Below are 520,983 nucleotides of genomic sequence, written 5' to 3' on the forward strand. Positions count from 1 at the left end.
GCACCTGTTGATGGATTGGAGTATGTGGATCTATTTCAGTCCAGCTGTTTTTCTTTCTTACCTTTCTGATCTTAGTACAGAATTCAAGCATGTTACTAAGGTGCTTCTGTATTGGTACCAGCAGTTGAGCACCCATTTCTCTGATGCCGAATAATTCTCTTGTAGGAGCTTCTGAGTCATTTTGCATGAGCCTCTAGTACTGTCTTTAAAAAACCATCTAGCCCATTTGTTTCTTTTATCCCCAAGACTGATTAATGCATCCAGCTCTCCTCCAGCCAGGGAGGAAGAAAATACTGTTGTCCCTCCATTACTCAGATATTGTATTGCAGCATCTCTTTTGGTAATGTCAGATCACAAGCAGTGATATTATTAAAAATGAGAATTTCACTCTACACACAATGAAATCCAATCTGTATTTATTGCCTTTAACCGCCAGCCTCTAGAGTCATCCAGAATAAATGTTTTGAGTTCCCTGCAGGAAAACTCTGGCTTTTGCACTCCAGACATTGTTAATTAGACTCTAACAGCCCCCTTCCCTAGTGTATGTATATCAGGGATGTTTGAGTGACAGTAATGTGACATCATGTGAAGATAAGGTATGCCCATGTCTTGCACCTCATTATATGTCAGGCCATGATGGAATACCCAGCATCCCCTGAATTGGCAAAAATACGCTTTTTGTGTGTGGGAGCAAGGCCTTTCTGATGCTTAATCATTCTGCCTTTGAGTTCTTGGCAAACACCTGAACAACTTCAGCACTGTCTGCATTGCTGGTGAATAGGATAGCAAACGCCTTCCAGAAGCCAAAAAAATCCAAGGATCTCATCTACTCCATGCCTTGACATGAGGCTGAAATGGTCAGAAGCAGAGTTTTGCTGGTGAATTTGTGATCCCGGTTCCAGAAGCCCCTGTTTTTACTCTTGAGCACTATAAACCCCTAACCTGCTCTGTCAAATTGGGGCCCTTTTCTTCCAATTCTTCATGATATATTTATTTTTCTCTCCTCTCTGTATGTAACAAGCATGGGTCATGTCCAGTAGGGTTTCTGAAGGCTACATCCCTATCAAAGGCAGCAGCTGGCCAGCAGCTTTCCACAAAGATAAGCAGCAGCTTTATATGGCTGTTAGGACAGTGCTAGGTTTTGAAAGGCAACTTTGTGAGCTGTCAAGTTCTAATGAAGAGGAACCTCAAAAGCCACTGCCGTTTCCCATTTACTAGCTAGAACAGTGGTTCTCAAATTGGCCAACACAGCTGAGGCTTCTGGGAGCTGAAGTCCAAAACTTATTAGAGGTCACAGTTTGGGCACCACTGAGCTAGAACTAGATACTCCTGTTCCCCACTGTTCTCTCTGAGCAGCTGTAATTGACTTTTGGGGGGAGAATTACCACTTTCTAAAGCATAATTTAGGTAACAAGGTTTCAGATATCCCATTTCATGAATTCCACATTTCATTTGTGTTGCCAGTTTATTTTACTTGCCCTGCTGTGGCTTTTTGCAGAAATGAAACAGACCGAGCTTTTCCAATCCTTTTATTTCTATGCCATACAAAAGTTCACCTGGTAAATATTTGTGTATCAGGCTGTCATTGAAACCACAGTAATGCAACAGCATCCTTAGTTGCACTGTTTCTCTGTCTTTTCAGAAATGGGCATGGGAATCTGAAGATCTGCTTCTTTCTATTTATTGCAGTGGCTCCTATCCTATCCTATCATTTGTTCTCAGAAGCATCCTTAGCAGAATATGTCGAGGGGTTGATAAAAACAAAAACCAGAAAATGCCATTTTCCTTCATTGCATATTTTATTGAACTGTGAATTGGATTAACAGCATGTCTTCACATTGGCACAGAGAACTCATTCATCACGCTGTGCTCACCTTTTTCAGTTTTTACAACCTCACTTGTGTTTCTGGTACAATGTTACAGGGTCAGACTGAAAGTGGGGGAAGTTCCTGCAAAGACATGTCCTAAGCACTTGGCTTCATAATCATGCAGTTCATTTCAAGCATGCAGAGTACTTTGTATATGTTATCTCAGCAATCTTTACAATAGAGGCTGTAAGGAAGGCCACTATCTCAACCACTCTATTGCAGATTGAAGACTGAGATATAGTGGGTTACCTAAGCAACTAAGGAATTCATGGCTGAGAGGAGATATGAACCTGGATCACAGCTCACATACATTCACCACTGGCTAAAATTATGACAGAACTAAGCACTAACAGAAATCCACTTATCAATGTCTGTATTCAGGTGATCACTCACATAATTGTTAGGAATATGGGTGGGAATTGTGCAGCCCTCCAGATGTTGAACTGCAGTGACTAGCAGCCCCTAGCCAGCATAGCTAAAAATGAGGATGTAGAAAGCTGCAATTCAGCAACATCCGGAGAGCCACATAATTCACACTACTGTCTGAATGCTACCAATATGACTTAAGAAAATTAGAATGTTGCAGTCAGCTTATTAGTATTTGTGTATTGTCTGCATAGGTTAAATTAGGGAACACAAAGCTAAATGAGTGGGATTTGCTTTTGAACTGTTCTTTCATATAGTATTTTCATTAAAATATTTCTGTTATATAGGGGCAGAAATATACAATTATGGTTATCATTTTCATAATGCAGAGCCAATATGAGAAATTACTTAAGAAACTAGATTCATATGAATACAAGCATTATATTACAGGAATGGACAAAACCAGTAGGGAGAAAACTGAGGGCATAACCATTTGAAAGAAGACCAATTAAAGGTATAAAAATCAGAATGCTGCCATCTATAAAAGGCATGCTTGATGGTGATTCTTAGATTTCAGTCTACATTTTGCATAGACTTTTATTTTATACTTAGTGACAGCAGACAGCTTCCCCCACTTGCAAATTGACATATTTTTATTGCAGTGTGGCAGTTCTGATACTGCTGCCTCCTCGTTCTCTTATTTCTTACAGCCTCTCCCAATTGGTCTAAATTGTGAACAAGAACAAATAACATAACATGATACAGGGCATCAGTTAAAAGAGCATATAAAACAAATACGTATTAAAATAAGTCAGGTAGGTTGGTTTGGTGGGAGCAAGGGAGATGGCCTTCTTGGTGGCTGCCTCCAGACTTTGGAATTCCCTCCTTAGAGAGGCCAGGGTGGCCCCATCCCTGCATTCCTGTTTTCAACAGCAGGTAAAAACATTTTTTGTGCCATCACGTTTTTTCATACTAATGACGCTTGGGCTTTTAAATGCTGTGTGATTTGGAATGTAAGGTTTGGATAGATTTTTTAAAAATATACATTTTACTAGTCTAATGTTTAATGTTTTTAACTTTATAAATTGTTGAATGGTTTTTAAAGAATGTTTTATTTATACTTTTTAATGTTTTGTGTTGTTTTTAATTTATATGATTTTAAATTTGTTGTCAGCCGCTTCAAGTTCCTATATCGGGAGAAAGGCAGAATATAAATAAATTGTTGGTTTTGTTGTTGCTGCTGTTATTTAGTATAGGTAATGTGTCACCAGTAGTCCTGAGATGTTTTTTTGTATGCATGCTACCAACGCAGCTGCATTTTAAAGTAACAGCCACTTAACCAGTGATCCACTATAATCCTGTAGTGTAGACAAGACCTGGTTTTGAAATCTGAAGTTAGGATGGCAGTTAGAACAGCAGCAGGAATGGCCAAAGGGTTGAACTCCTGCTGTCACACAGGGTCAGTGGTACATTGGATTTCTCTTGAGGCCTAGATATAGGAAAACTAGACATATGCAAAGTATTTTATAACATGATTTATGGCGAGTGGTTTCAAAATTGCTCAGGGGGTCTACCTGTCCTTTCTTGGAGCAACTGAGGGCTTTGGCTTGTGCAGTTGCATCATTCCACTGCTGCAAGCAGGCTTGAGACGAAACAGCTATGGAAAAAGCCCATAACATTCCTGTCTTGGCCCAACCAGGCACTATCAAAGCATTGCCCCCACTGTCTTCATCTTTGAATCTTAATCCAATAGCTTTACAGGAATTCTCTTGGATAGACTGGGGAAGTGTAGTGTGCGGGAGTTATATGTGTCTGTGTGCCAGAGCTTTGGTCAGCAAAGTCTTGTCTGTGGGATCTGTGGTTAAAGGAGTTATCTCTGATGGGGGAGTCTGTTTGGTACAGTCTGCCTCAATCTCTGGGGGGCTCCAGTACTTAGGATTTGCAGTTCCAAGCATGTGTTATCAGGGTCAGTGCAGACATTCCTATTACCTGCGGCCATCCATGTTCCTTTAGGATAGTGCTTCAGCTTATCTCCAGCTCTCCCTATTACTGTGCTGTACCAGCCGTCTACTGAGCAATTCCTCTTTCAGTCACGTAGAAAGTAGAGAAGAAGAAGAGAGAGAGAGGGGGGAAAAATAACACCTTGTAGCCTTGCCACAGTACATTCCATGGTTAAACTGAAAAAGGTGTGTTATAAGTTTTGCCCCTTGGATGGGAAGTGAGAGCTGGAATAGGCCATTCCTGTTCGAATGGTAAAAACATTTTTAACAGGAGTGCATCAGTTGATTTGTTTTGCATATAGCTCAGGATCTGGCCAGTAGTACTTGATGGTGGAAAACAGTTTTACTCCAAATATTTCTCTATGTCCCTTCTAGGATGTTACATGATTAGGCCATGACCAGTATTTATTTAAGTAATTTATTTCATATGTCTATCCTACAGGTATCTCTGTAAGGGTTATTTTTCCTGCCATCTTCCTGCTTGTGGAATACATCATTATACATCATTATCCTCAAAAAGTTAAGAAAGTGTCAGGGAATCTTGACCATACAGATGGATATAGCTAAGTGACAGCTATAGCTTCCCTTCCTGGCATGTAACATCCTACAATCAGGAGTTTTGGCATAAGTTTTAAGATGTATGGAGAATAAAACACACGAGGAAGGGTTGGAGGAGCTCGGTATATTCAACTTGTTGAATAGAAGACTGAGGGGTGAGATGATTGCATTTTTTAAATACCTCAAGGGGTGTCACGGGGATGGCTGGGCAGGTCTGTTCTCTGCTGCCTCAGTGTGTAGGACCAGGACTATTGATTTGGCATTACAGGACAGTATATTTTGACTGAACATTGAAGGAACTTCTTGACAGTAAGAGCAGTTTGCAGTGGAACCAAGTACTTAGAGAGGTGGCGGGGTTTACTTCTCCTTGAGAACATCTAAGTAAAAATTAAGGAAAGAAGCAATAATGATGCCATTTTGGGGGTCTACTACAGACTGCCAAATCAGACTGAAGACACTGATTATAGCTTCCTGGAACAAATGGCCAAACATTCAGAAAGGAAAGATATAGTAGTAATGGGAGCTTTCAACTATCCTGATATTTGTTAGAAGTCATACTCTGCCAAGAATTCATGGTCCAACAAATCCTCACTTGTCTTGCATACAATTTCATTGTCCAGAAGAGGCAACAAGGGGACTAGTTATTTTAGTTCTGATCTTAGCAAACAGTAATAATCTGGTTAATGGGGCAGGGTGACACAAGCTATATCCACACTGCAAAAATAATCCAGGCTGACATCACTTTAACTACCATGGCTCAATGCTATGGAATTCTGAGAATAGTAGTTTGTTGTGGCACCAGATAAAATGATGTCAACCAGGATTATTTCTGCAGTGTGGATACAGCCAATGTTCTTCTGGAATTTGTTACAGAATGAAAAGGGGACCCCAAGCATAGTCAGACATGCATTCTAGACTTTAAGAAAGTTGAGAAATACTGGGTGTAATTTGTGATCAGGAATACAGAATAAGAATACAGAATAAGAAATGACTTCATGATAGGTAGGAATTTCTTAAAAGTGAAATATTGAAGGCACAATTTCAAACAGTTACAACAAGGAAGAAAAGAGGGAGGTGTCCAAAGAAACCAGGAGGGATGTCTAAAGAACTTTCAACTGAACTAAGATTTAAAAGGGACATCTACAAGAAATGGAAAAGGGGAAAATCTCCAAAGCAGAATTCAAACAAATTTCCAGTACATGTAGGAAGAAAGTCAGAAAAGCTAAAGTGATCTCAAGCTTGCTAGAGAGGTTAAAAACAATAAAAAGCGTTTGTTTGTTTTTTGTTATGTCCACAGCAAAAGAAGAACAAGGAAATGGTAGGGCCTCTGAGTGGAGAAGATGGCAAAATTCCAAAAGAGGACAGAGTAGAGGTAGATCTACTCAACCCCTGCTTGTTTTGGTCTTCTCCCTAAGGGAAAACAGTGCTGAACCTGGAGAAAATGGAGCAGATGATGCAATGGGGGAAATACTGTAGATGATGCAACACAGAATAGGTAAAAATGATAGTATTGGAATACCTAGCTATTCTAAATGAATTCAAATCTTCAGGGCCAAGTGTACTACATCCAAGGGTATTAAAATAACTGGCAGAAGTAATCCCAATAATCTTTGAGAATTCCTGGAGAACAGAAGTCCTAGCAGAGGAGGGTAAACTTCATTCCCTTCTTCAAAAGGGGGGAAAAGCGGACCCAAATGATTACTGCCCAGTAATTACTGAAGGCTATCTTCAGAAAAAAATATCCTGCAATCACTTTTGCACATATAACTCCAAGCTCTAACTTTAGAATATCTCCTATTATCTGTGACAGAGAGAAATTCACTGTAGGTTCCACTTCTTGTCTGCAGCCTCTGTCCTGCATCATCAGTCTCTCAATGGTGAAAAGTAACAACACTGCATTTATAGGACACTATAGCAAGTCTGAAATTTAGAAGACATAATTTCAAAACAAAATTCAAAATCACTGGAGAGAATTTGCAACACTTGTTAATCTGAGCTTTTGTTTAGCAGCATATTGTTATGGTCTGAAAAATGGCAGAGCATCACACATCTTTAACAAAAAAGAAGCAGCATGTCCTTCCCTTCCCTTTCCCAGCTAGCCCAATGAAGCTGTTATTTTGGCCCTGAACAGGTGGGAGTGAAGGAAGAAGGTGGGAAGGGAGTGAGGCAAGAGAAGCAATGGCTGTGTCCTTCTTCACTACTGAGAGACCAGGAAGAACTCCAGGTTACAAGATGGCAGTCCTCCTGACTGGACCTATGTTGCTGTTGCTACCATCTCGCTGTTAGCTGCCCAGATGCTGAGAAAGTACAGATCACTGTTTATGACTGCATCGTGAGTCTGACATTTAGACATTGCCAGGGCTCAGAGGCGCTTGTTTTCTGGCTTAATTTATAGAATAGATTCATTTGATGAGTCATTCTGCAACTTGATGCATTCTGTCTAGATAAAAGATACTTTTTATCCCTGCGATAAAAAAGGGATGCATGTGATGTCAAAATAAAAGAATGTTTTCTCAGCCGAATAAAAGTTGAAGTTGACTAAAAACCTCATAAGAAAGCTAAACTTTGGTGTCTTTACCATTTATAGTGAAAATGATCAAATGGCTGATATTTTTCTCTCCCTGCCATCCCAAACATTATGTCAGCATTGTGTCCCCTTGGCTGGGAATGGTCATTTCCGAGACACCTTCTTAGTATCACGGGCATTTGTACACAACAGCATTGCCTAGTTGCAGGAACTTAATAGTCCTCTGAAAGATGATTTTTTATTTGTAAAACATCTTCTCAGGGTGCTGTTGTTGTCACAAGGCACATGTCAGCACTAAAAACTACAACGAGCAAAACAGCAAGTTTGTTAGTGAAATGGCTATAATGGCACCTTATAAAGAGGGTTCTTTGCATCTTGGCATCTGTGAGTAGTCCAGGTTACTTGGTCTTTTAAATGATATGATACAGCTAAGAGACATATAGAAGAGAGAGATCATATTAATAAAAATAGTCAGAAAACCGAAGGCGCCCCAGTGTTGACAGATTTGAAAGAGCTGGTGCTCTGTTCCTTATCTATATCTGAGAGGTGCTTCTAGACAGATTCTTAATATGCACTGTGCACAGTTCATCCCAATAAATCCACGGGACATCCTGATGACATAACCATCCATCTGCCATCAACTATGCTTTGTGTCCCTTTCATTTTTTTTTAAATTGCTAATCCTTTTATTCTTCTTGCTTGGAGTAGAAGGAGCATTTTTCTGTACAGGGAAAGTGATGTGTAGTCTACCTGCAAATCCAGAAAGCTGTGGTGAATCCCAGTTATAAAGAAGGTTGATCTTCATGGAAGGAGATCAATGGAAACCCACAAAGAGGCTACTAGTGTTCTGCTCTCCTTGCATGTTTATTCTACTCAGGTTCAATAATACAGTGCTAAACCATGTTTGAAGGAATTGGCACACCATCCTTAGTAGACATAACGGTCCATGATATACTAGCAGTATACTGTACATTAGGCCAAGAGCAGAAGAAATTGGCAACATGGAAAACATAGTATTTTGAAATGTTAAAATTCTTATATGTGTGGAGGGGTACAAGGGTAGGAGGCACCTCTGTACGTATTCACAATCTAGGGTGAGACCATGGATGGAATGAGAGTGAAGAGAAACTAAGCTCCAAACACCATAGTATTTAATGACAGTGCCCCTTTTGCCCTATTCATATTTCTGTGCTGGAGGGCTGATACGTCAGAAACAGAAATTTGTGCAACACTAACCAACAGGTCTAAAGCCACAATTTAATTAGAATATATACCCAATTTCCTGTCATTTCCCTTCAGATCATGTCGGTACTACATAAAGTGTTCTGCAAAATGGAGAAGGTCACAGTTACCTTGAAGCTTGCTCAACTGAGGCTTAAACTATGGTGCTTTCATTAACATTGCAAGTAGATAGTTGTACAAAAGCAATGGGAGAAGAAATCTACAGGAAGTGGAAGTGAAGCCAGGTCCCTGGGAAGGAGCAAGGCCATCTCACCTGGTGAGAGGATTAAATGAAATCTGGGTGGGTAGGGGGAATGAGCACAGAAATTGCTAAATTTTTAAAAGGGTATAAATTTTGGAGGTGTAGACCTGCCTCACACTGCGGAGAAGAAACAGAATGTTGGCAATTGTACAGTTAAACTCGCAGAGTTGGAGCCATAAACCCCAGGAATAAAAGGAATGAATTAAACAGAACAAGAGCTCAGGGATTGTAAATGCTGTCTTAGAGGTTACGCTAGATGCCTCATAAATCTAAACAATTAGGAGCTGCAGTAAAGAGGCCCAACCCAAATGTGTTTGGATGTGAAGCTTAAGCAACACAACCTCACTCTCTGAGGCCTCCAGCAAAGCTGCCACATTTTAGAACAGTGGTGTGTCTCTGACGGATAGTTTGGCTTGACATTTTATTTAGGGAAAAAGAAAAGGGCAGATGGGGCAGAATTCACCAGTTGCCCAAAGCATAAGAAACATGTAACAAATAGATTTAGACAATGTTTTTAGCAGTGACAATGAAGCAGGTGTTTGAATTCAAAAAGGATCAATGTTTATAAGGGAACTTTGCCATTCTAAAAGCATATTGTTGATAGTTCATAAGAAGAATTCATTGTGATGGATTAAGTTAAGAATACCTGTTAGAATATGGTTGGCATTTAGCCCCCTGTGTACACGATAAGCTTGTATCGGTTTTGTACAACCATGGGTTATGCTTCCCAGAGAGGAAGAAATTTTGACAAAGTGCTTGCGACTGCAATACAGTTCCAGGACGTAAGGCTAATTGACCACAGTGGTACTTGCTTTGGAATAAATGTGCATAGGACTGCATGTTTGCACTCCTCTGTGTCCCATTAGTAGGGGGAATATATTGTGGGAGGACATGGGAAAGGGTCTTCTCTGTGGTGGCACCCTGGTTGTGGAATTTTATCCCTCTGGAGGCCTGATTAGTGCCAACATTGGAAATGTTTTGGTACCAGGTTAATGCCTGGCTTTTTATTAAAGCCTACAGGCCAAATTTATTTTATCCAGGCTGCACATATTTTATGATTCAAGATTGTTTTAACCAGTTTTAAATTATCTGTTTTTAAACTGAGAAACCATTTAATATATTTGAATCTATTTACACCTATTATTTATTATTTGTTGTTTTAAGTTGATTTTATTGTAAACTTCAAAATGAGGGTAGGATATTTTAATAAACAAAACAAAATAAAATAAATTGCACTGTCCTGGGAAAACTTTCAGTTCTTGTTACTGACAATTTCCAGGTTATCACAGTTAGATTGCAACATGGTTGCTTTTTTAACATGGTTGTTAAACTGGTATGGCTATATGCTCAGTGAAGAAATCACAATTCTTTAGTTAGAAAAAAGAAATACCATGTTATGTTACAGGGCCGGTATGAAGGTTGCCGTCAATACTGAAGCATTCACCAATTCAGCATTCACAGCACAGTTGGAATATTTTATCTCACTTTTTAGTTTATTTTTTCCTTCTTTTAGTTGCATGTCTGCATATGAGGATAATATCATTCAGCAATCTCCTTATCAACAATTCCTTAATCTGAGGGTGGGCAAAGTATAGTATAGCCCTATTTTTGCAGCCCTCAATATTTCCAGACTCCCTGGCCCAGCCTTTTCCTGCCCCTTTAAAGCATTTCAATTGCTTTAAATGGAAGTCTCTAGGAGTGGCAGTTCATCTTTGATTTACATAGCAATGCTCTCCCGAGCTACCTAACATTTTTAAAAAATTGTTTTTCAATAAATTTTTGTCCACTTCTGGGTTTCCCCCCACTTTGGGGACATTTATGTTTGTCTTTGGCTCTGGAGTATTGCAGTAGCAGAAAACAGGCCCTCAGCATTGCTGGAGTTGCTCAGAGTTCTTCAAGAGAAAAAGTTCATACTGCCAAAAGCTTGAAAAGCACTGTGCAGCCTTTTCTATCTATTATTTCTTAACAAATAATTCTTCTAGTTATATTTTTTAAAAATGGAAGAAGTAATGGAACAACTCAGAAGGACTGAAAATTGAAGACACGGACCTCTGAACCTTCTGTAGAAATCCCCAAATGAGGCAGAGTACAAGCTTTGTCTGGAAGCATGCTGACATATCTGACATAATAGCAAAAATATCATGGCTACAGAGTGTTGAAACCAAGAAGCCCCAAGTGAAAAATTTCAATAGTCTTCCTCTCCTGTGATTAACAGACTGCTACAACCAGAAGATGCACCAGGCACATTCCTTTTGTCTACTTGAGAGGATTGAAACCAGGTTTATTACAGATTGTTACAGATTTCACAGATATACAGATAAGGAAGTGTCTGAGGACAAGAGGCAGAAAATAAATTCAGGGTTGACTTGTAGACCAGGTATCAAATCAAGCAACAATTAATTACACTGAAGTAGAGGCAGGACAGAGACATAGTTAAAAGCCAAATGGAGATAATCAAGTTTGCTGGCTAGTGGAGACCCCTATCTGCCCCTAAAGTACACTAAAAAGGAAAGATAAAATCAAGAGACAAAATGAAGAGAACACATTTAGAACAAAATCACAAAACTGAGGGATGTATCACAAAATCTTCATTGTTTACATTGGAATAGCCTATATGATATTTCAGTTCAGTTCAGTTAACCTGGGTGCAGAAATGGATTCTGATAGACTAGATCATATAGTATCCAAATTTCATAGCTGATATTCTAGTCCTCTGATTTATATGAGTTCTATTCAGATATTAGTCTCGATGTGATTCAGATCGCCAAACAGAGGTTCCAGCTGGTGGAGGCAATCTACACTCATAACCCTCCCTATAATAAATATAAGCAGGGATGGAGATCTAGCAGGGTGTACTGGTTTGAGCAGTGGACTACGGACTCTGGAGACCAGGATTTGAATCACCACTCAGCCGTAGAAACCTACCGAATGACCTTGGGCAAGTCAGACTCTCTCAGCTTCAGAAGAAGGCAAAGGCAACCCTGCTCTTAACAAATGCTGAAAAGCACAGGATACGTTCATCGTAGGGCTGCTGTAAGTTGGAAATGAGTTAGATGCACACAGCAGAAGCAGCAACAAGAACAAGCATAGGGATGAGGTGGGTAGGGGTCAGTGTACATAACCCCCCTGTCTCTGCACAATTGCCATACAAGTGTATGAAGACTAAAACTAACGAGGAACCATGTTCAGTCAGTTGGTTGTGTGGAATTCCATGGAAGTTGGAGAATGTCTTCCATAGAAATTCTCTAGAACTCACAAAAGTGTTATAGGCTGAAATCCAAAATATGCTTGCTAGGAAGTAAGCTTTATCAAAATCATTGGGCTTTTCTTCTGATTAACTATATGCAAATATGTTCTATTACAAAGAAATAGTGATAACAGAGGTCTTGCCCATCTCCTTTTGTTTCTCACGCCCAGCACTGGTTTGGTAATGTGTTATGCCAAATACATGCTGTAAAGAATCTTTGCAGGAAAACTTTCTCCTTGACGACAAGGACGTAGCCAAGGGGGGGCTCTTGGGGTCCGGACCCCCCCTTCCATTAGAAAAATGAATGGTGTGTGCTGCTGCGCCGCTGCACCCAAGCCCCATTATAATGGTGGCACTTAGTCTGGACCCCCCCTTCCTAAAATCCTAGCTACGTCCCTGTTGATGAAGCAGATTTTTCTTGAAGATCACACTGCAGAGAGGCATCTGCTGGCTGCTATACATTTATTTAAGGAAGCCTAAAACCAAATTTGGCCTTTTTCATTGAATCTTTACTTCTGTAAATTCAAACACCTTGAACAGAGCATGCCTGCTCAGTCTTACATGTGACATTTCACCCAAACCACTTACAAACAACTTGCATTACTTACAAGTTTATTCATTCCCTTCAGAATGTTGGCTCAGCTGTGCATCTCCCAGAGCCATCTGTTGCGGGTGAGCAACTTATCTCAGCTATCAGAGCCCTCTTCTAAATATTATGACCAAACAGGATTCCAAGAACAACAGCCATCCTGTTACACTGAGAATGCGCAAAAGCTGATAAACTGTTTATATATTATCAGCTAAATAAGTTGGGTTTATCTGGAAAGGCCTGCATAAAATCCCTGGTCTTGGTGGAGAGGAATTCTGCTTGTAGTTGGTTGTTTGGCCGGGGTAGCTCTAGCAATAGAGCCTATACTCTGTGCCCTGCCCATTTCTTGGAGATTTCCATAAATCCAGATTGTCTGTATATTGATAAAGAGATTTGAATTGTGAACAGACAGCCAGAAAATGAATGAAGAAGAATCATGGGGCTGGCTTTATCTGAATGAATCTGGGTGAGCTGGATAAGGAGATGTGATGTGATTTGGGAACATTCAACTTGACAGAATAACAAAAGCAGGGGTAAGGTAAGGTCGCAACAATGGGACAGAACATGGTCGTGATAAGTGATGAGCTAGGATTACTGCCTTATCATGAACAAACAGTGTGCTGGTGCAATCCACTGGTTCACATCAATGCCTAAAACAATCCAGAAAAGAGAGCTTATCTTGACACTTGAACCTGGGATCCTCCACAAACTGGAATCCCAGGTTTGGCTGTCATGATAAGCTAATGCTTCCTGGTCAAATGTATGTTTTCCCAGAAATAGGGAGGTGGGAGTGAATAGGCTGTATACACCAGCATGTTGTTCATTCACAGTATGCCAAGAATAAGCCAACAAAAAAGTAAAACAGTTTTCAGCATCAGTGTGAGTCCCCCCCCCCCCACACACACACAGTTGTATGCAGTTGGCCCTCTGTATACACTGATTATCAGCAAAGTCAACAATCCACATCTTGAAAATATTCAAAAATAATATAAATTCCAAAAAGCAAACCTATAGGAAGATTAAAGTTCCCTCCTTCCACCTTATCTGCTACCCCCCCTGGCCTGGGAAGGAGAGAAGGAGAGGCAGGCACAGCTCCACCATGCTTAGCTCCTGAGGCAGATGAAAGGACCTCCTTCAATCTTAATTGCTACCACCCTGGCCTTGGAGGGACAAGAACTGGCAGTATCTGCTGGACATGAGCCCCTTCCCCACTGATGTCATGTCTTTTTAGATTGTAAACCTGAGGCCAGGGAACTGTCAAATTAATAATCTGTAAACTGCTCTAAGAGTCTTTGTGGCTGAAGAACAAGGTATAAATACTCATAAATAAATAAATTTTATATAAGAGACACAATTTTACTATGCCATGGTATTTAGTGAGATTTAAGCATCCATGGATTTTGGTATCCATGGGGGGACGGGGGCGGTGCTGGAACCAAATCCCAGTGGATACCAAGGGCCCACTGTATTTCTTTAAAGCATTCTGAGATAGACTGTAGTAAAGCAGAAGCCATTAAGTAACCTGATGGGCATTACCAAAATTATTGTAAAGAAAACACTGCTATTTCTCCATAGCAGCAGTGGAGGGAAATGTTTGGAAAACTCATAAAAGACAAGAAAATTAGTTACAAGTTTTCCACAGTATCACCTGGCTCAAATGTTCATTATTCTGTTCAGAAAACACCAGATCAAATGGTCTTCATTTGAAAGGATTAACATTTCCTAGCTTCCCCTAATGTGCAAAAAGTAGACTCTATGCTTCTAGGATTCATGGCTCCAAAATATGATACTTGACAATGAATATCTCCAACTGATGGTTTCAACAGTACATAGTATTCTTCTCTATGTCAAAGACAGATGAGCTCTACAAGGCCAAGAGTTGTAAAAACTTGTAAAGAGAGCTAGTGTAATTCAAATAACAAGACAAATAAACCCTTTATTGCGAAGGAGCCATCCCATTTATACATATATTTTTGAGCAAAAATAGTTCAATAATACACTGAGAACAGTTGAGTCTAGTATGTTTTTTTAAATACTTCCCAGCAATCCATTGACTGGTTGTAATATTCCTAGAGCTGGTTTATTTATGCACAGTTGTGATTTCATAACTGCATCTTGGTGATTTACATGTGTGAAAGGACCATCACAGATCAGACATGTGTGAAGGGACCATCGCAGATCAGACATTACTATCAATACTTTTGTAACAGTGCACATTTAATGCTTTTCAACTGAGAGTTCACATTTCATTTGTGAATCATCAAATTTTGTGTAATCAGCAGATGAATATGTAGGTTGGAGAACCAGTTCACTATCTTCCTGTTGCCTGCTTTAGTGAAGCAGGTAGAGTGGATTAGCTGGGGAGGAGGGAGAAATCCACAGTTTACTAAACCAATACATTGTTGTTGTTGTCAGCATTGACCTGACCTATGGCAACCTGTGGATGAGACATCTCCAAGCTGCCCTATCTTCCATTGCTCTCCTTAAATTTTGTAGATTCAAGCCCATTGTGGCCTCCCTAACTGAGTGTAGCCATCAATTGTGTAGTCTCGCTCTCTTTCTGCTGCCTTCCACTTTTCCAAGAATTATTGTCTTTTCAAGTGAGTTACGCCTTCTCATGATGTGGCCAAAGTATGACAGCCTCAGTTTCGTCATCTTGGCTTCCAGGGAGAGTTCTGGCCTGATCTGTCCTAGAATCCATTTATTTGTTTTCTTTGCTGTCTATGGTATCTTCAGTACCCTTCTCCAGCACTACATCTCAAGTGAATTGATCTTTTTTCTGTCCACCGTCTTCACCATTTAGCTCAGTGATGGGGAATACTGTGGCTTGAACAATTCTGACTTTAGTGCTCAGTTGTTTACCTTTACTTTTAGGATCATTTCTAGATCTTTCATAGCTGTCCTTCCCATTCATAGTCTTCTTATTTCTTGGCTGCAGCCACCATTCCAATCAATGTTTGATCTAGTCATGGGAACTCTATAGACCTGGTGTTTTTTTTTTTTTTTGGCAGGAAGCATCTTAAGAAGGCAGCAGCTATGTATGCTTTTTCCACAGGGCAATTTAGCAATATCTGGGATTCTCCTTGAAAAAGGCACATCCCTTTTCTCCTAAGACACTTTGGAGACATAAAGCTGGATGAAGACACTGCATGGCATGCACTGGCTACCTAAATGGAAAGATGAAAGTAATCCTCGCTGTGTGTGCAGACCACAGAAATGGGATATACAAAATCCATGCATCCAATTCACTGAATAAACTCTATGCTGAAATACCCCAGGTTTGTATTTTAGGTTTTTTTGTTTAGCAGACCAAAAAACTAAAGAATAGGAACCTGTAAAGCTCTGTTGTATAAAGAAATGTGCACTACTGCAGCAGGTAAGCTTTGAAGCACTTGAAACTGTCTCTCTCTCTCTCTCTCTCTCTCTCTCTCTGTGTTTTAAAGAAAGAAACCATGAGTTTTTCTGAGATCCAACTGAAAACAGCAGGGAAATGTGAACAGTATAGATACTCTATATTTATTATTAATGTACAATACAGATACTTTCTACCCACTCCTAACAACTGCTTCCCTACATTTCCTAAGTCATGACATATCCAATATTGACCCAATACAAAGGGGCGCCTTGTGGCGCTCTCGGGACAAAAGTGGGGCTCGGGAGTGCACAGCAACTGCATGCTCCTGAACCCTAGTTTGTGTGGACAGTGCCATTGTTATTCAGCACCATCCACACAGTGTTATTATTATTATTATTATTATTATTATTATTATTATTATTAACCTTTATTTATGAAGCGCTGTAAATTTACACAGCGCTGTACATACAACCTTTTTAATTAGACGGTTCCCTGCCCTCGGGCTTACAATCTCAAAAGACATGACACAGAAGAAGGGAGTGGTGGAGGGAAAGGGTAAGAGGTCCAGCAGTTCCTCTCTACCTCCGAGGCCTGGACCAAGGCAGATGGACTGGAGGGAGGGCTTGGCTTCATAATGGATGATGGTTAATCTTCTTCCAGGGAAAATACATACTCTCAAGTAGGATAATACATATACAGTACATAGCAATATGTATATGTATTATACATAGCATATACAGTGCACATATTGATGACGTCATGCATGCACCACATCCAAACAGCATGGCGCATGCATGATGTCACCACAATGCCTCAGCGCGGAAATGGCACCTTGGCAGTATCGTGGCAAGGAGCTCCATTTCGGAGCTCCTTTTTCCTGCAGATTGCTGCTGTGGCCATGCAGTTGCCGTGGCAACGATCCAGAGAAGAAAGGGACGGCCAGAGCCATTGCTTTGTTTTATTAGAATAATAAGTATATTAATTGATTAACTGTGCTGGTGTTTCACCTTTTTTTCTGTGGTGTTCAAAAGCTTGCAAGGTTTCTGCCACTACTATTCAGTCGTCACAGCATCTCTGTGATATGGGTTTGGCCAAGAGGCAGTGGATGTCCCAAAGTCACCCAATGAACTTGGTGGCTTGGTGGGGTTTTTGTTCTATCCACTTTGAGACCAGCACTGCTCCATCTACACTACACTAGCTTTGGGAAACACAAAATCTTGGTTGAGGTTATAACTCATTCTCAGGCTTAGTACTGCACAACACAACTACACTGAAATTGTTACCACTCACATATCCACTAAGCCTTTTCAACTGCATGTAAGTGTTCAGTCTGTATGGAGTGGGAAGTGCTTGATATTCGGAAAAATTGACAAGAGCTTCAGCATTTCTGATAAAACTGCCAAAGTATTTTCTAATCTTTGCTAGTGGAAAGAGCTTTAAAGTTTCTATCTTACAAAAGTTTGGAAGTTTCATTTCAAAATGATATTTCTCATATTTATTAGGCTTTCATGATTTTTCAAAATCTTACAATACTAAGTGTCAGGATTGATGGCTTTGGTTTGGAAGATGGGTGTGGTTATGCTTTCATTTATGTTACATAGCAATGAGCTTTATGCATTGCTGTTAGAAAATAACACGAGTGCTATGAGCAAAGCAAAGAGGGACAATTTCTTCCCACATCAGAGTGCAGTTTCATTCATATATCATAGAACTACACTGAGTATCTCTTTGGAATGCCAAAATGTGGCCTCATTGCATTATTGTTGTTGTGTGTCCAAGTCATTTCTGACTTATGGTGACCCTAAGGCAGTGGGGATGCCACACCGGGTGTCACCTGGTGCGGGGTGGGGACTACTGGGGGCGGGATTTCTGGGCAGGACTTCTGGGGCCAGGGAAAGGGCTGTGCTGGCTGTGGAAATGGCCACCTGCCCAGGCCAGAGACCCTTTCGAGGCCCAGAGACCTCTCCTGAGGCCCAGAGCAGCACCTGCACAGGCCCAAGGAATGCCTGCAGGGGGCAGGGGCAAACTGGGTGTCATCCCCCCTCTTCTGGGGAATGAACCCCCTTCTGGGGTGTCATCCAGTGCACTCCACACCCTCCACACACATCCCAGTGATGCCACTGCCCTAAGTTGAACCTATTGTGGGGTTTTCTGGGGCTGAGAATGTATGACTTGCCCAAGTTCACCCAGTGGGTTTCCATGGCTAAGTGGAAATCTAACTCTGGTCTTCAGGGTTATGGGCCATCGCTCAAACCACTACACCACTCTGGCTCTCTTCATTGCATTATATCAGTCAATAAATATCTGTCATAAATTATCCTGTTACATGGATTTGTAACTGGTTGACCGGCCGAACCCAAAGGGTGCTCAACAATGGCTCCTTTTCATCCTGGAGAGAAGTGACCAGTGGGGTCCCACAGGGCTCTGTCCTGGGCCCAGTACTGTTCAACATCTTTATCAATGACTTGGAGGACAGAATTGGGGGCATACTCATTAAATTTGCAGATGACACCAAATTAGGAGGAATAGCTAATACTCCAGAGGATAGGGTCAAAATGTAAGGTACAGCACTTAGGGCGGAAAAATGAAATGACGAGATATAGGATGGGGGACACCTGGCTGAATGAGACTACGTGTGAAAGGGATCTAGGAGTCCAAGTTAGACAACAAGTTGAACATAGGTCAACAGTGTGATGCAGCAGCTAAAAAGCCCAATGAAATTTTAGGTTGCATCAATAAAAGTATAGTGTCTAGATCAAGAGAAGTAATAGTGCCACTGTATTCTGCTCTGGTCAGGCCCCACCTGGAATATTTTGTCCAGTTCTGGGCACCACAATTCACAAAGGACATTGAGAAACTGGAGCGTGTCCAAAGCAGCGCAACTAAAATGGTGAAGGGTCTGGAAACTATGCCCTATGAGGAACGACTTAGGGAGCTGGGCATGTTTAGCCTGGAGAAAAGAAGGTTAATAGGTGATATGATACCCCTGTTTAAATATTTGAAGGGATGTCATATTGAGGAGGGAGCAAGCTTGTTTTCTGCTGCACCAGAGAACAGGACCCGGAACAATGGATGCAAGCTGAAGGAAAAGAGATCCAGCTCAACATTAGGAGGAACTTCCTGGCAATAAGGGCTGTTTGACAGTGGAACAAACTCCCTCGGAGTGTAGTGGAGTCTCCTTCTTTGGAGGTCTTTAAGCAGAGGCTGGATGGCCATCTGTCAGGTATGCTTTGACTAAAATTTCCTGCATGGCAGGGGGTTGGACTGGATGGCCCTAGTGGTCTCTTCCAGCTCTACAATTTTATGATTCTATCCATTTTTCATGGTTTATCTTCGGGTGAGTCTGTTGTCCAATCACAAGGGGATGCTCTGTTACAGAAGAGTGATTTGTTCTATTCTGGTTTATTTCCTTTGCTTCCTTTATTGCAACATACAGTGCCTGTGTTAGCATTCTTTAATTTTTCTGCATCAAGGTTTATCATGTTTTATCCACACAATCTGATTCCTGCAATATTAAACATAACTACTTAATGTACAGGAAGTGAAGTGTCTCTAGTATAAACTCTTCCTGTTTTATATGCTAGAAATCAGAACTCCCAAACTGCAAAATAAATTATCTCCCAAGAACTTAAGAAATCAGGAGCTTCTGAAAAGAATGACATACTATCAGGCTATATACTGTATGTGTATTGCTTGTTTGTTTTAAATGGCTTTTATGATAGAATCATAGGTCATAGGATTATACTCCACAGTAAGGATTCCATAATTGTCAGTTTAACCAACTTTTAGTATCTCCCCATCCAGGTAGTGAATATTGTAGTGGATGTCAACCTTCACTGACATTTTGAGGAATTTTGAAAGCTGGCTGTGTTTTATGTGTTAACTGCTATTCATCCCGCTAGGCAAGAGCTACTGTCAAGTTCTAATTCATACTCAGAAAAGTTCTTATATAGTTCTCATTGGTGATAGATAGTCTTGACATTTGATATCCTTTTCGTGTGTTGAATCAGGGTTTTTCCTCATGTCTAAAGTGCAATTTATTGGCTGAGATCCCATAAGGTGGGATTGTGATGGCGTAATTGTGGTGGAGTATAAATATCTGTAGGGTATTTATGCCTTCAGTGGAGATGGCAAGAGGCTGTGCCCTTGCCACAGAACAACAGCTGGGGGACACGTGAGTGCTGCTTCTTCTCCCTGGCCATCAGTTGGGAATAGGAAGGTGCCTGAACATATTCTGACTGCTCTTGAGCACCCAGGGAAAGAAGGAGTATCCTTCATCCCCGTTGTAATTCTGAGTGAATACATTCACTTGGGGAGACACCCCCTGACTGTTGTTTATAATCAGCTCAGGGATGGAGGTGGCACTGAATGGCCCCTTCTCCAGTGTCCAAAAATGACCAGAGATCAACAGAAGTAGGGATTGCACAGCCAAATACTACCAACAAGATGCTGCTCTTTAAATAATAATAATAAAATAATTTTTTTTTATATACCGCTTTTCTTCAAATCAAAGCGGTTAACAACATCTACACATACAATACAAAACCATCAAATACAAAACATCATAACCACCAAAATTACACAATAAAACCACAATTAAAACCACATCTCATGCCAGCTCAACAATGCTGACCGGGGGGGGGGGGGACACATCGGGTGTCAGGAGTCAGGGGTATGCCTGCTTGAAAAGGTGTGTTTTTAACCCCTTCTTAAATTGGTTCAGTGAGGTGGCCGAGCGGAGCTCGTCAGGAAGCGAGTTCCAGAGGATGGGGGCCGAAGTAGAAAAGGCCCTCCTGGTGGTGGTAGCTAACCTCTGGAACCCTTAACAGTTGCTTCCCGGTTGATCTGAGTGTGCGGGGCGGATTGTACGGAGAGAGGCAGTCCTCCAAGTACCCTGGGCCCAAGCCATTTAGGGCTTTATAGGTAATAACCAACACCTTGTATTGCGCCCGGAAGCGAATAGGCAGCCAATGAAGGTCTTTAAGGACTGGTGTTATGTGACTGGTCCTAGGTGTATTAGTGACCAGTCTTGCCGCCATATTCTGCACCAGTTGCAGCTTCCGGGTATGGTACAAGGGTTGCCCCATGTAGAGCGCATTGCAGAAATCCAAACGAGAGGTTACCAGAGCATGTACTACCGTTTCAAGGTCCCCCCGGCCCAGGTAGGGACACAGCTGGCGTATCAGCCTAAGCTGATAACAGGTGCTCCTGACTGTCGCATCCACCTGAGATGTAAGGTGAAGCGACGAATCAAGGAGCACCCCAGACTGCGTACTGAGTCCTTCACGGGAAGCGTGATCCCATTCAGAACAGGTGGAATCACCGCCATCCCTGGGCCAGGGGAGCCTATCACGAGTACTTCCGTTTTCTCTGGATTCAGGCTGAGTCTGTTTTCCCTCATCCAGCCCATTACCGACTCCAGTCAGGCAATGAGAGGAGAGACGCCATCCTTGGTCACTGAATCAGTCGGAGACATAGAGAAGGCTATTTGGGTGTCATCAGCGTACTGATAACCCCGCGCCCCATGCCTCCGGATGATCTCTCCCAGCGGTTTCATGTAAATGTTAAAGAGCATGGGGGACAGGATGGCTCCTTGAGGGACCCCAGATGTAAGGGCCCTCTTGTCGGAGCACACGTCCCCCAGCTGCACCATCTGGAACCTCCCAGAGAGATAGGATCGGAACCACTGGAGCGCAGTGCCTCCGATTCCCAGCTCTGCTAGGCGCTCCAGAAGGATACCATGGTCTATGGTATCGAAAGCCGCTGAGATGTCCAAGAGCACTAACAGGGACATGCTACCCCTGTCCATGCCCAGACAGAGATCATCGACCAGGGAGACCATGGCAGTCTCAACCCCGTAACCTGCCCAAAAGCCGGTTTGAAATGGATCTAGATAATCCGTTTCATCCAAGATCGATTGAAGCTGGATTGCAACCGCCCTCTCGATCACCTTCCTCAAAAATGGCAATAGCGATACTGGCCAATAATTATTATGTATCAGGGGGTCAAGGGAGGGCTTTTTTAGTAAAGGTTTTACAATGGCCAATTTTAAACTAGTTGGAAATTGCCCATCCCTCAATGATGTATTAATTATACAGTGTAACATGGAAGTTACTACCGTTCCCCCCTGAGCCGCTAGCCATGAGGGACAGGGATCGAGGGAGCAAGTTGTCTTCCTAACACTTCTAAGGATCTTGTCCACATCATCGGTATCTACAGACTCAAAGTGATCCAGTATAATCGAGTCCACGGAGGCTCTGGATACCTCTACTCTGGTTTCTGCACTAATACTGGCGTCGGGACCTTCCCTTATCCGAGAGGTTTTATCCGCGAAGAAGTTGTTAAATTGGTCACAGCAGGCCTTAGATGGTTCTAAAATAGGGTTCAAGGCAGGGGGGAGCTGAGTAAGCTCCCTCACTACCCTGAACAGCTTTGCTGGACGCGACTCCGCGGACGCGATATGTGCACCAAAGAACGAGTTCTTTGCTGCATCTATCGCCTCTCCATAGTCCTCCAAAAGACGGTCTAGGAGAGCCTTGTTGGGTAAGTGCTGGTGTGCCTGCCAGTCACGCTCTAGCCGTCGCAGCACCCGCTTCCTTGCCCGGAGATCTTCCGTGTACCAGGGCTTCTTTTTGGAAGCAGGCCTAAGAGGGCGCTTGGGAGCAATGCTGTGTATAGCCCTGGAGAGATCACTGTCCCAGATGTTAGTCAGGGCATCAACAGAGTCGCCGTCATTCCCAACCATATACCCCTCTAGGGCTTCTTGGAACCTTTTGGGTTCCATCAGCCTTCGAGGGTGGACCACTTTAATAGGTCCGCCACCCCCGGGAGGAATCTGGGTAGATGCCTTGATTTTTGCCTCCACCAGGAAATGATCCGTCCATGACAGGGCGGAGATGTTGGTTATTTCCACCCACGGAATTTCCATGTCCGTACAAAAAACCATATCAAGTGTATTACCCGCCGAATGCGTAGGCCCCGAGACCAATTGTGACAGGCCCATGGCTGTCATGGTATCCATGAATTCCCGAGCCGCACCGGATGGAATCTGGTTGGCCGCGAAGGGGATGTTGAGATCCCCCAGGACCAAGAGCCTGGGGGATTCCAGCACCAGCTCCGAGACCAACTGTGTCAGCTCGTTAAGGGAGTCTGTTAGCGCATGGGGTGGCCGATAGACCAACAGAATCCCTAGACTGTCACTGGCCTTCAGGGTCAGGTAGATACACTCGATATAGGAAGTTTGACGGATGTGGTTCCTGGATAGGGACAAGGTGTTTTTATGAATCAAAGCAACACCCCCCCCCCCCCCGCCCACCTAACCTGGTCTGGTCCTTCACTGAGTACCCGGCAGGTAGGGCCTGAGCCCACACAGCTTCCCCTTCAGGCCCAAGCCAGGTCTCAGTAATGCAAGCCAGGTCACAGTTGTTATCTTCAAGCAGATCATAAATGATGTGGGTCTTGTTCTTAATAGACCTGGCATTGCACAGGAGCAGAGACAGGGTTTGTGGAATGGTTGGGATGACCCTCAGATCTCTTTGGTTAGAAGAGGGATAGGAAGGGGAGATAGGTATTAAACATCGATCTCGCCTTCCCCTGTAACGCTGATCCACTCTCCTACCGCCATACCTCCCCCTGCCCCACACTACTCCAATAGGAGCCCCGCTCATGCCGAGGGAATTACCCTCTGCCTTTGTCTTCTCAGTTATAGCTACAAGGAAAGGACAGCCTGATCATCAGTCTCTGATGTGATGGCTGCTTAAACAGAATGTGAATTAATACAATAAACATAGCACGACTGAATAATAACTGTAGCTGTATGAAAATGTATATCGTAATGGACTCAATATGACTCAGCTTCTGAGTATGTAGTAATGATGTCAAATGTCTAGTGGGTGAACATTAAAAACACAAACCCTGCCTAAAACCTACAAAACAGTGATACCTTTATGAGAACAACAAAATGCATAAAATACATGATACAAACTTTCAAAGCTCCACTGCCTTCTTCATCAGGCAAAGGTGCTAAAAATGATAAATGGGGAAAAGGGGGGGAGGGAGAAATGACTGTGTTAGAGACATAGTCCTACATTGTGTGAAGATGTTGTTGTTGTTCTCAGTTAAGTTGGTGCAGAGGAATATCCCCGTAGAGACAAGGTACTCTTTTTTGGTCATGTGGGTTCTGGGAAACGAGTCACGAAACCCAGGAAATAAAATTTAAACTCCATTAGCAACAGAAAAAGAAACACTTTGAGAGACAGGCTATAATAATACTGTTACTAAATTATCTACCAAAAAAAAGAAAAAGAAAAAAATCTTCCCTATCCCTTGTTGACATATACTGACAAAAAGTTTAAGTACATCTACCTGCATAGGAAATGACTTTCTCTGTCTCTGTCCTGGTAGGCTGGTGAGTGGTGACACAACCTTTGACTCCAAATAGGCACATTACATGTCCTGCTCAGATTTCTGCATCAGGACGGCTCCTCAGAGAGGTATGATGAGGCCTGTGGCAATCCAGCAGGGGTATTGCTCTCCAGATTTGCAGCCTGTGCAGAGATCAAGGTAATGCTACATTTTTGGCTGCAGAGCTGTTGGATTGTTCCAGTCCCTTGTGGCTACAAGATTAGGTGAGCAGCCAAAGAGCAGAAGCTGATGTAGGTCTGCGTTTACTAACTGCCTCCTTCTCTCCTGCAATTGTTTGCTGTCCTTGAGCTGTTTGCATTGGACTATGAGCACTATAAACAACTTTTAAATCACAACCACCACTACCACCACCACAACGACAAAGCTGAGGCTGGGGGGAGGGGTGGTGGTGAGTGAAAGCATTTGTCAAGCACAGGATGGGAAGTATCCTTTCTGACACATCCTATTGACACAGAACAGTTACTCCCAAAGAGAAGCCCTTGGCTTTGTCTTGCAGCTTCCAGGGCTTCATCTGCACTGGGCATTCCTGGAATCATCCCCAGAAACTATTTCCAATACCAGCAGCGGAACATGTGATGCAATAGAAAATAGACTGCTTTTCCTCAGAAAAAAAGAGGTGAGGAGGAAGAGAGAAAAAGGAAAGTGGCAGCACCTTTAAGACTTTTTAAAATTTTTAGCATAAGCTTTCATGGATATAAACCCACACCTTCATATGCAGTAAAGAGTGATATTAAAGCCTCCAAGGATAAAGCATATTTACACAGTTCTGGGAGTTAGAGAGAATGCAATACAATTCAGAAAGATGCATATCATGTCTCTTGCCCTAAATTTTCCTAAGTCTGGGTGACATGATACAGGTCTTTCAGATCTTTAGTTAATGTTGATGTATGAAAGAAATAAAGCTGTTTACTGAATGTCAGTTACCCTGGGTTGAAAACCATCTCTGAGAAGATTCCTTTTGTAATATCATCAATAGTGAGAACTCTTGTATTAATATATGTAGTGCACCCTGGGGAGCCATCGTGGTGTATTGGTTTGAGCACTGGACTGGAGACCAATCCTTTCTTGGCTCGGAAACCTACTGGGTGACATTGTCACACTCTCTCAACCACAGAAGATGGCACAGGCAAATCACCTCTGAACAAATCTTGCCAATAAAACTCCACAATAGGTTCATCTTATGGTCACTATAAGTTGGAAATGACTTAAAGATATACAGCAACATGTGCCATGAAGCCATTGCTTGTACTGCATCTGAAGTAGTGAGTTTATATCCACGAAAGCTCATACTAAATAAAAGCAAGTTAGTCTTAAACTTGTTTAAGAGCTGCCACATTCTTTTTTTCTCTCCCTCTCTCCCTCTTTTTTATGCTGAAAGAGATTAACATGGCTACTTCTTTGCAAATTTCCTCATCAGGTGGCAGATCATAACCACATCTTGTTCCTATGCAGAAGGAATACTGTATCTAGAGTAGAGCATGGGACTTCTAGGCATATTTCATGCTTCTTTTAGGTTTAAAGCAAGGTAGCAGATGGACAGCCAAATTCATTTTCAAAGGTATTTGGAGAGGGCAAAAGGAAAAGACTGGACTATTTTATCTTAAACATCTTATTGCCAATAAGTAGGCCTTAGGAGAGGCAAATCTACTGTTTGGAATAGGAAAACAATGAACATAAAAGGTAGGAAACCACCAAAGGAAGGTGTCTGGGGAACCAAGGAGGATCGGATGTAGTCTCTGAGCCCAGCATTCCCTAAAGTATTTAACTTGTAATTTAATATTAATTTAAGCTACATTCCTAAATACACTTACTAGGGAATTGTGTGTGTTTTTAAAAAAATATTAACTGTGTGCAACAATCTCAGTTTTTCACCAGGAAGAATTCTCTGTTTTCTCCTCAAATATATATTTGTATGCTTGTTTATAAACATCCTTATAAAAATAGCGAGAGAAAGGGCAGTATATAAATTACTTTTTTTCCTGTAATTAAAATATGTTTTAGCATAGAAAAAATGTCCATTTTAGGTGCAGAGGACCCAGATTTTATAAATAAACATTTAAGATAAACAAGATACCTTGTTGTTCATATGTGCTTGCATGCACCCCCCTCCCCCCGATTGAAAGAGGCTCCCACACTATAATTTTAAATAGCACAAAAGAAATGAATTCTCCAAATGCTATTTATACTGGCAGTACAGCCAATGATGTCATTGCCGGAGCAATCACCAATTTTGTTTTCTCGCAATAAATGTGATGGCTTTTCCCATTAATCGTTTGGTAGCGATTTCCTTCTTTACAAGACTTAACAACAGGCTCGTGTTCTGCTTTGGCTAGAGATTCTCAGGGTCTCATTCTCATCACCTTGCTTCACCCTCGCTTGCGGATTCTGCCAAGGAAGGAACCTCTGAACAGTCTGCCATGTGCTAGCCAACTGAACAGGGATACTTGCCATGGCAGAGAAAGGCAGGCCAGGTATAGAAGTCAAGCGGGCAAGACCTGGATCTGTCCAGACTCCATTCTCAAATAGTCTAGACTGGACAGGAAATGGAAAAATAAATGCTGCAGCATCCCACCTTTTGTAAAGCTCCATGTTATCATTCATCCTTCTGCATGGCTGATCAAAATCTGCTGCTGGTGTAGTAGTTTTCTTGTTGTTGTGTGCCTTCAGGTCTTTTCCAACCTATGGCGACCCCAAGGCAAACCTATCATGGGGTTTTCTTGGCAAGATTAATTCAGAAGGGGTTTGCCTTTGCTATCCTCTGAGGCTGAGAGAGTGTGACTTGCCCAATGTCCCCCAGTGGGTTTCATGACCAAACTGGAATTTAAACCCTGGTCTCCAGTCATAGTCCAATGCTCAAACCACTATGCCACACTGTCTGTTGTAGTAGTACACAGGCCATATTAATTCACAGCCACCACAATAAGAATATCTGAGCGATTTAGGAAAATTTGTCAAAAATTCATCAAAGTCTGTTAAACTTTGAAATCTTTACAAGGACCTTAATTCCAAAGACGCACTGCTTGGCCTTATGCACTAGAGGTTTCACAGTCTAGTGACATGCAGGCAGCAGGGGTCTTGCTGGGACCAATGCTAGTATCTTCATAACTGTCCACAAAATATTTAGTGTCAGCAATCTGTTTCTGTTTAAATAGAAATGCTCACTGTAGCAATCTAAAATCCTAGCTTTGTGGTGTATTGTTTTGCTGTGCAATGTTTAGTAATTCTTGGCTTGGCATGTTCCCGGAATTGTGAAATGATGTTGTATTGGCTCGTTGTATTTAAATTTTATACATATTTGTAAGGATTTTGAGGGGAAAAGAAAGATGCTGTCATTATTAAAACAAGTCAAATGCCTTCTAGTAAAGATACAATCCATCTTTTTTGTACTTCCCCTAAGGAATAAAAAGATTGCAAATGGCACATGAAGAGGCATTCTTGTACATTACCTGCTGAGTCCAATATAAAATGATTCCACTAAGAAAGAAAAATAAATTTATAATAACTTATCTCCCTTCTGTAAGGTGTGCCTACTGTCTTGATTCATCGCTTATAAAAGGACTGCAAATACTACAATAACAATAGAAGAGCAAGTATTAGGTATTCTTTAAAAACTGTCTTTTAAATCTGTATTTATGGTTGTTGTTTTTAAAAATTATATTCTATGTTTATGTTATATTACTTTTGAATCGATGTGCCACCTTTAAACTCAAACTACATAGAATGGTTGACATTAAAATCACAACCCTAAAAAAACTGGGAAGACAAAATACCATAAAAACAAATATAATCACAACATTCCTTCACTCACATGATAGTGCAGCTATTATAAAAATCAACTTCAATATATAATTCCTTTACTAAATGCTAGAAGTTATTGCATTATATATTAAGGTGCCTTGTAAGAAAGTTTTCTGAAGGTGATATATACATCCATAAAATATATTAACCAGCTGCCTAAAAAGTCAATCATGTCAAATTTCTAGCAGAAAAAATACTATAGTTTTCATGCCACAACCAAGAAGGCCCAGTTTCAGGTTCTTACAAAGCCAGACCTTCATTAGTGAAGAAGTCTCCATAGTCTTCTCCAGGCTGAACTAGATGTGGCATTCATCATTTTAGTCATGTAGGCAGATGGCCATCCAGTTCAGACCAGGACCTTGGCAACACGGCAGAGGCAAAGGATTAAAGTATGTCTGCCCCTGCACCTAAGTCCTGATTTGTTTTGAGCATTTGTTGTTAATTGCCATCAAGTCAACTTTGACTTACGGCGACCCTATAAATGGGAGACCTGCTGCAAATTGCCCTACCATCAACAGCCCTGCTCAGGTCTTGCAGATGCAGGGCCATGGCTTCCATGATTGAGCCTATCAATCTGTAATGCAGGGACTAAATACCCTAAAGGCACCTGAACCCATCTGATCTTGGAAGTTAAGCAGGGCCAGCCCTGCTTAGTACTTGGATGGGAGATCACCAATGAAGGTGCTGTAGGCTATGTTTCAGAGGCAAAACTGGCAAAACCAGCTTTCAGTATTCCTTGCCTAAGAAATCCCTATGCAATTCATGGCATTGCCATTAGTCAACAGGTGACTTGAAGACACACACACACACACACACTTTTAATGCAGTCCTCTTTTCCTACTGCCTTGTAACTTACCAAGCAATATTATCTTTTCTAGTGAGTCATGTCTTCTCGTGCTGTGTCCAAAGTACAGTAGTCTCAGTTTAGTTGTCTTGGCTTCTAGGGAGAGTTCAGGTTTGATTTGTTCTAGGACCCATTTATTTGTCTTTTTAGCAGTCCACATTATCCATAGAATCCTTTTCCAGCACCGCATTTCAAATGAGTTGATTTTCTTCCTATCAGCTTTCTTCACTGTCCAACTTTCACAAACATACATAGAAAATGGAAATAAAATGGCATGGGCCATCCTAACTTCAGTACCCAATGATATCTGGTTGACCCTCCATATCCACAGATTTTTTTTATTCATGGAGTCAACCATCCATGGCTTGAAAATATTCCCAAAAAATATAAATCCCAAAAAGCAAACCTTGATATTTCCACTTTATATAAGAGATACCATTTTATTATGCCATTGTATTCATTGGGACTTCAGCATCCATGGGTTCTGGTATCCATAAAGGGTCCTAGAACTAAACCCTAGTGGATGCCAAGGGCCCACTGTATCTTTACACTTGAAGATTTTGCCTAGTTTCTTCATAGGTGCCCTTCCTAGTTCTGTTTTGATTTCTTGAGGGCAGTCTCCATTCTGATTAATAACAGAATCAAGATATAGAAAATCCTAGAACTATTTCAATGTCTTCATTGTCTGCCTTAAAGTAAGCCATCGTTATTTTTGTTTTCTTAAGTTCAACAGTAAACCTGCCTTTGCACTTTCTTCCTTATCTTTCTTCAGTAATCATTTCAAGTCTTTGCTATTTTCTGCTTGTAGTATGGTGTCATGATATGTGTAATATATATATATATATATATATATATATATATATATATAATAAATAAATAATAAATAAAACTTTTATTTATATACCGCCCTTCCATTGATCAGGGCGGTGAACAACATAATAAAAACAATACATACATTGTACAAATTAAAAACAACTTAAAAACCCCGGTCAGCCATCCATCTTGCCGTCAGCATAGAGAGGGAGGCCGTCTAGGACTTCACTCGGGGAATGCAGTTCGAAATAGAAGGGTTTTTAAGTCCCTTCTAAACTGAGCCAGGGAGGTGGCCGAGCGGAGCTCTGTGGGCAGCGTGTTCCAAAGGGTCGGGGCAACGATGGAATACGTCCTCCTCGTTGTAGAGGAGAGTTTGGCCCCTGGAACCCTAAGTAATTGCTGCCCAGAAGTTCTGAGGGTGCGGGGCGGAATGTATGGGGAGAGGCGGTCCTTCAGGTATCCTGGGCCCAAGCCATGTAGGGCTTTATAGGTAATCACCAACACCTTGTACTGTGCCCGGAAGCGAATAGGCAGCCAGTGCAGATCTTTAAGCACAGGTGTAATATGGCTGGTCCTGGAAGTACCAGTGACCAGCCTGGCCGCCATATTCTGTACCAGCTGTAGCTTCCAGGTATGATACAAGGGTTGCCCCATGTAGAGCGCATTGCAGAAGTCCAATCTAGAGGTTACCAGAGCATGTACCACCGTTTCAAGGTCCCTCTGGGCCAGGTATGGGCGCAGCTGTTGAATAAGCCGAAGCTGATAACAGGTGTTCTTGACCGTCGCATTCACCTGAGATGTAAGGTGGAGCGACGAATCAAGAAGCACCCCCAGACTGCGCACGGAGTCCTTCACAGGAAGCGTGATCCCGTTCAGGACAGGTGGAACCACCGCCATTCCTGGACCAGGGGAACCTATCACGAGTACCTCCGTTTTCTCTGGATTCAGACTGAGTCGGTTTTTCCTCATCCAGCCCATTACTGACTCCAGGCATGCCACGAGAGGAGAGACGCCATCCTCGGTCACTGCATCAGTCGGAGACATAGAGAAGACTATTTGGGTGTCATCAGCGTACTGATAACCCCGCGCCCCATGTCTCCGGATGATCTCTCCCAGCGGTTTCATGTAAATGTTAAATAGCATGGGAGACAGAATGGCTCCTTGAGGGACCCCAGTTGTGAGGGCCCTCTTATTGGAGCACACGTCTCCCAGCTGCACCATCTGGAACCTCCCAGAGAGGTAGGACCGGAACCACTGGAGCGCAGTGCCCCCGATTCCCACCTCAGCCAGGCGTTCCAGAAGGATACCATGGTCTATGGTATCGAAAGCCACTGAGATGTCCAAGAGCACCAACAGGGACATGCTTCCCCTGTCGATGCCCAGACGGAGATCATCGACCAAGGCGACCATGGCCGTCTCAACCCCATAACCCGCCCGAAAGCCAGTTTGAAATGGGTCCAGATAATCCGTTTCATCCAAGACCGACTGAAGCTGGGTTGCTCTCTCTCTCTCTCTCTATATATATATATATATAGAGAGAGAGAGAGAGAGAGAGAGTGTATTTCTTTAAAGGAAACTGCCATGCAAAATGGGAATATTGTCACATCTAATTTGGCCTTTAGTTACCCTCAGCACACAGAAAAGTTCCTTACAGAAAGTTTGACCATTGGTCTATCCATCCCAGTACTGTCTAATCTTACTGAGAGTGGCTGTCCAGGGTCTCATACAGAGACCTATCCCTTTATCTGCTACCTTATCTTTCTGTCTGATCTTTTGGTGCTGAACCTAGGTGCTTCTGTATGCGAAGTAACTGCTTCACCACTGTGCTACAGTCTTTTTCCTGTTGGTGACATCATTTGGGGACGGAATCTCCCTAAAGTGTAGAAGGGATAATATTTAATATGTCTTTTACAGTAACTTGGAAATTAGCATAGAAACAAACTGGCAAGGCATATCAAACAAGCAAAAAAAAAAAAAAAAAAAAAAAAAAGAGTTATATGCTCATTCCCTACTCAACAAACAGACAGCTGTTTTGTATAGTTGCTTACAATTCCAAATTGTCTTCAAGGGCACCTCACACAGAGCTTGTTATAGTAATCTGAGCAGTTCAGCAAATCATGGTTTAGCTAATTATTGAATTATTCATGATGAACTATATATTAACTCCACTGCAAGATTACTGCAAAAGTTGCCTCACATCAGTTAAAAGGCTGTAAATCCAGACTGGGCCCCTGGTTCTTAAGGTTAAGAGATGTAAATAGACAAAGATGTGTAAGATTCTGTGAATCTTAACCTCATATTTTGAAGAATTGAAAAGAGATGCCAGCAGGGAGATGAACAGCAGAAAGACTTGAAAGTGATAGGGGAGAATCATCATCAATACGTGTATTGTGCTAGCCAAAGGCCATGATAAAAAACACAAAACGTTTAAGATCAAAAGTACAAAAGGCACCCCATAATTTAACATGTAGTAAAGAATATCAGCTGTCTAAGATACGCAGACACCATACTACTAGCAGAGAACATTATAGAAATGAAACAATGACAAAGAAAGTCAGAGAGGAAAATGCTAAGACAGGCTTGTTGTTGAACATTAGAAAACAAAAATAATCACCATGGATGAGCTATAGGAATTCAAAATAGAGGACAAGGAAATTGAAATAGTTAACGATTTCCCATACCTTGGATCAAATATTGATCAGAATGGGGATTGCAGTCATGAAATCAGAAGAAGACTAGGGTCCAAAACACACTGCAGAAATAATACAGTTTGAGACCACTTTACCTGCCTTGGCTCATTGCTAGGAAATTCTGGAAACTGTAGTTTTGTGAGTCATTTAGCCTTCTCTGTCAGAGAGCTCTGATGCCACAATAAATTAGAATTAGAATTAGAATTAGGGAAGTTAAAGCAGTCTCAAACTGGATTATTTCTACTATATGTTTTGAACCTAGGATTAGAAAGGACAGCTATAAAAGAACTAGACAAGATCTTAAAGTGCAAAGATATCAATCTGATCAGGAATATTAGGAAACCATTGTATTCCCCATCACCATGGACAAATGTGAGAGCTGGACAGTGAAGAAAGCTGATAGAAAGAAAATCAACTCATTTGAGATGTGGTACTGGAGAAGAGTGCTGAAGATATCATGGATGGCCAAGAAGTCAAACAAATAGTTCTTAGAACAGATCAGTCCTAAGCTCTCCCTGAAAGACAAGATGTCTAAATTAAGGTTGTCATATTTCATCCGCATCATGAGAAGAGATGACTCATTGGAAAATACAATAATGCTGGGAAAGGTGGAGGGCAGTAGAAAGAGAGGAAGACCACATACTAAATGGATAGACTCAATCAAGGAGGCCACAGGCATGAGCCTGCAGGACCTGAGCAAGGAAGTTGGGGACAGGAGAACTTGGAGGTGTCTCATTTACAGGGTCGCCATGAGTTTAGGCCTATTTGAGGGCAGTTAACAATGATGACCAAAGTTATTGCCAAGCTTCTATAAAAGGTAAAAGCCATTAAAGTTATAGATAAATTTCTAGTTGCCAACATGAAATCAATTGAATGCAGTAGGCTCTTGTTATCCGCTGGGGTTTGGTTCCAGGACCTCCAGTGGATAACAAAATCTGTAGACGCTCAAGTCCCATTAAGTCCAATGGCATAGTAAAATGGTGTCCCTTTTATAAAATGGAAAATCAAGGTTTGCAATTTGGAATTTAAACTTTTTTGGAATACTTTCAAGCCATGGATGTTTAAATCTGTGGATAAGAAAGCCATGGATAAGGAGGGCCAGGTGTATTTTGAGTCTCCATGGCATTGTGGGAATTTTATCTGAACTCTAATCTTTTTTGCAGTCAAGGCAAAAGGGAGCACTTTATGTGTTACATAGGCCTGGGACAGACCGCCCGAAAAGGGCGGCCTGCCAGCAGCCTACTTTCCTCCGGAGGGAAGCCGCAGCCACCAAACCATGTGGCTTCCTTCTGGAGGAAAAAGAACCCGGGAAAAGCATGTTCTTTTTCCACCGCAGGGCGGACGTAACGAATGTGCCAGTGGCGCACTCATTACATAAGTGATGTGCGGCAACGTGCAGACGCCACACAGCGCTTACATAGCAATGGTGCCACCTGTGTACACAGGGCACCACCATTGTTATGCCACCCACACGTTCTAGGGTTAGGGACTGTGTGGTTGCTGCGCAGTCCCTAACCCTCGAATCGGTGCTTGTTGGAGGTATGTACCGCACCATAGTCATTGGTACCATTCAAAGGAAAGTTCCCACTTCCATTTTTCAGCCAGGGTGTTAGCAAGCTCTCACTGTACAGAGGACAAATTAGCATGTAATTCACAATATCCTTCACCTGACATTGGCTACAACCCCCCCCCCCCAAAAAAAAACATAGCCTGTTTCCAAATAACACCTTACTATAGTGTCTATTTAAAACTGCAGTCAGCATTACTTGAAATTGCAGTTCAGTAAAGGTAATTCTTAAGGTAGATGGCTTGGGTTTGGTGAAATTTCTTTCTCTAAAATGTTGTTTTCAAAAAGGAAAACCATGGAGAGAATTTTGAGATCCTAATTGACTGTAAATCCTTTCTTGAATCTATGCAAAATAGCCAGTCTCTTAATTGCTTCATATTAATGCCCAAGGTAGTGCTCACCTTAGGGAAGTAGTAACTATATAGAAGATTTTGTAAGTTTGGTTTCCAGTACTGATTGTTACTCATTTCCAAATAACACAATGGTGGAAGATGGTTAGTTGATAAAGTAACAATATTTGAAGTTCCTTCACTAGGCACAATTTAGTTTTGTTTTAACTGATGGCTAACTAGATTCAGTATGCAAAAAGCTACAGGAGATCCAATTGGAACTGAATAAAGTTTTTGGAGGCATTTGTTTTGATATCTAACCCCCAGATTTAAGCACTCTAAAAATCTTTGCAATCACTTTACTACTAAATTTTTTTAAGGCAGGTTCAAACAGCTGACTACCCTTATTATAACATTTCAGTGCTGATAGGGGAGAATAAGATCTGCAGGATATTATTTTGTTTTCACCGGATATTGTAAGGGTGCACAGTGCTTCACATACATTAGCTCTCTGCCAGGCCATTTCCTCATAGTAAAAATCAAATTCATATTTGAAGAAGGGTAGGTTCACTCAGGCCCCATTCAGACTGGCATCAAAGAGCTGGAAGGAACTGGGCTGATTCAGATGCCCCTCCCCCAAATCTCTCTGTTAGCAAGTGCCCACTACAAAAGAGGGGCATTTTAAATTGAATGCATTATGTGCCTGCTGCCAAAGGTGCCTGCTGTCAATCAAGCGATCGTCATGGTGACGTTTTTCAGGGGCATCGGAAGTGTCCTCCCCCCACCTTTTTTTTAAAGAGCCATGCACAAAATGCCCCAAAGTGTCAATTTTTTTAAAACCTCTTTTTTGTGTGTTGTGTGTATGTGTAGGCATTTGGGTCAGATCTGCCCCGTCCCCATTTTCAATCCCATGCAAGCTAATGCATCCCCCACTCCTTGCCCCTCAGAATGCCTCTTACACATGAAATAATAATAATGATAATAATAATAATAATAATAATAATAATAATAATAATAAATTGCTCACCTCAGAAATGCCAGTAAAGGATACAATTGCCATGCATTCCTTTTTTTTTTTTTTTTGCTTTTAAAAGCAATTCAGGGCTGCTTCTGAATTCAGTAGCAAAAGCATGTATCATTTGTCTAATTGACAAGAGCAAAAAATGTAACATTCGCATTGTAGGATTGTAACATTTGCATTCGCAACATTTCCCCTTTGCGTGAAGCGAGCAGAGAAAAGGGAAAGTGTACAAGCTGCTAGCCATGCTCTATCTGCCTCAAGAAAAAAAAACCATGCGCATATTTGGTCAAAAATAATTTAAAAAAAATATGCAAAGGGGGGGTGCCTGATGTGAGCTCCGTTCGTGCCCTGCCTTTGACCTGACCTGACCCTTTTCCTCCTGCTAGAGGAGCTTTGCCTTCCACTGAGGCTGAGAGAGTGTGACCTGTCAGCTCCAACTAAAGTAGACCCATGGAATGAATTGGGAATAAAATGGAAATGCAGCGCAGGCATTCCTGTAGCATCCTCATATAACACAAATAATAATAATAATAATCCAGGAGCAAGAGGAAGTGAAAGTAGAACAAGCAGCCTGATTTCCCTACATGCCCCAGCATAGCCCCGCAACCCAATTCCCCCTGGAAATCCTCCTCCTCCTCCTCCTTCCTTCAGACCCCCTCCTTCCTCGGGGATGCCCATTGACCCTTTCCCCCAGCTCCTTCATCCTCCTCCTCCTCCTGCTCCGTTTTAGTATCCCCTCCATGGCTCCCTTCCTCCCATGGCCCCTTTCTCCTCCTCCTCCTCCTCCTCTTCCTTCATCACTTTCTCCACCCCCACCTCTCTCTGACAGCTCTCTGCAGCCCAAAAGTCACCTCTGATTTCCCCCTTTCCTCCTGTCCAGAATCTTTGCATCCAGATTCCCCTTTTTTCGGCTCTTTCCTCCTCCTCCTCCTCCTCCTCCTCCTCCTCCTCCTCCTCCTCCCCCCTCCCTTCTGATGATGGGAGGGAATGCTCTGACCTCTGCCCGCCCCCTGACCCTAATCCCTCCCTAATTTGTCCTGATCATGATTGAGGGCAAATTCAAATTTCATGCAACCCGAGTCTTTTGGAAAAAGACAGATTTTAGCCCGAATCTGGATACCTCGGTGCATGGGGCATTTCCTTGTGCAAGCCCCGACATGGATTGTGATGGATTCAGATCCAATATGAACTTCACGTGGAAGAATCGCTTTCAAACCCGTTTTTTTCTGTAGTCTGAATGGCCCCTCAGATTACCTAGGACCATTCCAGTAGATAGGAGATTTGAATGGAGAACTTGCCACTCATGCTTTGAGCATCAAATTGGCAGAATGAACATACAATGGTAGCTTTCAAACATAGCTACACTTTTGGTTATGAAGTATTCAATAATGATTCACTAGTTCATTAGTTACATGGAGTGGCAGTCCACATACTTTGGGGAAAGGTTTAATGGCTCAGCTCTAGGAAAAAAGAAAATCACTTTACAATTGAATAGATTTAATCAATGAAGCCACAGCCCTGAGTTTTGCAAGATCTTAGCAGGACTATTAATAATAGGGTGTCTATGAGGTCTCTCATTCATAGGGTTGCTCATTCATAGGGTAAACCAAAGCCCACTTGACAACAATTAACAACAACAACAACAACAACAACAACAACATAGCTCAGTTGTAGAGTATATGCTCTCTACTGTAGGTGGTCTAAAGTTCAAACCACAAGCTGATTAAACACAGGGGAGCCACTACCAGTCCATGTAGACCATGGTTGGCAACCCACTTTCTGTCAAGGCCAGCATACTCAGATGGGTTTTGAGGGCTAGATGCTGAAGGTGGTCAGGAACAGAGCAAAATATAAGCAAGCTATTTTCTCCCCCTTTCTCTTTCTGTTTCTGTCTCCTCTTTTTTCTTCCTTTCATATCCCCATCTCACTCTCCCTTTCTTCCACCTCTTCTTCTCTTCTAGTGAGCCATGACTTGAATTGATCACTTGCAAAGGATGTTTGAATTTAGGCTGCATCAGGGTGGGTTTTCCCACCCTTGATGTAGACAGAACTGAGCTAGATGGAGTACATGTCTGGTTTGATATAAGGCTGCTTCAGTTATATGAATGAGGTGCAGTGGTTATGGTAGTACTTCTGTTCCACAAGCCAGGTATGCGATGATGGTGGTGGTGATGGTGTTACAACTAGTTTGAGCAGCTTCTAGAAGCTGCAGAAGGGAAAAAAAGAGAGAGAGAGAGAAGAAGAAAAATGACTGTGATTGTGCTGTGATGTCTGCACACGAATATTTTTACCCTGAAGGAATGCAGATGCATTTTTGCTCTGTTACAGCACAGTTTTCAGCAGACCAGCAATGATGCACAGTACACAGACCGTATTAAAACACAGTGTTCTCCCGAGAGTTTTCCACAGCATTTTCTTCTAAGTACTTGTTTTGTAATGGCCATTTTATTTGTTTTTGCAGGGACCCTAAATAGTACATGTCTCAGTTCAGAAAAACCAATGTGCTGTTTCTTTATGGCTTGGAATGCTTTTTATTAACAGGCTCTTATTTAGAGTGGGGAAAAGGAGTAGTTGGTGTGTTTAGCCCAGTTCACCCCCTTAAGGCATGAAATAGGCAGAATCTGTCTGATGCAAGCAGAATGAGGTGTAGTCCAGGTAGTGGTGAGCATGCTGTGGTGTCATTCTTGGTTCTTGAAATGGCCACCCACCATGTGGTGTGGAGTGCAGTGGAAACAGCATCTTCGCTTTTGGTGCTCTATCTGTAGAGTGAATGTCCACATTCATCACCAGATATTCCAGTAGAGGCATGGCAGTGGCAAGAAAATTTCCCATGTGATTGCCATGATCCAGGTGCAAATTCTGCTACGTGGTATAAGTAACACATGGAGTAGGCACCACACATAGGATGTTTCAAATGACCCTCATAACATACAGACAACCCTCTTAAGTTGTTGTTTTTTAAATGGAGTGTCTTACTAGTCTAACTGTTGCATCACAAGAGAGTAAAGCAGCATCCATTAGCAGATTTGATCTGCTGACATCCACTAGGAGATTTGATAAGGAGAAAATTACATGTACTTTACTATATTAAAACAGTTTTGACTCTGAAAGAAGGGCTCATTTTCATCTAAGAACAGATTTAGCATCTCTCCAACCCAGTGACTATCTTGTTTTCAGGTTGTACTTCTTAGGAAAGATATACATGTCTCAAACAAAATATTAATAGTTATGCTAGGCTTTAAAGCTCAGGGGAATCACTGTCTAATCTAGATAGACGGTTCAAAGATTGTTGTTCTTTTTTCTGCTGCTGCTGCTGCTGCTGCTGCTGCTGCTGCTGTTGTTGTTATGTGCTTTCATGTAATTTCTGACTTATGGTGACCTTATCATGGGGCTTTTTGGGCAATTTTTTCACAGAGGCTTTTGCCTCAGAGAAAGGCTGAGAGAGTGTGACTTGTCAAAGGTCACCCTGTAGTTTTCCATGGCTGAGCGGGGATTTGCATACAAGTATCCAGAATCATAGTCCAGTGCTCAAACCATTGCACCCCCTGGCTTAAGAAAATCATAAAATGCTTATTTGGATCTTATACTGAATGACGCAGAAATAGAATTTTTCTTGACTGTTTTCGTAGATGAAATAGACTTTTATAAAGAGTTTCTATTACAAATCATTTGTCCCAGGCTCATAAATTAAAGCCCAGTATACTGCAAAAGGCAAGAGAGCAGTTCAACATTTGCGCATTATGCTACATAAGCCTTTAAGGAAAACAAGAACAAGCATATCACAGCTGCCAATTCAAGGCTGGGATTGTGTAAATAGCTGAAACTGTTCACAGAGGTTGTAAATTGCAAGCCATGGAACACTTTCCAGGAATAACAATGTGCTTTTCCAAATTATGGCTGTTCACTTTGAAGGCGTCCTTTCTCTCTTCTTTTCTAATGCTGGGATGCTCTGGACTCAAATAATGAAAAAAAAATGCAGAATTACTTCTTTCTTAACCTTCTGTGATTTTTTTCTAAAAGTTTCTGTAAAGAGATAGATAGAAGCTTTGTAGTTAATACCTGGTGGGTCCCATGGTGCCAGTTCACAAGTCCAAATTTTCTGTATGGAAACCTTGGATGATAACCCTGTTATAATAGATATATTGATGATTTCCCACTATACTTGTGTTCTCATTGTTTTCAATGTTTTTGCAAAATTCAGTTTGAAAAAGCTGTTCATCGTGGCTCAAAACAGTGCCTAAATCAGGCTGCAGGTGGAAGATAATTCCAAATTTGAATGCTCCTACAGGAAATACAGTCAGCCCTCAACTGTCTTGAACCATCCATGGCTAGAAAATATTAAAAAAATATATAAATTCAAAAAAGCAAACCTTGCTTTTGCCATTTAATATGAGGAACACTATTTTGTTATGCCGTTCTATTTAGGGGAACTTGAGTATCCACTGATTTTGGTATCCATGGGGGCAGGGGCGGTCCTGGAACCAAACCCCAGCAGATACCAAGGGTAAACTAAAACTAGGTTGAAAGCTAACAAGTCAAGACAAAAGGCTAGGCTAAAACTTTTTTTTAAAATTTGGAATCTGTTTTCTGTGTGCAAGGAGGTTTTTTAAAGGGGGAGTTTAGTCAGTCTGTACACCTATATTCTAAAAGGCTACTGCTATTAGTGTTGCTAAAGTAGTATTCCTATTTAAGCCTGCATCAAGGCCTGAGTAAGATAAGATAAGATAAAAGGCTGAGCTGCTTATTCAAATTGCAGTTTTTAACATGACCAAGTTAAATATGGTGAACAAGATTGGCAAAGGATTTCCTGATTTAACAGGCCAGCTAAAGTTTGTTTCAATTACTTTAAGCATGCTATAACCATGTCTAAAATCTATAGCCTACTGTTAATATTCAAAATAAAATAAAAGAAGATCCAAAACACACTGCAGAAATAATCCAGTTTGAGACTGCTTTAACTGCCCTGATTCAATGCTAGGGAATCCTGGAATTGTAGTTTATTGTGGCACCAGAGCTCTCTGACAGAGAATCTCACAAAACTAGAGTTCCCAGGATCCCCTAGCATTGAGCAGTAGTGTCACTGGGGGTGCAGTCCACACTGGGTGACACCCCAGTAGGGGAGTGACACCCCAGAAGGGGGAGTGACACTTAGTCAATCCCCTGTTCTGTCTGGCGCATGCGCCACTTCATTCCCCCTCACTTCTCCATCTCTCTGCTTGAGCACTGCTCCATTCACCCTTGCACATGTTGCTTCATGCTCTGCAGGAGTGCAGCATTTCATCCCCCTGTGCCACTCCAACCACCAGCCCTCACATGTTGCTTCATCCTCCATGAGCGCGTACCAATTGAGTCCTCATGTGCATGCACGCTCTGCCCCCCACATGCTGTCCCATCCTCCAGCCAGCTTGGGGAGAGGGATCATGCGCCTTGCCCGGAAGCCCTGCCCCCAGAAACCCTACCGGAGGTCCCACCCCAAAAGTCCCACCCCTGGGATTCTGCCTCCCCCCACACCAGCATTGAGCCAGGGCGGTGAAAGAGGTCTCAAACTGGATTATTTCTGCAGTGTGTTTTGACCCATGACTCAGACTTACCTAGAACTCATATCATTTGAGCGAAATTCACATATCCCCACATATGTAGAGCTTGATTATGACAACTCAGTGGTGATGTTTTCTCCTGAAATAGGTATTTTCTACTAATTTCTGTTGGATAATATTATTGCAAATTTTTTTAAATGCAAATTTCAAAGGAGAAGGGAATTCCTTACTGTATATTGTTTTTAAAGTGTGAAGTTAGATACTTTTGCACTGAAGTGTCATCCATTGTTTCCCTCCATTGTTACTAAGCTCTCTTCTAGTTAAACTGAACCTGCTTCCATTCTGGTTTTTTTTTTGTGGATTTTTCGGGCTATGTGGCCATGTTCTAGAAAATTTTCTTCCTGACGTTTCACTAGCATCTGTGGCTGGCATCTTCAGAGAATGCTTTGCCTGGAAAAAGTGGGTCTATATATACTGTGTGAGCCTGGAAATGCAGGAGTGAATTGTATGTGTATTGTTCTGTGCTGATGGCTGGCCTCAGGCTGGGAGGCTGAGAACATGGCCACATAGCCTGAAAAGCCCACAAAAACCATGGATGCCGGCCATGAAAGCCTTCAACTTCACATTGTTTCCATTCTGTTTTACTACAACCAAGAGATACAGAAACATGGTTTAATAAATAAATAAAAACAATGTTTTTTGCAAGAAACCAGAGGTCTGAAAGGCACTGCTCTGCTATGATGAGAAAATGGAAATGTGAGCTACAGCTAAGATGTAAAGGGGACACATGGGAGTAAGCAGGCATAACACTTTGTGATTGCTGTCACAAAAGACAGGTGCAAATGCTACCTGTGGAATACAAGTAGGCAATCTTCATGTTTCTGTTCCAAAAGATGACATGATATGGCAAAGAGGATGGCAAGTATATCTCGGTAAGGATGAATGCCATTGGTTGAAAGTTCTCTTTTGTTGCACACTAGGCCAACATTGAACAGACTGGTTTGGAACAGAAACATGAAGATTGCCTTCAAGTCCAAGACTGTAGAAAGCTAGACAGGGGTTTCCAACATGGTACAGTGGTTTGAGGGTTGGACTAGGAATTTGAGAGATCAGGGTTCAAATTCCAGCTCAGTTATAGAAACCCACTGACCTTGGGCAAGTCACACTTGCTCAGCATCAGCAGAAGGCAAAGTCAGTCCTCCCCCAGAACAAATCCTACCAAGAAAACCCTGTGACAGGTTTGCCTTAGGGTTGGAAATGACTTGACGACACACAACACAAATAACAGACAGAGGTAGATAGGGGGAAAGAGGCAGGTATCTATATTTGTTTGTTTTAAATCAAAGCACTTTTATGCTGACTTTCAGAGTAAATCGCTTCCAAGGTAAAACAGTGTATGTAAAGTAACTGGCTTCATATTCATTGCAGGAACATTACACTTCCAAATAAATTACAGTCCCCTTGGAATGCTTGCTGCGTGGGTCTCACATGATCTTCTCTTTTGCTCCACCTCTGATCTATTCTGTCATGCCTATCCAGCAGAGCAGCTTCCAACCATTACCCTGCTTTCAGTTTACCTCCATTTTTGGATGCTCAGTCACTCTTTCAAACTTGGTTATGATAAAGGGAATATTTTCGAATTTGAACATTCCATTTTAGATATTGTTTGGACAGCCTTTAATTTCAGTTCTTCAAAGCCCCTCACATCACATTCATTAGGTCATGCAGCTGACTCTGACCACAGTGGCAAGACTGATATTTCCCTCTTCTCTCTTGGCCTCAGCAGAGGCTACTGGCAGCAAGAAGTAAGAGGGTCTCTGTTTAAGCTCTATCCGGACACAATGGAAGGATTCCTGCATCTCAGCAATGGAAACTGGATCAAACAGAAGGAAATACAAACATGGAGGTGGGCAAGGTTACTTTTCTTCTGACATATGTGGCCAAGCTACTTTCTTGAGTCATCTGAAGCTGTTTTCCTTAATGCTAAATTTGCTCAGTGACCAGAAGAGGTCTCTAGAATGGTGTGTTGTTCCATTCCTGGCCATTCCTTGTTTGTGGCAGATTATAATGTAGATGTACTTTTCTTTAATGGCATGTAAAACTGATAGCAATGAATAGTTGGGGGTGGCGAGAATCACACCTGAATGTACAAGTAGACCAGGATGGCCTTCAGGTCCTTTCCAATGTGATTAGAACAAGATAAGATTATAGGCAATCTTTAGCAGCTGACTTGATTGCTTCCTGTGGGACAGCCACAAGTGTGTTCTATTTCTCTGAATAAATTCTGTACTGGGTTGCTTGAGGATAAAACAATCATCCAGAAAATGCATTCTCGTGCACATTTCCATGCTTGTGCCCAGTGGTATAACATCAGGTCACGGGAACGCTTCCCCTATGCAATGCATGTTTTCAGGGGGTAAAGATGTTTCTACTTATTGTGGGTTGCTTTGCCCCTCCAGAAGAATTTCACAAATAGTTGGTTTATTGTGTCAATTGCTGCCCTTTGTGAAGAGGAACAGCAGCATCTGGAGAACATAACGGGTTCTTGGCAGAGCTGTGTCTGGGAGGCCTCTACGTCACCCCAGCCTACCATGGCAATGCGCTTTGGCTCCCCACAGCCTTGCTATGGAGATTGGGAATCTGTGCCTTGGGGACAATATTCTCCAGCCAAAGCCAACTCTTGTAGGAGGCATGCATTGCTGGCACCTAGCTGGGTAATAGAGTACAGGCTGTTTTGTGATGACCTATGTCCAAACAGATAAAATTGTGTGATGTTTGGTTAAAAAAAATGCAGCTGGAAACTATTGGTGTGCCTCTTGAGAAAAGGGATTTGTGTGGACCTTTACATGGGCCCAAGATATGATGACCTGCTGTTGTTAGTATCAGTGTAATAGGGTCAGAGCTTGGAAATGTTACTTTTGGGGGCTACAAATCCCCCAGCAAGCATAGGCACTATAATCCAGAAGAAACTTCTTTATTCTCTGTAGTAGCATGGTGATGCCGACAATTGTTTGAACTCCTATAATAAATTGGAATGGGGCACAATTTTCAGTATTTCCAAGAAAGGACTGTGTCATGCCACGAGGGAGATGCTGGGACTGCTTTATGAGGCAGCAGAATATGGCTGAAAGGCAGATGATGGAGCCACCTTGGTGAAACTAAAATGCTTTAGCTTCAGTAATGACAGTGGATTTTATCACACCAGCCAGCTGTCTTACTGCAATTATGTTAGTTTAAGGAAATGGAAATATACCAGTTCGGGAATATTCATTATCACAGCTTTCTGCAATAGCGGTAACATGCTGCTTTGGCAATCTTTGATCTTGCTCTTTCTCTTCACATGGCCTCCATAACTGCTCCTTTCTGCCCTATGTCCTACCCAGCATGCCTTTCAGTTTTTTTATTTTTATTTTCCTTTTAAATTCAGTGGCACATTTATTTATTTATTTATTTAATTTATTTAGGTATTTATACCCCGCCCTTCAGCCCTAATGGCTCTCAGGGCGGCTTACAATTATTATTTTTAATCAGACAGTTCCCTGCCCTCAGGCTTACAATCTAAAAGACACGAAACAAAAGGAGAAGGGAATGATGGAGGGAAAGGGGATGAGGTTCAGTGGTTCTTCTCTCCCTCTAAGACCTGGACCAAGGCAGATGGATTGGAGGGAGGGCTCTTCCTCCATCCAGGCTAGTTCTGATGGAGCTGGACCTGCCTGGTGAACTCCCTCTCAGGCCGGCGGATGGCAGTTATGGAGGGCAGGGGTCTCCTTCCTCTCAGGCCGGCGGATGGCAGTTATGGAGGGCAGAGTCTTTTATGGCAATACAATGAATTTTTTTCTTCAAAAAAGAAAGAAAGAGAGAAAGAAAGAAAAGAAATAGTAAAGGAAAACTCCTGCTTTGGGAATAGTGAGTTGGGAGAGGAGCAGAATCATGCCCACCCACACCACATGACTGCCTGAAAAGTGGACCTGCAGCAGGAGGCTATTATCACATAAAAATCCATAATGGAAAAGCAGTGTGATTGGGTGGCATTGACGAGTTTTATCCATCAGTGAAAAGGAGTGCTCCAGGAAAGGATGGACTGCAAAGCAGAAGTAGGACAGACACAATGTCAAGTGATAAGTACTGGCCAAAGACTCTTTCATCCTGTTTAATTCCACTTTCCTAGTCCCCTGTGGTACAGCCCAAGATGTGAGCCTATCTGCAAGCTGCAACTTGAAGCAACTCACTGATTGTGAGGAAGCAATCTTCTCATGCTGGGTGGAGGATAGTGTGGCACCTGGACTGTTGCGAATGGTCACATACTCGACAGGGATGAGGTTACTCTACAGTGATGTGAAAGAAGGGATTTTGGCAAGTGCAGCTTGTTATACAGAACTGAGAAAATCAATGCCCTCAACTGCATAGCTCTAAAAGATGGAGAAGTCCCATATTCATAAACATTCCCACTTTCCCCCCTCTTTCCTAGGCTTATATATTGTGTAGTGCATTATACGAATCATAGTCCCACTGTGTTTGATGGAGTTTACACTCCAGTAAGCATGCAGCCTTAAGACAGTTGCTCAATAGCAGACGATACTAAAGCAAATCTGGGATTTCTCATAAGATAATGGAAGGAAGTCACAAGGAAGAGCCCCACCCATTCTCTATCAGCAAGCATAATTATCCTTGAGCATAAAGAAAGAAATTAGTTGGGTTCCCATTGGCCATGACTCTTAGAGCAAACTTCCTTCAACAAATTCTTCTGTTGGCCCTAGACATTCAGTTGATGATGGCTAGGTATGGGTAAAACATCTACCTGTGGTAGTGATTGCAGGAGATTAGTCATGAACAGTATGGGTATGAAATGAATCAGGAAAACTGAAAACATTGTAAATTGGAAAGTATGACTTAGGAAATGTGGAGAAATTAGTGTTTGGTGTTCCGCTGGTTCATATTATGTATGCAATGTATTTCTTAAAAGTTCTTAAAGGTCTCATGTAGACCACACTGAATTTAGATCTAATGAAGTTGGTTACACATGAAAAGGAGAAAAGAGGCATGTGCTTAAACTGAAATGAGCTAAGTTATTTTGTGTCATGCCCAAGAATCCTGTAAAATTCCCCCTCCCCTAGACTTTCATTTTCATTATGAATTGTTTTTATTTGCCTTCTCAAACTTTTGTTTGTTAATGCCCATGTTCCCTCTCTTGGAGCATAACAATGATAGTTTCTATTCTCTTACTGTAGTAGATTGCACTTTCTAGGTAGGACGTCACATGGCACACTTCTGTCCTTTATACTCTGCCACTTTCTTAGTGATTTGTTCAATACTAACAGCTGATCCTGGATGATTTACAAAGTGTTAGGGGACCATGCCTACAGTTGTTGTTGTTGTTGTTGTGTGTCTTCTAGTCATTTCTGCCTTATGGCACCCCTATTGTGGATTTTCTGGGCAAGATTTGTTCAGTGGGGGTTTGCCATTGCCTTCCCTCTGAGGCTGAGAGGGTATGAGCAAGGTCACCCAATGAGCTTCCACGGCTGAGCAGGGATTTGAACCCCATCTCCAAAGTCATAGTCCAACTCTCAAACCACTATAATGCACTGGATTTCAGTGTCTATGTACAGATAGGTAACAAGCCTATCTTCCAGAGCCTCTCTGTGGAAAACACATCTAATGAGAGAAGCAAAGGCTGGCATTTGTGGGAAGGGGTTGCCTCGATATTAATTTCTGTATTACAAGGGCAACAAGTAATGCTGACAGCATTACCATTTTAAGTTCCCCATCAAGCTTATTTCTCTGATGAGAACTAAGGTTAGGTCTGCCATGATCCAGAATGAATTGTGGGAAGGAATGTATGGTAGTATCCTTCCCGCCCTCACCCCCAAGCAGTAAACTCAGCCCTGTCTTGCATCATCATATACTATCAACAGTTACATGGTCTAAAAATAGACAGCAGTGAGATGATAGAAACCGAGGCAGTGTGGTAGACCCATATGCCTTCAGACTACAGGTGGGGTAGGAGCAGCTTTTGCAAAATCTGCCTCAGGCAGCACATTTAGGGTGTCATAAAAGGTTATCAATTACCACTGTTATGTAATAACTGGTTGTTACTGTCTGCTCAGTGGCAAGTTGTGGAGCAGGTGTTTATGGGGCTTTAAGGTTCATGTGCCAAAATATCCATCCTTTGACTTTGAAGTGGAAGTTAATAATAATAATACCCCGCTCTTCAGCCAAAAGGCAATCAGAGCGGCTTACAAATTGTTCATTAGAAATTTTCCTGTCCTCAGGCTTACAATCTAAAGAGACAAGACACAAAAGGAGAAGGGAAGGGGAAAAGTCCAGCAGATCTTCTCTCCTTCTGATGCCTGGACCACAGCAGATGGACTGGAGGGAGGGCCCTTCTTAATCTGATTAGGCCCGATGGAGCTGGTTTGCCTTTCTTTCCCTCTGGATGGTGGATGGAGGGAGGCCACTTAGTATTTAGTACTTGACACTTAGTACTTTCTCATAGGCAACATAATGTTTTGGTAGCTGGCCTTGAGGTGACAGAGAGCATGTATAATTTTTAAAACATAATTTTTATTTTGAGAAATAAACCTCTGTACCTGATGTGGATGTGTTTAAGTGGCTGGGGAATTTTTAGTATAAGAGAGCATTAGAAAAATGACACATTCTCCATCATCAGTCTGGAATGGATTTTAAAAGAACAGTGGAATTCCTCTCCTTCAATAGAGGGCCTATCTGAGGTCAATATTAATTAAAATATTTCTTGCTTAGCTAGGCTGTGGGATGGATAAGTCTTCATAAATGGCACATAGATTTCAATGAGATTTCAACATGGCATTATATCTTAATGGCATAACTGACCCTGGGGAAAATATTATATTTGGGAACCTCTGGTTTAGATAGCAATGTGCACCGTGAGATCTTGAAAGGAATGCTGAATATTTATATTGCCAGTAGCTTGATGGGAATTCATAAGAGGCACTGAAATGCTGGAGAATGTGAAAAGATTCTACTTTCTTCTCATGAGGAAGATTTATGTCTGTTAGGGCAAATGACAACCAAAGTCATGAGGATTCACTTCAGGAAGAGGGAGTGATACTGGAGTACTTGCTGGTGAAATAACTGGCAAATGGAGGGCAGATATGAGGAAATCCTGCCTTCCTGGCAATAAGATCTATGAGTCTGTGTAATAATCTCCCAAGGGACAGGAGGAATCCCCATTACTGGCATAGTTTAAAATTGGAGAGAGGGGCTTGGGAATCTGCTGAAGGAGGGAAACTACTGATACTGTGTCTGTGTGAAAATCTCACTGGTTTAGAAAATAACTGTTTACTAGACAGACAAGTATTTTTGTATCATGGGGGTAATTTTGTTTGAGGATGAGAACGTTGGGTCAGGGAACGTAGTTCTAATGGACAAAGTTCAGCATGCATGAAACCTTAATGACTTCTGTGAAATTATGTCACAAAGGAACATAAGCACAGCCTTGACACAGGGAAGGATTATGTATTAGTTGAATTTAGGATACTGATATGGTTGCTCTATGCAGTGGAGATGAAGAATGTGCAGCCCTTCATATTTTCTTGGACTGCATGTCCATCAACCCTAACCAGCACAGAAAGTGTTCAGGGATGTTGAGAAAAAGCAGTACAATTCTTGAGTTGCTTCCCTCAAATCTACTGATACTTCCTTCTTAGCATGAACAACCGTGCTCACTCATTTTGACTCAACAAGAATCCACACTCCAATAATGACTTTACTACTGCTATGTAAAAACAAAACAAAAGTACAGATGAGCAATACCATTTATTTGGAGCACCAAAATATTACACAAGTGGTATAAGCTTCTTCAGATCTGATGCTACAAAAATGAGGGGAAAATGAAGGACTGAGGGAAAAACAGAAGTTCCTGGTGAATTGGCTATTATGTATATTTCATGTTGCAAGACAGTTACTCTAGGATCAGTGAACAGCAGAAGTGTTAAATTATCATGTTTCAGCTTGCTGAGTCTCTCACTTAATTATTTCTTTCCATCTACACTAACCAGAGAGTTGGCTGATGCTCTGAGGAATGTTCATTGGCTTATGCAAAAATTGCAGGCTCTTGAGATGGCCTAGAGGAGAGGCCTTTTGTTTTCCATTATTCCTTAATTTTATACTATATCTTGCATGATGCAGAATTTTAGGGAACATTAAAACTTGCCCCACTAAGGTTCCACTTTTGTAGCCCAGAGTGATCCTAATAAAAGGTATTATTCATTTCTCATTTTAAAAAAGAAATTCAGGACCACCAGCTGATTTGTTTTTTTGTTTTTTATTTACTAGTAATACATAGGGTCTGTAAGGTGGGGGAGCAAAAGAAAGGATGGAGAGGGAGAAGTAAACAAGATGCAAAAGTAACACATCTGAGTAAAATAGGATCTTTTAAAAAACTGGTACAGAGTGAATGCAAAATAAAACAGCATAACCATAGTAGTTCCATTCTTTAACTAATTCCTCTGACTGTGAACTTATCCTCCTGCCCTACCTCCATACCATTCCATTCTGACCACTGCAGCAGGGCTGACAAGAGAACATACCATTCCGTTGGTCTTCCTCCACACATGCAATAAACTGAATACAAATATACTCTGTATATTCAGTAAATTAAAAATTTGATATCCAAAACAATATTATGCAAATAAGCATAAAATATGATATCCAAAACAATATTATGCAAATAGGCAAACTGCAATAATAGAAGGAAGGTTCCACACTTAAAAAATGATTTCCACACTGCTTTGTAGTGGACTGGTCTGTCAATCCAGCTCTGAAAAACAGCAAAACCAACAAATATGGATTACAGAGCCAACAGCAGTTCAGCGAAACATCTCTTGAAAGCTGTGGAGAATGAATGGGCCTTAAAGGGCCTCTCAGAAGCTTGCTGGTCATATGTTCCACAGCCATGATTTATTACTGAAAAAGTGGAGTGATGGAGTTGAAAATTGATTACCTGTCTTTTATTGCCCTTTTACCCTGATTCCCACATGGCCAAGAACAGGAATGGCCTTTGCCTGCATTGGGATCCCTCCAGAACAACTGAACTACAAGAGAAACAACATCTCATAAGAAATGTAGACTTGTGACTCCAACACCATCACCTTTCTTCTCCTGCATTATTTTTTAATATCTTTTGCCTGAAGAAAAAAGCCAGTGGAACTTCAAAAGCTTGCATGGTGTAATATATATATTGGATGTTGTATTTTGTTCAATGGACAACAGCGACCCTGAATATCTTTACTGAAAAAGTCCTGTTCACTGAACCCAGCAATCTAAATGTTTCACTGGCGAGCACATAAGAAGGGCCTACACTGCTCATGGGTAGGATGATCTGGATGGAGACACTTCTTGAAGTCATTGGGTCCCACATTGTTTAAGGATCAAAATCAGCACTGTAAAGGTACCAAGTGAAATGTCAAGAATGTATTCAAAAGTTGCCCTACATAGAGTGCATTATAGTAGTCTAGTCTGTGTTTTATGAGTGTGAGATACTGGGCAAAGTTAATTCCAATTGAATATATGAGAATGTAGAGCATGGACAACTGAGTTAACATCAGATCTCTGCAGTTTCAGGTCCAGTACAGACCGGTGCTTTGTGCCAGCCTGGGGCTGAAATTAAGGTTAGGTAGAATTGGGCGTCCACACGTGCCCAGTCCTACTATTGGTGTGTAGGCACCATCTTGCTGCGCCCCTGTCCACATGGGGCATGTACTGATGACATCCATATGGCGCAATGCCCAAACAGCACTGCACCGTGCAGACATCATCATCTCACACAAGTGCGCCAATGGCACCCCGTGCGTGACCTAAAAAGAACCCACTGGGAGGGTTCATTTTCGACTTCCTGGAGGCCGCACCATTTGTCTGCTGTGGCCTCCATCCAGGGCAGAAAGGGGCAGTGTCTTGCTGCCCCTTTCTGCCAGTCTGTATCCCCCCATAGTTGGCAAAAAAGCATTGTTGGGCTTCCACAATGAACTAGCTGGGGAAGCTCTCCTGGAGGACTCCCAAACTGCACGCTTTAGGGGGAGTACAAATACATCTAAGACTAGTTGTAATTTTCCTACCAGAGCATGCTATTTCCAGTCCATACTACCTCCATTTTGTCAGAATTAAGCTTCAGCATCTTCACCCCTTCCCACTTTAAATTGTTCTTTAAGACAATTGAAGAGTTCCACAGCCTCTTAATGTTGCATAACATTTGTGTGTGTGTGTCCATTTCGTAGCCCAAATGGGCCTAAGGCCAGCTTTGTTGATCACCAGCAATGAGTAATTTAAAAATATAGTCTTCCTTACTTCATACTGCTCATTTCATTTGTATGTTATTTTCTTTAATCAGAACACAGTTTTCCCATGTTAAGCTTGTAACATTTTATGTATAAATTATACCCATTTTATGTTTGTAACGAGAAACTCTGTTAATTCAAAATCAGTTCTGCCCTGATCATTTTATACATGATGGGAGTTTATTTTAATGTACACCTGAGAAGGATTAAAATATGTTCATTGGAAATTATAGCATGACTGGCATTTGTTCTCTTTCTTTTTGACTCATGTAATGTTTGAATCTTCACAATCATGCTTGAGCAATGAGGACAAGGCCCCAAAAGATATTCTAAGGAGTTTTCAACAGCTCCCTATATAATACTGCCAGACCTGTTAGTAATGGTGGCTTACCAACCGTCTTCAGAGCAAGTGTTTAGATAACCCATTCCGCAGCAATAAGGAGGTGTCACCAAATTACAAGATCTAACTTTACAGTTCCTAGTAGATTTTTCTCAAATATTGTAGTCATCCCTTTAGTAAACATTGTGCAGTGGTCTGGGAAAAGTGTTTGGTGATTGCAGATGAAACAGGGGCCTGTTACAGACAGCCAAAATAAAGCTGCTTCGAGTCACAGTGGAGGTATGGTGTTTCAATGATGCATGCGTCCTAAGAGTCCAAAAGTCACACCAAAGCCACGCTCCAGTCCTTAGGGATGGAGTGTGGCTTTGATGCGACTTCTGGACTCTTAGGACGCATGCATCATTGAAACACCATACCTCCACTGTGACTCGAAGCAGCTTTATTTTGGCTGTCTGTAACAGGCCAAAGTTTGCAACCTACTGCCATTTGTCCCCTTCCTTCCATTTGTGCACAGCAGAACATACAAAGCACATATATTTACATTCTCGAATAATAGAATCATAGAATTGTAGAGTTGGAAGAGAGCGCAAGGGCCATCCAGTCCAATCCCCTGCCATGCAGGAACTCTCAATGAAAGCATCCCCAACAGATGGCCATCCAGCCTCTGCTTAAAGACCTCCAAGGAGGGAGATTCCACTACACTCCAAGGGAGTGTGTTCCACTGTGGAACAGCCCTTACTGTCAGGAAGTTCTTCCTAATGTTGAGGTGGAATCTCTTTTCCTGTAGTTTGCATCCATTGTTCCTCATTCTAGTCTCTGGAGCAGCAGAAAACAAGCTTGCTCCTTCCTCAACATGACATCCCTTCAAATATTTAAACAGGGCTATCATATCACCTCTTAACCTTCTCTTCTCCAGGCTAAACATCCCCAGCTCCTTAAGTCATTCCTCATAGGGCATGGTTTCCAGACCCTTCACCATTTTAGTTTCCCTGCTTTGGACACACTCCAGTTTCTCAATGTCCTTTTTTAATTGTGGTGCCCAGAACTGGACACAGTATTCCAGGTGGGGCCTGACCAGAGCAGAATAGAGTGGCACTATTACTTCCCTTGATCTAGACACTATACTTCTATTAATGCAGCCTAAAATTGCATTGGCCTTGTTAGCTGCTGCATCGCACTGTTGACTCACGTTCAACTTCTGGTCTACTTGGACTCCTAGATACCTTTCACACGTAGTCTCATTCAGCCAGGTGTCCCCCATCCTATATCTGTGCATTTCATTTTTTCGCCCTAAGTGCAGTACCTTACATTTCTCTGTGTTGAATTTCATTTTGTTAGCTTTGGCCCAGTTTTCTAGTCTGTTCAGGTCATTTTGAATCTTGATCCTGTGGGGTATTAGCTACTCCTCCTAATTTGGTGTCATCTGCAAATTTGATAAGTATGCCCCCAATTTTGTCCTCCAAGTCATTGATAAAGATGTTGAATAGCACTGGGCCCAGGACAGAGCCCTGTGGGACCCCACTGGTCACTTCTCTTCAGGATGAAAAGGTGCCATTGTTGAGCACCCTTTGCGTTTGGTCGGTCAATCAATTACAAATCCATGTAATAGTTGCCTTGTCTAGCCCACATAATAATGTTGATATAAATAATAAATAACAAATAAAACTTTTATTTATATCCCACTTTTCTGTTACAAGACAATCAAAGTGGCTCACAACATATTAAAATCCACATTTACAAAATTATGTCCCAAATCCCCCCCCCCCTTAAAACAGGATTAAACATTTGACTAATAAAAGTTACCAGCAAAACCATTAGAGAAAAATGGTGAGTAGGATGGGGATACATTTAATGGGAGTTGACAGCTTTCAAGAAGCTGGACTGGCAATTCCAAGTTCCTCCTTCCAGTGGAACTAGCAGATTCCTTTATACGGAATCCTTTATACTGTATTTTAAAGGTGGGCTCCAAAAGAGCTAAATTTGCTTTGTATGTGTAATTCACTTGTATATCCTTTTCCAGTGTAGTTTTAGCTTTGCATACCCTTTTCTGTTTTCTTTCTCCCACACTTCTTAACCAACCTGTTAGCATACCTGCAGTTTTTCCAACCACAGTAGTTGAGAGAGGAAGATGATGACAGGACTGACAAAAAGAAAAGGTGGAGGGAACCAAGATGACTACCTCATCTTAGTTTTCAGTGGGATTTTTGAAGGCATGTGGATTGTCGCCAATGCCTACATGTGTGTGCCTGTACTCAAGAACGTGCCTGCTGCCTTGTGTTTGTTTATTTCAGAGCTTGGAAACATGTTTTTTGGACTGCAACTCCAACAGTCCATAAAGCCAGCATGACCATCTCCATACCAACTGGGGAATTTTGAGAATTATAGTGCAAAAATGGAACATTTCTAATCTCTGGTTCATTTGGACAAAGGCATGACCCTCTGGGTTTTTGCCTCCTGCTGCCTTCATTCTTTTAGTAGGGTGTGATTGTTGGTCACTCACAGTTATTTTCTAGTGAAGGCCAGGGAGGAGATGGTGTCCTGTACAATTGGGGAAAGCTAGGATAAGCTAGCTTTCTAAAGTGGGGAAACAACAGAGTAATGTACTACTAAACAGAGCAGCAGCATTGGCCTTAGGGCACAAGGTGGATGGTGTCTGCCTGGCTGCTACAGGGACTCCTATTGCTTGTTCCCTCCTCTGGAAACCAAGACTCCGCTAGGCCTTCCAGATTTAAAAATAGACCCTTTGCTTATGGAAAATTAAGGATGGATAAGCGGCTCTGCAGGATGCCTCTTTGCTTCTAATTATATTGTAAATCAATTGCTGTGTTAAAGAAAGAATCCTGGCAGGCAGCTCAATCCTCAGTGCAAGAGGAGCCTTTGTAACTTAAACAAGATGCTTTGGCAAATCCTTCAAGCCTGATTTTCATCAATGGAGAGCAGGGGAACAACTGGACAATATACCAGACAGGCTTCTGGGACTCGAGTGGCCCTTAGTTCTGTTCTGCTGGACTGTACAGATTCCTTTTGTCTGCTTCTCACTGCTGGCCCAGGGAAAGGATAGGTGCAAGGCTGTGGAACAGCCCATTATCTTTGTCAGCTGTTGTTATGATTAAGTGGATAGACTGAAAAAACAACTGGAAGCAGAGATATGTCATGTCGAGAAGCAAGAGACAGTGAGATGTTTGACTGTTTTATTTTTGATTGGTCTATGCCTATGTTGGCTTTTGAATTTCATAGAATTCCTCATATTCGATTATTCCCAAAAAGGGTTTTACCAAATGCAAAAAGTTATTTATGCTTACGCCAACAGAGGATGTTCAAGTACAAGATGTTTCTGTGATTACCCCACCTCTCTGTGGTTCAGTCCTTTGGCCCTGATTGGTTCTCTTTGTAAGGAGATCAGTGGAGGTTTATTTATATTTTGCAACGTGTCATTTCTATACAAATATGCAGCATGGGTACCAAGAAACACTGAAAGCACACTGTGCCTACATCAGCTCTCCATGCAAGATAGCTAGATAGTGTCCAAATCCATTTTTCTATTATCTGATTTAGATCTAACCATCCTCACAGGCAGGACTGACCATATGGGTTGTTCCCACTCAGTGGACACTGTCTGTCTGATACAGCACCAGTTGTGTTCCCATACAGTTCCCCAATCCACATGATTGTCCTATTGTCCCGCTCCCCAACAGTGTTAGATTGCACCATGTGCAATCATAGTACAAGGGCTGTTTTCAAAGAGGCCTCTGCCTCAATTCAAGGAACTGTTGTGCTACTTGTAAATGAAGTGTAGATTGCAGTATATGTAGGTTTGCAGGAGCAAAAGCTGGAAGAACAAAAAGCTGGAAATCCACTTCCAATTTTTTTTTTGGGGGGGGAGGTGCAGGGTATGAATTTGTTTTAAAGGACAGTTGCTATTTTTGGAGTGGTAGTTCTCTTTTGTGCAGATAGGGAGGCTGTTGGCACAGGGCCTTGGAGGTTCTGGGAGAGAACCAGGACCTTAAAAATGACTGAGGAGGGCATGATTTCCATTCCTAGTCTAAGGTGTTGCTTTTTCCATTACACAGGAATATGTAACAAAATGTTGCAGCAGGAAACATTCCTCTTTATTGTTACAATCGTTTAGCAATGCCCTCCTCCACAATCTCCATTTCCAACCGCCTGAGGATCTCAGTCCTCCCCTTCAGCATGCCATGGCCACTAAGCACACAGTAGAGCCCTCAGTGAATTGTTTTCTATTTTCCCTCCCTCGCGGTTGCTGATGGGGGATTCAGGGAGCTATAGTCCAAAAAAAATAACTCTTCCAAGTTCTGGGAATACCAGGTTGGCTGAAGGAGGCCATGATCTTACAAATTTAAGTCGTGGTGCATGGATACTCATCTGTTTAAAGCTGGCCTCATCACTGGGACACTGAAAAGAATGGAGACAAAATCTCCCCTTCTCTTTTAATAAATCTCCCCTTCCCTCTTTTTTTCCGTTTAGAAGGCAAGTCTGCACAGAAGCAGCAAGTGGATAGATAACGCAAAAGCAGCCCGGGAATGAATGGAAAAAGTGAAGTGTTTTCCTCCCCAGAGCAGGAGACTCATGCAAATGAAAGTACAGAGAGCTCTCAAGCCATTAATAAATTCCTCACTCATCTCAATCTAAACAGCTGCATAAAGCTCACATTTGTCAGGAACAGGCTAAACCAGGAAAAAGGCAAATGCCAGTTCTTGTTCAGTGGTCCATTCAGCCAGGCCTAGTGTTTACCCTTGATGTGGTTGGGCATTCCTGCACACACCACAACATACTTCTAAGGTAGATGTTCGTGCCACTGGCATCACTCCAGCCTATTGTCTCCGCTTGCTGCTGGTCATGCATCTAATTTATGCTGGGCTAACCAGAAGAAGAAGAGAAGGAAGAGGAGGGATGGTGATTAAAATGTTAGACTGGGACTTAGGAGGTCCATTTAAGCCTCCAGTGAGTCATGAATGTTGCAGGATATCAGCTTCATAGGATTGTTGTGAGTGTAAAGTAGGGAAGAATACAGCCATGTATATCCCTTTCATCTCATTAGAGGAAAAGTGGAATAGAAGTGTTAACAAACAAGCAACCACATCTAGTTGGCAGTCCTCCAGAACACAACGCAGGAAGAGCCAGCTTGGTAGCAGTTCTCATGAGGGGAAGAACTGATAGGGAGACAGGAGTCACCTGTGGAGCATGTGAAGACTTCAGTTAAACCCTTCAATTCCCTCTGTCGTCGTCGTCGTCTTCTTCTTCTTCTTCTTCTTCTTCTTCTTCTTCTTCTTCTTCTTCACTCCTCTTTGTCTGACCTGTGAAAGGAACAGCAGACAAAGTTGCTGATTTGTATCCAGGACCTGCTGCATGTTTGTTGTGTGGGTTCAGAACATATTCCCTTGTGAGCCCAGTGGGGAGGAAGACGAGGCCTACTGGACTGGAAAAGAAGGGAGGCCCATTAAAGTTCTCTTGACTTTACTATAGGCATTTCTGCACATAACCTCTGTCACCATCTTGTAATCAGTTAACAAAAACCTGCACTGTTGTTCTCTTTGTTTAAAAGCACTATGCCTAGCATAACTGCATGCAGCAAGCCAGTTCGCTTCTTTAGGCATTTCACCGTCCTGGACCTGATATCTCACAGAGCCATGCAGCTATTTTAAGGGATCAAGGCAGAGTAATATCAGGTGCTTTTCTGCTCTAAAAATCTTTTGTTAATGAGTTCAGAATGGTGCAGGTTTTTTTAGCCAATATAGGACTTCACACTGTAGCAATAAGGATGCTGAATCTTTCATTGTAGTTTGTGGCATTGTTTTAGACAAGTGGAGATGTACAGTTTTTGGTCCTGACAGTTGCATGGGATGTAGGGCTGAGGACTATATATCTGTGCTTCTAGGTTCAGTGTGGAAAGTATAATCTGTATGAAATTGGCCTGCGGTGATGGAGGGAAGGATGTGTTGGTAGAATCAAAGGAGATTATCACACGGAGGCTTACCGTCCTTAAAATGTGGCTGATCATCCCTAAAGCACGAGGGTATGATCGCCGGTCATGCTTGTCTCCTGTGATGAAATCGTCATGGAGGCGTCTCATCATTAAAGCATTTGTGGAGCCGCATTTCCACAGGACTTCCTGTGAATGCTTTAATGATGGGACACCTCCATGACAATTGCATCACAGGTGACAAGCACAACCAGTGATAACACTCTCGTGCTTTAAAGATGATCTAACCACATTTTAAGGATGGTAAGCCTCTGTGTGATAATCTCCATAGAATCATAGAGTCAAAAGAGACCACAAGAGCATCTAGTCCAATCCCCTGCCAAGCAGGAATACTCAGTCAAAACACTCCCAATAGATGACCATCCAGCCTCTGCTTAAAAACTTCCAGAAAAACCTCCACCACACTGCAAGGCAATGTATTCCATTATTGAACATTTCTCACAATCAGAAAGTTCTTCTTAATGTATAAAAGAACATTTATTGTAGCTTAAATCCATTGCACCATGTCCTAGTCTCTGGGACTGATGGTTATGTAAGAGCTTAGGTTAATTTTAGGAGGGCACACTTAAGGTCAGGGGGTAGGCTACAGGGTGTGTACTCCTGCTATACTGTGTGTAGAATGACTCTAAAGTTGTTTGTGCTCTAAAGGGCAAAATGTAGCAGCAATGAAAAAGACTGAGTGCTCATCTACACTGGCCAAAATACTCCAGGCTGCTCCCAGAGTATTCTGGTTTCAGATCTGCCCCGGATTCCTCCTGTTACCTCTGTACCCAGTAGCAATGCCAGGTAGCTGTCCTGACATGCATCCCTGCTGTGTTGCCCAGCACCTTGCTGCTAGCATGAGTTGGTTCCTCTGAGGTCACATGCCTCGTTGTGACCTCAGAGGAAGTGACGTGTGCCAGCAGTGGTAGCACTGGGTGACACAATCAGATATGTAGGCAACTGCCCAGTGTCACTATGGAGTGCTCTGACTTTTCTTGCAAAATCCAGAGCAAAAGGTGAGTTATTTTAAACTAGTTTAAAGGAGAGATAGACCTGATTCAATGCAAACCTGGCCTCATGTCATGAAGACAGTACATACTCAAATCTTTGGTCTTGCATTGTGAAGACAGGTCTCTATAGGCCTCTCCTCCTAAGGGAAATATCTGTTATTCATATCTCATCCAGTAGTGACTGATGCTTTCTATGCCAGGGATTTTTAAAGGTGCTATCCCCAAAGAGAGGTAGCACTTGCATAGTTCCTTTGAAATTCAGATTAAAACTTGTAGTAATCATCCCACTGAGTATAGATCCAGCAGCCACTACTATTCATATCTTTTGCATGACTAACATGGAAGGTGCTGTCAGAAGCCTAAGACTGCTTAAAATTTTTTTTTCTGGCTCCCTCTTTTTATTTTGTCATTAGTGTGTCTAAAGTGAAGTCAAAGGCTTTCATGGCCAGCATCCATAGTTTTTGTGAATTTTTCAGGCTATGTGGCTATGTTTTAGAAGAGTTTGTTTCTGATGTTTCGCCAGCATCTGTGGCTGGCATCTTCAGAGAAAGATCCCTGAAGATGTCAGCCACAGATGCTGGCGAAACGTCAGAAACAAACTCTTCTAGAACATGGCCACATAGCTTCCCCAAAACCACAAAAAAACCTAGTGAGTCTAATGTTGGGACTCATTCATAAACCCTAATTTTCTCAGAAAAAAAGAAAAACAATCATATGCTTTTCTTCATTGAAATTTAAAATTGCACAACTCCTTAGAGTAATTTGTCACATGTAATTGATGCATACGTAACAGTATAGTGCAACTGGAAGTAACTTCTTGATGTATATAGATATATCAAAAGAGCTGTGTACATTTATCATAACTTAAGTTTGTTTTATAGCATTGTCAAATGGCAGGCACTTCTGGATAGAACATCATGTCTTGCATAGTATAGTTCTTTGGAGGAGAGAGAACCCACACATTGCCGTATGCATTTTTATTATATTGTTGAAATTGATGACTGGTGTGTGTATATATTCTTCATTTCAGCTTTGTTGGAGATGTTACCCCTCCACATCTGTGGGGGTTATCTCTTGCTAACAAGTGCCGTGTCAGACATCTGTTTACCAGATTCGAACATCTGTTCACTTCATCTACAACATGTGCTTCTGCATGCCAACTGCAGTCCTGAGAGTGCTTCTGAGCAGAGGGAGAAGTCATTAGCAGGCTGTAAACACCACATGAAACAGAAGCAGCCCTGATGTTAATGTGACCAAGTAGTATTTGGGGAAAGCAGTCCAGAGCAGCAGAGAGAAGTACAACTGAGAGAGGACCAATCATTCTTGTGATGTTTGCTCTTGACTGGTCAGAATGTGCATCAAAACGTTATTGCTTTCCTGTACACTCTGAAGGAGAGCAATTGTGATAGTGGTTTGAATGTTGTTCTAGGACTGTGGAGTATGAGTCCTTGCTCAGCGGTAGAAACCCGCTGGGTCACCTTGGGGAAATTACACTCTCTCAGCCTTGGAAGAAGGCAATGACAAACTCCCTCTGAACAAATCTTGCCAAGAAAACCCACGAGAGAATCTTGGGATTGTCATGAGTCAGAAATGACTTGAAGGCACACGTTAACAAAAATGCTGAAGACCACCGATCCTCTTGATGCTATGCATCTAAATCTCAGAGGATAAATTATGTTTGATGTAATACAGGAATTAACCACTGGTGCTAACTGCAGATTTGCAGTGTGTGTGTATTTTAGGGTGATTTGCAGTCGCTGTCAATTCATATATTGCTTGAATTTCCAAAATGTATATGACATCATGTTTTTGTTTTTTGATATGGGGATATAAGCTTTCCCCCCTCCCTCCAAGGCACAAAAGACTGGCCACACAGCAAGACTTATTTCCAGGGTAGAGTTTTATGCCCTCACTACCAGCTATTCATAAGTTTAAAAGGTTCATAGGTTCAGTGGAAGCTGCAACAATCTTTGAATTTCCTCTGCTACTTCTATGCTCCTTTACATTAAGCAATTAATTTTAATGTATGAATAGGGACTGATCATCTGTTTTCTGAATGCATGACCAAGAAAGATTCCAGTTTTTGTTTTTTACCAGAAGGAGAATCTTTGTTGTCTTGATCACTTGGATAAGGGTCAGCACACAGTACAGGGGTGCAAATGGTTTCTTATATGCCTGTTCACAAGGACAAGACCCCACCCCCAGGCTGTACTACAGTGGTAAAGTGAAAGCATTCTAAGCAAAATTTTAACCTCCCCCTTCCATGTCTCTTAATTGTCAGGGTAACTTAATAAGCAATTTTGTCAGGGTCTGCATTACAAGAACATGGGATTTGGGGGATGTATGGTTGCATCTTGTATATTATATCCTGCCTCGACAGCCTTACTCAACAGCCAAGTATCACAGAATCAGAGTTGGAACAGACCACAAGGGATATCCAGTCCAACAACCTGCCATGCAGGAAATCATAATCAAAGCATACCTGACAGATGGCCATCCAGCCTCTGTTTAAAGTACTATTAGTGCAGGCTGCAAATGGTCTCATGCCCTTTCAGCTTCTCTAGGGTGGGGGCAGTGGAGTGGGCAGGGGAGAGAAAGAAATCCTGGAGCTGCTCTTGAGTCTCATATATTTTTTCTCTATTTATTTCAATGTTGCAAGCCACAGGATTGGGTGTAACTTCAGGGGCCATCCATTCCAAATCTCCTCCACTCAAGCAGGATTAATTGTACCTAAACCTTACTTGACAAATATTTCAGCATTTTTCTTGTTCAGAACAGTGCTCTTCTTGTCTTTGTATGACAGTTTTCCATTGTCTTGCTTGGAGAATTTCCCTGGCTTCTTTCAGACTAAACTTTCATTAAACCAGATATGGGGGGCAAAAAATTGGCACAAGAGACTGGAGGGTGTTTTCATACGTGATACGTAAGAAACATGTTTGAGCTTTTTTCATGGATGCTACAATTCACTCTGCAGTCTTGGCAGAGCAGAATGGATTAATTCCACTCTCCATCCAAACTTTTCCTAGTGGGAAAGCAGTTGTTCTGCTTTTTCCTATCAGTTGTAACATTTTAGTAAGACAAACTTGTTGGTTTTCATTAGTATACAGCAGTATTAGGGAACTAGTGGTCCCCCATTTGTTGTTGCACTCCAGTTCCCATCAGTTTCAACTGGCCTAGGCTGTTGTGAGGGACGATGGGAGTAGCAGCTTCTCAACATCTGGAGAGTTACAAGCTCCCCATTCACAGTATAGACTTTCTTGAGACAAAGCATGTATATGGCTCATTCTATGCAGACAAAAAAGAGCAAAAGTCATTGCAGATCAACTAGTGCCTGGGAGCAGAATGACCTTGGTGACACATTGAACCCCTTTTGTGTCTTTCCCACACTGTCCGGAATGATGCAGTCAGAAATGATGCTGTCTATAATGCCTATAGGTTCAGTGTACCATTGCTGTGTGGAGAGCAAATCTCAGTCTGCTTTTGCTCTGGCTGGCATTAAGGGATTGAAAGGTTATGTAGAGGAAGATATTTATGCTCATGAGTCATCGTTCCAGGGAAGCCAAATGCTTATTTGCAATATATTGATGTCATTTGTGTATGGGCAGATCTTATTCATTCTCTGTGAAATGAAAACAACCAGCATTCCCTGCCTGATTGCTCAGTTAACTCAGTTAACAGTATGGATCTGCAACCCAAAATAAAATGGTCATACTATATATTTGCCTATCCCGGTAAATGAACTTTAGTAGTAAAGTAGACTCTGCTTGCCTTAATATGGCAAATGCAGGAAAGCATATGCGGACTAGAAATAAAAGCAAAAACTGGAAATCACTGTAAAATGCTGTGTGAGCCCAATCATTGGTGAGAGTGAGGGTGAAATGCTGGAGCAGAGGCAGAAACAGCAATGCAGACATTTTCTTCAGAACCCATGGCCACTTCCAGTCTTGTGAATGGGGCTGCCCCTTCAATAATGGCCATGCTTAGTTACTGTTAGCCTGGGGTATCCTTCTTGCTTTGCCTAGTTGCCTTCTTCTAGGCAGCTGGGAAAGTCCTCTGACTGTGGAAACGGATAACAGAAGCAGCCAGCCCAGACATCCTGTGGAGGGCTGTTACTCAACACATCTGTTCTGCAGTGCAGAAAGTCCCAGGTTCATCCACTGTGGTATCTCCAGGTAATGTTAAGAAACACCAGTGTTTTAAACCTAGAGAGCTGTTGCTAGCTGATGCAAATAATATTGGACTAGACAAATGCATTGACTTGCAGCTTCCTATGCTCTGGACTAGAGCACTGCTCACATATCCTATGTTGGTGCCACAGCTACTGTTGCCTGAGCAGGGATCAAATAGATGCCAGGTGGGATAGTGACTGGCAATGAGGACAGAGCTTTCATAGCCTCCACTTTCCCGTACCCTGCCACTAGCCTTCAGGCTTGAGGTGCACTGGAGCACTGCTACTCCAAGTGGTGGTTCATAGACTTGTGCCAGTTCTGGGGGCATCGGCTACTGGTCCCTGATAAGTTTCTGGGAGAGGAAGAAGCAATTGTACTGAATGGACACAAATATTATACTGGTCCTTGGCAGATGGGGGGGGGGGGAATTACTGGTCTCCCATATTAGATAGCTTGGGATATATTGTGATGAGGAAGCACTTCTGACGGTCCTGAGTATTGAAAAAAAGATTGAACAGCTAGTCCATTTGTGTTCTATGCTAGGAACACGAAGAGAGGAATGTCGTCTTGTCCTTCACCTCAGGTTAGAAAAATATTTTGAGCCAGTCCTGATTAAAATTCAGCACAGCTGCTGATTTAAAGCCAAAGCATTTCTCATTGCATAAAAATATAGTGGAACTGTTACCTTTTGGGGACTTTCTTTTAAGTGATGCTATTTTTTTTAGACGAAGAGTGGTGTAGTGGCTTGAGCATTGGGCTATGACTCTACAGACTAGGATTCAAATTCCTGCTTGGTCATGGAAACCTACTGGGTGACCTTGGGCAAGATACATACTCTCAGCCTTAGAGTAAGACAAAGGCACCTTCCCCCCAAACAAATCTTGCCAAGAAGAACCCATGGTAGGGTTACCATAAGTCAAAAATTGCTTGAAGGCACACAGCAGCAACAATAGGCTTTTAGATGGGGGGAGGATTGTGCAGCATTCTAGATGTTATAGAATGGCAACTCCAAACATTCCTCACCATTTGCTGTGCTGGTTAGGGCTGCTGGGAATTGCAGTCCACCAACATTTAGAGAGCTGCGTAGTTCCTAAACAAAATATGATGCGCGCATATATATATATATATATATATATATATATATATATATATTGCCATCACCATCCATCAAACTGTAATTTGTTTTCATGGCCAAGATACAAAAGTAGCATAGGTCTTCCCAGGGGTGAAGAAACAGTTAAGGGGTGAAAGTGCATGCAAGGAGGCACATTGCTCACTTCTTTTTTCCTTCTCTGCCTCTACTTCCAAGAACATATCGCAGATGATTCACTCAAACTTAAATAGCCTGTTTTAGGAACCAAGCTGCAGGAAGCTTGTTCTCTAAATGGGATAAGTGAAGTAGCAGTGATGGATGGGTAAGTCAGTTTTTAATTCACTAATACACTAGACATATACATATTAAAAAGTAAGTACACACGTGATACAGGATACAATTAATGCTGGGAAAGGTAGAGAGATGCAGAAAGAGAGGAAGGCTAGATGAATGCAAGATGAATGAACTCTAAAAGGGAGATCATGGGTAAGTATTTACAGGACTTAAGCAGAGCAGTAGAGGACAGGAAGTCGTGGAGATGTCTCATCCACAGGGTTGCCATGAGTCGGGATTGACTCGAAAGTGGTTAACAACAATAGATACATCAAGCTTGCATGATGTATTTTATGCATTTTGGTTGTCCAATAAAAATATTTCTGTTTTGTGGATTTTGGATTTTGTTCTAATCATTTTAAGCCAGTTTATGGCTTATTGTATCTAATTTTGTCCAAATCTTCAGACCTGTGTAGAATCATAGAGTTGGAAGAGACCTCAAGGGCCATCCAGTCCAAACCCCGCCATGCAGGAACTCACAATCAAAACACCCCCAACAGATAACCATCCAGCCTCTGTTTAAAGACCTCCAAAGAAGGAGACTGCACCACTCTCCGAGGGAGTGTGTTCCACTGTCAAACAGCTCTTACTGTCATGAAGATCCTCCTAATGTTTAGGTGAAATCTTTTTTTCTGTAGCTTGTATCCATTGTTCTGGGTACTATTCTTTGGAGCAGCACAAGACAAGCTTCCTCCATCCTCAATATGATACCCCTTCAAATACTTATAGAGGGCTATCATATCACCTCTTAACCATCTCTTCTCCAGGCTAAACATATTCAACTCTCTAAGCTGCTCCTCATACAAAATGGTTTCCAGACCATTCACCATTTTAGTTGCCATCCTCTGGACACACTCCAACTTGTCAACATCCTTCTTGAATTGTGGTGTCCAGAACTGGACATCTAGCATCTACTGATATGCTTCTGATTTATATGAATCTCAGATCCCATACGAACAGGCCAAAATAAAGCTGCTTCGGTTCACTTTGGAGGTATGCTGTTTAAATGATGCGTGTGTACTAAGAGTCCAGAAGCTGCACCAAAGCCACAATCCAGTCCTAAGGACTGGAGCGCAGCTTTGGTGCAAATTCCAGACTTTTATTACGCATGCATCATTCAAACAGCATACCTCCAAAGTGACCCGAAGCAGCTTTATTTTGGCCTGTCTGTATGGGGCCTTACTTTGCCACAACAGACAAGCCCCACATCAGTCTGCACACTGCAGCTAATGTGAATAGCATGATTATTATTATTATTATTATTATTATTATTATTATTATTAACCTATATTTATGAAGCGCTGTAAATTTACACAGCGCTGTACATACAATCTTTTTAATTAGACGGTTCCCTGCCCTCGGGTTTACAATCTAAAAAGACATGACACAGAAGTAGTCAGGATAGGTGCTGGTAAAGAGTTGTCCTATGCCTTGGTATTCCTGTTTAAACAGGAGCCATCTGTTACACTTCCCTTTTCAGCATTTGTGAAATTGTGACATATGTATATTGCCTGTTCGTTGTGTTTATACACTACATTCCAGGATCTGATTTGCTATGTTTTCTCATCCATAAAATCAACAGGTATTGGTTTCATTGCTGTCCACTACTTGCATCTGTAGGCTTCACAGTGGTTGTTTAACTAAAGCATAATGTCCAGCCGGTGCTTGGTTAATGGTATTGCTCAGCATGATAATCTGTTTTTAAAACCTGGACCATGGTTTTGGGATATGGGACATAACAGTGAAGGAGAAAGTTTATTAAGTATGTTTTTTCCCTCTTAGCACTGAGTTCCACTGTTGTTTCTTTACACCTGGAGGGCAAGCAGCAGCAATTCCTTCCAGCAACCTTGGGCCTCCATACCCTTCTTTTGTGAGAGAATTTTCTGCCCTCAGCCATATTTATTTTCTGTAAAAACAATTTGTACTTTGGCCCTCACAATGCACGTTACTGATGTTACTGAAGTTAATCCATTTATTCACAGTGGGCAAATATATTTGAAGACAATATGCACTTAGTTGTTGGAAAGGTTACATTTTGGACTATAAGTTTTACAATCCTCCAGCTAGCATGGCTGTTGGTGAATTTTAGTCCAGAAAGTAACTTTTTCAAGTTTTGGCTTGGCTAGCAGTACACCAGGTTTCTTGGTACTAGATCATTCATCTTTCCCAGTGTTTACAGAATTTTAATGTCTGAACATTACAATATATTTGGGGGCTGAACATATGAAACACATTTTCATAATACATATAGATGCAAAATTATCTTTCATAGTAACAAAGAAATTAGTGTATTATGTAGAGAAGCATGCTGCCTTCTGGACACTACAGAAGTGATGCATGATCATTACATGTTTTTCACTTCATTGCAAAATGAGCTGCTTTCATACTTGATGTAGAACAAGTTTATTTCATTGTCACATCAAAAATGCTTAACCATTTTTTAGCCATTCCAGCTGCTGAAAGTTATGAATATCGTTGGAAGTTATGCCTCACCTGCTTGTGTGTGGCACTGAAAATACCTACCGAGGATAACTCCTCTGTATGATATTACACTGAAGGTTTTTTTTTATAATTGCTTACAGGAGAAGTCTGTACATGACTCTGGAAGCCTCAGATTCATGTGTTTGTTACGCCATGAAATTAATTCGCTTTCAGCCCCATTTAAAGGTTGAAATGGGCAAGCCTGATGCATGAAATAAAACATAGCATATGTGGATCTCTTTGGATGAAGCAACAACAAATAGGTAGAAAGGGCATGTTAGCCCTGAGGGAGCCCTTTCAGAATAGGGATTTCTTGACTCCAAAATAACACAGCAAGATGGCCTCCGCAGAGCAGGTATTTCCACAGCAACAGGATGTCCTATAGAACACTTTACAACATCAGTGTTTCATCTTAATCACTCATCTATTAACCAGACATTCTGTAGAATTATGAATTCCAAAACACTGCTCTGGACTCAGTAATCCAGATCTGGTTTGCTGTAGGGGGCTGCAGAAGCTCTTACTCTCATTTGTAAAGGTATCAGTGAGACTCAAGCTATATTGGAGTTTTGAAATTGTACCTTTGTTTGGACTAACCCCCTCCTCCAGAATCTCATGTCTAGCATGGATTTCTGGGAGTTATAGTGCAATAATAAATTTTCCAAGCTGTAAGAATTTTTATTTTCCTTCAAGGATCTTAATCCCAACCCCATCCATTCTGTAGTTTCAACAGAGAGCCCAATTGGCACTGTAAAGCTTATCTCCAAGACACTTCCCTTGAGACACAGGGTTGTGAAACGATAGTTTGTGGAGAGCAATGATGTTCCATATTTTTTGTCTCGCTGTGCTTCTCTGCAGTATCTATTCTAAGGGTCTCCCATGCCAGACTCCCTGGGAAGGAGAGGATGCCCTGCCTCCCTCAACTGTTGGAATCCCCTAGAGACATTATGGCTATACACAGAGTGTTCCAGGCGTTCCGGTGAATGCAGATGTTAACATGATAAGATGCATTAACTCTGCCCCTTGTTTCTTGCTGTCAGATTTCCACAGAGGCTGGGAGTGAGTGGAGGTTTAGCCTCTGAAATAATAATAATAATAATAATAATAATAATAATAATAATAATAATAATAATAATGGGGAGGAGGACACAACATAATCTGTACTATACAATGCTAGCACCTAATTTTTAAAAATAGAAAGAAATCTTGGGAATCTATTTTTTCTTTTTTTAAAATCAGTTTAAATGTCCACAGTGCTGTATGTCAGGCAAGGAAAAAAATGTACAGAGAAAGCAAGACAACATTTTCACTAGCCTAGTAATTCAAAATACTAGAACCTTGAATTCTCAAGTCCACCATCCAGTTTCAAGCTGATTGCAGTTTTCTTGATCCTGAATATAAAAATATGGTCATGGTTTTTGGATATATTTTCCTGAAAAAAGTATTTTTTTTCCTGATGTATTTAGAGTAGGGATGGGAAACTTGTGGCCCACTATATGTTGTTGAACTGCAACTTCCATCTGTCCTATCTAGCCTAGTCAGATGGCAAGAGATCATGATCCTTTTAGTCCAGCAGTAATTTGAGGGCTTCTTTCTCCAATAGTTTAAAGCAACCAAACATTTACAGTTTATTTCAGTAACAAAAGGAGAAATTGTTTGTTTATTTATGATGCCTAGAATCAAGATGGAGGCAAGGCTGGAGCTAAACTGAGCAGAGGAGTTGACATCAGCCCTGTAGAACAGAAATGGCTCACACATCCCTACAGGGTAAGGCAAGGCTCTCTGGAAGGCATCTGATATTTCCCCATGCCTGATGATGAGAGAGATTTGTTAGTGAAAACTGTTCATCTGAATTCAGTCTCAAAACTATTTGGTGTCTCCTTTTCTAGCTGTGGACCATGGCACATTTGGAGTGGACCTGCATCAGTAACAAACAATACAGATGGCACAAAGTATTGGCTGGATAAATCACTGTGGGGGTGGAATCTAGACAACCTCTTCTTCTCTTACTCTTCTGGTCTGTTCAGCAGAAAGAAGATATATATGTACAGCCAGAATTTGCAGGTGTTCCTAGCTTGGGCTACAATTCCCAGAATTCCATAGCCAGCATGGCCATCAGACATGCTATCTGGAGAATTGTGGGAATTGTGTGTATGTGTGTGTGCCTTCAAGTCAACTGTCAACTTATGGTAACCCCATGAATTTCATAGGATTTTCTTAGGCAAGGAATATTCAGAGATGGCCTTGCCAGTTTCTTCCTCTGAAATACAGTCTTACAACACTTGGTATTCATTGGTGGTCTCCCATCCAAGTGATAACCAGAGCTGGCCCTGCTTAGCTTTCAATGGGATCTGGTGCCTTTAGGGTAGGTAGCCTCTTCCAAGGAACATTTCCAAATTCTGGTCCAGCATGGGTCAGAGCTATAAAAGAATGAGCATATTGTTATTCATGTTGAGGATGCTGGAGGAACAGAACTCCAAACTTGTATCAGGCAGCCTTCGGCTGTGGGGCAGAATAAAGGAGTACTCTCGTCCCTGGTGGCTCAGCACGGTTATTGCTTTTTATAAGAGCCACACTGAGATCAGAAGGTCTCATGGCCTTGTTTGTGATATATTAGGGGATATTTTTTATGGTCCTGCGTGTGCCTCTTTTCAGCATCAGATGTAATGTTTAATCCCATTTAATAACAATAAAAGTCTCCTTCATAGGCACACACTGGAAGAAATAGGGTGGATTTTACTCAAAACAATGTATGTGAGTAGTTCATGGTCTTCTCGCATTACACAGGGATTTATCCGATCTCTTGCATAATTTAATCTTTGCATCTGTGGGACCACAAATGTTTTACATTTCTAACATTTATGGGCAGACATAGAAAACATCTGTGCAGGCCCAACACAATAAGACATCTGGAAGATGTCTTTGGCTTTTTATGACACATGTAGTATGATCTTTTGTCTAGAACAAGTGTGCTGCTCTCAGAAGTAGCTTTATGTGTTCCTTAATGGACTTCTTGAGTTGAATGGGCACTGAAAGGAACTCACAAGTTGAAAAGCCCTTCAAGAAAGGCAGCCGTGAAGAAACAGGCAAATAGGGGGTGTTTCCTTCTCCCCAGTTCATGCAAAATGGGATCTGTTTGTGCAGGCCAATGATTCACAAGCAATGTATCATTATTTACTACTGCTGTTTAACATTTAGTTCTTGCTCATGTGGCTTGCTTGGGCATTATACATTACACTGAATTCATGTCTGGTCCTTGCTCATAATTATAATAAGTTGGAATGGTGGATTAACAGAAGTACCATCGGCAGAGAATTCAGTTTTAGGGGAGAGGAATATATCTGTATGAGCTATTCGCATGAGTTTTGTTTGTTGCAAGCCTTAGGATCCCCAAATTAACAACCCTGTCACACATGTTACTTGAAGGTATCTATTCCAGCCCAAGCGTTACTAAGCTTGAACTGGCTGGTTCATAAAATTAATAATTCTTTAGTTGGGAGCACACTCCACTATTATTATTATTATTATTATTATTATTATTAAACTTTATTTCTATAGCGCTGTAATTATACACAGCGCTGTACAAAGTCGGTAAAATTAGGAGTAAATGAAAGCCTGCCCAAGGCGTACATTCTAAGATAATAACAATTAAAAGAGGAATAGATAAAATTACCATATAGAAAGGAAAAAACAGATTAAAAACATCAAATATCAAACAAATCACATCACATCAAATATTGTCAGACAGCCAGATAACAATCACAAATTCCCTGAGAACGCTTCCCTAAACAATATGGTTTTCAGCTCAGCTTTAAAGCTGGTTAGGGTTGAGCTGAAAACCATATTGTTTAGGGAAGCGTTCTCAGGGAATTTGTGATTGTTATCTGGCTGTCTGACAATATTTGATGTGATGTGATTTGTTTGTTATTTGATGTTTTTAATCTGTTTTTTCCTTTCTATATGGTAATTTTATCTATTCCTCTTTTAATTGTTATTATCTTAGAATGTACTGGCATAATGTAATGTGTGAAATAGGTCTTACACATACATTACATGCCTGATTAATTGTATTCACAGTTGTATCTTTCCACCCCCGACCTTTCTCCAAGGCTTGAACAGCAAGTTTCATCTTGTCTCACAGCTGTCTCGCAGTGGATGCGCCATCGGCGTTTGAAGCTCAACATGTCCAAGACGGAGCTTCTTGTCTTTCCTCCTAAGCCCACCCTTCAACACTCCTTTTCTGTCTCTGTGGACAACATTTCTATTCAACCAGTCCAGCAAGCCCGCAGTCTTGGTTTTATCTTTGATTCTTCTCTGTCGTGTTTCCCTCAGATCCAGACCACAGCCAAGGCTTGTCAATTCTTTTTGTACAATATTGCTAAAATCCGACCATATCTCTCCGCCTCTACTGCCAAGATCCTGGTCCATGCCCTAGTGGTCTCATGACTTGATTACTGTAACGTTCTCCTGGCTGGGCTTCCTCTTTCTCACCTCTGTCCTTTAATCTCTGTCCAGCATTCAGCTGCACGCATTATCACATCCGCCCACCACTCTGACCACATCTCTCCTGTGTTGGCATCCCTTCACTGGCTCCCCCTCCCTTTCCGCATTCAGTACAAACTCCTGCTGTCGACGTTTAAAGCCCTCCATGGGCTGGCCCCTCCCTACTTATCAGACCTTCTTTCTCCTCACCTTCCCACCAGGGCCCTCCGTTCTGGTAGTCAAGGTCTGCTGTTCCAGCCCAGGATTTCCTCTGCCCCATCTCGGATTCGCCCCTTTTCACTTGCTGCCCCTCACTCCTGGAACCTTCTTCCCCCACAAGCAAGAGCCATCACTTCTTTAACCAGCTTCAAAACAAGTTGAAGACCATCCTGTTCAGAGAAGCGTTCCCAGGCATTGCATAATTGTCGCTTGCTATTTGATGTTCTTTTGATGCCTGTTTTATCGAACCATTTCCTGTATTGCTATGTACTTTATATGTATTAGCCTACTAGCCCCACCACCTTTCCCTTCTTCTTTTATGTCATGTCTTTTTAGATTGTAAACCTGAGGGCAGGGAACCATCTAATTAAAAGATTGTAAATTTACAGCGCTTTATAAATAAAGGATAATAATAATAATAATAATAATAATAATAATAATAATAATTCACTTCCTCTTTGTGTGGAAAGGATTTCATGAATCTGGTACATGTGCATGTTTTTATATGCATGCGCCTCACTTCAGAATGATGAGAAATTTCAGTGGCTCCTCAGTTACCTAGGATTCAGATTTTTTAAGAAGGTGTGACAAAGTCACTGGGTATACTTGGTTTTTTGTCATGGTTTGGACTGGCTGTAAGGAAGAGGCTGCAGGGAAAGGAGTAGATATAAAAGGCAGGACTGAGTGGAGTTGAGCGGGAGTTGAGCGAGAGTTTAAGAGAGTTGAAAGGAGTTGAAGGGAATTGAGTTGAGAGAAGGATAGTGGGTGGGAGAGAAAGTGTATTGGAGATTGTAAATAGGAAACTGTGAAATGCCTGCAACTGTTATATTAATGTAACCATACCCCAGTTTATTGTGGGTTTTTCGGGCTAACCATACCACATTTGAACTATTCTACCTAAGCTACATTCTTGCTAAAGGTTATTCAATAAAGTCAGTGGTTATTTGGTATAACAGAAGCCTCTGCCTGAGTGAATTCTAAACCATATAGGCACAGCCAAACACGCTATCTAGGATATCAACTTATAAAAGAAAGACACTTGCAACCCTAGCCCTTACACATTTAGGGAAAGTGTACAAAGGGTGGATGCTGGCCAGGTGACAGTGATGAGGTACCTTCTATAACATAAGAGGTAAAAGGTAACCTCAAGGTACAGAAAGGAGGTCACACCACAGGAGGTTACTGGAAATTTATGGCATTTCTGTAGGATAAGGCTGCATCTACAGGCTGAACATAAGACGAAAGCCCACAGCATTACAACTCCATAGTGCCAAAGGATTACCTGCAGAAAACAAAGCTGACTGTTGTGTTCTGTCAGCCATGAGTTTGAAGTCTGAGAAGTTCATCCTAATAAGACCTAGTGCAGGGAAAATTAAAGAATGGGGGAACATAAAGATAGTTGTGAGGGGATCAGGAGACTCAGTAAACTATGTTCTGAGAAATACTTGAATTTCTTTCATAGGGTGGAAAGGGCAGGCACAAACCTACAGATTTGGCTGGCTTCTGTTGTCTTACCCAAAATCCAGTTAAGACATTTCCAGGAAAGGAAAGGCACACTTAGTGTCTGAGAGTAGACATCACTCACCTAATTTCTGTATCACTGGGGAATTTACCAGGTGACACTAGCCCAATTAAAGACAGTCAAAGAAGAAAGTGCTAAGGCTTAATATTGAATATTAAGGAAACAAAAATAATGACTATGGAAAATGTACATAAATTCAAGATAGATGATGAAGAAATAGAAACAGTAAAAGAGTTCCCCTACTATGGAACTATCATTGATGAGAACAGAGATTGCAATCAAGAACTCAGAAGACAGGGACTGGAAAGGACAACTGTGAAGGATCTAGACAAGGTTATGGATGGATGTGTGTGCTTGACAGTGAAGAAGGCTGACAGAAGGAGAATCAACTCATTTGAGATGTGGTGCTAGAGAAGAGTGCTGAGTGCTGAGAAGAGTGCTTTTTGGCTGAGGGCAGCCAAAAAGACTCTCCCTAAAAGCCAAGATGACCAAACTGAGACTGTCATACTTTGGACACATCATGGGAAGGAATGACTCATTAGAAAAATCAATAATGTGTGGAAAGGTGGAGGGTAGTAGAAAGAGGAAGAGCACATACTAGACTCAGTCAAAGAAGCCAGAGCCCTGGGTCTGCAGGACTTCAGCAGAGGTTGAGAACAGGGAGTCTTGGAGGTGTCACCATGAGTTGAAGTCAAATTGAGGGCAGTTAACAACAACAACAACAACAACAACAACAACAACAACAACAACAACAAACCTGGGCTAGAGAACTACTAAATATCTGGTATAGCTATGCATGAACCTTAATGTAGTAAATGATGAATGCTACTTCTTTTTCTTTTTTCTCTCCTCCAGTGTTCTCTTCTTGGGTGCATTTAAAATTAAATTATGAAAACTCAGTACAGTATATGGATAACAGTATTTGAGGTGCTTACTTTTATACTCTTAATAATCAGAGTACTTGAGTAGTAATCAAATAGGGTCTGAAATCCAGGGTAAGGCCATTTTACCTCCCTAAATGGTGAACCTGGTGGATGGCAACAGCCTGCAGATTTCTTTGGACATTTTCCCATGTGGACTGCTCTTGGCACTCCCTCTTGCTAAGGCAAAGGAAGAAAGCCAAATCTGTCTGGCTCGCTCCCTCCCTTTCTTTTTACAACAGCACACAGAGATCCAAATGGTTGTGGCTGGAAGTCAAGAACTCATTTCTTCTTTTCTGTCTTTATTCCTACTAACATAGTCTTTCAAGTAGCAGATTCTTGATCTGCATTAGGAAATAACTCCATTCCTTGTTTTGCTCTCTCCAGGAGCTGAACCTAATGCCTTCATGTTTTCATCTGGCTTGGTACACATATATGAACTGCTTTCTTGACAGACTTACACAGATATATTATTGTGGGATCTCCAGGTTGTTGTTTGGAGTGCTAAACTTTTTTTGTCAAAGACCTGACTTGGTAACTTGGACATCATTCTGCTTTGATTTGACTGTGCTTGGCGGGCACCAGGCTGTTGAGTCACAGCACCAAAATAACAACTTGAGTTTTCAGCCCAAACACAGTGATGTTCCAAGGCAAACCTTCCTTACCAATATTTGTCAATTTCACAGAGATCCTTTCAAGGAAAAAGACCTAGAACAGTATTTGAGATTTCAGTTCAATGTTAGAGAAGCTTACACAAAGGAAAAAGATAGGAAACCTATCCCTTTGAAGAACACAAGGGGGAAAAGAAGTACTTTAGGTACCTGTTCCCATGCTAGCTTGGGTGCCAGCAAAGAAATCAAGGCACTGGCATGATATCTTTATTGCACCCAAATCATGCAGACAAATTCTGAATTAATTGGCTGACTGTAAAGGCAGGTCCAGATACAGTACATCTGCCATTACCTTGGCAATTTGAGGAATCAAGTATATCTAAATTAAATCTTGGAATGATTTCCCCCAACTGCTGAAATGATAAATTGTATCGGAGTGGATGCCAACTGATTATAGAATCATAAGATTATAGAGTTGGAAGAGACTACAAGGGCTATCCAGTCCAACCCCCTGCCATGTAGGAAAACACAATCAAAGTACTCATAACAGATGGCTATCCAACCCTTTAAAAACCTCAAAAGGAGACTCCCCCACACTCTGAGGCAGGGTGTTCCACTGTCAAACAGCTCTTACCATAAGGGAGTTCTTTCTAATGTTTAAATGAATCTCTTCTCCTGTAGTCTGAATCCATTGCTCCTAGTGTCCTAATCTCTGGAGCAGAAGCAAGCAAGCTTGTTCCATCTTCAGTATGACAGCCTTAAGCATGTCTATAATCTCACATATTAACCTTCTCTTCTCCAGGCTAAACATAAACAGCTTAGCCTGGGCACAAAATGCTGTTTCAAAACACTGAAATTCTGGACCATGCCAACAACTATCAGGTCAGAATGCACAGGGAAGCCATTGAAATCCATAAACACTTGGACAACTTCAACAGGAAAGAAGAAACCCTTAAAGTAAACAAAGTTTGGCTACCAGTCCTGAAAAACACCAAAATTAGTACTCAGCAAATGCAAATGAGAAATCACCCAGGGTCAGGAGCCTTCCCAGCAGACAATGATCACCAATTAGCAGACACTAATCCTCTTTGCATATCCTCCCATCCTGAGGCCCTGCCAGCAACAAGAGAACAATACCCAGATGAACATGGGAATCACTCCTCCTTATACAGCGTCACACAGTGTGTGTGTGTGTATACCCACTCTTTTCCAGGTCAGCATTCTCTGAAGATGCCAGCCAGAGATGCTGGCGAAACATCAGGAATAAACTCTTCTAGAACTTGGCAACATAGCCTGAAAAATCCACAAAAAACGATACACAGCTCCCTTAGCCAATCCTGGCTTTTTTACCTTTGAACATGTTCCAACCTGTCAATCTCCTTCTTGAATTGGACACAGTATTCCAGATGACTCTGACCAAAGCTCAATAGTGTGGGACTATTACTTCCCTCAGTCTATAGATACAGGCTAGACTTGCATTGGCTTTTTTAGCGCTGCATCATACTCTTGACTCATGTTCATCTTGTGGTCTACTAAGACTCCTAGATCCTTTCACATGTACTGTTGTCAACCCAGATGCCAGCCCTTCTATATCTGTGCATTCCATTTTTTCTACCTAAGTGTAGTATGTTACTTTTCTTCCTGATGAAATTCATTTTGTTGGTTGTGGCCTAGCTCTCCATTCTTTTAAGGTCATTTTAAATTCTGATACTGTCCCCTGGGGTATTAGCGACCTCTCCTAATTGTGGTGTCAATCTGCAAAGTAGGTAAGCATGCCCTTATTCCATCATTCAAGTCATTGATAAAGATGTTGAATAGCATTGGGCCCAGAACAGAACCCTTTAGCACCACACTAGTCACTTCTCTCGAAGACAAAGAAGAGCCATTGGTGAGTTCCCTTTGGATCTGGTTGGTCAACAAGTTACAAATCCACCTAAGAATATTATTGTTGAAGGTCTTATTGAAATCAAGATATGCTACATCCACAGCATTCCCTTAATTTACCAAGTTTGTAACTTTATCACAAAAAGAAATAAGATTAATCTGGCATGACTTGTTTTTGAGAAACCCATATTGACGTGTACTGATCATGACATTCCTTTCCAGACCCATCGTAGTTGCCATCCGCTGATATAGTCATTATTATTATTATTATTAAACTTTATTTCTAAAGCGCTGTAATTATACACAGCGCTGTACAAAGTCAGTAAAATTAAAAAGTATATAAAAGCCTGCCCAAGGCGTACATTCTAAGATAACAATAAAAGAGGAATAGATAAAATTACCATATAGAAAAGAAAAAACAAATTAAAAACATCAAATATAAAACAAATCACATCACGTCAAATATTGTCAGACAGCCAGATGACAATCACAAATTCCCTGAGAACGCTTCCCTAAACAATATGGTTTTCAGCTCAGCCTTAAAGCTGGTTAGGGAAGTGATGATGAGCCGTGCATGCAGAGGAAGAAGGTTCCAGGAATGAGGGGCAGCAAGGAGAAGGGACGGGTCCGGGAGGGGGCAGAGGAGATCCTGGGTTGAGAGAGGAGATTTTGGCTACCAGAGCGGAGAGTGCGAGTAGGGATGTAGGGAGAGAGAAGATCGATTAAATAAAGAGGGGCCAGCCCATGCAGGGCTTTAAAGGTGAGTAGCAAAAGTTTGTACCTGATGCGGAAAGGAAAAGGGAGCCAGTGAAGGGAGGACAACAGAGAGGAGACATGATCATAACAGCGAGCGAGTGAAATAATGCATGCAGATGAATGCTGAACAGAAATTAATGGGTGGAGATGAGAGAGGGGAAGCCCTGCCAGGAGGAGGTTACAGTAGTCTAGTCGTGAGACCACTAGGGCATAGACCAGTGTCTTTGCGGTAGAAGCTGAGAGATATGGACGGATTTTGGCGATATTATAGAGAAAAAAATCTGCAGACTTTGGCTGTAGTTTGGATCTGAGGGATAAATGACAAAGAAGAGTCAAAGATGAAACCGAGACTGTGGGCTTCCTGGACCGGCTGGATAGAGATGTTATTGACAGAAATAGAAAAGGAGTAGTGAAGGGTGGGCTTAGGAGGGAAAACAAGAAGCTCTGTCTTGGACATATTGAGCTTCAGACACCGATGGTGCATCCAGTGGGAGACAGCTGTTAAACAGGATGACACTTATAGTCCTGTTATTGTGTGCCATCAAGTTGTTTCCAACTCATGGTGACCTTAAGATGACTCTATTATGGAATTTCCTTGGCAAGACCTGTTCAGAGAGGGTTGCCTTTGCCTTCTTCTGAGGCCGAGGGAGTGTGGTTTGCTCAAGCTCACACAGTGGATATCCATAGTTGAGGGAGGATTTGAACCTTGATCTCCCAGATGTGTAGTTCAATGCTCAAATCATTATACCATGTTCAGTGGAGGCCCTTTTAAGCATAATTTGAAGCATGTTGACTCAAAAATGCAGGAAGCCATGCTTACTCTCGTCATGTGGATAGTGATGAATCTGAAAAGGATAACCCTCACTATGTATGTTCCCAGTTATGTGGTGAGCCTGAATGCTGTAATTATGAGGAGAGCAAGTCAATGGATGACTCATGTTGGTAGGGTGAGCATGCTCCCCTTGTGGGTTGAGTCAAGACACTTTAAATAATGCTTGAATAGCATCACTTTCTGTCTGAATTTGGTAGGTAAGCTGAATTTGGAAGGTAAGCAGGCCTGGTTAGTGCTTGGATGGGGAAACAGCAAGGAATACCAGGTGTAGTCTGTATTTCAAACCACCTCTGTATTTGGCATAAGTCAACAGGCACACTGATGTGTGTGCATGGACATGCATGTACACACATGCACACACACAATTCACGTGCCAGTTTTAGAAAAAAGCTGTCTGACTCACAAGAGTGATTATGAGACTGGCAGCTGACTGAGTGTTTTGACCTCCAGCAGTATATGTGGGTTCTGCTAGGTGTGATGCCAGTGATGCTGTGGGCTCTCAACACAGTCACCCCTTTTATATGGTACATCTGTCTTCACCATTAAACATGACCTATCACTTCTTAATTTTATCTACCACCTCCTCCTTTTGTTTTATTCAGGTCACTTTCAACTCACATGCTCACAGAATGTTTATTTCTTCTCTGAAGTTTCCTAAGCAATGAGTAATTAAAATAAACTAGTTAAATTTTTCAAGAGAAAAACTTGAGATTAAATCAGAGGGTCTTTGGAGACAAAGATGAATGGGAGATGAGGGAGACTTAAATATGGTTATATTAAGTGTCTTAGAATGTGTTTCTTTTAATATGGATATAAACTTGTGATCTAGATTTATTGGCTTGAATTCCAGTTAAGGGGAAACAAGTTGTGAGATCAGAGAATGGTTTAATATAACTAGTGTGGCAAGTGAAGCCAAGATCTATAAAATTCATAATTTCCTATGCAGAAAAAGATGATACATAGAGGCATTTCAGCTGTATCTTCCCTTTACTATCTCTATCCAAAGTCTTCAGAAATAGTTCACAGCTCACTACCCTGAGATGAATTCTGATTCTATTTGCAGGATTCAAATCTGCCCGAAAACTCACATTCCCAAGCATGGAAATACTTTCTCTTAAATAGGGAGTTGTGTTTTCTATGGTTCCATACGCATGGAAACTTTGTCACTGGGTTTCACAGTTCTGAAAATCCTGGTTTTTAATTTAGCCCTTATGGCTATAAAATTGAACTTGGAAACATAATCCATGATCTTTGAAACAGCAGAAGCTAGCTATCACCAGGATCTCTAACAGTTAATACAAATGTGCAAACCAAATAAATACAGTATATGCAAATGTCAGAAGTTTTTACAAGTGGAAGGATTTAGCTTTATTTCAGTTTAAGATAATTTTACATCAGCATGTATCATTTCATAAAAGGTGTATGCTTCTCAGTAAACTTTCAGAGAGGGTAATTTTTTAAAAGATATACAAAATGCCTAGTCATTTTAGGTTCACAACAAAACTCTGCTGCCTGAAGTGAGGTTCAAATAGTGCCCTCCCTAGACAGTACTTTTAAGATCTTGCTGCACCATGCAGCAGACACCTCTTCTCCCTCTTTCAGCTGGGCAGGCCTTGATAATGAATACTACTAAGCAAGATCCTAAAGTGTAAAGATATACAACTGAACACTAAAGTTAGAATCATCCAAACCATTGCATTTCCCATCATTGTGTATGGATGTGAGAGCCGGACAGTGAAGAAAGTGGATAAAAAGAAAATCAGCTCAATTGAGATGTGGTGCTGGAGAAGAGTTCTGAAGATACCACTGATGTGGTCCTAAAACACATCAACCCTGAACTCTCCCTGGAAGTAGGATTGCCATATTCAACTTCTTAAAATCCAAGCACCTAATTCGCATATTATGAAAATATTCTAATTATGTAAACCACTCTAATTTATATTCTAGTTATGCAAATTAATCACATTAATGGTTGCATTTCCCCCTCTTCTATGTTTAATTCCTGTACCATTTTAAAAAGTTAGAACTGATCTGAGAGAAATAGTACAGACCACTGTTTAAAATGCTGGACTTGGACCAGAGAAATCCAAATCCCTAAGGAAAACCTGTCATAGGGTTTTCTTGGCAAATTTCTTCGGGGGGGGGGGGGGGGGACATTGACATCCTCTAGCAAACCCAAGGAATTTAGCTTCTGAGTAGACCAATTTAAGATTGTGGTGTTATTTATTCATTTGCTCATTCTGGAGGTAAGGAGGCAGTGTGAAAAGCCAGATGACAGACCAGATCCTGTAGCATCTTCCACCCCTTCTTGTCTCTACCTCCCTCTCTTAAGGCTTGAGTATTTTCAGAATTGTGCCCCTTCCCATCTTTAGTCCCTGTATGCCTCCCACAAACCCCACTCCCCTGGCTGCTTATTCCTCCTCCAAAATCCCAACCACCATCCCATAAATTAAGCCATCTGAACTGGAGACAACACAGTACATTTGCTTATACTGTGTAGAGAAGTGGATGTTTTATACTTCCACATCTTTTTTCTTTTTCTTTTTTCCCTTCATTCCCCTCCTCTCTCACCTGCCTTTATTTATTTTTAACCCCTTCTCTCTCTCTTTGAAGCAGACAGGAGAGGGGGAGAGAACCCCATTGCCTATCCAAAATATAAAGCCATGACTGCTGGAGGCCATCCCCGTCTCTTCCCTGGTTCTCTTTTCCTATCCTAATATTAAGAGGGTGATCATCACCTGCCTTTGATTTTCACTGTGTTGCTTTCTTCAGAGAAGAATAAGGGGGGGGGGGGATCTCAATCTCTGACAAAATGCAACCTGAAACAAAGCAGGAATCTGGGAACTGTGGCTTCAAACATGCCCAGCCAGGCAGGAAATTTTTTAGACCCTCTGATCCATGATTGTCCCAGTCTCCCAGCACTTACAGCAAGCCTACCTGGAAGCCAAGATGACAAAACTGAGGCTGTCATACTTTGGGCACATCATGAGAAGGCATGAATCAGTAGAAAAGACGACAATGCTAGGGAAGGTAGAGGGCAGCAGAAAGAGAGGAAGACTGCACACCTGATGGATAGACTCAATTAAGGAGGTCATGGGCCTAAATTTACAGGATCTGAACAGTTGAGGCACAGGGTGGCCATGAGACAAGGTAAACTCAAGGGCAGTTAACAACAAACTGTGTTTATTTTTTAAAATGTGGAATAGAACTTTTCTTGATGGGCCAGAACTCAGTGTTTGAACAGGAGAAGTAAAGAGCCACAAAAACAAGGTCAAAAGTAGGCTGAGGTTGTGAGGTCAGATAAACAGTACAACTATTTGGGAACAAGAGTAGTCCCAAGAACAAAGGCTTTTGTGAAGCCAGATAAAGTTTTTCAAGATCTATCACATCTTAGCTGAAGGCCTTTACAAGCTGTCTCTCAGATCATGCCCAGATTCAGCTGCGGGTGCGAATTTCTACTTTGTATGAGCCTCTTAATCCCAAGCAGCCCCTTATTTATTAATTATCTTACTTTTAAATCCATTGCATTATCTATCCCCCTCTTCCATCTCCCAGGACACTATTAGTAGATGTGTGGAACGAAAATCACGTGGGATTCAAATAGACACATGGTGATAATTATTTCTTCTATCCACACTTTCCATTTTCACAACTAAATATTCAGTTGACAGGAGTATAAGATGAATGCTTTTCATTTAGTATGAATTCACTTCAGTTAGGCCTTTGATCCCCCTACTTCTATTCACATATCTGGAATTAAGCTCTGTTGAAATTGCATATAGGCTATATTATCAGGGTCTGAAATGAATATATGTTTTGTCAAATATTAAAGCATTAAATTTGCCAGCGTGTGAAGTAGGGTCATAATAAAGATATTTAAGATAAAGCCCAATAATGGTTTCTAATCATAATGGCTAACTGGATGAGGGACAATGTACCTCTGAATATCAGAGGCTGAGTAGTAACAGCAAGAGGGGGTTATTGCCTTCATGTCTCACTCTGTAGCTTCCCATAGACATCTGGACACTGTGAAAAGCAGAATGAGCAGGACTACATTTCCTCATAAGGAAAATGCAATTTAATTAAGTAGATAGAACTGTCATGCACACATGCATACACAGAATAGAAGAGAGTGTTTGTCAAATTATTTGAACTAGCAGTAGGAGAAGAATTGCAGGTTTCAGGTTTGGAGCAATAAACTTGAAGACCAGAGCTAACTGTATGAGGATTTGCATGTTGTACTCTCTTTTCCGATTTGTACTTTTCTTATGGGTTCCATATTCCCTTGAGTTTTAATAGTGGGAAGGAAAATAGAAGGAGGGATATTTACTGAATGGGGATTCCAGTTTGGACAGTGGTGATTTTTTTCTACAAGTCTGTGAACTCTTTGCCAAGTAATACATGTACCACCTATTGCACCACCTATGTCAGAGTTATATAAATTCTATCCTGATTAAGTGTTATGATGGTAGGCATTACAGCAGGAAAGGGTACTACATAGGCTCTGGCATGCAGTGAACCATTTCCTGGTATCTCTAGTTAGACTGGAAAAGATTGCTGTCTGAACCCCTGGAATTAGCACTGAGCAAGATGGATCAGTGATCTGACTGAACATTTGTTTGCTTGTAATTTAGTCCACATTTCTCTTGTCTTTCCTCAGCAGAGCCAAAAGTAGTTGGAATACACGGCTCTTCCCCTTTCCTAATTTATCTTCCCAATTAGATCCTACCTCTAGCTTGGGTGGGAGAGAAAGAAGCAGAGTAATAATGAGCTTCATGGCTAGGTGAAGATTTTAATTTAATTTTTTAGTCCTAGTCCAACACTACAACAGTTACAGTATTTTGTGTTACAATGGCGGGATACAAACCACCATATAGTATGTCTTCTATACGTACTAGGGTTAGGAAGGGGCAGTGCTTCCGCACCTCCTAACCCTAGTACGTATAGAATACGTACAACATGGCGGCGCCCCTTCCACATGGGGGCCGCCATGTTTACGTACTGGACGCATAGTGTCCAGACGTGTCGCGGCGCCTATGACGTCGCGAATGTGCCAGCGGCGCCTTGCGACGTCATAAAGGCGCCGCAAAAAGAAGCTCCGAAATGGAGCTTCTTTTTTGCTCCGTGCGGTTTGGCTGCTGCGGCTCCCTCGCAGAGCAAATGGCGCCTGCCAATGAAAACCTTCACTGGGAGGGAGGAGTGGAACACAATTTAACAGCTCCTCTTTCCAATACTTCTTAAGGGATGGGTTATAGGAGAAGAAGGAGGATTTCTTTCTTGATTCTATTATTCCTCTTCTCCCTTTCATGCCCTTCCCTGCCATGGGAAGTCTATGGATTTGGAAAGGGGGCAATCACAAGAAAGCATCAGAAAAAGTTGAGGGCATTAGAGTAAGTGGGAAGAAGAAGTCTCCTCTCCCCTTCTTTTCTCTTCCTTTTCCTAAGGGTTTCTTGGGCCAGAGCAGATGGGCAGGAAAAAGCAGCTCCATCCTACATTATTTGAAAGCAAGGTGAAACCCTGCTGTCCCCGCACCAAAGGTGGCCCAGACATTCATGTGCTCTCCACACCACATAGTGTCAAGCCATACCATGCAATTATTATTATTTTTGTTGCCTGCCCACTATGCATGCACACCATCGTGCACACACACAACCAGCAACCTCCAATTACTTCCTTCTTCCCGCCCAGATGCCATTCCATTGGCCACCCACCCATATGATTGGCCACACAGTCACATGTGCAATGTACCACCTGTACAGTGTATTGTGAATCAGTGTGCCCAGTGGCAACGCACAAATGTGGAGGCCCCCCCATACTTGTCCCCTTCACCCTGCTTCATCTCATGCCCCCTTGTTGCACTGTCTGCTTTGTATATGTTGTAATTATATCCATTACATTATTGGCAATCGCTTTGCTTTATTGTAGCCCCACACTCATGCTGGGCCATTTATATGCCAGTGTGAAGATGCACATTTTCCACCTTGAGTTGGAGTATCCCAGTTTCTTTTTGCTCCAGTTTTTAGCCCTGGAATGCAGCTTCATTTCACTTCCTAACCACTTTCGCCTTGTACATTGTCTAAACACCCTGCTTTCAAAGTAACTAGATGCCACTTTATTTGGCCAGTGCAGACTACTCCCCAGTGATTAAATCAGTACCACTGCTGCTCAGTAATGAATTTGCTTGACAGCTGAACTGTTGACATATCCAAAAACTTTAGTGGATTTCTCTGCAGAAGCAGTAACATGTGTATCTGGGTATTTAATAAGGAATTATAATGATTGTTAATTGTTATTCTGTTTAATAAAATGTGACTGAGTATTAACAATTATGAATTATAATGGGTCCCTTGACATTTGCAATGGACCTGTTTTGGTTTTCAGGGTTTAGCAAAGATAGGCAACTCCATCACTAGTTTTGTTAGGTGTCTAGCCTAGATGATCCCTTCCCACCTTCTTTTGTGTGAGGCTATCTATATGCCAGAGTAAGGTGCTTTATGGCAAATAGGGGTCAAGGAGTGTTTCAGGCATGGGATGCAGTATAGCAGAACGCATGGAGATGGCAGCAGGAGAAGGACATCAGAGGCAGTTACAGGAGCAGAGCATTTGCCTTAGTGCAATGGCCTTTGCCAGTATAGTGGAAAATTTATACTTGAGGTGTGTGGACAGTACACTCTCTTGATTAATTTTAGGATGTATTCTTACACAAGATACCTTTTAAATTGTTTTCTGAAACATTCAACAATTTGTATGACTCTAAGAATACTCTGTTATTGACCAGTGATCTGTCTGGAAATACTGTCATTACCAAAGGGATTTCCACCTTAATGGAGAGTGGGGAAAAACTTGGAGAGGTATTATGTGATGTTTATTTTTTTTTTCCTGTCTTGGATTAATATTTAGTAACTATTCCCAAGTGGCAAAGGACAGCGAGATGGATTTTGGAAAATATTTTTGTACTTTTTCATGGCATCTTAAATTGATTGCCATGGTTTTTAGGATACCTAGGTCAGTGGGAACACAAATGTACAAACACAAAACTAAAAAATAATCCTGTTGGTACGGTTTAAAGCCATAAGCAATCACTATCAGCAAAACATCAGTTGGAAAAAATTACACTCAGCATTTATAACGCTTGCTAGAGCTGTTAAGACGTTGGTTGGTGATGGCTTCTTATCTGAAAATCTTTATTTGGACATGCCTTAAGACTGTGGCAAATTTCATGCTTTTATCCTAAAACCCACAAGCCTTTCACAAATCTACTCACTCTATGAACTGTTAAGTCTTCCTTCCAGCAGCAGAAAGGCCTTTCTTTATTTCATTTCTCTCCTTCATCCCCGATCAGCTGGACATATAGGTTAACATACTTCTCCATGAGGTTGCTTTAATTAGTCATATTGCTGTACTGATGTCATATATCTCATTACTGAAGGAACCACATCAAATACAGTATTTTTTTGGTGGGAGTGGATGAAAGTGTGTGCACAAAAGATGATTTCATCAGGCAACTTTAAAAAATTCAGCCAGACACTTTAGATATTAGAATTCACAATACAGTGCTCTTTTATAGAATTCCCTAACAATAATTTGTTATATTTTCTATCCAGCCCTGTCTGTCCCCTTCCCAAGTATCTGACATGGATTTGCTAGGAACAACCTAATAGCTTTCTTTGATCAACAAACCTTTTTAGTAGATAAGAGGATTGGCTTTTTGTGGTTTTTTCGGGCTTTGTGGCCATGTTCTAATTTTCTTTCTGACGTTTTGCCAGCATCTGTGGCTGGCATCTTCAGAGAATGCTTGCCTACATAGGGACCACCAAACACAGTGTGCAAACAAGAATCAAGGAACACGAGAGACACTGCAAACTGGGCCAACCAGAAAAATCAGCAGTAGCAGAACATGCCACAAATCATCCTGGGCATAAAATACTGTTCGAAAACACTGAAATTCTGGACCATGCCAACCACTACCATGTCAGGATGCACAGGGAAGCCATTGAAATCCAAAAACATCTGGATAATTTCAACCAGAAAGAAGAAACCCTTAAAATGAACAAAATTTGGCGACCAGTCCTCAGGAATAGCAAAAGAAGGACTCAGCAAATGCAAATGGGAAACCATTCAGAGTCAGGGGCTTTCCCAGCAGATAATGATCACCAATTATCAGACATTAATCCTCTTTTGCATTAGCCTCCCAGCCTGAGGCCAGCCATCAGCACAGAACAATACACATGGAAATCACTCCGGCATTCCCAGGCTCATACAGTATATATACAGCCAATTTTCCAGGCAAAGCATTCTCTGAAGATGCCAGCCACAGATGCTGGTGAAACGTCAGGAAGAAAATCTTCTAGAACATGGCCACATAGCCTGAAAAACCCACAAAAGACCATAGATGCCGGCCATGAAAGCCTTCGACTTCACAGATAAGAGGATTGCAGTTGTCATATTTCTAGGTGTCAGCACTCCTATTGTGTGCATGTTTACTCATTTGTCATTGTGTTCAGTAGTGCATCCTCACATGGTTTGGATCAGTCAATAATCATCCAAAGAGAAGTTTTAAAGAGGAGGAGGATGATCAGGAGGATTTATTCACTTATATCAGGGGTCGGTAACCCCCGGCCCACGGGCCTGATGCGACCCGTGGAGGCAGCAGGACCAGCCCCAGCCCGGTCCTGCCACCGCCACCGCCTCCTCCTCTGCCCCAGGCTGCGCTGCCCTCCTCCACCGCGCGGAGGAGGAAGAGAAGGGCTGCGTGGCCTCGGGCAGAGGAGACAAAGGGGGAAGCCCCATGCTGCCCTCCCCGCCTCCAGCGCCACCCACCTCCTTCTCCTCTGCCTCCTCCGCTCCGCCCCCAGGCCGCGCGGGGCCTTGCCTCAGCGAGGGCTCTTTCCCTGCCTGGCCCCACCTCCAGGGTTGGAGACCAGGCAGAGAAGGAAGCCTTGCCTGGGCGAGGGCTCCTGCCTGGCCCCCAATGCAAGCATCGGAGACCAGGCAGGAGAAAAAGCGCCTTGCCTGGGCGAAGGCTCCTGCCTGGCCCCCGATGCAAGCATCGGAGACCAGGCAGGAGAAAAAGCGCCTTGCCTGGGCGAGGGCTTCTGCCTGGCCCCCGATGCAAGCATCGTAGACCAGGCAGGAGAAAAAAAGCCTTGCCTCTTCTTTCTCCTCCTTTTCTTCTTCCTCCTCTTCTTCCTCCCCTTCTTCCTCCTCCTCCTGTTTTTCTCCCCTTCCTTCTCTTCTTCTTCCTCTCTACTTCCTCTTCTTCCTCTTCCTTTCCCCCCTTCCTCCTCCTCCTCTTCTTCTGCTCCTCTACCTCCTCTTCCTCCTCCTCTTCTTCTTCCTCCTCTTCTTCCTCTCCTTCTTGACAATGATAGTGTGATGATGAAGATATGACTCAGCTTCAGAGGCATGCAGGCACTGTTTCCGAAGCCGAGAGAGTGTCACCTTCCAAAGTGTGTTTTGGGTGCTTTTAATGCTAACAATCTCCCTTGCTTTGACAATGATAGTGTGATGATGATGATATGAGTCAGCTTGAGAGGCATGCACGCACTGTTTCTGAAGCCAAGAGAGTGTGACTTTCCAAAGTGCCTTTTCTGTGTGTTTTTGGTTCTTTAATGGTGATATTGATATCAGAAAGCCTCTGAGGCAAGGCCAATGTAAATTGCTGTGATTTTTACAAACTCATGCGCAGTGAAGAAAAACCAAAGTCCCTTGACCAAGTACTCACTTCTGAGAAGTACACTTGGTGCAAGAACAGTGGAACCACCTTGACATGTTCAATATGCATAGCCATGTTAAACCATGCTATGTGTTAAACCCAAGGGGTTTGGTTATGGAATAAGCCTCTGAAATATGCAAGAGGCCACGTTAAGTAAAGCCATGTGAAATGCACAAATGTGCTGTTGTGTGTGTTTTGGAATACAGGTTGGGGGTGTTTGGCCAGAAAGGGACCGAGGAGGAGAGAGTAGGCACACGTCTCCTCCTCCCCGCGGGGCTTTGGTGGAAGCTCTGCCCCCAGTGTGTGGCTCCGCCCCCAGAGGGTGGAAGCTCCGTCCCCAGCATGCAGCTCCACCCCCGGAGGGTGGAAGCTCCACCCCCCGGCTTCGGCCCCCCGACTTGTCTGAGGGACAGCAACCCGGCCCCTGGCTCAAAAAGGTTGCCTACCCCTGACTTATATCTTGACTTACATATCCCCAAAATTGGGAGTTAGAGGGGCTTACAGAGATTAGAACAAATATAAAGAGATAGCATATAAAATTATTAAAATGCAATTAAGGCTGCATCTGCACTGCAGAAATAATCCAGTTTGACATGACATTTTCTGCCATGGCTCAATGCCATGACATTCTGAGAATTGTTGATTGTTGTGGCACCAGAGCACTCTGACAGAGGAGGCTAAATGTCTTCACAAAACTACAATTTCCAGAATTCCATAGCCTTGAACCATGACAGTTAAAGTGATGTCAAACTGGATAATTTATGCAGTGTTGTTGTAGTCTAAATAGAAGTAGCAGCTTTCATAAAAATAGGGTTGTGATTGGTTGTATGGATGGGAAAATATTTGAAAATATTAAAAAAAAAAAAGTCAGAATGTTTTTCATGTGTCATGAAACCCAGATTAGAAGAATCCTGGATTTACAAGAATCTTCACAGTTTGAGACTTATTTTGTGCAAAATTCTCATGTAGGTAATTTGAACAGAAAGTAGTATTTTCTGCATGGAAAACAGTATTTCAATGCGGAGCTATTTCTCAACAGAAAATGTGCAGAAAATAGTTGCACTTGTGCATTTATTCTGCATAAATTTTGAACATGGTCAATTTGCATAGAAAACAGCATATTCTATTCAGAAGATTACCTTTTCTGTACAGGAATTAATATTTCAGCATTAAAATGTTATTTTCCACATGTAAAATACTGTTTCCAATGTAGAAAATGCAGTTTTCTATCCAAAACGACTGTGTGCAAATTATGCACAGAATAAGTCCCAAAATGTGAAATGCCCTCACAAACTACATGGTTTTCAAAGACTTTCTTGCAGTGGGAAGAAAATTGCTGAATTTACTTATTTTTACCTTTGAGAAGAAACTTAGTGAAAAATTACCGATTGGCAGAAAAAGACACTTGATCATTTGACAACTTGCTAGGTAGTACTACAACTGAGAATGGTTTAGAGGCTATAGTAAAAGTGAATAACTGAAAGTATTTTCAGCCATGTGTTCTGATATCATTTAAAAAATCAAAGTCATTTCCAGATATGGGGAAATAAACACGAACACGTTCTTGAGCATTGGCAGAAGACATCCTTTTGAATGTTGTGTTCAATTCAAGAATTATATTAACAAGCCAGGAAACTCACGAGAGGGTTATGAGAATATAATTGCCCATGAAGTCTTGAAAATCTTGAAAAGCCGTAGCAATCACTCCAGTAATTTTTGGTTTATTCTTCTGAAGAACCAACTCAAGCTTGTGGGGAGATGCAGTACAAATGCAGAAACGGGAAAGGTTACCTTTATAAAAAGTACAACTCCTTTTGAGAGTTGTACTCCACAGAAATAGCTTTTTCCAGGCTCATTAAATGCTATACTGTAGTATGTAAACATGACGTTAGGTCAATAGTTTTGCAGATTGTTTAATGTAACCCATTACTCACATGCTTTCTTCTTTCTTGCCTCATGTTCACCATTGGCCCAGTCCTTCCTTATGTGTATACTAAAGAGCACATAAATCATAGGAGAATTTTAAGAGAAGTTACATCCCGTCCCTGCCCTATCATGCTCCCATCTTTCTTGTGTGATCATGGGAAGGGCTTTCAGAGGGGATTTGTGCTTATTCCTCCCAGGAAGCGCAAATGACGGCAATCGTGTGAAGGGCTTTTAGATGAAGTCAGGCAGATCCCATCATTATCCCACCATTAACCTGTCATTAAAGCAACATTGGCTGACATTTTGTATTAACAAAAGTTCACTTTAATGCAATGCCATTTTAATGACAGGTTAATGGCAGGATCAGTGCTACAGTTTGAAAGCCTTTCACACTATTGCAGTCATGGATGGCTTAAGGATGGAATAAGGATGGGGGAGTGATCTCATCCCTATCCCATCCCCATGTGAAAATCTCCATAGTGTTGTGCTTGACCACAGTTTTGTATGCACATGTAACACAGTGTTATAGGAACCACAAGGACCATCCAGTCCAACTCCCTGCCATTCAGGAACACAAATCAAAGCACTCCCGACAGTAGGCCATCTAGCCTTTGTTTAAAAACCTCCAAAGAAAGACACTCCAATGCTCTCTGAGGCTGTGTCTTCCAGTGTCGAACAGCTCTTGCCATTGGGAAGTTCTTCCTATGGTTTAGACAGAATCTCTTTTCCTGTTGCTTGAATCCCTTGCTCTGCGTCCTAGTCTCTGCAGCAGAAAACAAATTTACTCTATCCTAAATATGTCATCCCTTCAAATGTTTAAACATGGCTATCATATCATCTCTTAACCTTCACTTCCCCAAGCTAAACTTATCCAGCTCCCTAAACTGCTCTTCATACAGTATGGTTTCCAGAAATTGCACCATTTTGTTCACTTCCGATGGACACGCTCCAGCTTGTCGACATCCTTCTTGCGTTGTGGTACCCAGAACTGGACACAATATTCCAGGTGAGGTCTGACCAAAGACTAGAGTAACACTATTACTTCCCTTGATCTAGGGTTGTGATTTAGATTACAGATTTTAATTTCCCCCCACATTTGTTGCTCTCTCTCTCTCACACACACACACACACATACATTCTGATTTCCATTAAGAGGATAAGAAAAGTTATACTGGATCAGAGCAAAGCCAGTTTAGCATTCAGTTCCCACGGGGCAACCAGATGACTATGGTAAGCTCCCAAGCAGAGTATGAGGGCAACAGCAAATAATTGTTGTTCCACAGCATCTGGTATTTAGAGTCAGTCTGATACAGTCGCTTGATTGTGACTGTGGAACTGCAGCAGGGATTGTTAGTCTTAATAAATTAATCCCAAAGAAGACAGTATGGATTTAGGTGTTCAAATGCCAATATACAGGTCTTGGAAGGGCATGTGTGGAATGGGACAATAAATGAACTTTTATCAGAAAAGAATAGAATTTTCTCTACCAGCAGAGGGTACTAGAGCAGAGGAGTGTATCTCGGAGTATCTCTTCTCTCTGTAATGTTTCTGGCATCTGGCTTTGCAACCTGCCTCAATGATTTGCATTCAGGAGTAGATCTAAAAGGAAAATAGTATTATTTTAATCAAATTAGTGTTCAGAGCAATGCTGTTCAAAGTGACTTGGAAAGTAATGCATTGTGACGAGGCACCTTTCTGCCGTCGGTGCTGTGAAGTATTAAATCGTGTCAGAAGGCCCGCTCTGAACAGCTTCAAACACTTTGAGCAAGTCGAAGAGTTTCTTGATTTCCAAAACAAGAATCAAGCCATTCACCCTGGCATCTTTGCAAAATGCAAAGAATATTATTTGAATATGCAGCACAAATTACTGAGAAGGAATAGCTTGGTAGGACTCACTGTAGTTTGGCTTCCCCCCCACCCCACTGAGCATAGCTTAGGTATGGTATTGATGTTTCCTTGCTGCAAAGACAGTTCTGTTGATAATAGAAAATTGTGGATCAATTTGTGCATTGATAACTGAAATGCAACAATTCAGATGACATCTAGTCAGCAATATAAGCTGAAATATATATGCAAGAAGCACAAAGAAGCCAGTTTGATAGAAAAGAATGTCCCTGGCACTACTTTATGATCATTTGATTTTTGGTCTTCATTTCTATAGTCTAGAATAAGGATAATTATTTCTGTTGTTAACCATGCAAAACTCTTATCCAAATACATAGTGCATCCTTCTATAATTATAACACAATATTAATAGTATTGCAGAATACAGAAATAGAGAAAACCATATTTTCTATACTTCTAACACTCATCTCTCAAGTTGCTAAATAATACTAAGTTTTATTATACAGTTGGCCTTTCTTATTTATGGATTTTTTATACATGGATTCAAGCATTCACGGTTAAAAATGTTCAAAAAGGTATAAATTTCGAATATCAAACCTTGATTTTCCAATTTTTATAAGGGACACTATTTTGCTATGTCATTATATTTAATGGGACTTGAGCATCCATAGATTTTGCTATCCATGGGGGATCTTGAACCAAACCCCAGCGTATAACAAGGGTCCACTGAATGTGTACAATTGCCCTGTTAACATTCATCCTTTATGTTTTTCTGTATTCTGTGTTAAATGACTGCATAACTTAATGCAAGTTCTCAAACTTTTTGACTCATGGAGCCCTTATTTCTATGGCAGAGCCCCTAGGAGGCCTACCCTATGTCTTACAAGTTAATGGTGTCCAGGGCGGGATACAAACTGCCGCTTTGCGGCGGTCTGCCGCCGCCGCCGGTTAGTCTGCGGGGGAGCCGGAGCCTCCACACGGCGTGGCTCCCGTGCAGACTGAAAAAGAAGCTCCAAAATGGAGCTTCTTCTTGAGTCGCGTTTGCGACGTAGCGAGGCGCCAGGGGTGCACTCGCTACGTCACAACGCCCGCGACGCGTACGGACGCTCAGCGTCCGATACGTCATGATGGCGGCGCCCATGTAGAAGGGGCGCCGCCATCTTGTACGTATTGAATACGTACTAGGGTTAGGGGGGTGCGGAAGCACCGCCCCTTCCTAACCCTAGTACGTATCCTATACGTACTAAATGGCGGTATGTATCCCACCTAGGAGTATATATAAGAATATATTCTTATTCTTTATTTTCATTCAATTTTTATTTCTTTTATTTTCCTGGAGCGGCCACAGAGCACTTGGGAAGTGCATGCGGAGCCCTGAGGGCTCTGAGGAGCACAGGTTGGGAACCCTTGAAAGAATGTGTAGTTTCTGTATTTTCAGAGGGATGTATATGTTAGCCCATTGTAGAACAACAATGAAGAGCCTTGTGGCATCTTAAAAGCCTTGTGCCCAAAAGGAATTATGTGGCACAAGCTTCTGTAGACTGTAGTCATTATTTAAGGTGTCACAAGACCTTTCATTGCTTTGTTTTGTTTTTATAACTTAATGATTGTGCATTTGCTACAGGTCTGTTATTTCTAAGAACTTTCTCGATCCATGCTTTTAAGTGATGAAAAAGTGACAGAGCAGACAGTTAATATTACATGGAATGGATTCTTGTAGATATTTTCCACAGAGGTTGCTCTGGTGAATTTGTGAAGAAGGTTTATGTGGGTTGCATGCTTGAAAATTCTCTCAGCATGTGCTCAGACAAACCTGGCAAACTTCAACATACATTGAAAGAAATTTCACTGCCCCATCTTCTAAGCATATGCTAATAAGCTGTTCACATGATTCAGATTTCCACCATGTGGCAACTACAAAATGTTTCCTTGTGGTGAGAAAACTGGTCTTGTGAATATATTCTAAGTACTAAATTGGGTTACAACTTGCCTTAAAGACTGACTAAGAATTAATTCCACAAGCAACAGATGGAACAAAATCTTGTCATAACTACAGTGGCTTTACTTTGTCCTCAAAATAAAGATTAAGGGAAGCAGTTATGGTTCAAGTGTCTAAGTGGGTGCCCGTATAATTTGATTTCATGCTCATTATTTCCCTCTGAAGTGGTGTACACAGGCAGTCATTTGAGAAACGGGAACGAGCTGCTGAGGCTGTTTTGTGAAGTTGTCCAGGTTGTAATTGGCAGGCCTACTTTGAGACCATGAGCAATAATAGAAAAAATCCTCAGAAAAAGAAGAGTAAGTGAAGATCTCTTGTGGTATAATTCATATGCATTTTGGAAATATTGCACCTATATGTGACCCTGATTTCTGTCCCTGGTGAAGGTTTTAAGTATTTCTTTTTAGCTTAGGCAAAGAAACTTTGGCTTGTTACAGACTGCCAAAATAAAGCTGCTTGGGGTCTCTTTGGAGGTATGCTGTTTAAATGATGCATGCATCCTAAGAATCCGGAAGCTGCACCAAAGCTGCACTCCAGTGCTTAGGAATGGAGTGTGGCTTTGGCGCGACCTCCGGACCCATGCATCATTTAAATAGCATACCTCCAAAGAGACCCGAAGCAGCTTTATTTTGGCAGTCTGTAACAGGCCTTTGAGAGCTTCATTTGAAAAGCGTTCTATCGGTGTAAGGATTAATTGTTATTAGTGATCAAAGCACAGTGGTGCCTTTGTAACTAGAGAAGGCCTAAGGCTGAGTCAGGACCTCTTCAAAATGTCTTCCCTCAACCTTCAAGCATATATTCCAGGGACAGTAGAAGTGCTAAGAGAACGCATACACCTGCCAAGAGGCCTCAAGATATGAAGACCTTACTTTTACTTAATTACTTTCTGTTCTGCTTATTTTGCTACCCATGTCCAGACATAAGACTGAAGGTGAAGATTATCATAATGCTCTCTTTGACATGGAGAAATGTCTCCTTGCCATCATGGGGAAATATTCTAGTGGGAGATTAAATTACTGGATGGGGAGCCAAATGCATGTATTCCCTTTCTGGCTCAGAATGTTAGACAAAGATGAAATCTTAATGGCTTTGATTCCTCTTAAATTGTGGGGAGGAGTGCAATCTGTTGTCTGCATGTGGGCCCCAATTCCCTCTGTTGTGGGCCTCATCACCCCCCCCCCTTGTTTTAATTGCTGGGATGCTGATTTTTTGGCAAATTTTGACCTGAACTGACCAAACAGCTTAAAAATGCAGTGGCCCAACTTGCCGACACCTTCAGAACCCCTTCCAAATGTTAAAAAAAAAATCCCAACAACAATCCAAATCAGCCCAAAGTGGCAACTTCAGCCAAGTCCACATGTGTCAAAAATACTCATAAAACAGCCCAGAGCATTCTGACTCTGGAGCTGGTCCAGCATCCCATCATTACCTGGGGCCCTTGGTTCCAATGCCCAGTGGCTGTTTGTATAACGTACTGCCTGGTGCCACTACTACCATGGGAAGATCCAGAGGAAAAGGTGAGTCTTTAAAAAACGTTATAAGGGTGGTATAGAACAGGTTTGGTGTTGAACTGATTGGATGTCACCTGGAAAATTTGCACCAGAACCAAAGTTTGGGCCATGCACCATCTGGACTCTTTGCTATGGGTACACGAGGAGCATGTTTTATTTGGTCTGTGCAGAAAGGGCCCTGGAAGTAATGTTGCATCACTCCTCACAGATCTTCTAGCACTTAATTACTAAGACATTTATTGTGGCATAAGCATTTGTGGCCTACAGCCCACTTTATCTGCCATCCTAGTCCACAAAGCCAATGCCACAATAAATGTGTTTGTCCTTAAGGTATGTTTGCGGTAACAGACTAACATGGCTCCCCATCTGGAATTTGGTCGCTGTGAATGAGAAACACTAACTGAAATAAGCCATTAGATTTGAATCAGTTCATAGCTCCCTGCAAGAATTCAGCTCCTTTTAAAATTAGGATATGTTTTATGAGAGATCAGTGCCAGATGAGCTAGTGGCACAATTCATGGTGCATATTTGTTAAGGACTAACTCTCACTAATTCAGTGGAGCTTAATCCTAAGCAAATGTATTCATGATTTCAACCTAACTAGATTTTATGTACAAAGATATGCAAAAATATTTGTTTTTTCTTATTGCCCTTAAACTATACAATTAATAGTTTTTGCTCAGGTTTTTCTTTTTTAAGAAATGGAGAAATATCTGCATCAATAATTAAAAAAATGTTTTGTTTTAAGTTCAGCATGGACTGATCAATGGGGTCTTCTTTTGTAGGTACTAGAGAGTGTGACAGGAGATGAGTAGCCAAAGGTCAAGAAGAATATTAAGTTATCTTCTAAAAAATATTGGCACTAGTAAAGGTGCTCACGATTCCCAAACTGTTGTTTGATTGATTTGTTCTGACAGCTAAATAAAATATTGATTATGTAAGAACAGGATCTTTCTGATACCACAATATTTGGGGGAAAAGAACAGGAGAAGCCCTCTAAACATCCAAAAGGATCTGATGGTTGCTGTTTGGAAGCTAATGCAGGAATATATGGATATGGTTGTTGCCCAATAAAATAGTTTTTATTCAATTGCAGTAATAGTCTCATCCCAAAGCCATGCAATAGGGAAGAAAGGTCAAAGGAAGGAAGTATTCCATAAAAAATGTTCCTGGTTCATATATTATTTTCTTGATGTTCTCTTTTTTGTTCCTTTGACATGGTAACCATTGGATTTGAATAGCCAAGTTGTTGCCTAATTCTTTTTAGGAATACAGAACCATAATCTGTTTCACACACTAGAGTTGAATTATGATTAGAGATACAGATTTTTTGCTTATTTCATTCTCACATGCATAAACAAAAAATCATTTGTTTTCTCCCTGCAGGGTGAGATCCTGAGAGATTTTGCATAATCTTTCTACATCAAAGCTTAATGGGAGCTGAGAGAATTACGCATCACAGCAACAGCAGCAGTCAACAATGCGATAGTCACTTGTTTGATTTAAACACCATATGGGAACATGTTCCGTGACGTCCTTAAAATGGATGCAAACCTAATTGACTACTGCATGCTGTTCATTTGTTGTTATTACAAGCCTTCAAGTCAGCTCTAACATACAGTGGCTCTATCGTAGGGTTTTCTTGGCAAGATTTATTCAGAGGAGCTTTGCCTTTGCCTTTCTCTGAGACAGAGAGTGTGACTTGCCCAAGGTCATCTAATGGGTTTCCACAGCTAAGCAGGGATTTGAACCCTGGTCTCCTGGAGTCCTAGTCAAACACCTAAACCACTACACCAATGCTGACTGTGCTCTTCATTTAGATAGGGATAGTTGTGTGCAATTTCATAGTGAACTGATTAGTTGTTTAGTTTAGTAGATGAGTGGTTTACCCTGGGAACTATCTGCAATGCAGCTAATGCATGTTGTATAGGAGTTTGTTTTAAATTAATATGAAGTATGTAAAGAAGCTGTTGTGTTGTTTAGTCAGTAGTACACTGTTTAGCCCATTTCCAAAATGTAACAAATATCGGAGGGAGAAAACAATGTGGCTTTTCTGGTTATTGTGCACAGTGATAGAATAAGGGTAATAGGTGCCTGTTAAAAGATATAAATAAATAAATCAAATTAATCAAACTCTGTACAAATTAGTAAGGATTATAGCCAAAATGAAGGCTCTGGAAAAGAAGCAGAAGACACCTCCACATTCAGGGGAGCTTCAAAGCTTGTGAAGGAAAAAAAATCCCTAACGGGTAAAACAAAGGCAGGGGTCCCACATGCTCAGATTAAATTCATATGGCTTTCTGGATGGTTATGCTGATCTTTATTTGCATATGCCTACAAACAAGTCTTTTCATCCAGTTCTAAACTTAGCCTACTCCAGTTAATCAAGTGCATCATCACAAACTTTTAGGATAGGTATGTATGCCCTGTTTTGGAACAGGCAGAACGCTCCAAACACATGTTTAGAAATCTATGCATAACATAGACCACTGTTATCATTGCCCATGGCAGTGGGTAGACTTAGATAATGGCTTGCTTAGTAACTGTTTGTATGTTCATAGTAGAAGCAAGATTTGAATTAGGAACTTCTATTTTACAGCTCAGCATCTTGCATTAAAGGGAGTTCTGTTGTGAGAATGAAGTGCCATAATTATTATTTAGCATGTCACATTATCAGATTATGCATTATTAATACAGAATTCAGATAGCATGGGATACCTAGTTTTGTTAGGATACTTTGGAGTATAATGAATTAAGAGGTTGGGTTTGACTCAGAGAGTTGGAAAGGATTTTACGTGTTCTGCAAAATAAAGACGTATTGTCAAACACAAGAATTACTGTTGAACAAAATGTTGAACGTGTTAGTTGAACTGCATAAAGTCAGTGACATATTTTCAGTGTTCTGTGTTCTGGCTTTAACTACACTCAATGATGAAGTATCACCTTCTCCTTACATTGCACAGCTTACAAGATATCAATCTTTGAAACTTGGACACTTTACTATCAACTCTTTTTATTTCTACCCTCCCTCCCTTTCTCTTTGTCCTTACATTCTACCTAATCACTCCCAGCTCTTCCCCCAGATGTGTCACTAACTAATTTGTCTCTCTCACTGAGCTTACAGCCTTCAAATATTTGCCAACAGTTATCATGTCCCTTCTTAGCTGTCACTTTGGGAAGCTGTAAATATTTAGCTTTAAGGGTTTTCCCTCATCAACTAGCCCCTCTTATCTCTAAGTTTCCTCTGAATTTGCCCATGTCCTGCTGGCATGGTTGTACCCCGTTCTGCACACAATAACTGGCTTTGTTGGAACACAGTTTTCTAGACTCAGGATCTCTATCGGTTGATGCCTGCTTCTGTTGCCACCTTCCCTTTTCCCTTCTAGATAGGTGATGGTAGAGGCTAGCCCACTGTCCTGGACCATTGTCACTAATCCCAGATATATGAGATCCAGTTATGGCTACTTAGCTTGCATCTGCACTGCAGAATTAATGTGGTTTGACATCACTTTCAGTGCCATGGCTCAACACTATGGAATCCTGGAATTTGTAGTTTTGTGAGATATTCAGCCTTCTCTGTCAGAGAGGTCTATTGTCATACCAAACTACAAATTCCATGATTTCATAAGATGGAGCCATGACAGTTTAAACACTGGAGATTATCAGATGGGCAATGGGAGCGAAGCCCATCCTTATGATAGAGATTGTGCGAAAGACATTTGCACATTTGCGCTAATCCTGTCATTAAACTGTCAGTGCAGTGGAATTGCATTAATGGGTTCTTCCATTAATGCAAAATGAAGAGCGAGGAAGGGACAGTTCCACCTCACTGATGGGACAATGACAGGATCGATGTGACATCATTTGAAAGTCTTCAGCGCAATTGCAGTCATTTCCACATCCCAGATGAGACAATGTCTGGATCAGCGCAACGCCATCTGAGAGACCTTCCAGTGATCATGCAGGAAGGACAGGACAAGAACAGGACAAGGACATCCTGTCCCCCATCCGATAATCTCCATTGTCAAACTGCATTAATTCTGCAATGTGACAGGCAGCAGCCTTAGTGAAGAAGGGAATGACCTTTAGTAATAAATATATTCACTAAGGCCTTACAAACTGTGCTTTACAAACAGATTCTAGGAATCTTTGGTTGAGGACTGTCTCAAATGACTCCCTGATTGAAGCCCATGGTCAAACTGAGTTTGTAATGCTAAAAAAAAAAGGATGAATATTCCCAGATGCGGAAAGACAAAGCCAAGGCTTAGGGCTGCACTGTATTGCTGCCAGTAGATGTTTGACCAGCACTCTTGCACATGACAGTTGTTTGTTCAAATATTGCACAATGCATGGCTTCCGTAGCAGAGTGTTGAAGCCATGACATTGAGCAGTAGATGATGAACTCCTGGGCCTGGTCTCTGGCAGACTCTGCATTGTGCTTCGATATGGCCTGCTGCCAACCCCTTGCAGAACAAAGTGCAATGTTCGAACTATGGTATGCTAGCAATACAGGTGATACAAGCCCTCTGTACTACTGGCCCATTCCAGCTGTGGGATTTTACATAATACATGTTTTAAAACACAACAGTGTTTAGCTTAATCTCTGCCCAGTTTCCTTCCATTTTGTTGTAGTACTAAGGAGTTTACATCTGTTTCTATAGGCACACTTGGTGTGGTGGGTTTTTTTTTAAGTTTAATGGGCATGATAAACTTTTAATGAACTCAAGCCCATTCCAATGAAATGTAAGCAGTGAGTGATTTAAACATTAGTTCAGAATTTCCTTCAGCCTGGATCAAACCAGTAAACCACTGCAGATAAACAACACCTAAGCTAGAAGTAAGTACATTAGGAACCATGATACAGGGTGCAAGGGGTGGGAAGAGAGGGAAATGGCTTTTCCTCTTTCGGGTTTAGTCTAAAGCAGCTTGTCAATAGGAGCAGCTTTGTGTCCCACCAAAATAGCTAGGAACTGAGGCATAAACATAGCTAAGTACTGCATTTTACATTGTGCACAAACAGGAAAGCAGAGGAGAGGCCGGTTGGGTGTTTTACTGCAGTCGTGTCTGTTAATCTGCAATATGTTTGGTCTGCCAGGGGAATTATTATAGGGGTTTATTGAAGACATGCCAAAAAATCATGTTAAATAAACTGTTTACATGCTGTAGCTCCAGGCAGGGAAGCAGAATTGAAAGCTTTGAGCTCAGACCCTTTCACAGGTCTCAACAAAAATAAACCTCTTGACACTTTCTGCTGGACAGTACTTCCCCAAGTGTGCACTGTTTGTTGAATTTAAAAGTGTAAAACAATTAGTGCCCTCTTTTCCTTCTGAAGAGTTAGAGATATGGTTGTAGTAGTTTAAACTGTATGCAGAAATTTATAGGGTTGACTTGTTAACCCTATAAAAGCACTGGATTATTTATGAACCCTAGCCTGGTGGCAAGGAAGAATCTATCTTTTATTAAAGTCAATTTGTTCATTTTTATTGAAGGTGTTGTTAAAGATAAAGAAAAAACAGCAACACTGGAATTTTTTAAAAAAATGTCCATGGTATTTTCTGCCTGTGCAGGCTTACATAGAAATCTTGCTTTCTTATAAAAGTCTATTATATAGTCTACCAGCATGTTATAGTTGTTTGAGCTAGGACACTGAAAGACCACAGTTTGAATTCCCACTCTTTCATGGAAACCTACTGGATGATCTTGGGCAAATCACACTCTCTTAGCCTCAGAAGAAGGCAAGGGCAAACTTCTGAATAAATTCTGCAGGACCTGAACAGAGCAGATGAGGACAGGGATCTTGAAGATGTCTCATTCACAGGGCTGTCATGAGACCAAGTTGACTCAAAGGCAGTTAACAACAACAATACTCAAAACTAATTTACTCAGGCATTTATATTATTTATTAAAATATTTATATCCCACCCAGTATCATAAGGTCTGACAGCTGACCAAAAAAAAAAAAAAAAAATACTAGTTAAAAAGCTAAGAGGCATATTAGCAAAATGGAAATGTGTGCTCCGCTCCTTAAAAGGACCATAGTGAGTAGGAGGTCATGTGCTTTGTGTGCAACATGCCCCAGACTCAATCCCTGCCATCTCCAGGTAGGGCTAAAAAAGACTCCTGACTGAAAACTTGAACAGCCACTGACAATCAGTATAGGCAGTACTGAGCTGGGTGGATTAAGGACCTGGCTTCATATAATGCAGCTTTTTCTGTTCTGAAAAGTACAGCTACCTTGAAAATGAATGCAGCATGAACAATTTAAAAACCCCACAGGTAATGTGGGTGCTAGAAAAAGCAAGCTTGTTCTCTAAGAAACCTAGTTGGTTATAACATCGTCCCCCTCTTTGCTGCATATACCCCTTAGTCTTGTGATAATTTTAAAAAGGAGAACCATTGTCTCATCTCAGTGAACTTCCAGGCCAGGATGACTCCAGGTCCCTTTGTAGAAGGTGAATTCCACCAGCATTTGGAATGCACAAGTGTTTTGCTTCTTTTCCAGACATTATCCCAAATAGCCAAGCATGAGGCAGCCAGCAAGGATCAAAACGTTCACTGGGAACAAGAACTTCAAAGGAATCTTACAATTATGTTATCTGAGCCAGATCAGTGTCTAACTACAGGGTAATTTAGACTGGAGCGAGGAAACGAGCATTTGGAAACATTCTCAGAGGATTTCGGCTCCTCAGATGCAGACTCTGCTTCAGTGCCAAGCGTAAGCAAGGTAGTGCTGAGAGGTGATGTTCAGTGTCTGCAACAAGAAACTGTGCAACAAGAGCACAGATGGCCATCATGTCTGTCAGGTTCCTTCTAGTGAAAATTTACACAATAGCATCAGCCTCCATACATGGTGACAAACAGTGACCTGAGAAGGTGAGAGGAGGTGTGAGGCTGTTTCCAACAGTGGGGGTTCTGTTGTCCTTACACTGAACTAAATTTTCTACTGCTAAACTGAACTAAAATACAACTAAAATTATGCTAAGGGATAAGACTGCACCTCTACCTGCATGGAGGCCTCCTGGAGGCTTACATCTCTGTTCTCCCCATCTTTTCAGAACTATCATAAGGCATTTGCTGAGGGCTGCACTCAACCAAAGTCGTTCTCTCATTCCCTAGCCAGTGTCATTCCTATGCAACTGGTCTTGAAACCTTCCTGGCCCTGCTGTTCCTGCTTCCAGTTGCACTGGGTCAGTTGCTTTCCTGTTTGAGCAAGCAAGCTGAGATGGGAGCAAAACAAGAGCTTCCTCTCTTTCCCCCCACCCATAAGGCAATGCTCAGTCAGCTAAGATGGAGAAGCAAATTAATGTCCACTACCATCAGCAAGGGAGGTGGTGCATTGTTAGCATCTTATCCAAGGATGCCCCAACCTAGAATCAGCAGCCTAAGTGAACAGGCAAGGACCAGATTTCCCTGGTGATACTTCTCCTTCTGTCATCACTGTCTCTGAATAGTGTTGCTATTTGTGTAATGAAGCCTTCTTCCAGAGCCTAACACTTGCAAGTGGAGGAAGCAGGCTCCAAATTCTGTATACTAGGTTGTGTTTGTTTTGGATCAAGAGCCCTAATCAGTAACACATCAGGAAAGCGAATGTGACATGTACACGCGTCACAGCTTGCTTGCATTTCCTGAGACAGCTCTCACCATCCTCTCAGGCACAGCTGACCTTCCATGTGCTTGTAATTAAGAGACAGATCTTAACTATCTACAGCATTTGCATTCAGTTCCAGGGGGAAAATAGAAAAGCAGATGTTGGGGCAATTGTTGAATGAATCAGGCTGTTGACTATTCAAGCAGCTATTGTGGTTTAATAACTCAGAATAGTACAGCTGAAAAGGATGAAAATACCAGCTAAGGAAGAAAACCATCCACCAGTCCCCCTCTATCCCAGTCCCTCAGTGGTAGTGCATGAAGGATATTAAATGGAAAACAGCACAGGATCTCATGCATGCAAGAAAATCTATAATGTAGGTGAATAGAGAGATACGAGATCATAAGACCTGTGCTGGATCAGACTCAAGGCCTTTCTAGTCCAGCATTCTGTTCACACAGTACTGAGGACAGCAGTACTCTTTTGTTCACATTCCTTACCGATTGGTGTTGAGATGTATACAGTCGGCCCTTCTTATACATGGATATTTTATACACGGATTCAAGCATCCACATTTTGAAAATGTTCCAAAAAAGTATAAATTTCAAATATCAAACCTTGATTTTCCATTGCAAAGGATAGCTCAAGTAGTTTTCATGCCTGCAAAACACAGCTCATTTCCCTGCAACATAATTTAAGCCTAGCTTCTCCCTTTCCATTGTTATCCTTAAAAGAACACTGTGACATAATGTAGATTGAGAAGCAATGACACATTCCACCCATTCACTTTCATTTAGAATGACAATTTTGATAATGGAGGTTTTCTGCATGAGTTGCTTAGTGTGTCGCCTTAGCCATTTTTCCTTTCTCCTCTCTGGCTTATTTCTCTTGCAGCAAACTAGAAAAACAAAACAAACAAACCCTAGATTATTTCTGTGATTTGTTGTGAGAAGAATTGGCGTTTGCTAACAATGCCAATTGTTGTCTCCAGTGTTGTACCTCACGAAGAGGGTATTTTAATGGAGGACTTATCTTTTCACCGTGTATAAAAAGCTGCATCTATGGCTGCATCTGCACTCCAGAAATAAAGCAGTTTGACACTGCTCTGCCATGGCTCATTGCTATGGAATCCTGGGATTTGTAGTTTGGTGGGGGCATCAGAGCTGTCTGACAGAGAAGGCTAGATATCTCATAAAACTACAAATCCTAGAATTTCATAGCATTGAGCCATGGCAAGTAATGCCATGTCAAACTGCATTAATTCTGCAGTGCAGATGCAGCCTATGTTCTAGAACCTTGTAGTGAAGTACACCTGCAAGAGGAAGTTCTCTGCAGCACACCTTTTCAAAAAGAAGCTTGATTTTAAAAACTGAGAGATGCCCAAATTTATGCCTGCCTGGAGCTTGAACTGATATTTTTATCCAAAAATCATCTCGTTGAAGAAAGGGTGGACTGTAGATATGGAAAGGAATTGCACAACAGTTCTAATAAACTTTCTCATTTATTACTTCATGTCATCAGCTGTGGCTGCTGAGCCTTGGCAGTGACCTCAGAACAAAGCCTAGTGATCCCAGCTCAAATTAAGACTCAGCTGTTAGTGATTTTTCTTAGCATATGTGAAAGCCCACCACCATTGCTCTGAACAGTTCATGAACATGCACAGTAAAATCTTAAAAAAAAACAACCTCTTAAAAAGTATTTAATGGGGTGGATGGGGAAAACCCATATAGGTTGTAAAAGTACTAATAAAGCAAAACAAGACAATAATTACTATATTAAGTTCCTTTAACATGACAGGAATATCATCACTGGCAACAGGCTTAGAGATTTATAGTGCCAAATACTATCATTTGCAGAAGAACTATGGCTGCATTGACCATTTTATTTGAAATAATACTGAGCAAGTCCCAAAATGATAAAAAGTAAATGGGGGGAGAGATAATTTACTCACTATAAACAACATCAGTGATACACTGGTTTGTTAAATAACAAATGGTTTTTTTTTAAAAAAAGTATGAGAACACTTAGAAGACAGATTGAAGATCTAAAGTGATAAATACCTTGTGCAAGGTAACATATAGTCCTGAGTCCTAACACCATTTTACTGTAGTTTGGGGACCATGGTAAAAAATACCCTGTGTAGTTCAAGGAAAAATTCTACATTAATGATAAAAATTAAGTATTGATGTACTCCAAATCACTAAAATCCTGCCATCTATCCCAATTCTTAATATAAGCTGCCACTCTGGGATTCTGTCCAGGAGGCATGCATGACACTTGCAGATCATGTTCCAGTAGTGTACTGATCTAAGATGATTCTTGGAAACTCCTCCAAACATCCTAGGTTTATACAAAAAAATACAGATTTCCATATTGTTCTCAATCTGATATATTGCCATAACTTTTCTACATTAACTAAATCCTGTTCAGTGGTATGGTGTTGTCCAGGTACTATGGTGATGCAATGCATTATTGATGAGGATATAGCTCATGTCTCATTGTAATTCTGTTCAGGACAGGTCAATTTTATTTTCTGCTGCCCCAAAAGAAACAGATTTCTGGTGCCCTGGAAACAGAGAAATAGGGTAGCACATAATTCTTGTTCTCGTTCCCCATGTAGCTACACCATTAATTGTCTATAGCCCAAATTCCTTAGGCCATAGCTGCCTTACTGTGTTTTGCTCCTGCCTTAGTAAATCAACCCTGCTAGACTCAGGTGTGTTCAGCCGCCTTTCTCTTCTTCCTTCTTTAGCTTCATGCTTCTCTCCTTCTCCAAAGTAGAACATTCATCTTTCTTTTAGCCAGGATTCCAAATCTATGTCAATAGCTGGAACTCTCCTGATTTCTCTTTTCTTTCATCTCATCTCACACAGATAAAGTTTCTTGCATCTGCTATGTATATATATATATATATAGCAGCGTTATGTGGAGAAAGTTGCTTAGAAGTCCAATTCATAGAAGAGAAACTGTGTTAAAGGGAAAGGATTATGTTCCCCTTCCCTCCTCTGCCACTCAATCCTCCACTCTAAATTCATTTTCTTAAATGGTGTTAGGGCTCAACTATGCATTTATTCCTTCATCTCTTCAATTTGTCTCCAAGATATGATAATAAGAGCAATATGAAATTAAATGTTGGGTGTAGATAGGTCAGTTGTAGTGCCTCAAGTAATTTATAGCATTTCACCTCCTGTTAGTAGCCGCTCATTGGGTTTTCAAGGGCTTTACAGACATTTAATTTGTTAAACTTTAGACTGTTTTTCATTGTTTGGTTTGAAATAGAACTGAATAGAAATAGACCTAAATCCAAGTCTGAGTGAAGTCAAAATAAATACCAGCTTGACTCCTCAAAGATCGCTTGCTATATGTTTTCTAAATTAGAGCTATGTCAACCATCCTCATTCTTCCACATATCAAAATAATTCTGAAAGTGTTTCCCTGCTTCTTCCCCCATTCATCATATATGAAAACACACACACAGAAATTGTAACCTTGGCCTCAGAGTCCTCTTGGTTCTCCATCTCGCTCAATGCTTTCCCAGGCTATCTGCTGTGGGGGAGAAGCATGTTTGTTTTGCAGTGTGCCAGGGACTGGTACCATATTTGTCCTCTTTGGCTACAAGTTTCTTTTCTTCTTTCCTTGAAACTACCTGCGGATTGGCAGCTGATGGCTTCCAGACTGGCACTAGTCCAGGCCCCTCTTTGTGTTGCTCTGCCCTGACTTTCAGAGTATGTTGTAACGCTAATTCTACCCCATCTAACACAACTCAGTGCTCTCTCTCTCTCTCTCTCTCTCTCTCTCTCTCACACACACACACACACATTAACGTCTCTTCCAGATTTCTTCATATTCATCAGCTTGTTGCCTACTATTCCCTTCATCTTGGAGCCTGTGAGCCTTCTTCACATTCAACTGCTCAGTAAATGTTTCAGAATCTTCCAAATCAATTTTAAACTGGCCTCAGTGTAAATCATTTTAAACCTATGGCCTATCATGTCCTTGATGATATCAATTGTACAGTGGGTCTCGCCCAAGAGGATTCTCCACCTGTCAGTCCCTACAACCAGCTTTCTTGAATGCAGAGGACAGTAGGGAGAACTCCCAGGTATTACTGTGCCTCATGTTGAGGTCTGAATGTTGCTGTGGCTAGGTGCAGTAGCTTTCATGGACAACCACATTTTCTATGATTCCTGGCATACCTAGATGCTACTGCACATGCTTGTGAAAGTGTCTAGGCAGGCCCCAAACTAAGGTCCAGAGGTTTCTGCAAACCCTAAGCCTATTCTATGCCAACATTCTCTGAAGATGCCAGCCACAGATGCTGGCAAAATGTCAGGAACAAACTGTTCTAGAACATGGCCACATAGCCTAAAAAACTCACAAAAACCTTAAGCTGATTTCCCTTCAAGGTCTTCTCTTCTTCCCACTCCATTTTGAACTCTCATTGTCACTGATTTGGGCCAATTCATATATTCTGCTGTGATTTTCTTTTCTTTTCATGAGGTAGTGGGGAAGAGTGGGGAGACTGCAGGTGGAGGTCGCTCCAAAAGGTAAACCACACAGGAAAATAAATTTTCCTTTCTGCTCATCACTGCTGCCTTTTTCATCTTCCAAACTGGACACAGGGGCGGGGGGGGGGGGGTGCTGGGAAGAGTTTAAAACTGATGGTCAGTAAAAGAAAAATCACTGTATCTGACCTGCCAGATATTAGGGAAGAACTTAATTTAAGCACCTCCCATTTTGAGAGCCACAAATCTTATAAAACTCACCAAGGGACTTAGATCTTTTTCTAAGAATAAACATTCTGGAGACTTGGATTTTTAAACAGTCCCCAGGAGCCCTTGTCATCCTGCCCTGCTCTTCTCTGACTAATCTCCTTTGTAAGTGTTGGGTCAGGATCAACAATGGTTTTCCACTAAGGTCATTTACTTTCTCTGTTTACATTGCTAATTTTATCACTGCTTGGAGTGGCTAATGGCATTATTTATGTGCTCAGTCGGGGTGATGAATGTTAGTGCTAAATAAAGGCCTCCTGGCAGGGCAGGTGTGGGGGCTGATAATGGCAGATCCAGAGCTGTATAGTGCAGAGGAATTAGGGCTCGCTTTGGAAGGGGATTTTGTTTACTACTGAACAAGTTACTCCACAATTGGGAAGCTGTTCTGCCAACAGCAACTTGTGTATATAAGGAAGAAATCAATTACAGCATTATTGCCCCTTAAAGTGGTGGTCAGTTAATCATCATGACCAGTGTCAGGTCAGAAACACTTGAACACTGTGGTTTGAGGGCAATTCAGTTATACATATGCATGTTATACAATTCAGTTTTACGTATGCATGCCATATGTGTGTTATATGTCTTGCTACACTTTTGGAAAATCCTTGCTCCTTTTTGTTCTTCCTAGAGGTTTGTTGGAGGAGATTTGCTAGTCTATACACTGGAGAGTTGTGTGGAGGTAGAAGTAGGATATAGGCCTGTTACAGACTGCCAAAATAAAGCTGCTTCGGGTCTCTTTGGAGGTATGCTATTTAAATGATGCATGGGTCCTAAGAGTCCGGAGGTCGCGCCAAAGCCACACTCCATTCCTAAGCACTGGAGTGCAGCTTTGGTGCAGCTTCCGGATTCTTAGGATGCATGCATCATTTAAACAGCATACCTCCAAAGAGACCCGAAGCAGCTTTATTTTGGCAGTCTGTAACAGGCCATAGTCAGTGTCCAGTAATTATTTGAAGCTTCGTTGAAACACTTTTTATTTTGTTGGTATTTAAAATAACATGTTTTCAGATTTTTACCTCTTGTTTTGAGGGCTAGTAACTTGTTCTTATTTCAATATATAAAGCATTTGTGCAGGTTACCAGATTATGTATAACAGGTCACACATAACAGGTCATTCACTGGAGTTTGTTTGGTTCCTAGAAGCCCTGTGGTTACCAAAATCTGTGAATGGTGAAGTTCCATTAAATACAATGGCCAGTAAAATGCTGGCAAAATCAAGGCTTTCTTTTGTGTGTGTGTATATACTCTGTGTGTGTGTGTGTGTAATATTTTCAAGTGTGGATGCTTGAATCTGTGGATAAAAAAATCTGTGGATATGGAGTGCCAATTATATTCCGTGGTCAGTTGCAGATATGTCTCTGTTTCTTGATAATACTTGTAAAGATTAAACAAAATCATGGAGTGTCCAGGATCCAGGATAATAGTATATTATAAGATTTTTCAGGTTGTCTCAGTATTGCTAATATTGCTAAAGCCATATCTTCTTCACATATAACACTGTTAGAGCCACAAGAGTTCTAATGCTGAAAGGCTGGGTGTTCCTAATTTGTGGCAAAACAAGATTCGTATTACCTCTGCCATGCCTTCCAAATTCTTCATTTTTTAAAAAAATAAAGAAGATTCCAGAATTTATCTTGTCAATCACTATAAGAATTCCTTCAGGATACATTCTGATTTCTGAATGCCCTAGCACAGCAGTGGGAAACCTGTGCCCCTCCAGGTGTTGTTTGGCTGCAACTCCCATCATCTATAACAGGGGTTCCCAACTTGGGGGTTGCGACCCCTTTGGGGGTCGTGAGACCCTTTCTGGGGGGTCGCCAGGTTGGGAATTTCCCCCGCCTCCCCCTCCCCTTCTCCCCGCTGGTGCCGGCGTTGGGACAGGCATTGTGCGGGGAAAGGGGGAAGGGGGCAGGGCTCCCTCCTTTCCTTTCTCCCTGTGAGTGCCCACGCTGGCACAGGCATGCTCAAGGAGGAAGGGAATGGAGGCGGGGCCGCCTCCTCTCCAGTCCTTCCCGCAGGTGCAGGCACCCACGGGGAGAAAGGGATGGGAGATCCGCCTCCTCCTCTTCTCCCCGGGGCTGCCAGGCAACCGCGGGGAGAAGGGGATGGGACTGTAAGCCCCAGCAGGCTTTGCAACCAGAAGTCCCGTCCCTTTTCCCTTGGCGGCCTCCCTAATTGGTTGGGAGACCGGGAAGGGGCAGGACTTCTGGCCGCAAAGCGCACTGGGGCTTGTAGGTGGCCAAAAGTCCCGCCCCTTCCCGGCCTCCCAACCGATCAGGGAGGCCGCAGGCGGGACTTTCGTCCCCAAAGAGGGTCACGGCCCAACAAAGTTTGGGAACCGCTGATCTATCATAATTTGCCAACTGACTTAAGGCTGTGGAAGTTAGTCCAAGAACAAGTGCCACATGGACCCCACTCCTGCCTAGTCACATCACATTATTCCCCAGCTCTGTTTAACATAGTGCGGGCAAAATGTTCTCACACTGATGAAAGGAAACAGGGAAGAAAACAAGTTCTTATGAAGAAATCTGTGTATGTCAATGCTGTGGTAATATAGCACTACTTCTTACTATTTCAGTGAACAATTGTTCTCAGTTTCCCTAAAAGTAGAGCTTCTACACTCGACAACAGCTATCAGTCCCATTGTTTCTGATATGTATAATTCAGATATGTATAATCTCTTCTACTTTGTTTTTACTTTTCATTTCTTTGCACTTTTCTTTAAATGAGTTCTCTGGAAGTTGACAGACAATTCTAGCTAAAGTTTAAATGCATTTTCAATAATTATTCATGTTCATTACTTTATCACATATGCCTTTTCATTTCACACAGTCAATCAAAGGCCAGACACCCTGCCATTCTGGGCCATTGCACATGAGATAAGGTAGACAGACTCCTTTGTACTTTAATAAAATCTACAGTTGGCTTCAAATGTTCTGCCTCTTTACCAATACTCCTCCTTCTAGGTTCTTTTTTTTTTTTTTACAATTTAAAAATACTTTGTAAATCTGTCTTTGGCAATTCCTTTTTAATGGATACTGCTGTTCTGTTAAACTTTGATTCTAACTATTGAGAGCCAGTGTGACATAATGGCCAATGTTAGGCTTGAATGTAAGAATCTCAGTTGTGATTCCTTGATCTGCTATGAAGCTCATGGGTAGCACAGGAGAACTTATATCCCAAGACTGTTGTGCATCTGGAATGCTGTTCTGAGCGACACTGGAATACTGGTAGGATTCAAATGTAATAAATTATAAAGCTCAAATGATTAAGACTCATATAAATCAATGTAGTTAGATAAATTCTCTTTTATTGCAGCAATTTCTTTTCAGTTTCATTTGCTGAATAATTCTTACATTTTGAAATGGGACAGGTTAGCGACCTAGAGAATCCTTGCCTACTCTCCCTACGACTGGAACTGTGATTCTAGGTATACCTGTACATTGCTGTAAATCCCTCTGATGCCAATAATAGCCTACAGGAAGGAAGATCCCAGTGATGAATTGGAAAACCCCAAATTTCGTGGGTCTAATTGGGCTGTCTGTGGAAAGTACCATCAGGGGTACTGTTTTTGGTAAGTAAGTAGTTGATTGATTTAATGACATATTGTAGAATGGATATTTGTAAGGTTGCTATGTTTAGTATGTATGTTATATATTAAGAGCCTACTTTAGATTATGTTCATTGATAAACTTGTTTTAGATTTTGATATTGATATGCTTGTTTTGCTGTGTATGTATGTAACAGGACTATTGTCGCATGCTCCATGCACATGTCTAAAACACACTACTCTCCACTATATGGTATTTTCCCTAGCACAAAGTATCCAAGTGGTATATCTAATATGGAGTTGTATACCATTTGGATACTTATCTGATGATGCAGAATTGTAGATGGTCCATAAGGTCACCTAGACATTTGACTGGTGCCTATTTAAAAAGAACCTGGTTTGGAGTCCAAGAGAAAGAAGAAAGAGGGAGAAGACAAAGCAGGAGTATCACATTCTGTCATTTGGCATTAACTAACCTCTAGCCTGTATTTGGAGTCTTGACTATCTTTGGAACAACAAAAGCTGAAGACGGGTGAGATCTGTTTGGGTTTATGGGTCTGATTTATATGAGTTTATGGGTCTGGACATATTGATAAGCTTGTTTTTAGCTTTTTCCTTTTGCTTTGTGTATATATAAAATAGGCTTAAAGTGAACTAGCAACATGCCAAGCTTGTGTTGAACAAAAGTGTTTGATTGCTTTGCCTCAAGCTTGTTCATGTTGCTGATCCTTTGAAGATCAATTCTTATGAGATGAACTAAGAGCTACATGTGAGGACAATGTTACAGCAAGTACAGCCTTGGCCACATGTGGGCCCTAACCCTCAATTGGTGCAGTTCCCAAAGCCTGCAGACCCCCCAGTTGTCTGTATTTTTCCATATGATTCTCCCCCCTATAAACCTCAAACATGTCCATATTTCTCATAAATGTGGTGCTTGTCATTCTTCCTTGGCTCTGCACAACTCCCTGTCAACCTATTAAAACTGTAACAAACCAGCTCAGTTACAGAATGGAAGTTCCATCATGGTGTTGACACACTGATGCTGCCTACAGAGAGTTGTGGGGGAAATTGATCCCTTCATCCCACTGAGTTGCCCAGCCCCATGTTAGGAGAATACCAAAGGAAATCTTTAAAATAATTCCTGAAATCCTTCTAATTGTTACAGTTGCCTAGCCTTACATATGCTAATGTCTGAGTCTGAATTCAGATTGCCATATTTTTTCTCTGCATGTTAGTTCAACTCTATGGGGTATTTGTGAGATAGAATTGGACTGCTGTTCTGTTTCTTTTGGGCCCATATAAAATGTCCATATTCAGGAAAACCTCTTCTATGGTGCTTGCAGAGCTCCCAATTTGGTGGGGAAATTCTGTGGTTGAATTTTTTTTGTGTTTGGCAGGCTCTAAAACAACAGGCTATGTCTGAGCCTATAGCTTATTGAACATATGAACGTACCTGTCACTGAGTTAAGCCGCTGAACTCAAATAGTCTTCCTGCCACTTGAGATCTCTTACCTAGATACACTGGGAACATCAGCTACAACCTTGTACATACAGTGTGAACTCTTCCACTTTTATGAAATCTATACTGTACTTTTCAGCAGTCATGACTGTTCTACTGCCTACAATTAGTTCACGACATCAAGGAACACATCCTGTTTTAATAAATGAGAAAGGAAATTCACTTCAGTCCATGCTAGCCATTTATTCTGTAATTATCATTAGTTGGTTCATGAAGTAGGTGCAGACCACTGAGGCCAGACTAATGCATACTGTTTATGGGATGTTGCTATTTAAAAGCTGTTAGCATTTACTACCACTGACACTCCAGCTGAGTGCCTTCAGGGCTGTCTGCAAAAAGGTGGAGGATTAGAGCTGCAGCAGGTGTTGAGAAGCCCCCCCACACACACTTTTTAAAATAAATCTGGGATCCCCAAAGTGTGCTACAGGCTCCTTGTCTCACTGTGCACTCCATGTGTATCATGTCAGATGGAACTGCTTCAGTGACTGGCTCATCAGGAAGATGGAGGTGTGTTTAGCAAAGAACTTCATAGCCTGGGGCACACTAACCCGTGACGGAACATGCCAAGCTGAAGAGATTCAGAACACTATTTTTAAATGTCCAGAACATTGCTCTTTCAAAACAAATACCTCTCACTTCTGGCAAAACCACCAGGTCTTTCTCAGGAATCTTTGGAGTCTCTGTTGGCAGATTTCAGACCAGTTTGTTTGGGACAATAGCTGTTCCCCAGAAAGAACAAGAAGGGAGGGGCACAGTCTCTAGATAGAGGAATGGCTAGCTCTTGTTCATAATAAAATCTTAGGTAAGTGTCCAGAATACTACAGATTAAGACCATCATCATCATCAAGCTCCCAAAGCTATTTTCTTATCCTTAATTATTTGGAGAGCAGGAAGTTATAAGCATTGTAACTCCATGGATGAGATGTTGGATTCAAATCTCATACAAAAGTGGCTGCTCCATTTTAATATATGGTCAAAGGAGGCTACCTCATACTGTCAGATAGTTGATCCATCTAACTTTGAATTGTCACCTCTGTCACACAGCCAATTTCCAGGTTTTCAGGCAGGAATCCATCTTAACTCAATGTGAAAATGGCAGAAATTTAAGAGTGGACAGTCTGCGAACAAAGCTTCCATCCCTTGGATGATTCTGTGTCTGTCTCCTCTTGTACATCTGCTAAGGGCTGATCTCGATGCCAGTATTTTTTCAGAACCTATAAGAGAGGCATCCAGAGACTCCGTGGACTCTATTAAACTGGATCACTTTGAGTTTGTTAGTACCAAGGAAGTGGACAAGATTCTTCGAAGTGTTAGGAAGACGACATGCTCTCTCGATCCCTGCCCTTCATGGCTGGCAGCCCAAGGGGGGACGGCGGTTGCTTCTATGCTACTCTGTATAATCAATTCATCTTTCAGGGAGAGGCATTTTCCATCAAGTTTAAAGACAGCAATAGTAAAACCGTTGCTAAAAAACCCCTCCCTAGACCCCCTGATTCGGAAGAATTATCAGCCTGTTTGCTGCTGCCTTTTCTGGGGAAGGTGATCGAGAGAGCGGTTGCTTTTCAGCTTCAAGGGATCTTGGAAGAAACAGATTTTCTAGACCCATTTCAAACCGGCTTCTGGGCAGGCTATGGAGTTGAGACTGCCATGGTCGCCTTAGTCGATGATCTCCGTCTGGGCATGGACGGGGTAGCGTGTCCCTGTTAGTGCTTTTGGACATCTCAGTGGCTTTCGATACCTTTGACCATGGTATCCTTCTGGAACGCCTGAGGGAGTTAGGTATCGGGGGCACTGCGCTCGAGTGGTTCCGTTCCTACCTCTCAGGTAGATTCCAGATGGTGCAGCTGGGGGACGTTTGCTCCTATAAGAGGGCGCTCACATCTGGTGTCCCTCAAAGAGCTATTTTGTCCCCCATGCTATTCAACATTTACATGAAACCGCTGGGAGAGATCATCCAAAGACACGGGGCGCGGTGTTATCAGTACGCTGATGACACCCAAATATGTTTCTCTGTGTCTCCGACTGATGCAGTGACTAGGGATGGCATCTCTCCTCTAAATGCTTGTTTGGAGTCGGTAATGGGCTGGATGAGGGAAAACAAACTCAATCTGAATCCAGAGAAAACGGAAGTACTAGTGATAGGCTCCCCCGATCCGGGTGGTGTAATTTCTCCACCTGTCCTGAATGGGGTCATGCTTCCCCCGAAGGACTCAGTTCGCAGCTTGGGGGTGCTTTTGGACTTGTCGCTCCACTTGACTTCTCAGGTGGATGCGACGGTCAGAAGCACCTGCTATCAGTTTCGGCTGATACGGCAGCTGCAACCCTACCTAGACCGGGGGGACCTTGAAACTGTGATACATGCTCTGGTAACCTTTCGGTTGGATTTCTGTAATGCGCTCTACATGGGGCAACCCTTGTACCAAACTCGGAAGCTTCAAATAGTACAGAATATGGCAGCCAGGTTGGTCACTGGATGTTCCAGGGCTGACCACATAACACCAGTTCTGTATGATCTCCATTGGCTGCCTGTTCGCTTCCAGGCACAATACAAGGTGTTGGTTATAACCTATAAAGCCCTAAATGGCTTGGGCCCAGGGTACTTGGAGGACTGCCTCTCCCCATATAATCCGCCCCACACACTCAGGTCATCTGGGAAGAATCTGTTGAGGATCCCTTCTTCTAGATATATGTCAACTTCACAGGAGGAACTCCGTGCCGCCACCTCCCTAGATTTCTTTAAAAAGAGATTGAAGACTTTTCTATTTCATCAAGCCTTCCCTGTGGTTCCTTGTTAAGGTGATCCTTCCCCAAAAATGTGTAATAACCTCAAGTACATCAGCTGGCTTGGTCTTGTTTTTAGAGGTTTTAATATGTATTTTATTGATAATTGTAATGCTTTATCAGTTTAATATATTTATTGCATTTGTTTTTATATATTGTACTGTTTTATAATTTTCTTGTACAACACTATGATCTATTTGGAATAGCGGTTTATAAATAAAACGTATTATTATTATTATTATGTGACAATGAGAGAAACATTTAGGGCAGAATCATTTAGGCCATTTTGTGTGAGACGGGGAACTGCTTCTTATTTTCTGTATGCACCGACTCATCTGCCTTTGAGCCTAGAGCTGGCCAGCAGATAACCAAAGATTCTGGAGACTGAACCTGATTTCTGCGCAATCAGTTTGTATATTCTATTACAGAGGTAGGGTTCTTCTGTTTCCAATGCGTTCACACTCCAGCCACTCCTCCTAATTCTCTTCTCTAGTAAGAAAAAGGTGCCTTAGTGTCCCGAAATCATTCTGCTCACAACATGTTTGTACTGAGGGGGATATGGGCCCAACATTATAAAGTTGTTGTTTTTTAAAATCCCTTCTTTGGAAATGGTCAAACCATTAACAGGAGAAAAGTGAAATGCAGAAAACAAATAACAAAGATTAAAATGAAATATCCCTAAGGCATGGAAAAATTCATCCTGAATATTTGAGGCTTGGCTTAACATAGTTAGGCAAGCTTATGTGTAGACCACCCTCAGTGTATATGATGCCCATTAGGGCATCATATTACAAATTAACATCTTCTTGATAGAATTAGTCAGCCAGGGATGCAGGCAAGTAACATGACTGCCATGTGGCTATTGGACATTCCCTCCTTCATTTGCCTTGACCATGCCCCATGGTTCTGTCAGTAGTGTCAATCAAACTCAAAACAATCAAAACTCAGTTTTACAACTCTTTTGTACCTCACTATCACTTGTCCCCTCCTTTGTTGTCTGTTAACCATCCATATTTAACTTCTGTTTTGACACTGCAGGTTAAGATGCCCACACAGCTGCCATTGTCTTTATTCTTTTTCTCTATAACTGAGGCTAAATTTGCCAGAGCATCGCTATCTTCAGGACATCTTTGTTGTTGCTTTATTGTAATTGCATTTATTCTAGACAACCCACTGTCCCTTGTTGTCATAGAGACTGGTAAATATAAGTATGTATTTCACATATTATCAGTAAGTGCTCTATGCTTTTATCATGATTGCTGATAAAAGTGCTGGCTCCAAAAAATATCTAGAAGACATAGCTGTACCCAGGCAGTTTTTGTTAAGTGATGTCCACTTACAGATGACTCCATATTTTTTTCACATCCCCCAGCATGCACTAGAAACATGACTGTGTGCTTCTTTCCTGGAACTCCAGGAGGTCTCATGCTTCCTCAGTGATATAATTGCCATTTTAGTGTGGATGCCATTGCATCTCTGTTAGCTATTAGTGATGTGTAATTCAAGTGAGTCATCACCCTTTGGCATTGTGGAAAGAAAACACAAGATCCAAATGACAACACAAACTCCACACCAGAACAAGAAGTCATTTGGATTTAATTAACTCTAAGGAAACGTAACAGGAACACAAGTCATGATGAAGTGGTGAGATAGGGACTGGCACTTGGATGGCTTAAGGAAGAATAGAAATAATTCTCCAGCATTTCATTCAATAAGATGCAGATTTCCACTTTGATTCTAACTTCAGTATGTGGAGTAGTGCCCAGTTGAACAGGGCAAATACTTAAATGGACTCTTGTTTTGCCCATTGGCACTACATGTTTTAATTGAGGAGTGGTAATGAGCAGTTTGCATATACTGTATCCATTGCTGCCCTTGTTGTATGCCCAGCAGACAAAGAATGATCTGTGCTTGTTGATCAGTGCTACAAAAACAAAAAAGGTTCAGTGTTCCTCAAAAGATTTAGGAAGTAGATCAGTTTTTCAAGCCTGCAAGTGAAGTGTGTTCTTGTGATTCCAGCTCATTCTGTGTAGGACCTGACTCTAAATATCATTGAGTTAAAAGTCTTCTCTGATCCCTTCCCTTCGTGGCATCTAGGCCAGTGGTTCTTATTTTTTTTTCTTTGCCTCAGATCCCTTTAAATATCCTTTGTTGCCATGGACCACCAATACTTAAGAGTTAAAACCCTAAAATGCATCAAATATTTATTTAATGTTGCTCATCAAGAGTCTTCAGATTTGAAGAGAAGGGAGAAATAAGTACTGTGAATGCTCACATTCCAATTACAATATTTTTATTAGAATGATTTCATACAATTTTAAAATTAATAATAATAATATCTGAACACAAAACCATGGCCTAATTACTTGTTAATTTTAATTAATTAATGAGAAGGCTGGTGCTGTATTTATAAGCCTTGTTATATTGGTCTTAATAGCTGAAACCTGTATTCTGAGTTCTGACAGTACATTTTTCAAACTGTTTCTATACTGATTTTTTAAATACACATGAGCAGAGAATGACGAGTACGTCATTGCGAAAGGCATCATAGTTTAACTACCTTCATAGCCCTCTTTGATAGTTCTGGAAAATCTGCTTTTAAGTGAGCCCACAAATTTGTTCTTTGAACTGCAGTTTTGGAGCACCATCTGTGGGTGGGTATTTCTTTGAGCTTGTCTTCTTCTGCTGCTGGGAGCCAATCTGGTTTATACACATGAACTGAAAATGGATCTCTCGTCCAGTTTTACTTGCATTAGGAACAATTGTGTTGTCAGTGAAAATGTATGCCATAATGACTGCATTCTAACAGTATCATCCTAGATACATCTCCTCAGAAGTCAGTTCACATGAGTGTTAGTGAGATTTACTTCCAAGTAAGCAAGTAAAGGATTTGCAGCTAAGTTTTTTGTTTCAACTATAGGACTGTGGACTCAACTTCTACAGAACACCATCACAGCAGAGTGCTTAGGTTGGTTTTAGCAAGCACTGTGGAAACCCTGTTCTATTCAGATTAACTGCTAATGGTGCAGTCCAGTACAAGCTCACTGGAGAATCTCCTTGCTGTTATTCCTGTGGAATTAAGTATACATAGAATTCAGCCTAAATATGCTAGTTGTAGCTTCCAGTGCTGCTTGCTTGTTCATGAATACATTTTGCTGTTTTGTCAGTTTATTCCAGTGGTATTGTTGTTGTACTGTACTATGTCACTAGTGACTGCTTTGGAAATTGTCTCTTGAACAGTGGCTTAAAAATACCACCACCACCACCACCCACACACACCATAATCAAATTATTATTTAGCCAAGGACTGGGAAACCTGGGGAGGGCTCCTGATGTTGTTGAACTATTACTCCCATCAGTACTATGTGATGGGTACCATTGTGCCTTGGCCAGTGGTGAGGCACAATGGGAGCAGGAGTTCCTCAACCTATGTGAAGGAGTCAAGATTGCCTACCTTGGTTGAGCTGGCCAAGGCAGATTTCAACATGTTGGAGGTCAAGGAGGCAGGGAATAACAACAACAAAAGAAACTGATGCACAAGCTTGACCTAAGAAAGGAAATGAAGCCTTCCCTCTCTAAAGGCAGCATAAGAGAAGAGACCATAAGAGAAGTAAAACTTGGGCTGCTCAACCAAGGAGTCATCAGAGAAAAAAATGGAGCTCATGTGGAAAGAATGGGAAGTGGGGAAAGAATGACTCTGTGCCAGAGGATAAGATTACTGGGAACTGGGAATAGGACCATTGGGTGGAGCTGCCTCCGTCCATGAAGCAGGCTAAGTGTCAGACCTGAGTAGCTGCTTTTTTTCCTGCTGCAACCACTGTGACAAGCTGTGTGTGTGTGTGTGTGTGTGTGTGTGTGTGTGTGTGTGTTTTCTGGGGGAACCTCAATTTGGACTGCCTATCAGGTGTTCAAAGTAATGGCCCAGTTTGTTGCAGGTTTCTTTACTGACTCTTTCTCTCTCATACATTCCTCCATCATTTGGGTGGGGACTCATCGACACTACCAAAGCTGACCAGATCCCATGCTGTGTGGACAGAAGTGTTGCTCTGCTCTGCCTTGTGGAGCCCCTGTGAGGACATCACAGTCGCCCAGGGGTTTGTGTACCACAGGCTATTGTGATGGCTATTTTCAATTTGTATGGCATTCTTCATGTATGTGGCATCTTAGTACAAAGCAGAAGCAAAAGGATAAGTCTCTGCCTTGAGGAACCTATAGTTCAAATTTAAACAATGAAGGTAAGAGGGAAGCTATAGTGGAGTGTGGAAAAGAATGAAAGAACAACTGAAGCACAGTTGTGGGAAATGTGTGGCCACCCATGTTATTGGACTGCAACATCCATAAGACATAATTAGCATAACCATTGGTGAGATATGATGAGGGCTGCAGTCCAAAGCAGCTGGCCAAGCCTAGCACTTAAGAGTGATCCTGTTCTTGGGAATTTGAACCCCAACTCATATTTTGATAGTCAGCATGGCGTAGTGGTTTCAGTGTCGGACTACAACTCTGAAGATCAGGGTTTGAATCCCCCTTGGCCATGACACCTACTGGGTGACCTTGGGCATGTCACATGCTCTCAGCATCAGGGGAAGGCAATGGCAAACCTCCTCTGAACAAATCTTGCCAAGAAAAAAACATGATAGGTTCACCTTAGGGTGTCCATAAGTCAGAAACAACATGAAGGCACACAACAACAATAACAACCAGTCCAATGGTATCCCTCTCCTTGTTCCTTGTCTCTGGGGTAAGGCAACCTGTGATTAACATGGACTATGTCTGAGAAAATTCAGGTAGTACCAGATTACCAAACTTCAGATGTGTGGCATTCAGATGGATTATTCTCTTGACCAGGATCAGGGAATATGGTATTATGGTGATCTCTATAGGATTGGGCTTTGTGATGTCTACACAGTTCTGTAGGATGTAGACTCCTGCACAACATTAGAGTGCTCACTGAATTGTTCCTGCAACAACCTAAGAAGTATCACATAAGGACAGTTATTTCCCCTCCCCAAGTTATATGACAATTCCCACCCACTCCCAGTAGCTATCCATTCATATGCTCTTTTTTTAGACAATGCAGCAGAAGGGAGCAGCTGTATTAGTACATTATTGCCACAATGAAAGCTCTTTCTAATGCACATTTCCCTTTCAATTGTCTCTGTTGGCTTCTGCTTCCTTGTGGGGTGAGCACAGGGCAGTGGAGCCAAGGGTTTCTGCTGGAAAGGTTACAGAGTCACCTTCAATTGGGATCTGCACTTTGTTAAATGATTTGAAAGGAGAGCATTTCTGCTGTTTCCTCCTGCAAAGGGCAGAAGAAAAATGACTCTATTATGGCTGTGTCTAGCATAGGCTTTGGCTGGGTGCCAATGGGATTTACAACAGCAGGGTGAAAAGTCTAAAGGGAAAACAGTTCATCCTGCTTGCGGACAGTTAGGATGGAATCTTTGAGGAGCAGAGTGGAGGCTTGTCTGGGCCCCAACAGTCAGAGATGCTTCCTCTTCATGCCTTGAAACATGATGTCAGCTGGGCTCACCTCATCTCATCAGTGGAAATGAAAGAGGGAGCGAAAGTTGGGCGAAAAGGGGGAGATAAAGAAAAGAGCCAGCGTATTTTGAATAAAAGAGTGGCTGACTTGGGGAACTTGCTTTGCAAAGGTGTATTCTCTGCTTTGGGATAAATAGTTTATAAAAATGCATTTTGAAGTTGTTATGAATTTTTTTTAGCACTCTGACACTATGAGTTCTGCTTCATGTATATAGCACAGACATTATTACTTCTTGTTTTTTTAATGTGTTCTGGAATATTTTGAAGGGTGATCAACTGGCTCTGGCCTACTGCAGAATGGGTATGTATGGTGCTGCCCGATACCTGACTTTTCGCACCCAAAGAGGTTGGACTGGGTGCTTTTGTGTAATCAGTGCCTTTGCACACTTTCTCACAGGTGACAGTGCCTGTCAAGACAAAAGCAGATCATCAAGTCCTATGTCACCTGATGATGCAAAGAGAAAACCTCTCAATGGGAGATCTGCAAAAAGACAGTGGGGCTAGAATAAACAAATTCTTTCTGAGTTGTTAGAATGTAAGAGAAAGGGATACAGCATGTTATGGTAGGGCATCTTTCTACCACACCGCCTATAAAAGTACCAGAAGCTACTCCAGGTAAGAATATAGTCCACAATTCACCACCTTTCCATTCAAAGGCCTGAGGGGATGTGTCCTGCCCATAATTCTAAATGGCACTCTTTGTCTGGCTGTGGAAGTGGCATTAAGCATGCATGTCTGGCACTAAACACCATGCATGTATCTCAGTATGGAGCTTCACATCCCAGACTTTGGAGGAATGCTACTATTATCAATAGTGCTGTATTTGATCTTAGAGATTTAAGTTTAAGCCAACCTTTGTCACAGCTTTCTTGTTCTTTGTTGTTGTGTGCCTTCAAGTTGTTTCTGACCTATGGTGATTCTAAAGCGAACCTATCATGGGGGTTTCTTGGCAGGTTTTTTGAGAAGGGATTTGCCATTGCCATTCTCTGAGGCTGTGAGAATGTGATTTGCCCAAAGTTACCCAGTGGTTTATGGCTGAGCTGGGATTTGAAACCTGGTCTTCAGAGGTGTAGTCCAACACTCAAACCACTACACTGGGTCCATCATAGCCTTCTTATGTGACCTCAGATCAGCCTCTAGTTTATAAAATGTTATCTCCCCTCCTATGTATTGTTGCAAGATAGCCATTAATTTAGAATTAGACTTATTTCTGGAATATAAGGCTGAAATCTAATTGTGGTGAATATCTGCTTGTGGGTAAAATGAGAAGGGGGCCATTGTGCTGCTGTGGGTGCTCTGAGGCATTTGACTAACCATCATGGGAGATCAGGTGCTGGACAAGATGAAACCTTTGAGTTATCTAGTAGGGCTTTTCTCACAAGGTACTTTGTATCATCCTCCTTGAAGCTCAGGGAGAAAGAATAGGTTTCTACAAGTTTATATAAAGATTCATGGTTTGAGTATGTATAGAAATACCACAAAACTGTGCATGTTGTGTCTTTGAGTAAATCTTCACACAAAACAGTCTTGCTCTACTTGGGCTTGCTGAATCCATAGCAACATAGTTTACCATTACCAACTATTTTATGACAAGTGTTTCTTTTTTTAAAGATGATTACACTTTATGGAATAATACTGTTGTGCAAGGCACCTAAAATCTGTTGTGCAGTCCAGCTTTGAATGAGACTTCTGCTGTGCTTTGCTAGTTATACATATTGGTACTGTTAAGATGTTCTAAGAATTCTCTAGTTTGCTGCAGCCATGCCAAACACTTTATTTAGATGATGTGAGTGAATGCTTGAATTCTTCTCTTGACCAAAGGTGATTCACCATTATATTGGTTTAGTATATATATATATATATATATATATACACAATATATGGCTTTGTTCCATACTATTTGAAAGACTATGTCATAAATCCTGAACAGCATAGAGCTACTGGATCAGTGGATTTACCTATGTGTTAACTTACCAATTAGGTGTACTCTGCTAGGTACCAACAAGATGCCAACTATGATCTCCAGATATGAAGCCATGTTGCATTACTCTCACAAACAAATTTGGTGAAGACACATGAACGGCTGTGGAATTCCCTCCCACAGGATTCTAGGCCCCCTCCTGATCCCCTTCTGCCAGTCGTATTTAGACAGCCTATGACTGTTGGCTGATCTGGAAGGGTCCTTTAGGGTTGTGTGTATGCTGTGCTTTTGTTCTGTTTTAAATGTTTTTTTAACTGTTTTAAATTAGTGGTGTTTTTAATAGGCTAATTTAAATGTTTTAAAGCATTTTTTTAACTTTTCAATTGGGTATTAGTTTATTTTGTTTCAATCTGCATTGTGAGCTGTTTTTGGTCCCATATTGGGAAAAAGGCATGAAAATAAATGTGTGTGTATTTGCCTTCAAGTTGCTTGTTGATTTATAGTGATCCCATGAATTTCATAGGATATTCTCAGGCAAGGATTACTCAAAAGTAATTTTGCCAGTGCCTTCCTCTGAAACAGCCTACAACACTGGTACTTGTTAGTGATATCCTATCCAGGTAGTAACCAGGGCTGACCCTGCTTAGCTTCCAATAGCAGATGGAAGCTGGTGTCTTTAGGGTATACAGGCCCCCAAATAAATAAATAAATAAATGGAGGGTCTGTATCAAAAAAGCCTGAATTTAATTATAATTTCTAGGTGCTATTAAGCATACAAGTTTCCACTTTTCCTTCTTGCCCCCTTGACTAAAGAATAGTAAAGAAAGGGCTTCTTGCTCTTCTTTGTAGGTCTTATGGAGGTGAAATTTTGAATTATTTGCAAAGCTACAGATGTTTTATTGCTGACATACAACAGTATAGGTAATCAGAGGTCACTCTAGTTTTCTACATAAGTCCTGTAGCATTAAAACATCCTTAAATCAAAACATGAGCTCTAAATAAATGAGCTGAACTAAGTGGAGATATTTATAGTATTAAAATGTGTGCGCATATTTTGTAGAATTTGCCTCGAGGGGCTGCGAAAACAGAGAAGTTGATTTTCATCTCTCTCTGTGAAAGAGGAATAGTGATTGTGACTGAGCAGGTTGTTTAAGTCTACAAGTAACCTCCACAGGTGTGCTCCTTCAAGAGTGGAAGTTTGTACCGGAGCCAAACATGAATATGGCGGCAGACAGTTGGTTTCCTGTGATAAGAATAGCTTGGCTGAATACGATGAGCCTGAACAGGGCCCAGATTTTATGTAGATCCTGTGGAAGCTTTATAGAAATGGAAGGGAAGTGGAGGACCTTATTTTTTTTAAAAAAAACAAAAACAAAACATAGTTTTATTGGTTAAGATTTTTATTGTAAGATAGAAACACTTCTGCTGTACATCAGTTCTGGAACATGAATAATAAACCACTGGAATTCTATATCTCAGAATGCTGGATGAAGCCTTGTTCTATTTAGCTTAGGAAAGTATAGACTTCAGTTTAAATTGTTGTATGTCTCATGACAGTGAACTTACATATCTACACAAAACTCTAGATGTGTGGGGTGGAGCAGCCTATGGTTCTTCAAACAATGATGGACTAAAACTCTTACCAGACCTACTCAGTATAGCCAACATTAAGGAATGGTAGAAATTGCAGTTCAGCAACATCAGGAGTGTCATAGACACAGATCAGGGAATTAGTGGTTATTCATAGGGAATTTGGTCTCTCTAGAAATCTAAATTTCTCATTGTCTGTTGTTGTTATTGTTGATAATGATGATGATGTGTGATTAACTTGCATTATCTGAGAAATGTTAAAGGACCACTGATTTTATTCATTCATGATATGAGGGAGAAAGGTGTCAGACAGAGAGAGAATATGTGGTCCCAGCTAATTTGTTAATGTCCCTCACTATTGCTGACATGCGTCCCTGCAAAGATTTTCCCAATCTTCATCCCTACCCTAGTGTGGTGATCCCTAGGAGCAATGCCCTGTGCGAGGCTCTTACTCCTAGGGAGTCCCTTAAAGAACTTCCCTTCCCGGATCTCCTAGGTCTCCATTCTCACTCCCTGCTGAGCGGAATGAGACCCCTGGAAGTCCTATAGTCTCGCTGCCACCACTCAGTGAATTCAATGCACTATGTCTCCCAGCACACACTGAGACTTGCTGGGGACCTCTAGTTTAAGCAATCAGTAAAGAACACCCCTTAAACCGAGCTTAAGACGTGTGTACAGAGAGTAGAGAGAGACAGCAGGTATTTTAAAAAGGGATAGAATAGGATAGAAAGAATTTATATCACTCTTGCAAAGCCCCCTTGCCTTGCAGGTCAAAGAACATAGTTATAGAGTTCATTCCACACAAGCCATTGTTGAAAATAACAAAAGGCCTAAAACGCACTGAGCTAACACGTTTTCCTAACTACTCACGCAGTGATGGGATTTGTAGTCTGTGTTGAGTTTTCAGATACAAGGAGCTGGCCCTAATGGCCTAGCTCCACTGGCATCGCTTTTGCCTGCCTCCGTGCAAGCACACAGCTGGTTTCCCCAAACAAACACAAAGATGGAGAACAAAGGGAAGCATGGTTTCCCCCCAAGAGGAGAGAGGGAGAGACAAAGAACCGCATGGCCGCAAAGGGCCTTTTAAAGATTTCCCATAGAAAGTTCTTGAATCTCGCGGTCCTATTCTCTGATTGGTCAGTTAGACCTTGCATCAGCTATGATGTCACAGCTCATTAGCATGTGATGTCATCTCCCATTAGCATGTACCTCCTCCCAGATTAACCCTTTGTAGTTCAGGAGAAGTCCTCAGGTGACTGGAGGACCAGTCATCACACCTAGATATTTGAGAGGACTGAAAAACAAAATTTTTCCCCAATATAAAAATTTTGAACTTTTACAGTTTGTTATCCTAGTTTACTGTGGCTGCATCCACACTACAGAAATAATCCATGGGGTCATTCAGACTACCTTTTGAACCGAATTGTAACCGGATTAAAAGTCGGAAGTTCCCATTGGCACCGGTTTAAACACACCAGAATTAGGGTTTTTCACACTCGATCCAGGGCAAATCCCCCTTGGAGCAGTTTTTCCGGAAGTGGATTATTTCCCGTGTCTTTTAGGAAAACGCGTTTCTTCCCTGCTGCCATCTCTCTCTCTCTCTCTCTCTCTCTCTCTCTCTCTCTCTTGTAATTTTATTTTTGACAGATTATACAAATGCTTGTTCTACAGGTTGATACATATTAGAATGTGTCTGCTTGTGCTACATTTCCCTTTCGTTTGCTTGCTGCCGGCACGGCACGGCACTTTGCAAGTGGCATTTTTTAAAAATATTTTTTTTGTCTGTGTGACAGAATATGTGAATGTTTATGTTTCCTTTTAAATTTGGCAAATTGCTACAATGTGTAAATGCTTTTGCTACATATTTGTATGTGTATGTAAGGCATTCTGGGGTTGCAAAGCAAGAGGATGCAGAGATAGCATTCTGAGGTGAGATATTATTATTATGATGATGGATTATGTGCATGCTTTGGGATAGAAGGGAAGGGAAGAGGATGGCAGAGGGGGGGCAAGGGCTTCAGAGGTGGCATTGGGCTGGAAGGGAAGGGAAAAGGTTCCAAAGAGGAGGAAATGCTGGTCTGGAAGTGAAGGGGAGCTAGAGGCTGGCATTCAGAGGAAAGGCTGTGGAAACCCATGACTTTTGGGGAGTAACACTCTCTCAGCCTCAGGGGAAAGGCAAGGCAAATCTTCTCAGAACTAATCTTGCCAAGAGAACCCCAGAATGGGGTCGTTTTAGAGTTGTCATAATCTGTAATGACCCAAGTACACACAACACACACACACACCTGGAGGTTTTTAAATTTGACAAATTGACAGAATATGCACACACTGCTGCCAGTTTTTTTTTTAAAAAGGAGGAGGGAAAGCACCCATTCGGTTGGCCAATGGTTGTAGGATATGTCACCTTTGATGAAAGTAGAAGTGAATTGGATTGACAACAGAGGAGGCTCCATTTTAAAATGGTACTGCAAATGTGAACCTCAGAGGGGCAAATTGCATTGATCGAGGTAAAGGGTAGTACGAACTTATTTCCGAGCAGATTTGGTATGGGGACAACCGGATCTACCCAGTTCTATCCAGGGCAAATGAGCAAGTGGGAATGTGGCCCATGTTGATGTCAGCGCAACTGCTGGGGTCCAACAACCACTGTCAGCAACTCAAATGAGTCCTGGGGTTAAATCAGACCCTTGTAGCAGAGCTGGCAATTTCCAGAAGCTGAAGCGTGGCTCCAAAGTCCAATTGGGATGACAGCAACTGGATGTTTTCCAGGAACTGCAGCAATGCAGGAACCTCCGGGGACACACAGCAAACCGATGCTGTAGCTTCTTCTGATAAACCACCAGAGAAACAAAGTCCCCCAAGTGCTCTTTATTAACAGTGCTATAATACAAAACCAGATCTCTAAAACTCCAAAACATACCAATCCAACTCCTACTTCAAACCCACAAACTATCCCTTGCAACCCCTGGGTTTATATAGCCTCCAGACCATGTGGTCTCCCAAACCCAGTGAGCAGATGGTGTGTAACCATGTCATGTGTCTCCTGTGCAATCCAGACACATGGTTTCATCATCCATGGCTACGTGCACTTGGACACTGGAGTGTCCTTGAGCCAATGAGCTTCAGCTGTGCTGATCAGCCTTGCCACTCTGCTGAATGCTCATGGCCAAACACACACACATCAAGCATTTCCCTGTGTGCTGTGTTTTAACCCTTCAAATCCCTGACAGCTGACACCACTTTAACTGCCATGGCTCAATGCTGCGGAATCCTGGGAATTGTAGTTTCTTGTGGGACCAGAGCTCTCTGACAAGAAAAGGCTAAATGTCTCACAAATCTACAATTCCCAGAAATCTGTACCACTGACACCTGTCAAAGTAGTGTCAACCTGGATTATTTCTGCAGTGCAGATGTATCCTAAGAAGTAACAGAATCAGAGCTTGAAAAACTACTTCTTAAAAACACCTTTAAAAAAACAACCTAGTGTATAACTTGTCCACATGTTTTAGTTTTAGTTTTTGCTATTATTGTTTATTATGTTATTTGTTACAACACATGTTACATTGCTCAGCTCATTACTTTTCAATTTATTTTTTAGATTCTTTGTTTTGCGAAAGACTTCCTATAGGACAATGAGCCAAAAAAATTGGGGGGGGGGGGGGGGAAGCCTTAAAATATCTTAAAATATTTTATTAAACCAATTTTTCATCAGAAATAACAAGAAAAAAGTCATGAGAAAATCTGATGACGTTTCCAGTTGCTGCATTATTTAGAAAAGTAACGCCTTAATGCTCTCCTTATTCTCTAAAGTAGCATGTTACACAAGTAACTTCTTTATTTGTTAGGTGGTATTTCAGAGCTGCAGTCAGGATAAGTAAAGTCTACTTTAGACACATTAGTTACCATCTGAAAGACGGTCCATATTCTGACCATGGTGTCAAACCTTGGATTGCCTCAGAGAAACCTGAAATACCTGAGAGCAACAATTACATGCAAGTAGGCTGGAAGAAGGGGACTGCAGTCAGACGGAAAGAGGAAGGAAGAGCATGTTCACCTTTTTGGCAAGAGTCCTAAGTATGCATGCCGGATGTCTAAATTGCAGTGCTTATTCACAGTGCAGGAGTCTCTGCACCAGGAAAATACTTCATTAGCTGAAAGCATGAGTAATAACCAAGTTGGTATTTTAACTGTTCAAATGGAAGATAAGCAGCTGAGGCTGGGTTCTTAGAGAGCTCCTCTTTATCTCTTTTATAGATGTCACAACTGAAGAACAGAGAATATAAAAATAATTTATTAGGGTTTTGTTCCTGCAGTTCTTTAAACACGTACTAAAGTCAGTGACCCCAGGATACTGTAGCACTGTATCCAGTGCAGATTAAGTGTTGGGGGGGGGGGGGGTGCATGGAAGAATGGATTGTAGGCAACTGATAGAAGCTCTTATTATTTATTATTTATTTATTTGTGATATTTATACCCCGCCCTTCAGCCCTAAAGGCTATCAGAGTGGCTTACACAATTATTATTTTTAATTAGACGGTTCCCTGCCCTCAGGCTTATTAGCATGGAAGTGCTGTCTCCATATCACCCAATGTCTATACCCTTACATTGATTTTTAAGAATCCCAGGTTGCAGGGTCAGTAGCATAGTGTCCTTGTAGGCTTGCCACTGGCTACTTTTCTTCCTGGAAATTAAGCATAAGGAACATGGGGATTCTGGAACCATTTTCTGGGACTTTACACATTGGTTCCATTTGCCACATCTGCAGTAACATATAAGCTGGCACAGAACGGTATTCTTCCATTCTCCTGTTATGCCAACATCTTACTTCTACACCTGCAGTCTCAAAGAGATGATTCAGTTGGACCAAAAGCAAAGGAAATCAGTGAAGCTAAGGGTAAAATGTTATAATGTTGAGATTATCATAAAGTACTTAAAGCTTTTCAGTGGTGTAGGCTGCAATTTTATATGCACTTATCTGGGAACTGGTGCCTCTGAACTTGTGAATATTACTTCTGAGTAGGCGTGGCTAGGATTGCAACACCATGGTACTATGGGTCTGCACTGTGTACCAGGGCTCTGATTACCAGTTGCTCACCTCTGCAAGGATTATGAAATAAATGGCAACAAAGAAGAAGGTGCATCAAGGTAGTGTTGTGAAATTTCACTCTCATGAAGCCCAATATTAAGCCAAGGAGGTCTGCCAAAGACCTTTCTGTGTTGGTTAAAATCTACCAGTTCTCTGTTTTTTCGTTTCTTTTTGTAAAATAGATGGAAAACTCTGTTGAAAGCATTTGAAAGCTTATGGATGATCTACATGCACTTCTCAATAGAGGCCACCTCTGTTCAGAGCTGACTATCACATCAGTGCTGAATTTTGAGGGAAATCCTTGGAAATAAGCGAATTATGTGCCTTTTTCACAGGCAGTTTCTGAAAGCATTCCTCACATAGTCCTATGAGTCTGAGGAGATTCCCTCTTACATGATATGAGGTTTCTTTTGAATTGTGGGTCAGTGGCTGCTTTTTTCTCTGCCTGCTATCAATTATTCTCACCACTGCTGCTTGCACAGGGAAGCCTTTGAGTCCCCTTTGTGTGAGCAATGAAAATGTGCATCTGCTGGCAGAATCAAGTTACACCAGTGGAAACAACTTGAAGGCACACAACAAGAACAACAATGTCCTTACAGAAGGAATGGCCAAACACTGGCAGTATGCAGCCCTTCCACTTCTTTTCGTGACCCTTCAAGCCTTCAAGAAAAATGTAGAAAAACACTTCTGATCTGATGCCAAAAACACAGCATTGCAGTTTGTTCCCTGAAATGCAGTGACAAACTATTGGGCAATATGAGAGATTGTAATGGATCTCTCAAGCCATGAATCTGTTTTGCTAGGCAGAAGTTTGAACAGCTCATCTGCTCACTCCACTCTACCCTACCCACAATATTTACTTACCAATACTTATGTGTAATCAATACAGGTTCATCTTCTTGAGGGAGGTAATAGAAGGAAGAGTAGTACATGGTATCAGGAGAGTTGGAGCATTTCACCCAGAGAGGCGAACATGCTTCATGGAGGACACACAGAGAGAGAATGGTGTGAGAACAAATGAGACCACAGAAGAACAGAGGAAGGCTACAAGATGCAGGAAGAGACTAGATGTGAACAAACATACATACTGGAAATTATCCTCTTAAGGAAATTATCCTGTTGAAGCTGTTTATTCTGGTAACTCCTAGAGAGCAACATGCAATCTAATTACCAGTGATTATAGGCATGCAAATGTTGCTGACTTCAACATGAACTGCAGTGATCCTAAAGGGGAACCTAAAGGAGGAAGCATTTCTTTGGCCACATTCTCACCATGGTTTAAAGCAAATTTCTGATTGGGTTATATGACCGTCATACCCATTTGAAACCGGTTCCAATCCTACTGTGATCAGTTTCAATTGCGATGAAGCGAGGCAAATGCAACCCCCCCCCCCCCCGCTCTTTCCGGACACTAGTTCTTTGGCAGTTCCTTTGAAAAGAATAGATTCCGAAGCATGTTCAACAAGTGGGAATGATGGATCTAAATTGCATCATTCTAGAGGGCAGGGACTTGGCAGAGGGGTGTTTACCATCCCTCCTCAGTTTTTGGTAGATCCACCATCCCCCCGCCCCCACCAGGCTGCCTTTGTGCTTGTAGTGTGACCTATGGGCGCATATTTTTTTTAAAAAAAGATTGACACCAGTCAAAGATTCGATTAATTGATTTTGCAACTACTTGCAATTACCTGGGCAATACGACCTCAGCTCATAGTGAGGCAAGTCGTTGCAAAACTAGTGAATCGAATCTTCTATCAATTTTCCAAGCCTGGTTGCCCAGGTTGCTGCTTATGTCACTGATGACCCACAGTTGATTGACATGCATTTTAAAGCAGTGCAACCTAATGGGGATGACAACTGTGCCAAAAAAGAAGCAATTACAAGGGGATAATGAAAAGATCCACTTTCATGGTGGGAACGACGGACCTTTTGAAATTTATTTACCAACATGGAACGAAGGTGAATTGCAAACCAATATAAATTTAAGTGGGATGAGCCGTTTGTCATCCTTTCACAAGTTATCTTCAGTTTTGCCATTGTAGTCGCCTTCTCCTTCATGTCTAGCAGTTTGCATCACTGACAAATGGTCAAAGAGGTGTTTCTTTCACTGTACCCACTACCCTCTCCATCTGTCAGACTTTCGTCTACTTTCTTCTCCTTCCATTCTGTATCATGTTAACTGAGTAAAAAAGTGAAGAGCTAGCCTCTGAATCAATCAATGCTGCAGCAAGTGGTGGTGAAATAGTGGGTGGTGGGTGGGAGGAAGACATGAGGAGCTTCTGGAATGGCAATAGCAGAAGCTATTCACAGTGCCAAGGGGAAGTGGATGGAAAAGATGGATGTGAAGACCCAGTGGACTGGCCATGGGAGAAGTCACTTGAACTGTTTGATAAGCTTCACAACAGGGTAGTCCCTTCTCCGCATTTTCACTAGTAGGGTTGATCGTAGGGGATGAGAAAAAGAGGGGTGGCTATTTTGGGGTGGGTGGGACTGGATTGAGCTACAAAGCAACAAAGGAAGGAGATTGGCATCAAATGAACCAGTAATTTTATAACCAATTTTTTTTTAAAAAAAATAAAATTTGTGTCATTTATTTTATTTTGTGATCAGTTAGTGAAACTGATAATATTTACTGAAGAATTAATTTCAGTAGCCACAATGGATTCCAAACGAGGTGAAAGGTGGGCTAGAAATTCAATAAATAAATAAATTTTAATTAATATAATTAATTTATATATTTTTAATTCAGCTAATTAAAAACAAGCAAAATGTGCCTTTTATGTGTCAACCTGGAAGTGTTCCATGGGTCTGCTGCCATTGTTCAGTTCTGCCTAATAGAATCTAGGGCTAATATTGTTAAATATTTATTTTTAAATAACATAACTAACAAAGAACTTACACAGAACACAGAATAAAATTTTTAAAATGGGTGGTCTACTGAAGTGTGACATAAATTTTAATGACTCCTTGTCTGCCTCCTGCAAGTTCCTTCAGTAGTTAGCTACCAAGTTATGTTTCTTAATTCTAGTTTCAAAAACAAATTTGTTTCTTTTTCATGCCGTGGTGAGCAATAAAATAAATTTTGCTGCCAATGTTGAGCCCAAATCCTGATTTCATAAGGCTAAAATGGCAGATGTAAGAGCAGGCTTTCATTAAAAGCTTTGGCCTTAAGTTTCTGAATCTAGCAAAACAGGAACATCAACAGTATGCAAGTTAAGATCAGCTTAAGAGCTGGTTCTTCTGATAGCCGTATTCATACCAGCATCATCAAGGGGTGTATGTTTGTACAAACAAGCTGGGTTATTAAGAGCTCATTAACATGAGACATCTGACTCAGAGAGTTTCTGCCTCTCAGCCATTACCTCACTCCTACTAGCACACTCAGGCGTGCTGCCAAGTCAGATTTGTCTAAATACAAATGGGTAGCAAATCATCTCTACTTGCTCCATTAGGCCTCTGGATGCCTTACAAACACTCTCTGTAGCAGCTTTGATAATGAATGTATAAGAAGAACAAATGATCTCCTGGGATGTACCTGAATATTCCTTTGGACTTCACTTTTAAGGATTTTGGACAGGCAGCCTGATTTAATTTCAAGACAATATGGAGCTTGCCTGGTACATTCTCTTGCAAAAGTTACTCTTGGTAATATTATTATGTTTGTGTGCCTAGTCTCTTCTGTCATCTTCTTTCATTTAATTTCAAAGGTGCTACAAGATCTCTCTACTTACTGATTCTACAGACTAAGAACTTTATTGCACACCTTTTTTTGCCCATTATGGGAACTGGGACTCTTGTGTGCACAAGCAACCAGCCAAAAATGGATTTTATTGCACGCCAAAGCGTCCTCCCTGTTCCATCCCCCAGCACCAAGCCGTCCCCGTTCAGTGCTGATGGGTGCCATTTTCCTTGGTCAGAAAACTTCTGACCAGAACATTTAGCGCTCCTCAGCATTGAACAGGGATGGCTTGGTGCTGGGGGACGGAACGGGGCCTTTTGGAGGACATTTTGGTGTGCAATAAAATCCGTTTTTAGTGGTTGCGCATGCACACAAGAGTCCCTTTCCAGTTCCCGTAATGGGCAAAAAAGGGTGTGCGATAAAGTTCTAACACAGCTATATATTTTCTGTGTTGATCTGAGTGTAGAATTTATAATATAATTATAGTTATAATGTATAAAATAAATCAGAAAATTATTATATACAAAATGGAGAACTCTGAAGCTTAAAAACCTTTGAGGCATTCTAGTTGGTCCTTCTGATGAAGGTATTGCCCAACTGTGAACATCAGTTTGTTGATCTGAGTGTAGAATTTATAATATAATTATAGTTATATGCTGTGGGTGACAAAAGGCACATCTCTGATGTGTTACAACTTCCAGAGGTTGAAACGAAGTATCTTTGTGTTCTCAAGAATTGCATAAATTAACAGTCCCAGGGGTTCATAAATGTACAGTCCGGGGGGGGTGTGTGTGAAAAGGAGGGGGGAAAGGTAAGCCTACCATCATATTTGTGTCCTGACCTTGATTGTGCTCATCCTATTCAACAGAGCGTCCCTCTAGACTAAACTATACTACTCATAAAGATAGAGCAATGCACGGCTGAAATGTGTGGCCAGCATTTTTCAGTCAGGTTTGCAATACTAAGTTGTCTGACAGGATATGGGAGTTGGATTGTATTTATACAGTGAGGGTTTGTTATATAATTAAAGTCCTGAGGAGTAAAGTGAAAGGAATAGTAAAGGGGGATGGAGCGGGGGATTTGCATCAGATGAAGCAGTTTTTGTAAACTTTGGCACTTGTTGACTCTTTTTCACTTAAAGATCAAGTCATCATTCAGAAGCAGAGAAGTGCAGTAGACTCCTATGCTAGTTTACTCAAAAGTGAATGCTACTGTGTTCAGTGGCGCTTACTCCCTGCTTAGTGTCTGTAGGATTGAAGGTTCCACACATGCATACTTTATTCTGTGCTGAGGAAATAAGCTTGATCATTTGAAGTTTTCTTTGTAAACACATTTGGCCAGTAAGGAGAGAAAGTACTTCCACTGTGAGGCTTAACTGACAGAGGTTATTTTCACTTCTGTTATGTTTGGATTAGTTTAGGGAGAAAAAAAATAGCCATCTCTAGCAACAGAAGTTTACTGATTAAACAACTAAACTGACTAAATAAAATTTCCTTTTTTATTATTAACAGTGTGTTTGAACCAAATATTACACAATACTTTGAAGTCCCATACATTTTAGTGGAACAGTTAAGCACAAGATTACCATCCCTTAAATCAGGGGTAGGCAACCTTTTTGAGCCGGGGGCTGGGTTGCTGTCCCTCAGACAACTGGGGGGCCGAAGCCAAAAAATAAATAATTAAATATTCTTTTTTTAAAAAAAAAATTAAATAAATAAATAAACCGGGACAAATGTAGGACAACATTTTCAAATGGTGGACACTTTTTTTAAAAAAAGTGGAGGACACGTGAAAAATTTTGCTGACTTTTTTTAAAAATGTCAATATAAATGCATGTTTCTGAGGCTTCTATAGACAATTGCCCCTGCGCGTGAGAGGCCAAAGGCCCCGGTGGCAATCGGCAACAGGACCAGGCTGGGGCCGGTCCCAAGGCCTCACCGGGCCGCATCCGGCCCGCGGGCCGCAGGTTGCCTACCCCTGCCTTAAATCATTTTTATATAGCATAACCTTTGTTTACTCAAGAAGTAAATCTCTTGAGTTATTCAGAAGGGCATATCTATAGAGGCCAAATGAAGTCCCCCCCCCCCCCCCCCCACTCATGGCAACCTGTCTTTACACTGCAGGACCAAATCCCTGATTCAAGTACGGACTGTCTTCATGAGGTAAGGCCAGTTCCACACCAGATCCACTCTTTCCCTCTCTTAAACCAGATTAAAATAACTTACTTTTTGCTCTGGATTTTGTAGGAAATTCCAGAGCACTCCATGGTGACAGTGGGCAGGAGTAGTGGTGATCATTTCCTTCCTCTGAGACTGACAAAATGTCACTTGGTCACCCATGTCACCATAAGGATTCAAACCCTGGCCTTCAGAGTCCTAGTCCAACACCCAAACCACTATGCCACATCGGCTCTCATAGAAACTGAGGGCTCATCTACATTGGCCAAATGCTCCTGGAGTATTCTGGCCCCAGAGCTGCCCCAGATTCCCATCATTACCTCTGCATTCCATAGTGATGCTGAATGGCTGTTCACTCGTGCCCCATTGTGTTGCCCATGTTAGAGAATAAAGCCTGATGTAAAATGTCCAGATGTGAAGAAGTGACAAAGGTAACTATGGGGCTTTCTACATTGCCATTTGGGACGTCCTCCGGACGTCCCATTTTAAAAAAGGGGCGTCTCTTTTAGACGCCCCATGGCCTAGTACGGACTCCGTCCGTACAAGATGGCGGCGCCCCTTCTACATGGGCGCCGCCATCTTTACGTATCGGACGCACAGCGTCCAGACGCGTCGCGCCGCTGCTGACGTAGCGAGCGCGCCCCTGGCGCCTCGCTACGTCGCAAACGCGACGCAAAAAGAAGCTCCATTTTGGAGCTTCTTTTTTCGGTCCGCGCGGGAGTCGGGCCGTCTGAAGGCTCCGGCTCCCCCGCGGACCTTCTGGCGGCGGCGGTCTGTACCCCGCCTATGGGTCACTTGCAATCCTTGCAGTCTGATAACCAGGGAATTGGTTACAGCTGGGTCAGGACATGAGATGTATCTGCAAGGTCATCATGTGCCGGAAAGCACTGGGAAGTGTTGAAAAACTGCTTTAAATATACATGGTCATCCTACTTGGGAGACAAAAATTAAGGTGACACAGCAGGAAGAGGCTGGACTTGGTGGCCACATGGCAAAAGTCTTTATAAACCCCAAGCAGCATTGTACAGTGTGGGTTTTGGTCGGTCGGTCGGTGGTGGTTGTGTAGCTTTGGAGATTTCTATTCTGTACATATTGTAACTGAAATATTAAAGTGCCGCTTGAGAGAGAAGCTTGCTTCAGAGTCTGTTTTATCAGCATCGGAGGGAAGGAGGATATTCCTGAACAGCCAGACAGCTCCGACAAGGTTGCCTGGTGATTACCTCCTGAGTTCTTCCAACGGAACGCTGCACACTCACATTCCAATAGCCCAGCCCCAGCCCCACTGGTGTAAGTCACTCCCTTTGAGGTCACAATGAAGTATCCAGCCATGGGATCAACACTGGGCTCCTTGTTTCTGACTACATCTTAATTCACTCTCTCTTGATTCTTAGATAAGAATCAATTTATATAGCTGGAACAATAGATGTCAAACTATACATAGGTAAGATTGTTTGGTATATGAAGGATTATGCAATAAAAAGTTATTTTACAATTATTTTAAATAATATTAATCATTTTGTCAGCACTTCATTGACATATTTAAAAATATAAGAAATTTAATACCAGCTTCAGGGCGGGATACGGAGTGGAGACGGTCATGGTTGCCTTAGTCGATGATCTCCGTCTGGGCATCAACAGGGGGAAGTGTGACCCTGCTGGTGCTCTTGGACATCTCAGCGGCCTTCGATATCATTGACCATGGAATCTTTCTGGAACACCTGAGGGAACTAGGTATTGGGGGCAATGCACTCCAGTGGCTCCATTCCTACCTCTCGGGTAGATTCCAGATGGTGATGCTGGGGGAGAGTTGCTCCTCTAAGAGAGAGCTGACATCTGGTGTCCCTCATGGCACCATTCTGTCCTCCATGCTATTCAACATTTACATGAAGCCACTGGGAGAGATCATCCAGAGACATGGGGTGTGGTGTTATCAGTACGCTGATGACACCCAAATATGTTTCTCTATGCCTCCGACTGTTACAGTGACTAAGGATGGTATCTCTCCTCTGAATGCCTGCCTTGAGTCGGTAATGGGCTGGATGAGGGAAAACAAACTCAGGTTGAATCCAGCAAAAACAATAGGAATAGGAACCTTAGGTCTGGGGAAGGAAAATTGTTAACCTGTCCTAGATGGGGTCACACTTCCCCAGAAGGACGAAGTTCGCAGTTTGGGAGTACTCCTGGAGCCATCTCTACAGTTGTCATCTCAAGTAGATGCGACGGCCAGAAGTGCTTGGTACCAATTTCGGTTGATACGCCAACTGCATCCCTACCTGGACCGAAAGGACCTAGAAGCAGTGGTACATGCTCTGGTAATCTCTCGTCTTGATTTCTGTAATGTGCTCTACATGGGGCTACCCTTGTATCAAGTTCAGAAGCTTCAACTAGTACAAAATATGGCAGCCAGATTGGTCACCTGCTCTTATAGGTTTGACCATATAACACCAATCTTAAAAGATGTGCATTGGCTGCCAATTTGCTTCTGGGTGCAATACAAGGTGTTGGTTATTATCTTTAAAGCCCTATGTGGCTTGGGCCCAAGTTACTTACAGGAACGCATCTCCCTATATGATCCACACTCTCAGAACAACAGGGAAGAATTTGTTGGAATTAAAAACAACTAGACTAGTTTCAGCTTCCCAAAGAGCTTTTACTATAGCCGCTCCTAGACTGTGGAATAGTCTCCTGGAAGAGACCCGTCTCAGTACCACCTTGGAGACCTTCAGGAGGAAAGTTAAAACGGAGCTCTTCCGGTGACCATACCCACCCAATTTTGTATAAGACATATAGATCCACCTCCTTGAATAGGCTTGCAATATCTTTATTCCACAGTCGCTTTTGATATCCTTTTTTTAATTGTTAATTTTTATTTATTTTTATTGATATAGTTGTATTTGTATTTTATACTAGGTTGTAATCCTGCATCAATCCACCTGGGAGAAGTGGGAAAATATAAATAAAAAATTTATTTTTATTATTATTTATTAATAATAGCTAGCATTCAAAGGGCTAAATCCAACATCATGGTACTTGAAGTCTGCTAGGAGAACTGGACTTCTTTCTTCTTTCCCCCCACTCTCTCTCCCCAGTATTTGTTCAAGCCACCTAGAAGTGTGCTTTGCTGGGTTTCCCCACTTGCTGGAACAGACCCAGAGGGCCTAAATTACACCACTGGATGCAATCCAAATCAGTATACCTTCAAATATGACCCCGTGTCTATAACTGCAATACAATTTAGTATAGGTAACCAAATTGTCAAGAATTTGTTGATACAGTTTCATTATCTCTGTGTTAATTCTTGATGGTGATGAGAAGCCCTTCCCTTCTGCTAATCGTATTGTGATGTTTTCAAACAGTGTAACCTATATGAAGTGGTGTAAGGAAGTTTGGATTTTTTGAAATGGTGCATTGAATACAAGAGTGGCCATGAATCCACAGTATGATTTGACACTGGGTTCCAGGGTATCCTGTATTTTTTTTAAAAAGTATGTGCAAAACTGACTAAGCTGTACTCTTAAAATATGGTCTAATACGGTATGATTCTCTTAAGTTACAGTATTGACCAGTCAGAATTTAAGGTGCGAAACAGACAGCCAAAAGCGCCACCTTGATCCAGGGATGTGGCATTCAGATGACGAACCCACCCACCCCCAGATTGGATTAACGTTCTGCCATGGCCGCTTGAGGCAGCCCAGACCTAATGGCAAAAGGAGCATAAAAAAGTGCTCCTTGTCGGTGGTTGGTTGTCAACCACGGTGGCAGCTGGCCTCGGGACCATGGCGTCTGATTGTGCTCAGGGCACACTCATGGTTGGAGTGGTTGCTCCAAGCTGCCTGTCTGCTTGAGGCCTAAATCAGATTTGTTTCCAAAATTTAATTCATGAATAGAGTGTACACAAGTAATGGCGTACGCATACAATTAGTCTATAAATAACTTTTTATGTTTTAATATGTCAGTATGGCGCAGTGGCTAGAACGATGTTTTTACATGGGGAAAGTCATTAATAGTTTCTTTTTGTCAAGTTGCTGGATTTCACACCAGCTTCCCTGAAAAACTTGCTTTGAGCACTTCTGGAAAGGTGGGTTACAAATATAACAAATGCTTTTTAGGGGGCAGAGGAAGAATGGCTATGCAATGTAGTTTAGTTTTGAGCTTTCAGCAAACAAGACATGGGGTCCATCTTCTAGATCAACCATGTAAGTCACTGTGTGGCCTAATTCCAGTCCTGCTCTTTCAACCCAAATCTTATCTACCTTTAAGGGTTATCTTAACAGTAAAGCTGAGGAAAAACGAGTGAAAATATAATTAATGATAAAAGTATAATCAGCCCTTGGTACCCATATCTACAACTGTCTATGGTTATATATATATATATATATATATATATATATGCCTGAATGAAAACATTGTCCGTGTGTTTGTGCTCATTTTTTTCTCTTGCCAGCTGCTGCTTCTCTTGATGTTGTGTGGAAACAGAGGAGGGAATAGGAAAATGGAAAAATATCACAGTGCCTACAGGATTAGAGGCAGTAACCATGTCAGGAACCATGAGTAGGAAGGCGGTGTTGCATTCATGACATGCTTTCCACTGGTTTATGGTTGGCCACTTTAGAAAGAGAATGCTGAATGAGATAATCCTTTGGTCTGATCCAGCAGGTCTCTCCTTTGTATCCCTCTGTTCATAGTGAGAGGACACCAAGATGTCACAGAAGAACTTGGAAGTAATTCTACTTCCAGCAGTGTTTTCCACAACCATTATTTTGGGGGCATTCTTTGTGGAATCTCCAGAAAGTCTGGTTTGACAGAGAGTTTTGGTGCGATGTGGGAGTGTCCAATGCAACCATTCCATGAAAGGATGCAATTCCCCGGGAGCTGTTATTGTGAAAATATTTCTGCCACAGGTCTTGCTCCTTATTGAGAAAAGCCAATACCCTTCAGTCTGTCAAATGGCACTTAACTGCTGCCGTTATTCTGGATGAACGAACATTTGTGTTATATTTTCCAATAGCAAAAACTGGGGTCACCAGGGTGTCTGCTGTTTCTAGCCAAATCCAGATGGGGTTTTCCTATAAACAAGTGCACACAGAATATTTATACAGGCAGTGGCACCTGACGCCTTAGCACTCAGGACATTCTATTGAGTAGCCACTCATACTATAAGTCACGGCCGTGCATTAAGTAAATATTTTAATATAGCCATGTCACTGTTTATTATGGAATGGCGTGGGCCCAAATGCTTGCCTAATGCTTGGTTAAAAAGTCAGTTTACACCATCCTTTACAGTGAATCAAAGAATGCATAAACGGGACTCTTTTGTTACTCAGAGCTATGTTTACTTTACTTTTCTGTAAACCTTTCGAAACACTTGCTTATAAGAGCTGATAGAACCCAGATTTTCCCCTGTTCCAAAGGTGTCCTTGATGTCAGAAAGGTACCACACAGAGTAATCAATGGAGTTTCCACTGAATAAGCACCAGCCTTTTCCTTTGCCCCTCCACAGCTTTGTTTAGAAAACAGAGCAAAGGGAAAGAATGAAAAAGAACTGAAGCCCAAGAGTTTAGAAAGAATGGGAGCTGTGAATGGGTCATGATAGTTGAAGTCGCCTGGGCAAAAGATGTGTGTGTGTTTGATGGTGGTGGTGGTATCTCATGTCTCCAAATAGAGCTTCCTCCTGGAAGAGACTGCAGCTTATGCTTAATGGCTGTGTGTCACAGATATAGAGAGGATATGGTATGATTTGCAACATCCTTAATAGAATTGATTTTAAGTATTTTCCCCATTTCCTGCAAGACATTTGGTATTATTTTTTGAGCTTTGTAAATGGCTTAACTACCATGATTTCCCACCTCCTCCCCCTTGGTGATTGCTGGGTGCTTAGCAGACAGCACAAACACAACTATCCTTTTAGCCTTTAATGCTCTGTTGTGATTTTGTTTAACCATTCCGCAGTCATGTAGTAACATGCTTTAGGAAACCTATGTGACTACTATGCATGCTTGTCTATTGGACTACAAAGGGAAAGTAGAATATGAAGCAGCTTACAGATAGCACATTAAGGACTGTTTACAGCTGACATTATAGGTACATATATGTCTGTGAAACTTGTAGAAATTGGAAATCTGAGGAAAATCTTTTTAAATTTATTTTTAAAATTGAAAATTATGTTAATTTGGCTTTTTGCAATAAAACTTTTAATTTTCTGAGGTTCAGTGTTCAAAACTCTATACATGTGTGCTCATCCCACCATTTTAGGTTAGAAATGCATATACTGTATATATTCATGTATAAGTCTAGAAATTTTAGTCAAAAAATTGACCCCAAAAATCTGGCTCAACTTATCCATGAGTCAAAGTAAGTACTGTACTTTAACACACACACACACACACACGGAGCCATCCCCTTTCCCTGAATAGAGTGGTAAAAGGTGAGAGCTTAGTCCATCCAGTCTTTAGGGTAAGCACAAACTGTCATGCCTGTCAGAATTTTCTAAGTTCTTTGGCATCATTTTCCTTTTCACCATCCTTTACATCCTTTGTTCCATGCCCCTAGTTTTTACCCTTGACTTATCTATTGGTCATATCAAAATCCACAATTTTGTCCCCAAAATCTGCCTTCAACTTATACATGAGGTTGACTTATAGTCGAGTATATACGATATTTAACTGTACCATTAGCCTTAGCTGTCATAGAGCATGAACTTGTGAAGAATATATTTGCTGCAAATTGGAAAAACATTCCTTTCACAGAACTTTACTGATTCAACAGCCTTCTGCTGCTTTGAGGAACAATAGGTGATGGATTTATGATGGGCTTAATGCACAATATTATCCTCTACAAGTTGGAATACAAGTCTCGGCAACCCAGCACAACAACTGATGAAGAATGCTGGACATTACAATCCCAATAACTTCATTCTCACCCCTTAACAGTAGAGGAAATAGGTAGCTAGCACGCAATTTTGGCTGGAAGGACTTCAGATATGTGAAAGGTCAAAGTAGGTGTAGCCATACAATGCTTTTTCTTCTCTGGCCTTTACCTGTGTTTTTTTAAAGTTCTGAAACATAGGTGTGGTACAGACCGCCCAAAAGCGGTGTACTAGCACCGGTATTAGGGTTAGGGAGCACGCACCATGTACATGCTCCCTAACCCTAGTACATGCCACTGGTGGCATAATGGCAGTACCCTGTATACATGGACGCTGCCATTATGATGTCACAGCCGTGCCGCGTCCAAATGGTGCGGCACAGGCGTGATGTGTTCATGCCGTCCCAGGCCACTTGTGGCGGTCTAACAGCAGTGTGAGAAGGAGCTCCAAAACGGAGCTCCTTCTGGTGTGCACCTCATTCTCACAGCCACAAAACGGCTGCAGGAACGGCACCAGGGAGAAAGGGGCCATGTTGCCCCTTTCTCCTCTGATTGCGGCTGTCAGGGTGTCCTGGGGCATGAAGCCCCAAAGACACCCCTTTTCCAGGCCATGGGGAAGCGACATTTTGCCCCGTTGGAGCTGCAGGTTGGAGCTGCAGGGGCTGCTGGTGAGGCTGCCCTGCCTCCAACCCGGCAAGAAAAAGGGCAGCTGTGGACCGCCCCTTTTCTGCCATCTGTACCCCACCACAATAGTTAAGAATTATCTTTGAACTACAGCTTGTTTTGAACTATTTAAATATCTTCTGTCTTGTGAAATATGTTTAAGTTTTGTGTGTGCCCTTTATAGGGACACCTTTAACTAAAACTATTAACTTCATTTGCAGACTAAAAAGTCTGGCATTAGTTGTTTGACAGCTCTAGACAGAAGGGGTGAGGTGGCAGGGGGAATTCTTGGGGATAAAGAATGGTGAAGTTTGGCTCCTGCCCATAATAATGCGAGATTCTGTATCCATTATGAACAGATTAATGTCCATAAAACTGGAGCAGTTTTTGTTTTTAACAGAAACTGTAGTCATATACTTGAAGCTATAGTTCCCTTTATGTTGTGGGATTATTATGTATACATCCTTCTTTCGAGGGCAAGTCCAAAGAAACGATGTATATGTACTGTATGTATTTGATTATAAGTCGAAAAATTTATACCCCAAAATTACCTCTAATATCCTGGGTCAACTTATATATCGGTCAATACAGTAATACTGCTTAGAAAGGTCCTAAAAGGAGCCCTGCCCCATGTGCCTTGGCAGTGATTTCTGAAAGAGCTGCTGAGGCAGAGGGTGTGTGTGTGTGTGTGTGTGAAAGAGATGATTCCCTTCCCAATCCAATGTTAAAGCCCTCTCTCCCTGTCAAACAAATATCCCATTTAACCCCACTTCCTTTATTCCCCAATCCAGTGTTAGAACCTTCTCCTCTAGCACCAGGGCCGTGATGTTAAGTAGCTGGGAGAGGTCCAGAGAAGGAGGGAAGGAAGTGGTGTTTCCCCTTTACATTCTTTGTTATAGCCCCCTAGGTCTTAACCTCGACTTACCCATGGGTCATATCAAAATCCATGATTTTGAGCCTAAAACCTCCCTTCATCTTATACAAGTCAACTTGTACACTAGTATATATGGTATTTTTGGCCGATTCCAAAGAAAGGTAGATATGTTTCATTTGCCTCTTTGAAACATCAGCATTATCAAAGGCCCAGTCCAGACAGGCCGAAAAGGACACCATCATCACGTGTGAGGGGTGCCTCAGGGCGGCGCTTCTAGATGCCCCTCACCCCTCACACAGGATGAAGGCGTCAAAATGGTGGCACCTTGTATAGATGGGTGCTGCCATTATGACGTGCCGGATGCATAGCATCCACACAGCACGGCGCCATTACGACATCGCAAGTGTGCCATTGGCGCACTGTGACATCGTAATGGCGTCGCAAGAAGAATCCACTTTTCGTGGGTTCTTTTTGGTCTGTGGGGAAGCCCCGCAGTCTGGAGGCTGCGACTTCCCCACAGACCAAAACTAGGCACCAGGAGACCGTCCTTTTTGGAGGGTCTGTCCCACGCCTATATTAATAACCTTTTGAAGATTATGAAGACATATTAACCATCATCTTCCTGAACCAGTTCTCTCAAAGCCATTACAAAATACAAAATACATATCTTCCCAGATAGCAGGAGAACAAGTAGATAACTAAGGATGGAGCAACAGCAACCACAGAATACTTTAAAGCCAGTTACTTTTATTGCTGCTTTTTGCCATACTTCGTTCACTTTTTTTAAAGCAAGCTTCTTTCTGCCATCTGCTTAATTACTTATGTATATTCATCCAGAAATGTATACACGTATGTAGCTGGAAATGGCAGCTAATCAGAACAAATGGTACCTATACCAAAACACTTTCTCAGGTGACATCTCCAGGCCCCATGATTCCTGACAGTTTGTCTAGCTATCTTAATCTCATCCACCATATCTAGCAGGATAATTTAGAAGGATAATTGGCATTATTACGGGTTATTTTCTCAGGCCATTTGTTTTATCTGTCTTCATGATAAGCAGGCTGCAGAATTCCTTGTCACATTACTAGTGGTAATAGGAATATGTTACAGAGAGCATGAGACTGTTGAAACATCTTCACTTACTATTGGTCTGTTTCTGGGAAGAATTCAAATGCTGGTTACAACCTTGGATTCAGGATATTTAAAAGACTCCTTATATGGGGCAACCCAAATTTTAAGATCTTTGGGGGAGGACTATTGCTTGGTCTCACCTACATAATAGGTGTGTTTGGTGAGCTTTCTCAGTGGTTATTCCCAGGCTTTTGTAATCCCTTCCATGAGAGGTTCAGCCAGTCCTCCTCTCTCTTCTCATTTTGCCTTTTTGGCTGGAAGTAATGGACTGGATAAGGAAAAACAATCTGAAGCTGAATCCAGACAAGACAGAGGTGCTTAATGTCAACGGTCTTAACCTGGGTTTGCAGGTGTGTCAACCCATTCTAGATTGGAGTACACTCCCCTTGAAAGATTGTGTTCACAGTTTGGGAGTGCTTCTGGATCTGTCACTCCAAATGACAGCTCAGGTAGATGTGACAGTCAGGAGTGCCTGCTTTGAACTTTGACTGATATGTCAGCTATGCTCCTATCTGGAGCTGGAGCACTTGAAGATGGTAGTGCATGTGCTTGTGACCTCAAGGCTGGACTTTTACAATGTGCTGTACATTGGGATACCTCAGAAACTTCAGTTAGTTCAAAACATGGCAGTCAGATTGATTACTGGGACATCCAAAAGTGATCCTCTTACATTAATATTACAATCATTCCACTGGCTGCCAATTAGTTTCTGGACAAGGTAAAAAGTGTTGGTTATTATCTTTAAAGCCCTACATGGTCTGGGTCCAGGTTATTTACAGGCCAACCTCCTCCCATATAATCTGCCCTGTACACTTAGGTCCTCTGATCTACATTTACTCCAGTCAGACAGGTTGGTAACTGTCAGCCTTTTCCTCAGCTGCCATAGAGTGTGGAGTGACCTGCTGGAAGAGATTTGACAGCTGAATATGCTATCTATCCTAATTTAAAAGAGCATTAAAGACCGGTCTGGCAGGGTTATCCAGATAATTTTTTAAATTGTGAATTTTAAATTAATGTTAAATATGGATTTTTAAAATATATGTACATTTTATTTGTCCTTCTAAATTAGTGTGTGTTTTAACTGATGTCTTTTTAACTGATGTTGTTTGTCTGTTAATTGTTATTGTTACCCACCTCAATCCATGGGGAGAGGCAGGAAAGAAATTATTATTATTATTATTAGTAGTAGTATTAAGGTAGGACTTTGGTGCTTAAATTTTGTGGCGGAGGTTTAGTGCATTTGGTACACAACATGGGGCTCAAACCCACAACCCTGGAATATTGTTGTTTATCTTGTAACTATGTTTTAAATGTGTTTTGAATCCCTTTAGCAATGTACTTTTTAAAGAGTTTTAAAAACTTTTATAAAATTAAAGATTTTAGCTAGACTTTATTTTAAATTTTTGTCAGCCAGTTTGAGCTCCTTGCTGGAAGAAACGCCGGGTATACAGTAGATAAACAAAAAAATAATGAAGGTTTGGAGATAGTATGGTAGTAGCAAAGTAAATAGGACCCATTAGGGAATAATCTGAGATGCCTTGCTGGTAGAGGATAGTCCAAGCCACTGTATTGCCCATCACAATGCACAATGCACAGGTGCAAGATGTGGATAGCAAAGAAAGCCAGTAGAAGGAAAATCATGGACAACAAATGGGTCCTAGATCAGATCATGCCAGAATTCACCTTGGAAGGCTGGGTGACCTAAATTGAGATTGGCGTACTTGGGCCACATCATGAGAAAGCATAAATAATTAGAAAAGACAAAGATGCTAGGAAAGGTAGAGGGCAGTGGAAAGATAAAAAGACTACATGCCAGTTGGCTAGACTTGATTAGGGAGACCATGGGCCTGAGCCTGCAGGGCCTGAGCAGGGCAGTTGAAGACAGGAAAACCCATCCATCATGAGTTGATGGAAGATGATGATGAAGAAGAATTGTACCACACATCAGCTGATGCACTTTTTGTGATGTAGGCCTTTGCTCTGGCATTTCTCATATCAGAAACTTTGTCCAGAATCTCACATTTCACAGCATCTATGGTTTTCCAGAATAGGCAACCCTGTGGGGAAAGTGTGGGCCCAGCTCGAATTATCCATGAATAGCTGTTGAAACAAGGGGAGGAGATGTGGAAACATGTTGACTGGAAAGCAAAACCAAGCAACAGGTTTGACAGCTTGAAAAAGAAAGCAGCACAGCTGTTTGTGTGGTTAATGAGAGTCTGGTGCATGTAGCAGTGGCAGTAAGATACACATTGTGAGCTTGGATTGTAGTTTAGGTAGCAAGGAAATATTCCCATTAAGTTAGCTGTTCTTTTATGTTGAAATGTGTGTACCCACAGGGTAGACTTCACCCTGGCTTCTCCCTTCTGACATCTGCTTCTGCTTATGCAGCTGAAGCTGCAGGTCTGTTCTGCAGCTGATATGAATCATACAAAATTACTCCTCTGAGAGTTTCTAAGGTAACTGGCATTTCTCTCCTTACTATACTCTGATATTAACAACAACAGTAATAATACTTAGCATGCATCTAGCGATCTTATATTAGAAACATTTTATGGAGTTACAGAGGGGACCTGGGATATTATGTTATCCAGACTCCATCAGGAAAGCAAGGTGAATTATACTTAAGTTATCTCTGCAGATGCCTTGGACTGTTTGTAAAACTTTAAAATGGACCCTTACCTCACAGCAAACTCTGGGAAATTTTAAAGTGTCAAAAAACAACAACATACAAATTACTAATTGACTCAACATTTTCTTCTTTCACATTTAACTTTGTTTTTTTCTTTACATTTTTTTCTTTACATTTGCCTGAATGTGCAAAATGGTTATTTTTATTCTGACAGATTCAAATAAAGGTGATCTCTTACCCTCCTTTCTTTGAGATTATGCTGTTAGTCTTCCCAGAGCCCTCTCCACCTTACCTTACAATGCAATCAAGAACCCCAAAATTGGAAGCTTCTTATCTCCTTCCTTGTAAGGCAAGGTTCAAGTGTTTATTTGATTGCTCATGCCCTCTGATTAATATTGAATCATTGATTGTATGTTCTTTGGTCTGGTTTTTTTTTCCCCCTATTCTGCTCTATTTTTTCCTACAAAAATAGTTAGGATTTGACTGAAAGTCTATCTCTCATTTCAATAAAATTCCTAGCATGTGTAGGGTTGCACCATAAATGTTTTCCTTCCAGTTTTTAAGTGATCCCAAAGTGTGCAGATTTTGCTCTTAGCGCAAAAAAAAAAATCTACTCGTTTAATAGGGTTTTTTTGGTGGCGCAAAATGTACATACCCCTTTAATCTTGATATGAGGTACCAAAACATGGCCCAAAGTCACAACGGGCAGGTTTGCTTACATAGAAGAATTTATGGCAACCCTTTGTATATATCCTTGAATTGCGCAGAAGAATGTGTAGGATAGAAATGTGATTAATACAAAGAAAATTTACAATTCTGTCACATGTAGATTTGCTGAACTGTGTGCCTGTGTGAAGTCGAAGTGTGTACCTATGTGAAGTGTGTGCCTATGATTGCTGTTTTCAGATTTCAACTATCCTATTTTGAATAGTAGAAGTCCTAAAGGATTTATTTGTCATCTCACAGATGGCTTAATTGTTCTTTCCTCTTATGTATGGACAATAGCTGTGGTTAGGCCTTCTGTAAGGGCTGGTTTTGTAAGCACTACTGAAGACCATGCTGACTTAAGCACCAGAAAACAAGGATATGTGTGGCTTGGGGCATCTAGAGAACTTTGTATGTCATTTTGTGTTGTTTTGTGGGGAGGGGGCTACTTAGAAAGCATATGCTTTTAATGCCAATTGATGGTCACTGATATCATTAGTTTGAAGGATCAGGAAAAACTTCTGCTTAGACATATTTGGGATTTGTAGATTTGTGAGATCATTAGCCTTCTCTTTCAGAGAGCTTTGGTACCACAACAAACTACAAATCCCAGGATTTTGCATGGAGCCATGACAATTAAAGCAGTGTCAAACTGCATTAATTCTTCAGTGTGACAGCAGCCCCAACTTCCCAGGTCTTGCCTGCTATTACACAGAAAACCCTGGTGGACAAAACTGAGAGAGATTGACACCAGTTTATCCAGCCATCTGATAACAGCCAGGCTGATGTACTTATCCAGGGAAAAGTCCTGAATGGCAGTGGTTTTACTATTTACCAACCTGGCATTTCACCAGCAAAGGTTTCAACCCAGTGAGATTATTGCCAAGCCAATCTAAAATGTTTTACTTAGGGAACAGTTTGCGGGGTTGGGGTTGGGGACACCAAGTAGTAGCAGTAGTGGAGATTAGAAATGAAAAGAACGATCTTCATGCCAGCCACTGATGCTGGTGAAACGTCAGGAATAAACTCTTCTAGAGTTGCATAGCCTGAAATGAAAAACTAAAGACAGCCACATTTAGACACTTCCCCATACAATTCCTTGTTTGAGGCAGGTTGATTGAATAACATGGCTTAGATCCAGACTATCTGAAATACCATATCTTCCTATTCATACCTGTGAGAGTTTTCAGATCACAGGAGTGAGCTTTCTCTCTGTCCTGATACCATCCCAGGCTTGGTTGATGAGGATATCGGAGAGGGCCTTCTCAGTGGCTGCTCCCACCTTCTGGAAGTCCTTTCCACGGGGGACCAGGCTGGACCCCTACCTGCTCTCCTTTCCGTGGCAGGAAAATATCTTTTTGCTTAAGGAGACTTTTAAGGTATAACTACTTGCAGGGAGGCTTTTTATGCTTGATGTGCTTTAGTTTTAACTTTTGATTGCCTTTTATTCATTTTATACTGTTTTAATGTGATTATTTTAACTGTCTTTAAAACTAGATTGTTAGGTTTTGGGTTATTCTTTTTGTGAGCTGCCTTGGTCCAGCTCCAGGAGAAAAGCGGCATAAATGAAATAAGTAAATAGTAAATAATAAAGAGGTACCTTAGAAGATAGTGGAGAGTGTCAGTAGAGACCATATGAATATTCCTCTGGTGCAAGGCTCTCCTGTTGTTGATAATGGTGTAGCGTTTGCTAGTCCTTTGCAGGTACAAAGTTCTCAGTTGTGGATAGGATTGTCCCAAAGACATTTTGTCATCCAAGGCAGAACTGCAAGTACCCTCTGTCCAGTTAGTTTTCATTGTTTTTAATAGCCAAGAACAATTATTTTGGGACCTGAGGCAGAAAGTCAACAAGCATCTCACCCTTTCTCTGGCAGGAATTTCCTGTACCTCATACTGCCTAATTTAGGGATGGGACTTGTGCAGCCCTCCAGAGTTTATTGAAATCAAGGCTGATGGAACTTGCAATTCAACAACTTCTAGATGGCTATCAGATTTCCCACCCGTGGCCGAATTATTGGACTGGTTCTGATAGTACTGGATGGTTAAATACATTAAGAGTCAGATTAAACTTTATGACTGGATCACAAAAGATCTCTACACTTCTGTTGATTTGTGCTGTTGTGCAGAAAAGAACTGCAAATTTTTTATCTCTTTCCTTCTTTCTCTCTCTCGCTCTCTTTCTGTGTTAAGGGGAGGGGGCATTATTTTTGAGCAGCTTCTTTCCCAGGAAGCCTCATGTCCTTATTATTCATTCTGCATCTATTTATCTGAACATCTTTTAGCCACCCAGCTCAGTCTCCTGAGGGACAAGCCATCTGCATGTTTAGGATGTAATTTGCCTTTGCGGTGTTCTTCATTCCATGTTTGCTGTACGTGGATTAGTGTAAGATTAGTGGAGTGTAAATCCTTAATCCCCTGGGTATCTGGCCTCTGAAATATATTGTTCTCCATTTCCCCCAGGGCAGCAGTGTTCCATTTTGTAATTGTAAAGTATTTATCTGGGTCACATTAAAAAGCATTTGATATAATTTTAAATTTGGCATCTCTGGGCTGCCTTTGTTTTAGACCAGTGCATAATCTGGTTAATTTTAATGGTCTCTTTAAAAACTTTGTCACTAAAAGGCAGATTTTTTTAATTTCAATACTTGTAAAGTAGTCTTTTGGAATCTCGGTAGGCAGCAAGAGGGAAGGGTAATTAACCAGGGGTGCTTTGAAGTTCTTTGCACATTCGCTTTGCGGTGAATGTGTTTTGTGCAATGATTTCTATCTTTCTTCTCTTCTTCATGGACATGGACCTGCAACCTTCCCAAGTTTTTCAGTGCAGTTAACTTTTTTTGGAATACATTAATTTCAATTTGACTCCTCCCTGCCTCCCATAACTAAATTAAGTTGCAATTTGCTTGCTGACCATCAGAAGGTGCCACACAGTGTCTGGGTACATAGAAGCATTTTGCCCATCCTTGAGTTCAAGAGACTATGGCCTGTTACAGACAGCCCAAATAAAGCTGCTTCGAGTCACAGTGGAGGTATGGTGTTTCAATGATGCATGCGTCCTAAGAGTCCAGAAGTCGCACCAAAGCCACGCTCCAGCCCTAAGGTCTGGAGCGTGGCTTTGATGTGGCTTCTGGACTCATAGGATGCATGCATCATTGAAACACCATACCTCCACTGTGACTCGAAGCAGCTTTATTTGGGCTGTCTGTAACAGGCCTATAACTTATGTGTGTGGTCCCCAACTATCTTCTTGCACTCCCCCAACCCTTCATACCTGCATTTTCTTTTCAGGTTAAAAAATGAGCCATAACTACTTGTGGTTAAACCCCAAAGTAATGGATATGCTTATTATCTCCCAACCCCTCCAATGACAAAAAGAAACTCAGAAGTTGGAACCAGAAGTAACTTCTCATTGCAATTTTCAGGCAGTTTTCAGCCAAAAATGATGTAGTGTAGCCTACCACAGTATACAGGTGTGAAAAGTGAAAACAAAAACATTATAGTTTTCTGCCCTTGTTGTAGTTAATACCAATGAGTATATACATTTTATATCAAGAGCGATTTATGTTATCAGGAAATGGTCTTTGGAAAGGCTTCGTTTTCATGAAAACTTTGCTTTGGAAACTATGCAATTAGTTTAAAAACTTTTATAAACTTAAAAAAATACATTAAAAACTATGGTTACAAGATGAGGAAGTTTGTGAATGATCTTAATAATATAAGTGACCAAACTGCCAATTCATATCCTCATTTCTGCTCTTATTGTGGAGTGAGAAAATGTGGTTTTTTCTGTGGAAACCAATACTGTATTAGGAAGACACTTTCCTGTCTTGTTGTCCCTGAAATAATTCAGGTTGAAACACTTAGTGAAAAAATGGCTTGGGGAATTTGGTGATGGTGGGTATTTGAATCACTCCAAGTGGGGCTCTCACAATTTAGTACAGTTTCTGAGCCTGGACCTTGCTGATTTAAGCATCATTTGCAGCAGCCAGAGATCATGGGTAATTTCAGTGTGGATACCCCTTGGAGATCCAGGATATCATTCATTTATAATCCACAAGCTCAAGGGCCTTGGCAGCCCCATGATCCCTAGGCACTCAAATTGGGGCTGCTTTATTTGCTAGGTAGGAGCAAACATTTAAAATATATTTCTTGATTTGTTGTATATGAAATCAATAAATGAGAAAATACTGTCCCATCTCTCATTTTGAAGAATGGATGCTGAAAGGTTTTCAAAACATCTGTATCTTCCACTATGTTTGAATTCTTTTCATACCTGCTCTCAGTCTTTATTACTCCATTACTATTGTGTGCGTGTGCGCGCGCGCACACACACACACATTTAAAATAAATCTGGCCATCAGGGATGTCAAGAATACCCATGAATTTTCTCACCCAACATATTGAGACACCAGATTGAAAAATGGTCAAACCCCCCCCCCCCCCGCGCGTGAGATTTTTTGCATTTCAGGACTTTTAGAATTAATTAATTTGTACAAAAAACTATATTATTCCACAAACCCTCCAAATGCAGCTTTTTTTGCATAAAAAAATAGGGTTTGAATTAAAACAATATTATTTGAGCACACAAAAATTTCACAACAAAAATTCCAAAATGCCAAAAATCACTGAAAAAGTAACTAAACCTTTTAATAATTTAAAATTTGATTGCAGAAATGAAATAAGTGAGGATTCAGCTGTTTGAATACCCATTTCCATATTTTTGTGAGCTGAGATTTGAATGCGTTAAATGATTTTTTTGCTTAGATCTTTTTTTAATATAAAATTTTCAGAGAAAATGCCACGTCACTGAAGTGCCCCATTGCCAAAAATTGAGGTGTTGTTCAAGGGAGGAAAAATTGTTTCTGAAACTGGCTGAAATATTGTACACCAAAAGGTAATTTTCTCAAGTTCTGTTTAACCTGTGCTCCAGACTGGCTAAAATGACTGTCTAAAGTCTTTATAATCTTATCTCAAATCTGGCAGGTTTGGGGTGGAAGGGAAAAAATGGATCTTGGCTACCAAAGGGAAATGCTCACATGAACATCATTTGTTAGGTCTGTTTTGGGATTGAGAATATTTGGGCCACCAAGATGCTTTGGACTAAAGCTCCTACAAAACCTCACCATTGGCTCTGTTGGGAAGTTGATGGGAATTGATGGGTGGAGAGGAAGAGTCAAAGTTTCCCCACTCTGGTCTATTAGCTCAGGATTTCTCTTTTAAAAGGAAATAATGGCATTTACACAAAAACTGAGAATGAACTCAAAGAGAAGAAAATGGGTAAATTAATAAACTTCTTGTCTGAGTAGATAATCCCAGAGAGCCCATACCAGAGTGTTTTTTTCCAAGAGTAGCTCAAGATTAGCCACCCAATTTGGCTTCCTTGAGGGTACATCTACACTGTAATGCAGTTTGGCACTACTTTTACTGCCATGGTTCCATCCTACAGAATCCTGAGATTTGTAGTTTTGTGAGGCACCAGCACTCTTTCAGAGAGAAGGCTAAAGACCTTGCAAAACTACATATCCCATGATTCTAAAGGATGGAGCTACAGCCCTTAAAGTAGTGTCAAACAGCATATACAGTGTAGATCCCCCCCCCCAGAGACAAAGAACAATATAGTGCCTTCTCCCATTTATGTATCTTTTTTTAACCACTAGTGATATAACACTATCCTTCTCCAGTATCTTGCTGCTGCCTCCCTAGCTTTGTTCGTGCTTTTGTCATGGTAAGTGTGACAAGTCAAGTAAATGTCCTCTCTTTTGCTCATCTGTGTAGGTTTTCTTTACCGTTCTGTCAGGTGGAAAGAGTATCAGATGCAGCTAGAAATGGGACAAAATGTTCAACTCCTTTCATCCTTAGTGTAAAAATATAATTAAATTATAAAGAGCAAGTAAGGTGACAGTAATGAAATAAACCTCTTTGTGTACGTATAAAGACCAAAGAAGTTTCTTTGGCACTGATCTGTTGAATATCCTAGTTTATCCACAGCACAGTAACACACTGTTTCCATTGAAACCTTCGAAACATTGAAATGATTTACAAAGTCACTGATGCAAAGAAGCAAACATGTCCATGCGCTTATGTACCTTGAGGGCTGAATCATTATCAGCTGTCATTATGGGTCTGCTTTTATTTATAAGCTTAGCACTGATGGTGTGCTGAGCACTGTGTAAGAGTTTAAAGATGTTTATTGCCCTGACTATGAAACAAAGAAGACAGGCAGGAAATTACTGGAGTCTTGAGTTCCTAGTTGTTTGATTGTTCCTAGTACAGTATATAGATTCATTCCTAATCCATACTTTGCTGGCATTAGGTACTTTATTAGATTGCTGTAAGTGGCAATACAGCCTGCTTCACAGGTATTTCTCAATGTTGGCTGGGGGATTCTGGGAGTTGTAATTTGCAGCAGGGTAGGTCAAGTTTTGCTCTCCCAGTATTCAAAGGGATCTGATGGCACCTTTGAGATTAACTGAGATAAATTGGTAGCATGAGTTTTCATAGATGTGAGTCTACATCCACAGATATATGCGCTATAGACATGGGGCATCTGAGGAATAATGAAAGAGGGGATGATAATACTGTATCAGAAAGTATGTTCCTATCATTGACTTATCTCAGAAAAGAAAACCAAGACAGGCAAGTCCAGATTTTTATTTAATTGTTTCTTTATTATGTCTGTCTAGTTCTTTGTAGTTCGGTAGATTTCAGTGCAACGGGGGTGGAGGGAATTATTTGTTAGATTTATGTTTTGCTTTTGCTTCTTCTTTCTATGTTTGTCTTAAGTATGTTTAACTGTATGTTGTTTTTATTCTGAATTAATACAATTAAAAAAAAACCCTGTCATTTCCACAAGTGCATACACACACATGCTCCAGAGAGAGAAGGTAAATGAGGATGAAAGTCCTCTTTGTCCCAGAAGCGGTTTCAGAGGAAGGAAGTCTGAGGTTTCCCTTTGCAAACTCCTGTAAAACCACAAATACACACACACACGAGAGAGAGAGAGAGAGAGAGAGAGAGAGAGAGAGAGAGAGAGAGAGTGGAGGTGGCTAGTCCATAAATGTGCCTGATTTCAGTGAGGGCTGAAACTCCCAGATGTCCTCCTTTTCCAGGACATATCCTCCATTTCTCCCTCCTGTACAGGAGGAATTCCAAAACATCCTCTCTCTTTGCCTTCTCCTTAGACTTAGGCTTCCCTAGGCTTAGAAACTGCAGGAGGAGAAGACCTGCCCCACCAGGGAAAGAGGTGTGTGTGTGTCCCTTTAAGAACAAAGTTGCCTCCTTAGCACAGCAAGGGAATCATGGGAAATCTGGGAACAGGGGGAATCTGGAACATGGTTTTCAGACTGCTGCAGTTAGATGAAGAAAGCAAAATGCTTATTCCCTGTTTCACCTCACTTTTTGTTTGGATTCTGACTGGTTTGTGCGCAGCAGCATCTGAAAAGCAATTGCAAAATTGTCCTTAATGTCCTGGACGACCCTGCATTGTGACCAGTTTAACCTTCCAATTTTCCCCATGTGAAAAATAAATAAATAATAATAAAACTTTTATTTGTATCCCGCTTTTCTGTGACAAGACAATGAAAGCGGCTCACAACACATTAAAATGCACATTTACAAAATTATGTCCCAAATTCCCCCCTTAAAACAGGATTAAACATGTTACAATTAAAATATCTATTAAAAACACAATAAAAAATTATCCCCAGTGTTGATGAACTAATACACTCTTTATGTCTCTCGTCTGGGTTGGCTGCTGATTTGTTTCTGAGGCCAATTTAAAGTTCTGGCTTTGGCTATTGAAACCCTCAATTAGCTTTTCCCAACCTGGAGCCTTCTAGATGATATGGATCCAAAATCTCATCATCCCCAACCAGCACAACCAGTGGCAAAGGATGATGGAAATTTAAATCCAGAACATGTAGTTGATCTCAGGTTGGAGGAAGTTGTCCTATACAATGTGAAGTCAAAGGGTTTCACAGCCAGCATCCATAGTCTTCTGTGGGTTTTCCGGGCTATGTGGCTGTGTTCTAGAAGAATTCCACAGATGCCAGCCATAGATGCAGGTGAAATGTCAGGAATAAATTCTAGAATGTGGCCACATGCTCCAGAATACCCAGAGAAAACAATTTTGCCCTATACAGTTGGGACCAGCCCATCTGAAGTTAAGCCATCTGTAAGTCCTTACCTGCATTCAGATTAGTGTCCAATGCCATACTCCCCGGCCTCTCACTAAAAAATAAAAAATAAAAAGCTAGAATGATGGATACCAGGACCAGGTTTTTTTTTTTAATCAGGTGGTTGATGCTCTCAACCCACCCATACAACTAAATGCCTGGAAATCAGTGTGGCTTCATCATTAATCACTTTTCAAATCTCTTCTGTCATTTTTATTTCAGTCTACATTTTATTAATCGCTGTGGTCTGAATTGATATTTACAGATCTTTTTAAAGCAGATTAAAATAGTTTAGAAATCTTTTAATAAGTATTTTTAGTTAATAAATAAATGCTTCACATCATGGGTCTTTCTCATTGAAGGAAATCCTGGATGGTAAAACAGTGAGATCGAATACATCTGGGCAAGTTTTTCTGTCTTTTGCTATGGTTCATAGTTAGTTTTTGCTTTACTTTAATTGATATATCCTTGCTGAACTTAGAATTGTCAAGGAGACATTTTGTCCCATGTGCTATACACATATGTAAAAGACACATACAGTGTTCTTCGGAAAGGACTGAGCAAGTCCCACAGACTAAGCTGTGTGCTTAACCAAATGATTGGTCATTCTTTATTTCCAGACTTTCTGGTGCTTTCTGAATCTTTTCCACTATTTTATTAATCAGGTTTGTCATTGTGGCTTTTGTTTCTTCCTTTCCTCCTGGCCCAGGGTAGGCTTGATTTGCATTAATTTTCCGTTTCAAGTCCCTGCCATGTTTTTCTTCTTTTCTTTTCCTTTCTTTTTAAAAAAATACTTTTGTTGTAGTAAAAAAATCTATTAAATCAAATGAGCAACTAAGCAGACAGACAACCACAAAAGAGCTGTTAGGCACTGAAGACGCCTTCTTGGATCCCAAAGCTCTGGGCTGAAGAAATCCAGTTTTCTTTCTTCAATGATGGAGGTGTGAATGGGGTCTAGTATCAGAACACGACTTAGGGAGGGTGTGAACTCATATTTATATATGCTTTGAGTATAGCACATTTGTCTGGGTTAAATATGTAGTATCCATGTGTGTCTAGGCTAAGGCGGCCAACTTGTGGTCCTCTAACCAGTTGGTTTTGGATAGCAATTCTCATGAGCTCTAGCCATCATAACTGGTGGTGAGGGAAGTTGTGAGCTACAGCTGAACAAAACACGGAGAGCTTATTAGAAAAAGAATGATATTTTGGTAAAGTGGAAAGCAGTAGGAAAAGAGGAAGACCACATTACTGGGATTTATTTAATCAAGGAAGCCATGGCCCTGAGTTTGCAAGAGCAGGGCAGTTGATAAGAGGGTATCTTGGAGGTCTCTCATTTATATGAGACTTGATGGCAACTAAAAACAACAAGCTGTTCCTCCACACTTCAGCTGTAGTAGTGCAAAACTTGTAACACACCCCTTCTTTAAAAAAATTGTGAAAGATTGGTTGTGTCACTTAGGGGCTCTTCAGACCAGCCGTTAAGTCCAGCCTGGGGTTGGGGTCAGGGCATTGTGTCCCCATGACGCATGCCCCGACTCCACTCCCCCGGTTCCCATGATGCCATGCACTGCTCCACACAGCATGCAGCATGGCGCTCCTCTGGCTCTGTGTCCACATGACGCAGCACCGAAGGAGTGCCGTGTAGCCATGGCACCATGGCTATTGTGCCCTTTGCAGAACACAAAAAGGAGCCGCTTTTTGTGGCTCCTTTTTGCACCCTGGAAAGGCTGGATCAGGGCTGTAGTATGTGGTTTATGCGGCCCCGATCCAGCTAGTAAAGGACCAGCGTTGCGCTGTCCCTTAGGGGCTGTGTGTACAGCTCTTCAATCTCTTAGTTCCTTTTGCCTTTAATTCTGGATATTCTGATATATTTTAAAATATATATTTTAAGGCTATTATACCTTGTTTCTGGTCCAGAACATGTTGTACATTGTCCATACTGCTCACATTAGCATTGGGGATTGGGATGTGCATCGTCCAAATGACGATGTCAGAACAGGGATGGGAGTAACAGGCCTTTTATCCTGTGCAGACAAGGCCTAGGTTAACACTTTAATAAGTAACTTTTGAGATGCTGCCTTGAATCCCATGATGGGAGAAAAGTGGGATATTAAATACATAAATAAATAATATCAGATCTTTATGTAGTTCTGTGTGCATTTAGACAGCACAGCATCATGTGGCTGCTTTGTGAGTGACTGGCTTGGGATATAGTCAACCTTACTGCACCATTTATATCTCACTGTGGGGTCAAGAGTTGGTAAAAAATCAGTGTTATGATACTGTGGATCACAGACATCAATATTCAGATGTGAATGCTGCTGCTGTCTGTGTTTACAACAGAGCAACATGTAACAGTATGAAGAACTGGTTTCTCTCTGTGAGTAATTCAAGACTAGTATATTTCTAGAGTCTAGAAATAAACTAGTCATGACTTCTAAACATAGGGCAATTTAAAGATGCTGAATCAGTGAACGATAACATTGTCTAGTTTTTTAAAAAATTGTTCTCTGGAATGAAAATAGCTGCAACTATTTTTACAGGATTTGGTCTTTTGGAATCTGTAGCTCACAGGAATTGTATTTACTAGTTGTAACAGTTGTAAAGACTGTCTATCATGGCACTTCACAGGAAATATTTGATGGCCCTTTTAGTTATGGAGCATACTGGGCATCTTTGAGTGGAAGGTGAATTAGTACTGAATACCAAGGCAAAGCTGGGTAGGTGGCAGAAAAAAACACAATTGGTCCAGTTCTCATCTGTCAGTCACATTTTTCAGCTGCCCCCCCCCCCCCGCCCCACTGGTGGAGAAGTCATCACAAGCTGTTTGTTCTTTGGCAGCAGTTGGAGAGGTGGGTAGGCCACCTCTCTAGGGCACAGAAAGAATCTGCAAGTCTATGGGAAAATGGGCTGTAACCTTCACATGAAACAATCTTGTGGAACTGAGGCAGCCTGCTTCAAGGAAGAGGCACTAGGGAGCTTAATGAACAGAAACTTCCAAACTGGAATACGATGTACAGAGGAAAAACAGATAACCCCAGTTCCATACCCATTCTGCAACAACTTTAGAAATAGTTTTCACAGGGGCTACCTTCATTATTTTAAGTTAAGAAACTGAACTCTGAATGTTGACTTGTTTGCTCCCTGATCATGTCCATCTATGCCAGCTGCACTGGCACTGGTCATCTTTTTGAGAGTTATTGTCTGTGGGGAAATTACATCTGGGCTTGTCTGTGTTTCAAGTCCTTAGAGAATCTGGAACTATCCTTATTGACTACTACACTGTAAACAGCAGTGCACACACACCAAAAATGTATGAATACCCAAGTGTGTTATCAGCAACATTCTTGCAAGCAAAATCTCAGGAATACAAACATACCGCAATAAACATGCAAGGAATGTGGTAAGTCACATCTATGTGCTGTGCTCTTTCTTACTCTTTCCCTCCTGGTTTTTCTCTTTGAGTTTTTTCAAGTTTTATGGCAGCAGACCATGATTGCTCAACAGCGACTCACTATGCAATAGTGGGAGACTTATTTACTTCCACATCTTGAAAGTGTGCTAAGACAAACAGGAAAAACTGGGAGACAAGTGGATGAAACAGCCATCTCGACTTACCCTATGTTTGTTTCCACCAAGCGAAAGGAGTTGAAAAGATAAGAGAAAGATATGAGAAAGCATATGCATGATCCAGCCAAAGTAAATCACCTACGTCCCACTAATTTTAGAGAGAAGTGTTTAAGACCATGCATTACACTTCCTGTAAATTAGCTGTTGGACTTAACTTTGGCTGTGCTTCATGAATGTAAATGGTTTTGCTAAAAAGCCAAACATTGATCTGACTCCTCTGAAGCTATTCTGACAGCAGCATAATAGCCTCATGCTGGGTGTTTTGTGTTTGTAACCAGTAATAGAAACTTTTAGATGACCAAACTTTGAAGCACAATCCTGTGCATGCCTGCTTACAAGCAAGCCATACTAAGTTCAAAAGGGCTTACTTCCAGGTAAATGCACTGTGTACAGAAATATAGCCTCATAAACAAAGACAGGCATTGTCTCTAGTGCAGGGGTGAACCATGTGTGTTCCAATCCAACACCCCAGATTCTGCAGGGGCCCCTGCTCCATGATACTGAATTTTGACAGTGCAAAGGGAGAAAAAAATGATTCCACTCCCATGCATGCACTTTGTGGTCTTGGAACCCGCCCAGAAGCAGAACCCACCTTAACAACAAGGTGTGCAACCCCCTCCCCACATTCTTCTTTATTTGGGAGGATTTTTTTTGCAGTGATTTTTGTAAAATAGTCAGTGCTGGCAAAATCACAGGTTTTTTTCTTCACATAAATAGGCCATGTGGAAAGCTCACCCCTTGTTCTAAAAATCAAATACATTTCCTGAAGGCTTTTAGGAAAGGGTTCCTTCTTAAAAACAAAGTGCATAGTCCACTACATCTTGGAAAATGCTGTAACCTGCCAAAATTGACAATGGTAGCTAATGTTACTAATTTGAAGGGGATCTAGGATGAGGAGCAGAATAGATGTAGGCTTCTTAACATATCTTAAGGATGAAGTGCATTAACCAGAAGAAGAGGACAGATTTACATAAACTAATGTATCTATGTATGGACAAGGCTAAGACTATCTGTTCACTCAACTTTCTAAGTGCTAACTGTTGGTAGATAACTTCAGGCCTCTCTTCTTCTGACACTTTCTCTTTTAAAAAATGCAGGAGTTGAGATGTTGACTATAAAACAAAATTGAAGCCATGCATAGTAGTGCTATCCTTATAGGCCAATGAAATTCATTGTGCTAACTTTTGAAGCACTGGTTGCTTCATCCATCAAAGATAGTAGAAAATCCAGGGGTTGGAGTGGTAGGTCTGGACCTTGCTTGAAGTGGTATAGAGGGAGGGTTTGTGGCCTGGTCTTTTTGTTCTCACAGAGCCACCTCTGTACCACCTCAAGCAAGATCCAGATCTACAGTTCTGACTGCATCACTTTTCTTTCCATGCAGGTTTTTTTAAAAAAACTATAATTGCCCAGTGGAGGGAATCAGTGCGTTTCAGAAGCTATCATGATGAATTTTGTGCCTTTGGTTGGCTTAATGAAACTGTCACAATAATGTATCATCTTTATTTTCACTTAAAGCGGACTCAAACAGAAGATGTCTTTAAATAGAGAACTGTCCTCTTTTAAAAGAGGATACAGGATGACCCTATAAAAAGAACCTGGTTGTGGGGTATGGGGGAAAATAATCTTCTGTCCCTGTTTCTCTCCATTTGACCTGTGTGCCCTCCAACCCAGTGCAGGTGACACTGAAAGAGAAAGAAGGGAAAGGCAAGCATGTATCTTCTTTCTGTCTCTCTTCCTCTCTCCCTCTGTCTTTCTCTGTCTCTCTCACACACATGGGCTAATGCACACAGCATTAACACTACTCTACAAGTGTCAGTAGTCTTTTGTTAAAAGACCAAATAAAAAATTAAAAAGCCACATTTAAAAAGGAGCCATAATTGAGACATCTTTACTTCAGATTCCATGCTCCAAGCCTCCCAGAAGAGGTTGTCTAGACTGGGAGTGGACATGTATACTACAGTTCCAGCAACTCTTGAAATGGCCAAGGAATAGGGATTCTGCTCATGTACAGCTTTTTTTATATAAAATTTGAAATATTTCTGGTTATTTTACAAGCATCTGGACAATTTTGAAAGAAGTACCAATTATAAATATTCCTGCTTTTTTTCTGGAGGAAGTGAATATTTAGACTTTAAATCTACAAAAGGAAGTGTACTGTCTTCCTCTACCATCAAGTATTTTCAACAGAATGCACTGACTGGACCATACTTTCCAAAGACTGAATGTGTCTGCAATGCATATCTTGTGACTGCACCTGAAGAGGGATTTTAAATGCATGTATTTATCAGTGTTGTTGCCTCACTATTTCCAAATTGCTTAGGAAGTTTCCACTGCAATAACTGACAAATAGAGAAAGTTTCAGTGCAGAGAAGCAAAAGCAGGAATTCCAAGAATCAGCATTAATAAAGTCTGCTTCAATCTGATCCATCCCAGAGACTGGTCAGTTATTACCTCCCTCCTTCTACATGCCTGGATCAGCCAAAAAAGTAAGAAGGGAGGAAAAGAAAGAAAGAAAGAAAGAAAGACAAATTATGTCACTAAAGAATGTAGGTTTGCTTATAAGCAAGGAATCACTGGACCAGGAGATGTGCATTTGGAAATGTGAATTTTGGAGGAAAACAGGGAGTCCAGAATAGGTGTAAATTATTTATTCTCATTTTCAAAATGCTGAAGCTGGATTCAGATTGTGTACAGGCACATTACATATCATACCTGTTTTATGACCCAATCAGATCTTGCTTTTTTATAACTTAAAAAATATCTGACTTGCACAAGGCACCTGCCTCTTATATAAAACATACTGACTTTGTATCCACTTCTTTGTTGCTTCAGCACTCAAAACAGAAAATGAAACATCAGCCAAGTCACAAGACAATGCAGCTTTTGACCCATATGATATTCCTTCTTTATAATCTGGTGAGGCTATGCCCACAAAATTATAACGAAATTTCAAGGTATGTAGTTACAGTGCAAAAGGCATTGAGTTGTACTGCCTTAAGTGCCAATCATAATGTTACTTAGTTATGCTCTAGTTGTTGTAAAAAAAGAATTATTTATAAAAATCTTTTTAACTAATAAATTCCAAGCTCTGGCCAAACTAAGTTAGACCAAACATATTTTTATATTCCGAATGTAAAAAAGGGATTTGCTTTTTAAAAATGTATACTTCCCCATTCTTCACTCTCCTCTTCTCATGGCTTGAAAATTTTGGGGAAATTTGCATATCTAGATAAACCTGACCAGCAGAATATAGTGAAGAAAATCCCCAAAATTATTTATTTATTTATAAACTCAAGTCAAAATTTTAAAAAACCCAAGTATAAAACAAGTCAAACTCTGCCAGAAATGTGAAGTCCAACAAATTCCTCACTTGCCTTTCAGACAATTTAACTGTCCAGAAAACAGAAGAGGCAACTAGGGGTTCAGCTATTTTATATCTGATCTTAAACAACTGTGATGATCTGGTTAATGGGGTGGAAGTGGCAGGATCCTTAGATGGGAGTTATCATGTTCTCCTGGAGTTTCAGATATGCATTCTAGACTTTAAGAAAGCTGATTTCCATAAACTTAAGGAAATACTGGCAGTGATGCAGTGGTCAGGAATACTAAGAGCAAAGGAGATTCATGAGGGATGAGAATTTCTTAAAAGAGAGATATTGAAGACATAATTTCAAACAGCTCCAGTGAGGAGGAAAAATGGATGGTGGCTAAAGAAATCAAAATGGATGTCTAAAGAACTTCAACTGAGCTAAGACTCAAAAAGAACATGTACAGTAAATGGGAGGGGAAAAAAAAAGGGGGGGGGAATCACCAAAGAAGAATTCAAATAAATAGCCAGCTACATAAGGAGAAAGTCAGAGAAGCTAAAGCACAGAATGAGTTCAGGCTTGCTAGAGAAGGTAAACACAACAAAAGGGGCTTTTTTTGGTTATGTCTGTAGAAAAAAGGAAAAACAAGGAAATGATAGGGCAGTTGTATGGAGAAAGTGGCAAAATGCTAGCAGGTGACAGGGAAAAGGCAGAATTACTGAACACCATCTTTACCTCAGTCTTTGCTTAAAAGATAACAGTGTTCAACCTGGGGGAAATGGAGCAGAATAGGTAAAGAGGTAGTACAGGAATACCTGGCTGCTCTAAATAAATTCAAGTCTCCAGGGCCAGATAAACTATGGCCTGTTACAGACAGCCAAAATAAAGCTGCTTCGAGTCACAGTGGAGGTATGGTGTTTCAATGATGCATGCGTCCTAAGAGTCCAGAAGTTGCACCAAAGCCACGCTCCAGCCCTAAAGACTGGAGCGTGGCTTTGGTGAGGCTTCTGGACTCTTAGGACACATGCATAATTGAAACACCATACCTCCACTGTGACTCGAAGCAGCTTTATTTTGGCTGTCTGTAACAGGCCTATAGTGGGCTCTTGGTATCCACTGAGGTTTGGTTTCAGTACTCCCATGGATACCAAAATTCATGGATGCTCAAGTCCCATTAAATACAGTGGCATTGTAAAATGGTGTCCCTTCTGTAAAATGGCAAAATTGAGCTTTGCTTTTTGGAATTTATATATTTTTGAATATTTTCAGGCTTTGGATGGTTGAATCCACGGATAAAGAATCCGTGCATTCGGAAGGCCAACTGTACATCCAAGGATATTAAAAGAACTGGCAAAAGTAATCTCAGAACTGCTGTGAATAATTTTTGAGTATTCCCGGAGAACAGGAGAGGTCCCAGCAGGCTGGAGGAGGGCAAATGTTGTTCCTATCTCCAAAAAAATGGGGGGGGGGGGAAAGGGAAGAGAAGACTGAAATAATTACCATCAATACCAGGAAAGATTCTAGAGCCGATCGTTAAACAGTTTTTAAGCACTTAGAAAGGAATGACATGATCATTACAAATCAGCATGGGTTTCTCAAGAACAAGTCATGCCAAATAAATCATATCTCTTTTTTTGATAGTGTCACAAAAATAGATGACCGGAGTTCTGTGGATGTAGTGTATCTTCATTTTAATAAGGCATTTGACAAGGTCTCCCCCATAATACTCTTGCAAAAAAGCTAGTAAAAGGTGGGCTAGTCAATGCTATTGTTCGGTGGATTTGTAATTGTTGACTGAACAAAATTAAAGGGTGCTCAGCGATGGCTCCTCTTCAACCTGGAAAGAAATGGTCAGTGGGTGCCACATGGTTCTATCCTAGGCCCAGTGCTATACAACATCTTTATCAATTACTTTGATGATGGGATAGAGGGCATGCTTATCAAATTTGCAGATGACACTAAATTAGGCAGGGTAGCTAATAGCCCAGAGGACAGGATCAGAATTCAAAATGACCTTAATAGATTATAAAGCTGGGCCAAAACTAACAAAGTGAATTTCAGCAAGGAGAAATGTAGGATACTACACTTGGGCAATAAAAATGAAATGCACAAACACAGGATGAGTGACATCTGGCTTGAAGGCTGTACATATGAAAATGATCTAGGAATCTTAGTGGACCACAGGCTGAACAGGAGTCAGCAATATGATGCACCAGCTAAGAAAGCCAATGCAATTCTAGACTGGTGGCACAGTGGTTAAATGCCTGTACTGCAGCTGCTCACTCAAAACCACCAGGTTGCAAGTTCAATACCAGCAAAAGGGCTCAAGCTTGACTCAGGCTTGCATCCTTCCGAGGTTGCTAAAATGAATGCCCAGATTGTTGGAGGCAATTAGCTTACAGTTGTAAACCGCTTAGATACTGTTAGTTCAGTATGAAGCGGTATATTGTGTCCAGTTCTGAGCACCACAATTCAAGAAGGGTGTGAACAAGATGGAGTGTGTCCAGAGGAGGGTGACCAAAATAGTGAGAGGTCTGGAAACCTTGCCCTATGAAGAGCAGTTTAGGGAGTGGGGTATGTTTAGCCTGGAGAAGAAACAGTTAAGAACTGACACGATATGTTTAATTATTTGAAAGGATGTCATATTAAGGCTAGAGCAAGCTTGTTTTCTTCTGTTCCAGAGAACAGATCAAGGATTCAAGCTGCAGGAAAAGAGATTCCTCCTCAACATTAGGAGGAACTTCCTCACAGTAAGAGCTGTTTGACAGTGGAACACACACCCTCGGAGTGTGGTGGAGTCTCTTGCTTTGGAGCTCTTTAAACAGAGGCTGAATGGCCACCCTTTGATGATGTCTTCCTACATGGCAGAATAGGGTTGGACTGGATGACCTTTGTGGTCTTTTTCAACTCTATGGTTCTATGATTCCATGTAGTTGCATATCTCATGTATTTATGGCTTTTCATTGTATTTGCTCTTGAATGTACATCTTATTTGCTTGATACACACACACACACACACACACTCTCACACACACACACCTCTGAGACCTCAAGTGCAAGGCAGCCTGAGAGCTTGGAAAGTTCCTTTTTAAAAATAATTTGTTACAGTTATACTTCCAAGGCACAAAAAGTATTTTGTTGCTGTGATCATTAAAGTAACTTAAAATCATTTTGTTTTAGTTACTAAGAATATCCCAGCTGAATTCTCCAGCCTTTGGTGTAAGACACACTATCTTCCCATCCACTTTGTCTTCACCTCTGCATCCCCAACAGAATATGAAGCATAGGGCTTGAACCTTGTGATATTCCTCCTCCATCATTTAATGAGACCATACAGCCCATTACTATAAAAGTAACTAAATGTGTGTCATAAAAAGAATTCAGTTGTTAATGATTAACTTACAGTTACATTGTAATGTAGTTACATGTTCAATATTGGGAGAAAAGAATTAATTACAAGTTGCTTCCACATTTCTGGAGAGCCTTGCTTTTTGTTTGAAATTTCTGTACTGTGGGTAAGATTGTGTGCATCATTTTATACTTCCTTCCTTTACAGTGTGTGTAACCTATAATTAGAACAGTGTGCCCATTTTATGATGGGGTTGCCCTTGCTACCTTTGCACTGCTAATTGGGGCTGTAGTAGGGAACACTTTTTTCTTTTCTCTTTTCAGTGTTTCAAATATTTATGGCCCCTCTGTACATCTTGGTATTAAGCAGAATCAGAAACACTGGTGCAGAGCTGTCTGAAACTTTTTCTCAACAGATTTCATCTTGCTTGGAAGAACCCATGTAAAGCTACCATTGTAATGAGGCTTTATGGGTTTTGATATTTATAGGCAGAGAAGAGACAGGACACGTCCTGTTCTGTGTATAGTCTTGCAATTTATATGTTGGCAGCAGTGTATGATGGGAGATGTGTTCTGAGGCTCACAAGTATGCTTAAGCTTTGTAAATATGTTAAGTTCAAGCTGAAGTGAGGGAACAGTGTGGAATGTTTTGAGGCCAAATCTGACATGGGGGCAGGGAGGAAGGGGAAGACGACCCAATATGCCAGCACTACTTGAGTGTGTTGTGAAAGCAGGCGTCTCTAAGGGCATGCTGTGACCTACTGGGCTTTCAATGAAGGATCCTGCTGCAGTTAGTGAAAATTAAGATGTTGCACATGCTCCAAGATGCAGAATGAACATACTCTACTAATATAAAAAGGCTTCATGAAGAACACCGATGTTGGTGGTCTCTGAGCTCCGACACTGCCTCGCTGGCTCTCGTCCGCTATTTTTCACAAACATAAATAATCATAATCCATATAAAACTGTCATATCGGTTCAGCACAGACGTCACCAAAGCCCTGGGCCTAATTCATCAAAGATTTAATGTTCAGCCACACAACGTTTTTTTCTTTTGTTTTTTGGTGAGCAGATGCAGTTTCCTGGATTGTCCTGTCATCACCGACAACTTTCCATTGGGAAGATGCATCACATCAAGAGCTCAGAAATGCTAAGAAAAATGAATATTTGAAAACATAAGAATAAACAGTTATTGCTAGTTCTTTGTTGCTTATTAATTACAAAAAACAGAGAGGATTTTGGATGTTATGGCTACAGCTGTGGATGGATTGCCATGCTCTATGCAAAAATTACAATCAGGGCAATGTTAACTGTGATGAAGACTGGTACTGGCAAGTAGTCCGGGGGAGCCACAGAGAAACATTAAAAGAGTTTTGTTGTACAAAACCAGTTAGCTGTGCTAGACTATGACTAGTGAAAATAAGTCAGTGTTCCTCCTTTTAACATACCCAGTATTGCACTTTTTAACATATATTGTCTTGTGCAACCTCTGCACTGTATTTGCAACATTAAGTTATCCTAATAAAAGGTACTAATTTTACTAATAGTACACACAGTTCCCTCTCTCTCTCTCTCTCTCTCTCTCTCTCTCTCTATATATATATATATATATATATATATAGGATTATTCAAAAAGAATGATGCAAAAGTAAAGCTGTTCTTATTCAGTTTTGCACTGTTCTTTTTGAATCACCCTGTATATGTCTTTCTTTCCTTTTTCCAGTGCCCTATCAAGTGATATATGACTTTTCTACTTACAGCTTTTTCTTGATCCTTGGGAACACTGAACTTTCAACACAGAGGAAAAGGAGCTTGACAGAGTCCCTTCAAGCCTGGTGATGAATGGTGTGATTAAACAGGAGCTTTTGGACCAGAAAAATGCACCCAGTGGGAATGCAGAAGTGTTGCACAAGGGCAATGTTTGCAATGAAGTAAGGAATGTAACCATCCGGGCATTTGTCCAGGCCCCTACATTTGCTGAGAGGAAAAATGGTGAGTCCTTAACAGATTAGAGTGAAGGATAAAGAGGGAGAGGGGGAGAGAGTATGGCTGCAGGTTGTGTAAATATGAAAATGGGAAAGTATGGTGCTACTTTGGGGTATGCTAAGGTGGCTGCCATTTTACCTCACCCTCTGGATAATGCCTTTCTGAAGTTGTAAGGATAGAATTAATGAAGATGGAATCCTTGCATGTCCTGTGTTGTGATTCACAGTACATGAGAATGCACCAAAAATTCAGTTTGGTCCTGTCATAACTGTGAAATTTCCTGAGCATATAAATAACAAAAAGATGGGAAGAGAGTCAGGAAAGTGAAGGAATTCATATCCTGATAGTTTGTGGCTAATTGTCTGCAGAAGGATGTAGACAGGAGCCAAAGATGTAGGCCTACGTCCATTTGTTACTACCAAAAGCAGTAGACCCATCGAATAAATTAAACTTTTATAAGTGTTGATTCCTTAGGTTTCCTTTGATTTAATGGGGTTACACTACTAAGCTATAAACAATAACATCCGTGGACAGCCAAAAAAGACAAACAAATAAGTTCTAATGAAGATCAAGCCAAAAATCTCCCTGAAAGCTAAAATGACAAAACTGAGGCTGTTGTACTTTGAACACATCATGAGGAGGCTCAACTCATTGGAAAAAAACAATAATGCTAGGACAGCTGGAGGGATGCAGCAGTAGAAATAGCAATGTACATTTCTATACTGCGTATCACAGCACTTAAGCACTCCCTAATCGGTTTACAATGTGTAAGCCAATTGCCCCCAACAAGCTGGGAACTCATTTTAGCAACCTCAGAAGGATGCCAAACTGAGTCAACCCAGAATCCCTGGCTGGTATTGAACTTACAACCTTGTGGTTTGTGAATGAGTACCTGCAGTACAGGCATTGCATCACTGCATCACCAGGGCTCCTTAGTAGAAAGAGAGGAAGGCCACATGCTAGATGTATGGATTCTATTAAGGAGGTGACAGGTATGAATTTACAGGAACTAAGGAGAGCAGCGGAGGACAAGGAGTTCTGGTAATGTCTTCTCCAGAGGTTCACCATAGGTCAAAATCTACTCAAGGGTAGTTAACAGCCACAAAAAAAATAAATAACATCTGATAGTATGAAACCCTATTGACCAACTATTGTCTGGAAAGAGAGAAAGACCTGAAACTGTGGATAAGCTGCTTATAGTGTGGTGGCCCAACATGTACCTGCTTGTTTATCTTGGATTTGGTGGGAGCAGCCAGCTTATGAGATGGATCCAGCATGTAGCAAATGCTTTTGGACTGGTGATGGATGCCTGCTATGTTTAAAAAGATGGCGGTGTGCCCACTCTTGAAAAAGCCCAATCTGGTTCGAGAAGTGTATGATAACTATGTCCGGTAGTATACTAAGAAGATACTGAGACAGATTCAAAGTGTTGTTAATTGCATATACTGTACAGCCATAAGAGCCAGAGTAGTGAGGTGGTTTGAGCTTTGAAAATGGAGTGCTGACTGTAATTGTATTGTTTTGCTAGGTTAAATTTAAACTGTTTCTGATTTATGGCAACCTACATGGATTTCTTAGGCTGAGAGTGAGGGGCTTGTCCAAGGTCCCCCAATGGGCTTCCATGGCCATGCAGGGATTTGAACCTGGATCTCTGGAGTTGTAGTCCAAGAGTCAAAACACGACACCATACTGGCTCCTAGATGTGCACAGACCAAAGGATAGTTTGTTCTGGTTTGCACATTGATTCAGAATGTGTGAAGTTGGTAACTATTTGTAACATCATGTGAACTGAACCATATTCTTCATCCCTATGTTTGTGTGCCTTTCCCCCAGCCCCCAAGGGAGACCTTCAGGAATTAAGGAGTTTATAGTAAGCATCTTTGTCCAGTAGTGACTTGAGTGGGAAATCCAGGTTCTTATGTAGCCTTTGCTGTGAGTCTTTTCAGCTACAATTCTAGATACACTTTCTGTGGAACTAAGTAACATTGATCCCCATTGGATTTATTTCTAAAGATATACTGTAGGTATAAAAGTGGAGTTTTCTTATGTTTCAAGACTAGCATATTTTGTCTTTATGTAAACACCAAGTACTACCTGATAGTGAGATCTGTTCAACAGTGGAACCGCCTGGGAGAGTGGTGGACTCTTCTTTGTCAGAACATTTTAGGCAGAGGTTGGATGGCCACCTGCTAGGGATGATTTAGCTGTGATTTCTTGCACTGGCAGGTGCTTAGAATAGACGACCCTTGGGTTCCTTCTATGATTCCGCAAATGCAGGACATGCTGTGAGTGGGAAAGGGCAGATAATACAGTATAATTATTTTCCATGCCAGCATGTCTGACTTTCAATGATGTTGATCGTATGATTAGTCCCTTCTATATGATCTCCCTTTTAAAGTGTTAATATTGTATGTACCAAACATCTGGGAGTAATAATAAAATAAATAAAATTTTTATTTATATACCACTTTTCTAAAAATCAAAGTGGTTAACAACATGTGCAAATACAATCTAAAACCATCAAAATACAAAACATCATATAAAACATCAGAACACCAACTACAGTAATAAAACCACATCTCGTGCCACTCAACAGTGCTGACAAGGGGGGGGGGGGAGCAGATCGGGAGTCAGGAGTCAGGAGTCAGGGGTATGCCTGCTCGAAGAGGTGTGTTTTTAACCCCTTCTTAAATTGGTTCAGTGAGGTGGCCGAGCGGAGCTCATCGGGAAGCGAGTTCCAGAGATTGGGGGCCGAGATAGAGAAGGCCCTCCTGGTGGTAGTAACTAATCTGACCTCCGGAACTCTTAATAATTGCTTCCCGGTTGATCTGAGTGTGCGGGGCGGATTGTACGGAATATGTAGACCATATTCCACTAAGGTGATATGTGAATGGGCCTTGTGGTGACCATTTTCTGGTTCTGAGAAAGCTGCTACCTTTCAGCTCAGCCTACAGCTTGTTAGAAGGCTAAATTGGGTGAAGAGAAGGATTCAAATGTGGTGAAACAGATCCCTCCAACTACAGATTCTTTGACTTGCTTGAGTGAAAGACAAGGAATTGTAAGTGTCCATCTGGTTTGAGTTTAATGTAATGTGCAGAAAAGGTTGCATGTTTTCAAGGACCTTGTGCCTAAGTAGTAGATTGTACCACAGTTTATTACACAAATGGAGCTTTTTATTGCTCAGCTTTGTTGAGCTGCCAGTTGGGATAAAGAACACAACGTACTGCGTGGTCTCTATCAGGGAAAATTAGAAAGCGTTCAGTTCTGCTTAAACTATGAAGCATCAGGGAGAGTTGTAATTAAATCCAGAGAACTGGATTTGTACTGGACTTGCTAGTGTCTTTACATTAATAAATACTTTAGGAGAGACTTCTAAGTTGATTGATTGGAAAATGGCAAAGATGTATGAGTCCAGAAAAACAACTAACAATTCCCAGTGGTTTAGGGTTTTGATCTTCATGGCCTTGGAGAGTCAACAGGGCTCTTTGCCTAGGGAATGCACCATATAGAGATCATTCCCTAGGCAAGCAACCTCTGTTGCATGCATGTGTTTCAGTTTAGATCTATATTGCAGTGCTTATTAAATGATTATCTTGTCCCGAGATCATTTTAGCTTTTGTTCCACATAATCAGGTAGTAGGTGTACATACAGGGAGATTTTTCCATGTTGGCTCTGGAGCTCAGAGCAAATAAATATTGCAAATAATGTATTGAACTCAGGTGACAGCTAATCCTCTGATGAGATACTGTCCCGCAGCCTTGAACTTTGCAGCCGGGACTTTAATGCCACTTAAATCAGAATGTAAGAACTGAAAGAATTCCAGGAATGTGGTGATATAAACTGTATTTTTAGAGCTGTGAATGACTTGTGAGAGCGAAACAGCACTGTGACTAAAGATAGCACAAGTCAGTTTTTCCATGATTTATCACAAGAACTTTCACCCTAAGGAAAAGTCATTTAATGTTGCGATAGTAGCTCACACAGGCTGGCAAAGTTTCAAGTCAAGTCATTCATAGCATATTTTGTCACAAGAAAAATTTCCATAACACATGCTACAAATCCAAACTACATTTCATCTACACACAAGTGCCTGTAAGAGTAGAACCTAGAAACATTAACCAAATGAAAACAGAAATCGCTTGTAATTCTTCAGTGACATATAGTCTCTGTAATGACTATAGATCAGTCTCATTCTGTTCTTGAATCAGAAGTATATACCCCATAGCTTCCAATACAAAATAATTTTGAATCCCGTAATGGGCAAGTCTGATTCTGTGACAGATGTCTGATGGTCCTCTTTAGAGGGCAAGAGAGCTCTTTGCTCTGAGGCAACTGTCAGGTCAAGTGGTAGAAAAGAGTGTCTCTGGTGTACCTTGAGCAGATCCACAATCATTTTGTGTTTTGTAATATATGGTGGAAATTTAGCATATAGATATAAACAGACTTTTGAGGGCTTTGCAGTTGCATGCTCGTTCTAAAATGAAAGAACCAGTGAACAAGTATGGTGTAGTGCTAGATCTGAGTGTAAGAAGAACAACATCCAAATATACCTTTACCTGCGTAGCTCAACTGGTGCCCTTGATTCAATCATGTCACAGCTTAATCTACCGTACTTATTGTGGTTCTTGTGGGGACAAAATCCAAAGGCGATTGAGCTATTTTCCTGGATTAAAATAAAACACAGAAATTGTTTTGTTTTGTTTTATTCCAGAATTGAACTTGAGTATATCCTTACTCAGTTCTGAATGCTGAAAGCAGGACATTGCAGAGCCTGGAAAAGTTACTTTTTGGATCACCATTCCCAGAATCTCCTAGTCAGCATAGCCAGCGGCCATGTTTCCATTCTGGGGGATTTTGGGAGCTGCAATACAAAAGTAACTTTTCCAAGCTCTGGAAATGTTCTTATACATATACATCAGCCATTGATGGCTGCAGGTTTATTTTAAAGGTTTGTTGGGAGTCCCAGAGCAACAAAGTGCTCTTCTGTTCTGATCTCAAGAAAGAAACTAGAATATGCTTTTGCTTTTGTTTTGTTTTGTTTGCTTGCCCCTCCCCCCTTTCCTTTTTTGAATCTTCAGTCTGGAAATCCTAATGCATCCATTCATTGCCTTCTTGGATGGATTCAGGGATGCTGATCGTATACAGGCCAAGTTGCCTTGCCTAGCCTTCTCCACACCTCCTTGTACAACATTTAGCACTCAGCAACTAGGCCTTGATTCTTCATCCTGTCCTTTGTAGCCATGCCTTTGGTTGAATAAGCAAAGAATGGAAGTAATTATGCTACGTATGGCTTTGTTTGTTATTCATTTTTCCTTAGTCTAGATGACAACCAGCTTGTGTTGTCCCTACAGACAACACATCTCTTTTCCCCAATATACTTTTAGGTCTCTTTCCAGAAGGCAGCCCCTCCCTTCATTTCCTCATTTTTAAAGGATTATTCCAACATGAGTAGACCTGGCAAACTGCTTTGTGGTCTGTTATTCTGTCCTGATCTCTTGAACACTGATGAATTCTTGGCTCTATGTGGCCTTGTCCCTGTCACACAGAATTGTGTTTTTCCTGACTGAGAGATTGAACCAGCAGACTGTACCGTGAAAGAATGCACAGAAAACTTACAAGGTAATATTTTGTGAGATAGAAAAACAAACAGCATCTTCCATTGCCCCCAATGACAACATTTCCTATCTCAGGGGAGATGGGGAGAAGGAAAGGCGAAGAAGGTTCTCAATAATTTCTGAAGGTCTTCACAATATTAAGATCATGCTCCCTCAGCCCTGCTTTAGAGGAAAATAATAGGCTCTACTGTCTGAACAAATCTTCCCATTTTCCCTTTTTGTTTTTTACATATCCAACTTTAATCATGGAACATGTTCTCTTCTGGTCTTCAAATGCCTCTCCAAAGCATACTTTCACCAACTGTAACCAAAGTTTTAGTATTCAGAGACATAGCCCTGTTAGTCTGGGAAATCAGTTTTCAAAGGATTCTTCTAGCACCTTTCAGGCTAAATGGGGAAAAAAGCTGTTAGCATGAGCTTTTGTAGATTTGAGGTTTTAGTGTGTGTAGAAGGTTCCATATTTTCCACTTCTTAATCATATCCTATGTGTCTCCTTTTTTGTGGATGGGAATGTATATTGATTGTTTTCAGTCAGTTGGCCACTGGTTTGTTTTCCATATTTGTTAGCATATTTGAGTTAACACTAGAGTTGATTTTGTCTGTTTGGATTGTAGCAATTCAGTTGGAATATCATCTGTTCCTGGTGATTTATTCTTCCCAATTGTTCTTATTGCAACTTCCACCTCGTTTTCTAGAATTTAGGGTCTATCTTCATATGGTTTATCCTTCCATGTGTCATTCATTTCTTTCATTTCTTGTATATAGCTCTTCTCTGTATTACATCCAACATCTTTTTATATCTTCCTTATCTTGTAGTATGTCCCTCTTCTTATCACATCCCAGCCCTTGGTTTACACTTCCATTTGAGTTCCTGGGTCTTGGGGAAGAGGTCTCTTCTTGTTCTTCATTTTTTGTTATTTTCTTCAATTTCTTTGCATTGATTATTATAGTAATCTTCCTTATTCTTGTGCACTAGTCATTGAGCAGTTGTATTCATGGTTCTAGTTTTGTTTCTATCTCCCTTTTCTTTTGCTTCTCTTCTTTCCTTAACTGCTCGAATAGTTTAATCTGTTATCTGTTGTTTCTTCTCTTTCTTGGAGATGTCTCATCCACAGGGTCACCATGAGTCAGGCCCAACTCAAGGGCAGTTAATAACAACTTATATCTTCCTTTTGTCACTCCCTCTACTCTTCGTCATAGACTGTAAATCCTGAATGCTACAGGTAAGAACATTGAAGAACTGCAACAAGAACCTGTATTCATTGGATAATTATGCAAGCTGCTATAGGAATGAATAAAAGTGCCAAATGCTTGTCCTCTAACTGTTCCAATTTGGGGGGGGACAGTCCTGATTAATTTTGTGTTGTCCCAGTTTTCCAGCTGTTTCTATAATGTCCCAATTTCTTTCCTTCTCCCACTTTCCCATTTTCTCTGCAGCTTACTTCAGTTGGTGCACACTGAGCTCAAAGTGCAAAAGTAGTTTATGCAGTGGTTCAGCCACATAAGTAGACTAGCTATCCATGGACTGGAGCATATGTGCCTCGCCATGCCCCATATTATTAATATGCTTGCAGATACACTGACATGGATGTGTTCACACCGCCAATCATTGAATAATATGAAGCTGGAGCATCCATATTGGGGGGGGGGGGGCAAAATTGAACCCCCAAGGATGGGAAGGGTCCACTGTACTCTATTGACTTAGTAAATGGAGAGGAGAGAAGGGGCAAAGTTTTGTCCTTTTCTGTAATCTCAGGCAAAAGCAAACAGCTGGAGCTTTTCCTAGTTAGTAACTTTTACCATCTTGACCATACTCTTATGTTGCTTAACCACACATGCTTTTTCATCTGTGAAAAATTGTGGAAGGGTATGTCTACTGTTGCAGTTCCTCTGCAGAATCTCAGTTGGATGTCGCTCCAATGACCTCCTCACAATTTCAAAGAGTTGTTTGTTTGGGCTACAGCCCTCCAGAATCTGAGAACTGTGGTCCCAAAAATAACCTTTCCCAAGGTCTGCACCTGATGCCATTTAACTGAATGTGACAGCGATTAAATCAAGGACCTTCAGCTGGATCTGGGTCCCGGTTTTCATGGGACCATCAGCAACAATGCATTGAGGGGCCTCCTTTGGCACAGTCCCTCCTTCTCTAAACAAACCTGTTGCTTTCCCTTCTGAGCCTAGTGTAAAATCAGTTGAGTCAGCTGAAGTTTTCATATCACCTTGAACATCTTTGTTCAGTTCAGTCCATTCCCACAGTTAGGCAATGTAGAATAATTAAATGGAGAACCATCATGTGATAATCTTCATGCATTTGAGAAACACCCTCAAATGCCTATATCTCATATACACCTTTTGTAAAGTGCTAGGACATGGTTGAGGAAAGTGGAACCTCCAGGGCTGCTTTGTGGCCCTTAAGGGAACAATGTAAATGTTGGAAGGTGGGAGTGCAGTCATCCAAGGTTTTCTGGAAGGACACTATTCTAACCCCTGACAGTTGTCCATCCCTGTGCTAGACAGAGGCATACAGAACACTGCAAGATTGTGAGCCTCAAGGGATAGGTAATGACTGAAAGAATAATGGAGGGCTTTGGGCAGAGCTATGTTAGTTTTAAAATGTTCAGAAGTGCAGTATATCCCCATTCAAATCAATGGTGTTTAAAGTTTCTGTGTACATCTGATCTCTGAATTTGTCCTAGAAAGCATTTTGAAGGGAAGGCTTAGAAGACTGACTTTTGCTGTAGTCTGAAATATCCACACCCTGTACCTGGTCATCCATATCTCCTTTACCATGGTGACTATGAGACATAACATCATTTCTAGCTCAATATGTGGGGCCCAGGAACTCCCAAGTATATTGCTGCCATGCCAGTGGCAGACAACATATCTATTAATAAATAAAGAACTGACAGTACTCACTCCAAACTCAACTTTTGAACTTAATATTTGCAAACCTGTGACGAGACGAATTGGACTCTGTGAAAAAGTGTTGTTGTTTTTTTCTGATAAGCCTCGTGTGCAACCTAATGCTTGGTGAGAATATAATACACTCTCAAACATGGCAGCTTTACACCACCCATGATGGTCAAATCTGAATAAGGAAATGGGTTATGTGCCACACAGAAATCTTTGAGTCAGCTGAAATCATACACACAAACTTCCAAAGGAATAGTGGTTCTAGTCCAGTAATCCATCTGGGTACAAGTCAAAAATAACACCCCTTGCTAATACAGTGGAACCTTGTTATTCACTGGGGTTTGGTTCCAGGATCCCCCGTGGATAACAAAATCTGTGGATGCTCAAGTCCCGTTAAATGCAGTAGCATAATAAAATGGTGTCCCTTATATAAAATAGAAAATCAAGGCTTGCTATTTGGAATTTATACTTTTTTTGAATACTTTCAAGCTGTGGATGCTTGAATCTGTGAATAAAAAATCCGTGGATAAGGAGGGTTGACTTTAATATTCAGTTATCTGTGCTAAATGAGTGTATTGAAGACATCCAGCAAAAACTGTGGCACGAAATACACTCTCATCCTGCCCACCCCACAAGCATCTCAACATCTGCCACAGAGTAAAGGGCAACAGCACAAGTCAGCACTTGAACCATTCTTCTACTATTTAATGAAGGTACATCTTCATAACAATGAAACTAATTCATAAGTTACAGGTACACTGCTAAATGAGTAAATTTGTCCTTTGTTAAATTACAATTACAGTATAGTGTGATTATCCCTTTCTTATTATAGGAAATTAATTAATTGGAAGTAAACTGTAACTAGTTACTTCCAAGCTCTATAGTTAAAATCAAGAATGTAATGAATATTTGAAATGAACCTACTAAAAATAAGTAAAGTGTAATTTTAAGTCAGGCAAGATTTTGTACAGCTACATGAAAAATGGAGCATGGAAAATCATGAGAAGTTGCAGAAAAACTCTAGCAGTGCTGCCCAACAGGGAGAAACCTTTGGAAATATTTTACAATCATATGTAAGAATGACAAATAGCAAAGATTTCCATCTCTAGGTAATATTAATTATTGCTTACAGTTCAGATCTAGTACTGAACTGCAGTTAAGTAAAAATGAAAGCAAAAATGTCCAATCTGTTGGTGGTCAAAGGGAGGGCAGAAGTAAGCACACATGGGCCTATGCAGGTGACACTCAGGGGTCATACAGACATCAATCTTTTAGGGAAATGACGTGAATAATCTCATTCACGCATTCTGGGTTTGTTATTCACACTATGGAACCACATCTATGTGCGTCTCTGTGAGTTCTGTTGGTCACACATGCCAGCACTCAAATAAAGATGGAATCAAGGATGTGAATGTATTCAAAGCACAGTCAAGGCATGCAGAGTTTTAATCTAGTTTATTTTACATAAATAGTTATTTACACTGCTGACTATGCAAATCTGTTTTAAAAACTCAGGAAAACTCCCTGATATTGATAATCCTGGGTTAAGTTGGTTTTTTGGAAGCCTGACACACACCCTATACTTAATTGGACGCATTCAAAATGCATGTGAACAACAAAAATTCAGCCCAGATTTATCCTGGATTATTTTCACCATCTGAACTGGCCCTCAATCACAGTGAGGAATTATGCTTGAAGCAGGCCATCCACCTACACAAGATGTCAAGATGTTGCTCCTGGCTTTACAGTAGTACAAGCCAGTCTTCTGAATCTACCCTCTTGTGTTAGTCAATCAAAGGAAGAAGGCAAAAGGACTTTGCTTTGTTCTTATAACCCTTTCTTCCTTGTCCATGTATCATAAACTGCAGGGAGCTGTTTACCTTTGTGCTGTGGCTTTGAAACACTAGCAGAGAGATCTGTCCTTTAGCTGCTCAGTTCGGAGGTCCATGCCAGGAGCTGAAGAAGATTAGTGTTAGCTGCATATTGACAACCATGAACCCGTAGCTGACTTGGGGTTTGCCACAGTGACAGCAATTCCTCTTGCCCACCCTTCCCCACCTGTTCAATTTAGGGATTTGACGAATGTTGCCTCCCTCCACACTGCCTTGCACAGGCTGTGCTGTAGATGCATGCAAGCTGCCAAGGCTGCTTTCAGAAAAACTTGTGGTTACTAACAAGGATGTTAATAGAGCGGGAAGAATCATAATAACAGTGCAAACATGACAGATTCCTTCCTGATGGACACACACATCCCATAAACATCATTGTCACTACAGGGCTCTCGCCAGAATTCCTGAAGGTGTTTTCAAGCAAGCTGCAGCCTTCTTGTGGAGGTTATTAGGGGCTGGAGAGCAGCACCCATCTGTTTGCAATTCAAGACCTGTTTGCAAAAGCACAAAAGGAGGCTGCGAGGTCAGTTTCTCTCTGCATCCTCTTTTGTGCGAGAAGCCCTGTAAGATGGGAGTTTGCCTCAAGTAATATTCTCTTGCCTGGGAGATTTTCCCTATTGCTCCAACTGTGTACATGCAAAGGCCTCCCTGTGACTTCAGTAGTGAAGGGAAGATGTCTTGTGCATGTTTACTGTATATACTTGACTATAAATTGATCTCAGATATAAGTTGATGGCAGGTTTGGCAGCCAAAATTATGGATTTTGCCATGCCCCATGGATAAGTTGAGGGTAAAACTTGGAGGCTCCTTCAGTTTGTGTATGTGTGCTCACAGCAAGAGGGACTCTAATTGAGGCTTTTTGCTTCAGTGTTTCAGCCTTGATTTCAGCCTTCACTCCCAGACAGTGAGGTGTGCAGGCGGGAGAGGGACTCTTAAACAGCAATATCAATCAATCAATCAGTCACCCAGGACTCTTTCTGCTTGGCTAAAGAAAGAAAGAAAGAAAGAAAGAAAGAAACTGCTTTCCTGACTGCATGAGGAAATCTGAAAGAACTCCTATCACATTACCATACTGGCCCATAAATAAGTCGACCTGGGATTTTGGGGTCACTTTTGGAGCATACATTTTAAACCTATAGACAAGTATATACAGTAATTCACAAATCCCAAGGCTGAATTTTGACACTAAATATGAAATCTTTAGATGAGGCCTGGCTCAGGTTTTATCTGGAAAGTTCACATTCACTCTTTACCGCAATGGTGGCATGTTTGGAAGTCCATTTTATAGGATATTTACTGCTGCAAAATCAAGATTAAACCATTATGTTAAGTATTGTAACAGATCCCATTCTAATCAAATTAATGTATTATGCAAACATACTTCCTTACTTACTATATTACTGCACTACACTCTTACAGTGCTGCTATTCCACTTTTACTACTCTGGCTGCCTCCTGTTTCATTCTGGGGTTTGTAGTTGAATCAGCCCTAAAAGCTCGCTGGCTGAGAATTCTAAATGCCCTTCCTTAAACTGCAAAGCCCAGAATGCAATTGCAGGCAACCAGAGCAGTTAAAGTGGAATAGCAACATTATAGGAGTGTAGTGCAGTTATCTCGTAAGAGAGTGTTTACTCAGATTCTTTAACATTCCACCCAGGTTAAGGCTGCAGCTGTATTAACATTAACCCGGGAGTAAACCATTGGTTGTTAAAGGCAGATGGTGTATTGTTTTTTTGCAAGTAAATGTTTTGTATTAGCTAAGGATGATGGAAGTTGGAGTCCAGCACATCAGAGATTGGGGAATGCCACCTTGTATAACAGCAGAATAGTTGTTGTATTCTCAAGGATGTGGCAGTAGTTAAAATTCAGGTTGGCAAGTGAGCAGAATGGCACTGAGTCACAACAGATTTCGGGTATGGCTATGTAGCAGAATGTGGGTGCAGTGTTTGCCTCAGTTTCTTTGGATCTTACTGTTTGCTTCCCTTACTAGAAGCAAAGGCCTCCCTTTTTGTACACACTCACTGTGTGGTGCATAAACCAGCGACGTGTTTGTGGAAGTTCAGCATGGGATTATTCATGTTCTCTTTATTAATCACTGATTATGGCTGTATATGGAAACTTTGCCAAGGTTTAGGCTCCCTCTAGCAGCCTTGAATGTAGGGAATGTTAATCAGAGATACGCTCCCAGTGAGCTGTGTCTAAAGTGAGGAAGTGCAAAAAGATACATCTGATTTGAAAAATTCATCAGTCTTAACCTGTGGTTACTAACCTTTGGCCCCCAAATGTTATTGGCCTGCCACCCTCACCAGCCTTGAACATAGGTCTTTCTGGCTAAAAATTATGAGAGTTACAATCCAACAACATCTGCAACCCCAAAGGTAGAAACTACTGGACTAAACATTGGATAAATAGTCAAAGGCTTTCATGATTGGCATCCATAGTTTTTTGTCCGTTTTTCGGGCTATGTGGCCATGTCTCTGAAGATGCCAGCCACAGATGCTGGTGAAACATCAGGAAGAAACTCTTCTAGAACATGGCCACCTAGCCCGAAAAACCCACAAAAAACTATTGGATAAATAAATGATGAGATGACCTTACCCTCTCCCAGCCTCTCTAAAGCTGATCAGCAAACCCAAGATGTATCCACACTGCAGAATTAAAGCAGCCTGACACCACTTTAACAGTCATTGTTCGTGGATTCCTGGGATTTATAGTTTGGTGAAACATTCTACTAGGGGCTGTACATACAGGCCAAAAGGTCCATGTTCCCTCTGGCCTCATGTCATCCTGTTTGGCAAAGCAGACCAAAACCCAGATCAGTTGCCATCCTGGCAGACCAGATGCAAATCCAGTAGATCTGGCCTAATCCCAGAATAAACAGCCCTTAACCTGGATCAATTTGACCCTTGGTTTGCCACAGAAATTCCTGGAAACTCCGCAACAAAGCCTGGCTGTGCAAATGGCTCCCCTGTGCTCCTTGCCTTTCTGCACTATCGCTCCTATTGAAAAGCTGCCTGTCGCTGTGTCTGATGTGGGAATGGGGCACCTGGCCACATGGGTATAGCCAGGTGCCCTGTTTCCACATCAGATGTGGCAATAGGGGTGGGTATCTCAGTAGGAGCAATGGCACAGAAAGGCAAGGAGCACATGCCAGTAGTGGGTCCCCAGGTTGGCATGGGGATAGGCATGTAAACACCTGCCTGTCCCTGTACCAGCCCAGGGACTGACCTGGGCGAGCACTTGGGCCAGAATAACATGAGGTCAGCCTATGCTTTCCTGGTCCATCTGCTCAGGGCCTTGGCCTGTTAGAGAATTCTGGTGTCTCACCAAATTAACCTGATTCTGTATGTTAGAGTCATTGCAGTTATAGTGGTGTCAAATTGCTTTAATTCTGCAGTGTGGATACACTCTCAGTATACTACTTTCCTTATCCAGTTGAACTGTCCACCTCATCCATATCTGGCTCACTCAGTCCTGTAGGGAGGCAGAGCTACAAGTCAGTGGTGCAGCATGTGTTTTGCATGCAGAAGGACTGAGGTTCAATCTTGGGGTTTCCAATTAAAAGAGGCAGGTAGCAGAAGATGGGAAAGACCACTCTGCCTGTCAGATGGAAGTGCTCCTACCAGTTAGGGTAGACAATACTAGATCAAATAAACAGATTGACCTACTATAAGGCCAGTTCCTATGCTGATGTGCTTTCCCTTCCCTTCCCTGTTTACAGAACTGCTAGTTGTCATGAGACATGATAGCCCCTATAGCCTTGGTCTTCCAAATTGGTCTTCAGTTTTCCTTCTGTACAAAGACATTTTACACTGGGCAGATCCCAATGGGAGGCCTCTGCAATTTTGTGGCAAGCTGTGTGTAAGCAAGTAGTGAGATAGGAATACCTATGCAATTAGCTCACTTTAACTGAAGAACTATACATCTGTTGCATAGAATAAGATGTTATACTAACGGGGCAAATGGTATGGCAGTCAAAGCCTGCAAAGAAGCCAGGAGATTAAAAATGTATCTCTTTTTAGTAGTAGCTGCGAGGCATTTGGCCCACTGTATTTAAGCACAAAGAGCAGCTCCATTCTCCATTTGCTTTGCTGTTTCATTTTGTCCCAGCAGACCCTGAAATGAAAGCAGACTCTTTGATTTTTCCCCTCTGATCAGTTCTTCTCCCCTAGCCTTTGCTCCTATGGATGGGTCACATTCCTTTGCACTCCTAACAATTTCAAATCAAGCAAACTGGGCCAAAATGATTGTACCTCTGCTATCAAATGTCATAATATGATCACCCTGGCAAGCCTTCAACAGAGCATTAAAAATAGCTTACTAAGTTACACTGTGAAAATCACTAATATAACAAGACTTGTGTGTCTGATCCCATTAATAGGGGAAGTCTAATACTGTGATTTCATGCAGTACTGATGGAAATCAATAAAGGGATATTTTGGGGAGAAGAAAGCACACAGTTCTATTATTTAAGGCATTTTGTGCAAAAGAAAAGTTAGAAAATAACATTTAACTTGCATGTTCCTTGTCCAACTCAATAAAAATTATTTTGCATTGTTAAGGCTTTTGCTCCAGTTAAACGAGAATGAAGTTACAGAGCAGTTAGATTTTTGGGCTCACCCTTCTCAGTCAAGCAGAAAAGTCAGTTCCAAGGGGATGAAAGATGTTCTCCAGAGCATTTTGCTATGACTTCTTATCAGTGTAGCTGGCCCCAATTGCTTTCTGCTTGATAGAACGTGGAACCCAAATGCAAGTCACTAACAGTTTGCAAAAAGTTTGTGAGAGTGCAACAGTGATGCTTGAGGCAAAGGAGCCAGCATGGAAACTGGGAGAGGGGAGCAGGTAGGGGAAGCACAACTCCCAGAATCCCCCTTCCAGGGTTTTCTGCTAAAGAGGAAACATTAGGTTTTCTGTTAAAGAGGGGACATTATCAGAAAGGTTTTGGCTAAAAGAGAATGTGTGTTTGCTTTCTTGTTAATGATTCTGAATGTTGCTGAATCTCTTGCCACATCAGCAGCAGAACCCATAGACCCATAGAGTTGATCTCTGAAAAGTGGTAGAAGCAAAGAGTCACTAGTAGAAGCAAGAGCAGTGAGGAACATATACTTGATACCAGATATACTATATGCCCTTTTTTGTATGGAAAAACCAGCCAATGTGCAATATACAGTTGGCTATCTGTATCCATGGATTTTTTTATCCATGGATTCGACCATCCATGACTTGAAAATACTGAAAAATAATAAATTCCCAAGCCAAACCTTGATGTTGCCATTTTATATAAGGGACAACATTTTCACTATGCCATTGTATTTAATAGGACTTGAGCATCCACAGATTTTGGTATCCACAGGGTGTCCTGGAACAAAACTCCAGCAAATACCAAGAGCCAACTCTACATGGTCCTAGGAACAACATAGCCAGTGGGAGGATGTGAGAATGTCACTCCCAGCCATCAACCCTTTGTCATTATTTCACACATTTTGTAGGAGTCAGAAAAGTAAGTTGGCTCTCCATATCCACAGATTTTTTTTGTCCATAGATTCAAGCATCCATGGTTGAAAAAATATTTCAACCATGAAAATATTCAAAAAATAAATACATTCCTAAAAGAAATCCTGGATTTTGCCATTTTAAATAAAGTACACCATTTTACTATCCATTGTATTTAATGTGATTTGGACATCTATGGATTTTGGCCCTGGAACCAAATAGCATTGGATACCAAGGGTCCACCATACAGATCAAGGGCTACATGGGCCCCCAGCTCCATTCTAGAGGTTTCCTGGGCTCCTAGCATCCTCCAATTTTTGCAAACAACAACAACAACAAAATTACCACCATGCCCTCTAAAGATTATGTGGGGTAATTTCACCACATCCACCTTCCTTGGGCTGTTTTGGTCCCAGCAGGAGCCTTGTAGCCAGGAAGTCAACCATAAATCAGCTTCTTGTTGTTTTTTTTAAAAAAGGACTTTCCTGAGTCTAAAATGGATTGGAGTATGGGCAAAAAGGAAGCAGAATTGTTCCCCAGCACCCTCTTGAGGGTGTGGGAGGCACTGTAGCAAATATATATATATATTAAAATCCTCCCAAAATTAAAGTAAATGTGTAGTGGAGGCAAGATATGGGACCTTCCAAGATCTTCAGGTCAGTTGGAGAGGTGCAGCCCACCAACCCCAGCCCACCATTCCATGCTCCCTATTGCTCAACTTCTTATCCTACCTCTTTACTGTGTTACTCCTAACAGAAAACAAAACAATTAGCTGTTTTTATATTGTATTATGACATATGTCATAGTTTTAGTAGATGTGAACTGCTTTGATCTCGAGGAAAAGCGGTATAAAAATAAACAGTTTATTATTATTATTATTATTATTATTATTATTATTATTATTAGCTAGCCAGGAAGAATAGTGTCAAATAATGTTCTTCTATTGGTATCTCTAATAGTAAAGAAGGCTGATCTGACAGCCTCCTATCTCCTGACAGTTTATATACAAGCATGATTCAGGAAATGTTAAACCTGTAAAGCAAGGATGAAGAATATGCAGCTCTTTAGACATTTTTGGATTTCAGCTCCCATAAGCTGTAACCCACACAAACAGTGGTAGTGTGGGATGATGGGAGCCACAGTCAACAATGCCAGCAGGGCTACATGCTCCCCATCTATGCTACAAAGCTTTAATTGTCCTGGCCCAGTGTACCTGAGACCACTCTCCTATCCTTTGCATTTTGAGTTTTCTCTCTTCTGAAGAGAATGCAGAATCATATTTTTTTCCATTATAGCTCCATGCTTTTGTGATACCCAGCCAAGAGAGAAATTCCTAGTTCTCTCTGTATTGTTTTAGAAATTTTGCCGTTAAAGAGCCCTTACCCAAAATTTGGAAATCAGCAGGACCTTATCAATAATAATTGTTGAAGACTGCTGGTGTGCTTGCTCTTTTACTGCTATTTAAAATATCTGTTTCATTCTTTCAGATGGCCTGTTGACTACTTTTTGTTGCTATAAATTGCCTTGAGTGCACTAACTAGAGTGCAAATTATAAATAACATAATAAAATTTGTTGGAATAGAAAAGGTAGAAGGCTCATATGGCTGGAGACTAGAAAGGGGAGGAAAGCAGAAAAGAATCTAGACCCAGCTGGGAACTTTCACTAGAGACACCACTTAACCACGTGAATTGGGATTGCATGTCTAAAATCTTATGCATCCTTTGAATATGATTTAAAAATGACCTGTGGAAGTGGTACCTCCACAGAAGGCAATCACACAAATAAACCTGTTTTACAACTTTCCACATTTATACTTAGAGAAAGAGGAATGGGTCTGTGTGTATAGTTTGAAACCTCAAGTATAAAGGTGTGAGAATTGGCAAAAAGGTGCACACACAGTGGGTCCGCTCCCTGGCTGAGGTGGATTTGCACAGGTATGTCATACACAGCGCGCCTTCTTGTAAACGCAAGATCACTTGTTGCTTCCATATTGCAGCCTTCCTTACCCATCTCTTTTGGCTTTAATCGTTGACACAAGCAACAAAGAGGACTTGTAGGTTTTTAATTCCCCAGCAGATCAACCTTCTCTCGAGTGATCTAGCTCCAACCCACTGGAGTAAGAGATGGGCACAAAGCTATCTGATTCTAGCAGAACAAAACAAATATTCTGGCCCTGCAATCTTCTGACCATATATAGACTTAACTAGCCTTTTGGAAGATATGGCTGATATCTGTGATCAGTACAGAGCAATTAGTTATGAAATGTCTGTGCCGCCAAAGGGTGGTTTATAAGGATGCTTTTTAACCAAGCTCTCCCTCTGCTTGTATGTACACGTCTCTACTCATAGGGACCCTCATATTGACACTGAAACCTGGCTCACTGTAACTGAGCAGACCTTAGAAACAATTAAATCTGGCTACAAAAGGAGCAAAATTGGATAGATCTCAAATCAGAGATTGTTACAAGGCAGGGAGCTCAGAGAGACGTTTACTACTATACGAATTGCTGTGGTAAAAGTGCTTTCTGTTGTCGTTTCCATTTTAGACTTATTAAGGTGTATCCCTAATAAGTTGCTAGTGGGAGTTCCTTAGCTATTTTGGGAATGAACATAGTAATTTTATAGATCAAATGTTGAAATAAATCTGTTTGAAAACAACTTCCTGCAACCTTCTAGGTCCAGGCTGACCTGGCATGGGTGCTTTCTTTAATTTGTTGTCCAGATTAGAATACTTGCTTACTTGGACAAGTTTTAGAAACATGCATCTTGTGAATCTGTGAAACCAGACTTATTTTGGAAAAACTAGATGAGGAGGTTTATTTCCAATACTTACATTTTCCCAGCCCCTTTATAAGACCAGATCTCAGGCCACAAGAACAGAATCCCCTGTTGCTTTAGCTAACGGAGGTTTGACAGTGATGCTGTGAAAGTAAAGTTTTTCACATCCAGTAGCATACTTAGTAGTTTAAATGGCAGCCGATTCACTTTTGCGGCTGATTTTTCAGAGATAAAAAAGTCAGCAGGGGAATTTGTCATTTTAATTCTGTATTCATCCAGGCCAAATTCAAAGTTATTCCCAAAGAGAGTAGTCTCACTGAAATGAATGAGACTTATTAGTTACCATTTGTGTAAGTCCCACTTATTTTACCAGATCTAATTTAATTGAGTGAACAATGAATTTAGTTCTCAATACTTAGTTGGGGTTTTAATTCAATGAATAACAACCTTTTACTAAATTTATACATTTTAATTTTCAGTTCTGCTTCTAGCCCCTTTGGAGCGTCTGATCTTTTTGTCTTGTTGGTTTGTTTTGTAAGAAGCCCTTGGTTCTGAATTAATTATACCAGAACCCTGTAGAAGGCAAATTCAGAAGAAGGGGATAATAGAATTGAATTGGATAGAAAGTGAAAGCAGAGCCTCCAAAGGCAACCTCCACTTTCCTCTGTTACTAAGAATAACCTGTTAGTATTAGTACTGTATGTGCAGCCTGAGAGTCTAAAGGCAAGAAGGCAATCAAACAAGTGTAAACTAATATAGTGCAGTTATTAGTTTAGAAGCATGCAAATTGGAACCAGGTGTTGAGTGATGAGGAGTAAGCGCGTGATGACAGGGCCATGCTCTGAATGAAAAGAGAAGGCTCTCTTGTAGAGCGAATATCCTATTTTGCAGTTGCTGTTACTATTGTTTGTCATGCTCAAAATAAATAAAAACCAAGTGTGGATCAAACATCAGCCGGGATCCTGTCATGGGGGGGGGGGGGGATAAAATCCTGTTTTGCTTTGGAAATTCTCCTTTGGGGTAACTATAACCTCATTGTTCTGCCTACACTGTCCCATAGATGATTTAAAGTTCTGCTATGTGTGGATTTGGAGTGCATCCCAGGAATAGAGCCAATAGCAAACATCCAGTGTTAGGGACATGTCCACTCTGTAAACTTATCCTCTGATGGATGTTCTTGCAAGCTGGCCGTGGTCAGTGAATGTTAGAAAGGGATGGCGTGGACAGTTTACAAGCGTGGTTTTTTTCACTTCTTCCCTTCTTTTTCAAATCATTTTTTCCAGATCATTTTTAAATAGGTTTGTGGAGTCTTTTAAAGAGTATATAATTTAGACAGCAGCGTGGAAGGGTCCATTCAATATGTTTATTCTAAATCACTGCCTACTATTCTATTTACCTTTTCCTAAATGGCTTTGGAGCTCATAACAGAGAGCATAGATTGTTACCTCATTATTTTTGCATACTGTTCACAGTAATGTGAGTCTTGGAGCATAAAGTGCCATTCATTCCTTTGAACATTCTTTCTTGAGTCTTTTCAGTATATACCAAAGCTGGAGTCTTTTAGATTTTAAAAATAAATGTACATTCAATGCTTAGAAAACATATTAAACCTCTAAAATTAGCATTGAAGTAACTTAGAAATGGTTCTTGGGGTTGCCAAAGACTCCATATTCAATTGCCTTTTATATTCCCATGTTTTCAGGGGTGCATCTACATTGTAGAAATAAGGTAGTTTGAACTGCCATAGCTCCATCCTACAAAATTCTGAGATCTGTGGTTTTGTGAGGCACCAATATTCTTTGGCAGCCATTTTATAAAACTACAAATCCCAGTGATTCCATAGGATGGAGCTACATCACTTAAAGTGATGTCAAACTACATTATTTCTACAGTTTAAATGCACCCTTCAATAGTCAGTTGACAGGCTGGCAAATATATGAACATTGGGATCATCTGAGGTAATTTAGCTACAATTTGGCCAGCACTTAGAGAAACACGATAAAAACCTCTGGAAATAAATTAAATGACATTGAATGTTTTGTGACCAGCAAACCTTTAAAACCATGGCCATTTATCCATGTGTCTGTGTGTAGGTAACCAAGTATCAAAGGCAGAGTATTTCTGAGGTATTTTGGAGGTAATACTCATATTCAGAGCTCAATTGATTTTTATATTATTCTTTTTGGAAGCCTGGGATGGAATTTTCCTGCACAGCAGATGAAGCTGTATGGCTTTAATTTTGGGGGACAGTAAAGAGTTGAATGTCATCCCTTCATTTCTCTTAGAGAAATGTCTTATTTTATCCAAGTTTAATATATGTGTAACTTGTGTTTCATATATTTTGTCTAATGCCTCACAGAGATTAGCTATCAGTGCAAAGTCACACTAATGATTTACATTTCCATTGATTTGTAGCAGCCACAATAGTCTGAACAACATGATCATGTCCATATGTTCAATACATATACAATACACACTTCAGAATGCATTATGTTTGGTACGATTCCTCTCAGAGAGAAACATGGAGTAGGAGTATATTTATTGATATTCAGCTTGGAGGAGACTTAGTATAAGTTCTCCTGGCTCAGACATCTTTAATGCTAATCATATACATAACCTAAATGACCTGTTTGTTTGAAGTCTCCTGAAGGTTCCTGCCAGACAATTCAGTCTGGCTATGCTCATGTTCTGGGCAAATGAGAAAAGCTGATTTGTGAGAATGTTGATGTTAGCTACACTACAGAGTGGCTTGGCAAAAACATGGCTTCGGGCTGATAGCCTTTAGGTCCTTATTCTCCTGCCCCTCTCCACAATAGGAGTGATTAGGGACATCTGGGGACACTGGGAGAGTATCTTATATCCACACAGTGAGAAGTCTGTTACACGTGTGGGATCCAGTAAGTTGAAGGCATCTTTGAAAGTTGAGCAACACCTCAGTTGCTTCTGCATTCACAGTTTAGCCTAGTGCCATCCTCTGTTTCATACTAGCGAGATCCCACAGGCAAACGGGAGTTAAATGCGATTTAAAGTACATTCAAATATAAACAAAACTTGCAAATTCAGGGAGTTAATCACAATAAATTGTTTCTAAAACAAAATAACTGGCAGCTTCTAACTTTCAGGATGTTGCGAAAATAAAAAGCTGCCATTTCCCCCCGCTTTAACTGTGGTTTAACTTCATATTATTTCACGTTAACTGCGATATTGTGTGATAAACTTCGGGCATTTCTGGGTTTTCTTCATGTTAAATCACATTTAACTCCTGTTTTCCCATGGGATCTCGCTGGGGTGATAAACTCCTATGAGACCCCAGCTCATGACTTTTTAAGCTACTGATTTTGATTTCTCCTTCCTGTGTAGCCCATTTGTTTTTCCCTCAACCCAACTTTATTTTAAAAACCAGAAATAAAATTCAATTTGAGTGCAAGCTTGTGTGAAAAGGCAAAATATTACTAATTTTTTTCAGGGCTACTCTGTCATTAAGTAAAGGTTTACTGCTTGCAACATCTGTCCCTTTATTCTTGCTTCCTGTTGAGAAAGAGATTATTGATTAATTGCCAGTACAGTATGTATTTTGACTGTCCTTTCTTAACTGTCTTTAATATCAGTTCCTGTTGCCATGGGGAAGATAGGTTCTAATGTATTTTTATTATTTTTTTATTTGCTTTTTAAAACTATTGCACTGTTTAATAAAATAGCTATCAATACTTTTTACTTCTTATATTTCATGGGAAGATTCATGTTTACTTGCTGTCTGTCAGATGTGAAAACCTGTTAGTTTCATTTTCATTGCAATTGTTACAATCACATCAGCATTCTTGTCCTGTTCAAGTTGCATCAGTTAGTGGAGCCTTTTTCTTTCTGCATTAAAGTCAATGTGAATTTGGCTATGTGTTATCTATATATGCAGTTTACACATTTTCCTTGTTGACTAAAACATATTTCTATTATGTTTTTTTTAAATATGTGTACTTTATTTTCATTTGTGCACATTTATTTTGATGTAATTTTAAAAGGAAGAAAAGGGGGTGTGGGTCTGTGTTCTCAATTTCCTCCCAGTTAATAGACTTGCTAATTATAAATCTGATAAATCTGTAAAGAAAAATGTTGTCTAATACAAGGTCCCCACCCCGCACCCCACTAACTATTCAGCAAGCATTTTGCATTGTAAATGTCTGGATTAAACTGACTGGTCCTCTGTTTATTCAGTTGGTTGGGACAGGTTACATACATTAAAAAATATCTCCTGGATGGAGCAGAATCCTTGTCTTGAGAGCCAGAATTTCAGGTCTGGAATCTTTCATTTACAAGTTGAGAACTAAATATGTGTGATTTCCCCCCCCCCCCAAAAAAAATGTTTTTCCCTTTAATTTCAAAGAATTATTTGCTTAAATTGCTCAGATCTAATAACCAAGGAAGATATTATTTTTAACTTTTAAAAAACCTGTAAATAGTGTTGTTTATTGGTTTTGTGTATAGGTCAAGAATGAAAATCCTTTCCTAAAGAGAACCACAATACTCTGTTTTTTAAGTGGAATTCTACATCAAGCCAATAAAGGAAGACTCTTTTTTAAGAAAAGAAGTGTTTACCCTAAATGTAATTGCTAGCCCCAACTAGAATTAGATCCAATGAACCAATTGCTGAATGGAAAGAAAAATCTTATCTAGGCTCCATTGATTCAGTGGGTCTATTCCAGTTGGGACTATTGGATTAGGTTTTTGTACACTCTGTGGAGATTATTGTGTGTTAGGCTCACTGCTGGGATAGACCTGGGATATAACTTTCTTAAGGAGGATCTTATTGCATTTACCCGTTTCTGGGCAGTCTGCAGCCTGTATGCAACCTGGGCTTCTCTCGCAGCTTTTCAAGAATGGGATTTTCCCATTCTTGAAAAGATGCGGGACAAGCCCGAAGAAGCCTGGGTTGCATATGGGCTTCATACTGCCTGGTGATGGGTGAATGCGATCCTGGGGTCTATCCCTGCAGCAAAGCTAATGCAGTAATCTCCTATGTAAAAATTACAAATTTAGTGAAATTATTAGATGATTGCCGAAAGACTGGCAATTTCCACTAAATAATATCAAACAGCACCAGTTTAGAAACCATAAAGAAAGAACCCTCTTTTTTCTGTTGGATCTCACACTTGGCCAGCTTTCTTCTAGCAGAACTTGCTACGATGCACCCAAGTCATGTGTCTGCTGAAGGATGCTATTCCATGCCATATTTTTAGTACTGTACTTAGATGGAGACATTTTGCACCAAGACTTGTACTCTGTTCTCTCTCCTTCCCCTTGAAAATCTCATCTGTCTACAGTCTCCATTGATCTGTCCAAATCTGCTTGCAGTAGTGGAGTGGTTGTTACTGAAGGTAATTAGAAAGCAAAATTGATAGTTAAGAAGAAAATACTGTTTGGGAGACATCTTGCAGGAGGATAGGGTACTCACCCATGGAATTATTTTCATAAAGTCTCTCAAATACACTTGTGAATATCTAACATAGACATTAATACAAATACTTGCTATAGGAGGCAAATGAACTTGTCCTTCAAACATGGTTATAGGTGAATGCACTGTCACTGTCAAAGTGGGTTTGTTGTTCCAGATTTGTGTGAAACATTCTACAAAAAAATAGCATCATCAATAGTGAGACTCTTGGATGGTGTGATATATGATTAATAATGATAGCCTACCTCACTTTAAAAAAATCTATATAGTGCAATTCCCTGTTGTTATATTGTGATGAAAGAGTCTTTTTTGTGGGTTTAGGGGAATTTGTGGTGATTTGTCTGGTGGAGAAATATGGAGAAAATCTCTTGTTACAAAAAAAAACCCTGCCTGTATTTAATTTCACTTTTTATTCTTGTTAGTAGTTTTAGTTTTGTCCAGGCAGAAATGAGGAGAGTCTTGGCTTTCTTTCTCGTAAAGCTCTCACCTTCTTCTTCCACAGTCACTTGGTATTGTTTCTGAGATTATCAGAACAAGAGGACTTAATGGATTATATTAACATTCTAATGTATTGTCTGAAACTTCTTGTCTACTGGCTTTGGGAGGTTTTTTGGTCTTGGCCTGCACTCATTACTACAGATTTGCCCATCCTAGGAGAGGAGAGTCTACTCTGATCTCTGCCTGTGATTTTACTGATGCCCTCCTCCGTGCAAAATGCAATCACTTGGAAACACATTCTTAAGCTTCAGCATGAGCCAAGTCCTCTTGGCCATTTTGCAGGACAGACGTTATTTGAAATGTGTAGGCTACATAATGCTACTTAAAATAGAATATAACAAGGGGGGAGGGGGAGAGATTAATGGCTTAAAACAAAATAATGAAAAGGTCGTTCAGACCGTAATTGTCAAACCCTCCCTGTGCTGTCTCATACCCATATCAATTCTGTTTGATGGTGACTCAGAAAATGATCCCTGGCATTTATCTTTCTTTTAGACTTTATGAAAAATTGATTGACTCCTTTTGCCCAAGAGGTTGCATTAAATAAGAAATAAAATGTTGTTTATGGGCAACTTTGCCTTGTAGTAATCAGAAAGGGCCCGTTTTATAAGAACAGGGCATCAATTTTTAATACTGCAAAGTACCTGCATATTTGACATGGCAAACTGAAATCTTTGGATATTATCCTCTCTGGAAAGATTCCTGGAATTAAACAGAAACAGAAGGCCCATTTTCCACTGTTCCCACCTCTGCCCCTCCAATGAGCTCTGAATGACAGGCGAAGGTAATGGCAGGGATGCTGATTATGAGGGTGCTCAGGAGATCCCTTCAGCATTGGATTTTGCTTCCTGATCATTCTTTCCCACCATCCTTCAGTTCCTATTCCTTGCTGGGCTAGGGTGGTCAATTATTTGTTTTTTCTTTGTGGCCAGATCAGTTTGCTAATGGATGTATTTTATTTGCTTTCTACTATCAAACAAGATCATAAAAACAAATGAGCAGTGTATCTGGCTGTAAAGAGAAAATAAGTTGGAAAAAAGACAAGAACCCTGTTAATTCTTTCTCTTTGGGTTAAGAAAGCCAGTGTAGCATAGTGTCAGATTAGGACTCCAGAAGACCAGAATTCCTGGTTGAGCATGGAAACACACCAGGGCATCATTACCGGTGCGGGAAATGTGGACTAAACCAAGTGATGCCCAAAGGAGGGGTGACACCACTGCTTCCCGAACATCTGCCTTTTGGCAGAAATGGGCTGTGGCGTTCACCTACATCCCTTCAAAACAATGGAGCTCACCGGAAGAGATGGTGTGAGTGAGGCAAGGCTTCTTAATAGGAGGAGAAAGAGGCCTGTTTTTTTTAAATATTTTTTTAAACTTTCTATAAAAACCTCACATCTTACCAAATTTACACTTTAACCACATGGAACTGTGCCCTTCTACATTTAGACTGTGTGTATGATAGTTTAATTCAAAGGTATAATTTTAATTTTGCTAGTTGTTTATATCACAACTCTTGCAACTACATTCAGTGATATGTGGAAATTGTGATTTATGAGGAACATTAGTACGGTTTTTTTACTAAGTATTCTGTATGGTGTGGTATGGGAGGAGGTCATTGGGGACTGACATCATGACTTACAACACCAGGTGACGCAAACCCTAGTGACGCTGCTAAAACACACTGGGTTATTTTGAGCAAGTCATGCTTTCTCAGCTTCAGAGGAAGGCCATGGTGAACCCCATCTGAACAAATCTTGCCAAGAAACCTCTGTGATAGGTTCACCTGAACATCTCCGTAAGTTATAAATTATTTTAAGGCACACAACAACAGCTCTCCTACAAACTATCTTTGCTATCTCCATAATCACTTTGCTCATGTAAAAAAGAGCCCTGTCAAAAATTTTGAGCATCTGCTGTTCATGGAGCAAAAATCAAAACCCTGGAAAATATGGACTCCATGCATCCAGTTTGCTTTCCCTTTCCACTTCAGACTCGTAATTTTTCAAGTGAGCAAGTGATGACAGAGAAGATGAGGGTTGCTCTCCTCTTTACATGTTTAATAAATGATAAAGGAAAACACCTGAATAGGGCTAGATTTAAATTTGAATTCCATAACGCTAGGAATGGAGAGAATACTATTTAAAAGCCCAGTAGTAGATAAGGAAGAAAGTAAGATGTAGTGGAAATAACTAGCTGAAGGGCTGATAGTCAGGAAACGACATACCTTTATTGAATGGGAGTTACTTCAAAGTACACTTAGGATCATGTCCATGGGGTTGAGTTCTCTGGAGTTTAGTACTACATTGGCTTTACTGTGTTTAAGCCTTCTTCCACCTAAATCTGACAGGAAATTCCTCAGCGATTCTAAAGGACTCTGTTGCAGAAGTAATCAAAGGATTGTTAAATATGCTCTTCTAAAGTAGTTTTAATGGGTGAGATTGTGATTCTTACCTGTATTAATTGTCAGAAGACAAAATCACAAGTGAAAGACCATTTTAACCAAGGTCTTGAAAGGTTTGGAAGGAAATTCACATTTAAAATAATATTCTAACCACACTGACCAAAAAATGTTGAAAAAACTGATTTGTATGTGTTAAGACTGGTTTATGTTTAGTAACCTTGATTCCTTTTTTTAACTATAAACAAACTGTGGCTGCTTTATGGCTTTTTAAAACAATGAACTAACCAGCTATTAACAGGAATGAGGTACCTTCTCCAGACAGTGAGGTGCAGGGCTGCAGGAATGCTACTGGATCCACCTCTTTGAATGTACCACTGGGTTTAATTGATGGCTTTCAATACTTTCCACATCTACCAGCTAGTAAAAACAAAATTTTAACTTTTTCCTGTTTTCTTAATAGCAAGCTGCTTTATAGCAGGGAACACTGAGCCCCCAAATGATGATTGATTTCTGCTAGAGCCTGTTCGTGTTGGACTCAAGAAAAGAAAATCCACTTGCAAAACAGAGGTTTCCTTTCTTTTATCCAGGTTACCCAACTATTGTCACTCTGTTCTATGCTGCTCTCCATCTTTTGGGCACAGATTAGCTGAAGAAGTAGCGTCTGGTTAGTATAGTTGCTGTCGGCCACCAGATACTTTGCCATACCCAATATTTTGATAACCAGAAGCCCTAGCAAGCATAGCCAATGGCATGGCATTATGGGAACTGTAACCCAAAACATATGAAGGGCCAAAGATTCCCCATCCTGGGGAATGAAAAGTCCTGTGGCCCTGCAGAGCTGTCATTCTAGCACCTTCCATCAGCAATAAACTTGTTCCAACATAAAAGGGAAAGTGACCCAGATACATTGTTGCACACAAGCCTTCAATTATACAGTGTCCTATAAGCATCAGATAAAGCAATAACAGAGAAAAAGGTCATAACAACACCAGCTATGTCATGAATAGCAGCCACAAGTAGCGGCCAGAGACTTGATCCAGTCTAGGGCTAGAGCGATGAAGAGATAGAAATGCTGCTGGCTATGAGTCCTTTTGTAGTGCGTTCCAAGCAGCTGTCAACTGCTCAAATTCTGAACGACCGGGACCTCCCAAAGGAAAATAAAACCTTCAGAGTGGCCAGCTGCAAGAAAACAGTGGATCTTTGAGGATACACTGCTGAGAGAAATATGAACAAATGCAGAAAATAATGGGGTTATTTCTCTGTAGAGTAATGTGTTCCAGAAGGAATGGAGGTACATAGTAGTTTCTCCAGGGGTCATGAACTAATTTGGTTCCAGGTAATTAGCTGAAAGAAATGAAGAAGAGCTGCTAGTACAAAGAGATAGGTAAATGGTAATATCTTGAAGTGCTTTTGCAGAAGAGTGAAGTCTTACAACTTGTTACACATGAATTTTTTTTACTGAGGCAGGTATCATCCATTTTCCTTGAGTCCTGCATATTATTAAAGGGCTCAAATAAGTTAATGGGTCCAAGATATTGTAACCTTGATCCTAAAATAAATTAACATAAGAAAGTTATTGTAAAGGAAGTTTCTCATCTCCTCCTTCTCTCTGCATCCAGTTATTATTTTTTGCATCTCAGGATTGGGCTTGGGGAGGAATCTCTTCTAAACAATGTGCAATGGGGGCACAGGGGAATGCTGGAGTGAGCAAGCAACAGGAAACCATCTATCTCTAACTTTGTTTCAGTTGTCTTAGGAACCATGGCTGATTCTTCTCCTTCTCAGCAGTGTCTCATGTGCCCTCACAACTCTGTGGCTCAGTTTAGGTGACCCTCTGAGTCACATTTTCAAGGACTGGAAATGAATCAGAGGCTTGTGTGCTCTTTCTTCTCCTGTCACCACTATTCCCCCATTGTGTATGCCTTCCCTCTCTGCTTCTAGCACTAGCCATAATTGATTGTTCCATCCAAATGGGTAGACCTTGATAATCTATTATCCTCGGAGCTTTGAAATCATGGCCTTAGCCTTAGTTTTCCAATTTGGATTATGATTAGGACACAAAAGGAAACAAAAAGCATGTGAGAGGAGCAAGAAGCATGTGATCCCATGGTTTGCCATTCAATCTATTCTGAAAAGAATAGACTAAAAATACCTTGGTTATAATAAAAGAATTTACTTAATTATCTCAGCATGGCTTAGACAGAGTACAGCTCTATATGTTATATGTTTGTATTTCTTATTTCTAATGTTCATGTTTTTTTAATTCTCCCTTCATTGTTCTCATCCGAAGCTCACGTAGGCTCTACTCCTTAGCTGTATACATCTATCATTTCAATATTCACTAGGAATGACCCTAGGTATTGAAAGGCCAGAATGTAAATGTTGTGTGTGGGCAGAGAAAGTGGGGAAACTATTATCAGTTCCTTTAAATTTTTGAATTTAAACTGCTTATTAACCCATTATAGCTAACCTCCACATCTGATATTAGCATGTGTGAGAAGCACATGAACTTCATGATAGTTCTTTAAAGTTCCAAAACTTCCTTAAGTTTTGTTTAGAGAAGAACTTTACATATTATTCTCATCAATTGAAATTGGTAGAGCTTACCTTATATAGTGTGTTTAGGATCGAAGAGTGATAGTCCCTTTTTTTGCTCCCTTAAATCTGTCAGGCGAAACAATTCCTTTTCACAGTAACAAATATGCAAGTAGATTGTTAACATTTGGCCATGAGACCTCTTTGGAGCCTCCTGTGCTATAGCTTTTCATGTCCATTTTGGTCAGGATCCAAGACTGCATAATAATAACACATACTTGGATTAACACTTCTTTTTGGCTCCTCACGTCATCAGACTGTTCTTAATATCCGTGTAGCGTTTTCCTGTGTTTTTAATTGAGACAGGACCAAGTGTTCTTTCCAAGGTGTGTTGGCTCCAACTCGGCTGTTGTGTTGCTCTGTATAGCCTCCAGCTCCTTCAGGAAGCTGAGGATCCTACTGCTACTGTTGACAAACTGTTGTGCAATGAATCTGGAGTCAGCATTCTGCTCACATGAAGATCAGAGTAATGAAAAACGGGCTGAACAGTACCTTGTAGCTGCAGGGCCTGGCAATGGTAATGCAACCTGAACTGAGCAGTTTATCTAGCACTGTTCTTTGCAGCATTTCCCATCCTGAAGAACTCCAGAAAGACTGTAAACCATTCAGATACTGACACAAATGTTAGTTTCCAGTAACCTTGTGTAAAGCTCAGCCTTTAAATTTAATTGGGTCTTATCCACACAGGCCATTTGCCATGCTATAGTGTTGATTAAAGGCTCTTTTTAAATGTACATATCCATCTGCTTTATTTGGAGTAAAGTATCTAGAAGCATGAAGGACTTAGACTGGAACTGTGATTCTCTGTTTCAAATCATCACGGGCCAAATTGCAATGGTCTGGGATCCAGGTTTCTTCTGCCAGTGGAAGCAGCCCCTGAACAGGGTTCCACTCAGAGTGTTCTCCCAGCCTCCACTGCTATATCCCTGATTATTTCAGAGGGTCCTCCAAATGTCCAGAACAGATTGTGGAGATATAGAGGACTGCCGGGGGTGGTGGTGATGGAATCAACACCTACTGCCTTATCACTTTTCTGATGGTAGGATTCCCTTACTAGTTCCTATGTTAAAAGGAACTCTGGTGGTGCGGTGGTTAAATGCTAGCACTGCAGCCCCAAGGTTGTGAGTTTGATCCCAGGACTCCAAGGTTGACTCAGCCTTCCATCCTTTTGTAGGTTGGTAAAATGAGTACCCAACTTGTTGGAGGCAATTGGCTTACAGATTGTAAACCACTTAAATAATGCTGAGTTCACTATTAAGTGGTACAGAAATGTAAATGCTATTGCTATTGTTATGCTATGTTTGGAAAGATGCCTTTTCACTGATGGAAGCTTATGCACGATCCAGCCAGGCTTCATTTACACTACATTGTCATCACACTATGATTCCACTTTGACTGCTGTGGTTCCCTCCTAGTCAATCGTGGGATTGGCAGTAGAGGGATGGCCTTTAGCATTCCCAGCCAAAGAACTCCTCTGGTACCTCTGACCAAATTGCAAACCGCAGGAGGATTCCACAGACTGCAGCCATGGTAGCTGAAGTAGAACCATAGTGTAGCATGAAAGGGTCCTCAGTGTCTTTTGATACCAAGAAAAGGTGTGGACAGTGATCCCATTCACTGAATATTCTGATTGCTGCCTGTGGGTGGAACCAGTTGTGTCTTTATTCTTTTACTTTGAATCAGACATGTTCTCAAAGCTGTGTACATAATAGTGTATGAACAATGAAAACATTTTAAAGTTGCTTAATTCTGCAGTTTTCAGCACAGTTTCTTTCTTTGACTCCTGTGGACTTGATGAACCAGCAGCTCTTATTATTCCTGGTCTTGTTATTCCCACACTAGCCCTGCAATAGCTACAGGGGAATGACCCCTTTCTCCTGGAAGTCAATGAGCACTATTAATTAATTAATTAATTAAAGATGTATGCCATTAGATAATGTGAAATCTGAATCACATATTGAGGGAGCAAAGTAAAGGAGAGGAATGAAAAAGACTATTTTGATGCTCACTTTTTGGTACATTTTTAAATTGTGTTGTTCTTTTAAATTATGACAAGCTTTGAGTCCCAATTTTTTTTGGTGGGGGAGTAGGATATAAATAAAAATAATAAAAACAATAACAACCTGCATTTATCTGGAAAATACTGAAGTTTGCCTATATTCTCATACAGGCATTGTCAAGATCCTTTTTGTAAATGTAAACAGAAAACATTACATCAGAAGACACAAGCATGTGGCAGTTCAGTTTAGGGGGATATAGAGATCTTTTCCAGTAATACATTTGATGATTCTGTATTATTCATATTTTTAGGTTTGGGGGGGGGTCTACTTTCCTGTTTCCTGTGGCTGCAGCACACCCTAAAACAGCCTTTGTACTTCCATAGGATTGCAGCTGAAGCTTCTTCTACTGCTGTTTTACTGCTTCCCTTGAACATGCATTTTGCACTGCAAAGTGCACCTTGTTTGAGCAAGTAGTAGGATGCACAGGACATCAGGCAAAAATGCAGAATTTGGCGTGATCCATAGAGACCTGGATGGTTAAAATCAGAGGACATGCACAGCCTGTTGTGATGTGCTCTTCTCCTGGCACAGACACTTGTAGCAAGTTTTACGGGAATTGATAAAGTCAGACAGCTGGATGGAAGAGCTTAAATATGCCAAACTTAAACATACGATTGAGGACATAAATAACTGCATTCCCGCTTTCATGTTTATTATACAGTTGCAACACAACCATATTTGGAATAACTATTCTAATATTTGAATGCAATATGATTGGAGTTTAGCTATTATGTTTTGAATAAATTATTGAGGAAATTGAATGTTTGAGATAACCATTTTCTCTGTCTTATCCACCAATGGCATGAGTCTCACTTTTTGGAGAAAGTGGGGTGTTCTCCTGGTTGGAACACTGCAGTTGAGAAAAAATAGGTTGGAGATAATTTATTTGGTTAGAGCAATGTACCGGTAATGGACTTTGAAAAAGTCCTTACTATTCTCTTTCGTCCACATTCCATCAAACAGGAGAACTACCTTGCCTAAGGATGAAAAGCTGGAAGTTTCCAGAACAGTAAGTGCCCGCTCTGGCTAAGCATTGTGGTCAGGCATTACAGGCTGGAAACTGAACTCTTGATTATTATTTTTTAAGTTGTGAGAATTGACGAGTGGAATTAACTTCAAAGCAACTGCACATATATTTACTGACTTGTAAAATTCATTATAGTGGTAGTATGTGCATTTACTACACACATGCATAGAAGGCTGTTAGAACTTTATCGCACCTGTTTTTCCCCCATTATGGGTACGGGAGGAGGATGCTCGTGTGCACACATGCGCGTGACCAGCCAAAAACAGATTTTATCGCATGCCAAAGCGTCCTCCAAAAGGCCCCATTCCATCTCCCGGCACCAAGCTGTCCCTGTTCAGTGTTGAGGGGTGTTCAGTCTTCTGGCCGGAAGGTTTCCAACCGAGGAAAATGGCACCCTTCAGCACTGAACGGGGATGGCTTGGCGCCGGGAGACAGAACGGGGCCTTTTGGAGGACACTTTGGCGTGTGATAAAATCTGTTTTTGGTTGGTCGTGCACGCACACGACCATCCTCCTCCTGTACCTGTAATGGGGTGAAAAACAGGTGCGATAAAGTTCTTAGTAAAGAGCAAAGAGGTCAACTTTGGCCCTCCACGTGCTTTTTGACTTTTAGCTCTCATCACATCAATTCAGAATAGCCACTGGTAAGTGGTTACTGTACTGGAGCTGCTCTCCAAAAACCACTGGAGGAGCAAAACTGCCATAGGCTTTGCCTATATATCATCAAGTCCCAAGCTGCAAAGTATAGGGAACGCTAGACCCATGTTGTGATGCTTGTGGTGGTGTGTATGTGTCTTAAAATAAAACTAATGACTGTACATAAGTGGATTCTGATCATACCATAATTGCAAGTGCTTTGGGGGGTGTTATATATGTGCCTTGCCTATTAGTGTGTTATCCTCCCACTCCCTCCTTCATATTCAGGGTTTCTTCACATGGCCCTTGGATTCCTTCATCTTGGATGAAGTAACAGAGCACTTCTGCATCAAGACTTGAAACAGAAGAACTGTCAAATCTGATCTTGTCAAATTTTCATGTTCCCACCAGTATCTTCAGGCTACCCCAGTTCTATGCAGGGATATTTTCTGCTCAGAAATCCATCCTTGTTTATGAGTGCATTCATTGTAAATATGTATTTATTTTTTATTTATTCATTTCCCAGATTTATATCCCACCTTTCTCCACAATGAGACTAAAATATGTACATATTCTCTCCATAGAAGTCTGTGCATGCAACTATTGACAAAGATGGATTTTTGTGAATTTTAGAAATGTATCCATTTTTTATTTGGACATGTTAAAAATGCACAACTTACCAAGATCCATGAATGTATTGCAAACCCAGAAATTTACAAATTTCTCACAGGAAGGTATATTTGTCTCTGCCCATGGTTAGTTTTGGCCCTGGATAAATCTATAAAAAATATAACCTTGACAGAGCAAACTCCATACATATCCCTACTGAGGATGCATTCTATAGCTTTGTTATAGAAAAAGGTAAACAAAATGAGTTGCAGTGATAGCGAACCCATGGCACGCATGCCAGAGGTGGCACTCAGAGCCCTCTCTGTGGGCACATGTGCCGTCGCCCCAGCACAGAGTTTGCCAGAGTTTGTTACTGGAAAGCCAGAGGGACACGGCACTTTGCAATAAATAAGTGGGTCTTGGGTTGCAGTTTGGGCACTCGGCTTCTAAAAGGTTCACCATTTTACATTTGTACCCTAACTGTTAGGGTATAAATATAAAATGTGTATGTATACATTAACTCTATGTTACCTTTTGTTATTTCAATGTGTTAGGTTTTATCCCTTCTTTTTCTCCTGTTACATCCTTGTTACATCCTTTTCTTTTAAACTGCCTTGCCAAGAGGCCTGATTGACTTCAGATTCTACAGGAAATAATGAAAGATATATACAGTCTCTTCCTCATTGTTAACATTTACACCCTAATCTAAGACTTTCCCCTGATTTTTATTTTCATTTTTAGTTTAACTGTTTAAGTTTAGTAGTGCTACTTAACATGCTAATATTGGCACTTTACAGACCACCCTAAAAGGGTGGTCTGCCAGTGCCGCTGGTTGCTGCGTCCGGGAACCGCAGTGGACAAACCGTGCGATTCCCAGACGCAACAAAAAAGAACCCCCAAAATAGGGCTTCTTCTCGCGGCGCGGAAATGGTGCTGCAAGTCACTAATGGCACACTCGCGGCATCATTTCCGCCATGCGCCATGCGGACGCTAGGCGTCTGCGACATCAAGATGGTGGTGCCTGTGTAGAATGGGCGCCGCCATTTTGTATGCGCTCGGCGCGTACTAGGGTTAGGGGCGTCTGGAAAGGATGCCCCTTTCTAACCCTAGTACGTGCCGAGCACGTACTTTACGCACGTCTGTAATGCTCCATTGATACCTTTCAGCTCACTTACTTCCTGTGATGTGTTGAATTTTCTTGTTTTATATTTGTAAACCATCCAAGAGACATTGTCACTTGTCACATAGATTTGGGGCTAGCTGGAGTTTTAAAAGGCAAGTAGGAGGAGGCATGGCGGTGCTGTATAAAATTTATTTTGTACAAGGTATAAAGAAAGTAGTTATGGAGAAGGTTTTCTCCTCCTGTTACTTAAATCTGGGGCCATTCATCAAAGCTGGATGGTGGGCAATTCTCAACAGATAAATCCACATATTTCTTTCCATAGCTGATTGTGGCATTCACTGCTTCAGGATTTAGTGATGGCTGCTAACTTGGATAATTTTGAAAGGGATTTGATACATTCATAGAGGTTAGGGCCATTAGCAGCTACTAGTCAGGATGGCAATATATAACTTCCAGTGAGTGGTGGCTGTATAAAATGGACATCATGAGGTGGCCAGTATAGAAATCAAATAAGCTACATAACTGTGAGCAGAAGATGGAGAGGCTCCATTCTGTCTGTAAAAACAAGATGAGGAACAGATTGTGGCACAGACCATGAACTACTAATATCAATAATTAGAGTAAAGCTAAAGAACACTGAACCAACCATTGTGCCAAAATGCAACTTGAAGAACATCCCCATAGAATTCAAAGATAATGTTAAAAATAGATTTGCACTATTATACCTAATCGACTGGGAGCTAGAAGAACTCTGGACTAAATCCAGAGACATTGGCAGAGAGGAATGCAAAAAGACACTATCTGCAGCCAAATAGAAAGAGACGCTTTAAAAGATTATAGATGAAACTCTTCAGATAGTTAAGGACAGACAAGAAGCAAAAGCAAAAGGGATCAGAAACAGGGTCAGAACTCAGAAGGCAAGTGTGATTTGTGTGGAGAGACAATATGAATTACTATAACACTCAATTCAGAGAAACAGATGATAACAAGAAAAAGGAAGAACAAGAGACCTCTTCAACAAGATCTGAGAAATCAAAAAGAAATTTAAATTAAGAGTGGGGATACTATACAACAGGCAGAGGAACATATTACATAACCAAATAGAAATAAAAAGCTGACAGAAACAATACACAAAAGAACTTTTAAAAGAGATGAAGGAAGAAACATTTGAAGATGAGCCAGTAATTTTAGAAAATGAAGTAGAAGTTGCACTCAGAACACTTGGAAGAAATAAATCACCAAGAACAGATGGCATACCAACAGAGCTTCTTCAAGCTGGAGAGAGAGAATTTATTCTGGCTCTAACTAAAATCTTTCAACATATATGGGGGTGGGGGGTGGGGGAGGATTGCCCATAGATTGGAACTGATCAATATACATTCCAAGTCACAAGAAAGGTGACACCAGGGAGTGTAGTAATAACAGACTATTGCATTAATCTCCCATGCAAGCAAAGTGATGCTGGAAATTCTACAACAAAGACTTTCACCATATATGTCCAAGCTGGGTTCAGGTGAGGAAGATTCACTAGGCATCATATTGCACACCAAAGAATCCCAGAAGAAAATCAACCTGCTCTTTACAGACTACAGCAAAGGCTTTCATTGTGTAGATTGTGAAAAACTATGGATTGCACTAAAAGAAATGAGCGTGCCACAATATTTGATTGTCCTGATGTATAACCTGTACTCAGGACAAGAGGCTAATGTTAGGACAGAGTACGGAGCAGTGGCATGGTTTACAATTGGCAAAAGGCTCAGTCAAGTCTGCATGTTATCAACCTACCTGTTTAACTTGTATGCTGAATGTATCATGCATAAAGCAGGATTAGATTTGGAGGATGCAGGTGTAAAACCTGGCAGAAGGAACATCAACCATTTAAGACATACAGATGACACTATACTGCTAGCAGAAAATAGCAAAGACATGGAACATACTAAAGAAAGTAAAAGAAGAAAAGGCAAAAGCAAGACCAGAACAGGGATGTTGGTAAGTCTGTTGATAAAAGTTAACTACAACAGTGCTTCTGAGTATCTGTTGCAGGGGGAACGTGAAATGGAGGCTAAAGTTGCAGTCATGTTTTGTTGGTAAGCATCCCCAGGCTTAGTGTCACCTGGTACAGGGGGAAGCTGCTGGGGGGCGGGAGCGACCTCCCCTTTTCCCCAACTCACTTGCTTGGCAGGTTCATGGTGGCTGAGGGCAGCTGATTGAGCGAGGCAGTTGGAGGGAATTGAAGGGGCACGTTGGCCCCTGAAGAGGGAGCCTGGTGGTGGCAAAGCCAAAGAAGTGGTGAGCGGTCTCTTCTCCTTTGCCATGGTATCCTCCTAATGAGGGAGCCCAGCCCAGTGGTGGGCACTCACTCCTCCTCCTCTTGCTTCTTCTCTCTCCTCCCTTCCTCCCCACTGCTGCCCAGCCAAACCCAGAAAGGGCTGCTGGGTGGCACTGGTCCACCCTCCCCTCCCTCCATCCTCTCCCATTGCTTCATTTGTTCACCTGGCTGCCATCTCCCCACAACTGCCAGGGATGCCACTGGGCAAGTGAGGCAGTATCAGGGGATGGAGGGTGAATGTGCTGCCCCTCCACATATTCCATTGCTTTGTCTTCCTCCTTGTGGAAAGAGCCAGAGCAGTGGAGAACAAGGGGCAGGCACAGCTGCAGCACACCCTGCAGTGGAAAGAGATGTCACCTCTCTTTTGAAGTGTCACCCAGTGTGGACCGCACCCCCTTACTGACGCCATTGCTGGTGGGCTTCCCAAAGACAAGAGTTTGACCATTGTGTAAATAGAATCTTGAGGCAAGTCGACCTTTGGTCTGATCAAGGAGGGAATTTGTGTTCTTATGCTCACATTTTAACAGTATCAGCTTGTTTTTCATTCATTTGTTAGAACTTAATTCCCATCACGTGGCAAAGGCTTGAAGTAGACTCCAGCTTTTTATCTTCATGCAGAACAATTCTTAACATATGTTAAGCTCAAAAAGAGTGACTTGCCCAAAGCTAGACAGGAAACTCTATGGTGGGCCATAGATTCTGCCCAAACTAAACCTGTGTGCAAAGACTTTGCTGGGATCTTGCAGTGGACTGGCCTGAGCCCCAAAAGTGTACTTCCTTGTGCACTCCCTGTACGTAGACAAACTCACCCACAACCTTACCTGGAATTCTCCTTTTCCCCCCCATACAACCAATAGCCTTCTACAAATATCTTCTGTATGACCTATCATCTGATGTTCCCAATTTGCCAGTTTGCCAGCTAATCCTTAGGATGGGAACAATGTTCATATCTATCATTATGGAATAACTAATATGGCAGAAAAAAACATTGCAACAGGCATTACTAATGACCAATCCTTATACATCATGGGGTAATGGATTCTGTGAAACAGAAAAGCAAATTGGATGGGAGAAAAGCTTCAATAGGCCATCACTTTTGAAAAGGATGTGGCTGCCAACCATTAGACTGTTTAATTTCCCTTTTAGGCAAAAAAAAAAAAAAAAAAAAAAAAAAAAAAAAAAAAAAATGCTCAAGGTGTTCACTCTTTCTGACACTGCCTTTCATTTACCTCTGCAGTTCCATGAAATAGAGTAAAATAGCCTAAAAGCATTGCTGTATATGAAATCTCTTTTTCTATGAAAGTATAGGGTTAAAAATCAACCTTTCTAATGAACTGCCTCTGTTTTCTCCACATTTCCCTCTTGCCCTGACTGAAGCCAGGGTTTGGCAAAGGATATCCTTGCCATTAGCTTTTAAAAGACTGAGCTCTGCAATTAATTTCCCTCATGCTATTGTCTCAAAAATGTTGGTCAACTGAGAGAATAATTAACCTTCTGGACTCGATTTCCAGCACACGCTGCAGGGCTGAGCAGCACACGCTGGGCTGAGACGGACAGTCTCCTGGCCTGGATTTCATTATGAAGGAAATGGGACCTAACGGCAAGTCAGCTGGAAACCTTTTCCAAGGCAAATCCACACATGCTCAAATTCACTTTATCACATTCTTACATATAAATAGTATTCTTGAAACATAATTATGAAAGCACTGTCAAATTTGCACATACATATATCTGGGTATATATGCAAATACACACAAACTCCTAAGTGCCACATGCTGTGTTGTAAATACATTAATTCAGTGTCAACTGCATACAAACTCACTTATTTACAACTTATGCATATCTTTTCTCAGAATTTACCATTTTCACACCAATGGATATACTGCTCACAAACGTCTAATCACAGCAATACTTTCTATCAGTGCTCTGCTAATCAGTAGCATATAGACATGATTTGACTTTCCCCCCCTCAATGCTGCATTTGTAAGAAATATGAAGTGAGTATAGATTTGAGATCCAGAGATTGGTGGTTTAAGTGTTGGACTGTGATTCTGAAGACCAGGGTTAGAATCCCCACTCAGCCACAGAAACCCACTGATGATCTTGGGCAAGTGACACTCTCTCAGCCTGAGAGGAAAGCAAAGGCAAACCTGTTTCAGGTCTGTTTCTGGAACCGTAACAGCTTTAGTTCTGCTAAATAATCTAGAGAAAGTTAATGTTCTGTTGATTATGTGCTAAACCTCTTAGCTTTAAATAATATGTGATCCCATATTATCCCTCTGAGGTGTCTCTCTGGGATGAGAGTTGGAAGCAGTGTTTTAGAGTGAGTCCAGTCATTCTCAGCTGCAATTTTAGAAACTAGTGTTGGAAAACTTCTTTTTCATGCAGTGTCCTATGACAACTGGACAACATCCACCCTGTGGATCACATGTAGCCCCTTCCCATTTTTGCTTCTCCCTGATTTCGGACTTTCCTCAGTTTAAAATGTTAGCGTTTTTATTTTTAAAAAGAGAGAATTACAGCTTCTGGAAGCTTCCAGAAGTGAAAGAGACATCCTTCTCAGTGGTCATTCCCAAACTCAGGTACTTCCTGTGGATGCTTCACTTCTTCCGTTTTGTCTTTGCACATAGGTAAATACATTTTTGTTTAAGCTGACCTTTGGCTTGTATGCAGTTCTGTTTTAAAGAGGGTTTAACTGCTTGGCTGTTGGCTGTCTTTTTATGGTTCTGTTTTAATTATGTTTCTAATTGATCAGCTGTTGTATTCCATTTTATTAAAGATTTTGTTTTTAATTAAATTGATTCATGCTTTTATTATGGTCATGTGACCAGTATGCAAACCTGTTTACACATATTTACACATACAGGATATATATAAAGAAAGAAAATGAATTAGTTCCACCTGTTAACTAAGGCTACATTCTCTTTGTGGATAAGAGAAAAACAAGATGCTAGAGAAGTAAATAAGCAAGACGTAACCAACTCCTTATCTAAGTGTCACTGCAGTCTATGCAGAAGGGAGCAAATGTCATAGTGGAAGGCGGTGGTGGTTTAAAAAAATTCTAACAGTAGACATTATGAGCACCTTTTGGGAGAGAGAAAAATGCATAATATACACTCTATAAAGAAATAAGCAAAATATAGGACTAAATTATGGCATTTGCTGCCTCAGTATGTCATGATGGACACCAAATGCATGGTAGATAACATTATTAGTGGCTGCAATTAGCCATTTTCACCTTTCTAGTACCAGAAGCAGCTGCTACCTCTGAAACCAGTTGCTGAGGAACAACAATAAAAGAGGAATACAGTACGACACCCATATCCACAGAGGATACATTCGCAGACTTACTACAGATAGTGAAAATCATGGATATTGGCAAACCCTATTTTTCCAATGGAAGTTTACTATACATTTCTTTCTTTTTTTTTAAAACCCTCTTTTCCTTCCATTCCATTTACTCTTCTTTGGCTTGTATTTATGTTCTGCCTGACAAGGTGGTATAGACAATTGTCAAGTGGGTATATATTGTTCACCCTTCTGATTTTTATCCTAACAGCAGCCCTGTGAACTGGTTTAGGCTGAGAGGTGGTGAATAGTCCAAGGTCCCCCAGGTTTTTATCCTTCCCAGTTTCTGTTTTGCTTCCTCAACAACCCACAAAGAAAAGACTGAAGTTGGAAACCTATGCTTGCGCGTGCAATCCATTTCTTGGTTCTGAGCACACAATGCCATTTCTCTTTCTGAATAACTAACTAACTAACTCAGAACAGCCAGTTGAATTTGTTGACACATCTCAGAAAGATTGCTCCGATAAATGTACTGAATCTAAAACAAAGGCTGAAAGCATGAAATCCCTAACAGGGGTTTAGATCAAAGATAACGTAATAGTACACAGAGCTCTAGGAGATGTTGGGAGCCCTTCCAAAACCATGTAACGTTCATATTCGTCAGTGTTGCGGACAGCATTCAGGGGGCTGAAGGAACTGACAAGATCTCTATTCCTGGATCTGTTCTGGTCTTCTGTACCATAACCCTACATTGTTTCCAGTACCATGTCAGTACCCTGCTTTGATACCATGGCTTCAGCTTGAGCACAGTCACATTTATCTCAGAATGAAATCTAACGGACGCATGCTTGTAAATAGTAGGCAAAGACCACTCACTTTTTTTGTCCTTGCATGCTAGTGGTCTCTTGTAATGCTGCTTGGTTGAGTCTCCTTTATCTGCCATATTTCCTTGCAAAGTGAGATTAGTTATGGAAAACCAAAGAGAATGGTGTCTTTTTGCGGGAAGCAGGGATGAAAAATTCCTTGGTACCCATGATGCTCTTAAGGAGCTTTTCGCAAGTTTTGCTGTGCACATTGGCTGAGTACATAAAGAATTGTTCTTGTGTATGACGGCCATGGATAGTGTGAGATTGGAGAATCTTCTGTAGAAGTGTTTATTTAGAGAATAACATTCCTTTTAATAAAGAAGGGACTATAACTGTGGCTCTCTCCATCCCACTCCATCTTGACTGCTGTTTCTCCTGTCACTACATGTTTTAAAATAAATATATGAAGAATGGGTTTTCGGGCAGAGAACTGGAATGTTCATAGTTTAGAATCCAAAAAATCAGAACTCTAAATTCAATATTTTCAGTCATTTAGGCAGAGCTAAGCTTCTCTTTCAGAGGTGTAAGAAAGTCACATTTGAAAAGAAGAGCTTGGAACAGGGCTATGTGTGTGTCTGTGTGTTTGCATTATAGCTGCCTCTGTGTATTGAATTGTTGTTGCCCACTTTGTGTAGAACTGCTATTGGGGACTGTTTGGTGACTTCAGGAGGTCCAGGGTGCTGTAGCTGGGGGGGGGGGGGGGGTAACTGGGGTTAGCTTGTTGTAGGGACCATGTGGCTCCCTATTTGACATGGTTTTGCTGGCTGCCATTTCATTCTGAGAATGACTTGGGGTGCTGTTGCTTGTGACCCCCGGGGCTCTGTACAGCTTTCTTCTGGACACTATGTGCGACCATCTCTCCTGGTATAGGCCCACCTGAGTCCTGGAGTTCTGAGAGGTGGCTTTCTCTTGGACCCATAGTTGCAGGTCTATCTGATATGGCCGTGGATGGCTTTCTTGTGGTTGCTCCTGAGGTATCAAGCTATCTCCTATAGGAGGCTGGCCTGCTGCCCCCCCCCCCCCCCCACTAGCAAGTAAAGATGTTTCCGTTAGAACATTCATTAGGCAATTGACTGATTGTGCAGATTGGTATTTTGGTCTGCTGTGTGTGCTGTGCTTTTGTCCTTGTTATGTTTTTAAATGCTATTATGTTGTTATGAATTAGTGGCTTTGGTGGGATGGCTTCTTTAGTTGTTGTTGTTTTGCTTTTTATCATCAGAGTTTAGCTCTACTTTGTTTTGGTCTGTGTTGTTGGCTACCTTGAGTCTAGTTTAAAGAACAATTTAACTCTTAGAAAATGCCAACCAACATGCCATGCTGGTTGGGGATTCTGAGAGGTCTAGACCAAAACAATGTAGTTCAAAAGTAATATAATGAGTGAAAGGATAGTAAATTTTTGGTTTAACAAGCAATATATTCTAATTACTTTTTAGTTAATTATAAGGGCAGTTTAGGGTATTTTTAGAAGGCTTTTGAGTGGATGTTTAAAGTTTAATGCCACTCTCTTACCTATCCTAACTTCTTGATGGAAAGAAAGTAATAAAACAACCAATTAATGTAAATAACAATGAGTTATGGAGAAGGGGTCTGTAATAAGTTACAAAAGGAACTACTTTTAAAAGTAAATGTCCAAACTCTCATTTATGCTGTGCTCATCATCCACCATCCTGTGCAAATTACCTGGGGTGGTGGGATGGGGAATCCATAGGCTGGATACATCATGCCTTTATTGCTATGAAGAATGTCAGAAATGAAGTAAGGGTTGAGCTTGCCAAGTCCTCAGCTAGTGTTAATCTGCACTGCTCTGCCAGTTCCAATGGGGTATCACTGATTGGCAGCACCTGAAAATCTGAGCCATGCTCTCAGTGCATGTTGTACCTTGGCTTTCTGAGCACCAGCCATTTCCACTCTTTGGCATGTCAGTTCCATTTTACTGCCCTGGCTGCTCTGCAAGGCAATCAGAGCTGTTTGCTGAAGTGCATAGCACAATCCAAATTTCCTGCCAGAACACAAGGTGAGTTGTAATTTATTTAATGCTAACTAGCATTATATTTGACTTCCTAGATGACAGGTTTTCAATGTAATTGCCAAAGCCTAGAGATGGGCTCATTTTTTTAACCCAATGTTTGAACATCTAGGGAGGAGTGGTGTAATGGAAGCAGCAACCATAACATTTGGGTTTTTTTTATTATTAATAAAATGTTTTTACTTACTTGAAACCAAATTGCACAGGCAGATCTTAAACAACATTTAGTGGGCTTGCTACAGGCTTCCTCTGCCTTTGCCCTAAAATCCATCAGATTGTAGGTGTGGCACTTAATAGCTGCAGTAGTGCATATGTCATCAAATGGGCTTTGTGGTCAAAGGAGACCTCTGGCTATTGAATAGGGGTGGGTGCAGCTTTGGCATGTCCAGGGCTCAATTCCAACCCTATGGATCCTGCTGGAGGCTGCCCCACATGTGCTGTGCTGCACTGGCCACTGAAAATAAAACTCTTTCAGAATTATGTTTTTGCAGCAGACCAAAGCATATGGGGAACATGTGCCTTGTTGTGGCAGAGAATCTAATTTCCTGGAGGCTTCCAGGAGTATGATTCTCCCGTAGAACAAGCCATGTGTTTCCTACATGCCTTGGTTCAGTGTGGAAATGAGGGGATCTTTTATCCACCACACCACTAAAACTTAGCTGGAGGGAAGAATGGTCAGGGATGGATGCAGCCTGCAGGCTGTGTGTTGTTTGCTCTGCTATAAAGGCTGTTGTCCTCTGTGGATTTTCTTAACTTTGTTTCATGTGGGACTCCAAAGTGAATGTTCAGCTGGGAAAAAATGAAATTTTACAGTGAGTGTATTAACATTCAATTCTCCAGTTTGTTGTTGTTTGCAGTAGCAGGGTGCTTGACAGAAAAAACAGCAAGGTGAGAAATTTCTCCAGAGATTGGTACTGGGACTGCAATTTGCATTGACACTGAGCAGAGATGTTTGTCATGTCCACTGCCAAATACGTATAGACACGCTGCTCCAAAATCTGTTGCAGGTATGCTGCAGACCTTTGAGTCGAGCTCCAGGAGAACCTTTCATCAAGCCTTGAAGCAATAAAAACAGAGGATGGGGAGGGAAACAGAAAAGTGCAAAAATCAGGCACAATGGTATGGCTATGACATTGTCAGCTTATTTAGAGACATTCTCAGGAAGGAGATTGTAGAGTGAATGAATGGATCACTAGTAGGTGCTGCAAGTGTCAAAATACATGTAGCATTCTGGGACAAGAATCATTGGTTGGTTGTAGTGTCCAAAACATAAAGGTCAGCTGCAACCAAACTAACTCTTGCCTTGGTGAAACAAACAGATAGGCAGAAGGCACGACTAACAAGAACCATTTACATTAACAAAGCTAAAGATTAATGTTAGTTGTTGCACTACATGACAAAATTGTGTGAAGCCAAACAGAGTGGGTGGAACTGTCAAAATATGAAGTCCTGCTTCATGTCCCATTAGGAATGCATTGGTTAAAATAAGGTTTAATCCTTTTTTATCTCATTATATAGGGGCTTCAGTCAGTGTATGTGGCTATGTAGAAATTATGGTCAAACCATTGTAGTTGCTTCAAGTTCTAAATCAGTAGAAAGCCAATACCCTAAAATACAAATTGTTTGTCATTTTGTGAATGTGGTAATTGGATCATCTTCATATCCAATTTCGATTGCTGAGTAGTGGAGCCATGACATTACATCAGTGGGTAATTTTTTTTCTTGCCATTCTTAAAATAAATATAGTATAAAAGCACAGGGTCACATACTTTATTATCTATCTCAGTTAATGTAGGCAGATTTTAAAAAAAACCTCTGCTGTCTGTGTGAGCAATCCTGCCCTTCCTTTAGCACATACAGAGTGTTACATGATCTAGTGGAATATAGATTTAGACAGGCAATACTAGTTTCAGAGGTGATATTAGAAACAGTGTCACCCTTACTCTTCTACCTCTGGCAAACACATTTGCTGTTTCTTGTCATATGTTACTAACTTGGACAGTTGCTTTGACCAGAGATGACAGAGTGATTAAAAAGCAAACATATATACAAAAGGCCACAGTTTGTCTGTCAGTGCCACTTCCAGCACTCAAAAAATATTACTTGGTCCTGGCCATATTTGTTAGTGAATTCTGATGATTATCAAACAAATGTAATTCAGCTTTAACCTAACAGTGGCTCCTTTCTGGTAAATCCTTGTATTACTGCTCCTCTTCTCTTTGCAACTCTGGTTATCAGGGGGAGTAGAGATCCCTAAGGACCTTAATACCCTAAAGCCATCAGAGCCTGTCTGATCTGGGAAGCTAAACATGTTCTGTGCTGGTTAGTACTTGGATGGGAGAACACCAAGGAATACCAGGTGCTGTAGACTATTTCAGAGGAAGGAACTGGAAATATCACCTCTGAGTATTCCTTGCCTGAAAAAACTATGAAATTCATGGAGTCACTATAAGTTGACAAGTGATGTGGAGGCACATATACACCCAGGGATCTCTATGAAACACTGGGAGATGCAGCAAATATGCACACTTTCAATAAGTATGACAACCCAACCAGTTTCTCTGGTTACCTGAAACAGATGGAAACCATTTATAAAGAGTTGGTTGTACTAAAAGACTTTGCACTGTTTGAGTTGATATGAGGACACAGTGCTGGCCAGTATCTGTTCTTCTGGAAACCAGAAGATCTTTCACCACATGGCTTTGGTTGTAGCTCTCTCCTTCATCATAGCAGCATGGCAACTAAATAAACTCTTCAGGAGCACATTGGTTAAATAAACTTGAGCTTTTTTTCTTACTCCAGAGTAGGCTTAAATTCTAAGGAGGAAGCTAGAATTACACATGTACCCACAGGGCTCTGGCACTGACAGGTCCTGCTGAGATGTTTAGTTTCTTCCCTAACTAATACAATATGGCGCTTTCAAACTCTACTAGTATGCTTGCTATCTTTTCAAACTGTGTTGAGTTGAGGAAAATGAACTTCTGGTCTAGCCATCACAAAAGTACAATGATGAATAGAACTGGCTTCACATGAAAAAATTATTTGGAAAGAAAGAGGACATAAATTTAATTATCTGGAAATCCCTCCTCCCTCCCTGACATGATAGATTCTCCTGTGTTCAAAATATTATAGGTTTGTACCCACTTTCATAACAAAATTTGGTTATAATTTTTTTGGAGGAGTTCTTAAAGCACACATGCAAAAAAAAAAAGAAAGAAAGAAAGAAAGAAAGAAAGAAAGAAAGAAAGAAAGAATTCTGCTTTCATAGAACCTGGACAAAAATGCAGGCTATGAAGATAGTTTGCATATTATGGAATGCAGCTATGAAAATATCAGTATTTTGACAAAGTAGGAAGTGCACAAGGGATTTCTGACCCGCTCAAGGGAAGAATTGAGCCAAAGATTTTGCATGGTGTTTAAGCAGATACAGTGAGTTATATATATAAAAAAATATTCAGACAATCTAGGAAGTGCTATTTAGAATACAGATACCTATGAATGCTTGAGGTATTAATTCTTTGTAATTTCAGACACAAACTGGTGTATTCTACACCTCCCAAAGAAAGTGCAGGTTTGGATTTTGTACTTACCTGAATTTGGTGATGCAGTCCTTGCCTTTGAAAAGTACCAAGATGCATGTCATAGTGTGCATTTTTAGATACAAGGAGTTTCTAAATCCATATTTAGAATTTTATATTTTATAAAGAAAATACTTTAAAAATAATATTTAAATATGGATTCGCAGGTGATTTTTTTTTTTAAATGCAGCTTAAAGTGAAAACAGGACCAAACTCGTTCATGCAAAATGAGTATGGACCAGAAACAGAGAGACCTCTTTATCCCTATAGATGGCAAAGGAAAATCAGAAGTACAATTTATTTAAAGGGTTTCAAGCAGAACCTGTAAGCAATTAACCAGAAATAACTAGATATTTGTAATGAATTCCTCCTCCCTCCCCCAACAATTACATCATTTCAGTGGATCTGTAATGTGTAACTACATAACATTAACATTTTAACCTGACAAGGAATAACTTTACTCCTTTTGCAGTGCAACTGTAATTTTAAGGGTTTTTAAAATAAGGGGAAATGTCACATAGTTCAAGGACTGGCTGGTGTTTTGTTGTTGGTACTGGGGTTGTGCAAGGTAGATGGGAAGAGCATTTGTTTTGACCAGGGTCTTGTAGTATTAAGATGTTTTGAAAAGAATTATCTAAGAGTAAGAATTTTAGGTGTTTTTGACAAGTTTGGAAGTAGTTATAATGTAACTACAATAGTAACTAATTACTTTGCATTTAGAATGATAACTAATGACTTTCCAAGATTTGGTTTTCAGACTTACATGGAATGCATCTAGAGGCTGTATTTCACTGCTTATAAATTACAGTACACAACTTCCTGATTGATCCATAGGATTCTAACTCTTGTATGTCTTGCTTGATTCTTTCACTCCATTGCTCATAACAGCATTTCATAATAGTTCAGCTGGTACCTGTTTGTGGAAGCCAAATTGTTCAGTTTGGCTCAATTTGAGCTACAAAATAACATTAGCAATTATAATAGTGAAAGATTTTAAAATAACACTGACACTTGCTCTTAACCAAGTTATTAAAAGACTAAAATAAGTATATTATCTCTATGATTATGATATTTTGAGGCTGTTTAATTTAAAACAGATCTTTTTCTTAATATTTGCACTAAACTCTTAAACACATGCCTGAATCAGGCCACATAATTAGGTTACTTACATCAGTTCCATCAACACTGAACTCTTTTACATGATACATCTCCCAGCTCCCCTTTGCACCACCAAATCTGCTTAATATTTTTTACTATTACCAAGAGTCTTCATTCTACAACAGATAAGAACATTAAATATAAACAGATAAAAGAATTCTTATACCTTGGCTCAGTCATTAACAAAAATGGAGACAGTAGTGAAGAAATCAAAAGACTAGGATTTGGAAAGACAGTCATGAAGAAATTATTTAAGATCCTCAAGTGTAAAACATAATCATTAAAAACCAAAAATCACCTGGGATATTGTATTTCTGATTTCTATATATGGTCACTGAAAGCTGGCTAGTGAAAGAAACTGTCAAGAAGTAAATCAATTTATTTGTATCTACAAATTCTACAGATACTGTAGACTGCTAAAAAGACAAATGAATGGATCTTACAGCAAATCAAACCTGAACTCTCCTTAGAAGTGAAGATGACTAAACTCAGGATGTCATACTTTGGACATATCATGAGATAACATGACTCACTGGAAAATATGATAATACTAGCAAAAGTGAAATGCAGTAGCAAAAGAGGAAAACCAGACTACAGGCAGATTGATTCAATCAAGGAAATCATAGCTCTGAGTTTGCAAGACCTGAACAGAGCAATTGATGATTGGAACTCACTGAGGCTTCTCAGTCATAGTAAACTGACACCAAATAACAACATCAAAAAAGGATTTTTAAACAGACTAAAATAATTTGTTTTAAAATAAAAACCACATAGAGAGAGAAGCCTCCCCTGGTTTAGGCCATATGAATCAATGCAGTCTTAGCTGCATACCAGAAACAGAAAACAAATGGAACCACCCTGACTTTCCTTAGCAGGAAATTTCACAGGCAGGTTTGCCATTACCAATAAGGCCTAGGGCTTTCATTCTTGCACACGAGAACAAAAAATTATCTCCATTGGGTGAGATTATGAGAACTTTTGAACTTTTCAAAAAATCTTTTCTCACATTTTGGGTTCTTAAATGAATATCTAATGGGGGGGAGTAATTTGTGCAAAAAAGTATTTAAGCAAAATACAGTTTCTCCCCACATGATATGTTGTTTGCAAAAAAAAAAAAGTTTTTTCAAAAATATCCTGAAATGTGAAATATCATTCAAAACATATAAAAAACTTTCATTACATGTTGAAATGTCAGTAAGCCCCTTCTCAACCTGGGTGAGAAAATGTAGAATAAGGTTTGGTTTGGTGTGAAACATGGTGCTGCTGCTGCTTAAACTTCATCACTGAATTCTCCAGTTCTTTTAATCATTTAGGGCCTGATTCCCACTACCTCTTAAATCGGATCACAAATTGATTTGAACCGGTTCAAATGACCCTGGTTCCCAGTTGAACTGAATTGCTGAAGTGATTCGGAGAGGGGGGGGGCATGTGCTAGACCCATTTAACCTGCATCTTTTTGACACTGATTTTTCTGTGTCCTTTTGGATGCGGATCGAAATTGATTTAAATTTGCCCTTTGACCGGCTGGAGCGGATCCATTTTGAATCAATTCATTCATGAATGTGAACCACAAGTGGGTTATTTTACAGGGAAAAAATGTGATTGGGGCAAATGTAGTGTTAACCACGCTCCTCTGTCGAATCGATCCATTGATTCGGATTGCAAACCAATTTATTTGTAAGTGGGAATGAGACCTAGGACAGTTTATCCATGACAACCATATACAGGTTATAGACATCAAATTAGAAAAATGTTTAAAATCTTTTAAAACTTTGACAGACACAATTGACTCTATAACATATAAAGCAAAATGTTTACACTAAAATTACAAAATGTTTCATTATAAACACACCATTGATATTCTCTAAATTGCCATGTTTGAAAGGAATATTTTGACTCCATATAATTAAAAACAAAGGATTGTAGGTCAAAATATGAACCCTCACACAAAATGAGTTTGAATTAAATTCACTTTTTCTAGTTTTGAACTTTTTGAGTCCTTAATGTTTAGTTTACTGTTGCTAAACTTTACGAAGTTGTTTAATTCTAAAATTAATAACATAATTTCATGTTGAAACACAGGTGGATTTATGTTTTGTACGTACTCGTGTTAAAGTAAGGGATGCAAAACATCTTATTTGTAGTCTTACTCTGCCTTCTGGGTTCCAGAGCTCAGTCAACCACAGTTATTAACAATCTGGAAAACAGAAGCACAAGGGAGTAACTGCTTTATAATTATGTAGGTCCATAAGTAAACCTCACTTAGGAATTATCTGATCTGGCTTTAGTCTGAGGATACAAGGCTGCAATAAACACTACATGTAACAACAGCTATCATTAGACTCAACTCAGTCACTCCAGACATAAATAGCTATAAAATGCAATGCCATTTTTCTCTTGTATATTCTAAGTATGTTAATAATCCATATTTGGGATTAGAGACAAGAGATTACTGTCCTGAATGAAGTATATATGTCTGTATGTCTCTGTGTGTAACGTACCACTTGATATAATAAAATCTCTTTCAATTCATTATTTTAAAATATCAAATACTCCTGCTTTCTGTTTTGAAGAGGGAAAACCATTCCCTTCATTTACGTAATCATTTTTTTTTTTGCCATATATCCTTGCACATAGAAATCATTTTTTATATTGGATTATACATCTGAGAGTCAGGTCTGAGACTTCAGAAGAGCTCTAAATTTGATATCTTGGGCCCAGTACAGATGGGCCTTTTAGCACGTATGGAATACATGCTAGGGTTGCCTCGGGACGTCACTTACAGACGCCCCGCAACCCTAGCACGTATTCCATACGTCAAAATGGTGGCGCCCTGTACAGATGGGCGCTGCCATTTTGACACAATGGATGCTTAGTGTCCGCACGTCATGACGCACTTGTGACATCGTGGGTGTGCCATTGGTGCACTCGGGCATCACATGTGCGCCAGGAAAAGAACCCGCTTTTTGTGGGTTCTTTTTATGCCGGTGGGAAACCGCACAGTTTATGCACTGCAGCTTCCCCCGGTGGAAAAGGAGGCGCTTTGTATCGGGCCTTAGATTTTTATCTTACCTTTATTCAAAGACACCACCAATTGAGGAGACAGGTCTCTAGATGCTATAAAACTAAATGTAATTATTCCTTTTGTAGCATCTCAAGGTGTGTTCCCTTCATTTATGGATTCTGTTGGCTGCTCTCCAGTTGTTATGTTTTTCTTTTCTACCAAAGAGCTCCCAGTTATCCTTACTCGCCTAACTTCCTGGTTGGATTATAGTATTTTTTACATGAGCCTGTCCTTGGAAAGTTCAGAAGTTTCTGTTTGTTCAGAAATATAGCTGCCAAGTTTTGAATGCTCCATCTTTCTGAGACTACTAGTTTAGTCAGACTACTAGTTCAGTATAATATGATATATTGGTCATCATGTTCTCTTTCTTTTGGACATGAAGCAGACCATCAATGAAGAAGTGAGTAAGGATAACCTGGTGCTAGCTTTATTATCTTTTTTTTTAATCCAGGCATTTAAAATACTGTATCTTGGATTTTATAGGATATAGTCTTGGTTTAATTGAGTTTATACAGTTGGCTTCCATATTCATGAATTTTACATCCATGGATTCCACCTTTCATGGCTTGAGAACATCTCCCCTCCAAAAAAACAAAAACAAAAACCCTTGCAAAAAGCAAACCTTGATTTTGCCCATTTTTTTTTAAAGGAAACAATTTAGTTGTGCCATTGTATATAATGGGACTTTTGTATCCACGAATTTTGGTTTCCACAAGGGGTCCTGAAACCAGACCCCAGTGGATACCAAGAGCCTATTGTCTTTTAATTGCTGTTTCTGTAAAATGACTTAGAATCTGTTTTGATGAAGGTCAGTGTATATAAATATTTTAAATAAATAAATGGAATGTGTCTCTTCTTTTATCTTCACAGCAGAATTTTGATGTAGGCTACGCTAACTTAAATCAAGTTCATTCCATGAGATTTATAGCAGAATAGAGTTTTAAATCTGGATCTTTCTTCAGCCAAGTATGACGTTCTGTATTTACAACATCATAGTGACCTGAAATCAAGTGCCCATTTAACCCTTATCTTATACTCCCTGTTCTACATTGGACATGTGTGCAGATAGAAGGAAACAATCAAGATAAGGGAGAAGTGAAAAGTGACCACCTAAATCATTATATATGTCATAGTCATAAGGAAAGTGCCAGATTTTCATTTCAGTCTATTCATGTTCTACACTGAAAGTTTTAGGTAAGCAAAGTACTGTTCCCTTTCTCCTAACACATGAATGCCACTTAGTACTCTCAGGCTGACTTAGCCTTGGCTAATAAGATGGGCCACATTCCTCTTCCCCAAACACCAAGTGTTGTCTAAATTAACCTTGTACATTCATTACATGCACTCATTACAAAGTGAGGTGTGTGATGTAATTTGTCACTGCAATTCCATAATAATTGAGTCATAACACTGAAAAGAGTTTCAGAAAAGATGCCACATGAATTACATAGGAGCAAGACCATAAACCAATGTGTGATGTTGCTAAAAGTTAAGTACTGTTGATAGTTGGATGGTTCTGTTTAACTTAGTCTGGCAGGGCTCTTGAGACAGCCAGAGATTCAGGGTTGGTACCCAGGCCAGCTAGCATAAGCATGTGAGCATTGATCAGGGAGGGATTATGCATTTCCTTGAAGCAACAATTTAAAGAAAGCTTGTCAGTATGGGAAATGAACATGTGATGTGATTCCTTTTGGAACAAAGCAGTAGTGAGACAGGGCAGTGCAGATTGGTGAGAAAGTTCTTTCAGTTTAGTTTTGATCAAACTTTACCTAAATCTACAAAATATTAAGAATCTCCTTTCATATTGGGTCTGAATAGAAATTATCAAAATGCACAACACTCACATGCCAAGATAAGTGAAACAGGCAGATTTGCTCATTTTTATACTGCAGGATGTCATCTCACAAGCCCACAAAAAGACAGAACTTCCCTTTCATCAGTGTAATTCTGCCTATCATATATATATATAGTTATAAGATGTGTGCTGAATATCTTACACTGAGGGAAGGAGTCTTGGGGCCCTCCAGATGCTATTGGAGTGCAACTCCCATCAACCCTAGCCCGCATATAGCCAATTATAAGCAAGAAGGAGATTTTGGTGTGAAATCTGGAGGACCACAGGCTGCCCACCTCCGACTAAAACTATATGAAATGGGGGAGGGGCTTTGAGCCAAATTGGTTGACTAAGCGAACACAGTTTAATAAAACATGGACATCTGCATTGGCATAGCTAACCTGTCCTTCAAAAACACAATTTCCTATGTGTCAAAATTACTATGAACCTGGAACTCTTACGGCATTCCAGAAGTGAACTGGCTGAAGGCAATTCTTTGTATTGTCTACAGTTCTCCACATCAAATAATAATGATGAGCACAATGGCAGCCAGCACGTACGACATGTATTAAAACGTTTATTAGCTTTAGGGGGGTTGGGTTGGGTTTTGTTCTGAACATAAAGCTTTTGCTTGTGGGAAAAAAATCCTCTATTTTATTACATTGCAAAACAGAGCTATGCAGGAACATGCATTTCCCCGGTATTCATAGCAGTACCCATTCTCTCTGCTTGGGTTGGCAAACAGTTTGGGAAATACAGATTATGTGTTCAAGGGGCTAATTTTCCATAATGATGTTTTTCTGTAAGCTGAATCTTCCTTTCTTGCTGCCTCCCCTCCCCTACCCCAGCCTTGTGATGATACATTTATTCACCACATTTTTTAGAAAGCCCACACGTACACACACACATACTGGAGTTTTGTCAGTTACATTCACCTTTTGGACACCGTGCGCTAAAAGCAGAAACTGTAATAAGTAGAAGTATTCCTTCAAAAACAGAAAATCATTCTTGTTAAAAAATTCCCAGCTATAAATATCTCTGGAAAGGACAGGAAAGTTTAGATTGGCTGGGCTGTGTGGGTGCCCTGCTGGAGTGCCAGTCTTTAGTGGTACAAAAAGGAGTCTGGTTGCAGAGGGATGTATAACATCCTGTTGAGAGTTTAATAAAACCAGCCTCTGCCGCCAGTGAAAGCACCTTGCCCTACACAACAAGTGCTTGTGCCAAACAAAAGGCCACTGGAATGCCGAGGAAGTTTCTGACTGATCTGATTGGCGGAGATGCCGAGCCGTTTTCATTCCATGGCTGTAGTAGTAACATGGCCCCACTTTGCAGCATTATGAAGAATTCTCACAATGTGAAGTAGGAGGGGTTTCCCACATGTAGGAAACCGAAGTATACAGAAGCAGGGAGGTGACTGTTATGTCCTGCATAAAGCTTTAGTGCAAGTACTCAGAATACACTTCTTTCATTTCTTAATTTAAACATTTTGGATCTTAGAGAGAGGGAAAAAGATACCTTGTTTATCGCAGAAGGCAGTGTGGGCAACATATTGATTTAGGGAGCTTGGCTGCGTTCCTAAAAGGGAGAGGAGTTATGTTTCAGCTGGTTTTGCAGTTGTTGACTATGGCCATTCTGCTACCTGTCAAACCAAGGAACTCATGGGTAATCCTCACAGTCTGGAAATACCTACTTGCCATTGTTCGTTATTACAGAAGCTGCAGATGACATCATATGTTTTTCTACCGTTATTTGCCTGTTTTCATTTGTTTTTAGACTTATTTATGATCTAGTAGTCCAGGAGGTTGAAGCTGTGATCAGCTGTTGAAAAATCCTGTGTTCGCAACCCCATCTCCTCCATTCCTGCTGTCAGGCTCTGCTTTCTGCATTGTTTACAGCGCACTCACTGTTGTATGATGCGAACAGGGTGGAGTTGGAATACAGATTTTCCAGGGTTCCCACTCAAATGGGTAGTCTCAGCCCAATAGTCCTCCATGTGTAGAGGGCAATAGTAGTGGCGATTGCGGGGTTGGGGCCAGTGGTGGCACTAGCCAAGGTGTCACTCAGTGCAGAGGGCTGCTAGCCTGGTGGGGGCTGACCCCCACTTTGGCCAGTTGCCCGCTGCTTGGCCATATCCTGGAAGGGTTGCTGCAGTAAAATCCCTTGCCTCTGCTCCCTCCCCAGCCACTGTATCACCATGGCCAAGTAAGTGAGGCAGTAGGAGGGGATAGAAGGGTTGTGTTTACCCCCTTCTGCTGCTCTGTCACCAGGTTTCCTCCCCAGAGAGAAAACCCAGCAATGGAACAGCCAGGAAGGACAGGCATCCCTTCCTCCTCTTCTCCGTCACCGGTCTTCCTCCCCAGGTAGAAAGCCTGACAATGGAGCAGCCAGGAGGTTCACCTCTCCTGATCCTTCATTGATGTTCTTCTTTCCTAGGGAGAAAGCCCAGTGATGGAGCAGCTGGGAAGAGTGTGTGTTTACCCCTCCTGCACTGAAGGGGGGGCAACCGGGTGTTACCCCTTCTCTGGGCTGTCATCCAATGCAGTCCACCCCACACAGTGACACCATTGGCGCTGCATGCAGGCTCTGCTGTCCATGAAAATTGAACCAATCAAGTGTTGTTTTTGTTAGCTGCCTTTGAGTTGACTTCTACTCATGGTGACCCCATGAATGAGACACCTCCAGACCCTCCTATCCTCAACTGCTCTGCTCAGGTCCTGCTGCCTCAGGTCTATAGCCAGCAATTATTGGTTGAGTTTATCTGGTGTGTGGTCTACCTCTCTTTCTACTGCATCCTCCTTTCCTAGCATGATTGTCTTTTCTAGTAAGTTCAGCCTTGTCAAAATGTGTCTGAAGTATGGCAGCCTCAATTTATAGTTATCATGGCTTCCAGAGACATTTCAGTTTGATCCATTTGTTTGTCTTTTTGGCTGTACACAGTATCCTCAGTACTCTTCTTTAGCACCACATCTCAAATGAGTTGATTTTTTTTTCTGTTGGTTTTCTTCACTGTCCAACTGTCATATCCATATATGGGGATGGGAAATGGCTTGGATGATCCTAACTTTGGTACTCAGCTTTATATCTTTGCACTTCAGTGTCCTGTCTAGGTCTTTCATAGCTGCCCTTCCCAATTCTATTCTTTTTCTGATTTCTTGGCTGTAGTCCCCATTCTGATCAATGTTTGAGCCTAGGTATGGGAAATACTTAACTATCTCAATTTCCTCATTGTCTAGATCAAATGTCTGTAATTTTTCTATGGTCATTATTTCTCTTTTCTTGCTGTTCAACAGAAAGCCTGCCTTGACACCTTCCTCTCTGGCTTTCTTTAGTCATTGTTGAAGTCTTTGGTGTTTTTTGCTAGTAGAATGATATCATCTGCATATCTTAGGTTGTTGATGTTCCTTCCTCCAATCTTCACTTCTCCTTCTTCTGTGTACCATCTTTGTTTTAGCCATCCTACATGCAACCTGAAGCCTGCATAGAATATGGTTGTGCCCTAATACAGTGGAAGATTTAAACCTGTACACACTGTCCTGCACTGATCCTCTCAGAGCACAATAAACCTTCATTCCAAGCAAATATGTATAGAATTGCACCATGCATTTGAATGCAAACTTCATGGCTACGTCTATGTCTATACTGCAGAATTAATGCACTTCATCAACACTTTTAACTGCCATGGCTCAATGCTGTAGAATTCTGGAATTTGAAGTTTTGTGTGCCATTTAGCCTTCTTTGTCAGAGAGCACAGGTGCCACAACAAACTACAAATCACAGGATTCCATAGAATTGGTGTCACAATGTATTAATTCTGCAGTATGGCAGCAGCCCTGGCCATTAAAAAACCCTCTCTTTCCCCTTTCAAAGTTGGCTTTGTCCACAAGCAAGCTTATTCAAGACTTTGGGAGAACTGAAAAGCTTGCTTACTGTTTTTTTTTTTAACATCTTGATTTGTCCCAATACTATCTAACTACAAATTTTGGGGGGAAATTATATAATTCCTTAAATTTCGTTATCTTCCATATGTTTATGTGGCTGTTCTGTTTAATGACTGTTTCCAATTTTGAAACTTTTGCCTTTTCATGACGTTCCTTCTTGAGAAGGTATTCAGCCTACCATGGAACCATGGTGTAGGAATTTTCTTTCTTTTTCTAGATCCTAACATTTCATTTTAAAAACACCCAAGCTCTTCCATCAATTTTACAGATGTGAAAAATGCTTTACATCCTGATACTGTGTTTTCTGATGGCTAAGTGGTGCTAAAAGAAGGAATCTAAAGAAAGCCTCAATGTAGCTTTATCTAGAGATAAGGCACATAGAACAGTGTAAAGTACAAGTATCACAGGCTGTGTTGCCTCCACAACACAGAAGGCATCTTCAGGACTCCCATTAGAGAGGACTCTGTTTTTCCTCACTCACAGTTTTCTGAGTTGGGGGTGGGGAATTCAATAGAGTCCACTAAAAAGGGAGGGAAATTAATTAATAATTAATCAAGGGAATTTTTTGCAAAAAGTGAATATTTGTTTCCCATAGTCATTTTGAACAATTATACTTTGTCACAAATAGGTACAAAATAATTTGATTTGTTTTAAATTCCAATGTCAATTGCAGTTCATTATGTATAAATTGGCAACTTGCACTTCCCATTTTAGAAACACAGGGTTAAATTCTATTGCTAGTCACAGTTAGAGTCCACTAATTGAATCAACAGGGTTACATAAGTTTTGACTTGATTTATGAAGGTCTATTCTAGTTGGAACTAACAGAATTCTTCGTATTCTGGCTTAAATTCAGCTACTAGTTGCAACTAGAGCATGATTATTGAGAATTTAGTTCCACGTGGTGCAGGTAGGCCTACATTCACAGAAAATGTGAATAGAACTCTCTGACAAGAATTTAATGTTGACTGAATTATGCCTCCATATTAAGCACTACTTTCCACCATTATTGTGCCATCTGAAACCCATTTATACAATTTGCATCTTGATTTGGAAGTCAGATAAACCCATTTGGTGTCTTGGTAACAATGTAGCGATATCATGCCCTAGCTGATTTATCAAAGGAAAACCAAAACCCCTTGCAAGAGTAAGGCTATACATGGGATCCCACCATTAGTACTGTTTATCCTTTAGGTATACTTCACTAAGAGAAAGCTGGTGGGCTGGAGCACATTGTTTTGTTTGTCTGCTTGAATATATAGTGCTACTAATACACTTATATTTGGCATATTTCAAAGTAATATAAGCTAACAACAAAATAGCTAATTACAACAAATTGCCCCAGGGAAATTATTTCTGCCCCAGGAATAATACAGTTTACATGGAACTGCGAAGTAGACTTTGAATGAGGAAAAAAGGGAGAGACCAAGATGACAAGAGATGAAGAAATTAACAAGATTAGAGGGTTTCTTAAGAAACTTCTTCTTCATGGTATCTCAGGTTGTTTCCTGGGTTGTGCGCTTATGTCCCTGCATGTGGTCAAGCGTGCATGCACAAACACACACGCAAACAGGGACTCGTAACATCCCTTGTGCCTCTTGGCAAGAGCAATTGCTCAGCTAATCTCCAACTTAACGTCTGCTGGCAGCTCCATGTGAAGCTGACACCTGTCACAGAGATATCAGTGGCAGCTTCCTAAACAGGCCTCTCCTTAAACCCTTCCAGCTTTATGGTAAATGAAATGAAGCCTCCCTCCATTATCTGAAATCTCTGCAGCTGGGGGAGGGGATGGGAACCTGAGGTGTGGGGAGGTGTCTTTATCACATCAAGTGACAAACAGCCTTGGCTAAACAAGCTACTGAGCTAGGATGGTCTGGGGCCATGCAATTAATGTAGGAAGCAAGGGTTACACTGAGGACTAAATAGGGAAATCCCTCCCTCTTCCTTAACTTGTTGAGTCCACATCAGATAAGATCTTTTTAAAGAAATTGTTATTGAGTGTCCATTTTCTCATTCAAATGGTTCAAGAGGGAATCTTTTCTGCTATATACAATCCTGATATTTGGACTGAAGTTAAAAAAAGAAAGAAAGAGAGTTTGCAAATACATGTACACACATCATATCCTGACATTAAAAGGCATAAATGAATACAGTGGCACTTCTGAGACTAACTGGGAAGAGGAACAGATTGCAATTATGGTCCACATCATTAGATCCTAGAATCAGTCAATACAACTTCCAATCTGAATCTGTATTCTTGGTTCATTTATTAAATTGTATGTGTCCTTTTGTCTCTGCTGGATGTCCGAAAGCTAGAACTCAACATCGGTTTGGACACACAACTGTAAATTTAAAAAAAAAATGTTTTCACATCAGACTTTCACCATCTTACAATCTATAAAATCATTTCCCCTCATATACTAGCCAGCTCCATGTTCACCTGACAGCTCACATTTCAGCATAAGGATAAGTCAGCTACCTTTCTTTTCTCAGCCCCAAGCAGTATCTGGCTGCTTCTTTTATTACAGGTTGTCCCCTCTTGATTTGCTTCTAGTTTTACTAAACTTCTCCTTGCACGAGTTCATGCTGAACCGTTGGTAGTGTTACTGTTCGCTGGTACCTCTGCCTCCTTCCCTGAATTACTACCAAACCTTCTCAAATGAAATGGAGTTTTCAGCACATTCTTCCCAGTCAGTAGAATCTCCACCTTTTATTCCAGCACCTAGCAAAATCTCCCTAATCTGATGATCTAGTTCCAACCAGATTTTCCTTGGTGTATCCTAAATTTCGGCATAGATCCACCTTTTGGCTTTCCCTCCCTTTGTCTTGATACTTAGCTCCAGCTTCTGCCACAACACAACATGGCCCTCATTCTTGGTTTTATTCATTCTTCATGTTGTTCCAGTGCCAAGGAGCTGAATGTAGCACTATACATTTTAGGGCATCTCAATAAATATTTCCTTGTGGCTGCAAGGGAGAGTCTGTATCATTTATCATTATGAATCTTAAGATAAAAACATGATGTTCCCAGCATACAAAAGGAAAAGGTGGGTTTTAACATTTACATCAGTTTGGAAAAAACAAAGGAACCTTTTTTTCAGGAAAGAATGAGTTAAAATCTGAGTTTGTTATTTAATGATGATCTTTCATATTTGGAACAAGATAGTTGGGAGTTTAAATCAAGAGATGCTTCTCAAGGAAGGTAAAGATCTCAGTTGGTTTGCCTATGTGCAACTTAGGGAGAGATTTAATCAAGATAGAGATCTAGCTATAGAGTTCAGAGAATTGTGCAAGGATGATGATAATGTAATTAAAATCATGTATAAATATTTGTTATTTGACACCAAATTAGGAGGAGTAGCTAATACCCCAGAGGATGAGTTCAAAATTCAAAATGACCTTAATAGATTACAAAGCTGAGCCAAAACTAACAAAATGAATTTCAACTTGGAGAAATGTAAGGTACTACTACACTTAGGGCAAAAAAAAAAAAAAAATGAAATGAAATGCACAGGGCCCAGGGTACTTGGAGGACTGCCTCTCCCCATACAGTCCGCCCCGCACTCTCAGGTCGGGTGGGAAACATCTTTTGAGAGTTCCAGATGCTTGATTTAGTTCATCTCGGAGGGCATTTTCAGTTTCGGCCCCTCAGCTCTGGAACTCTCTCCCCCATGAACTCCGTACAGTCACCACCCTTGATGGTTTTAAGAAGAACCTGAAGACCTTTTTATTTTGCCAGGCTTTTCCCCCATGAGCCTGTTGTCATCTTTTCTCCCCTGGCAATGTAATTGGCAGATTCCATCTATCCAGCCATTTGTATGGGGTGGTTTTGTAGGGTTTTAATTGTTTTTAATTGTTAATTGTTGTATTTTTATGATATGATGTATGTTTCATTTGCTGTTGTACACCGCTGTGATTCCTGGAATAGTGGTATAGAAATAAATTAAATTATTATTATTATTATTATTATTATTATTATTATTATATAGGATGGGGAGCATCTAGCTTGACAACAGTATATGTGAAAGGGATCTAGGAGTCCTAGTAGATCTAGGAGGATCTAGGAATCTTCTTTGCATTTCCAGCATTTATTTTGACAGTACTTTGTCATTTTTGCTATTATTTATGGCGTTAAGTACCATCTAGTAGACCACAACTTGAACATGAGTCAACCGTGTGATGCAGCAGCTAAAAAAGCCAATGCAATTCTAGGCTCCATCAATAGAAGTATAGTGTCTAGGGGCTCAAGCAGACTGGCAGCTTGGAGTTGCCTCTAGCCACTCCAGCCCCAGTCGGCCCCCAATAGGCTGCAGACCATGTTAACTGAATTCCGCGGTCCCAAAGCTGGCCACTACATCGGCCCTAGATATACTGCCGACAAGGCGCAGCAGGTGTGCAAATATTTTCAGACAATATCACACAACATCGCAAATATTATCAGAGGACATCACACAATGTCGTAATAATCGCATCATTATCCCGTAAATAAAGAGAATTATCCCATCACTTTTGATTCACGGACCTTTCCTGTGAATCAAAAGTGATGCTAGAATTCCTCTTTGTTCATGGAATAATAATGAGATTATTGCGACATTGTGTGATGTCCTCTGATAATATTTGCAATGTTGTGTGATATTGTCTGAAAATATTTGCACCTAGTACGTATGCAGGCTGGCGCTTTCGCCGGTCTGTACAGCACCTTAGTCACAATGAATACTGTGTCAAGCTAGACAGTAAAGGGGATACATTATTCCATATGATTAACTATTTTCTCTCCTTCAGTGGTATTTCTTAAAAGATATGGGCAGTTCAGTCGGACTTGCAAATTATGTCCCTTTCAATGATCAATTACAAAATAAAGCACACTCAATGCTTAGATGAGGAAAATTGTGTAATATGGGGAAAGACATCTTACTTAGGAGTGGTAAAAGATGTCTAAAAATCTTTAATATGTCATCTAGTTTGAGCCTCTGATGCTACTAATCCAGAAGTTTTCCAGTTATGGTTCCAGGGAATACTGACATGACAACTAAAAGTTAGTGTATTATCTGTGGCCTCATCCCTCACCAACATTGCTGAATAATACTAAATGAGTGACATTATTGGCATCCACTTGCAGAGAGTAGGAAAACTCATAAAGGAATGACATCACATCGCACATTGTGAAGAACCTAATGTATTACCAGAGGAGGATGTTAGAGGTCAGCACCAATGTGCCACATCATGTAGTTCTCAGATTCCTGAGAAGCGTATTTTCTTCAGAATTAATCTGTCATGAAAACCTAAATCTATCATGAGTAGGTTGGGAAGGGAAAGAAAGAGGAAGCCTTTTTCCTTCTGAAGATTTCACACCCACACCCATATATCCCACAGCAACTTTTTCTCATCACAGGAACAAATATGTACCTTCATGTGAATCTTTTCAGGCAGGCTATTTATTTTAAAACTGCATTATGAAAGAGAGTCTTAAAAATACCCTCTAAAGAAAAATAATATGTAATTTGATTTTATGTTAGATCAGCCTTTGATTGCCTTTAGTAGAGGAAACAGTCTTTCAGAAACATTCTAGATAAATTTGGTCTCCTGTTAGCCCCTGTTTTTGAAAGAGTGCTGAACAGGGGGACAGGGATAAGGGTAGGCATGGAGTGGGATGTGGGGGTGTTAGCTGATCCCATAAGTCACTGATGAGCTCATGCTAAAGTTTAGTAACTAAACCAACAATAAAACAAGTATTCTGTGCCTTCTCCCTCCCCCCCTTAAAGTTTCCAAATGTCACTTCCAGTTCAGGAGATTTAGGCTTTTAAAAGAATTCCCACCAAATTTTATGTCAACTATTTTAAGTAATGGTTTAAAATTAAAAACCTTTTACTAAGTTTAAACTTGACTTTCCCAAGAGACCTGGTGATGTTTAAAAACACTTTTGCCATTTCAAAGAGTTCAAAATAACATTCCAGCCGGAATCTTTTAAAAGACATCCCTGTGACGACGAGCCTGGTCTCCGGACTCTGGTAAGGTTCACTCATATTTAATGCATAACAGTTGTTTCTTATTGAGCTGCAAAGCAGGCCTTAAAATTAAAATCTCATAATTAAATGTAATCAAGTGAAGCTACTGTGTGTTTAGATTGTGCAGTAAAGGAATGTCTTTTCCAGCTTTGTTAAGATGATCAAATATAGTATGTCTGGCTTCTGGGATACAGAGTCACTGTTGTACATATTGTTTTTCTAAGGATCACTTCATACACAGCATGGTTTTTTCCTACATAGAGAATTTTTTACTTAGGAAGACAGACTGTGATGCACATCTGAAGCTGTCTGCTGATGTGCTGAGTCAGTCATAATTGGTTCTTCTCAAGATATTTTAATGAAACAGAGACATCCTTTTTAGCCATTTAGGTCAAAAAGTAGCCATCTTTAACCTGAAGCCCAAGAGAGAGTGCCCTGCAGTGGAAATCCCAAACTATACCACAATCCATGTGAAACACTATAACAAGCTATAGGAAAGGGGACTGATAGAGAATCAAACATTTTGTAGTCAGTCAGCTGCTGATTTGAATCAGTCAGATGGCTCTGAAGCAAAACAGTTCCCCTTTACATCATCTTACAGCCCATTAAATTCAGATATATCCTTCTGCCATAAATGTGTTTAGACTGAATGTATTACAGTACAACAGACGGGTCTTCCACTTATCGGACCTCTGTCAAATCACTCATTACTCATTTAGGGTCCCCCCCCCATTATTTAATATATAATATATAAACAAACCTTTAAAAATAAGGTATTTTAATGGATTCCACTGGATATCTATAGTTCAGAAATATAACCCCCTAGTTACATATGAACTAGATGTTGGAAAGGTTGACTGCTGTACTGCAATGAGATGAATCCTCTGTCAGCATGGCATAAGAGAAGGGACATGCTTGCACAAATCCTTAAACACTAGTGTTCCCTGAGGGTGCGTATAGGCAGCTTTGAGATCTGTTCCCATCTTCTTTGCTCCTATATCTCCATGTTTATTGAAATCAGCTGGGGCTGAGCTTTCGAAAGGAAGTTGATATCTCTTTAAAGGGAAGAGGCATTATCTCTTCCCTCTGGTCAGACTGAGGCAGTAGTTAAGACCTCTTGGAAAATGTAGTTGGACTCTTTTGAATATGAGAAACAGCACTATATGGAGATATCTTCAATTAACAATGGTTAGAATTCGGACATATAACTTTAGTAACTTAACTGAAATCAGCCCATGATCCTCCTAGATTCTGAGGAAGCCACACAGTCTGTCTTCTGCCCCAAGTGAAAAGCCTCTCATCTTTTCTTCCAACTAAGACCTGCTGGGCTTACCCCTTGAATAGACAATAAATTTTGTTCAGTGCTCATTATGGGAAACTGGTAGCTTCTCTGTTTCAGGAAGTATATGAAGACACTTGTAAGTTTATCGAACCATTCCCATAGAGTCCCTGTAATGTTCCTTGGAGAAATGATATGAGAATGGGTGTTACTGCATTCTATAATTTGTAATGTGATGGTAACGGTATGAGAACACATTTTATCGCACTGCATATACTGAGTTTTCTTTACTGTAGCCGAGGTCGTTCCCAAGCAGTCCTTATTTTGCGCATGCGTACTGTTCTAGCGAGGATTTTAGTCCTGCGGAAGTAAGTGACATCAGCACTGTATGATCTTATCACATATGAACTTATTGTACATGTCTGCAGCAGGAAAAAAAAACAACATGCAGTGTCCATAACCACTGTTACAAAACTGTAACAGTGTCCATAACCACTGTTACAAAATTTTATTCAGCATGGAAATTATACCTTTGGTTTATTCTAATTTTTATATGTTGTGATGTAATGAAACATTACCATACATATGAATTTCAATTTATGTATAAATTTATGTTTATGTATACATACATTTATTTATCAAGTGTACGAGGGGAAAAAATTCTCCACCCAAAAAAATGCTACAGAGATGTTTACATTGAGATCATTCTTTTTCATGGTTAAAAAAAATTACACGAATAAAAATATAATTAAATTTCAATACTACTTGTGGTGCCCTCCTCACGTCATACCCGGAAGAACAATAGAGATTGCAAACGTTCTAGGACAGGTGGGCAAGAAATTATCCTAGCCAGTCAGAAGACAAGGACAGATTGAGAATTGGTTGGCTTATTGCACTAACATCACCTGGACCGGTCTGAAAACAGTTCTCAATCTGGGATGGGCAAGGGACTCTATCAGCACCAATTGAGACCTGGAAGGGAACCCGGCCGTGCGATAAAGTATGTTCTGTTCCATTCTCATTTAGTACCCAGAACGTTGCCAGAACGCTGTGCGATAAACTTATTGGTTTGGATCTGTTCCAATTCAGCTTCCAGGCTGTCTGAGGGACTTTAACAGATTACAGGAAATAAAAGGAAGAAAGCAGCCTGATGATCCTCTTGGATATCTCAGCTGCCTTTAATACTTTCAGAGTATCCTTCTACTCCATTCTGCCAGTCAAACTGGGGCTGAGAGGCATAATGTTATTGTGCATCTGATCTTTTTCTGGAGGGGCTGACCAGAAGGCAATGCTGGGGGATCTCTGTTATCATTGGCTTTTTTGTGTGTCACAAGTTCCATCATATATCTCATGATTGTAACATGCCATGAAACTATTGGAAGAATTATGATGCAGGTTTTAGCTAAGGCATCATCAGTATTCATATGATATACAGGTCTTCTTTTTTCCATAAACTAGTTTCAGGGAGTTTGTAAGAACTATGAACTGTCAGGAGCTTGTTTTGGAACAGAAGAGGGCAAATAAGATAGTTTTAATTCAGATAAGATGAAGGGTGCTACGCACTAAGAATTTTGCTGATTGTGATATAGGTTTGTAACAAGCTATGCACATGATTACAATCTGTCTCCCCTCACCCTCCAAACCCTCATGTTCTCATTTTGATGTTCACCTGGATTTGACTATATATAAAGAGGTGAAGTGGCAAGGAACTGCTTTCACCTGCTTAGGCTGGTTTGCTAACTATAGTATGACCCTATATAAAGAAAACAGGCTGTACCTCAGTCACATTAGGTGGCATCCTTTTGGTTATTCCCAACTAGAGTAGACCTGTTTAGATAATTGTTGAATGGTGGGTCAACACATAGGTAAATTACACTGTATATAAGTAATTAGCAATAGGACTAGCAACAGGATATAAGCCAAAGCATTTGGTATAATAGACTGTTCTACCATCTTGTATGCAAGGCTGTCTTAAAGATTCCTTGGAAATTTCAACTGGTACAGAAGACAACTGTTAGGGTAGTTGTAGGGGCCTGAAACACAGGACAAAAAACCTAGAGGACAGAAAACTGTTACCCAGAGGACTTTTTCTTCAGCAGTCCCTGGACTAGACCTGCCAGAAGACACTGATTAGCTCAAGACACTGTCTGAGTTTAAATCAGCAGTAAGTAAGTAACATTTTATTGCTTGTAGCCAAAGGCCCTGGCAAAACAGAATAACAACAATACAATAATAAGAAGAATGAAAGACAGTAAAGACTAGTCTCTTCAGACAGGCCTATCCAGATTATTTTGAAATTATGGTTTTAAAGTATTTATTGATGGATTTAAATATGTATAGGTTTTAAATTCTCTTTTAACTCCTGTTATGAGTTGTCTTATTTGTTGTTGTTCCCCAATTTTCCAAGGAGAGGCAGATAATAAATAAAAAAATAAATAGTTATTGTTATTATCTATATTATTCTGCTTGTAGTCACTGCTTATTCATTTCCAGGTTCAAATGATGTTCATATTTAAAGTTCCAAATAAGGTGGGGCAGAGCCGTAACCCATCTGTAGCCATACAATACTCTCTGAGTAGTTTGATTGGCCTCAGAGGCTGCTCATTGCTGGTTTGCCATCAAGATCCATCAGATCAGCAGGTATTAGAAAGAGAATCTTTTCAGTGGTAGTCCATGTCTTTGGAACTCCTCTTCACCTACATATTAATTTTTACATAGGACTTGAAAACATTTCTGTTTCAATGCAGTCGGACCCTATATTTCATGAGGAATCCATTGCAGGTTCCTTCGCATAACACAACATTCATGTATAATCTGGAATATTGGCTATTTTTTTTACCCAAAATGAACGACCCCTTCACTGCCATGACCCCTTTGCTGACACAACCACTTCATTGGCACAAGAGACTAATAGCACGAGGCAGTGAAGAGGAGCCACTCAACACTGAACACAAGGCAGTATAAGCAGCAGCATGAGCAGCACAAGATAGTATGAGGAGCATGGAGGGGATCTTTGCATATAACTGTGTCTGCATAAGATGAACCTGTGGAATACAGGGTCCAACTAGATTTTATTTTTATTGTTATTCAGAGTGTGGCAATCTGGGCTCTCTACTACCTTAACTTAACCGGCTTATTTGGTTGTATAATTCCTTTTATGTATACCTGAAGAATTCATTACGTTTTAAATGTTTTACACAAGCCACCTTGAATATAGTCCGAACAGTGTTGTCTAATTAGTAAGGATAGGTACATTTGAGTTTTTGACTGATCCACCAGCTCAGGTCCATGTGTTTGCATACTGACAACCAACACGTGTACTTAACATATCCATAAATACTTGAGCCCAACTTGACATGGCAACAGAAATGTGTGCTTGCCTCTCTTTTACTTTAACTTTAAACATGGGTGGGTAACTTTCAGAAGTTTGGGGATCGCATGAATAAATGAGATTTTATTTATATACTGCCATTCCTTCGATCACGGTGGTTTACAAGATAATAATGAAATACAATACAGCGCAGAACAAAAAAAAATTACAGATAAAAATTAAACCACGAAAATCCCCCATATTAAACCATATAATAAAATCCATCATTAAAAATCCATCATTCATACCTAATAATTAAAACCAGTTAAAATCAATAAACAATCTAAACAACACGCAATACACAGGAGAAGATGACAGTCAGGACATGTGGGGGAAGGCTTGGCGGAATAAGTGAGTCTTGAGATTTTTCTTAAATGACTCCAGGGGGGGGGGGGGGGCGAGCGGAGCTCATCAGGGAGAGAGTTCCAAGACTGCATCCTTCCATTGAAACTTGGAGTGCCACCTAAACTCCTCTGACTCCCCCTGACTCCCCCTCTACACACACAAACTAGGGGGAAATTGCCAAATATGTCCTCTTTTTGACTGGTCTCTGGTTTTGAAAAAAAGCCTTCCACTGTCATAAAATAAAACTGGGGCGAAATGGGCCATTGTCCTGCTGACAGAGCACCCACGAGTTGATATTTGGCACATATAATTTCCATATGGGTTTCCCCCATCCTTTCCCATGCTTTCCCTCATCACTCTACAATTAGTTTGATGCTCCATGACTTGGCATGTTTCTGGGAGAGAGGAAGGCAGTAACATAAGTGTACTGCTTTTCTGCTGTCTAGTCAAGGAAGAAATTCAAAAGAGCCCAGATGTGGCATTCCACCACAAGGAGAAGGGGTGTAGCATGTTACATTCTGCTTTTCATCTCCATTTCTGGTTACTGCCTTCAAGGTGAACCTGATCTTCTGTTGCCACATTTGGCTTTTGGCTCTGGTTCCAGCTCTGAGTCAGGAGGTTCTTTCCATTCACCAACAGATTTGTGCTGATGACCAAAACAGTCCCTCTCTCTTCTTCCTCTGTGTGTCTTCAGGGAGAATCAATTCTTTTCAAAAAGAAACTAAGCATACAGTGAGAAGGTTTTCTTCCTTCAGGAACTTGCAAGAGGCCCTTAATTATCTCCACGGTTCAGCATAATGAAATTACCTGCTTTAACCCCACCAGGAAAGCCATCCAATAGTTCTCCAATCCTCTCTCTCTTTTAACTCATTCCTCTGAAAAATCGTTTGTTTGTTTGATTTAATTTTTAATTTTCTATTTTTTTCTTCAATTGTGTGCACTGGAACAAAAAAGTTGCCTTAAAGAATCCCTCATTCAGCACATTCTATGGCTTTAAAATTTATTTTCACTCCCAAACATTCACCCTGAGCTAACTGAAATTCACAAGCTATTCAAATGTAATGTTTCAGACAATAAACAGACAAGGTGATTCCAAAAAGACATTTCTTTTTATGTATGACATCTCAATCAAATATTATTATATATTTTTGTATTTGTATTTATATCTCCATTTTGTAACAAAGCAGCCCTTTAAATAACTAATGTTTCCCAATAACATAACAGTAATTACAACTAACTCTGTTGGCTTGTAATAAAAGCATAACATTCCTTTTGCAATATAGTGCAATGGCTAGTCACAGTGTTAATATTTTAGTGTCAGATGTAATGTTAAAGCATTGGTTTCAGGGATTATATAGGGGGATTTGGGGCCATTTCTCCCTTGCAATGTGTTAGTAACATGTCAACTCTTTAAATGAAAAATACTAAAGAGTCGCCTTAAAAATTAGTATCAAGTTATGAATTAGATGTTAAAAATAGCATTCCAGCCTCTGCTTTTCTCACATCAGCTTTTTTGACTGCTAATATCATCCCATTAGGCCCTGCTTAGTAAATGGTTCACTGCCTTTTCCATGATGTCATCTCAGTTTTGGAATTCAGTCTTCAGCAAGAAGACTTATCAGTGAGTGAAAATGTTTGTTTTCTGCCAGTCATATCAGAAAGGGAAGGCAATAAACAAACTATGTATTATAGTATACAAACTCATTTGGTAGGTTCAAGGCAGACTCTAGGGCCCTCTAGTTTAGTATTGTGTTTCCAGTAGTGGTCAGCCTGATGTCCCTAGAAGCTTATAAGGAGGGCATGACAGATCGTGGCCATCCTTTATAGTGTATTGCTAGTACATGTAGGAGAGCCAGCATGATGTAGTGGTTTGAGTGTTGGACGTATGACTCTGGAAACCATGGTTTGAATCCCCACTCAGCCATGGAAACTCAGCCTCAGATGAAAGCAAGGTCAAACCCTCTGAACATACCTTGCCATGAAACCCCTGTAATAAGTTCACCTTTAGTCATCGTAAGATGGAAATGACTTGAAGGCACACAATAGCAACAAAGTACATGTAGACTGAAATCCAAAATGCCAAATTTGCCTGGGAGAATTTTCCCCTCTTTTCCTTTGACTCTTCCAAGCAATATTAGAAAAGTGATACTGCTTTCTGACACACAGTATGGTAAGATTCAGTAGCAAGTGGCAAGTAGCAAGTGCATTTCTATACCACTTATCAATTCACTTACGCACTCCCTAAGCAGTTTACAACTGTAACCTATTTGCTCCCAACAAGCTGGGTACTAATTTTAGCGACCTTGGAAGGATGCCAGGCTGATATTGAACTCATAACCTTGTTTGTGAGTGAGTGGCTGCAGTAGAGGCATTTAACCACTACGCCACCAGGGCTCTTCAGATGAAGAAACCCAAGCCCAAATCACCCTATGGTTCTCTGGACCCTGGGTATTAACATATTCAAGACACTGTAATATATTCTAAGCAAACTGGAGTATAGTATATATGGTTGGGGAACTTGTGCAATTTTTGTTCTGCAATAGACAAGACATAGAGTGCTGAATGGCATTGTCAACACAAGTCCTGAGGATGGCTAATGACACCACCCACAATATTAGAGGGACTTTCACTTGCTCATCCTGGTATATGCCATTCTGTGTCAACAATGCTCTTCAGCACTCTACACTGGGCAAACAGGACACTCTCTGCACTGGAACATAAGTGGACATAAATCAGACATTAGGAATGGGTATACACAAAAACTAGTTGCTGAATACTTCAGTCTTCCTGGACTTTCCGTCTTGTACCTCAGAACAGCTGTTCTTGAACAAAAACTACAAAGGAAGATTGGAAAGAGAAACAGTGAAACTGAAATGTGTCCACAAACTCCAGCCCATTAACTGCAGGTTTAACAGATACAATGATTTCCTGGCACACTGCACACAGCATAACACTAGCTAAACTCCTAGCCTCATGGAGACTCTCTTGGTCAGTTCATCAAGTCTCCTTTCTGGTTCCCACACTATATTCCAATACTCCTTCATATGGTTATCTACAGGGGTTTGGTTCCAGGGCCCTCTGTGGGTAGCAAAAACCATGTATGCTCAGGTCCCATTCAATATAATGGCATACTAAAATGAAGTACCTTATAAAAATGGCAAAATCAATTTTAGCTTTTTGGAATATTTTCAGGCAGTGGATGCTTGACTTGGTGAATAAAAAAAATCTGTGGATATAGGGGTCAACTGTACTCACCTTGGCTTTAGGCAACATCATTCTTTCTGCCTTTGTCCCCCAGTGACTATTGTTAAAACTGAACTTGTCACCTAATGTCCATACCCACAAAGTTTTGCATTCTTTCACACAGTCTGCTTATATATATCTGTCTCTCCTGACCCTTTACTTCTTGCATCTGAGGAAGTAAACTGAAGTCTATGAAAGCTCATTCTACCAGTACCTTTCTTTAGGTTAATCTCAAAGGTGCTACTAATCCTCTTTTGCATTAGCATCCCAGCCTGAGGCCTGCCATACACATGCAAATCACTCCTGCATTCCCAGGCTCACACAGTGTGTATACACACACACACACATACACACACAACTTTTTCCAGGTAAGCATTCTCTGAAGATGCCAGCCATAGATGCTGGTGAAACATCAGGAAGAAACACTTCTAGAACATGGCCACATAAGCCCGAAAAACCCACAAAAAACTAACATGGCAATGTTTTTGATTTCTGTATATTAGGAATTCTGAATTATGTAATATTGACCAAAACCCTAGCTAGTACTTCATACTTGCTCTCAAATCATTTAACCATGCAAGACAAGAAGAACTCATAGACACCATCATAGCAAATCTTGCCCCGGAATAGATTTTTTTCTTTATAAATTGCAAAGTTTGGATTGAAAATTAGACCCAAGGGAAGTCTTCATTGATTGTAAACCTGAACGACCAAGAATGTTGTGAATGACTTCCCCTGGATTATCTCAGGTTTCTGGTGCTGACAGTAGCTGTGATTTCTTGCTATCACTAGAAATAGTGCCCGGAATCTCTTGACAGTAGGAAGGGTGTTTGGTGCAAAGATCAATGCTTGTAACCTTTCTAATTTTGATGGGAAAGCCGGATACTTGTTGCATTTTGCTGCTGAAATAGCAAGAGGTTTACCAGTGTTACTCACTAAAATGGGAAAGAACAAGAAAAAAGGCTGGACAAGCACCCACCATGTACTCTGCTGGGAAAGCCAAAGCCTTGGAAGGCTTATCTTTTAAACAATAAACATCAAAATCTGTGCTGTAGATGAGAAGCAGATATGGGTGTGGGAAAAGAATTCCCCCCAGAGACGTAACTGGAGCAGTGCTTATTGAAGTGGGAAGTAAAGATTCTGGAGAAAAGGAAGCTGAGATGTTCTGAGCAAGAAAAAACAGCAAGGTTAAATAAACAATACTTTTAAATTGACCTGTACAGATATTCATTGTGTTCCAGGGGAACTGTATGGCATTTCACTGTGAGTGCTAGGGAAACAAATCATACAGATTTTGCCTAATGGGTGTCAGTTGACCTGGTTTTATTGTAATTTATTTTTGTTGTTTTTCATGCACAATCTGCCTTTACTTTCAACCAGGCTATTTTAGTTTGCAGTAGTGCTTCAATTTTACGGAGAATATTGATAAGGGGATACTGCACACACACACACACACACACACCCTTCATTGCTCCTCTCTGTAAACATTGAAACAAGTCTTCTCTTAGAGTCTTATTTTAGGCAGTCACTGGAATGGTCCTTTTCACAAGCAATCTCTAATATTGCAACTGAAACACAACATTCTCAGTAAAAAGAGCAAATTTCACATCCAGGGTTCACATGTAATAATACATTGGGGAAGGGTAGTTTCAGTGTGCTGTTTTTCAGTAATCTCTCTCTTTTTTTAAGTGACTCAACATGTGCAACCATGCATGTATTATCTTTTCCTAATCATAGTCTACTTTTTATAATATTCTATTATCCCAGGTTTTCAAATTTTGCAGAGCGATGTTGTTGTTGTTGTTGTTAACTGCCATCAAATTGACTTCAACCTATGGCCACCCACCAAGTCACCCTATAATTCAGCAGCCCTGCTCAGATCTTGCAGACTCAGGGCAGTTGTGCCTTCTCTGATTCAGTCCTTCCATCTTGAATGTGGTCTTCTTTTTTCCTAATGTTTTCTAACTTACCAAGCATTGTTGTCTTTTCTTGTGAGGTGTGTCTTTCATTATATGTCTAAAGGATGATAGTTTAGTTACCTTGACTTCTAGAGAGAGTTCAGTCTTGATTTCCTCTAAGACACATTTATTTTTCTTTTTGTCATTTGTCAGCAATATCCATAGAACTTTACTCCAGCACAACATTTCAGATGAGTTCATTTTCTTCCTATCTCCTTTCTTTACTGTCCAGCTTTCACAACCATACATAGAAAATGGAAATACAATGGCATGGACATGCCTAAATTTAATATTCAATTATATGTCTTTACTATTCAGGATCTTATCTAGTTTCTTCATAGCTGCTCTTCCAAATCCTAGTCTTTTTCTGATTTTTCAATTGCAGTCTCCATTCTGATGAATGACTGAGCCAAGGTACGGAAAATATTGAACTATTTCAGGGTCTTAATTGTCTACTTTAAAGTTATGTAAATCATCTGTAATCATTATTTTTGTTTTCTTAATGTTCAGCTGGAAACCTGTCTTTGCACTTCCTTCCTTGAGTTTCATTAGTAATTGTTCAAGGTCTTTGCTATTTTCTGATAGTAGCATGGTGTGATTGCCATATCTTAAATTGTTGTGTTACTTCCAATTTTCACACCAACTTCCTCCCAGGTTAATCCTGCTTTAGGTATGATCATCAATGTACAAGTTAAAGAGTTAAATAAATAAATAAATAAATAATAAAACTTTTATTTCTATCCCGCTTCTCTGTTACAAACAATCGGAGCGGCTTACACTTTAAAATTATAACAATGCATTATATAAATGACCCACTCTTCCCTCCCCCCTTAAACTGACAATTAAACATAGGACAATTAAAATAGTCTATTAGACTCTCTAAAAATGAAATAATAATAAAATTAACAGTTTTTCAAACTGGGCAAAGGGGCAATGGGAGACACAACATAAGAGAACTCCATTTTTATGGCCCGGGCTTTCCTATTTGGGAAAGGCCTGCTGGAAGAGATCTGTCTTGACAGCTTTTTAAAAGCTAGCTTAAGCTGGTGATGTGACGGATCTTTTCCGGCAGGCCATTCCCATTAGGGTGAGCAAACGCAGCCTTGCTGGACCCCTTTGTCAACTGGAAACCTTTCTGTTTCTCCATAATCTGTCCTGACAGTAGCCTCTTGTCCTGAATATAGGTTATGTTTCAGGACAATAAAATATTGTGGCACACCCATTTCTTGAAGACTGATCCATAGTATTTCATGATCTACACAATCAAAGGTTTTGCTATAATCTGTCAAGCGCAGACTTCAGATTGTCTTCTGAAATTGTTTGGCGCACTCCATTATCCACTGTATGCTTGTAGTAGAATCCCTAGTGCCTCTTCCTTTTCTGAACCCAGCATGGACAACTGGTATTTTTTGCTCCATGTATGGTAAAAAGTCTTTGTTCTAGAATGTTTAGCATCAGTTTGCTTGTATGGGAAATAATTGCAGTAGTTTGGTGGTTGCTGCAGTGTTTCCTATCCCCTTTCTTTGGGGACAGTTAGAACTAGAGTAGATTCCATATTTGTTGACAGTTAGAACTAGTGTAGATTCTGTCTCTGCAGCTTGAAGCAGCTCTACTGGTGTGTCATCTGTTCCTGATGACTTATTTCTTCCAAGTGTTCTGAGTGCAGCTTCCACTTCACTTTCTAAATTGTAGGTTCATCTTCAAATGGTTCAACTCCTTTAATGAATCTGTCATCTCTTTTACATAGTTGTTCCATGTATTTATTTCTGTTGGGTTTTTATTTTTATTTGGTCATAAAACATGTCCTCTTGCTAGTCATAGAGCATCCCCACTCTCAATTTAAATTTCCCTTTGATTTCTCAACTCTTGTGGAAGAGGTTTCTTGTTCTTCCTTTTTTGTTATCACCTTATATTTCTCTGCATTGATTATTATACTAGTTCTCCTTGTCCCACTGCACATATCATTGAACATTCTGGGTTCTGCCTCTGTTTCTGTAAGCTTTTACTTTTGCTTTTCATCTGTGCTTTACTGTTTAAAAGTTAATCTCTCATCTGTAGAGGCTCCTCTTTCTTTTGGACTGCAGATAGTGACTTTTGCATTCCTCCCTGACAGTATCGCTGACTTTAGTCCTGAATTCTTCTGGCTCCTGGGCATTTAAGCTTAATAGTACAAGTTTATTTTTTCAGCATAGCCTTTTGCCTCACTGGAACATGCAGTCCCACCTCCACAGAAAGGTAGTACCGGTGGTCCCAAATAAATGAATCAAAATTTCAGTCACATATTAACATATTTATACAAATTGGGCTAACGTTAAAAATTCTAGCTGAAATGTTTTTAGAAGTATTTAGAAGCACGCTGAACTTCCCATGATCATCAGTCTGTAGGACAAATGAATACATTAGGTGTTGTTTGTTTTTTAAAAAAATGATATTGTTGACATTCTTTATTTCCTAGTTCAGAAGTAAAAATGTTGGTGACATAAAATGTTTTCCACAAAATCAAGGTAAGCATTACAGATTCCTGAATTCTTGTTTGGCTCAAATTACAATGCAGGCAAGAAAATAAATCAGCTCCTCTTGCTTAAAACAGGGTGGGAAAAACCAAATGTAATGTCAAAAATGAGAAAAATTAGATAACCAGTTTCCAAAACTTTTATACACAGTTAATCTAAAAGTGCTAATTGTGACAGTCATATGCACAATTGCCTCATTGTAGGTTCCTAGTACAAAATATTGTATGTTATATATGAAACATGTCAAGTACAGTGCTGAATCCAGTATTAGTCTTCCCTAGAGTAGACCCATTGAAACTGATGAGTTTGATTGGATTTAACCCACTGGTTGTATTGAAGGAAAAAAGAAATGCTGATATATTAAAGCAAATGGCTGATATTGCTTTCTTATTTTAGTTTAAAGACACCATTTAGAATGGTATCATCTGGGCTTTGTGGCTGTAAAGCAGATATGTTTGTTATGTTCTCTGGAGAGATAATCTTTGATATTTCAAATAAAAAACATCTGGCAGCCCTAGCTGTAAGATACACCCTATCTAATTTTTGACCCCCTATAAAGTTGTGAGAGAGCCCAGTATCTGAGAGCTGCATACAAAACATTGATTGTACACACTTTGTGATTGACTAATTACATGTGATGGATTTATCAGTTCAATAAAGTTTTCTGTTGGTTATCACAAGAAGATTTCAAGCCATAAGAGGAGTAAAATACTGGAAGAGTTTATCTGGGACAGTCATAGGAGCAAATAGTTTCTTTCTTTCTTTCTTTCTTTCTTTCTTTCTTTCTTTCTTTCTTTCTTTCTCCCCTCCCCCTCTCTTTCTCTCTCACAGGGCTGAGTATGTTTATGGGTGACTTCACTAGGGCTGAAGTGACAAGCATCATTTTTGAAACAGGTACTTCACCTTCTCTTGCACAAGGGATGTGTCTTCTGAAATGATACCTGCTGTGACTCATGCATCAGTGATTTTGAGACAAAGAAATTATTATTTTTGCCCCAGAACTACTGTTGTTTTGCCATATACACATGTCTGGACACTTCCAAGATTTATTAGTCAGTTAGTCAAATGGGGCGTATGTCATTAATCAATTAAAAATTATTTAATTAGGAGTAGGACCATCAGCTTTTAGTGTTTAAAGGAAACAAAGGGGATGGTAGAAATGATGCTGTGGGACAAAGTGGTGTCAGGAGGATGAGCAAGGAAGGATCATAATGTGTCTTTTAACTTCTCCACAGCATGAAAGCTCTTGTCTCCCAACTTGGCTAGCAGCAAGAGATGTCATTTGCCAGCTGGATCTGGGCACTGAACCCCCACAGGGTGTGAGATTGTTAATCCATGCCCCCTTCTTCCTTCAGCCATAGCCCAGGAAACATGCCAGACTATTACGACCACAAACCCACTGTGAGATAATGCATCTTATCTGCCTGAGCAACTTTTAATGTGGTCCTCTTGATTAGTGTTTAGAAAGCAAGCAAACAATTGATTTAAAATAATTGGTAAATTATGATTAAATAAAAATGTTTAGACAAAGGAGTTTGTCATTGATATGATAAAATAAATATTTGCAGAAGGAACTTATCCTTGGCCCAGAGCCTGGTCCGTGAGCTCTATGAGGTTGACCGTGGTCTCATTTTAATAAAGACCAGAAAGCTTTCCAAGATGATATCGTGCTCCCCCCTCCGCTTAGCCATCCAGTGTGTATATCAAGAAGGCCTTCATCCTGTTCCCTGATGCTCTGTGATTGCAGAGTCACTTTCGGTCATCCTACCAATGTCTTTATTTATCCAATAATCCTGTATTATAAGGGTATTTTGGGAGGTAGCTTAGTGTTTGGATCAGGAAGAAAAACAAACTAAATAAAAAACTGAAACAATAAATCCCATACAGGCTACAATGGTTGGCGTAATTGTGCAGTTAACACTTTTGCCTATGCCTTGAAAATGGACATCGTGGAACTGTAATAGGAAATACAACATTGCCATGGAAGTGGCAGGTTGACTTCCAGATGGTTGCAAAAAAGCAGGGTCTCAGAAGTGCTGAAGGCCCCTGGTGTGGAAGGAGCTAAAATAATGGATCTGCTACTTCTTACCTATCTTGAATTAATTCATGCATATCCACCCTGTACCTTTAATTTGTATCTGCCTTAGATTCCACTCTGGGAGAAATGTGGGCTATAAATTTAGTAAATAAATAAATCACTGCATTATTGCAGATCACTGGGAACGATTTCACAACAATTTTTACAGTGCAGTCATGATTTCAGGAATTAGGACTTAAAGAGCTCTCCCTGGTAACAGTTAAAAAGCACTCTGCAGCTATTTCATTTTGCCCTGAACATATTTTACATGGTACAAAGTAAAAAAAAAAAAAGAGAGAGAGAGAGAGAGAAAGAGAAATATTGGTAGAAAAGGAGGGCTATGAGCATTAGTTATTTTTGCCATTAATGAACTTTTAATTTATTTATGAACACTCTGACAATTGTTGTTGTTGTTGAATATTAAGAACACTGTAGCATGTTAATTTTTTCCCTATTCCTGTGACAAAAATGGGGGTGGGGGTGGGTGGGAGTGTTATTCTATATTGATCATTATGGGGAATTTGGCCTGAAAATGGCAGGGGGGGCATCCTATGGCTGATCACTTGACTGCTATTTTGTGAGTGCACTGTGTGCTGTTGTCTCTTTCTGGTTGAGGTGTACAGTGAGAGGAATGGAGCAGTAGGAGATGAAGACTGAAACAAACCTAGGCCCACCAAGCCAGTGTTGCAGCAAACAAACAAAAAACCAAATGAACAAGACAGAACTAATGGGAAAACAATGTCCAGCTGTTGACATCAATAGTCAACTAATTCAGTGAACCACAATCAAAGCACCAATGATATTGACAATAATTATTTATTTAATGATGCAATGAACAAGTGACATGGAAATTTCAAATTTTGCATAACGTTCCAGACTTATAAGTAGAGGACAACAGTGTCTGGACCCCCTGTGAAAATTCAGTGAATGGGGATGGGGAGAGATGGTGTCATAAAAGCCTTATCTGAAACCTCTGTCAAATACTTGAGTGAGTTTACTGCAGTAAAAAGCAAACAAACCCAAAGCTGTATTCCAGGTAGTTTGATAACATAGGCTAGAGTCCTATATCCTGTTGGATTCATTACCATCCTCTAAGTAGATTTGTTTGTATAGGAATGTATTGTTAAAGCTGTGTAGAAGCAGCAGCAATCTCTGGATAATTTCCTTCCATCTACAACCCATCATACACATTCCCTACCTGCCTCCATGTATGTGTGTGTGTGCGCGAGTTTGCGCGCACGCGTGAGTGTAAGCGTCTTAGAAATTTACTTCCTGGAATAGGAGTTTCTGAATAGGTTTGCTTGGAACACATTTTGAGTGAGTCTTTACCACCTCCCACCCTCCATAGAATATATTTTCTGTGGACCCTGCTGCTTACCTGTTACTTGTTTTCAACATAGATTAACTGTCTTTCTTTTTAAAAACAACCAAATAAGAGTCCTGTTTAAAATGATACATAAAGATAGTGGCAGCCATCAACACCCAGTTAGGGTAAAACTGAACCAAAATCCTCCGCAATGAGTCATCGCGCCTTGAGATGACCTTGAGGAAGATGACTCCTGGGAGGTTGGGATCGGGGAGGTTGAGAGCACTACAGATCAACATGGCTGTATGTCAGGTCTACTGTGAACAGCAGTATGGAGTTATGTCTGTAGTATGCCCCTAATATCAGGATTACATTTAAATTCTGCTGGCATGCTTCCATGAGGCATCTGTATGATGAGAACATTGCACTAGGTTGGCTTCAGTAAGCAGGATTCTTCACATGTTCACAGAACTCAAGATCCCTTTTGCATGTGAATGCACCCAAATGAATCTATTCACAGTCCAGGTTGTACATCATTGCCTTCCCCCCCCCCCCCCCCCATGTTGATTGCTGGCATGGCTAGATATGATGGAAATTGTAGTTCAATACATTTGGAAGCCATAATAGCCCCAGCTCTGATCCATTTGCAAGCATTTCCTTGTACAAATAGGTCTCACATCTGTTAGCATGTAATGGAAACTTCTGCAGCCCTATGAAGAAAGAGTCCTATGTAGATAACCCACCACAGGCATTATAGACTAGGAAGATTATCACATGAGGGCCATTTACAGTTTAATATTGTTAACGTTATTAAGCAAGAATGATACAATGGCAATATTAAAACACTTACTTTCACACTGGTCACAATAACGGGGCTTTAATGATTCATGAGCAGTAAAAAAGCAATTTTACATTCCACACATCAGCAGACAGGGTTGTGTTAACAGAAAGAAAAATGGGTCTTCTCTTGCCACTGAGGAACTCTCCTGTGACTCACAAGCGTGACACATGAAGTGATTCTGCCGAACAGGCACACAGGGAGACTGGAGGATTCAATTTAGGAGATTATCTTCCTGTTGTATTCTGGGACTTGTAGTTTAGGAAGGGGCATTTAGAATATTCAGCCAGAGAGCTCTTAGGCCTCACTGAACTACAAATCCTAAAATGCAACAGGAGGCTGTCAGAGCAGTGAAAGTGGAGTAGCCCCGTTTTAATGAGTGCAGTGCGATAATCTACTCTCTGGAAAGTTTAACGACAAATTCTCAATAGTGCTATTGAAACATGATTGCTTTTCACATGTTTGCAATAGTGCTAATGAACTGCTATTGGTAAGCCATTGATGTTTTTTTTAATCGTCAATGAAATATTCCACTAGCATAACAATTCCATGACGTTACAAGAACAGTAGGTGGATGACATTGTGTGACAATCTTTCCCCAATCTTGCAATAATGACAGTAGAAATGAGCTGCTCTAGCGTTTCTTACCCCCATGCAATAATCTTCTATGAGGTCACAAATACATTGCTAGTGTACATTCATCATCTCTTCCTTTGCTTAGCACATTCATTTTCTTTGCTTTTCTCTCTCTGTTAAACTGATTTATAAGGGAGTGCTTTACAGTTGCACAGTGAACAGAAGATTAAAATTGAGGAGCAAATTAAAACTAAAGGTTTGTTTTTATCTTGCTCATCCTCCAAAGACACATGACACATCTGAAGTTTTGAAAATCTTAATCCCTGCAGTTATCCTGTGAGATAGGCTTGCTTGAGAGACAGTGACTGGCCCTAGGTTACTTAATGAACTTAATTCCTCAACAAGGATTTTAAACCAGATCTCCATTATCTGCATCCAATACTCCATTCATTGGCTTTTAATAAATGCTTGTAAATTGAGTCATAGTATCTGTCAGTTTTCTTTGTGCAGACTGAGGGCCTCCCTCTCTTGTGTTTCTTTTTGCTAGGTCAGCATTTCAGCAGCCCATCTCCCATCCACCCCAGAAACTAAATGGGGTCAATCATCTTATTTTTCCAGATATGTTTCATGGTTGTTAATGAGATTTGGCTGCAATGAAAATGGTGAACTTATGGCTGCAGTCTCCCTGGTTACTCCATTCCTTGCTTGCACAATGCTTTTAAGCAATGGAAATGTATTGTTTGCAGTGTGTGGTTGACTCATTTGTTGTTCAGTTGATGAAATGCTTCATTTCCTTGGGTATAAAACCTTATCTGAGCCATAGACTCCTTGTGCAATTTTGAGCAAGCCATGGTTTCTGTCCGGTTACATTTCTTTTCTACCAAATGGTGATCAAGATAACTAGCTTTTATAGGGTTGTTGTGTGATTGAGTGAAAGAAACTGAGTTTTTTGCCCTTCATAGCAGCTGGTAGAGAATAAAAAACTTCAATGTACAGCAGATGTGTGCTATTTATAGGGAACAATCTCCTAACAAAATAGATTCTCTGTCTGAGATAGTTCCTTGCTTCAGAGATACTCCCCATGCAGTCATCCATTTGTTGTCCTATTCCCATATACCACCTGAACTATTCTTACTGACCTCCCCCCTTTGTCTGTTGAGAAAGGTAGAGTTCAGGAACTATGGATACCCCTGGGATCACTTGAAGGGGAGGCAGCAATGTTAGGATATCAAAGTGCTTTGGTGTACCAGCTCACCCTGGGTATCCCAAAACATAGGTGGAGTCCTGTAACTTCTCTTTGTACTACTGGCACAGAGAAGTTGACATTACATATTGTACATGGAGGAGAGAGGGTGTTTGCATTCAGATTGCACCCTTTCCTTGCTGTGAGTTTCTGCGATATCCTCAGTGTGTGTCCCAGGGAGTTCCCATGAGGACATTTCAAAATGAGCCCACCAGCGTTACATTGGCTGGGAGATTAGGGAGTGAATAACTCCAAGAGAGATGGAATCTGTAGTAGCAAAGCCAGCTTGCCCCACCCTGCACTCAGTTCACATTTTGCATCCCTTACTAAATAAACACAACAGATTGCCATTTTTGTTACAATTAAATATTTATGCTAAGCAGAAAACATTTTGCATGCTCTTTTAAACAGCCGTGTCATCTCGCTCTTTTCATTCTCTAATCTTTCAGTTCTGAATCAGAAGTGAAGATTTTGAGCCTATTTACTAAGAAGTAAATATTATGATGAAAACATCAGACAGCTTAGTAGTGACTTTAGGAGAGCAGAGAAAGCATTTTCTGGTGGTGCAGTCAGTTGCAAAACATCCCATAGGCTTCCAATGCATAGAGAAACGTTATTCTGGTGTTGTGCTCTTAGACTCTTTAGAGCTGGAAGAAATGCTAGTCAAACAGTTTAAAGGTCTGGTCTGACATTCTCTTAGTAGTGCAGGAGATGTTGCCATATGTGTCCTTTATGTCTGGCTCCAGTAACATCAAAAGCTCCAAATCATGAGAAAGGAGCCCAAAGATTTAGAGCTTCCACTACTACCAGTTCTTTCCATGCCAGCACTACCCCATCTCCTGGTGGTTTACAGGCCTGGAGCTTTGGACATAAGCAAAGCAGCACAGGAATGTATGCACAGCCGTGGTTTTCACACCGCTTGAGGATCATTGGAAATACACTGTTTCTCTCTTCAAACAGAGTACGTGTTCAACCATGAAGTTCAGGGTGAGTAGTAATCTCTGCATATAATCTCAAAGGGTTATTAAAATGGGATGCATTGGACTTGTAACAAATTGGTGCAGTATGCACTAAAAAAGCTCCCATTTGGGAGGCTATCAGGGTGGAGAGTAAACATCTTTACACTTTTTCTTACTCTTTTTCTGTGGCAACATTCATCCTTTTGCAATTGGAAGACACTTTTTTTTTGCCTACCTGAAGCTCCTGAAAGTGAAGGCATGAAGCACTGACCCAGTTCTGATTGGCTTTAAAATGCAGGCACTACATGATGATGACGACGACGATAATAATAATATCCTGCCCCTCTACATAACGTAATCAGGGCGGGGCGTCTTACAACATTAAAATTATACAAACAAGCTTCATTTATATACCGCTTGATACCGCCTAAGCAGTGTCTAAGCGGTTTACAACTGTAAGCTAATTTGCCCCCAACAGTCTGGGTACTCATTTTAGCAACCTCGGAAGGATGCAGGCCTGAGTCAAGATTGAGCCCTTTTGCTGGTCTTGAACTCGCAACCTTGTGGTTTTGAGTGAGTGGCTGCAGTACAGGCATTTAACCACTGCACCACCAGGGCTCCCAAGTCCATCCATTCCCACCCCCCCTTAAAACACAATTAAACAATTGTCATGTGAATAAAATCCTCATTTACCACAGAGCAGTAAGGTATGATCCTCAAAACTTTGCAATTTGCAAATGGAAGGTTAAGGCCAGTGGGACCATTTTGGTTTGGATGTCTATAAATAACAAATAGGAAGTTTATTTGCTATATTTGCAGACTTCAGTATAATTTTGACTACAACTCCTATACACCCCTCATGTTACTAGCTGTGGTGGCTAGGGCTGATAAGAGTTTAAGGCCAACAGGATTTAGACAGCCATAGTTGCCCACTCCTGCCCTAAAGTAACATGGGATTCATGGGGGAAAGCAGTTATCATACCACTCAGCTCTTAGCTAGAGTTGTTGTGGTTCAGTTTATTATTTCCTATTTTATTTTATTTATATCCCATGTTTTTCGTGGTGCAACACTCAAGGTGGCTTCCAACAAATTAAAACAAAGTACAGCTAAACTCTTACTGTATAAAAAAACCAACAAGCAATTATATTGAATGCACAAAGTTAAAACAGTTTAAAGCATACATTTAATAGAAAAGATAAAAGCACAACTCAACCCATCATGAGTTAAAAGGACTGCCTAAATAGAAACGTCTTTGTCTGCTGCACATTTCATAACCATGGAAAGTAGTTGTCAGCTATGAAAGGGAATTCCTCCAGTTGGTGTGTTTGTCTACTATGTAAAAGTCCTAGGATGTATACTGCAGAGGACCATTTGTCAGAGGGAGGTGACTGCCTCAAACAACAGGTGTTTGAGGGGCAGCAGTGACTGCTTTCTAGTTGTAACTCCTGAACTCTTCAGCTGTTGCCCTCAGCTGGAGAAAAATGCCATGTATATGCCACATAACTTGGCTTGTTCCTCCTAAAATAGCCTACTGCCTCAAATGTGGTGAGAAACAGTTTCCCATCTCTGCTGTTGAATGAAGATTTAGTTGCCAATCTAACTTCTGGCTAGGGAACATCATCTTATCCTTTTACTCCACATTGTAATGTCTGGAAAGCTTTTCACAGGCAACTTAGCATGGAAATATAAAGTATGCAATTCATTAAATAACACACCTATACATCCATTTTGAAGAATAATTAGAAGAAATACTTGTTCTGCTGTCAAATCAGCTTCCTCAGTGGTGGGAGTTTCGTTATGGAGTGATATCCTCTAAATCAGTGGTCCCCAAACTGTACCCTTTAAGAGATTTTGGACTTTGGCTCCTGGAATCCCAGACTATTGGCCAACATGGCTGAGGCTTCTGGGAGCTGAAGTCCAAAATGTCTTAAAGGGCACATTTTGTGGATCACTGCTCTAAATGAGGGGCAGAGCATGTGCTTCCCTCTAGAACAGTGATTCCCAAACTGTGGTCCTCCAGGTGTCTTGGACCTCAATTCCCAGAAGCCCCAGCCAGCTTGACCAGCAGTCAAGAATTCTGATAGTTTGAAATCCAAAACATCTGTTGGACTAAAGTTTGGGAACTCCTGCTCTAGAAGTTGACTGAAGTTCCCATCAGTCATAACCATGGATGATGGGAGTTGCTGTTCTACTATATCTAGAGGGTGACAAGTTTGGAGGGACGTCAGTTGGGAGGGAGAGGGGAGACTTTCATGGAGATTTGGTCAGGGGGAGTGTGTGTGGTGGTGTTTAACGCTGAGGAATGTGGGCAGAATATTGCAATTTAAAGCCTCCCTGGACCAAGAAAGCATCTCTCTCCTTGTACTGTTGTGCCAGGAAGCTGTATTATGTCCAGACAAGGTACCCGGGCCATGTGAGTTTTTGATTAACATTTTTCTGTACATGTCTAATTTATGATTGATTCATGGATAGGCGATTTTCCTGTCTCACTAGAGGAACCTCAAGCCAAAGGAAATCTGATTCAGAGCCATCTAAAAATCACCACTGATGTCAGCCCAGTGCTGTCTTTCTCATGTGAGTGCTTAAAGCCGGCTGCCTGAGCCCTCCCTCCCTCCTTGAATTCCTGGTAGCTAGCTAGCTACAGCTCAGTCTAGTGGAAAGAGTTAAGCAGGAGTCTGTTGATATTTCGGAGTGGCTCTGAACCCCTGTAGTCAGAGGGAGGGAGCCTCTTGATTGGCCAAGTTCCTGTTGGTAGTAATAACGGATCAGATATCCAACTTCTGCCTTCCCTAAAGACCCTTTAGGGATAGTCTGCTCCCAGCTAGACTATGACATCAGTCAGGACACCCGGTGATGTTGCTGATAGTAAACTCTGAGAAAGGAGGGGAGGGTGGTGGATAGAAAGGAGGGGTCTGCTGGCTAAAAGTTAATTAGCCCAACACACTGCAAGGGCATGCAGTAGGCTTTGGTGGAGGGTCAGAGCTGGATGGGACCAAACTTTTCCTAAGTCACCCTTCTGCTGCTTTCTGCAATCACCTAGACTCCAAGAGAGGGCTAGATGACTTGGGTCGTGGGCAGCTTCTCTTCTTGGAGCCGGTTAATGGTTTGAGAGCTGAGGGGCTTTCTGGCACTGGGACTTACCACCAGGCAGCATCACCATGACGCTTCTTGGGTCTGAGCATTCTATGCTGATACGGAGCAAATTCAGATCAGGTAGGGCTAACACAGCAAGCCTTTCTCCTAAAACTTTCCTCTCCTGCAAGCCTCAGCCAGAGGCTGTTTCTCATTAGGCAGCATGCAAGTAAAATAACCAGGGAGTTATAAAGCTGTCATGGGCTTGCACTCACAGAGGCTACCCTGCAAATGAAGAAATGCATTTTCCTTTCTGTCTGTCTGCTCCCTCTCTTTCTACTTTCTCACTATTTAAAATTTGTGTCTGTGGTCTAGCTTTTTGTATTTTAAACAAAAAAAGTCCTTCTACAATATTGAGCTCTTCTAATTTAGGCACTTGGGTGGGTAGTTAGGTAGGTATGGGAGAAAAATGGATCAGAACTCTATAAGGGCACCTATGACAAGTATGATATTTCCTCCCATCCATACAAGTCAGGTGCTGTCTTGTACATGTTGGCCTTGATGCTTTATTCCAGAATCCAGACTGGCAGCTTTGTTCCTTTTGGGTTGTGACTAACTGGACAAACATGAATTTGCAGAAAGGCATCAATTTTTTTTTAGAAGTACAAATAACAAATGGAACGTGCAAAATATTTAAAATGACATCACCAGAGAAATAAAACTAGAGCCAAACGACTCATTGCCATATTCTGAAGCTTTTCAACAAAAAAAGTCCTCCTGCACCAGGTCTCCAGAGAGGGTTGAAGCCCCATTAGAGGCTTCTTCTTTGAGGACTTCCAACGTGAATAAAGGTGAGTGATGGCAAACACGGACAGGAGAAGTCACTTTGACCTCTTCCCCTTTCTTGAGCAAGGTCATAGGAGCTTTAAAGAAGCACAGCATGATATGGTGGTGCTCAGTGGAGTGGAGGGTTCTTGCACGTTTTCTTGTCTTTATATTTTGTTCTCATTGGTTTGAGCTATAACGATTCTGAATTTTGAGAGTATTCTGTTCTTGCCAGCTGAGAATGAATGACTTTATATGCCACTGATGAATGTACTGCACACTCATAATCTGTATTCTGATGGTACAGTTTTCCTGTCTCTTGTGTCCATTCCAGAATGTCACCCACTCAACATGGGGAAGGGGGGTGGCAGCAACGTTTCATCTTTGGGACACCAGAGATAATGAGAAGATCAGAGCTTGTCGTCCTGATGCTTATGCACTTGGGTATTATCAGGCTGTTTGAGGCAGCTGGGTGGTCAATTGCTCTGTTTGCTTAGAAAATATAAAATTGGCAGCCAGTTGAAAACTCCAAAGTTGTGTGTACAAATGCAGGAGGCGCTGAACGGCTGGAGTTCTACACAGTTTGGGTCCTGTACTTTGCTGTGGTTTCTCTATCACTGCAATCTTACATTTCATGAGGATAAGTCATTCCTTAGAATCCATTGGTATATTATGTTAATGATACAGAGACATTCACTGAGGAGAGGGATAACCCAGTAATTTCAAAGCAATACTGCCACCTTCCTGAAGCAAGCAGGACACATGGGGATAGTTCTCTGGGCCACTGCATTCTTTTACAGTGAGCCTGTACTGTTTTAAAGACTCATTTATGTGTTATTGTTAAAGGCGGGGGTGTTGAGGGTAGAGAGATTATGGAGCTAGTGGTAGGATCGGAGAACATATTTTTCAAATGATTCTAGGCTAAAAGTAAACTTTATGACTCTCTGAGTCTCATAAATTCTGTTCCTTTTAGCATTTCTAATGTTTAGTGGGCCTTCTTCCAATCAAGACTTGCTTTCTCACAATTTAATTACCACTTCCTTGTCTTAGGGTGATGACATACATGATGCCAGCATGGCTGTGCCCATATTATTTTTAGTGCCAGTTTTATGGAAACTGTTTTCTAACATGATGACAGGGTCACTGAAGGGAATACCTGTGTGGGTTGTTCCTTAAAAGCAGTATATAAGAATACTACTGTAATACTAAAAACAGAGCTCTAAGGATAGCAGAAAATTGTAAGCATCCTAAGACATCTTTCTTGGATGCTAAATAGGTATGTTTGAGTCATATAGCATATTGTGTAGGATAAAATGGGTAAAGCTGGTTCAAGTTATTCTTTTACTAGAGGTGAAAGAGAGGACAGTATGTTGTTGTGTCCTGCCTACAGAAGCTGGACTAGTTATGGTCTCAGACTTCAACCCTGATGATGGCATAGCATTCTGCACCTTGACTAAGAGGCAACAGGCTAGTTTAGATTGCACAAGGCAGGATGCATAGTACATGTCAATCTAAGCTCCAATGGGAGGGAATAGCCAGAGGGCTGCTATCCCTCCACAGCAGAGATCATCACCTGCTGCTTGAGGCGATTGCTACACTTAGCCAAAGGGACAGTTTTGTGAATGCACTGGTGAGAAGGAAGTGATATACAAAGGAATAAGCCACAAAGAGTGTTTTTCTTCTTATGTATCAGAATTTCATTTGCAAATAAAACTGGGATCAGGCACCAGCCATAGCCATGGTGGGGACCTTTGGAAAAGACCAGTTCTTCTTGTTCAGTCTTAGGTTCCTTGTAATCCTCTTTAAAATAGAGTAAAAGACTATGTAAGCAGAAGGTGGATTGTTTATTGCATACAGTTATTTGCATAAGAATTGTTTTTTTAATTGTATTTCCCAGAAGCCCACAGCCATCTTGGCTATGCTGGCTGGAGGAGTCTGGGAGTAGGATTCTAAAAGTGTAATGTTGATTTCCCTAGCCTTTGGGGATCCTTTTTAGAGAATGTTGATTACGCCACAGGAGTGCAAAAATAGTTTTTCCATATCACTTTTTTCGAAGTCGGTAATCAGCAGTCTCCTTGTGACTAAGATATTTTTGTTTTTCAATGGCTCCATATCAACATTATCTAGGGAATTGGCCAGTGTCAGATTCTTGCTGTACCCTAGGATTTTTTAAATAGATAAAAATCTAGAGGGCTCAGTTCTAGAAGCCTTGTCACTGTAACAGCAAATAAACTGAGATAGATGGTGATTGAAATGGGCTGTTTTTCACTGAAGGCTGTATCACTTGAGAATGTAGGAAGAGGCTTATACCACTCATTGTGTGTCATCTGCATAAAATAAATAAATAGAAAAATTTTATTGTCCATAGAAAACAAGCATGTCATAGAGAAGCGTAGAATAGTACACTTGTCTGTGATGTCTAGTTTTCTGTGTAGGGAAAAAAATGTGTGGTAGAGTGTTGCTTCATACTGCAAGCCTCCAACTTAGTATGCAGTGGACCACCCCAGACATAGTTCTGCTACCTCAATGACAACTAAGCTAGTGAGAGGTAGGGATGATAGGCAGAATGGTAGTTGCTGTTAAGCATTCATAGACATATTACCTTGGCACTCCAGTTTAGATCAATGATATGTAGAGCCTCTAATTAGATGGTTTGTATCTGCCTTTAAAAAAAATCACATCTTTTTTTTTAAAGCCTACATCTGCACAAAGAAGTGGTGTAGTTTTTTGTCTAGATGGCCTGTAATACATAAATAGAAGAGGTGATGGTTGGTACATTCCCACTTTCTATTTTATGCTTTATACCTCTCCGAGAATTAAGTTACTGGAATTTTTTAAAAATCAGACAGATAGACAGATAGATGCCAGCATACTGATTATTCCTATTTTCCGTGTTGTCCCTACAGTTATTTCCACTTTTACTCTGAGCACACATGAATGCCGCATCTCCTACCACCATTGTTTCATTACTAACTGTAATAAACTGAGTAGATAGGAAGACAGAGCAAGCAGCTTGCTCCAACATCTGGCTATTTGTAATGGGAAAGTAGCAGGAGATGTTGCAACTGGATCTTCTTTCAGAAGACAGCAGTTATAGGTACCAAAAATGTAGTTGAAATTTTGGTATAAATTTGGCTTTTTGGGGACCCTCAAGATGATTAATTTAATTTAAGTAATAATTATAGATTTGTACATTAGATATAAACTATCAATATTTTTGCCAGATGATTTTCAATATTTTTAATACTGTCTCTGTGATTATTTTGGAAACCTTTTTACATTTCCTTGTAATATCTTTTTTTAATGAAATAGTTAATGCTAAAAGTAGATGCATTCCACTTAGGAAGTAGGTAAAATAGAATAGAAATACTGTATAATATTCTGTTTTCTTGGGATGTGAATTATGAATGGGGAATCTCATAGGTCATAAAGAAAATACGTTCAAAATTTTCCATTGAGTAATTATCTAGCTAGCTAGTTAGTTGTGGCATTCATATATTGCTGCTCAGTCCATCAAGGCTCATCGGAATGCTCAAATCAACCTTCTACTATTTTTAGTGGAAGTTATAGCCTTAATTTGTACAAACAAAATCACTGAGATTAAAAACAGCAGTTGGAGAAAAACTACCACCTCCATCTCTTTTTGTACAGTTGCATAAAGTGGTCTCTCTCTCCTATTGCCTATATAAATGATTGACTGACTGGGTGACCCTCACTGACCCTCACATCCTATGCAGGAATGTGAATATCAAAAATTAAGTATTTTCAGAACATGTGCTAAGAAATTTCTGTGTATGGTAATCTGGAGGATAATTATGGTATCGTATATAACTTTTGGAGATAGTGACCTACTCATTATTTTGCATTCTTTGGTTACTTTTTGATGCAGCTTCTGTAATGCATTATACCTTGGATGGCTCTAGTAGTTCAGAAACATCTATTGTGGTTGCTTGGCTTTATCAAGAACTGATCCTCAGGCTGGGCTGGCTACCATTTTAGGAGAGCTTCATTGGTTACTGGAGTATTCTGGCCTAATTCAACGTGACTATAAAAACTCTAACTGGCTGTACTCTAAAATATTTAGGAAAGTGTTTTCGAAGTTAACCACTACCAGACTTTCTCTGGTGTGGCACATTTGATGATGATGATGATGATGATGATGATGATGATTTAATTGTTTTCTAAGAAAAAGTCACTGGACCTTTTTATATTGGAGCAATTTAACAGATGTTAAAAAGTCATGTTTTGATAAGCTTTTCTGGACCCACATTTGTTTGCTTGTTTGTTTGTTTGTTATCTTTGAGTAGTAGCTGTCATTTTGAATGACATTTTGATTATAATTAAAGAGTTTTAAGTATTGTTGTTACCTGCTTTTACTGACTGAAGCTGAAAATCTAGGTACAGTATAGCTATGTGTTTGGGTGGGGTCCTGCCAACGTCATGCCCCCCCCCAAAAAAAGCCGGCAAGATTCCTTTATGGAGAAAACTATGCGTTACTTAAGGCAGAACAATCTATAGCTCTGAGTGGGGTATAAATCTGACATGTCCAAAATCCTCCACAATGTTGCAGGCACAGAGGTTTTCTCCCCTCCCACTTAGTCAAACGACTAAGGATTTGTGTGCATGTTTATTTTGTCTATTTTGCCACAGATAAATAGACAAACCTGAGGTCATCCTGACAAATTCCATAGAAACAATTATTCTTTTCGCCTGCCTGCTTGCCTGCCAGGCTCCAAGTATCAATGGAATTGCATTAAATCAAATGCGACAAAACATGAGCATTTGTTCCCAGGAAGTGCAGGGGGAGGGTGGCTATCCATAGAGTTGTAACTCCAAGAAATACGAAATGCAGATTTCACTGGAGTGCTGTAATTGGAAGATGTACTTCAGAAAAATCTTTAAGAAAGCATTTCTCCTCTGTTGGCCACCAGTGAAAGTACAGCTTGGGTAAGTCACTGCATTCTGATTGACTAACATGGGGAACGATGACACTGCTGGCCCATACTGGGTAGCTCAGTTGAAGTAGCTCCTGAGGCTTGTTAGTACTGACTGAATCATCTTAAATATTTTACTGAAGATTGGTTGGTAGTATGAGTGGTTCCAAATTTTGTTCCATAGATAAACAGAGGCTTCTGACTTTCTGAGCAACTTTATTCTGCAACAAAAGGAACACTGGGACTGAGACAACATGGTGAAGATTGAGGAAGGCATGGGATTTACCATGCCTATGCTTTATTTGGATTGGACCATGGTTGGTACAAAAACCTCTCATTATAAATCATTATAAAACCATGCTAGATGCACGGAAGGCATCTAGCGTTCGCTGGCTGTATTGTTTTACCTAGAAAGGTCATCCTTATGTGACTGAAGAGTTTGCTTTAGACACTTCTTGCAGAGGATACTCGTTTCTGCAGTCTTTCTTTTCATGGAGCGCTACTGTGTCCCAAATAATGCAAGAGCTGAGACCTAACTTACTAATTTGTATGCCTATTTAATTGTGAACCCCTGGGTATCTGCATATCTTTCATCTGTCTGTCTGTCTGTCTGTCTATCTATCTATCTATCTATCTATCTATCTATCTATCTATCTATCTTAAAGAACTAGTCTCAGTCACATCTTCAGGTGCTGCATCAGTTGTGTCATTTATTTATTTAAACCACCTTTTCCCCAACAGCTAGAAAGTTTATATGTACATTGTCTGCTTTAGCCAGAGTCACTTTTGAAAACAGGAGTTAATCAGGATGAGCGACTGAGAGGGATGGGCAGGGTACAAGACTGAAGATGCTGAAGACTGGTTCCCACAGTAAATATCTAGTCTAAATGTTTGAGGAAACATCCACTTCTTCTGAACAAAACATTGTCTATGAGTGTAGGGTGTTTGTCCAACTAATTTAAATATATATACATATACCTGAGAAGGAAAATGTTTAATTATAGGACATGATAGTTGGAGTAAGTGATTGATCTAACATTGTAGAAAGTACAAAGTTAGAATATACTTTTTAAATTAGATTATTAATTTTGAGTTCCTGATACTGAGTGTCTTCTGAAATCAGTGTTGTTTCATTTGTGTACTGAATTCTACCTTGTTGTTATTTTTTAAAGTATAATTTAAATGCACAGGTTGGTTCCTCAAAACAGATTTAAATCTTCTTTGGTTTTAATCCCTGCTTTTCCTTTTCACTGTTTCTTATAGAGATTACCCTGTGGTATTTTCAGGGCTGTTCCAAATGCACAACAGAAAGGACAATGAACTTATAAACACCTAGATGTTGTGGATAATGTAGAGAGGAAACAGGTGTGATCATTGTACCACCACATGAAACTTCCTCCAGGTCTGCACACATATCACCACCTGACTAGTTAGCAGATAACCTCTTATAATTGTGATAACGTGTCTATAAAATAACTGATCTATTAGGAAAAAGTGCCTTTCTGAATGAGTCTCAGAGACACTGCATTTGGGGGCAGAAAGTGTATTTTTTGGAATTTATATTTTGGAAATTATATTTTGGAATTTATATTTATCATATAATTATTGGTCCTCAAGGTACCAGAAAGTTATCAGGCCCACAACTTGCTTCTCCCAAGACAGAATCTGTTATACCTCAAAGATGCATTTTTATGGCTTTTGGAGTCTTTGGGTTTGTTCGTACTGAGCTACAATATATATATGTAATTGTGTGGCTTGTCTGCATTCTTTGCTAATTTCGTGATTCAGTGCTAATTTCTCAGGCCATACTAATTCCACTTCTGTGGTCTAAAAGGACTGAAAAGTCTCAGAGGAATGCTATTAACACAATAAACAGAATCAGCATACCTCATTCGTGAATAAGGATTCATGAATTAAGGATTAAACATCAGTTGGCCTTGACAAACTGTATTGAAGTTTTGTTGCTAAAAATACATTTTGCTCATCACTCTCATTTTACTCCTTATCCAATGGGTCTGGCTGTACCTTTAGACAGTGAATAGTCCACTTAAAATAGCAGGTATTGGGGATGAGTAGGAGCAACAACGAAGTGTTGGAGGATTACCTTTGTATTTCCGAGGTGCCCGTGTCCCCAGCTAACCTGCTGTATGGTGGATGACGCTGCCCACTTGCCATGGTTTAAGAAAAAATCAACTGGCAGTCTGGTTGGTTTGTGTATATGGATGAGAGGATGTGCCATCTTATCTTAAAAGGCAGGCAGTAAAATGTCTGGCCAGGTCTGCTACCTTACCTAATATCTTGGTGCCATGCCGTTGTAAATTTGTAGGGTCATGCTAACTGCTATGATGAACTTCTGGGCTCATAGTCTGGAACAGACTGATGGATGATCTCTATTACTGCTCTGAACTGCAATTTTTCATACAAGAAGCTATAAAAGAATTATTTGATGTGCCATCAACTGGTTCAAGATATAATTTAAAGCATTCATCAAGATAAATGGCTTGGGCTCAGGGTACTTGGAGGACCGCCTCTCCCCATATAGTCCACCCCGCACACTCCGGTCATCTGGGAAGAATTTGCTGAGGATCCCTTCGTCTAAATATGTGTCTACCTCACAGAGAGCTTTTTCTATCTCGGCACCTGGGATCTGGAACACCCTTCCCGAGGAATTCCGCACCGCCACCTCCCTAGCCCTCTTTAAAAAGAGATTGAAGACCTTTTTATTTCACCATGCCTTCCCCGACGTCCCTTGTTAATGCGATCCTTCCCCTATAATGTGCAATATCTTCAAGTATTTTAGCTGGCCTGGTCTTGTTTTAGTGGTTTTAATGTGTAATGTTTTAGTGGTTTTAACTATGTATTGTATATTGTTTATTGTATTTTGTGTTGCTCTGTGTATTGATCTTTTTTGTACACCGCTATGATCTAATTGGAATAGTGGTTTATAAATAAAACATTATTATTATTATTATTATTATTATTATTAAAAGACAATAAAGTTAAAAAATACTTAGTTTTTTGTGGGTTTTTTGGGCTGTGTGGCCATGTTCTAGAAGAGTTTCTTCCTGATGTTTCGCCAGCATCTGTGGCTGGCATCTTCAGAAAAGATTCTTCTGAAGATGCCAGCCACAGATGCTGGCGAAACATCAGGAAGAAACTCTTCTAGAACATGGCCACACAGCCTGAAAAACCCACAAAAAGCTATGGATGCCGGCCATGAAAGCCTTTGACTTCACATTAAAAAATACTTTCACATAGCTGTGTTTACGGCACATACGTTCAGCAGCAAAATAAAAATTTGATTACCAATAGATATTCAAGGGATTCATTCATTGTCAAGTTTCTGTCTGATGTTCCTGGTTGCTTCTATTACAAAACGTAGTGTTTAGTCATCACCTATCTATCATATCATCCTATTTTTTGTGTTCTATACAAGACAAAAGTGTGTTCAGCCTGGACCTGTGCTTGATCATTTATAGTGCTGATTTCTGGTATATAAAAGTACTACTTGCTTGTTCCACTGGTTGATGACATATCAGCTAGCTGAAAACTTGACGGAGTGGGAGAAAGAAATCAATTAATTGCTCCCCATTTATTGTAATAAATTCCTCCTGACCTTGTCATCTCTTCTGCTGCTGCTGTTCTTTAGAAAATATACGTAAAGGGAGATTGTACAAATCAAATAATCCCTTCAACAAAAAACACCCCCCCAAACTCTACCAAATTCCTAATTTGGAAAGTTATATTGACATTCATTTTTTAAAAAATGAATAGTATCCCTTGTAGCAACACATTTATGAACAGAAATGCATTCTAAACGTCAGATAAAAATCTAGATTTCCAATTCCTGGTTTGTCATATGTGAGTCAATTCACTTGCTGGGAATGTTAGCAAGTGCGTGGTCGCAAGGTTCAAAGCAAATTCATGCTGTTGAAATTCAAGAAGGTAACTGAATTGAATGACAGCAGCAACTCATCTGAGTCTTCTTCCGTGATAGGGACCACTGCAGTAAAAGGAAAGTCTTTTTACTTATGTGCAGTGATTTTGTTTTTTCAGTGGTGTGGGAGCTTCGCATGTGGTTCCTGAGGCTGCATGAAACAGTCCACATTTGCTGAAAAGCCCAGGCCCTTTGACAACAGCCATCTCTTCTGACTCTCTCTTGCTGTCTTTCCTCCTGTGTTCTCCTGCTGAAGTGACATCACTTTTGTGCAACAAGTTCCTCGACTAGTTCTGATTAAAGCAGCACGCAAGCAAATGCTTTAATCCCTCTATAGTGCTAAGCCTGTGCAGGCATAAACAAATCATGAGAGGTTTTCAAGAGGGTATTGGTGCACCAAGGAAGCCATTTGTTTCCAAGGCTCACTTCTTAGTGATGGTTTATGGAAATGGAAGGATCCCCCCCCCCCCCCCACCATTCCTCCAAACAAGATCTGGTTCTGTTGAAAAGGGCAGAGCTTCACATTCTTCACTGGCCTGTGTGGATTTGCTTTAACATTTCTGTCATGTTAATTCTTTATCCATTTAGGGTTGTGGGTTTTTTTTCTGATCAGTTATATATTGTGGACCTAAATAAGTACAGTATATTGGAATATTAGAAAATGGCGCAACATGTTGGAGTGCATGTTGCCAACATGTTTCTGAACATTTAAGAACTTTTTTCAGAAATAAATGAATATTAAATGAAAATAACTAATATGCATTTATTTCATGTATTTTGTAACCAAATGACATATTCAAAACTTTTGTAGGGAGATACCATTGACATTAATGAAGGGCTTTATCCCAACCCTCCGTTACAAGCAGGTTTATCATACTGGATGGCCCTTTTGGTCTCTTCCAACTCTTCTATGATTCTATGAAGCCACTATATCGGAGCCAATTTGAATCCTTTCTAATGGCAGCCATAATAGTGCAGTTAGCCACAAATGTGGTTAGCAACTAAGCTCATAGACTGGATAATTTTTGTCATGAGAAAGTAGATTTCAGTACAAAAAAAGCAAGAATAGTAGCTGATGTGACAATGTTCTCCTTTTGGCCTCCAGACAAGCTTATGATGTGCCAAATATATGTGAATAGCCATTGTGAGCAGAGATGGGAAGATGGAGGGGTATTCACTGTTTTGCATTTGTCCACCTCACAGGCTGAATGGGCCAAAGGGAGTAGACTGGATTGAGGTATCAAGGATAAATTGCCTTGTTTAGAATTTGAATTGGATTTCTTGTGTAAGACAGTTCCAGGGTGACCTTGCATTTTGGGCCACAACCACGCTCTCACTGAAAGAGCACACGTTTAGGAGAATCTGTTTCATCGATAAACATGATGACCCAGCCAACAGTTCACTTGCTTCACTGTTTAAAGTTGTAGTCTTAAAACACATTTAATCCCATGCAATTTACTTCTGATTAGATATGCATAGGGTTGAACATTAAAACATATTTCTTTATTTCTAGGCTTAACTTGATCTGTCTAGCATTTCTCTCCAGTGCACTGCATTCTGGCTTGGTCTAACAGAGGAAATAGTTGCATCACAATTCCATTTATGTCTGCCTCCTGATATTAATATGTATACAGATTTTTTTTCCTTTTCTTTATCTCCCAGTTCTTGTTAAAGGTAGTAGAATGGCATATATCTGTACAAACCATGTTTTCTAGACCTGAAACAGTTTTGTTTTTGGGTTTTTTGGAATGATCTGCTGGATGGGATCCGTCCCATCACATCTCTTGACACCTTCAAAAAGGCGATAAAAGCGGATCTTCTCCGTCAGGCCTTCCCTGACTGACCCCCAAGAAGAAAATAACTGCTCCCCTTCATAAGGCTACCTTGCTCTAATTTTTATAACTTCTATTTTTTTCTTATTGTAATTAATTGTTATTGTGGATTACATGACTTGATTGTATTGTCTTATTTTTGGAAGGGAGGAAAGTTTGAAGGGATGAGATGTTTGGGGAATGTTTTTATTATTGTTTTTGTAATTTGTCATTTGAATTGCTGTTACCCGCCTCGATCCTCAAAAAGGGAGAGGCGGGATACAAATAAATATTTTATTAGTTTTATTATTATTATTACTATTATGGGGGGGCATTGGTAACTCATTTTTGAACTGTTCTTTATGAATGGAACTATTTCTAAAAAATGAGGAGATATTTCTGTCTTCACCCCTAATACCATGGGTAACCCTCATCTGTCAGAGGTGGCGGTAGCAAACAAAACAGAAGCATTTACTCTAAATGTTAGTAAGTATATCTTAGTAAGTAGTATAATTTAAATAGCTGGACATATTTTTGTAACTTTTCTGCAGCAGTGCAAAATTTTAGCAAGTAGATCCATCCATTGTGTCTCCCTGAAATGCTGTAAAGTTTTATGGTGTGCTGGTGTGTATGAGAGAGAGAAAGCGAAGAGGGTGGAGAAGGGGAAATAGTCATTTGACCAAACTTCAGGTTAATTGGCTTAATTTTAGTCAGAGAATAAGAAAACTGCATTCCAGTAATAGGGAAGATCCACAGTGTGTTATATGAGGGCAGTTCCTTTTTGCATGTGATAGAGCTCTGAAACCTTCTCTCTGAAGCAGCAAAGGCTCAGTGTTATTTGTGACAAAAGTTAAGAGTTCCCTTCCTGAAAGATGCACTCTCTCCCAGTTTTACAGTTGCGGTTGCAGCAGCGAAGAAGCCGAGAGCAGCTCACCAACCAGGGAATCATGCCACGTGAGTATTTTGCTTTCTCGCCTTATCTTTACTGCACCAGCAGGCCCAAGCAATTTCATCGGAGGGCTCTGACCCACAACCAGTAAAAGCATTGCACTTTAAGGGGTAATTTCTGAAGGACAAGGCAGGCCTCTGCAGGTGCATCACTTTAGCCAACATAGCTCTGCGGCTATGTTGTCTCCTTGCAAGAATCAACTCTTCTGTCAGGAAGAAAAAACTTATGGCTGAGATCGTTCTTCTTCCACAATCCTTATCCAGAGTGGACTGTAAAGCAGTAGCAGCAGTTATTCACTCTTTGTGAAAATAAATGGAACAGCTAGTTCAGCAATAAAGAGTGCATGGGACTTTTCTCCTCACTTATTCAGCTTGTGTCAGGTGTAGCAGATTTGCTCTCGCACGCACACAACAGCTAGGATTTTCTTGAGCTGAAAGATTCCTCAGAAAAGCCTTGAGTGTTGGGGTAGACTGTAATGTATCTTTTGCTCTGCCAAATTGTGAGGGCTGTAGGGTACTTTGCAAAATCCCTATGAGGTAGGTCATTATTATTCCAATGTTTTGCAGATGGGGAAACTGAGACTGAAAGAGATAACACCTTACCCAAGGCCACCCAGTGAGTCCATGGTCAAACTAGTATCTGAATCCAGGTCTCCCGGCCCAAGCACTCTATCTGCTGAAGCACACTGACTCTTGACTTACACACAGTGAATGCCTAAGCCTTTGGGTGCTGCATGTTGTTGTTAGCCTCTGCTATTGCTTCCCTCTTAAGCCCACTTTCTGCAAAAAAGAAAATAAAAAAAGTTCAACCTTGTTGGCATGAAATGTCTGTCGCTTCCAGAGAAAGGGTGCATGCAGTGGTTTGACATTTTCGGAGGTCATCTTAGTGTATGTAGTGCAGGTACAGCATGTGTAGCATTGCAGAGTGGATCCACATGAACTGTTTATTTAATGAGTTGCCCAAAGTTCTTGGCAGTTTTGTTCCTGTCCCATTATTGGAATGAACTGTCGTGTTCTGCAAAAATGAGGTGTCATTGGTATTTGCCAACTGTCAGGAGATGATCTGACACCCCATAAAAGTATTTGGTTTACCCCCTAAAAGGCATTTTATTTTTCAAAGAGAGGGCAGGAGGAGAAAATGACAAGGTCTATGGAAAGAAGAAGAAGCGCCTTTGTTTTAGGCCCCAGATGCAAATGAGTCTGCATCATCTCTCAAGACCTGAGCAATAGCTCTTCTTCTCACCAGTCTCAACCGTAGTTCTTTCTAAGGGTTCATCACAAAATAATAGCAATGACACTTCCTTACTTAGTTTTTTCAAAGCATATAGGAAAACAGTGAAGGAATCTGTAAAACATGTGAATATTCCTTTCTTTTATTTGAGGGGGGAGGCTTGGTCCGACTACTCAAAAATGTATGAGATTCATGACATTTATCAAGGACTTTTAAGCATTTTCTGTCTCTGTCTAGAGAAAGTCAACTTGTGAAACAGCATTGAACACATTCAAGATTACAGCCATGTCCTATGAGAAGAGATTGTCATTGCTTAGTTTTTATGCCTGTCCACTGTGTACAGGACATTCATCTATTCATTGGTATAATAATGTCCATGACAGGCAGGTTGAGATTTATATTCAGCCACATCCAGTTTGCATTCACTGTGCAGCCAATGGCTCAGGGTGTGAAATAAAGTGGCTGTGGAACTGGGTTGGAAACCATTGGGCACATCACATATAGGAAGAACAGGATATAACAGTAACAGTCCACCCTCCCTCCCTGGTCCTTTGCAAGGATGTCAGTGGTATTAGATTGTTCAGTTTTGTTTCATCTTTTCCTTCTATGTCGTTTTTTTCTCTCACTCTCTCAGTCAGTGGCAAAGACTCCTATTGGAACGTTATGACTGGAACCTGGTTGGTGCACTTTGTTTGCAGTTGCATTACACAGGGCAGGCAAGGGAAAGCACATAATAACATGCCCATCTTGAGTAGCCTGTTTCTACAATGCCTCACTTCCTTTATGGTCACTTGCATTCATGGCCTTTCTCTTCCTGCCATCTCCACCAAATAGCACCCAACAGAGTGAACCAACAGGATCGCAGCCAATGAGTTAATGGTAGTACTTGAGTTGTACTCTTTAGCCTGTTAATTGATTAGGTTAATTGGTTTAAATGTTTTGCATCAACTGAAATTGCCCCCCCCCACCTCTTTAATAATTTAGAGGCAGATATAAATAAAGATACAGATATATATCTGAGAGTCAGTGTGGTGTAGCGGTTTGACTGTTGGACTGTGACTCTGGAGACCAGGGTTCGATTCTTGGCTTGGCCATTAAAACCCACTGGGTGACCCTAGAGAAGTCACATGCTTTCTGCCTCATGGGAAAGCAATGACAAACCTCCTCTGAACAAATCTTGCCAAGAAAACCCTGTTGTGGGATTGCCATTTCCATAAGTTGGAAATGACTTGAAGACACACAACAACAACAAACAACAATAGATGCATAGTCATGATCTCACAATTATTTATAAAAGCTGCAAATAGCATGCAGCATGCTTAAAGAGTCATTTCCATCTGTATGAGAGAGAAAAGAGGATAGGTCTTCTAGACTGATGGCTACTATGAGTTGAAGTGCATTGTTGAAAACACCAGAACCTATTTGTAATGATTAGCTTTTTTCTCCCTGGCCCACAAATGTTAGCAGATTTAAGAACTAAATTAACAAAAAGTCACATTAGAGTCATCCATGTGGTATAGTGGTTTGAACATGGAGACAGTGACACTGAAGACTAGGGTGTGTGTCCCTGGTTGGCCATAGAAACCTACTGGGTGACCTTGGGTGAGTCACACACTCTCGGCCACAGAAAACCCTGCAAACCTTTGCTATAAGGTTGCCATAAGTCATAAACGACTGGAAGACATACAACAATAAACAAACCATAAGAATAGTGTATTAACCCAGCTATTTTAATAATTGGCTGACAGGCATAAGTATTCTTACTTACTTACCACCATTTAGTACACAAGCACAAAGTTTCATTTGTGTGCTGGCAAGCCATAAAACTGTTAAACCTCTCTCTTACCATGGCAAAACTCCACCTCTTCATGTCAATCTTTTACAATCAAAATGGCTACGATATATATTCCTTTTGAAATTGTAGTAAAGAATGATTAGTTTTCTGATTACATTTTTCTGTGGAAATAATAACATTTATTTGACATAAACAAGAACAGTAGAATTTATAGGCCATAGAACAAAAAAAATTGCTTGTTTTCATTACAACAGTAATTACTCCCCCCCCCCCCCACAAAACAACAGTAAAACAATAACCCTTGGGAAATGTAAATTAATGAAATATTGATAGCTGAAAGCTGAAGAACAGGCTCTCGGCATGTGAGCAGTTAGCCCATTCAGCCTTTCATTTGTAACTCTCAATTTAAACTTCCATTTTTGCCACCAGTTGTACCTAAGAAGAGCTGGCACCTTCAACCCCATGCCAAGAGGGATATTATTGTAGACAATCTTGTGCTATCTCCTTCCTTCCTTCCTTCCTTCCTTCCTTCCTTCCTTCCTTCCTTCCTTGCTAGCTGTGTGGGCCTTATGGAAATATACTAGATGTTTGTTAGGAGAACATCCTTATTAGGCCAACCAAAAGGGCACAAAGTATGTGCAAACTTTTGAAACCTCTAGATCTCTTCATCAGGCAAGATGATACAAAAGACAGATTTGGATTGAAGGAGAAAAAAACTGACCTGATGTTAAAACCACAGCATCTGCATGGTCTCAGATTTGAATTGAAATGAGAAAGATCTATAAATATTCAAATTAGACTCTACCAGGTGATGTGATCGTTTTTGGCTTTACACAGAGCAGTCCCCAGAAATCCTTATGCTCATCATCCCGTGGAATACGTGCATGGAATACACATAACTTTAGGTTTCTGTATTGTGTATGAACTGGACCGTTGATTTAGATTTTCTTTTCTTTCTTTCTCATTTCTTTATCTGGGGTTCTTTCAAAACATTTCTCTTTATCCCAGTGGCTTTGCACCAAGCTTTTGCACTGGTGCATCGGCTTCTATGGTTGCTTTTGCAACTTCTTGAGGGAGAAAGGAGTGTGTTTTTTTTATCTGTGAGATTTATCAGAATCTACTTTATACCCCATCTTGCCTTTCTCTAGTTGTCTTTTACCATCTCTTACTACTTTAGATCTTGCTATAGATACTGTCTTCCCTCATTCTGCTCTTTTTAGCCTTTTAGCATCTTCCTAAGTTGCTGCGCAGGATTTGTGTCATCTGCAAAACAAATATCTATCCTTTGTCAGGATCCAGTTAACTGCAGGAGGCAAATAATGAATTAGTTCATCCAATTGCGTCAATGCAAAATGACTCATAACTCCGACAACAAATCTGTTTAGTGAAGGGAGGTAACAATCGGCATGCGAGGACTGGAGTAGTCATCAGTTAAAAGCACTTTTTGTTGTTTTGTCTCTATTATGTACTGTTGAGGGGAAGTGTAGAAACTTACAGATGTGATACTTCAAAATGTAAATCTAGAGATTTTGAATTTCTAGATATGAAGTTTGACTATGCTCCTAGTCACATTTTGTGCAAGGAAAACTAGCAAAAATAATTTTGACACTTACAAAAAGTCCACAATCTTTATTTTTGGATCCTGGACAACTTTCATTGTATAAATAACTAGGCTACACTTCAGCTGTGAGATAAAGTTCTCAGTTTTTGTGCAGCTTTGCTGTCATGTCTTGAATGTGTGAAGTGTAGAATGAATAGCAAGATTCAGAAATGGTCCAGAAAGTGAGACCCAACTACCTCCAGTGGTGTGTGAAGGGACATCACCATGCCTCTGAAAACAGATGGGCAACTTCTCTCTTGTTGAGAAAGAGTGCTTGCAGCCATACCTTCATATATCCACTTGATATTGTCTGATCTCGGAAGTTAAGCAAGGTTGGGTCTGTTCACTCTGTATATATTAAGAGCAGTAAGAGTTTTAGAACGAAGTGTTTTTTTCCAGAAAATAACCAGTCTTAATACAGAATATAACAGGATTTGAATCTCTTCATCAGGGTTCCTTTTGTTTCTAGACTGTATATATCTGTGGAAGTTTAGGATTTTGTATGTGCATATACCTTCAGGTCACTTATTGACTGATGGCAACCTCATACATTTAACAGGGTTTTCTTAGGCAGGGAATATTCAGGGCTGGTTTTACTAGTTCTTTTTCTCTGAAATATAGCCTACAGCATCTGGTATTTGTTGGTGATCTCTCATCCAAGTACTAATCAGGGCTGATTTGGCTTAGCTTCCAAGATCCAGTAGAATCTGGTGCCTTTGGGATATTTAGGCCTTTACTTTGTTGCTGTGTGCCGTCAAGTCATTTCTGATTTATGGTGAGTCTAAGACCATTTTTTTCTGGGAATGATAGCATGTGACTTGGAAGCTATGGGTCTGAGGAAAAACGGATTTTACCGCACAGCAAAGTGTCCTCAAAATGGCCCTGTTCCATCCCCTGGTCCCAAGCCGGCCCCATTCAGTGCTGAGGAGCAACCTTTGCTTCTGTCGGAAGTCTTCCAACCGAAGCAAAGGACGCTCCTCAGCAATAAATGGGGACAGCTTGGCTCCGGGAGGCGGAATGGGGTCATTTTGAGGATACTTTGCTGTGCGGTAAAATCCACTTTTTCTGGGTTACGCGCGGTCCCAAGCAGCTTCTTCCTGTGCCCATGACAGACAAAAGAATGAGTCTGATAAGCTTCTTACTCAAGTTGATTTCCATGGCTGAGTAGGGAATCGAGCCCTAGTCTGAATGGTCATAGTCCGGCGCTCAAGCCACTACACCCTTATGGCTTCAGAGAATAAATATACCTTTGGATAGAACAAGTAGGAAAGGGCTCATTGCTTGAAGAAAGCAGAAAGTGAAGGTTGCAGGGAATAAAGAAAGAAAGGACTTGGGGGTTTGTCCTTCTTATTAACTCTGAACATGCTAACACAAATATGGCAAAAATATGACTCAGTATGAAATTTTGTTCCTCTGGACCAGAGCTTGGAAATCTTACCGTATAGGACTGTAGATCTCAGAGTCCCTTAGCCAGCAGGAATACTGGCCATGCTGGCTGAGAAATTCTGAAACCCACAAAAATAACTTTTGCAAGGTGTGCTCTGTTCATAGGTGTACCTCATTAATAACTATTGTTGCAACTAGATCATAATTGGTCATCCTGGGGTTTCTTTCGCACTACACAATTATAGCACTTAGATACCACTTTAACTGCCATGGCTGCTGTCTATGGACTCCTGGGTTTTGTAGTTTTGTTAGGTATTTAGGATTCCCAGTCACAGTGCTCTAGTAGTATACTTCAGGAGGAATGCACTAGGGAATTCTAAGTCCCTCATCAAACTGCAAATTCCAGGATTATGTAAGATGCAGTCATGGCAATTAAAATGATACTAAACTGCTATAACTCTGCAGTATGAAAGGGGCCCAAGTGGAGCTACATTATAACCATATCAGTAGGGTATGCTCCTGAGTAAATGTGTCAGGGATTAAAGTGCAAAGCCAGCAGATGCACCCATGTCATTTCTTGAGCTTCTCACAGAATGTGTTCAGATACTAGGCAGGCTGTGCTTCTCAGCTAGCCCACACACTTCTCTCTGTGTCAGCCATAATTTCTATGCTATCTCCACGTGACCCCTAATTTCCCTCTGCTTAGGTTGTCATCTGTACCTTTGCTCTGCACCCTCATCCCTCATTTGTCCTGCCACAACCTGACCTGTGTCAGAAACTGGTATTTTCTGTGGGTTTTTCCTCATTTATAACAAAGAAATTGGCTGATCGTTTGTGGCTGTTCTTGTAGAACTTTGTTATCATGGATGGGGATGGGGATGATATTTATGATGACCATGTGCCTGTTTTCTGCTGTGCTTATTGAGCTTCTGTCTGTTTCTCCTTGCAGCGCTGAAAAGCCCCTCTTCCTTTCATGAACAAAAGAAGAGCCTGGAGAGAGCAAAGGTAACCCTGGGTAGGCATCTGAGTGGGTGGCAAGAATGGCGCCACTTTGGTTTACAGTCTGTCTAAACTACTTGGGAGCTCAGGAAAACCTTGGCTAGATTCATAATCACAATGAATATAACTGATCAGTGATCATAACAACATTCATACCTGATTCATATTCATGATCCTTACATATTCAATAGTTTAGGGAATGTATAGGGATCATTAAAGTCCTCCAACCCTGAGTTGCCAGGCAGCAGTCGCTGCAAGCAACAGGGGTCTGTTCTCCTGTTGATTGAGACACAGCTGACTGATGTTTCCACCCGCTCCTGCAATAGTCAGAAGCAGGATGCTTGTCCCACTTCTTCACACAGGAGGTTGCCCATGGAAGAGACCTGAAACCTCAGTTTTCTGCATCATGATCAATAGGAGAACAGATCCTTGATGCTCTCAGCGACTGCTCCCCAGTAAGTCAGGATGGGGGGGCTGGAATGGGAGACGCTATATAGCTATACAGCTACAGTAGTTATGTAATTAAGTAGCACATGTAGAATTCAAGCCCTTGTGTGAAAATGTGATTGAAGATACTATTACAGTGGAACCTCGCCATACGCGCGCCCTCCATACGCAGCCTTGAGCATACGCGCTCAAGCCACGGCGCATGCACGGGGCGGAAGGGGCGGTGCATCCCATTCAATTGAATGGGCGCGTGCGCCCGTTGCGCCCTGCACCCGCTGCGCCGCACCGCCGCACACGAGCCCCATTGTTTACAATGGGGCTCGAGCATAAGCGGAAATCGCCATACGCAGCGGGATCCGGAACGGATGCCCCGCGTATGGTGAGGTTCCACTGTATAATCAATAGATTTTCCGTGGTTACCACATATATACAAGACAACAACGCAGTATATCTTCATGAGGTATTAAAGAAAGGAATTGGCATTTACCCTAAGAAACAGAATACACTGGAGTCAGCAGACTTTGAAAGTAGGCCCAGAGTGCAACCTTGAATGTCTGCCATACACCATACTGCTGTTTTCTACTTGTGATGCTGCAAAATGCCTTTTTGCCTTTCACCAATTCTCCTTCTCTTATTGGCTCCAGTTATCAAGCAGAGTTTAGGCATTGTTAATCAAAGCTAATGGTATAGATAAGATTAAGAGGCCATTTCCTCTCAAAAGTGGAAGAGCTGGTGATCAGACATCATTTAGAGGAACTGTAATACATTCCCAGGATTTCTTTGCTACATATTGTCCAATGAACTTCACTGAGGTCCTTAGTGAGCAAAGATATTGCCTTCTTGAGCTCCTGTTCCTCCTTTGTTTGGTACCAGTATTGCTGTGGAGACCAACTACCTTCTACTTTTAGCTTTTTAAAGTGTGTCTATGGCAAACTCCCTTATAGCACAGGAGCCCTATACAACACAACATCCATAACATGAAGCTCTAGAGCATATTTAGAAAAGATCTAACCATGCAGTACAGATAAATAAAAGTCCTCCCAGTACTTCTGTGTGATCCAATTTGTTTTCCCAGTCCACGCTGATAATTTCTACTACCTGCCAAGAAAAGAAATTATACCCCAGAGAACCTTTCCACACAAGTTTCCACCATGCATATGACAGAAAATGCTCTTGTGTTTTTTCTATTCAAAGTAGGCAAAGAGTCTCTTGTTACTGCAGATATCATGAGTCAAACTGGAAGAATCTGCCCTACATCCTATTGTTAGTCCTTATTAGAGTCGATTCAATGAATCAGGTGGATTTTCCTAAGTGTTGACTCAGCCATCCAGCAGTTGATTCAATGGATCTACTCTGATTGGGATTAACCAACAGGACATTAGCCTATGTCTGTTTCAAGCAGCCTTTTCCAGGTGATTGAGGCTAGCAGGAGTTCTCTTATATAGGAAAAAAGTATAATTATTTGGACATATGAGGTTCTTGGTTGAATACCTGGTATCACTAATTAAAAGCTGTGGCATGTAGCTGGAAGGACACTGATGAGCTGAAGACCACAAAGTCGTGGGCTTTGTGGTATCCAGATGCTCAATAACAAATGTGGACTTGTGGTCCTCCAGATGTTGAATGGAAAATCCCATGAGATTTAGCCAGCATAGCCAATGGTCAAGGGTAATGGGAGTTCTAGTCCAACAACATCTGGAGGTCTACCATTTTCCACTCTGTACATTCCCAAATGATACATGACAATTTTGCAAACTCCAAGAAATATTGGTTGGCTTGATCAGAAACTGAAATTGTAATTCTGCTATCCACCTATACTGGGAGAAAGGCCAGTATAGAAAGAAACCTGGTCCCAGTTAAAAGGGATATAGAGTTCACTTTATGCCTTATTTTCATTCACCTATCTGTTCACAGAACAACAGAAACTGGTAATGGGTTAATCTGTGACAGAGGTTTATATGTGGGCATTGATAAGAATCCTACAAAGATAGCAGAGGATGCTTATATTACATTACTTTTCATGAACATCTTGCAAAAAAAAATCAGAACTACCATAAGGAAGGATCTATAGCTCCCTGTGAAAAATTAATGTGCTTAGGAGACTTCAAGCAGTCTGAAGTAACTTTGAAGTGCTTTATATTTCAATGTTAAGGCATAGGTTAATATCTCACTGTCTATCTTCAAAGGCTTCCACTGGCTGGTTGCCTGGAAGAAAAAAGGATTATATGAGTCAAGAGCCTTAAACTGGATTCGTTCAGAGAGCAGAAGTAGAACCAAAACTGTTTTCCAAGCCTTTATTGAATGTATGAGGGGGGAAGCAACTTCAGAATATCTCCTAGCTGATTTAGTTTAATGGGCCTGATAGGAAACCTGTTTTAACATGTTTGTTCACATGTAAAATGAAACAACCAATGTAATTACTGTGACTTTAAACAAATACAATTGTTTATATGAAAAGACACTACAGGGGTGTAATTAGGTTCATTCTAGTGTGTATAACTTTGTACACAGAGCTGCGAAGTAGACTTCGTCCATAAGTATTATAATCGAAATCCAACTTGTATTGGATTTAATGCATACCCTAAACCAGTGTTTAGTGTCATGTTTCCCGCTCATAGCAATTATAAGTAATTTATATTCTAAGACTCTTGGCAAAAAAACATTCTGCTTAGCATAAATTTAGTTTTTTTCAATAGTCAAATTCTAATCAACAGACATTAAGTATCCAGATTAAAAACTATATATATTTTTCAGGCAGAGAAGAATAAATAAATTAGCATGGTTGACTGGGGTCCTACTGCATCCTCTCAAAGAAACATTTCCCCTTGTGCTCAAGCAAGCTGGTGAGGTAATGATCTTTGTTGTTATGTTCTGTAGGCTGAAGATTTTTTAAAGCACAAGATCCGGAACAGACCTGAGCACTCCGAATTGGTTGATATGCACATTTTAAAGGGTGAGACTGAATCAAGAGAGATTCTCTTACAATAGATTCCTCAGCATCATTATTAATAGATCCTTAGCACCAATGTTAATACCCTTTTGGGTGTTAATGTGGAAGCTTCTTGTACCTGCAGCAATGAAACTCTGGAAAGTATTTTTCACAGTATTTAACACAGTACCCAGATCGATACTGAAGCAAGTGATGGGTTGATCAAATTCCTAGCAATCTCCAGTACTCTTTTATCCCGGCTTCACGACAGCTGAAAAAAGCATGTCTCCTTTATTTAGATAGTGTTTTCTTGCACTCTGGGCAAGATCATGATATATGCCAACATAATTCTTGATTACATTGGCACATGCACTTTGAACATGACATGGCACGAGAAGATATGATATACTATACATCTCTGCACAACAGCATTGCCTTTGGTGCCTTCAAATACCTGTTCTTATACTCTGGACAGAGGCTGCTCCCTCTCCTCTGGGTGTGCAAGAGCAGCTGGTACATATTTGGGCATAACAGTATGCAGTGGCTGGTAGAATGGAACTGTGCCTAAGAACCCTCTGGTTGCTCTTGTGCACCAGGAAGGAAATGTGGCCTTTGCATGCAACAATGGCATAAATATAGTGGAGGAGATCTGCACTCTGGCAGCATGTGTCAAAGCACCTGGGCCCTAGATTACTTCCTAAGATCCAGTTCTACACAAAACAGTGGGCATATAAAAACAACCTACTTTACACGATTCTAGAAGGCCCCAGACCACATTTCAAGTATTTCAGATACCTGCTAGCTACTGTACTTTGTGCATAGCATTCACTCGCCTGTGATCCAATTGGAAAGCATACTGGTGCAGAAATGTTGTATATGAAGGGGGTTGTTTGAGAATCCTTGAACTGTGTTGATACGCCACTGGGAGCCCTGCATAGATTGTACTTCTGCTGCACCTGGCATGTTCTTTAAATTGAATAAGCATGAAATCAGCAGTGGAAGACGTTTGTGTATGGGTACACCATTAATCATTGCACTTTGGGGCTCATAGTGGATAACATGGGTAACCTGAGAACAGTTTTAATTGTATAGTTTGTGTGGGATGCTTTGTTTTATAATTACATCCAGGTCCACATTCTTGGAAAGGAATATACATGTATCTTCTTTGTCTAAACCAGAACTTGAATATTTTTTTCTTTTTATTTTATTTTATTTGCATTAAAACTCCCAGAACCTCCCAGCTACCTGTCTGTGTTGGCCAAGTAATTCTGAGATTGTGGTGTTAAAAGTAATGTTTTGGTAGTCCATTGAATCATTTGCTGGAATAGTGAGACAATACTTACATAAATCCCTTTGATTCACTAGGTCTGCTTTAATTGAGATTAATGTTAAGGCCACTGATTTTATATTCTGTACCTATGGAACAGCCAGGTAATTTTGTGCAAAGACTGATATTTTCTATGTTGGCTGCACAGATTCAGCTGCAGAAGAGTCCATTCAGGCTACTCAGATGAAACTGAAAAGAGCCCGTCTTGCAGACAATCTAAATGAAAAGATTGCTCTTAGACCAGGCCCCTTGGAACTGGTGGAGAAGAATATCATTCCTGTGGACTCTGCTGTGAAAGAGGCCATCAAAGGTAAAACCAGGGAAAGCACCTCACTCACTGTGAAGAGAATCCTGTCCAATGTATTGTAGGACTGGCTTGTTTTTTTTTTAATAAATAAATCTGGAAATGCCTTTGGAATAACTTTCATGAAAGAATGGAGATCTCTGTTAGAGAGCCAGCTGAATACTAGTATTCTAGCCTGGTCTATTCATTATTGAACTGTCTCCCCACCCATCCACCCCAAATCCAGCATATCTCTTTTCTAGCTGAGCAGGAAGACACTTGATCAAAGCCAGACATGGCCCTGGAAAGATTACAGTGTGTAGCAGGAATCTTCCTTCCTTCCACAATTTACCCTCCATCTTACAGTCCTTCAGGGCTCTGTGATAGAGCCTGTCTTTTCCAGCACTCTACTTATCGGCAAAAGCCAAGGGTCAAGCGCTTTTGCCTGCTAGATTGCAGGATATTGCACTGGAACACTTTCCAGAGCTCCCTGGGTATGCTGAGTGGCAGAGAAGAATCATCTGGTCTATGCCACATTGATTTGAAGAAACAAATTGGTTACATGAAGAACCTTTACTGTATTTTTCAGTTTTATGTTGCTAGGTGGGATTGAAGGCTGTGCTCCAGTGCACAGTTTACTGGAAGTTAAATGCCATTGGACTTAGTCATAGTTATTTGTGAGTAGGAATTGACAGGATTGTGTTGGATAGTTATTAGATTAAATGTGGTTTGGGAGGGGGCACTCTTCTTGAATTTCTTGGATATTATATCACCTGTGATGCTAAACTATGTTTTGCAACTGTCTTTTATTTTTAAACAAACTCAACTAAGTGTGTTCTGAGACGTGGAATACCAATTGCAGCATAACTCCAGCTAGAATAGACTCATTAGTCATAAATATGGAATCTTGGGATTTGTAGTTTTACATGTACTTTAGCCATCTCTGCCAAAGAGTGCTGGTGCCTCACAACACGACAAATCCCAGGATTCTATAGGATGGCACTGTGGCAGTTAAAGTTGTGCCAAACTGTATTATTTCTACAGTTCAGATGCACTCTTAGTCCCAGCTAGAATAGATCCATTAAGTCAGCATTTATGTAAAATCCACAGCTTCATTGGGTCCACTTCATTTGGAACTAACAACTGGATTTAGGGCCTACATTTGCCAGAGTTGTGAAATTCTGTAATAAAAGTGAAATGTGTCAAATTATGTCTGCCTAAAAGAACACTACCTCTATAGATTTTAATTTCAGGCATTAATAAATATCTCTTGCTAGGATTAGTACAATGGTCACAAATCATGTAATTTAATACCCACAGAAGAGTCATGAACAGCCTTTTTTAAAAAAAAGAAGAAAAGAAAATGTGCATAGCTACAGAAAATAAAGAATCAGAACCCAGTAGAAAACTAAACACTTCAAGTTAATAAAGTTTGACTTTTTTGCTGTGTGGTGGGTAAGAAACTATCTATCTATACTGCCATGTATATTTTGCACATTTTTACTTGTATATTTATTGGAAACCCATCTGCAACATACAAGTCTTTTGATAATCCGTTGCAGAATCTGCCTACTTTCCTCCCTTTCTTGCTTCCTTCCATAGGCACTCAGAAGGACTTCTCCAAATCCTCTGATGCCTTTGCTTTTGAAGAAGACAGCAGCAATGATGGGATGTCCCCAGAACAGGTCAGAAGTGAGGATTCCCCAGGGTCCACAGAGTCAGCAGCAGGAACCAAAATTTCAGAAGCAGCATTCCCCTCAGCGATGGGGTCAACTCAGGTAAAACAGCATTTCTGACTGCAGGCCCTCCAGGTCTCATGAGACTTTGGACCAATAAAAATTTGAATTGATAGTGGTGTTTTTTAACTTTATATTAGGAAAATGTCCTTTTTTAAACGACAGTATATTTGGACTTGCAGTAGTAGTTTGAGTGTTGGACTGTGAGTCTGGAGACCAGGATTCAGATTCCCGCTAAAACATAAAAACTCACTGGGTGACCTTGGGCAAGTCACACTCTCTTAGTCTCAGAGGATGGCTGTGGCAAACCCCTTCTGAAGAAACTTGCCAAGAAAACACTAGGGCCAAGAAAACATTAGGGTTGCTATAAGTAAAAAAATGACTTGGAGGTGGGGTATAAGCACACAGTGGAAGACAGTATTGGGGATGATGGTGACAAAAAGGTTCAGTCGCATTCAGTAGTGGTTAAAATCTGACTTTCAGTTTTAGACCTTGCTTTGAAGAGCACCTCTCAGAAATTCCTCTGCTTGAGTAGGACAGGACACAAAACTCATACTCCACAGGAATCTGTTGCCCTAAAGGGGTGCCATTGGCGCGCTCGCATGCTATGATGATGCTCCTTGTGTGTAGCGCCATTTGGGCACCAAGATGGTGCCCAGGTGGCAGAACTAGGGCTTGGAGCATGTGAATGCTCAGCCCTAGTTCGGTCCTAGTTCGCCTGTAGGCCGACACAAACTGCTGGTCTGTACAGGCTCCTAGTTGCAAGAGAAGCTTAGTGTCCTTCTCTTTGAAACAGAAATGACATGTGTATGTACAGCAGCAGGCTGGACATTGGCTTAGCAATAATATTTCCTTTTTAGTTGAGGAAAGTCAAAAACTCCTCTAAACACAAACTTTTTCTCAGTATCATAGTGACTGCCAGCTAGTGAATGCAGTACACAACTGCAGCACCTTTGCCTTCTCTCCCCTGGAGTTCAGTCTTGGGGAGAAATTGTATATTTGGATTCAGCAGAAGGAGGGAGTTTCTCCTTCTGTTCCCCTTCCCTCCTGTCTCTCTTTTGTCTCTCTCTCTCCCACTTCTCTCTCTGTGTATATGTGTGTGTGCATGCTTCTACTGAGCATCCAATACTGGACATCCAGTTCTCACCCCAAAGGAGAATATTCCTGTCCTCTAGTGGTGGAAGAAGATCCATCCATGGGTAAAAAAAATACAGTTCCCCCCCCTCATTTCTCTGTGGTCGCCGTTGCTAATGGAGGAAGTCAGCTGTAAGGTCAGCCTCTGGTGGTTACATAAAACACGGGGGTGTCCTGCTAAGGATCCCAAGCCACTGTTAACCTGAACACGACATATTCTTGGCTTGAATTGCCTTCCTCCATTCCAGCGGCTTTGTTACACAGTGTACTTGGCATGGGGCACCTCCATTTTCCAAGCACTTATGGCAGGGAGCCCAATGATCGTCCATTTGGTTTGCCTAATAACACCAGCCTGATAAATGCAATTGGTCTCAGTTATATAGAAACACTACAATGAGGAGTAGTTACCAACAGAAGATCCTGATTGATTTTGATGGAACCTAATAAGTTGGGGGCCTCCTAGATTGGTTTTACTATATTTAAAAACAACAACAAAATCCTTATGTATACCTATTGTGTATTACAGAAGAGTCAGAATTCATTGCTTGGCAGACTCCATTTAGCTATCTATTTTAAGTTCAAGGAGTGCAGTTCAGGAGTGTAGTGTCATCCATTTCTTTTACCGATCTCAGCTGCAGCCCCATCTACCTTTATCTTTATTGCAGTTGAAGGCTGCTTCTGTCAGACAATAAGTAATACATTGGTTTTAACACTTGCAATGTCAATGAATAAAGAAGAAGTAAATAGTATAGTAAAACAAAATAGTCTGTTGTGTATGGATTAAAGTGATACAAATTGGATCTAGAATTATACAGGCTTATCTCAGTTAACAAAGCCTCTGATAAAGAAGCTTCTTTTTACAAAGTCTTTTTATGCCAGCCCAGCCACCCTTTCCCCTTCATCCTCTGTCCAGCTGGAAGTTTTTTTTTGTTGTTTTTTTTTTTAGCAAATTGAGAGGATGATGAAGGGGGGCTGGCAAAAGAAATACCTATGATGCCAGGTTGCAGTGGCATGCATGCAGTAAACAATACAATAAAGCTTGAGCTGGGAAAGAATGGGATTGTAATCTGGCCAATCCGACTGTAGCAAGATAAACAACAGCTGCTTCCAGAATCCCTTACTGAGCATGAATGAACAGCAAAATAGAGAAAAGAGGAAATTAGATAAGCCTCCTTCACCAGCTCCCCCCAGAATGTTTAAAAAGCAGAGATCTATATACCATAATGGGAATGATAAGAACAGTGGAGACTGGTTGGGGGGAAAATGTGGATGCATTATGGAAAAAGCTTTCAGTTGGTCTCTTAAAAGGTTCAAAAGGTTTTTGTTAACTTATGCAAGCTTTACACAACTTGATGGTTTTATGTCATGTGTGCATAGTTAATTTTCAGTAGTTTCCTCCATTTCCAAATTTTCTGTTAAAGAAGTCATGCCCTGGAACACATATATTTCATGTACATATTTGTACATTAACTTAGAAAGAACACTCACTTTGAATTGAGAAACAACTAGTTGAATAACAACATAGGATGGGAGTGATGACAATAGCAATTTCTTCTAGGTCAACATTCTCTGAAGATGCCAACTACAGATGCTGGCGAAACATCAGGAAGAAACTCTTCTAGAACATGTCCACATAGCCCAAAAAACCCACAAAAAACAATAGCAATTTTTTAGCAGTATCAATAAAAAAATTGCTACAAAATTATATGCCATAGGAATTTAGGATTTCAGGGTTGTGGATCTGTTTGTTTGGTCTTGAAGACACTGATGAAAACATACAAATTCATTTCACAGCCAAGACAAATTTGACATTTGTAAGACAATTTTGTTTGTTTACCAAGAAGCTGTAGCTTATCTGAAGGAATTTTCAAAACAGGAGTGCATCTAGAACACCTGTCTCACCACCACCTTGTTCGAGTTTTGTAATTATATATCTGCCTCTTGCCAACTTCATATTTAATTTCTGGCAAGATAACTGCTATTGCCATGTGATGCGCTGCTACACTAGATAGTATGGCAGGGCATGAAGAACCACCAAACATAAGTGCCCTTTTTTTGTAATAGTTTTTATTCAATTTTTCAATGTGCATATAAAAAACAACATTTATCAATCATACAAAAAACACATACAAAGACGTGGTTTTTTGTGGGGTTTTGGGGCTATATGGCCATGTGCTAGAAGATTTTCTTCCTGACATTTCGCCAGCATCATGGATGCCGGCCATGAAAGCCTTCAACTTCACATACAAAGACATTGACTAAATAACTCCCTATCACTCCCACTCAAATGCTCCCACCCACATAAACTACAAACCGTCCTCATTCGCTACCTCCTTACTACCAATCTAGCTTTTGTTCTAACTTTGTTTATTTTTAGATTATCTGTAATAAAAATAATATTTACAGTTCATCTGTAATTAATCTTTCAAATTCTGAAATTACAGCCTTCATTCAAATAGTAAACTAGTCAAAATAACTTTCTAAATTTCTAAATTAAAGTACACATCATTGGGTTTTCCTTAATTAAACCTAAATCTATTTCCCAGCATAATATTTTTAGCTGTCTGAACAAGAAATTTAACTTAAGATAGATCTGTCCCCAAGGCAGCAGTATCCCCCCAACATTTCTGAAGATACACAATGATTTTATTCCAATCTTCTTTAAATGAGTTCACAGGTTCGTTTCTAATTCCTCTAGAGAGTTTGTGCATTTCCATCATGCCCAGTAGTTTAAACCTCCAGTCTTCCTTCGTAGGTATTTCTTTCACTTTCCATTTCTGAGCATACACTATTCTTGCTGCTGATAACATGTAAAATAAAATTTTACCATACTTTTTTTCAAACATAAGTGCCTTAAGGGGAAAAATATCATGTAGACCAGTCCAAGTTAAAGGTCAGTTCAAGAAAACTGGTTCTGAACTGAACTAATGTGGCCTGTTTGTATATACAGGTATGGCACTGGGGACTGGAAAGCTAATCAAGGGGAAGAATAGTGATACATCGAAGAACTACCAACTCTTCTAGTGTCCTGTCTAGCAGGATTTAGCTTACCATATCAATCAGCCCTCTTATCTTGGGAGACTGTCAGGCAGTACCAGCTCAGACCTAGATAAAACGTCACTCTTCCATGATTTGATTGTTAGTAGGCTCACTTGGCATGTATCACTGAGACCTAGATCTATGATCTGGATAATGGTGCTGTCTCCCACCTCTGTGCATAGTGCAACAGTGACATCAGGTGGAAGGGCATGGAAGGAGCAAGATTGCCCCCATCTATAAGGAGTCCATCTCCCTCACCAGAAAACAATCCACTAACATGCTCAATCTGATTTTTTAAAAAATATTTTTATTTTTTGGCATTGGACCAAAGACGAGTGTAGGGCTTCAGCTTGTTTACTCAACAACCTGCTGGACAGCAATAGTCTTGCTCAAAGTGGTTGGGAAGGAGTTGGGTTGGGTTTGATGGGTTGGAAAACATGTACTCTGAGCACATTAATATTGATGAAGAAGCAGCTTGGGGACTTCATGGCTGCCATGTCATCCAATACATGCCAGTACTTTGATTTTCAACCAACTCAGATATTGGAGTTCTGAGTTGGATATGTGTGTGTCTGATCCCACTATCATGGTACTTCATTCTTTTCTGCAGGAATGATGACTTGATTAGCATGGTTTGAGAATTACAGAAAGATTCCTAACAGCTCTTGGCGAGTTTCTCATTGACGTGGTTGATTGGTAGTCTCACTGTATAATTGTTAGATGGACACATTTACTCCCCATTATCTTCAGTGATGTCTTGCCCAGATTGCTTCCTGGTTTACCAGAGAACTAGAAGCCATTAAAACAAGCTGCACTGAAGCTAGAACACAGATGGTACAAATCAAGCAGTGAATTGAGAGCATACTACCATGTCTTGCTTAGGTTCTGTTTCTCATGCATCCTTGAGTAGCCATCTTGCACAGTTTTTCTGGGTGATGAATGGGCTGTTGAAATATGGCCCTGCTGGGATATTAACTGAACCCCTGGAGGTCTGCTGTATCATATTTGTAAGCCACTTGGTGGTAAAAATTGTTCATATTCTTTTTGAGCATGACACCATCTTTGACCCAACTCCTGAATACCACTTTGTCTGCTTTTAAGTAATTATTTTCACTTGGTGTTGTCTGAGGACATAGACAAAAATGTTTAAATTTTTTGCAACTGACCAGGTTTATATTTCATCCTTGACCAGGTCTGTATTTCATTCATATCCATTATGGCTAATGATAGTAGACTATAGTTTAGACTCTAAAACCACCTCTCAGTATTCCTTGCCTAAGAAAACCTTTTTACTTTTTATTTTTAATGCATTTTGGATGTTTAGATACTCTTTGCCTTTAATGCATTTTTGTACAGTGTATTGCACTGTTTATACACTGCTTATTTTGATGTAAGGGAATGCTTTACCATTGCATCATCAGAATATTTTAGACATTAAAACTATTTTTATGTTTTACTCTGTAAACATTTTTTTCCTAGACCTTTCTGTTTGTTATATTGTTTTGGTTTTTGGTTTAGGCTAACACTTTTTTGTCTTGATTTGTCATAATCTAGTCATTATTATTTCCTTTTGAGTCAGAATGCTGGTTAAGGTGATGGGGCATAAGTCTAGGTACTTTTCAGTGGCTTAAATTATCTGGGACTCTTTCAGTTCAGGCTTAAACCTGATTTTAAACAGCCTTGCTTGCATTAATAGATGATCTTATTTGGATGAATGCAACCTTGTTGATTCGCCTCAATCTTTTAGTAGCTTTTGATACCACTGCCAACTGCTTCTTACTGGGCTGTAAGGGGATTTGAGGAGGAGTGTTATCAATGTGCTGGTGATGCCCAGCTCTTTTTCTAATTTAAATTAGGGGAGCCTAATTTAATTGCTAAAGTGATGTCTGGACTTGGTAATAGAATGGATGAAATCTTAAGAAGTGAATTTGCGCTCCAACAAAATGACAACCCCAGTTGGTAGCTGGTTTTAAAGTCTTGAAATTAGCCATGTAGCCTGTTTTTTTTACAGGGTCACACACTTCCTTTGAAAGAGCAGATGCTTAGCTTGGGAGTACTACTAGATTCTGCATTGTGACTGGAGGACATAGACAGCATGTAGTCATGACTTGACTGGTTCACTATCTGCAACCACTCTTAGATAGTACATGGTCACCATCTCTATCCATGTTCTTGGAACTGCCTGAATAGACTATGTAGAGTGAGGCTGCCATTGAAGTCTACCTAGTAGCTTCAATTATGTGCAGAGTGCAGTTGCTAGAATATTAATGGATGCAGTCAGAGAGGCTCACATATCAGTCCTAAGGGAGACACCCTGATTTCCTATTTGTTTCTGGACTCCACTGAGGTGCCAGTACTTACTATAAATTCCGAGATGTCTTGGATCTTGTACCTAAAGGAATGCCCCTCACTATACCAGCCCACTTATGTTTGAAGATCTTGAGATTCTCAAATTATACAGCAAGAGGAAGAGCCTTCTATGTTACCGTATCTCATTTGAAGAATGCCCTCTACACAAAGGTAAAACTGGTACCAACTTTGTAATGATTTTGGTGCCAAGTCAGAACATCTGGTTGTTCTGTTGGGTTAGCTATAATTTTTTTCCAGCTTTTTATTTTTTTACATTTATTCCTTATTATTTTTTGCTTATTTATTGTTAAATACCCTGAGACCTTGGGATGAATGAAAGTTTATAAAGATCCAAATAGATAAACTAGTCTTTTATGTTGCTTGCCTATGGACAGGTTTTTAAAGAAGTGCATGCTGATGGATCATTAATTGACAATCCAATGTATTTTTGATTTCAGGGTCATTCCCGTGGCTCTGAAAGTGACACTGCTGACTCAACATCTCTTCAGAACAGCCAGCCAGAAAGTCCAAAACAACTGAATGGACAGCAGACACCTCCTATTACTATGTCCACATCTGCAAAGGTATGATCCTAACTTCTCACTGCTTTGGAAGAAAAATAAAAAAATATTTCCTGGCTAGACAATGGCAAGTATTAATCTACAACACGAAAGATATTTTTAGAAATATCTTGGGGAGAATATACACGCGTATAGGCTGTACCACATTCTATCGCACAATTTGGTCTATTTGAATCCTCAGGCAAACTTAATTCCAAATGACTTAATTTAACCAAAATGGTGAAATATCAGTTGTGAAGGGTGTAAATCTCATAAATTGACATCAATTTTTTTTCAGCCTTGTTCAGTCCATGAAATTGACATAATCACTGGTAGCTTGTGGACTAAATGAGAGTAGAATTGCTGCTCACACATATTCTCAGTCCAAGGGTCACCCATGGAGAGGATATTGATGAGAGAATATTGATGGCTTGCTTATTTATATTAAACATTTCAAATCTGCAAAAGTCAAAACCTCAAATGTGGAAGGCTGACAATACTTCATATTTACGCTATCCAATAGTCCAAATCAGCAAGTGACAGCAAGAATCGGCACAAGAAGCCCAAGGAGATGAAACCCAAGGTGAAGAAGCTGAAGTACCACCAGTACATTCCCCCAGACCAGAAAGCAGAGAAGTCTCCTCCTCCAATGGACTCAGCCTATGCCAGGCTCTTGCAGCAGCAACAGCTCTTCCTGCAGCTCCAGATCCTTAGCCAGCAACAGCAGCACCGGCACCAACAGCATTTCAACTATCCTGGGTCACATTCCACCCCGCTGAAGTGAGTTGGTAATGGAGTTGGTAAAGTGAGTTGGTACAGTCCTTTTCACCACTCTGCCACTGGAATTGTGGTAAAGCAAGGGAGGTCAGCTTCCAATTTTGGTATTGGGGGTAGAAGAATTCAACATGAGTGGCATGGAGGTGATGTTTTAAAAAGGGATGCTCTGGGCTGCTTGGGGCCTATGCATTGTTTTTGTTGTTTTTGTTGCTGTTGTGTAACATCAAGTCATTTTCAACTTATGGTGACCCCAAGGTGAACCGATAATGGGGTTTTCTAGCTTACCCTTTCATAAAGTTCTGTGTGCTTGACCCAGAGAACCTGGCACATGATTTCTACATTCTAGCCATTTATGTCTTTACCACACAAGGCAATAAACCACAACAACAGTGGGTTAATAGCATCTTCTGCTGGGTCTTATCACACAACTTTACCTCCATTCTGTTGTTATCTCGGTGGGAGATAGTTTGCCAAACGTGTCTTTCCATTCACAAACATCCTTTCTCACTTCTGTAGTGCTAGCATTTGCAGTGCAATAAATCAGTTATGCTTTAATCCCAATTTGGGGTGGTTAGTGGGTGACTCTTAGGTTTTGGCACTTTGTCTATCAGTAATCAGGGATGGAGTTCCTGACTTGAGTGGATGAAATTACTTTCTAGTAGATCAATCACTTTCATATGCCATTGATTAGTCTCTCCTGAATTAGGAAGTTTCCCCCTCTCCCTGGATATAAAGGCCTTTTTAAAGGAAAGAATCCTTTTAATTTATATTTCTCAGGGGGTGTGTATGTGCCAAACCCAGCCACAGACTGAGCAGTACTAGGTAACACTGGGCAGAAAGTGCCACGTGCTGCATGTGATAAGGTGTTAATGCAAACGAAGTCTGTAATGCCAGAAAGATTATGAAGATTATGAAGGTGTAATAAAGAAAAAAATTTGTCCCAATTGCATAGCAGTTTTTAAAAGAACATTATTTTAGCAGGAGAACAACCTGGTGTAATAAAGCCCTTCGTCATTTGAAAGCTCTGTTGATTAAAATAGGAGTGTTAGTTACATGTGTGCTTTAGACTCTAAAGAGTGCACCAGGTCTTACAGAGTTTTAAATATATGGTAAGAAAATTTGGACTTTTTTTTTTTAGCGAAGAAATTTAAAAGTTCTGTCATTTTTGTTTTTTAGGCAACCAAATGAGCAGATGACCAAAACTTCAAGCTCTTCCCCAGCAGCAGTTGCTAACAGTAGTCTTTCTCCTGTGAAGGGAACCTTTTCAGGACAGTCCTGCATTTCGTCTCTCAAACCAGGTCCTCTTCCATCCAATCTGGATGACTTAAAAGTAAGTGCTGTGTGTACATAAAGATGCAATAAGTGAAAGCATCACATATTTCAATCATAATTTTAAATGTTAAAATATTTAACTTTGAATTTAAACATAGGGCTTTTGGGCAAGTATCTTACAACTATTAACTGAACTTAAAAAGAGTAACTGAACCTTGAACTGCTATAATTGTCCCCTTTTTATTGTAATTATGACAAAGTGTGTTTTATTATGTCTGATAAATTACTTGGATTATGGTTCTTTGATATATTGTATTTGGTATATTTTTTCTTCTTCCTTTTTCTTCTTCCGAGTACTATGTTATGTTGATATTTAATTTGTTAATATTGTTTTGATTTGAACCTGTGTTGAGGGACCAGGAAAGGGATTATTTATGAACTTCATTGATTTGTAATGTTTTTATATTTTCATTTGATTGCTATTGCATTTATATTGTTTATTGATTTTGTTTTGTTTAAGTATTGGTCAGGGGATTGGGAAGGGATTATTTGTATCTAATTGTATTTTCTATATTGTATTTTCTTACTGCTGTTAGCCGCCCGGATTCCCCGTGATTGGGAGGGATACAAATAAATCTCTCTATCTTTATCTCTATCTCTATCTCTATCTCTATCTCTATCTCTATCTCTATCTCTATCTCTATGTCTGTCTATCTATCTATCTATCTATCTATCTATCTATCTATCTATCACTGATTTTATATTTAGTTTCAGATGTGGAGCCAGTGACAGTATACCCATCTGAATTAAAGGCTGTAGACCCTGGGTGTATCTCAGCTACGCCACCTTCATAACATTGACTTAGTTTTAGAATTTAGATGAGCGACATAGACATACTAGTTCAATATGACCCTGGAATATTGAAATTTGTAGTTCTATCTGTATCTGATATATATGATTAGCTTGGGCCCCATCTGGCCAAAAATCCATTGGACATAAGGCCTTTAACTCTGTTTCACATTCTTTATGACAAATGTTTATGATTTGGATTTAGCGTACAGTCAGCCTTCTGTATTGATGCAAGTTCAATTCCAGATCCCCTGCTCCACCAATAACAAAAACCACGGGACCTCAAGGCCCATTATCAACAGTGGAAGCTGACATGTGTGTGGTCACATCAGCATGGCTGCAGGCATGCACCACCATTGATGATAATGAGGTGGGGCTATCCATGGACACTCCAGTCTGTGGAAGGCTAGCCCACCGATATGGAGGGTCAAATGTACATAACAATCCAAAAGCAAGAGAAATGAAACAACACAAATTAAAGCTGGCAGATACCCCAGTAATAGCAGTTAGTAGTTGGAGTCCCAAACCTTACCAAGAATCAAAGCTGCCTATCCTGGTCTATACAAATAATCTTAAAACTAACTTTGGCTTAGGTTAAAAGGGGTTGATTCAGACAAGTTGCTACTTTGCCACAAAGCTGGGCCAAAGAGTGAAACTAACTAAATGGCTTACATTTCAGGTGTCGGAGCTAAGACAGCAGCTCCGAATAAGGGGCCTTCCTGTATCAGGTACAAAAACAGCCTTGATGGAACGTTTGCGGCCCTTCCAAGAGTGCAGTGGGGGCTCGGTGGCTAGCTTCAGTGAAATAACTACTGTCACCTTCCCAGTGACCCCAGCAAGTTCTCTCTCCAGCTACCAGTCCCAGTCTTCAACCAGTCTATTGTCCAATGGCTTTTACCACTTTGGCAGCACTAGCTCAACTCCACCCATTTCCCCAGCTTCCTCTGACCTATCAGTGAATGGCTCCTTGCCGGACAGTTTCAATGAAGGACCAATGTCTTCCCCACAGTTTGTCTTGCACCCTTCTCCTGCACAAGGTGGGTGTGAAGAGAGCTTGATGGGGAGCATCAATGGAGCTGGCATCCAGCTCGATGTGGAAAGGGTTGACACAGAGAAGGACAAGATGCTGGTGGAAAAACAGAAGGTTATCAATGAGCTAACCTGGAAATTGCAGCAAGAGCAGAGGCAAGTGGAGGAGTTAAGGATGCAGCTCCAGAAGCGCAAAAGGAACCATGGAGTGGAGGAGAAGCAGAGCTCATCACATTTTTTTGGCTTTCCAATCAAGCAAGAAAATGCAGTGTCCAGCTGTCCATTTGCTTCCAAGCAAGTTAACTTGAAAGGTCAGGCCAGCAGCTCCGACACATTAAGTAACTGTGGAGCAACACCTCAGCTGCCCCATCTTGTACATAGCCACTGCATGGAATCCTCAGGGCAGAATGGCATGCTGTCCTCCACATTCCTAAGCCCGCAGTGCTCTCCTCAGCATTCCCCACTAGAGGCAACAAAAAGTCCACAGCACATCAGCCTTCCACCCTCACCAAACAGCCATTACCTTCTCTCTGTGTCTCCTAGCACTCAGGGAGAAGGAGGCAGTTCTCCAAAGCCTAGCAACCATCTGTGCACAGCTCCGGTAAGGAAACATTTATTATTTGGTATATTGTTCTACCTTTGACTCTAAAAGGCTCCAGAGTATGTGCTATAACAACAGTAAATACAGGCTAATATTATCTGGCCTATAGGCTGGCTGTGTGTGGTGTATAGCAGCAGGACATGATGTACAAACAGAACAATGCAGTTTTCTCAAAATATAGAGTTATCTTCACTTTTATGTAGATACCACCATGCCAACAAACAAATATATTAATAGCTATTGAAATGAAAAGGCTAGTGGGGACTTCTGTTGCCAAGAGATTGAACTGACTATAAAGCATGACAGCAACTTGACCCTTTTCTGTGTTAGCTAGGTTCTGCCATGTTATAATCTTCTTCAGCCTTTTGCCCAGGACAATGTTGCGGGGAGAAATGTCTTTCCAGTTCTGGGTCAAGGGAGTGATGCTGTCAAAAATGCATACAAATTTCACCAATATATGTTTGGCTCAGTGAAATTGTAGTTTTATCCAGTTGCAGAATGCACTGTAAATTTTCTCATTTGAGGACCTCTAGCTGTTTTATGGACTTATCCACACCACACAACTGTAGCACTTTGATACCACTTCAATTTCCATCTTAGAGAATCCTGGGATTTGAAGTTTTGTGAGGTACTTAGAGTGCTTTACAAGAGAGATCTATTGTTTTTAAGGGGTTTGTGTGATAAAGAATTCTAAGCACCTAACCAAACTACAAACCCCCAAGATTTCATAGGATGGAGCCATCCTAACTGCTATAACTATGAATACACCAACTTTGAATCCCACAACTGACCTTTCCACCTAGTTCTAAAAGTATGTCCTCTCTTTGTCACTTGCTCTGAAGGCTGTGTGGTGAAGAGAGGAACAGAGAGAGTCCAAGCCAAGCACAGGAGGATGAAAGAGATGCCTGGAGCATCTTAAAGATGCTACTTGATCTAGACAGATTTGTTACATCCCAGTCACTGAGATACAAAACAGGAAAGGGGAGATATCTTTTAACTGCCCAACTTCCACTCATAAAATACACACTCTCTTGATTTACATTAAAGTTAGGTGATTTACAACAGTGGTAACATGCAGATGCCTCTGGCTCAGTTTCTTCAAAGGTCATTAAGAAACTTGGCATTTGTCCACAGTGTTTCTTTCTTTTTATGTGAATAGTCATTCTTGATGCCCTGTAAGTCTTCCCTAACCTCGCAAAAAGAGAATCTCCTAAACCAGGCAGTTTTTACTGTCAAACATTCCTGGTATTTTGGCTGTACTTTCTCTGGTATAGGGTGGAGGATCCTAGATTATTTCAGCTTTCTTTCAGAAGCACCATAATAGCATAGGAACATCTCAGGGCAAACCATGGTTCCTATAGCCATCCTTTTTCTCTCAAGCTTGTGTTGTTTTTTGCTTTGTGTGTGCAATAAGATGACCGGAAATCCTACCACCACCACCAGTAGAACCAATTTTAGACTGGGTGATTTTATATATGACAATAGAGAAACACAACCTTTGCTGAATAGCTAGCTTGGTGTGATTCCTGTGATTGATTTTGCTTCCCACACAGGTGCCCACACAAGGAGGCCAGAAGTATTCCATTCTGTCCCCAAGCTTCTGTAAATCAAGTGCTGCCCTCCCCGAGGGAAAGCAGCCACCACCCTATGCTGATGCTGTGAAACAGGTAACTACCTGGGCTGGGCTGGGCTGGGGATTTTTCCATTACAGAAGCATTAGGGGGCAAACTCATTTGCAGATTTTTAGCGTCTCATGAAGCACATAAATTATTTTGAGACATTTGCTCTACGCTGTTACTCAATATTGCTATATAATGTTACCTGGATTTCCTCAGGTACTCCATTTTCTGGATGGCTCTGGGTCAAAGTAGACAATGAATTTATCACATTTTCAGAGATGTTTCCTCAAGTTTTGAAAAATTATTTGTCATAAACATTTTCTGATTTATATGGCTTGCATTTAACATGCTTCCTTCACTGGCTGATTCATGGAAGATAAACATGGGTTTAATTTTTAAACATATTTGCTGGGGCACATATCTATTAAGAAATGATGTTGTGTGAGAGAAAATGGGTTAAGGGAAAATGGGTTAATGGTTTGTGAGAGAGAAAATTGTCAAGAATTTGATCCCAAGTATTCCATTTTCCCCTGAAAACAAGATATCTGTGCCTTGGAACTTTTGAGTATCAAGTAACTCCTGTGAAATTCAATGAGAATTTATAAATTCTCTTGCTTTTCCTTTCGCTTCAGCAGATGACCCGAAGTCAGCAAATGGATGAGCTGCTGGATGTGCTTATTGAAACTGGAGGTAGGTAATGCTCATACACTTAGCTTTTTCCTTCTGATTGAAGGAAAACATGATTCCAGCCTTCCCTGTTCAAGACACATCATTGGTACGCACACTGCCTAAACACGTGTGCATCATCTGTACCGGGCCTAAGTACACAGTAACACAGCAACCGCACGGCTGTGATAACGATCTGCTGCCAAAAGGAGCTCTGAAATGGAGCTCCTTCCTGCAATGCCGCCAAGGCACCATTTGCATCCTGGGACGTCGTGGTGATGTGTCTTGTGCGCCGTGCTGTTTGGACATGTCGCACAAGACACATCATTGGTACGCACGCTGTCTAAATGCACGCACATCAAAATTGCGGCGCCCATACATACTAGGGCTCGGGAGCGTGTGGTTGCTGTGCGCTCCCAAGTCCTAGTATTGGCACAGCCATGCTGCTTTTGGCCTGTCTGTACCGAGCCGTAGTTATAGCTAGTGTTCATTGCCTAAAGAGTAGTGCCTGAAATAGCTATTTTGGAGAATTTGCCCTACAACAGTTGGTTAGAGGAAGCAATAGTGCAGCCGTATGCCCATTGCTTTTGCCATGGTCTATGTGCCACTTGTAGATCAGCACTTTTCAAAGTGGTAGTCCCTGGACCAGTGCCAGTCCCCAACCCTGGTCCCTGGTGAGTTTTTAGGGAAGAAAGAATCTATGGTGGCCAAGGAACATAAATATGGTACTGGACCCTGGTTCATTAAGAAAGAAAGAAAGAAAGAAAGAAAGAAAGAAAGAAAGAAATTGCTGGTCCCCAACAACAAATAGCCTAAGAGGGACATGCTGTATACATGTGCTGTATAATGTCCCATTACACCAGCATATGTATGCAGAGGGATCTTGTAGCACCTTTGAGACCAACTGAAAGAAAGACGTTGGCAGCATGAGCTTTCATAGACTTAAGTCTACTTCCTCAGTAATTCTACAAAAGCTCATGCTGCCAACTTCTTTCTTTCAGTTAGTCTCAAAGGTGCTACAAGATCCCTCTGCATACTGATCCTGCTGACTAACATAGCTATATCTTTGAATTCTACTAGCATATGTAGTTGGTTGTCGGTTTTTTGACTGTTGAAGAAGGTATCCAATACTACCTTGAACAATCCACCACCACCATTGCCTGGTGCATAAGTGCAAGTAGAGGTGCCAGCGTGAACTCCATGGCTGGAGGAATGGTGCTCCTGGGCACCATCTGGCTGAGGTTCTGCAGCTGAGGGCGGAAAAAAGAGCAGTCACCCTCCTGGTTCTCCAGATGGTACATTTGAGGTCTTACGTTCTTCCTTTTCCCTGGCTGCAAAACTGCAGCCAGATGGTGCCTCTCTTCTCCTTGACCATCAATGGGTTCTGAGAGTGCATTCCAGAACCTAAAGCTAAGCAGAAGGGGAAGCCCAACAGAAACATTCTGGCAGAGGTTTATGCTCTGCTAGCATTGAATGGGATCTTGACCATTGGTAGCTGTGAGCGAAAGAAATTATTTTTTATTTGCTTATACAAAGCAGTAAGTAATAAACAAAATTTTAAAAAGCACTTCCTCCCTGCAAAAAACAACAGCAGGACAGCAAGAAAAAAAACTGAAACTAAAAACTAAAAATCTAAAAGCAACAATAAAACCTGTTAGCAAGGAAAATGAAATGTACAGTATAGGGTTACCCTATTCCTCACCCTGTCCAATCCCAAAGTCCCTTAATATAACAGTACTTTAATAAGCTTTTGCCCTACACTCACTCACCCTTATTCATTCATATACAACTAGAGAGGCCCTTAATGGTAATTTCTTACTAATTTTACTTCCTTTCACATCAGCTCTTGCACCGATACTAAAACACCTGTTTATTCCCTGAACACCATCTATGAAAGCGTTATTGTGTGCTAATACATCTCACAAAAATTTCAACTGGTGGTTTTCTTTGGCCCACATATTTTTGTCAGTGTGTCCTGTGCCATTTTGATCTGGGATAATGTCAATGTTTTATCCAGCCAAAACAAGTGGACTGGGCCTGCATGACACCAGTAGTGCAAACCCACAGCTTGTGCCCTGGTGCTGCTTCAAATGGTAGAGAAGGGTTATCCCTTCTGCAGAGGAAGGGGACAAAACTCTGCTTTCTAAATATTATCTAATATTTAGAGTTGTACTCTGGGTATATAGCATAGAAGTTATAGTGTCTGATCTGGTCTTGATCTGTCATTTTTGGTTTGCAAACAGAAATGCCTGCAAATGTCAAGGAAGACCGTCCTTGCCTTCAGAAGGTGCCTCAGATAACTGTGTCCTCAGGGACCTCTGGAACATCCTCATTACACAAGGCATCTACTTCATTTGAGCAAGGTGCCTCAAATCAGCTTTCTTTCGAACATTGCCCTAGCAGCAACGATAGTCATCTGGAAATCTTGTTGAATTCCCACAGTCCTCTGGGGCGATCAAGTGATATCACCCTCTTGAAGGTGGGTGGTGAGGAACCTCACTTTGAAGGGGTGATGGAAGGATTTTCTAGCAAAGCTGCTGATGAACTCCTGACACCCCATGAGATCCTGCCTACTCCTCTCTCCCCCATGGAGACTCAGCTGTCTCCTTCTGGTGAAGGATCAGGTTTGCACATGAGCTTCACAGAGTCTCCTTGGGAAACAATGGAATGGCTGGACCTCACTCCACCAAGTTCAGCCAATGGTTTTGGTTCCCTCTCCACCACAGGGCCCAGCATCTTCAACATTGATTTCTTAGATGTTTCTGATCTCAACTTGAACAACACCATGGATCTGCACCTACAACAGTGGTGAACAGAATAAGTTTTACGAATAGGAACGCAGCCAACTACAAAATATTTCTATGTAAGGGATGGTGAGAGCTCTGGTGTCACCCAGAGAAACAAAACTGGAGTCACCTTTCCCAGAACATAATTTATCTCTTCATGATGAATGCAATCACCAAAGAATTGTCCCACACACCCCTAAACCAAACCAACTAATCCTCTCCCCCTAGCATGAAGTCTTCCTCCTCCTCTTCAGTAAGCAAATCCAAGTTCCAGAGAGCATAGTTGACTTCTGTGGTTTCTAAAACTCTTCCAAGGAAGAGTCCCTCTGCAGTAGAACTCTATTTGGTAGGTACCTGTCTGTATTATCACTGATCTGTGTAGTAACTTCTATAAAAGTTGATGTGCTATACTGTCCCAACTATGTTGTCTAGCCAGCCAATGATTCCCTTGTGACTCTCACTGCACCTTCTGGGAACCACTACCTTTGATTGTTGTGCCTTTTTAAAAAATAAATGGAACCACCAGACAAGTAACCACCAGGCTTTTGCTAGCTTTGCCACAGCTCAAATCCCCTTCAAGGACAGGGCAACATATGACCCCTAGCAGCAGCCTGTCACCAGCATCCACTCACCTGAAATCATGGTGGACCACTCCTTGCCCTTTCTGTCATTTTATACTCTACTTTGCTTCTCACACGGATTTGTGGTGATGGATGCTCAGACCCCTGTTGCACTGTCACAGTTGCTGCTGAAATTTTGCAACAAACATAGCAGCATTGGCAAATCCAGCAATAGTGTAAACCCCAATGCATTTGTGGTGTGCATGTGCAATTCAATCCCCTGAGCATCCCTGCTCTAGGGCTTCACTGAACACTTTATTAATCTTGTCCCTTGTTTTGCTAGTTTTAAAAGCAGTTGGAACAGAACTGAATCAATGTGACTTATTTTGTAGAGATGTTAGATAGTAGGTTGGACATGGGGTGGGGGGTGGGGGGCAAGGTGTTTCAAGACCCTCATGAAATGTCTCTTTTAAAGGTACATTCTTCCTTTAATAAGCACATTGGTGATTTCTTTAGTTTATTAAATTAAAAATATATGAAGATATATATTTCTGTAATTTGCTGTACATGTAACGCTAACATTTTAGCACAATTTCATCAATTCATCATTCAACTCAATCTTATCCTTAAATGTTGGGTCTGATATTTTGACTATAATTATTCCTTACGAATTGAAGTACAAGCTGAATCTCCCTTATCCAAAATGCTTGGGACCAGAAGTGTTATGAATTTTGGATTTATTTTAGAATACCTGTATTTGCATATATGTACATATTGTGCTATATAGAAATGGGACCCAAGTCTAAACACAAAATTCATTTCTGTTTCATATGTGCCCGATACACATAGCCCAAAGGTAATTTTATATATAATATTTTAAAGTAATTTTGTGTATGAAACAAAGTGTGTGTATATTGAATTATCAGAAAGCAAAGGTGTCAACCATGAAAAAAATGGGTTTTGGAATATTTTGGATTTTGGAATTCCGGATAAGGGAGACTCAGCCTGTATACAAAACTGAAAAATGCATTAAGATTGTAAAAAAAATATATATGAGCATTCCCATAAAAAATTATGAGCAAATTCAAATCTAATTTGAATTTGTTTTCTATTGTTTCAATAGAATTGTTTATTCAGCTTATCTAACTCCCAATGTTTGATGTACTATTCTTTTGAGGGGCATCTTTTTAAATATTTTGCATGCATTATTTTTGCTGCCAGTGACATATTTTTTTTAAATTGTCTCTTCCTTTGAAACTACCTGTTAAATATAATGGCTGGAGTTCACAATTGCTTTTATGAATCTGTAAACTAGAGTTACACGCTCATAACTGATTCATGTTAGCAATCTCTTTGTATTCAATAGTGTAGCCAACAGATAGAGAACCTAAACGTGCTGCAGCTCTGATTTCCCAGGCAGCATCTACTGCAAGTGACAGGGGGTCTATTCCCCTGTAAATTAGGATGCATCAGACTGGCATTCCCACTCTTTTCCTATGAGCGATTTCTGGTATGAGGACAGTTGTGACAGGGAGCTGCCTTGAGTCCCTATACCAGGGGGGGAATGGGATATAAATAAGTAAAATAATAATAAAAATAATAATCATGCTTCTGTCACATCCAAGATCGCTTGAGAGAAAGCAGTGGGAATGCCAGTTGGTTTCATCCTGATTGACAGAACAGGCTCCCATCACTTGCAGCAGCTGCCCATAAGTCAGGATGGGGGGAGTCAAGCTGGGAGACACCAGTTAGCGACACAACTAAGGCAATTATGTAACTAAGTAGCACATTGAGAATACTGGCCTATAATTAAAAGCACAGGTACCTAAAGATAAATAGCTATAATTCTTCCAACAACTTGCTTAACTCAAAGTCACAAATCTATCACTGTAAAGTAATTCCATCAGCAGGGCAAAAGAAAAGGGGAAAAAAAGACCCTTTCATTTTCAATTGCACTTTCAAGTTTGAGATCTGGGCCATATAGTCTGGCTTACGAGGCCATCCCACTTTTAAATACAGTTCCCTTTCAGAAACACATATACTGCCTTCAGTAAGGGTATCTTCTCTGAGTAGAAAAGTGCCCCTACTTTTGCCTCTTAGCAGCCTTGATTTTTCTCCAGTTTTCACACTTTTTTGCAGGCCACCCACTCCCCATATGTTCTATGCCATACCGCCGGAATCAGATTTGGGAGGGTGACCATTAGGAGGTTGTTGTGGAGGCGATCTATTGGTACTCTGCTAGATCTACTATGAACTCAGGTCACTATAAAAGCATTATGGTAGTTTGTTCAAGATATTCTTCTGTGATTCATTAGATAACCTTGTTTGAAGAGCAGTCCTTTTGGGGTGAGGAGACAGCCAATAAAATTTTGGACTGTGTGCCACTTCCACTGTCTCTCTACTTTAAGACAGCCATGAGAGGAAGTAGGAGGTGGCTTTACTCTGCTAATGTAGTAGAGAGCTTTGGTTCATCATGATCAATTATTTTAAAATTTCTCAAAAGATTTGCTCTTGTTTCTTATACTCTTGAGCATTGTTTTTCCTCAGTCAAATTATGAAATATATATTATACTTAGTCCAGCTGCCAAAATTCCACTAGAACTGTATTCATTTTTAAAAAAAGTTAAAGGTGACAGATACCAAAGCAGATGGATTGGGGCCTGTGTGTGATTTACATGTGTCCCCAACAATCCATAAATGTACAACAGCTCCACCGGCTGCAAAGTAGCTTCCCTCTCTAGGACACCTCCACAAAAGTGCCTTTAATGTCAATGTAATGAATATATGCTTATAAATATTGGTAGTGTTCTGAGCCATTGCAACACCAGTCATAAATATAAGCTAGATGCATGGAATATTGTGGACCTCCATCTCCATAGATGGGGAGGAAGGACTGAAGGGACAGTGTTACACTCCTGGAGGCCTCCTCATGGCTGCAAGGCAGGGGTCAAGCAGACCCCCACAAAGAAGAAAACCTTCCAGCAGGTGTACATACTTGTTTGTCTTCTTCCACTATCACCACTTTCTGCCCTGGCTGGTGTGAACCGACTGAGTCCTGAAAATTGGCAGTTCCTCAGCCAGGGAGGTTTATTGCCCTACCTCCACAAGACTGTTCTACCAAATATGCCAAAGTAAACTGATGTCAAATCAAGTAATGATTTTCTTGTTTTCAGAACATCTTGTACAATTAACCTTTTAACTTTCCATATAAACTTATTAACAACTCTTTCATATATTTTTCCTTTTGCTGCAGTAGGGGTAGGCCACTTGCTACTGCATATCTCTTTGGTGGGATATTTGTTTTGGCTCCTGCAGTTCTCCACATAGAGAAAAACTTACGTCTTTCCTGTTCATTCACTTATTTTTTTAATTTTAATTCTCAAGTTCTCATAATACAATTTTTAACCTTAATACAGGATATTTAAAATCTAAATGAAGTGTTGCATCATTTTGGATTGGAAAGGCCCTTTCAAACTTTTGAATATTTCTTGCTAAGATTTTTTTTATAAATATGCAGTTCTGTTTTGGTGATATTATATTTATAGCTGGGGCTATCACTAAACTCTTTTTTATACATTTCAGGAACTATGCCAAAAAAAAAAAGCATTTGAAAATCTATTTATCAGTGTGATACTATCCACATAACTCTAGCATTTTAATTTCTTTTATCCCCAGTATTAATTCCTTAAATTCTGGATTATTTTTAATAGTGATAAATTCTGGCTCTAAACAAAGACAAAAGGCAGCCTGGACACTTGCCCTGCACCAGCTCAAACTTTGTTAATGGTTTCATGTTAATGAAAATCTTAGAACCAAGAATAAATCAGTGCAATACATTATCTGAAATCTGGGCCTATACCTAACTGATCTGTTGAGTAAAGGGGACAGAACCACTGCACAGATAAAAGCTTTTTCTTATCCTTGCATCATAACCTGATATTCCTATAAACAAATAGTGGCCCAAATCCTGTTAGTGACACATGCATGCCTAACTGTGGGTTATGTGTGTTCTAAACCCTTATGCCCAATCCAAAGCCTCCTACCCAGCAGTTCTAATGCTGTGTGTGTGGGGGGGGGGGGGGGTACCGCTGTTGCTGTTTACTGGCAGTGAGGGAGGAGGATGAAAGTGGCTGGTCGCAGCTGCCAATGGAAAGAGAAATGGGGCACATTCTATTTGGGAGAGAATCTTTGTTTCCTTTCCCTAAACAGCTGAGGCCAGCCTTTTTTTTACCTGGCTGGAAGGTAAACAGTCATAGTGGAAGCCCCTGGGGCTTTGTAGCTGTTGAGAGGGAAAGGACACAGAACTGCATGGGCAGTTACACTCTGCCCACTTGATCCAGGATCCCAGCTAGTGTTTTTCACTTTTCTTACATTACTTAAACTTTCAGCATTGAAAAGTAGCTAAGAAAGTCATTAAATAAATAACATTCTTTATATCTAATTTTATCAATTGGATTTACTTTTATTGGTTTCAAGGAGGCTTAACTCAGATGTATGTGCATATAGGTTTGTATCATAAGGCCAATATCCAGTGGTCTACAAGTCGTATAGCACTGGTGAAAGCCTACTTCTAGATTATGTGCCAGGGAGAACTAACTTTTAACTTGCATTAGGATAAACCAGCTTCTTTATTTACTTAAGAAACAAATATACACACTAATAAAATTTATTGTGTCTATCTGTAAGAGAATTCCAAGGATGCTTAAGCAAATAGTTGATATGGACAGTTTTGTCCAGAAACTCAGTGTGGTATCCACATGTTTTTGTGCAGGACTGCTTGCAAAACTGGAAAATCCCACCTAATTCCACAATCACAGTCTTTTCCTTTACTAATGCTACTGTGTCCTTCACCCTAAGATTACATGATGATCTCTTGAAAGTGCTGATTCTTCAAGTCATTTATTTGTTTAGACAATGTACAAGCAACTTCTGATAACTTGACTACTGATAAAGTAAACATCTACTTTAATTTTCAAAACCTTTATCCTTATTTTTCCCCTGTATAGAGAATCTTGCACCTATATTCTTATTTCTTTCCACATTCCTTTCCTATGATAAATTTCAGTCTTTAAAAGTTCTAAATTTATCTTTAAATAATTTTTTCCTATTTCTCTGTTCTAACCCATATTACCACTTTGTTTCCTACTTCTCTAGTTCATGAATTACAACAGTATCAGAGATTAACTTTTCTCTGGGTTTTTCTAGAATGAAAACTAGTTATTAAATAATATAATTTAATTTCAGTTATTTCCAGAGTACTACTTTTAGATAATAATTGTATCAACAACTTGGTATTAAATGTCTTACTAATGAAACATGCTAAATATTAATAAACGTATAAGCTAGGAAACAGTTACTCATCATTTTAGGAATTTCTAGTTAATTTGGAGGACCAATTGAGAGTTCAAATAATAGCAAATTAAACATGCAAGAAGACAGCTAAGTAGCAAACACAATATAGAAAAGTATTGAAGAGGGATAAAAGGCCAAATATGATGAGGATTAGAATTTCCCGTCACTTCAGTTAGAAGTATGCCGTGCCTCTACACTGGCGTATAACACCGGTCTGTAGAGGCTCTCAGTCTCCATTTTGTACTCCTGTATGGAGGCTTGAAAAGGACAGCACACACCACAACTTCCTCCCCCCCCCAAGGCCCACTATAAGCCTTTGTTTTATAAACTCAGACATAGTAGCTAAAGAATGACAGAATAGGCTGCAGTACAATTGTATGTGGGTACATTTGTGTGTGTTTTTTAAGTCACACTGTATCTGGATGCAATAATATGGACAACCATGAAGCTGCTGGTGGAATGCTGGCCCCATTTACTGAAAAGGGCAGATCCCAGAAAAGAGTGTCAGTTTTTTCATCAAGGGCAAGGTCAGGTACAAGGCCATACAGCAAACATTTCCCAACCCACAGGGTTTATAACTAGCAGTGAACTCCATTATGTTCTTAGCAGACTCATTGCTTGAAGACTGGTCTGAATATCCCATAAATAAAATGTGTTGTCTCAATAATAAATTAAAAATCAGTGCTCTGAGAAGAATGAAATTGCCTCACAAGAAGTCTTCTCTGTGGTGATCACTAGCAATAAACAAAATTTCGAAGTTAGCAAAGCAGTATCTTTTTACTCCAGCAGAGGGGAACATGTGACTCTCCTCGTGTTAGTAAACTGGCACTCCCATCAGCCTTTGCCAGCATGGCTGGTGGTGAGGAATGATGGAGATGGGAAACAGCTGGAGAGCCATCCATTCATCATCTAGGATGTACTTTTTATAAATAAAATCACAAGACTCTTAAGACATTTCTCCAAATGTGCTCTTTCTACTTGACCCTCTACTTCAAACTATATTGGGAACTTCCTGAGCTGCTATACTCTTCTGTGAAAAGGAAGTACTTTACAGCATCTGGTATCAATTTAGAATATAAAATGGATGCAACTCTCCCCAACTCAGTGCCTTATTAGTCTACTAATTGTTAAATACTATAGTTTACCTATGCATGAATGTTCATGCGTCATATGTGTAATTCTCCCTGACTTTAACTATTTTCCATCTTAACCTTTTACTCTTTCCCTTTGTACCTTTCATTCCAGCCTATTCAAAACATCTCCCCCACCCACCACATACACTCCTGGCTTTGACTTTAGCCAGTAGCCCAGATGCAGAATGCCTGAGTTTAAGCAACCAGGAATGGGCCTTGCTTCGGAGAAAAGTTTAATCTTTTCCAATAGTTCTATCCAGTTGCAAGATTGATGGAAGCAGTGAAGCAAAAATCCAGATGACACTTTAAACACTGCTAGTTTAGCTTTAATCTCTCAAAGTGTCACCATACTGGTATAAATACTTGGAAGAGTGTGCCTTTAAAAAGAAACACAAAGTGCTTGTTTTTTAAAACAATGCAATCAGCTGACTTGCTGTAATGTCAGCTTTAAAAGTCTCAAGAACATATCAAAAACCATGGCTGTCTTAAACACAGACAAACCCAGATTGCCTCTTAACACATCAGTTTTTAAAAACAAATTCTAACTACTGAAACTGACATCCATGTACTGTAATCCCATGCCTTTCCATTCCTAGCCCAGTCCTATTGAATTCAATGGAATTTACTAGCAAGTTAACTGTGTACAGGTTGCAGCCCCAAGGCTACTTCTGGCTTTATTTTTTCAAGCCATTATGGACCAACAGAAATGACAAAATCGTTTTGCAAACCATGTGTAGTAAGCAGGTAGCTGCCAAAGATGATCCATCAGAACTTCATGGTAGAAAATAACCATACCCTCATCTCTTGTTGCCTGGATACTCTAGCCAAAAAACAGCAACAAAACCCTAAGGCATAAGTCCATCCTGTGTAGTTATGCCTATGAACTGTTTGTTCATAATGAGTGGAAGGGCAGCCCAAGCATGTCATCATAATTTGTCATTTGTAAAATCAAAAATTTATTAAAGCACTTTATAAAGTGCTACAATGTGGCCAAGACTTTTTAAAGTGTTAAAAGGTGTTTAAACTTAATTTTTAAGAAATTGTATAAGAAAACATAAAACAAGAAACAAAAACACAGCGGCTAAAATGGAAAGCATCATTCTTGATTTCAGCTAAAAGGCCTTTTCATTTAAGCACGGCTGTGTAAATATTTCAGGGATTTTCTTTTTATTAGTAGTAGTAAAGGAAGTGATTTTAACACAGATTGAAAGCTAGTTGGGGAAAGAAACATGAAGGTAAGAGGGTGCCAAAGAATGTGTGTCAAAAAAAAAAAAAGTAAGACCAATAGCCCTCATGTAATGTATACCTGTGGCAACCAAACTATATACGTCTGTTCTTTCCCAACAAGAAATAAGGTTAGTGAGCCAATAGTAGTCCAATATATACCAGGTAAAGAATTTATTTTTTGCCTAAGATGATGCCACAGCTGTCTTTCAAGTTGGATCCTGCCACTGTCACAGAGCCATTCCTTCCATGTGCCTATCTCTGAGATCAGTATTAATCTAAGTTGTTTCACTAAAATCACACTGAAACTCTTTCTGACTTTCTTGGCCTAATGAAAAGAAATTCCCATTCACAGTACTGTGAATAGCTGTGCAGTCCAAGATTCAGATAACGCACATTTTAGTGCCTTAGCCATGTGGCCACTGTTCTTTTCTAGATTTCCTGCCAGGCCCCACTAGTTGTTAAGTGGAGCTGAATGAAAACCACATGGAAGGTCTTCTAGAGAATAGCTGTGAATCCACTGATGAAGAGGAGGAGCTTGTTCTTCTGAGCTAGTTGGGTATCTTGCAGCATTAGCAATTTCAAACTACTGTTTTTGTTTCTTGTGTAAATCTCTTGCATTGCAATTTAGAAGTCTGTTTGCACTGGTGGGGTGGGGGTTCACTTTGTGGCGGCTTTCTGTGGAGATAGCCATTTCATGAAACTTTGTAAAAAGCAAGATTGCAAAGCAAAGTTCATTACAAAAATATTTAGTGAACAAGTGTATTTAAATTTTGAATTACTGGAAGAATCTTTCATTGGAAATGAAGACATCACAAAAAGGACTGTGTGCTCACAAATGTATTTTTGCTGAAAAGCAGGAGAGCTCTCTACAGACCTCAGTGTGTGAAATTCCAGGATCAGTAAGGTGACTAAACTCCTGAGGTTTAATGTAACAGCTGTCTTTAATATTGCTGCATGTTGTAAAAAAATGTTAAGTGTTTGTAAGATCACTATTTAAAGCATGTTTTTCCCTATTGTACAAATGTTCACAGTGCACTGGTAGAATAGGACAATCCTTCACATCCTTATTTTCCTTTACCTTTTTAATTTTAATATGCAGAATTAGAAGTCATTCCATTGAGACTTTTTAATAGCACTTGAATCCTGAATAGTTTTAGGTGCAACACTGTCATGCGGTACATGGCTTTGATGATTATTCTCCTTATTTAAAGGGCTGCTGTCAGCTACACACACAAATAATACTGTAAATAAATACACTGCCTTACCTCTGTGACCAACACTGCCATACCTATTAAAAGAATCAGTGATGTCACTCTCAGCTCTTGTTTTGCTGTTATTTTGTCATGCACAAGTTTTACAACAGCTGGTATTTCATTTCACTTTGCAACTCCTACATTGATTTAAGTTTCTTCAGCACCTTATTCCATGGGTTCAGGGTGGATTATATTCTCTCTTCTGTCATCTTTACAAATCACTCTGCACAGTAGATTAGTCTGAGGCACAGTGACTTGTCCAGTGAGCTTCATGTCAGGAACGTAGCCAGGATTTTAGGAAAGGGGGGGGGGGGTCCAGACTAAGTGCCACCATTATAATGGGGCTTGGGTGCGGCAGCGCAGCAGCACGCACCATTCATTTTTCTAATGGAAGGGGGAGGGTCCGGACCCCAAGAACCCCCCCCCCCCTTGGCTACGTCCCTGTTCGTGTCAACCCATTTTCTAGTCTAGATGTTAATGGAGAAATGGAAAATGTGAACCCCTCCTTCCCCACTAGTGCCCACAAAAAAACATCCCTCCCACAAACAACAAAAATGGAATAGGCTACTAATGGTCTGCTAGGGCAGTAAATTTTGTTGAAACCAAACCAGTAACACTATCAACAAAAATACAAAATGTGGCAGAAGGAACAACATATAAAGCCAACCACAACTAAGATTAACATGCAAGACAGTACTATGAGCACAAATTATCTGGGAGTTAGAGCAAGGATGGGCAAAGTGAGGCCTTCCAGAAGTCAATGAACTGTAACATCCACTAGCCAGTACAGCCCATGGTAAGGGATGCTGGGACTTGCCGTCCCACTTTGCCCATTCTAAGGTTAGACATGTCAGCTGATGCTGACCAAAGAACAAATGCAACTGAGGAATGTGGAAGTATAATTCTCAATTTGCAACAGTTAACTGAACCACAGTTGCTAGGGCACAATTGCAGTAGTGGCTAAAGGCCAAACAGCAGAATGGTTCAGAGAAGCAAGAAAGTGTTAGTGGAGGCTCTTTGGCTTTGGAAGGGAACAGAGGGATGGGGCATGCAGCTCTCAGGTCCCACTGGGCCTTCTGCTCTTCTTTGCGAGTATCAATAAAGAGTAAACCCTAAGCAGAGAAAGCTGGCATTTTTATATTTCAATTCACATTTATTGATTTCCCCATCATACGTCTGACCTTGTAACAAGGTCATAGTCACATCTTCAATTCATTACGACTGACCTGCAGGCAGGAATATATATATATATATATATATAAATATTATGTTAACACTTGATGCCATGTAGAATATTTTAAATAGAAGAGGAAGAAATGAAACCAGGAAAGGATAAAATATTTAGAAGCTCTTAGAAGTCATCAAGTTGTCAAACTCCATTTTACTTACAGATGATAAGGCAATATCCCTGCACATCAGCTTCTCAATAAACTTTTATACATTTTTTCTATGGTACAAGAAAAAAAATTAACCAGAGCTCACAATGTACAGTTCTTACACTATTTTCACAGCTTCTGAACACTATACATCTTTATAAACATACACTGTAATATAAATGTTGCACCCTTAAGAGTATATTATAACAATCTATGATGATGCTAGAACTGTCCGTTTTTGTCTTGGTCATCCACTGAGCCTGAATGGGAAGCTACCTCCATTTCCTGGTTGGCTGAATGGAAGTCCTCTGATTAAATGCATTAGGACTGAATGAGAAAATAGACACAGGTATGAAACCTATCCAATTTTTTTTGGCAGAGATAAGGAATAACAACCAGGAGTTTGGCATGTACAGGCTGGAAGTCTCTGGACAAGGATGGACATCCTCCCTTTGTGAGGATTTCAAGGAAGAAACACTCGGTTTAAAAAGTCCCCATTGGTTTCCATTCTGAAGCGTTCTCACTTTTGGCGTAGACCATGTTGCAGGATTTTTTTTTTCCAGTATTTTTCCAGTAAGAGCCTATTAACCAATTGGTAAACTAGATACTAAGTTACCTGGATACAGCAATGAGGTTTTTCACTTGTTTAACTGATTGGATCCTAGCCTTGTGTGTGTAAGAAGGATTGCCTATGGCATTCCAAATAGCTTTGGGCTAATTCAACTTCCACTTCCTTCCTTCTGCTGCAAGACAACTTCTCACTGGATGACTTGAATACTAATCGTTTCAAGATTTTCCTCCTTGATCTCACAATATAATCTCCAGAGTTGTCTTTTCTGTCCCATACTTTTGAAGAATTTAACATTTCAGTACTTTCATTTATTGTTTTGTTAGAAACTACTCTCATAAAAACTGAGCATTGATAGAGGATCTCAAAATGATATTAAACATAGTTAAAATCCTTATTACAGTGGTTCTGGGGATCAAACTATACAACTGAAAGGAATGGGGGAAACTTCTTTGATCTGATAGTAGTTATCAGATATGAAGCAGAGATCCAAAGCACACCAATAGCTCTGTGAGAAGAGTCTAGCTTATGCATTTGGAGAACATCATTTGGTGCATGGAAGTGATTTACAATTATTTACTGATTAATAATGTAACGCAGCTCTTAACAACTTCAGGTTGTCCAGTGCTCTTTCAAATGTAAAAGTTTAGCCAGCTAACAAGCATTACATAATTAGAAATCAGGGATCATAAGCCAGTTAAATTCAATTGAGTAGTTTAATAATTCTTCAGGTCAAAGTCTTATCTTACCGGGTAACAATTTACAGGACACCTAGATCTGTCAAAGAATGGCTTGCTTGGAAAATGAAAGAATACAGTATTCTCCATCTCTCATGAGTCTAATTGTTAGCCTCTTTCAATGCAGTATTTTTTTTTTTGGTAAAGACATAGTCCATTTTACATGATCACTTCTTCTGCCCCCACCTCCCCAAAACATGAAGTTCTGCTGAGCCACACTGTCCTCAAAACATACACTGTGACTGAAAAGCAACAGAATTTCAAATCAATTAATCTATTGCACTTTGTGAAGAAAATATATATATATTTATATATATTTATATATTATCCCGTTTGCCTTTTCTGGCACCAGAAGTTAAAAGTAACTCATTTGGCTGCACAAGTTCCTCTTTTCCCCAGGCAGAGTTTCTTTATGTTCAGAATCAGACAGACCCAATGCCTAACTTCCTTTCTTTTAAATTATCTGTAACAATTGGAAGAGTTCAAGGGAATAAAATCATTCCAGTAGCTGCTGAGAAGTCTCTGAGTCTAGAAATGAACCTTTAGGTATTATCCAATCATGGTCAACAAATAAAATGTTACTTATTTCCACATTTCATGAATATGTCCACAAAAAGAGCAAAATGACGTCTCTCTTTGACCGACACTAACACTGTGTGATCAGTTATTACATGGATGCACTTTTTAAGTGATAATAATATACAGACAGAATGGAAGAAAAACACCAACATTATTGCACATGGTGTCTGGACGAGCATTAAAACACTGCAATATGGGGGTGAAGATTCTGTACATCTTGTTTTCTCTCAGCACTTGTACTAGAGTTTTCATGTAGCAGCAGTATCAATCAACATACATAGGAGAGCTGGGAGTTGCTGGCATTTGATCCAGAATTTTACAAACATAGCACGCAACATCTACTGTTCGCTCCTCATACATTAAGATGAAGGGATGTTTCTGGAAGTAGAAGAAGCAATAAAATTATTACTTTTTTAAATACATCATAACAGAAATTTGCACAATAGTTCTTTTGTGTAGCTAATACCTTAAAGTCTATGAGCTGCTGCACTGATATGGCTGACTGCAAAAATCATAACACCATCATGTACATAGACAGCTAAGTGTAGGCATTACTATACTACCACTGAGAGTAGCATCTGTAAGCTGCAGGTGGTAGAAATGTAGGTGCCAAATAGAATTGTAAAGGAGGGCATTCTGGTTTCCCAAGAAACAGGACAGAAGGAATGTATCCATATTTCAGCTAGTGTTCCTGCTGCATCTCTGTGTCGTATTCCAATTTCTTTAAACCACCTTGTAAATATTAATACAAATATTTTCATCACATTAAATGAGCAGGATATCACTGTGTGTCAATCTGTAAAATTTTTCTGCCCCCACTACTATTAACACCGCTACCTTCAGCGTGAATAGCAAATTTCTGACACCTAGCATATTTAAATGTATGTATCCATTTTGTCCTGCATCTGCCCAGAATCAAGTTTCCTGTATACAAAATAGGTGTTTTGCTTTACAGAAACCAGATTTCAGCTTTTAAGAAGTTTCAAGTTCCTGTGTTGTGGATCAAGCTTCAAAGATAATTCAGTTGATACAATTTGAATGAGGATACTGCACAGTCCTTGCTCATACGCTTTGTAAGAGAATCAAGGTGAAACGAATACATGCCACAGCCATTACAAACTTACATTGCAAACATTAAGTATGCCATGTAATTCTATTCTGGATGCAACAAAAGCATCAGTTCTCTAGCTACAGAACTGTTGCGATGCAACTCTGAAAAGAATAAATATATAAAATTTCATGTCCTTATACAAAATAAGTGAGGTAGCCCAAACCTAGCTGCTCAAAGCTCATACTTCACAAAGCAGGAGTAGTAGCACTGCTCTTAACATAGAAATTATATTTCATGATAAGCTTTGGAGCAGTGCAGAGAACTAACATCCTCCAAACCCTCCAGATTGAGACTCATCCATTTATGTATTTCCTTATACCTACCAGAAGCTCCTTATACTTTGGCCGTTTGGACTCGTCCTTTGTAAGGCTAAAAACATAACAGACAGTTGGGGGGGGGGGGGGAGAGAAATCACAGAAAAAAGTAAATGTTGGGTGCCACAAGTAAAAATAATTCTCAGAAACTGGTAATACAGCACTACTGCCTGTATGCATCATTATGCACCCGTAGACCAATGTCTACAAAGGTTTTTCTGCCACTTCTTTATAGCCTCTTGCAAACTAATTTTACTATGATTCCTCAGATGATATTTTAAACTATATTTTAAAAGCATGATAACCAAAAAAAGGGGGGAGATGAAAAAAGTAAAGAGAAAAATGGGGAAAGGAATGACACTGAATACGAATAAAAGTCAGGTATATTTCTGGCTAGGCATATTTCCAGTCAGTTTGTATTACAGTGGACCCTTGTTATCTGCTGGGATTTGGTTCCAGGAATCCCCATGAATAACAAAATCTGTGTATGCTTAAGTCCCATTAAATATAATGGCACAGCAAAATGCTTATATAAAATGGAAAAATCAAGGTTTGCTACGTGAAATTTATACTTTTTCTGAATATTTTCAAGCCGTGGATGCTTGAATCCGTGTATAAGGAGGGCCAACTGTAATGCATGCACTTGCCCTTGCTCATATTTTCACATAATTCTTAAGTCTGTGACTAATCATGAAAATGCCCAATATTATTAGGTGATATCCTATATGAGTAGACTTTAAATGCCATCTTGTTTTCTGCTGATCTTAACATTTTTTACATCTTTCTGCAACATCTAGAAAAGCCCTCTTTTCTTCACAAGGCCAGTGCAGAAGTAAAACTTACCCATTATAAACAAATATTCAAAAAATACACTTGTTGTACCAGTTTATCCTGCCAGAATAGCAATAATCAATAAATACAAAGCACAAAGGTAGGGGTGGGATGTTACAAGTTGCTCTCTGGAGCCATATACTCAATCCTAAACCTCCCTCTTCTAAGGTGCAGTAGAGACCGCCCTATTGCACTGTGCTGGTGCTGATTTTAGGGTTAGGGACCGTGTGGCAACCACACAGTCCCTAACCCTAATACGGCGCAGTGGCGTAACAATGGCAGTGTCCTGTGTACACGGATGCTGCCACTGTGACATAAGCACCAAAAAGTATCCATACGGCACCACGCGCCATTGGCGCACTTGTGACATCAGTTCTGCAGCACTAAAAGAACCCGTTTTTTCCGGGTTCTTTTTCCTCTGGAGGGAAGCCGCACAGTTTGGCGGCTGTGGCTTCCCTCCAGAGGGAATTAGTGATCAGAGCTTTATCTTGCCTGCTAACACCTGTAAGCTATCAACTCAAAGCCTTTAGAGACCTAATTTACTTCTAAGCATGCACTTGGATTTAGCATTTAGCCCCTTAAAACTCTTTTAACTTGTTTAACATATTTTAACCTAATTGTGTGCTGCCCTGAGACATCATGATAAAAGGGTGTGATACAAATATTTCAATTACTGTATATAATGTATAAACCAAGAAAGCAGAATCAAAAAATTGACCCCCCCCAAAAAAAAAACTGAACTGACTTATTCAGAGGTCAATGCAAGTACTGTACTTTAACTCTTTTCAAAAAAGGAACCATCCTCTGGTGAAAGATGAGAGTACTGTATAATCTGTCCTGGGAGCACTGCCCCTCCTGCCCCCACTATCTCATCCATCCAGCCTTTTGGTGAGCACAAACAGTTATGTCTGCTGAAATTCTGTAAGTTTTTGGCATTGTTTTCCTTTGTTTCATCCTTTAGATCCTTTGTTATATGTCCTTAAGTTTTACCCTCGACGTATCCACAAACCATATCAGAATCCATTATTTTGGCACCAAAATCAGTCCTCGACTTATACACGAGGTTAATTTGCGGTTGAATATATATGGTAATTAATAAACTCAAAAGCCCAAGTGCATTTAACAAAACCAAGAATAAATTCATTAACTGCATTAATCATTAATTACAACTGCAACAACAAAACCAGGTGAAAGCAAATCCACACTGTGGCTCTCTTTGGACTAACATACTCTAAGCCAAGACAGATATAGGTCTGAGTTAACCATAAATCCCCATCACATCAAAACCAGGAGATTATGGTTAGTGGCTTCACACAAGGGAGAACAAGAAGCCATCGTTGGTAGGTGCTTTGTCTTTCTTGGGACAAGGCATTAACTATCATTTCTGTTTTGAATGCAATAGGAAACAGTGATGAAATGCAGCTTCCTGGCTTTTTCCCTTGCTCAGAAAAATATAAGAATAAAGTGTACATAGTCTTGGTTTATTAAGCTAGGACTTGATTATTCAAACATGGCCTATAGTACTTTTGAACCATGATGTGAAAAGACAAGCACAAGTTTTCATGCTAGGCCTAAAGTAGCTATTGCTTCTATAAGTTTATAAAACATCGGTTACATGACTAGTGTCCCTAAAAACAATTCCATTCTGATTTCTGGGTTTGCCCAGCCTTATTCTTGTGGTCTTTTCCATAAGAAATAAAGACCTCTTTAAATGACTCTCATAGTCTGAGCCTGTCACTTATAAAACCCATACTTTTAAATTTGAGATTGCTCTAAGTTCTTGTTGTTATTTTGATTTTACAGTTTTATTTCTATTTTGTGTCTGAACTGTTGGGTTTATGTTTATATACTGTAAAAATACCAAATGCTATAGGCTATATTTCAGAAGAAGGAACTGGCAAAATCATCTCTTAGTATTCCTTGCCCAAGGAAAATTCCTTGCCTAAGGCATCTTGGAGGAGCTTGCTGTCATAGAGATGGATATAAATTTTGTAAGTAAAATGAATTAGGTATTAATGTAAGGCCTGCACATCACTCTGTACTGTATGCTAGTTTTCTCCAGCTCACATGTATTGCCTGTTCCATTGCCAGGCAGAGAGGAAATTCATACTTCCTCCAGCAACACAGCAGTTCTCTGGTGTTGCTACCATGTGCAAGACACCCGGCAACATGGTGGGGAGTCCCAATCTATACTACTAGCTTGAACTAGTGCCCAGGCCCAGAATAAGGCATACTCACCACAAGTTGACAAAGTTGATAAAACTTTGGGAGAATTCCCGTTCGTCTGAGTTACTCAGCTGTGGTGGATCTCCTTTGACTACTTGTGTCAGCTGATCAAATACACTATTCCATTTGGGATAGGGAAACCGCCCTGTGGCCAGCTCATACTGCACCAAAGAGGCAAGAAAAATAAGGGCTCAATTAGCCAAGATAAAGCTCACAGAGAGTTAAGCTCGAAATGCAGTGCTCAGATGTTATAGCCATTCAAGAAAGTTGCTGAAGAAATGACTTCCTATAGGTATATTCCCAAGTAATATATCTTTTGAAAGAATACCCTTGGATGTTACAGGTTGTGATGACAACACATAGCTTACATCATGAGTATTGCAGTAATATTGCTGGTGGTTTTTTTACTGGTTTGCTGACATTTCAGTTGTTTCTGTACTGCTTTTCAATTTTCTAAAACATCATTAGATATTCATTTAATGAAAACGTGGGATATACATCTTTAAAAAAATAATCCAAGATACAACTGAAGCCATTGCAGTTCACTTCAAGTGTGCAACAGGGGACCTAAATGACCTTGTAGTACTGCAGGGAGAGTCTTCATAATGAAGTTGGTCCCTGAGAATGGCAGCTTTCCAATGACTTCCTTTTCTTTCTGAGACCCATCATTGCTCACCCCAACATCTAGGTGGAAAAAAGAACTAGTTCCTAGTTTCACTACAAATACTTCCTGCTCTCCTTACTTCAAAGGACTGAAGAAGGCAGAAAAATCCACCCAGCTATTTACATCTATGCAGCAAATACCAGCAACAAGCACAGGTCACACTTCTGACTCCATTCACATGGTATGGACATGAGCAAACACAGATCTCACTACAGATCCTATGTCACCCTTCTCTTAGATACATACATATGTATCTTCCCAAAACTGAAAAGAGAAATGACAGGTGATTTAGCTGTCTCTACTATGTTGCTTTTCCCAGAATCCTAGGCTGCTCTATAGTACATGCTGGGAGTAGAAGAATATAGAACAGTGATGGCTAACCTTTTAGGGACTGAGTGTCCAAACTAAAAGTCCTTTTGGTATTGGGTGTTACCTGGTGCCAGGGGCGGGATGTCCAGGGGGAACAGGACTTCCTGGGTGGGACTTCTTCCCCTTGCCACCCAGGCCTTCAGCTGCCTCTCTGGAGGCAGCTGAACACCTGGGGGAAAGAGGGAGGAAGAAGAGGAAGAGGCATGCACCTGTTCCTCCTCTTCCCCTGCCCCCTCTGGCCTTCAGCTGCCTCTGGAGCTGTTCCTCCTCTTCCTCACCCTCTGTATGCCACAAAAAAATGGCTTCATGTGCCATCTCTGGCATGCGTGCCATAGGTTCACCACCACGGATATAGAATATGCTGAGTAGAAGCAGAAGGCATTCTGGGGAAATGGTGACAGATATGGTAGCTGAAATCCTGTCTGCCTGGCACTGTACTACTGCTTCCTTCAGTGCCACTGCCAATCATCTCTGCGGGCTGCTACTACTGCATGTTACCACTGTTGCAGCCACCACACCTCACATCATGATCACTAGCAAAGTGGTGGTGTTAGGGGGAGGGAGGCTGTGAGGTATCACCATTTCCTTCAATCAGGATCTGACTCTGAGTGATCACAACAGAGGACAGGTATGGCCTTTTCCACTTATGCTAAACTACTTCTCTGAGTGGACCAAACCTAGGAGGGCCAGGCATACAGTGTGTCTGTAGAAAGGGAAGAAACAGCTATGGCAAGATTTCCTAGCTTTTTTCAGGTTCAGTATGCACTGTTGCTCTCTAGTAAAATAGCCAAATCACTGCTCACATATTGGACGCATGGAAGCCAAAAACAGTGAAGCACAGAAGCAGGAAATATGCATTCAGGGAGGCTGTGCAAGCGTAGCTGTTCATAAGACCTTTGCTCCTGTATCTCCCAATTTCATATGAAGTTTTAAAGTTATGTCAGCAGTAGCATGGAAAGTCCTAAATGTTTCTTACTCACCAATGTAATCCCTAAGCTCCAGACATCAGAGCGCACATCGTATCCTTGCCTGGATGCACTGGGGTCTATCCTCTCTGGCTGAAATAAGACAACAAAACCAGTCATATATAGAGGAAGAATTATTTGATAATCAGACAGAGAAAAATTATGGTAAAATTATTTTTATATGTTAATACTGGAAATTAAATAAGATACCAAATGTAGAAGAATGGTTGATTAAATTTTATGATATAATGGAAACAGACTTGCTATCATGAAATTGAGGAAAAGCTCAAGTAAGGAGCAGTTAGAAGAATGGAAAAATTCTTATGTATATAGAGAGAAATTGGGGGGGGGGGATATAGCAACAAAAGGAATAGAGTTAGAATAAGCAAGATTGTTTGGATATATGACAACCTTGGTAGTGATAACTTAAATGCCATATATTTATTTTTTACCTTTGTATTATTTTACATTTAGTGTGTATTTGATGAAAGAAAAAACAGAGAGGTAAAATACTGTAAGGGTGGCTAATAGGGAAATATAAAGCTGAAGAGTAAGCATAAGAAAAGACATAAAGGAGATAATTGGTAAAGCAAAACAATGCAAGATATGTGGGAACTGGAAGACTTAGGAAATAACAAGTGGGAAGATTGTATGAGATAGTATGATGGAGAAGACAGACTGATTAAGAAGATTGTCTGGTTTATATTGTTCCATTAAAGAAATAGATATGTATGTAACTAAGTTTGTAATTAATGGAAACAAAAAAGGAAGGTATGTGTTTTAATTAACTTATTTGTTTGCTTGTTTAATGTGTTTGTTTGATTGAGCCTCTTAATTGAAATTGAAATAAAAATTACACTTGAAAAAATATAAAGAGAGGAAGAAGAAGAAACTGTAAGAGATGGGAGGGGAGCTGTTTGTCCCTTTTACAGGATATAACACTACTGCACGGCAGAATACACTCAAATCAGAAACCTGTAGCTGTTTAGCCCAGATTATGGGTTCTGTGTGGAATATACAAACCAATTTAGATACATCTGTGCGTATAATTATTTCCAGGAAAGACACTGGCAGGAGCCAGAGGATCTTAATTATTTTTCTGTAAAGCAACCATCCAAATGCCAGTGCTCTGGAAAAAAGATGCCTCTGAACATTGCATCAACACAAGGATGTGGCTATAAGGCAATAGGTGTGCATGCTCTCACATGCAATGCTACACCACATCGGTCTAACCTCATCAGTGTCTTCATGTGAGTCCCAATATGAATTTAGCTGCAGTCATTTCATCAATGGCATGGTCCAATCAGCAAGACTTTTCTCAGGTACTTCAAAATCCCTTCTGCCACTTTCAAATGAGGGGAGTGTCAGGAGTATGTTGCTCTCTACTTCTTGTCCTGGTGGTGATCTGGAAAGTCTCATTCTCTACAGCCAGCACAAAACCTAGCTCTGTGGAGTCAGGGTGCTCTGGGAGACTGTGGGCAGACGTCTGTTGCTGCACAATGCCAGCAGTTGTCTTTTTCTTTTCTGCAAGGTTGTGCACAGGGTGGCAAGAGAAGGCAGAGAAAATCTACCAGCTCCAAGCAGCCTATTTCTTCAATGTCTTACTTCTTTCTCAGTCACTCTGTCTACAGATTCTTTCCTCCTCCTGCTGAACACTAACCAGTATAGTTATATCAGCGTAACACACCAAAACATTTCAGGCACATGTGTGCTGCTGACTCATGCAATCTCCAAGACCTATAATACTGGATTGCAAGGAGACCCTTCAGAGCACTTCCAATCAGTTTGTGCAGGTGAGATGGCAATAGGTGGCAAGACATGGCAAGGCAAGGCAGGATGGAGGGAAACAGAAGAGGGGGCACAGGGAGGGCCAGTAATACTAGGAGTGATAAAGACTGGTGATGATAACAGCATCAGCAGCACTTCTGCCCCTGACTCAGGGAGCAAGAGAGCCTGCTCTACCCTGCATCTGTCCCATGTACAACACAGACATCAGGATGAGCAAATTCTAAGGATGTTGGGCTCCCTGCTTTGAGCACCCTTTGTCTCCTCTAATGTTGTCAACAGATCACTGCTTTGAATCTGACAATTAATGTTATCCAACTCTAGGATGGCTTAGAATTCTAGTACTGAACATTTTACTTTTGTCCACAACTGGAGTAGTGAATAACAGATTCCATTCCCTTTCTCACCTCCTCTATCACATGTAAATTTTTAAATCCCACTTACTGCCATGTAGGGTCGGCACCCAGCATCTCTGGTTTTGGCAATGGAGTCTACAAGTTGTCCACTGATGCCGAAATCACAGAGTTTAATATTTCCATTTCTATCCAGAAGAATATTGGAAGGTTTAATATCTGCAAAGAATGTGAACAAGCAGACAAACATCTAAGTAAGCTGCAAAGTTCTTCACTTTCAAACAGCTGAAAGTTACATAGCTACAAGAAACAAAATGAGGACTGAAGACATTATGTAACTTTAAACTTTCTTCCTCAACAGCATATTTTAACAATAGCTGCTTTTATCTTTATGACACTTAGGTCCAAAACACATTGCATAAGTAATTCAGTTTGAGACCTCTTTAACAGCGCTGGCTCAGTGCTCAGGGATCCTGGGAACTGTAGTTTACTGTGGCATCAGAGCTCTCTGACAGGTTGTCTGTCTCAAAAAAACTAGTTCCCAGAAACTTCTAGCATTGAGCCAGGGCAGTTAAAGCAGTCTGAAACTGGATTATTTCTGCAGTGTGTTTTGTACTTTAGGTTTCAGGGTCAGTTCCAAAATAAAAATCAAATTACATTATATTACACCAGAGACTGGTGACTGAATCTCCCATTATTATTTCAGGCTACAAAGCAGCCTAGCAGTGAAGTTGGATGATGTCCACATTCTTAGCAAGGGATATGCAACCTTTTCCACCTTGCTTTATTTCCTTCCACCATAGATGCCAGGAGCTGAACTGGACCACATGACCTGGCATGTTTATCAGTGCCAGTTCCATATTGAGACTTAAAAGAACTTACAAACATGTGCAGCCAGTCCATCAAAATGATTACATAGAAGATTAAATTGCTTAAATCACAAACATGTTCTGGATTATCTATGGGCTTTTTCCTGCTACTGGTTCTTAGAAACAGCTACATGATGTATAAGAGCCATTTCCCTATAGAAGTCTAACTGAGTTTTAAGTTCTGCAGGGGAGCACTTCTTCTTGACCTCACTACTTGCAAACAAAATCCAGTTTTTAAAAATATGATTTTTCCGCAGCTACTGTGAGATACAAAAAGGAATTTCAGATAAATATTTGGAATTCAACATTACTTAAACTTTTGTCAAACCTACTCTGCAATCCTGAGCTCATTCACAAGTCCTTCTGGATTCTGTGGAAGTACTCCACTGTTCAACCACAAGTACATTACTCAGGATAACTGGTAAGAATTTAAAACTGAAAAATAAACACTGTAAAAACAGTGGGTTGCATAGTAGCTTCTCTTCCACTAATGGAGGAGATCCTTTCATTCACAGAAGGAACCCTGATCCATTACAGGCTTCTTCTTCTTCTGGAGGAGTGGCAACTTCCCTTGTTTCATCCCTCCCCTCTGCAGCCCCATACTATTCCCGAGGATACAAGGAGCTGCCTCCTTTGCTCTGCTGCCAGAGCGAATATTCTATAAACAGATTTCCTCAAACAGGAGTGTTTGAATCCAATCCAACAACAACAATAATAATAACATCAACAATAAATCAAGAGACAAATACAACAGATTAAAAAAAACTAAAAGGAAGGGGACAGAACTCAAACTCTTTAACCCAGCATATCAATGCTTCTAATTAAGCAATGGAAGGCCCTCCTTATCCACGGATTTTTTATCCACAGATTCAAGCATCCATGGCTTGAAAACATTAAAAAAAAAGTATCAATTCCAAATAGCAAACCTTGGTTTTCCATTTAATTTAAGGGACAACATTTACTTTGCCATTATATTTAGTGGTACTTGAGCATCCACGGATTTTCTTATCCACGGGGATCCTGGAACCCAACCCCAGTGGATAACAAGGGCCCACTGTATTTTAAGCAGGCTACAATACAAAAGGGCAATGCTGCACAAGGAGAATATTTTTAATGAATTCTATGAAGAAGCCACATTGTGTGACCTATAATTTTAAGAGGAAGAGAAGTTATTTCTACAGGTAAAGCAAAACCTACCTCTGTGAATGATTTTCAAGTTTTCTTTTAAGTGGTTTAGTGCTTTCACAGTCTAGAAGAGAAGCAAAAGTTTTATGGAGGAAAATATATTTTAAAAGTCCTGTTCACACAATTCAAAATTAATAAACATTAAGATGCATCCCAGAAACTTATGAGGCAACAGGAAAGCATTCCTTCACACTTTTAATAGCAATAGCATGTTACAGGGTAGTTAATACAAACAAAAGGCAACAGAAAAGGTTGCTTGATTTTTCTTAATACTTCAATGGGCTTGAATAAACTATTTTAAAGTCTGTTTGTAGTTACATTTTAACAGCAACAAAACTAAATAAGTCAAATTAGCTCCTGTCTAGAACATGGATTAAAGAAGCAAGCAGAACTGTGCACAAAAAAGGCAGCAGAAAGAAAACTTACAGCTAAAGTGATTTTGCCTAGAATTTCTTCTGGAATAATGTGATCTAATGCACTATATACATATTTGTAAAATTTATCAAACGAGGTAGACATAAGCTCCATACAGATCCAACAGTCACCCTAAAAAATAAAAAGAAGAAAGGGTTTTTTATTAGTCAAATTTATGCAAAAATATGACAAGCACTTCTTCTGAGTTGTGATGGAAAAGGAAAGCAAGAAAAGTAATCTGACATAGAATACATAGGCACTGACATTTAGTATACAAATGTTTATGATCACACTTAACAATTGTTAATAACAATACATTCTGATTCCTCTTCTGTCAAGTAGCAATTGGTCTAAAAGACTGAAGTCAAAGGCTTTCACAGCTGGAATCCATAGTGATTTCATGTTGATCTCTGTGTTGGTCAGTTGTTGAATGGCAAGGCCTCAGGGTGTCTATTTAAATAATGACCAACTGTTTGCTGGGAAACCCACCTGACCCTGGGTGATTTTCATTTGCACTTGTTGGGACTTGATTTTGAAATTCTGAACCATGTCAACACCTATCACGTCAGAATGCACAGGGAAGCCATTGAAATCCACAAACATCTCGACACCGTCCGCAGGAAAGAAGAAATGCTTAAACTGAGTTTAGCTACCAGTCCTGAGAAACACCAAAATCAAGACCCAGCAAATGCAAATGAAAACCACCCAGGATCAGGGGGGTTTCTAAGCAGACAATGAATCATTAATTAAATAGATATCCTGAGGCCTTGCCATTGAACAATTGGCCAACAAAGAAATCAACATGTAAATCATTTCCTCTCAACCAAGGGTCACACAGTATATATATACCCCACTCACTCCCATGCCAGCATTCTCTGAAAAAGCTAGCCACAGATGCTGGCGAAACATCAGGAATAAACTCTTCCAGAACGCGGCCACATATCCCAAAAACCCCACAAAAATCAGTAGGTTTAAAACATTATTTTTGGTCACTCTCTACAGCAACTGCCTATTCGAAAATATAACTTACATTCATTTATAAATCATTTTATTGGAACATAGTACCAGATACTGATGCCAAGCCCACTGGTTTGTAGTTTCTTGGACCTTCCTTTCAAAGTGTGAAACCAACTTCCAACAACTACAGTAAGAACCTTGTCCTTCACAAGCTTTCAAACAAATAATCACTAATGGATTTTATTTTACCCTGTCAAAATCTTATAATGAGTCTTGTGTAAACAACTACACTTATGTTGCTTTATGGAGCAACTGACAAAATGAATTTCTGGATAGATTTACATACACAGAAAGTAGAAATGGATACAGATAAAAATAGGAAGCACTGGTTTCTTTGGACACTTACTAAGCTCCTTGATTAGAAGATTAGTAACAGTAAGGTTTTCTGAAATGAAACACTGCCCAGCACTAATCTGCTTATAATGTACTGTCACAACATGGCATAGGAAGAACATGTTAGAGGATATGTTCTTAGTTCATATTGGGTGATGGCATGGCTAAACAACCTTGGTCAATGCCATGTCCTAAAATATGAGAGACAATCCTCTGCAATAAGGTAACTTCACAGATGAAGTGGAAGATATATATATATATACCTCTCTCTACTATCTTACATAGGATAAAATGTATGTGGGAGGGAGGCTTCCTGACTGACTGACTAAATGGAACAATAGCTTCCCTGCTCCTAGCACAAAACACACTTTAATGCCACATTATGGTGTCTCTTCTGGAAATATTTTCCACATCATCTGGAAAGGAACATTTTATTAATGACCTTATTGCAGAGGACTGCTGGACAAGGAAGAAGAGAGAGGGGGAGATACACACACACACACACACACACACACACACACACACAGAGAGAGAGAGAGAGAGAGAGAGAGAGAGAGAGAGAGAGAGAGAACTATATATGCCATCTTGAGATCTTTGGAAGAAGGGAGTGCTTGACATGTGAAGTCATGAAAGTCAGGAAGCGAAAACCACTGCTGTAGAGCAGAAAACCATAATCAACTTTTTGACAAACTTTGAAATAACATGTATTCAAATATTATTTAGTTATTAAAATATTTATGCCCAACCCTATATTACAAGATATCAGAGCAGTCTACAAATAAAATCAATTTAAAAGGTTAAAACAATTTAAACAAATAACAAATCATTTAAACAGAGTAAAAACATATTAAACAATTTTGCACTTTAAAAGCAAGTTTAAAAGGTTAAAACAGTTGAAAACCATCTGCATCAACATTTTGGAATGAATCAGTTATGCCGCAAAGGCTTCAATAAACAGCCATGTTCTTACTTGACACTGAAATGAAGCCAGGGTGGCATCAACTGGGCTTCCAAGAGAACATTCCAAAACAAGGGAGAAGGTCTTGTCCTGCATGCTTGCCTAGTGCAGTGCATTGACTGCAACTATGGGACACAGAGGATCCACTATGTCTGTTTCACCATTCATGCAGGTACATACAGAGAGAAATAGGCACTGTGTAGCTTTCTTAAAGTCAGTGCTGGTGTATAGATACAATTTTCTTCATATGCATCTCTGTCATCTAGGACTCTTTAATTAATAAATTTCTTTATCCATAAAAATTCCTGGAATGTATTGATGAAATGATCAGTTACAAACTGACTACCTCTCTAAAGAGCGCTCCATAAAACTGAACAATATATGGACAGTCACTGCTTCGCATGACTACGTCCAAATCCATTAAAAGCTGCTTCTGTTCCTTTTCATCCACCGTTGACCGAATTCTCTGAAATAATAAAGGGAAAAGATATTGTCATCAACTAAGGACACAACAATAAGTAATTCCTAGACAGGTTTTCATGGTAACAACCAAATGTTCTTTACTGGAAGAAAATCCTAGCTTGCCAGTTTTCCTTATAACAAAACAAACAAACAAACAAACAAACAAACCAGTTGTTTAAAGTAATCATGCTGAAAACATACTAATTAGCAATTAGGCACAATTAATTCCTGAAAATGTAAGAACAACAAAGGAGAGTGATTAATATAAAATGTTATATTATATAGTATAATACAGCAATGCATGGCTAACAGTTTAGTGGGATATTATCTTTGAACAGTGGTCCCCAAGCTACGTCCTTTAAGAGATTTTGGATTTCAGCTCCCAGAAGCCTCAGCCATGTTGGCCAATAATCTCAGATTCTGGGAACTGAAGTCCAAAATCCTTTAAAGACCACTGTCCTAGAATGTAATTTTTTCATTTTTAATTCCCACACTATCTGGAAGAGAAAGAAACAGCACTATCCACTGGTTGACATAGAAATGGTAACTCAAAGACAGTGAAAATGACAAAGAGCATGCAGTCACTTGGAATAAATATTGACCCAAATGGGTGTGCTGAGGGTTGCCCATTATATGCTGCACCATGGGAAGAGAGCATCATGTAACTCATCAGTTACAAGCCACAAAACACTGCAGAGCTAAACACAATATTGGAAATGTGACCTTCAAGAGCTCAGTGGACTGACATTTTTAACATATTTTAATAACTCATCACTTTAATGGGATTGGGAATGAGATCCTGGTAAATACTGGACATCTTGAGTAATTTCTTTTGTAAAGTCAAGAAGGTTGAATATAGATATTTCCCATTAAGAAAAACAACTCCAATATACACATTTTAATTGCAATGTATCATCTAGATATCTGTTCTTCAGTGGTACACATGTTATGATTAGGAAAGTGTTTCCAAAACTCTGAGTGAAAAAAATGAAGGCACTGTCTACCTTTGTAGAGGAGGGGAGAGACTTTTTTTACCAAGTATGCAGCTTGTACTAGACAAGAAAGCTCTTAGTTGTTCTTATCTTGGCTGGCAGCACCCTCTGCAGTTAATCCTGTGTAACAAGCATTTTTTTAATCACTGCTATTTCATCCCTTCAACATTAACATTTTGGTTTAGATAGATAGATAGATAGATAGATAGATAGATAGATAGATAGATAGATCACTGTTTAGGCCCTTAGATAAAGAAAACTTTCTCTGTGTGAACAGCAGTTTTGCGAATCCTTCTTTAATGTTGTAAATAAATGAAATACAATGAAAATAAACAATAAAAATGATCATGCAGTTTCGCAAAGAAACGTCATACTATGGAGAGAAGGACATTGAGTTCTTCTTTGACTAAGCATAAAATTATTTCATACCAATATGTCATGGATTTTGTGACAGAATTGATGGTAGCAAAAACAATCTTTTTCCCTTTGTCATCTTAGGTGGTGGAACCATTATGCCATTTCCTGAACTATCTACAAGGGCTACATTGGCACTGCAGAAATAGCCCAGTTTGACACTGCTTTAATTGCCAAGGCTCAGTGCTATGGAATCCTGGAATTTGTAGCTTGTTGTGGCACCAGAATTCTCTGACAGAGAAGGCTTAATATCTCACAAAATTACAAGTTTCAGCATTCCACCACAATTAGCCATGGCAGTTAAAGCAGTATCAAACTGCATTATTTCTGCAATGCAGATGCAGCCAAGGACAGGAATACAGCTAGGTTTATTCATGTATAAAGACACTGTACTTAATAAATAAAGTGAGAGGAGCTCTGTTTGATGTCTCCTTACCAACTGAAGGTGTGCAAGGCTAAGTGCAAGTGCAACACTACAGGATAGCTGACATGTATCTATCTTATAGGAAAATGTACACACATCTAGAACAACTTGCTCCTGTTTACAGTGAACATACATCCTAAAGCATAATAATAATAATAATAATAATAATAATAATAATAATAATAATAATTTACTTATATCCCGCTCTTCAGCCAAGACTATCAGAGCAGCTTACAAATTGTTAATTAGACAAAGCATGGGATTATTATAAGAAATGACACCTGTTTCGGAGCAGCACCTACACATGGTAATATCCCATGCCACCTTTTAAGTGCAAAAATCAACTTCCTTGCTCAGAATATACTGGAGTAACAATACCCTTAGTGGAATGCTCTATTATGAATGAGTATTCATGTTATCATTACTATCTGATACTCCTTTCCCCACCTAGTACAGTGAGCCCTTGGTATCCACTGGGGGTTTGGTTCCAGGACCACCCCCTGAATACCAAAATGCATGGATGCTCAAGTCCTATTAAATATAATGACATATTCAAATGGTGTACCTTATACAAAATGTCAATATCAAGATTTACTTTTTTGAATGTATTTATTTAGAATATTTTCAAGCCATGGATATGGAGGGCTGACTTCGTTCTATTATCAAGGAACCTAACCGGTCTCTTTTTTTTGTGTTAATGGCTGCATTTTTTTCAGGTCATGTCCCTTGTTCTGTATCAGTGAAGAATTAACAAATGCTCAACCAACTGAAACCTACAAGCTGAAAGCTTCACCCTTCACTTTCACCATATAACTTGTATGATAACCAGCCATTCACAACAGTATAGCTCCTTATCTTGCAACACTGCTAACTCACAAGAGGAAGCTGCTGAGGAATTGCTGTAGGTACTTTGCAGTCACAAAGAAAAAAAATACAACACCACAACTGAGCAAACAGTTCAGGAGAGCAGGCTAAGAACTGGTTGGAAGCCATCTAACTATCACTCTATAGTACAATCTGCAGGGCAGATCTGAAACTACTTGTAAGCACCCTTCACTAACATGATCTTTTTCTTATCATTTCCCTTTCCCCATGTTGCTTTCTTGCCAATCACTCTCCACCCAAATTGATATTTTCAGCAAATAGCATCTCTAAATGCAAACATCTCCTTCACAGGATATTTTTCTGCCTCACAGTCTTTATCCAAAGACAAAAGAGACAGGGTGGCATTTCCCTAAGAGATGTGACCATCTCTAACCATCTCTAAGTACCGTACATTAATTTTCTTTTAAAAGCTTTTAATCTTGACTGTACTTGGCCCCAAGTATTTGTGTCACAAAAGCCCACACACTGCTATAGCAACAATGGCATGATCCTCTTAAGAATCTCAGTACTCTGATAGTTGAGAGAGAAAAATGTACTTTAAACTCTCCTACTACAGAACCATCCCTCTGAGCTACCTGAGAAAGTTACAACTGCAGACCTGGGAAGAGCTTGTATTGTTCTCTCTTTTAGTTACAGGATAAAAATACTCTGGGGAACAATATTCTATAGTCATTGTGAAGACACACCCAACTAAAGGTGGTGGCAGGTTTGGGTGTGCAACGCCGGTACCCTGGTGAGATCAAACTCTTTACCCAAAAAGGCTCTGAAGCTGAATGTAAAGTTCAAAAGAGGGGGAAGTTTAATTTAAAGGACAAAAATAAAGAGTTTTCTCCTCCCCAGCTCTAAATAAAAGATACTTTACAGTTTCAGCAATCTTCAGGGTGTCATCTTTCTGGGTCTGATGTTGGTTTGCTCTCCTCTCTCAATGGAGCTGGTGCAGGGTCTTTCAGCTCCTGAACTCCTTTATTTTCTTGCTGATGGTAACTAATTTGGCTAAATTGGTAACTAAAATGGCTACAGTACTTGGTAACTAAATTGGCTAAATTGGTAACTAAAATGGCTAAAGTGTAAGAAATGCCCTTTCCGGCTGTCTGGGCCTGTTTGCCACCAAAAGACAGCTCTCTCTGCTCACAGCAAAGACTGCTCCCCAACTAAAAACCTCTAGCTACAGCAGAGCATGCTGGGAAAGGGCAAACCAAACCTGGAAATAATGCAGGGGAATCCTACAGCTCCTCCCACAACTAATACAAAGAACTTTTCCTACACTAAACATACTATGGCCTGAACCAATGTGAAAGAAAATGCAGCGTGAGATTCAATCAGTCCTGGCAGGACATCACAGTCATCAATTAACTGCACATCTGTTTAATACAAGCAAGCGGTTCATTGTAAAACTATGGGTAATGTGGTAATGGTTCAAATAAGGAACTGCCTGAACACATCTACAGAAGTGATAATTCCAAGATATATCCAAACTATAATGAATTCCATCAATGTTTCTTGAGTGTTTAACCTGCTGCCAAAACCAACTGTAAATAGCATAGAGTTCCTCCCTCGACCTTTTAGAGTGTGTGTGTGTGTGTGTGTGTGTGTGTGAATAAATGAATTTCTTTATTGTTGTCAAGCCAGGGGTCCCCATCCTATATTTGTGTGTTTCCTTTTTTTCTGTCTAAGTATGGCACAGAATGAGATGAAAAAAGCTAGAGGAATATTGGAGTGAACGTGGAGTTGATTCTTTGATGTTAAGTGGAAAAGAAGGCCAGGTAGGAGTCACATGTAGAAAGAAGAATAACTGAAGCGAACTTCAAAGGACTTATTAGTGCAAGTCACAATTATACTGGGAGGTATAAACATTTATCTCCTCTTGAGGATTCTGTAAATTTGTGTGTGCAAGCATGCACACGCAGAGACACACACACAGAGGAGTTATAAACAAACCATGTTACAGGTAAGCAAGCGAGGGATGTACAGCCTAAGTAACAGGAAGATACAAATCCATCCCAACTTATATAATGTGGCAATATTTTCCTGACTGCAAGTCACTGCAAAATGGCAAATGCCCACAAAAGTGTCTCATTTGGAGTGACACCCTTTCATCCTGGAATTTCACTATACTAATTTTCTTATGGCATTACTACGTACTAATTTTTCTTCTCAGGCAAATGCCAGATTGACTTTCACAAGCAGGGTCTGTAAACTATTCCTCTTAACAGTGTACATCGACATAACTAACTATAGCTATTGCCTTTGGACTTTTGCAACCTCAGGCAAATGATGAATAATCAGTTTTTCTATATCAAGAAGGCTTATCATAAGATGGATTTGAACATTACCTGTTAGGGCTTCTACATTTGCCAGAAAAAACTTTCACAGGCTTTTTAAACTACCTTAATCATTTTAAATCCACAGTGCAGCGATACCTTTATTGGGCCTACTCCAAAGCATAAAATACATTATGCAAGTATTTTATGTTTTGAAGTTGGCCCAAAAGAGGTATTGCTTGCTTGTTTATTTATTTATTTATTTAAAATCTACATTTAATACAGTAAATGTTTGCAACATTTTAAAATGCTCTCCCTTCTTGGGATAATGGCTATATGTCCATTTCAAAACTAGGCAAAATGTAAAATTACCAACTGACAGCACAGAAGCCACATAATAATATTTATTTATTTATTTATACCCTGCTCTTCAGCCAAAAGGCTATCAGAGCAGCTTACAAACTGTTAATTAGACAATACACAATGTGGTGGGCTAAGAGCTGCTTTACTCACTATATAACTCATGAGTTATATATACAACAGTATTTTGTCATGGTACTGTGATCTATCTTGAATACTTTTCCTTTGTTATATATTGTTTGTATTTATAGTCATTATTATTTCTTTTAATCCACCATCCTGAAAATATTATTGAAGAGAGAAATAAAAATGTGTGTGTGTGTAAAGAGAAAGACAGGCAGACAGAGAAACAGACAAGAGAAAGAAAAGTACACTTAAAGTACAATGTGTCACTCTGCAAACTTATCTCCTCTAAGAAGCTTTTCACACTTTAGCTGACAGTTACACTTCAGTGTTGCCTGCAGCATGGGATGGTCACACGGATCCTCAAATACCCAACAGCTTGCTAAATGTGTATGTGTGTCTGTCTGCTACAAAGGGTCATAGCTCCATAGTACCTGTCTAAGGGTGTACAACACTGCAGTCCTATTTCATGCATCTGCTACAACAAACCTTAGTTGAAATGCAAAATGTGAAGCAGTCTACAGTAGATTGGGAGAAACCTAGCTATCTGGTAGAAACCAGTCTTATTTCCTAGTACCATATATACTCATGTATAAGTCGACCTCATGTATAAGTTGAGGGAAGGTTTCAGGGCAAAATCTAGATTTTGATATGACCCGTGGATAAGTGAAGGGTAAAACCTAGGGGGAAATACCACTTCCGTCCCTCCTTCTCTGGGCCTCTCCCAACCAATTCCCAGCTGCTGGAGGAAAGATTTTAACACTGGATTGAAAAAGGAAGCAAGTGGATTTAAATGGAGAGATTTTTTCATGGGAATCCAGGTCTTGCAAAAGGGAGCAAAAGAGAAGCAATTGGATTTAAATGGAGAGGTTTTTCCTTGGGAAGGCAAGGCTTGCAAAACAGAGCAGAGAGAGACACAAGTGCTTTTAAATGGCGAGTTTTTCCGCCAGGAAGCCAAGGCTTGGAAAACGGCCTGGAGAGGGGAAGGAATTGGTGTTCAAAGGAGATGAGGTGACAGGTTTACTTGCTTTGGGACCCTTCTAAGCACTACTGAATAGTTGACCCTTCTATAAGTCTACCCCAAAATTTTAGGAGCAATTTGGGGCATATATTTCTTAAGTCGAGTATATACGGTAGGTCTTTTTTTAACATTGAGGCAATTTACCAGACATGGAAACAGATATATCCCTAGCTGGAAGAACTCTCACCAGAGGATGACCTCTAAATGTCACAGAGGAGCAGGCAGTGTTATGGGACTTTGAGGTGAGTCAAGGAGATCAAAGGACTTGCAAGAGAACTGACAGCTGAAACTTTGTTTTAAGATACAGACAGCACTCTGAACTGGATAATGTTAGTGAGAGGCTTCTGACTCCCAAGAAGAGGTACAGGTTCAGCAAGCCACTAAACAAAGAAGTGCTTGCTCACTGAAGGTTTCCTGGTTGAATAAAGGGTAGGATAGCATCTCAGTTAGAAAAGACCACAAGAGCCATCCAGTCCAATTCCCTGCCATGCAGGAACTAACAATCAAAACACCCCTGACAAACAGCTATTGAGCCTCTGTTTAAAAACCTCCAAAGAAGGAGACTTCACCACACTCTGACGGAGTGTGTTCCACTGACAATCAGCTCTTACTGTCAGGAAGTTCCTCCTAATGTTGAGGTGGAATCTCTTGTGCTGTAGCTTGAACTGATTGTTCTGGGTAATATTCTCTGGAGCAGCAGAAAACAAGCTTGCTCCATCCTCAATGTGATACCCCTTCAAATACTTAAACAGGGCTATCATATCACCTCTTAACCTTCTCTTCTCCAGGCTAAACATGCCCAGTTCCCTAAGTCTCTCCTCATAGGACATGGTTTCCAGACCCGTCACCATTTTGTTGCCCTCCTTTGGAGACACTCCAGCTTGTCAACATCTTTTTTGAACTGTGGTGCCCAGAAATGGACACAGTATTCCAGGTGAGGCTTGACCAAAGCAGAATAGAGTGGTACTATTACTTCCCTTGATCTTGACTCTATAGATCTATTTATTGATGCAGCCTAGAATCGCACTGGCCTTTTTAGCTACCACATCACACTGTTGACTAATGTTCAACTTGTGATCTACTAGGACTCCTAGATCTCTTTCACATCTACTGTTGTTAAGCTAGGTGTCCACCATCCTATATCTGTGTATTTCATTTTTTTTGCCTAAGTGCAGTACCTTACATTTCTCCGTTGAAGTTCATTTTGTTGGTTTTGGATACTCTTCAATGGCCTGCAGCTGATATCTGGATGGGATTCTAGAAGCTCAGGCTTAAAAGCTCTCAGTTCCAGGCACAATGCTACCTGAGCTGAGAATGGGTGCAGCCCTGACTTAGCATCAGCTGTGTAGAAGACATTGCTATCTCTATCTCCTACCTACCTATCTGGTCATGATGCCCTTGGTGTGTCTGAACTGTTTTCATACCTTGCTTTTCATGCTGATATTGTGTTTGTATTGGATCTACCTGTGACTGGCTACACTGTTGTGCTCCCTGAAAGCTCTGGAAAAGGAAGAAATGAGAGAGAAATGACTTCCCCCTAGCTAGTGTCCATGGATGTAGTTCAAAGACATCTGCACAGATGCACTATGAGAAAAGTTCAGTGAAATATTACTAAGATTCTATGGACATAGTTGTCAAAAGCTTTCCCACTCTCATCATATCTAATGATCAGCAGTGTATGAAGTATGAACAATCTGTCTGCTCACTATAGGGAAATGTCTAATTAACAAACTGTAAGCCACGCTGATAGCCTTTTGGCTGAAGAGCAGGGTATTAATAATAATAATAATAATAATAATAATAATAATAAGGGAACAATCTTAAAGCATGCACAGTATATTCCATAGAACATTCTTGTCTGCTCTTGAGTTGGACTACATTCACTCTTGATTTAGCAACAACCTATTTTGGAGTCCAGTTTTGTTAAGAAACTGTGGTCATCACAAAAATCGGAAATTAAAATCCCCATGGTCGTTGGCGGGATACAGACCGCCCAAAAATGGTGGTCTCCCGCCACCCTGGTTTGCTACGTGAGGGAGCTGCAGAGGACAAACTGCACAGCTCCCTCGCGCAGCAAAAAGAACCCGCAAAAAGTGGGTTCCTTCTGCGGCGCGGTTGTGATGCTGCAGTGTACCAATGGCACACTAGCGGCATCACAATAACGCTGGGACATGCGGACGCTTGACATCCGTCACGTCAAAATGGCGGCGCCCATATGTACACGGCGCTGCCATTTTGACACCCTCGTCACGTGCAAGGGGCGAGTCGCGTCTGGAAGCGCCACCCCTCGCACGTAACGACGGTGCCCCATAGGGCCCATCTGTACAGCACCTTTGTTAACTTTTTTTAATTTGCCAATGAAGCTATATAATATCGGATAACTGTTAGTTACAGAAAAGAAAAGAACAGTGGGTTCTTTTTCCAGCAGATGAAAATGATAGGTAACACCCAACTCAACCCACAAAGAACTGCTAATAACTCAGCCAAATGGTAATACTGTCTACTGTTTTTAAAAACAGAAAATTCCATCTGGGGCTTTAAGGGAAATAATGGATTGCTTCTGAGAATATACAGAGCTGGTGAAAGATGCCAAATCAGAACTCTTACAAACCTGGAGCATTTCCAGCAACATTTTTTTAAGCGTTAGGCAGCATTCTAGAAAGGATCCTGAACTAGCCAATGTATAAAAATGTAATTTCTATCAGTATGAGTTGAATTTAAACTAATGACGTAGAGATGAAAGGTCTCAGGTTCCATATTACTATAACTTTTCAATGTCTTCATGTCATTTGACATTCATGTGGTTTTGCACTTGTTTTTTTAACCAGCATAATTTTTGAAAGTATCCTTGTCAAATTCTACATACCATATCAACTTAGCCATTAACAAGACTGTACTGTTAAACAATATAGACCTTATAATAGGAAGAAAGGGGGAAGCAAAGAACAGTTGCTAGATGGATGAACATTAAATTCTCCATCATCTTTTTCTCCTACTATCAGAAGTACAAACATAATTATGGGCATCACCTACTTTAACAGCCATAATCTGTCCACTTGGTTTGTGGACCATTTTGTTGACAGAACCATAAGCGCCTCGTCCAATTTCTCCAAGGTCTTTCAAGTCCTCAGCAGTAAAATCCCAATGTTGTTCAGGGGAAATCTTCAATTTTCCTGATGATTCAATGCTGTGTGTTCTCAGTCTCTCTCTGTCAAAAAATTTGGGAAGGAATTTTTCCACATTTTAAATAGTTTGAAACCTTTTTTTTTAAGCAGCATTGATTAAAAGCATTTTTATATATAGTGTACGTAAGCCTAATGGAAAAAAGAAGAAAAAAACTCCAGCAAGGAGCTAGATAGGGGGCACAAGTTAGGAGGCTGGAATCAGGTTCACTGAAAATGGCCAAAAGTCTTAGAGCAATTTTATTTTCAGTTCTGTTGCTATCAGTCTTAATACAAACTGCAAACATGCAAGACAAGTATTTTGGCACTGTGCCTTTTAAGCAAAATAAAATAAAAGTGAAATAAAAGTTAAAAGGCCACAAAGCTGATGGTGCATGTTTTTATTATTAAATGACATATGCAGGAAGATAGGAAAAAGGCTATTTCTTACTACTTGGGGCAGACATGCAATCTTTGTAAACTGCTTAGGGAATACATAAGTGCACTGATAAGTGGTATAGAAATGTACTTGCTACTTGCTATTGCCATTTCACATTTCATTAAGGATTTTGTCATCTTAAGTTTTTCATTTTTAGCTGGTAAGTGCCTTTACATGAAGCAATGCACACAGGTTTGTCTGTTTCCCGGTAAGCATAGTGCTTCTCTCAGGACAAACATGAACATCTACCTTCCCAACACTGCACACAGCTAGCAATCTTGGCATATTTAATAGGAGGCAAGTTTCAAAACTTGACAGTACCTACTTCCAGCAACACAGGTTTAAAATCAGATTATTAAGCTCTAGGCTCCCCAGCACCGATTCTGGATATACTTGAAAGATTACATTTAAGAATTCCTCCCTCCATATCCTAAGGAGCAAAGAAAAAACCCTGTGGAAACTAACCATCAGGGCCAAAAACAAACATGCCCATTAGTTTAAACATAATTGCCTGAACAAGGCCTGGGCTAGTGCAGTCTCCTCATTTTTAATACAGTCCACACACAGACCTACACAGAGATTTAACGTTCCTGGAAAAATTTGAAGCCATTGGGAAAAAAAATTACCAGTTTTTTTTCTCTAAGAAAAAACAATTTGGAAAAAAATGCAAAATTTCTACTTTTTACAGACTGACTCATTCTGTTGCTTTAGCAAAATATATGATGCATAACTTAAGATAGCAAAAAACTATCATGGTTGATACATCAAAAGTATAGTTTATTAAAAAAAAAAGAATTACAAATAAATTTGACTTTTTAATTTTTAATTTTGTTCTTAAAATGCAGGTACAAGGCCCATAAATATAATGAACATCTGAACTACTGTCAGTTCATGTGAAGCAAGAAAGCAAACAAACAATAAAAATAGAGAAAATCATCAAGATTAATAAAGTAAACAAAATTATTTTGTATTTGCTAGTCCTCCATAGAATCAAGGAGACATAAAACACTCAGTCCCTTTAAAAAACCGAAAAAAGGAAACCATGCCCAGCACTTGCAATGAACTGAGATAGTGTATGCAGTGCCACCTAAAATTCTGCCTTCTGCCTAGTTGTTAGTAATAATGCAGAAGAGTCATAAGTATTTTATTCACCATTTTTAAAATATATATATATATATATATTCTATATTCCAATTTTTTTTCTGGAAAAAAACCCTTTCCCCCCAACATTTTCCACTTTGCCCCCTGTGCGTTCACAATTCTATACCCATATATCAACTTTTGTGGCAAATCAGTTTGCTCTTACACCTGAACATCTGTGGCTTCCAATTGTGATTTCCCATGAAAGGGCAAGTGCAGAAAGATGTGAGGCCAAACAAGCTCATCAATGCAGCATTGGCAGGTGGTCCAAGAAAGAGGATGTCTCATCCCACCACCGTGAGTGAGAAACCTTCTCCAACACATACACACACACTTGGACCACAGGCTGCTAGTACAGTCATTTAATGCCAAACTGAAGTCCCGTTCCCAAGAACAATTAATATCAATCCTACTTCCACACTCTTGGTATTTCATCTACTCATACAACTTGAAACTATACAGGATAAATACAGGAAAAATGCAATTCTAAACACAGAATACTCTCTCTTAGCACCTCTGAATTCCTGTCTGTTCAATTAACTAAGCACGAACTTTGCCATACCATAATCTTGTTACAAAGAACCAATTAAAAAAGAAAGCAAATGAAGTAGAGTTTAAACAAAGATATTATAAGCTAGTTTTAAGGTTTTTCTATTTACACCTGTTCATGGCAGAAGAATTTGTCTTGAAACAGCATCACAAGGCCTTGTCAATAAAATATTTCAGAAATGCTGGCAAATTGCCAATTATCAGTAATACAAAAACATATTTACTAAACAGGGTCAAACATACTGCTTTTCAGTCTACTGTTCCTAAGCCACTGCAGTTTCAGACATACACAGTGGGCCACCATATAAGCAGGCTAGAAATCTGCAGATTCAACTGTCTGCAGCTTGCCATGCCCCGTATTATTATATCGGGTATGTGTCCATATGGGCATGACCATCCCCCCCCCATCAATGGACAGGGGAGCACTTCCTGAGGATGAGAAGGGTCTGCTGAAATTTAACTGGGGACAGAAATAATATTATCATACAATGATTATTTAAAGCTGCAATATGCTACATGAAAGTTGCAAGCACACAGTGCAACATCATCAATCACAGACAAGATTTTGCACATTTCCCAGGACTTGTATATCTGTGATATATCATGGAATTCAATTGACCTATTATGATTATTCTGCTACATTGTCTAGTCACAGCTACAACAATCACTTTTTTTTTCTGGACCTACCCTAGCTGAAATAAGAGTAGAAAAATATCCACCAAGTTTAAATGGAATGTCCATATTCTTATTTTAAAAATCAGATGTTGTGCATAGTCACTCTGTTCTACTATCAATCTTTTCAGGTACCAAGCGAATGATTAGTTTACAAGATCAATCCCAATTAGCTATATATACCAAAAAAAGCTTCCTTTCCAAACAATCTAATATTAAGATTTGAATTTGAGATCTTTATTTAGCTACCAGAATGTATTTATTTTGATTTGGAGATGTCAAAGAAACATTCAAAGCATGATTATACATTATTTAAATGTAATTAAATTTAAAAATGTATCAATCAAGACTTTATTTACAGTCAGAATTTATGTCATGGCCCCATTGTACAGCAGTTCAAATCTCTGTTTATGGCTCCTGCATTCAAGTAACAGGAGAACAATGCCATTTTCAGCATATGCTGCCCTTTCACTAAGGTAACTGCAGCAGTGCAGAACTCTTGAATCAATAATTCCACGAGAGAAGGAATATAGTCTGCTTGGATGCTTTGGTTAATTACACTCTGCTGGTCCAAGACAGCAAGACATTCAAATAGGGAGAAAGACCAATTCCAGTCATCATCTTTACAATTGAATTCAAACCTAGCTCCACTTAAGTCTCATTGCACAATGTACCTTAAATCTGAGTATATATGCACTGTAAAAATATTACAACGGTTTTCGGGATAATCAGAATATATCTCCTCCAGCTATTATGTAGAGGACTCTGACTATGCATGTTAAGTTCTACTCCACAGCTGTGAAGGCAAAGAAATCTTATTTTTCTACCGCCGTGTCTGTACAGAAGAGGAGCTGTTTTGAGTGGTAAAATATTTTATACTTTGGGACTGGGGAAGGACAGTAGTTAATACTCAGTTTGCTGTGACAATTTTGAGAAAACATCTTTTTTTTTTTTTTTTTGCTTTTGACTGAAGTAGGATACGGCATTTAGTACATCCAATGGGTGTACTTTTGACTTCTCTTTGTTGTTATGGGTACTTTTCAGACTTGTGTATCCTAAGGATGCCGATGGGACCTTTGGTGGTATGATCCCAAATCCTTAAGCACATTTTCCTTGTCCATTATGGATGCTCTTTATGGTTTAAGAAGACTAGCTGCAGAACAAAAAAGTCTAGGGGGAAAAAAAAGGAGCAATGATCATAAAATAGCAATAGTTTTATTGGAAACAAACTGGAAGAGTTGGATAAAAAATGAAAGGGATAGTAAAATATATTCAATCCTGTGGTCTGTGTGCAAAGCCCAAAGATAAAATCAAAAGCTTCTGAGACAAATGAGTAAAAGAGCCAGTGTAGACAATATGTACTAGGCTTAAGAACTATAAATCCCAACGAATAAATCAAATATTGGAGATGTCATACATATAAAATACAAATACAACTGAAGTTTTCAACACCTCCAAGGACACAAATGGGAGGGATAACATAGAAAGACCATTACAAGTGGTAAATTGATAAAATAGGACCAAATGTGTTTCGACAAAGAGTCTTCGTCAGTGGTAGAAATAGGCTGTTGTTACAGCATGGCAGATAAATCAATATATGTGGATACACCCAGTGAAAGTAAGTAGTTAGTTGTCCAAGATGGACAGTAACCTGGATGTCCCACAGATGAATAAGGCTAAGAAGACTAGCTAACAGAGTATGAAGAGTGACTTGTATCCTTCTTCAAAGAGGGCATAGTTCCAGGAAGCTTAAAGCAAGGGACTGAGTCAGGCATGTGAAAAATAATAGCTGTTCCAGCTGCACTATTTCTTATGTGTCCCCATGGATATTCACCATAAAAGGCCCACAAATGGAGCCAGAGAAGCGAGAAACAGAGACAGCAAAGTTTGGTACATCTGACCTGTCTCTTCCTCCCCACCCCTGCTGTCTCCCTTCCCACTCCAACTGATACTAATTCTTTTATTAGAACTAAGGACCTGATGGATGTTTTCAATGTTATCTCATTGTCATTTTACTATTTTTGTAAAAGAAATGGTACCTTCTTTGAAGGATCTATATACTTAAAAGGCAGGGCACAAATAATTTAAATGTACAAACAATGCTTTTTTTAAAAAATTCTACCACATTGGACAACTGTCAACTTGATGCTTGTCCATTCTGAAATACCTTGTCCATTCTCAGACAAGGTATTTCACTTCCCTTGGAGACATAATTCTTCTTCTCAAATGGTGGAAATAAATACAGTGGGCACTTGATATACGCAGGGGATCCGTTCCGGACCTCCCCGCGTATACCAGAATCTGCGTATGCTCAAGTCCCATTGTCCCCAATGGCGGCACGCATGCACACGCACCACCATTGGGGACAAAAGTCCCTGGCCTTCCCTCCCTCCCTCCCTCCGTCCCTGCCTCCCTCCCTCTTTCCCTCCCTACTTACCTTCTTGATCACTGCCGCCTCGGCCTCCTGGTTGCCACCACCGTGGGAAGGCTGGGTGGTGGTGTTAGAGGCCAAGAGGCCTCCAGGCAGCCACCCGGCCCTTCCGCAGTGGCAGCGGAGAGGAGGCCGAAGCCTGGCCTCCAGCACAGCCTCCCGGCCTCCTTGCTGCCGCCTCCGCAGAAGGGCCGGGTGGCTGCCTGGAGGCCTCTTGGCCTCCAACGCCACCCGGCCTTTTTGTGGAGGTGGCGGAGAGGCTGAGGAGGCCACGTGGTGGCTCTACCTCCTCGCCACCGCCACCTCCACCCGGCCCTTCTGTGGTGGCAGCGGCAGCGGCCGTGAGGAGGCTGAAGCCTGGCCTCCAGCACAGCCTCCTCACAGCCGCGGCCTCATCGCTGCCGCCGCTGCTACCACGGAAGGGCTGGGTGGCTGCCTGGAAGCCTCTTGGCCTCCAATACCACCCGGCCTTTCCTGTGGCGGTGGTGAGAAGGCCGGGAGGAAAAGGTGCTGGAGGCCAAGAGGCCTCCAGCCCGCCACAAGGCCTCCAGCAGAGGTGGCGGCAGTGAGGAGGGCGAGGCAGAGGTGGCGGCAGTGAGGAGGGCGAGGCAGCAGAGGCCAAGGCTAGGCTTTGGCCTCCTCGCCGCCGCCACCACGGAGGGCCAGCTGGCCTCTTGGCCTCCTGCACCACCACCCAGCCTTCCCGTGGTGGCAGCAACCAGGAGGCCAAGGCAGCAGCAGCGATCAAGAAGGTAAGTAGGGAGGGAAAAAGGGAGGGAAAGGGGAGGGAAAGGGGAGGGGAGGCCAGGGACTTTTGTAGCCAATGGCGACGCACTTGCATGCACGCTGCCATTGGGGACAACTTCCAGGTTTGCCCTCTGCGGATGCTCAAAACCATGGATAAGAAGGGCTGACTGTATTGCATGGGAGATTTCCTTAAACAAAGACAACATTAAAAGATGGTGGGAACTACAATACCTTCCCCCTTTGACATTTCAACAAAATAACTTGAGTATACACATGATACTCAACACTATTATGTACAACATCATTTTTTAAAAAAAAAATATGGTGTAAGAATAAAGTATACAAAAATAAATTGGCATTTTTGTTTTCAATAAGCATTTAGCCTACGTCCTGAATCAATACTGGTTAAAAATAGCATTGGCAACAATTACAGCTGTGAATCTTGGATAATAGTTTCTATCAGCTTTGTGCATTTGGATCCTGTAATTTTTGCCCATTTTTCATGGCAAAAGTGGTCTAGCAGGTTGAACAGAGAATGTTGGTGAACAGCAATTTTCTAGTCTTGCCACAGATTTTCAATCAATGATGCCTGGGCTTTGACTGGGACACTCTAAGATAATCAGATAATTGTTTTGAAACCACACCAGAGTTACCTTAACTGTATTTGGGATTATTGTCCTACTAGAAAGTGAGCTTCAACCACAGTCCTAGACCCCCTGCAAACTGAAACAGTTTTGTCTAGAATTGCCCTGCATTTCACTCCTTCCATCTTTCTCTTCATCCTGACTAAGGAGCCCTGGTGGTGCAGTAGTTAAATGCCTGTACTGCAGCCACTCACTCACAAACCATAAGGTTGTGAGTTCAGTACCAGCAAAAGGGCTCAAGCTCGACTCAGGCTTGCATCCTTCTGAAGAGTACCCAGATTGTTGAGGATAATTAACTTACACCAGGGGTCGGCAACCTCCGGCCCGCGGGCGCCTTTCCGCCGCCCCTGGTCCCTCCTGCCGCTGAAATTGCCGCTGATTTCGGCGGCTTCGGCGGCCATTTTGAAGGGCAAAATGGCGGCGCCCATTAAGAGGCCCGCTGCGGCCTCCAGAGCCCTGAAACAGGGCTCCAGGAGCCACATCGGAGCTCTGGGAGGCCCGTTGCTGTCGCTGGGGCCCTCCAGGAGGGCTCCGACGGCGGCAGCGGGCCCCTGGGAGGCCCGTTGTCTTCGCTGGGGCCCTCCAGGAGGGCTCCGACGGCGGCAGCGGGCCCCTGGGAGGCCCGTTGTCTTCGCTGGGGCCCTCCAGGAGGGCTCCAGCATTGGCAGCGGGCCCCTGGGAGGCCAGTTGCCATTGCTGAGGTCCTCCAGGAGGGCTCCGACAGCGGCAGCAGGCCCCTGGGAGGCTCGTTGCCATTGCTAGGGCCTCCAGGAGGGCTCCGACGGCGGCAGCGGGCTCCTGGGAGGCCCGTTGCCGTCGCAGGGGCCCTCCAGGAGGGCTCCAGTGGCGGCAGCGGGCCCCGGGAGGCCAGTTGCCGTCGCTGGGGCCCTCCAGGAGGGCTCCGGTGGCAGCAGCGGGCCCCTGCGAGGCCAGTTGCTATCCCTTGGGCCCTCCAGGAGGGCTCCAGCGGCGGCAGTGGGCCCCTGGGAGGCCAGTTGCCGTCGCAGGGGCCCTCCAGGAGGGCTCCGACGGTGGCAGCGGGCCCCTGGCGTCAGTAGCCAGCAAAGACGGGGAGGCCTCCAGCGCTGGCGGTCCCCGACGGCTCTTTCCCGGCCTCTGACAGTGCCTGGGGCCCCGTCAGGGGCCGGCAAAGAGGAGGTGGCCTGGCCCCTGGGGGTGGAAGCTCCACCCCCGGCATGAAGCCCCGCCCCCGGGAGGTGGAAGCTCCACCCCCTGGCTTCGGCCCCCCAGTTGTCTGAGGGACAGCAACCCGGCCCCCAGCTCAAAAAGGTTGCCTACCCCTGACTTACACTTTGTAAACTGCTTAGGGAGTGCTTAAGTGCACTGATAAGCGGTATAAAAAGGTACTTGCTATTGCTATATTTTCTCAGCACCTGCTGAGGAAAAGCATCCCCACAACATGATGCTACCACTACCATGCTTCATGGTGAGGATGGTGTTCTCACTATCCAGTGCAATGAGCACTGTTGACTTTGCACCACACATAGTGTGTTGTGACATTGTCAATCAACCCAATTTTTGTCTTATTGGGCGGTATATAAATAAAACCTATTATTATTATTATTATTATTATTATTATTATTATTATTATCAGACCAGAGAATTTTTCCCTACATGTTTGCTGTGTCTCCCACATGCATGTTAGCAAGCTCAAATGGGCACCGTTATTGTTATCTCCTCCTGCCTCACTTCCAAAATTGGAACTTAAGCTGTAAGGCAACTTATAACTTAAAAAAGAACAATACAAAATTAAAAACATGCAAAAAGTGAACATTAAAATGAAATGAAACTATTAACAGTATTAGAATGATTTAAATCTTCACTTTAAAAACATACAATCTGATTTAAGAGATAAAAAGAAATTTGATATGGGTTTGTTTCACAGACGGCTTTATTCTTATCATTCTTTCATAAAAGCCCAACTTTGTGGAGCACCTGTGTGATAGTTTGGATAATTTCTGTCCCCTCTTAGCTGTGGCTCACTCCAGCTCCTTCAGAATTAGCATTGGTCTCTTATTAATGCCCTCTTTATCCAGCCAGTGAGTTTTGGTAGACTGCCTTCAAATGCACTTCACATGTGCTAATCTAAAAACACTCGTTGTGACATTGTCGACCTATGGCGATACCAAGGTGACACAATCACTGGGTTTTCTTGCCAAGATTTGTCCAGAATGGGTTTGCCTCTGCCTTCCTAGAAGGCTGAGAGTGTGACTTCTCCAAGGCCACCCAGTAGGTTTCCAAGCCTGAGTGGGGATTCAAACTCTGGTCCCAGAGTTGTGATCTAACGCTCAAACAACTACAGCACACTGGCTCTCTATTGTTTACATCTCTGTTATTTGTGTATCTTGGAGCTAGGGAAATTTTCTCCAAAAGAACAAGCTGACACTGTAAAGGTTACATAGCATATTTTGTTCCCCAAGAAATGAAGAAACTGGAGAATGGGCTATGTAAGCAAGGAATGGAGATTGGTTATTTACCTTATGAGAGGCTACATGACCAATAGAATTTTAGACTTCTATTGAATTTGTTAAAATCACGGAATTTTTCCAACACATGCAGTTTGCAATAGTGACCTAGCAACCTTGACAAACTATATTAACATGCAGAAACTCAGGGCTTAGGGCTCCCATTCTCTACAGATTCTAATCTGTCAGGATGGCAAATAGAAATGCTTTTCTTTTCCCTCAAAAAGCGGGATCCCTGATTCACCATAATAAGGGAAGGAGCTACAACCAAGCCCTCATGAGCCTGGCTAAAACTTCCTTCAGCTTAGCTGGTGGTGAGGCATGACAGGAATGATAATTCGTCAGAACCTGGATAGGTTCCCCACCTCTGATCTATACTGAGAGTTGCACGGGGGAAATACATTTCTGTTGAGTCTATTGAACCTCCTTGTGGCTTTCATCATCGGCCATAGTAGCATTCTAGATTGTCTCACTCAAATGAGAACTGGTATTTTTGGAGTGCATACAATATTTGCTAAAGGGTAGCTTCAGAATATGGTACTAAGGTCAAGTACTCTATCCCTTGGCTAAAGATCTATTGTGTCCCACAAGGTTCTGTCTTGTCCTCCAAGCTGCATTAACATTCCCAAAAAAATCATTGGGAAATATTATCCAAGGATTTGGCCCATGGATTCACAAGAATGTCGATGATATCAAACTCTAAAGCCCTAATCAGGTTTTTAAAATTGTGCTTACTAATATATGAGGAGGAAAGCATACTAGTCTCACCCCCTTGGCTGCCACTTTGCTTGCATAAAAATAATGTGTTTAAAGACGAAACGCCTCTATTCACGGAAGCTCTCCACAAGAGTCAGTGTGTGGGGGAAAAAAACATGTTTCTGGCTCATGTTAAAGCCTCCACAGGTAGATGAATCTCTTCTCTTCAGCAAGGTTGTTTTTCATGTGAGAAAGCAATGACAAAGAGGACACAGAAAGTGTCCTCCCTTCCTAATGTGTTAAATAAACACCATTAGGAATGCTTCAAACAGAGCTTAGCACTGCTGTCCATCTCAATCCACTGGAGTGACTGAAGTGCTGAATCAGTGTAAGGCTGGTAATGCATTGGCTAGAGACAAATGAAAATCCAGACAACATTAAACCATTAGTAAAATGATTATTAATAGTAACAGTGACCAAGTAAGAAAGAACCAAATATTCATGCATGGAGTTACACTCCCTTTGAAAACTCAAGTTTCCAGTCTGTGCGTGAATGTTCATGAAGCCAGCTTTCTACCCATTTCAGCTGGTGTAGTAGCTGTATCCATGTAAAGAAGAAGGAGGGCTCCTCATAGTGACATGTCCCCCAGAAATGCAATGTGTCCCATTCAGGGCTCTGTTTGAAAATTTTCCAGAAACCTGAGAAAGCTCAACATTTTACAGGTAAAGTTTTGACTGCAACTGGTTTTCAGTCCCCTGCACACATCCTTCTACAACAGACGCATTCCCTTCTAGTCCACTTCTGTTTTCAATTCAAAGTGGTTATCTTTGCCTTTAAACCATTAGGTAGCTTAGAACCTGGACATCAAAAGCACTGGCTCCTGTTGTATTCTAATTACTATTTGTTTTATAACCCACTTTCAGCTTGAAATATAACTTGAATATAGGTTATATTTGGATAGGTCTGAGGCCCCAGCGTAAATCCTAACCTTTGGCACTCCGAGACTAAGAATGTTAAAATCTTAACAGGCTGTTCTATTGATCAACAGAAAATAAATGTATCTAGGGGGATGGAGTGCTGAAAACCTCAGGGTGCTGCTCACATTTGGGCAAAATCCAACTCTGATCACACAGAGTAACAGTAATGTGATTGTGAGAAAGAGCTACCATTGTGTCAATTCAGAAAAAGGACCTTTTAAATTCTTTCATCAGAAAGTGTGCCTTCTAGTCATTTCCAACTTTTGGTGACCCTAAGGCGACCCTATCATGGGATTTCCATGACAAGATTTGTTCAGAGGAGGTTTGCCATTGACTTGCCCTGAGACTGAGAGCATATGACTTCTCCAAAGTCACCCAGTGGGTTTCATGGTCAAGCTGGGAATTGAACCCTGCTCTCCAAAGCCACTGTCCAACACTCAAATCACTATGCCATGCTGGCTCACATCAGAAGACCTTCTATTACTGCTTGCCTGTTTCCCTGTCACAAGTCAAAACAGAAGTGCAGAAGTGTTCCTCACGAATAAAATACATATAGCCTAGAGTGTTAAGGCACTGACAGATGAGAAACACAGCTAATTCAAATTTATGACTGATATAAACTGCAACTGAACAATGATGTGGATTTCAGAATAATGGAAAGCTGTGAAGTATAATACAACATTATCTTGTTGGTACTGTAAGTAAACACTGAGAAGTAAGCCTGATGAGGAAAACAACTTTAAATACAATAATCTTCCAAAGTCACACTTAATAAAAGAAACCCTTGAATTTCTTCTGGGTTTCTAACCCTCTCAAAACCTGTATATAACACAGTTATGGCAGTACTCCTTGCAAACAATAAGGAAACAATTAATAAAATCCAAGAAAATATAACACTTTAAAGGCCATTAATGTAAGAGGACAGTTTTTTTTTATTAAAAAAAAAAGACATAGTACTGCTGAGTATGAAACTCAGTGAATCCTGCCTTGCTTGCAACAGCTTACACTACAAAAATCTTTGCCACATGTTACAGCGAGAGAAGAAAGAGCTGGAAATGATCCAGCAATCAAAACGCTGCAAAAACAATTTAACAGGAGCGAGACCATCAACATGTAAAAGCCAAGGTTTGCTTCTCAGCAGGAAAATAAGTAAGATGCTTGCCCTCTGAAGCAAAGATAATAAACTATATAATGCTGTTTATTTGTGTCTTGGTCTGGCTTTCACATTTTTTGACTGACCACTTTTTCAATACCAGCATATTACATATGACAGTTATGCTGGCAGATGACATTTAATTATATGGATACTTCAGACTCGTGCAGAAAAGCTGCAAGACAGATCTATCTGAGTGTCAACACAAAAGAAGTCAAATATCACAAGTATTGAACACACTATATACCACTTCCAATCTTGAAGTCAAAAATTAAGAAATGAATGAAAGAAAGGCCTGTTCACATATTAATCATATGACTAACTAGTGAACCATGTTAATACAATGGGCCCTTGGTATCCACTGGGGGTTTGTTCCAGGACTCCCATGGATACTAAAATCCATGGAGCTCAAGTTCCATTAAATAAAATGACACATAAAATGGTGTCCTTTACATAAAAAGGCAAACTCAGTGTTTGCTTTTTGGAATTTATATATTTTTTAAATATTTTCGAGCCATGGATGCTGGAATCCATGGATAAAAAATCCATATATATGGAGGGATGACTGTATGTATCATGGTAATTTTATAGGATATCGTATATACTCTAGTCTATACAATAACCAAGGATTGGGCTGGTATTATGACCTTGGCATACCGCACACCACTGATTCCATCCCTGGACATTCACAAGTTAGCATTTTTGCAGGGAGAAATGTTACATATGAGTAGCTCAAAGACTGGCTTCCTTCTTGAAGACATCAACACTGCTCCAGGGGGAGTGCCCAGTGCCATATTTGATGCCACTGGCACTGTGGCATTACTGTCCAGCTATCACATGGATAACATGTAAAGCAGGAAGGCAAAGTGCAGACCATGAGCTGCATTTTTATGGCCTCCAGGAGATACATTTTTCCCCCCACAACATCTCTATATGCACTTTAGGGGTGTGGATGACATCCCCCTGCTCCCCCAAAAGTTAAAAACATTTTTTGCACATGCACACACACACACAGAAAAGCTCCAAAAAATCCACTGGAGACCATATAATGTGCATTTCCACCTCATTTTGCAGCCCTCTGGGCCAATGTAGGCCCAAGCAAGCCCTTTTTTGAAAACCAAAACATGGTGGGAAATCTCCCATGATGCCAGAAGCATTTGGAGGTGTTTTTCCCCCCCACATCTCCGAGGTGTCCTGGGGCTAGCGCCCTAGCCTTCTACAGTTGCCCACTCTTGATCTATGTTCAAAAGAATATCTTAAATAGGATGATCTACTTTTTAAATGAGTTTGTAGAGCTAGCTTAATAAATTTAAAAAAAGAATTATTATCTTCAAGATTATTTCTATCCTAAGGAAGTTACAAGCTTCCATTCTGGAGATCAATGTCACATCTAGAGTACAGCATTAAAAATAAAGCTTAATAAACTTGCACCCTTTTGAAGGCACAATTTTCACTAAGAGATATTGTTAAATTTAAATGTATCTATTGTTTGTTGTTATGTGCTGCCACATCACTTCCGACTTATGGTGACCCTAAGGTGAACCTATCACAGGGTTTTCTTGCCAAGTTTCTTCAGAGTGGGGTTGTCATTACTATCCTCTGAAAGTCACTCAGTAGATTTTCCAACAGAAGCTGATCATAGTTACGCTGGAAGATCTACAGATGCCTAGAGAGAAAACTTCTGTAGGGATTTGTAGGTCCTGCAACACTATTCTATGGTATGCTTCTGCTATAGAACATACAGATGCCTAGAAATGTGTTCCCTCAGGTAAAAAACATTACAGGCCTAAATCAGCAGTTTTTCCACTTTCACGAGGCTGGAACCTAACCCCCGCCAAAGTTGAGGGCCAACTGTATATGTGTCATATATGGGAGTAATTAGAGGGGAAGGGGATCTGTTTGATTTTAATACCACACAGTTATAGTGTTAAGATGTAATTGCCATGGTTCATTCTTATGGTGCCTCCACATATTACAAACCTCAGGATTCTGGCTAAAGCAGAATCATAGCATTGTAGTTGTGTAGTATGAATGGGCCTGTGCTGTGTGTAACCATACAGTAACAAACATACTGTAACAATTTTTGCCATACAGAATAACACACAACGCTGTATAAAAGAGATACACCTATGGAAGACTGTGCTAGATCACACCTTTGTGTTAATTTTTAAATGATTTAGGCAGGAATTGGGAAGCACTACACCTGGCTAACCAGGTCCTGTTTTATAAACATGAATGAGGGCTTTGGGGATTTTCAGTTCTATCTCGGAATTCTTCTTTTCTACTTCCATGCTTACAGAAAACTTTGCCAGCACTCATCCCACTTTACATGGAAAACTCTATTTTTAAGTATGACTACTGCTTCACCCTGAAACAGGACAGATTTTCCAAGATGAAGGTGTTTGGAATACCTTCTGCAATATGACTATGTCAGCATTTTCCCTATTATGAGCCAATTTTTTTATAAAGTTGCAAGTTAACATCAAACCATCCTGAGAATGACAATACAAGTATTTTTTAAAAAAAATAAAACAATTTGCTTTCTAGTGCCAATGGCAGTCTATAGATAAACTATCTTGGAATTGCAGATATGAACACAACCATAACATTTCATCATGCAAGAAATAAGGAAATATAAACATATTTATTGAAAATATTTAATCATGTTAATAATCATATTTACTTATGCTATGATAAATTTCCTGCAAATTATTATAATTATGGTGATGGCTTGGGGAGGCTTTTATGCAAATATCTGACAATGGGGCTAACAGACAGTTTACGCTTACTGTAGCCTGCTGGAAAGTTTCACGATCATCTCCGCTTCTCTCCTTTTGAAAGTGAACGGGGCAATGTGATTACTACCCATTGTTGCTTGAGTATCACTTCAGCCAGGAAAAGAGTTGTAAAAATGACAGGAAAACACAATGCTGTTATCACATAACACAGTAACACATACACACATAGTAATTGAGAACACAAACTGCCTTTTTGAAAACTGGCAAAATGTGCCACTTCCTTGCTGTGGGTTAGTCTGTAGCATTTCTTGGTGTAGAATATATAGAAAATACATTGCAGAAGTTAATGCTGAAGCCTTCTTAAACATTATTGTTACTAAGTCAACATGTTACATGAAATTGGTGGAAGGCTACAATCTGAAGCAAACTTTCTTAGAATTAAACCCAGCTAAAATATATAGGACTTAATTCCAGTAGAACTTATTTAGGAAGAATGTTAATTTCAACTGCATTCTTTATTGTATGAATTACCTGTGATTAAATTGTTAATTAAAATGAATAAAACATGAAAGAGTCCTCCACAGCACAAATTACTACATTTTTACAACCATAGTGTTTCACACTGTTGTTTTGAAAAAGGAAAATTTCTTACCTGAAAACTACTGCTTGTGTCTTGGATCCACCAATCAGGAGTGGTAGGTTACTACCTGATTTTTTTAGGGTACAGTAAATTGAGCCCTTCTCTGAATAACTGTAAGAGCTATGACCTAGCTTTCACTATCGATTCTTCAATTACTTAAAGAACAAGTAAGATTTTCTGGATCCGAACTTTCCACAAATATTTCCAGGTAAGAAATGTCCTACTCTAACTTTGAGAAAACTATTTCTTTAATACAGGATAGAAGTCATGGGAAAAATATGTTTACACAAATATAAACTAAATGTCAAGACAATATGCTCATGAAAACGACATACCAAAATCTACTGGGTCCCCTACTAACCAAGCATAGAGTAATATCTGTCATGTTGGTTCTCTTTCTGCTGCTTAGCAATTTTTTAAAATTATTTCAGTAAATAACTAAATATCCAACTAAACACTCATGAGTAAGAAGAGGAGAGAAAGTTCACCTGATTTCTCAGTCAGGTCAAGAGCTCTAACAGGAATGTGTAAATATGGGATAAATGACTTCCTGGCAAATATAAAAAGCAAGATGAATAAATAACTCACTGCTGAAGGTATTCTGTACATATAAACCTTAAGACAATGTAATGGATAAAGACAGACACTTAATGATCCAATCAAGTGTCAGAGTATACTGCCAAAAGCAGCATGTATTTTCAAGGCACTCTTCTGAAGTGTGAAATGGTAAGAATGTTTATATATGACAATGGAGATAAAATTACCAGTCGTATACTATAATCCTTCTTGTTATCTGTCCTCATCTTGACTATCTACTCTCATTTCAGCTATAGTGTGAAATACAATGAACTATATTATCTGCCATGGTCATAAGCATTACATCAATACAGTAATTTCAGAATTCTGAAATTTTCCTGTGATTAGTTCTATCTAAGCAGATATTGACTGGTAATATCCATACCACCTGAACAAAGTGTAATGGAAGATTGCATTTCACTCCTCAATTCTGACTCTCAGTCAAAAGGGGGGGGGGGGGGAATCCAGAGTGGGAAGGTGTTTGTTCCAATCCTTATGTACATAAAGTTAATTTCAAACCTCTGCTCAAGGGAAGAGGACATGAATACCAGCTGTTTGGCTAAAGTTCCAGAATGGTCTGCAACTGTCCTATACAGGAACCATAAGTGGGAGAGCACAGAGACTCTGAAGACAGAAAATAGCTACAAGACAGACAGCTAACAATCTAATACTATCTCATCAATTCTAGATGCAGAAAGCCAAGAACAGGCACATCCCATGATTAATTCTGTGTCCAATGAACACACCTTAATGGCAGCAGTGTTTCCTTTTTTTGGTTTTATCTAAGACAATGCCAATTGTTTGGGAATTCTTCTACTGTTCCACAATCTTCACAGTCAAGATATCAGTTAATTTCCATCCAGGTCTGAAGCTTACCCCTCTAGTGAATCCTTTAAAACTAGTTTAGGGTGGCCAAAGCTAACACTCATCTTAGGAAGACAAACATTCAATGTCAGGGCATATCATTCTATAAAAGGTATCTCTTACACCTGGATGTTTTCAATAATTCTTGTTTCTGAAGAGAAGCGAATGATTTTTTACACAAGAAGAAAAGGTGAATGTTGGGATCATTTCCAAATCCAAGTTCTAAGCTTTCCAGCCACATCCCTTTTTCCCCCCACACTGCTGTCAGTTTTACAGCACTAAGCAAGAAAAAAAGGAAATACAGAATAGGAATATTGAATTGTTGGTGTTCAAGATCTGAATATAATTCTTTTTGATCAAACATAAATGCAACAAAATGCTACTCTGTTTGAATGTTTGTTTGCATTTGAAGTGCCACTTGTTTTGAAGAGATGTGTCCAATTCTGTGAACTAATGACTGCTACAATATGCTGTGCGGTAGATGAACCCAGTAATTACCGTATATACTCAACTATAAGTCGACCTCATGTGTAAGTCGAGGGCAGGTTTGGGGGCCAAAATTATGGATTTTGCCATGACCCGTGGATACGTCAAGGATAAAACTTGGAGGCTCCTTCAGTGTGTGTATATGTGTGCATGCAACAACAGGCTTTTTGCTTTAGCATTTCAACTTTGGTTTCAGCCTTCATTCCTCAGATAGCAGCGGCCAGCGGGGCAGGACAGAGACTCTGTTTGTTTGTTTAATAGCAATTAATCACCCAGGACTCTTTCTGCTTGGCTCAGGACAGAAAGAAACTGCATGGGGAAATCTGAAAGAGTTGCTATCACATTACCATACTGACCTGTAAATAAGACGACCTGGAATTTTGGGGTCAATTTTTGGGCATACATTTTTATATTTATAGACCAGTATATACTGTAGATGAGGACCAACCTGGGGAAACTCCACCTCACTTTCAATAAAAGCTATGTACATATTCTTCTGGCTCTTTAGCAGCCATTGCACAACACAGCAACTCTATAATTCTATTATTCTATGATGCAGCAGGGAACAAGCATGCTTGTCACTGTGTGGAAATGGGTTACAGTTCCCATTTGTGACCTTATCCTGGAGCCAAGACCCTTAATCCTAATCCGTTACTATCTGGCAGCAATTCAAAGACATAGCTGTTAGTCTGGATCAGTATGAAAAGGGATCTTGTAGCATATTCAAGACTGCACTGCAGAAATAACCTAGGTTGACACCATCTTAACTGCCATGGCTCAATGATATAGAATCCTAAGAATTACAGTTTGTCATGGCATCAGAGCTCTCTGACAGAGGCGGCTAAATGTCTCACAAAACTACAGTTCCCAGAATTCCATAGCATCCAATAATGGCAGTTAAAGTGGTATCAACCTGGATTATTTCTGCAGTGTGGATGCTGCCTGAGAGTAAGAAACTGATAACATAAGCTTTTGTAGACTTAAGTCGACTTCCTCAGATGCCGCATATTAGGAAACTGGCAGCACAGAAATGTCAAATATTCATCCACTGAAGAGCAAAAATGTGTCAAGTAATACAGTCATCCCTCCATATTTGTGGCTTTGATATTTGCGGATTTGATTATTCACAGATTTCATTAATATGTTCTCTCTAGGGCTGTCTAGGTCCTCCAGTGCAACTCTGTGATCAACTTTAACTAAAAGTTGCACTGAAAGACCATTTGTAGCTACTCCAGTGCCATTCTATGGTCAGTGTATGTTGGACATTGACCACAGAGTTGCACTGGAGGACCTAGAGATTCCTAGAGAGGTGTCCTCTCAGGTAAAAACAGTGTTTTTGTTATTTGTTTTTCCATATGGTTTTTCCATATTCATGGGGGTCTTGTTCCCCTAACCCTAGCGAATATGGTGAGACAACTGTAGTTCTAGACTGCCCATGATTCACTATAGGAGCCTTTGACAGTTCCAACAACACTGTAATGGTGCAGGGGGGTGAGGGGTGGAAGAGAAGATGAATACTTGAGTTTTATGGCATTACTGTTCTTTCAGTCAGCTATCAGATGCTGTACATGTCATTGTACAAATTCTACTTTTTAACATCAATTTTTAAACAAATTCCTGCACAAAGAAAAGTGTGTATTGATCTGAAACCTCCACAAGCTTTCAGAATAATCTGTTAGCAATCTGTATAAAAATCTGGCCCTTAGTTCTATCTCTATATCCAAAAACCAATCTGAAGGCAGCCCAGAAGCACAAAAGATGAGAGAATAGCACACAGTGTAACAATATGTGCAAAAGTGAAACTTTAGAGTCTAGACAATTGATGTAGCATCCATGGTGAAACAACCAATGCAAAAGTTTACAGATCACAAACTGGGCAATCTATCAATCCAAAAACAATTATATGTTGACATCCAATGCAAGTGTTCAGGAGAAAAAATCAAGCTGACCTACAAGCATGTTTTGGCTAAATCACCAAGATCAGAATAACTACTCAACTTTTGTTTTCCAAAAAAAATACTTCTTGTATTTGTCAAATTAGAATTCTAGGACTAATAAAAATAGACAGTTGAATGGAAACCATGCTGCTGTCCAGATGTTGCTGAACTACAGTGCCTAGAAATTCCTCACCACTGGCTATGCTGGTTCAGACTGATGGGAACTGCAATTCAGCCCCACCTGGAGGGCGGCATGAGCCTCACCACTGAAAGACTGCATTATGTTTTACTATTTTTAATCACAAGGACAATATATAAAACAACATCTATACTACAAATTTTAAAAATCCTCTCTTACTAGTTATCAAGATGACAGGCAGAAAAAGAATACATTCTATCTTAGAGGTATACTGGCAGGAAAGTTCAGACGAAACTATCACATCCAGGTGCTATTCAAGCCAGGCATCCTTCTCTTGAAGAAAGTAACAGACAGAGCACAAGTTCCACAAAAAGCAATGTACAATAATGCTAAAATAGGATCTTCCTTCCAAACAGAACATCCAACAAGCACATTTTTATTTATTTCTTCCCTTTAGAAACCACATGACCTAACTCTATGCTTTTGTATGCTCCTTCATAGATGCAGAAGAATAAATTGTTTTAAAGAAGAGACATCCTTTTCTCATCCTGCATGTAATAAAAGCCATGGTTTCTTACCTGCAAAATTCATCACTGCAGCCTAACCAGTCCCTGATCAGCCTGTCAACCAAACAAAATATACCTAATAGGCAATTAATTTTTGTGGGCAGTAACACATCACTAACTAAATCCTCTTACATTACCATCATGGACACAAACACTGATCAAACTGCCCATAAATTTCAAAAGGTTAGAAGGAAAACTGTAAGGTAAAGCCTCCAAAACACTGCATCCAAAACCCAAAGGCCTAACCTTACAGGAGAAATTATCTGAACTTGCCACCTGGACGAATAGAACAACAAACTGTATCAAAAAATCTGTCAACACAGGTGTACTTAGGTTGCATTTAAAATCAATGCTAGCAGCCAACTATAAAAAAAGAAAAGAGATCACAAGCAGGATTTTATTTAATCACAATAAATTCTCTCTGTGCTATTAGATTTGGACTTCCATAGAAGGTAGTAGAGTAACTAAAAAATGCCATGGATGAAAGGATATGAGGATAATGTTAACCTGTTTTAGATAAAAGTGTTTCAAAAGGATGTGAAAATTATTTTTAGATGTAATTGTTATCCATTAATATATCTACTCATGGAATCTAATCTGAAGGAAGAATGAATCTGAGATATATGACATGTCAAAGGTCTTTACCTTTGAAAACTTCAGCGGAGTTCTGTACATGAATAATAATAAGAAAGTCCCAATGTGTCTACTGGGGCTTATCTCCAGATAAGGCCATATAGGGCTGTAATTTAAACTCCCCCAAAGAAATTATTCCAGAAAAGAGGTTGAAATGAATAAAACTAGTCTCCCTGATTTCTAAATTATTATTCAATGCATCAGACACAATGCAAACAAGATTATTCTCAGAGACTACAGTCTAGATTTATTCTTAAAAGGAATGCTTCTTCTGTATTTTTGCCACAGAATTCTCAGTTTCATATAAAGAATATGTTTATCTTCTGCACTAACCAATGCTTGGCCTAGAATAATCCAAAATTCACAATAGTTTTGGAAAGCTCATATGCACAGAAAAACATTTTTTTTTGTCTTCCACAAATATACGGCATCAAAATATTCTTGAGCTCAAAGCAATACTGTCAGTAACTTGCTCTGACTGAAATTGGAGGGTTTTTTATTTGAAGCAAGAGTTTAATCTATTACCACTTACAAAAATTGCTGTCCAGAAAAATTCCAATTCAGAAATTCATTGGATGAAAAATGGCACTACAAAAGAAAGCCACTACAAGTAGGTGATGGGCTATTTGACCCAGAACAGGTCTCTTGTAAAGGGAAAACCCATCAAAAAGGAAAGCTTGAAGGAAAAAAGCAATGAAAAACTATTGAAGAAAGAAAGGAAGTGAGAAACTAGTGTGAAAAGACTTGATCTGAGACATTCTAATATGGAAACTAATATCCTGAGTCCTGAAAAATCATAGGGCATTTTATGGAATGTGGTACTAAGATGGCAGAACACCGGGACAAATCTCTTTGGATGAGAAGCTTGACATTTTATAATAACATCTGTTTGAGAGGGCCACATTCTGTAGCTTTCAGAATACATACGTTCTAGCTTTCAGATGTAAAAACATCAGGAATCTTTTCCTATAGCCTGCAATAATTACGTGACTAGATATAGAATCAAAGCAGAGAAGAAATTTCAAAATGAAGGAATAAAATGGATATATTTGCATGAAAGAGAGCTCTAAGCTTCACGAGCAAGCAGTAACATATACAACAAAGCAAAGGAACAATATATTGGACAATACAAGGCAATTCCAACTGAAGTCCAATAGCCTGGAAAAACTGTTCAGGATCTAGATGTCTGAAATCTTACCAGAGAATATGAAGAGCTGATAATTTTACTACACTTGGAGCCTGAGTGGTCACCCATCAATCCCAGATTGGTGGATCTGAGGACACAAGGCTTAGATTTCAAGAAGCATTGTGTTATGTTAAATGTCCGGTTTCATCATACTCTAAATAATACTGCATCTATATATAAACCCATATAAAGCACTCTTTCTGGGAAACTTACCACGTTCTAGTAATTTCATGCACCTTGCGTTTTGTCTTTTTGATTTTTAAAAGACTCTTCTCAATTTTAGGACTAAGAATATGAAGAGACAAGAACTTTGCCAAGTTGAAAAGTAGCAAGTAGCCATCAGCATAATCAGTGACTGGATTAGCTATAAGGAGGTAATTTACCAGCAAGTGACATGACTTTTTATGTACAGTTCAAAGCAATAGTCTCAAAGACTGTGGGTAAAATAATTTATTATTGTTCAAACTTCCAAAAGTATATGTGTAAATGGAACTCGCTATGTCTCTTAGCACAGATTACTCCCACTTTCCAACTCTCCACAATCTTTTATTTTCATAGCTCAGAATGGTTCCATCCAGCTGATGAAACTTCTACCTTTATACTCACATGTGTGGATTCTGAAAAGGAACTCCAGGGTTCAAAGTAAATCGTGCTGTAGATTTGAAAGGTGGGTTTGCAAAATTCAGCTTCAGTGCTCTGCGCTTACCTGAGAGAAACACAAACACAAAAAGAAACTCTTGTCGGCAAGAGAACACAGATTACTGCATTAAGAATATTTGGAATAAACCAAGGAAAAAAGTAAACTCTTTCCCCACAATATGTAAGAACGTTTCATCAAAGCAGTGAATATTTTCTATTATGATAACAACCACAACATCACTAAAAAAGCCAAAGGATAAGGTCCTATATTTAATACCCAACTAAATAAAGCTAGTCAGCACCTGAAACAGGTTTTTTTTAACTGTACTGTGCCCAAAAGAGACCTTGGATAGCTGCATCCCACCACATCCTCAAGAAAAACATACTAACTTTTCTCTCTCTTAAATGCTGCCCACAATAGGGGTGGGCAACTGTGGAAGGTTAAGGGGCCACACACATACACCCCACAACTTCTTCAGCAAAGAATATGATTTTTGTCCCCAAATGTTATCTAGGGGACAAGGGGGGTTCACTATGTTTTAGGGGCTTCCTAGGCCTCTTTTTTAACAACAGGAATTGATCAGAACTCATTTCCTGTTTCAAAAAAGACCTCTCTTGGGTCTAAACTGGGCCAGTTTGGCTCCAATATAGGATGGAAATGCCACTTACAATCTTTTGCATCTGGGAGCAAAAGAAATTTTGCATTTTTTTTTTACCATACTTGGAATATGAGTGGGACCCAGGAGCCCACCAAATGTGATGGAAAAGTCCTTCCTAAAGGATTTCTGGGGACATTTGAGAGCAATTGTTTCCCTCTTGGAGGACCTTGGGGACCACAAAAGTGGCCATGGGGGCTGCATGTGGCTCATGGACTATACAGTACTTTGTACACCCCTGTCCTAAAGTGTGTGTGTGTGTGTGTGTAGCGGAGGGATTGCCCTGCTTCTGACCTTCTCTGGGTCATTAAAGACCCAGCAGAGCCCTTCTCCAACAGAAAGGAACTCAGAGGTTGCATTATTCCTGTTCAAAATAATAATAATAATAATAAAGATGGAAGGTGCTTTTCCTGGATCTAAATAGTCCAGAGGGGACAAATTGCCCACTACACCTTCTAAAGAGCATTTAGATATATTTGAAGACAATTTCCTGTTTCAAAATTGTCCTCACTAAATTTGGGAGCCCTATGGGGTACAAAAACAACTTGTACTTGGGCCCTCAACCTTACTACACAAAAAGATCACATGAAAGTTGGGAGCTAAGAGCAATGAATTTCTCACTTATTGGCTACCATAAGGGTGTATGCATGTGTAGATGCATAGATATCATTGGTCCGATCCAGTGAACTGTTCGATGCAGTGTGTGTGTGTGTGTGTGTGTGTGTGTGTGTGTATAGGTAAGAAATGAGCTTTGGCTACATCTTAGATTGCCAATATGATATACAATCAGGTTATGAAATCTTGTCAAGACTTCAGGCAAAAGAGACATTCGTCTCATTGCTGCTTACTAGAGGGAAGTGTGATCTTGCACATGTGAAGGATTTTTTCTCTACACTGGTTGTCAGTCAGTTACTTGCATTGAGTTCAAAGTGTTGGTGTCAACCTTTAAATCCTAAACAGATGAGGATAAATCTGTCTCCCATACTTTTCAGCCCTAGCACTTAGTTTTCAGGTCAGAGGAGCAGGAGGGCTGACTCTGACAAATAAAGGAGGTATAATGAGGTTCCAAAATACACACACATAACACTTAGTAAACTTCAGTGCAAAATAAATGTGTCTAACAAAAAAATCTATTCTAATATTACAAAATAAATACAGTATACATTTTCATTTAAAAAGAGAATGTTTAGATCAGGGGTAGGCAACCTGCGGCCCGCGGGCCGGATGCGGCCCGGCAAGGCCTTGGGACCGGCCCCAGCCCGGTCCTGCTGCCGATTGCCGCCAGGGCCTTTGGCGTCTCACGCGAGGGGCATGGTGGGGCAATTGTCTATAGAAGCCTCAGAAACATGCATTTATCTTAACATTTTTTTAAAAATCAGCAATTTTTTTCACATGTCCTCCATTTTTTATTTAAAAAGTGCCCTCCCTTTGGAAATTTTGTCCTACATTTGTCCCAGTTTATTTATTTATTTAATTTTTTAAAAAAATATTTAATTATTTATTTTTTGGCTTCGGCCCCCCAGTTGTCTGAGGGACAGCAACCCGGCCCCCGGCTCAAAAGGGTTGCCTACCCCTGGTTTAGATTCAATTTGACTTACTTTAACACAGTGATGAAAGGGATGAAAATTGCCAACCTAACTCAATATTAATTCTCAAAACAACTTCAACTCTAACTGAAGTAAATGTACTTTCATTTTAGAATGGACTGATGTTTCAAAACAGTTTGCTTACATTCCTGTGATTTAACAGAGATGGTTGACATCCACCACATTAAAACAAAAAGCACTTTGACTACTTGGAAGTGAATTAAATTTCAAATAGGTGGGTTTAGGCCTATGGCCTAAACTTCCCTTCTGGTTTGGATCCTTTCTGTATTTATGCCCAATGAGAAAACCTTTATGCATCCCATCACTTTTCAGACAATAGGGATTAAGGTTACAACATAAAACAGATTAGTTTAAACTGCTCTGTAAAACTTGAGTGCTTGCTTTCACCTCTAGAAATACAATGAGGAAGGGAATAATTTACTGACATGCTGCCATTAATCAAATGGCCACTTCAGACGTCTGCTTGCTAGATATAGGCAGCAATCCTATACTTATTTACCTGGGAGTACACTCTACTGAATCTAGTATAATTTACTCTGAGCAGACATGCATAGGATTGCACTGTATAGCTTCCAGGCCCAGCATTTCAAATCAAATTGTGCAAGAAAACAGCCAAACAACCAATTGGTGATTCAAATTAACCTAAACAGCAAGCATTTTGAAAATGACAAAAAAAGTAATTTACTTTTTACAGCATTGCAATCCTATTCCACTTCTTATTATATGTATTGTTAAGACAAAGTTTTCACTTACATTGAGAAATACAGAGCAGTCAATCTCACAATGACTCTAAAACGACCGGCCTGAAAGCTGGCCTGTGGGCAGAGTCGGGGCATCGCATCCAGATGATACACACCCTGACTCTGCCCCCAGGGCACCATGATGCCACCAACCGCTCAACATGGCGTGCAGCATCATGGCGCTCCTCCAGCACTGCATCCAAATGACGCAGCACTGTAGGAGCACCATATAGTTGCGCTGTCACAGCTATGGCACCCTTTCGAGGCTGCGGTGTGAGGTTGCTGCGGCCCCGATCCAGCTAGGAAAGGGGTGGCATCCCACCACCCCAAGGGGCCATCTGTCGATTCCCAATATAGGTCCTGGCACAGCCTTATTAATTTAACATCATGCTGCTAGTCTAACCAGCAGACTACTGCTAAAGGCAAAGGTTCATCTTCCCCATCATCTCTTGCAATAGAAAAGAGAGGATGGTATCAAAATGCAGTAGAGAGGGCCAAGTCAAGGGAACTCTGCAACATTCAAAAGCTGCTTATTTAAAAACTGAGGTCTACAGCATATGAAAATAAATCTGGATGGGCAAGGTTCAAAAACAGTACTAGCTAGCTTTGACTTGAAACAGCCTCAAAGCTTCATAAATGATTTCACAATGACAGGAGGAAGGATCTCTATCTCATGCCTTCAAAACTAGAACATTCTCTGATACCTACTTGGACAACCTGGGCTACATTTATTCATAAAAACAGGGAAGCTTTTAAGACATTATCTAATGAAGGTTCTAAGACATTATCTAATGCTGTTCTGAAGATGAAAATATTACTGTAAAAGGAAAATGCTCCTAACTCTATATTTTACCCAAACCTAACATTATTTGTGCTTCCTAAACTCTGAAAGGTTATGGAAATGGGACAAACAACATGCTGGGTTTGGTTTCTTAATCCTTGGTTACTACGAGCCAAACGTATGCAATAGGAGGGACATCAAATGAGCTGCTCTGTTTTTAATTGGGACCACAGAGACCATAACTCTCATCTAGATTCTGGCACTGCATTTTTTCTTCCCCAGGAAATACAGTAACACTCTCATTAGCCAAGCATTAAATAGTTCAATGCCATCACTCCATTATGGTAACATTTGACAAATAAGCCTCATTTCAAGATACTTTTAGGGGGTCACATGCACTAAGCTCACCCATTACCCATTTAAAAAACAGGGACTGCTTTGATGTCAATGTTAAATCTTACTGCAGTCACCATCATCCCACATACAAACACATTTGCTGGTTTCCCTTTAATGGTTCAGAATTCATTAGTATGCTCTCCTTAGTTAGGAATCTCTGGGTCCTCTCATGCAATTCGCCAACCTATATATGCCTAAAGAAGTGTTCTCTCAGGTAAAAAAAACAAACAAAACAAAAACAATGTCCTATATTTGCAGTTTTCCTACTTTTGTGGGGATCACACACCTATTAATTATGGTATTAAATAGTCTTCACATCATTTGAATATCTCCCATCAAACATACAAACACTACCAATATTCTTTGGGGCAATTTAATGGAAGCCTTGTGTAATTTAGAAACAGTTTTAACTTTCACAGTTGAACACATGTCAGCAATGCAAGTGAGAAAATAGAAAATCCTGTGGCAACCCTTACTCTTCCCTCTTATTCATACTGCTCTAAAGCTATGTCTGATTTGGTACACAATTAACACCAAAAACTTGGAATCTGCCCCCCTCAAAAGAAGAGTCTCCAATTCCTCATCTTTCTCAAGTTGTAGCTTAAAGACAGGAATCATGACTGGAAGTCCCAGCAGCTCTAACCAACATAACTAATGGTGAAACATGTTGGAAGTTGCAGCCCAACAAGAGATGGAGAACGCTGTGATTCCTACTCCTGTTCTAGTAGATAGGCACCAAAATCCAATACGCAGGATTAGGAAATCAAGCTCATCAATCACTACTGTTTCAGACTTAGAGAAAACTGTATTCTCTCCATATTTTCATTGAAACATAGATCTAAATCCCATTTCCAGTCCCAACTAAAATGGATGAATTGACTTGGTTACCAAATATGGAACTTATCTAAACTCTACACTTTCAGTGGGTCTACTCTGATTGGGACTGCCACATGGATTTGGGCCACAGGCGGGAAACATGTGGTCCTTCACCTAGTAGGACAACTAATGGTGAGGAACAGAGGAATGATTCACTCCAATGACATCTGCAACCTACATGATTTCCATCCCAATTTAAACTACACTCCTTGCTAGTTGCACTTCAGTGGAGATTTCTGATCAGATCAATGCCCTCTCCAATTCCCCGAGATCAGGTTATGATTTTACTCACCATCTCTCTACTAAAAGCTTGGGGATAGAAGCTGGAGAGGGGAGGACTATCAAAAAGCTGCCAACAGTATGTTTTGTATAAATCAAATGTGTCCCAAACAAGAAAGAGTGATCCTTTTTTAAACATCATTTTTTTAAAAAGGCCAGTGAAAAGAAAGAATAAATGAATGGATTGGGTTCAGTGCCTTTAAAATGAAGGGACATAGGGGACAACTGAGTTTAGGTCATAGGTGACACAGTTTTCATTGCTGCAAATTCACCGAGCTCCATAAACACCATGAGAGAAATACAAAGCAGACTATACTTATGGCAGCATCCTTGTGTCATGACAATATGAGCATAATGGTTATAGTTATAGGCAGGGATAGCAGAAGCTGCCCGCCCCAATCATACTCAGATTTTTTTTGTTATTTATATTCCACTTTTTTTCTTCCAAAAAATTAATGCTACACCACCTCAAAATTTTATTCTCTAAAAATAAAATGTGAGGAAGATGAGCATGAGAGTCAAGGACTAGCCCAATGACATCTGATGAATTTCATGGTTGACCAGGGGCTAGAATCTGGATTTCCCCAGACTTAGTCCAATACGCTAGCAACCACACTACACTCACCTCAGGGAATGGGCATCACATGAACAGTCTCATTGTTTTCAAAAGGGCCTGACAGGGTTTTTAAAAAATGATATACTGTATACAAGAAGAATAAAAAGGAACCCTAGCCAAAAGCCATCTTGAAAAGATTGGGTTATTCTCCTTAAAGTTAAGTGGATATATTGTAAGAGTACAGGAAATGAAGACACAACAAACACTTGACTAGCCACAGAGAAAGAAAATTAGCAGAATGGCCAGGACTGGACTAGTTCTCTCCTGTGAGCACCCAATAAGATGTTTGGGAAAATGTTCTGCATCCTGTCTACCTACCCCACCAAATGTGGACAAATTTGAACATGCTTCTATATATGTTTTAGCTTTACTGATTTAATACTTCCTCTAAATTTTGCAATTAAGTTTTTGGTTCTTTAACACAGTTTGTTGTGAAGATATAAGTGGTAAGCTTAATATCAGTTATCCTTTACAATAATACACAAATAATGACCTTCTGAGAAACCAGCAATACACTTCTTGTCCCAGGAGGATATTTTCTGTGAGCAAAGATGCTGCTAAACTTTAAGTTTAAAACCACCAGAAAAATAAGGGCTGCTCCCAGTTTTAAAAAACATGTCTACAACATACTTAAATGGAACTATTTTCCGCTTAAAATCAGTTCAATAAACTTCCTGCCCTGCAGAGAAAATTTCATAAACAGAAGCAGTCTGCGAGGTGAGATGTTAATTATTTATATGGGTTTTTAATTAGCCCCATTCATTAAAAAATAAAATATGTAAAATCAGCTGTAATCTACAGCTAATCCTATTACATTTTCTACTGAGACCTTCACTACTGCCTATATTACCTAGTCTTCATCTATTCTTCCTGGAAGATTTGGAATACTATGAACATCTTCTTTAAGAAACTGCTTGATTATCCCTCTCCTCAAAAAAAGAGCTCTTAAATATTAAACTGGAGATTGTATGAAAAGAGATCTTGTAGCACCTTTGAGACTGAGAGAAAGAAGTTGGTAGCATGAGCTTTTGTAGAAAGAACTGGGGAATTGTAAGATAAACTAATCTAACAATAGTAAAAACAAAAAAGCCAGAGGAAAAATGAGGCTGAAGCAGAAACTCTTGTTTCATTCAAGCATTTGCTAGAGAGAAGTTAATGCTGAAATAGACATCTGGCTTCTCATCACCTTTTTAAAGGAAAATAAATAGCAGCTGGGGGGGGTAGTTTTAGATCAAACCTGACTGGAATATATGTGAAAAGGATACCCAAACCTCTATCTCAGATCCAATCCCATCTTCTTATTCTCCTACCCTCTTCCCACAGCATGGATCTGAGATTCCAGCAACTGCCACCAGCTTTTTAAACCATATAAATAAATAGCATTCACATCTGTTATGTCCTCAGACAACATTGCTAAGTACTAAGACTTCATCATCCATGGGAATAGCATTGTCTACAACAGGGGCAAGAGATAAAAAAAAACACTAATGTTCTGTACAACAATGAATATGCTGACAGGGAAAACACTCTATGTGACTATGCAAGTTCTTTCAGCCACCACTTAGGTCTTTTCAGGTTGGGGTTTTTTTTTTGGGGGGGGGGCTATTTTCTCCCTTTGATTTATTAAATATATATATATGATTGATTAAAAATGTGATTTCCCATGGGACCAACAGTACCAGATTACAAGTGATAAACACATTTATGATTTTATAAAAGCTGAGTGGTAAGATGTGGTAGGCTCAAGCCAACTGCTTTGCACATCTTGGCCACAACCAACACCCTAGGGAGTATCAGACATAAAATCCCCACACAATTTACAGTCATTACTGACACATCAGTCAGCTTAAAAACCACTCATCATTTTGAAATTAAATAGGTTTATGTTTAATACATATATTTATTAACTTCACACATCCATTATTCACATAAAAATGAGAATATATGCAATCTGAATTAATGCATGATGGACATGTGCAACTATGCAAGATTTACACAGTAAAAGAAAAAATGCTAGCAATGCTATGTTTTGGTCTCCAATAAAGTTCCCACTAAAGCATGGCAGGCAAGATATAGTGAACATAGCAATAAAAAAGGAAAGCCATAAGAGAATCAAACAATGAAAAAATTAATTGTGCAGAACTTCCATTAAGCATCCAAACATGGGTTGACATCCACCAACAAAAAGTTTTTCTGACCTTTAAGCACAGCTGGGCTTCACTGGATGTACTCAGTCTTTGAAAAGATAAAACTTAGTACATAGAAAACATACTGGGTTGTTAAAATTAAAACACTACAGCTCCAAGGTGGGAGCTCTGATTCAGTAGAAGAACATGTGTTCTTCCTGTATCTGAGGTCAATATTTTATTGGCCAGCATTTCCAGTACATCTCAGACACCAGTAGTAGGTAAGAGGAATCCAAGAGATCATGGAAATCCACTGCGAGAAAGCTAAACAGTACTGAAGCGGTGGTCTAACAAGTATAAAACTGTTCTTAAGCAGTTTGATAAGCAGGGGAAAGAAATCTAACTGAAATACATAAAACCACTGAAAGAATAATCTCAGTACTTATGAATAGTTTTTCAGAAAGTTGTCCAAGATAATACCTAAAGCCAAACAGAAATTATTTCATTACATTTTATTTGGAAAAGTGCAAACATCCCTCCTTTGTTACGATTTAGCTATAAGCTATGGAAACACATATCTAGTTTATCTTCCAAGAAGGGAAAGGTTCATTGAAGTACCATTTACAGATCTATGGAATCAGAATTTGGAAGCACGATGTAAAATGGAAGCTCTGCCCATGTATTAATGCATGGCTGGTTAGTTAGATCAACAGTGGACACATTCCCAGTACCAAGAATGATATAAAAATAAAATAAAATAGCAAATACTATAAAAACATGTAGCTTACTTTGTGCTTTTTCACAGAAGTTTATCTGAAAGCCTAAAGCAAAAAAAATAAGTTCTAGTTCATTTACTGAAATTACAAATTTGCATAACCTTTAAAATCACATTTAATGTTCATTTTTTTTAAAAAAGTGAAACACCAAACAAAAAGTTTGACATAGGCAAAATGACTGCCTGACTTCCAAAGAAAGGATTCCAACAATTTCAGCTTTCTTGCCAACAGTTAGTGCCTTCTAGAGTTATACTATGCTGTCCAAAACATCAGCAGAAAATCAGATGGATATTCAGATCAGATCAACTACGGAGGTTAAGTATTAGTTCATTGTTAACTTTGTTAAGAACAAATGGTGATTTTCATTTCTTAAACTTTTTTACTAGTAAGTGTCTCATGTCATCTGTAACAAAATGATTACAAATAAATACTTGAAAATCAATGCATTCGGAACACTTCCTTCTTCAACTTTTGTACTTTAGAGATCAGACAATGAATGCTCTTGTATGAATGTTCAAGTCCTATACAGTATACCTATACAGTCACACCACCAGTATATATCTAGCTTTAATTTTACACATGCAGGCAGATGTCTTTTCCAGCGTATATGCAAATACAGTAAAACCTATTTGTTCATTTTGCACAAATAATGTATGCCTCCTCTACCAGTTGTGAGATGAAGCAAGAAAATATCTAAGTCATTGTCCACTGATGTTATTTTCTGAAATTTATGTTAAGCATTCTGCACATATTTTAAGGTTATCTTCCACAGCTACTATTAAAGAAAGCCTGAAAATTTCAAGCTGCTAAATTCTGTGCCTAATACCAATTTCCATGTCTGTCACATAACTCCACTCATGATGTTGCAAAACATATGTATCTTTGCCATGCTGATCTTTTAACCAAATATTGTAATATAAAAATGCACAGGTTATTATTCTACAGAGTATATAACAGTAAGCTTAGTAGTAATAACGTAGTAATAACCGTTGTGTCCTGTTCACCCTCAGCATCCAGAAATCAGAAACCCATTGCATTTTGTCATGCAAACTCTATTTCACTATAGGCCAGCCTATCTACCACTGCTGCTGTTGTTAGGCCTTTAAGTCATTTTCGATTTATGGCGACTCTAAGGCAAATCTATCATGGGTTTTCTTGGCAAAACCTGTTCAAAAGGGGTTGCCTTTACCTTCCTCTGAGGTGAGAGAATGTGGCTTGCCCAATGTCACTCACTGGGTTTTCATGTCCGAGCAGAGATTTGAACCCTGTCTCCAGAGTTCTAGTGCAAAGCTCATACCATGCTGTTATCCAATATATATTCCACCCATGATTTTTAAAGATCATTCAAGTATGATATGCAGCGGATATTTTATTCAATCATCATTGGTAGCTTCTAACAGTGACAGCAGTTTGTCTGTCTTAATTTGCCATTATTATGCATATTTGGCAAAAAGTTTTAAAACCACAATTTAGTTTGGTTGCTTGAACATTATGTTGCCTCTGTCTTTTACAATCAAACTTGTATCAGTCTCATCTTAGAAAATGAAAATAAAAACGCAGTCTAAAATTACTTGATATGCTTTTGATTTCTAACACAGGGAGAATCAAAGCATTAAGCAAGGTTTCCTGCAGTATCTCATAGGCAAATGGGTGACAATTTAAATGCCCTTACATGTAAACATGAATAAACAAGTGTATAGATCAGATGACAGTAAAAGAAAAAACACACTTTTTGACACTGAAAGTTGCAACCAATGTCTGTTATAGTGCATATACAATTGTCAATATAATGAAAGCTCCAGGCCAGATGTGTTCATTTCTGAAAAAGTACCAAGCTGATAAAATACCTTTCAGGTTTTATGAAATAAAATCTCATTAGCATTCTTACTTTAAATATTGTTGTCAACAATTTCAAAAAAATATGCTAGTTTAGACTCTCATAACAAGTAGACTAGTTAAGTAAACAAGCTAAGACAAACAAAGCTGAAGGGATTTGGAATCATAAGCAAACCAAAGGAAAGAAACTACAGTACTTTCTGGCATATGACACCAGTATGGAAGCACAATGAACCCACTCATATAGCCCAGCCACTAACATAATTTGCTACCCAGAACTAAAAATTACATTCCCTAAAGTCTACCTTTTTGAGGGAAAAGAGAAGAACAACCAGTGAGCAAATTCAAAAGATACAGTACCACAGGAGGCTACTTCAGGCACAGGCAGACATGCACATACACATAGACATACACACAGGTGTGAAGGAAAAAGAAGAGGAAAGAAAAATGATCAGACAACAAGTTGGCAGAGGAGATCACAAAAGCAACCACCATGGCCTTCACAGTATAGTTTTCACGGTAAAGTAACTGATATTCTTTCAGAGTGTACCACTCTGTTATAATAAAAGACTTTTCAGATCTCCAACAAGCGCTGTTTGCTTCTGTTGACAAATACCCATTGAAGCAGGATATTTCACTGAACCCAAGTTCTATAAGCAGGTAGGAATAACATGAACTGCACTCAATGATTCTATTTTCATATTTTATGCTGTCTGCAAAATTGAGAAAGTTGTCTTTCGATCGCGTAATAAAGAGGCAGAAAGGAGATGTACACAGGACATTCAAAGTATATGACTGTAATAATAAAAACTGAACAAAAACAAGCAAAAAAACAAAACAAAAGAAAACCAAAAGAAAACAAAACCTATTGGGTGTAATGGACCAAGAGTTGAAAGACTGCATTCCTCACCCAACTGGAAAGAATACAGGTATCTGATTTATCAAAAGATTGAACATTTAACAGATGTGAATCCCAGACTGTCTATAAGTAGAATGGCTGGCCATACCTTTGCCTATGAATTACAAACCCATCTATACAAATAGAAAAATTACTTTTTCACCTACCATGAACACCTCAGGCCCTAGTATGATTCACTCTCTCAAGCAACTTTATAAAATGGCATGCCTCACCATGTAATCTTTATACCAAATATAGGAAAAACTGAGAAGGCTTTTAAAAATAAAATGAAATTATACACATCAAGGAGCTGAGACACAGCTCACAATACAGTGGATCCTTGTTATACGCTGGGGTTTGGTTCCAAGATCCCCCATGTATAACAAAATCCATGTATGCTCAAGTCCCATAAGTATAATGACATAGCAAAATGGTGTCCCTAATAAAAAATGGAACATCAAAGTAAATTTATACTTTTTTGGAACATTTTCAAACCATGTATGCTTAAATCCGTGTATAAAAAATCCGTGTATAAGAAGGACCGACTGTACTGGCTTCAAACCAAATGAGGTGTAGTAATACAGGCCTAGTATTGTATTATATTTTCTTCAGCCTAGAAATGTACAGAAAGATTTCTAGTGTTAAAAACAAAGGAAGTAAAACTATTACCCTGAAAACACCAGATCCCATTTGATCTTGGAAACTAAGCAGGGTCAGCCCTGATGAGTACTTGGATGTGAGATCACCAAGGAATACCAAATGCTGTAGGCTAAAGTTCAGAGGAAGGCAATGGCAAGTCACTTCTGAGTATTCCTTGTCTAAGAAAACTGTATGAAATTCATGGGGTCATCTTCAGTTGACAGGTGACTTGAAGATGTAGAGAAAGTTTCCACATTAAATTCTCACTTCACCAAATGACTAAGATTAACCTGTCATCCTATACTATCCTGTAGTGGAATTGTGCATTCAGGAAACTGAAAGTTCTACAGGACTGTTTCTGACTCTCAATGACAATTTAGCAATAGCAATAGCAAGTACATTTCTATACCGCTTACCAATGTACTAAGCGGTACTATGGTTTGCAAAGTGTAGGCTAATTGGCCCCAGCAAGCTGGGTACTTATGACTCTGATCCAAAGATTCACAGGCTTTCCAGTATCTAACGGAAGCTCACTAGCATGCAGAATTCTGTGTTCGCTCCAAAGACTGGTGGCTCCTTACATGCATTGGAATGTCATAACTATAGTTTTTTGTGGGTTTTTTGGGCTATGTGGCCATGTTCTAGAAGCATTTCTTCCTGACGTTTCTCCAGCATCTGTGGCTAGCATCATGCTGGCGAAACATCAGGAAGAAACTCTTCTAGAACATGGCCACATAGCCCAAAAAACCCACAAAAAACTATGGATGCTGGCCATGAAAGCCTTCGACTTCATGATGTCATAACTATTTACTGAGGCATTAATGTATCACAGTCACGATGTCAGGGTTTGAACACATCTACTTATCTGTTGTTGAAAGGAGTGTATAGAGGTAGTGTGAAAAGGTTGTTCAAATTTATATATAAAATGCTTTCCTTTTTTCTTTTTTGCAGTAAGACATACCTAAGTGTGTGCTTTCTGATTCAGTACATGTCCCTCATCCTGCACAACCTGATACAAATTCTGAGCAAGTTTCCTTATTTCTTTAAAAAATGAAAAAGCACAAGGAGAACCAGAACAAGCCATAATGTACAATGTTTAGACCCTATTTATTGTAAATATTCAACTCTAATCTAAAAGCCCTATTCAGCTATAAGCCAACAGGTTTTAGGTTACATAAGCTCAATGAAAACAGACTTTCCCATACAGAATCCTGCGGCCATTCAGATGTTGTTGGGTTCCAGGTCCCATCAACCTGGTCTGGCTTATGGGAGTTGCAGTTTAACAACACTTAAAGGGCAAGAGGTTCCCAGCTTTCCCCTCCAAAATAATCAGTGAACATACATTTGATATCAATTCAAATCAATTGTTTAAATAATGAGTGGTGCAGGTGAATACCCCTTATCCAGAATTCTAAAATCCTAAATACTAAAAAATCTGAAATTGTCCACATGGATGGCTGAGATAGTGACACTTTGCTTTCAGATGATTCTGTGTACACAAACATTTTTTTCATACACAAAATTATTAAAACAATTATGTATTAAATTACTTTCAGGTTATGTGTACAAGGTATAAATGAAATATAAATGAATTTCATGTTTAAATCTGAGTTCCATCTCCAAAATATCTCATTATGTACGTATATGCAAATAACTGTACAAATATTCCCAAAAAATAAAAAATAAAATCTGAAATCCAAAATGTTCCTGGTCCCAAACATTTCAGATAAGGGAGATTCAACCTGCACCCAATTAACATGTCGGTATGGCTTCCCTCAGCAGAAAGGAGAAGGTGATTTTTCCCACCACACTAATTCCTCGCAGGCTCCTGTACTCTGGAGGGCTTGGGAAGCTTCTGGAACAAATCTGAAGGAGGGCTACATAAGAGAGGTAATAGTCCTGTTGCATGACACAGGTTAGCTCCCATAGATCTTTCAATGCTGATTTAATACAATTTGCTTAGTTTTCAGCCATTATAGTATTTGACCTATCAAAATAAATGCTATTTGGGTCATCATGTAAGATTTCTTCCCTGGAAGTTAACATATGTGACAGGGAAAGCACCATACTACAAGTATTTAGAATATTCCATTTTCTAGCAGTAAAAACAGGCAAGCAGGATGGAATAAAGTCTCCTGATTTCTTCCTCAAAGGCAACAGGCCCTACGAAAGCCTGTATGAAGATGAAGAAAATATGTTTAATGTAATAAATGAAGGCTGGACTTTTAATATATTGTGGCGTGATATTAAATTATTCACTCCTGCAATTTATTGGTGTCATTACTTACTACTCATTTACTGGTATAGTTCAAGCATTCTGTTGCACTGAGTGCCTTTGGTGGAAATAAAGACTGTGCCAGAGTCATGTATGTTTAGATGTCTCTGCATGCCCTATGAGGAGCAACTTATGGAGTTGGGTATGTTTAACCCGGAGTAGAGAAGGTTAAGAGTTGATATGATAGCCCTCTTTAAATATCTGAAGGGATGTCATATTGAGTGAGGATGGAGCAAGTTTGTTTTCTGCAGTTCCAGAGACTAGAACTAGACACAGAGCAATGAATCCAAACTGCAGGAAAAGAGATTCCACCGCAACATTAGGAGGAACGTCTTGACAGTTAGAGCTGTCTGACAGTTGAAAACACACCCAAGTGTGGTGAAGTCTCATTCTTTGGAGGTTTTTAAATAGAGACTGGATGGCCATCGGTCGGGTGCTTTGACTGTGTTTTCCTGCACATCAGGGGGTTGGACTGGATGATCCTTGAGGTCTCTACCAACTCTAAGATTCTATGGTTACTTACTATACATGCAAAAGATGTAGCTACTGTATAAGTAAACTGCACAGAATGGTTTATCACATCCTTGCAATAAGCTTTTACTTAAAATGAGAAGGTTTAAAAACCTATCCCACATCATTTCAGGCATAAGAGTGATTTGAAAGATCCTTTGGTACCATAACATTGTAATGCCTGAAAACATTAACTTCATGGGCTGCTTTCCAGCACACAGTGGAACTAACACTTCTTCCATGGGGCAAAACAAGCAGACAATCAAAACATTGCTGCTGCAGTGTGGTGAATTTTTTGAACACCCACATGTTGGGGAGCTACTGAACACTGACTATTGTGTGCCTGTCCTACTGTTTCTACTAAATAAAAAATTGAGGAATGTATTCCAATCATTTCCCTTTTACCACCGAATGACATCTAGAAATGATAGTAGAGTAGGGGAAACACATGGCCCTCCCTTTGTTGTTGGACTCTGGCTCCCATCAGCACCAGTGAGCATAGCCATTGACCAGGGTGATGAGAACATGTTGAACATCACTCTTTCACCATCTCTGAATTAAAGTATAAAACAAAAAGGGAAGGAAAAACCTTATTTCAAATTATGTAAATCAACACTTTTGAAATTGTAAAGCAAAGATTAGCAGGCAAGGATTTAAGAATTAGACTGAGCATACCAGCAACATCTGGCAAGGTGTGGGTTATTTTGGTTACACACAGTAACTCAATATGTATCACACTGCATTTCCAAGTACTAAACCAAAAATAATACAGTACACTAAATAATAAACTATAGGATGTTTACATATATAACATGCACATGGGACACTGTGCATTTGATGTAATTACATAATCATGTATAGTCAGAATATGACTAAAAATCCAAATATTCTTTTCCAATAGTGCCTTTATCCATCTAATACACATTCAGAGACAGGGAGAGAGAAATGTTCAATAAATGAGATGTTACTACATACATAATTTCTGAAATGCTGGCCTTTTATAGATATTCTAAACAGCAGGACAAAAGGCTAGTCTACAAACTCAACTCACTGTTAAAGCTCAGTTATATGCACAGTTCTACAGTCTGTATATATTAAGGTTTCTCCAGACACAGAAAAATTCTTATATGACACGTTGGTGTGTGAAATAGAATGCAACCAATACAATGAATGTCATACCTGACAACTGCAAACACATGTCTTCTGCTGCACATACAGTATATTTGCTAGGAAGTGACAATCACAGTTTCTCTGCATATAATTATTAGAGGAAAGGCCATGTTAGGCTATTGCTGCAAAAACAATGAAAATTCTGGTGGCACCTTAAAGAATAACAAGTTTGAATAGGCATAAGGTTTCATGGCCTGCAGCCCATTTGTATCTGAAGTTGTGGGCTGAAGACCGTGACCGTTTATGCCGAACAAAACTGGCATATGACAAACATACGATGCTATATTATACTGAGCCAGACTACCAGTCTATATAACTGAGTACTATCTACTACTTTAACTGGCAGCAGCTCTCCAAGACAGATGTCTTTCACTACACTGCTACCTGAAATCCCTTGAACAGGAGATGCTAGGGATTAAATCCATGAGCCTGCGCATGCAAAACAGAGCAGCCTTTTCAGAGTTGCTGCTTCCAAAAATGCAATGCCAATGAGCAAAAACCTTGTCCATTGTCCAGCAGGAATAAATGACATTAAGCAGGGTGAAGAAAGGATAGATTAGGCTTAACACAATGGCCTAAATCCAACTGCTAGTTCCTACTAGAGTAGACTCCTTGAATCTATGTAATTTACATAAACAATGCTTTACCACTCAGAAATTCACTGGGTTTTATTCTCATTAGAATTAGCAACTGCATCAATGCCATCACTTACAGGCATTCCACAGCACTACTTTCAGTAGTGCAAAACTAAATTCATATTCATTACATTGTATATGCCACAAATTTTTAACTCTAGATAAATAAATAAATGTACAAGGAACCCAATGTGGAGTCCAGGTTGTGAATATTTAAGGCATATACTTATCTTCATACTTTTAAATGCCTTCCTAACCTACAGCTGTATTTTTCCTGAGTTTTGCTAGATGTAAAAGAATAGAGATAAATCCTTTCGGTAGTGAGTCTAAGCTATGTGGTAGTATTTCCACATTAGCTTCTCAGAAATACCTGACTCAATATGCATGCCTATTAAGGAGGCACAACGGCATTGAGAAAAGGACTTTTCAGCTGTTATCTCTCATCTCAGATTCATGCACACTGCCTCCTTAAAAATGTTATGGTCCTCTCCTTCCCTTCAATCTCCTCTGGCAAAGGTGGGAAGTGTGTAGCCAGGGAGGTGTTGCCGACTACATCACTCCTAGACAGCAAAATGGTGAGAGATGGAAGAATTGCAATTCAGCAACATCCAGAAGACTACATATTCCTCATTCCTGCAGAGAAGCAAATGAAGAGAAGCATTCAAAGACCACTCCTCATTTCCTGCATTTCTCATTAAATCTGGATTGACCATGAACCTCCAGTTTCAGAAAGGAATACCTTCAGTTTGACGAAATTGAGGCTGTCGTACATTGGCCACATCATGAGAAGGCATGAATCATTGGGGAAAGTCAGTGATGCTAGGAAAGGTAGAAGCCTGCAGAAAAACTGCAAGCCAGATGGACAATCAGGGAAGTCAAGGACCTGGGCCTGCAGGACCTGAGCAGCAAAGCCTAATTCAAAGATAAAGTATGTAGAGAGATCATGTAGCACCTCTGAGACTAACTGAAAGAAAGAAGTTGTCAGCATGAGCTTTCGTAGACCAAAGTCTACTTCCTCGGTCCATAGACTTTAGTCTACAAAAGCTTGTGCTGCCAACTTCTTCCTTTCGGTCTCAAAGGTGCTACAAGATCCCTCTGCATAATGAGCAGCGAGGTTGAGGAGGTCTTGGAAATGTCTCATCCACAGGGTCGCCATGAGTTGAGGCCTAATATAGGACAGTTAACAACAACAAGTCAACCTATAAATTCCACCCCTTTTCTCTCCTCCCTGCAGAATGACCCTTAGTGACTCCTACGTTTTACCTCTACATCTTGTCACTGTTGCTGTGTACCTTCAAGTCATTCCTGACTTATGGCGACCCTATCACAGGGTTTTCTTGGCAAGCTTCTTCAGAGGGGGTTTGCCACTGCCATCCAATGAGGCTGAGAGGATTTCACGGTCTCCAGTCGTAGTCCAATGCTGAAACCAATATACCATGCTGGTAGTCCCCCCCATCTCCTCCCCCCCAAACACGCACCCCAAGGAAAAAGGCACAGTGAGGTAAATACAGAAATAATCCAGTTTGATACTATTTTAACTGCCATGGTTTCATCCTATGGAATCCTGGTAATGGTCCTTTGTTGTGACACCAGGGCACTCTTATCAGAGGAGGATAAAATATCTAAACAAACTACAAATCCCATAGCACTGAGGCCGTTAAAGAGGTTTCAAATTGTACTATTCCTACAGTGCAGATGCTTAACACAGAAAGGAGCATTAAAGTTGGGTATCACCACTTCGGTGCCCACAAGTAACCTCTCCCAGCAATTACAAAGGGCAGGAGAGAGAAGGCTCAACATCTTACCAAACTACAACTCCAACAGCATGAAGCCAGGGCAGTTAGGAGTGGATTATTTCTGCAGCCCTGCAGAGCTACCTCTTCACTCAATACAACTCCCACAAAAACACACACACACAAACACATGAGCAAAACCCTCTTCTGTTTCCACCTTTCACACTCCAAACGTGTCTTAAACCCGGCTTCTCCCTAACAAGCCTTTCCAGTCCACATCTTCCCTTGCACCTTAACACAGCGCTTAAGCCTCCTACACACACAAGTACCCGGAAACCACAGACAAACACAAAGCCACACACACTTCCCAGGCCCTAAGGCCAACCTGTCATGGTGTTTCCTTGGCCAGATTTGTTCAGAGTAGGGTTGCCTTTGCCTTCCTCTGAGGCTGAGAATCACCCAGGTTGTATTCACACTGGAGAGATATTCTGGTTTAAGTGGCATGCTGTGGAATTCTGGGAAATGTAGTTTGCTGTGGTCCAGAGAATTCCACAGCACTGAGCCATGCCACTTAAACAGGATTATTTCTCTGGTGTGGCTGCAGCCCCAGTGTAGTTTCCATGGCTGAGCTGGGATTTGAACCCTGGCCTCCAGAGCCACAGGTCCAAAACACACTGCAGAAATAACCCAGTTTGAGACCACTTTAACTGCCCTGGGTCAGTACTGGGGAATCCTGGGAATTGTAGTTTGTTGTGGCACCAGAGCTCTCTTTCTCTGTGTGAAGGGCTCAATGTCTCAGAGACACTACAGTCCCTAGAATCCCCCAGCACTGATCCAGGGCAGTCAGAGCGGTCTCAAACTGGGTTATTATTTCTCTCTCTAGTCTGGGAGGTCCAAAACACAGAAATAACCCAGTTCGAGACTTCTTTAACTGCCTTGGCTCAATGCTAGGGGATTCTGGGAAGTGTGGTTTTGTGAGACTGGATTTAGCCTCCTCCTCCTCCTCTGTCAGAGAAATCTCTGGAGCCACAACAAACTACAGCTCCCAGGATCCCCCAGCACTGAGCCAGGGCAGTTAACGCGGTCTCGGAGTGGGTTATTGTTATTATTTCTGCAGTGTGTCCCCAGACCCTTCCCAGGCCTAAATACAGACACAGAAAGCCCCGTGGCCCGTGTCTGGGGCCTGGCCCTCCTTCCCTCAGGCCTCCTCCTGGAGCCCTGGCCAGAAAGAAGGCCAGAGGAGGGGAGGGAGGGGAGGGTGGCCTAGGGAGCCTGGGCGTGTGGTGCTGAGCGAGCCCCGGCGCCCGCTCCCTTACCCTGCATGCTGCTGACGGTGGTGTGCGCTGCCTGGGAGCCGCCACCTCCGCCGCCGGGTCCGGAGCCAGAGCCCGGGCCGGGAGCCGCCATTGTGCAGCACCAGCAGCAGCAGCAGCAGGAGGAGGAGGAGGAGCGCGCCAGACAGGGAGGGAGGGAGGGAGGGAGGGAAAGAAAGAAGGACCAGGGAGGCTGCAATGCAGCACAGCCGCCACAGACCGGCCCCTCGCTCTCCTCCTTCGCGGGACTCCGGGCTGACTGAGGGAACGACAGCCTGGGCCTCCGCCTCTTCCTCCTCCTCGGCCCCGCTCCTTCCTTCCCTCCCTTCCTCCCGCCCTCACGGCATCAGGGACACACATACACCACTCCTCCAGGCCTACGAATGGAGGGTCCCTCAGCCACAAAGACTGGACAGGGAGGGAGGACTACTCTTATGAGGAGGGTGTTGTGATGGTGTGCCATCCTCCAGCCATTTCAGACTTTGTGGCCAAGCCATCCTGTCGTGGCAAATTTTGTTTTTGCCACTGCTGTCCCTCTGGGGCTGAGAGAGTGTGACTCGCCTAAGGTCACACACTGAGTGTACATGGCCAAGTGTGTTTCTTCAGACAGGGTTGACTGTTGACATCCCTCTGAGGCTGAGAGAGTGTGACTCGTCTAAGGTCACCCTAGTGGGTTTCCATGGCTGGGATTTGAACCCCAGTCTCCCTCACAGTCCTAGCCCAATGCTCAAAACATGGTTATCATCATCATTTATTCATTTATATCCCACTCTTTTCCCAGAGCTGGGACCCAGAGCGGCTCACAACATTAGAAGAGCAATACAGTTAAAAACCTGGAAACGTGACACATTAAAACAGAATTAAACTGTTAGAATATTAAAATAGATTGCCTATTAAAATAATAAAAATACAGTTTAAAAGTTTTTAAAAATTTAAAACACTACTACACAACTCTTGGTTCTCTGAGGGCACAGGCCAAAGTTTCCATCTCTGGACCAGGCGTCCTAACTGCCCACAGGACCTGGACAAGGCGCCACAAAATGGAGGATGTCGTTGCGGAAAAATGGGAGGACGTGACCAAAAGAAAAGCTTTTTAAAAACACACACAGGGAGAGACAACACGGATAGAAATGTAAATTCATATCTCTTAGTCATCATGCTCAAAATGGAGGAAACTTTGGGATGCCTCCTGGACAGAAAGTTGGAATGGAGGGCATGCCTGGTCACCCTGGTAGTAAAAGAGAGGAAGGCCACATGCTAGTAGATGGAGGGACCCCATTAAGGAGGTCATGGGTATGGCTTTGCTGGATCCATCTGAGCCAGTGTAATACTCAAACCACTACACCACTCTGGCTCCTTGTTGCCTTCTTCCCCTAGCCTTATTGTGAAATGCTTCCATGTGAGGAGAAGGTGGTGTATAAATTTTATTCTATTTTATTTTATTTGGTTAATGAGCCATGTGAGATAGATTGGGAAATATACTTTTTAAATTTTGTATTGTTTTTAAATTCCTGCACAGATACATTCCTTTGTGTATTTAAGTAAGCCCCATTGAATTCCCTCAAAGTGTGGAGAAGTCTCCTTCTTTGGAGGTCTTTAAACAGAGGCTGGATGGCTATCTGTCAGGGGTGCTTTGATTGTGATTTCCTGCATGGCAGAATGGGGTTGGACTGGATGACCCTTGCGGTCTTTTCCAACTCTGTGATTCTATGGATTCCACGGATTCTATAAATTGTATTATTTTTAAATTTACTGTTAGCCTCTTTGAGTTGGGAGAAAGGTGGGATATAAGAAAATAAAATTGATGATGATGATGAATAGGAAGAAATTAGGAGGATATGTAATTGCTGGATAGAAAGTGGTAACTGGGATTACACACCCAAAAGGTCAGAAAACATACTCCATATTTCTGACCAGTTTAGGTACACCATAACATCACACAAGAGACATGTGTGGCCTAAAATATACAGCCACTATCTGCAGCAATGACACATTGCAGGAGGAGATTGATAGTGATGTTAGGTTTTGTTTTGAGGAAGCTTGTCTTTTCCAGACCACCTCATGCCTTAGTGCTGAAATTAATAGGAGAAAGGTTTGATTGAGCCAATTGATGGAGGTGGACTGATCCAAGAAAGGAAACCAGGGCTGTTGGTTACTGGGGCTCCTGAGAGTCTTTCATTCATAGGAGTACCCCACATCAAAGGCTACTTCTGGAAGGTTAGTAACAAGGGAGCAAGAGAACTTTCCCACGACAGGAGTCCCAAAGCTTCAGCCCTCCCCTATTATTGTTAGGTTGCTGCCAATTACACCTTCATAACATATGTGCACTCATATGTGCTAACTTCAGTAATCAAAAGGATCTTGTAGTCTATGAAAGCTCATGCTACTAGCTTCTTTTTTTTCCAGTAAGTCTTAAAGGTGTTAGAAGATCCCTCTGCATATTGATTTTCCAGACTCAAGGCTGGTACAGATTGCCCTGAAGGGGCGACTTCCCAGCGGCTTGAGAGTATGTCTTTTAGACAACACATGCCCCCAAGCTGGTAGGAAGCCACCATGAGGCCAACCAACTGACCACACATGCACTAGCTTTGTGGTGCTCCAGTGGTGCGATGTTCATATGCCACATGAGCGCAGAAAAGCCATGGCAGAAAGGACGCCCTTTTGAAGGCTCAAAAAGGAGTGGCATTTTGCCACCTCTTTTTGAGCTGGCAAAAAGTTGGATTGGGCCCGTGGCATGCGATTCCTGGGGCCTCAATCCAGCTTTCTCCGCGGGGGGGGGGGGGGACTAGAAGCCACCCCTTCAGGACCATCTGTTTTGGCCCTAACACAGCTATGTCTTTGAATGTGCTTTCTTTGTATGACATATACACAGAATATACATAAATATATGTAACAATATGTGTGAAATATCGTTTAAGGCTGCAGTCCTGAACCCTTTCCAGGAACAATGCACCAATACTTCAATGAGATTTCATTCTGAGAATCACTACTTGGTTTCTGAAAAGCTCTGCATAATATTTGACCTTTGGTGCCTTGCACAGAGCCTGCTTCACTGTCATCTGCAGAACTATTTTATTGCTAATCCCAAGACTGAGATATCAAAGGGCCCTAACATAGGGTTGCCATAATGGAGGACCTCGAAACCGGGACAAATGTAGGACAAGGTTTGAAAATGTAGGACATTTTTTTAAAAAATTTCCTGGCTAGGAAATTTAAAAAAATAGTCTTAGATTTTTAAACCTTGTCCTCCTCCTCCTCCTCCCAGCCTGGGAGGGAGCCTAGGCCGGCTCCCAGGCCGAGAAGGGCGAGGGGAAGCCTGGCATCGCGGCGATCTCCGCGGTGCCAGGCTTCCTCCTCCTCCTCCCGGCCTGGGAGGGAGCCTAGGCCGGCTCCCAGGCCGAGAAGGGCGGGGGGAAGCCTGGCATCGCGGCGATCGCAGCGGTGGGAAGCGGCCTGCTCCTCCTCCCGGTCTGGGAGGAAGCCTCAGCAGGCTCCCAGGCCGGGAAAGAGGCAGGGGCCGCTCCTCATCGCGGCAATCGCCGCGGTGGGAAGCGGCCTCCTCCTCCTCCCTGGCCTCGTGGAGGCCTTGAGGACCCCGCGGCCGGAGCTCCGACCGCGGAGCCACCTCCAAGGCCTCGCTGGGGCCCGGGAGGGAGCGTCTCCGCGGCTGGAGCTCCAACCGCGGAGAGCCTTCCCAGGCCTCAGCAAGGCCTTGGAGCCGCCGCGGGGGCTGAGGTGGCCGCGGTGGGCGGGGCCGTCCCGGTTTGGGCGCCAAACCGGACCGGGACCGGGTTGGCCCCTCCCAAACCGGGATTGTCCCGCCCCCCGGCGGGATATGGCAACCCTACCCTAACATGCCAGAGCCCAACATACACACTGTCAACGTATATCTGGACAAAGGTTACCAGAAAACACACTGTGGTTTCTCTAGCAGCTTAGAAAAATAAAAAGCAAAGGAAAGAGAATATTCCTAGCTCACAAGTCTTGCCCACTTGTGGTGCTAATCGTCACTTACTAGATAACCACTTCTGCTTCCAAATAATACATTCTACTTTCTTAAGCTGTCCACCATCACCAGTTTAAAGTCACCTTAGAAAAATGATGATTAAAAACAAAGTAAATAGCTCTTTTCGGATTATCTGGGATCAAGACACCCTATCCTTAAATTATCCATTGGGAAGCAATAGTTAAGACATTTGTACTCTGACCGGTATTTACTCTTCCTGCCAGAAGAACTTTAGTGGATTGAGCTCATGTTTTAAAGCTGTTTTAGCTGCTGTGTTTCTTTTTGATTTGATTGTGGTGTTTACAACTAATTGATTATGTTGTGTTTACAATTGATTATTATGTAGTCTCTTTTACCTTGTATGCTGCCTTGAGCTTTGTGTCTACATTGGAATAGCAAGGTATAAGAAATCCCTTTAAATAATTAAGTATGCATCCATTTGTTTAAAGCTTCCAAGAAGTCTTCCCATGAAGCCTGTTGCTATTATTAAAAATACCTATTTTTCTTGTATATCTATTCTGTAACTTGAATCTCTTACTCCCCCCCCCCCCCCCCATCTTCAGTGTGTATATATGCCTTCAGGTCTCTTGTCAACTTATAGTGACCCCATGAATTTCACAGGGTTTTCTTAGGCAAGAAATGCTCAGCAGTGGTTTTGCCAGTTCCTTCATCTGAAATACAGCCTATAGCACCTGGTATTTGCTGGTGGTCCCCCAGCCAGGATGGTGTTCTGTCCCACTCTTCTTGGGAAGATTTTGAGAGGTAAATGATCTTTGCATAGGCCAAGGTGACAGAAATATGATGTTTCTTAAAAGTTCTGTTGGCAGTAGTATCTCCTAAAAATTACTTTCTGCCTTGTTATTGCTGAATATGTGTAGCCCTATAACACCAGCCATTTTTTCAGCTTCTTTCTTTATAATTCCAGTGTGGAATTCAGTTTTTTAATTTCAGTTGCACACTGAGTTAGGTTTTACTTTAAGCTGTTCAATGGAACCCACAACCATCTTGGAGAATCAGACCCATTTTGGAAAGGTAAAAGAAATTATTAAGTTGGAAAATTCTGTCCCTCATATAATGGTTGAACTAGCTCCATCATATTGTCTACCATGATTCACACCAACTCATCAATTTTTGTCTCTGCTTACCTGAAATCTTCCTGCTGGAGACAGAACTTGTCTTGGCACTTTTTTGGTTGTTGTTGCTATCAAGCATGTACTCCGTTATTCTGTGTGTGTTGCTTTAAGTCACTTGTCGACTTACGGTGACCTCATGAATTTCATAGGGTGTTTAAAGGCAGGGAATACTCAAGTGGTTTTGCTAGTTCCTTTCTCTGAAAGATAGTCTTACTACAACAACTGGTATTCATTGATGGTCTCCCATCCAAGTACTAAGCAGGGCTAGCCCTGCTTAGCCTCCAAGATCAGACAGGATCTGGTGAGCTATAGTTGATAAAGATGATATATACAATCTTACATCACTTATATAGTCAAAAATGTTTATTGCCTAGCTTTTCAACCAGCTTTGGTGGGCTTCTTCACCTTTTTAGAACATTGGTGTAATAGGGATTTAGTTTTATTGTCTATATATAGAAAAGAAGAGCAGCATGAGGTAGCGGTTTGAATGCTGGACTAGCATATGGGAGACGAGGGTTTGAATGTCTGCTTGGCCATGGAAACCTGCTGGGTAACCTTAGAGCTAGAGAAGATCATAAAGAGTAAAGACATACAACTGAGCACTAAAGTGAGGATCGTCCAGGCCGTAGTATTCCCATGACTATGTATGGATGTTAGAACTGGACTGTGAAAAAAGCGGATAAAAAGAAAATCAACTCATTTGAGATGTGGTGCTGGAAAAGAGTGCTGAGGATAACATGATTTGTCAAAAAGATAAACAAATGGATCCTTGAACAGATCAAGCCAGAAATAGCTCTAGATATTTGACTACATTGAGATTGTCGTACTTTGGCCAAATCGTGAGAAGGCATGGGTTGTTAAAAAGGCAATAATGGTAGAAATGGTGGAGGGATGTATTAAACAGAAGACTGCAAGCTAGATGGATGGGCTCTATAAAAGAGGTAATGAGTATGAATCAGTGTTGGCCTGAAGGCACATACAAACATCACTAACCAAAAGTGTAGTGGTTTGAGCATTGTACTAGGACTCCGGAGACCAGGGTTCGATTCCCAGTTTAGCCATGGAAACCCACTGGGTGACCTTGGACGAGTCACACACTCTCAGCCCCAGAAAGCCCTACAATAGGTTCGCCTGGGGGGTCGCCATAAGTCTCTGAGTTGGCCATGGAAACCCACTGGATGACTTTGGGCGAGTCATATTCTCTCAGCCCCAGAAAAACCATATGATAGTTTCACTTTAGGGTCGCCACGTGTCAGAAACAAAGGCCCACAACAACAACAAACAAAGGCCCGAGGGTGTAGTGGTTTGAGCATTTCACTATAGAGATTACTGCACTACACTCTTATAAGCACTGCTATTCTACTTTTACTGCTGTGGCTGCCTCCTGTTGCATTCTGGGGCTTGTAGTTCAGTGAAGCCTATGAGCTCTCTGGCTGAGGATTCTAAATGCCTCTTCTTAAACTGCAAATCCCAAAATGCAACAGGAGGAGGCAACCAGAGCAGTTAAAGTGGAATAGCAGCACTTTAAAATGTTTCATATGTTGTCAGCCGCCTTGGGTCCCACTTTGGGAGAAAGGTGGGATAAAAATTAAGTAAATAAAACAGCAGAACTATAAGAGTGTAGTGCTCTAATCGCCTTAGACCAGTGGTCTCCAAACTGTCCTCTTTGAGGGCTTTTGAACTCTTTTCTGGCTCAAGGCTATGGAATTCTGGGAGTTGGAGTTTGTTGTGGGGCTCAGAGCGGGAGCTCCGCTCCGCTCTGGGCCCCACAACAAACTTCAACTCCCAGAATTCCATAGCCTTGAGCCAGAAAAGAGTTAAAGCAGTTCCAAACTGGGTTATTTCCCCAGTGTGGATGCAGCCTAGGAGGGCTTTCTCGTAGGGGAAAGGAAGGGGCTGAGGGTGCCTTTGTCTGTGGGCAGCCAGGGGGCTGGGCCTGAGGCCTCTCTGTGGGGCGGGAAATGGGGCGGGATAGAAGGGGAGAAGGAGGAAGGAGGAAAAGCCCATGGAGCCTGGGAGTCCTCCTCAGCCTCTCCCCTCAAGCTCTGGCCTTCTCTGGAGGCTCTGCAACCTGGCCATGGCCGCCTTTTTCGGGCTAGCCGGGGCTGTCCAGGTGGGCAGTGGAGGAAAAGCGAGGCTGCATCCGCACTGAGGCTATAATCCGCTTTGGCACCGCTTTAACTGCTGTGGGATTCTGGGAACGATAGTTTGTTGTGGCACCAAAGCAAAGTGGTTGTGGTGGTGTATGCTGTCAAGTCGCTCTCGATTTAGGGAGACCCTATCATGGGTGTTTCTGGGTTTGGTTTGGTTTTTGGGCAAGTTTCTTCAGCCATCCTCTGAGGCTGAGAGAGTGTGACTCGCCCAAGGTCATCCCAGAGGGTTCCTAGGATTCGAACCCTGGTCTCCCAATACTCAAACCACTACACCGGGCTGAAGAGTGGGAAATGGGGCCTGGCCAGTGGCCACAGGGCTGAGGGGTTTGGCTCATAATTGCCTTCTTCCCCACGTTGTTGTTGTTGTTATTGTTGTTAATGGCTTTATGGTCAGTTTCTGATTTGTGGCTCCCCATTTTCTCTTCCACAGCCCTGCGTTCAGGTCCAAAACACACTACAGAAGTAATCCAGTTTGAGAACGCTTTAACTGCCTTGTCTCAGTGCTAGGGAATTCTGGGAATTGTAATTTATCGTGGCACCAGAGCTCTCTGACAGAGAAGGCTTAATGTCTCACATAACTACAGTTCCCAGAATTCCCTAGCACTGAGCCAGGGCAGTTAAAGCGGTCTCAAACTGGATTATTTCTGCAGTGTGTTTTGGACCTTAGGGACATGGCTTCCAGGCTGAGGGTGCATCAGCCCTGTGCAAACAATACCGCTGGACACCACTTTTAAGTGCTTCAGCTTCCTCCTATGGAAACCTGGGATGTTTACTTTGACCAGCCTTCTTTGCCAAAGCTCTGGGGCCTCACAAAACTACAAATCACAGGATTCCATAGGAGGGCACCGTGGCAGTTCATGTGGTCTCCAGCAGCATTGTTTCTACAGTGTAGATGACACAGTGTGAGGATAAAGAAGGCGCCTTGGTTGTGTGTGAGGAGGATGTGTAAATAAATGGGAGCCACTCTAGAATGTATGAGCGGAAAGTAGAAAGTAATACAGTACTTTATTGAGTAAGTAAAGTATTGTGTTCAAATTACTTGTTGACACATGATGACCCCGATGTCATACAGGGTGACCAGATGTCCTCCTTTTCCAGGACATGTCTTACGTTTCAGCCCTCTGTCCAGGAGGAATTTCAAAATGTCCTCCATTTTCAGTGTGACCAAGAAGCATGAACATATACATTTATATTAATGGTTGTGGCTTTTGTTTTGTAATGTCCTATATTTGGCGGTGACTTGATCTCCTTTACGGTTATGACAGCTGGTCATCCTGATTTCAGCCCTTCTCGGCAAGAAATACTCAGATGTGGTTTGCTGTTTCCTTCTTCTGAAATACAGCCTACAACACCCATTATTCCTTGGGATTCCCCCTTTCAGATACAGTGGGCCCTTGGTATCTGTTGGGGTTTGGTCCCAGGACTCTCTCACCATGGATACCAAAATCTGTAGATAGTAGAATAGTAAAATGGTGTCTCTTACATACAGTGGCAAAATCAAAGATTGCTTTGTGGATTTTCCCCCCTTTTAGAATATTTTCAAACTGTGGATGGTTGAATCTGTTAATACAGAATCTGTGGCTACAGAGGGACAGATGACTGTACTAACCTACCAGACCTTGCCCTACTTAGTTTCCAGATCAGATGGGAGATGGTGCCTTTAGGATATTTAACCAGCTACTGTCTATATTTTGCAAAAACAACAAAAAACAAATGTTTGTAGTTGTTTTGAGGTAAAATGAAGTACTAGGGTATGAATACTCATGCCTTACTGATTCTAAGGAGTTTAATCACACAGATGCCCACAGAGGCAAATCCCGTGCAGAAATGGGATTTTAAAATCTGCTAAACACTCCGGAATGCAGGCTGTTTTTCAAACACTTTGGCGGAAAGAGAAATAACGCAGAAATGACCCAAATGGAAAGCTGACAAAAATCACTCTTTTCTACTTTCAAAATTTCCCGAAAGTAAAAAGGAGTGGATTTTGTTGGCTTTCCATTCGGGTCATTTTCATGTTATTTCTCTTTCACTCAAACATTGTCTGAAAAACAACTCGCATTTGCAGTTTTTTTCTGCTTTCTGTTCGGGTTAACCCTGAACGTTATGTGAAAAACAACCTGCAAAAGCAGGTTGTTTTCACTTTAAATCTAGTTTCTGCATGGGATTCTCCAGTGTGATAAACTCCCATAGATCTATTTGAAGGATCTTTGTTACAAAAACTTCAATGAGGGCTGTAGCCATGTTTGTTGCAGCAATTTAAAGGCTAACAAGTTGCCTATGGCTCGTTCCGCACGGGCATATAGTACGCGTGGAGCGCGTACTAGGTTAGGAAGGGGTGTGACTTCTTCATGCCTAACCCTAGTACGCGCTCCGCACATATAAAATGGCAGTGCCCTATACAGATGGGGCCTGCCATGTTGACGTCGCGGTTGCGGAAATTACATGGCGAGTGCGCCATTGGCGCCTCGCCGCGTCATTTCCGCAACGCAAGAAGCGCCATTTTGGCGCTTAGCGGTGGTGGGAAGCCTCGCGGTTTGGCTGCTGGGGCTTCTTGCCGCCGCTAATGATGGCACAGGCAGACCGCCGCTTTCCGGCGATCTGTAACGCACCTTTGACATGCTTTTTGTATGTGGGGAACTGCAGCCTGCATCTAATTATATGGGATGCAGTCCATGAAAGTTTATGCCAGATAAAATTAGGAAATTTTAGGAAATGTTTATAGTGCCTCCAGACTCTGAAGATTTTTTGTGTTATCTATAATATATCAGCTTGTGTAAATATTTTTGCCTTCTTTGTTTCAGGTCAATGACCCTGACCCAGGACTCTGGATAGTAAGTATAAATTTAATGGCTGCACCAAGTGTTGGAGATTTTGACAGTGACTGAGGTGTAATGGGGCAGTCTCATTCCATCTCAAGCCCTTTCATCTGCTGGAAGGTGTTTGATCCAGGCTTCTTGCATTTGACTTTGGGCTTTTGCTAATTACCCCTATGTTCTGACAGGTAGTGGTATTAATTTTATAATTTCCTAGAGAGAGAATTCTGTAGGTAAGACAGCCTGCTATGTTCAGTTGGTGATAAGTGAATCTGGAAGAAACCACAAACTGCTAAGTACAATCCATCCCCCAGATGAGATTAAACAAATACCTCCTAAGGCAGAGGAACCATTCAGTAGCTATAATCATCACACATGCAAGTATCTCATGAGGCTGGTGATGAGACATTTCTTTCCCAGCAGACTATTCATACTTTGTAACTGTGTGATTCAGGGCCTTGTATGTGCGAATGAATATTCCTGAACCTTCCAGGGTCTTACTGCTGTTTTTGTAAGACAGACACCATGGTATGGTTATTTTGGTACTTCACATCAGCTCTCTATGGTTACTCCCTCTTTATTATTTTGGCAATCTGAATGGAGAATTTTTATTTTCCTTACTGGTACCTCCATTTTTTACAAAGTAGATTTATTGTGTCTCATTCTCAGGTTGCCTACTCTGTACCTGCAGTTCTCACACTGATAGTTGGCCTTAATCCGCCAATTGCAGGTATAGTATCGATATCCCCAATTCCTTCTCTCTTTCGGTCCCTCATAGAGTTTGGCCATGCATCTTTTCATCTGGTTTTTATACAAATGCTGTTAATGTTGAGAAATAAACTTTTGCGCTTTGTCTTAATAGTTCACATCTATTGAGAAGATAAACCACATTTTTACTACTGATTAATGCTGTGTTGCACTGAAAACCAAAATGACAAAAGTTACTGCTTAGTTTTCTTATGTTCATATTCTGGTGGGAACTCATACTTGTAAAGAGTATCCCTAGTTAATTCTAATTTGTTTTGTGCCTAGTTCTTCCTGTTTTCTTTAAAAATACAGTACTTACACTTGTGCTGTTCTTTGGGAACAGGGATGGAAACTCTGCGGTGCTTGTTGTTTTGCATGTTCCAGAGCCTCAGCTACCATAGACAGTGCCAAGGGATTATGTGATTCCCACTCATTCCAGATGACTGCAAATTCTGTATTTCTATATTTCACATCAACGTTTTTGAAAAGTAATAGCTTGCTGTCATTTTGTCTCCTTTGCATTAACATTTAGTCACACTGTTCACCTTTATGTCTTTTTAAAGAAATATAGGCTCTATGTGCTTGCTAGCTTTCTTTCTGCAGCATAATTTTCTACATATGTTAACAATATACATTCCATCATTTTAGACATTTTAAGTACCTACATAAAGAATATATTTTCTAATTTTGTCGCCAGTGGTATTTCTTACTTATTATTTATTCTTTTATCATTGTTAGAAGTCCAAGAAAAATGAGCTAACTAGGCAAATCTTCACAAATTCAGCCTAGAAAACGAGGAAATAAAAATAGTAAAAGAGTTCTTGTACTTGGGATCAAATATTGAAGACTGTAGTTAAGAAATCAGAAGACTAAGAATGGGGAGGGCAGCTGTGAAAGAATTAGAGGGTTGCCACGAGTTGAGGGCAGTTAACAACAAAAATGCAAATCTTACTGTAATTTGTATCAGTGACTCCTCACTTTCTCTAGATAACATTGTGTGGAGGAGTCTGTCAGATCTACATATAGCAGCTTGTATTGTGGGTGCTGCCATCTTGGGGTGGTCCTTGTTTGCTAATGCTCAGAAGAACATTTTGCATGAGGAAGAAGGCAGGTAAGTACAGTATTGAAATCTTTTTCCCCACCCTTTCATTATTAGAGGTCTTTAGTTCATAGCACCTGTGTTCTTGGGACATCTTAAGGGTAGGTCTGAAGAGCCAGAAACTGAAAAACAGACAGATAATTCACAAGCATAAGTCTTATGACATAAAACTTTGGAACTTCCGATATAATATCTTAGAGATGTGATTGTATATCAAGACATGTCATGGAAAGAAATCTCTGTGGACATCGCCTATATTTGTCTACAATCTGACTTCACTGAGGCTACATGCAGAGCATTGTTGGTGGCACTGTGGATCCATTATTGCTAATGGCACCTATGTCTATTGTTCACAACCACTATTATCTCTGGTTAGACTGTGTCTGTTTCCATGGAGTGTCATGTGGTATCTTGGAAAGACTACAACAAGATCTCAGAATGTAAACAATGCTGCTTCAATATGTGTGTATGTTTTGGAATGACAGTATTTAAAACCTATTGGATAGTGGCCATGGCAAGAAAAATACTTCCATCTCATAAAAGCGCCTTGCCTTTTCTAATTAATTTGTGACACTGGGGCAAGGAAGGAAGCATCAGCTTATGAAAATGTATCAAATAATCATTGTACCCCTCTCCTACTGCAAGATTTTCCCCTTTCCCACATCTCTATGATGTTGGTTATGGATCTAATGATGCAGGTCAGGCTATGAGAATGTGTTTGATTCATTCCAGATAAATTATCATCAGGTACTCTTCATCACAAATTTATTTCTCCTTGCTCTTTGCTGAGCTTCCTTGGCTGTGGTTTTTTTTATGGACACACACTTATATAATTCATAGTTTTATTTCTTTAAAAACAGGGAGTTATTTGGTCTGGTGATCATTACAGCCTGGATGAGCCTTTGTCGTAGCTCAGCCAAGTGAGTCCTTTAACTGGTTTATTTCAGCTTAGTAGTTATGATATATGGAAACATATGTTTATCTTGAAAAGATGTATTGCAGCTGTCTTTCTCAAAGTGACTGGTTTTGTGATACCTTGCTATACAGATCAAAGGCCTGAGATTGCTTTTTAAAAGAAGGAAAAGCAAGTTACATTTGTCCTAATTATTGTCCTGCAATACGCTCTATAACATGTGCAGGAGACAAATAATTCTGAACAAAACATACAATCAGTGATATGGAAGTATGGAATTAAGGGTTTCTAATGGCTTCCCATTTTGTATGACAACGTACAGCATTTTTGTTGTATGTGCCTTCAAGTTGACTCTGACTTACAGAGACTGGATACTAGGTGTTTTTGGGTTGTTTTTTTCTTTTTGGCAAGGTTTCTTCTGCAATTTGCCCTATGGCTTACCAGCAATTTGAACCTGGTCATCCAGGCTTAGTCTAATAGCCTAACTACTGCACCATGCTGGTTCTCAATGTCTGGCATTATCATACATGTATTATAATGATAATGTATGGCATTACAATACAAAATAAACCATAATAAACATAACTGATTTTTCTGTCAATGCACTGTCACCACTGGATACAACTGGTTTGGGGGCAAAAATAATTTTTTTAAATTGTACAGCAAAATGTTTTGGAGAAATTAACATATACTAAATATTCTGTGTACTTATCTGAAAATTACTTATTTGTCTGCAGTTGGCTATTCTTATTTGTAGTAAATCTTTATCCAGACCAGTGGCTGAATGTCCTGCTGCACTTTAGCTAATGTTTTTCAGGACGTTTTACAATTTCTGTATTCCAAAAACATTAAAAACAGTTTTGATAGAGTGATAACATGTTTCTGGAGTTTCAGTTTGGCATAAATGACTGTTTTCTGTACACTATTTTATCTCTTGATTTTGGTTTTGAATTATATCTCCGCATAGTGAAGAACTGCAGTTTAAACAAATTCACATTCAGAAATCACTCATCTTAATGAGACTTGATTTGCAGTAAAACCTTTGCTTTCTGTTTCCTTTCAGAAGCACTCTGGGTGGGATTCGCTTGGCCACTGCAATTTCTCTCTCCCTTTTCCCATTTGTAATGTGGCTGTACATCTACATGAATGCAGAGATGCGAGCATCCTGGCCATCTCACTGTAAAACAGTTATTTAATTTCTGGAAGAAAACTACTCATTACCCATTTCTCTAGAACTGCTTCTTCAGTGATCTCAAATCAACAGGAATCACCACTGTGGCTAAGTTCAGTTAATTCTATCAGAGTCCTGAAATTTTGGGAGAAACAAACCAAAATTTTCTAGATTCCTGCCTAGATTTTCCTGGAAATACTATGTTAAAATCAAGTGAAATGGGTTTGTGTAAGGGACTGGACTGAGTGAAAATTGGAGTGCTGTACAAGTAGTGGGAGCCTAGAGCTGGCTTGAATCGCCTGTTGAAGACAGTGCTAAACAGGGACAACAGCCTTAAAGGGACAATGACTTCTATCATAGCCATTTCATTAACAGAATGTATATAAAGCTACTAGTAATTTGAAAAGATGTCTCTGAGCAGTCTGTTGGTGTGAGTTCTATTCAACCCAGGATCTACACACACCATCTGCATTTGTCAACACAACACATTGTGGTGTGCTGGTGATTAAACAACAGCTCTTAAAATTTTACAGAACGTCTAATTGGATGCATTTGCTTGGTCATAAATGAGTGTCTGAACTGCTGCACCCCAGAGAGGTTTTGATAGAGTGCTTTTTCCACTTATCTCTTGTGAGGTATGATATGAGTGTGGATGGTGATGGAATTTTTCAGGATAAATACCATACTGAGACATGATACCAAGATCATTATGGCTTCCATTTCTCAGTCAAGAAAAGTTTTATATCCTTTTATTGGATATATGGATAATCTGAGTTCTAATTTTAATGGAATAGGCCTTGTAAGACAAGAGTGTTACATTTAACAGCATTTACTTTCTCTCTAACAGAGGAAAAAGTAAACGCTAATAATCCAGAGATCCACTAGCCAGAAGCAACTGCAAAATAATGTAAAGTTAGAAGACAGAAATAAACAAAATTAAGGACTACAGAGTTTCTGAGCATGTACTCAGGTGAAAAATTGCTTTTTAAAAATAAGAACTGATACTACAGACATCCATGGTTCCTTCTACTATCTCCAGTCTCTTTTATTTCAGCCCCCTACCATTCATGGAGGGGAGGGACCATTTCTGCTGCTCAGCACTGGGGAATCAGAAACCCATGCCAGAAATCATGATCTTGTACCCCTGCAAGATCAACTAGCAGACCCCTATATTACATTCTGACAATCTGTGATGTTTACAGGCTTTCTTCTTTCTCTACTAAGTTGTTAGAATTTTCTAATTCTAATTTTCATGTTTTGGTATAGTTGAAATCCTATTGGGGATTACATTAGGACAAATATAACTTCTTGTTGGAGTTCCAGGAATTTTATTGTTCAACCAAAACTATAGTGTAAAATGAAGAGGGGTGGGAAGCTTGGCGATGGGGAGAGAACTTAATTTAATTAAGTACAGTACTGCCTGAAGTAGCCACCCAGTTTCCTGGCTACAGGATACTAGTGCAGTGCAAGTAGGACTAGTAAAAATGTGGCATGAATCACATTTTAGGCTTAATCTTAAAATAGAATTATCACAATAGGATAGATACACAATTATTAATATTCATACAATTAGAATGGCTTCTATCAGTTTGCATTATTTCAGGTTTGCTGATGTAAATGTAATTGATTACTTTCCAACTTTTCATGTCACCAAATAGTGCTGACATTTTGTTTGATTGTCAAAATTTGAAGTTGAAAATACATTTAGAACACATATTGCAATGCACTTTAGGAAAATAGTTGCTGTAACAACGTGAGCCGGACATTCAATATTTTAGAAATCAATATTTTGAAATGTTTTCAATTAAGAACAGCAGAGTAAAGTAATTTGTAAACCAGATGAATAAAACAGTATTACAGTTTACAACAAAGAGTTATGATGATGAGATTTGTAAACCATTTCTCGATCTGGTATGCTTCCATTACCTTTTAATAACATTCTGTCATTATAGACATATATAGTTCCAAAAGCATTTCTCTCTGGAGGGGTTGCTATGATCCCTTCAAGAGTAAGATGATGGACTCCATGAGAGTCTAAACAGTAGCTACCACAATGGAGGTGGCCTGCAAGAAAACACACCACAGAGTGATGTGAGTGGATGACGGAAAGAGCCTCTTTATAATTCCAAGCAAGGCAGACACAGCTTGTAGCATGTGGATGAATGGGAAGATGCCCTAGGGGAAAAAAGAGGATTCAGTTATTACATAGTTTTGTTCATTTTATAGTTGCATAAAATTCTGAAGAATCTGGAAATTTTTCAGAAAATGGTTGTATTGTAGAGAAAGTTGTTCTATTATACTGTCATAGAGTAAGCTAGGACAAAGTGTGGTCAGATGTTATTGAAGTGCAATGCCCATCAGCCCTAGCCAGCATACTAATGATAAAGAATTTTGGGAGTTAGTCCAGTAACATCTGGGGGCGGCTACACTTAGCTCAACCTCGCAGTAGGCATTTTTATATTTTCTACGAGATGGAGATAATTTAAGCAAAGTGAGTATGAGCTGGAATATTCCTAGCTAGAAGTCCTTGATTCAGATTTTATATATACGGAGTTGAGACTGCCATTGTCGCCTTAGTTGATGATCTCTGTCTGGGCACTGACAGGGGAAGTGTGACCCTGCTGGTGCTCTTGGACCTCTCATCGGCCTTTGATACCATTGATCATAGTATCCTTCTGGAATACCTGAGAGAGTTATGAATCGGCGTCTCTGCGTTTGCAGTGATTCCATTTCTATCTCTCAGACAGATTCCAGATGGTGTTGCTGGGAGACAGCTGCTCTTGTAAAAGAGCTGACATCTGGCATCCCTCAGGGCACCATTCTGTCTCCTATGCTGTATTATTATCATTATCATTCACTATACTGTATTCCTCTAATTTGTAATATGGAGATAAAAACCAGACTACCTTTGCACACAGGTGTAGAACGTTTGATCCTCCATATTTTTGTACTTTCCAGTCCCATAACCTTCAGTCAACATAACTAGTGGTATGAGACGGAATTGCACTCCAAAATGTTATGGAGGGCCAAAGATTTCTCCAGTCTTGCTTTACAGGGTAACTGTAAACAGTAATGAAATCTATAATAAGCAGCATTATAGATACTTAAGAAAATGATTTTAAGTCTTGCTATAAGAGCTAGCATGGTGTAACATGTTGCATAGTTTTGAGGTTGGACTGAGATTCTGACATCCAGGGTTCACAATCACCACTCAACCATGGAAACCTACTGATGACTTTGGGCAAGTTAGGTTTTCTCAGCCTCAGAGAAAGGCTGTGGCAAACCACCTCTGAACAAATCTTGTCAAGAAAACCCTATAATAGGTTTGGTTTAGGGTCTTCATAAGTTAGAAACAACTTGAGGGCACATAACAACAAGAATTTGAGTTAAAGTATATTAATATCTCAGTCTCACTTATTGATTGATTCTGATTATAACATACATCATCTCTAGGGATGGCAGAGATTTGCCTTTGCTTTGAGGCAGGGGCATACCGGAGGATCTTACTCATCTAACCCTTCCCCTAACTGTAGTGCCCATCAGCACAGCCAATTATGAGGAATGCTAGTATTTTCAGGTCTGCAACATTTGGAGGGCTATGCTTTATTCAACCTGGGAATGCCCCTTTTTGCCTCTGCTGACAGCAGAGCTTCAGTGTTGGCGAGGCAGAGAAGATGGTGGGTTCTGCAGTAGCTGGACATGGAGACTCTGCACTTCAAGGACTGACTTCTTTCTCTATCCTAGTAGAGCTAGGTCTTACCAGGGGCCATCAAGCTGCAATATTGTATTGTGTGCGTGTGTGTTTTAAGTCACCTGTAAACTTACAGCAAACCCATGAATTTCACAGGGTGTTCTTAGGCAAGGAATACTCAGTGGTGGTTTCCCACAGTATAGTCAGACCTTCGTATCCACAGGGGATCCATTTTGGACACCCCTGCAGATAAAAAAAAGCAGAATCTCATGTACTGTTGCCTCAAATGGTGGTGTGCACACCGCCATTTGGGACAACAGGTCTTGCCAACTGTGGATGCTCAAGGTCCCAATGTATTAATATAATACTGTATCCATACAACATTAAATACCTGTATTATTCTTTTCCTAGGCATTCAGGCACTTTGGGGAAATAAAAGTAACTGGTCTTTTTCCTATTATCCTTTGGTGAAAACAGCTCAAATAGACTGTAGAGCATGATATTTTATTTAAAGAATCTCCTTACTGTCTCTCAGTAATAAGGCCCCTCAGGTAATTAATGTACAACAGATAAAAATGAAAACATGAATTATAACAAAAAGAATTACAAATGCTTACCCACAATCACAACTCTCTCTTGATTTTTGTCAGCATGTGTAAGAACTTCATCAAGCCAGGTTAGCTGGTCTTGACTGAATCCTCCATTGAACTGAACAAACTGACATTCAACAAGATCTGTAAAGAAAAGAAAACTAACAAGCTATTTATGCTTTGGTGTTGACTGTGTATTTTTAGGAAAAATAGTCCCCCCCCCCCACTGCTTGTGGAAACTTGTAAATAGACTCACTTCTCTAAAAATAAAACTTAATGTTTTAAAGCCCAAAACCCCAGAACAAAACTCTATCCCCCTCTTTTGAGATGAAAATACAAATTCCTGTTCCCGAGTATGAAAACACTTGTATTATAATTGGTTCCACATATTCTGCTGTTGTACTCCATCCCACATACTTATGCTTCAGTCCCTTAAAATGATTGCATTTAAACCCAAGATTTACCTTAAAATCCATAAACAGTCCAAATTGATGGACTGTTATTGATGGAAGTAAGAGTCTGCTAATAACAGTGACAGAATTTGATTCTGAATTGTGTAGTTTGTGTTGAATCTTTGTATGATACCTTCAGAAAAATAGAATGGCTACAGATTACACAAAGCATAATCAATGGAAAAACACAGAAAACTACGCAGTGTGATCCTATATGCCCAATTGCTATATGATTTTATCAGTAAGCTGATTTCATAAATTGTATGTCAGAGCAAGGATGGAATCTGGCTTCATAGGCTGAGAAGAAGGGATTAAGGGGATCTGATTGCTAGTCCCATTGGATCAATTTTGTTGTTATGTGTCTTCTTATCAACTCTGATTTACAGCAACCCTATTGTGAGATTTTCATGCCATGACTTATTCAGAGGATTGCCATTGCTTCCCTTGAAGACTAAGAGTGTGTCTTGCCCAAGATCTCCCATGACTGAACAGCGATTCAATCCCTGGTCTCCGAAAGTCCTAGTCCAATTACTCAGAGTGAATAGCAAATCAACATTTATGTAAATTACATTGGTTCAAACACTGGGTTTGAGATTAGCAATTGGATTCAGGCTGTGTTTTTATGTTTAGAGTAATTTCTAGGGGGCACGTGTCAATGGTTTAGCAGTCATTTTAACAGTCAGAAGTCACCATCAGTTCTGCCTAGATTGGTGCCTTGTTCTGGAAAAGTGATTATTTTCAAGGTAGTGATGAAAAGAGCCTAGATCACAAGTTCTGGCATTTTGTTGCACTGAGTGCCTTTGGCCAGAGTGCCCTTGTGCAAGAGTCATGTATGTTGAGATGCTTCCCCATGCAAGGGCACGTGGCCTTGCTGAGCCTGCCATTCCTGGTACTGGGCTCTCACATGGTATTTACAAGGCTTTCATTGCTATCAATTTCTAATCACCTCTAACAACATTTCTGAATGGGAACCATGCCCTATGAGAAGTGAGCTAAGGAGCTGGGTATGTTTAGCCTGGAGAAAAGAAGGTTAAGAGGTGATATGTTAGCCCTGTTTAAATATCTGAAGGGATGTCACATTTAGGAGGGAGCAAGCTTATTTTCTGTAGCTCCAGAGAGTAGGACACAGAGCAATGGATCCAAACCACAGGAAAAGAGATTCCACCTAAACATTAGGAAGAACTTCTTGACAGTAAGAGCTATTTGACAGTGGAATATGCTGCCCTGGAAAGTGGTAGAGTCTCCCGTGGCGGTTTTTAAACAGAGGCTGGTGGCGATTTGTTGGGGGTGCTTTGATTGTTGTGCCTGCATGGCAAGGGGTTGAACTGGATGGTCCTTGAGGGCTCTTCCAACTTTATGATTCTATGAACAACTGAGCTTCCATTTACAGCAAGTGGTAGAGGGCCATCCCTACCTCTACACACTTTATTTTTCCATAGTATTGTTGGATCCAGAATTAAATTTCACATTTGCATGATTTTTAGATGGATGTTTTCCCAGATAAACACCATATCAAAAATTGCCTTAGTGTCTGTAGGGTAGCACAGACCTAGTGCTTGCCAGTGTCATAGGATGAAAGCATGACACCACAGATCTTTATAGGTCCTCATGACTTTTACATTGAGAGCCTAGGCCCATCTGGTCTGATAGCTCTCCAACACCTTCTGGTGTCACCTCCAGTGACACACTCACTGTCCTCTAGGTTGCCTTTTAGGGAGGAAGGCAAAAGAAACCATCAACCTAAGATGGACCACTCCCCATAGCTATTGCTAAAAACTGTCCTGCGGGAGCAATTCTTATGATTGTTATATGTTCTTGTGCTTCTTAAAATGTGTCTTTGTGTTAATTGTAAGCTTTCTTGGAAGAACTGGTATTCTAAAAGCCAGACTGTAAATATGGTAACAAATAAATAATTAAAGAATCCTCACAAACCACCCTTGTTTTAGCAAACATATTAATTCTCATTCAGGAACGGTGAGTGTCCTTTCCCCATTTCTTACTAAACCAGAGGTGGGTTAAAGTGGACCCAAGGGACCACATGTTGCCCTGCTCAGCACAATACTCTACCTTCTGGACTATTCAGATTCTCATTTTTATTTTTCTGTCGCAGTAGACACAGAGAATCTTGATATTTTTTGCTGGACGTGTCTCTCCCCAAAGTACTTAAATCATAAGCATCAAGAAGAATAAATCGAAATTTAGGCATTGGGCAGAATTGATAAGCATAACAGAACTCTGAAGCAGTCTCTTCAGTGGACCTTTCATCACTGATAAGACTGCTCAGTAAAGTTTGGTCTTCTAAGTACTTGGTGTTCAGTAGCGATTGCATCAGACGGTCTCTGCTGAAGTTGTAGAGTTCATGGTTGCCCCATACGTGATGGACTGGAGCCTTGAGCTTCTGAAATTCCTTCGTTACTGTTTCCAGTGCTTGCTCTGACATCTTGTATTGGGCGTTGAAGCCATCAATGATGTCTCCAAGCTGTAATACAAACTGAACCTCGCTTCCATTCCATTCTTCAATTGCCTTCTGGAGATGGCATAGGCTATGTCTATAGTATCTCTTCTGGATTCCTAGGAAATCATAGCCATCCTCTAGATCGGCATACTGAATATCTGCTATAACTCCAAAGGAGAAGAGAGCTTCAGAAGTTGTTGTTGTGGTTCCTTCATCCATAGGCGTCCACACGTTGAAAAAATCTAATATAGAAGGTAGGAAAGACTTACATTTTGTTTCAGACAATGCAAGAAGTGTATAAGAATATTGTATAAGGGCACACCAGCATGGCATAGTGGTTTGAATGTTGGACTATGATTCTGAAGATCGGGGTTTGGTTGGCCATTTGGCCATGGAAACCCACTGCATGACTTTGGGTGAATCACACACTCTCAGCCCCAGAAAACCCTGTGATAGGTTTGCCAAGTCAGAAATGACTTGAAAGCAAAGAGCAACAATACCATATTTGGTGATATATCAGATATTGTGTAAATATACATAATAGACCTTTGGAGGGCCATTAGCAGTATTTTGGATGAGCTAAACAGTGCACCAGCGTCATACGAGGGCATGCCATACCATGCGCCAGAAAAGGCAATGGCGTGCCTGCCGTGCCACACCATGTACGGTGGGTGTGCTATGGCATGCCTCCGCTCTGGACCCCACAACAAACTCCAACTCCCAGAATTCCCTAGCCTTGAGCCAGGGCAATTAAAGCGGTGCCAAACCAGGTTATTTCTCCAGTGTGGATGCAGCCAGTGATGCCCTCCTCCTCCCCCTTCTCCTCTGCCACCATTTTGTTTTATGCTTTGTGTTGCTGTGGCAGCCAGCGCCTTCCCTACTCACCTCCCAGTGGGAGAAACCAGGGGACAATGGACCAGAACACACACTTTCACTGCCCTGGCTGAGTGCTAGGGAATGCCTGGGAACTGTAGCTTATTGTGGCTCCAGAGCGCTCTCTCTCTGTATGACAGAGAAGAAGGCTAAATGTCTCACAAAACTACACTTCCCAGAATCCCCTCGCACGCAGCCAGGCAGGTTAAAGAGGTGGCCTCGGACTGCATTCATTCTGCAGCCTCACTGTAACGGAGAAATTGACACAGGTCATTCGACGAAGCTGTATTCTCTATACCTTTCCTATCTCTATGAGAAAAAAGGTGCTATTTTACTTCCGGTGCGCTACAACTGGTTTCCGTTCTGGAAAACCATCCTGGTCCGGCTTCCTTTCCATTTAGTCTATAGAGAGCGGAAAGTTAGAGTGACGCATCGCATTCTCGGCACTCTAATTCCAATTTGAACTTTACCCTTTAACAAAAACCCATCAGTGATGCCTTTATTGGCCAACCGGAATACACAACATACTTGTTGCAACAAATATATATATATATATATATATATATATATATATATATATTTGTAGCAACAAGTATATTGTGCATTTCGGCTGGCCAATAAAGGCATCACTGCTTGTTGGATTTTTTGTTGTTGTTTGAATTTACCAAATGGCCAACAACACAGCTGTCCCCTTTACCTTTTACCCGTGAAGACTTCCCAAACGTTGGTCCTCCTCCAAGATGTTGAGGGTTTTTTTTTAAAAAAACTTCAACTCCCAGAAGCCCCAGCCATCTTGGCCAACAGCCAGGACTTCTGGGAGCTGTAGTCTAAACAAACAAACCTGGAGCGGATAAAGTGGCGCCGCTCTGTCCTTCGTCCTCGTTACCCTTCCTACCATAGAGACGACCAAAGCCTAGAGCGGCGCAGGTAGAGAGAAAGCAAACGCCAGGATGCGGGCCTCTTTCCGGTTCTTCCCCGGAAGTCCCACCCACTCCTGTCACTCAGACTCCTCGCTCTGCAAGGTGCTCGATAAGGAAGGAAGGGAGAAGATGGCGGCGTCCATGGCGTCCCTGGTTCGGCTGCGGCGGCTGTTGCCTGCGGGGCGCAGAGTGTCTGCGCTGGGCTGCCCCTGGCACCCTTCCCGGGCCTTGGCTGCAGGGAGCGGCCCCAGCAAGCCTGGGGTGAGCCAGGGAGGGAAGAGGAGGCGTCGGGTCTGTCTTTGTTCGGAGAGGCGCTTGGTTGCCTTCCTCTGAGGCTGAGAGAGTGTCACTTAGCCTCCCAGTCTCCGTGCTTCCCGTGGCTGAGCCAGGGCTCGGAGCCAGGCCTCCAGAGTCACAGGTCCAAAACACACTGCAGGGATCATAATAACAGCCCACTTGCAGACCCATTGGCCTGCCCTGGCCCAGCGCCTGTCTGGGGGAGAATGGCGACAGCTCAGCATTGCCACTAGTGGTCAGGAGCTGAAGATGACACAGCGCTGAGAAGGAACCAAGGCTAGCAAAGGCCCTGTCAAATGTTCGGTCTAGGAAGGTGAACAACTCCGGATGGCCCCAGGCTTTGTTCTTGTAAAAGGCGCTATCCCCAATAGAGGACATCCATCCTGTTTCCAGAATAGTTCACTCTGATTTCTGCACTCTCCCTACTTTACGTAACAACTGCCTCTGCTAGAAAATTGCTCTCATTTTAACAGGTTGAACTTTTAAGCTGTATTGTATTTAATCCTGTTTTAAAAGGTGTCAGTTCATTTATTGAGAGTACGTTTTATCCCAATACATTCCAGTCATGTAAGCCACCGCCTGGATTGCTGCAGCAGAAAGGCCCAGTATAAGAATAAAGTTTAGTATTTAGTTATTATATACAGGGGTGTAAATGTTTAATTCATTGCAAGCGATGAAAATGTGATTTGTAGTTTCCTTTGTTCAAAATGCTATAAAAACTTGGTTCATTTTGGAATCCCAGAATTGGGAATACGAATGTCCTCTGGGAACAATGCTGCCGCTGAAAGGAAACAGGCTTTCTTTCCAGTCAAGCTCCTTGGTCTCCCTGCTGAATTCTGGGTTTAAGATAATCTGTCATCAATGATCTGTAACACTAGGGAATCATAGTTTATTGTGGCACCAGAGCTCTCTCTAACAGAAGAAAGCTCAATGTCTCACAAACGCTACAGTTTCACATACATACATAATTTATTCTGTCGACGACCAGCGAGATTTAAAAGGGACGCAAAGCACAGTCCATAAATAAACTGCCTATGTTTTATCTGTTTTTAACGGTTTCTTAATAATTTGTTTATAACAGATTGTTTTAATTGATGTGGTGGAGGGCTGGTGATTATATAATGTATTGTCATGTTGTATTATATATTTCATTTATTGCAAGCTTGCCTTGATCCGTAGGGAGAGGGCGGGGTATATAAATAAATAAATAAATAAATAAATAAATAAATACTAATAATCATCAAACTACAGTTCCCAAAATTCCCTAGCATTGAGACAGGGCACTTAAACTGATCTCAAACTGGATCATTTCTGCAGTGTGTTTTGGACCCAAGTTGCCTGCCAGTTTATGAATTTCACTGAGTTTTCTTAACCAAGGAATGCTCAGAGATGGTTTGCCATTGGCTTCCCCTGACACAGCACACAGTATCTGCTTTTCCTTGGTCCTGTATCGAACAGACCTGATTGTGTTTAGCTTCCAAGATCAGATGGGATCTAGTGCCTTCAGGCTATTTAATCCAGTAGCTGAGCCAGTAGAGTGGACTGCATTAAAAACTACACTGCTCCAATGCATACGTAGGTGACCTTTCTCATGTCCCCCTGTAGCAAAGGAGACACACTCTTCTCATCCCCCTTCCCAGATTTTGATACCTACCTTCATGTATCCTGGTACTGGTTTGGAAATCTCTGTTATTTGCTTAAGCAGTTTGTTATATGTTTCAGCCTGAGAAATGAGAGAAGATGGAAGGCAGAGGAAGGTTAAAGCTTTACGTCTGAAAAATGAGGTCTAAGGGAAGGAGGAAGTCAGAGGAAAAAATGAATTTTATGAAGCTGAGTTAGGTCAGTGAACAAATCATTTATTTACATAAATACCTCCATTTCCTCATTCTCTTTCCCAGTAGCCTGTAACTTGGAAGACTCTGGCAATCACCTGTGCAGTTGGAGGAGGATTGTTAGCGACCATGAAATACTTCAAAAAAGAAAAAGATGAACGTTCGTATCACTTACTATTGCTTCTGTTTTTGTTTCATTAGCACCTAGTTGTACAGATACAAGGGCACTGATTGTGTCCCTTCCTAGAGTAGTAAAAAATTCCATGTGTGGCTGTTATGGTCACAGAATACTTTACAATGTGGTTTGAAGCATTTTGATTCCGCTGGGATGAAGTGTGTAACCAAATGTTTGTCTTAGTTCTTCCTACCCAGTTTGTTATATAAAGTTCATCTAATCAATTCCTCCTATGTTCAAGTTGCTCTCTGGATCCCTTTATTTTATAATACAATGATGTTCAAATAAATATTTTGAGAATTATTAAAACTGCTAAAATGATCACTTAAACATTCAGAATCACACTTGGGAACCAGTCATCTTAAATGATGTGTTAGAGACAAGCAAATGAAAAGCAAAAGGGGGAGGAAAAGCATGTCCTAGCTTTTGTTCTAAAGCTCTCAGGTGAGGAGACAATTGGAGAGGACAAAAGTAATATTGAAATTGTTGAAGGCATTGGATTCAGGGGTTGTACTGTTATGGTGCTCTCCAGAATATGAAGCAACAGTAACAGTGCAAGGTTGTTGTTTTTTGTCCTATGGAGGTGTAGAATCTGAAATGGAACAGAAGTTAGAAAGGAAAGGAGGCAGTAGTGTATAGCAGTAGCAGAGCTATGAACTCTATTAGAAATCTTCTATTTAATGTGAATAATCTTCTTGTGCTGTTCTTTCAGAGTTGGAGAAGGAGCGGCAACGGAGTATTGGAAAGCCATTGTTGGGAGGCCATTTCTCACTCACTGATCACGAGGGCCACCCCAAGTCAGATCGTGACTATCTGGGTCAGTGGGTACTAATCTACTTTGGTTTTACGCACTGTCCTGACATTTGTCCGGAAGAACTGGAGAAAATGATTTTAGCTGTAGATGAAATTGGTAAGTGAGCCATTCTGAAACCCGATTTTTTTTTTGTAGTAACTCTTGATGATGGAGAATCTAACTATGAGTGTTTGCTAGAATAATAATTGCTATAGCACTGGATCCTGTTCTTCACATTTGGTTGCTTTTTTTTCTTGTATGGGTCTATATGGCAAGGGAAAGAATAAGGCTTACTATTTATATAGTACTTTTACTGGGCTTGATGCCTTCTTCTAGAGGCAGCCTTCCAGATAGTTCTGGATTACAACTCCTGTCAGCCCATCGCAGAATAGCTTGGAGGAGTGCTGAGAGTTGCAGTTCAATAATATCTGGATGGCTGCATGATTTCCACTCTTGTATTAAGGAGTTACATACCGTAAGTAACACAAGCAAGTCCCAAGGAATTTACAGTCTGAAAAAATACAACAGGAAAAATAAAGTTGAGGACAAGAACTGCAGCAGAGGGATGCATGTCAAAGGTATATCATGGTTTTAAATTTCAAATGGGGTAGTTATGTAGATTAGTCTTGGCAAAAAAAGCAGTCTTTTGACATCTTAAATAATACTTGTTAGTATTAAAGCTACAACAGGCCCTTCTCATTTATTTAAAATGTAATTACAGCTGGGAAGAAGGGTTAAGGGAATAAACTCTGCAGAACTGATGGACTGTGAGATGGGCTCTCAAGGGAGAGAGGGATGTTTCCATGCCTGTGTTCAGAGAAGTAGATTCTGGGCCAGGCAGAAAGAGAGCAGGGGATCTTCAGTTTGTGGTAGAGTCAGAAAGGGAGATTGAGTTTACTGGGGATATAATAATGGCCAGTGACTAAAGATAGGGTAGGACAAGGCTGCAATTCACTGTAAAATTAAGAACAAGTATAAAATATTTATTACTGAGTAGTTTGAAAAAGAAACTAGGGACTGTTCAGAATGTTTTGACTTTTTGAAATTTGAAACTAACCTGGGTATGCATGTATGCATGTGCCTTCAAGTGGCCTGTTAAAATGGCAACTCCATGAATTTCATAGGAATTTTTTAGGCAAGGAATACTCAGAGGTGGTTTCCCCAGTTCCTTCCATGTTGTTGTTCTGTGCCTTCAAGTAGTTTCTGACTTGTGGCAACCCTGAGGTGACCCTATCACGGGGGTTTCTTGGCAAGATTTGTAAAAAGGTGACTTACACAAGATCACCCAGTGAGTTTACATGGCCGAGCAGGGATTCGAAATGTGGTCTCCAGTGTCTTAGCCCAACATTCAAACCATATACCACTCTGCCTCTCAGTTTCTTCCATACAATGTTTTAAATTGTAATTTAGCAAGATTGCTGCTCCTGTTGCCTTCTAGTGGCAGTGCTTTCATTTTGCTGTGCATTCAATAGGATCTTTCTTATTTTTATTTATTTAATTAATTTATATACTAGCCTTCTCCATTTTGATAAATTATTACAATAGCTGATGTATGGCTTTTGGGTTGTCATAGATTTAATGTAGGCGCGGGTCAGACCGTCCAAAAAGGACAGTCTCCCGGTGCCTAGCTTTGGTCCGCGGGGAAGCTGCACCCTCCAAACCGTGGGACTTCCCTGAGGACCAAAAAGAACCCACAAAATGCGGGTTCTTCTTAAGGTGGGATTATGACGCCACAGTGCACCAGTGGCACACTCACGACGTCAGAATGGCGCCGTGACATGCAGGTGGTAGGCATCTGTCACGTAATGATGGCGGTGCCCCTCTGTACAGGGCACCGCCATTTTGATGCCCTCGTCACGTGTGAGGGGCGTCTAGAAGTGCCACCCCCTCACACGTGACGAGGGCATCCTATCGTACCCGTCTGGACCAGGCCATAGACAGTTGAAACAAACAGAAGTAGGTTTCAAGGTAATCTTATTCATTCAGATGTGCTTGCCCCTGCAGTGTTGCTGAAGGTGAACATGTTGACTTATTCCTTCTTTCCAATTCTCTCTCCTTCATTCGTTCCAGTGCCTCCTGTTCCATCTGTCGTCTTTTATCCCCACTACATTCCACAGACTTCCAATTCTTCTTTCTAAATATCCCGTTCTATCTACTAAAACGGGTGGAGAAAATGAGGAATAAACTAGAATAGATGTACATGTTTAGAATGGGGGAGTGTATATCAATAAATCACATTTTTGAAAATTCACTGCAGTGCAGACTGTTAAGTAAACTTCAGGGGCTTCAGGCTGATTTTCTATACCTGTGATGCAGAAACCTTGTATTGACTGATGTGAGACATAAAAATGCACTGGGCCTTCCAGCTAACTCTGCAAGAGCTGTCAACCCTTCTAGGGCCAGAACCTTCAGAACCTCAGTTTGTGAAATGTGGCTTGTCAATAGTTTTACTTTCCGTTATTTCTTACTGTAGGAATATTTGTACAACTTTCTGTCAAAAGCTTTACATTTTCTTTGCTCTGACTTGGATACCAGAGTGATATAGGTGCAGTGGATGTAACACTTGGTCCTTGTTTGTCCAGTGCGGATGGATATTTTTCAATTTATGCAGCCTGAGTTTGTGGACACGATCCTTAAAAGCGAGAGCCGCCACATGTGTACTAGACCCCATGCCCTTCCTTTCTTAAAGTCACCTAAACAGTGTTAGGTAAGGTTACACTTCCCCTGAAATTGCAAGAACACAGTTTAGGGGTACTTCTGGATTTTGCCCCCAAATCTAGTGACTAGGAGTGCTTTTGCACAATTAAAACTAGTCCACCAACTGTACCTGCTGCTGGAGAAGTCAGGTCTGGATACAGTAACACATGACTTGATTACATCCTGTTTGATTACTGTAATGTGTGCTTTGCGTAGGACTGCCTTTGAAAAGTGTTCCGAAACTTCAGTTGGCCCAAAGAGCTGTGGCTAGATTGTTAATTGGGGATGGCTACAGGTAACACACAATTCCTTTGTTGCAATAGCTACATGGCTTGCTGGTCCATTTCTGGGCACAATTCAAAATGCTGGTGATGAAAAGCCCTACATGGCTTGGGTCTACACTTTTTGAAGGACTGTATGGCCTGGTACAGATGGGCGGGAAGCGCTGTAACCGGGCTGAAACTAGAGTTCGGGAGCACGCAGGAACTGCACGCTCCTGAACTTTAGCGTGCGCCGGCAGTGACGCCATCATGGCAGCCTCTGGTCCACACAGGGGCCACCATGATGGCGCAGTGTCCGCATGTCACAGACAGGAAGTGTCTTCACAGCACTCTTTCCTATTTTTGGCGCTGCAAAAAAGAAACTGCTCTAGGCAGCTTCTTTTTGGCAGTGCATCGGTGCTGTGCGGTGTGGCTGCTGCGGCACCGATGAGGGGGAAAGATGGGTGGCACGGAGCCGCCAGTCTGTCAAGCCTCTATCTCTCTTTATAAGCCCATGGGAGCTCTAGGATTGTCTGGAGAGGCGATTCTCTTTGTTTCACAACCTCTTCAGATTTGTTTGGTGGGAACAAGAGAGAAGACCTTCTTGGTGGCTGCTCCCAGACTTCAGAACTCCCTCCTAGGGAGCCTTACCTTGCTCTTCTTCAGTCAGCAAGTTAAGACATTTTTATGCCATCAGACTTCTGACTGACGGGTCAGCTTTTAATGCTGTGCATTTTTGTATAGTTTTAATCTGTATTGTTTATAAATATGTTGTTAGCTGCCTTAAATCACATTAATTAAAGACAGCTGGAATATAGGGTCGGCCCTCCGTATCCAAAGATTCTGCATCCACAGATTCAACCATCCATGGTTTGAAAATATTCCCCTCCCCCAAATTATTTCAAAGAGCAAACGTTGATTTTGCCATTTTATATAAGAGATACTGTTGTATTACACTGTAGTATATAATTGGACTTGGAACATCCATGGATTTTGGTATCCATACGAGTTCTGGAACCACACCCAGAGGAAAGCAATGGCCCACTGTAAATGAATATAATCATACTTGTTTATTTGTTTGTTAAAATATTTATATCCTTGCAAAACAAAAAATTGTGGTGACCTTCCTGTACCCATTTTGTACTTTGTTGTTACTGACTTCAACTTATGGCAGCTCTATGAATGAAAGATGTCCAAGTCACCTTATCATCAACAGGTCTTGTAGACTCAGAGCTATGGCTTCCTTGATTGAATCTATCTGTAATGAGGTCATCTTCTTTTCCTACTGCCTTCTGTACTAAAGATTATTGTCTTTTCTATTGATTTATGTGTTCTTATATGTCTAAAATATGACAGCCTCAGATTATTTATTTAGAACATTTTAGAAATGTGTTCAGTGCTTTATTTTTAATCTTTTAGTGAAATAAAGAATGCATTTTTACAAATATTCCAGTAAAATAATTTCTACAACGTTTTGAATGTGCCTGAACAGAATATTTAATTCCAATATGTTAAATCAAGTACAGTGATCCCTTGTTATATGCTGGGGTTTGGTTCCAAGATCCCCCATGGATAACAAAATCTGTGGATGCTCAAGTCCCATTAAATATAATGACATAGCAAAATGGTGTCCCATATAAAAAATGGAAAATCAAGGTTTGATATTTGAAATTTATACTTTTTTTGAACATTTTCAAACTGTGGATGCTTAAATCCATGTATAAAAAATCCGTGTATAAGAAGGGCCGACTGTAATATCATTTGAAGCACTGGGAAATCTTCCAGTTCTACTATTTCCAGAAAATGCACATCACTGCCCATAAGGCCATAATTTTTCTTGTGGTTGTTGTAATTGTTGTTTTGTGTCTTCAAGCATTTCTGACTTATGATGACCTTAAGGCAAACATCATGGGATTTTCATGGCAAGATTTGTTCAGAGGAAGTTTGCCATTGCCTTCCATTGAGGCTCAGAGCATGTGACTTGCCCAACGTCACCCAGGGGTTTTCATGGGTGAGCGGGGACTTGATCTCCAGAGTTGTAGTCCAACACTCAAACCATTATGCCATGTTGGCACATTAACATTTTCTAGGACATCTTTATTCAATCTTGTATCTCCAGATGCTGTTGGTCTATATTTACAAATATTCCAGTGTAGTCACCTCCCAGGGTTTAACACTAAGCTGGAAATTGGTCTTAAGTCTGATAACTGGCATATTCATTACTATGGTTTGTGGTTACAGATGCAATCCGGTCTTTGCCCAACATCACTCCACTCTTCATCACCATTGATCCAGAGAGAGATAATAAAGATGCCATTGCTAGATATGTTAAAGGTAATGTTTGCATTTTCTCTTAACGTGACACTAAAGTGCTACTCTTTTCCTTGCACTCCTGACTTGAATAGCTCTTGCAGCCCTGGAAGAGTCCCTCATTGGTTCCTAAAGCAGTCTGATCTAATGGTCCCTGTTTTTATTCCAAGAGTTTTCACCTAAGCTGATTGGATTGACGGGTACCAAAGACCAGATTGATCAGGTGGCTCGAGCCTATCGTGTCTATTACAGTTCTGGCCCCAGAGATGAAGATAATGATTATATCGTGAGTATGGTTTCTGAATATGATTTTCCAAATGAACACAGACACTGATACTGATACTTAAGGTGACCTTAAGGCAAACGTTTTCATGGCAAGATTTGTTCAGAGGAAGTTTGCCATTGCCTTCCATTGAGGCTCAGAGCATGTGAGAGGGCTTTATGATGAAAGCAAATTAGACCTGAAGAAGAGTTTTAAACATTAGTTAGAAGTGAATGAAGTGTATTTCGATGGATTAGCTGATGTAAAACTGCTGAAGGAGTAAATGTAAAAAAAAGCAGTGTCCATCGAAGGGGATGTAGGGAGCAGAGATTGGTGGGCTGTCATTTCATGGCATTTCTAAATAAGTTTAGAAGACTAGATCAAGATGAAAAAGGGCATCAATGCTCATAGAAGCTATTGGAAAATGAAAGTGTATAAAGAGTTGGGCTACCTCTCCCCCCTCCCCCAACACACAGACACACACAGTACAAAGATCCCCTTATGATTTTTTGTTTCATCTGGTGGGGTCCTTTTGATTCAGAGTTTCTCATTGTGTCTACAAAGAGGCAGTTGCTGTGAAATGACTGTTTTAAGTTGAGCCCAGCAATGAGGATGGTCTGAAAGATAACTTGAAAGGCCTGAAGATATTTCTCTTGATGGAGATGCTTAATAAGATGAAGAATCCAGGTTTCCTTTTTCATATTACTCTGTCTCGTTAGGATAATGTTCCCATTTGAAAAGCTCAGATATGCAGTCTTTTATCACCAGTCTTCCTTACTAAACTGTGTGGTGCAGTGGTTTGAGTGTTGGACTACAACTCTGGAGTTGTTGTTAACTGCCTTCAAGTCGATCTCAACACATGGCGACCCTATGGATGAGACATCTCCAAGATCCCCGTCCTCTGTGGCTCTGCTTAATTCCTGCAACCCGATACCCGTGATCTCCTTAATAGAGTCAATCCATCTGGCATGTGGCCTTCCTCTCTTCCTACTTGCCTCTTCCTTTCCCAGCATTATTGTCTTTTCCAATGAGTCCTTCTTTCTCATGATGTATCCGAAGTATGACAACTGCAGCTTGGCCATTTTGGCTTCCAGGGTGGATTCTGGCTTAATCTGCTCTATGACGCATTTGTTTGTCCTTTTGGCTGTCCGTGTTATCCTCAGCACTCTTCTTCAGCACCACATCTCAAATGAATGGATTTTCTTTTTATCTTCTTTCTTAACTCTCCAGCTCTCACATTCATATATTTTCTCCCATCCCATATATGGTGATAGGGAATACAATGGCTTGTATGATTCTAACTTTTGTGCTCAGTTGTATATCTTTGCATCTTAGGATCTTTTCCAATTCTTTCATAGCCATCCTCCCTGGATGGCCCTTGTGGTCTCTTCCAACTCTGTGGTTCTATTATTCTATTATTATTATTAATTTATTATTATTATTATTCCCCATTCTTAATTTTATACATTCTTAATCTTCTTCTGATTTCGTGTCTGCAGTCCCTATTTCTATCAATGTTTGATCCCAGGTATGGGAATTCTTTTATTATTATTTTTTCTTTATGTTCAACATTAGCCTGCCTTTGCACTTTCTTCTTTGATCTTCTTTAGGATTCAGTTCCTCACACAGCCATGAAACCAGTTAGGTGAGCTTGGGCAAGTCACGTGCTCTTAGCCTCAGGGGAAAGCAATAGGAAGTCTCTTCTTAGCAAATCTTGCCAGGAAATCCCCCTGACAGGTTTGCTTTAGGGTCGCCATATGTGGGAAATAACTTGAAGGGACACAACAGCAACAATGAACTGTATAGTGAGTGTTATTAATAACATGAGACAGGCTATTAAAACCAAGCATCAATACAGTTTAGCCAGAAGAGGGAGCCAGATAGCAGATGGCATACTCCTTAGTTTTCTGTCTATGCTGTTTCAGGCAGCACTTAATTGGTAGGCTAGGCTGGCCCCCACTTCTTGTTTTGATGGCAGGCAATAAAAATGTGTTTTATTCAGACACATGTAATGATGAATTGGTTGCAAAGAGAAGTTTTTAAATTGTAGAATGTACTGTATTTTTAACTGTATAGTTATGTTTTTAAATGATTTTACACTTTAATTTTTTTAAATTGTGTTTTAATGGGGATAATTAGTTTAATTGCATTTTAACTTATTATGAGGCTTCTCAGATTTATTGTGCTTAAGCCTTATTGTAAGCAGACCAGGGGCCCATAATGGGAGAATCAATCAGTCATTCAGTTTTGTGCCTTATAATTTAGCCATTGCAGAGCACCAGCTTCATGCTGGTTTTGCTTCCAAGAAACTGAATGGCAGGAAACTGACATCAAATGAATTTTAACTTATAATCAGTGTTAATTAAAAGTGATTTCTGAAGAGTGTTGCTACTATTTTTCCTACAACTTGTCCTGGTTTTCCAGAGTAATTTAGATTAATCTACCTACTTTTTAATCTAATTTTGCTGCACCAGTAAAGTAGCAGGTTTGCTCTTACCCTCTTTGATTTCCATCCCATGATGGTCAGAAAGAGTCCATATTTTCTATCTCTGTTTTGCAAGAAAGAGGAGGATCCAAAGTTATATTTCTGTTTCCAAGAGGGATTAATCATGACTTCCAGTGTTAGGAATCAAGCTCTCCCATAATATCCTTCAGACAGCTCAGACTGATAGAAATGCTCTGTTCTCAACCAGTCATTTAGTAACAGATGGGACAAAAGACAGTTCAAGGTTGGGGTTGTCAGAGGTTTGGGGCCCCATTACCCTTTCAGTGGTAACTTAGAGGGCGACATTCCTCATTCATACCCCTTACTTCCTCAAGGAGTTGGGCCGCCGAGTATTTTGTTAGCATACAAATGGCCAGTAGAGCCCCTTAAGTATTTTCCATTTTGCCACGTTTTGAGGCATTTTGGCAACCCCCCTCCCTCACCTGTTTCAGTCTATATGGTTTTTTCCCCCTGAGTACTTACTTATACCATCACTTTTTGCAAAAAGGAGGTGATTGAAGTGTCTTTTTCCTGTATGGAAAAAAGCCCAGATTGTGGGGAGGGGGGAATGTAGCAAACCCATATCCCTCTGAGGTTTGGGGATGGTATTGGCTATTGCTGTGCTATCCCCCCAAAACCCAACATTTATTGTGGTGTGGGAACATAGGGATCCATGCTCCCTCCAGCTCCAATCCCCAATTTGTCTTATGTTTCCTTGCAGGTAGATCACACCATCATTATGTACCTTGTTGGGCCTGATGGGAAATTCATTGATTATTATGGCCAAAACAAGAAGCATTCTGAGATTGCTGTTTCAATCGCTGGACACATGAGGCAATTTAAACAGAGCTAGGGGAGGGAAGATTTCCTACTGGATGGGAAGTGTACTGCCAATGAAGTGGACATATGCAGTGGGAATGTACCATGGAGATCGACTCAGTTGGATGAAGTATTGTGCAAGTAATATCTCTTGGCACCTTCCTCATGTTCTTGAATTTGTTGTTAAGGCTGTATCTCCAGACAGACTCAAAATGGATTAAATAAAGAGCAGGATGTCATTCTACTAAAAGATGTGACCAAATACTTTGCTCAGAATGTGCCTCAACTCTGCGTTGACTTATTAAAGGTCTTTGGATACAACACAAGAAATGGACCCAAGGAAAAGATAATCACTTCTGAATCTTGATCACAAGAGCCTTGGAATTCTTTTCCACACTTGAATTGTGATTTCTTGTAATACTACATGACTATATAAAGATTTAGGTACTGAAGTGAGCAGTAGTCATGATGCCACGTGTGGGACTAGCTTTATCTGCTAGGAGCCATGGCATCAGTATCTCCCAAGCTGACATTTTATGATAGCCATAGAAACTGTCCTCCTCATATTATTATTCAAATAGCTAGTGTAGCTTATGACAGGAATAGCAAACCTGCCACTCCTTCCACATGTTGGAGTCCAATTCCTATTACCCCTAGCCAGCATGGCTACTGGTGAGGAATGATAGGGACTGTAGTGTAGAAGGTTCCCTGTTTCAGGCTTTTGACATAATTGTGGAGCACTAAGTAAGATGGTCATATGGTTACTAAATCTTTATATAGAAGGATTATTGATCAGGTAAAATCACATTCATTGTATTGTCAATTAAATAAAGCATGAAAACCCTAGTAGAGACTGTTGTTTTCTTGAAATCTCTCATCAGTTAAAGTGAATGTATTCCTTAAAAGGATGCACTTATTTTCACTAATTTTTCTATTTCTCATTCTCAGTAACCAAGATGAAAACAATGCAGGTCATGGATGAGCACTGCTTCCAGATGGCATACAAGTTCAGTCTTCATTGACAAAAATACTTACTTTGCTATAATGCTATTAATCTTCCAGGCAGCACATTAAAATGGATAAATAAATGATAGTTTAGACATGCTTTTAAGATAGCTTCTTCATGAAATGTGCATAATTTTTGTAGTGAGAAAAAGACCATGATGAAAATACACATTTTGAGTTATTGAATTTCTATTTTATCAGGTTAAGAAATGTATATTTTGATATAAATGGGCAAAAGGCTGCTAAATATTTCCCACAATTAACTTCACTGCATGTTTAAACTTTTGTGGATTTGTTTTCTGTTTTGAGTTGCCTGTGAAAAAGACTGGTTCCTTTGGAATGTGCCTCGATGGATTTTTTTTCCCCAGCAAGAGGCACTGTAATGTAAGATGATTCCTGTAGAACTGAAATATCTTTGCTTCTGAGATGCCAGATGGAAAAAGGCAAAGTCTCATTTAATCTAAGTGTTCACCAGGAATTTCCTTGGGTCAGTATGTACCATATGCTTTGGGGACTTTGACAGAATTTAGCCTTCATTCTCAGCTGTTAAGAATTGCTCTGTGCAAAGGCAACTCTTTCCCCTACTACTCTTCCCCCACCCCAACTCATAGAATTGGGTCTACAAGTGTCATCTATTTCCTTGCCATGCAGGAAAGATGGGCTGAAAGATGCCCGTCCAGCCTTTGCTTAAAGACCTCCAAACATCCACCACCCTCCAAGGCAGCCCATTCCACCATTGAACAGCTCTCACAATAAAAATGTTCTTGCTACTGTTTAGGTGAAAACTTTTTTCTTGTCATCTGAATACATTGGTTTGTGTTTTGGTCCCTGGAGCAGCAGAGAACAAGCTGGATCAATCTTTTAATAAATAAATAAATAAAGTACAACTTTTATTTATATCCCGCTCTTCTGTAGCAAGACAATCAGAGCAGCTGAATTTATTCCTAAATTAAATAGGTTGCAGCTGCTTTGCACTGTTTTTAACATCAAATCCACATTTTTTTCAAATGGGTTTTCAAAAATTTGCAAGGCATTTTTGGCAGTCCCTGGATGCTCCCAGACTACCTCATAGAGATCGATATCCATCTTCCATTAGGCAAAGGGTCTTACAATTCTTAGATTTGTTTTATGAAGCAGTAGTGGGAAGCAGAAATAACCAGAACTAAAATGTATTTTTAAAATATGATTGCATCCACTGAAAATGATGTATTCATATTTTTGGCCATTCTTTTTCATCCACATAGGCCTGGGATTTTGAACTACTTTGTCAGGTACAGTGAGAGAAAGATCAACATACATATGGAAGAGAAGTGAGCCTGGCTAATCCTGAGGTGAGGCACAAGGTCCTCATTGCAACCTGAAGTAATCCAAAACGGACATGGTCAATAATGGAAGGAAGAAAGCTTTCTTGGAAGAGTGGCAGATACTCAAGCTACATCCTTTTCCAGCTTTACTCCAATCTGGAATAAAATTTGTGATATAGAGTATTCAAAAATATAATTATTATTCACACACCTAATCCCCCCATACACATTCAAGGAAAAAATCTAGATGATTTTTATTGTTTCTGGTCTTAAAGGATTAAGGAACACAAGCAAAACAGAAGAACATGCCAGGCAGGAATTCAAGTAGCAAGGTAAGATGGATCTGGGTGGCTGCAAAATAGAGACCAAGTAGGCTGTGAGGTGGAAGGGGGACTGTATGAAGGATGTTGGCTAGGACATGGGTAGAAATTAAATACATTGGCAGCATATAGAAATACCATGTTTAAAAATGAAGTTTCTGGTTTTCTATGATGACAAACCATATTAATTAAAAGCGTCTGAAACATTTTTTCCTACCCCATTTTTGGTCTATTAACAAAATCAACTTTGGGTGGCTCTTAAACAATAGATTATTGCTTGAGATAGTCAACCTAGGAAGCAAGTTAAACTTAAGGAGGCTATTTCAGCATGCTCCATGTGGAGTGGTGTACCTGGTGTCCTCTGCAAAATGCTAGAGACAGTACTTCTCCTGTCTGTACGAGAAAAAATGCATAGACCTGGTTACCTGGTGGGTTGTTTCAAAACCCACCTTTTCAAGGCTTTGAGATTGGCCAAGGAGTTATCAGGAGGAAATGTATGGGCCATCTTTTACTGGGATCAGTTGTCATCAATCAAGACTTGCAGAGCACAATGTTAAAATGATGAAATTAATTATTCTGTTTGTAGTGAAGGTCTGAAGTAAAGGTGAAAGTAGACCCTTGACATGAATGACTAGGCGTAACCGATGTAGGGGGTGGTGCTCATCTGTGTTTCTAAGCTGAAGAGCCAGTGTTGTCCAAGGACTACTACAGTGGTCATGTGGCCAGCATGACTGCACCAAACACTATTACCTTCTCACTGAAGTGGTACCTATTTATCTACTTGCATTTTCATGCTTTCAAAATCCCATTATGCGGCACTTGGGCCTCGAACTGCCAACCTGCCGATCTTGCAATCAATCCGCAGGGAGAGGCGGGAAATATAAATAAAAATTGGGAAGTCGAAGGCTTTCATGACCATGAAGGCTTTCATCAGAGAAGATGCCAGCCACAGATGCTGGTGAAATGTCAGAAAGAAACTGCTAGAACATGGCCACATAGCCCGAAAAACCCACAAAAAACTATAAATAAAAATTGTTACTATTATTATTAACACAGCGTATTAACCACTTGAGCCACCACATCCCTGAAGGTGTGAATCAGATCAGAGATCAGATACCCTGCAGGAAGGCAGAATGTGGTGATTCCAAAAGCCACAGGTGTGACATTTCTGGCATATTGCTTTCCTTTGGCATGAACATCATTATGTGCCCTAACTGTTGGGCACCACATAGCCTATAGCGAATAAAAGGCAGGGGAGCTGTTTAAAAAAATAGTGGGTGGCGGCATAGTAGAGAAGTAAGAGCATCTACCAAAGTGTCCAGAGCAATGTGATCAAAACAATATGCCTGCCTTTATAAAGAATGGCTTCTTTTTGGTAAGGGGTGGGAGTGAGCTGGTGCCTTGTTAAGGCAACAGATTCATTTCTCCCCCTCTGCCCTTTACAGTTTTACTTTTGTCAGCATTTTCTTGGCTCAGGCCATTGAGGATCTTCTTACACTAAGGGACAACTGCTGCATTCCAAGAGGGAAAATGAATTCCTTCTGGCACGCCTTCCACTTTCCATAAAATGCTAGAAATAACTAGGGAGTCAATGTCATTGGGAAGGAGACAGTTCCTTTCCTGGAGCTTTCATTGTCTGTCTTAGTCATACCCTACGCAGTCAGAAGAGGCCACTCAAAACTATTGAGAGTTGTGGGGAAACCCACAACTTGCGGATGTAAGGGCTAAAATATTAGGCTGACAAAGTACCTTACGATTCTTTAACTTATGTAAATAATAAATAAATAAAATTTTTTATTTATATCCCGCCCTTCTAAAAATCAGGGCGGCTTACAACATGGGTTAAAATACAATCAAAACACATCAAGACAAGAGTTAAAATACAAAACAGTAATCATACAGAAAAAAAACCAACAAAGGCCCCATAGCCCATCCTCTTGGCCACGGAAGAGGAGGGAGGCCCACAGGATTTTATTCGGGGAATGCCTGTTGGAACAGGAAGGTCTTTAAATCCTTCCTGAATTGGGCCAGGGTGGTAGACGAGCGGAGCTCGGTGGGCAGCGTATTCCAAAGGGCTGGGGCAGCTGTGGAGAATGACCTCCGTGTAGTGGAGGCCAACCTAGCCCCAGGCACCTTCAGTAATTGCTGCCCAGACGTTCTGAGGGTGCGAGGCGGAATGTACGGGGAGAGGCGGTCCTTCAGGTATCCTGGGCCCAAGCCATTTAGGGCTTTATAGGTGATCACCAACGCCTTATATTGGGCTCGGAAGCGAATGGGCAGCCAATGGAGGTCTTTCAGAACCGGTGTTATATGGCAGGTCCTGGGAGCACCAGTGACCAGCCGGGCTGCCATGTTCTGCACCATTTGCAGCTTCCGAGTTTGGTATAAGGGTTGCCCCATGTAGAGTACATTGCAGAAATCCAGTCTCGAAGTTACCAGAGCATGTACAACAGTTTCTAGGTCCCTCTGGGCCAGGTATGGGCGCAGCTGGCGAATCAGCCGAAGCTGATAACAGGTGCTCCTGACCGTCGCATTCACCTGAGCAGTCAGGTGAAGCGACGAGTCAAGGAGCACTCCCAGACTGCGCACGGAGTCCTTCACAGGGAGCGTGACCCCGTTCAGGACAGGTGGAACCACCGCCATTCCTGGACCAGGGGAACCTATCACTAGTACCTCCGTTTTCTCTGGATTCAATTTGAGTCGGTTTTCCCTCATCCAGCCCATTACTGACTCTAGACAGGCCACGAGAGGAGAGACGCCATCCCCGGTCACTGCATCAGTCGGAGACATAGAGAAAATAATTTGGGTGTCGTCAGCGTACTGATAACCCCGCGCCCCATGTCTCTGGATGATCTCTCCCAGCGGTTTCATGTAAATGTTAAATAGCATGGGAGACAGAATGGCTCCTTGAGGGACCCCAGTTTTAAGGGGCCTCTCATCAGAGCACACGTCTCCCAGCTGCACCATCTGGGACCTCCCAGAGAGGTAGGACCGGAACCACTGGAGCGCAGTGCCCCCGATCCCCATCTCTGCCAGGCGCCCCAGAAGGATACCATGGTCTGTAAGGTGGGCTAGATTTAACACTGTCACTAAAGAATAGGGGGACTTTCTGGGGCATTATCACTGGGTTAGGTTCTTGACAAACATGTCAGGTTAGATGGATGTTCCTTCTAATGAATGTTAATACTTTTGTATTGTCAACCCCTCATAATAATCAACTCTCTCATGCTCTGATAGAGTGATCTCTGTATTGACACTAAATACAAGTATTTAACTCATTCCAGTGATAGCTCTGTCTGGCTGAATAGCATTCTGTTAAGAAAAGTTTGTTGCTGTTAACTGCCCTCGAGTCGACTTCAACTCATGGCAGCCCTGTGAATAAGACATCTCTAAGACCCCCATCCTCTATTGCTTTGCCCAGGCCCTGCAGGCTCAGGCCCATGGTCTCCCCTATCTGTCTAACCATCTGGCATGCGGTCTTCCTCTCTTCTGCCTCCCACATTGCCTAGCATTGTTGCCTTCTCATGATGTGGCCAAAGTATAACAACCTTAATTTAGTCAATCTGTCTGTTTATATAATTTTTAGGAATTTTGTGGGTTTCTCCACCACTTCTGGCATTATCTCCCAATGTGCCAGGGATTGGCACCATCTTTGTGGCCATTGGCTATAGTTGTTTCTTTCTTTCCTGGAAGCTCTCCAGTGACTGCCAGCTGACCACCACTTAGAGTAGAACTGCTGTGTATGATCTGCTGACTTACATGAATCATACTATGAATGGTTCTATTGTAGTTGGGGATCAGCAATTGTACTTATTGGTTTTCAGGAGCAAGAACTGAGAGCCAGTAAGCGTTTGACTAGGACTCTGGGAGACCAGGGTTCAAGTCCCTACTTGTCTATGGAACCTACTGGATGATCTTTGGCAAATCACATTCTCTCAGTCTCAGAGGAAGGCAAAGGCAAATCTCTGAACAAATTCTGCCTAGAAAACCATATGATAGGTTTGCTGCAAGTCAGAAATTAATTGAAGGCACATAAGAACAACAAGAACCAGTACTTCGTTTTTAAATCAGGGATGACCACTCAGATGATGTTGGATTACAATCCCCAGCATTTGCCACCATTGCCAATGTTGGCAAGATTTGATGGTACAGTAGTTGTAGTCTAGGAACATCTGGAAGTTCACGTGACTTCTATTCCTGCTTTAAGGTGCCCCAAGTATTTTTTAATTTCTGTACATATTTGGAATCTTTGTCTCTGTAAGTATCAAGGAATTGGTTATAATACTTCCTGACAAGCCAGTTATGTACTTTACTGTTTAATAATTCATTGTGATGTATTATGCTCCCACTGAGATATATCAGATGATTGTCATAAATAGGAAGTAGGATTAGATATGGATGTGAGCCTTTGACAAGGTTCCCCATGACATTCTTGCAAACAAGCTTGTAAAATGTGGGCTAGACAATGTAACTGTTACATGGATTTGTAATTGGTTGACTGGCCAAACCCAAAGGGTGCTTCAACAATGGCTCCTCTTCATCCTGGACAGAAGTGACCAGTGGGGTCCCACAGGGCTCTGTCCTGGGCCCAGTGTTATTCAACATCTTTATCAATGACTTGGATGACATTGGGGGCATACTTATCAAATTTGCAGATGACACCAAATTAGGAGGAATAGCTAATACTCCAGAGGACAGGATCAAAATTCAAAACGACCTGAATAGACTAGAAAGCTTGGCCAAAGCTAACAAAATGAATTTAAACATGGAGAAATGTAAAGTACTGCACTTAGGGCGGAAAAATGAAATGCACAAATATAGGATGGGGGACACCTGGCTGAACAAGACTACATGTGAAAGGGAACTAGGAGTCCAAGTAGACCATAAATTGAACATGAGTCAACAGTGCGATTCGGCAGCTAACAAGGCCAATGCAATTTTAGGCTGCATCAATAGAAGTATAGTGTCTAGATCAAGGGAAGTAATAGTGTCACTCTATTCTGCTTTGGCCAGGCCCCACCTGGAATACTGTGTCCAGTTTTGGGCACCACAATTCAAAAAGGATGTGGAGAAACTGGAGTGTTTCCAAAGGAGGGCAACTAAAATGGTGAAGGGTCTGAAAACCATGCCCTATGAAGATGACTTAGGGAACTGGGGATGTTTAGCCTGGAGAAGAGAAGATTAAGAGGTAATATTATAGCCCTGTTAAATATTTGAAGGGATGTCATTGAGGAGGGAACAAGCTTGTTTTCTGCTGCTCCAGAGACTAGGATGAGGAACAACAACAACAACAACAATAATAATAAAATGTATTTATGTTTCCCCGCCTCTCCCGGTGGATCGAAGTGGGGTTACAGACTAAAAAAGCACAATGTGTTTACATTAAAAAATTCAATTAAAAGCAGCTAAAAACAATAAAATATACAACATACAGTAACAATAGCATCAACAATGGATGCAAGCTCCAGGAAAAGAGATTCCACCTCAATATTAGGAGGAACTTCCTGACAGTAAGAGCCATTCGACAGTGGAGCAAACTCCCTCGGAGTGTAGTGGAGTCCCCTTCCTTGAAGGTCTTTAAGCAGAGGCTGGATGGCCATCTGTCAGGGATGCTTTGATTGAGAGTTCCTGCATGGCAGGGGGTTGGACTGGATGGCCCTTGTGGTCTCTTCCAATTCTACAATTCTATGATTCTATGTATTTTAAAAGCTGGTCACACATGCACACATACACCACCACCCTCGGTTTTCTCCCAAGGCAGCTTACAACATGCTGAATTCTTTTAGTCCATATAAATGTTTGAACTTTTTAGTGAAATAATATCAAATTGTCAATAGCATAGGAGTTATTGCATCTGAATAATAATGTTCTTTGCCAAAAAGTGATGTCATATTGCCCAAGGGAAAGGGACAAGATTGGGCACAATGTTGGTGGGGAATGTAGTTAAACAGTACCAGTAAGTATTAATGTTTGTAATCTTTCAGAAAGTAATGGTAGAGCTAGCCTATTACATATATACAGTAGCTATTATTACATATGGCATGTGACATAATATACTGTAGGATTGCACAAGATAAGCATTATAAGTGAGGGAAATATAATTATAACTTCTATGAAAGAAAGTAACTATTCATGTGGCTCACCCTATTTATCTTTTTAATGCTGTAGGAGGATATATGAACCAGTAAAAAAGCAGGGGAAACCTGAAACCATGGTATTGACAATAAACAGATACAGAACATCTGATATCCTAACAGTATTATTTTAATTGCTTAGAAAAGGAAGGCCCATGAGTCTTGGAATCTTGTTGATGCCCATAAATTCTTACTACAGTTAGGATAAGATAATGCTGCTACATTTGGTGCAGATGGAGTTAGCAATCTAAGAAAAGCTGCTGAAATGAGAGGTTCCCATTCCCTGCTCCAACATAAAGAAAGTAGTTTAGGGATAATAGCCACGAGCCATTTCATAAAATATAGGTGGGAGGAGGGCTAATGGCTTTTATCACTGTCCAACTCAAGAAGTTCAGAGATGTTTAGAAGAAGACAAGAATGCATCTACAATTAAGTAGGAATCCAATAAAGACTGCAATTTAAACTTGCAGTATTTAGTTGTTAAATGAAATTGGATCCAAGTGATATTTAAATTAAATTGGATTCAAACCCTTGTTCTGCTACGAAGATCTGTTTTAATCTGTTTTTTCTGGAGATGTATATGGAAAACAAGTAGGTTCTAATGCACAATGAGAAAATGTTTGTAAGTTTTGAAACCTCAGTACTAGCCTATGCTAAATGAGCTATAAACATGAGATGAGCCTTTCCGATGTTGTTGTCATTGAAGAAGACTAAAATGAATGTTGACGAAGGAGCAGCTTGTGGGCTATTAAGGTTAGCTTCCACAAAAAGTCATGAAGTCACTGTTACTCTGAATAAATTAAAGAATGCCGAATAGGAGCTTGCTAATAGTGTAAAGATTAGTTTTAAAAATGTATGTTTTCACATTTCAGATGCTATTTGCATTACTATTGTAAGCAGATCAGAGAAATGCCTACAGAATTTCCATTACATTTTCAGATCAAATCTTAAAAATTAGCGAGGAATGTGATGCTCTTTAATGAGACAGGGGTGAGATAGGGCTACAGGACTCTTTAGGGGTAGGTCTTGCGGTGAATATCTGTGGGTGTTGTGGAAAATGTCAAGCACAAAAGGAGGGCTAACAAATAGGCTCTGGACAAATTGTAGCAGTTGATCGAATCCTATCAATAAAATTATTGAAACTCAATGATGGAAAAAGTGAGTGAAAGCCCAAGAAGATGGTTGGAAGTATCAAGGGCTATAGTAATATCCTTGGCTGCCTGCAGAAACTAGGGACAGCCCCTTCTCACCTTAGCACTGGTAGAATCTATCCTGCAGCAGTAAAGCCATCTTGTGTGTCAGCACCTCATTTCCCCAGCCTTGCAGCAAATGGATCTTGTGTTGGAAACGTCTTAGGTTTCTGCAAGTATAAAGCATGTTAGCCACTTGAGAGGCCTCTGAGGAAGAGGAGAATATCAAGTGTAGAGCTGCAAAGCAAACACTGCTGATTAAATAAGAATCAAGTATAGCCATGGGAATATTAAAAGGTGCCAGAGGACATTGAAGAGATGTGACCATCTCCAGTGAACTCTATCAGAACCTTTCTTTTCAAACTGAGTAATATGTGAGGCTGCATGAAAAGTTAGAAAAAGTCATCTATGCTATCACACCACCCTTTTTGTTATTAAACCATCCTTTATGATATTGATAGTGTAGTCTTCTGTATTTACTTGATCACTACTCTAGTCAGTCATCCCTAATGATTTTAATGAAATGTTTAATCATTTTATAATTTTTTGTATTGTTATCATTTGGTGTTGGATTTTTGTGTGTGTGTGGGTTTGGAGTTGTGTTTTTTTAAATGAAAAGCTGTCTTGAAATATATAAAATAAAGTGACTATAGAGGACAAGTTCCAATGAGTTCAGTGGAGCTCCTATATCAGTCCTTTACCTGATAATGGGTAGATATGGACAAGGAGTGTTTGGTGGGAAAACTTTAGAAGCATCTGAAGAACAGGACAGTGGAAAGGATGAAGCACAGAGCTGCAAAGCAAACACATATAATTAATCAGGATAGTCATAATATTTGACTTTCAGTATATTGAAAATGCTTTGTTGTCCTCCAATAGCTCTCAAGTGAACTCCAGCTTATGGTGACTCTATCATAAGGTATCTTGGCAAGAGGGAATTTGCCATTGCCCCCCTCTTAGGCAGAGAGTGTATCACTTTTCCAAGGTTGTGCAGTGGGTTTTCATGGCTGAAGTTTCCTGAAGTTACCTTACCTCTGATATGTTCTCCACCCACCTCCTTTTTACTAAGAGCAGTATTATAGGAGGGAAACCTGATAAATTTTGGTAGTTTGCAGAGATCTGTCAAGTGTTTTGCTTTGAATTGATTTATTTTACTCTTATCAAGACCAAATTAGTTTTCTACAGAAATCTGTAAACTTTTAGGTATGGCATGTCAATTTAGGGGAAAGACCAGTTTAAGTCTCTGTGGGTCTCAGTGGCTGTGTTGCCAATGTGGTGACTTTCACACAAAAGCGGGGACTTTTCAGAGCTTTTTGTGTGATTTTGGTGCCTGGCTCTATTTCAGTGCGTTTTTGGTGACTTTTGCCCATTTCAGCTCCAGACCTGACTCTGAGAGCGAGGCTGGCTACAGAGAGAGCAACCAACCCTTTGGAGTGTCACACACTCACAGTTTTCAGCCAATCAGAGAGAGGACTGGAGAGTGGTCATCGCCCCCGCCCTCAGGAAGCACTCTCTCTCTCTCTCTCTCTCAGCCCCTGACTCCCTCTTAAGTCTAGCTTTCCTAGACTTAAGCGTACTTCCTCAGATGCATGGGAATTGTAGTTCATTGTGGCACCAGAGCTCTTTCTCGCAAAACTACAATTCCCAGGGTTCCCTAGCACTGAGCCAGGGCAGCTAAAGCGGTCTCAAACTGGATTATTTCTCCAGTATGGATTGGACCTTGAGCATTTTTAATAACTAAGGTCCAAAACACACTGCAGAAATAATCCAGTTTGTGAACGCTTTAACTCTCCTGGCTCAGTGCTAGGGGATCCTGGGAATTGTAGTTTGTTGTGGCACCAGAGCTCTTTCTGATACAGAAGGCTCAATGTCTCACAAAACTACCATTCCCAGGGTTCCCTAGCACTGAGCCAGGGCAGCTAAAGCAGTCTCAAACTGGATTATTTCTACAGTGTGTCTTGGTCTTGGACCCAACTCAGGCTTCATCTTCACTCCAGACTCCAGAGACAATCCAGTTTCATACCGTTTTAACTGCCATGGCCCAGTGCTATGAAATCCTGGGAATTGTAGTTTGTTGTCACACCAGAGTTAGCTGAGAGAGGTTAAATGTCTCCGAAAACTAGAATTCCCAGGATTCCCTAGCACTGAGCCAGGGCAATTAAAAGGGTGTCAAACTGGATTATTTCTGCAGTGCGGTTGCAGCCGAACACATTTCTATTTGGCACAAAGCTTCCTGGATCCCCTTCATGTCAAAATAAACATCTTAAAAGTATTCGAAGGACTGAAAGATTCTTTGGTTGGTTTTAATGGTAATTTTGAGAGTTGAAATAAGTTCCAATTATTTTTATTTTATTGCCATATTAACATTACGGGGACTTTTTGGGGATTATGAATGAATATTTGGTGAGATACGGGGGGATTTGGTGAGTTTTGGGCCAAACATTTGGGGAATTATCTTCGAGGCTTGTTGGCAACACTGTAAAGATGACTGCCATAGAAATAGTGCAAGGAGCCTATGAGAGGGCAATAGTTGTCTTGCTACAACTGTGACCCACCACATGGCTTGAGACTGTAATGATGTGGAAGTCTATACATAATAAACTGGATACCATCCAGAATGACTGTATAAAAATGAAAAACTCTAACTGTGGTGCAACATCAGGACTGTGGCAAGTTCCTGAGAGTAGGAAAGCTGATAAAGACAAAATGGCAGAGGAATAATGGTTGTCACCTGGCAGCTTCCCTTTGGACCAGGAGGATGGATGTGGGAGCAGACAGAGCGACTTGTGGATGGTTCCAATACTGCAGCCATTGCATGGGGGTGGATCCTGCCTACGCTCTTATGTGGCATATAAGGTCAACAGATCACTGCTGCTGTTACAAGGTTTTTGCATGGGCTAAACAGATACACTTTCTAATTGTGGGGGTTGGTTGTACAATGAATCTTATGTATGAGTAAATAATGCAAGAGAATGGGAGTTGTGTTTGTTAGCATTGGGAAAGAGCGAGGGGAAAATGAGAGATGGGAGGAAATGGGAACTGCAGTATGAATTCTACTTTGGTTGTTTTCATATTCTGGTTGTCTTGTGGATAGAACAGGCCCAATTCCGTTTTTGAAGCAGGCGAGTTGATAATCTTGCATCTGACTATTCAGGAGACCTTTTACACTACACAATTGAGAGCTATGACTCCACTTTAATAGCCCTGGCAAGATCAAATGGAATCTTATGATTTGCAATTTAGGGAGGGGTGTTCAGAGTTCTCAGGCAGAAAACTCTCTTTTTCTCATCAAATCAAAAGCCCTAGGATTCTACCAGTTGTAGCTAAAGTGGAATCATAGTGCTATAAATGTGTAGTGTGAAAGGGCCCCAGTGTCAGATTGATGGTGGGAATTTGTCTGTGGGAATGTGTAGGAAAACCAGTTGCCTTACACCGGGGATGAGCATGTTCTGGAGCTAGGAGGACCACACTGCTCTTTCCCCCTTTTCTCTGGAGAGCTCTTGTGCATCTTTTCAACTGCCGGTTTGGATAACCAGAAGTGATGATGATGAGCCTCCTGAAACAGCATTGTACAGCGCCACAAACATTTGAGGTGGTTTTTTCCCCTTGAAAAAAATTACATTTTTGGCTGAATTTCTTTGAGGTACTAGGAAGTTCGGGAGGTCAGTGCAAGGGACAGCAGGTGGCCCCTGGGCTACACAATTGTCACTCCTGTTGTAGATAGTCAGCCCATTGATTCTTCTAGCTCAACACTGTCTTTACTGACTGTCTCCCTAGAGCTTAAAACAGTTTTTCCTACTTCTACCTGGAGATGTTGAAGAATGAACTTGGAACCTTTAGCCTTTAAACCATGTGCTCTACAAGTGAACTGATATTCTCACTTATATGAAAGGAAAGGAAGAGTTAACTAGATAAGGTAGAATCATAGAATCATAGAGTTGGAAGAGACTGCACGGGCCCATCCAGTCCAACCCCCTGCCATGCAGGAAATCCAAATCAAAGCATCCCCAGCAGATGGAAATCTAGCCTCTGCTTAAAGACCTCCAAGGAAGGAGACTCCACTACACTCTGAGGGGGTGTGTTCCACTGTCGGACAGCCCTTACTGTCAGGAAGTTCCTCCTAATGTTGAGGTGAAATCTCTTTTCCTGTAGCTTGCATCCATTGTTCTGGGTCCTGTTCTCTGGAGCAGCAGAAAACAAGCTTGCTCCCTCCTCAATATGACATCCTTTCAAATATTTAAACAGGGGTATCATATCACCTCTTAACCTTCTCTTCTCCAGGCTAAACATCCCCAGCTCCCTGAGTCGTTCCTCATAGGGCAAGGTTTCCAGACCTTTCACCATTTTACTTGCCCTCCTCTGGACACACTCCAGTTTCTCAATGTCCTTTTTGAATTGTGGTGCCCAGAACTGGACACAATATTCCAGGTGGGGCCTGACCAGAGCAGAATACAGTGGCACTATTACTTCTCTTGATCTAGACACTATACTTTTATTGATGCAGCCTAAAATTGCATTGGCCTGTTTAGCTGCCGCATCACACTGTTGACTCATGTTCAACTTGTAGTCTACTTGGACTCCCAGATCCCTTTCACATGTAGTTTCATTCAGCCAGGTGTCCCCCATCCTATATCTGTGCATTTCATTTTTCTGCCCTAAGTGCAGTACCTTACATTTCTCTGTGTTGAATTTCATTTTGTTAGCTTTGGCCCAGCTTTCTAGTCTATTCAGATCATTTTGAATGTTGATCCTGTCCTCTGGAGTATTAGCTATTCCTCCTAGTTTGGTGTCATCTGCAAATTTGATAAGTATACTCCCAATTCTGTCATCCAGGTCATTGATAAAGATGTTGAATAACACTGGGCCCAGGACAGAGCCCTGTGGGACCCCACTGGTCACTTCTCTCCAGGATGAAAAGGAGCCATTGTTGAGCACCCTTTGGGTTCGGCCAGTCAACCAGTTACAAATCCATGTAACAGTTACGTTGTCTAGCCCATATTTTACAAGCTTGTTTGCAAGAATGTCATGGGAAACCTTGTCAAAGGCCTTACTGAAATCAAGATATACTATATCCACAGCATTCCCTTCATCTACCAAGCTGGTAATTTTATCAAAGAAAGAGATCAGATTTGTCTGGCATGACTTGTTTCTCTGAAACCCATGTTGACTTTTTGTGATTATGGCATTGCCTTCTAGATGTTCATCTGGTCCTGGAGACTTAAATTCATTTAGATTAACAAGGTATTCCTCTACTATTTCTTTACTTATTCTGTGCTGAAATTCCCCTATTCTGTCCTCTGCTCCATTATCCTCAGGTTGAGCACCCTTTGCCTTTTCTGAGAAGACTGAGGCAAAGAAGGTGTTGAATAATTCTGCCTTTTCTCTGTCTCCTGTTAGCATTTTGCCATCTTCTCCACGCAGTGGCCCTACCATTTCCTTCTTCTTCCTTTTGCTGCGAACATATCCAAAAAAACCCCCTTTTTATTCTTTTTAACCTCTCTAGCAAGGCTAAGTTCATTCTGCGCTTTAGCTTTTCAGACTTTACCCCTACAAATGCCTGCTATTTCTTTGAATTTCTTTTTCATGATTTCCCCCTTTTTCCATTTCTTATACATGTTCCGTTTCAAACTTAGCTCGGTTGAAAGTTCCTTAGTCATCCATCCTGGTTTCTTGAGACACCTCTGATTTTTCTTTCTCACTGGAACTGTTTGAAATTGTGCCTTCAGTATCTCCCTTTTGAGAAAGTCCCATCCGTCCTGAACTCCTTTCTCTTTTAGTATTTCTGACCATGGGATCACCCTCAATACTTCTCTAAGTTTACTGAAATCCGCTCTCCTAAAGTCTAGAATGCGTGTTTGACTATGCCTGGCTTCTCCCTTCCATTGTATAACAAACTCCAGGAGAACATGGTGATATGGTCTGGCCAAACCCACTCTTTGTAAGTATGTTTTATTTGTAAAAGTGGGTTTCTGGCATTTCGTTTAGGCACGGTAATTCTATAACTGGGAATTAACCCATCCAAGATGGATGTCTCATGCAATAAGTGGCTTGTGCATGTGGAATCTTATACTGTATTAGGGTTTTGGCAGAGTTTGGAGAAATTACTCTGTAGTACAAATCTCAGAATTCCCCAGCCAGCATGGTCAGTGGATACATAAGCTGGTTTGGGTGCCATATTGGAAGAAAGATGTAATATTAAATAAAATAAATAAGAAGAGTATCTAATTCCTGAAGCTGTAGTCCAAACATAACACCTGCAGGCTCTCAGGAAAGACACAACGGTATTTACATTTAACCCACTAAAACTATTTAATCATTTTCAGATGGTTAGGATGGAGAATGAAAGGGGGTTTGTTGTTTTTGTTGCTGTTTTTAAAGGGAATACACATCAACATTCTGGCTTGAGCAGTCTGAAAACTACCTTCAAGACAGTCCTCCCGAAGAGAATGTGCCAGCAAACAACCTTACTTACCAAAGCAACCTTAACTTCAGCACCTTGGCACAAGGATGGAGATTCTGTATGTTATTCATGTTGTGTCTAAAATAGTAAATGTCTAAACGATGGCTTTAGCAATTACAGAGCTGTGGAAGGAATTGCACATTATTTACAGCTCTCTGTGCATTATCCACGTGTTTTCCTTCAACTGTAGTCTGTTTCACTTCTATTTTTAAAACTCTATTTTGAAGTATTTAAAAAAATGGTGTAAAATAGCATATCTGAAAAGCTCCAACTCTGTGTCCCCTCGCTGTTTAGCCTATGCCATCTTTCCCAAGGGCATCATGACAGAAGCTCTTCTGGAATGAGATGTTGTAGTCCCATTTGTCTCGTTGCAAAGCAGTTGCATTCCTGGTATGCAGCAGGGAGTGCCAAAAAAGGGCCTTCTCCAATGGAATGACAATGCTCCAGCCCAAGACTAAAGGCTTGAGACATTCCAAAGGAGAAGGACAGCACAGGTGGGCTTCCTTGCAGCCAGCCAATCCAAAGAGGGAAGAACAGCAGGAAAACACACTTTTATGGCAAAGCCAAAATAGACTCAAAGGGGGGAGTGCCAGAATCATGTGCTTTATGCTATAAACAACTTCAAGAACAGGATGGGGCTTAGGGTGTTGAATTTAGGAGAACATGGTAATAAATGGACTGGATATTTGTTATGTGAGGCCATTAAATACCTGAATGTTTCATGCAAAATTTCTTTGTGGTTTTGAGATACTTGCGTTCAATATTCTTATGACACGTTGCTATCAAAAATGGCTGACAGAAAGGAAAAATTCAATTAGGTTGATATTGCTAATATGCCAGGTGTCTAGGTCATGTGTAAGCAAGGTAAAGTAATGAGATAGAACTCAGGAAAACTGGAATTGTAAAACAACACTGGAGACTTTATTGGAAATAAGCATGCTTTATTTATTTGCAACTCACAGGTATTCAGCTGACAAATCTTCCTAGAACAAGAGTTGTCCCCAATCAAAAACAATGAGAAGAGACACCAGAAGTCATTTATCCCAGTCCTCAAGTAAATCTAGAGCCTGATCTAAACCATCCATGACAGTCACCTATGCAGACTTTCTTTTAACAGCTCAAAAGAAGCAGGATAGATTCTTTGGTTTTGTTTGTTTGGCAAAGCAGTTTTAAATCTGGAAAATGCTTCTTGAGTTGTTATAGCTCAAACAGGATGTACTCCTCTTGCTCATAGAAATTTTCTTTTTTCCAAGAAAACATAATACAATACTACCTCTAATATAGATCCCCCATAAGAATACCTCCACAGCTATTAAGACATAATAGGTTGCTATGAGTTAAGGTTCAAACAGTGGATAGTTGCAGCCTGGATAAGTTAGTGAAAATGGTATCCTGCTGTTTGTTTATCCCTTAAAATATCTATTAACCCGTGATGTTATGCATCCCCTACCTTTTTTGCTCATTATAGATTCTGAGGGTAAAGATGCGAATGAGCATATACCATAACAACATGAATAAGTGATCCTACATGTTTCTGATAAAATGGGGATGCCATTTTCTAAGAAGCACATAATGTGTTGTCCAGCAAAAAAGGTGAAACATACAGGACTGTTATTGGTGGTGTTGATGAAATATGGAATATAGTTTACAGAAGCTGAGCCCTTTTGCTAAATTCTTCTAGATTCCCATCATGCCATTCAGCCATGCAATTCCATGGTATGACCTCATTTTGTTACTATTGCATTCTTCTTTTTCAGCAACATATAACCTTGCTTCTTAAGCATCTGCCTGCTTGTTACTGTGTCGATCTCTACCCATGCTGACCCTATGAATGAGGCATCTTGACGATTTTCTGTCCTCAGTGGTCCTGCCCAGTTCCTGCACACTTAGGGCCGTGTCCTCTTTGATCGAATCTATCCCTCTGGTGTGTGGTCTTCCTTTCTTCTTACAACTCTCTATCTTTCTAAGCATTGTCATCTTTTCTATTGAGTCATGACTTCTTGTGATGTGGTTAATTGCAACAGTTTCAGTTTTGTCATCCTGGTTTCTAGGGAGAATTGAGGTCTGATTTGTTTTTGGACCCATTTGCTTGTCTTTTTCGCCATTCACAGAACACTTCTCCAGAACCATATCTCAGATGAGTTAATTTTCTTTCTATCACCTTTCTTCACCATCCAGCTCTCACACCCAATAGTGATGGGAAATAGCATAGCATGAACAGTCTTCACTTTGGTGTTAAGTTGTAAATTTCTTGACTACAATTTCCCTTCCAATCAAGGATTGATCTAAAGTATGGGAAGTCTTTAACTATTTCAATTTCCTCATCATCTATACTGAATTTGTGTAGATCCACCATGAGCATTATCTTTGTTTTCTTATTGTTCAGTAGTAAGCCTGCCTTTCCTCTTGGACTTTCTTTAGTAACAGTTCCAGTAGGCTTACTACTGAACAATAAGAAAACAAAGATAATGCTCATGGTGGATCTACACAAATTCAGTATAGATGATGAGGAAACTGAAATAGTTAAAGACTCTTTTTAGAAGACTATGTAAACAATATTTTTTAAAAAATAATAAAATCTGGATTCAGTTTTGCCTTGAACCATTTGGGTTTATTTTCTTTATGAAAATCCTGGGTTATGCAAGTGGCTTTAGTCTTATTTTTTTATTTGGCACAACTTTGGATAATTTCACTTATTACAAAAATCCCTGCACTGTTGGCAGTGTCATGTAAGCATTAATACAAAACCGCTATGTTGGTCATAATGTGAGCATTTCCCCATGTGAACTATTGTCAGAGATATGCTTCAGTACATTAATTTCAATGGTATTATTCTGCTAGGCAGAGTTCGTAATCATCATAACCATATTATTATTTTACTGAGACTCATGTTCATTTCTGCCTACAAAAAAATTCTGAAAGGCAAGAAGCAATTGTTAAATCAGAGTCATAACTTGTACATGGTGTGTTGTGTGCTCTTAAGTCATTTATGACTTATGATGACCCTAAGGGAAACCTATCATGGATTTTTTTTTTGAGCTGAGAGTTTGTGACTTGTACAAAGTCACCCAGTGGATTTCCATAGCCAAATAGGGGACTGAGCCCTGGTCTCCAGGATTGTAGACCAACACTCAAACCACTACACTGGTTCTCTGTATATTGCCCATCATACGCAAATACAGATTAGAGGGAATAACAGAGCATCTCACTTGAGATGGACTACAGTGGGGTATCTTTAAGCCTTTTATTTCTTCTGCTACTAGTTAAAGCTGATTCAGCTTAGAATTTTGTTTTATACAATAATTTACAGTCTTATGATTGTCCTTCTGTTTTATAAATTGGGATTTGGGGCTGGGAGGTACTAACGTTCAAGTTGGTACATGAGCTAAGCAACCTTCCTCCAATTTATAACATGGACTCGTGATTTAAGCAGACTTATGTCTGGTTCAAAAAGCTGTCCCAGTACCAGGGGATTAGGATATGGTATGCTGACTGCTATACCAGTGCAACACCATGTAATAATACATTATACCAATATTAGAGTTCCAGACACATGACACCAGCACTAATGTTGTTGAAGGGTACCAGTCTCACTTAGTAAACAAGTCTAAACTGGTTTAAATCCTTCATAATTGTTTTAGGACTGCAGCTATAATAGCTTAATGCTGTTATTCAAAGAAACATGATAGGCTTCAATAACTGCCAATTACATTTCTCTGTATATTTGTATCTGTTTCTTTACTGGTGACTTGGTTATAGCAGGGATGGTTAACTGGTGGTCATGAAACCACATCTACCTCCCAGAAGAAATGTTATTTTGTTCTGATAGTCATAACTATGAAACCTTTATTACTAGCTATCACTACAGATTCTAACTACTCATGAGAAAAACTGTTATCCAGTGAAATACATTTTTGGAGTCCAGATGACCCCATTCAAGTTGTCTGTCTGTAGTATATATTAACAAACATTTTGTAAACTATCATCATGAAATGGCATGAGATCCATAGAGTTTAACAGCTGATGAATAGACAGCTATAGACCAGGCAGTACTCACTGTCCTGTGTCAAAGAGCAGGATTCTTAAAATTCATTCTTCAGATTTGTCACTGGGTTTTCTTCTTTAGTCTTAGCTCTCCAGTAAGTAGTAAAACCTGCTAAAAGACAGGGGAAGGGGGAGATGAGATACCTTTAGTTTCTTTGGAACTCAGATTCATGGTTGTTCTATTAGCAGTTGGAAAGCTCCCCATTTTCTAATTCTTCTGACCATCAAATAGTCCTACAAAGTTCCTGTCCCCACATCTGAAGCCTAGCATGAAATGGATGCTTCTTCTGGAACATCTCAGCTTTCCATGGACACCTAATACAAACGCAGCAGTACATTCAAAAGACGTTTGACCACCAAAGACTGCAGCTAAAAAAAGACCTCATTCTTCAGGCTTAAGAGGATTCTAAGAATTCATCTTTCATGAGGGATGTGATTGTTTATGGCCATTATTGGGTGACCTTACATGAAAGAAAGGACAGCATGCTCCTCAGTCTATCTGGAACCAGATGAAAGTGACTTGCAGGGCATGTAGCCTTGCCATCTGTTGTTTCTATCACTTTCACCTGTATCACAAACCACTTACCTTTTTAGTTAACGAAAACAGCATAGCTGTCCGTCTCAAAACTGGATTGCCATGTTGAATGCTACCCTGGTTTAAGGTTGAGGCTTTGTGTAGAATTCACATGAAGGTGCACACCAAATTATGTAACATTTGGAGATTGTACTTATATTATTGAACCCATTTGCTTAAGAAGGCTTCAGCCTAAGTAGATACAGTACTGATGTCAACATCCATCGAGTCAGTTTGATGTTTTCCTATTACCCTGTTATCAACAGCCCTGCTCAAGTCCTGCAGGCTAAGGGCCATGGCTTCCTTGAATGACTCTATCCACTTGTGATGCAGTCTTCCTTTTTTCCTACTGCCTTCTACCTTGTCAAGCATCATTGTCTTTTCTAATGAGTCATGTATTCTTGTGATATGTCCAAAATATGGCAATCTCAGTTTAATTATGTCAGCTTCTAGGGACTCTTCAGGCTTGATTTGCTCATCAAGTCAACCCATCTATTTGACTTTTTGTCAGTCCATGGTATCTGTAGAACTCTCCTTCAGCAACACATTTCAATTAAGTTGATTCTCTTCTTCACAGACCACCTTTCACAGCCATACACAGAAACTGCATATATGGCAAAGGCAATCCTGATTTTAGTATTTAATGATTCATTTTTACACTTGAGGATCTTGTCTAGGTCCTTCATGGCTGCTTTCCCAGTATTGTACATAACTCTTAATCAGGTTCCCGAGGTCTAGGTGAAAGTTAGGCACAGCACAGATACTTTTGGGAGTACCTCAACTACTGATGATGTGAAGGAGGTGCTCCTAATGTTTTGTTATAGACATACATAGCTTCATCTGATAGCCTGCTGAATTAGGTGATGGTGGTGGTGGGGAGGAAAACATTCATTAAAATGACTTCAAATCTTTAAACTATGGCTAAAGAACTTGTAGTCTTCCATATGTTGCTGTATTCCAGTTGTCACCAGCAAATGGTGAGAGAAATAACAGCAGTACTAGCTCATCAGTATTTGGAGGTCACAGGCTTCCCACTCCTGCTCTGAAGAATAGTGCCTTAAATGACAACCTGCCATGAGAACGAATATCAATATACTATTATCTAGCAATTATCTAACAATATTTTCCTTTTCTTGCAATATCTATCTATCTATCTATCTATCTATCTATCTATCTATCTATCTATCGTGCATTCCTGGAGTATTTCTTATTTATCTGCTGCACTGAAGCACAGAATGAGTTCTTAGGGATTACATGGAAAGCCTTTTAAGCAACCTTCTTGGTTGAAGTGATCAACAAAGATCAGATAAGTAGACTGCAATATTACAGTTCAAAAATCACTTACTAAAATCCCTATGCATTCTGTTGACCTGCCTTTTGACTTTATGAAAATGACTCCCTAAACTATGACTCTCTGTGATTCTGTAGAGCAGGGGTGCATGTGGCATGACCAGGGGCCAATTTTCTGCCCCTGGGACTCCCCAGGTACGCAGGGACCACCTACAGTTGTCAAAAAGGAGAGAAAATGGATAGACATCAACTGGGTTTGAAATGTGTTTTATGCTAAATGGGGTTGATGCTGCATCCTGTTTAGAGAGAGAATCACTTTTCCTGGAGAGACAATTTGGGGGGGGGGGGGGGGACAGAAAAATGAAAGACCATGGAGTCTGTCTGGACCAAACACCAAGAAAAATTCTTGCAGGATCATATGCAGCTGTAGGACCACATTTTGTCCCCCCCCTGTTGTAGAACACAGCTGCCCAGAAACAGTTCTTCCCCACCATGAAGGCTGGGTCCCCCCCCACCTCCTAATTTCTTTATTAACAGAAGAACTCAGATTCCCAACTCTACAGTTACTGTCAAGCCTTGGAGTCTTCCTTTGTAATATATTTGCCCTTAATTTCTCATCACTATGCTTTATGGCTGCTTTCACCAGCTGTCATCAATCTCCCTCCCCCTTGGGTGGTCACATAGTTGTAATTCTTTGGCATGCTTAATTAGGAGATCCCCCTGCTGTTAAGGAGAGTTGCAAGTCAGTAAAAAGCTCTAAAGGATAAGGAGGACAAACAAGTGAGTGACAATAACTAGACCCTAACAATATATTACAGATCTGTTCTGTTTATCTATCAAGGAACAGGTACTTCATTAATCCACTGGATTTGTATCTCACTTTTCAAGTACAGTACTCAAAATGAACCATAGTTCTTTATTTCTTTATTGTGTCTCTTTCCATTCAGTTACTCTTTCACAACTTTCCTCTCTGTTATTTTTCCCATGGCCTCCTTTCCACTGATAGGGAACCAATCTCTTGTGGTTCAGTTCTACACAGGTCACATGGATGGAGCTAATTGAGAATGAAGAATAACTCCCTGTCCCCCTCACCTATTTGGCTGATAGATTAACATGGGACATTATCACATGAGCCTCAGTCTCACCACAATCGTGATAGTAAAAGGAAATGAAAACATATCTGTTTAAGAGCATTCGTTATCACACGTCTTTCCAATAGTGTGATGGAGGTGCTTGTGCAATCAATGATCCCTTGTACTCTTTTCTATACTTCTCCTTAACCCTTCCTTCCCATCCTATGTTGTACTCAGTGTACCTTTTGTTTTGTTTTTAAATTTGTAACACAGTTTTGGAGTTATGTTAATGTAATTTGTTGTCGTTGTGTACCTTCAAGCTGTTTCCAACTTATGGTGACCCTAAAGCAAATCTATCATGGGGTTTTCTTGGCATGTTTCTTCAGAAAAGGAAATAAGAAAAGGAAAACAGCCTGCCTGTGAATAGCGAGAGGTAGAGGAGGAGAATCATGCCCACCATGTGACTGCCCAAAATGGGAACTACAATGGGAGGAACTTATCACACATGTAGAGTAATGGGAAAGCAGAGTGGTTGGGAACTTCTCGACAGGTTTTCCTGTCAATAAATAGGCCTGCTGTACCAACAGTTTGAAGCAAAGCAGCACTGAGAAAATAGCATCTTATCGCATGACATCATACGATAAGATGCTATTGTCCAATATCACTTGTGGTTTAAAAACAGCTAATAGCAATTGGTAAAAAAGGAGCCTGTTTATAATTCCCATGGTTCTGTTTCTTTACTGTCACTTTGTTGATCACTTCTATAAATGCCTTGAGTATATGAATAGATTACAGTGGGACCTTGATAACTGCTGGGGTTTGGTTCCAGGAACCCCCCCCCCCCCCACCTCCATGGGTACCAAAATCCATGGGCACTCAAGTCCAATTATATACAATGGCATAGTAAAATAGTGTCCTTTATATAAAATGCCAAAATAAAAGTTTGCATTTGGGAATTAAAATCCCCCTTCACAAGCCATAGATGGGTTGAATCCATGGATGCTGAATCTATGGATACAGAGATCCAACTGCATTTAATACCATCAGCCTAACTGGTGATAGTGAGTACAGTACTTCACAAGAAAGTACATGTTTTAACATTTGGGTTCATTCTGCTGGGAATCACAGAAAAGTATCTATGAGCAAATAATATTTACATATATGTTTTAGAATTGTGGTTGCTCTATTTTAATGTCTATACTGATACACTAGATATAGTGGATAACAGCCCTAATCTCAAGCTAGTAAAATACATGGATAGTTCCAACTCTTGCTCCAGTAACAGCCCCATACAACTGAGGAAAGAAGAGGCTACAAAATTGCCACAAACTTTCATCTGTCTAAGGGATCAGTCACCAGCTCTTTCCTGCAGCATTCTTAGTCTACTAGCCCCCCAAGACTAAGTCACCAGGATCTAACAGTTACTACCTCTGGCAAGCTATCAGAATTAATAAATAATGACTGAATTTGGTCACTTCTATAAATACATTTAAAAGGAGGGAAAAGTGTCTAAGTGGCAAGCATGCTATAGGGCTGGCTTCTGATTTCCAAATATAGAGAAGGGCTGAGCTAAGGGAAGAGTCAGAGCCTTTATAAGCTGATAGAGACTAAAGGTTTCTTGGTGCCTACAGACTATCTGAGGTAAGTTTGATGCTCTAGCTCTCTCCTTCTTCCCTAATTCTTTCCCTTCCGTGTACAGAGTTGCCCAGTTTGGGGAACATTGCTATTATTAAAATAGAAAATAATGATTGAACTTAGAGCACTGTCATTTGGTGCTGGGGGAAAGGTGGTTATCCTTGTTGTCTATTCTAAGACTTTATGTATGAGAAGATTGTAAAAAAAAAAATTCTCAGCTGTTCGACTGCCAAGGAATCCTGGATTTGTCAACACTTAAACTGTCTCCTCCTTTGCAGGTTAAACATTTCATCCAGTTCCTTTCTTCTTTCTGTTGGGAGTAAATTTTAAAAAGGTGAGAAATCAGGTGTGGCGATGGAGTCACCTCCATCATGTCCCTTCTGTGTGCTGTAGTTTTATCAGTCTGCTTCAGCTATAAGTTGATATGAATTTCTCTCTCTCTTTCTGTGTGTGTGTGTGTGTGTGTGTGTAAGAGAAAGAGAGGAGTTTAACTCCCTGCACTTTGACTATGATGTCTGCAAATTTTGGGTGAAGGGACAGAATTAAGAAATGCATACACCATCTCTTGGAAACTCTAATCTCTGCTGTCATTGCTTAATGCAATTCATTTTCCCCAATGAGATCCCTAATCTCCCATCAGAAATTAATAATAATTTAACTGAAGGCTGCTTTCAGCTGATACTTGAGGACTCTCTATTTCTCACCCATAACATGTACAGATATGGGTTACTCAACTCTGTACACAGAGACTTTTCTGTTCAGGCAACATTCTGCCATGCACAGGTGGCACTTCATAACCCAAGTGATTATATTTTTGCGCACCTGCTGCCCCTCAATATTCTAGCAGAGTGATTCCCAAACTCTGGTCCTTCAGGTGTTTTGGACTTCAGTTCTCAGAAGCCCCAGACATCTTGGCCAATGCTCTGGGATTCTGGGAGCTGAAGTCCAAACACCTGGAAGGCCAGAGTTTGGGAATCACTGGTCTTGCACATAGAAACATTAATCAGGATTTGACTATTTTTATATGGAATAATGGGAGGGTTAATTAATGCTGAGAACAGAAGCACTGCAAGTAAGAGTAAGGCAACCCTGTTCAGGATTTCTTCCTACTGTCTGATTTGCTCTTCTCTTCATATTCTCTGTGTCAATCTGGGGCCAGAAGGCATACTACAGAAGAGATATCTTTTCAACTGAGAATGGTGCCTAAGACATTTATGGAGCTAAGGAAAAACAGCTGTCCATGACAAGCAGCAGGGTGGCAGATAGATCTAACTTCATGGACTCCCTTGGTCATGACTGATGGGTTTAGATAGCATCACAAGAAAGGGTAATCTTGCAAAAGATAATATTGACAGTTGCATTTTCTGTACAATGTATGTTGTTATTAGGATTATAGAAACTCTTTCCCAACATTATAGAATTATAATGAAGTAACCAGTCAGGCTAAACTGTGCAAAGCAACTACTCTAGCATGCATTCATTTTACATCATTTGCATCTGCCTTCCTAAGTTATTTGAGCAGAATGCAAGCTTGAAAAATACTTCTAAATCTTGCTAGGCTCTTGTTGTTTTGGGCCTTCAAATCATTTCTGACATATGGTGACCCTATTACAGGGTTTTCTCAGAAAGATTCATTCAGCAGATGTTTGCCATTGCTTTCCTGAGTGGCTGAGATAGCGTGACTGGCTTAGGGTCACCCAGTGGGTTTCCACAGCTGAGTGTGGATTCAAACTCTGATCTCTGGGAGTCCTAGTCCAGTATTCAAATCAGTATGTCATGCTGGCTCTCAACCAACTCTATTTATATATATTAAAAAGCTTTTTTCTCCTTTCAAAGACTTAAGGCCCCAAAACCTGATTTGTAACAAAAAGCATTGATGACAAAATGTTGTATGTTAAGATCCTAGAGTTTGCATTTGTGCAATGATTTGTGCTCATGGATATGATACATCATGTGACAAACTGTACAATAGTAGGTTCAGAAGTAAAAACCATCCATGTCCAGCGGTATCTCAATACCATGTCTCTGCTTCAAGTGTCACAGGCTTAAACAGAACAGACCAAGCCTTCTCCATCTCTTTTAGCTAGAGCAATGAGCAGGGATGCAGAAATGGAGGTTTTCGGGGCAGCTGCCCCTTTCCTACGCAAATCTGAGAAGGAGCGAATAGAAGCTCAGAACCAACCCTTTGATGCCAAGACATACTGCTATGTGGCTGACCCCAAGGAGGAGTATGCCAAAGGGAAAATCAAGAGTTCTGAAGGTGGAAAGACAACTGTAGAGACTGATGATGGCAGGGTAAGCATCTAGTGTGTGGCATGGGTGGGTTGGTTACTTTTTTTCTCAGAAACCATTAATAAACAAAGAGCTCACCTGTTTCCCCTTTGTGGTACTGTACAATGGAGACAGTATTGGGTTTGGACATGAGAAATTTAAGTTAAAATCCTTTGAGGTCCACTGAGGCAAAAAAGATTCCTTGCAGCTTAGATGGTACAGTGGATTGTTCTGCAAATAAATGGGACAAGATGTGTGTAAAGTACAGTACATTATTTACTGAAATGAGTTCGTCAAAGTAAATACATATGAACTGAGTTACCCTGGTCTCCAAGGAAACACAATTTCTCTATAGTGTCTTCTTCATAACAGACATAAACTACAACTTCCAAGATTACTGAGCCATTCTGTTTATAGTAGTTAGTGACAATTGTAGCATTTTGAAAATGAGACTTAGTTCCTTGATTACTATAAAGCTTCACTACAAGACTGCATGCCCTTATCAAGCTAAAGGTAGGACCAGAGAAATACAGTAGTACCTGTAATTCAAGCAAAAAGTTGCTTAACAGACTTAAATAATGACAGCCCTGTTCATAGCAGTGAGTCTGTACTGACATTTGCACTGTCTCCTGGCCCTTTCTAATAGAATACCTTTTCCTCTTCACATTTCAGACACTGACTGTCAAATCAGAGGATGTATATGCTATGAATCCACCAAAGTTTGACAGAATTGAGGATATGGCAATGCTGACTCACTTGCATGAACCTGCAGTTTTGTATAACCTCAAAGATCGTTACAGCTCCTGGATGATTTATGTAAGTTTTCTTAAATGTGGGGCAATGGAAGAACTCCCCAAAGGGATAGACCATAATTATCCTTCTCCTGGTTTTCACGCAGACTTACTCAGGTCTCTTCTGTGTCACTGTCAATCCATACAAATGGCTTCCTGTGTACAATCCAGAGGTGGTGGCTGGTTACCGGGGCAAAAAACGTTCAGAGGCACCTCCCCACATCTTCTCCATCTCTGACAATGCTTATCAGTTCATGCTAACTGGTACGTGAACTTCAAAACTGAAAGGGGAATAAACCAACATAAGCAGAACAGCATTATGGAAACTATGATGACAGTATCAGTCTCTTTTTAAAAGAGTATCGTATTCTCCCTGTTTCCATACAATTAATTTAGTCATTGTCAGCAACTGCCTCTATAGCACTGTAAGCATGGTATTTTGCCTTTCTTTCTGACAGATCGCGAAAATCAATCTATCTTGATCACGTAAGTAGGCACTTCAAATTTGTCTGCCTTTATTTTGGCAACGCACAGTTGTGGCATAGCTAATGTACTCATTTTTTTTCTTTACAAATGCTTAACTCAACTGTTCTTCACAGTGGAGAATCTGGTGCTGGAAAGACTGTCAACACCAAGCGTGTCATCCAGTATTTTGCAACAATTGCAGCTACTGGAGAAGCTGGCAAGAAAAAGGAATCACAATCCAAGATGAAGGTATGATCAGTGGCTCAAACCACAATAGAGTTAGGCTTTATGAGCCCTTTACAGAGAACTCTAAAGGGATCTTAGATTTACTGTCCAGAGAGGCCCTTCTCTTTGTCCCACCACTTTTTTAGGCTCATTTGGTGGGAACAAGGGAAAGGGCCTTCTTAATGGCTGCTCCCAGACTCTGGAACTCCCTCCCTAGTCAGGTCAGTCCTTCCATTAGCAAGTGAAGACATTTTTATGCCATCAGACTTTTGGAGACTGACTGAAGTGGACTTTTAATACTGTGTGGTGCTGTTTTTAAGGTTCACGTGTAGTCTTTTAATGAATTTTAATTTGTTTTAATATTTACTGTTTTAACTTTATGAACTAATTGTTTTTAAATAACTTTTATATTTATATTATATATTTATATTTTTATAGCTTTAAACTGCATTTTTTAAATATACTGTTAGCTTTCTTGAGTTTCATTATTGAGAGAAAGGTGGGATATAAAATAATAATAATGATAATAATAATAATAATAATAACAATAATAATTCAAGTAGTTGGTCTCAGGATGCTTCAAAATTACCCAGAGCTATGGACAGCGACGTAGCTGATAGGAAGGCCATATCATCTTCCCACCATCCAATTACTTCATTTTATAATTTATTTGTATCCTGTTTAAACTTTGTAGGTTACTTTGAATCCTAGTTCCAGGAAAAAGGGCAGGATATAAATAAAATATAAAATAACTATATCATCCAAGCCATTGTATTCCCGATCACCATGTAGGGATGTGAGAGCTGGACAGTGAAAAAAAGCAGATAGGACGAAAATTAATTCATTTGAAATATGATGCTGGAGAAGAGTGCCAAAAAGACAAACAATTTGATCCTAGAACAAATCAAGCCTAAACTCTCCCTGGAAGGCAAGATGAGGTTGTCATACTTCAGCCACATCATGAGAAGGCAAAATTCATTAGAAAAGGCAATGATGTGGGGAATGTAGAGAGCAGTAGAAAGAGAGGAAGCATGCTAGATGGATAGATTCAGTTAGGGAGATCACAGGCCTGAGCCTACAGGACCTGAGTGGAGAGGTAGAGGATAAGGGGGTTTGGAGAATTCTCATTCACAGGGCTGCCATGAGTTAAGGCTGACTCGAAAGCAGCTAACAACAGCTATATATATAGTATTTTAACTATCTATCTAGACCTATTTATAACTAAATATAACATAAAATAAAAATTGAAACACATAACTATTTTATTATCATCAGCGTAGTTTACGTGCAAAAGGAATTTCTTCCAATGCGTCCGTATTTTTCATAACATAGATAACCTGTTAAAGATGTAAACCTATAACAATGGAGCCCTTTGACTAGTAAAACTGGGACCCATCTGGAAGCAGTGAGTTTCAGATGCTTGTTTGCTTTCAGGGAATAATTACTATATCACCTGTATGAAACTATTTTGCCCAGAATAGTCTTTATCCTAAAGTGAATAAAACCTGAATCAGAATCCCTTAAGAAACTAGGGTCCTCTGTTCTTCAGCTTTGTCATGCTTCAAGATCTAACTACCCATTTGATTTTACACATAAACTGGAGACAGAAGCAAGTTGAAGAACTGTTTTGATGAGGAATTAGTGTGAAAAACAAGTTCTTAGCAGTAGTGATTTGAATCCACCAAAGGTGCACAAACACTGCATCCCATTTGCAGTTCCAGCACACTTGCATTGACCCACACTAAATGTACACAAAATGTAAATAAACAAGAAAACATAAGTATGTATTTAAGACTGCTAAATCCACTGAATACAGAATGAGCCTCATTTAACTTCATGATATTAGCTTGAAGTTGGCTTACTGCTCTGTACTTATACTTCAGTGCTCTGACTGATGAGAATTCCAAAGGTTGAGGCTTTACACACATAGTTTTGTTTCCTTGAATGAGTTCACTGGAGGTTTATGACATTTGTGTGACATGAGCAAAACACTTGTGAAATTAAGATTGCAATCCTAAATCCATTTACTGGAGAATAATACCCAATGTAACTTTGTGGTACTTACTTCTGAGCAAACTTATACAACTGTGCTGCAAAATTCAGTCCTATGCACATGTATCTGGGGTAAGCTGAATCAAACACAGTGCAATTTATCTTTGAACAGATATATACAGGATTGTGCCATGAGAATCCATATGGGTTCAGTTGCAACTATATCCATTGTCTATCGTTTTACACTTTTTTTCTCCATTTCAACAGGGGACACTTGAGGATCAAATCATCAGTGCCAACCCTTTGCTGGAGGCCTTCGGGAATGCCAAAACTGTGAGGAATGACAACTCCTCCCGCTTTGTAAGTGGCACAACAAACTGTAGGGGTGTGGCTTTTGTTTACAAACAACTGTACTTTTCATCCCTTTCATACAACAATTAGGCTTGGGAGAAGAAAGCTGGTTCCAATGCTCGAGGGAGCAGCTTGAGTGGGGAGGTCAGGACAACCAAAATGGTGAAAGGTCTGGAAACTATGCCCTGTGAGGAGTGGCTTAGGAAGCTGGGTATGTTTAACCTGGCTGGAGAAGAGAAGGTTAATGGGTGGCATGATGAGCATGGTTAAATATTTGAAGGGATGTCATATTGAGGATGGAGCAAGCTTGTTTTCTACTGCTCCAGAGACTAGGATACAAAGCAATGAATTCAAGCTACAGGAAAAGCAATTCTGTCTAAACATTAGGGATAACTTTCTGATAGCAAGAGTTCTTCAACAGTGAATGAGAGTGGTGGGGTCTCCTTCTTTGGAGGTCTTTAAACAGAGGCTGGATGGCCATCTGTCAGGAGTGTTTTGATTATGTCTTCCTGCATGGCAGGTGGTTGGACTGGATGGGCCTTAGAGTCTATGACTGGATGAAGATAACTCTTCTCTTCTTGTGTATGGTGAACTTTCTTCCACTTTCACAGCAATTGGACTTGATTTCAATGGAAGGCTTCCCCTCCCTGCAGCCTAATTCCTACAAAGGAAGCATGTGTCTGTTATATGTTGTATGATGTATGTATGAATCTATGTAAATGTGTGTGTTATGTGTACATGGATGAATTGATCTGTGTTATACGTAAGAGAGAATATGTATGTGTGGTCTGCATATCTTACAATGTTTCACATGTAAAAATTGGAACATGTGCAGCTGAGCAACATCAGAGTGTGGTCAAAAGAGTATAGCAAGGCAACAACAGGGCAAATGTTATTAAGGGGAATGCACAAACTACTGTTTTAAACAAAGTTGCCTTGGAATACATGTACTGAATTTAGAAAAGATGGGGGGAAATGGGGATAAAACCCAAATCAATCAATTCAATACTCTCTGTGTGTACACAAACATCTTGATTAACAATATGTATAATGTTATATAATACATTATTATAAAATCAAAATTCCTTTTTTAAAAAATCAGGCCTAGTTCAAAATTACATCCCTGGTCACTGCATGTGCTTTATGTTCACACTCATCCACTCTTCCAATGCACACTATACATCATACCAAATCCCATCTTCCTCATAATACTCATTTGGTCACACTGAGCTAGTCATAGCCTCTTGGCTTAATTTCACCGGTTTATTATTAGACTTAAAATCTATGGAGAAATAATGTACAATAATTTTAGCTTCAAGGAATAAATGGAAATAGTTAAGAAAGATATACTACAGTTGGAGAAAACATAATTGTCAAAAGAAATCAATGCATTCCAATGGACTTTGAGAGAAAAAGAGAGAATTAATCAAACGAAAGGGTGCGGGGAGAAGAAAACTGGGAAAACTAGGACAGAACTGAAGAGGGGTGTATGTGTGATATTTTCAAATCAGGAATGCTTCTTTGCAATACTGATCCTTTTTAAATACCAAAGAACTATTGACAGAGATCAAATCTTTGAGTGCCTGAAGTGCTGAATCCTTTTTGCTCTGGAAAGGGCAAGATGCTGCCTCCTCCTCTTGCCTGCTCTTCACTGGAATACAATTCTCTCTCCCCATGCACTGATTAACTGTTAGCACCTTTGAAGTCATTTTGCAAAGCTCTAGCCAGCAGTTTACAGGCTGACAAGACAAATGTGGGACATTTTAAAACCAGCTGAGAATCCAAGAAAGCAGATTAGCCACGGCCATCCTGTTTGATCCATGACAACTGGAAATTATGGGTGTGTGCATGTCTGGAATGGTCCTGACCACAGTTACTTTGAAATAGCCCTCTATTACTTTGTTTGCACCTACGGTTTGTATAGCCCTCTGGCAGAGATCTGGAAGGTTAGCCAGATGGGAGTGTGGGCCTTGGGGCAAAGACACTTTTCCTCTCTTGTTTCCAGGTTCCAAAAGTCACCATCAGATTTTAGATCATATCATCTATTTCATGGTACAGTGTTTGATTGCTCATCAAAGTGTTATACTGGGGAAAGCCCAATTGGACGAAACTAGCAGGCTTACATTGTGGATAAACTGTAAAGGACTTAACTAGTGACAGATCAGAATTTGCAAACAGATTTCTCAAACTCACAATCATTTTGGCTAAGCTGAACTCCATTACTGAATGTTTTTAGGGCTGGAGTGTTGATTTCATTTTAGCTCCTGAAGCCTCCTTTCTGAACAGGAAACCTTGTCTCATTTTTTAAAAAATACAACTTGTATTTTGATGTCTTGCAGGAGAGGGAGCAGAGCAGTGCACATCAATGGTGCAGGTGGTAAAAGTCAAAAGCTGAAGTTCAGCATCTCTCTTCTTTTTGTCTTTTATGTGAAGTGAAATGCTTTGTATCTTTTCGGGAAATCCTTGTATGAAAAATGTTTCCTTTGGGTTACCAAAACATAAAAACTAAACATAGATCTAATACCCTCCAACTGTCCTGATTAGTCCTCTGTCACCCCACTTTTCATCTGCTTTTAAAATGTCCTAATTGTTTTCTTCTCTTCCCACTTTCTCTCTTTGTCTTCAGTTTACTTCACTTGCTGCAAAGTGCCAAAATAGTTTGCACTTAATTAACTGAGCAGGGGCAAGAGAAGAGGACTGGTGGAATCTTGCCCTTCCTAGTAGGCTTAGGCAAATGCAAAGTGCTGTGGTATCTCCTAATTTGTCTGTTCTTCCTCATGAATAATTTTTATCTTGGTCACTCTCTGATGTGGGTTGACCACATATGACCTAGCTTTCATCTGTGCAATGTTGGAAGGTATGCTATTTGAGTTTTCTGATTTCTCTAATAGCTATCACATCTTTCTGCTCCTCAGGGCAAATTCATTCGGATTCATTTTGGTGCCACTGGGAAACTGGCCTCTGCAGATATTGAGACCTGTAAGTACCTGGATCAGAATGTAGTCTGATTGCTTATTAGTTTTGGCTTACAAGCATTCATGTGAATTTCTCTTGCAGATCTGCTGGAAAAATCAAGAGTAACTTTTCAGCTGAAGGCTGAGAGAAGTTACCACATTTTCTATCAGATCATGTCCAATAAGAAGCCAGAACTGATAGGTAAGTAATTTTAATTTATTGCCTTCCTGAATTTCATGGACTGTCAAGTAAGACAAAAGAGAACATGATTCAGTATCACCAAGTTGGAAGAGACCCCAAGACCCATCCAGTCCCATCCTGCCATACAGGAATACACAGTCGAAGCAGTCCCTACACATGGCCATCCAGTCTCTGTTTAAAAACTTCGAAAGAAGTAGACTCTAGCACACACTGAGGCAGCATGGTGGAAACTGTTGTCCAATTGGAGCTGCTCAGAAGAAATTACATTTGGTTTCCTGACCTTTTAGGTGCCAATCTTACACAAACTTACCTAGGAATAATGGGGTTTGCTTTCTAATAGACTGTTAATCTCTTTTTATATCTGAATTCAGGCTGTCCTATTCTAATTAGTAGAAGTATTCTGTTTGTATTTCAGAAATGCTTCTCATTACAACTAACCCTTATGACTATCCATTTATAAGCCAAGGGGAGATATCTGTCCAAAGCATTGATGACCAAGAGGAGCTAATAGCTACTGATGTGAGTGCAAGTCATGATTGTTGTTGTTTGTTGTTGTTGGGTGCCTTTCACTCATTTTCAACATATGGTGATCCTAAGGCAAGCCTATCATGTTTTTTGATAAGATTTGTTCACATGCCGTTACATGTGACTTGCCCAGGGTTACCCAGTGGGTTTTATGGCTGAGCTGGGAATCAAACCCTGGTCTTCAGAGTCATAGTCAAACCCCTACACCTTGCTTGTTTTCAAGTATAAGGACTTGTAATTCCAATTAATGACTAATCATTCTGACTAATTGTTGCATGAACCATTTCCCTCTGTGATACAGACAGCTATAGACATCCTGGGCTTCACTGCTGAAGAGAAGGTTGGGATCTATAAACTCACAGGGGCAGTGATGCATTACGGGAACATGAAGTTTAAGCAGAAACCACGAGAGGAGCAGGCAGAGCCTGATGGCACTGAAGGTAATGGATCTATTGTACAGTATATACCCACTATTCAGAAATGCTAGCTTTTGGAGCTTGTGGATAACATGAATTTTAATGAAAGATGTACAAAGCATTCCTGGAATGGGCCATTCTAATTATAGGAAGAAAGAATTTCCCAGATGTTGGTATATTTCCCGCCCTTAAAAAAATATAATGAGTTTCTTGGGATCTTCTCATTGCAAATTGATTTTTGTTTTTAAAATTGCTATCTTGATTGAGAGGCATAAGCTAAAGATGAAAAGAAAGATTTAAAAGATGCTTTCAAATCCTTTAGGGCTCTTTGCCGGTGTGGGGATGGGGAGAAATAGAAAAGTAAAAGGTTCATCCTGGCTAGATGTTGAAGCTGTGAGATCTGTTGGTAGCTTAAAATTCCCACAATAGAGTCTGCAGACCTGTAGAATTGGTTTAAGGTGTGTTGATAGCAGGTTTCACTTGGTCTACAGATAAAGCTTTATCTATAGAGAAGGATAGAGCCAATTATCTTCACATCCTCTGAGCTGAAACCTGATGCAAATGCTCCTTGAAAAATCCTAGAGGTTTGACAACTCACCATTTTAATTATACTTTAGTGATCTAATAAGTTATCAGACTGGCCCAGTTGTGCTTTTGCATTGCAACCATGGACCACACAGTTGTGTTTCTTTCCCTTTTTGTTGTTGTGGTTGTTGAGAGGGAGAGAGAGAGAGAGAGAGAGAAGAAATGAATGAACTGAATGAATAAAGGGGTGAAGCTTTTCAATCAAGGTGTTCTTGTTTGTTCTGTGGAAGATTTTATATGGGACTCAACTTTTGAAAGCTAAAGGATAATAATTACTATTTTTTAAAAATGTGGATTAGACATCTGTTTGAAAATGGGTTCAAGAGATGCCTTACATTAGCTCATTGTTGTGCTCTGACCAGAAGTCAGAATAGCCTCTTCTTTCTTCAGATTAGTTCTGCCACAAACTTCACTATCTACATCACTCAGGACCCTAGATAGTCTGAAAGCATTTCATAACCATTTGCTTCTCATTCTGTTGTACAGAGGCTGACAAGACAGCTTATCTGATGGGCCTGAACTCTTCTGACCTGCTGAAAGCCCTGTGCTTTCCCCGAGTGAAAGTGGGGAACGAATATGTGACCAAAGGTCAGACTGTAGACCAGGTGAGTGCATGCAGCAAATTAAAAGCATTTGCCAACTTTTGTGAAGAACCTTCGGGCATGGTACATTTCTTTTCTTCAATATGTTCTTCAGTTTAGGATGATCAGTTTTGGGGAAAATTCTGGTGACATTGCTCCTGCTTTAAATCAACGTTAGAATGCTATTTTTAAAAGGTTATGTTTTTGGATAGCCAGGAATGAGAATTAGGTGAGATGTGAAAATATCTGCAAGGATATCCAGCATTATTGCTACCTTCATGTAGGCCCCATTCTCACTGGGCCATTTACCCTGGAAGGAACTGGGCAGATTTGGATCCCCCCTCTCGAATCTCTCTGGAAACGAGTACCCACTACCTTTTACCTTGATCGGGGTAATTTACCCCTCTGAAGTTCACATTTGCGGTACCGGTTTAAAATGAAGGCTCCTTTGGTAGCAATCAAATTCTCTTCCGCTTTTGTCGGAGGTGATGTCTCCTGCAGCCATTGGGCAATGGAAGGGGTGCTTTCCCCCCTCCTTTTAAAAAAAAACTGGCGGCAAAGTGTGCATATTCTGTCAAATGTAAAAACCTCCAGGTGTGTGTGTGTGTTGTGTCTATTTGCATCATTATGCATTATGGCAACCCTAAAATGACCCCATCCTGGGGTTTTGTTGGCAAGATTGGTTCCGAGTAGAAAGGCATGGGTTTCCGCAGCCTTCCAGCCTCCCCTTTGCTTCCAGCCCAATGCTACAGCCCTTGCCTCCCCCCATGCCATGCCATCCTGTTCCCATCATCATCATCATCATCATCATCATCATCATCATCATCATATTTCCTTGCCCCAGAATGCATCCTCTTGCTTTGTTTTCCCTCCTTGCGACCTCAGAATGCACACACATACATATGTAGCAAAAGCATTCACATATTGTATCAATTTACCAAATTGAATGGGAAACATTTGTAACATTCGCATTAAATAAAAGCTTTATTTCTAGCCCGCCTTTCCAGAGATCAAGGCGGGTTACAATGGTGGATTTTGCAATCCAACAACATACAATTTACAATAAAAACATTGTCAGAAATTTACAATTACATTATATAAAACATTATATAAAACAACAACAACAACAACAACAATTCCAAGCTGGCAGCAATTGTAACAACGGTGAGGGGGAGAGGGATCACAACAGGGCTATTGGGGGTATGCCTGTTTGAAAAGATACGTTTTCAGCCCTTTTTTAAATTGGGCTAGGGAGGGGGTCGAGCGGAGCTTGTCGGGGATCGAGTTCCAGAGCTTAGGGGCTGAGGTGGAAAAGGCCCTTTGTGTAGTGATGGCTCGTCTAGCATCTGGAACTCTTAAGAGATGTTTATCACCCGATCTGAGAGTGCGGGGTGGATTATATGGAGAGAGGCGGTCCTCTAAGTACCCTGGGCCCAAGGCATTTAGGGCTTTATAGGTGATAACCAACACCTTGTATTGTGCCTGGAAGCGAATAGGCAGCCAATGTAGATCTTTAAGTACCGGTGTTATATGGCTGGCCCTGGAAGATCCAGTGACCAGCCTTGCTGCCATATTCTGGACCAGTTGAAGCTTCCGGGTTTGGTACAAGGGTTGCCCCATGTAAAGCGCATTGCAGAAATCCAAACGAGAGGTTACCAGAGCGTGTACCACTGTTTCAAGGTCCCCCCGGCCCAGGTAGGGTCGCAGCTGGCGTATCAACCGAAGCTGATGACAGGTACTCCTGACCGTTGCATCCACCTGAGATGTAAGGTGAAGCGATGAGTCCAGGAGCACCCCCAGACTGCGAACAGAGTCCTTCAGGGGAAGCGTGACCCTGTCTAGGACAGGTGGACAAATCTCCAAACCTGGACCTGGGGAACCTATCACAAGTACTTCCGTTTACTCTGGATTCAGTCTGAGTCTGTTTTCCCTCATCCAGCCCATTACCGAGTCCAGACAAGCATCAAGAGGAGAGATGCCATCCCTGGTCACTGCATCAGTCGGAGACACAGAGAAATATATTTGTGTGTCATCAGCGTACTGATAACACCGCGCCCCGTGTCTCCGGATGATCTCTCCCAGCAGTTTCATGTAAATGTTAAATAGCATGGGAGACAGAATGGCTCCTTGAGGGACACCAGATGTAAGTGCCCTCTTATCGGAGCACACGTCTCCCAGCTGCACCATCTGGAACCTGCCCGAGAGGTAGGAATGGAACCACTGGAGCGCAGTGCCCCCAATTCCTAACTCTCGCAGGCGTTCCAGAAGGATACCATGGTCGATGGTATTGAAAGCCGCTGAGATGTCCAAGAGCACTAACAGGGACACGCTACCCCTGTCCATGCCCAGACGGAGATCATCGACCAAGGCGACCATGGCAGTCTCAACTCGCCCGGAACCCAGTTTGAAATGGGTCTAGATAATCAGTATCATCCAAGATCGATTGAAGCTGGAGTGCAACTGCCCTTGTAGCATTCAAATCTTACACATAATAATAATAATAATAATAATAATAATAATAATAATAATAATAGACTTTTGCCAACTGAGATGCCCTGGAGGAAGCAAGGAAGTGAAAGGCAAATAGCACAAGCACACACACACACACATAGCATTCGAATCTTACAATAATAATAATAATAATAATAATAATAATAATAATAATAATAGCCTTTTGCAAACTGAGGTGCCCTGACGGAAGCAAGGAAGTGAAAGGGAAAAACAAGCACACACACATTCTATATATGTATCACCCTGTAGCAAAAATCATCTGACAAAAATAGAAATTAAGAAATAAAAAGAGAGAAAGCTGCTTGCGAGAGGGAGGCATGTTCCGTTCTCTGCTCTCCCTCTGACCATGCCTCCCCTGAACTCTCTGGCTCCTTCCTTTTCCTCCTCTTCCTTCACCCGATGAATGGGAGGCATGTTCTGCCCTCTGCCCTTCCTCTGACCTAAATCCCTCCCCTGAACTTGACCCAATCATGATCGGGGACAAGTTCATATTGACAGAACCTGTTTTTTTTAAAAAAGATACAGCTTTTACTCCACTTTCAAAAGACCCGCGCCAAGGGACATTTGCCCCTGAACGGGTATGAAAGCCTCCAATTCGCCTGTGGAAGAATTGGGGCCAATATGAACTTCCCGTGGTTAATCTGGGTTCTGATCCGGGGTAAAAGGTTGTCTGAATGGTCCCTTAGATAATCTTTTAAAAAGATGAATGCTGGGCTTGTTCAACTTGGTGAAGAGAAGACTGAGATTGAGGGGTGACATAACTGCACTTTTTAAATAGTTCAAGGGTTGTCACAGAGAAGAAGGGACAGGTTTGTTATCTGCTGCCTCAGAGGGTAAAACTAGGTCTAATGGTTTTAAATTAAAGGAGAGTAAATTTCAATTGATCATTAGATGGGATTTCTTGACAGTAAGACTAGGTCAGTAATGGAACTAATTGCCTAGAGAGGTGGTGGGGTCTCCTTGTCTTCAAGTCTTCAAGAAGAGGATGGACAGACATCTTCTACTCTATATTCTTCCCTTTTAGATTTGGATTCCTAGGATAAAATAACATTATTTATTCATCGAAGGAGGAGCTCAGTGTAGAATGAATTGATATTTAAGCTACTCATTTTTGTGATGATTTCTGAGCTAGAATCAGTCAGTGTCCATTTTATCTAACACTATTATTCCTGGGCCAGATGATGTGACTTGCTTTAGTAACACTGGTGTTAACTCTGTGCTAATCTCAGGTGCATCATGCTGTCAATGCCCTTTCTAAATCAGTGTATGAAAAGCTATTTTTCTGGATGGTGGCTCGTATCAATCAACAGCTGGATACAAAACTGCCCAGACAACACTTTATTGGAGTCTTAGACATTGCAGGCTTTGAGATCTTTGAGGTATGTAGATTTATTTTGACTTCTTGACCATCCTATATGAACTATCATTTGCTTTCTTCACTTCTTACCAGAGAATGGCTACAAATGGTGACACAAAGAGTTTAGATAAGAATAATTTTATTAAACTATAGACTTTTGCTATCTGTGGTGGAAAGACTGGAATAAGTTTTGTACATTCGCTTCCTTCTAGGAGAAGGAATGGTCATCACTCTACTAAAACCCCAGAGAACTGTTAATAAAAGAAAATCTGTTACTGTTCCCTGTGGCTGGACATATCAACATGACTAACTTGCTTGCAATTTTTTAAAAAAGAAACGCTTAAACTGTTTCTTCAAGGCTAAAGTTATAATAATGGAATATATGCATTCCACCATGGTTATCATTCAGAGGCCTAAGGCAGATGTGCATCAGCTTTGTGAACATTAATAAAACATGTTTCTTCTTTTCTCCTAGTACAACAGCTTGGAACAGCTCTGTATCAACTTCACTAATGAGAAACTGCAACAGTTTTTCAACCATCACATGTTTGTTCTGGAGCAAGAAGAATACAAAAAAGAAGGAATTGAATGGACTTTCATAGATTTTGGAATGGATTTGGCAGCTTGCATTGAACTTATTGAGAAGGTATATTGGAATATTGTCTTGTAAATAAGTATCTGCTTCAGCAAAAAATACATCTGGAATAAATCTATGTTTGTTTTTCAATGTAGCCAATGGGCATTTTCTCCATCTTGGAAGAGGAGTGCATGTTTCCTAAGGCAACTGATACTTCTTTCAAGAACAAGCTCTATGATCAGCATCTTGGAAAATCTGCCAACTTCCAGAAACCCAAGCCTGCCAAAGGCAAAGCAGAGGCCCATTTCTCCCTGGTGCACTATGCAGGAATTGTGGACTATAACATTAGTGGCTGGTTGGAGAAGAACAAGGACCCCTTGAATGAAACTGTTGTGGCGCTCTATCAGAAATCATCCATTAAGATTTTGGTCAATCTTTATGCCACCTTCGCTACTCTAGAGGATGGTGAGTTATGGTAACACTTTGCCCTGTCTTGCAGCTCATTTACCTTTCTTATCTCTGAACTGTGTCAATTCTTACTTCATATGTGATTAGAATGTTAGCCAAAGTACCCAATGACTAAGCTAATTAGAGGGTAAAAATTAAGTTTACAAACATGGTACGTAACATTCAAAACAACAACAACAAAAAAAAACAATTGAGGGAAGCCTTCGGTTTAATTTTATGTTGTCAAGGTTGTAAACTATTTAATTTGGTTAGGGTATTTTGTACAATGACTGTGAAGAGAGTAGTAGACTGAAACCAATAAAATGAAATAAAACTACAGAAATATATTAGCGTAAAGACCAAAGGCATACAATAAAGAGAATCACCTGGAAGTTGTAAAATTTCTTAGATAATTAGCCACATGGATTTTCTTTTAACTTTTTGTAACGTACTATCTGTATGGTATTGTATTACAAGGGATATTAATTATTGTACAAGAGCACAAGGAATCATGAAATTAAAAAATGGTATGTAAAAAGTGTAAAATATATTTTATAAAAAATAAAGATTATAAAAATAAGAACAAAAAAAGAGCTAAACTGGATCTAAAAAAAAATAGACAGCTAATTATTCTTATATCCTACCTTCCAGCAGAAGGGGGTACTGCAAAAAAGAAAGGAGCCAAAAAGAAGGGATCATCTTTCCAAACTGTTTCTGCACTTTTCAGGGTAAGACTCACCGATGTCTATAGAAAAACAGAGCCCTGCTCATGTTTGGAAGTGTGTTGGTAAATTAGTGATATCTATATCTATATGTGTGTGTGTATCAGGGTAGACACCAAAGCAGCCTCTGAGCCACACCACCTCTGAATTTTATGGCCCTTGATTCCCCCATCTCCTGGAGCTCCCCAGTTATTATAAATGGCATGATTTTCAGGCAATATTCACCCCCAAAACCACAACAAATGGGTGAAAATGCCCTCTCGTGCCTCCACTGCATTTTTTTCTTTTTTGGTTGTATAGGGGCCAAAACAGTGACTGGAAATGATATCACATCACATATTTTAAGTTGACGTTTTGACCAATATACAGTCAGAAAAAGAGGCACTTTCAGGCAATGCAGTCCCTGGGAGTAGTGAAAATTTTCCCCTACTGCATGTACAGTTGCTTTTTCCTGATATATATGGAATGTCTATGTATAGACAGATAAACTTTTGTGTAAGTACTGGGCTGCATACAATATTGTGCTGGTACTGCAACACTTCTCTTCCTTTCCTTCCTGTCCTTAGTGTAGCCTTAAGTGCCATGTGCAAATCATGGCTAAGAGTTTCCAATCCCACATGGGAAGTTGCAGTGGGAAGAGAACAGGCTTCCTCTTAATTCTTCAGGATCTTACTGTTCCACCAACAGAAGCAAACATCGGATCCTACCCATTGTCAGTAATATTATTTTAAATAATAGAGTACTATAGATGTGTCCACCTAAGCCCTGGAGAGTCTGAACTAAAGCAAGGATTCTATCACCCAGAGATATCGCTGACTTTGATTCCTTGGCAGAGACTGTGATCCTTGGTGGAGACTGGCAAGACTGAATTAGCCATAAATCTTAAGAGAGAGTATATTGTATTAATCTAAACTTTATCCCTCTCAAAATGCATTAAAATGAATCTGAAAATGTTTTTTTAAATACTACAAATATCTTGAGGCTCTCTGAGACAGATTACTGTAACTTTAACAGTATTGTGATATTGTTTTTGCATATACAGTCACCCCCCCCCTTTTCGTGGGGGATCCATTCCAGCCCCCCCCCCCCATTGAAACCGGAAAATTGCCAATATTCAAGCCCCATTGGTTTGAATGGCAGTGTGCACCACGGATACTTGGCCCATTTTGTCCCCTTCCATCTTATGCCTGAGCATATGAACGGGTGAGGGACATGGATTCCAAGCCCATGAAAACGGAGAGATGATTGTATAACCCTTTAAAAATGTGTTAATTTGAAATAAATGCTTATTAGATTTAAAGTTAAACTGTTCAAATTACAGTATGAAAAAGGTGAGGAAGGCCCCATTCAGACTGGCATCAAAAAACTGGAACTGGGCTGATTCAGATGCCCCTCCCCTGAATCTCTCTGTTAGCAAGTGCCCACTACAAAAAGAGGGGCATTTTAAATCGAATGCATTCTGCGCCTGCTGTGAAGGTGCCTGCTGTCAATCAAGTGATTGTCATGGTGACGTTTTTGCAGGGGCATCGGAAGTGTCCTTTTTTAAAGAGCCATGCACAAAATGCCCCAAAGTGTCAATTTTTTTAAAACCTCTTTTTTGTGTGTTGTGTGTATGTGTGGGCATTTGGGTCAGATCTGCCCCTGTCCCCATTTTCAATCCCATGCAAGCTAATGCATCCCCCACTCCTTGCCCCCCAGAATGCCTCTTACACATGAAATAATAATAATGATGATGATAATAATAATAATAATAATAATAATAAATTCCTCACCTCAGAAATGCCAGTAAAAGATACAATTGCCATGCATTCTTTTTTTTTTTTTTTTTTTTTTTTGCCTTTAAAGGCAATTCCAGGCTGCTTCTGAATTCAGTAGCAAAAACATGTATCATTTGTCTAATTGACAAGAGCAAAAAATGTAACATTCGCATTGTAGGTCTGCCCTTTGATTGTAACATTTGCATTTGCAACATTTCCCCATTGCTGGAAGTGAGCAGAGAAAAGGGAAAGTACACAAGCTGCTAGCCCTGCTCTATCTGCCTCAAGAAAACAAATCATGCACATATTTGGTCAAAAATAATTTTTAAAAAATATGAAAAGGGGTGTGTGCCTGATGTGAGCTCCGTTCGTGCCCTGCCTTTGACCTGACCTGACCCTTTTCCTCCTGCTAGAGGAGCTTTGCCATTGCCTTCCACTGAGGCTGAGAGAGTGTGATCTGTCAGCTCCAACTAAAGTAGACCCATGGGATGAATTGGGAATAAAATGGAAATGCAGTGCAGGCATTCCTGTAGCATCCTCATATAACACAAATAATAATAATAATCCAGGAGCAAGAGGAAGTGAAAGTAGAACAAGCAGCCTGATTTCCCTACATGCCCCAGCGTAGCCCCGCAACCCAATTCCCCCTGGAAATCCTCCTCCTCTTCCTCCTTCCTTCAGACCCTCTCCTTCCTTGGAGATGCCCACTGACCCTTTCCCCCAGCTCCTTCATCCTCCCCTCCATGGCTCCCTTCCTCCCACAGCCCCTTTCTCCTCCTCCTCCTCTTCCTCCTCCTCCTCCATCACCCCCACCTCTCTCTGACAGCCCTGTGCAGCCCAAAAGTCACCCCTGATTTCCCCCTTTCCTCCTGTCACCCTTTGCATCCAGATTCTCCTTTTTTTGGCTCTTTCCTCCTCCTCCTCCCCCCTCCCTTCTGATGATGGGAGGGAATGCTCCAACCTCTGCCCACCCCCTGACCCTAATCCCTCCCTAATTTGCCCTGATCATGATCGAGGGCAAGTTCAAATTTCGCGCAACCCGAGTCTTTTGAGAAAATACTGATTTTAGCCCGAATCTGGATACCCTGGGGTAAGGGGCATTTCCTTGTGCAAGCCCCAACATGGATTGTGACGGAATCGGGCCCAATATGAACTTCATGTGGAAGAATCGCTTTCAAACCTGGTTTTTACTGTAGTCTGAATGGCCCCGAAGTAGACCAAGTCTACGAAAGCTTATACTACAGCTTCTTTTCCACCAGTCTCAAAGGCGCTACAAGATTGTATCCCATTGTATACTGATATTCCATATTATCATGTCTCTGGGTTCATGTTACAGGAAAATCTGAATAAATTGATGTCTAATTTACGGACGACTCATCCACATTTTGTGCGGTGCATCATCCCCAATGAAACCAAAACTCCAGGTAACTTACAGAATTTGACATGTGGATTTCCAGAAAGACTTCACCATCACACCACTAGAAGATGACATTTTTTCTGTCTTCGCTTATCCAGGGGCAATGGATCACAAGCTTGTCCTACACCAACTGAGATGTAATGGTGTGCTTGAAGGCATTCGAATCTGCAGGAAAGGGTTTCCAAACAGAATTGCATATGGAGATTTTAAACAAAGGTTTGTCAGCTAAAAATTTCTTTGACCAGCTAATTTGCACTGAGGTGCTGGAGAGAAAAATGTTTTCTAGATATCTAGATACTTGAGAAAGCATCCCTCCCTATATGAGATCTGCTGAGGGGGCCCTCCAACTAGGTAAATACATAGTGTGGGGACATGGGAGAGGGCCTTTTCTTCTGTGGCACCCCAGTTGTGGAATGCCCTTTCCTTGGAGGCCTGATTGGTGCCAACACTGAATTCATTTATGCGCCAAGTGAAAGAGTGGCTGTTCATGAATGCCTTTGGACTCTTTGGCAGGTTACAGACCGCCCATTTGGGGCGGGCTGTTTCCGCCCCTTTCCCCGGTGTATCGGGGCTTCAGCTGCCAGAACGGCAGCCGCTGAGGCCCCGATCTGCTGCTTTTCAGGCTGCGGGGAAGCGGCAAAACGCCGCTTCCCCGCAGCCTGAAAAGGGGTGTCCTTGGGGCTTCAAGCCCCAAGGACACCCCATGGCAGCGGGGAGGAGGAGAAAGGGGCTGCTTGGCCCCTTTCTCCCTTGCTTCGATGGGCGCAGCCGTATGAAGGCTGTGCCCAGCGAAGCAAAGCGGCGCCGCAAACCAGGAAGGAGCTCCGAAACGGAGCTCCTTCCTGGTCCGTGGAAAGGGCGCACTAAGCGCTCTGGCGCAGACCGACGACGTCACGTCTGCACCGCCCCGTATAGAGGCGGCGCGGTCATGATGTCGTCATGGCGGCCCCCATGTGGAAGGGGGGCCGCCATTTTGTACAGACTCTTTGAGTCATCTCAAATAGTTTTAAAATTTTAAATCTTTTAAATCTTTTAAACTCATTGTTGTGTTTAATCTGTTTTTAGTTTATTTAAATTATTTTATTGTTTTAATCTGTTTTACCTTCTTTGTTTTAATTACCTATATCCAAGAGCAAGACAAGTATCTGAGTATCATGCTATGTTTGATTCAACAATATTTACATGTAAAACCTCTGCCCTTTTATTGTAAATGGCAAATATTATGGTAAATATTGGCTATTTACACCGAAATTTTCCCTTTCTCATTTTTTACAATCTGGAGAACTACTATAATCAATAATCAATAATCTTTCTGACGCTTTGTGAACCGTTATCTAAATCAGGCAGAGATCAGAACATTAGTGAAAATGCTCGACACATTTTTTAACCACTAGGGAGGTTGAAAAAATAATCCATTTGCTGGAACCACAGAACTGGTGAAAAAATGGCATACAAAATGTCAGTCAGTACAATTGCCTGCAAGTGTCACATTGTGTTGTTTGCTCCTTCAAAACAGCTATTTAAGGAAGGTTGCCTTTGCTAGCCTGGTACTTTCCACATGTGTACAAATATCCCCAACCACAGTTGCTGGTGAGTGTGGTTTGGTGCAGTTTCTATCCCATCACATCTGGAACATACCACATTGAAGAAGGCTTTCTTAAACATGATGTCTCACAACCTGAGCATGTATGGATGTTTGTTTGTTTGTTTGCTGATCTGTTGCATCTCTTCTCTTCTTTCCACCTGCACTGGACCCAGCAATATGTAAACTGTTCACTCACCTTTCAAATACTGTGGATTATTTAAGGGAGAACAGCATAACACTTAAAAAAAGTTCTGTCAATTCTCTTAACAACCTTTAAAAACCACCTTTTAAAGATAACCTGAATACAGTAAGGTTTATATCAAAACTAAAAAAATAGCTGTGGCCAAGATCTCATATTGTTCCACACATTGTAAGAGTTATACAGGTAGAATTCTGCTATAGCTCTTCATTCCTCACTCTTTAAATGGTCAGTCAATGATTGGTGGAGAGTGGGAAGGGTGGGATCATCTGCTCCATAGCCAGATGCAGAAGGGCTGTTTGACAGTGGAACAAACTCCTCCGGAGTGTAGTGGAGTCTCCTTCCTTAAACAGAGGCTGGATGGACATTTGCCGGGTATGCTTTGATTTAGATTTCCTGCATGGCAGGGGGTTGGACTGGATGGCCCTTGCAGTCTCTTCCAACTCTATGATTCTATGATTCTATCCATGACTAATGGCATCTTCTCTTGAGATCTGCTAAAGTCTCTGGAGGTTTCAGAGGATGATGCAATCATTCTGCATCTGGCTAATAGGACATAGCCAGATGTTTCTCTGATCCTCTGCATGCTTCACTTGTAATGGAATGGTAATTCAGTTTGACTATTGCAGGAAAACTGAATTTTCTCTCTCTTGTTGCAGAGGATGGAAGAGAATACCAATTTCCACAATGACCAAAAAACAAAGACACTTACCTTACATAAATGTAAGATAAGATTCTGATTTCATATGTCAAGAAACAGGATGACAGCTACTCTTTGTTATCACTTGTTATGTTACTGTGAAATATAACTCTGTCATACCTTTGTTACAAAAGAAAACCCCTTTAACTTGTTGTAGGAAGCTGCATTACTCTAATTCCTTTACTTCCTGCCTCTATAGGCAGAGGCAAACAAGTTATGGCTCTTTAAAGGTTATTGGACAGCAACATCAATCAGTCCTAGCAAATACAACTCATGGTGAAGGATGAGTGGCATCCATTCAATGGGAGCTGTAATCCAGAAATATCTGGAGAGCCATACATTGCCCATCTTTAATCTAAGCCATTAGAGGACATTAGAAATGTCCTCTTCTCTGAAATTCAATTCTAAAATTACCTGTTTTTGTTTAAATGGACAGATACCGAGTTCTAAATGCCAGTGCTATCCCAGAAGGCCAGTTTATGGACAGCAAGAAAGCCTGTGAGAAACTGCTGGGATCTATTGATATTGATCACACTCAGTACAAATTTGGGCACACCAAAGTAAGCAGCGCTTCTTTATGCTGAGAACATAGGTGGATGTTTTAAACATGCAAAGCAGCAACTGCACTTTCAATTCTTTTTACAGGTATTCTTCAAGGCTGGGTTGCTGGGTCTTTTGGAAGAGATGAGAGATGATCGTCTAGCATTGCTCATTACTCGCACACAGGCTATGTGTAGGGGGTACCTCATGAGAATGGAATACCAAAAAATGGTGGCGAGAAGGTAGGATATCTTTCTCTTCCACAGCACTTGTCATCTGGCCTTCTACAATTTATTAGACACTTTCCCTCCTACCGCGCTTCTCCAAAAGCATGAGAAAAAATATAGGGCTATACTCAGCATCACACAATCAGATTTCTGTTCACTTACTTTTCCCTGGCAAACATATTACTGAAAAAAAATCCAAGGGAATATTGAAAAAGAGATTTTGAAGCACCATCTCTTGAAATTGAACTTTGCTTTTTTGGTGTTTCAATGATGCAACCCTGTCATTTCCCATTTAAAACCAGAACTGCTTTTGGATCAGATATTGACACTTCTATTTTATGTAGAAGCACAGGTAAACTGAAAGTTGCTAAGACATTTGTTCTAGCCTCTCCTACATTTTTATAACTAATATTGTAGGTGCAACAGAGTTTTCAGATATAGGTGTTCTAAATCTAAACTAAGGAAAACAATCGGTTAAGTAGTTGCATATTCATTTGCATAATGTTAGGTGGAGTTTTTTGAAAAAAATTGAACTGTTGAAATCCTGACTTTTAAAAAAAATCTTGTTTTTTGCACAATTAACTGTTTGGATTGGTTCTATCCCAGGGAAGCTATTTTCACCATTCAATACAACATTCGCTCATTCATGAATGTCAAACACTGGCCTTGGATGAAACTGTTCTTCAAAATTAAACCACTTTTGAGGAGTGCAGAAGCAGAGAAAGAAATGGCCACAATGAAAGAAGAATTTAAAAGAACTAAGGAGGAACTTGCTAAATCTGAAGCCAAAAGAAAGGAACTGGAAGAAAAAATGGTATCATTACTGCAAGAGAAAAATGATCTGCACCTGCAAGTACAATCTGTAAGTAACTGACAAATATCTTCCCATGGTCATCTTAAGAAATCTGGTGTCCTAAACAGATCATTAATATAAATATATTTATTACTTTTATCTTACATATAGATTTCTTTCTCACTCAAAGTGAGTTCCAGCAATGTTATGTACAGAATAACATAGTACATTCAATAAAACAGACTAATAGCACAATCCAGATTAAGACCTGAATTGGATGAGGGAAAGATGACCTTGGAAGTCTCAATTATGCTGGCAAAACCAGTATGTGGGTGCATGCAGGCCAATTACCAACTATGTTCCTGCCTCTAACAGGCTCCAAACAAACCATTCTAAAGATATGTTAGGAGTACCTTTGGTTCTAGACACTGGATCCAGAACCTCCCGAATCCTCTATATCACTAGGTTGGCATAACTGTTTTCTCTATTGATTTTAGTGAGAGAAGAAGTTTTATTATTGTTTTTGGAAAGGAAGCTGCTAATTAACAATTAGTAAAAATCCCCTCCACAAAGCAAAACTCTGTCCTCCAGCATCTGTTCTAGAAGTTTGTGTTCTGGCAGAACTTCAGATGCCATGGTGGTGCTGTGGTCCGTATCACCACTATGACAGGTTAGGATTGATAAAAGCAGGGACTACAGATAAAACTTAGCTTTGAATAAAACATCCAGCACTCTGTAGGTAAAGTGCTGGAATAAGGAGCTGATTTAAAGACAGTAAAGCTTTTGGAGCAAGATGTTCTACAGCAGTGTTTCCCAAACTTATCCCATCCTTAATCCTGATGGCACGAAAGGCTTTCAAATTGTTGGCTGATCCCGTTGTTAACTGCCATTAACTCGTCATTAAAGCGGCATTGTATGAATGCAAATTTTCATTAATACAAAATGCCGGCCAATGTTGCTTCAATGATGGGTTAATGTTAGGTTAATGACGGGATTGGTGCAACTTCATCAGAAAGTCTTTAGCACCATTGCGGTCATTTGCACTTCCCGGATGGGATAAGCATGAATGAGGTGTGAAAGTCCTTCCTGTAACTGCATGGGAAGGATGGGACAGTGACGAGACAGGGACGAGATGTTTCTCGTGTGATCATCTCCAGTGCAGTGTCATTAGTGGAGATAAATTTTTAAAATTATGCAGAAAATGGTAAGGAAAATTAAAGGGGGATATGATTATGATGTAGCTTTTTGTATAGTTCATCTTGGAAACTACAAACTGAGTTGGGATCAACAAAATTCTGTGAACTTACATGTAGCCAATGGGATTTAAGATCCCCCTGCTTTAGAACAGCAGACTATGATATTTCAAATCCTCTCCACTTGCAATACAGTTGTCCCTCCATATTCGCTAGGGTTAGGGGCAGAAGACCCCCGTGAATATGGAAAAACCGCAAATAACAAAAACACCATGTTTTTACTGAGAGGACACCTCTCTAGGTATCTCTGGGTCCTCCAGTGCAACTCTGTGGTTGATGTCTGACAGACACTGACCAGAGAACTGCTCTGGAGGAGCTACAAAGGCCTAGTAGAGCATTCTCTCTTTAACTTTTAGTTAAAGTTGACCATAGAGTTGCGCTGGAGGACCTATATATTCCTAGAGAGAACATATTAATCAAATCCGTGAATAATCAAATCCGCAAATATCCAAACCGCAAATATGGAGGGATGACTGTAGTTTTAAGAGCACCATGCCATGTGAGACTATTGTTTGAAAAACTACAATTTACCCATGCTCAAAGTGTGTAATTGAGCTGTCTTAATTACTCAGACCTGATCTGAATCCTTATCCTTAGAAAAGGAGACAGAATGACAAGATTATTAGGTGTCTTCCAACAGAAAGTTATATGGTGTTACACTGCCCATTGGAGTTGAAGAACAATATTTTTATTTTTTAAAGGAAAGTGAAAATTTGGCAGATGCAGAAGAAAGATGTGACCAGCTGATCAAAACTAAAATTCAGCTGGAAGCTAAAATCAAGGAGCTGACTGAACGAGCAGAGGACGAAGAGGAGTTGAATGCAGAGCTTACAGCCAAAAAAAGGAAACTTGAGGATGAGTGTTCTGAGCTGAAGAAAGATATTGATGACCTTGAACTAACACTCGCTAAAGTTGAAAAAGAAAAACATGCCACTGAAAACAAGGTAGCCAACTTTAGGTTTTCTTGCCTGGCAAGTATATAAAATGCAGTCGCCCCGTTCGCGGGGCAGACTGCTTTGCCGCTGTAGAGCGGCAAAACTACAAGCCCCAGAGTGCTCTGGGGCTTGCCCGGCTCCCGATTGGCTAATGGGGCCGGAAGGGGCGGCCCTTCCGGCCCGGGGGCGCTCTGGGAGCCGGGCTTGCTGGTGTGGGGCCTCCGGTCCTCCAAGGCTGCCCATTGGTGGGCTCGGCCTTGGGGGCGGGCCCCCGCAATTTGACACAGAGGGGAGGGGCCGAGCAGTATATATTGCTGCTCGGAGGCCTCTCCTCTTCAGTCGGCGCTTGGCTTCGAGCGGTTCGGAGCCAAGCTTGGAGGGGAGATAGCCTTTAGCTTCCCCCGCCCGCCCACCGCTGTTTCAGGTGGTTTTTTGTCTCAACTGTTCGGCAGCATAGGCCAGGATCTGAACGTTGGTGGTACCAGGGCTATGGAGTTCTGGTTTGGGAGTCACAAGGTACCCGGGGACGATGAGCGAAGGTGTCTGGCCATTGCGGGGGCCAGAACGCAGGTGCGCCTCCCGGTGACTAGGGGCTTTGTGAATTGGGGAACGCAAGGCATGGTTTGCACTCAAGCGGTGTTCCTTAGCCCCTAGGTCATCCCAAGCACCGGGTAGGGACCCGGCTTTGGATAATCAAACAACGGGTTGTTTGATTGCACAGATCCTGACCTTATGCTTTGTGCCAACCCTACCAATGGTTTAATAAAGTTGTGGCATTTCTCCCATGTCGGTGTTCTGTGGTTATTTTGACAAGCACATACAAGGCAAATAAAACGCTGCAGACTTCAATTGCAATATAAATCCAGTGTTGCAATGTTGTCATAAAACTTTTCATGTACATGTTACAAACTGTAACTTTTAAAGATCCTAGTTTAATCATTTCTGTCCTGAGAATGTGGTCACAATTTCACATGGACCCAGCATGATCAACAATATTATGCTATCTTCCATAGGTTAAAAACCTAACAGAAGAAATGGCAGTTCTGGATGAAACAATTGTGAAGTTAACCAAGGAAAAGAAAGCCCTCCAAGAGGCCCATCAGCAAGCTCTTGATGACCTGCAAGCTGAAGAAGACAAAGTCAACACACTCACTAAAGCCAAAACAAAGCTGGAACAACAAGTTGATGATGTGAGAAAGTGAATCACAATTTGTGCTGTATTTTATTTTTACTGTAAAACTATTCAAGTTGCTGTCACTTGTGCTGTACACCTGTTGTGCAAGTGGGATTTGCACATAACTGAGCTGAGGGCTTTCTTGGTAGCATCTACTCTTGCCTTTGGCCAAGGAACGAATATGTTTTGGAGAAACACAAGGATGCCAATATTTTAAGATCCCTGAGTTGGGAGGAGATACTATGGAAGTGAATACCCCACAGAACAATAATGGAGGGGGAGCACTAGCATTGATTATACAGTACGTGAGAACACAGAATAAAGATTTTTTTTATGGGTTTTAGCCTCCAAGCAAGAGTAGATATTCACACTGGAGGGAGTGATGAAAAAGCTCACCTCTGTACTAGTGAATGTGTACTTCTTGCAGGGAGTAGGGGTTCCTACTTTCTGAATATTAAGGTTAACCCAAGGAACAAATGTTATCTGTTCTAGAAATCCATTTGTGAGTTTTTGGCATCAACCGACACTAATATTACACTTGTGTTACAGCTGGAAGGCTCCTTGGAACAGGAAAAGAAAATCCGCATGGATCTTGAAAGAGCCAAGAGGAAATTAGAAGGGGACTTGAAACTTGCTCAGGAATCTTTAATGGATCTAGAAAATGACAAACTGCAGCTAGAAGAAAAATTAAAGAAGTATGGGTTGTTTAAATGAATCTGAATATTAAGCTTTGATAAGTGAATTATCTTTTAATTACTACTTCTCTTGTTCATTTACAGGAAAGACTTTGAGTTCAGCCAACTGCAAAGCAAAGTGGATGATGAGCAAAATTTGAGTATCCAGTTACAGAAGAAAATCAAAGAACTTCAGGCATGAATCATAGAATCATAGAATCATAGAGTTGGAAGAGACCGCAAGGGCCATCCAGTCCAACCCCCTGACATGCAGGAATCCAAATCAAATCATCTCCGACAGATGGCCATCTAGCCTCTGTTTAAAGACCTCCAAGGAAGGAGACTCCACTACACTCCGAGGGAGTTTGTTCCATTGTCGGACTGTCAGGAAGTTCCTCCTAATGTTGAGGTGGAATCTCTTTTCTTGTAGCTTGCATCCATTGCTCCGGGTCCTAGTCTCTGGAGCAAGTGAAAACAAGTCAGCTCCCTCCTCAGTATGGCATCCCTTCAAGTATTTAAACAGGGCTATCATATCACCTCTTAACCTTCTCTTCTCCAGGCTAAACATCCCCAGCTCATTAAGTCGTTCCTCACAGGACATGGTTTCTAGACCTTTCATTTGTTTACTTCATATGTTTTCATCCCAGCTCATTTTTATATGTTAACAATAATGATAAGAATATTTGATGGATAAAAGCTATAATGGTACATGCCTTCCTGGCAGTAAAATAGATTTTTTTCTTAATGATGACATGCCGATAACATATAATAATAGAGCTCCTATGTGGTTATGTGTAGAGTAAGAGTTACTTACATGGGTAACTCCCATGCATGTTTCCTGTCACTATCCCCCAGGACTCATTACATCGCTGAGCTAGATCTCCCCATGGCCATTCCATGGCTGGTGGAAAGCAGGTGAGAGAGTGGGGGAGAGGATTGGAGGAACCTCTGGCTAGTCAGATGCAGACCAAGGACATCTTTTGCCACAATCTGCCAGGGTCCTCTGTAGGACTCAGAAGATGATGCCATCGCACATAGCCAGAGACTTCTCTGATGCTCCTGTTCTGCATCAGCAACAAAATGAGCAGTGAAGGTGGCTGTTGCAGTGATACAGCAAGTTAGGAACAGGGAGGGTTTCGATAGTTCTGGAGGGAAGAAGAGAATACTAACTTTTTCAATGACCAAAAGCATATAGGCACAAGTTTGAGCTGGAATTACACTTGTATATGTCACTAACAGGATGCTGGCCAATGAGTTTTGTTCCACATATGAGTTTTTCATCAGATACTTAAATCAAGGCAAGGTAAATCAAACAGACAAAACAACAAACAAAAATAGGATTACAGCAGCCCCACTTTTCAGGTTGTATGCCATGCAATACAGTGAAACAATCATGCCATTAAAATAATCTCAGATATACATTTTTAAGTTGCTTTCCCATTCACTTCTTTTCTAAATTCTTTTTGTACCCAGCACAAACTCTATGTAATTACTGCTAAATGCCCTCACATATTTGTCCTAATGTAACTTTCTGCCCTTATTTCCTGTTATATTGTTGTCTTTTTTCTTTCAACTCCCTTATCTTCAGCTGCCTATAACTCTGTTGCCCCACCTAGTCCTTTTTGCTGCTCTGTATGCCTGGAATTCTTTCCATATAGCCAATTGTATTTCCACACTGTTTCCCAAGCTATTTTGTATTTCTCATAGATTTTAGACTGAAAGCAATTTCTTCCCACTATCATCATCATCATCATCATCATCATCATCATCATCATCATCATCATCCCTGTCTCCTACTCATTTTTTTAACTCCTGAAAATAAGTAGTAACTATAAAATTTGCTCTTCCTTTGTAGGCTCGCATTGAGGAACTGGAAGAGGAGATTGAGGCTGAGAGGGCAAATCGGGCTAGAGCGGAGAAGCAGCGTGCAGACTTGGCACGTGAGCTGGAAGAAATCAGCGAGAGGCTTGAAGAGGCTGGAGGAGCTACCTCTGCCCAGATTGAAATTAATAAAAAGAGAGAGGCAGAATTCCAGAAAATGCGGCGGGACCTAGAGGAATCGGCTCTGCAGCATGAAGCCACTGTAGCAGCTCTGCGCAAGAAACATGCAGACAGCACTGCTGAGCTTGCGGAGCAAATTGATAACTTGCAGCGTGTCAAGCAAAAGTTAGAAAAGGAAAAGAGTGAGTTCAAAATGGAGATTGATGACCTAGCTAGTAATCTGGAGGCAGTTTCCAAATCAAAGGTATTTGAAAACAAACAAATATTTCACAGACTGAAATGCAAATAGGCATTCTTAGTTATACATAGTATAATCTAAAAATTTCAAATAAAGTGTTCAAACAACTTATTATCATCACAGGCTAATCTAGAGAAAATGTGCCGTACGCTAGAGGATCAGCTCAGTGAAATAAAGGCCAAGTCTGAGGAAAACCAGAGATCAGTGAATGATTTAACCACAATGAAAGCACGTTTACAGGCTGAGTCAGGTAAGGGAAGTCATGGGGCTAGCTAAAGACCCATTTCAAGATCTTCTTTCCATCATTTGTTAAAAGAGGAAGACTTTGAATAGTCATGTTCTCAGTATTCTGTGAAATCTCTTTAAAGCATGTTTACCTGCAGTACTTTTTTATCAGAGGAGATTATTACACATGGCTTTTCAACCAGGTTTTTAACTTTTAAAAAAGCAGGTTTGGCCATATTGCATGCTGCTGCCTCTGATCTGTGTCCTCCAACCACATTCAAGGTATCCCTTTTCATTGATGGAGAAAACCTGTCAATGAACTCTCAGCAGCACTCAGGTGTGAAACATTGCTGCTGGGCCAGTTGCGAGATTGCCAGTCACATGGTGTCAGTGTCCCCTATTCTCCTGTCCCCCCCCCCCCCTGCTATTCCCAAGCATCCCAATTACTTCCACCATCCTCTTTCTTGTAAACTTTTCTACAGACTATAGAAAAGCAGAGATCTGGAATTGCATAGTTAACAGGGGGGAAATACCAAAAGGCATGCTGGATAGGGCATTAGGCAGGGAGGCAGGGTTAAAGGAGACTCAGCCAGAGAGTGTGATGGCAGCAGCAGGTATCTTAGTTGTGCGATTCCAAAGATGTGCAATATTGTGACTCTGAACGCAGTGTATTTCCATATATTTTCTCCTGATGTGACTGCTGCAAGAATGGGTTGTGTGGTAAAGCTTTAAAGCCAAAGATTCAAACAGACAACACAGAGTAGAAATTATGGACTATATCACACTACACAGTTATAGTGCTATTATTCCACTTTTAATGTTGTGGCTGCCTCCTGTGGAATCCTGGTATTTCCAGTTTAGGGAAGGGTATTTAGAATTCTCAGCCAGAGGTCTCTTAGGCTTCACTAAACTAAACTACAAAGAACACAATTCCACTGGAGGCAGCCGTAGCAGTTAAAGTGGAATAATAGTGCTATGGCAGTGTAGTGTGGGCTAAAATTCAGCTGCTTGAGGACTGAAAGATTATAATCTGGTGTTTGAGAGAAGAAGGTATCAAAATTATTGGGAGAGTAGGATTTAGGCCACCAGTTTGTCATCTGGCTGAAATAACAGAGAAAGCTGAATGATAATCTTGTTGCTGAAATAACAAGTAAAGCTAAATGATGAACACATGATTCTGGCTTTACACTTCCAAGGTTTAATTTATGCTAGTATTTAACACAATATGTATTGTAAATTCAATGGATCAGCCCTTCCTTGAATATGTGAGTTTATATTAAGGAAGAGAGTTTGTCTGGGAGCATAGGCATGTTACAGAAAAGGAAAGCCAGTGTAAATATGTGTGACCTACATTTTTTCAGTTAACACTTCTGGTGCAACTTTCAACTTGGGGACATACCATACGTCTCCATAGTGAAACAAAGGAAAAAATGAAAATGTCTTCACATTTTGATAATATGTATCTTCCCAGGGAGAAGATGCAACATTTCTTAGATATAGGATATATAGGAGATTCTCCCACCCCACATATTCTTTCTTGCCTCGCCCAGTCTCATGTCTATGAAATTGCACTGAGCACATTCAGAATAAATTGAAATACCACCCTGGAAATATGTCTAGAATTCTGGGCTTTTATATTAGGAAATTTATTTTCAGGAAAGCTTTTGTTCTTGTCCTTTTAGAGTAAGAGGAGAATGTATGAAACATAGGATCTTTATTTGATCATAGAATAACAGAACCATAGTGTTGGAAGAGACCACAAGGGCCATCCAATCCAACCCCCTCCATGCAGGAACACACATTCAATACACTCCCGACAGATGGCCATCCAGCCTCTGTTTAAAGACCTCCAAGAAAGGAGACTCCACTACACTCCGAGGAAGGAGTGTGTTCCACTGTTGAACAGCTCTTACTGTCAGGAAGTTCCTCCTAATGTTTAGGTGGAATTTCTTTTCCTGTATCTTGTATCCATTATTCCATGTCCTATTCTCTCGAGCAGCAGAAAACAAGTTTGCTCCATCTTCTATATGTCACCCCTTCAAACACCACTCTTGCTTCTCTCTTCATCCTGCTGGATACTTTGTGACTGACCTGGACTGAGTTAACTGCCCTTGTATTCTAACCATCTGGTTCCTGGCACACATGCTGACTCAAGCATAGGACAGGTGGGAAGCAATCTGAGACGCACTAGAGAGGCAGATCAAATTGGACCATCAGAATATATGTGAAAAGAAAAGTGTTTGGGGAAACAACTGTCATGGACATATGAATAACAGGATGTTCACTCTGTGATTTACTGTACCTCTATTATTTATGCCATCACATGTAACATTATATGAACAGCAACAATAATATTTCATACATACCAAACTCAATAAGGAGAAAATTAAATTCTTAATTTTCTTTGGTCAAAGGTGAACTGGCACGTCAAATTGAGGAGAAGGACAGCATAATATCTCAGCTTTCCAGAAGTAAGCAAGCATTCACCCAACAAATTGAAGAACTGAAGAGGCAGCTAGAGGAAGAGACCAAGGTATTCATCAATGTAGACTATTGAAGATTATTGTTGCCTTATTACAAAGGATTAATCACCACCAGAATTTTTTAAAATACATTTTCAACACTTTGGACATGTTTTGTGAGCTTTTCCTATTCTAGTATAGCATGCATGGAATCCTGTTCTTGATCAGACGAAACCATGCCTAAATCAAGTGACATAAACATGTCATCTGTCAGCAGGCCAGGTCTACAGCCTTTATCCTTCAGTTCTATCCACACCTCTGTAGATATGAGGCACATGGGGTGGAAGGGAATCCGTTTGAACTCAGTGGGAATAATTCATGACTATGGGTGTGTTCCTAATGTGATTATTTCTTCAGCTTTTAATTTCTCTTGCATCTGCTGAATGCCAGCTCACTACTGCATATTCCAAATATAACTATTAATGCTGTAGAAAAAGATATTAACTGTGGTAGTAGCTTGCATTGCACAGTCGGATAGCCCACATATTAGAGCAATGAATTTGCTGTTTTATAGACGACGGCCCATTACAGACGGGCCATATAGTACGCGTGGAGCGCGTACTAGGGTTAGGAAGGAGCGGTGCTTCCGCACCCCCTAACCCTAGAGCGCGCTCTGCGCGCACAAAATGGCAGTGGCCATTCCACACGGCTGCCGCCATGACGACGTCACAACCACGCCACCTCTATATGGGGCGGCGCGGACGTGACGTCGCTCCGTGACAGGGCGCTTAGTGCGCCCTTAGCGCGGAGCAGGAAGGAGCTCCGTTTCGGAGCTCCTTCCTGGTTTGCACCGCTGGGCGCAGCCTTCACATGGCTGCGCCCAGTGGCGCAAAGGAGAAAGGGGCCAAGCAGCCCCTTTCTCCTCCTCCTCGCTGCTGCGGGGTGTCCTTGGGGCTTGAAGCCCCAAGGACACCCCTTTCCAGACTGCGGGGAAGCGGCCTTTTGCCACTTCCCCGCAGCCCGGAAAGTGGCGGATCGGGGACTCAGCGGCTGCCGGTCTGGCAGCTGAAGCCCTGATACATCGGGGAAAGGGGCGAGTGCAGACCGGTCTGTAACCCGCCGACGTAATTTGTTCACAGAATCCAAATGCTTAGAATAGGCAGTCAGGAATGGCTCAAGTAGTGGAATTTGCTTGAGCTGCAGGAAGAATCTATCTTCTGCTTTATACAGATTTTTAGGAATTTATGGAGGTGAGAAAAGGGGAATTTTAACAAAGCTATTTTGTTCAGTACTTACCAAATGGTGTTGTGTCCATCCTGCTGATGTTTTGCATTCCATTCATTACTGTAGCATACCTTTTAACCTATGGGCAAAATCTGCCAATAGGCCCCTTCCCACTTGCAGTGATTGTGGCCAACAGTTTCCTGAAGCTGGCTGCTGTGTGCACACATTCACACAGTAGCTGGCTTTGGGAGGTGGTTGGCAGCCATGATCATTTGCACAGGGCTGCTGTGTGAATATGCACACAGCAATCCTGTACTTTGGGATGGGAAGAAGGAGTGATTGTGATGCCCACTGCTTCCCGAAGGCAGCTGCTATGTACACAGCAGCCAGCTTTGGGAGGTGGTGGGTAGTCATGATCACTTGTTCCCACCCTTCCTCCCAGAAGGTTGTGTTTGGCAGTGTAGAAAACAGATCATGCAACCATGCATTGCCAAAGCACTAGTGTGAGAACAAATGTAATAAGAAAAGAATGTCAAACTGGTATTTACTATAATGTTATTCTAATGTAAAGGGGTTGGAAAACAAATAGCTCTCCAGATGTTTTAAACTCCAGTTTCCACCATCCATAGTGAGCCTGGACAATGGTGAAGCATGACACAAAACCTCTGCAGAAGCATAATCTGTTACTGTAGAGAAGTTGTAAAGATTATCCCACGTGAACAGGAGGAGAAGTGTTACCAGCTGGTTTTAGATACAAATAGAAGCATGTTGTACTATTAATTCTTAGGCAAAGAATGCTTTGGCCCATGCCTTGCAATCTGCCCGCCATGACTGTGATTTGCTCCGGGAACAATATGAAGAAGAGCAAGAAGCCAAGAGTGAGCTCCAGAGGGCCCTATCCAAAGCCAACAGCGAGGTTGCCCAGTGGAGAACCAAATATGAAACAGATGCCATTCAACGCACAGAAGAACTAGAAGAGGCCAAGTAAGTGCTGGGGTGGGAAGTGGCCAGTTTACAGCTATTTTCACACATTTGTTGTTGTTAACTTCCATCAAGTCAGTTTCGATTTAAGGCAACTCTATGAATGAGACACCTCCAAATCATCCTGTCATTAACAGCCTTGCTCAGGTCTTGCAGACTCAGGGCTGTGGCTTCTTTCTGCAATACAGTCTTCTTCTTTTCCTACTGCTTTCTACCTTCCCAAGCATTATTGTCTTTTCTAGTGAGTCTTTTCTTCTCATGATATGTCCAAAGTACTACAGCCTCACTTAGTCATCCTGGTTTCTAGAGAGAGTTCAGGCTTGAACTGTTCTAGGACCATTTTATTTTTATTTTTAGTAATCCATAATATCTGTATCTTCTCCAGTAACGAGTTGATTTTCTTCTTATCAGCTTTCTTTACTGTCCAGCTTTCCCAACCATACATAGAAATTGGAAATGTGATGGCATAGACTAATAACATTAGTATTCACTGATATATCTTTACACATCAGGACCTTTTCTAGTTCCTTCATAGCTGCCCTTCCAAGTCTGAGTCTTCTTCTGATTTCTGGACTGTAGTCTCCATTCTGATTAATGACTGAGCTAAGGTATGGAAAATCTTGAAATATTTCAATATCTTAATAATCTACTTAAAAATTATAAAAATCATCTCTTTCTTCCTTGGCTTTGTTTAGTAATTATTCCAAGCCTTTATACATTCTGCTAGTGGTCATTTTCATATCTTAAATTATTGATGTTCTTCTAATTTTTATACTTCCTTCCTCTGAGTCTAATTCTGCTTTATGTATGATATGTTCAACATACAGATTAAACAGCTAGCCATTTCACTTTCTAAAATTGTAGGTTCATCTTCAAATGGTTCTCCCTTAAATACATTTGTTGTTCTTTCATACCTTTTATACAGTTCTTCTGTATATATTTTCTGTCAGCTTTAAAATTTCTACTTGGTCATGTAATGTCTTCCCTTGCTCATCATAGAGCATTCTCACCCTTAGTTTAAATTTCCTCTTGGTTTCTCAAATCTTGTGGAAGAGGTCTCTTGTTCTCCCTTTTGTAAAAAAAATCATCTTCTGTTTCTCTGTATTGATGATACAGTGGTTCTTGTCCCTGTGCACAAGTCACCAAATAATTGCATTTAGAGTTATGACTCTATTTTTGTCACCTTTAGTTTCCCATCTATCCTGAACTAGCTAAAGAGTGTCATCTGTCATCCACTGAGGCTTCTCTGTCTTTTTGGCATGGAGTTGCCATAAGTTTTTTAAAAAATGACTTGGAGGCACATAACAACAAACATTATTTTCAGGAATAAACTCTTCTAGAACATGGCCACATAGCCCGAAAAATCCACAAAAAACTACAAAAAACTGTTACTATCTTCTTTAAGAAAAAAGCTAGCTCAGCGGCTTCAAGAAGCTGAAGAACAAGTTGAGGCTGTCAATTCCAAGTGTGCTTCCCTGGAGAAAACGAAGCAGAGGTTGCAGTGCGAAGTGGAAGACATGATGGTGGATGTGGAGAGGGCAAATGCCCAAGCAGCTGCTCTAGACAAGAAACAAAGAAATTTTGACAAGGTATGTATTGACCAGTTCCACTTCTTATATAGGCCACTCGATGACAGGGAGGGTAGAAAACAAACTTCATTCCATTCCAAGCCAGCAAAAGTGAGAGAGATAATGATATTTCACACTCCAAATAGGAATGGCCACTGACTTCTGAACCTTATTCTCACTTGTACCTATCTTTAAAAGCCCATTCTCTAGCCACCTACAGCCTAGCCCAGATTTGAAGGCTGAAGCCATAATGTACTTCACGTATGGCACTGTTATATTTTATGTATGTATGTATGTATAAAAGATAACATGACTTATTTATTTCATTTGTATGCTGCCTTTCTCCCAGAAGGGACCCATGGCAGCTGACAGATAAAAACACTTTTTAAAAAATATTACATATTTGGTATATTGATGAAATGCTTCTTCATTTGTGTCTTTTTTATTTGTGTAACGATGTGTTTTTTAATTAAAAAATTGAATAAAGATTATTTAAAAAAATAAAAAATAAAAAAATTACAATAAAATTTAAAACAGTTAAAATCAACTAAAAACATTATAAAATTGCATAAACATATAAAAAGTTAAAGCACATGACTCAAGATATGACTCATATTCCATAAAACCCACCCTGGTATGATTATATGTTGAAGGCCTATTTAAATAAAAATGTCTTAGCTTGGCAGTAAAAGGCAAGCAGGGAGGGGGTCATCCTAGCTTCCCATGGAAGGATGTTCCAGAGGGTGGGAGCAGCCACCAAGAAGGCTCTTTCTTGTGTTCTCATGAAGCGATCCTGTGATCTTGGCAAGACCAAGAGAAAACCTTCCCCTGAAGATCATAGCGTTCTGGCAGGTTCATATGGGGAGAGATGGTTCTTCAAATAATTGGAACCTAAGCCATATCGGAGACTAAGCCATATAGAACCTAAGCCATATAGAACCTAACCAGCACTTTGAATTGTGCCCGGAAACAAATTATGTCTGGTATAATTTGCGAAAGTGAGTTTTCCCTCAATAGTTTTTTTATTTAAATGTAAGTGAAATTGTTTAGACTCCCTAGTATAGGCCAGATTTAACCCTGCTTATATATCATTGAGGAATTAAAGGCCCTGTGCAAACTGGCACTTTGGGCCAGCCTGGGGGCAGAGTTGGGGCGTAGCATCTACACAAAGAATGCCCCGGCTCTGCCCCCAGGACTCCGTGACACCACACCCTGCACCACACAGCACATGGCATCACGGCTCTTCTCTGGTGCTGCGTCTGCACAATGCAGCACCAAAGGAGTGCCATATAGCTGCGGCACCATAGCTATCACACCCTTTCCAGGGTGTGGAAAGGAGCTGCTTTATGCGGCTCCTTTTTATGCCTGGAAAGGCCAGATTACAGCTGTGGTGTGTGGATGCCACATCCCCGATCTGGCTGAAGAAGGGGTGGCTGGAGGCCGCTCCTTCAGGACTGTTTGCACAGCCCCTGAATTACTAAGGGACTCACAGCTGAAAGTGTGGGAAACATGCATTGAAAAAGCAGAATATTTAACATGATTTTGGACTATCTGTATGTCCTGTTTTAGGATCTTTGGTCTGTAATGGTTATTTTGTACATTTATTAGAATATTACACCTTTCTTTAATTGTGGAACTCAAGAAAGCTGATATAGTGTTCCTGAATGGTTTCCCAGTATCTAAATGAGAGATATCTTGGGAATCCTACCTAAGCCTCTTTGAGTAAAGCAGCTGCATTGTGCTATGAGACATGACAATCTTGAAAATACTGTGATCGAGGGATATTATGCCTTCATCTTCTGTTGTAAACATAAAAGTGTCTAGAACCTGGAGGAAAGGAAAAACAGACTGTTTCTGGGAGGGGCATGGCCATTATGTGTGTGTTGGTGATGGCCATTATGTATGGTTTTATCAGACAGAGGTGTCCCCCATTTTGTTTTGTTTATTGTTATGCCTCTCACAGAGAAAACTAGGGAGCAGAGAAGCAACACACAAAGCTTCCCTGAATGATATCCAGAAATGTTGCTAAGAGCATGAGGTCAGATATGCTACTAAGGGGTTATTCCCACTTATCGGATAATTCGGGTGCCTGCTCCAAATTGATGAATCGGTTCATCTGTGAGCTGGTTCAAACTGTTTGCCCCAATTCTTCACTTCGGAGCAGGCCCTGAAGAAGGCAGCCTGCCTTCTCCATCCTTGGCCTACATTCCACCACCCCCTACCTCCAAATCCCAGCCTCAAGTGCTCCAGCCCCACTAAGGCTGGGGGCGGAGAAGGCAGGCCAAGGATGGAGAAAGCAGGCTGGGATCTGGAGGTGGGGGCGGCGGAAGGCAGGCCAAGGATGGAGAAAGCAGGCTGGGATCCGGAGGTGGGGGCGGTGGAAGGCAGGCCAAGGATGGAGAAGTCTGGGGGCAGACAAGGAAGGCTGAGGATGGAGAAGGCAGGCCATGGGCAGAGAGGCCGGGGCAGATACGAATCCACCTGGTTCCCACTTGGGCTGAATCGATTTATTTCTAAATAAATTGATTCAGCCCAAAAGACCAGCAAAAAAAACAGTGTCTTTTTCATGTGGGTTAAATGGGTCAAAAGCATAGCCCTCCCTTTCCAAATCGCTTCAGCGATTCGGATTAAGTGAGAACCATGCTTGTTTAAACCAGATCGTACCGAATCACGATCTGGTTTAAACAATAGTGGGAACAAGGCATCAGAATATTTTGCCTTTGTCTTTTTTTAAGCAAAGAAAATACATATGCAAATAAACATTGTTTTCATATAATACAGACAGTAATTAACTTTATGTTTAGGCTAGGATGCTATCTCCAAGATATTATATACTTGACATTATTTCAAAACCAATAATAATAATAATAATAATAATAATAATCTGAAATCCAAATCACTTCTGGTCGCAAGCATTTTGGCTAAGGGAGACTCAACCTGTATATGCAGATAAGTAGTAGGAAACATTATTTATGTCGGTAAACTAACTCAAATACATGGGATTTTAAGATTTTGGCAGAATGGAAGACCAAGTATGAAGAGAGCCAGTCAGAGCTGGAAGCTGCCTTAAAGGAGTCACGCTCCTTGGGTACTGAACTCTTCAAAATGAAGAATGCCTATGAGGAAACATTAGACCAGCTGGAAACGATCAAGCGAGAAAACAAGAATTTACAGCGTAAGTGTCCTACTTGGCCTCCTTTCCATTTGTTGATGTTTTGACTCCAGCAAAAGCAAGGAGCCCAGAAGTAAACAAAATGTGATAACTTTTCTTTGTTTCTTTAGCCAATGACATGACAAACAAAAATCCCCCAGCACAGCACTTCCATGCCATGAAAAGTTTTTCCAGCTTAACAGCTACCCACCTTGACTTTACTTTGTATGTGCCAAAATTTAGGAGATCCCTAAGGCAGGAATACAGGTTGTTTAGTCACTTTCTAACTGTATAGACTTTAAGATTATATTAGGACACAGAATTGTATGGTTGCTGCATGTACTCAACCTCATGCTGTCAGATGGCAAGAGTAATCTGATGCCTCTAATGACTCTGATTGGATCTGTACTGTAGAATTAATGCAGTTTGACGCCATTTTAATTGCTATGGTTCAGTGCTATGGGATTCTGGGATTTGTAGTTTTGTGATCTATTTAGCTTTCTCTGTCAAAGAGCGTTGGTGCCATAGTAACCTACAAATCCCAGGGTTATATAGGATGAAGCCATGACCGTTAAAAGCAGTGTCAAATTGCATTAATTCTGCAGTGTGGCAGCAGCCTATCTTTTTAGAAATGTCAGAAGGATTCCTACAAATATTGAAAACAACAATAGACCAATTAAATTTCACACATTGGGTTTTTATCCATGTGAACAGTTCGCTAGGAATCTGCTTCTATGGTCTAATGTTTAAACATGGTGATCATAATGGGTAGATCTGACATCATTTATTATTTATTTGTATCCCACATTTCCAGTGCAGGATCCTAAAAAGTAGAATTTCCTCGGACTGTTAAAAAACAACAACAGTATTTTATGTTCATTGGATTTGTTTCTGATTATGTCTGTGCTTGTTATGGGTTACATGCTATGTTTGGGTGTGTTTGGTATGTTTCATGCAAAACATGCTTTATTAACAGGACTTGTGAGGAAGAACAGATCTTTCCCAAGCTCACAGAAAAAAGCATCAATCTAAGCTTTGGTTATGCCTGTTTGTTTGCAATGGATTGTTGCGTGTGTATATATGATACTGGCTGGAGTAATTCCAGAAGCATTCCACTCTTCTGGAACCCATTTTTCCAGCTATTTATGTGGATGTTTTTAATGTTTCCAGAGGAAATAGCTGATCTTACAGAACAAATTGCTCAAAACAGCAAATATATTCATGAACTTGAGAAGGCCAAGAAGCAAGTAGAAGTGGAAAAATCTGACATGCAGATGGCTCTAGAGGAAGCAGAGGTAAGATGTTAAGAAGGGCTGGGAAAGGAAATATAAATAACCGTTAATTATGTATTTGCATGGGTCTTTTGTGAGGGAAGTAGTGGAGATGCTCAAGTACACTGGGGCTGACTACAAAGAACACAGTATCCAATTGGGCCAGACCCTTTGCTTTGCGGATGGGCTGAACAGCATAGTAGGTCTATGCTATGTAGTCCCATCACCTTAGCTGAAGCAAAAGACCAATGTGAGTATGCAATTCTCCTTTCTCAAATCATGGCTACTCTTCTTTAGCAAATCCTACCATGATTTTTCACTTTCCTGTTAACACATTAGCAGGTGTTTATCAAAGTAACTTCTACTTTCTCATAAGATCAGAAAAAATCAAGAACTATTGGTTTCTTCAAACCAAACATTAATGCATTCATTCATTATCCAATGTTTTTTCAATAGGCAGCTCTTGAACATGAGGAGGCCAAAATCCTTCGCATTCAGCTGGAGTTGACTCAGGTGAAATCTGAGATTGATAGAAAGATTGCTGAGAAAGATGAAGAAATTGATCAGCTGAAGAGGAACCACATAAGAACAGTGGAAACAATGCAAACTGCTTTAGATTCAGAAATTCGGAGCAGGAATGAGGCCATACGCATTAAGAAGAAGATGGAGGGGGATTTGAATGAAATGGAAATCCAGCTCAGCCATGCCAACCGCCTGGCTGCAGAGACACAGAAACACCTCAGGAATGTCCAAGGACAGCTCAAAGTACTTACTCATCAATCAGTCCTTTATATGAATGGTAAATATTATCACTCTAACAGTGCATCCTACTAAGAAATGTATTTTTTTTCTTTTTAGGACACACAACTACATTTGGATGATGCCCTCAGAGGCCAAGAAGATCTAAAAGAGCAATTGGCCATGGTTGAGCGCAGAGCTAACCTGATGCAGGCTGAGATTGAGGAGCTTCGAGCAGCTCTGGAACAGACAGAGAGGGGCAGGAAAATGGCTGAACAGGAGCTTCTGGATGCCACTGAGCGTGTGCAGCTCCTCCACACACAGGTATAGACTACAGCTGTTGCTGTAACAATATAGAACTGGGCAAGATGGATTAAATCATTCTGGCATTCTGTGTCCCAACAGCAGCCAGCCAAGATGCTCCTGGGAAACTCAAAAGCAGTATATAGTAGAGCTAGCTATCTAGGACTTTTGTCTCAGGTCCTGGTAACTAGACGTATCCTGCCTCTAAATTTGGGAGGAATCATTTTTTGATAATTGCTAGAAGCTGCTACCTAAAAAGGCACAACTCTATCTTCATTGTCTCTCCTTTAGAATACTAGTCTCATTAACACAAAGAAGAAGCTGGAAGTGGATATTTCTCAACTTCAAAGTGAAGTGGAAGATGCCATTAAAGAAGCCAGAAATGCAGAAGAGAAAGCAAAGAAAGCAATCACAGATGTAAGGACTTCATTTATTTTATCTTTTAGCAATTTACCTTTTTAGCAATTGCCACTCCCCCTTTATCTCATATTAGTGAGGGCACGGGCACATGACAATAGAAGAAGTGTATTCCCCTGCAGAAAAAGACCAGAAGTCAAGGCACCCCATCACAAGCCAAGCCAAACTGCAAGTAACAAATCTAGCAGGAAAATGTGCACCTATCCTGTTCTTCTCCCATCCATAAAGGGTAATGGACCCATCATTTCGCATTATGGAAGTTTCTGCACTCTAAAAATGCAGAGTAATGCATACCAAATGATGGGTCCATTACCCTTTATGGATGGGAAAAGAACAGGATAAGCATGTGTGGAGGGTGATAATCTTCCCCCCCTGATCACACAAATACCATGGATTAAGGGTGGGAGCAATCTACTTTGTGCCCATCTGATAATCTCCATTGTCAGGAAAAATTTATAGATGTTTCTATGCTCATATAACAAGAGAGAATCTTGATTAGTTGTAAATTCCCTCATTGAAAAGAGTTACTCATTGACGTGGTGTCAGCATGAGTTAGGATACTCTGGGAGCAGCCCAAAATATCATGGCCTCAAAGCTGCCTCAACCTCTCTCCATTACCTGCCCCCCTTCCCCATTCTGGGTGGCTGTTTAAAATGTGTCATGGTGGCCATGGTGGGTTACTTGCTCCAAGGTCAGAGTGATGTGCCTAGCATCAGTCACATGGCTGGGAGGCTCATTTTGACTTCAGAGTGAGTGATGTGTGGCGGTGGAAGCTGCACCAGGTGGCACAGTGGGAAGCATTTTAAATGGTCACCTGGCATTAGAAGAAAGGGTTCTGGCTCTTCTGGGAAGATTAGGAGCAAACAGGAAAGTTTTTTCCATTCTATTTTAAGAGGGGTATATCCCAGGTTTGGTGCTGAATGAACTGGACATTGTCTGGATTGCTTGCACCAAACTTGGAGATTGGGTCCTATGTAATCTGGACTCCCTATTAAGAGGGCAACAGAAGGTCAGTTTATTTGACCCATGCAGACAAAGCCATAGTTGATTAGGACAGGTTCTTTCTGAGGATCCCACATTGTCCTCCCAAACTCTACTGAGCTGTTGTTCTTTGCTTTTTGTGCACTAGTATTTATAGCTTTTGATCTGAACATATTTTTTCTGTTTCAAGGCGGCCATGATGGCAGAGGAGTTGAAAAAAGAGCAAGACACAAGTGCTCACCTGGAAAGAATGAAAAAGAATCTGGATCAGACAGTGAAGGACCTGCAGCTACGCCTAGATGAGGCAGAACAGCTTGCCCTGAAAGGGGGGAAGAAACAGATACAGAAGATGGAAGCCAGGGTAAACACTGGGGGTGAAGGCTGGTGCCACACTTCAGAATTCTCCATAACTGTGAAGCTCCTATTTCAGATTTGCTGAGTCACATCATTTATCACTTGACTTCTTAGATTCGAGAACTAGAATCTGAACTAGAAGGAGAGCAAAAGCGAGCTACAGAAGCCATAAAAGGTATTCGCAAATATGAACGGAGAGTCAAAGAGTTGTCTTTCCAGGTAAGAAAACAAGCAGGCAACCTGTCTCCCAGGTCTTTGTTTCCTTGGAAAACATATATATTGATTAATGTGCTGCCCACTTTTCTAGGGTGAAGAGGATAGGAAAAATGTGATCAGGTTACAGGATTTGGTGGATAAGCTTCAACTGAAGGTCAAATCCTATAAGAGACAAGCAGAGGAGTCTGTGAGTTATTTACACATTATGTTTTTATTTGGGGGGAAATGTCCCAGCTTTGACACTAGAGACAGAAATGTAACTTGTTTTTTTTTGCTGAGTATTTTCTGTGTGGTTCCTCCTTGGGTACAGGATGAACAGGCCAACGTTCACCTCTCCAAATACAGGAAGGCACAGCATGAGCTGGAAGAGGCTGAGGAAAGGGCTGATATTGCTGAGTCTCAGGTCAATAAGCTTCGAGCAAAGAGCAGAGAAATTTCTAGTACAAAGGTAAGTGACACATCATATCTGATGGCAAACAATTTATGCTAGCTAGAGGATTTAATTGTATTTATGGATAGCTGCTGCAGCAGTGAATGGAAAGGAACAGAAAATCCTAGTGGGAGTTAGTGTCTTCCATTAACCTGGGAGTTAGTGTCTTCCATTAAAAGCATTGCTTAGAGAGGAAGAAACAATATGCCAATTCAGGTTCAGGTTAGAAACAGTCTGGAAACAGTTCAGGTTCAGATTTTGTGCAGTTTCAGTATCAGTGAAATTAATGAAATTAGGCAGGCAGGGAAAGAGTATGGCTCCAATAGGAACTAACATATAGGCAAGAGATTCTGCAAAGCCTTACTCTACTGTTTTCTGCTAATTAAGCAGCCATATGTGACTGCAAAGCTCTCACTCGAAGCTTCTACTGTTGCCTCTTTGAGAAGTTAAAGTCATTATCTTGGACAACCAGTTTGAACATTTCACCACTTCCCCAATAGGTAGTCTTGCCTTTGCTCAAAGGTACAAGGATGATGCCCATTTAAGCCCTCTTCACATGAACACGTATCGAGGAAGTGGGATTATGCTCATCTGCTTTATGTGTGCACAAACACAGTCCTGACCCACATAATCTTTGTCCCTGTGTAATCTCTGCACAGGTTCAAGCCCATCTCCAGTCTTAGGAGAGTGTCTGAAATGTTGCTGTTGATGCAAAAATGATGATGACCTCTCCTCACTTTATCTCAATATTTTAGCTAGTACTGCAACCAGGTTAAAATGAAGGTCATTCTAAATTTGGGGAAACAATGGAAGAGGCCAGGTATGTGCTCAACATTTAAAACACATCTTCAGATCTTGGCTTATTCCAAAGCTATTAAGCAGTAGTTTCCCAGTGAAGACCTAAGAGGAAACTAAAGATGTACTAGCTAGTGTAAAGAGAGGATCAGAAACGCCATGCCCTTCCTACAGTGATCCATATTACCTTTCAGGATTTGTTTTAAAAGAAAGTGGGGTGAGGCAGCACACCTGTCCTTGCAGATAAGGCTTTGCTTGTTTATGCAAGCAAGCCACAGAATTAGGGCCAATTATCTAATTTGCACAATATGGTGGCTGCAACTCCACATTGTCTTCCTAACATTATTTTTCTTTTTTTCTTTTTGCCAGGTGGTAATAGAAAGTGAAGAGTAATTTCACTTCAGGTCTGAAGCCAAGAATGTATGCAAAATGCATATGTCCTCTGAGCCCTGAAGTTGTTTGAAAACTGTAGTAATCCTGTAATATTTCCTCAGTCACCCCAATAGAAAATAAACTGTGCTTTGCATAAAAGTTTGGTGATTTTCCCCCTTATGTTAACAGTCTAAAGCACCAGTGGAGGTAAAGAGGCTGCAACACTAATTATTTGTTCTGTAGATGCTACCTGCTGTATTTCTTTTTTACTGAAGAATGAACAAAGGGTCATTTGCAAACATTCAAAACTCATTTGTGACTTTGTGTAGTCAGAGAGAATCCTGTTGGTGACATATGCTGGCTAGTAACATTACTAGAGGGGTGTGGGGAGTCCCTTGCCAGGGTGGGCTATTTGCTGTGACTCTCTTTTCCTTGAGGATGGAGCTATTTTGTAATTTAAAAAAACTACTCTTGCTCAGGAAGATGCCCTGTCTTTGCTGTCTTGGTTTGGGGGGGATGGCTGTGGCAGGATCATGATTCCCTGGTGTGAGACCCTTCAGCCCATCTGCACCACCATCCCAGGGGTTCCATGAAAGTGATACCTTGAGTTAGTGCACTGGGTGACACCAGCCCTAGTGATGCCACTAATGCTGGCCTAACCTATGTTTATGAGGGTGTATGTACTCCAATGGATATTGTGGAAGGAGGATCTCCTTGTTCAATATGTCCTAGTATATAACTTTAGCTTAATAGAGTTGAGGCACAACCTCTTGTCCACTCAAGATAAGAAAAAAAAAACTTGAAAGTTTCCCAAACATTATTAAATGACCAAGCCATTTGGTAGAGAAACAGAATACATATATATGGGAAGGATGGGGAAATTCCCTTTCCCCTTTCATTTTTTTAGTTTTGGTCCTGTTGGATTCAGAGCACTGAGAAAGAGGGAGCTGGAGAGAGAGAGAGTCTTATCACATTTAAAAAAGTGTCTTATCCCAAATGGGATACAGTTGCATTTTGGATGAAGAGCAGATATTACCACATTTAAATCACCACTGTTGCTGGCAATTTAAATGTGATAATATCTGCTCTTCATCCGAGACGTGACTGTATCTCATCTGGGATAAGTCACTTTTTTACAAATGCGATTATCTTCTTCTTCTTTTCTCTTCCCTCTATTTTTGTCAGACTGAAACAAGGTGTGGCAAAGGTGGAAGTGAAAAGATTCTACCCACAAATCCATGCCCGATCAAACTCTTCCCTATCAAATATTTGAATGGTGGATGAAAGGATTTTGTTCAGGTTGGAAAATAAAGTTTAGCTGAAAGCTGTATAGGGCTACATAAATAAAACAAGGAGTCTTCCAAGAGGAACTATGAAGAATTTTAACTCTCATAAAATACAATAAAAAGTTTACATTGATGAACTGCATTTTTACTGGCAACAAACTGGATCTTATTTTAGCGACATATTTGACACCTGAATTGCAAAGGTCTTTGAACCTAGCAGGGATGCAAGGGGGAAAGAACAGAAAAGAATGAAAGGTGTCTGATCTTTTCCATGCTGGTAAACAGCACTGAACAGTAGCCAATTCTTTCAGATGTGTCTCCCCATCAACTTGAAGCAGACATAATTCCTGCACAACATATGTACTTCTAGGAAGGGTGACCTCTGGTGGCTGTAGGAAATAATGGCCAAACGTCAATTTGATTTTCATAGTAGAACAGGATGCCAGCTAATTTCAGTTATTAAAAAGGAACAGCAAGTAAAACCACAGGAACAAACCAGCATGACATGCAGAACTACTATTACTACTAGTAGAAAAAAACCTCTAGAAAAATATTTTAAAGTTTATTTATCTCTGTTTTGGATTTTACAAGTTTGTATGTGCTTCAGATGCTCAGAATAATCTCCTTTTTGCAAGGGTTTTGTCTAGTTCCTTTTAGAGAGCCAGATTTTTACTGTCTTGGGAGCAGAGGTCTGTCAGAAATAGAAGTGCAAAATTATGAATACAAAAAGGAGACTAATTTAATTCAGTACAAGAAGGACACTAGCTACCTTGAATCCCATCTTAGGAGAATGTTGGGGTAGAAATTCAATAAAATAGATCGATAAACCTGCCAGCTTCAGCCAACAGGTTCTTTTATAGCTATGCAGTGCTTAAGGAATGAAAAAAACAGGGACTAGAGCTCTCTCATCATAAAGAGATTCTGTGTGTGTCAATCTCCACTGCAATAAAAATGTATAGTGCCAAAGGTGGTCTTTTGCAGCTAAACCTTGGGATGCTACCTTAAAAAAACCCCTAACATTTTAAAGACATAGCTGTGTTAGTCTGGAAAATCAGTATGCAAAGGGATCTTGCAGCACCTTTGAGACTAACTGAAAGAAAGAACAGTTAGTCTCAAAGGTGCTAACAAGAACCCTTTGCATACTAACATATTGAAGTGAGTTACTTGTTTTGAAAACATGCTGCATTCATATTAATATTAGTATTTTAATGAGCACTTAACAACTAAAATTTAATTTTAAATTTATTTCTTATTTTTCAAGAACATCCATTACAAAAGCCGCAAAGGCCCTCCCCTCTGATGACCCTAAAAACAATATTTTAGAACTAATACTTTTTATTTATTGCCCTTCAGTCCACCAGCATCCCCAAGGCAATGTGCTATGGATAAAAACATCCAAAACATTGAATGTTGTTCTGTGCCTTCATGTCATTTCTAATTTATGGTTACCTGGCCTAAGATTACAGTACAAGGTTTTCTTGGCAAGATTTGTTTAGGGAGGATTTGCCCTTCCTTTCTTCTGAGGCTGAGAAAGTGTGACTTGTCCATGATCACACCATGGCTGGGAGTTTTATTTTTGTTAGTCTAATGGGTCGATTTTTATTGGTCTTATCACAAATTAGTTTTACCACAGAAACTTGTACATTTTCATTTATGGAATGTAAATCTAAGGCAAAGACCAATGTAAGTCTTTGTTGCTTAGTGGCTTCATCTGCAATGCACAATTAATGCAGTTTGAAACTGCTTTAATTACCAAGGCTCAATGCTATGGAATTAAGGGATTTGTGGATAACTCTGGCATCAGAGCACTCTGACAAAGGCGAAATATGTCATAAAACTACAGATTCCAGGATTCCATAACATTGATCCATGGCAATTAAAGCAGTGGCAAATTGCATTAATTCTGCCATGCAGATGCAGCCTCAGATGGGTGGTGAAGCTGTTGTTAGTTTGGTCATCCTGCCAGTTAAAGTCGTCCTCAAGAAGATGCCCACTATGACTGCCATAGAAGGACTGCAAAGAGCTATGTTGCTATAACTGTTACAAACCTCAAGGTTTGAGACTGTGATGATGTGGAGGTCTATACATAACAGGAAAATTGCATACACCCAAAAGAACTATATAAAAATGAAAAACCCTAACAGTAGTTCAATGTCAGGCAGGTTCTCTAGAACAGGAAAGCAGACAAAAATACCAGCAGAGTCAAAATCACAGAAGTAATAGCCATTGCCTGGTAACTTCTCTTTGAATACAAGATGGATGTGGGAGTGGACAGAGATACTGCCTATTCTATTTTTCTTGACAGGCTTTCATCCTGAGCAGGGATTTAAACCCTGGTGTCCCAGAGTCCTAGTCCAACACTCAAACCACTACCCCGTGTTGGCTCCCCAAATATTAAAAACATGACCAAAACCAATTTTAAAAAACCCTAAAACTAAAAGAAAGTTCTAAAACAATGGGCAATTAAAAACAACTAAAAGGCAGCCCCTCCAAATATGATAGTAAAAAAAATTGGAAAAGGATGTTACTCCTTCATGTTGTTCCTTTTAATGTGTTATTTTTAAGTTCTTTTTTCAAGCACAAAGATGGTGTCACAGGGACCTTCTTATTACAAATCGACCTTGCACAGTTTGCAAAGACTTTTCACATCACTTATTCCCATTGTCACTCCACAGTCCTCCTCTCCTACTATGCAAAGCCACCTAGAAAATGAAGGAAGGATGCAGAGGTTCACAATACTGTATGATCTTCACTATGATGTTTGTTGCTGCAGGCCAGTGATATAATGCAAATTTCTATTGCCCCAAAAGCTTTAACATGCCAGACTCTTCTGCTAACAAATGATTTGAAGAAAATAGAAATAAGCAAAAAATTCTCCATCTGTCTTAGGCATTACACTAGGAATAGGCAAAATGCACTTTTCTACTCCCCGCTATTTGCTGGCTAATGGCATCCCCAGTGCTTGAGAAAAAGTGAGACATAAATAGTGGGATCCTAAGATGAACCTATCCTGGGTTTTTCTTGTCGAGATTTGTTTAGAGGGGGTTTGCCTTTGCCTTCCTCTGAGGCTGAGAAAATGTGACTTGCTCAAGGTCACCCAGTGGGTTTGCAATACTGAGTAGGGATTCGAATCCTGGTCTCTAGAGTCGTAGTCCAACACTCAAACCTCTACACAATGCTGGCTCTCTCACACTGGCCCAAGACTGACCTCTCCCGAAAAAGCTCTGAACCAAAAGTGGACATTCAATGATGTCCATGTCTGATTTCCCCCATGTTTTTTTTTAAAAAAACTATAATCCCCCCCCCCTTTTTTTTTGGTTAAGCATGAATTGTGGCAGCTGATATTTGTTAAAACTGGGTACCCAACCCTGCTAAATTTGCTTCTCTGTCTCTTGCAAATAATTATCAGATTACTAATAATTATTCTCTTGCAAGCATTTATCATTGAGCTACAACCATCTGAGAAGAAAACAACATTGCTGTGAAAAGGGTGGCTTTGTATTCCCTAAAAAGAGACATGCTGAGAAACAAATTGCTGAGGGGGAGAGTGAAAGCTGAACCACTTGACAGGGTCCAGATGCCACCTCTCTCAGGAAGGGCATGTGCTTATGCCAAAAGTCTAAGTATAGGCAGTCTTCAAGGGATTCTTGTGGTTATTCTATCCCCCCATAAAGCATTCCACAGGAGCATGATTGCCTGCGCTTTCTTTTTGAGAAGGATGGTGATGTCATGATACTACAGACAGCTTTATGAGGTTTTAAACTGGCAATCCCTCTCCATAGACCAGTACATATATATAGCTAACTGAGTCTTTACCAGTTGGAATTAGAGATTTCTTTAGAATTCAGATTACTGTCCAGATTCAAAGCATCTTGTCAAAGCATCTTGTCAAGCTAGAGTAGGATGCTTGTAAATAGCAGTTTATTTGCTATAAATAGCAAACTGTATTTGGAAACTGATGTATATCATGATCATAATCATTTTATTGATTTATATCCTGCCCTTTCCCCAAAACTCAGACTCAGAGTGGCTTACAATATTAAAAAGTACAATTAAATATATACAAAACTGATACATTATTGCCTTAATAACATGCAATTATTAAGGGGAAATCAAGAACATGGGCTGAGGAATAAAGTAGCTTTCAATGCTATTCTGGCAGAGCTATGTGCCATTTATTGCCCTTCAAGCCAAAATTTAGCAGATGAAATTTTCCTAACATTTTTAATGAGCACTTTACTAAAGTGTTTTTTAAAAATTATTTTGTAAGAAAAGTCATTAGAAAAGCCCTCAGTGCCCTCCCTTCTGATGACCCTAAAAACAATGTTTTATAGCTAATGCTTTTAAATTATTTATTTACTTATTACTGTAGACGCAGCAATAGGGGACATCTTAGTTGCTCAATTTCCACCAGTAAATGTAACTGCAAAAAGCACAGATGTCTTGTCTGTTCCAAAAGATGGTCAGTAAATAGGAACACATTTGAGTGCCCTTTCATACAACTGTCAGATGCTCAGTATATATTCCTGCGGACATCAGTGGGATGGCACTGGGAAATATTCCCAGTATAGGTATGCTTGTTTTATGCTCTGCACCAGAGAAGAGCTCTTTATCGTGGGAGAGAAAGCAAAGGCAATGTATGGTGTGCTCTATAGAAAGCAGACAGATTGGACAGACTGCTGGCTTGATCCAATAGGGCTCTTATGTGAAGGAATGAATGAAAAAATTCTTATCTCTGGTTCTTCTAAATATGAAATATAGCCTGCACTGCTGTGCATTACCACATGGCGTCTCCCTAAAGCTGGACAGGGGATTCAGGATAAATAATAAATTCCAGTGAAGCTGACATGGAGACAGATATATGAGAAGAGTTTTTCATCTGTGCTCAGAGCTATTTTGATTAAGGCCCTTGAGAGGAAGAAAATTGGATCAGGCAAGTGTTGAAAGAGTTGGTCATTTTCATAGCTGCTATAATTTACCACCTCTTCTTACCTATTTCTACATTGATTTCTCTCAAGACAGAATGGCAAACTGTGAGAAAAATTCAGACAGTTGACTAGGATTGAAAATTGAATAGGAACTCATGCTGTCTTTCTAAACATGGGTGACAACACTTACTCCTGATGTGAAAATTTTTAAATGTTAATATGTAGTCCCCAGAAACAAGAAATCTTTAAACACCACTGCACTCATTATGATCTCAAATGCAGCCTTCAGAATGTGCTGGCCAGAGGTGCAATAACTGGTTTAAATTCATATTTCATCACAGGAAACTCATTGAAATTCATGTGATGCAGGAGTCATTATGATCTTACTCCCCATTGATTTCAACGGGTCTATTCTATCATTCTAACATATTGTTTCCAGTTTAGAAGCATTTGCATCCAAGTATGTCCTGCTACAAAACATGTAAAGTTTTGACTGTTTTCATTGTAACAGAACAGAGGGTATACTGATGTGAAGTCGAAGGCTTTGATGGCCAGCATCCATAGTTTTTTGAGGGTTTTTCAAGCTATGTGGCCATGTTCTAGAAGAGTTTCTTCCTGACATTTCACCAGCATCTGTGGCTGGCATCATCAGAGAATGCTTGCCTGGAAAGGAGTTGGGTATATATATTGGCAGGCCTCAGGGTGGGAGGGTCTGCAGAATAGGATTAGTGTCTGCTTGATTATTGCTCATTATCTGCTGGGAAACCCCTGACCCTGGGAGATTTCTCATTTGCATTTGTTGAGTCTTCCTCTTGCATTTGTTGAATCTTGATCATGTTACAAACCATCCTGGGCATAAAATACTGTTTGAAAACACTGAAATTCTGGACCAGGCCAATCACTACCATGTCCGGATGCACAGGGAAGCCATTGAAATCCACAAACACCTGGACAATTTCAACAGGAAAGAGGAAACCCTTAAAGTAAACAAGGTTTGGCTACCAGTCCTGAAAAATAGCAAGAGGAAGACTCAACAAATGCAAATGAGAAATCTCCCAGGGTCAGGGGTTTCCCAGCAGAAAATGACCACTAATCAAGCAGACACTAATCCTCTTCTGCGGATCCTCCCACCCTGAGGCCTGCCTTTAGCAATAGAACAATACACTTGCAAATCACTCCTGCCTTTCCAGGTCACACAATATATATACCCAATTCCTTTCCAGGCAAGCATTCTCTGAAGATGCCAGCCACAGATGCTGGTGAAACATCAGGAAGAAACTCTCCTAGAACATGGCCACATAGCCCGAAAATCCCACAAAAAACTATAGAGGGTATACTCATATGTGAACACGTTGTACTCACAAATTAAAAAGTGAGAGATTACTATTCTTTTGGATGAGAGTACCTTGTAAACCCAATTGGTCTTTCATCTTCTTTCACTGGCATAGTGTTATGATGTAAATCTGTAAATCAGCATAGACATCCAAATGTATAGTCTTTCTCCCCAACCATATTTCCAGCATCATCTGTGGCTTGCTCTTGTTGGTGTATCTTTGGTACAAGGAGATAGTTAACATCCCTATACCTGTCCAACCAGTGTAAATCAATTATAGGATTGCATAGTGAATCCCAGAAGGCCAGCATGTTGTAGTGGTTAGAGTATTGGACTATGACTCTGGAGAACAGGGTTCGAATCCCTGATGAGCCATGAAACACACTGGGTGACCCTGGGCAAGTCACATTCTCTCAGCCTCAGAGGACGGCAATGGCAAAGCCCCTCTGAAGAAACTTGCCAAGAAAACCCTGTGATAGGTTCACTGTAGGGTCGCCATAAGCCAGACCTGATGAAGGCACACCACCATCAGCATTACCACCAGCACCACAACATTGAATCCCAATATATGAAAAAGACATTAACTCTGCTGAAAAAGCATGTCTACTGGTTCAGTCTTCTTCTTCTTCAACTGCCTACAGTAATGTTCATCATCACAAGAACTTTGTAATTTTAAGAAACAGTGTAGAATTGACTTTTCTTCCCACCCAATCCTTATTTTCTTTTCTGTTTTGTATTCGATACTGAGTCTGTGGACATGAAATCTATTAGTTATTACTAAATTGAAAGCTGTTCTGAGGGCTTCTTCTAATGAAGAGTAGGGCAAAGATACCTTAAAATAAACATACATTGCTGTTAGTTTAGTATCCATCTCTAGATTTTTTGGTCAATGTCTCAGTGACCCCTAGTGACAAAGTACAGGTCAGAATGAATCTCCGTTAAATTAACACTGTGTTTTGCTGATTTGTTACGGAACAAAATATGCTCCTGAGCTTTAAGGGTTTGGGAGATAATTCTTATACGTAAGAACACTTCTCAAACTATTATTGGAGATAATATGATCCCTTTGCACCCCTCCCTGAGTTTGGTGTAATAGATTACAGGTTTTTATGATTGCCTCTTTGCCTGAGGATGCCATGCATACACTTTAGCAATACATGTAGGGCATTCCCCTCCCGCTTGCTCATTTCATGTTTTCTTAGGACCACCAAATAGGTTTGCTGAGGGCAATTTTTATATGAGATCTTAGCAATCATCTTGCCTTATTCATGGTTTTTTTAACAAGATGTCCAGACTGTATCTTCTGTTTCTCCAGTATTGCCTTTTCCTTTTTTTTAATGAACGAAATTCCACTGATGGCAGAAAGGTGTAAGAATTCTACAGTGTCTTTCACCTAGGAACATGAGCGCTACTACTGTTCATAATGACAAAGCATTATTCAACTAGTCTATCTTTTCTCTCTTAACCTTTTTTCTTTTGTAAGAAAAGAAAAAGGTGGAAGCAATAATGGGGAAAACATGGGCAGCCTGTATACTAAAGATGACAACATCTGGAACATCCATGAATGAGGCCAGGTGATTGTACAGGGATTCAGGGTGGAGAAATTTGCATAAAAGGGTGTATCCTTTCTGAAGGTGCTCATTTGGATGCTTCTTGTGACTTAAAGCTACACCCGTCTATGTCTGTGTGTTCCTTCACATTACCTGTTGACTTATGACAATTCCATAAATTTCATAGGGTTTTCTTAGACAAGGAATACTCAGAGTCTGCCAGATCCATCCTCGGAAATATAGGTTACATCAATTGGTATTGGTTGGCCATCCATGTACCAATCAGGGCTGACCATGCTTAGTTTCTGATGCCTTCAGGGTATTTAAGCTACACCTGACTTCTGCTAAAATTCAGTAGAAAACATCCCCCTAGCAATCCACAATTAGCTATGCAAACACTGCCCCCAAGTGGCTAAGCAGTAGCTCACACCTGTTAACCCCTTTTTGGACTCAAAAACGAAAGGGGGGCAAATCTGCTGTTCCTCATAATTCATACAGCTCTGTGAAGTCAGAGGATGATCGACTTAATTTGGAGGCACAGGAGCCCAGCTGCTGAGGGTGTGGAAGACAAGCAGCAATTTAAAAAGCTGCCTTGCCACCCCAAGAACCATCACCTGCCTCTCCCAGAAACACAAGGGACCAGCAGAGAGACTCTGGAGGCACAGGAGCCCAGCTGTCCCCCTGTCATTGTCCTTGATTGTAATGTTTTAAGATTATGTATCACTTATATTGTTTTCAGGATTGGGATGGGGGTTGAGAATGGGGATTATTTTCTATTTTACTTGTTTTCTTAGTTTATTGCTATGTAATTTGCTTTGTTAATTTTATTGCTGTTGTAAATTGCTATGTATTTTTGCTATTTATTGCTATTGTGAATTGCTTTGTTATTTTATTGTTATTGTTTATTTGCTTTGTACTTTCTTTATTGTTGTAACCCGCCCTGATTCCTTGTGATTGGGCGGGCTATAAATAAATCCTTATTATTATTATTATTATTATTATTAATTTCACTCAAATGTTTGTGGAAAACAATTCATAGCTTTCAGACACAAGCTGCAGTCCTGTTGGTTAGTTCAAACAAGACAGACCCATATTAATCAGTTACTGAATGAAAAGTCAATACATGTTGCTGTTGCTCTTGTGTGCGTTCAAGTCCTTTATTACTTATGGCAACTCTAAGGTGAACCTAGCATGGGGTTTTCTTGGCGATATTTGTTCAAAGGATGTTTGCCATTGCTTTCCTCAGAGGCTGAGAGCATGTGACTTCTTCAAGGCCACCAGGTGGGTTTCATGGCCAAATAGGGACTTGAATTCTGGTCTCCAGTGTCATAGTACAACACTCAAACAACTATGCCATGCTGGTAACACATAAGTAAATCCAACTAATTCAGTGGCTCAATTCTTGTTGCTACTAACAGTAGAATTTAGGCTACAGGATGCCACAAGTAGTCTTGAACCCTGCTCGCACATACCTGTTTCTACTACTTTTTGAATGGTTGCAATTGTGTAGTGAATATGTAGGACTGTGTGGCAACTCACAAGAAGAAACCATCTCTGCATAGAGTGAGAAGGTGCTGCAAAGTTAGCAGCCACTGTGCATTAAACTTCCTTCCTAAAGGCCATAGACATTCCTTGATCCTTACTTATCTGTAGTGGTTATATGCTGTTGTATATTGCCTTTCAACAGGAATGCTTTCAAAAGGATTCAGAAAAAATGTTGAAAATAAAGTATAAGATCTAAAAATCAGAATAAAAAAATCTAGATAGTGGAAACATAAAAACAAAGGCTGACATCCCATTGAGCAACAGTGCATAAGCTAGACTTATGAAATTGCAACTGTTTGGTAATATATTTATTTATTTTATTAGCAGTAGTAGAAAATCAACTCATTTGAAATGTGCTGGAGAAGAGTACTTAGGATACCATGGACAGCCAAGAAGACAAACGGATTCTTGAACAGATCAGACCAGGGCTCTCTTTGGAAGCAAAGATGATCAAGTTGAGACTATTGTATTTTGGCCACATAATGAGAAGGCATGGATCACTAGAAAAAACAATAATGCTAGGAAAGATAGAAGAAAGAGAGGAAGACCAGATGAATAGACTCAATCAGGGGAGTTGCAGGCAAGGCCTTGCAGGATCTGAGCAGGGCAGTGTAGGATAGGGATTCTTGGAGATGTCTCATCCACAGGGTTACCATGAGTTGGAACCGACTCAAAGGCAGCTAACAACAACAAAAGCATCTTGCTTTCCTCCCCCAAATTGGGCCAAAAGCCTCTAAGTGATGGAGGTCTATTCTGCTAGCTAGGGGATGAGGGAGTTGAAAATGGGAGCTTTGCCACTCAAATAAGAATTTTGACCCCCATGGTACTGTATTTTCTGGTGTATAAGACTACTTTTTAACCCAAGAAAATCTTCTCAAAAGTCGGGGGTCGTCGTATACGCCGGGTGTTGTCTTATAGGGCAGGTGTTGAAACTTCCGAGCCGGACTGGAGAATCTGCAGTCGCCGCATATGGTGGGGGGAGCTCAAAAACGGCAGCATCCCCACCATATGCGATGATCATATGAAATTAGCTACTGCTCTGACAGTCTTGGAGACAGGGAGGGCTGGGCAGGCAGGGAGAAGTGACCAATCCAAGCAGGCTTTGTATACAACAAGGTTTCCTGCTAAGTACCTGCATGTCATAAGCATTTGAATTAAAATTACCATATTGAAATCAAATCTGATGTTTTTTAATTTTTATTTGGTGTGCGTTGGAAGAGGGGTAGTCTTATATGGTGAGTATATCCCAAACTCTTTATTTTAACTGGAAAAGTTGGTGGTCGCCTTATATGCCCAGTTGTCTTATATGCCGGAAAATATGGTATTTTCCTTCAGTCCCCAAATTTCCAGCACTTCAGAGAATGAGATACCTAGAACTCTTCTGTTTGCTTTGCTTTCACTCTGCTTTTTTCTGGATGTCTAAAGTGTACTTTTGAAAACTCAACTGAGGGTTTTAGTTATGCAGTGCTAAAAATTGGAGACTGAAGGAAAATGTAATGGGTGTGGGGGGAATGCCCTCATTTCCCCTCCTATAACTACAACCTGTTATATGTTTACAAGATAACTACAAGAAAAAAGCATGGGATATACCCCTCCATCATGATGTATTTGAAATGTTCATTTTAAAGTATGTAATTTTCACTAAGTGAGAAAATGCACTTATGTAGACTTAACACAAGACACTGTACACTTGACTTCTATATCAAACAAAAAGCTATACTTTTAAAAATATTGAAATACTTTTACCAGAATATAATATTGAAATACTTCAATATATTAGCAGAGGTAAAAGTGTTTTCAAAATCAAGAAGCCAGTGAAATTTTTCATCAGGTTTGGGCTGAGATATGAATAACCTACTCTGGAGAAGAGGAAAGATGGAACAGGTTGCTTATCTGTAATTTATGTTCTTTGAGTAGTCGTTTGTGGCATTCACACATATGAGTCTGCACCTACAGATCTGCTCCTTAGAAGCTTCTAGAAAACTTTTGAGGTGCTGACGCATTCATGACCCCTATAAAAGCTGCTCAGCAGTGGAGTGAACTGCTTCAGAGGCTGGTTGACTCTCCATCTTTGGAGGTCTTTAAAGAGAGATTCAATGGGCATTTTCCAGGCATGATTTAGCAATGGATTCCTTCATGGCAAGAGGTTAGACTGGTCCTCATGACTCCTAGTTCTAAGATTCTAATTTTATGTGATGCATAGCAACCAAGACAAAGGATCTGATCTTCAAGGAGATGAGGATGAGGATGTGTTGGTGGTAGTTGAGCTTCTTACACTAGGCCACTGCTCTCTCAGCTAGTAAGAGTTGTAAACTCAGCTTCACTACAAGGATGGCAGGGTTGATGGATCTGTCTTCTCAGGAAAGTACTAAAGGAGCCATAATTGTATCAGGAAACAATCGGGAGGATGACAAATCTGTTTCCTGCTCTCTTCAGTAACTGAAGCCCTTCCACACTATTCAATTGTAGCACTATGGATTCCACTTTAATGGCCATGGCATGATCCTGTGGAACCCTCTCGGGGTTTGTAGTTTGGTCACAGGAACCAGAAGTCTCTGGCTAAGGATTCAAAAGGCCCCTCCCTCTATTTCTAATCCCAGGATGCCATAGGAAGGAATTATAGACAAGGCAATAGTGCTATAACTGTGTTGTATGAAAAGGCTCCAGTTACAGAATGTATAGATTTTCATACCCTTGTATGTCAGCATATAAAGATATTGTTTGCACAGCAGTATTGCCTGGGCAACTAAACCACATAGTCTCCCTGAGAATACACAAACAAATAGGGCTATTACTCTCTGGGTTTGAATTACAAGAAGGAAGGAAAAGATAGCAAGTTCAAAGGAAGTTAGAGCACAACAGACTGGCAGGCGCTCATCCATGCAGCCAAGAGACATCTGTCAAACTGGCTGCTACATGTCATTTTCTATCTAAATATGAGCAGCGAAGTAGACATTTGGGAAGGCTGAGAGGTGGCAAAAATGGACAGATGCCATTCTAAAAAATTATTTGCCTTGTTATTCCTCCCTACCCACGTAAAATAACATTTCTCCAAGACTTGAAGCCACACAACAACAAACAACATTTAGTTTAAATCATTTTCCCCCACAGGCAATGGGATAAATCCTTTTATCATACCTGAGGGTAGTATGTTTGCTTAGGATACACAGAGTAGACCACAGGTTACAGACAGTGTTGTCTTCCAACAACTCAGCACTGGTCTCCCTGCTCCATAGGTAGAATCACCTACTCCAAAGGGAGTGACTGCAACTCTTGCTCTGTACTCTGATTCTGTACAACTTGGAAATAGTTCCACAGAGCTTCCTTTTTCTAACCACTAGACGGAGACAGAGTCCCAAGAGACCGTCACCACTTTACTGTACAAGTTGAGTCTCTGTTATACGAAATGCTTGAGACCAGAAGTGTTTGGGATGTTGGAGTTTTTCCATATTTTTGAATATTTGTATATACATAATGAAATAGCTTGAAGATGTGGCCCAAGTCTAAACATGACATTCATTTATGTTTCATATACACCTTATACACATAGCCTGAAGGTAATTTTATTTATTTATTGTATAATTTTATGCACAATATTTTTAATAAGTTTGTGCATGAAACAAAGATTGTGTAACACCAAACCATTAGAAAGCAAAGGAATCACTGTCTCAGCCACCCATCTGGATAGTGTTGAATTTTGGAGTATTTTGGATTTCAAAATTCCAGATAAGGGAGACTCAACCTATATTTTGCTTTTAGTTTGCAATCCCATTTTCATCCTGCCATTGAACTTGTGTCCAAAAGTCTTACTTGATAAGGAGCACAAATCACTGTGTGCCAACCTTTATGCTAGTACTGATACACAAATACTTTCTAGAAGGGTTCACACCTGTAAAGGTTGAAATAAGGAGGTTGATGTCACTGAACTAAAAAATGAAGCCCATAAATAAGTATCATTTCAAAAGTCATACATCAGGATTTATGTGCATTCTTATCATCACATTCAGGAGAACCTTCAGTTTGACAGCCCACTGTCAATGTCAGACAATATTTAGCTATTTCATAGCAAATATATGGTGTGGTAGTTTGGGAGTTGGATCAAAAGGTTTCAAATCCTTGCTCATCCATGGAAATCCACTGGGTAACCGTGGGTAAGTTGCACTCTCTCAGCCTCAGAGGATGGAAAAGGCAAACCCTCTCTGAACAAATCTTATGAAGAAAACCCTGATAGGTTCGCCTTAGGTTTGCCATAAGTCAGAAATGATGTGAAGGCAGACAACAATACTAACAACAACAACAAACAGCAAACACAACACATGCAAAGCAGCCTGGTAAATATGTCCACGGGTATTACTAGTCTGATTTATTTATTTGCTGGTCTTCCAATAATCTGATATCTTTTATTTCCATGCCAATCTCAGAGAAGAGAAAACAGAGAGGCAGGATATAAATAAATTATTATTATTATTATTATTATTATTATTATTATTATTATTATTTGCAGCCACTATGGAAACACAGTGTATTATCATCTTAGCAGGAGAGTCAATTCTGCTTTCTACCAAGCAGACTGGTTGGCAGAGAAGGGACAGAGGGAAACCAGCTCCTCCTTCTCTGGCCTGCTCACTTGCCTGCATGAAATTCCTTGTTACCTATGAGGACTTCCAGGCAATACCAGGCTACTGTGGTGATGCTTTCCCATGATTACCTCACTGTGTTTGATAAACTGACTGCAGGAATAGTCTGACTTGTGCTAACATGTTGCTACTTCAGCCTATGCTGAGGAACCCTCTCAGGATTAACCCAGGGCGTAGCCACACTGCAGAAACAAAGCAGTTTGATCCCACCTTAACTTCTGCGATGCTCCAGAAACCTGCAATTTGTTTTTTGGTGAGGCACCAGAGCTCTCTGACAGATCAGGTCGAATACTTCACCAAGCTACAAATTCTGTAGGATGTGTCATGGCAGTTAAAGTGGTGTCAAATTGCTTTAATTCTGCAGTGTGGCTTCTAGCATGCAATAATATCTGTTGCAGAAGCCATCTGGCTGCTTCTCATTGACCCCCAAAGTAACTAATTACAGACAACTCAGTCAATTCCAAGCTTTGTGTGAACATATACTGATTAATCTGTTCAACACAGGCAATGCAACTTCAGTGTTAATACATGGATGCTAGTCTGGATGAGATGGTTGTGCAGATTCTCCTTTAGATGCCCATCTTATAAGGCAGACTGGGCCAGCTCCTTGCACAGAGACATGAAAGTATTCTGTTACCTGAATACATGTTTTGCTCTACCATGCAGTATAGTAGTACCATTCAATTATTAGGCTATGTCTGAAGACATCCGGGTTCAAATTCCCACTTAGTCATGATTCAGCTCATTGGCTGACCTCAGGACAGTTGTTATTTCTCAGAATAAACTACTTCTCATGGTTATTCCGGGCTCAACATGGGGCACAGGGACCACCATGTATATCGCTCTAAGATTCTTGGAGGAAGGGTGGGATACAAAAATGAATGAATGAATGAATGAATGAATGAATACATACATACATACATACATACATACATACCAAAATAGGGAAGGTATCTTCCCTCTGATGCTACTGTGAATGGAAATGATTTAATTAACTAAACAGCAATAGCATTCATAAAAGTACAGGAAACATGCCTGGAGTTCAAAAGTGCCTATCAATATTGAACTATGTTAAAACAGCCATTTATGAATAGACGATGGAGTGGGAGGCATACAGTTTTGAGAGAAATTTAATCTTGTTAGATCCTTGATGTTTGAAGGATTTCTTGCTGATTATTGAATCTGTGTGTGTGTGTGTGTGTGTGAGAGAGAGAGAGGGGGGGGGCAGCGTTGACTTCATATTGTAAGGAATCCTTCCCTGTGAAAGTCATTCTGGGTTGCATAGCTGTCAGTCTGTGATTGCTGTGTCTTTAGGTAGAAGAGCTTTGGGTTGGATTATCTGGGTCAAGTGGAACATTTAACAAGGGCAGGATGGAAAATAAATTTCATTGCCATACATGGAGGACAAGAGACACCCAGCATTGACACTCTATTTCTGTACTCAGCCTGTTCGCCAGCTGGTAACTGCTGATGCAAAGGTAACTGATCTCAAGAAAAACATGGGTCCTTCATGTCCATAAAGGAACATTACTGGGTGAAGGGTTAAAAATAGAGACAGTCAGTGTGATGCACCCAAAGCTGTCCTAGCAGGGCAGCTCTACTCTTGTAACAGCTCTGAAAGAGTGGTGAGTTGTAGTCAGCCATGCAAGAATTGCTTCTATTAAGACTGCCTTACGAAGAACTGAACAGATGCACCTTAAAAATAAGCAGCAAATTACTCCTCAATCTGACCAATAATAAACTCTATCTACCACAACAGTGTTTCATAATTGGATGCCTTTCTCTCTCTTGGTGAATTTAAACCTCACATCAGGAATCATTCCATTATGTCTTATCACCGAGGAGTTCCACTTACTCTCTCAGTGGCTGTTCCTTTTTTAAAAAAATTAAGGTTAAGATCCTGCATTGAAAAAACTAGCATAAATTTATGCATACCCCAGTTACAGTACTGTGACAATGCACATCACATTGATGCACAATTGTCATGCACAAACATTCAAAGCTGTGTAATCAATGCACAATATGCCACAATAGCCCCAAAGTACACTCTTGGCATTTAGATGAACATATAATAAACAAGTCAAATCCTTTAAATATCTGTGAATTTTCTTTTCTGAATCAGCCTCCTGGAAACAACATATGGCAAACATTAAAATCCAAGCTAAAGCAACCTTGAGCTTTGCTGTTAATAAGGGAGGCAATTTAGTAAACCCTGCTCTCATGGTCTTTCAAGTGAAAACTGTGGCACAAATCCTTTATGGGGCAGAGATCTTGGGCATACCTAAGGTCCCAGGTATGGAAGTGCTTCAGAATTATTTTTTAAGGGCATTACTAGTACTTCCTAGGGACACTCTAACTGCTATGATTCGTCTTGAAACCTCTGTTCCAACTTTAGAAAGCCAAATAGACAAAAGGATCTTGTGTTATTGGTTTAAGATCCAAGAGATGCCACCCTCTAGATTACCAAAAAATGTCTTTTGGAACTTAACAATGGACTACCTGTTAATAATTGGGTTCATGGGGCACCCAATTAATTACTAAGTATGGGCTTCCAATGAGCGAACTGGCAGGGTTAGATTATACTGCAAGGAAGGTAAAAATAAATAATACAATATTAGACGTTACTACCCTTGCAGATTTACATACTGTCCACGAATCCCTATGTGCCCCTTCAAGTTGAATCCGGAGAAAACAGAGGTACTCGTGATAGGTGCCCCAAGCCTAGACAGGGAAATTTGCCACCCAGTCCTGGACAGGGTTACTCTCCCCCTAAAGGACAAAGTTTGCAGTTTGGGAGTACTCCTGGACTCATCTTTACAGTTATCATCTCAAGTAGATGTGATGGCCAGGAGTGCTTGGTACCAGCTTCGGCTGATATGCCAACTGCGTCCCTGTCTGGACCGAAAGGACCTTGAAACGACAGTACATGCACTGGTAACCTCTCGCTTGGATTTCTGCAATGGACTCTACATGGGGCTACCTTTGTACCAAGTTTGGAAGCTTCAACTAGTTCAAAATGCTGCAGCCAGATTGGTCGCGGGAACTTCTAGAACCGACCATATAACACCTGTATTAAAATCTTTACACTGGCTGCCAATTAGCTTCCGGGCGCAATACAAAGTGTTGGTCATCACCTATAAAACCCTATATGGCTTAGGCCCGAGTTACTTGAGGGAGCATCTCTCCCTACATAATCTGCCCTGCACCCTCAGAACAACAGGGAAATATGTCCTCGAATGGCCAAAAGTAAGATTGGAAGCAACATACCAAAGAGCCTATTCTGCAATAGCTCCAACCCATTGGAACGTGCTTCTGGAAGAGATTTGACTTAGTTCGACATTGGTGACCTTTAAGAAGGTATTAAAAACCTATCTCTTCTGGATAGCATACCCTCCCAATTTGTAGAATTTTGTCCCTAATGGATGAAGTTTTTACCTAACGCCCGACTGTTGTTATATATGTTTTTAAAAATTTTGATTGTATTTTTGGAATTGTATGAATTGTTCGATATATTGTACTATGACTTGGATCATAGAGTTTTAATGATGTACACCGCTTTGATTGGAAGGAAAGGCAGTATATAAATAAAAGTTTTATTATTATTATATTTATTATTATTATATTATAGCCTCAGACAATTCTGTGTTCACCCGGATTATTTCGACAACCTCACTTTCACCCAATTGTGTCGAGCCTTCACAGAACAGAGGCTTAACATGTTTGATTCAGCTGAAAGAGATGGGAAGCTTTAAAAAGTTCCAAAAAATGAACGAAGATGTATCGTTGGCTGCCCCCATTCAGAGGATTTGGTACATTACTTAAACTGTTGCCCTTTGTATAAAGATCCTAGGGAGCGTTTTATTTTACCTTTAATCAATAACAAAATATTTTCGAACTCTCAAGAAAAAGTATTTTACCTTCTTATGGACACAGATAAATATGTGACCTGGCATGTAGCGTTGTTTGCTCTTGCTGCTAAAAAGACTAGGGAGAAATACAATAGTAGAGATTGCTGTTTCCTGTAATGGGGATAATTTGATCTAAAAGGGTCCAACCGTGAATCTTAATATATTCATGTTTTCCAAGTTACCCACAACTGTCATTGTTAAACTTTTGCTATTTGGTACAATCTGTTGTATACTGTTTTTATGGAAACTTTATGTGTATTGTAATACTATTTTGATTTTTGCAATGGCCATTGGCCAAAAGCAATAAAGAGAGACACAGACTGATATGCTACAATCTGCTTTTGCAATCTTGGATTGCATATGTTTGTTATCATTTTGTCAAAAAAGTACAATTGCATTGGCAAGGCAATTTATCCATGTTGGAAGACCACCAATGAATATCAGGTGCTGTAGATTATATTTCAGAGGAAGGAACTGGCAAAAACACCCCTTGAGTCTTCCTTGCCTAAGAAAACCCTATGAAATTCACGGGGTCATCATAATTCAACAGGTAACCTGACAGTACCTACACATACCCAAAACACCAATGGGGGGGGGGGGAGGGGTCAGCCTAGATACACAATGAACTATTATGTTCCCTTTCAGCTTTTTGCTATGGCTAACTAAATATCTATTATTGAAGTGGGTTTCTTCTAAGAATGACCAAGTTCATCTCCACCCCCACATTTGTAAGCCTTGAGTACCCATTGCTTTTTATATTGTTAATAGTTTTTACTTGAACTCTGAGAGGCTGAAGCTTCCTCCAGATCTGTGTTAAGCACTATATCTTTGTCTCGTTTCACTGTCTATTTTGTGCCTACCATTTTGTACCTGTCATCAGTGTCTGACTTCATGCATTCTTTATGGTGTTTTTGGCTGCTGGAAATGCCTTTAGGATTCTAAGTGTTAAATATGGATACACTGTGCATACACACCATCCCATAACACACAACCTCTCCAGGATATCTTTTATATGTGTTTTTGTGTGTGTGTGGTATCACCTGTGAAACAGGTCATAGGAATGCCACAAGTATAGTAGAATGTCCCTTTTACAAAATTACATATGAGATGCATCACATTTAAAATGGTTTAAACATCCTCCTTGGAATTCTTTAAACAGAGGCTGGATGGCCATCTGTCGGGGATGCTTTGATTGAGAGTTCCTGCATGGCAGAATGGGGTTGGACTGGATGGCTCTTGTGGTCTCTTCCAACTCTATGATTCTATGATTCAATGGCGGGTTACAGACCGCCTATTTGGGGCGGGCTGTACCCGCCCCTTTCCCCGGTGTATCGGGGCCTCAGTGGCCAGAACGGCAGCCGCTGAGGCCCCGATCCGCCGCTTTTCAGGCTGCGGGGAAGCGGCAAAACGGCGCTTCCCCGCAGCCTGAAAAGGGGTGTCCTTGGGCCATCTGAAGGCTGTGCCCAGCGAAGCAAAGCGGCGCCTCAAACCAGGAAGGAGCTCCGAAACGGAGCTCATTCCTGGTTCGCACAAAGGGCGCCCTAGGCGCCCTGGCGCAGAGCGAGGACGTCACGTCCGCGCAGTCCTGTGTAGAGGCGGCACGGCTGTGACGTCCTCATGGCGGCGGCCATCTGGAACGGCCGCTGTCATTTTTTATGCGCGGAGCACGTATTAGGGTTAGGAAGGTGCGGAAGCACCGCACCTCCCTAACCCTAGTACGCGCTCTGCGTGTACTTTCATGGCGGTCTATAACCTGCCATTGTCACCAGCAAAGTGCAAAGCTACACAGGGAACTTATTTTTATGCGATCAGTGTCACTTTCAAATCAAATTTATGACCAGTGGAATGGAGACTTCAGAGAAACAATTTTAAAAAATCAATCATCCTTGCAACAGTGATATTATAATTCAAAAGAAAGATCAGAAAATAAAGAATAAAAGCTAGGGCACACATAATGTGCAATAGAGGCGGAAGAAAGAGAGGGAAGAACAACTGCAATATAAATGTAATTAGGATGATCAAAGTGTTTTGATCAACTGTATTGCATTTAGTTCAGGAATGGACACAACTTGTCCTGTAGGAAAAATATCAACAAACTGGAAGAACTCAAAGGAGCCTACTTAACAGGTGGTTGCAAGAGAAATCTAGGGCACAGAGGCTGACTGCCTAGTATTTAAAGGGAATGAAAATGAATGTCGCACACCTGTTAATTTGTACAAAATTAAATGTTCATAAACAGATGGAATTAGGGAAGGAAATGCTTAGCCAGATTATCAGTAGGAAGTCAAGAAGGAACAGCAGTCAGTGTTATGGTGTAAGATTTAAGAACTGATTTCTAAAGCACCACCATCACTAGGCACTAGCCAGCAATTAAGGAAAGTGCAGTAACCAATCTATATGGTGCAGATGTACCATCACTAAGTCTCTATAGATCTGTTTAATACTATGTGCCATTGATCTGCTGATGCTGAATTAGAGAGAGAGATTAGGGATTCTCCTAATGCACCTAACACCCCAATGCCCATCAGTTTGCCATCCTGAGATGTGAAACACATTCTTTAGAAAACATGTTTACATTGCACTGGAAGTTTTGAATGACAGCCATGGCATTCTTGGCTACATAAGCTGTAGGGTCAGAAGCACAGAATTTGAATGGGACTCTTATATCGTTTTTTTTTAATACAAGCTGTTCCAGACTCAAAACATCATGGAAAGATGTACACTGAAATCCTTATTTAGACACCTTGATTCATGGTCTTGTATTTCCAAATGGTAAGGAAAAAAATCTTTTAAAGGGAGGACTGGAGAATACGGTATGGTGTAGGCCATATTGGATCCCATATGGGAGAAAAGCAGGATATAAATAAAATTAAAATAAATTAAAATAGTGCTCTCCTCTAGTGTGTGTGAACTACCTTACACCCAGGGATCTCAAAACATCTGTTGCTTTGTTGTGCATGGTGAGACATGAATGATGTCTCAGTATGATCAAAGCTCCAAGAGTGGGTACATTCAAATGTTTTATAAATGGATAAAGGAGCCCGGGTGGCACAGTGGTTAAATGACTGTACTGCAGCCACTCACTCACAAACCACAGGGTTATGAGGTCAATACCAGCCAGGGGCTCAGGATTGACTCAGCCGTGTATCCTTCCAAGGTCGCTAAAATGAGTACCCAGCTTGTTGGGGGCAATGGCTAACAGATAATAAACCACTTAGGGCAGGGGTAGGCAACCTACGGCCCGCGGGCCGGATCTGGCCCAGCGAGGCCTTGGGACCGGCCCCAGCCCCATCCTGCCGCTGATTGCCGCCGGGGCCTTTGGCCTCTCTTGTCTATAGAAGCCTCAGAAACATGCATTTATATTAACATTTTTTTAAAAAATCAGCATTTTTTTTCACATGCTCTCTATTTTTTTTTTTTTAAAAGTGTCCTCCATTTGAAAAATTTGTCCTACATTTGTTCCGGTTTATCTATCTATCTAACTTTTTAAAAATTTTTTAAAATTATTTATTTTTTGGCTTCGGCCCCCCAGTTGTCTGAGGGACAGCAACCCGGCCCCCGGCTCAAAAAGGTTACCTACCCCTGACTTAGGGAGTGCTTAAGTGCACTGATAAGCGGTATAGAAATGTACTTGCTGTTGCTATTGCTATAAACTGAATCCAGAGATAAAGGTCAAGCCAACCTGTCTAGATCATGAAATATAGTTTACAGCATTGTAAAAGAAATGGTAGAGATTACAAAACATGACCATGATGGCTGTTAAGACTATTCCAGTATATCCCATTGCTGCTGCTGCACTCCTGTCATTTTTTGCCATGCTTCTACCATAAGTCCCTTTCTCCTCTCCCTCTTCCACTATGAACTTCTCAGCCTTGTCAGATTACTCACAAGCTGTGTAACAGGAACCCTTCAGCTGTTTTGACGTAGGTGGGGGTGGGGAGCATGTCTGTGCTTCATCCTGTCCTTTTGAGACCCTGTGTCCAAATTCCTGATGCTGGGTATAGAGAAAAACAGAAGAGGTTTATTAATTCAATAGCTATGGCCAATTATTTGAGATGCCACTGCTATAATCCTGTTCCCCTGAGTCTACCCCTATCTTTGGAAGGATGCTTCAGGACCCTAATAATTATTACTAGTTTTCTTCCAACATGCTATGATCTCTCCTGTCATTAGCAAATTAATGGCCTTGGCTGATTCAGCACCCTCAACCTCCCTTCATGATACACATATCATCTGCTTAATTCCATGTGTCCCATCCCCCTTGGTATGATCAAATGAAATTGAAATGGTTACTTTCAAGGTTCTCTCTATCACGATCCTTTAAAAATTCACGATGGAACTGTGTTATTCAGAACCTCACGGTAATTCAATTCATTAGTGTTTAGGTCCCATTCTTGCAACAACCAAAGTGCAGAAGACCTCTGTGAAGATACTCTTAGTGCTAAGTACAGCATCCTGGGAGAAAATGGGTACTCCCTTTTAATTTGACCTAAATGCCATTATCCTTGCAGGAGTAAACACTTTTTCAAGCACAGGGAAAAATATAACCTTACCACTGTCATGGTGCTGAGCCTGGAAGAAGAATCCTAACAGAAGTGTGTAGAGATGAGACACTTAGTTTGGGAGGGTATGGCTCCAGTATTTTCTGCTTACCCAGCGCCAGGATTCCTGGGCGTTCTCTAGTTACAGGGAGAAGGGCTGAAGCCCAAGGATGTGCATTCCACTTCACACATGCTGCTGGGAATGGCTGATCCCTGGAGGCATTTCCACTAATACTGAAAACATGGCTGAGCACGACTCCAGCAAGCTGCAAATCCCGCAGGGAATGTTTTTGAAAACGCATTAATGCCTCGGCTCAGGCAAACGCTTGGGTTGTTATTTTGTTGGCATTTTTGAACTGTACCACAAACGATGGGAAATTTTGCCTGATGACACAAAAATGCCATTCACTGTATCTCAGATTTAGTGAGATAGCTCCACAAAGACACAGACACAGGGTATGGATGGCACCATCCAACAGATTCTGTTGCTTCCCTATCCCTGAATTGTTCCCACCTACAGTTGTAAGTGACAAAGGTGAATAAGGTTTCTGGTGAAGAAGAACTCTTTCCTTTTGTTTTTTAGCCTCTTGGCCTAGCTGCTCTGGTTTTATCTTATTTCTCTACACTTGATTTAATTATACTTCTTACATACTTAATTTAATTGAATATACATAAATTTAAAGGCTCCATACCACTGGTTTCAAACTAGGAAAAACAGCCTGTGCACCCCTGGTCTAGACTCTATAGACAGCTAGCTGTTCAAATGAAGCTTGTCTTGAAAAGCACTGGAAGTGGAAAAGAGAAGAGTTGGGAGGAATGGAATAAAGAATTAGGATTGACAGGTCTCAGGAGACTGGCTGAAGGAGCTTATCATTGGGCTATTAAAACTGGCTTACCTCTGTCCAGTTTAAAGCTTAATTTGGCTGGCATTCTGATTTTATCAGAAATTTTTTACTGCCAAATTTGCCACCCAAATACAGCCCGGGTCCAACCCTGCTTCCAGGAGCACTCGGCATGGCTTTTTTTTAGGATTCAGGAGTTTTCTGATTTAAGAAAAGGGCTGGCAGAGTGCTCCTGGAAGCGGGGATGGACCTGGGCTGTATTTGGGCAGCAAATTTGGCAGCAAAAACCTTCTGATAAGATGTGGATGCTGCATGAATTAAGCTTTAAACTGGATAGTGGTAAGCCGGTTTTAATAACTAAATGATAAACTGAAGAAACTATTGTATTTCTCTCGGTCTTTAGACAAGGAGGCAAATTGCAGGGTGACTAACCCTCTAGGAGGTGAAAGTTTGTTTTTCTGTGAGTAAAGTGGCTTTAAAGCTTGGGCATCTATCACTGCCCATTCGCAGTTGATACTTGTGCTCACTGAATCAACATAAAAGTATTGTTGTACTTGTGCACATATCTATGCACCAAATAAGCCTGCAGTGAGGAGAGAGGACTGGAAAAAGAGCTGGTGGATGGATGTGCTTGGGTCTGTCATACCATTTGGAGTAAGATAGCAAGGGCAGCATTGCAGCCCATGAGCCTTCTTGTTGCACAAGTCCTAGCAGTAGTACAAGCTCAGAAGAAACACTCTTATGAGTTGATGTTGAGTCTCCCAGAAGCATCAGCAACCCTGAAGGATCTGGAAAACTTCACTTGCATCATGTGGATTGTAGGGATGCAAGCCTTGGTGGGGATGACAGCAAGTGCTGCACGTGGTGGGTGTATTGTGCCACTTGTTCAATCATTAAAAATGGTTCTGCCTCCAGTTTTGGGCTGGCGTACTACTGGTCTGCTGGGTTTTACTAGATGCCAGGGCCATTTTTTTGCAGATATCCCAGAGGCCCATTTCAACAATCATCTGAGCTAGAGAAAGTTCTGGTCCACCTGCCAAACCTTGACTCCCCTGCCCTGCCTCTGTGACATTGCAAGATCCCACCAATCCCACCCCCCTACTTCTTGGCTCAGCTTTAGGCCATGAAGTCTCAGAGAACGGTGAGCATATATAGGGAGCATTTGCCTTTCACCCCAAATGGGACCCAAAATAGCTTGCAGTCTAATTTAAAATAAAATACAGGTTGAGTCTCCCTTGTTTGAAATACTTAGGGTCAGAAGGGATTATTATTATTATTATTATTATTATTATTATTATTATTATTATTATTATTGATTTTGGAATATATGCATATATGGTTGACCTTCTGTATCCACATATTCAACCATCTATGGTTTGAAAATATTTAAATATATATAAATTTAATTCCACAAAACAAACCTTGATTTTGCCTTTTATATAAGACACATTATTTTACTACACCACTGTATATAATGGGATTTGAGCATCCACGGATTTTGGTATCCACGGGAGGTCTTGGAACTAAACCCCAGTGGATACCAAGGATGCACTGTACATAATGAGATACCTTGGAGATGGAACCTAAGTCTAAGTATGAAATTCAGTTATGTTTCACTTACATCTTATACACATAGCCTAAAGGTAATTTTATACACAATATTTTTAATAATTTTGTACAAGAAACAAAGTTTGTGTACAATGAACAATCAGAAAGTAAAAGTGTCACTATCTCATGCACTCATGTGGACAATTTTGGATTTTGTAATATTTCGGATTTTGGAATTCCAGGTATGGGATACTCAACCTGTAGCTGTGAAACACTGTTGTGCCCCTTCAAGTAATTTCTGACTTACAGTATAGCAGCTCTAAGGCAAACTTATTACATTTTTTTCTCAGCAGAATTTGTTCACAGAGGAGTTTGGCCTTGCCTTCCTCTGAGGATGAGAGAGTGTGACTTGCCCAAGGTCACCTAGTGGATTTCCATGCCAGAATGGTAATTTAAACAAATGTCTCCCAGTCAGTGTCCTAAGATAACACTCAAACTAGTACATCATGCTGGCTCCAGCTAAATAATATATGTTACAAAGGCTTAAAAAGCATAACAATCTATCACCATAAGTGGACAGGTGACTTGAAGGCACATACAGACATGCATATATAGGAGAATACATCCTTCAAACACAGAAGTGTACCAAATGATCTAGATGTTTCCAATATGGTACAATACACAGAGTGGAAGCAATATTATGCCAGCCAGATGTTTTGGGTTACAAACTTCGTAATCCCTGGCCATCGAAGATGTGGCTGGGTTGATAGGATTGGTAGTCCAAACCATATTGAAGACATCCATTTGATTCCGCATGACATAAGATTAGAGCTTGAAAATATTTGCCATTTTGTTTCAAAGCCATTTTATTTTCAAATTTTTTTACAGAATTAAGCATGTGTATACAGCACAATGGAGTATATCACACAGAGCTTTTTGGAGCTTTTGCCGGTCAGTTCCAATGTGACTGCATGTCCAACAATGCACATTCACGTCGTAAAGTGAAAGTGTTATCAGACGCCATTCCTTTCTATGGGAGCTCCTTGCGAGGTGCTTCCAAAGTGATTGCAAAGTAACCCCTCATTTTGGTAAAACCGGAAAAAAGGGGACTTCACAGAATTTGCTTCCAAGCTCACTTCGATTGCACTGCGAATTGGTCTGGTGTGGAAAACCACTCCGATGTCACCCCCCTTGACCCCCTGTGTCCTGCTCCGTCATCCCCCTCCTCCTCCTTCATGCCATCTCGCCCCCTCTGCCACCCTGCAACCCATCCCATCATTCCCATCATCCCCTGCCTTCTCCTGCATCCTGATCCTGGCCCCAGGGACCCCTAGTGAGCTGTCCCATCATCCCCTGCCTTCTCCTGCATCCCGATCCTGGCCCCAGCAACCCCCATCGAGCTATCCCATCATCCCCTGCCTTCTCCTGCATCCCAATCCTGGCCCGGGGAACCCCCAGTGACCTATCCCATCATCCCCTGCCTTCTCCTGCATTCCGATCCTGGCCCCAGGGACCCCCAGTGCACTATCCCATCATTCCCTGCCTTCTCCTGCATCCTGATCCTTGCCCCAGCGAACCTCAGCGAGCTATCCCATCATCCTTTGCCTTCTTCTGCATCCCAATCCTGGCCCCAGCCGACCCCCAGTGACCTATCCCATCATCCCCTGACTGCTTCTTCACTCTGATGAAGGATGACAGCTAAGGAGGGGGCAGGGAAGGAGGACAGCATCCAGAGCCCCACTGAGCATGCGCAAGGGTGCATATTTGAATCGTTGAACCCTCCGGTGTGGTAATACAATGTACACTCACCCCGCTTTGCTTGAATCTGCACCACATGACTTGCTTGGAATAGAACTGACTCTGCTTCCCCCTTGATTCGGAAGGGCAACAGAAAGGCAATCAGGTGTGGTAAACAATCACGTTTTAACTTTAATTCGCATTGCTAGACAGGAGTGACTCTGGATCTGGTGTGAAAAAAACATCACGCTTTGCATTGCTAGAACAGGAGTGACTGTGGATCTGAGCTGCAAACCCCCCCAAGTTTGATAAGGTCCAATGTGTGACTTTCCAGATGTTAACTACAGATGTTAACTTCCATCATTCTTCATCACTGGTTTTGCTGGGTATATAGTTCATCCATGAACTACATTATTCTCAAACAAAAGCCTCATGAACTCATATTTAGCCTTTGATTTGATTATGATATCAATAGTGTATTGAAATGGACAGTGGGAAGGAGAACAGCTTTCAATAAGATTAGGAACATTTTGTAACCCTCCCTCCCACCACCACCACAAAATCTCATTTCCTTTTAATTACAGCTTAAAACCTTTGGCAGCAACTATGAATAGAACCTGAGATTGAGGAAGGGGGATCAGCTTTGTTCCTATGCTAAAGTTTTCTATTTCATGTATATCTAGAATCCTCAATGTACATATTTGGACCTAGTGTGGTATAGTGGTTACTATGTTGGCAGGACAGGATAATCCCAGATTCAGACTCATAGTTAAACATGAAATTTCTGGGATTATGGTGGCCTTGGGCTACTTTCTCACAGGATTGCTGAAAGAATAAAATGGAGGTGTGTAGATCAAGTATGCCTTCCAGAATGTCTTGGAGGAAGGGTGCAATAAATTAATTTAATCAGAAGAACACCTTCAGTTGTTTTAATCTGACCAATTAATTAATAAATAAAACCTGAGAATGCATTTGTATGTTATTCAAAAAGTAGCCCATTACAATAGTGAAGCTTTAATATACAGGTTGAGTCCCCCTTATCAGGGGGGACAAAAAGTGTTTTGAGTTTGGGGTTTTTTTGGATTTCAAAATACATGCAAATGTGTACATAATAAGATATCCTGAAGATGGAACCCAAATCTAAACACAAAATTCATTTATGTTTCATATTCTCCTTATTCATGTAGCCTGAAGGTAAATTTATATATAATATTTTAAATGATTTTGTGCATGAAACAAAGTTTGTATACATTAAACAGTCACACATTAAAAAGTATACATTAAACTGTTTCAGCCACCTATGAATTTTTTTTGGGGGGGGGGGTTTGGAATATTTTTGATTTCAGAATTCTGGATAAGGGAAACTCAATCTGTATTTCATAACTGTTAACATGAAATTCCTATACATTAATGCTTACGATTCAGAATTCATATAAAGCACTAAATGTAACCCACTGAACTGAAAATGGCAAGCTCTAATCAGAACAGAAATACTTTATAATATATAATTGTTGTCCTCAACATGTACGTAGATAACCAGTGTTCACAATGGCCCAGAGGTGTAAACAATTACAGTGGGACTACTGTTTCCGACACTGGATAGGAGGCATACTCACAGGCTTTGCCTGCATTGTAGAAAAAATCATCTGGATGCTTTGCATTATGTTGGTGGTGAAACATTGGAGTGCCAAACGTCCTTGTTATGCGAATAACTCCTTCTTTAATAGAGAGCGAGGCATTAGAAATATCCTGAAACAATCCCAATGGCTTTATATCTTGATAGGTCCCTACCCATGTATGTAGAATCTGTTCCAACAGAGATGCCTTTGGGTGATTCACAACACAAACATAGCCAGAGAATGCATGGCCTGTGATCCTTGTTGGCCTAACAACAATGAACAGACAAAGGCACATGCATTATGTGCTAATTGGGGGAAACAGCCTGTGTAGTCATAAGTCAGGTTATGTAACAACTGCTAAAATGTCTGGCAGAACAGTTTGCCCATTGTTCTGTGTGTAATTTCAAGGATGCTGAGCACATGCTTTCTTTCAACAGCAGTGAAAGGCTGTGACTCTATATTCACTTATCACATAAAATGAAAGATCTCCCATTGTATGTGAAGACAAGCCATTGTGTGTGTGTGTGTGTGTTTGTGTATGTCTGAGTGAGGTATAGTATTCTAGGCCTTATACCATCAAACTTCTACTAAAACAGGAGTTTAGAGGTTTCAACCGGGCACTGCATAAAAACAAAACAAAACCTAAAGGGAGGTGACACCACTGCTCCTCAAACACCTGCCTTTGGGGAGAAATGGGCTGTGGCATTTACCTGCTTCCATTTAAAATGCTTTAAGAGATGGTGGGAGGGGGGGATGAAGCTCATTGGGAGGAGAAAAGAGAGGCTCCATAATTTTTTAATATTAAAATTTCAAATTTCATTTTTTAAAAAAATAAGATTAAGATGTGAAATGAGCAAATCGAAATAAAAAAATATATAAAAAAACAAATTTCATTTTTTAAAATCTTTTAAAACAATTGAACCTTTTAAAATATTATTTTAAAATTGTCTTTAAAAACATCACATTTTAACCAAATCTTCACTATGTATATGTAAATATACATTTACATATATATTGTGTGTATGATATAGTAATTTGAAGGTATCCTTTTAATTTTGCTAGTTGTTTATGTCACAACTGTTGCCATTACATTCAGTGATATTTGGGGATTGCGATTTATGAGTAACATTAGTACAAAAGCATTACTAAGGATTCTGCATGGTGTGAAATGGGAGAAAGTCAATGGGAGGGGAGACACTATGAGTTACCACACCGGGTGACACCAATCCTAGCAACGTCACTGATGTAAAGATTAATGTTTCTCAATCTGTAGACTTGGAAAAAGAAGGAAATATAATGAAAATAACTAAAGATCACCTCTCTCCCAACATACCCTCAGCATTTCAGTAAGCCAATAGCACCGCCTTGCTGAATACAAACATTGCAAAACTGCTTAATTCCATTTCCCAGAGATATAAGCCAATTATTGAAGACGTTAAGTCCCCAGATGAATTCCAGCCTATATTTGTACTTTGAACTCAGTTTTCAGCAACTGAAGTTCTGAAAAGGTGGGAATGAAAAACTGAAAAGTGAAATAAGCATACAGTGGGACATTTGAAAAGCAAATGAAGAAGCAACACACTAAAGAATTGGGACAATCCCTGCCAAACTGGGACAGCCGGAAAGTATACCACAATAATGCAACTATTTTAATTTACTGATGAGTCTTAAAGTTCATTCTGTGTCAAATAGCCAAGCTATAATTCTTTTAAAGTTTTAATAGCTGAGTTTAAAGGAATATAGGAAGCCATACTTTGATTATAACATGCTATTTGATATTCATATATGAGATTTCCAAGACTTTGGAAATGTCACTTTGTGAGACAAAACCTCCCAGAATACTTTAGCCAGAACTACTAGATTCTGAAAGCTGTAGTCCAACAATCAATCAATCAATCAATCAATCAATCAATCAATCAATCAATGACATTTTTTACCAAGTAGCTTGGAAGAGTCTGGGCAGCACATGTTGTTTGTGTATTTGTTTTAAACATTATTTATTTCCCATTTTTACCCCAAACCAAACTGAAAAAAATATAATATAGTTAAAAGGTCCGAAAGGTCAAGATGAAAATGGAATTCAATTGTCAAATGGAATATAGTTAAAACATACAAAAGATCCACATTCAAATGAAATTAAAGTGTCAATAATATTTGAAACAATTGGAAAGATAACATTAAGAAAAGTTAAAAACAAAATATTAAACCAGTTATAATTACAAACAGTACAGCACCCTTTAAAAGCCCTTTCTTTAAAAACGTTCGGTTCTCAAATGTGAAACTCCTATCAACAGGTCTCTGAGATTAAGGCTGCTAGATAGATTAGGCAGATCTAGGACTATATTGGCCTCTGAGGAAATAAGAGAAGCCTCATATACTCTTTCAGGCTTCTGTCCAAACAGCAGATTTCTGGATCTGCTTATTAAATTAGAGGCCATATACAATAACATGGACAGAACTTAGATCAGGGGGAATCTCGACTCCGATGGCTGTATCGTCTTCCTTAGTTGCACATTCATTCTGTGCATTAATATATGCCTGAAAATGTCTTACTCCTGTATAACAACAAGCTACTGCTCTTACTAACGTTTTCAATAATGTGACATTACATTATGATTAAACATTGGTCAAGATCCTGCATCAGGAGATGTGTCTATGACTATGGAGCTTTGTTGTTGCAGCTACATCTGCTGATGTGACCTCAAAAAACCTGCCTTAGAAGCAATGCAATACTACCAATATAGGGCTTTCAGACAAGAAGCCTCTGGAAACTCTGTGGGGTCTTGTCACAACTGTTTGTTATAAAGTGCCTTGGTGCTTGGAGAATAATAATAATAATTTGTTTTATTTATATACCGCTATTCCAAAGATCATAGCGTTGAACATCAAGTAAGCTAATTAGCAAGTAAGCTAATTTGCCCCCAACAGTCTGGGTACTCATTTTAGCGACCTCGGAAGGATGCAAGCCTGAGTCAAGCTTGGGCCCTTTTGCTGGTCTTGAACTCGCAACCTTGTGGTTTCGAGTGAATGGCTGCAGTACAGGCATTTAACCACTGCGCCACCAGGGCTCCATGATGTGTCTTCATTCACTGCCCTTCTTCCTAGAGCCTCAGAAATCCCTAAGTTGGTAGTGTTGCTGGACTCCAAAGATAGGTTTTGGCAGGCAGACTCAGTCATTACAGTGAAACAGCAACTGTAAATATGAAATCCAATATTTACAATATTGTAAGTCCTGCTTACTTACATGGATACAGTGGGATGTCATGGCTCAGTAATTAAGACTCTGGCTCTGACTCTGAATATCGCAAGGTCGGCAGGTTGGCAGTTCGAGATCAAAGCACCGCATGATGGAGTGAACTCCTGTCACTACTCCCACCTTCTGCCAACCTAACAGTTTGAAAGCATATGAAAGTGCAAGTAGATAAATAGGTAACAGAATTCCATGCAGTCATGCTGGCTACATGACCACTGGAGTTGTCTTTGACAATGCTGGTTCCCTTGGCTTAGTAATGGAGCTGAGCACCACCCTTACAGTCTGGCAAGACTTGACAATCATGTCAAAGGGAAAACCTTTACTGTTATCTTTTAAATCCAGCCATTATTTATTTAAATGGTCTGGATGAGAACATAAAATACTCAAAATACATATATAGAGCTACTTTAATGACATTGCACTCAGTGTAACTCAGAACAAAGTCCGGCTGAAAGACATGTCCGTAATATTTCTCCTTGGTCCTTATTCTTCAGACTCTACAGCTTCCATTAAAAGATTGAATCTTTTCCTCAGATGACCAGAAAGAAAGGAAAGCAATGTGACCAGAATGGAAAATTTCCAGAGACTTTCGGGAACCACAGCTCTACCTTGTCACCTGCATAATATTCTGATAATATGGTGATTTGGGGGAAATTTCCTCACATCTGGGAAGACTTATCCATTTGGTTAATGACTGGGTAACCAATTTTTGTAAAAGTAAAATTTTGGAAGATAAAAATGTGGCAAGCTTCTTCCAGGAAGTATTGCTCAGGGCATATATTGATTGTGGGTGAAGTAGAGAATATAGTCCTCTCTTTCATGTTAAGACTGAAAAAGAATTGGGATAAAGAACATTACATGTAGAACCCAGGTGAGTATTTTATGAAGGATTATGTGCTGATCCAGTATGAAAGATGCAAGCCTCCAGTCTGTTTAACAACAAAAATCCTCTTCAAATTGTTGATTGTTTCTTCTTGTATAGAACTATTAGTGACAGCCAGTGTGTGTAGTGGTTTGAGTGTTGGACTAGATCAGGGTTTGATTCTCTGCTTGGCTATGGAAATCCTCTGGGTGATCTTGGGTGAGTCATACGATCTCAGCTCTCCCCAAAACATGTTAGGTTTGCTTAGGGTTGCTGGAAGTCAGAAACAACTTGAAGGCACACGAATAACAGTATAACTATTAATGGAAAAGGGGCAGTATCCTTGACATGTCTGGCAGCCCCTGTGTATTACAGCTGTTCAAAAGAAAGGAAGCAAGAAAGAGAAAAATGGGGATGTGGGTGGGGATATAGAAACCAAGCAGCCAGTGTTGGGAGGGCACAGTAGAACTTTTCAAGAGATGCAAACTTAGCATGGGATTAAGATGTGAGGGAATTGAAGTAGATAACAATGAAAGATGCCCTTTTGCTTTTTTTATGTTACTTTTGTTCCTACCTATACTGTAGCCTATTTAACTGAAGAAAAGGATTAAATTACTTTTCTTGAGTTTAAAATGACTTTTTAATAAAACCCCACTTGAGAGGATTAATGTTCTGGAAAAAGGAGATAAGGGCATACATGATAAAGATGGGCTTATTTCCTATTTTCAGCCTGATACAAACTAGGATAGCTTTGTTCAGCCCTATTTCCATAAGCTGAAGATAATAGTTTTTTTTTAAAGCTAGAGCAGGAAGTAATGGTTTTAGAATGACAGAACTCCTGGCATGTCAAACCTTTGTTAGGAAATTGCACAGAGATGCAGACTGAGTTGAAATGATTGTTATGTGCTTTATACCCAGACAGTGGAGAATAGATTGAGAGGGCATGAAGAAAGCCAACATATGATGTGCAACACAGAGTGACATTGGAGTGCATTCAGGAATGCGGTTGCAGATATATCTTAGGGACCTTCTGATGACAGGTGACACAACTTTGCCTTTTTGCCAGCTATCTGAAATCAACATGTTTTAAAAAGTGCCTGGACAGCTACCTGCTGGGGATATGTTAACTGCCTGCACTGAGCTGCACTGAACACTCGAGGCCCATGAGACTCCTTCCAACTCTATGGCTGTTTGGCTCTATGGAAAAACATGGAGATATTTGTGTCCCTTTCCTCATAGTGAATCATCTTGAAGCTTTTGTACAATCTTCTGGCTGCAGTGATAAAACTGGCAAAACAAAGAGCTTGGAAAGTTACTTCTAAGATGAGTGAATATCTATAACTTACCAATGGTAGGATGATGTTCTGGGTTCCATTGTTCAATTACAGAAGGCTTCGGGATGTTGTTATATTTATATATCTTAAAAGCAAATTTCCAAACAGAAGAGTTGCCTAGACTTTGCCTTGAGACTTTTGATGAGTTTTGGCTCACAAGGGAGCCTCCATTTTGTGGGCTTAGTTCTTACCACCTTACAAACTAAAACATAACATTATCCAGCTTTAACCAATAGCAACGACCCAAAAGAAAAACACAAGGCAAGGGGAGGGGAGGGGAGGCAAAGCAAGGCAAAGCAAGGCACCTCTCCCATTAACTACAAAGGGTATCATTGATCTGTATTTTAATTGACCTCTGCATGATTGTCCCACAGAAGTTAAAGCATGATAGTGGACATGCACACTTTCATTTATCTTTTTTAAAAAAATTATTTAGCTTTGTTGTAATTATATGAAAAATGTTAAATTAATATACCAATTAAGAATAGTAACAAAGTATCTGAACAACAAGACCCAGAGTGGTGTAATCATTTGAACATTGGACTACAAGTCTGCAGGAACAGAACAAAAAAATGGAAAGCACATATTGACAGTGGAAGAATGAAAGGAGACAAAGTTTCACATACTGTGTGATGGCTCAAGACCTTTATTTCTTAAAAAGCCCAATACATTTTGGCCTTTTCATCCATGGATTCAAGCATTCAGTACTTGAAAATAGTAAAAACAAAACAAAACAAAACAAAACAAAACAAAAAAAAGTATGTATTCCAAATAGCAAATCTTGATTTTGCCATTTTGTATAAGGCACACCATTTTACTAAAAACAATAATGCTAGGAAAGGTGGAAGGCAGTATTGAAGAAATGTTCATTGATTAGCCCTTAGGCCATTTCAAAATAACACAAAATAACACTAAAACAAGTAAAACACACTATAAAATCCTATAGTAATTCTATAGCAATTAGAAAAGTGCTAAAATGTAATAATACAGAATCTGAAATGTATATAGACTACTGTATGGATGTCATAAAAATGTAAAACAATATAAGTACATTAGAAGTACAGTACCTAAAAATGAGACATAGTTATAAAACTGATCATAAAAATCTATACCACAGGCTCAAGATACAAAAATGGGTAAAAAAAATAAAAACGAATGTATTACAGCACTAAGATGATAATACATAAGGTAATAAAACTGAACATGAGCATCACACATCAGAATTCTTCATCACCTCTGTAATTTATTCCAATTGACCTCACATATCTAACTCTCACCTGTATTGCTTTATATAAAAACCGAACTGTGATAATAGATATTTTTGAATCTTGGCCACTCATGAAGTAAGAGATTCTGACATGGGTATCCCAAAACATTGTTCTTTTAAGATAGGGACCAAGATACTGATCTCTTTCCTGTTGGTACAGATTACACTTGAATAAAATATGAGCTAAATCCTCAATTTCTCGGTCTCCACCGATATAGATTTGCTCATTGTAAGGAATACCATCAAATCTCCATATCTTACCATGGTGTCAAGCTGGTTAAATCTAGCTCTAGTAAATGCCTCCTTTAGGTATTTTTGGCATTTATATTTTTAGATAATTTCCTCTTTGAAAAGAGCATTTAAATTGGCTCAGCCATTTTAAATTACCTACATCGCTAAAGGAGGCTATATCTTTTTGGGCTTCAATATTCAAGCTTCTCTGTCTCGCACCCTTTTTTGCTTGGTCATTAATTGTGCAGGAATCAGGAAGACCACAGCTCTTTATAAAGTTTGTTATTTGCATAAACCAAGAGGACTGAAGATTGGATTGTGACTATTCTAAGAGACATAGTCTTGGTAATCTATTGAGATCCATTTCATCGATTTTACCCCATAACTTCTCGGCCTTTTGGCTAAGATCAAGTGGAAGGCAGTAGGAAAAGAGATTCCAGATAGATAGGTTCAATCAAAGCACAGCCCTGAGTCTACAAGACTTGAGCAGAGAAGTTGATGATAGGGAGACTGGGAGGTGTCTCATTCACAGGGTCACTATGAGTACGGACAGTATGGAAGAAGGCAGTTAACAATAACAATGGAAAAACAGTTTGTATCCCACCCAATAACAAGAAATTTGGGCAGGTAACAACAATAAAAATACATTAAAAATACAATAAAATTCAAAACAATCCCTTCTCAACCCCCCATCCCAGTGCTAAAACAAACAATATCAATAAACAATATAAAAACATTAAAATGGAGTTAGCTAAAATTTTGGGGGGAAATTGGGCGTACAGAGAGAAGGACAGTTAGCAATCGCATTCATATATTCTTGTTCAGGGAGGGGAAGCTAAGTTGTGAAGGCCTACTGGAAGAGAATTCGCCTGAAGGGACTTCTTGAAGGCTGTAAGAGTGGAAATGTGGTGGATCTCCTCCAGCAGGTCATTCCATAGCTTCGGAGCAGCGATGGAGAAGGCCCTCTGGGTAACTGAAGTTAGCCTGGATTTTTAGGCTGAAGTAAATTCTTTCCAGAGGATCTTAATGTGCAGGACGGACAGTACGGAAGAAGGCATTCTGGACCTAGGCCATGTAGGGCATAACATTAGATTTGTGTAAATGTATTCTAAGGTCTGTATATCTAATGGGAGATATTTAAAAGATTTTTTAATGGGACAGTAAGTGTTCTCAGGATTTGGTAAAAATAACAGTAAATCATCTGCAAAAAGAATGTGTTTGTGTTCTATTTTATTAATTTTTACATTTTCTATATATGTATAGTCTGTGATTATTTCAATGTTTTCATTTCACTGATTGTGTGGAGAAACTTTGGCAGTTCCAAAGGAAATTGGGAGTAAGGATATTGGCTAATGAATACCACTCAATATGGTGCCAGTATGTGCAACAGTACTGATTTATACAGAACCAATACTACAATAGATCTGTTAAAATCTGTGGATTTTAAAATAATTCATATTATTGTTATTAAAACTTTATAAGCTAATGCTCTACCTCAAAAGACCCTCAAAGCAGTGGCCCATAATGTTTTTCTTCTGTTGGTTCATTGAAATATAGGTCACACCAATCCTCTACTACATTATAGCCAATGCCCTTGATAATGGGAAAGAAGAAGGGAATTAGTTACTATATCAATATTATGTTTTGCAGCTAATTACACTAATTGTCTAATTATCATTGAATATTAAAAATGTGTATAATATCTCTGCCAGCAACATTTCTCTCTGAAAGACTGCAGCTGGGACATTTACGTTACCCTTCACTCAAAGAAATCAAATCTGCTTGGCATTTGAGAACTGGTGACCAAACTGTTTCTAAGCAACACATTTTCTAGAGGTGGATTTTCACATTTAATCTTTGCAAGAGCAGAGGTTACAAATGAAGTTCTTTTAAAGACATTTTGCTCAGCATTTATGAGAATCTGGTTAGGAAAATAAATGTGAAGGTAAACATCCTGAAAGAAACTCTTGCCTATCTTCATCACTACTTTGAAATGGAATATGTTCTTTACTTTTATGCAGGCAGGGAAATAGACATTGCTCGACTAATATATATTAAAAGTTTTCTGACCAAAGAAGGTCCTACATATCACACTGCAACAGCAAGATCTATTCAAAGGAGAAATCTGTAAGCAGTGTACATAGTCTATGTGAGGGTATCATTTCTTTAAATGAACCTGTAATGTGTAAAGCAAATGTATAAATCCCAGAGTTCTTATATTTGGTCCAGATCATATTCCCTCTGCAGCTGGCAGACATATGTTGTGTTCAGTCATTCTCCTGAGAGCCCCAAACATCCACAGCAAGTAATAACATGTCAGCGAAATACAAGCTTCTTATGGCTGAAACCTTACCCGAGGGAGCACTGATAATGGTACACATAAAAATAGCTCAACTGGACTACTAGTTCCTTCGAGATGTGCTTGTGAAGGAATTGCTGGTCCCAGGATAGGAGCACAAGTTTTCATACCAAATCAGGTCCCCACTGTGAAGGCCATTGCTTTTTTGTAAAAGATTTCTCTAATCAAAGACTCATGGGTGCTTCCAGCTGGAGACTTCCTAGTGCTTCAGTCTAAAGACCCTTCTTCCTTTCTTCTTAACTTTTAGTGGGGGAGATAAGGGGAAAAAAGATGAAACTAGCAGTGGAAAAACACAGAAGGGTTACAAGTGGAAGACATAATTGTCAAGAGCCCTCCGTCATATTTCTTGTTTCATGGCAGAACAACTGCAGGATAAGAGGGCTGTGTGGAAGTCCAGTGCAAGAGCTTTCAAATTTAGGTGGTTTGCGGAATAACCCTGCCTCAGTAACAGTTTTTTTTTTATTGGGGGAGCAGGGTTTTCAGGAGATGTCTTCCATTTCTAG

The 520,983-nt window shown here is 40.6% G+C and overlaps 6 protein-coding genes and 1 long non-coding RNA gene across 29 annotated transcripts; 4 read left to right on the plus strand and 3 right to left on the minus strand.

Moving 5' to 3' along the window:
• Nucleotides 1-168,304: 168,304 nt before the first annotated feature.
• LOC149322097 (myocardin-like) lies at nucleotides 168,305-298,312 on the plus strand. 9 transcript variants are annotated; one of them, XM_089534435.1, is made up of 13 exons: nucleotides 168,305-168,479; nucleotides 266,816-266,881; nucleotides 273,837-273,892; nucleotides 277,211-277,286; nucleotides 278,738-278,899; nucleotides 280,475-280,650; nucleotides 287,589-287,714; nucleotides 288,214-288,470; nucleotides 289,644-289,797; nucleotides 291,268-292,218; nucleotides 293,772-293,885; nucleotides 294,470-294,527; nucleotides 296,747-298,312. In XM_089534435.1, exons 1-13 carry the CDS (start codon nucleotides 168,326-168,328, stop codon nucleotides 297,313-297,315), a joined length of 2,919 nt encoding a protein of 972 aa, XP_089390561.1. In that variant the 5' UTR covers nucleotides 168,305-168,325; the 3' UTR covers nucleotides 297,316-298,312. The 9 variants fall into 9 exon arrangements, with proteins under 9 accessions (XP_089390561.1, XP_089390604.1, XP_089390569.1 ...); XM_089534478.1 differs by lacking the exon at nucleotides 168,305-168,479 and adding an exon at nucleotides 231,625-231,643; XM_089534443.1 differs by lacking the exon at nucleotides 168,305-168,479 and adding an exon at nucleotides 254,181-254,561.
• Nucleotides 298,313-308,175: 9,863 nt separating this feature from the next.
• MAP2K4 (mitogen-activated protein kinase kinase 4) lies at nucleotides 308,176-376,019 on the minus strand. Of its 7 annotated transcripts, XM_089534532.1 has the most exons (15): nucleotides 373,466-373,744; nucleotides 373,097-373,359; nucleotides 372,101-372,172; nucleotides 364,776-364,808; nucleotides 355,878-355,977; nucleotides 348,296-348,391; nucleotides 333,444-333,618; nucleotides 323,815-323,934; nucleotides 321,173-321,292; nucleotides 320,759-320,810; nucleotides 318,784-318,911; nucleotides 316,570-316,647; nucleotides 314,569-314,717; nucleotides 311,509-311,554; nucleotides 308,176-310,452 (listed from the first exon to the last, which is right to left on the minus strand). In XM_089534532.1, exons 3-15 carry the CDS (start codon nucleotides 372,117-372,119, stop codon nucleotides 310,339-310,341), a joined length of 1,230 nt encoding a protein of 409 aa, XP_089390658.1. In that variant the 5' UTR covers nucleotides 372,120-372,172; nucleotides 373,097-373,359; nucleotides 373,466-373,744; the 3' UTR covers nucleotides 308,176-310,338. The 7 variants fall into 7 exon arrangements, with proteins under 7 accessions (XP_089390658.1, XP_089390668.1, XP_089390677.1 ...); XM_089534542.1 differs by lacking the exons at nucleotides 373,097-373,359; nucleotides 373,466-373,744 and adding an exon at nucleotides 374,019-375,401; XM_089534551.1 differs by lacking the exon at nucleotides 373,097-373,359.
• Nucleotides 376,020-382,891: 6,872 nt separating this feature from the next.
• On the plus strand, nucleotides 382,892-390,213 carry TMEM220 (transmembrane protein 220). 2 transcript variants are annotated; one of them, XM_089534657.1, is made up of 6 exons: nucleotides 382,892-383,024; nucleotides 385,866-385,895; nucleotides 386,547-386,607; nucleotides 387,612-387,735; nucleotides 388,584-388,643; nucleotides 389,700-390,213. In XM_089534657.1, the coding sequence occupies exons 1-6, from the start codon at nucleotides 382,917-382,919 to the stop codon at nucleotides 389,830-389,832; spliced, it is 516 nt and encodes a 171-aa protein (XP_089390783.1). In that variant the 5' UTR covers nucleotides 382,892-382,916; the 3' UTR covers nucleotides 389,833-390,213. The 2 variants fall into 2 exon arrangements, with proteins under 2 accessions (XP_089390783.1, XP_089390792.1); XM_089534666.1 differs by lacking the exon at nucleotides 388,584-388,643.
• LOC149322100 (manganese-dependent ADP-ribose/CDP-alcohol diphosphatase-like) lies at nucleotides 387,325-398,938 on the minus strand. 5 transcript variants are annotated; one of them, XM_089534612.1, is made up of 5 exons: nucleotides 398,566-398,699; nucleotides 396,608-397,237; nucleotides 394,116-394,232; nucleotides 391,734-391,982; nucleotides 387,325-387,845 (listed from the first exon to the last, which is right to left on the minus strand). In XM_089534612.1, exons 2-5 carry the CDS (start codon nucleotides 397,212-397,214, stop codon nucleotides 387,787-387,789), a joined length of 1,032 nt encoding a protein of 343 aa, XP_089390738.1. In that variant the 5' UTR covers nucleotides 397,215-397,237; nucleotides 398,566-398,699; the 3' UTR covers nucleotides 387,325-387,786. The 5 variants fall into 5 exon arrangements, with proteins under 5 accessions (XP_089390738.1, XP_089390747.1, XP_089390720.1 ...); XM_089534621.1 differs by lacking the exons at nucleotides 387,325-387,845; nucleotides 398,566-398,699 and adding an exon at nucleotides 398,861-398,938 and having other exon boundaries at nucleotides 390,742-391,982; XM_089534594.1 differs by lacking the exons at nucleotides 387,325-387,845; nucleotides 398,566-398,699 and adding an exon at nucleotides 398,710-398,774 and having other exon boundaries at nucleotides 390,742-391,982.
• Nucleotides 398,853-411,564, plus strand: LOC149322101 (cytochrome c oxidase assembly factor SCO1-like). Of its 2 annotated transcripts, none has more exons than XM_089534634.1 (6): nucleotides 398,853-399,049; nucleotides 400,987-401,077; nucleotides 401,805-402,002; nucleotides 407,084-407,176; nucleotides 407,323-407,438; nucleotides 410,621-411,564. In XM_089534634.1, exons 1-6 carry the CDS (start codon nucleotides 398,918-398,920, stop codon nucleotides 410,750-410,752), a joined length of 762 nt encoding a protein of 253 aa, XP_089390760.1. In that variant the 5' UTR covers nucleotides 398,853-398,917; the 3' UTR covers nucleotides 410,753-411,564. The 2 variants fall into 2 exon arrangements, with proteins under 2 accessions (XP_089390760.1, XP_089390769.1); XM_089534643.1 differs by having other exon boundaries at nucleotides 398,962-399,049; nucleotides 400,984-401,077.
• A 19,278-nt stretch (nucleotides 411,565-430,842) lies between these two features.
• Nucleotides 430,843-495,586, minus strand: LOC149322102 (uncharacterized). 2 transcript variants are annotated; one of them, XR_016282091.1, is made up of 5 exons: nucleotides 495,481-495,586; nucleotides 455,910-456,058; nucleotides 438,923-439,090; nucleotides 438,118-438,249; nucleotides 430,843-431,284 (listed from the first exon to the last, which is right to left on the minus strand). It is a non-coding gene; the product is annotated as an uncharacterized LOC149322102 (long non-coding RNA). The 2 variants fall into 2 exon arrangements; XR_016282092.1 differs by lacking the exon at nucleotides 455,910-456,058.
• On the plus strand, nucleotides 436,026-481,866 carry LOC149322103 (myosin-3). 2 transcript variants are annotated; one of them, XM_089534679.1, is made up of 40 exons: nucleotides 436,026-436,081; nucleotides 437,831-438,042; nucleotides 438,691-438,834; nucleotides 438,917-439,073; nucleotides 439,268-439,295; nucleotides 439,409-439,523; nucleotides 441,759-441,851; nucleotides 444,758-444,821; nucleotides 444,900-444,998; nucleotides 445,414-445,517; nucleotides 445,825-445,963; nucleotides 447,011-447,129; nucleotides 450,846-450,995; nucleotides 451,449-451,619; nucleotides 451,706-452,015; nucleotides 452,649-452,725; nucleotides 455,813-455,900; nucleotides 455,992-456,109; nucleotides 458,814-458,937; nucleotides 459,023-459,159; nucleotides 459,751-460,006; nucleotides 461,892-462,134; nucleotides 463,139-463,315; nucleotides 463,849-463,994; nucleotides 464,079-464,169; nucleotides 465,829-466,218; nucleotides 466,336-466,462; nucleotides 468,852-468,970; nucleotides 470,911-471,107; nucleotides 472,510-472,693; nucleotides 475,682-475,847; nucleotides 476,994-477,118; nucleotides 477,551-477,859; nucleotides 477,953-478,156; nucleotides 478,427-478,552; nucleotides 479,724-479,894; nucleotides 480,002-480,106; nucleotides 480,195-480,290; nucleotides 480,414-480,551; nucleotides 481,698-481,866. In XM_089534679.1, the coding sequence occupies exons 2-40, from the start codon at nucleotides 437,839-437,841 to the stop codon at nucleotides 481,719-481,721; spliced, it is 5,835 nt and encodes a 1,944-aa protein (XP_089390805.1). In that variant the 5' UTR covers nucleotides 436,026-436,081; nucleotides 437,831-437,838; the 3' UTR covers nucleotides 481,722-481,866. The 2 variants fall into 2 exon arrangements, with proteins under 2 accessions (XP_089390805.1, XP_089390814.1); XM_089534688.1 differs by having other exon boundaries at nucleotides 452,652-452,725.
• Nucleotides 495,587-520,983: the final 25,397 nt, after the last annotated feature.

The sequence above is a fragment of the Sceloporus occidentalis genome, unplaced genomic scaffold (genome assembly GCF_023333645.1).
Source record: "Sceloporus occidentalis isolate IW3139 unplaced genomic scaffold, rSceOcc1.0.p SCAF_1, whole genome shotgun sequence".
Lineage (NCBI taxonomy): Eukaryota > Metazoa > Chordata > Lepidosauria > Squamata > Phrynosomatidae > Sceloporus > Sceloporus occidentalis.

What these genes read in the sequence shown, in the direction of transcription:
- LOC149322097 (XM_089534435.1), top strand. Translation starts at nt 168,326, where the DNA reads ATGAATGGTGTGATTAAACAGGAGCTTTTGGACCAGAAAAATGCACCC. An exon ending in CAGCGATGGGGTCAACTCAG is followed by an intron (nt 280,651 to 287,588) that starts GTAAAACAGCAT and finishes TTTTGATTTCAG; the next exon opens with GGTCATTCCCGTGGCTCTGA. An exon ending in ACCATCTGTGCACAGCTCCG is followed by an intron (nt 292,219 to 293,771) that starts GTAAGGAAACAT and finishes CTTCCCACACAG; the next exon opens with GTGCCCACACAAGGAGGCCA.
- MAP2K4 (XM_089534517.1), bottom strand. Translation starts at nt 375,866, where the DNA reads ATGGCGGCTCCCGGCCCGGGCTCTGGCTCCGGACCCGGCGGCGGAGGT. An exon ending in AAACTTTCCAGCAGGCTACA is followed by an intron (nt 333,619 to 348,295) that starts GTAAGCGTAAAC and finishes ATTTTTTGACAG; the next exon opens with AGAGAGACTGAGAACACACA. An exon ending in CAAAGTATAAGGAGCTTCTG is followed by an intron (nt 310,453 to 311,508) that starts GTAGGTATAAGG and finishes TTCTACTTCCAG; the next exon opens with AAACATCCCTTCATCTTAAT.
- TMEM220 (XM_089534657.1), top strand. Translation starts at nt 382,917, where the DNA reads ATGGAGCCTGGGAGTCCTCCTCAGCCTCTCCCCTCAAGCTCTGGCCTT. An exon ending in GGCTAGCCGGGGCTGTCCAG is followed by an intron (nt 383,025 to 385,865) that starts GTGGGCAGTGGA and finishes TCTTTGTTTCAG; the next exon opens with GTCAATGACCCTGACCCAGG. An exon ending in TTGCATGAGGAAGAAGGCAG is followed by an intron (nt 387,736 to 388,583) that starts GTAAGTACAGTA and finishes CTTTAAAAACAG; the next exon opens with GGAGTTATTTGGTCTGGTGA.
- LOC149322100 (XM_089534621.1), bottom strand. Translation starts at nt 397,214, where the DNA reads ATGGATGAAGGAACCACAACAACAACTTCTGAAGCTCTCTTCTCCTTT. An exon ending in GAATCTGAATAGTCCAGAAG is followed by an intron (nt 394,233 to 396,607) that starts GTAGAGTATTGT and finishes TTTTCTTTACAG; the next exon opens with ATCTTGTTGAATGTCAGTTT. An exon ending in AGAGAGAGTTGTGATTGTGG is followed by an intron (nt 391,983 to 394,115) that starts GTAAGCATTTGT and finishes TTTTTCCCCTAG; the next exon opens with GGCATCTTCCCATTCATCCA.
- LOC149322101 (XM_089534634.1), top strand. Translation starts at nt 398,918, where the DNA reads ATGGCGGCGTCCATGGCGTCCCTGGTTCGGCTGCGGCGGCTGTTGCCT. An exon ending in GCGGCCCCAGCAAGCCTGGG is followed by an intron (nt 399,050 to 400,986) that starts GTGAGCCAGGGA and finishes CTTTCCCAGTAG; the next exon opens with CCTGTAACTTGGAAGACTCT. An exon ending in ATGAAGATAATGATTATATC is followed by an intron (nt 407,439 to 410,620) that starts GTGAGTATGGTT and finishes GTTTCCTTGCAG; the next exon opens with GTAGATCACACCATCATTAT.
- LOC149322103 (XM_089534679.1), top strand. Translation starts at nt 437,839, where the DNA reads ATGAGCAGGGATGCAGAAATGGAGGTTTTCGGGGCAGCTGCCCCTTTC. An exon ending in CAGGCTTTGAGATCTTTGAG is followed by an intron (nt 450,996 to 451,448) that starts GTATGTAGATTT and finishes CTTTTCTCCTAG; the next exon opens with TACAACAGCTTGGAACAGCT. An exon ending in AGAAAACAAGAATTTACAGC is followed by an intron (nt 475,848 to 476,993) that starts GTAAGTGTCCTA and finishes TAATGTTTCCAG; the next exon opens with AGGAAATAGCTGATCTTACA.